The sequence below is a fragment of the Myotis nattereri genome (assembly GCF_964212035.1).
Source record: "Myotis nattereri genome assembly, chromosome: 3".
NCBI lineage: Eukaryota > Metazoa > Chordata > Mammalia > Chiroptera > Vespertilionidae > Myotis > Myotis nattereri.
This window is the reverse complement of record NC_138077.1, coordinates 113091232-113512167: the sequence shown is the minus strand read 5'-3', so window position 1 is coordinate 113512167 and position 420936 is coordinate 113091232. Positions and strand designations below refer to the sequence as shown.

The window sequence follows — 420936 nt, the reverse complement described above, 5'->3', positions numbered from 1 at the left end:
AGGCTTATCTATTCTTGCAAAATTTTCAGTTAAGAGGTTATTAGGTCTATAATTGACTTCTTAACTGAATGTCATGTGGTTTTAAGGCCACTGAGTACAGGTTGTCCTTTGTTTGTAAGCACCACTGATCCAGGGATCATTGTCTGAATATATTAGTATTGTATTTTAGCTTGCTTTTGACTTTTTGCTTTTTAATTTTCAGTTTGTGAGTGTTCCCTCTTTGGGGCCAGTTCTTATAAAAATGTTTATTGTAAAGTTATATATTTTGTCTATAATAGGATTATGCACTTCCCAATTGGGGTTTTACATCAGGATTTTTAGTCATTCTAAAAAATATCTAATTATTAAATAAAAATATTTATGGAGTGCCCACAGTGTTTATGGATTACTTATGTGGTATATTTTGAATAACAGTATATTGTCAGAAGAAAGGTGAATAAAACAATATTGGATTGTAAATTGACAGAGTCTGTCCATTGTATTATTGAAATTTTTGTTTTTACTCTCTATACTTTTTTTGAGATAGAATTCCTGTCATCGAATTCACTCTTTTAAAGTATACAACTTAATGTTTTGTTTTGTTTTTTAAGTCGTGGTAAGAAAATCCTAAAATGCAAAAAATCAACCTCAGACCTCAACACCTTTCTAACTTCAGTGGTAATTACATTTAACTTTTTAAAACTCTACCTTTATCCTATCTAATAAAGAGGGAATATGCTAATTGACCATCATGCCATCGCAAAGCACCCACAGCGGAGGCGGGGTTTCTGTAACACAAGATGGCTGCACCCACAGCAGAGGCCGAGTTCCCATACGAGCCTTAATGAGCAATCAGCAGGGACCTGAGGCTGCGCTCCCCACCCGGTGGGGCTTGACAGGGGACCTCAGGCTGCTCCCCCTGCCCTGGTGCCAGGCCGGGGGACCTCAGGCTGTGCCCTCCACCTGGCAGGGCTTGACGGGGGACCTGAGGCCTCACCCCCTGCCAGGCAGGGCTTGACGAGGGACCTCAATGTGAGCCCCCCGCCTCGGTGCTAGGCTGGGGGACCTCAGGCCATGCCCCCCACCCTGGTGCCAGGGGACCTGAGGCTGCATCCCCCACCCAGCGCCAGGCCGGGGGACCTGAGGCTGTGCCCCCCACCCAGTGGGAATTGACAGGGGATCTCAGGCCATGTCACCTGCCCGGCATGGCTTGATGTGGGACCTGAGGCTGCGTACCCCCACCTGGAGGGGCTTGATTGGGGACCTGAGGCTGTGCCCCCTGCCCGGTGTCGGGCCAGGGAACCTGAAGCTGCATCCCCCACCCAGTGGGGCTTGACAAGGGTGGGACTGGCCAGGTCTGGATCTTGCCCAATTGGGGTGGGGCCAGCTGGGTCTGGGTCTTGCGTGATTTTGAGGTGCCGCGGGTGGGCAGGGACTTGACTCTGGGTCCTGTGATGTGCCCTAAACTCTGACAGGAGGAAGATTTTCATATACATTTTACTAATTTTCTTTCATCTCTGACACTTCTATTATAGAGAAAGTGCAAATGGCAATATTAAAATATTTCCTCTAATTAATCCCCTTTTAATGTGCACAAATTTCATGCACCAGATCACTAGTCCTATATAATAAAAGCCTAATATGCTAAGTGCCCTGTTGACCGGTCAGCCATTCAACCAATCAAAGCATAATATGCTAATGATATGCTAAGGCCGCTCAACTGCTCGCTATGATGTGCACTGACCACCAGAGGGCAGACACTTCAACCAGTAGTTTAGCTTGCTGCTGGGGTCCAGCTGATTGGGACTGAGTGAGATGGGCCAGACATGCCCTGGAGCCCTCCTGCGGTCCCTCCCCAGCCCCAATCATGCACCGGTGGGGGTCCCTCGGCCTGGCCTGTGACCTCTCGCAATCTGGGACCCCTCAGGGGATGTCAGAGAGCCAGTTTCAACCCGATCCACAGGCCAGGCCGAGGGACCCCCACTGGTGCATGAATTTGTGCACCAGGCCTCTAGTATTTTATTAAAAGGGCAAATATGAATAACCCAGCTTTTTACTTGAATTACAAAAGTAATGTGACTCAATATGAAAATAAAAAACTGTCTACAAATCTCTGACAGGTATAAATGGCAATATACAGTGCACATAGGGGTCACACAGAATAACAAACTCTCTTATAAAAAAATATTTTAATGCCTTTCAAATTCAACTTTAAAATTATCCATGGAAAAGATTGTCAAGTCAGAATGAATACCTCTTAGTCAAGCATCAGAAGCTGAACACCATCAATTTAATATGCAGCGACATCTTTTCACCAGGCCTTTTCTTCTCTATCTGCTCCTCTACACTCCCCATTCCGTCCTTTCCTCAGTCCTGAAGATGGAATGTGTTGAACATCTGAAATCTGTTGCTATGATGTTGTGCAAACCATAACATGCTGTTGACCATCTGTAGTCACTAAGCCAGTGGAGAACTGGTCAGTTAGTGCCTCCTGGGACAGCTCTCCCCTTAGCCCATCTGTAGCAGTGATTCTACCAACACCTCTCTCCTTTCATAGCTTCTGAATTTCTGAATCTGTAATTTCAGAGGTTTTATATGACTGCCAGCCTAAGGTGGACATGGCAGGGAGAACATCTTCTCCATTGTCTCCTTCAGAAGGCATCATTCTTGCTCCAGGTGCCATGAAGCTAATGAGCTCACACACTGTTGAACACATTCTCTGACATGTTTTGCAACCATGTGAGGTATGACGTTTTTCATGATACTTGCTACATTTGTAATTGGAAGATAAATACCTTGTTCTCTGAAACTTTTTTTAAAAAATGGATTTCAGAGAGGGAGAGAGATATAGAAACATCAATGATGAGAGAGAATCATTGATCGGCTGCCTCCTGCACGCCCCCTATTGGGGATGGAGCCTGCAACCCAGGCATGAGCCCTGGACCGGAATGGAACCTGACCCTTCAGTCCACAGGCTGATGCTCTACCCACTGAGTCAAACCGGTTAGGGCTCTGAAACTTTCTTTTAAACAATCTGTGTCTTGATGGGCAGCTGTCCTGGGCACCATCCTAAGGCTGCATCACATAATGACTTCCTCCAGTGTAGTCCGTGTAATGCCTGGTTGAGAGGCATCTATTGAGAACTGTCATCACCCATTGTCCTGAAACAGAACACCTGTCTAGCTCCTGCCCTCACTGCTGCTGGTCCAGTACTAACGCCCCTGCAGTCCTTTCCCCGGGGCTGCAGGAAGGGTGGGATCCTGCACCATGTTCCCCATAGCAGTGGCAGCCTGGGCTCTGCACACATGCCTGGGCCACCCTCGGAGCTGAGACCTCACTGCCAGGGAGCCTGAGTGTGCCTATGGGCCACCCCTGAGGTTAGAGCCTGCAGGCCATGCTGCCCAGCCCCACCCCACCCCTCCTCTTGGGTGGAGGAGGCCTAGGCCATGGCCTATGAGGAGGAGTGGAACTTGGGCAACTTTGACAAGAGGGACTAGAAGTGCCCAGCTGGAGTGGCTCAGTTCATTGGAGAGTCACCCAGCTCCGAAAGGTAACTGGTTGGATTCCTGGTCAGGGCACATGCTTGGGTTGCAGGCTTGATCTCTGGTGGGGGCATGCAGGAGGCAGCCAATCTCTCTCATAGATGATTCTCTTTCCCTCTCCCTTGCTTTCTCTATAAAAAAAATTTTTTTTAAAGAGAGAGAGAGAAAGAGAGAAACAAGGAGAAGGAATAAGCAACCCATACCAAGGCTGTGACAAGAATGAAGGTAAGTGGAAAGAATCTGAGCAAATGAAGGTTGATTACAGTGGCCTCAGAGATCAGACAGTGCAAATAAGTGAAAAGGAAGATGATAGTGAAAAAAGATCCACGTGTTAATTGGGAAGAAGGTAGAGCTGCTGGTGGTGGTGTAAAAAAATCTTTCTACTCTAGTAATTGTTCCAGAAACCCCAGAACCGGCAATGACTAGAGGAGGAGACAGGTAAACCACAGCAAGGAAAACACAAAGATCACCAGAAATACACAGTGATCCGCAGTTCCCATCCCTGCAGTCCACTGCCAAACATGTAGAAAGCTGAAAGGTAAGGAAATGGAGAAGAGCTTTAAAGTAGTAAGACGCAAAATTAGAGGTACCAATGAGGTTTCAAAAAACCAGGCCCTTAAACTTCAGCCAGACAACCAGTATGCTGTGTTTGAAAATCAGAAAAGCAGTCACACACAGTACAATTAAGGAATGGTCTTTGCTAACACTGCTGAGGTAACTAGACCACAGCTTACCACCAGCAGCAGCCATTCATCATTTGATCTCTGCTGGGTCTACAGCAACCAATGCAGACCCTCCATGTAAGTGACAGGCCCTATTGCACTATGGAAGTTGTGTCACAACTGCTCCTTAAGTATATTGAATTCAGAGGGATTTTCAGTGTTTTAAATGTGTGAACTAGATTCATCAGTGTACTTTCATAATAAGTATTCTGTAAATACAAAAACAACAACACAAAAATGGCAGCCAGTGGTCATTTCAGAATGTGTTTATGTTCAGATACTGAGCCCTCATGAGGCTGACTACCTCAGAGTTGCTGCACTCCTGGACTCGTGTGGATCACAACTTCTGGATAAGGTGACAGATGTGAAGTGGCGATGTGAAACTTGAAACCAGTTCCACTGGATCCCTATTGGAAATCCTGCAGTCAGCCATCTGGGTTCTGATCTGCTGTAAAAGATAAAGATTTAAGTGACCTTAACTAACCTGTCCTGTGCCCCACCCTCCAAGAATGCTCTCTGTAGTGGGCTCTGGCTCTATTAGACTTCCTGGAACATGCTGCTCTCAAAAGAACTGATGTGTTCAGATGCTCTGTGTAGGTCTATGATTTCTAATTTAAACTTTCAGTTGAATTATCAGGTAACCACAAATTCAATACAACTTGGGTTCACCAAGTGGGAAGGGGCATGGGAGGAAATAATCTTGTTTCTTCTAGTAATTTTTAATTTGGGTAGTGCTTTTTCTGTGTTCCATATGAAGGCCTTTCTTTTCTTTGACTTGGAAGTTCTTTGACAGAGCATATTGCTTGGTTAAGTGACTTAAAATATGCATTAGAATTGTGAAATGTCTCATGAAAGGCCAATCCCTAGAGGGGAACCAAATAGCCTTTGATGTAAAGAGCAGTGGATGCAAGGGGCTCTACTTCAGGTGCTGCTAAAGCCTTCTTGAATCAGGTATAATTAATTGTAAAGTAAACTGCAGTAGAGAGTATAGTTTCTGCTCAGGCCAAGGGATTCACTGACCTGTTCTTACAAGTTCAAAGCAACATGAGCAGAACCTCAACCTAAAACCTGCTTAGGTTTCATGGATCTTGCATGATCTTTGACAATTCCAGATATATGTGTGCCCAAATTTTTAAGTTATTCGACATTCTGTAAATGTAGTGATTGTCCCAGAGTAGCTCTGTTATCAACCTTCTGGTATGTCTTTATGCTACTCATTTATTGTCAGGGGCAAACAACAGGTGATGTGGCACTTCTGTTTTTCATAATTATAGCTACCTGGTAAAACTACCCAGTCATGTTTAGTCCTAAAAAGGGACTTCAGGGAGATACCCAGAATTACTGAAGTTTCTTTCCATCTAATGAGATAGTCTGGCAATTTCCTAGTTTAATATCTTTGGTTCAATAGAAATGCTTCAAAGTGGTTGTGCGAACACTTGATGCAGTCTGGGTTTCTCTGTAATAAATCCCTTTGCCAAATGGCGGGAGTTGAGGACTTGCTACTGGCAAGATGCAAACTGTCCTGATGTGGAAGCATATTTCTGTGCGCGTTTATTCTTTTTTTTTTTTTTTTTTTTAGAAACAGTAAGTTTATTGTTTGACCAAGCGCTCTTCAGGGTAAGCGAGTTATTACACAATATATAAACAGCAACCTCCTATTCAAAATTCCTCTAGATTAATTAGCATGTCTTATTTCTGTAAACAAGTTAAATCTGTCTGTATGCATTTGATATCTTTCACATGGTAAGTCCTTTTCCACTAGGTGTCGAGGCAGCCAGCTTCCATGGCTCTGTTGCCACGCAGGAAAGACTGGTACCACTGCAATGAGCATCACAACTTGAAGTCACACTAAGTGTTCTAAGGGGCCAATTCTGAAGAGGAGAAGAATTCGTTTTGGATGTATGTTTCATTTTTAAAAATATACTTCATCCCATTTTCCCATGTGTTCCTATACACACATTTGAGAAATTATGGACAACAAATGGGTGTAAGGCCAGAGGCAGGAAACAGGATGCAGAATTTCATGAAGGACTGTTTCTGGGAACCAGATGGGACTGTCACTTACCTCTTTGGTCATCAAAGGAACAGGAGGGAGAACAGACACTCAATGTCCTTGTCAAACTCACCTGACAGTAATGATGTCAGAATAAAGCGTTTAAATACAAGGTTCAAACTAAAAGAACAAAAAAGGCATCTTCATAGGTAATCACCTGACATTTCCAGCATTCTCATGTATTTACTTGTGGTTTTTAAAATAAACTACAAGTATAATAAAACGAATCCAATCGAAAATTGATGCATTTTTAAACAAGAGATTGAACAAACAGGTTTTCAAATATTAAAATCCATTTTCAATGTAAAGCCCCGTTTCATTTCATTTCAGAACATTCCTCTCAAATTTTTATAACTTTAATTTTAAAAGAATAAACTGTTTTACATTCCCCCTTATGGAAAAAAAGAAAGGTTTTCTATATACTGAAATAGCTTTACTTCTACCAGTTGAAACTATCAATTCAACTTAAACTAAGTGAACTAGATAGTATTTCAACTATCTAAAGAGCAATTTTAAAGGCAATTCCTCTGCTAAACATGGAAATAAGTTGTAACAAAGTTTGTGAGAAAGTGATTTATTCTACCATTTTTAAATATGGGCAGAAATGACATCTAGCTTTGTATATAGTGAAACACCACTAGGATCAAGCTTTGAAGTCTACATGGACCTTAAACGTGGGAGTTTCAATGAATACCTGTAAGATTAAGATTGCACTTCAATCATCAAAGTCTAAATAAAAGGAAAAAACAGACACCAATGTGTCTAATTGTTCTAATATATAAATGACCCTGACCAAACTTTTATGGAAAAAAAAGGAAAACATTTGTTTCTATTGTCAATTTTGTTTTCTATAAATATAATGTATAAACTTTAAATTAGCATATTAGGGATGGGTCCTCCCCCACCAACAAAAACCAACGATAAACAAAACTAAAAAAATGCATAAAGTCAAAACCAAGGACTTAGTAATGTGACTGTTCCCGGTCAGTGCTGGTTATGCTGCCCTCTTGCAAAATGACAGGCGAAGTCGTACTTGTTTTTACATTGGCATCCTCAGATGTTGCCCTGGAAAGGGTTCTCACACCCATGACATCCTATGTGAATGGTGGATGTTGTCGGCAAAGTACATGTCACAGTGCTGGCAGTGGTGCAGGAGCTGCAGGTTCTGGGCCGGCAGGGTCGGACTGGGCGTGCTCGGCTGGCTGTTTCTTATGCTCGGGGTGCTCGTGTGGGCACTGGGTTCGCTGCTTGGATCTGCCACGGGACTGTAGTTCCTCTGGCTCTGGGGCCGCCGAGGCTCGGGGCTGGCTGGTGGGGGCGCTCTGAGGAATACTTGCGGCCATGGCAGAAACCACTGCCTGGGCCGAGGGCTGCTGCATCAGGAAAGGCTTCTCCTCGCGGCAGGGCACTACGTCGGGGGAGGCGGGGCTCTGGTTTTCAGAGGGCACGCTGGACAACTGCCCTGCGAGAGTGGAGAGCTGATTGAGAGGGTTGTCGACCAGGAGTTCTTGGGGGTCCCTGGGTAGGCCCCCAGTTGAGGTGCTTTCCGCCATACTTTCATAGGAGTCCGTCTGGATGTTGGGGATTTCATGGGTGAAATCGTTAAGGTAGTCTGGCTTCTGAACCACCATGGAAGGCGGACTTAAGTTGATTAGTGCTCTTCTGCTATAGCCCAGGTTGCTGGTTTTCTTCTGTAAAACGCCCCACATTTTCTTGCTGCTTAAGGAAGACCTCGCACCTTTGATTGGTACCATCTTATGCTTGTGCCCGTTGATGATGGGAGAGGTTACTTCGATCGCTGCAGCGGAAGGAACACAATTCACATTTATATGGTTTTTCTCCTGTATGGGAACGCATATGGGCTTCCAGGTGACGCTCATAAGCAGAGGCAAATGGACATAAGTGACATCTATGAGGTTTTTCACCTGTGTGGATTCTGATGCGTTCGATAAGCTGGGCTGTCCCTTTGCTGGCATAGTTGCAATAACGACACTTGAGCTTCCCATCGAAGGTCCTTTCGAAGCCATCTACTAACATTCCTGAGTTTTCATCCAGGGAAACTTCAACAGATGGGTGGTCAAGTCCATTTTGATCGCCATCTGTCCCAGCTTCCCCGAAGAGCCTCTGCCTCCTTGTCCCTGCTCACTGACCCCGAGATCATGTTCACGTGGTGGGTCTGCTGGGTCAGGTACTCCTGGAAATTCTTCACGAAGTCCAGAGTCTCTGGCTTCTTCTCGCCCATCTTGTTTGTTTTGTGTGGCTTGTTTTTAAAGTTTACAGGTCGTTACACCTGGGGGGACACTTTTCACCCCAGACCAGTGCCTCTTTGTTCTGGCCACTCCAGCATGGATGAAAAGCAGAGGAGCTGCAGTGTGCTCTGGAGACGCACCCCGCGGATCCGCAGGCCATGGGGGGACCTCCAACTCAGATGGAAAAGCCTCAGGGAGGTCGCCTGGCAGCTGCTCCGAGTCACCCCCGCCACCACCGCTGCTGCGCGGCCGCCGCCATGTTTGGTCGCGAGTTTATTCTTGATAAAAGTGTCAATGCAGGAATCAGACTCCTGGGGCGGTGGGTGGTGGTGGTGAGGTGAGTAACAGGATCTCTGGATAGGACCTGTGAACCATTTCTGGGCAATAGTGGTGATGTTTCTTTCTTTTCTTTTTTTTTTTTTTTTTTAATATTTTATTGATTTTTTTACAGAGAGAAAGGGAGAGAGATAGAGAGTTAGAAACATCGATGAGAGAGAAACATCGATCAGCTGCCTCCTGCACACCCCCCACCGGGGATGCGCCTGCAACCCAGGTACATGCCCTTGACCGGAATTGAACCTGGGACCTTTCAGTCCGCAGGCCGACGCTCTATCCACTGAGCCAAACCGGCTTCGGCAGTGGTGATGTTTCTTGAGGTAGCAGACAGGATGCCTGCCTTCTGATTTGTTTGGGTCAGTCATTGAGCAAGCTAAGGGAAGGCTGGATGATTGAGAGAGAAACAAGGGATTCTTGGTTAAACTGAAGACTTCATTTGTGAACCAAAAATCATAACAAATTTCTTGGACCTTGAGCCACATATTTTCCCTCAAAAGTATGCATTTTTTTCCCAGCAAAATTTTGTTGAGGGTATCTTGAGGAGTGAACTGAGGTGTATATGTGGAACTTATTTAATGGCATACTGTACTAAAAATCTGAGGACCTGCAGGAGATTTAAAACCCACCCTTGTAATAACTTTTTAAAAGATTGTGAAATTATCAAAATGCACCTGAATTAAGTTTTAATATACAGTATGATGGATGAGTAGGCTGTCCATTTTACCATTTCTTTCTTTGAATTCTTAGGAATGGTTTGGCAGTGCAAGAACTCTATAATTAACAAATTCAATAAATACTGTATGGGCAGAACACCTGTCTAAAATGATGTCTAATCTTTGCCCAATTTAAACTTCTAATACAGCCCTAATTGGCTTCCATCTCCAATCAGTTGCTTGGATGGACAGAAAAATCAACCTTTAACATTTTTAGTTATTACTATTTTTTTAACAGTAACACAAATTTATTGGTTTTATACAACTTGAGATCAAATAAAAAGTACATTATCAAGTACATTTGTCTCACTTTAAAAGCATATGGTCAATTTAAAATGCACTACCCCCTTTTTCCAACACTGAGATTAAAACAAATTAATAAAAGTGAAAAATTGAAAATTAGGACAAGAGATAATTCTTTTGCAGATTTACTCAGGTTAGGCAGATAGCTTTCAATGATGTAGGTGTGAAATAAATTATTTCAGGGAAAAAAATTCCCAAACACCTTATGAAAAAGTATACAACTCTACTTCAAAGTATGCTATTTACTCACTGCCAAAGACAGTTTCATTTCAAATCTTGTTTCTGAAATTAAACCCTAAGCAGCTATCAAAAAAGGTTAGTGCATATATAACCTTTCAAAGTTAAACAAAAGCCACAAAATTTCAGCCACAAGGCTTAAAGGATTATCTATTTCAAATGCTTATTTCCAGATGTAACTATAAGAATGTTAATTTGTCTGCCGAAACCGGTTTGGCTCAGTGGATAGAGCGTCGGCCTGCAGACTGAAAGGTCCCGGGTTCGATTCCGGTCAAGGGCATGTACCTGGGTTGTGGGCATATCCCCAGTGGGAGATGTGCAGGAGGCAGCTGATCGATGTTTCTCTCTCATCGATGTTTCTAACTCTCTATCTCTCTCCCTTCCTCTCTGTAAAAAATCAATAAAATATATTAAAAAAAAGAATGTTAATTTGTCATGTCAACAAACAAGAACATAAGTAGATCCATCATGTTGGAGGATTTTAATGACATTGAGGATATTCCTGCCGCAATTAACATGCAATCAGTGCATTCCCTACATGGCTCTATTACGGCAATGAATCAAATTCTAGAAATACTATAAGTGAACTTACTTAATAAAGGAGATTATACAACATAAACAATCATTGCCTGCTGTAGATGCATGCAGCTTTTCACTTCTGTTATGAAGCAGCACCAGAATAGTCAAGCTGCTTGGTTACTCAATCAGATTTCACCACATCAAGAATTGGTTACCCACATAGTATTTTCTAAAAATTTTTGGCTGTAAATAATATCAATATCAGGAGCGTTATAACCATTTATAGCTCAGAGCTGTATACATCTAAGGTTTGGGATGAAGAAATACAGCATGAAGATATCACACAAAGGAATGAAACTGATGCATGTATACAGGTGGATTCTCATAGAGGCCATATTCAGTCACTCATATCCATGTCTTCGTCATGATGATCATCACCATTCACTTTGGATTCTCTCAGGGGATCACCAGTTCCCTTTCCAAAGAACATTCTTTTGTTTTGGGGGCAACTGGTTCTGTTGGTTTCTTCTCCTCTTTTTTCTCTTTCTCGCTGTCATACCCCTGTTCTTCTTCATCATAATCCCGTGTAACCTGTTTTACATTTTTATCACTTTCCAATTTTCTTTCCTGATCCTTTTCTTTATCTTTACTTTTCTTCTTCTTGCTTGTTGATCATTCTCGTTCATCTCTGCCTCTTTCTTTGTCTTTATCTTTCTTCTTCTCCTTTTTATGCCTCCTAGGGGACGGTGAGCGAGACAATTTTCCTTTCGGAGACCTGGGCTTTTTAGGAGATCTTGTGCCACTCCTGCTTCGTCGACGTCGTCTCTCTCTGCTTGCACTTCTGGTCCATCTGGCTGTGCTATAACTTTTTGGTGGTGTTTTGGAACATTTCTTTTCATTGTCTTCTTTCTTTTTGTCTCTGTTTTTGGATGTGCTCCTTGACCTTCTACCTCTCTCTCTGGAATGAGATCTTCTCCGTCTGGGACTTTTGGATCACCTACTCCTTGACTTAGAATGTGATCTCCTTCTAGATCTGCTTCTTAACCGCCTGTGTCTAGAAGATGAAGGAGTCCTCCTCCTCCTAGAGCGTGATCTTGATCTTGAGTGCCTTCATGTTTCTTCTTTTTTATCTGGTTCTATGGCAGCAGATATTAGGGACTGTGCTTCTCGTACTCTCTTCATGGCTTCCTCTATTTCTTTACTAAAGGTATCTGATTTCAGACTTGGTGAAACAAGACCAGCAGCTACATGATTCAACTCGGGATCAACAGTACTCATAAGCTTCAGCAACTGATCTGCAGCAAGAGACTGAGAGTTCAAGTTTGCTCCAGGAAGCCCAAGTGCAGCAAGGCAGGATCAAGAGTAGGAGCTCCCAAAGCAGCCAATGGAACAGCGCCAATCTGGGTAAGTGGGTTGGGAGCAGGCAGGAGTCCACCACCAGGCAGAAGACCTGCCACTGCATTAGTTGGTGTCAACAGAGACAAAGCCTTAGTCTCATCAGGAATAACTCCTTCTGCATATGGTACGACTATCAATGCTCTGTCAACAAATACAGTGTTTGTCAGATGCTGTGCCACAGCTGCTGAGTCCGGATCATGGAATTTAAAAAGCAGACACGGGATGAGACCGGCAAAGGTGAATGATTGAGCGAAGTAATTCCAAGAGACAGGCTGGCACCGGCAACGGGAAGGGCTCCTCTGTCCTCCAGCTCCAGTCACGGATAGTGACATCATCTAGGCCACGCCGCCAAGAGCGAAAGGCCCCGCGCACAGAGCGCGCGCCCCGCCAGGAGGCTAGTTATTACTATTTGTATACATACATATTTTGAAATATGTTCACACACAGACCTATATGTGAATGTCAAGCCAACTGAGAATAACAAAATTCCCATCAACTAGTGAATGAATAAAAGAAATGTACATCTATCCAATGGAAATCTATTCAATAAGAAAAGGGAATTATTTCAGAGTTAAACAGAGAAAGAGAACAACTAGGACATTTGCAGTATGTTTGTGTAGTGATTTGTTTATAGGGATTAACATTACACAATTGGAATCAGCTCAGCATTCTCCATGTGGTTTTTTGCATCTAGTCTAGAACTTGGAGTTCACAGGGTAGGCAGTTGGGAAGGGAAGATCCATGTAAAGTGGAAGAAACAAGGGCAAGCTGGAACCCATGAGTGACCCTAGGTCACTTCTCAGTGTCCCTAATCTTGATGATGTGGGTATCCTTTGGGGAAAGTTGCCCTTTGCCAAGTTGCTAAACACACACTTGGTCCAGGAATCCGAAAAGCTGAAAGAGGATCCAAGGAAAGGTAGAACATTATAGGCCATTCTGCCCCACACCAACAAATGGAACCAGCAAGTAAGTTACATGTGTGAGCTCCAAAAGTACCTCCATAAAAATGGCTACAGCCTCACTCCTGCTCTCCCAGCTTCACACTGACCACTCTGTGGCCCACACTAATGGAAACATGCAAGGAAGAGAATTCTGGGAGACACAACACAATTCAGCCCAGTCAAGTTGACACAGGAAGAAACTACTAATACATGCAATAATAGATAAATCTTAAAATGTTATCCTAAGTGGGGAACCTTGTCACAAAAGACTACATATTATATGATTCCATTTAAATGACATTCTAGAAAAGATAAAATTATAGAAACTGAAATCAGATCATTGGTCACCAGGTTCTGGTGGGAGGAGAAGATTGGTTGTAGGTCCTTGCTTTTCATCACTTTGCATATTTTATGCAAATCCATTCTGGCCTGAAATGTTTCTGTTGAGAAATCAGCTGACAGTCTCATGTGAGTTCACTTGTAGGTAACTGACTGCCTTTCTCTTGTGGCTTTTAAGATTCTCTGATTGTATTTGTTTTTAAATATATTTTTATTGATTGCAGAGAGGAAGGGGAACGGATAGAGAGATAGAAATACCAATGATGAGAGAGAATCATCAATTGGCTGCCTCCTGCACACTCCCTATCAGGGATAGAGCCCGCAACTCAGGCATGTGCCCTGACCAGGAATGGAACTATGACCTCCTGGTTTATAGATCGACACTCAAACACTGAGCCACTCCAACTGTGCAAGATTCTCTGTTTTTAACTTTTGCCATTTTAATCATGATGTATGTTGGTGTGGGCCTCTTTAGGTCCATTTTGTTTGGGACCCTCTGCACTGCCTGGATTTGTATGTTTTTTTCTGTCACTAGGTCCCGAGGGGAGGTTATGGCTTCTCAGAGACTCCCTGGCAGCCCCGTCACTCGTGTTCACACAGGGCCGGGATGCGTGTGGCAGAAGCAGCTATATAAATGCCGGTGCAGGGGCAAGTCCTCCGGGGTCACTGGAACAGTTTGCTGATGACATGGATCAGGGCTGCGTTCTCGTTCTTGAGGTGCTGATTGTCAGCCTGGAGATTGGACAGGCCCTTCAGCTCCTCTTCCAGCTCAGTGGCCTTGCACTCCAGGGCCCTGTGCTCAAATCTCTCCAGCTCCAGGAGGGCCAGCCTCTCTGCAAAGCGTTCTTTGCGTGGCACACTCCAGCTCCACCTTGAGCTGCACCAGCCACAGTGTGGTCTCACGAAGTCTCTCGTTCTTAACACACAGCTCTGTGTAGAGCTTCCTGAAGTCTCCTCAGGCTCTTCCAATTCGGGCTGGGGTTCTGGATTGAGGGCCCGCTGCCTCTGGGGGGAAGGGCTGGATTCTGGACTGATGTCCACTGGCTTCACCTCCTCCCCCTCCACAGGCCCTCTCCTCTCCTTGCCAATCTGCAGTGCTCCCTAGAGGCCTGTGATCCCTGTCCCTGACCATCAGGTGCCTCTACTCTCTGGGCAGGGCCATCAGAATTCTCAACCCCAGGGACTCGGGGCTGCCAGGAAGGGTCCAGGCTCTGTGTGGCCCCGCTCTGGATAATGATGGGAGAGTCCGATCAGGGCCAGGCCTGAAGATGGCTGCAGGCCTGTCGTGGTGGTGTGGGCAGATCCGGGGCAGGCCGGCTGGGGGAAGGGCCACATGAGGTTGGCCAGTCAGCCCCACCCCCTGATCAGGCCAGTTCACTGACCACAGAGGGCATCATAGCAACAGGTGGTCAGTTGTTTCGGTCATCGTGGTAGCTAACTTTTTATATATATAGATAGTACTGGAAGTCTTAGGCATAGTAATTGTTCAGGTTGCCAAAGGAGGCACGCATGAGGCCAAAAGGGGTAAAGAATTATGAATTTACTAGAGGCCCAGTGCACGAAATTTGTGCACTGAGAGGGGGGAGGGTGTCCCTCAGTCCAACCTGCACCCTCTCCAATCTTGGACCCCTCTGGGGATGTCCAACTGCCAGTTTAGCCACAGGAATCGGGCCAAAACTGGCAGTCGGACATCCCTCTCACAATCCGGGACTGCTGGCTCCCAACTGCTCACCTGCCTGCCTGATTGCCCCTAACTGCTTCTGCCTGCCAGCCTGATCACCTCCTAACCACTCCCCTGCCAGCCTGATTGACGCCTAACTGCTCCCCTGCCAGCCTGATTGCCCCCAACTGCCCTCCCCTGCCAGCCTGGTTGCCCCTAACTGCCCTCCCTGACAGCTTGGTCACTCCTAACTGCCCTCCCCTGCCAGCCTGATTGCCCATAAGTGCCCTGCTCTGCCGGCCATCTTGTGGTGGCCATCTTGGATCACATGGGGGCAGTCATCTTGTGAGAGGGTGTGATGGTCAATTTGCGAGAGGGTGTGATGGTCAATTTGCATATCGCCTCTTTATTATATAGGATTAGGTCACCTGGAAACCCAGATGAGCTGAGATCCAAAATGGCACCAGCACCCAAAGACAGGGAGTCGGATATTTTTTAAAGGACTCTAGGTGGGCTTTTTCAGGGGGGAGAATTCTCTGTGCAGGTCTGGATTCTGGGAAAGTCCAGAGGGGAGAGATAATGGTCTAAGCAAGTGGAATGTCTGTTGTGACATGGCCTAAAGGTCAGTTCCCAGGGGGGAAGGTATCAATTCAATTATTTGATCAGACCTAACAGTATTCAGAAAATAAGAAAAAAATAAAAAGTATCCAAATTGGAAAGGAAGAAGTAAAACTGTAATTATTTGCAGATGACATGATACTGTGTATAGAGAACCCTAAGGATTCCACCAAAAAGCTACTAGAACTAATAAATGAATTCAGTAAAGTAGCTGGATATAAAATAAATAACCAGAAATCAGTTGCATTTTTATACACAATGATGAACTCTCAAAAATGGAAATAAAAAAAAAAATCCCATTCACAATTGCCTTAAAAAATACCTAGGAATAAATTTGACCAAGGATATAAAAGGTCTGTACTCAGAAAATTATAATACACTGAAGAAGGAACTGGAAGAAGATACAAATAAGTGGAAGCATAGTATACTGTGTTCATGGATAGGAAGAATATAATTAAAATGTCCATACTACCTTAAGCAATCTACAGATTCAACACAATTCCTATCAAGATACCAATGATGTATTTCACAGAACTAGAACAAATATTCCAGAAATTAATATGAAACCTGTTGGGTCCAAGTTCCTCTGCCAGGGATTGAATCTCCATAAATATGGACATTGGAAGAAGACATGAGTAACTGCAGGCATATGGGAGAGACTCTATTGCAGACCAAGCAGCCATTGCAGTCACAGCAGCCCAACAAAGCAGCAACTAACAAAGCTGTCACACAAAGCAGTCCAGTAACCAGCTGGTCAGTGGCATCTTTTTATACTAGTTCAGACAAAAGAGGCTTCTTGCCAAATAGTGACATCAGTATTACATAAGGTAAAGGTGCACCTGCACAGTGCATACAGTAAAACTGCTGTGTCATTGCCTCTGCACATGCATATGGCAGATAGGCCTTGAACATCTGGCACACTCCGCACCTCATGCCAGATGGTCTTCCTGGGATACCCTGGCCCATGCGCCAGCTTTTTGAATACAGAGCCCATAACAACAATATAAACTGCAGCATGTTAAGACCAGTATTCCTGCTCCAATAGCAAAATTCAAGAATGCCCAATGTCATGTTCCACCAATCTTGGAAGAGGTCATGGGAAAGGGCTTGTATGTCCTGTACTTCACTATATCTTTCAGGGCACTAGTTACATTGCCAGGGCTGGATCAAGGGGTGTAGCTGTAATTTATAATCGTATCCACTTCTCTAAGGGGATAGGAAGACCACCCAGGGCCCTTCTCCAGTAATAGACCATGGCCAGGTCCACACTGTCGCTTTCCCTTCTGCCAAGGGGAGGGCTTTGGGTCACAACAGTTCACCTGTTGCTTTTAACTGCACATGCAGTGTCTGAGAATATCTCCACATCAGTATTCAATTGTCTAGCCCAATTTTTTAGGCTAGGTGGGTCCACCCCTAGGTGGAGCTTGTCTCTTAATAGGCCATATTTCCCACACATAGGTAAGTCTTTTTTTGTTGTTGTTTAAATATATTTTTATTGATTTCAGAGAGGAAGGGAGAGGAAGAGAGAGAAACATCAATGATGAAAGAGAATCATTGACTGACTGCCTCTTGCATGCCCCCAACTGGGGATCGAGCCCACAACCCGGGCATGTGCCCTGACCAGAAATCAAACTGTGACCTCCTGGTTCATAGGTCAACACTCAACCACTGAGCCATGCCAGCTGGGCAAGGTAAGTCTTTAAAGACAGCCCAGCTATCTGTTCCAATGGCCAAAAGGCTACCTTGCCCAACAGTGACATCAGCATCTGAATCGAACCATAGTTCGTCAATATCCAAATGAACAGTCATAACCATCCATGCAGCAGGGTCCCCCCCCCTCGGCCCCCCCCCCCCCCGCTAGACCTGTCTGTATATCACATGGCCTTTGGGAGGGGTGTAACTGGGAAGTAACTCCTCCATAGGAGTTTCATCCCTTGATAGGGTCTCATAAATCACAGGTCCCAACAGTGTCTGTAACTCTTGTGACAGGGGGCTAGTACTTACTGCTGCCTGCTGTTCCATATGCGCCCCCCCCCCACACACACACACTTTGCTAAAGTTGGGGTTTGTGCCACTCCTGACATGGGCGTGGTCATACAGACCTGCAAGGCAGCACACATGGCTAACACATATCTCTCAACAAGAAAGTATCAGCTCCCAGTTTCCTTCTATAACTGAGACCAAAATCTTATGGGTGCCCTACTTCACCCATTTGGGCGACTTCCCTCTTGGAAGCTCCAAAGGCTTCCTCAATTTCTGGAGTCTAACCCCATGTCGTCTCCTTCGGGGAAAACTGATACAATGGCTGAAACAATTGCACCAGCTGGAGAATGAACATTTGCAGACCAACATAAGTCTGTAACTCTTTCACCATTGTGGGTCAGGGATAAGCCTGCACTTTGTCAATGACTGCTTCAGGGATACAAGCCAGGCCCCTAGATCACCCATCCCCATGAGTCCAAAGCCTGCTGTAGACTACCAGCAGCTGCGTTCGAATCTGCAAGAGAGTCAGAGGTTAGCACACCATCAACAAAATGGAACATTGGCACCATGGGAGGCTTGCCCCAGGCAGTTAAATCCCATGCCACCAAACCATGACAAATAGCAGGGCCATGCAAACATCCCTGAGGGAGGGCGACAAAAGTCCACTGTCCTCCCTCCCACCAGTGCAAGGCAATCCATGCGATCCGCTCTAGCTGACACTGCAGAGAGTAGCGGTGGAGTCATTCAACTTAGTTCTCTGCAAGCCATGGTCATCCACCAGGTGCAGTCAGATTTCCTCTATTTGCCACACCAAAGAACTATAGGGCCTACACATGCACCAGATGAACCTCACCTTCTCCAGCCTAACATTGTCTGTCCAATTTTTTCATGGCCCCCTGGGAGGCAACATTGTGGCACCTGGACTACTGGGGGGTAGGGTTGGGGGCAGGGGGCTGGGCAACAGTACAGCAGCATGATGTAGGTTGGACCCACTTCGCTCAGGGCACGGGCTTCATCACATGCATCCACAGGCAAAATTCACTTCTGTTGCTCGTACATCTATTTATATTTGCATACCAGAGGCTTTTACTGGCTCCATACCTCCCAGGCCCACTGCCTTAGGCATTTTCTTACATACAGTCACAGGTCTCCTCATCCCCTGCTCTCACCATTTGACTTCCTTGTCTGCCAGCGAGCCGAACACTGCCAAGAGGGCGGGTGTGCTGCAGCCAGAATCCATTCTTTCATCAGCCGCTGGTAGTGGCAGCAGTGGCTAAGGGGCCACACAGTGGCCCTTGGGCTCCAGGGGAGGCCTCACTGCTGTGCAGAGCTTGGCTCTGTCTTTATCCTAAACACTAATTTGAAAGAATATACACAGTATTATTTACAACTAGAGGCCCAGTGCATGAAATTCATTGGGGGGGGGCATGGGAGGGTTGGGGGAGGGTGTCCCTCAGCCTGCACCCTCTCCAATCTGGGATCCCTCTCACAATCCTGAACTGCTGGCTCCTAACAGCTCACCTGCCTGCCTGCCTGATTGCCCCTAACTGCTTCTGCCTGTGGGCCTGATCACCCCCTATCAGCTCCCCTGCCAGCCTGATCGCCCCCAACTGCCCTCCCCTACCACGATCTGCCTCCTCCGCTGGGCCCCACCTCCGCTGTGTGCATGGCAATCTTGTGACAGCCATCTTGTGATGATGTTAGGGCGTGATGCATGAGGCGTGATGACTACCTAGGCTATTATTAGTATAGATAACCAAGATTTGGAAGCAGTCCAAGTGTCCATCAGTTGATGAGTAGATAAGACAGCTATGGTACATTTACACAATGGAATACTACTGAGGCATAAAAAAGATAAATTTTACCCTTTGCAACAGCATGGATGGACCTGGAGAACATTATGCTAAGTGAAATAACCCAGTCAGAGAAAAATGAGATCCATATTATTTCACTCATATGTAGAATCTAATGAACAATCTGAACTAACAAAATAGAGACAGACTTACAGATAGAGAGCAGGCAGACAGCTGGTGTATGTGGGGGGTGTTGAAGGGTGTGGAGGAATTGAGGGGAAAAAGAGAAACAACTCATGGACATGGACAACAATGTAGTGATTGTGAAATGATGTGGGTGGTGGAGGTGGAAGATGGTATAGAGGGAATAAGGAAAAAATAAAATAAAGAAATAAAAGCATATCTTTGGTGAGGATTAAAAGAGAATACATTAGAGATGTAACAGTTTTGCAAATGTATCAGAATAAAACAATGACTCTTTCTAAATGACAAAAAAAATACTTAAAATGACATGGTTATAGATCTTAACAAAATGCAATTGACAAAGAAATTTGCTTATTTTGTAACTAACATTTTAAGATAATATTCAAAATTATAAATGAAAGTATATTAGACTAAGAAACCAATTAATTTGTTCCCCACTGTCAATTGTACCTGCGGCCTTTTCATTTGTCATTTGCATACCAGAATGACCCCTCAACATTACTATCTATCTATGTGCCTTTCTTATTTTTTAAAACTTATATTTATGTTGACAGTATTACAAATGTCCCCAATTTCCCCCCACTTTGTCCCTTCCACCCACCCCCTGTCCTGCCTTTCCCACATTAGTGTCTGTGCCCATGGGCTATGCATATATGCATATATACACTGAGTGGCCAGATTATTATGACCACCTGACGTTTGTAGGCAAATTAGCTGTAATTTCGCGCTGAAGTTGCTAGAGGGCCAGACCATTATAAATAGGGAAGCAGGTTGTTTACCACGACAGTAGAAGTGATTTTTTTCCTGAAGATATGGGTAAACAACGCAATTTAACAGCCTTTGAACATGGAATATATTTGAACGTGAGTGGCCAGATTATTATGACCACCCCATCAGTACTTCATTGGGCCACCTTTTGGCTTCCATACTGTGGCAATTCTTCTTGACATTGACTCCACGAGATGTTGAAAGGTGATGCGAGGAATCTGACACCATGCCTGATGAATAGCACTGTCCAGTTCTGTGAGACTTGATGGTTGTGGAACCAGCTGCCTGATGGCTCTTTTAACTTCGTCCCACAAATGCTCAATTGGATTGAGATCCGGTGATTGTGGGGGCCACCTAAGCAAGGTAAAGTCTCCCTCGTGTTCTTGAAACCACTCCTGCACAATACGAGCACTGTGGCATGGCGCATTGTCTTATTGGAAGAAGTCATCTCCATTGGGATACACCATCAACATGATAGGATGAACTTGATCAGGTATGTTGTGCTATTCAGACGTTGTTCCACACGAATTAAAGGGCCCAAATCATGCCAGGAAAACATGCCCCAAACCATAACACTGCCCCACAAGCTTGAAGGTTTGAACTCATGCATATGGGGTGCATGCTTTCATGATGTTTCTGCCAAATTCTCACTCTGCCATCTGCATGATGCAACTGGAAACGTGATTCATCGGACCACATGACTTTTTTCCAGTGCTCCACTGTGCAATCCTTGTGTTCCTGTGCGAATTGGAGACATTTTATCTTGGTAACTGCAAGCAGCAAAGGTGTTTGAACAGGCCTTCGGCTTCCATATCCCATACAATGTAGTGTACGGCTAATTTGCCTATAAACATCAGGTGGTCATAATAATCTGGCCACTCACGTTCAAATATATCCCACGTTCAAAGGCTGTTAAATCGTGTTGTCTACCCATATCTTCAGAAAAAAAATCACTTCTACTGTCGTGGTAAACAACCTGCTTCCCTATTTATAATGGTCTGGCCCTCTAGCAACTTCAGCGCGAAAATTATAGCTAATTTGCCTACAAACGTCAGGTGGTCATAATAATCTGGCCACTCAGTGTATATCTTCTTTGGTTAATCTCTCCCCATCCCCTCCACACCTCTCCCAACTGAGATCTATCATACTGTTCCATGCATCCATGCCTCTGTGCCTATTTCCTTCATCATTTTATTTTGTTCATTAGATTCCACTTACAAGTGAGATCATGTGATATTTATCTTTCTTTAACTGGCTTATTTTGCTTAGCATAATAATCTCCAGATCCACCCATGGTATTGCAAAGGGTAAGAGCTCCTTTTTTACAGCTACATAGTATTCCATTGTGTAAATGCACCACAGCTATTTTATCCACTCATCTACTTTTAATTCCTTCCAGCATATTCTTGATGTCAGATATAGTATTCGTCATTTCTGACTGGTTCCTTATTTATGCTTTTTGTTTCTTTTTGCATGCTACTGTAGTTCCCATTAAGTTACTTATAATTCTCAATAAGTTACTTGAGCATACCTATAACCATTACTTTAAACTCTATATCTGATAACTTGCTTACCTCCATTTCATTTAGCTCTTTTTTCCAGAGCTTCCTCCTTTCCTTTCATTTGGGGGTTGATTCTGTGTCTCCCCATTTTGTTGTCTCTTTGTGTTTGTTTCTATGTATTTGAACTATTATCCCTCACAGCCTTAGTGGGCTGGCCTTATGTAGTACCTGTCCTGTGGGACCTAGTGGTACAGACTCTTTGATCTTCTGAGCTGGATGCTCCACGAATGTTCCTTGTGTGGGCTATTTTGGCTCTTCTATTGTAGTTTGATCTTGTTGATGTTGTCCCATTCATGGGTGATTTCTCCCTCAGGTTGGCTGATTGTGAGGCTCAAACCTCACCATGTCATGTGAACTGTTGTGCACATGCTGACAGAACAAAACAAAAGAAGAAACAAATAAAAAGCATACAAAAGATCCTACAACAACAACAAAAACAACCACAAAAGAAAAGAAAATTAAGAAAGAGAAAAGAGAACAAAAATAATAAAAGAAAATAAAAATATATAAGAAGAAAAATGGGGAAGAAAATAGTATATCAAAAGAAAGAAGGGAGGGTATAAGAATAAAGAATAGGAAAAGGAAAATGGTATAAAAGAGGAAGGAAAAATTATGAAAAGGAAAAAAGAAGGAAAAAATAAGAAAAGGAAAAAGGAAGAGAAAGAACACAAAATAGAGTAAGAAAAAGAAAGATTAAAATAAGAGCTATGAAAGAAAAAAGATAAAATAATAAAGCAATAAAAAAGAAAAAAGAAATAAAATAATGCAAATGCAAACAAACAATAAAATATCTGAAGTTAGTTCCTCTTGGCAAAGTAGTGTCTCCTGGGACCTCCCTTTGGATCCTGCTCTTATGTTGACTAATGCTGACTGTTTTGTATGCCATTTCTGGACCTCCCAGTAGGGACTTTGGTGCTAGCCACTTTCAGAAGTTATCCACCCTTGGCTCTTGGCAACCTGTTTGAAGTTTCACACGATCCAATTTGTGGCTGCCTCCACAAGGCTTGGCTGTGCACAGGAGGGGTCAAGCTGTGCTCTAGGCAAGGCTTATTAGCAGCATGGGGCCCAGAGGCAGGTCAGCAAATGTCCTAAGGCTCCTGGGGATCTGCCTCTGCCCACCTCCACCTACTGATGAGCTGCCAGACTTAGTCACCGAAAAGGCTGTTTCTGAAAGGGCTTTTGTTGGAACTGGGAGGATGCAACCTCTGGGTCTCCTGTGAGAGGGAGGTGCCATTCAGATTTCAGGGAAGATTTTGGGGTGGGTGTGTTCCCATGTCCCAGAACCACACATCTGAGTCTGTCCCAGAATATTTCTGACCTTGACAAGACAGAGACCCTCATATGCAGTCTGGTGGGGTCTGCTGGAAGCCAGGAATTTCTATTAGGTCTCCAGTGAGAAGGAAGCACCAGTCAGGTTCCAGGGATAGTGAGGAGAATGGCCCTACCCCAAAGCTAGTCACTGATACCCCCTGAGACTGCCCTTTGCTGCTGCTTCCTCAGCAGGGGTCGAGGTGCAGAGTAGAGCAAGTGGGATTCTTGAGAGTGGGGTGTGCTATATCTCTGAGTGGGGGGTACTTGCCTTTCCCCTGGTCGTTGCTACTGGAAGGGACTTGCCCCTCTCAGGAAACATAGCTACTGCGATAAGGGATGGGGGGTGACTGAGCGCAGGTCTCCTGGCTATCTCTCCCACCTACCCAACTCTCCCCCCCTCCACTGAAGCCTCAGGTGAGTTGCTGCAAACAAAAATCCCATGCTCTGCTGTTTTTTGCAGATGGCTTTATCTCCAACAGACTCCTTCTCTCCCTAGAGATAGAAGCCCTGCCCCCTTTCCTGGCTGGATGCTGCATGGGCTGCTGTTCTTGGCTCTGGTACTCGGAGCTGGGGAGCCCAGCCTGGAGTCCAGGCCTTGCTCCTTTCAGGGAAACACCCCCGAAACTGAGATATCTCTCCTCATCCTCAGCCTGCTGCCCATGGGAGCTGGGACAGGCCTTCTCAAGACCCCACCCTTCCCACCAGTTTTGAGGTGGTTTCTGCCCTTCCTTGTTAAACGTCTCCTCTTCAGCAAGCCTTCAGTTGGTAATTCAGAGTGAATGTTACCCAATTATTTTTATTTCCAGTTTGGTTCTGGGAGGAGGTACAAGGAAGATCCACCTACTCCACTACCATCTTGAAACCCTCTCTTTCTTATTCCCCGCCCCCCCATTTCCCATTTTGAGTATTCCTCCTCCAATGTCTTTTCTTCCTGTAATATCTCTGTCCCTTTCTTTTATCCGTTTTCACCTTTTTTTTCATGTCCTCAGTTCTTTCTCTTTTTGCTTCTTTCCTCTACACAATTCTGCAACTTGCACAAACCCTCTGAAACGCACACAAACCCTTAACAACTCACACAATCCTTCTGCAGCTTTCTTAGTCTCCTTTAATTTGTTTCTTTTAAACTCATTTAGAAATAACCAACTTTATCTCCAACTGCCATGGCTCAGTGGTTGAGCATCGATCTAATCACAGTTTGATTCCTGGTCAGGGCACATACTCAGGTTGTGGGCTCAATCCCCAGTATGACTCTCTTTCATCACTGATGTTTCTATCTTTCTCTCCCCCTCCCTTCCTCTCTGAAAACAATAAAAATATATTAAAAAATAAATAACCAACCTCAGAACAACCTACTTTCAATTCTATATTACCAAAACCATATGCTTTTTTCCAACTTAATTAGAATTGTTAATTCTTAGAAACCTTAATTTTTAGTGACAACTAAAATTAAGTAATTAGCATTCTTTAGATTTGCAATTTATGAATATATTTCATACCTTTCAGAAACAGTTTTTTTCTATTGGCAAATACACTTTCATTTTTTAAGACACATAACAAAATAACATAAATTCTTTTTTGTAAACACAGGCCAAACAAACATATTTTATGTTAATATCTGTAAAAGGCATCAATTAAACTTAAATTACCCATTTGGATTCTTGGTGATTGCTGTACTGTCTTTTTTTTTTTTTTTTTTTTTTTTTTAGTGTTCTCAAAAGTGAGCTGGGGTCGTTGGCAATTTCTAAGGAGGCTGGAGAAGAGGCAGGGGGAGATATCAGGCTCTGCCACTTGAATTTAAAAGTACCACATTTTTCTCTTACATTGAGGTGGGACAGTGGCTCCTGATGCTTCCACAGCCTTTACAGAGTTTTGAGGTGGCATTAATTTCCACATTGTTCCCCAGGCCACAGCAGCTCCTGGGTCTCCAGGAGGAGGATTTAGGGTGTTTAAAAGACTTATTTCCTCACTGTTTTCTTTTTGAGTTTTACTGTGTGGGAAGGGAGTGAGACCCTTTCCCCCTCTTTGAACCATCAATTTAGATCTTGCTGAGTAGAATTCTTATGCTGTAACAACATGTAAACTTGCATATAAATGACCTTATTCTATTTACTAGACCTTTGGCAAGACAATTCTGTGCTACAATAAAAGATCATCTTTTTCTTGGTCATTGGCTCATCAACATAGTTGGACCAACTGTCCAGAATGGGCTACCACTGGGTACTGATGCCAAGCCCCCTCCCCCACATGCGTAAGAGTCAAGGGTTACATATAAAATAACAATTACACAAACAGGAAGGAGCAAGCAACTATATAGCAATATGATTTCTATGCAAATTTCTCTAAGTGATAATATCACAAATTAAAAACACAACTATTAAGACACCCACAAGATTTAGGCAATAATAAAAGCAAACAATAGCCCCCAAATCCATATACCAAAACCAAAAGAGTGTTCCAACCAAAACCCACACAGAGGAACCGGGATTTTTCTTAGTCACTGAGCAGTGCCGACTGCTGAGCTGCGCCTACTGATTCCAATGGAATCCCAAGAAGCAGGGCTGGGGCTCCTAGTCATGTACACTAGGGACTTTACCCAGTTTGGGCTCATCAACCCACCAACAACCCATTCCTTCTCCCAACTGGACGTGGCAGGCAGTCAATACCAAGAAAGAGTGAAAGACAGGCCCCGAGTAAAACCACTAGGGACTCCGAAGCGTCAGTCAGCCACGGGCAGTCTGGGAAACTCCCTCTCAAGTCCAGGAACTTCCTGGGGCTCCTGCTTGTTCTTGGTTGGCTTGCCAAAACTGTAACCCAAACCAAGGTTCATCTAAAAGCCAAACTCATGAGGCAGGTGCTGTTGAAAAAGGAAAGAGGTTTATTTAAGTGCTAGTCACTTGAGAAGATGGTGGACTCTGGTCCAAAGCCCCTCTTAGCATCTCAGTGAAGTCAGGGGTTTTTATAGGAAGGGAGAGGGAAAGAAGAACAAAAACATCGCTCCAGTAGCACAATCGGTTAGCGCGCGGTACTTATAAGCAGAACAAAAACATCAATGGAAGGGGGGTTGGAAAGTTTTCCATGGGCACTGGGGGCAGCGGGGAGTCGCGGGTGACCCTGCTCGCCTCCAGCCCGCGCGGTACCTCCGCAGCCGTGGGCACTGTGCCTGGGAGCGGTCCGCGGCGCTGCTCCAGCTGGGCTCCGGGGACGACGCGCGGGGGCGGCGGCCACCCGGACCAGGGGAAGGCGCGGGCAGCATGAGTCAGCAGGGGTCGGCTGGCAAGCTGCCCAGCGAGCTCGTGGACCCAGCAGAGGAGACGGTGCGCCGCCGGTGCTGAGACCCCATCAACGTGGAGGGCCTGCTGCCATCAAAAATAATGATTAATTTAGAAGATAATGTACAGTATGTGTCCATGAGAAAAAATCTCAAAGTGAAGACACCTCGGTTTGATGTATCACTGGTTTATTTAACTCGGAAATTTATGGATCTTGTCAGAAATGCTCCTGGGGGTAGTCTTGACTTAAACAAGGTTGAAACAAAACTGGGAGTACGGAAACGAAGAGTATATGACATCACCAATGTCTTAGATGGGATCGACCTGGTTGAAAACAAATCTAAGAACCACATTCGATGGATAGGATCCAATCTCAACAATTTCGGAGCAGGGTCCCGACAGAAGAAGCTGCGGGAGGAGCTGTCCGACCTGTCGGCCATGGAAGAGGCTCTGGACGAGTTGATTAAGGATTGTGCTCAGCAGCTGTTAGAGTTAACGGATGACAAAGACAATGAAAGGTTCGCGTATGTGACGTACCAAGACATCCATAGCATCCGAGCCTTCCACGAGCAGATTGTCATTGCAGTGAGAGCTCCGGCAGAGACCAGACTGGACGTCCCAGCCCCCCCGAGAAGACTCCATCACGGTGCACATACGGAGCACCAAGGGGCCCATCGACATCTACCTGTGTGAAGTGGAGCAGGGTCGCTCCGGCAGGAAGGGCTCTGAAGGGGCAGGACCCTCGGCGTCTAAGCAAAGCGAACACTCAAAGAAGCCTGACAAAGAAGAAAATTCTCCACAGCAAAGTGAAGTGAGTGACTGACGGGATTTGAGCCCGTGTGTTGAGTGGCTTTGGAGCGTCGCGTGGATGATTACGCATCGAGTTTGATCCCCAGCGATCAGTCACTGTGAAGTTCCCCTCAGTCAGTGGCAGCACAAGGCCAGTAGTGTCTTTGAGTGGCTCACTACTTAGATTCCGGGATTATTATGGTTTCCACATTCAGAAGCAACTCTTTTTTATAACTCACTGCTTTTTGTCAGTAACCTAGATATCCTGCCTGCTGAAATCCCTTCCTCAGAGAGTATCACTAACCCCAAAACGGTGGGTCCTGCGTGGACTCTGCCCTCCCTTCAAGGATCATGTGTCGTCATCACAAAAGCAGTTGCCTTATGCGAGTTCACGTCTGCATTAGCTGCTGCGCAGTGGGTGGGCGTGCACATGCCATTTAAATGTGATGTCTGTATATATCTGTATAATGCTTAGATCACTTATGTGTGTCTCAGTGAGTCTCTTCGCCACTGTATAGCCAAAATAATGTATATATGGAAATTAACAGATTCTCTAACTTCTGTGGTACCTGTAACTTATTAGCATCCTCTGAACTTAAAGATCATGGGTTTAATGAAAGAGTTTCAGTATGATTCCCAGTGGTGGAATGGGGTCCAGGTGACCTACAGCTACTGTGTCTGAGCAGACCGGTGGCATGCCCCATGACTTCAGGGACAAGTGTGGAGATACCATCAGGTAGTGGCTTAATGAGTGTGAGACAGGCATTCGATGATGTGACAGCTGGAAGCTATTCTAAGCTTTTTGCCAGCAGGTTTATGATGTTTCTGTGTGCAGCCTTGCTCCTCGCTCAGATGGATGCATTTAGGCATTAGTTGTCCCTGGCCCTCTCTCCCGCTCCAGCCCCTTTTCCAAGTACCTAGCTATGTCTACCTCACTGGTAAATCACTTACCACCCTGTGCCTCAGCTCACTCGAGTTACCATGAGACTATGAGCTCCTGGAGGGACTCTGTCTTAATTAGTGCTATGCCCAGAGCCTTGCATGATACCTGCACATGAATGTGCTCCGTCACTGAACAAACCAGTGAGTGAGTGGATTGTAAAATCAGACTAAACGTATGTGGCTTGTCTGCCATACAGGATCTTAGGAGCATCATTCAGACTTATATTGTAAACATCTCACTTTCAAAGAAAAATTTGAAGCAACTAGAAATTAAGATCATGTATAAAAAGGTTTAAAATAGGAATCAAAATATTGAAAAATAGTGCTGTTGAGGATGCACATACCTCTGCACTCCAGTGGCTCTTCCCTGTGCACCATGCACGTGGCCTCCTCCCCTTGCCCCCCCCCCCCCGCCCCCCCCCCCGGCTTTCTCTCCAGGCCTGGCCTGCTGGGGGTGCTCCTGTGTGGGACTTAAGCAGGAGTGTATATAGGTCAGGTCTCAAGGAGAAGATTGGGGCTGCAAAGTAGAACTGGCAGCTGTCAGTCTACATGTGATGGCCAGAACCCTGAGAGGATGAGGTCATCTAACGCAGCTGGTTGCCAACCTTTCAGACCTCACAGACCACCCACCAGTGGCGACCACCTGTTGGCGACCGCTGATCTAATGACGGTAGAGCAGAAGAGGAGAGGCCCCGAGCAACTGTATTGAAGGGGAAATAGGAAGAAAAGGCCTTTCCTGAGAAGGAATGGGGGGTGGGTAAGGAAGGTAGTCTCCCCAAAAACCAACCAAGGAAGCATGGCCAAAGGTGATAGCATTGTTTCTGAGCAGCAGTTCCTTACTCTCGAAATGTGACAAGTGTTCAGCTTTACAGATTGGTCTGGGGATATAATGAGATCATATGAACAACAGTTCTTTGTAACCATAGGCGTGTGATATAAAGGAATATTCTCCAGCAAAAAAAAAAAAAAAAAGAAAGAAAAGTTATCCATGGGCGTACCAGCGCAATCCATTCCAATAAGGACCTGAAACTAGTCAAGTGATGGTCTGGTGTGCATCATCCTGGTTTTAGGCCATCCTTGTTTCACAGTTGGAAGTCAGCAATTCCACTAGAGCTGGGATATCTGAAGGTTAGAGTTTGTACCTTCTGAAGTTAGTTCCTAGGATTCTGATACAAGCATGCAGTTTATCTACAAGCTACATGTTAGTCAGAGTCAGCAATGTCAAAAGAATGATGGGGTGGGTTACATTTCCCCACTGTTACAAAACCAGTTGGTTCGAATTACACAAAGAATATATTAATGGTACCGGGGATAATGGCTGCTTTGAATTTCTCAATTGTAAGTTAATTTGCTAGTTTTCTGGCATCATTGCTCCATCCGTGAACATGTTTTTTTTAAAAAATATCTTCAGAATTTGCAATTATAGTATTTCCCTTCATTTGATCATTTTACATATGTTTTTCTGCTCCTCCTACCTCCAGTTTAAAGAAAATATTTAAGATACACAACTCAAAATTAGTGAGGAAAAATTGTGCTAGTAACATGCTTTAAAAATAACAATTTTGGGAGAAGGTGGGTAAAAGGGGGTAAATGGGAGATATCTGTAATACTATCAACAATAAAAATATATTTTAAGAATAAATAAAAATAACAATTTTTGAAGAGACACGATCTCTGATTAAATTACAGTAATACAAGAGGGAAAACAGTAGGTTTATTTCTGAGGTAAATATATGTTTGAAAAAAGTACTATTTCAGCCAACCAGATGAATAACAGGTAAGCTCCATTTTCTCTATCCTACTATCAGAAATCTAGAGATTCCTTTCCCTCAGTGTGTTTCTGTATGTCTCTCACTCTTCATTAGAAAGGCTATTCAATGGATTAAGCTTCAAAAGTTTGTCTTTGGGCTAGGGCACACACACACACACACACACACACACACACACACATCTAAGGGACAAACTGTGAAACTCTATTAATTCTAATCACTTACCTGCCGGTTACTTTGGGTTTTGAATTTGAATAATAGTCTTTGCATTATAATAGTCTTATTTCTTCCTGTCCAATATAATTCATTTCTTTTTCTTGCCTTATTACATTGACTAGAGTCTGCAGTACAATTTTTAATAGAAATGTTGATTTCAGGCATTCTGCCTTCACTTTAAGAATATTTTACCATTAAGTACAGGTTTTCTTGACAGTTTAAGGAATTCCCCTTTTATTCATAGTTTGCTCGGGATTTACTTTGTCATGAATAAATGTTGATTATATAAAATGCTTTCATGAATTATTAAGAGCAAATGATTTTTCCCTTTATTGTGAATAGGGCTTAACAGAACCTTTCCCCATTCTTTTAAGAGTTGACTGTTGTTTAACTCACCTAATAACCTGATAATACTATATGTCATCTTGATGCTAGGCAAACTTGCTTATGGTAAAAATGGACCCTGATTGGTAAATTGCATTGGATTGGCTGGAACTATAATTGAACCATAAGTAGCTGGTAGGGGAGCCATAGCTTTGGGCCTTTCTCAGTGTGTACCACTTATAACCAGGCATGCCATCCATGAGGAGTCTGGAAGTTGTGCCTATGGAATTCTTCTAAGAGATTAGTTGTTTCTGAGGAGATGTGAACTTTAAACTGGAGTGTTTGACCCACCAGACATGAACCCTTGTCTCCTGGCATCTGAGATATCATCTAGGGAGGCCAAAGAAAATATATCAGCGAGTGGTAGGCTGCTGCCAGGCTGCTGCCAGGCCCTCCCGACAGAAGAAGGAAGTCTTCCACGGTCCTGTTAAGCACTGGTCTCCTTACTGTACCTTTCTGAGGGTATTGGTACCAAGAGGGCTGTAGGAGTCCTAAGAGTCTGAATGTTTAATGGCACCTAACACTCCCTACTCGGCATTGCAAATTTATTAATGTAGTGAAGTATGATCATTGATGTTCTAAAGTTAAATCAATCGTGTTTCTGGGATAAATCTAACTTGATCATGATCTATTTTGTTTGCTAGATTTTGATTGATAACATTTTGTTCAGGGTTTTTGTACCTATGTTCACAAGTGAAATAGGATTGGTGATGCTCCTGAATCCTACTGTCTGCTAAAGTTTTGCTATTAAGATTATATTCATCTCATAGAAAAATATTGTAGAGTGTTTCTTCATTATTTATACTCTGAAATAGTATATGTTAGGTTGGCAGTGTTTGTCCCTTAGGTGTTTGGTAGACTCTCTGGGCCTGGAGTTTTATATGAAGAAAGATTTTAAACTACTGACTGAACTACTTTAATGGTCATAAGGACTATGTAGATATTCTATTTCTACTTGAGTCTCAGTTGATGAATTCCCCCACTTAGGAATTTGTCCACTTCAGCTAAACTTTCAAACTTATTGACACAAAATGGTTCAGAATGTCTTATTGCCTTTTAGGATTGCCTATAACACCTGTAGATAGGTCCTGCTTTCAGTCCTAAATTGTTTTCTTGTCCTTTTTCACTTCTTTTCTTGCTTAATCTTGTCAGTTTTGCCAATTATATTAGTCATTTTAGAGAAGCAATTTTTGGCTTTGTTCATTTTCTCCATTGTTTAGGATTACTATTTTACTCAATTTGTGTTCTTATGCTTATTTCCTCCTATCTTTTAAAAGTTTATTCTGTTTCTATTTCACTAACTTCCTATTTGTATAATTTACAAATTATTTTTCACCCTTTTTAAAAAAAATGCAAATAAGTTTATAAATTTTAAAGTGTTATTTGAGCTACATTCCACACATTTGAAAATTTTTAAATTTAGCATTTTTATTATTGTTCAATTTTTAATATTTTGGTTTTACATTATAATTTCCATTTGATCATGAGTTATTTAAAAGCACATATCTCAATTTCCAATACCATTTTTTCTTATCTTTTTTACTATTGTTTACTTTTATTAATTTCTAATTATCCCTTGTTGTTGAAGGGTGCCTGTACCTTACCAGTTCTTTGAAATGTGTTGGGATTTGTTTCACAGTACAGTAAGTAGCGAGTTTTGAAACTGTTCTAACCATCAGGTGAATCTAGGTAACTGTGTGGCTCACATCACCTATATTTTTGTGTCTTTTTTTTTCCTTTTAAATCTGTCCATTACTGAGAAAAAAAATGTTAAAGTCTCCACAATGATGATAAACTTGTCAATTTCCATTTATACAACACCAGATTTAGTTATTTTTAAGGATGTTTTTAGCTGCATATAAGTAACTGTTATATCTCCTTGTAATCTTCATCTTGAATAATGCCTTAAAGTCTATTTTTTCTAATATTAATAAAGCCACTTCAGTTTTGTTAATATTTTCCTGGTATAGTTTTCTTCTTCTACCCATTTCTCTTCAACTTTTCTGTGACCTTATGTTTTAGGTATGTTTCAAATAACATATACTTGGATTTTCACTCCAAAGAATATTTCCCTTGTTTCTAAAACTTTGCTTTTACTATAGGAGACCTTGTGACTCAAGTCTTTGTTCATCCCTAATACTCTTTCTACTTTCTTTGGATAGGGGTGGCTGCTCCTTTTCCACAGCTCTTGGAGGGCAACCTCCTGAGGGCTGCCGGCCACACCCACTGCAGGTACAGTGACATTTTAAGCAGCCTTGTGCAAATAATGGGAAGTCACTTCCAATTCTTCCACTACTAAGTGAAAATAGATTTCTCAAAGAAAGAGTGCATCCTAGCAGACAGCCTGATCCAGTTAACTGGGAATGAACAGGATGGGGGTGTCAGGCTCACTTCTAATTTCAAGTCATATAAAATGACCAATTATGATTTAGGCTACAAAAACCAAGGACTGAACTCTGTAAGTCAGGATAAGCAGGCTTTCCTCTGGGTCAATGAGGGTCCCTTTTAATGGCAGGGAAGGCACTGGGTTTGCAATTCGGACTTCCAAGCTTGATCGCCTGCTCTGTCTTGTGTGAGATGTGTGTTTGGACAAGTCACTAAATATACCTGAGCTTCAATTTCTATCACAAAATAAAGGCATTGAATTGGATTGCTAAGGGACACCATTTGAGCGCTAAGGTATTCTGGTTCTGTAGGGAAGAATTATAGTGTGTTTATATTACTGGATCCATCTGGCCCCTGAAATTCTCAAAATATTGTCTTTTAGCAAAGGGTAAATTGTTACAAAGACAGCCTTCTAGGTAAATTGCAGGGAATATTCTTTTTTACAGTGTCCCACTTTATATAAAAGTAGTACCATGGCTGTTACATAATCATTTAAAAATATTTTATTAAGCATCGATTTAAAAATGCAAGAAAGGAATATAACATCTTGAAGCAAATATTGCACTTATAAAAATCTCCTTTTACATCTTCACAAAACTATTTTTAAAATACCCCTTACAGCCATGTATAAATTAACTGCTTTCAATAGTCACCGCTCAATGCCATTAGGTTCCTGTCACTGCACTACAATATCTGCTTCTCTTGATGCAAGCATGGAACTTCCATCACACCTACCTCTGTGAAGAGTCAATCTTTCTGAATATTCAATATTTAATGTCATAAGATTGTTTTTATAGTGAGAAAAATAGATCTTTCAAAGGCAATATCAGAATGAAGCTTAAATGGACACAGTTCACTGTTAACATTGCTTGTTTTCCAAGGCATTCAGGAACTTCTGATTCTTGGTCTTCAACATCATGACAAAGCTGTTGGGCATGATTTTGCCTCGCCCATCTTCACCCACTTGGCCCATAATAATGTAATTTTGACCTAAGAGATAAAGAATATGTTAATTTTTTTCTCTGTGTGCTAAAAATAATGAATATAAGCTAATTTTTTCTCTACGTGTGCTTGTTTGAAACAATTTAGACTATAATTTTTACCATAAATTGGTGCTGAATTTTATCAAATGCTTTTTCTGCATCTATGGATATGATCATGTGATTTTATCCTTTAATCTATTTATTTGGTTTATCATGTTTATTGTTTATATGCAATGTTGTACCAACCTTGCATCCCAATAATAAGTCCCACTTGATCATGATGTATGATCTTTTTAATGTAATGCTATATTCGGTTTCCTAATATTTTGTTGAGGATTTTAGCATCTATGTTATACAGGAATGTTGGGCTATAATTGTCTTTCTTTCTTGTATCTTTATCTGGTTTTGGATTAGGATAATGCTGGCCTTGTAAAAAGAGGATAGGTATTCTTTGAATGTTTGGTAAAATTCACTTGTAAAGCCATTTGGCCAGGCTTTTTATTGTTGAAAGTTGTTTTTTGTTTTTGTTTTTTAAATTATGATTACTGCTTCAATTTCACTAATTGTAATCTGTCCTGATTTAGTTTTGGAAGGTTGTATGTTCCTAGGAATTTATCCATTTCTTCCAGATTATTGGCATATAGTTGTAATATTTTTTTACAATCCTTTGTATATATTTGGTGTCCGTTGCTACTTCTCCTATTTCATTTCTGATTTTATTTATTTGGTCCTCTCTCTTTTTTTCTTGAGTCTGGTTAAAGGTTTATCAATCTTGTTTACCTTTCCAAAAAATTAGCTCTTGGCCTCATTAATGTTTTATATTGTATTTTTAGACTGTATTTCATTTATTTCTGCTCTGGTCTTTATTATTTCCTTCCGTCTACTCACTCTGGGCTTTGTTCTTTTTCCAGTTTCTTTAAGTGTAAAGTTAGATCGTTTATTAGAGATTTTTCATATTTCTTCTGAAATGCTTGCAATGCTATGAATTTCCCTCTCAGAGCTGCTATCCCAGTGTTCCACAGATTTTTGGGTAGTTATGTTCTCATTTTCATTTGTTTCAAGGTGTCTTTTGATTTCTTCCCTAATCTCCTTATTTGCCCATTCATTGTTTAGTAACATGTTATTTAGCCTCCATATCTTTGTGTGTTTTTCAGTTTTCTTGTGACTGATTTCAAGTTATGATCAGAAAAGAGGCTTGATAGGATTTCAGTCTTAAATTTATACAGACTTGTTTTGTGTCTAACATGTGGTCTATCCTAGAAAATGTTCATGGGCATGTAAGAATGTATATTCTACTGCTTTGGGGTGAAATGCTCTGAAGGTATCAATTAAATCCAGTTGATCTAGTGTGTGATTTAAGGTCACCATCTCCTTGTTGATTTTCAGTCTGGAAGATCCATTGATGTCAATGGGGTGTTAAAATACTCTACTATAACTATATGATTGTCAATCTCTTCCTTTATGTCCATCAAGATTTGCTTTTCATGTTTAGGTGTTCCTATGTTGGGTGCATAAATGTTACAAGAGTTATGTCCTCTTGTTTGGTTGATTTCTTGATCATTCTGTAATGTCTCTAACTATAGCCTTGGTTTTAAAATCTATTTTGTCAGATATAAGTATTGCTACCCCAGCTTTTTTTCCTTTCAATTTGCATGAAATATCTTTTTCCATTCTTATACTTTTAGTCTGTGTGTATCTTTCATTCTGAGGTGGGTGTCTTGAAGACAGCATATACATGGGTCTTATTTTCTTATCCATTCAGCTACCTTATGTCCTTTGATTGGATCATTTAAGCCATTTACATTTAAAGTGATTATTGATAGGTATTTATTGCCATTTTATATATTTTTTAACTATGTTCCTCTGTGTGTTCTTTTCTTCTTATTCCACTTCTTTTTTTTGTTGTTGTTAATCCTCACTCGAGGATATTTTTCCATTGATTTTTAGAGGACAGGGAGAGACACAGAGACAGAAACATTGATGTGAGAAAGACATATAGATTGGCTGCCTCCCACATGTACCAAACCAGGACCAGAAATCGAGCCTTCAACAGAGGATCAAGTCCACTGAACCAAACCATCTAGGGCCTTCTTCTGCTTCTTAAAGCAAGCCCTTTAATATTTCTTGTAATACTGGTTAGGTGGTAACAAACCCCTTTAGCTTTTTCTTGCCTTTGAAGCTCTTTATTTCTCTTTCAATTTTAAATGATAGCCTTGCTGGGCAAAGTAGCCTTGGTTATAGGCCCTTGCTTTTCATCACTTTGCATATTTCATGCAAATCCCTCCTGGCCTGAAATGTTTCTGTTGAGAAATCAGCTGACAGTCTTATGAGAGTTCCCTTGTAGGTAACTGACTGCCTTTCTCTTGTGGCTTTTACAATTGTCTTTAACTTTTGACATTTTAATTATGATGAAAACAAGTGCTTGCAAGGATATGGAAAAAGGGAATCCAAGTACAATGCTGGTGGGAATGCAGATTGGTGCAGCCACTATGGAAAACAGCATGGAATTTACTCAAAAATGAAAAAATGGAACTACCATTAAACCCAGCTGATTGGGTGTTTCTTTCTACCTAGTCTTCCAAATCACTGATTCAATCCTCTGCTTCATTGACCCTGCTGTTTATTTCTTCCAGTGTAGTCTTATTTCAAATATGACATTCTTATTTTCTGACTGGTCCTTTTTCATGGTTTCATCCTTTTTTATGCTGTTGAGCATTCTAGAAATATATCCTAAGAAGCCCAAAACACCAATCAGAAAGAATATATGAACCCCTATGTTCATAGCAGCTTTACTTACAATAGCAAAGATCTGGAAACAGCCCAACTGCCCATTAGTAGATGAATGGATAAAAAAGCAGTGGTAAATTTATAAAATGGGATATTATACAGCTGCAAAAAAGAAGTGTTTCTTAACCTTTGCAATAGCATTGATGGAGCTGGATAGTATTATGCTGAGTGAAATAAGCCATTCAAAGAAAGAGAAATATTACACGATATTACTTGTAAGTGGAATCTACTGAACATAATAAACTGACAAAATAGGCCCAGTGGCATGGAGGCAAGGAATAGACTGATGTAAATCAGAGGGGAGGGGGTAAGACAATAAGAAATTAACCAAATAACTTTTATATATAAATGTATAACCAACAGACACAGACAATAGTGTGGTAAAGGCCTGGCATGGGGCAGGGGCTGAGAGAAGGAGGGAATTAAGGAGTGGAAAATTGGGGGACATCTGTAATATTGTCACAATAAAATAAAATTTAAAATAATTACTATGTGTTCTGGTGTGGGCCTCTTCGGGTTCATATTGTTTGGGACTCTCTGCACTTTTTGGACTTGTATTTCTTTTTCCTTCACCAGGTTAGGGAAGTTTTTAGGAATTATTTAATCAAATAGGTTTTCCATCCCTTGTTCTCTCTCTTCTCCTTCTGGTACTCCTATAATGTGGATGTTGTTACATTCCATGTTGTTCCAAAGGTCCCTTAAACTATGCTCATTTTTTAAAGTTTTTTTTCTTTTTTCTTTTTTGCTGATTGGGTGTTTTTTTCTACCTAGTCTTCTAAATCACTGATTCAATCCTCTGTTTCATTGACCCTGCTGTTTATTTCTTTCAGTGTAGTCTTTATTTCAAAATTGACATTCTTCTTTTCTGACTGGTCCTTTTTCATGGTTTCTATATCCTTTTTCATGCTGTTGAGCATCCTTATAATCATTACTCTGAACTCTACCTGATAAATTGCTTACATCCTCTTCATTTAGCTCTTCTGGAAAATTTTCTTGTTCCTTCATTTGGGGCCTGTTTCTTTGTATCCCCATTTTGGCTGCCTATTTGTGTTTATTTCTATGTATTAGGTAGATCTGCTATGATTCCAAGTCTTGGTAGGGTGGCCTTATGTAGTAGGTGTCCTGTGGGACACAGTGGCACAGTTTCTCTAATCACCAGAACTGAATGCTCTAAGAATGTCTCTTGTGTGCAGTTGTGTGGGCTCTCCTTTTGCAATTGAGTCTTGATTATTGTTGGCCCATTTGTGCGTGGCCTTGACCCTTAGTTGGGCTGACTGTGAGGCTCAACCCCCAACACGGTGTGCAGGCTGCTGTGCAGGTGCTGATCACATGAAGTGGAATTTGCCTCAGCAGTCCTTGGTGTCTGCTGAGATCTCTCTATGGATATGCTGCTTGTGAAGCTTATTGGGTTCTGCTCTTTTATTGTCTAAAGTTGGTCACTTGCTGTATTGATTCTGGGCCTCTTTGGAGGGACTCTAGTGCAGGCCAATGTCAGAAGCTGTCTGTGACTAGCCTGCACTAGAGTCGCTCCAAAGAGGCCCAGAATCAATACACCCAGTGGCCATTCCTCTGGTGCACAGAGGAGCAGGTGCACAACCTGTTTGGAGCTATCAGTGATCCACAGCTTGTAGATTCCTCTACTGAGCCTGGGTACATGTGGAAAGGACAAGCTGTGCACCAAGGACTGCTTTCAGTAGCTCTGAGTCTAGGAGAAGGTCAGGCAAAGAGTCAAAGCACCCAGAGATTTGCCTCTGCCTTCAGGCTGTCTTTTAGTCTCAGTCACTTAACTGAGCCTCTGGCTGTAGAGCTCAGTCAGGTGTAAACTCCACAGGGTGGGGTGAGAGGGTTTCCAATGGGTGGACTATTGCTGCCTCTCCCCCCAGGCTAATGCTGCATAGATGGGAAGGGTCTGCCTGAGAAAGATGGCTTCTACAGTATGCGGGAATGACTCAGCTTAGGGATCCAGGTGGCTGTCACCTCAAGCTCTCTTCCCAGAGTCACCAACCAAGACTCTCCTCACATAGCTCTAGTCCACTCTGCCCTACCTCTAACAGAACCCAGGGTAACTGGAAGCAAACAAAATTTTTTGTGTATTGGCCCTTTATGACAATGCCTGCATTTCTAGCCACCTTTCACTGGAGGACAGAAACCCTGCTGCTTTTCACAGCCAGAAGTTATGTGGACGCATTTCCTGGTTTTGGTGCTCTGGGCTGGGGATCCCAGCTTGGGGTTTAGACTTCTCAGGGAGAACCCCCTACAGCTGAGATATCCCTCCAGAATTTTAGCTGCTGCCTGTGGGATCCCTATGAGCACTCTTGGGCCTCTGCCCTTCTACTAGTCTCGATGTGGCCTCCTCTTTAAGTTGTTGGTTATAAGGCTTCTTTCCACTTAATCTTCAGTTGGTTATTCAGCATGATTTTTCTATATTATAGTTATAAATCCATTTTGGTCCTGGGAGAAGTTCAGTGTTGCTTCCACCTAATCTGCCACCATCTTGGAATCCTAACTTAGACTATAACTTATCTCTATATAAATTTTCTATAAATGATACACTTATACATTTACTGTATCTAGGATAAGATCTTATTTAAGACTATCAGCAGCAAAAATATAAATTCAACTGAGTACCATGTCCCAGCTGTGCTAATACTAGGAAACTGGATGGAATGATTCGGTCAATCATGCCCTTCTCTGCAGAACTGTGGGGCTGGTGCACTCACTGAGAATCTACCAAGAACAACGCACTGTGTTCACATGAAAGGCCTCTAGTGCTCCGACACACCATCCTCAGATGTCCTCTCACAGTCCCATAGAGCTCCTGAGTTTTCCAGGCACTGTGAAGCTAGTGATCTCTGCCTTCAATTATTGTTGTCTTGAACTTTGCCCTAATATCTCAAGATCTACATAGGGAAGTTTCTTCAGAGCATGGTTGGGTTACATACTTCTTTGCATCCTTATAGTCCCTCATAAAAACAAAACAAAACAAAACAAAACAAAACAAAAAAACTGCTACTAAAGAAATACTTATACCTGTTACACTATTTTTATTACATTAGTGTGCCTGGCTTGGACTAGGGCATGTTGGGTTTGCCTCTGAAGATTTATATTGCCTCAGAAAACATCATAAAGGAAGTGTGTATTCAACCTCTTTTATTCTTCCTCTTCCCCAGTGTGTCATAAGAGAAATATGTTTCCCCTTTCTCTTGCATAACCCTCCCTCTATGCTGATGCTGTCATCAGAGTGGGCCTGAGCCTGGGAGGGCCCTGTAGGCTGTGCGGACAGGTGCCACCTCAAGGCCAGACTGCTAGTGTCTTCATGAGATCACAGAGGAAGGATCTAGATGTGCATTATTTGCCATTCCTAGCAGTTCTGGAAAGCAGTGTTATCTTTTACAGAGCCTTTGCTATTTCCTCTGAAAAATCAATGTAAGACTACTGGCTTCCTGACTTTTCTAAACAATCTGAGTTCATGGTAAAGCTTTCTTGAAGTGAATATTATGTATAACTTTCACTCTCATTTTGTTTTGTTTGGTTTGGTTGTGGAAGAGTTTAGTAACAAGACTGAGGAAATGAATGAGTTGATATTGGATAGAGAAATCATAGCATTATTACCATTCCAAAGAGAGGGATCTATCTACACGTGCTATTTATGGAAAGATGTGTACTAGTACATAGATATCATGGGGGGAAAGTTGCAATAGAATATGTATCGTATGACCCCATTTGTCTACATATGTATATGGACAAAAACTTCCTGGAACTTGTCATACTACCTCTGGGTTTAAAAGGGAAAGATAATCACATTTTATTTTATATCCTTTTCTACATATTTAAACTTTTTTATAACCATAGAAAATATATTACTTTTATAAGTTAAAAGAGCTTGTTTAAAAATTATGTGGTCTGGCTCTGGAGTAACTTTCCCTTTCCCATAATTTTTCTTAATAAACTCATTCCCATGTATGGATTAAATGATCCTACATCTAAAAATTATTCCCAAATCTTTAATTCTAGCCTCTCTATATGCCTCTCTCCCTTCTGAACTTGAGCTCTGAATTGCCTTTAAAAAAACATTTTAAATATTTTTATTGATTTCAGAGAGGGAATGAGAGGGAGGGAGAGATAGGAACATCAATGATGAGAAAGAATCATTGATCGGCTGCCTCCTGCATGCCCCCCACTGGGGATCAAGTCCACAACCCAAGCATGTGCTTTTGACCAGAATTGAACCCGGGACCCTTCAGTCCACAGGTTGACACTCTATCCACTAAGCCAAACCAGCTAGGACTGAATTGCCTTTTATTTGCTGAATATTTTCCTCTGTAATATTGGCACCTTAAGTGCAATAACTAAAAGTCTCTTCTGAACTGCTCCTCTGTGTCTGTCCATATTGATCCAACCTCATGTGCTGTTTGGACTCATTCATCATTTCCGCTTCTCATCCTTGTCCACCTCACAGGAACTGGGCTTAGAGCCCAATTCTGCCTGATGCCACAGTCTTCTGTCTGTTCCAAAAGCCCTGACTTGACTTCCCATAACCAGCTAGGGCATGCTCAGATCCCTGGGTAGCTCGGAGAGGCTCTCTTGTCCCGATCTCTGTCCCTGAGCTCCCCTACAAGACTAAAGTTTCCCTCCTTACTCACCTCTTCTGAGGAGAGGGCACTGCTTGCAGATCACAATGACCTTGGCACTCATGTTCTTGCCAGCCTGTTGAATTGCCAGATTTCCCTCTTTATAGATGCTGATGAGGGAGATTGTGGCATGCAAGCTTCCACCCCGTGTGATGGTTGTGATAACAGTACCAGCAAATACTGCAGAAGAAAATGTTTTTGAAATAATATAACAGTGAAGGCAAATGTAAGCAGAACTGAGCATAATTTTACATTTTTGTAAGTTTCAGATGGGAAGCATTTTAATGTTAAAGAGAAGGCCCTAACAGAGCAATCAAATTTGATTCTGTATGCTTGTCACCAAAATTCAGGTTGAAGAAAGGAGCCATGGTGCTATCATGCTGCCCGGGTTGCTAGATGTTGAGACCCAGGAGGGAAACCTGAATAGCTATGCACTGTGGTCCATTACTGAGAAGGGACTCTTCACAATGTCTTATCCAACATGTAGATCAAGTAAGGGATGGCTTATGAGCCTCTACCTGTGCATACTTCACAAGACCTTGAGTCTTCAGAGGCAACACCAAACTCAGAGGTTGCATGAGGGTATTTGGGCCACAAGGAAGGGAGTCTTTGTGTCTGTATGGGTGTGTGTGCCTACCTTTCTGCGGCTCCCCCACCCCTCTCTTTAGCCACTCTCTTTAGTTGTCCTCTGTCTTGGAACTTTGGTTCATCCATGGGTCCTTAGCTCTCTCTAATTATCAGTAAATACCTGTCTTTTACTAGGTCTTTGATGTTCTCTTTATTAAATATATTTTTATTGATTTCAGAGAGGAAGGGAGAGGGAGAGAGAGATAGAAACATCAATGATGAGAGAGAATCATTGATTGGCTGCCTCCTGCATGCCCCATACTGGGGAGCGAGCCTGAAACCCAGGCATGTGCCCTGACCAGGAATTGAGCCATGACCTCCTAGTTTATAGGTCGACGCTCAATCACTGAGCCTCGACGGTCAGGCTGATACCCTCTTTCTTATCCACCCTGTTTATCTCATTTAACAAATCGAAGTATAGAACTGAGCTATAACAAAGCTTTTTCTTGCTTAAAAAATTTTCTAGAAAAATTCAGTTGCTTTTCATTATGTAACTCTCTTTTTTCCATTGTCACTCTTGGAGAAAAGAGTCTAATTTCTGAGCCACAGAAGGAAAGAATATGTGTCTCTCAGAGGCGTGCTTTTGGCATTTTGGTGAGGGCAATGCAATATGGAACAGGACCTGCATTGAAGGACTATTTTATGAGCTTATCCCTGCCCAGAAAAACCAGCAGCACTACCTGGTTATTGTGACAACCCAAACTGCCTCTGGAGTTCTGGCTGAGAACCGATGGGCAGCTGGTGACTGTATGTGGTCGTTTTGCCATGAGTCACAGTGGAGTTAATCAAGTTTTGGACTTGGCTGATAGGAGCCTTTTGGGGTGAAGTGAGAGCTCACTGCTTACATGGTGTGCAAAGCTCACAAAATCAGAATTCTCCTCTGTGAGTGCTCACTGCAAAATGTCAGCTTGTAGCCAAGTGGAATCAGGTGGCATCAAAGGACAAAGAGGGAGATTTCCTGAAGCACGCTGCAGAGACTGGCTGTCTGTGGTGGCAGGGACACCTGTGCTGTTTGGTTCATTTTATGCCTGGAAAGTGAAAGTGGGGGAGGGCCCAGGTCCCTCAATGTGGAGCTGCTGAAGTCTGATGCAGGGCATGCGGAGACCCTCTGGGAGGCCCTGGGTCTGGGGTAAGCTTTTAGGTTTCGTAGCTTTCTTTTCCTGGCAAGACCTTCCTAAATCTTCCTTGTGGAAATAAGCAACATAATTAAATCTGCTATCTTTTGCTCTTGAGTGGTTTTCACAAAAAGGGCAACTATATTTTAGTGTAAAAAGCTCTTCTAAATTCTAAATCATTAGTAATGTCTCCTGAGGTTCCAATTTATAGGTGTTTCCAAATAGATTTCAGATTTCCAGGTTTTATTTAATACGTTAGAAAGACAGACATTGCAGAGGAAATGCTTGAATTTCCTGTAAGAGAGGCCAGCTTAGATATGCTTTTAATTTATTAAAGTTGAACTATCAATGTATGAAAAGATAACCAATTCATTAAAAATACGTGAGAAAAAAGTATATAGGTTTTTGTTTTGTTTTGTTTTTCAGTAATATTGAGCCAACCAAAATATACAGAATAGCAGTATCATGTACCAGGAATCAAGTTAAATTTGTATGAAAAAGTAAATTTTCTATATACATATTTTTCTCAGTTATGAACTCTTAATATTTTGAAGAGCACAAGTCTATATACCTCAGTGTATGGGAAAGTATTTTCTTGGGTAAATCAAGAGTGTAACTTACCCTTTACCATCACATTCATGCCACTTTCTTTGAGACTACTAGTATAGTCTCACGTTTCTTATAAAAGTTTCTTATAAAACTAAAGTTGCTTGGTTTTATTTCTTACCAAAGTTGCTTGAACAGTAATTGCTTTCCAGAGTACCAGCCCATCTACATTTTTGTTGACACATGGCCATGGTGGGTTTTAAACCTTAATTCAAAAAGGAAAGACATAAGATTCAGGAAAATAAAATCAAGTATAATTGGTATTTAGATATGAATCTATCACTTTAACATTCCTATTTTTTCTCTGAGCCACCAATATGTCATTGCAATGAAATAATTAAAGATCATGCAAAAGAAATTCTTTATACTACCAACTACTGCTCCAATTTTCTTAGCATAACTGAATATTCTTTCCTGAATTTTAAACCTGAGATAAAAGAAAACCCATAATTAGCCCTATTCTCTTCTTTTCCATAAAACTAACACTACAACTAAAAATAGAGTTTTCATTTTCCCTGCTTAGAAAAATCTAGTACAACAAATATGAGCTAAGAAAATATAGGTTAACTCTTCACTTTACACAAGGAATTCTATAGTGTCACCCTAAAGATGGAGAGAGCTTTCTTGGTACATTTAAAACATGCAATTGCTTAAATGTGAGCAGTACAGGGTTTTTGGAAATACTGCTCACATGTAAAGTGTGTTATATTTGTAATTAGATGCAACCAATTACTAAACATTGATATTGAGTCTGCCACGGCCTATCTGGAAATAGTTTTGTTATCACAACTAGGGCATGCTTCTAGCATCTAGTGGGTAAGGATTCTGCTAAATAACATACAATGTCCAATAGGAAAGAATTATGTGGCCCAAAATGTGACTAGTGCCAAGGTTGAGAAACCATGAGTGAACAAAATGAAATATTTAATCCCAATTACCATCATTTAAAATGTTTCAAAAATACTTGCTAATTATTCACTTATATGTGGCAATATTCTAGGAAGAACTAAGCAAAACAACTGTAACAAAATTGTACTTGTTAGGTACGAATTTACAGTTGAAGTACTGCCTTTCTAATAGGTTCTGCGGACTCTTCTGTGAATTTATTATTTATTTATTTACTCTTAATTTGTACCCTTACTAAACTCCAAAAAGAATTTGAAGTGATTACAACATAAAATATATAAAATTTTAATGTTAAATACATATAATACCTTAAATACACACACACACATTTCTTTTTAAGAGAAAAAGCTCAGTAAACACTTAGAATGTTGTTCCAGACGTTGGAGATCTAAATTTACATAATGAATTGAACCAAAAAGTAGTGGCATTATGTTCTCCCTCATGGATGAAAGGTAACCCTTCTATGTGGACCACTGGAAGCCAGCTCCTTCTCAGCCTCCAAATGTCAGAATGGAAGTTGGGTTGGTGTCCCACACTGCTCCATCCCTCCCTTCCATATATCCTTGCTCTCTTGCTCTCAGTCATCAGCTACACCACCTTAACCCTCCTCACCCTACTGCTATCTCCCCACTGCCCTGCTCTCCCAGCACCCACCTGGTTCTCAGCCTTCCTCTCTGTGCTCCTGCACCTATCTTTGTGGGGCACCCTCAGTGTGGTACTCCCTCTCCATGCCATGGCTTCCTCCTTCCTTGAGACTTTCTCTCTGCTCCATTTCAGTCACTCAGTCCCAGGCTCACATGTCCTCCTGTTGAAGTCTTTAGTCACCAATTTCTCAAATTTAGACATCCTCATATCCAGTATAACTGCCTCTACTTCAAGCTTAGTTATTGATTTACTCTCATGACTACTTTTTTTTTTCTATCTTTAGTGGTCCAATACCTCTCATTTGTTCTCAATTCATCTTTACTTCCTTGGCTGTTCCACGTAGTTTCCATTATTTCTGTCATTTTCTTGACAATACCTTAATTGTCCTTTCCCCCTTGTCCTTCAACCCTGTCCAAACCTAGGCTTGCACTAAGCTGAGTCCACAAATGGACCCTCATCGAAGTGACAAGCTGTTTGGTAGATCAACTCACTGCCCAATTTCCACAGCTCTTTTTCAAATTCTCTCATTCTCCTAACCACTTCCCTTCTCATTCTTAGCAGGTGACCCTGACTATTTTATAGAAAGAACAGAGATCATAGAAGAAAATGTCTGCAAGATCCCCACCAAACCTTCAAAGCTGTCTTGTCTGTAGTTGCTCTCTTCTTTCCCGCCCCTGAGAGAAGAGGCTCCTCCACCTCTGGCCAGAGGTCTGTCCTGTGAGTCCTCTGGAGCAGTGGTCGCCAACCTTTCAGACCTCACAGACCACCAGTGGTCCACGGGCCACTGGTTAGCAACCGCTGCTCCAAAGATGTCCTTAAGCCAGTGGTTGCCAACCTTTAGGCCTCATGGACCACCAGTGGTCTTCGGACCACCGGTTGATGGCTGCTGCTCTGAAGGCCATGCCCCCCACCTTAGTAGACGTTCCCTCCTCAGGTCCTCCCTTCTGTCTGTCAGTATGTTCTCCATTGCTGGCTGCTTCCCATTACCTTTAACTTCTTCTAGACACTCAAAGCCTCTCTCTCTCCTTTAGGACCAAACTTGTGGAATGAGATGCTGGAACTTACTATGAATTTCTTCACCTTGTTCCAAACACCTCAGCCCACTCACACAATCCTTGCTAGAGTCTCCAAGTCATGAAATAGAGTGGAAATATTTTAATCCTTCCCTTTTTTGAAGTTCCTTCAACACTTGGCTCTACTGACTATTCCCTTCTTAAAACATTCTCTTCCCAGGCGTTCCCTGGCACATGATCCTGGATCCCTCCTTCCTCCTTAGTTCTCGCCTTTCAGTCTCTGTTACTAGCATATCCCCCCCCTTAAAATGTTGGAGTTTCTAGAGAGTTAATTCAGCCCTTCTTTCACCTCTAACCTCTTCCTAGGCCATCTCATTCTGGGTCATGGTACCAACCATGTATTGGTGATGATTCTCAGATTCAGATATCTTGCTTAAATCTGTCTTCTGGTCTGGGGGCTCATAGATATAACTGTCCACATGACATCCACTTGAGTATCTCATGGACACCTCAGATCCAACGAGGTCACAGCTTAACTTCCTCTACCCAGTTCTCAACTTCAGTGAATGGTTACATTATCCACAAGGTTTTGCAAGCCAGGGATCTGGTAGGCATTCTTGACACATACCTGATCTCCCTAGTCCAATTAGTCACCGAGGCCTGTCAATATCTCCCAAGGTCCCTGACTTGCACAATAGTCAATAACTCTTGACTATCTCTGTATTTTATTTATTTTAATTGATTTTATAGAGATGAAGACAGAAGCATTGATTTGTTGTTCCACTTATTTATCTATCTATTGGTTGATTCTTATATGTGCCCTGACTGAAACCTTAGCATAGTGGGATGATGCTCTAACAAACTGAGCTACCCGTCAGGGCTCTCTGTATTTACGTCATAGCACAGTTCACCTGGACAACCACAAGAACCTATGGATCTTCTTGACCCCTACAACCTATTCACATCACAGTGGCCAGAGTGATCTTCACAGTGTAAATCTAATCCTCAACTTTGCTTAAATCCATCAACAGTTTCCCCGACACTTAGGATAAAATCCAAAATACTTAGAGCATAAAGAAAGAGATGGTAGGGACCAAAGATGAATCTAAAAAGAGAGAATAAGGATGAAGTGTGAAGGGCCTTATATACCACATGAAGGAGTTGGGCTCTTATGCTGTTCAATTTGGTAACCACTAAGCACACGAGGCTTTTTAAGTTTCATTAAATTAAAAATTCAGTTCCTCAGTAGCACCAGCCACATTTTCAGTGCTCAATAGTAGCTAATGTACTGGGTGGCAAGGTGTAGAGAATGACTTTAAGAGGGAGACAGGCCTGGTTGGCTTTGTGTGTGTGTGTGTGAGCGCACGTGCACGCGCGCGTCTGTGTGTGTGTGTGTGTGTGTGTGTATGTGTGTATGTGTGGTGGCAGGGCAAGCAGTGAGGAGGTCAGATAGAGGTTAAAGATGACTCTCAGAGTGTGGCTATGTTGAGAAGCAGGTGGGGGAGCAGGTTTAGGGCAGAAAGCAGTGTAATAAAAACAAGTTGAGTTTGATAGGTTTTAATATAAATGTCTAGCAGTTGCAAAACTCTAGGAGATAATTACAAATCCATGTTTGCCATTTAAGAGAAAGTTTAGGACTGGAGACAAAAGCTAGGGAACCACTAAGCACCATGGATGTGACCCGATAATTCACATGAAAGAATAAGGACAGCAGGGTCCACTGAGGTGAGCTGGAGTAATATCACATTAACATGAGGCAGTACCCTTCCAGATCACAAGGTGGCAAACTTGGGGAGTGCTCAGAAAAATTAACTCTTCCAGAAGGGCCTGTCCTCTGGACAACCTTACTTGGGGAGCATACAGGAAATAGTGGACAATAAAGTTGGTCTTATTTCAACATGCTTCATTTCTTAACCTTAGGTCCTTCCTCCTCACTTTTTTCCTGCTCCCTGGATTTAGATTTTGATATCTGGAGCCTGAAATCCCAGTGAGTGGAGTTAACAGGATGTAGAGACTATATACAGGGAACCCCTCCTATCTTCCCAATTCTTAGATCATGTCCCAGACCAGAGTTTCCCAACTTACTTCCAGAATATGTCAAATATTAGTATTTTTGTTTGATTTACTCTAACAAAAGATGTAATATATTTTGTATTACACATTTTGGAGCAAAGTAAAAAAATAAAAAAAAGCCCAAATACTGGCAGATGTGAAAACAGGCACAGTATTTTAACCTAAAATATTATAATTCTATGTAATAAAAAGAAAATCATAATTTCATAAGTGCCAGCAAAGAAAAAGCAGTCTTATAATGATCTGTTATGTGGGTTCCTAGAAATTTTTAACTGGTCATAATTTTTTTAGATGACATTTACAAATTATTAGCTTAGCCCTGGCTGGTGTAGCTCAATTGGTTAGAGCACTGTCCCATACATCAGGAGGTGGCAGGTTTGATTCCCAGTCAGGGTATATACCCAGGTTTTGGTATGCAGGTGGGAGGCAACCAATCAATGTTTCTCTCTCACATCAATGTTTATCTCTCTCTCCCTCTCTTTTAAAGTATTAGCTTATTATTCTTTTATTTAAAAGTATTTTTTAAAAATATATTTTATTGATTTTTTACAGAGAGGAAGGGAGAGTTTTTTTTTATAGAGAGTTAGAAACATCGATGAGAGAGAAACATCAATCAGCTGCCTCCCGCACACCCCCCACTGGGTATATGCCCGCAACCTAGGCACATGCCCCTTACCGGAACTGAACCTGGGACCCCTGAGTCTGCAGACCGATGCTCCATCCACCGAGCCAAACCAGTCAGGGCTAAAAGTATTTTTTTATTGCTTTCAGAGAGGAAGAGAGAGAGAGAGAGAGAGAGAGAGAGAGAGAGAGAGAGAGAGAGAGAAACATCAATGGTGAGAGAGAATCACTGATTGGCTGCCTCCTGCATGCCTCCCCACTGGGCATCGAGCCTACAACCAGGGCATGTGCCCTTGACTGGAATCGAACCCAGGACCCTTCAGTCCACAGGCCAATGCTCTATCCACTGAGTCAAACTGGCTTAGGCTTAGCTTATTATTCTTATACCTCATACTTCTCTTTCATTAATGAAGTCATATTAGTCTCTTATGTATTGTTTTCATCTTATTTAACTTATTTAATTTTAAATATCTTCCTTTTATTTTTTTTCTACTTTCAAAAGACTTTTTAACACTCCTTAAATTTATGTACAAATTTTAAAACAGAAAAACTCACCTGTAGTTACAGTGACTGTGGTGGTCATTGGCAGTGCTGTAGTTGTAGGTAATTTTTTTGGCCTGAATTTGTAGTGACCAATAAATCCATCTGCAGTTAAGCTTAAGTCTGAGAAAAACTGAATAAGAAGTTCATTTCTTTCAGATACAATTGGCCTAAAGGAACAAAAACATGTTTAAGTGGATACATTTTAAAGTTTAGGTGGTACCTCTCTGAAATGTAGAATTTTCTGTTTCCATTAATTTCTGACAAATTACTACTTGTTTAAACTTAAAAGCTAAAATACTTTAAAAAGGTGAAAGCCTTAATCTGCTCAATGTGAATGCTAATATTCACTGAGTGTCTGCCGAGTTAGGCACTGTGTTTTGTATAAACCCTCTGCACCACAACCCTATTACTATCCCCTTCTTATGGAATAGGCAAATGAAGTTCAGAGTTCAGTGATTCACCTGAGGCCTTATAGCTAGTGTGTAGGAGAGCTGGAACTTGACACCATAGACTGCAGTGGACATGGGGATCAGTGTAAACACTGAAGCTGAGCTGGTTCGTCATAAGCACCTCAGGATTTAGATGGATGTGGGAACTGCACAGCTTCTCTGAGTGAAGACTCTGGGTCTAGCTGGCCTGGGGAGCTAGGGATGCTGGTCATGAGAATCAGATGGAGAAATTTAATGAACAAATTTCCAGGTGCTGTGAAGACACCACCCAATGGCTGGATACCTATCACCTGGGTATAAGAAAGCCATTAGGGTTTAATTGAAATTCCATTTCACTTAGTACTGCAGTGCTTCATTTTTAATTATTTTATTTTTATTGATTTTTTTTTTTTGGGGGGGGGGAGAAACACTGATTTGTTGTTCCACTTATTTATGCATTCAGGCTGGGTGTATTGGGAGGGTGCTCTAACCATGTGACTACAGGCCAGGGCCCATTTCTTTGTTGTTGTTGTTTTTGTTAATCCTCACCCAAGGATATTTTTTCATTGATTTTTTTTTTTTTCTTTTGGGAGAGTGGAAGAGAAAGGGAAAGACAGAGATAAATATCAATGTGAGAGAAACACATCAATTGGTTGCCTTTGCACAAGTCCTGGGCAGGGCCTGGGCTGAGGAGGAGCCTGCAACCAAGGTACGTGCCCTTGTCCGGAATCAAACCTGGAACCTTTTGGTCCATAGGCTGATGCTCTATCCACTGAGCCAAACCGGCTAGGGCCCCATTTCATTTTTAATATGCCTTATGCATGCCTGCAGTGGAAGCATTTCTGTTCATAATCTTTGTTGCAAAATGCTATGAAGGAGAGAGCAAGTGATTATTTTGTTTTGGTGCTCATAATGACATCATTAAAAACTCCAGTTTTAGGGGTACTAAAGATTTAATGGTCTTAATAACTGAGGTTTAAAAGCTCTCTTAAATCTCAGGGGATTTCATTTAAACGTTTGTTATCATTATTTAAACAATGGTAAAAATGCTGTTTGGCTAATACTACTAAAAACTAATTAAGTGGAAACATTAAATGTCATTTGAGTTGAGGGTTTGATTAAAGTCCTTTTTTGAGGCATCTTCTTGGCAGAATCACTTCTTAGGTACCAGGGACAGCCATGCTGAGGTAGCTGTTCCTTCCTTGCTCAGCTAATTTCAGGGGGAGGTCTGTACTTGAGCCAACCAGTCAGAAAAACTGCAAGATCTCTTCTGCCCTGAAGGTTATTACTTTCTGAGCCAAGGGACTCGGCAGACCTAAGAACGAGCCCATAACCTGCCTTTAGTCTGGTCACGAAAGTGACCTAGGAGATCAAATAATGCTTCGGAGAATCAAGCCTTTCACAGAAATATTCTGTCTTGCTTTTGAAAACACATTCCTTTAAAGAAATGCAAACAAAATGCTTGAAACACAATTCTCAACTACAGTTACAAATAAAACGTTACTGTTGTTTAAATGATAAAATTACAAAAAGCAATTATTATAAGCACCAAAGGAAACCTTAAACCCAACCCAACCAGTCTTCTAGGCAGGATGTTATAATGACCATTCACTGTGTTTTCTATGAACGAATCTTGGGAGCTATATTGGAAAACAAATTTTCTCAAGGAAAAATATTTTAGTAACAGTCACACTTTTGTTATGCTGCTACTGAGCTTTGTATAAATGTGACAGAATCACAGTGCCATATATTTACTGAGGGGCATGTGTTGCATTTGCAAATTAATGTTACAAATCACTAAGAAGGAAAGAAGATATCTCACTTGGATCAACTCTGCCCTGGCAAAGCCCAGTAGTAGATTGAGGATGCTGCTTCATTTCTTACAGCTGGCTACACTGGTTCTTGCATTCCACAGTCTTCCCCTTCTTCAATCATAGTCAATCAACCACAATGTCCTGCAAATTTTGCCTCCTAAACGTTCCTTGATCCACCACCTGCTCTTTTCTCCTACCCATCCCTACCTCCTGGACTTTATCTGGAGTACTGCACAGCCTCCTGGCCAGCCTCCCTTCTCAGCAGTTTAGGACGGGGTTCTAGAGAAACAGGTCCATCACTATGTACCAACCTGAACTTCCAGGTTGCTAATGTTTCAGGATGCGGAACCAAATTGAACCCACCTGCCTCATCTCTCTCTAGGCCCCAACTCAAGGATTAGGCTCCAGAAGAGCATCTGTCTGCCCTGTGTTTGTGCTAACAGAGCTAACTCTGTGCTGGTGTTCTTGATCCAGCACCTAGAAGGGTTCAGGAATCTGGATAAGGGCTGTGTGTAGATTAAATAACAGTCCAGAGATGAAACATAAGTTTGAAAGGCATTTGGGGGCCAGAGGAGCTTGGCTAAAGAAACCAAGTTCTCCTTGTCTCAGGACCTTTGCTATTTATTAAAACAATTTTTCCTAAGGCAATGTAGAGATATACATGGAAGGGTAAAGTTAGGTACAGAATCCATTGTCAGATTGGGGGAAATTGCCTACGGCTGTTCAGGTGTTTGGCCAGTAGGAGGCAATAACATGTACATTGAAATGCCCTGAGCTGTCTGGCAGCAAGCAATCATTTAATGCATCCTTTTCAGGATTGGGGAAATGCCCTCAGCCATTCCCAGGTGATTCAGCCCTGCTGACATGCTGGAATTGGCTTCTTGCCGGGAGCCGGTCCATCCTTGCTGTTTCAAGGGACCTGGCATATATGGCATACTGTTCTTAATATGTTTGCTCACCTTCTTGGCACTATGTGTTTTAACCAAGGTCACCTCTCTGAGAAAGGTTGTTTCTCCAGGTAGGGATTTTCCCCTGAAGTTAGGGAGGGAATAAAACCCCTTAACTAAGTGCCAGGCGGGTAATTAATCACTTTACGAACAATCATGCTTAAGCCACATAATCTTTACTCCCAGGAATGGAGATAAGAAATGCCCTAACCTTTGGAATAGAGATTGATAGGATTGGAATCAACTGGTATAAATACAGATGTAACAAGACAACTGGCGACAGAACCTAGACACAGAACCTACACAGAACCTAGAGACAGAAGAACTTCGCTGGAGAGAACATGGCAAAAGATCCTGGACAGAAACTGGAGACAGAACCTAGAGACAGAACCTAGTGAGAGAACATGGCAAAAGAACCTGGATAGAACCTAGACAGAACCTGGCAACCGAACCTGGCTACAGAATCTGGCGACCGAAACTGGCTGGAGAACCTGGAGAACCTGGCTGGAGAACCTAGTGAGAGAACCGAACCAGAACTTGGCTGGAGATTGTGGCTAGAGATCCTGGCAAGGCTGCTGATCAACTGAACGCTGTCTCTGGGTCATTCCTTCTTCGCCGACTCCGTCCACACCTTTGGGGACCCTTGGACCTGCTGGGGTTGGACCCCAGCATCTTCTGGCATGATAGCCCCCCAATCGCAACACTCCTCCTTCTAATCATACTTGTTTTGTATCCTCACCCAAGGATTTTTTTTTAACTGAGGGAGAGGGAAAGGGAGAGAGATGGGGGAGGGGGGAGTAAAGGAGGGGGGGGGGTTAGAGCATGCAACAGAAACAATAATAGGTCGGCTCCCAACTGAAGATCAGATTGTAACCCAGGTATGTGCCCTGACTCAAAATTGAACCCAAAACCTTCAATTCCAATATTGTTAGTGGTATCGAGTCATCCTATTCATGAGAATAGTATATATTGCTATTTATTTAGGTCTTTTAAAATATATTTTAGTAAGGCTTTATAATTTTCTTATTAAGGCCTTGCGCAAGATTTGTAAAATCTATTCTTGAGTATTTTATATTCTGTTGCTATTAAAATATATTTTTAAACATACAAATTTTAAATTAAAGCTATTTTAAAAAGATATTCTTGAATAAATTAATGTTTTCAACAAATAAACACATAAATCTGCAAGTCACACTTTAATCCGGTGATGTATGAAATAGATTTTCTAAATTCAAGCCAATCTTGAATTCCTGGTCAAAGAGTATTTTTTATACATTGTTAGGTTTGGCTTGCTAGTATTTTTTTCTTTTAGCAAGGAATAAAAAATACTTTACTTTTCATCACATTCACTAGTGAGACTGATTTCTAATATTCTTTTCTGGTACTGGCCTTACCTAGTTTGAGTGTCAATTTATACGAGCCTTATAAAATTAGTTGTGGAACAACCCTATTTTTTGATGGAAGAATCTGTGTAGTGCTGAAATTATTCATTCCTGCAATGTTGGTTAGAACAGATGGAGAAATGCAATCTGGGTCTGTTTGCCCACCCCTAGATCACTTTTAACTAAATATCAACTTTCTTTAATAATTATTTGGCAATTTTGGATTGTTCTTTCTTCCTCTTTTTTAAAGTGACTATTCTATTTCATTTGAAATGAAAGTTAACCTTTATTTTTTAAAAATCTTTATTGTTGAGGGTATTACAGATGTCCCCCTTTTCTCCCTCCACCCGGTTCCTGCCCCATCCCAGGCCTTCACCACCCTATTGCTTGTGTCCATAGGTAATGCATATGTGCATATCAGTTCTTTACTAGCAGTTAATCTCTTTCAACCCCTCCCCTCTTCCCTCTGAGATTCATCAGTCTGTTCCATGTTTCTATGCCTCTGATTCTATTTTATTCACCAGTTTATTTTGTTCATTAGATTCCTTGTTCAATTGATTCTTAGATTTAATTGTCAATAGATACCTATTTATTGCCATTTTATTGTTCATATTTTTATCTCTTCTTCTCCTCCTTCTCCTTCTTCCTCGTTAAAGAATACCCTTCTTCTTCCTCTTCTTAAAAAATACTCTTCAACATTTCATGTAATACTGGTTTGGTGGTGATAAACTCCTTTAGCTTTTTCTTGTCTGTGAAGCTCTTTATCTGACCTTTAATTCTAAATGATAGCTTTGCTAGGTAATCTTGGTTATAGGTCCTTGCTATTCATCACTTGAATATTTCTTGCTATTCCTTTCTGGCTTGCAAAGTTTCTGTTAAGAAATCAGCTGTCAGGAAAGTATGCCACATCTCTGAGCCCAGAGAGTCAGAGGGAAACCCCCACAGTGGCACCCAGCTGAATCCCTTGGAACAGGCGCAGCCTCTGATGGGGGGGAAAGGAGATCCGCAGGACTATTGGCGCTGGGGGATTTGAGATCGGGATGCCATAATTACGAAAGACTGAGCCCAGAGCGGGGAGCCGAAAGCGCTGACCAGACCATGTAGTGCCAGTAAGAGAGGAGCTCCCAGAGACTCAGTCTTCCCCCGTTTCTGCGGCCAGCGTTTGCTTGTTTGTTTTCACTGAACCCTGTTCATAGGACATTTTGGATACAGACACTCACCCATGTTGAGGAGTGGGAGAAGGTGCAGACAAGTAGAATCTGGGGAGAGGCTGGGGAAAGAAGGGGGTCCAGGAGAGGTGGCAGCAAGTTGAGTGCTGAGTCACGCCCGAGCCCAGGACCTGGGCAGCCATTTTCTCCTAAAGTTATAACCCCTCCCTCCAGCCCCCAGGCAAGGAATACAGCCACACCCAGATTCCACCCTGAATGAGATGAAGGATTAAAATAATCAGATTAGTCCCTGGAAGTTAACAGGGTCTGGCCTTCAGTCCCAGAAACAGAAAATAAATAAAAATCACAGACATTCCAGAAAACTGGAATCTTAAGTCAGCCAAAGGATTGACATTTCAATTTTCCATTTTTATTTTTATATTATTATTTTGTTAGCTTTTCTTTTTGCTTTTTTCTTTGTTTTCCTTTTTTTGTTTGTTGCTTTTTTGTTTTCCTTTTTTGTTTGTTGTTTTATTTTCTACTTCTTTTCACGTTTTTTTCATCATTCAATTTTATTTTATTTTTACTTGCTATTTTCTATTTTCTTTTTACCATTTTTTAAATCAATTTTTTTGTAAATATATTATTTCGTTCCCCTTCTCTCTCTTCTTATCCACTCATCCCTTTCCTACTTCCACTATACTGAACTGAGGTCCTCCCCATATTTATCCAATTCTTTGTTTTTCTCTTTTTTTTGTCTTAATTCTAAATGATAGCTTTGCTAGGTTTTTTTTCTGGTTATTTTTTTGCTTCTGTTTTCCCTGGCCTCACTTGATATTAGTTGTTGTTTGTAGTTTGCATTCATCTCCAGGGACAGGTTGCTGGAATTTGTTGAGATTAGTGGCTGTTCTATTGGAGTGTTCTCCCCATATAAATAGCTTCTTCCCCTCTTCTATTTCATTCTCTTTCTTTTCTCTCTTACTTTTTTCCCCCCTTTTCCCAATTTCATTTTCACACTCCTTTTTTTCTTTTTCCTCTTTTTTCTTTTTTTCATCTTTCTTCTTTATCCCCTAATTCTCTTTGATCTAGTGGTCACCTTTATTTGGGGTTATTAGTATCATGAATACATTTGTGTTCAGTGACTTGTGAGTTGTGCCTTGTTGTGTTGTATTTTGTGCCTTTAAATCAACTCAGCAGAGAGAACTACATAACCAAACACCTGGAGAAGAGAGATCATTGGGAGACAAAGAAACAGCCCGCATATGAAAGAAAAACAGCCATAATCAGAAAAGGAAGTAAACCAAATGGAGGCAATGGAGGAAAGCAACCTGTCAGAGAAAGAATTCAGAGAAATGGTCATAAGGTGGATGAAAAGAATGGAAGACAAATTCAACAATATGTGTAAGAACCAAGAGGAAAGGAAGAAGAACCAAGAAGAAATGAAAAATGACATCACTGCTATAAAGAACTCAATGGACATCATCAACAGTAGATTAGAAGAAGCAGAGGACTGCATCAGTGAGCTAGAAGACAAGGTAGGAAAAAATACCCAAGCAGAGAAGCTTCTAGAAAAAAAAATTAAAAAGCAGGAGGAGAACTTTTGGACAACACGAAACAAAACAACATCCGCATAATAGTGGTGTCAGAAGGAGAGGAAACTGAGCAAGGAATAGAAAACCTGTTTGGAAAAATGACAGAAAACTTCCCTGACATAGGGAAGAAAAAACTCACACAAATCCAAGAAGCTCACAGAGTCCCAAACAAAATGAACCCCAAAAGACCGATGCCAAGGCACATTATAATTAAATTGGCAAACACCAACGACAAAGCAAGAATCTTAAAAGCAGCCAGAAAGAGACAGAAAGTTACTTACAAAGGATCCCCCATCAGACTAGTGACGGATTTCTCAACAGAAACACATCAGGCAAGAAGGGAATGGAATTAAATGTACAAAGTCATGCATAGGAAGGGTCTGAATCCAAGAATACTGTACCCAGCAAGGCTATCAATCAAAATTGAGGGTGAAATCAAGAGCTTCACAGATTAAAAAGGACTATGGGAGTTTATTACCACCAAACCAGCAATGCAAGAAATGCTAAAGGGTCTGCTGTAAAAAGAAAAAATAAGAAACAAAGAAGGAACACAGGGGTAAAGAATAAAAATGGCGACAAACAAGTATGTATCAATAATAACTTTAAATGTAAATGGATTAAATGCCCCAATCAAAAGACATATGGTAACTGAGTGGATAAGAAAACATGACCCATATATCTGCTGTCTACAGGAAACCCACCTCAGAAAAAAAGATTCACACAGACTGACGGTGAAGGGATGGAAAAAGGTTTTTCAGGTGAATGGAAATGAAAAAAAGGCTGGGGTAGCTATACATATATCTGAAAAATTAGATCTCAAAGTGAAGGACATAAAAAGAGATAAGGAAGGCCACTTCACAATACTAAAGGGAGCAATCCAACAAGAAGAAATAACTCTGGTAAACATATACACACCCAATATAGGGGCACCCAAATACATAAGAAAACTTCTGGAGGAGATCAAGGGAGAGATTGACAGCAATACAATCACAGTAGGGGACTTTAACACACGACTATCAACATTGGACAAATCCCATAAACAAAATATCAGCAAAGAAACATCAATCCTAAATGACTCACTAGATCAGATGGAATTAATTGACATCTTCAGAACAATTCACCCCAAAGCCACAGAATATACATTTTTCTCAAGAGCACATGGGTCATTCTCAAAGATAGAGCATATATTGGGTCACAAAGTCTCTTCAAATTCAAGAAGACAGAAATCATATCAAGTATCTTCTCAGATAACAACGGCATAAAATTGGAAATCAACTACAATAAAAACAATCCAAAAAAATGAAACACATGGAGACTAAATAGCATGCAATTAAACAATGACTGGGTTACCAGAGAGATCAAAGAAGAAATAAAAAACATCATGGCAACAAACGACAATGAAAACACAACAATCCAAAACCTATGGGACACAATGAAAGCAGTCCTGAGAGGGAAGTTTCTAGCTCTACAGGCCTAGCTCAAAAAACAAGAAAAAATGGTAGTAAATCATCTAACTCTACAACTCAAAGAATTAGAAAGAGAGCACCAAGAAAACCCCAGAGTGAGCAGAAGGAAGGAGATAATAAAGATTAGAGCAGAAATAAATGACATAGAGACCAAAAAAACAATACAGAAAATCAATGAAACCAAGAGCTGGTTCTTTGAAAGGATAAACAAGATTGACAAACCTCTAGCCAGACTCACCAAGAAGCAAAGAGAGAGGACCCAAATAAACAAAATCAGAAACGATAGAGGCGAAATAACAACAGACCCCACAGAAATACAAATGATAGTTAAAAAATACTATGGACAGCTCTACTCCAACAAACTAGACAACCTGGAGGAAATGGACATATTCCTAGAAAAATACAACATTCCAAAACTCAATCAGGAAGAATCTAAAATCTAAAAATCTCAACAGGCCAATAACTATGGAAGAATTGAAGCAGTCATCAAAAAGCTTCCATCAAACAAAAGCCCAGGACCAGACGGCTTCACAGGGGAGTTTTACCAAACATTCAAGGAAGAACTAAAACCTATCCTCCTCAGACTACTACAAAAAATTCAAAAGGAAGGAACACTTCCAAGCTCATTCTATGAAGCCAGCATCACCCTAATACCAAAACCAGACAAAGACAACACAATGAAAGAGAATTACAGGCCAATATCCCTCATGAACATAGATGCCAAAATCCTCAACAAAATCTTAACAAATTGGATCCAGCAGTACATCAGAAAGATCATACACCATGACCAAGTAGGATTTATCCCAGGGATGCAAGGATGGTACAATATCCGCAAATCAATAAACGTCATACATCACATAAACAAATTGAAAGAAAAAAACAACATGGTCATATCAATTGATGCAGAAAAAGCATTTGACAAAATCCAACACCCATTTTTGATAAAAACTCTCAGTAAGGCGGGAGTAGAAGGATCATACCTCAACATAATAAAAGCCATATATGACAGGCCCACAGCCAGCATCATACTCAATGGACAAAAACTAACAACATTTCCCCTAAGAACAGGAACAAGACAGGGATGCCCCCTCTCACCACTCCTGTTCAACATAGTACTGGATGTGTTAGCCATTGCAATTAGGCAAGAAGAAGAAATAAAAGGCATCCAAATTGGAAAAGAGGAAGTAAAACTGTCCTTATTTGCAGACGACATGATATTATACATACAAAACCCTAGAGACTCCATCAAAAAGCTACTAGACTAAATACATGAATTTGGCAATGTAGCAGGATACAAAATTAACCCCAAGAAATCTGAGGCATTTCTATACACCAATAGTGAACTTTCAGAAAGAGAGATTATAAAAACAACCCCGTTTACCATAGCACCAAAAAAATTAAGCTACCTAGGAATAAAATTAACTAAAGAGGTAAAAGACCTCTACTCAGAAAATTACAGGACGTTGGAAAAAGAGATAGAGGAAGACATAAACAGATGGAAGAACATACCGTGTTCATGGATTGGTAGAATCAACATCATTAAAATGTCCATACTACCCAAAGCAATCTATAAATTCAACGCACTTCCCATTAAAATACCAACGGCATACTTCACAGATCTAGAACGAACTCTCCAAAAATTCATCTGGAATAAAAAAGACTCCGAATAGCTGCAGCAATCCTGAAAAAGACCAAAGTAGGTGGGATCTCAATACCAGATATCAAGATGTATTACAAAGCCACTGTTCTCACAACTGCCTGGTACTGGCACAAGAATAGGCATATAGATCAATGGAATAGAATAGAGAGCCCAGAAATCAGCCCGAACCAATATGCTCAATTAATATTTGACAAAGGAGGCAAGAACATACAATGGAGCCAAGATAGTCTCTTCAATAAATGGTGTTGGAAAAATTGGACGAATATATGCAAGAAAATGAAACTAGACCACCAACTTACACCATACACAAAAATAAACTCAAAATGGATAAAGGACTTAAATGTACGACAGGAAACCATAAAAATTCTAGAAGAATCCAAAGGCAACAAAATCTCGGACATATGCCGAATCAATTTCTTCACTGATACAGCTCCTAGGGCACTTGAAACTAAAGAGAAAATGAACAAATGGGACTACATCAAAATAAAAAGCTTCTGCACAGTAAAAGAAACCATCAACAAAACAACGAGAAAACCCACTGTGTGGGAAAATATATTTGCCAATGTCATATCTGATAAGGGCCTAATCTCCAACATTTATAGGGAACTCATACAACTTAACAAAAGGAAGATAAACAATCCAATCAAAAAATGGGCAAAGGACCTAAATAGACACTTTTCAAAAGAGGGCATTCAGAAAGCCAAGAGACATATGAAAACATGCTCAAAGTCACTAATCATCTGAGAGATGCAAATCAAAACAACAATGAGGTACCATCTCACACCTGTCAGACTGGCTATCATCAACAAATCAACAAACGACAAGTGCTGGAGAGGATGTGGAGAAAAAGGAACACTTGTGCACTGCTGGTGGGAATGCAGACTGGTGCAGCCACTATGGAAGACAGTATGGAGTTTCCTCAAAAAACTGAAAATGGAACTCCCATTTGACCCTGTGATCCCACTTCTAGGAATATATTCCAAGAAGCCATAAACACCAATCAGAAAGGATATATGCACCTCTATGTTCATAGCAGCACAATTCACCATAGCTAAGATCTGGAAACAGCCTAAGTGCCCATCAGTAGATGAATGGATTAGAAAACTGTGGTACATCTACATGATGGAATACTATGCTGCTCTAAAAAGGAAGGAACTCTTACCATTTGCAACAGCATGGATGGAACTGGAGAGCATTATACTAAGTGAAATAGGCCAGTCAATGAAGGAAAAATACCACATGATCTCACTCATTCATGGATAATAGAGACCATTATAAACTTTTGAACAATAATAGATACAGAGGCAGAGCTGCCTCAAACAGATTGTCAAACTGCAGCGGGAAGGCCCGGGAGGGTTGGAGGGCAGGAGGTAGGTGGGTAAGAGATCAACCAAAGGACTTGTATGCATGCATATAAGCATAACCAATGGACATAAGACACTGGGTGATAGGGGAGGCTAGGGGACTGTCTAGGGCGGGGTGGGGGGGGGGAAATGGGCACATATGTAATACTCTTTGTAATATTTTAAGCAATAATATAAAAAAAATAATAAAGTTGGAAAAAAAATAGTGAACTTACAGAAAGTGAGACTAAAAAAGCGATCCCATTTACCATCACACCAAAAAAATTCAGATATCTAGGAATAAACAACTGAGGAGGTAAAAGACTTATATGCGAAAAACTACAGGACACTGAAAAAAGTGATAGAGGAAGACATAAATAGATGGAAGAACATACCGTGTTCATGGATTGATAGAATCAATATCATCAAAATGTCCATACTACCCAAAGCAATCTATAGATTCAATGCAATCCCCATTAAATTACCAACGGCATATTTCACAGATCTAGAACGAACGTTCCAAAAATTCATCTGGAATAAAAAAAGACCCCGAATAGCTGCAGCAATCCTGAGAAAGAAGAACAAAGTAGGAGGGATCTCAATACCAGATATCAAGCTGTATTACAAAGCCACTGTTCTCAAAACTGCCTGGTACTGGCACAAGAACAGACATATAGATCAATGGAATAGAATAGAGAGCCCAGAAATTGACCCGAACCACTATGCCCAGTTAATATTTGACAAAGGAGGCAAGAACATACAATGGGGTCAAGACAGTCTCTTCAATAAATGGTGTTGGGAAAATTAGACAGATACATACAAAAAGATGAACCTAGACCACCAACTCACACCATACACAAAAATAAACTCAAAATGGATAAAAGACTTAAACGTAAGACAGGAAACCATAAAAATACTAGAGGAATCCACAGGCAGCAAAATCGCAAACATATGCTGAAGGAATTTCTTCTCTGATACTGCTCCTAGGGCAATGGAAATAAAGAGAAAATAAACAAATGCGACTACATCAAAATAAAAAGCTTTTGCACAGCAAAGGAAACCATCAACAAAACAACAAGAAGGTCCACTGCATGGGAGAACATATTTGCCAATGATATCACCGATAAGGGTTTAATCTCCAACATTTACAGGGAACTCATGCAACTTAACAATAGGAAGATAAACAATCCAATCAAAAAATGGGCAATGGACCTAGATAGACACTTTTCGAAAGAGGACATACAGAAGGCTGAAAGACATACGAAAAAATGCTCAAAGTCACTAATTATATGAGAAATGCAAATCAAAACAACGAGGTATCATCTCACACCTGCCAGAATGGCTATCATCAAGAAATCAACAAACAACAAGTGTTGGAGAGGATGTGGAGAAAAAGGAGCACTCGTGCACTGCTGGTGGGAATGCAGATTGGTGCAGCCACTGTGGAATACAGTATGGAGTTTCCTCAAAAAACTAAAAATGGGACTCCCATTTGACCCAGTGATCACTTCTAGGAATATATTCCAAGAAGCCATAAACACCAATCAGAAAGGATATTTGCACCCCTATGTTCATAACAGCTCAATTCACCATAGTCAAGATTTGGAAACAGCCTAAGTGCCCATCAGTAGATGAGTGGATTAAAAAACTGTGGTACATCTACAAAATGGAATACTACGCAGTGGTAAAAAAGAAGGAACTCTTGACATTTGCAAAAGCATGGATGGAACTGGAGAGCATTATGCTAAGTGAAATAAGCCAGTCAGAGAAAGATAAATACCACATGATCTCACTCATTTGTGGAATATAGAGAACAACATAGACTGATGAACAGGGACAGATCCAAAGACAGAGAAACAGTGATCAGACTATCAATCCCCAGAGGGAACGTAGGGGAGGGTGGGGTTAAGGGGAAGAGATCAACTAAAGGACTTGTATGCATGCATATAAGCCAAACGAATGGACACGGACGACAGGGGGATGAGAGCATGAGTCGGGGCGGGGAGGTTAGGGGTTAATAGGGGGATGAGGACACATTTGTAATACCTTAACCAATAAAGAAATTAAAGATAAAAAAAAGAAATCAGCTGTCAATTGTATGGGTGCTCCCTTGTAGGTAACTAACTGCTTTTCTCTTGTTTTTAAGATTCTCTCTTTGTCTTTAACCCTTGGAATTTTAATTATGATATGTCTTGGTGTGGGCCTCTTTGGGTTCCTCTTGTTTGGGACTCTTATGCTTCCTGGACTTGTAAGTCTATTTTTGCCTAGGCAAGGTCCAGCTGTGAAGCAAGGCAGGCTGGTGCTAGTGCCAGGTCTTGGGCCATTTACTGATAGGTTTAGGGCATGATGACACCAGCTGCAGCTTGTTTGAGAGATTTTAGGAAAGTCTGAAGCCTGAGCCAGGACAGACCATTCATATGAAAAAGCTGCTGCAAACAGCTTGGATGGGGCTGCAAATTGGATTGGGAGGGGTCTCAGAGAATCATCAGTGTTGAGCAAACAGTGTGAGCCAGGCTGATAAAGACTCAGACATGGCTGCCAGTCAGCCCTGTGACAGGGGAGGTCCTAGCACAGGAATAATGACCCCTATGAGCACCTCTATCTGGGAAAAAGCTACCCCTGAGTTCCTGCCCTGATGCCAGACAATCCAATTCCTCCCCATATGTCCCTGGACTCCCCCAAAGTTGCCCAGTGCTGAAGCTCAGAGGATGTGAGACTGTGTAAGTTTGTGTGCAGGCCTTTTAAGAGGACCTGGTACTCCTCAGCCTGTGTCACTCAGCCACAACCCCTGCTGGTTTTTACAGCCCGAAATTACAGGAACTTCTCAGCTCTGAAATTCTGGGCTGGGGGTCTGGTGTAGGGCTGGGACCCCTTGCTTCTCATGAGTGGACTCCACAGGGAAGATCTCCCTCCTGATTAAAAAAATGGCACACATGATGTCAGATCAGCCAGTTCCATGTCTCTGCCCATCCTACCAGTCTCAATGTGTTTTCTTCTTTACTTCTCTAGGTGTAGGACTTCCATTCAGCCAGATTTCAGGAGTTCTGAATGATGGTTGTTCTATATTTTAGTTGTAATATTGATATGGTTGTGGGAGGTGGCGAGTACTGGCATTTACCTACCGCCATCAACTTCACCAAAAGCTAACCTTTACTATTAAGTATAGTGTCTAAATTCTGGGCACTAGAAAGGCTGGCTATGCATCCTATTTGCATTGCTGTTTTATTTTAAATTTATTTATTGAATTTATTGGGATCACAATAGTTAATAAAATTATATAGTTCCAGGTACAATTCTATAATACATAACTGTATATTGCATTGTGTGTTCACCACCTCAAATCATGTTCATTTTTACTTGAAAAATGTATTTTTCCCTGTTGTTGGATACAATGTTCTCTGTCCATTAGAACAAGCCTATTAATTATTTTTTTTAATCTTCAATATCCGAATTTCCCATCTTTCTGTAATTCGCAGTTAATCTGTCAATTATTTAAAGAGAAGTGTTTTGGAGAAACTAAGATGGCGGCATAGGTAAACACAGGGAAATTGCTGCCTCCCACAACAACTTCAAAAATACAACGAAAAGACAAAACGGACATAATCCAGAACTACAGGAAGGCTGGCTGAGTATAAATTCTACAACTAGAAGAAAAGAGAAAAGCACACTGAGACTCAGAGGAGCTGCGGAAGTAAAGTGCAAAGGTACGGAGGCTCGAGCGCGCTCGGAAAGGGGCTGGTACCTGAGGACGCGGCTGTCTTTTTGAATCAGGAGGGAGTCACAAGCTCCCGACTGCTCTGAACTCCAGTTCTGGGAAGTCTCTGGGGACCGAGGACTCATACGGGGAGAAATTGGACTGTCTGGCAGCAGGCAGAATTTTGAACTTGAGGACGGCTTTCCCTCAGAGGTGTTTGCAGCAATTATTGGGACACTGAGACACGCGGCCCTTTAGGGCAGGGCTGAGGACCAGCAATAGCTGCTTGCTCAGAGGCTTTTGCAAATGAATACCCTGGCCCTTTGCAACCTGAAAATTACCTAACAAATTGCAGCTGGGCCAGACAGACCCAGAACTTCCAAGAGAAGGCCGAAGGCCCCACAGCAGCTTGCATTGCTTCACAGCTGGACCTCATCAGGGCACCTCCAAACTCCAAAAAAGGAAGGGGAATCTGCAGATCTCTTCGTAGCTCCTCCTGGGTAACCTCAGGCAGAGGCTAAATTAGCGCCTCCTTAGATCCAAGAGCCAGTGTACCCAGTGGTCAGAGGGGGACCATCCAGATTGCAACTCCTCAGATCCATAAGGGACACACTCAGGGTGCAGACTCAGTGAGCACCAAAGCCCCACTGAAGCAAGTCTTGCGCCAGAAGAGTGACTTCAGCACAGAAGTTCTACCACTGCAGACACAGCTGATTCTCACAGCCAATTGGCCTGGAGGTCAATTCCTCCCAGTGATCCTACAACAATCAAGGCATAACTACAACAAGACTGTGCACAAAGCCCACAAAGGGGTGCACCAAGAGTGTCCACCTCAGGTAACTGGGGAGGCTGAGCCACTGGGCCCTACAGGACACCTAGCACACAAAGCCACTCTACCAACACAGGGAAGCATAAAAAATGCGGAGACAAAGAGACAGGTCACAAATGACAGAAATGGAGGAAAGCAAACGATTGGATATAGAGTTCAAAACCATGTTTATAAGGTTTTTCAAGAATTTTATGGAAACCGCTGATAAATTTAGTGAGACCCTGGAGGATATGAAAAAAGACCAACTAGAAATTAAGCATACACTGACTGAAATAAAGAATAATCTACAGAGATCCAACAGCAGACAAGAGGATCCCAAGAATCAAGTCAAAGATTTGAAATACGAAGAAACAAAAAACACCCAACCAAAAAAGCAAAAAGAAAAAAGATTCCAAAAATATGAAGATAGTGTAAGGAGCCTCTGGGACAACTTCCAGCGTACCAACATCAGAATTATAGGGGTACCAGAAGAAGAGAGAGGGCAAGATATTGAAAACCTATTTGAAGAAATAATGACAGAAAACTTCCCCTACCTGGTCAAAGAAATAGACTTACAAGTCCAGGAAGCACAGAGAACCCCAAACAAAGGAACCCAAAGAGGACCACACCAAGACACATCATAGTTAAAATGCCAAGAGCAAAAGACAAAGAGAATCTTTTTTCTTTTTTTAAAATATATTTTATTGATTTTTCTACAGAGAGGAAGGGAGAGGAATAGAGAGTTAGAAACATCGATGAGAGAGAAACATTGATCAGCTGCCTCCTGCACATCTCCTACTGGGGATGTGCCTGCAACCCAGGTACATGCCCTTGACCGGAATCGAACCTGGGACATTTCAGTCCGCAGGCCAACGCTCTATCCACTGAGCCAAACCGGTTTCGGCGACAAAGAGAGAATCTTAAAAGCAGCAAGAGAAAGACAGTCTGTTACCTACAAGGGAGTACCCATATGACTGTCAGCTGATTTCTCAACAGAAACCATGCAGGCCAGAAGAGAGTGGCAAGAAATATTCAAAGTGATGACTAGCAAGAACCTACAACCAAGATTACTTTATCCAGCAAAGCTATCATGTAGAATTGAAGGTCAGATAAAGAGCTTCACAGATAAGAAAAAGCTAAAGGAGTTCATCACCACCAAACCAGTATTATATGAAATGCTGAAAGGTATTCTTTAAGAAGAGGAAGAAAAAAAGAAACTCTTACCATTTGCCACAGCATGGATGGAACTGGAGAGCGGATAAATACCACATGATCTCACTCATTTGTGGAATATAATGAACAACATAAACTGATGAACAAGGACTGATCCAGAGACAGAGAGGCATTGATTGGACTGTCAGGCCTTGGAGGGAAGGTAGGGGAGGGTGGGGGTAAGGTGGAAAGATCAACCAAAGGACTTACATGCAAGCATATAGGCCTAACCAATGGACATGGACAACGGGGGGGGGGGGTGAGGGCATGAGCTGGAGGGGGGATAGGGGGCAACGTGGGGATAAGGACACATATGTAATATCTTAATCAATAAAAAATATATTAAAAAAATAAGAAATAAAGAGAAGTGTTTTATATACACTGAAAGCTGGCCGGCAACTGAAGCTCCCAGTCTCTCCTTTTTACCTTTTTTTTTTAAAAAAAATTCTGGGATTTATTTACCTTCTATTATGGAAACTTTGTTGCTTTCCTGCTTGCTCCAGCTCTGAGACCGCAGCTGGCTGAAAGCAGGTATCTGGGGTTTGTTTGGCTTCTATAATTGAAACTTTGTTGCTTTTGGAGCTGTTGCTTTCGGAGCTTAGAGCGGGCCACAGCAGGCTGGGAACCTTGGCTTCCTCCATCACTGGAGCAACCAAACCTCCTGCTCGCTTTAGCTGCATGGCTGCTGGCCGCCATCTTTGTTGGCAGTTAATTTGCATATCTTGCTGATTAGCCAATGGGAAGCATAGTGGAGGTATGGTTAATTACCCTTTTTGTCTTTTATTAGATAGGATAGTAACTATTTCTAGTAATGCTATCTGTCCCAAATCTACTTTGTCTTGACATCAATAAAGCTATGCCAGTTTTCTTCAATAAGTGTTTTTCCAATATCTTGTTCTATTATTTTATTCTCAAATGCTCTCTTCTTGTTTTTTTGAATGTCTTATAAATAGCACATGACTGGATTCTGCTGTTATCCAGTCTAACAATCTTTACCTTTCCATTAATGATTTGATCCATTTGTATTTACATTGGTTACAAATATATCTGGAGATATTTCTACCATCCCATTTTGTGCTTTTTATTTGGCCTACCTTTTTTATGTTTCTTTTTTCCCCTTTTCTTTTGGATCTAACTTTTTTTTCTCATTTCATGTTTTTTCTCCAGTGTTTTGGAAGTTAAAGACTTCTACTTTTTCTAGAGGTTACTCTAAATTTAACATCCCTATTTACTTTAACAAATTATAAAGTTGAATAATATATTCATCCTATTGTCAAATAATACAAGGAACTCAAAACCCTTCAATACTTATGACCAATACCTTTGTCCATTGTTTCCTGCTGCACCCTTTATTCTGTGACCATTATCTTCCTGCCTGAAGTACATAATGAAGTTTCTTTGGTTAGGATATGTTGGAAGTAAACTTTCTCAGCTCTTGTTTAACTGAAAAGGTGTTGATTTCATCCACATTCACAAAAGAGGTTTTTCACAATCCAAGTTTAATAGTTACTTTGTCTCAGTACTTTGAAGACATTCTTCTAACATCTTCTAACTTCCACTATTGCTGTTGAGAAGTTAGTTATTAAGTTATGTGTCTTTCCTTTGTGATAACATGCCTTTTGTTCTGGCTGTTTTTAATATCCCTCTCTTCTGTACTGTGGTTTCACTACAATACACATAGGAATGGGTATCTATACTAATAAAAGGGTAATATACTAATTAGAGCAGACGTCTTCCAGATGTTCATCCAGACATCCATCCAGACAAAGCCACAGTGGCTGCAAGGCCCGGGGCTCAGGCAGCCATGAGCCCCAGCAGCTGCGAGGCCTAGGGTTCAGGCAACTGTGAGTCCCAGCAGCTGCAAGGCCGGGGCTCAGGCAGCTGTGAGCCCTGGCAGCTGCGAGGCCCGGGGCTCAGGCAACTGTGAGTCCTGGCGGCTGCAAGACCGGGGCTCAGGCAGTGGTGGGCTCAAGCAGCGGTGGGCTCAGGCAGCCGTGAGCCTGGCAGCTGCGAGGCCCAGGGCTCAGGCAACTGTGAGTGCCGGCGGCTGCAAGGCCCAGGTCTCAGGCCGCGCAGCCGTGATGGCTGGCAGTGGCAGCAGGAGCGGGGTGATGGGGGCAGCACCTTTCCCTGATCAGCCTGGTCACCTCCCACAGAGGGAGGCCAGAGGAAGCAGCAGAGATGGGGTGATGGAGGAGGCACCTTCCCCTGATCAGCCCAGTCGCCTCCTGCAGAGGGAGGCCAGACTGCAGCTTAGGTCCACTCTCCATGGGGAGTGGGACTAAGCCATCAGTAGGACATCCCCTGAGGGCTCCTGGACTATGCGAGGAACTGTGGAGGGGTCAGGCTGGGCTGAGGGATGCCCCCCTCCAGGGGACGAATGTTCGTGCACCCGGCCTCTAGTCTATATATATAAAATCCTAATATGCAAATAGGCTAAATGGCGGAACTGAACAACTGGTCGCTATTATGTGTGCCGACCACCAGGGGGCACGCATGGAACATGGCAGGCGTCAGCAGCAGGCAGCAGAGAGTGGAACATGGTGGGCAGTGGTTGCAGTGAGATGGTGGAGCAGGTGAGTGGGGGCGCCAGACCAAGGCAGATCACCAGTCGTTGTCATCAGGGCGAGCCTCGAGTGGATACTGAAATTGTTTGCTCCTGCATGCCCCAGTCCTGCTTGGCACCTGCACCCACTGCCAGCACCCGATGCTGGCCTCGATCGTTCAGGGCCGTTAGTGGGTGCGAGTGGTGGCTGCTGACCCAGATTGCCCCTCAGGGCTTCTCCACCCCCGCCCCCCCCCACTCCTGGGGGCAATTGGGGCAGCAACAGCTGCTCACACTTGCTGATGGTGTCGGCCCTGCTCACACCCACTGCTGGAAACAGCCCCAATCACTCTGCGCTATCAGCGGGTGCAAGTGGGGCTGGGGCCATCAGCACATGGGAGCAACAGCAGTGGGAGCGGGGCTGCCAACATACAGGGAACTGGGGACCACAGCAGGAGGGGCAGGGCAGGTGCACAGAAGATGGGTCAAGACCCACCCCTATGTCCACTGCAGCTTAGTGGCCCACAGTTCCTTTCAAGGTGCACGAATTCGTGCACTGGGCCCCTAGTCCTATATAATAAAAGCCTAATATGCAAATTGACCAAACGGTGGAACGACCGGTCAATATGACATGCACTGACCACCAGGGGGCAGATGCTCAATGCAGGAGCTGCCCCCCGCCTGCAGAACCCAGGCCAGCCAAGGTAGGTGCCAGCGGGACCCCCCCAATTTCCCCACAAATTGGCCCTGATTGCCCACCGGGCCTAGGGACCCTGCCCATGAATGAATTTCATGCATTGGGCCTCTAGTATTATATATATGTTGCTTAGGATTTATTTAGTTTTTAATTTGATGATTGATATCTTTCATCCACATTGGAAAAGTCTCAGCTATTATTTCTTCAAACATTACATTTCGTACATTCTCTATTTTCTATTAAAGAACTGATTACATGTGTGTTAAATATGTGAGGTCCTTCCACTCTAGCGTCTGAACACTTCTTCTCCATCTATCTGTCTGTGCTACATTCTAGTTAATTATCTCACGTCTATTTCTCAGTTCCCTAATTCTTTCTGGAGCTATGTCTTATCCGTAATTTAACACGCACATTAAGTTTTTTGTTTAAATTATTATATGTCTCAGTTCTAAAAATTCTCTTAGGCTCTTTGTTAAATCTGTTTAAACATTTCTGAAAGTCTCTTGTTTCTTAGTCATATTTTGAATAGTCTGCACTGTGTATTTGGTTGACATATTTCTTTAAGCATACACATTTCACATTCTGTCTCATACTTTTTATAAATGCCTCTGCGGGTCTGACTATACTGCTTATTTCTGCTGATTATTGATTATGTTGGCTTTTCCTTGTTGCTTTGTGTTTTTTATTGAGAACCTATGTTTCTTAAAACGTTACTTCTAGGTATTCTTTTTTAAAAATTTAAATTCTTTATTATTTAAAGTATTACATGAATCTACCTTTTCCCCCATTGACCTCTCCCCGAATGATCCCACCTCCTAGCACATGCCCTCACCACTCTACTGTTTGTGTCCATTGGCTATGCTCATATGTATGCATATAAATCCTGTGGTTGATCTCTTACCCCCTCACCCCCGCCTTCCCTTATAAGTTGGACAGTCTGCTCGATGCTTCTATGTGTCTGGTTCTATTTTTGTTCATCAGTTTATGTTGTTCATTATATTCTACAAATGAGTTAGATCATGTGATATTTATCTTTCTCTGACTGGCTTATTTCGCGTAGCATAATTCTCTCCAGTTCCATCCATGCTGTTGCAAATGGTAAAAATTTCTTCTTTTTTATAGCAGTGCAGTATTCCATTGTGTAGATGTACCACAGTTTTCTAATCCACTCATTTGCTGATGGGCACTTAGACTGTTTTCAAATCTTAGCTATTGTAAATTGTGCTGCTATGAACATAGGGGTGCATATATCCTTTCTGATTGGTGTTTCTGGTTTCTTATGATATATTCCTCGAAGTGGGATCACTGGGTCAAATGAAAGTTCCATTTTTAGTTTTTTGAGGAAACTCCATACTGTCTTCCATAGTGGCTGCACCAGTCTGCATTCCCACCAGCAGTGCAAGAGGTTTCCCTTTTCTCTGCATCCTCGCCAGCTCTTGTCGTTTGTTGATGATACCCATTCTGACAGGTGTGAGATAGTACCTTATTGTTGTTTTAATTTGCATCTCTTGAATGAGTAGTGACTCTGAGCATGTTTTCATGTCCCTTGGCCTTCTGTATGTCCTCCTTCAAAAAGTATCTATTTAGGTCCTTTGCCCATTTTATGACTGGATTGTTTATCTTCCTTTTGTTAAGTTGTATGACTTCCCTATAAATGTTGGAGATTAAACCTTTAATGGACATAACATTGGCAAATATGTTCTCCCATGCAGTGGGCTTTCTTGTTATTTTGTTGATGGTTTCTTTTGCTATGTAGAAGCTTTTTATTTTGATGTAGTCTCATTTTAATTTTCTCCTAGTTTCCATTGCCCTAGGAACTGTATTAATAAAGATATCGCTACGACAAGTGTTTGCTGTGTTGCTGCCTATGGCTTCTTCTAGGATTTTTATGGTTTCCCATCTTACATTTAAGTCCTTTATCCATTTTGAGTTTATTTTTGTGTATGGTGTAAGTTGGTGGTCTAGTGAACCGCGTCCACCACGGCCAGTGGTGAACCTGAGAAGGGGCATTGAAGGATTAAAGAAAACAGACAAGAGAATACAGTTGGGGCTAGGTAGATCACTGTGCCTGGATGAGGAAACAGCGACCCTGCCTGTAAGCAGGATCTTTATTTTATAGTCAGATCACACAAAGCAAAACAAGGGCAAGATGTTTACAATGTGCTTGCAAATTTCAAATCTGATTCTTTCCTGTTATTACCATTCTCTATCAAACTTTGTTTAGGCAGCACTTGCTGCACCTCCGAGCCTCCCTTCCCCCCTCTTCCCTCCACTGCCTTCAGCCCACATCCCTTAGCTACGGAGGACTGCAGGGTCAGACTATAATGTCAAACTTACAACCATTGCCTTTTGGCTATAATTGTGCTGGGAGGGCTTTGCCCTTCAAGCTGGGACTTGTATGTGGCTTTGCCACAAGTCAGACCGAGGCTTGCTCCTGTCCAAACACTATAGTCGCTTTCCACAGTCTAGTTTCACTTTTTTGCATGTATCTGTCCAATTTACCCAACACCATTTATTGAAGACACTGTCTTGACTCCATTGTATGCTTGTGCCTATGTCAAATATTAATTGAGCATAATGACTTGGGTTGATCTCTGGGTTCTCTGTTCTGTTCCAATGGTCTATATGTGTGTTCTTGTGCCAGTACCAGGCAGTTTTGAGAACTGTGGCTTGGTAATATAGCTTGATATCTGGTATTGTGATCCCTCCAACGTCGTTGTTCTTTCTCAGGTTGCTGCAGCTATTCAGGGTCTTTTTTTATTCTAGATGAATTTTTGGAGAGTTCATTCTAAGTTTTTGAAATATGCCATTGGTATTTTAATGGGAATTGCACTGAATCTATAGATTGCTTTGGTAGTATGGACATTTTAATGATGTTGATTCTACCAATCCATGAACACAGTATATTCTTCCATTTGTTTATGTCTTCCTCTACCTCTTTTTTCAGTGTCTTGTAATTTTATGAGTACAAGTTCTTTACCTCCTTGGTTAAGTTTATTCCTGGTATCATAATATATATTTTGCAATGGTAAATGAGATTTTTATTTTTTATTTTTTTATTTTTTTAGTTTCTATTTCTGTGAGTTCATTATTGGTGTATAAAAAAGCCATAGATTTCTGGGTGTTAATTTTGTATCCTCCTACATTGCCAAATTCATTTATTAAGTCTATTATGTTTTTATTGGAGTCTGTAGGGTTTTCTCTGTACAATATCATGTCATCTGCAAATAATGACAGTTTTATTTCTTCTTTTCAAATTTGGAAGCCGTTTATTTCTTTTTCTTGTCTGATCGCTATGGCTAGTGTTTCTAGTACTATGTTTAACAGGAGTGGTGAAAGTGGACATCCCTGTCTTGTTCCTGTTCATAGGGGAAATGGTTTTACTTTTTGGCCATTGAGTATAAGGTGGGCTATAGGTTTGTCATATAAGGCTTTTATTTTGTTGAGGTCTGATCCTTCTATTTCCACGTTGCTGAGAGTTTTTATCAGGAAAGGATGTTGGATTTTGTCAAATGCCTTTTCTGCATCAATTGATATGATTATGTGATTTTTGCCTCTCAATTTGTTTATGTCATGAATCACACTTATTGATTTGTGGGTATTGTATCAGCCTTGCATCCCTGGAATAAATCCCACTTGGTCATGGTGTGTGATCTTTCTAATGTAATGCTGGATTCAATTTGCTAGAATTTTGTTGAGAATTTTAGCATGTATGATCATCAGGGTTATTGGTCTGTAATTCTCTATCTTTGTAGTGTCTTTATTTGTTTTTAGGATTAGGGTAATTCTGGCTTCATAGATTGAGCGTGGAAGTGTGCCTTCCTCTTGGATTTTTTGAAATAGTCTGAGCAGAATAGGTTTTAGTTCTTTTTTGAATGTTTGGTAAAACTCCCATGTGAAGCTGTCTGGTCCAGGGCTTTTCTTTGCGGGAAGTTTTTTTTTATTTTTATTTTTTATTACTGTTCTAATTTCATCAGTAGTTATCAGCCTATTCAAGTTTTTTTATTCTTCCTGATTGAGTTTTGGAAGCTTGTATTTTTTTAGGAATATGTCCATTTCATTAAGGTTATCCAATTTGTTGGACTAGAGTTGTTTGTAGTATTTTTTTACAATCCTTTGTATGTCTGTGTGGTTGGCTGTTACTTCACCTCTTTCATTTCTGATTTTGTTTATTTGTGTTCTCTCTGTTTCTTGGTGAGCCTTGCTAGAGGTTCATCAATCTTGTTTATCCTTCCAAAGAAACAGCTCTTGGTTTCATTGATATTTTGTATTGGTTTTTTTTTTTTTTTGGTCTCTATGTCATTTATTTCCACTCTGATCTTTATTATTTCCTTCCTTCTGCTTACTCTGTTGCTCTCTTTCTAATTCTTTCTGTTTCAGGGTTAGATAATTTATTACCATTTTATCTTTTTTTTTAAGGTAGGGCTATAGAGCTATGAACTTCCGTCTCATGACTGCTTTTAGTGTGTCCCATAGAGTTTGGATTGTTGTGTTTTCCTTGTCATTTGTGTCCAAGATGCTTTTTATTTCTTCTTTTATCTCTTTGGTAAACCAATCATTGTTTACCTAGAGGCCTGGTGCACGAAATTCGTGCATGGAGGGTGTCCCCTCAGCCCATCTGGAACACTCTCCAATACAGGACCCCTTGGGGGATGTCTGACTGCTGGGTTAGGCCCAATCATGGGGACTGGGCATAAACCAGCAGTCGGACATCCCTCTCACAATCCAGGACCATTGGCTCCTAACTGCTCACTGCCTGCCTGTCTGATTACCCTTAACTGCCCCTTTGCGGGACTGGTCTCCCCCAACTTCCCCCTCTGCCAGCCTGGTCACCCCCAACTACCCCCCCTGCTGGCGTGGTTGCCCCACACAGCCTGCTGCTCAGTCATTTGGTTGGCCCTCACTAACCCCCTACCAGCCTGGTTGCAGTCATTTGGTTGGCCCTCACTAAACCCCCTGCTGGCCTGGTTGCCTCACGCAGCCTGCTGCTCAGTCATTTGGTCGGCCTCACTAACCACCCACTGGCCTGGTCGCCACACACAGCCTGTTCGGTTGTCTGTTCGTTTGTGATGGTCACTTAGGCTTTTATATATATAGATAGTATGCTTTTTAGCCTCCAAGGGTTGAATTTTTTTCATTGTTTTTATTATAGTTGAATTCTAATTTTATGCCATTGTGATCTGAGAAGATGCTTGATATGATTTCTATCTTCTTGAATTTGAAGAGACTCTGCCTGTGTCCTAATATGTGGTATATCTTGAAAATGTCTTGTGTGCACTGGAGAAGATTGTATATTCTGTAGCTTTAAGGTGAAATGTTCTGAAGATGTCAATTAAGTCCATCTGATCTAGTGAGTCATTTAGGATTGCTGTTTCTCTGCTGATTTTGTGTTTAAAGGATTTATCCAGTGGTGTCAATGGGGTATTAAAGTCCCCTACTATGATTGTATTGCTGTCAATGTCTCCCTTGATATCTTCCAGAAGCTTTTTTATGTATCTGGGTGCTCCTGTATTTGGTGCATATATGTTTACCAGAGTTATATCCTCTTGTTGAATTGCTCCCTTTAGTATTATGAAGTGACCCTCCTTATCTCGTATTATAACCTTCACTTTGAGGTCTATTTTGTCAGATATAAGTATTGCTACCCCAGCTTTATTCTCATTTCCATTTGCCTAAATTTTTTTTTTCCAAACTCTTCACTATCAGTCTGTGTGAGTCCTTTGTTCTGAGGTGGGTCTCTTGTAGACAGAAAACATATGGGTCATGTTTTCTTATCCATTCAGCTACCTTATGTCTTTTGATTGGAGCATTTTATCCATTTACATTTAAGGTTATTATTGATAGGTACTTGTTTGTTGCCATTTTTATTCTTTGTGCCTATGTTCCTTCTTCCCTTTCTGTTTCTTGTTTTTTACAGAAGTCCCTTTAGCATTTATTGCATTGCTGGCTTGGTGGTAATAAATTCCCTTAGCCCTTTTTTTGTCTGTGAAGCTCCTGATTTCACCTTCAATTTTGAATGATAGCTTTGCCAGGTATAGTATTTTTGGATTCAGTCCCTTGCTTTGCATCACTTTGTATATTTTATTCTATTCCCTTCTGGCCTGATGTGTTTCTGTTGAGCAAAAATTTGATAATCTAAGGGGAGATCCCTTATAGGTAACTTTCTGTCTCTCTCTGGCAGCCTTTAAGATTCTTGCTTTTTCGTGGATGTGTCTTGGTGTTGTTCTTTTTGGGTTCATCTTGTTTGGGACTCTGTGAGCTTTCTGGACTTGTGTGAGTTTTTTCTTCCCAATATCAGGGAAGTTTTCTGTCATTATTTCTTCAAACAGGTTTTCTATTCCTCATTCCACTTCCTCTTCTTCTGGCACCACTATTGTGCAGATGTTGTTTTGTTTCATGTTGTCCCAAAGCTCTCTTATGCCCTCCTCCTTCTTTTTAAGTTTTCTTTCCATTTGCTGCTGTGGTTGGATGGTTTTATCTACCTTGTCTTCTAATTCACTAATGCGGTCCTCAGCTTCTTCTAGTCTACTGTTGAAACTTTCCATTGTGTTCTTTATTGTGGCTATGTCATTCTTCACTTCCTCTTAATTCTTCTTCATTTCTTCTTGATTTTTATGCATGTTGTTGAATTTGTGTTCCATCTTTTTCACTGTCCTTATAACCATTGCTCTGAATTCTTTCTCTGACAAATTGCTTGCCCCCATTTCATTTATATCCTTTTCTGGTGATTCTTCCTCTTCTTTTGAATCGGGGGGGGGGGTTGTTTCTTTGTCTCCCCATTTTTCCTGTTTCTTTGTGATTCAAAGAAACAGATCAGATCACTTGCTATGCCACCTAGATTTTTTGAATTTGTCTTATATAGTAGATGTTTTACAGGACCCAGTGGTACAATCTCTCTGGTCTTCTGGGCTGGGACATCTAGGGTTGCCTCCTACTTGGGCAATTTGTGTTTTCTTGGTGTAGTTGAAATTTGAGTGTTATTGTCCTGTTTGTGAATGGAGTCTCCTTTCAGGATGTCTGTTTATGTGGCTCGCTCTCTACCACATTGACCAAACAGCACAAAATACAACTTGATAAAACACGATACAAGGGGAACAAAACGTGAATATACTCAAGACACCAATAACCCCAACAACAGTGACCACCAGAGAAAAGAGAATTAGGGGAGAGAAAAGAGAGCAAAAATGATATTGAGGAAAGAAAAAATAGTGAGAAAGAAAAGAAAAAGAAGAAAAAGGAAAAAACAAAACACATATATACGTGGGGAGAAAGCACCACAGAAAAAAAAGATAAATGAAAAAATGCAAACAGCGAACACTCAGAAAAGAGGGTGGGGGCAGAGTCTGTAGAGGCAGAGATTATATACAGAAAGTAAGGTTACAAAATTGAATGATTATGGGGAGGACCTCAGTTCAGTACAGAGGTGGTAGAAAGAGGATGAGTGGAAAAGAAGAAAAAAAGAGAAAGAAAAAAAATTTAAAAATTAAAAAATAAGATAAAATAACAAAAAAAAAGAATGAAGAAAAAATAATGTGAAAATAAACAAACAAAAAACAAAGAAAATAATTTTTTTTTTAAAATAAAAGATAATTTTTTTTAAAGTGAAGTGTTGTTCATTTCAGCTGAGTTTTAATGCCCCAATGGGGGCTGGTTTAAGATCTCATGCTTCTGTACTGTCTGACACTTCTCAGTTTCCTGTTAGGCAGTCAACACCATGTTGAAGTTCCACATGATCCACCACTCCTCTGTTTGTGTCTATCTCCACCGCCTTGACTGCCAGCAGGTGGGACCAGTCTGCCCACTTAGCCTGTCTGCCTCTGTCAATCTTAATCTCTCAAGCGGCTGTTTCTGACAAAACCTTAGTTAGGGAGGTTGCTGTATTGTTTTCCGGGACTGAAGGGCCTCTCTTCAACCCAGTCCCTGAGGGCTCTTAGGGGCTATTCAGATTTTTTGTGTCCTTTGTACCACTCAGGGTGTAGTCTGGGTGTGGCTGTATTGGTTGCCTGGAGACTTCTGGGAGGAGCTAGCTTTTCAGGAGAAAATGGCTGCTTAGGTCTGGAGTGTCAGGAATGTCCCAGTGCCAGACTCCTGGTCACTTCTCCCCAACCTGCTCTTCTCCACAGCCTCTCCCCAGACTCCACAAGTCCACAACTCCACCTGCACCTCAGTCACGGGTGTTTTTATTTGAAAGTTCCTATGAACTGAGTTGAGCGAATAAAAGCAAAGACCAAGAATAGGGAAAAGAGCTTCGCCATTGTGAGTTTCTCTCCTCCTGGCACCACACAGCTTGGGCAGTTCTTCAGGCTTCCCCCTCTGGGCTCAGCCTCTTCTGGCTGTGGACTTAGATCTATAATCCCCTGCCACTAACAGTCCTGTAGACTTCCTTTCCACAGTCAGAGGGACACAGACTTAGTGCCGTGCAGCTTCCTTTTTACCTCTTTGTTTGGAGGTCTCACAACTCTCTCCAGCCCAGATCCCCAATCCTACCATTCTCTGAGTGTCCTCTGCCCTTCCCAACTGAAACTGTCTCACCAGTTGTTTCTACTTCACCAATTTCAGCTGGATGTTATTCAATTTAGATGCTTTTTCTATCTGCTCTGAGATAAGGCTCAGGACACGTCTGCCATTTTTTTCTATAGGTATTCTTAAGATGCATTCTTCCAAGGAGAATTTATATTTTCTTCTGTCAGCTTCTGTCGGCAGTACCAACTCAGAAACTTTATAAATTAAATTCTTGAGTGCATTTAGTGTAAATTGTAACCTTAGACTCATCTGTGGACTGCTTTTTGGTTAGGAATTCTCATAAGGAACTACCTCTTCATCCCTTTACCAAAAGCTAAGTCCAAAACTGCTGATGTTCCTTACTAACACCCATGGGTTATAGGGAAAGTTAGTTCACTCACATTGGTGTCACTTTCTGTAGGTCCGTTATGGTCTTTGATCAAAAGTCCCCCCTTGCCTGGACCCTGAGCTCTATCCTCTGTTCCCAAGCATGGCCTGTGAAGAATGAAGTTCTAGGTCATCAAAGACTGGCACAAATACTGAAGAAAGCTGCCACCTGCACATACTTGTTTCTCTCTCCAGATTTGGGCTTTTTGTCATTTTTTTGTTACCTCAGATGATTTCTTTTATTTTTTGCCAACTCAGCAATGCTTTAACCTAGCTTCTTTGCCATATTGCTAGAAAATTAAATGAAATTATTTTTAAAAACAGTTGTATATAAAGAAAAACATGGTAGAAGAAGCTAGAGCAGGTTAGAGTCAAGAGGGAGTTGTTTTTTAATTTGGGAGAACTTAAATTTATAGGTTATGGGGAAGGAACAAAAAAAGGCAGAACTGATGATGGAGAAAAAGAGGACTACTGGGTAAAGGGGAATTTCAAGGGAGGAAAAAAGGAGCTCAGAAGGAGGATCTAGAGCAGTGGTTCTCAACCTTCCTAATGCCGCGACCCTTTAATATAGTTCCTCATGTTGTGGTGAACCCCAATTTCATTGTTACAAATTGAACATAAGTAAAGTGTAGTGATTAATCACAAAAACAATATGTAATTATATATGTGTTTTCTGATGGTCTTAGGCGACCCCTGTGAAAAGGTTGTTCGACCCCCAAAGGGGTCGCGACCCACAGGTTGAGAACCGCTGATCTAGAGGAAAAGACTGGCTGAATCAACAACGGTGTGATTGGCTGAATAATGGCCCCTAAAGTGTCCACATTCTAATTCCTGGAACTTATGAATGTTACTTCATATGCAAAGGGACTTTGCAGAGAAGGTTAAATTAAGGATCGTGAGAAGGGGAGAGCATCCTAGACTACGTAGGTGGGCCCTGAATGTAACCACAAGTACCCTCATAAGAGGAAGGTCTGACTGCCATGGAGGAGAAGAAAATATAATGACAGAAGCCAAGATAGGATGATGTGCCTTAAAGACAAAGTTTGCCAGCAGCCTTCAGAAGCTGAAAAAAGGCAAGAAAACTGATTCTCTTTCAAGTTCCCAAGATAGGCCAGCAAGCTAGGGCACGTGAAATGGGGAAACTGAGACAGAGAGCTGAGCAAACTGCAGAGCAATTTATAGCAGATACAGAAGGTCACCTCCTTAGAGATAACGTCTAGGCCTCAGCCATATTTCAGCTCCAGACCCATAAAAGCTGCAAAACCAGGTGAGCGACACCAGGACCAGCTTTAATGACTAACGAACCCCTGCTCTGACACTGACCAATCCGTGGAGACCACGGCCCTGGAGGAGCACACCTGGAAAACTGATGAATATTCTGCTGCTTCCCCGGAGACCTCCCCTAAGATTCCCACCTGTGAGAAAGAGACAAAAGCCCTCAAGACAAAGGAGAAAGCGAGTGCTCTCCCTTTGGGAGCAGCCACTGTTCTTCTATTTCCCCTCTTCTCCCCACCAGACACATATCTCCTAAACCCTAAAGGATCCTAAGAGACTTGCAACCAGGGCAGCAATGGGCAGTGGAAGTTCATCCCAGGAACCCCCCTGGCCCTGGCCCCAAGGCCCCCTTTTCTCTGACTTTCCAGAGAATTAAGGCAGCCCAGCTTGGGCTCTCCTGTTGCTCCTTCTATGCTAAGCTCTTCCTTATTTCATTGTCCCCAGCTTTAATAAATGTTTCCTCATAATCACCTGGATCCGTGCTGTGAAACCTTTCCTGCACGAAGTCAAGAACCCACACATTACTGGCCAGCCCTAGGGAGACCTGCCCACAGCCAGGTCCCCTGTCTGGCAGCACTTCCAGAAGAAAACACGCTGCTGACAGTTTGATTTGAGCCCAGTGAAACTAATTCCAGACTTTTCACCTCCAGGATATGAAAACAAATATGTTGTTTTAAGCCAATCAGTTTGTGGTAATTTGTTCCAGCAGAACAGAAAAAAAATATAAGGGACTCTTTAGGAGCTTAGAAATGGGCTTTTCTCCAACACATTCATCTATAAAGCCAAATTCAGATATACTAATGTTTAATTATAACTAACTTGAATGCATTAAAATTTTAAAATTATTATTGGACTTAAATATAAATGAATTGAAGCTGAAAATGAACCTTGCTTTAACTCAAGCTTGTCTGTGGAAACCATAAACACATGTAAAAGCAGGCGGTGCATATAACCTAATTCTGTTTAAGAGTAGGAAAGGGTGTTTACTTTGGTGACTTTGATGGCAAGCTATAGTTGTTTCAATTGTCGCTTTCCTACTATTGTATACCAAGGTGTGAAATATCTTGCATCAAATATCTTACAGGTAAGTAATGTGCCCAGTGTCATGCAGCTAGTAAGTGACAGAGCTCTTGGCTCCATAAATGTTCTGATAAGTACCTTTCAGGTTCACTCACCAAAATCTGAACAACAACATGAAGAGGAGCTATAAGATCCAGGACAGGACCTGATCAGGTAAAATCAACTGGATCTGTTGTAAGATTTCTGTTTTCTTTGTCTAGGTCCCCAGTAGGTAAGCCCCAGTTTTTTTTTTTTATCAGAACTTTCTCTTTCACTCTGAGGCACAACCTCACCTTTACAGGGTAGTGACATATCCATGCATCTGACTCAGCATCTGCCTGTAGTCATCACCACCTCTGCTTCTGTTATGTGGTTGTGGAGGCCTCTCTACACTCATTAAGGTTGCCTACTCACTGTCATGGAACCCAGGAACTTATGAACAAAACAACAACATAAAATCTTTCAGAAAATAAAACATAGCGCATCAATTGAATAAGAAATAAGTTTTGAGCCCCAGCCGGGTGGCTCAATTTGTTGGAGTATCCCATACACCAAAAGGTTTTGGGTTCGGTTCCCAATCAGGGTACAAACCCAGGTTTCAGGTTTGATCCTGGCCTGGGGCAACTGATCAATATTACTGATCAATATTTCTCTCTCACATTGATGTCTCTCTCTCTCTTACCCTTCCTATCTAAAGATCAATCAGCATATCCTTGGGTGAGGATTAAAAAAGAAGAAAGAAGTTTTGAAATAAAACGGGCTACTTACACGGGTGGACTATCACCACAATACTTTCCAATTCTTTTAGCGTCGTTGACTTCTCCACCATTAAACACAGCCACATAATCATATCGGCAGTAGTTATCGCGCTCAACATCAAACTTCTCAAACTTTAATTCTATAAGCTTTAGTGAAAACAGAATTAGAAGGGTCAAAATAGCATTGCCGAATGTCCTCAAATAGAATTCTTCCTCCCCCCAGATTTGTAGGTACCATGATTGTCTTTTGTAAAAATGCATTCTGTTTAAGTTATTCTTGCTTGTTTTCATAATTCTCCTGTGGTATTCATATTTCTTGCACAATTCTTTTGATTTAATCTTTAGTCATTCCAAAAGATCATCTCACTCCCAGATCAATCCTAGTTAAGATCTTAAACTTAAACCTATCAAACTAGGGAATAAATTATTTTCAAAAGTCCACAGGGTAAGCTTGGTCTATTCCCATGCTAAGTTCTGTCCTGCAATTAACATATGAAAGTGGGTCCCAGAAAGGGTATAAATTCATATAACCAATCACTAATGAGCAGTGGACATTAGACCTTCTCTGTTGATTGTTTTACAGCAATGAATAAACTTATCTGTGGGGAACTTGCACAGATTCTATTTTAAAAAACAACCAAAGAAATTATAAAGCATACTAGCTTTCACAGCAGACCACTTGCTCTTTGAAGAAGTGTGGCCTATTTGCACTGGCTTGGTCAAAGTGATGCAGGCAGACTGTTTTTGATTTGGTGACTGGGATGGCTATTATTAGTATGAGGACCTGATGAGTTTGCTATGCGAGCAAAGGGTAACCTTGAACATATACATGTACTTGGGTACTTTTATCTTTCCACAATTAGTGGCTTCTACTTATAAAATCTTCCACAAGGTTAAACAATTTCACATGGGACTTATTTACCATTTGTATTTCAAAACCTATTTTGAAAATTGTAATTATGGAATAGGAAAGTGAATCCGTGGCTTTGCAAGTCAGATAGTGCAAAAGCAATTTGAATCTGGGTCTTTGTATGAAGAAAGACCTATGGCCAGCCAGGCCTTTCTTGCCCTACAACAGTAGCTCTTGAGAGTTGGGCCCCTCACACTGTCTACATAATTCACACATGAATGCTTTCTTCATATTTTCAGGGAATCTCACCTGATTCTTTGGGGCTAGAATGTGCCATAAGCAAGTGACTCCTGCAGGGTAATCACGGTCTGGCCAGTTGGGGGTTTTAAAAGAGCCGGAAGGTCTTTCAAGGCGTCCTCCACAATATTGATCCCCTGAAGTTATTAAATATGAAAAAAATCCAAGTTTATGCTTCATAGAGGTTATCCCAATGCAACCATGAGGAGATTAGGGATTTGGAATATTATGTGATAGTATAGCAAATAAGGACAATTTCAGAAGCTCTTAAATTTTCTCTTAAAAATAGTCACATAGAGAAGAACCAAGATGGCTGCATAAGGTATATACCTGTAAGTGTCGCCCCCCACAACCACATTAAAATTACAACTAAAAGACAAAACAGTGATTATCTAGAACCACGGGAAAGCTGGCTGAGTGGAAGTTCTACAACTAGAAGGAAAGAAAAAAGTGCATTGAGGCTGGGTAGGAGGTGCGGAGGCACCAAGAGCAGAGAGGTACGGAGGCACGCGAACCAGGCTGCACCTGGGTGCACGTTTTTTTTCAATCGGGAGACACAAGCCCCAACTGCACTGAATTCATTTCTGGCGAGACTCTAGGGACCCACACTCCTACGGGGAGAAACTGGACTGTTTGGTATCGGGTTGGAAATGAAGGGTGGCTTTCTTGCAGAACTGCTCGCAGGGATCATTGTTACTGTGGGGGCACGGGACTTGGGGACTCAGGGACGTGGAGACACTGAGATACAGAGACTCGTGGAGAGGCACGGAGTTGCGGAGAAGGTTGATGAGAGCCATCGCTGTTTGCTCCACCCTGGTGATTCTCTGAGACCCTGCCCCACTCAACTTACAACCCCACCCAAGCTGTGCACAGTGGTGCAAATAAATCACTTGCCCTTTTGCAGCCTAACCTAACAAACTTCAGCTGGGTCAGAGAGCTCCAAAATTTCCAAATCCCAATCAAAGAGGAGAAATCTGCAGATATCCCGGTAGCTCCTGCTGGGTGGACTCACACAGTGGTTGAATTTGCACCTCCTTGGAGATCCAGGAGCCAGTGTACCCAGTGGTCAGATACCAGATTTCAACTCCTCACATCCATAAGTGACACACTCAAGAGGCAGACTCAGTGAGCACCAAAGCCCCACTGAAGCAAGTCCTGCCCCATAAGGGTGTCTCCAGCACAGCAGTTCTTCCACTATAGACACAGCAGGTCCTTGCAGTCAATTGGCCTGGAGGTCATTTCCTCCCAGGGATACTAACAGCAATCAAGGCTTAACTACAACAAGACTGTACATCCAGCCCACAAAGGGGTGCACCAAGAGTGTCCACCTCAGGTGATTGGGGAGGCTGAGCTACTGGGCCCAATAGGACACCTAGCACACAAAGCCACTCTATCAACACAGGGAAGCAGCCAAAATGTGGAGACAAAGAAACATGTCACAAATGAAGGAAATGGAGGAAAGCAAATTACTGGATTTAGAGTTCAAAAGCACAGTTATAAGATTACTCAAGAATCTTCTACAAACCTCCAAGGAACTTAGTGAGACCTTCAAGGATCTTAATGAGAATGCCAAAAAAATGGAAAAGGACCAGTCAGAAATTAAGCATACACTGACTGAAATAAAGAATAATATACAGAGATCCAACAGAAGACTAGAGGATCGCAAGAATCAAGTCAAAGATTTGAAATACGAAGAAGCAAAAAACACCCAACCGGAAAAGCAAAAAGCAAAAAGAATCCAAAAATATGAAGATAGTGTAAGGAGCCTCTGGGACAACTTCAAACGTACCAACATCCGAATTATGGGGGTGCCAGAAGAAGAGAGAGAGCAAGATATTGAAAATCTATTTGAAGAAATAATGACAGAAAACTTCCCCTACCTGATGAAAGAAACAGACTCACAAGTCCAGGAAGCAAAGAGGACCACACCAAGACACATCATAATTAAAATGCCAAGAGCAAAAGACAAAGAGAGAATCTTAAAAGCAGCAGGAGAAAAACCAGTTAGTTACCTACAAGGGAGTACCCATACGACTGTCAGCTGATTTCTCAACAGAAACCATGCAGGCCAGAAGGGAGTGGCAAGAAATATTCAAAGTGATGACTAGCAAGAACCTACAACCAAGTTTACTCTACCCAGCAAAGCTATCATTCAGAATTGAAGGTCAGATAAAGAGCTTCACAGACAAGAAAAAGCTAAAGGAGTTCATCTTCACCAAACCAGTATTATATGAAATGCTGAAGGGTATTCTTTAAGAAGAGGAAGAAGAAAATGGTAAAGATAAAAATTATGAACAACAAAGGGACAACAAATACATATCTATAAACAAGTGAATCTAAAAATTAAGTCAATAAAAAAATCTGATGAAGAGAATAAACTGGTGAATATAATAGAAGCGGGAGCATAGAAAAGGAGTGGACTGAAATTCTCAGGGTGAAGGAGGTGTTAAGGGTTCAGGAAGAGTTTGGACAAAAATCTTACACCTATGGATGAGGACAGTGGTGGGGGATAAGGGCATCAGGTGGAGTGGGACCCAGGTGGAGGGGAGCTATGGGGGGGAAAAAGAGGAACATCTGTAATAATCTGAACAATAAAGATTTCTTTAAAAAAATATAGTCACATACTCTCCTATACACACACACAGCCATGTGACCTCTGTTACGTGACATATCATATTGGCACAAGAGAGTGAAGGAGTGCATTCAGGGCCATAGCTTCTTTTCTTCCTTTCATTCTTTTGGGGCAAATAAAGACAAACATTTGGGTATGCACTCATTCCATGCAGGCTCAGCAAATGATGTTGATTTTAGGAACCCTTAAGGCAGGGTATTTATAAATATGGTTAAAGCTTATGTTCATAGACAAACTTTGAATTAGTTGTAGAAAACTCTTATTACCTGAAAAACTTTGTTATACAGCTTTAATAATTTTAAGAATAATTTGCCTTTGTAAATACAATACATGTTTTTATAATTTCAGCAAAACAGAAAAGCATAAAAAAGAAAGTAGAAACTTACCCCAAACCCCACCACCTCAATTTAACCAGTTAATATTTTACAAACATTATTTCAGACATCTCTATGAATATGCATTGATACTTTGACAGTACTAATATTAGAAATATATTTTAATACAAAGTTTTAAATTTAATTTAGATATTAAAAACCTATTTGAAGAAATCATGACAGAAAACTTCCCCCACCTGGTGAAAGAAATGGACTTACAGGTCCAAGAAGCGCGGAGAACCCCAAACAAAAGGAATCCAAAGAGGACTACACCAAGACACATCATAATTAAAATGCCAAGAGCAAAAGACAAAGAGAGAATCTTACAAGCAGCAAGAGAAAGACACTCAGTTACCTACAAGGGAATACCCATACGACTGTCAGCTGATTTCTCAACAGAAACTTTGCAGGCCAGAAGGGAGTGGCAAGAAATATTCAAAGTGATGAATACCAAGAACCTACAACCAAGATTACTTTATCCAGCAAAGCTATCATTCAGAATTGAAGGTCAGATAAAGAGCTTCACAGATAAGGAAAAGCTAAAGGAGTTCATCACCACCAAACCAGGATTATATGAAATGCTGAAAAGTATCCTTTAAGAAGAGGAAGAGGAAGAAAAAGGTAAAGATACAAATTATGAACAACAAATATGCATCTATCAACAAGTGAATCTAAGAATCAAGTGAATAAATAATCTGATGAACAGAATGAACTGGTGATTATAATAGAATCAGGGACATAGAAAGGGAATGGACTGACTATTCTTGGGGGGGAAAGGGGTGTGGGAGATGCGGGAAGAGACTGGACAAAAATCGTGCACCTATGGATGAGGACAGTGGGTGGGGAGTGAGGGCGGAGGGTGGGGCGGGAACTGGGAGGAGGGGAGTTATGGGGGGGGAAAAAAAGAGGAACAAATGTAATAATCTGAACAATAAAGATTTAATTAAAAAAAAATAACAAAATTTTGTTAATCCTGACCCAGGATATTTTTTCCATTGATATTTAAAAATATGTTTTTATTGATTTTTTTAGAGAGGAAGGGAGAGGAATAGGGAGATAGAAACATTGATGAAAGAGAAACATCATTGATGGCCACCTGCTACATGACCCCTAGAGGGGATCAAGCCGAAAACATGGGCATGTGCCTTGACTGAGAACTGAACCAGTGACTTCTTGGTTCATGGATTGATGCTTAGCCACTGAACAACACTAGTGAGGCTACATTGATTTTTAGAGAGAATGGATGGGAGGGTGGGTGGAGGAGAATATGAGAGAGACACAGATTGGTTGCCTCTTGCATGCAACCCAACCAGGACTGGGGATCAAACCTGTAACCCAGGTACATGTCCTTGACCAAGAATTGAACCTGAGGGGGAAACCAAGATGGTGGCATAGGTAAACACCTGAAATTGCTGCCTCGAACAACCACTTCAAAACTACAACTAAAAGACAAAATGTACATCATCCAGAACCACAGGAAGGCTGGCTGGCTGGAAATTCTACAACTAGAAGGAAAGAGAAAAGTATACTGAGACTCAGAGGAGCTGTGGAAGTAAAGTGCAGAGGTATGGTGGTGAGCGCGGAAAGGGCTGGCAACTGAGGGTGCGGTTGTCTTTTTGAATTGGGAGGGAGTCACAAGCTCCCAACTGCTCTGAAATCCAGTTCCGGGCGAGTCTCTGGGGACCCAGACTCATAAGGGGAGAAACTGGACTGTCTGGCATCGGATGGAACTCGAGGGCAGCTTTCTCTCAGAGGTGCTTGCAGCGATTACTGTGGGACACTGAGATCCGGAGCCTCATAGGGCAGGGCTGAGGATCAGCCATAGCTGTTTGCTCTGTCCTATTGATTCCCTGAGACCCTGTCCCACCTAAGTTGCACGCAGAGGCTTTTGTATGAATGGCCTGGCCCTTTACAAACTAAAATTACCTAACAAACTGCAGCTGGGTCAGAGAGACCCAGAACATCCAAGAGAAGGCCCAAGGACCCAAAACAGCTTGCACTGCTTCACAGCTGGGCCTTATCTGGGCACCTCCAAAACCCAAACAAAGAAGAGGAATCTGCAGATCTCTCCATAGCTCCTACTGGGTAGCCTCAGGCAGAGGCTAAATTAGCACCTCCTTAGAGACCCAAGAGCCAGTGTACCCAGTAGTTAGAGTGGGAGCATCAAGATTACAACTCCTCAGATACATAAGGGACACACTCGGGGGCAGACTCAGAGAGCATCAAAGCCCCACTGAAGCAAGTCTTGCCCCAAAAGGGTGTCTCCAGCACAGAAGTTCTCCCACCGTAGACACAGCGGGTCCTTGCAGCCAATTGGCCTGGAGGTCAATTCCTCCTACTGATACCAACAACAATTAAGGCTTAACTACAACAAGACTGTACACCCAGCCCACAAAGGGGTGCACCAAGAGTGTCCACCTCAGGTAATTGGGGAGGCTGAGCCACTGGGCCCTATAGGACACCTAGCACACAAAGCCACTCTATCAACACAGGGAAGCAGCCAAAATGGGGAGACAAAGAAACATGTCACAAATGACAGAAATGGAGGAAAGCAAACTACTGGGTTTAGAGTTCAAAACCACGGTTATAAGGTTACTCAAGAATTTTCTAGAAACCACCGGTAAATTTAGTGAGACCCTCGATAAATCTAGTGAGACCCTCGAGGAATATGAAAAAGGACCAACTAGAAATTAAGCATACACTGACTGAAATAAAGGATATTATGCAGAGATCCAACAGCAGACTAGAGGATCGCAAGAATCAAGTCAAAGATTTGAAATGCGAAGAAGCAAAAAACACCCAACCAGAAAAGCAAAAACAAAAAAGAATCCAAAAATATGAAGATAGTATAAGGAGCCTCTGGGACAACTTCAATTGTACCAACATCCGAATTATGGGGGTGCCAGAAGAAGAGAGAGTGCAAGATATTGAAAACCTATTTGAAGAAATAATGAAAGAAAACTTCCCCTACCTGGTGAAAGAACTAGACTTACAAATCCAGGAAGTGGAGAGAACCCCAAACAAAAGGAATCCAAAGAGGACCACACCAAGGCAGATCATAATTAAAATGCCAAGAGCAAAAGACAAAGAGAGAATCTTAAAACCAGCAAGAGAAAAACAGTTACCTACAAGGGAGTACCCATACGATTGTCAGCTGATTTCTCAACAGAAACTATGCAGGCCAGAAGGGAGTGGCAAGAAATATTCAAAGTGATGAACAGCAAGAACCTACAACCATGATTACTTTATCCAGCAAAGCTATCATTCGGAATTGAAGGTCAGATAAAGAGCTTCACAGATAAGAAAAAGCTAAAGGAGTTCATCACCACCAAACCAGTATTATATGAAATGCTGAAAGGTATCCTTTAAGAAGAGGAATAAGAAAAAGGTAAAGATACAAATTATGAACAATAAATACATATCTATCAACAAGTGAATCTAAAAACCAAGTAAATAAAAATTCTGATGAACAGAATAAACTGGTGAATATAATAGAATCAGGGGCATAGAAAGGGAGTGGACTGACAATTCTCGGGGGGAAAGGGTTGTGGGGGTGCAGGAAGAGACTGGACAAAAATTGTGCACCTATGGATGAGGACAGTGGGGGTGGGGGGTAAGGCCAGAAGGTTGGGTGGGAACCGGGTGGAGGGTAGCTATGGGGTGAAAAAAGAGGAACTACTGTAATAATTTGAACAATAAAGATTTATTTTAAAAAAAGAATTGAACCTGAGACCCTTCAGTGCATGGGCCAATATTCTAACCACTGAGAACGCTGGCCAGGGCTAAATTTAATTTTACTTGAATGTAACCAACAAAGAAACTGAGTTGAAATGGAAAGAATTAATATAGTTGAATGAAATACTTGTTTAACAAGATGATCAATCTTAAAAAAAATCTCTTAATTTTAGTAAATGTATTTTAAAAATTGAAGTTAGAATAATTTCTAAAACTTGTTATATTCATGGAATATTTTAAGCATATATAAAGTAAATAGAATAACACAGGGTGTCCCAAAAAATTGTATACACACACTAGAATAATGATAAAGGCAGTGTTTATTAAAATACATTTCATTTTCAAAATTGAGCTATCAGCTATTAACGTGTGTATAAATTTTTTGGGGACACCCTGTATAATGAACTTCCATGTATCCATCACTCAGTTGCAACAACCAACTAGCATCTATCCACCACCTGCTTTATTATTACTATTGATTTACAGGTTTGGAGGTGGTAAAATCATACACTTTGAAGTATAAAATCTTAGCTGTAAAGTTTTCAAAAATGAATATATTCATGTAAGCCACACTCCACACTATGTAGAGTCCCTTTCACACAAAATTCCAGTATCCCAGCCCAGTCAACCTGTTGACTCTCTACTCCACGTTTCTGAACTTTCATCTTCCATTAGTTTTACTCTGGACCTTCATATAAATGAAATCATATAGTGTGTATTCTTTTGTATCTGGCTTCTCCTGCTTAGCACAACACCAGAGATTCATTTATGTTGCCACATGTTTTGGTAATCTGTTCCTTTACACTGCTGAGCAGTATGCCAGTGTATGGAAACACCACAATCTGTTGACCCATTCTCCTGTTGGCATTCACTTGGATGTTTTCAGTTTGCATTATTGGGTGAATAAAGCTGCCAGGAACATTTCTGTACAAATCTCTTTGGGGAATTTATTTTCATTACTTACACAAATGCCCAGGAGTACAATTCCTGGGCCAAGAGTAGATGTAGATGTTTAACTTCATATGAAACTTCTGAATATTCGTCCCAAGCGGTTGTAGCTTTTATACCTCTCAAGGTATGAGCATTTTGGTTGCATTACATCCTTGCCACTGAGAAGGCTAAAAGGCTAATTCCAATGTAACCCTGATATTCGGGGGGGGGGGGGGGCTGGCAATCTGAATCTGTGCCAACAAGCCCAGTGTACATTCTTGATAACCTATAATTAAGTCATTGCCTCTTTCCCAGAAACTGGTCTTGCAGGACCTGTTACCTAAATGCTCACATTTCACAGAGGCAATAAACTATGAACAGTGCACAGCCCCCGGGGGGGGGGGCGGGGTTATTAGCGCTGGTGCCAGACCAGACCGTTAGATATGGTCTCAAGACCCCCAACACCTGGGGCCTTTTTTGTAAAGCCCATGAAAGGACAGGAAGTGTAATCCATATTTGAGGGACAAAGACACCAGAAAGATATAAATGAGAAGCTCCGTGCATGTTACTTTGCTCAGACTTGGGAAGTTATTCCGCTCATTCCACTGGCATAATAAACTGTGTAACTCCATTTTTCTAAATCGTTTTTTGGTTTTTCTCCAGTCTTCTACAACACCACTGCTGGAGTCCATTTATTGTCTTCACTAGCTGAGTATAGACAGAGACCCCCAAAAGTTAGTAACCTTGAAGCCCTAGCAAAGGTCAGGGCTGTGTACCACCCAGTTAATCTAGATACCACCCAGTTAATCTAGATAATGGTAGCTGAAGCAACCTCCCTACCTTTAATCATGTAAGTTGCCTAAGGGTCATGCTATGACCTAGTCTATGTGTCATTGAAACCTCCTTACCCTAGGGCTACCCCAGACCAAATAAAAGGTTGGAGCGGCCAGAGGATTGGGAGGAAGTCTCTCTCCTTGAGTTGGACTTGCCCGCCTGGCTCCCCAACATTTCCAAATTATCTCGTGTCTTTTTCTTTCATTTGCTGTGTGGCTCCTCTTTCAGATACCGAACCCTACTCCACACAGAATGTGGAGGGAGTCTTACACGACACACCACCATTTGATGTTTTAGCCAATCTGGTGAGTGTGTACCAATATCTCCATGTAGCTTTAATTTGCACTTCCCTGTTGGCTAATGATACTGAGTAATTTTTCATGTACTTATTAGTCAGTCATATATCTTCCTTTGTGAAGTCTGTTCAGGTATTGGCCCATTTTTATATTTATTGGGATCTTTATCTTTTTTTGTTGAGTTTTATGAGGTTTTTCTATATTCTGAATAGAAGTCCTTTATCAGATATTTTCTCCCATTTTGTAAGTTACCTATTCATCTTTGTAACAATGCTTTTTTGGAAGTATTGGTTTTAATTTTAATGTTTGCATGGTACATATTTTTTCATCCATTTACATTCAACCTATGTTGACTTTGTATGTGAAGCACTTTCTTATATATGAAGCTTTTTCTTATAGTGTTGGGATTTCCTATTTCACCCATTTTAATAATTATTGTCTTCTTATTGGAATACTTAATCCTTTGAATTTAATACTTGGATTTAGTGTGCCATTTATTATTTTGTTCTAGCCATTCCACTTTTCTTTTGTTCCATCTGCTCTCCCTTTCCTGCTTTCTTTGGGTTAGTTGAATGATTTTAGTATTGCATTTCAATCTTTTCCCTTTTAGCCTAACTCTTACTTTTTTTTCACTTTTTAAGAATTCTTTTAATTCTTACATTTTTAACGGTTACTCTAGGGATTACAATATACATCTTTAACTTATCATAATCTTCCTAGAGTTAATATTGTATTTATCATGTATTATATATGTGTGTATATGTGAACAGCATAGTACCATTTACTTCTCCATCCTGTCCTATTGTCATATATATGACATCATTATACATATGTCATACATAATACATTCCATAATACAGTATTAAAGTACTTGTTTTTTTAACAGACACAGGTAAAGAAATTAAGAGAAGAAAAAAATAATATATAGTCTTTTATATTTATCACTAGAGGCCCAGGGCACAAAAATTTGTGCACTTGCGGGGGGCGGGCGGGTGGGGGGGGAATTCCCTCAGCCTGGCCTGTGCAATCACAGTCTGGGATCCCGCGGGGGATGACCATCTGCTGGCTGAGGCCTGCTTCCCAGGGGATTGGGCCAAAGCTGGCAATCAGACATCCCCCTGGCAGCCCGGCAGCCATTGGGGGATGTCCACTTGGCAGTGGGGAGCAGACCTAAGCTGCAGTTGGACATCCTTAGCACTGCTGAGGAGGCAGGAGATGCTCCCACCACCAATGCTGTACTGGCAGCCATCAGCCTGACTTGTGGCTGAGCAGAGCTCCTCTATGTGGGAGCTGACTGACCACCAGGGGGAAGCTCCTGCATTGAGCATCTGCCCCCTGGTGGTCAGTGTGTGTCATAGTGACCAGTCATTTCCAGTCTTTCTGCTCTTAGGGTCAGTTTGCATATTACCCTTTTACTATATAGGATAGAGGCCTGGTGCATGGGTGGGGGCCGGCTGGTTTGCCCTGAAGGGTGTCCCAGATCAGGGTGGGGGTCCTGCTTGGGTGCCTGGCTAACCTGGGTGAGGGGCTGATGACTGTTTTCAGACAGCCCGCACCCCTTTTAGGGTGGGGGTCCCCACTGGGATGCCTGGCCAGCCTGGATGAGGGGCTGATGGCTGTTTTCAGGCTGCCCGCACCCCCTTCAGAGTGGGGGTCCCCACTGGGGTGTCTGGCCAGCCTGGATGAGGGGCTGAGGGCTGTTTTCAGGCTTCCCGCACCCCCTTCAGGGTGGGGGTCCCTACTGGGGTGCCTGGCCAGCCTGGATGAGGGGCTGAGGGCTGTTTTCAGACGGGCCAAGCCTGCAACTGAAGCTCCCAGTCTCTCCTTTTTTTCTTTCTTTTTTTTTATTCTGGGATTTATTTACCTTCTGTAATTGAAACTTTGTTGCAGCTCCAGCTCCGAGGCCGGCTGGCTGAATGCAGGTATCTGGGGTTTGTTTAGCTTCTATAATTGCAACATTGTTGCTTAGAGTGCAGCTCAGAGCCCAGCCGAGGCAGGCGGGGAACCTTGGCTTCCTCCATCACTAGAGCAAGCAAGCCTCCTGTTCACTTCAGCTGCCTGGCTGCCGGCCGCCATCTTGGTTGGCAGTTAATTTGCATATCACCCTCATTAGCCAATGGGAAGCGTAGCGGAGGTATGGTTAATTACCATGTTTGTCTATTATTAGATAGGATTTCCATTGGCCTTTATTCCTCTTACTGGTATCTTCATGTTATCCTGTGGTGTCATTTCTCTTCAATGTGAAACTGCTTTTAATATTTCTGTGATGTAAGTGTTTATTTGAAAATGTCTTAATCACGCTTTCATTTTTTAAGACTGGCTATAGAATTCTGATCATCAGTTTTATTCCAGCACTTTAAAAATGCTGTTCCTCTGCCTTCTGGCCTCCATTGTTTCTCATTAAAAGGAAGTGCATCATTCAGACTATTTGGTTTATATCTTATTGATTTTAAGATTCACTCCTTATCTTTAGATTTCTGTAATTTAATTTTGATGTGCCTAGGTGTGGCTTCATTTTTATTTATCCTGTTTAGGTTTTGTTGATCTTGGTCTATAAATTGATGTACTTCACTAAATTTTGGTAGCTTCAAGCCATTATTTCTTCAGATATTTTTTTCTGCACTATTATGACTCTCTTATTCTCTGGGACACAAATTACACATGTGTAAGACCACATGATATTGTCTCACTGGTCTTGGGGGCTCATTCTCATTAAGATTTTCCCTCCTGGTTCTTCAGATTACATAATTTCTTTTCAAATTCAGACTCTTGCTTTCATCATCTCCAATCTACTTGTATGGCCATAAGGTAAAATTTAAAATTTAAATTTCTGTATCTTTCAGATCTATAAATACCATTTTATTCTTTTTTATAGAGCTGTTTCTCTTCTGAGATTCTCAATCCGTTTATTTATTATACATATATTTACCTTTAAGTTTTTTAATATTTTTGTCAACATCCATATGTTTTTTAAAAATACGTTCTTATTGATTTTTTTTCTTTTTGGAGAGAGGAAGGTAGAGAGATAGAGAGATAGAAACATTGCTGAGAGAAAAACATTAATCAGCTGCCTCCTGCACACTCCCCACTGGGGATTGAGCCCACAACTCAGGCATGTGCCCTGACCAGGAATTGAACCAGTGATCTCTTGGTTCATGGGTCGACACTCAACTACTAAGCCACACTGGTGAGCTTCCCTTTAAGTTTTTAAACATATTTCTTATAGTGGCTTTCTGCCACTTTAAAATGCTATCTGCTAATTGCAAGCTCTGACTTGTCTTGGTATCAGTTTTTATTGTCTATTTTTTTTCTTGAATATAGGCACACTTTCCTGGTTTCATAACATGAATGGATAATGGACATTATGAATGATACCCATTATAGAGACTCTAGATTCTTTTGTGTTCTTATAGAATCACTTGAAAAGTGATTTTTGTTTTAGCTGGCACTTCGCTTGGCCAGACCCGAGCTCAAACTATGCCTCTCTGGCAGAGGGCAGAAGCTAGCAGTGATGGCGAATCTATGACACACGTGCCAGAGGTGACACGTGAACTCATTTTTTTGGTTGATTTTTCTTTGTTAAATGGCATTTAAATATATAAAATAAATACCAAAAATATAAATCTTTGTTTTACTATCTTTGTTGCAAATATCAAAAAATTTCTATATGTGACACGGCACCAGAGTTAAGTTAGGGTTTTTCAAAATGCTGACACGCCGAGCTCAAAAGGTTCGCCATCACTGAGCTAGAGTGTCTGTCAGTTCTTTCATCTTACAGCTGATGCTTCTGTGCCAGGCCAACTGAGCTCTCCCCTACCTATGTAGAATTTAGCTGTCAGCCAAACATTAGGGTGGATTTTATGTGTATATGTTCTGCCTCAGTTCCTCTGTAGCTACCAGCCAGGATTTCCTCCCACCAAACATTCTGGCTGCTCTTGTTAGCCCTGATATCCCAAACTAGTAATGTTGCACTATAGCCCAAAGCAAGAGAAAATTATGAACTTGGAAGAAGAATGGCAGCATGGGAGATCCCCTTGGCCTCTCCCCCTGAAATTGTAATAAGTTAATCAACTATAACTCAATATTAACGATTCCCTGCTCAATATAGAGGCACATCTGAGAGACCTGTGCATTTAAGCATTAAAGGTGAGCACATGGGAAAAAATAGGGAAGTGTGAAGGGAAGACAGCTCAGACAGCCATGGACTCAGCCCTGCAGACAGGAGCTTGCAGCCAGCCTGGCCAAGAGAGGGAAGAAAGCCAGGAGGAGCGAAGTCTTAGGGGCAGAGTAGCAGGGTCAGCAGGGCAAGCAATGTGAACAGCGGCTGAGTCAGCTGAAAGGCTGGGCAAAGACACAGCACCGGGGTTCTGTTGCAGCTGTCCACTGTCAGGTGGCTGGTGTTTCAGACAAAGAAAGGGAGTCACAGAACCCTGTTGCCGTTTGGACTCCCAAAACTTGCCTCCTATTGCCCTTGGTGTTGGGTTGGGTTGAGAAGTACTTTATCTGTAAACTGAGAGATATTGCAGCAGAATTGCTTCTTCCCTCTGTGACTGATCCTGAGTTTGGGTGTGTGGCAGGAAATCCCATAGAAGTCCAGGGTCACCATTATGGTGAGGGCAAAACAAACCCCACCCTGAAGCAGCAAGCAGAACTGCTATGCTACAGAGGTCAGATGTGGAAGGTCACAGAGGTAAAAATCTTTGATTCAGTACCACCTACTGGAAAACACTAGAAAGGTATCTTCAGAGAAAACTGCTAGAAAAGGGCCAATTTATATATATAAAAACCTAAGCTACCAAATGACCAAATGACAAGTTGACTGGGTGCTATGACGTGCACTGACCACTGGGGGGCAGACACTCAAGGTAGGAGCTACCCCTTGCTGGTCAGTGTGTTCCCACAGCCAACCTCCTGCGGCCGGCCAACCTCCTGCAGTCCCTCCCCCTCACTGGCCAGCCCCCACTGGCCCTAATTGGGACTGGGCAAGATGGCCCCAATTGGCTCCAATTGACAGCCAGGCCAAGGGACCCCACCCATGCACGAATTCGTGCACTGGGCCTCTAGTAATATATAAATGCCTAGACAGAGCAGATCAGCAAATACCATGAATAACCATGGTAAATCTCCAGAAAGCAAAGTGAACACAAGGAAATATGTTACATAATTGACAGAGATTTAAAATTGCAATTCTGAAAATAGTCAACAAGATGCGAGAAAATACAGAAAGGCAATCCAATGCACTCAGAAAACAAATAAATGAACAAAACAAGTGCTTTATCCAAGAGACTGAAACTTAAAAAAGAACTAACCAGAAATCTTAGAAATGAAGTATGCAATTAAGGAGATTAGGAATGAACTATTGAGCATAGGAAACAAAGTCAACTGCTGGGGTACAACCCCAGTAGGTCCAGGGGTCCCCAAAGGTGTGGACAGAGTCAGCGAAGAAGGAATGACACAGAGAGAGCATTCAGTTGATCAGCAGCCTACCCAGGATCTCTAGCCAAGTTCTGGTCAGGATCTCCAGTGAAGTTCTGGTTAGGATCTCAGCCAGATTCTGTGTCCATGTTCTCTTGCTAGGTTCTCCAGCCAGGTTCTCCAGGTTCTCCAGCCAGGTTCTGTCCAGGTTCTTCAGCCAGGTTCAGTCGCCAGGTTCAGTCACCAGGTTCTAGTCAGGTTCTCTTGCCATGTTCTATCCAGTTTCTGTAGCCAGGTTCTGTCTCTAGGTTCTGTTTTTTGTTGTCTTGTTACATCTGTATTTATACCAGTTGATTCCAAGCCTATCAATCTCTATTCCAAAGGTTAGGGCATTTCTTATCTCCATTCCAGGGAGTAAAGATTATGTAGCTTAAGTGTGATTGTTCATAGTTAAAGTGATTAACTACCCGCCTGGCCCTTAGTTAAGGGGTTTTATTCCCTCCCTAACTTCAGGGGAAAATCCCTACCTGGGGAAACAATCTTTCTCAGAGAGGTGACCTTGGTTAAAACACATAGCGCCAAGAAGGTAAGTAAACATATTAAGAACAGTATGCCATATACGACAGGTCCCTTGAAACATATACTGTGCAGATATTTCTTCCCTGCAGCAACTGTGTCAAGCAGCAAGGATGGACCGGCTCCCAGCAGTCAACCATACAGAGGAAAGAATTTTCTAGGTAGAAATCTAGAAATGACAAAAAGGGAAGAAGAGAAAAATCTGAGCATTAAAAATAAAAACAAAGAGCTCTATGAGAACTATTTGACTCCATCAGGAAAAGCAATAGCATAAGAATAATAGGCATTCCAGAAGAAGAAGAGAGGGAGAAGGGAACAGAGAGCCTATTCAAAAAAATAGTGGATGAGAACTTCCCAAACCTACAGAAAGAACTAGATCCTTGAATCCAAGAAGCAAACAGAACACCTCAACCTAAAGAGGCCCTTTCCAAGGCACATAGTATTAAAACTGTCAAATATTAATGGCAAAGAAAAAATTCTGAAAGCAGCCAGGGAAAAGAAGAAAGTGACCTACAATGGAAAATCTATTAGAATTTCATCGGACTTCTCATCAGTAACTCTATGAGCCAGAAGAGAGTGGAACCAAATATTCAAACATCTGAAAGAGAAAAATTACCAGCCATGAATAATATATCCAACAAAATTATCCTTTAAATATGAAGGAGAAATAAAGATGTTCCTAGACATACAGAAGCTGAGGGATCTTATCACCAGAATATTTCTACTGCAAGAAATACTCAAGGAGTTTATTCTACCTGAAACAAAGAACATAAGGTCACAACACTACAAGATGGACAAAACAATTACAGCATAAAGAAAGATAATTTGTGAGAAAAAAACAAATGGGAAGGGGGTAAAGGTCTGAACTGATAAAGGAGGCTGAAGATCAAAAGAAAAAAAATTACTGTATATATGCAACTTTATTCTTTATAAACCTAACAGTAACCACACACAAAAATCCCAAAACAAGATGCATAGCTTTAAAAAAGAGGAAAGCTGGAATACCAGCAAACAAAAACAACAGGCAGAAATACAAAGGAAAAGAACTAATGGAGGCAAAGAGCTATCAGAAAATAAAGGATCAAATGGCTAAAAGAAATCCTCATACATCAATAATTACCATAAATGTAAATAGACCAAATTCACCAATAGAGAGGCATAGAGTAGTAGAAAACGAAACAAAACCATATGCTGCCTTCAAGACACACATCTAAGCTGCAAAGATAAAGGTAGATTCAAAGTGAAAGGGTGAAAAATGATTCTCCAAGCCATTAACATCCACAGAAAAGCAGGTGTAGCCATACTTATATGTGATAAAATAGATTTCAGATAACAAAGGTAAGAAGAGACAAAGATGGATATTTTATAATGTTAAAGGGACACTACAGCAAGAAAACATAATACTTCTTAATATGTACATCCAATTAGGGAGCACTGAAATATATAAAGCAACTACTTACAGAACTAAAGGGAGAAACAGGTCAAAACACAATCATAGTTGGGGACCTTAATATTCCACTGACAGCTCTAGGTAGATTATCCAAACAGAAAAATCAATAAATATCAGACTTAAATGATACATTAGATCAAATGGCCTTAATTTACAGTTATAGAGCTTTTCATTCTAGATTGAACATCTGATTATACATTCTTCTCCAGTGCATGTGGAACATTCTCAAGGATATCCCATATGTTGGGTCATAAAACTAGCATCAACAAATTCAAGAAGATTGAAATTATACTAACCATATTCTCTGACCATGATGCCTTGATATTAGAAACCAACTGCAAAAGGGGGTAAAGAAACCGACAAATACATGGAGATTAAACAGCATACTACTAAAAAATGACTGTGCCAATGAAATAAAAGGTGAGATCAAAAGATATGTAGAGACAAATGAGAATGACAATACAACATATCTAAACCTCTGGGATGCAGCTAAAGCAGTAATAAGAGGGAGGTTTATATCATTACAGGTCTATCTCAAGAAACAAGAGAAATCTCAAGTTAACTATCTAACATTACATCACAAAGTACTAGAAAAAGAACAAAACAGCCGAAAATCAGAAGAAAGAAAATAATAAAAATTAGAGCAGAATTGAATGAAATAGATAAAAAGACTATAAAAATTAATTTTTAAAAAATGAGCTGGTTCTTTGAAAAGATTGATAAAACTGACAACCCCCTGGTTAGACTCACTAAGGAAAAAGGAGAAAAGACCCATACAAACAAAATCAGAAAGAGGAGAAATCACCACAGACATTACAGGTATACAAAGGATCATACTAGAATACTATCAAAGACAATATGCCACCAAATTCAATTACCTAGAACAGTGGTTCTCAACCTTCTTAATGCCGTGACCCTTTAATACAGTTCCTCATGTTGTGGTGACCCCCAACCATAAAATTATTTTTGTTGCTACTTCATAACTGTAATTTTGCTACTGTTATGAATCATAATTTAAATATCTGATATGCAGGATGTATTTCCATTGTTACAAATTGAACATAATTAAAGCATAGTGATTAATCACAAAAACAATATGTAATTATATATGTGTTTCCCGATGGTCTTAGGAGACCTCTGTGAAAGGGTCATTCGACCCCCAAAGGGGTTGCGACCCACAGGTTGAGAACCGCTGACCTAGAAGAAATGAATAAGTTCCTAAAAAATACATAACCTCACTAGACAAAACCATGAAGAATTGGAAAATCTAATTAGACTGATTAGTGGTGAGGAAATTGTAAAAAAGCCTTCCAAAAAATAAAAGTCCAGGACCAGATGGCTTCACCAGTGAATTCTACCAAGTGTTCAAAGATGATTTGAAACCTATCCTTTCAAACTCTTCCAAAATATTGTAGAAGAAGCAATACTTCCTAACATATTTTATGAAGCTAACATAATCTTGATACTGAAACCTGGCAAAATGACACAAAAAAAGAAAACTGCAGAGAAATATCCTATATGCAAATTATCCCCTCGACCAGGAATTCGACTGGAAGTTTGACCAGGGGGTGGGGCTGGCCAGCCAACCCCCTGTGGACCCTCCCCCTGGCCTGCACAAATTCATGCACCAGGCCTCTAGTCTCTGATAAATACAGATGCAAAAATCCTAAACAAAATACTAGCAAATCAAATATAACAATACATCCTATATAATAAAGAGGTAATATGCAAATTGACCATCACTCCAACACACGAGATGGCTGCCCCCATGTGGTCAAAGATGGCCACCCCCATGTGGACACAAGATGGCTGGCAGAGGAGGGCAGTTGTGGGCGATCAGGTCAGCAAGGGAAGGCAGTTGGGAAGGACCAGGCCTGCAAGGGAGGGAAGTTGGGGGTGACCAGGCCTGCAGGGAGGACAGTTAGGGGCGATCAGGTCTGCAGGGGAGGGCAGTTGGGGGAGACCAGGCTGACAGGGGAGGGCAGTTGGGGGCAATCAGGCTGGGAAGGGAGGGAAGTTAGGGGTGACCAGGCTGGAAGGGAGGGCAGTTGGGGGTGACCAGGCCAGCAGGGGAGGGCAGTTAGGGGTGACCAGGCTGGCAGGGGAGGAAAGTTAGGGGTGACCAGGCTGGCAAGGGAGGGCAGTTGGGGGTGACCAAGCCAACAGGGGAGGGCAGTTGGGGGTGCCCAGGTTGGCAGGAGAGGGCAGTTAGGGGCAATCAGGTCAGCAGGGGAGCAGTTAGGTGTCGATCAGGCTGGCAAGGTGTGGTTAGGGGGCAATCAGGCAGGCAGGCAGGGAGCAGTTGGGAGCCAGCAGTCCTGGATTGTGAGAGGGATGTCTGACTGCCTGTTCAGAGGATCGGGCCTAAATGGGAAGTCGGAAATCCTTTGAGGGGTCCCAGATTGGTGAGGGTGCAGGCTGGGCTGAGGAACAACGCCCCCCCCCCACCCCTGTGCATGAATTTCATGCACCAGGCCTCTAGTTAAAAAAATAATACATCATGATCAAGTGGCATTCATTCCAAGAGCACAAGATGGTTAAACATAAGCAAATCAATCAATGTAATATACCACATTATTTTAAGAAAGGATAAGCCATAAAAAAAAGACTCATGATCCGGAAAGATGGCAACCGGAAGGAAGGTTGGGAGGGAGAGTGTGTGAGAGAGTAAGGGAGCTATAGAGGAGTGTGTGGACGTGTGTGTGTGTGTGTGTGTGTGTGTGTGTGTGTGTGAGTGAAATAGGGACAGTTAGATCCTGCAGGTCTTTCAAGGGGCTGCCAATCTGGGCAGTCTTAGATGGCAAAACCCTGCTGCCACTGCAAACACTCTGGGGAGCACACCAGTGGCGCAGAGACCACGCCATCTTGAAGAACAGAACTGCTTGAGACTAGGATCCTAGCCTGGCCACCACCCAGGCTGGTCTCGTTAGCAAACCGGAACCCTACAGCCGCTCTGGTAGAAGACCTGTGACCACAGCTTCAGACCCAGAGACACCAAGACTCCAGGCACCCAGGCCACAGATTTCTGTGAGTCACAAAGCCAATCCCCCTCCCCCGCCGCCCCTGCAGCAGCAGCATAGGAACTGCCAGACCCAGGCTGCACAATAGGGCTTTCTGCACACACTCAGCAACAGCAGCTCTGCTTGACTTTGAGCCTTGGTGTCAGACACGGGAAGTTTGTTTCCCATGACCAGGCTCCGCGGACGGGGAGACTGTGCTGAATTTGAGCATAGGTGCACATCTTTGGGGAGACTGTTTTCTGTGACCAGATCCGACACCCACGCAGGGCAGGGAGGCAGCAAGGCAGCGCTGAATTTGAGTCTGGACATGTGTGAACTCCGGGAATTTGTTTCCTGCGACTGGTCTCCATGCCCAGGCAGGGAGACTGTGCTGAGTTTGGGCCTGGGTGCGCACTGTTGGGGAGACTGTTTTCTGCAACCAGGTCCTGTGCCCACATGGGGAGACAGTGCTGAATTTGGGCCTGGGGGTGCAGACCCAGGGAGTTTGTTTCCCATGACCAGACCCTCACCCTAGCAGAGAGGCTGTGCTGAATTTGAACCTGAATGTGCAAAGCCGGGGAGTTTGTTGCCCTCACCCAGGCTCCGCACCCAGGCGGGGAGAGTGTGTTGAATTTGAGCCTAGGTATGCAACCTTGGGGAGATTGTTTTCCGCGACTGGGTCCCGTGCCCACGTGGGGAGACAACGCTGAATTTGAGCTTGGGGGCATGAACCCAGAGAGTTTGCTTCCCATGACCAGACCTGACACCCAAACAGGGAGACTGCACTGAATTTGAACCTGAATATTTGAACTCGGGGAGTTTGTTCCCCACGACCAGACCCCATGCCTATGCAGGGGGGCAGCACTGAATTTGAACCTGGGTGCATGACATGGGGAGTGTGCTTCCTGCAGTGAACACCCGCATGACCAGACACCACACCCACACTGAGCAGCAGTGCCACCTGACTTTGATTCAGGGCAAGCACACAGAGAAGGCTGTTTTCCACAGGGCAGGAGTAGGCCTCCTGCCAACACAGTGTGACTGTGCAACCCGGTCTCCCAAGCAGATTGGGGACCCTGAATCTCCACACAAGAGGCAGCAATGAGCACCAGTGACTAGACTCTGTTTCTCATTTCGTGCACCTGGGATCCCTGATTCCCAGTACATGCACACTAAGAGCCAGCGACTCCAATTCTTGGCGCATGCGCACATAGGGACCCTGATTCTCAGTGTGAGACAGCACCAAGCAACAGAGACTCTGATACTCAATTCTTGGCGCAGAAACAGGGAGCCTCTGACTCCTGACACGCACTATGAGACTGCTTTTTGGCACACCCAAGCAGGTTCTCTGTTTCAATGTGGTGCAGGCAGGGTCCCTAATTCTAGGTGCACACATGAGGCCACAATAAGCGCCTGAGACTTGGTCCCGGGGCGAGCGTGGCTCCCAGCAACCCACAGCAGCTGCACATCTTGGTGTCAGAGCTCTTCAATGACACTTGGGGGGTGAAAAACTCCCACTGCACATGGCACAGACCCCTGCAACTTGACATTTGAACCTTCTGGTGATAGAATGGGGAGACAATGAAACAATCCCCAGAGGAAAGAAAAGGAGGAATTGCTAAGAAAGGAAATAAGTGAAATGGAAGCATGCAACATGACAGAAAAAGATTCAGAGTAATGGTCATACAGTTCATATACCAGATGGACGAGAAAATCAACAACCTATGCAAAAATCAAGAAGAAATGAAAAGTGGTATAGCTACAATGAAAAACACCATGGAAGGCTTGAACAGTAGACTAGAAGAAGAAGAAGACCAAATTAGTGAGTTAGAAGATAAAGTAAAGAAACAAGCCCAATCTGAACAGCAACTAGAGAAAAAAATTAAAAAGCAGGAGGAGAGCCTAAGGGAGCTTTGGGACAATGCAAAACGAAATAACAGATGTATAATAGGGTTGCCAGAAGGACAAGAAGAGCAGCAAAGATTAGAAAATCTATTTGAAGAAATGACAGAAAACTTCCCTGATATGGGGAAGAAAAAAGTTACACAAGTACAGAGAGTCCCAAGCAAGGTGAATCCCAAAAGACCCACACCAACACATGCCATAATTACAACAGCAAATGTTAACAACAAAGAGAGAATCTTAAAGGCTGCAAGAGAGAGACAGAGAGTTACCTACAAAGGATCCCCCATCAGATTATCAAATGATTTCTCAACAGAAGCACATCAGCTAGAAGGGAATGGAAAGAGATATACAAAGTGATGCAAAGCAAGGGACTGAATCCAAGAATACTCTATCCAGCAAGACTATCAATCAAAATTGAAGGGGAAATCAGGAACTTTGCTGACAAAAAAAAGGCTAAGGGAGTTTATCACTACTAAGCCAGCAATGCAAGAAATGCTAAAGGGAATGCTGTAAAAAGAAGAAATAAAAAGGTAAGAAGGAACACAGGCTCAAAAAAAAATAGCTACAAACAAGTACCTGTCAATAATAACTTTAAATGTAAACAGACTAAATCTTCCAATCAAAAGACATCGAGTGGCTGAATGGATAAGAAAAAATGACCCATATATATGCTGTCTACAAGAGACCCACCTCAGAACAAGGGACTCACACAGACTGAAAGTGAAGAAATGGAAAAATATCTTTCAGGCAAATGGAAATGAAAAAAAAGCTGAGATAGCAATACTTTTATCAGACAAAATAGACATCAAAGTGAAGGCCATAACAAGAAATAAGGAAAGCCACTTCATAATACTAAAGGGATCGATACAACAAGAGGATATAACCTTGATAAACATATATGCACCCAATGTAGGAGCACACAAATACATAAAAAAAACTCCTGGAAGATATCAAGGGAGAGATCGACAACAACACAATCATAGTAGGGGACTGAAATACACCACTGACTTCACTAGATAAATCCTCTAGACAAAAAATTAGCAAAGAAACAGCAATCATAAATGACTCACTAAATCAGATGGACTTAATTGACATCTTCAGAACATTTCACCCCAAAGCCACGAAATATACGTTCTTCTCAAGGGCACATGGGACATTTTCATAAATAGACCACATATTGGGTCACAAGCAAAGTCTTCCCAAATTCAAGAAGATTTGAAATCATACCAAGATCTTCTCAGACCACAATGGCATAATAATATTAGAAATAAAGTACAATAAAAACAATCCAAAATACTCAAACACTTGGAAGCTGAATAGTATGTTCTTAAATATTCATTGAGCTACCAATGAGATCAAAGAAGAAATTAGAAACATCCTGGAAACTAATGACAATGAAAACACAACAATCCAAAACCTATGGGACACAATGAAAGCAGTCCTGAGAGGGAAGTTTATAGCTCTACAGGCCTACCTCAAAAAACAAGAAAAAATGGTAGTAAATCAGCTAACTCTACAACTCAAAGAATTAGAAAGAGAACAACAAGAAAAGCCCAGAGTGAACAGAAGGAAGGAGATAATAAAGATTAGAGCAGAAATAAATGACATAGAGATAAAAAAAAAACTATACAAAAGATCAACAAAACCAAGAGCTGGTTCTTTAAAAGGATAAACATTTGATGAACGTCTAGCCAGGCTCACCAAGAAGCAAAGAGAGAGGACCCAAATAAACAAAATCCAAAATGAAAGAGGAGAAATAACAACAGACCCCACAGAAATACAAATGATTGTTAAAAAATACTATGAACAACTGTACTCCAACAAACTAGACAACCTGGAGGAAATGGACATATTCCTAGGAAAATACAACCTTCCAAAACTCAATCAGGAAGAATCTAAAAATTTCAATAGGCCAATAAATATGGAAGAAATTGAAGCAGTCATCAAAACGCTTCCAACAAACAAAAGCTCTGGGCCAGACGGCTTCACAGGGGAATTTCACCAAACATTCAATGAAGAACTGAAACCTATCATCCTCAGACTATTCCAAAAAATTTAAGAGGAAGGAACACTTCCGAGCTCATTCTATGAAGCCAGCATCACCCTAATACCAAAACCAGATAAAGACAATACAATGGAAGAGAATTACAGGCTAATATTCCTCATGAACATAGATGCCAAAATCCTCAACAAAATCCTAGCAAATCGGATCTGGAGGTACATCAGAAAGATTATACACCATGACCAAGTAGGATTTATCCCAGGGATGCAAGGATGGTACAATATCTACAAATCAATAAATGTGATACATCACATAAACAAATTGAGAGAAAAAAAACCATATAGTCATATCAATTGATGCAGAAAAAGCATTTGACAAAATCCAACACCCATTTTTGATAAAAACTCTCAGCAAGATGGGAATAGAAGGATCATAACTCAACATAATAAAAGCCATATATGACAAACCCATAGCAAACATCATACTCAGTGGGCAAAACCTAAAACCATTTCCCCTAAGAACAGGAACAAGACAGGGATTCCCACTTTCACCACTCCTGTTTGACACAGTACTGGAAATATTAGCCATTGCGATTAGACATGAAGAAGAAATAAAAGGCATCCAAATTGGAAAAGAAGTAAAGCTGTCCTTATTCGCAGATGACATAATATTGTACATAAAAAACCCTAAAGACTCCATCAAAACCCTATTAGACTTAATAAATGAATTTGACAATTTAGCAGGATACAAAATTAATGCCAAAAAATCTATGGCATTTTTATACACAAATGGTGAACTTACGTAAAGAGAGACTAAATAAAGCAATCCTATGTACCATCACACCAAAGAAATTAAGATACCTAGGATTAAACTTAACTAAAGAGGTAAAAGACCTCTACTTAGAAAACTACAGGATGTTGAAAAAAGAGATAGAGGAAGGCATAAACAGGTGGAAGAACATACCATGTTCATTGATTGGTAGAATCAACATCATTAAAATGTCCATACTGCCCAAAGCAATCTATAAATTCAACACACTCCCCATTAAAATACCAAGGGCATATTTTGCAGACCTAGAACGAACTCTCCAAAAATTCACCTGGAATAAAAAAAGACCCCGAATAGCTGTAGCAATCCTGAGAAAGAAGAACAATGTAGGTAGGATCTCAATACCAGATATCAAGCTGTATTACAAAGCCACTGTTCTCAAAAGTGCCTGGTACTGGCACAAGAACAGACATATAGATCAATGGAATAGAATAGAGAACCCAGAAATAGACCCGAACCAATATGCTCAACTAATATTTGACAAAGGAGGCAAGAACATACAATGGAGTCAAGACAGTCTCTTCAATAAATGGTGTTGGGAAAATTGGACAGATACATGCAAAAAGATGAAACTAGACCACCAACTTATACCATAGACAAAAATAAACTCAAAATGGATAAAGGACTTAAATGTAAGACGGGAAACCATAAAAATACTAGAGGAATCCAAAGGCAACAAAATCTCAGACATATGCCGAAGCATTTTCTTCACTGATACAGCTCCTAGGACATTGGAAACTACAGAGAAAATAAACAAATAGGACTACATCAAAATAAAAAGCTTCTCCACAGCAAAAGAAACCATCAACAAAACAACAAGAAAGCCCACTGCATGGGAGAACATATTTCCCAATGTTATCACCAATAAGGGTTTAATCTCCAACATTTATAGGGAACTCATACAACTTAACAAAAGAAAGATAAACAATCCATTCAAAAAATGGGCAAACGACCTAAATAGACACTTTTCAAAAGAGGACATTCAGAAAGCCAAGAGACATATGAAAACATCCTCAAAGTCACTAATCATCCGAGAGATGCAAATCAAAACAACAATGAGGTAGTATCTCACCCCTGTCAGAATGGCTATCATCAACAAATCAACAAATGACAAGTGCTGGAGAGGATGCGGAGAAAACGGAACACTCGTGCACTGCTGGTGGGAATGCAGACTGGTGCAGCCACTATGGAAGACAGTATGGAGTTTCCCCAAAAAGTTAAAAATGGAATTCCCATTTGACCCAGTGATCCCACTTCTAGGAATATATCCCAAGAAACTAGAAACACCAATCAGAAAGGATGTATGCATCCCTATGTTCACAGTAGCACAATTTTCCATAGCTAAGATTTGGAAACAGCCTAAGTGCCCATTAGCAGATGAATGGATTAGAAAATTGTGGTACATCTACACAATGTAATACTACGCTGCTGTAAAAAAGAAGGAATTCTTACCATTTGCAACAGCATGGATGGAACTGGAGAACATTATGCTAAGTGAAATAAGCCAGTCAGAGAAAGAAAAATACCACATGATCTCACTCATTTATGGATAATAAAGACCATTATAAACTGACCAGAGGCCCGGTGCACAAAAATATGTGCACTCAGCGGGGGGGGGGGGGGTGTCCCTCAATCCGGCCTGTCCCCATTCACAGTCCAGGACCCCTTGGGGGATGTCCACCTGTTGATTTAGACCCACTCCCCGGGGAATCAGGCCTAAGCTTGCAGTCAGACATCCTTCTGGAAGCCAGGGAGCCCTTGGGGGATGTCCAACTAAAGGCTTAGGCCTCCAAGGGATCGGGTCTAAACCATTAGTTGGACATTCTTAGTGCTGCTACAGAGGTGGGAGAGGATCCTGCCACCACCACTGTGCTGGCCAGCCATGAGCCAGCTTCTGGCTGAGTGGCACTCCCCATATGGAAGTGCACTGACCACCAGGGGGCAGCTCCTGCATTTAGCATCTGCCCGCTGGTGGCCAGTGCACATTATAGCAACCTGCCATTCTGCCGTTCAGTCAATATGCATATTAGCCTTTTATTATTATTATATAGGATGTCCCTATTTTCCCCCTTTTGCCTCCTCTACCCAGCTCTTGCCCCCCACTTCTCTCTGGCCATCACCATACTGTTGTCTGTGTTATGGTTTGTGCATATATTTTCTTTGGGGCCAGGCTGCCTCGCCGCCCGGGGTCTTAAGAGCAGTTTTTTGTTTGTTTGTTTTTTTTAACAAATGAACACAGTGAGGAGTCATGTACCTTTTTTTTTTTTTAACTTTTTAACATGAGGCACAAAAAAAGATTATCTTCGCGTGCGCTGTTTTACAGCTACAGGCTGAGGGGAGAATGGCTTCCAGGGAGCAGCCTCAAGGCAGTCACGGCCCTCATCACCTGGGACGGAGGAAGGGGAGGCTGCAAAATGGCCTCGTCTGAGCTCAGACGGATGCCTGCTCCAGGGGCTGCCCTGGACGTTCCCTGTGCCTACGGCCTGAAAGCAGGCTGAGCCCTCGAGGGAATCATCTGCCCCAAGTCTTCCCTCTTTTCAGGGCTAAAGTCTCACTCTTCCTATCGACCAAGTGTAGCAGCCACTTAAAATCTAAGGGGTGACCCTAGAACCAAACCTCATCTGTGCCATGAATTTGAGGCCTGGCTGCCCAGGGGGTGGGCATAACTTAAACAGCCAAGATGAGGGGAAGGGAATAAACTACGTGCGACTATAACATCTGAAGTAATATTTACATTTGAAAACCTAGGCCAGGAAGCTTGGAAAGGCATCGCAGCTAGGAGACCTGCCCTTGTCCTTCACTTGCCTGAAGCCACACCTCCTCTACCTTGCACTCCTCTCCCGCTGCTCGCATCCTGAGGCAAACACCGGCCTCAGCACCTGTCTCTTTGGACATAGCGCCGCCCCACTCTGAGCCACGCCCCCACCTCTCTGTATGTGGGACCGCCCTGCTCTGAGCCATGCCCCCTTTCCGTACGCAAACATGGCGCCACCTTGTACTTAGCTATGCCCCCTGCCTTTCCATACAGAAAATGACACCTCCCACCTTGGGCTTAAGCCTCCAGGTAAAGAGCTGCCCCCTGCTTCCCGACGTGGGGCCGGATCGGGTCACTGGGCAGCGATGCAGCCCAGCTTCTGAGTCTTCTCCGATCACTGGTAATCGGTGATCAGAGAAGCCGGGTGGGGCAGGGAAGAGGCAGACGCCAGCAGCCACCTCTTCCCTGCCCTGCCCAGTTTCTCTGATCACTGGCCAGGGGGGCGGGCAAGGACGGTCCCTAGAACCTCCTCTGCCCTGCCACCCAGGTCTTGGCTGCCGCCTGGGTTTCCGATCACTGTCAGCGGCAGGTGGCTTCTTCCGTCCTTCCCCTTTCGCCTCCCAGCATTGCGCCTACATATGCAAATTAACCACCATCTTTGTTGGTGGTTAACCGCCATCTTTGTTGGTGGTTAACCGCCATCTTTGTTGGTGGTTAACCGCCATCTTTGTTGGTGGTTAACCGCCATCTTTGTTGGCGGTTAATTTGCATATCGCCCTGATTAGCCGATGGGAAGCATAGCGAAGGTATGGTCAATTACCATGTTTGTCTATTATTAGTGTAGAAGATGAACAAAAATAGATACAGAGGCAGAGCAGCATAGAACAGACTGTCAAACTACAGCGGGAAGGCCAGGGAGGGTTGGGGAGGCAGGGGGTGTTTAAGAGATCAACCAAAGGACTTGTATGCATGCATATAAGCATAACTAATGGACACAAGACACTGGGGGGTAGGGGAGGCCGGGGGAAGGTCAAGGGGGGAAAAAAGGAGACATATGTAATACTCTTTGTAATACCTTAAGCAATAAAACAAAATTTAAAAAAAAATAAAGATGGTCACTGATGTTTAAAAAAAAATAAAAGAAAGGATAAGTCATATGATCTTATCAATATATGCAGAAAAGCATTTGATAGGATACATCCATTTATGATTAAAACACTCAATAAAATAGAAATAGAAGGAAAGTACCTCAACATAATAAAGGCCATATATGACAAACCATCAGCTAATATTATAATCAGTGGCAAAAAACTGAAAGCTTTTCCTCTAAAATCAGGAACAAGAAAAGGATGCCCACTCTTACCACTCTTATTCAACAAAGCTCTGGAAGTCCTAGCTAGAGCAATAAGGCAAGAGAAAGAAATAAAAGGCATCCAAATTGGGACTGAAGAAGTAAAAGTGTCACTTTTTGCAGGTGACATGATTCTGTACATAGAAAACTCTACGGGCTCCACCAAAAACGATTAGAAACAATAAACACAGTAAATTTGCAGAATACAAAATCAATGTACAAAAATCCACTGCTTTCCAATATACTAAAAACAAAACTTCAGAAAATAAATAGAAAGATAACAAGATAATATTCCGGTTTGCTTATGAAATGCACATGGCCTGTTACAGCTCTTTACACAGTTAAAACTATTGTGCAAAAAAAAAAAAAAAAAAAAAAATGCTGCTGCTCTACAGATTTGGGTTCTTGGTTTCCCTGGAGGTTCTGAATGAAGATTGCACACAGGCTTATTAACGGCTGTCTGTGCTAAGGTCCTTCGGGACTCGTGATGGCCTTTTTGAGCATGGGGTGTAGAAGCCTTTCTGGAATTAGAAATGTCTGAGGAAGAAAGACAAAAGTCAAGGCCAGGTGCATGAAATGAGGGGCTTGCGTTTATAGTTACCTTGGGGATTTTTCTATCTTGTAGTAAAATGTTAATAGAAATTATTTGCAGCATACCTCTACTCATTGGGCAGTTTGTTTCAAATGGTTATTTGTCTCATCCCAAATCTTTAGTGAAATTTTATGTGTAATTACTATGTATTTATATTCCACAATGTGAATAGAACACATGTTTAGTGTTGCATTTTAGACTGACTTCTGTTTTATTAATGAAGCTGTGACACAAAGTCTCCTTTACCTCTTAAAATGTTATGATTTTTAAATTATAATTTATTTTGATTGCGGAATAAATACATGAATGAAAAATCTTCAAAAAAATGAAACATAACAATTCCATTTGCAATTTCAACCAAAAATAAAGTACCTAGGAATAAACTTAACAAAGGATATGAAAGACCTATATACTGAAAACTACAAAGCATTATTAAAAGAGATTTAAGCCGAAACCGGTTTGGCTCAGTGGATAGAGCGTCAGCCTGCGGACTGAGAGGTCCCGGGTTCGATTCCGGTCAAGGGCATGTACCTGGGTTGCGGGCACATTCCCGGTGGGGGATGTGCAAGAGGCAGCTGATCGATGTTTCTCTCTCATCGATGTTTCTAACTCTCTCTATCTCTCTCCCTTCCTCTCTGTGAAAAATCAATAAAATATATTTAAAAAAAAAATAAAAGAGATTTAAAAAGACACAATAAAATGGAAAAATATCCTGTTTTCATGGATTGGAAGAATCAACATAGTTAAAATGGCCATATTACCCAAAGCAATATACAGTTTTAATGCAACCCCCATCAAAATTCCAATGTCATTTAAAAAAAAAAAAAAAGAACAAAAATTCATCTGATTTGTATGGAACCACAAAAGACCCTGAATAGCCAAAGCAATACTGAGAAAAAAAGAATGAAGCCAAAGGTATCACACTACCTGTCTTCAAATTATACTACAGAGCTATGATAATCAAAACAGCATGGTATTGGCAGATAACAGACACAGATCCATAGAACAGAATAGAGAGCCCAGATATAAAACCACATGTATATAAGCAGGTAATTTTTGACAAAGAAGCCAGAAAGACACAATGCAGTAGAGATATTCTCTTCAATAAATGGTGCTGGGAAAATTGGAAAGTCACATGCAAAAGGGTGAAACTAGATTACAATTTGTCCACTTGTGCAAAAATTAATTCAAAATGGATCAAAGACCTTAATATAAGATCTGAAACAATAAATTACATCAAATAAAACATAGGTACTAAACTTATGGACCTTGGTTGTAGAGAACACTTTATGAACTTGACTCCAAAGGCAAGAGAAGTAAAGACAAAAATAGTGAATGGGACTATATCTAACTAAAAAGCTTCTGCATAGCAAAAGACATCTACAAAACAAAGAGTCAGCCAAATGAATGGGAGATGATATTTGCAAACAACAGCTCTGACAAAGGTTTAATATCCAAAACATATAAAAGCAAACAAACAAAAACAACCCAATTAAAAAATGGGCAGAGAGGACATGAACAGACACCTCTCCCAAGAAGACATACAAAAAACCAATAGATATATGGAAAGATGTTCAACCTCACTGGCAATTAGAGAAATGCAAATCAAAACTACAATGAGAAACCACTTCACACCTTTTAGAGTGGCCATTATCAACAAGACAAGCAATAACAAGGGTTTGAGAGGTTGTAGACAAAAGGGATCCCTCATGCACTCCTGGTGGGAATGTAGACTGGGACAATCACTATGGAAAGCAGTCTGGCGATTCCTCAAAAAATTAAGAATAGAGCCACCATATGACCCAGCAATCCCTCTCCTGGGTATATACCCGAAAAACTTGAAATCATGTATTCACAAAGCTATATGTGCCCATCTTCATTGCAGCATTATTCACATTAGCCAAGACATGGAGACAACAACCAAAGTGCACCTAGATAGAGGAGTGGATAAAGAAGATATGGTACATATATACACTGGAATACTACTCAGCCATAAGAAAGGATAAAACAGTGTCATTTACAAAATGGATGGACCTTGAGAACATTATGCTAAGTGAAACAAATCAGTCAGAAAGAGCTAAGAACCATATGATTCACTCATATCTATATTTATATACTAGAGGCCCAGGGCACAAAATTCGTGCAAGGGGGGGGGGTGTCCTTCAGCCCAGACTACACCCTCTCCAATGTGGGAGCCCATCGGGATTGGGCCTAAACGGGCAGTTGGACATTCCTCTCACAATCCAGGACTGCTGGCTCCCAACCGCTCGCCTGCCTGCCTGCCTGCCTGAATGCCCCTAACCACTTCTGCCTGCCAGCCTGATCACCCCCTAACCACTCCCCTGCCAGCCTGATTGACACCTAACTGCTCCCCTGCCGACCTGGTCGCCCCCAACTGCCCTCTCCTGCTGGCCCAGTCACCCCTAACTGCCCTCCCTTGCAGGCCTGGTTGCCCCTAACTGCCCTCCCCTGCAGACCTGATGGCCCACAACTGCCCTCCCCTGCCAGCCATCTTGTGGTGGCCATCTTATGTCCCCTTTGGGGTGGCCATCTTGTTTGTTGAAATGATGGTCAATTTGCATATTACCTCTTTATTATATAGGATAAAAGCCAAGTGACCAAAATGACCGGAACAACCCGTCACTATGACGCACACTGTGGTGGGCCAATGGTCCTGATGGGGGCAGGGCCGGCCGGCCAATGTCCTATGACCCCTCCCCTGGCCGGCCCGCCCCCTCTTGGCTCCCCCTACCCTGATCAGGGCGGGCCAGCCAGACCCCACCCGTGCACGAATTCATGCACTGGGCCTCTAGTATGAGATATAAAACTGAAACTCATGGACCCAAACAGCAGTGTAGTAGTTGCCAGAGGAAAGGTGATGGGTGGTAGAGGGTGAAGGGAGTTTAATATATGGTGATGGAAAATTATTTGACTTTGGGTGGTGGGCACACAGTACAATATATTAATCATTTATCATAGAAATCTACACCTGAAACTTATATGATCCTATTACCCCATTAAATTTAAAAAGAGAAAAGATTAGGAAGTCCCCTTAGGCAAAAGTCTGCAAATATAACAGATCTTGCCCTCTGCATTTATCTTTCAAGGGTAGAGGTTTCTATTTTCAAGAGTTCACATCTACTGATGTGAAAATATCCCAACATATTGTGTTAAATGAAAAGAGAAAGTTGTGACACAATATGAATACATGATCACACTTACACTTTTAAAAAGTTATTGCAAGTGTATAGAAATGAATGAGAACTACCAACCATGGCTATTTCTAAGAGGGGACTACAATCGGATGAAAGGGTATGTTTCTATAACTGTATGTGTATGCAAACTTCACATTTTCACTCCATGAATATCTCTATTTGAATTTTTAAAAGAATATATATGGGCTTTTAAAAAAAGAACTGGATGTTTTGGTGACATTTATTAGCTCTCTGTTTGAGAACTTCTCTTAAGTTTAAATTAAAGGAGTAAATACATATAAAGTACCTACGACAGTGCTTGACATACAGTAAGCTTTCAATAACTATGAGCATCCTTACTGCTGTTATTCCCATGATGTAGAATCAATACCTCTTTCATTTGGTTCAGCGGCAGAGAACATGGCCATGAAACCATTCCCAGCAGTGTTGGCGTCGGAAATCATCTGCACCATCATCTTGTTGCCACTGGACACAAGGGCTCCAGGCCGGAACGTGCCACAGAAGCGCCCAATACGCTGGCCATTGCCATGGCCATTGTACACATCCACGAAGTCATAGCGGCACAGGTTGTCACTCTCGAGGTCTATGAATCGGAAATTGAGAACTACTACTTTTCCCTTGGGAACCTGCCAAGAGAAAGGCCAATTGGAAAACTCATGAAAACCAAGTCTGAGGCCTTCACATTCAGCCAATTACTAGTGATCAGATAAACATAACATCCAGGATGATGTTTTTTCTTCCCTCAAACCGAACGAAGCCAGAAAAGGTACTCCTAGTAAAATATAAATATTTATCGACTTTGACAAATTGCATAATTCTCTAGGGTACACAATGTTATTTCTAAAGAATTATCTCAACAAAGCTTTAAATTATTGGACTGGTTTATTAATTGATGCTGTTACTCAAACATTTGCATATTCAAAACACCAAGGCACCCAGAGATACTGTTTGTCAAGGAAACATTTTGAAATGTCACTTCTCACAAATAATACAATGGAACATCTCAATATATAGAACATTTCTAACAACTTAAAACCAAAGGAATTTTCTGGCAATTGTGCAGCTAATTTATAGATAATACTTTGGGTCCTGAAAAATCCAGATCAACTATGTATACTGATTACACTAACTTAGTAATACTGGTAGTTGAATGTTCTCTTTTTAAAGTCACTAAGTTTTGGCTTGTTTTCTAGGTGTTTACCAGGTAACTTTGAAACATGATGTACTGATGAAAAAGATGAGTTTTCACTGCCTCCTGAAACTTTCTTCACCATAATTTCCCCCTTATTATGATACTTCCCTCCTTGTTTCCTGAACAGGCAAGGGAAAAATGACTGTAAAATCTTTTGGCAGAATTCTTACAAAAGCTCCATTTATTTCCCAGTTCATATCGTCTTTCAATTTCTTCATTAAAGTAGTTTAGTCATAAAGTCTCAGTCAGATTTATTTCACCCTTTCAACTGGGTGAGGTTCCCACTGCATAACATAAAAATTTCACTCTGTAAAAACTTACAGATAACATAGGTCAGTGATTATAAAACAACAAAACACAACGCACAAGCACAAGGTTAGTTTACATTCATTTTAGTGAACTACCACAGATTCAAGAGGCATAAGGACATAACATGGCTTTCCCTGTTGGTGAGTTCAGGGCCATGATTTTTTTTTTCTATAAAATTAAGTATATCAGTGCTATTTGTCCTTTGTGTCAATCATATACCCACCCCAATGTAGAAACAGTAATGGAGTAGTCACAAAAAGGGGAATATTTTGGCCTTGTCTTGGTTACATTACAGTTATTAGATGCTTATATTTTTTTTCTTTCAATTTTATTTTGTATTGGTTTTAGATGTGTAGCATAGTGGTTAGACAATCATATACTTTACATAGTGTTCCCTTGATATTTCCAGTACCCCAACTGGCCCTATACATAGTTATCACAGTATTATTGACCATATATTCCCTATGCTGTACTTTTCTTCCCTATGGCTATTCTGTAACTGCCATTCTGTACTTCTTAATCCCATCACCTCTTTCACCCAGTCTCTCAACACCCCTCTCTCTGTTCTCTCTCTGTGTCTATGAGTTTGTTTCAATTTTGTTTATTTTGTTCTTTACATTCCATTGATCATATGGTATTTGTCTTTCACTGACTGACTTATTTCATTGAGCATAATACACTCTAGGTCTATCCATGCTGTTGCAAATGGTAAGATTTCATTCCTTTTTATGGCCGAGTAATATTCCATTGTACATATGTACCACAGCTTTTCATCCTTATCTATTGGTGGACACTTGGGCTGCTTCCAAATATTGGCTGTTGTAAATAACACTGCTATGAACATAAGGGTGGCATATATCCTTTCAAATTAGTTTTTTCCAATAAATCCCCAGAAGTAGAATCTCTAGGTCATAAGGCAGATCCATTTTTAATGATTTGAGGAAAATGCTCGGAGCTTATGTTAATGGTGTGAATATCAGAAGTTCCAAACCCACAGTCTAAGAAACTGATAACAGAAAATTCAATATGCAATATAATTTTTAAACATTCTCACTGAGATATCTGTTATAGAATTTCCTTGTTTTTTGTTTTGTTGCAATCTCTATTTTATCCCATGATCAGAAAATTGTGAAAAAATGTGATACCATCTGTAACCTTAAATATAAGCAAGCTCTCTATGACTCATTGAAAAATTCCCAGCCAAGGAAAACACTTTTAGCTGAATTAATTTACTTTGGATTGTCCTTACATGAATAATAACTATTGGTATGAATGTACTGATAATTTTACAGAGGGTAGTTCAGAGCTATGAGACTCTCCACCCAGAGCTGAGTGTTTATGAAAAGGTATGAGACTGAGCCCTGACCCAGTGGTTAGAGCATTGGCCCAAGCACCAAAGCATCTCGGGTTCGATTCCCAGTCAAAGGTATGGGTTGCAGGTTTGATCAACACCCTGGTGGGAGCATGTGTGGGAGGCAACCAATCAAGGTTTCTCTCCCTCCCTCCCACCCTCCCTTCAATTATCTTTCAAAATCAATAGGAAAAATATCCTCAGATGAGGATTAAATAAATAAAATAAAATAAAATGAAATAAAATAAAATAAAATAAAATAAATTAAAAAATAAAATAATTAGGTATGAGGCCTAAGATTAGAGCCTTGGGGCACCCCTGTAGCACTGGGCCTTCAAGATGAGGTCAAACCACAACAGAAACAGAGTTAGTAAGTGGAAGGCAACTAGAAGAGTGGTGCCTAGAAGCCAAGTGAAGAGACTGTGTCTAGGAGGAAAGACTGGCCAGCTAAGTCAAGAGGAAGGTGAGGATTGAGAAATGATCGCTAGGATAGCAACCAGAGGTCAACAGTTATTCTGGCGAAGTTGTTTTTGTGGAGCAGTAAGTGAAAGGGTTAAAGAGAATAAAATGAGGCAGAGAAAAACTTACTGTGTTTAGCAAATATCTTGCAGAAAGCTTGCAGCCTTGAGCACAGCATAGCTCAGATAACAAGAAGACACCTGGCATGGGAGGAACTAAGGATGGACCAGACCCTTATGTCAGCAGAGCGGCTTGCAGCCAGCAACAATTAATAAAAACCTATCTCTCCCTGCTCTCTTCGCTGATGCCTTTCTCGGTCTCAGCCCACCTGCACTCAGGTGCCTGGAATAAAATCTTTTTTGATACATTATGGCCTCATGTCATAGGTGCGTGACCCCAGCTCACTCGGAACCTTTCATTTGGTGCCAAAACTTGGGAAGGTCTAGTGAGGGGTCCAGTAAGAGTCATCACAGGGTTCCAGCAACCGGGCACTTGGCACTCAGAGGACAGTGATAATCTAGCTCCTGAGCTCCCCTTGTGTCCAGGGAAGTCCCCAGCCATGCTCCTGCACAGCTGAACTTCTGCTGAACTTGTGACACTTACTTGGGGCCCCCTAGCCTTCCTCCGGACCAGTCTGGGTCGTGCCTGTGACTGGATAGTGGACCTCGTCTTGCCTTGCCTCCTCCTGCATCAGCACCGGGCATAGATTCATAGGTAAGTGGCTTTAGTCTGATTTCCTTCGTCCGGACTATCCTGTCATTTTGGGTTTGGAGTCAGGCTCTGGGCTGATACTGTTCAGCCGGCCCCACGGAAATCCAGCACTGGTAGGGACAAGTCTTCGGGGGGAACCAGGTTCCCTCGCCCACTCTCCTGCCTTTTCCCCCAGGGGACACCATTAACTGGCGTCCCAGTCACAGAGGGAGGGCTCCGTCTTGTGAATGTTAGCGGGAGACGGGGACACCTTTCTCAGCCTTAATATCACGGAAAGCAGACCTTAAGGCACTGCCAGTCACCATGGGGAATTCACAGTTGACCATTCCCCGCACACACCCATGGGCTGTCTACTTAAAAGCCTTCAGACCCTAGAATTCGTGCAGGACTTCTGGCCTCAGTAAAATGGCACTTTCAATTTCCAAATCCTAACTGACCTTGACAATTACTGCCGCAGGCAGGGCAAGTGGTCTGAGATCCTGTATACCCAGGCTTTTTTACACTCAAGGACACATCCTTCTCTCTGTAACAGCTGCTCTCCCTCACAGATTTTTCCTTCTTCACCCTAAGCCCCCAGAGCCATGGTCGGCAAACTGCGCTCACAAGCCACATGCGGCTCTTTGGCCCCTTGAATGTGGCTCTTCCTAAGCCTTAAGAGTACCCTAATTAAGTTAATAACAATACCTACCTATATAGTTTAAGTTTAAAAAATTTGGCTCTCCCAAACCAATGGACATGGACAACAGGGGGATGGGAGCATGAGTTTGTGTGTGGGGGGGAGGTTGGGGGTTAATGGGGGGGATGAGGACACATTTGTAATACCTTAACTAATAAAAATATATATATATATAAAAAAAAATTTGGCTCTCAAAAGAAATTTCAGTCATTGTACTGTTGATATTTGGCTCTGTTGACTAATGAGTTTACCCACCACTGCCCCAGAGAATCTCAAATCTCCCTCCTCCTTCACCACTTTTGATCCCACTGATCATCCCCCAGTTCCCCAGTCCATGGCTCCTCCATCTTAGCAGCCTGAGAGCCCATCACTCTACCTAGCAGATCCCACTACCACCACCCCATCTCATACCAGCTCCAGAGCAGTTTTTGGCTCTCTTCCTCCTCCCACTCCAGCACTAGCCTTAAAGTGCCCCCTTTGGGAGATTACTGGTGCCAAATCTGGCTTCATGCGCAGGGCTATGCAGATACCCTCTGCTGGCAGACTGCTTGCCGCCCCCCACAAACCCACCCCACCCCCCACCCCCCGCCCAGTTGGAGCAGGTGCTGTCCCTAACAGGGACCCACAAATGGAACTATCAGAAAGGGCAGGCAGGTCGCAGGTCTCAAGACCACATTGTTCTCTGCCTAGAACAGTGGTTCTCAACCTGTGGGTCGCGACCCCTTTGGGGGTTGAATGACCCTTTCACAGGAGTCACCTAAGACCACAGGAAAACACATATATAATTACATATTGTTTTTGTGATTAATCACTATGCTTTAATTATGTTCAATTTGTAACAATGAAATTGGGGGTCACCACAACATGAGGAACTGTATTAAAGGGTCGAGGCATTAGAAAGGTTGAGAACCACTGGCCTACAAGGACTGAGAAACACAGCCCACAAAGCAGTTAATTATAAAAAAAATTAGCAAGGGTCACCCAGGAAAGAGATGAAAATCTGGCAGTCTTCCTCTCTTGCCTTACACAGGCCATGAGAAAATACACCAATCTTAACCCTACAAACCCAGAGGGGACAAACCCCCAATGAGACCTTTTAAATATGACCTTTGAGGTCTTTAAAATAGAGACAAGGAGACCCAAATCCAAAAACAAAAGATGAGATCAGGCCAAGGCTGAAGCCCAGACAAAGGCCTTTCAGCTCCTAGCTACCATTCTCATGAACCCCAAATGAAGTGCTAGTCCTCCAATCAAGGGTAAGTCAGTGGCTAAGGCTCCTCTGGGCCCATGCCTCAAATGCAACAAGAGAGGACACTGGACCAAGTCCTGCCCAAACCTGAGACCCCCGCCCAGGCCCTGCCCAAGGTGCAAGAGGAAAGGCCACTGGAAATCAGACTGTAGTCTGGCCCCTCCAGGTCAGACCTCCGTAAGGCCTCCCTCTGGATCTGGTTTGGAGCTCCCAGACTTCCTGTACTGGCCACTGAAGAATGAAGCTGTCCAGGCCCCGACAAGGCCCCACAGACTTACATCACCAGGATAGCCTTGGGTAATGATTATGGTGGTAGGTAAGCCGATCTCCTTTTTAATTAACACTGGGGCCACTGCCCTCTCCGAATTTGCTGGGACCCTTATCCCCTCCTCAGTCTCTATTATGGGTGTTGACAGGTTAGTCTCACAGTCACTAACCACCTCACCTCTACACTGCATCTTATTAAATAACTCCTTATCCATTCTTCTTGCCTGACCAAAATGGTTCAGACATCCCCTCATAAAGCCCACCTGTCCCAAATAACATTCATCTACTTCAGTTTCACTTTCACCCCCACAAAGCCATGCCATTCCTTAGACCAGTGATGGTGAACCTATGACACATGTGTCAGAGGTGACACACGAACTCATTTTTTTGGTTGATTTTTCTTTGTTAAATGGCATTTAAATATATAAAATAAATATCAAAAATATAAGTCTTTGTTTTACTATGGTTGCAAATATCAAAAAATTTCTATATGTGACACGGCACCAAAGTTAAGTTAGGGTTTTTCAAAATGCTGACACGCCGAGCTCAAAAAGTTTGCCATCACTGCCTTAGACTGTAAAAGCCTTATCTCCTCAATCACCGTCCCCTCCTCTAAACAAGAAATACTCTCCTTTCTCGGGCTTGCTAGGTACTCTCACCTCTAAGTTCCCAATTTCAGTTTTCTTACAAAGCTCCTCTATACTGTAACATGGCAAAGGGACTCCTCACTGAGCCTTTAGATCCTAAGGTTAGCATTCTCACCCCTTTAATGCTCTGAAAACTTCTCTGACCTCAGCACCTTATCACACACACATCCCTACCCAAAGAACAACTTTCTTTACTGAAAAACTATATGCTTACTTAACAGTCTGGCTATCAGAAGCTGAACTCATTATCACCTAAACCTTAGCATAGTATCTCTAAGGAAAAAGACTGCTAGGCCTTTTCCCTCCCCCGACCCCTTTTCTCAAGCCTTATATACCTATACATATTTTTCCAAAGTCTTTGGCAACTTAAAGCTTTAAAACATTACTATATTAAATGATAAACATTTAAATATTTCAATAAGTTTTAAGTTCACCTAATTTTAGCTTTTATTATAGACTAGAGGCACAGTGCACAAAAATGTGTGCACTCATGGGGGGGGTCCCTCAGCCCAGCCTGTGCCCTCTCGCAGTCTGGGACCTCTCGGAGGATGTCCACCTGTTGGTTTAGGCCCACTCCCTGGGGGATCAGGCCTAAGCTGGCAGTCAGACATCCCTCTGGCAGCCCGGGAGCCCTCGGGGGATGTCCGATTGCCAGCGGGGACCAGGCCTAAGCTGCAGTTGGACATCCTTAGCGCTGCTGAGGAGGTGAGAGAGGCTCCCGCCACCACTGCTGGGCTGGCAGCCATCAGCCTGGCTTGTGGCTGAGCAGAGCTCCCCCTGTGGGAGTGCACTGACCACCAGGGGTCATCTCCTGTATTGAGCGTCTGCCCCCTGGTGGTCAGTGTGTGTCATAGTGACCAGTCATTCCCAGTCTTTCTTCTGTTAAGGTCAATTTGCATGTTACCCTTTTATTATATAGAATAGAGGCCTGGTGCACAGGTGGGGGCTGGCTGGTTTGCCTTGAAGGGTATCCCGGATCAGGTTGGGGGTCCTGCTGGGGTGGCTGGCCAGCCTGGGTGAGGGGCTGAGGGTGGTTTGCAGGCTGGCCACACCCCATTCAGGGTGGGGGTCCCCATGGGGTGTCTGGCCAGCCTGGATGAGGGGCTGATGGCTGTTTGCAGGCTGGCCACAGCCCATTCAGGGTGGGGGTCCCCACTGGGGTGTCTGGCCAGCCTGGATGAGGGGCTGATGGCTGTTTGCAGGCTAGTCAAGATCCCCAGTGGGGACTCTCACTCCATAGGGGTGTGGCCAGCCTGGGTGAGGGGTTGAGGGCCGTTTTCAGGCTGCCCACAGCCCCTTCAGGGTGGGGGAGTCCTGCCGGGGTGCCTGGCCAGCCTGGGTGAGGGGCTGATGGCCATTTTCAGGCTGGCCACGCCCCCCCCCTGCGACCCAAGCTCCCAGCCTCTCCTTTTTTCTTTTTTTTTCTTTTTTTCTGGGATTTATTTATCTTCTATAATTGAAACTTTGTAGCCTTGAGCAGAGGCCACAGCTGGCTGGAAGCAGGTATCTGGGGTTTATTTATCTTCTATAATTGAAACTTTGTAGCCCTGAGCTGAGCCGAGGGCCAGCCAGGGCAGGCAGGAATCTTGGCTTCCTCCATCGCCGGGGGCAACCCAAGCCTCCTGCTCGCTCCATGTCTGTGGCTGCCACCATCTTAGTTGGGTTAATTTGCATAATCACTTCTGATTGGCTGGTAGGCATGGCTTGTGGGTATGGCTTGAGCATAGCAGAGGGATGGTTAATTTGCATGTTTCTCTTTTATTAGATAGGATAATCTATAAAGTAAATTTAAAACTGTTAATATAATATCTTATGCTTTGTTAAAGATATATTTCTTAAAAGTGAGAATGTTCATCAGATGGTTTAATAATAAAGGACATAAGGCATGGACAGGCATTTTTAAAGGAAAAATAAAAATTAAAGTTGTGAAAATGTTTATGAAAGTTGTAAGAAGGTTCATGAAAGTTATAGAAGATTTGTGGGAAGAAATGTTAAAAGAAAGTTAATAAATAACACAGGCCAGTAAGCCAGAATAAGCAGAATAGGGAAACTGAGATAGTAAAACAGCAGTCCACAGCCATCTAGTAAATCCTATCTTCCTAAACCAAGGACAAATTAAACTAAGAGAATAAACCTCATTTTGCTATATTAGACTACAGTCCTCCAAACTAATGTCCCTTTCCTTACACTAGACCATTTGTCATAACTCTTACTATTCTAGCTTTCACCCCAGTAATACTAAAATGCATAAAACAGTTTATTTCCACCAGGTTACAGGCCCCACTTGTACTCAGAAATTACCACTGTTAGATACCATCACAACCTCCTTTTGTGCCCAGACTTTCATCATCCCTGACCCCCAGAGCAAGGACAATAGGCCAGATACAGATGTAAAAACTCACCAGGGCAGAAAGCTCAAAATGCCTAGCAAGGGGAAAAACTGGGGGAAAAACAACAGCAACAACCAACAACAACAAAACAAACCTTGCCTCCAGAATAACCTATCCTCCCACTAGCCTTCCTGGAAAAATAGCCCTTCTCACATATCAGCTAAATGAAAAATAAATTATGACTTCCACTTTCCTGCAGATTGTTAGTGACAACATTCCCCCACCTGGTGCAGACTATCCCATCCGAACAGTGCAAGGTATTTTTTAACTCATTACAGACTCTGGCTCCAGGGCAATTTACAGGATTTCTCTCCAGATCACATCTGTTTGTTTATCTTCATAGTGCTTCTGAATTTCCAAGATCTCTTATATTCCTAAAATGGTCTCCCTACTAGCCATAGACTATCTCCTAGACAAAGAGGGAGGGGTTTATTTAATTGCTAACACCTCCTGTTGTTTTTATCTAAACTCTACAGGTCAAATAAAGGAAAAAACACAACGCATTCTACAGAATGCTCAATGGCTCAAGGAGAGCAGTCAGGACAGCATAGAGCAGTCCATATAGGGTCTAGCCTACAAGCAGCTCTGCCCAAATTAACCTGGCTTTTCCCCCCTTACAGGCCCCCTAACACTATTTCTCCTCCTCCTCCTCAGGCCCTGCATTTTCAGAATGGTTAACAAATATATACAAACAAGATTACAAGTCCTAGTTAAGACAGTAAGACAGTTTGTCCTTACCCAGGTAAAGGGACCCTATAGGCCTATATCCCAGGAAATAATCTGCATTTACTCATTAGGCGTCCATAACAGCCCCTCCCACGTGTGAAGCAGAGGAATAGTAACCCCATCCCCCTTCTTTTCCTTTATATACACCTTTTAAGACGGGAATGAAAGGGTTAAAGAGAATAAAACAGGGCAGAGAAAAACTTATTGTGCTTAGCAGATATCTTGCAGAAAGCTTGCAGCCTTGAGCACAGCATAACTCAGATAACAAGAAGACACCTGGCATGGGAGGAACTAAGGATGGACCAGACCCTTATGTCAGCAGAGCGGCTTGCAGCCAGCAACAATTAATAAAAACCTATCTCTCTCTGCTCTCTTCGCTGATGCCTTTCTCGGTCTCAGCCCACCTGCACCCAGGTGCCTGGAATAAAATCTTTTTTGATACATATGGCCTCATGTCATAGGTGTATGACCCCAGCCCACTCGGAACCTTTCAGTAAGGAGAAAGGCTGTAGAGAAGGATTGAAGAGAAAATGGAGAGGAATTGGTGATAATAAATATAGACAAACCTTTCAAGGAGATTTTATGGAAGGATAAACAGAGTAATATGGGGGTTACTGGAAGAGGGTGTGAGGTGAAGACAGGATTTTACAAGGGGCTATATTAAGGCATATTTGCATCCAATGGTAATAATTCTGTAGAGAAGGCAAAACTGATGAAGTAGGAGGGAGGGAGAATTGCTGGAGAAATGTCATTGAGCAAGCATGGGGAGATGTGATCTAAGGCACGGTTCACCCAATGAGCAGAGGGAAGGTTGGCACATGCAGGTTAGTAGGTGAGGCTGTGAGAGCACATGAAACTTTTCTTCTGATTACTCTTCTTTCGGTAGTAAAATGGAAAACAAGGTCCCAGCAGCAAGAGGAGATGTAAAGGCAGCTTTGGGAGTTTGAGAACAGAGGAGAAGGTGTGTAATTGGACTAGGGAAATATATCAGGCTGCCATGCTACAGTCAGCTCCCTGGGTGGGGGTGCAGAGCAGGCAGAGATATGGATTTAAGCAGTAGTAAGTTGGGGGCAAGGAGGGAGTGGTGTTTGGAAGGACTATGGAAGTAAAGAAGGCTCTCCTAGGTGAGGATGTAGCAGGAGGGTGACCACAAAATGGACCATGGAATTCAAGCTGGGTAAGGACATAAATCAGCACAGTAACAACCTACATTGTGGTGGAGGAGGATAATGACAATGGAAGTGGGTGCCTAAGGAATAATGGAGGATAAGCTCATTGGAGGAGAGGAGGTTAAAGACTCAAAAGGATCAGCCACATAGACATTGAAATTACTATGAATTAGACAAGGAAAAATGTTGAAGACAGTGACTGACCAGGAGCTAAAATGTACAAGTGAGGAGATCTTTAGATGACTGCAACAAGAAGCAGAATAGCGCAGCATAGTCTTGTTTCATTGCTAAATTCTCAGTTATTTGATACTAAGAAAATTATGTTCATTCATTCCTGTAGTCTGGCAGTTGACATGGATACAGGCCTTGGCTACTCATCCTCACTGGGGTAAATCATGCCTTCCCAAAAGTTCTTTATTTGGTCCCATTGCAATGAAACATTGAAGCTTCTCTGAGAATGAGCACAATATGTTCACAATAGAAACTGGATCACATCATTGAAATTTTGAACACATGATGATCCCAACAAGCCAGGCAAAAACTCTTCAGAAGGAAGCATGCACAGGAGATCTGTACCAGTCATGAAACTACTGTAAATAGACACAAATGCCATCTTTCACTGAAGGCCAATGAGAGGCACACTGCAGCAAGCATGCTCACTTGTCACAGGGTGGGTGTCATTCACACTGTGTGAGTAATCAAGACTGCCCAGTGCCGTGGGCTGTGAACTTTGCTGAGTCCCTGTACTGTCATCCTAAAGGAATTTGGAAAACATATTCTCTGAAGCTGACCCTTCCACTTGAAGAATCTACAGTGTGTATCCTTGATTTTTCTTTGTTAGGAATATTATGAAAATACAGAAATATACAGAGATATATAGAGCAATAAAACAAACATCTGGACACCAACTTCCAGAATTGATTACTGATAACATTTTGTCAACATATTGTTAAAGTCTTTCATAAAACAAATTAAAACTTTCAGATAAAATAGGTTATTTTTGTCCTTGTTCCAGGACCCCTTTCTCCCTTGTTTCTCAAAAGCAACTGAAAAGAATTTTAGAGACAGGACAGGCAGTTTTAGGGAAAAGGGGATTTCATGGGAGAGGAATGCATCTGTAATGGGAAGGAAAAAGCTCCAAGACACCAGAATGCTTATCTTACTTTTGCAGAGGATAGAGAAATGTTACAAGAGGAAGGCATCCATTCACAGAGGATAGAGAAATGTTACAAGAGGAAGGCATCCATTCATAGAGGATAGAGAAATGTTGCAAGATAAGGGGAGAGGCCCTAACTGGTTTGGCTCAGTGGATAGAGCTTCGGCCTGCAGACTGAAGGGTCCCAGGTTCGATTCCGGTCAAGGGCATGTACCCTGGTTGCGGGCACATCCCCAGTGGGGAGTGTGCAGGAGGCGGCTGATCAATGTTTCTCTCATCGATGTTTCTAGCTCTCTATCCCTCTCCCTTCCTCTCTGTAAAAAATCAATAAAATATATTTTTTAAAAAAGATTAGGGGAGAGGAAGAGGGGGGGCACCATGTGGGCTTTGGACTTTGAAACTGATACTCGGCAGAAGAATGACCCATTAGGAAAGCACAAGGGTAATAAATTAAGGAAGGTTCCAATTAGAAAGGGTCATGAAGAGACAGAGACAAAGAGCTGCAACCTTTATAAACCTGGAGACAAAGAGACTCAGAAGATTTTAGGATTGAATTTTTGTTTGTTTGTTTTCAAGAGAAAGGTTTTTCCCATTTGGGGTCCCCTTGGGGAGGCAAAGTTTGTATATCTATCTATCTATATAAAAAGCCAGTGTCCATGACAGCCATGATGACCAAACGACCAGTCACCACCAGGTGCTCGGTCCATCCCCTGGCCCTCAGGCTCCAATTGATCAGGGGATGGCTAACGGGGGAACTGGGGTGAGTGGCATGGTGGGGACTGGGGAGTGGGTGGAAGGCAGACCTCTTGGTCCCTCCCCCCGGCCCTCAGGCTCCAATCGATCAGTGGCAGTGGTGGTGGTGGTGGCAGGGCGGAACTGGGGACTGGCTCCCTTAGTAGTCCTGCAGATTCAATCTCCAGAGGACAGGACAGGCACCAATGAACCAGTGCCACCAGCACGATCCCGACAGCACTGCCGGCCTCCTGGAACTCAGCCTTGGGCACTGCAGCCGCTTCCCCTCCCTAGAAGCTCCACAAGGAAGAAAAGATATTGCCAGCAGCACCAGGGGCGACCAGTGGTGACTGCTCTCCCCATGCTTCCTCCAGGTCACTCGAGCTGGCCCCCCGCCCGCCCCGCTCCAGATGAAGTGTGATCACTGCGCACAGAAGGAATGTAGTAAAAAAACAAAAACCAATGACCAAGACAATGCCACAGTCAACGTCCGGAGTCCGGCTCAGGAGAACGGAGAGAAGGGAGAATTCATAAGTTGGCCGAAGCCAAGATATTTCTGCATGACTGCCTGGCATGTGACAGTTGTGTGACCGCAGAGGAAGGAGTCCAAGTTTCTCAACAGAATATCAAGGACTTCTTCCGTGTTCTGAACCTTAATAAGAAATGTGATACCTCACAGCACAAGGTGCTGGCAGTGTCCGTGTGTCCTCAGTCTCTGCCTTATTTTGCTGCTACATTCAGCCTCAGTGTCACTGATGCATTCAGAAGGCTCTGTGGCTTCCTCGAAAGCCTTGGGGCACACTGTCTTTGACATGAAGATAGCTGCAGACTTCAGCCTCCTGGAGAGTCAGAAGGAATTTGTGCGTCGGTGCTGCCAGCACCGTGAGGAAGAGCCCCAGCTACCCATGCTGACCTCCGCCTGCCCCAGCTGGGTCTGATATGCAGAGCGGTGCTGGGTCATCCCATCACCCCCACCTCTGCAGGCCAAGTCTCCCCAGCAGATCATGGGCTCTCTGGTGAAGGATTACTTCTCCAGATGGAAGAACCTGTCCCCAGACAAGATTTTCCACATCATTGTGGCCCTGTGTTATGACAAGAAACTGGAGGCCCTTTGAGAAGGGCCTCCACAGCTTTGCATAGTTCCCGGGGTGCTAACTGCATGTTAACCTCAGGTGAAATTGTCCAGATAATGGAGCAAAGTGACCTCACCTCGAATGATGCCACCTTGGACACTCTGTTTGGAGCCATGAAGGAGGAAGAGATGAGGCTCCATGAGGGTGCCAGCTCCGACGGGTACCTGACGCACATCTTCAGGCACATGGCCAAAGAGCTGTTCAACGAGGATGTGGGGGTGCTCACCTACTGCACCCTGAGGAACAAAGACTTCCAGGAGGTCACCCTTGAAAGGGATGGCAAGGTTCTGCTACGCTTTGAGGCTGCTTACAGTTTTCGGAACATCCAGAAGTGGTCCTGAAGCTGTAGAGGGACAAGTTCCTCTACCACTTTGTGGAGGTGCTGGCCTGCACCAGGGATGCCTAAGCAGCAGGGGCCAGGCCCAGGCAGAGGATGGGCATGCAGACGGGGCACTGCTGCAGCAGATGGAAGGCATCTATGCTGCCATCCTGGTGTGGCCCCCAGAGACCAGTGCACATGTGCAGGAGCTGTACCAGGAGTGGCTGGGGTGGGGTGGGGTAGGGCAACACCCCTGGGCCCAGGAGGGCGACCAGGCCAGCAGGGGGTGAAGGGCAGTTGGAGGTGACCAGGTTGGCGGGGGGTGCAGTTAAGGGAGACCAGGCCAGCAAAGGGGGGCAGAGAGGGGTGACCAGGCTGGCAGGGGGGAAGTTGGAGGCAACCATGATGGTGGGGGGTAGTTGGGGGTGACCAGACCTGTGGGAGGCAGTTTGGGGTGACCAGGCCAGCAGAGGGGGCTGTTGGGGGAGACCAGGCCAGCAAAGGGGGGCAGTTAGGGGTGAGCAGGCTGGCAGGGGGGGCAGTAAGAGGTGACCATGCTGGCGGGGGGGGGCAGTTAGGGGCGACCAGGCTGGTGGGGGGGGGGCAGTTGGGGGCGACCAGGTTGGCAGGGGAGGGGGCAGTTGGGGGCAACCAGGCCGGCAGGCAGAGGTTGTTAGGGGTGATCATTCTGGCAGGGGGCCAGTAGGGGCGATCAGGCAGGCAGGCAGGTGAGCAGTTAAGAGCCAGTAGTCCCGGATTGTGAGGGGGATATCCGCCTGCCGGTTTAGCAAGAAATCACCATTGACGTGGGGCCACTGATATTCACAGGGTATTGGTTTTGCACTCTGTGTTAATTACCCTGATTAGCAAGTAGATAGTGACATTCACCAGTAACCCTTACCCAGCAGCTCTGTGACACACAACTGTAGAGAGAGCTTCATTCGTTTTGGTGCTTATAAGTTCTACATGAATCACAGTGGTATGTGGCCAACAAAAAGTAGACACATTCTTAGACTGTGTGAACAGCAAGAGTGAAACAAGTAATTCGGAGCAATCACAAAAGTGAGAAAACCCAGTATCACCAAGGCACATGCTGTAAATTTGATGGTCCATGCAAAAGTGTGATGAGAACCTCTAGCACCACTACGGTACCCCTGGACAGGTCTGGGACACACTGAGCTGTGAAAGAGGACACCAACATTTGTAAAAATGCCCATCCCAAGTACTTGGCTTTGTTATAATCTCTCAGTCTGCATATACAGGATTATAGTTTTTTAAAAGTAAATATATTCATTTCCCTTTCTTACTTGTGTTCCATGATTGAAAACTGCAGATAGGTCATAGAAATTAAAATTGGCCAATTTCTTCTCATCTTCAAAAAATGGAACAAAGTACCAAAACTTAAGTCATTTTGGATATTCTTTCAATTCTTGAGATGTGGTCAACATAAGTTAATAGAGCATAGGCTGCACAAGATTGTGGTGATTCTTGGAAAAAGAGGCACCTGAGCAGGCTGTCTGACAGCATGGCTCAAAGGCAACAGGCTCCAAAGCCAGGGGAGACTTTGCTAGCTAGCTGGGCTGCTTTGTCACACAGCACCCATGTTTTCTTCTTAATGACACATGATACGATATTTGGAAAGCTCTCGTAGGAAAAAGCTGATGTCTATGCAATGATCTAAGAAAAAATCTGAAATGACATTTTCAAGAAAACACTTGCATAATCTGTAATTTCATCTGGGAAATCTGTGATGGATCAGAAACACAGAATCATATTTTTTTAGGAATGAAACAAAAAGCCCTTCCCTTCTGGGATGAGAAAAATCACAGTAGGGTAATAAACACATTTAAAACAGAACAAATGCAAATGTGAGCAGCCAATGTTCTCAAAAAACAGGCTTATATGATAGCATTAGGTCTCTACAAAAGACCTAAAATTGTTTTTAAACCTAATTCTTAAATCAAAAAATTAATGTCCATAGTTTATAATCTAAAATAGCACTATGGGGCTGTAATGGAAAAAACTGCTCTGCCCTCCTCCCAATCCCAGATACCTGCTTCTCAGAGGCAACCAGCTTTATTCTTTCAACTGTTTTGTTTGAAATTGACCTCCTTGTTACTTAATAACATGCTTGTGCTGCTACTTCTTGATTCATCTTGTTAAAATTTTATCTCTTGCTTACTATTATTGCACCCATCCCCCATCAACATTCTGTTCTATCAATATTCAGGATTTCCATTACTATGACTCATACATAGTACTCTCTACTGAGCTAAATTCTTACATTTTTTTGTACATTTTTTATTTTTCCTAGGACTAATGGTTTCCTTGCTCTTTAAGTTTCTTAGTTTTCTATATATCTACCACTAAAACCCCTCTCAGTAGTGAAAAGGCATTGGTACCCTATCACTTCCATTCTGGAGCCCTCCCTCCTGCTGTCCTCTCTATTTAGTTTGGGCTGGCTACTCCCAAGACTGCTGCACAGCTGGCGGGCTGGGATTTGCTTCACCATCAACTCAGGAACGCCCCAGGGCTCCTTTGTCTGTTTTCTTCATTTTGCTGGAGCTCATCTTTTTGTAGTTTTATTACAAAGGGTGTACAGAGATACGAAGTTTAAGATCTTGCATATCAAAAAATGGCATTATTCTGTGCTTACATCTGTCTTCCAGTTTGGCAGAATACAGAATTGTAGCTGTAAAATAACTGCCATCATATTTTCAAAAGCATTGTCCCATGGCCTTCTAGCTTCCAAGAGCCTGATGTTCTTTTCCTTTTCTATGTGATTTCCCTGAAGCTTTTTTTGGTTTTGAACAAAGATGCACCTTGGTGTTTGTCCTTTTGCACTGACTGTACTGAGTATTATTTCTTTCCATATTCTCTGTTCTCTTAGTCAGAGGGAGACTTCCTGGATATATCCTCTAATTTCCTCATCTTTGCTCTTAATATTTTGTCTCTTCTCCTGTTCTAATTTCTGAGTGTCTTCTTCAAGTTTATCTTCCAGCATTTCTATTAATTTGTTTTTATATCAAGTCATTAATTTCCAAGAGTGTTTTCTTATCTTATTGTTTTTAGCATCCCATTTTTATTTAGTTCATTTTTTGTTTTTGTTTTTTGTGGGGTTTATTGCTCAATAACTCTACCCTCCAAACTCCCTCACACACACAGCTGTCAGTCTGCTTTCTATCTATGAGTCTGTCTCTATCTTGCTCGTTAGTTCATTAGATTCTACATATGGTACTTGTCTATCTCTGACTGGCTTACTTTACTTAGCATAATGATATCTAGGTCCGTCCATGCTATTGCAAAGGGAAGATTTTTTAAAGCATTTGTTGGTTCTGAAAACAATTAATATTTTTTCCTAAAGTTAATTAACTAATATAATATACTCTTCCGTAGGCTAAAGCAAACAGCAGTTAGCATATTAATGCAAAAAGAATAATTGGAAGGCCAATGGACTTTGATATTCAGCAGAGCTGAAAAATCATCATAATATTGCCCTGCTGTGGGCTCAATGGCTCAAGGCAATTTCCTAACCTGATAATCATTTTACTGTTTACCAAACTTTACCTTTGATATGCCTGTATGCATTGCTAAAGGGCAAATGTGTATTCAAGTAAATAAATAGAGGACCAGGCCAGAAGTCAGTGTGTCTCTTTAAGAAAGAGGCTCCACCTGGCCCCCAATGCCTTCTAAATTCATATTTCTTGTGTAGCATTTTCATTTGTGCATCAACCCCTCCTTTAGATCCTGAACCCCACTGCAAAGGTCGTGGCAATACTCTCTTAGTTTATACTGTTTATCTATTTCCCTGTATATTTCAAAGTTCCAATCCAAAATAGTTTTATACATAAAAGTAGCTCTCAAAGCTGACAGGAATTTTGCAGCACTGTACAATTGCATACACAAGGAGACTAATGTATATTTATACTTCAATGGGAGTGGAATGGCAGCACAGAAAGTACATAAGAGTTTCACTCTATGAAGCATCCAGAATGTTTGCCTATGCTGCAAAGTAAATATTCAGAAACTGACATTAAATCAAAGGGCGAATTGCTGTGTTCATGGCACTGGTGTTGTTATGCTGACTGATGTGTCACCCAGTACAACTGAATGGTGCTGATAATGCACAAACCTGAGGGTAGGACAAACAGCACACACACAACACAGCTAGAGACACAGAAGGGAGGACACAGGAAGAGAACACCTCTTTCAACTGCAGCATTCTACAGACTACAGATTTTATAGAGTAAGCCTCCTTCTGCAGAGCTCTTTGGAAATAAATGAACACTTTTCTGCAGAGATGTATAGCTTCTGTGTGGTTCTGCCTAAAAGTAGGTGGTGGAGTAATTGCTCATTCACTGGCTCCTTTATTCATTCATTCATTTACACAGTCTTTCCTTCACTCAACTACTACTGCATGTGTCAAACATTATGTTAGCTGCTTGGAGAATAGACAACTGCAACAAGGTTCATGTGCTCAGAGCTTTCTGTTTAGTAGGGAGATATGAGTAAACAATCAGTGCTGTAATAAAGATACTCCCAGATGCTATGGAAACCCAGAGAAGATAGACAGTCATTCCATACTGCAGGACAGAGGGGCAGACAGGGAATCTGCATGGTAATTCTTTTTTCACTTAATAATCCTGTGATTTATTTCTATTTTAAGAAATGTAGTTTCATTATTTTCAGATGTATATAGCTAAGATTTATAGAGAGTAATGAAACAATACAGGGTGGGGCAAAAGTAGGCTTACAGTTGTGAATACACAAAACACAGAGTTTATTCTTATGTTATTATTTATTAACTAGGGGCCCAGTGCATGAAATTCATGCACTGGGGGAAGGGGGGGGGTTGTCCCTCAGCCCAACCTGCCCCCTCTCACATACTGGGAGCCCTCAGGTGATGTCCTAGTGACGACTTAGGCCCGCTCCCTGCTCCCCTTCGAGATAGGACCTAAGCTGCAGTCTGGCCTCCCTTTGTGGGAGGTGACCGAGCTGATCAGGGGAAGGCACCAGCCCCATCACCCCCGCTGCTGCAGCCACTGCCAGTCACCGCAGCCAGCAAGGTTTTTTCATCAACACGGACTCCAATCCCTTCACCATGAAAAAATGACAACTTTCTTTAGGCATTTTCAAGATGTGTCTTTCATATAATAATAATTTCTTTATTATTTTTTTTATCCTCACCTGAGGATATGTTTCCATTGATTTTTAGAGAATGTGGAAGAGAAAGGGAAAGACAGAGAGAAACATCAAAGTGAGAGGAACACTTTGATTGGTTGCCTCCTGCATAAGCTCTGACCTGGGCCCCGGCCAGGGAGGAGCCTGCAACCTAGGTACATGCCCTTGGTCAGAATTGAACTCAGACCCTGCCATCGGCAGGCCAAGGCATTGTCCACTGAGCCAAACCGGTTAGGGCAGGATATGACATTTTTTAGCCCTCCAGCAGCAGACCTTCGTTTTTTTCACCAGGAGTGTGGTGAAAAACCCTAGATCACCTTTTTGGATTCTTATTACCCAAGTTACTAAGAATATTACCAGTGGCATACAGGGAGCTTAACCAATGATCGGTCAGAAAAGATGTTTCCTCTGTAGTTCACACCAATTGCCGGTTTGGCCGCCACCCCCAGGCCTGACACCTCTGGCCCAGGCTTCAGGCCTGGGCAGGGGACCCCCATATCTCCCCGATCACCGGCTCCGTCCCCCACCCAGGCCTAATGCCTCTGGCCCAGGCATCAGACCTGGGCAGGGGACCCCCAGACTCCTCCGATTGCCGGACCTGACGCCTGGGCCAGAGGCATCGACCTCCATCACCCTCCGATCACTGGATCGGCCCCTTGCCCAGGCCTGACGCCTCCACCAGAAGTGTCAGACCTGGGCAGGGGACCCCCATCTCACCCCGATCACCAGCTTCTGGACAGCTTCTGGGGATTCTGGGGCCGGCCTGTGGCCCGGGATGGCAGCTTGCGCTGGAGGCTGCGCTGTCCCACCCTGCCTGCAGTATGCAAATTAACCGCCATCTTTGTTGGCGGTTAATTTGCATATCGTGCTGATTAGCCAATGGGAGGCATAGTGAAGGTATGGTCAATTACCATGTTTGTCTATTATTAGATAGGATAACTAGAGGCCCGATGCACAAAATTCATGCATGGGACTTGGCCCTTGCAGCCCCGGCATCATTCGGAAGGTTGTCTGGATGGTCGTTCTGCTGTTCGGTCTAATTAGCATATTAGCTCTTTATTATATAGGATTATATTCTTTTCCATACGAACGACTATAAACCTACTTTTGCCCCACTCTGTATCTGCATAGCTAGGATTTATAGAGATAAATAACTATATCTATACAATGTATGGGGAATAATAAAACAGATTCATTAAAATTAATTCACGCCCTGGCTACTGTGGCTCAATGGTTGAGCATCGACCCATGAACCAGGAGGTCATGGTTTGATTCCAGTGTCCAGATTTTGGGCTCAACCCCCTAATGGGGACATGCAGGAGGCAGCCAATCAATGATTCTCTCTCTTCATTGATGTTTCTATCCCTTCCTCTTTCTGAAATTAATAAAAATATATTATTAAAAAAGAACACAGAACTCTAACTCACAACTATAATGATATAAAGTATATTGTGCATCTCTTGGAGGAGCTACCACACTTAGTTGTAATCAGTAAAGAACAATAACTCAAGGTCCTTTCGGCTTGATGCCTGTGCCCAACCCCCCCTAAAATCCTAGTTGTTGTGGAGAATCTCCGAGGAATATCTACGCAGGCTGGCTCCTCAAGGAGAGGGTTCACCATACCTTTTCTCTCTTACTCCTAGAAAACAGGTTGGTGCCTCCTCAAAAACTCTATGTTTACATAGAGTTACCATGTGATCCAGCAATTCCACTCCTAGCTACAAACTCAAAGGAATTGAAAGCAGAGACTCAAACAGACACTTGTACACCCATATTCATAGCAGTATTATTCAAAACAGCCAAAAGGTAAAAGCAACCCAGTGTCCATCAACAGATGAATGAATAAATGAAATGTTTCTACTGATGGGGGTACCCTCCAAGTTCATTGGACGGGCCCAAGAAGAGGAAGCCTCTACCTGTTCAAGGGTGCTACTTGCTGATTCTCCTAAGGTTCTGCCCTCCCAAGGTTGCAGAGAGTTGTGAGGATGATGAAAACAGCTTCCTCCCATCTCTGCATCACCCTGGGACCCAACGCAACGCTACTCACAAAAGCAGACCCTTCAGCTTCTCCTGTTTCCACATCCCCAAAGCACCTTTTAAAAGTCAAAACCCAAACAAATAAGATATAAAGGCAAGGGTGAAAACCAAATCCACTACCCTCTCCACATGTCCTAACCTTAATCCATCAGCAAGACCTTTCCATTCATAAACATCCAGAAGGTATCTCATACTCTACAAATAATGGACAAGAAGCCTCAGGGAGATTGCTTAACACCATGTATGAAGTCATCTGCATGCTCCGACAGCCATTAGTGGGGAGATATTTGCATCATCCATGTCCCATCTCAAATGTGGCATCAACAGTGTCAGTCTCTATTACATCACCTTGTTTTATTGTCTTCATGGTACTTATTCCCAACCTACCTCTTTGTGATCTATTTTATTGTTTCTCTTCACTTCTAGAATGTAAACACCAGCAGTGCAAGGACCTTCACTGTTATATTCCTAGAATTTAAAATAGGGCCTGACACATAATAAATACAGTATTCAATAAATATTTCATGAATTAGTAATACTTACTATTTTCTGAGTATTCACCATATGCCAGGCAATGTTCTTAATACTGCACATGCAATAATTTATTTAATGTCCAAAATAATTCTATTAAGTAAGGAGTATTAGTATCCACATTTTTTTATATTGAAATATATATTAGTATCCACATTTTTTAATTGAGGAAACTGGGCCACATAGGGGTTAACTAACAAGTTCAAGGTCATACAGCTAGTAACTGTTCTGATATCTATTGCTGCATAACAAACCATCCCCAAATGTAATGGCTTTAAACAATAATGTACTCTTATTTCTTATGATTCTGTGGGTTCACTGGTCTCAGCTGACCGGTTCTTGCTTGAATTCTCTCACGTAATTACTATCATTTATCATCTGGGGCGTAAGTAGTCTGAAGGCTTTACTGGACTGGTCCTCTAAGATGATTTCTCCTCTCACATGTCTGGCCCCTCATCTGGGAAGAGGGGAACAGCTGGAGGCTTCCTGGTCATCTCTGTCTCTCTCCACAAAGTCTCCCTATGTGGCTAGCTTGGGCTTCCTCAGAGCCTAGTTGTCCTTATGTGGCAGCTAGCTTTCCCCAGAGTGCATGTTTTAAAAGACAAAGGCAAAAGCTTTAAAATTTCTTATGCACCAACCCCAGAAATCAGCCTAGATTCAATGTTTGGTAGTGTTAAAAAAAAAAAAAAGAAAAGAAAAAAAGGCATGAATAGTAGGGGGTGGTGGAGTTATTGGGGTGTCATCTTTGGAGATTCACCACCATATGAGTGGAGCTGGTAATTGAACCCAGACAGTCTGGCTCCAGAAACTATAAACTCTAACCCACTGTACCATGGGGTGTCTCTATTAGGAATAAATTAACAAATTCACTACTTAATTGGTATAACTAAGGGGCTATGCTGGTGATTTGGGGCTCCAAAGATGAATTAAGGATACAGATGAATTAAATTCCATCTCGAAAGACAGAAAAGCACCTGCAATTTTTAACTGACAATCCTTTCTCTGCTTTTAAACACATCTATTTCAAAAGTTAGGGGCACACTCAGGTGGTACTACAGTGGGAAGGGGCTGCTTGAGGGGATGGGGCTCAAAGAGAAGCTGGGAGTGTTTGGAAGCACTGTGGACAAAGTCATATGAAATCATATTTTAAATAAAGAAGGGACACAGTGAGTAGGAATGGGTATTTCTATTGGGAACTAGCCATGCCCTAAAGTGATTACCATCCAGCTTGAAATGTGTTGGCTTGTAGACAAGATCCAAAAAACACCACACTTTTATGCCTTATTATAGGCCTGGAAGAGAGGTAAAAAAAAATATCATCACTTGCACCAAGCACTATGCCAAGGGCCTTTCACCTACTACCTCCTTCAATCTTCATATCACCCTTACAAGGCAGGCCTGAACATGATACCGACTTTAGAAAGTTCTGGAAACTGCACCGCATTCTTAGTAAATGTCTGTATGAGTCTCCAGTGCCCACTGTTTTTCTAGTCACTGAGTAATGCCAGTGGTACAACCCTCCATCGTGAACCCTGTCCCCTGTACCATTGTTACTAACTTCTGGGACATCTCCCTGACCAGTGAGCACCTCCTCCCCTCCTCCAGCCCTGTCGGAGAGGTGGTTTGCCAGTCATTGCCGTCTCTGTGTCCAGCCCAGCACCTGACCTCTTGGAGGTACTTTAAACACAGTTTTAATGAATTATAATTTCTTCAAAGGTCAACTGTGGCCCAGGTCTTTTAGAAAGTTTGTATCTAGCAATCAGGCCCTATCAATTCATTTCTAGGAGCATTAAGCAGCAATAGAATTGCCACTGACTTTCCTGTCCCCTTCTCATCAGCAGGTCTAGGGAACAGCCTGTGGCTGGTTCACTGTTCTCTCCCTCCCTCCATATTTTGGGAAACACTACTTTATTTTGTGTTGTGCTCAGGAGCATCCTGGGGTGAGGTGGTGAAAGAGAAGTGGCATTTAGTGTCAGGGCTTATGAAGCTTTAATTCCAACTCCCCGATCCTCTGGCTGTTCCACTTATTTTTAGGTGTTTATATTGGTTTTCCAGAGACTTGCCACATTGACTACTATTATCTAAAAAATACTATATCTGAAGAAAATACTTCTATTCTCCCAAGTTCCTAGCCTAGGAAATTTCAGCGTATTGCCACTGTTGATAAAGTGGCTAAGTTATGTGGTACAACTGTGTACATTGAAGATAGTGACTGCATTCTTCATCGGATCAAGGGCTAATGTCCCGACATGTAAAAATTTGGTACGCAAGGAACATGGGACAGCAACTATCCACAGGAACAATTTTCTAATTCTATGCAGAACAATGTGAAAAAAAAGAAGATAAATCTTAGAATTAGGGTCCTCTAAATGCTTAAAGCAAGCAACCAACTGATGAGACCATTTTACTTATTTATTTTTTTACTGTCAGTACCTGATAAATTTTTAAGGAATCTGAAAATTCATGGAACAATTCAAATTTGCCCGTAATTTCACATAACTTGAATTCTTTAGGTGGGCAAGGGATGTGAAAGTAAAAATCAGTCTTTTAAATAATACATTCTGAAAAAGCCTTTCTGGGTCTCAGAGCTCTGTGAAATGCCTTCCCAATGTATATAAATAGAGGGGGTTTGAATACGTTATCTTTGTGCTTCATTATTATAATAATATTTCAGGAGAGAATGACTTTTTTTTGTCATTAATATATTAAAGAGACCTCTTTCAGAAAAAAGAAATGCCCAATGAAGACCTAATTTTCATGTTTCCTCATTTTCTTCTCTGTCATTAGCTCTTTCTAAGGCATCTACCTGAGCATCACACTAAAAGTACAAGCCGTACAAATAAGCACATTTATAAAACATCAGGTTTTTAACAAATAAAAACATATTTACTTTTCATGTGAAAGAGCAAAGAACAACAACAAAAGAAAAGCAGCAGAAGCCTTTAAAACAAATTTAGAAAAAATTGGACTGAGGCCCCAGTGGGAAAATGTCACCACTTGCTTATTTATTTAGGATTTATATTCTCCTCGCTTCCCCGAAGGATTTAAGGCAGTAAGGAAAATGTTTTAATTCTTCCACTACCTGGGAAGTTTAAGTGTCATAAGAATCCCAAAGCCTCTGAATTATATTCCATTAATTAAAAGACAAAATAAAAATCCCAGCTATAGTGTTCTTATCCTATTCACACTGACCTCAAACCTAAGCAGACTTTCTCTGTTATATTCATCTTTACCAAGGAATCAGATGTAAATTATATTAACTCAAGCACTGGGTTAAATTATTATGCTGACAGCTGACCTGAGCCTAGTCCAACAATGTATACGTATATTTTTTAAAAACCCCATAGTTAAGATTAGAATTTAAATATTTATATAATTCTAAATACTACATGTAGTTTAAAGCCAGGAAATATATGTTTAAGGCCAAGATTCCATTCACCTATCTCTTCTGCTGTGGTTATTCGAGGCAAATAACAGTTACAGTAATTTTAGAATACCTTGCTATACCCTTAGGTATACTTGACTTAAATATTGAGTTCTTGTCTAAATTCACTATTTGTTGTCTCAAATTTTATACTAGTATCTTCCACTGATCTTACTAGAACATTACTATATGTTTCAATTTTTGCACAACCCCATACCCCACCACTGGTGAATTTCTTCTCATGAAGCCATATGAAGGTTATCAAGAAGACATAAATACCATCGTATTTTTAATCGATTTTTTCTTTAAAATAAATATAAATGTCATTTAAATTCAATAAGGCTTTTTGGAACATGGATTCAGTATGATGACTCTAACATACATTAGTAACAAAATTACTCCCAAGGCAATCTACACTAATAAAAGACAAAGATGCTAATTGACCGTACCTTCGCTACATCCACCAGCCAATCAGAAGAGTATGCAAATTAACCCAACAATGATGGCGGTTAATTTGCATACACAGGTGCCAGTGAAGACTGAAGACAGTGTAGAAGGAAGCCAAGCACTGTAGAAGGGAGCCAAGCAGCGGAGAAGGGAATGGATCGGAGGTAGCAGAGATGGGAGCAGAGTGAGGCAGAGGACACGGGAGGGAGTGAAGTGGCAGAGAAGGGAGGGAGCGAGGCAGCAGACACAGGAGGGAGGCGAAGCAGAGGACATGGGAGGGAGCCGAAGCGGCGGGGAAGGAGGAAGCGAGGCAGTGGAAAAATGAGGGAGCTGAGGCAGCGGAGAAGGGAGGGAGCGAGGCAGCGGAGAAGGGAGCGAAGCCCGCCCCTGTGTGCTTCGTTCCCTTCTCTGCTTCGCTCCGGTCTCAGGAAGCCCTATTCTTGCAGGAATAGGCCCGAGGAAGCCCTATTCTTGCAGGAATCTTCCTGCAACGGGCCTCTAGTGGTATATAATTGTTTATTAGGTACATTTGAAAATATCAAGGAATGTATTGTAAATAGCTCTGTGAAACCAAGCAAAGGGCATAGGAACAATTTCTCAAGTCTTAGAGTAGAACAGATATAAAGTGGGTCATAACATCTTTTACTATTTGCATGAGGCAATAAATATTTTCATCTTAAGCAATCTAAGACCTTTAATTATTTAAATAAATGTAAATAAGCCTTTATTTTAAACTATCAATATTTAAAACTATTTATAGTGAGTATGATATTTATTTACACACATAGCTATTACTGATTCTCTTGTCTACTCCTTTCCAGATTATAAACGCCCTGAGGACAGAAACTATACCTTGTCTTCTTTACTCCTTGGGCCCAACCCAATGCCTAGTACATAGTAGGTACTCAGTAGGCACCGAGTGAATGTTTATTTTTTTGCTAAATAAGTGTATAATAGTGCATTTGTATCACCTAGCTAGAAATTTTGCGCTAGTCTTTCCATACCATCTGCAAACATAACAATAGTAAGCAAGATACAAGTTCTTTAGACTTCAGTTCCCCCACTTGTGAAATGGGCATACTAATATGTATGTACCTCACAGAATTGAATGCAAACAAAATAAAATGATACAACATATTTGAAGTGTGGACCCTGAGAAAGAAGATATTGCACCTACTAAAAAGGGCTCTTAGTGGCTAACTGGACTCAAATGAAAACAAAACAAAAAATAGAGCCTAGCAGCCATTTCTACACAGAGACCACTCATACAAAGTGCACTTCCGTGAGAAGCCTGAACTGAACTGCCTGACTGCAAAGGAGTTCCTGGAATCCTATTTCAACCAACAGAACTAAGGGTTTATTCATCCAATCAAAGCTGTGCAGCTATATCCCCATCAGGTTCTTCATGACCAATCAGAGCAGCTCCATTCTGATCAATCAGGACAGTGCTTTAGGACCAAACTGAGGATTTGAGTCCTCATTTTCATAACAACAGACCAATCAAAGCCAGGGGCAGGGACTTCTGTCTATATAAGTCAGCTCCCCTCTGGCTCTGGGAGAGCACTTTCTCCTGAAAACCTGCTGGAGCTGAAAGAAGATTAAACACAGGAGCAAAGTCCAAAACACAAGGATTTAAAAAAATATAAACACAATACTATTATTACCCCCAGAAATATTAACTATAATCTCTTGATATCAAATATTTAGTCAAAGTTCAGTTTTTCCCAATTGTCATATATTGGCATAATAGCTTCAAATTTTTTATCTTATTCATAGTCTATGGGAATATTACCTTGTTTTTAACCATAAAAATCCATCAATAAGTGTGCATTTACTGAATGTTTACTATGTACTCGGCACTTGTACTAAGCACAATGAGGAGCTAAGTGCCCATAAAGGAAAACAATAAGCAATGAGGTCAAGTAGGTTGGATGAGGCCATATTGCAAAGGATATTAAAACTCACAGCCAAGGAGTTTTAACTTGATTCACTTAAATGGGTAACCTTTGAAAATTTTTGAGTTTTGAGATGACAAGGTGAATTTCAGTTTTTCCACTAAATAACCACATGACTGTGACAATTTCCTTGATCTCTCATATGAAATGGTGATCTTTGTGCTATGGAGCCAAGAAGGAAAGCCTGCTAGGCTTGGTCTCACTTCCCACCAACACATCATCACAGGCAGTCCCCCATGCTCACATCGCCTTTGTGTTCATCTACTAGTATGTGTCTCCAGCACCTCACACAGTGCCTGGTGGGCTCTTTGTAAATGGAGCAGTTAACTACATCACACTGGCTGTCTTCATGTTGACAATGCTCCAGTCTCCCTGACTACCTGTAGGGATCTCAGCATTCTCTTACTGTCTCCTGCACAGAGTGCACATAGTCTGCCCCTTAGGACATGTGTGTCCTGCAGGAGACCACTGTAATAGAGGGGTCCAGATGTTTGTAAGCCAAAACTTGGGAGTTTCATTTCTTGTTGCAGGGCTGGGAACAGGCTAAGTTATTGGGTCTCATCTTAAATCAATTGGGATGACTTTTGCTTCAACTCAACCCTACTGCCCTTGCAAGCTTCTTAGAAGAAGATCAGGCGCTATTTTTTTTTTTTTTTTGCTATGATAGATACTCAATAAGTGGTAACTTTTATTATTATTTGCCAAACATGCCTCATAAGTTCTTTTTTTTTTCCAGACGCTATTTTTTAAAGTATTTTACATACCTTAGCTGTGAAGTCATACTTAACTCCTGCCCACATTGGTAGACTAGGTATTTTATGCAGATGCCCTTCGGTTACAGTCTGAAAATCAATAGGAAACTAAGAAACCCTCAACCCCATGATAGATTACAAAACATTTAATGATTTCTTAACCCTCAAATTATCTGATTTAATCTCTGATTTTTTGGAACATACTCAGCAAGATTAATGAGTAAAAGCTAAGACTACCAACTCTTGTTTTCATGTTCAAGACCTACTAGTCTTAGGTCACCAAGAGTTGGTGGCCAGAAAAATAAAGCTAAGTCAAGAGGCTTGATTCCAGTCACAGCTTCCAACAACTATGAAGAAGTATCAGCTTCCCCTTTTGCAAAGCAGAATTACAACTGAGCAGCATGAGCGTCTTCATCCTCGACATATCTTTACATGAGTAGAAATTAACCGCAAAAGTGATCTAGAAGAGCACTGTCCAAATATTCACATCATATATTATTATGGTAGCCACTATCCACATGCAGTTACTGAGCACTTGAAATATGGCTAGTGTGACTGAGGAACTGGATTTTTAATTTTTACTTTAACTTTAATTAATTTAAATTTAAATAGCTAATGTCCATAGATATAAGACAATAAAGCAGTCTAAGAAATCACTATAAAATTTTAAAGTACTATATGTTAAGGGCACATCTAAGTTTCTAATTTCTTTCATACCAGAAAGTTCAACACAATTGCCTAGAAAGTTTGAGTGTGACAACTAGCATTCACATCTTTCTTGATGCATACAGATGCTAAAATCTGACTTTCCCCAATCCACCCAGGTAAGATAGAGTTTTATAAGAACAACTAGAGGCCCAGTGCATGAAATTTGTGCATGGGTGAGGTCCCTAGGCCTGGCTTTTGATCAAAGTGCAAGTGTCTGGTGTGGAAGGGCAGGTCCCAGCTGACCTCTGGGTCCTGGGCAGCACCTGGGTCCCCAGGCCCCTGCATGCCCTTCTCCGCCTGATTCATCAGGCCCCCGCCTGGCTCCCTTAGCGCCTGGGAGCTGGGCAGCAGCCCTGTCCCCACCGCCACTGCTGGTCACCCTGCTCGCACCTGCGATGGCCTGGCGCTGCCCGCTCATCTGCTCCACCATCCTGCTGTGGTTCCATTCTCATTGGGGCCCATCCGTGCTGCCCCCTGGTGGTCAGTGCACATCATAGCGAGCGTTTGAACACCCGGTCAAACTCCCAGTCGAGGGAACAATTTGCATATTAGGCTTTCATTATATGGGATTTGGTGAGACACACCTCCACTCTGGAAGAATCAAATGGGAGGTAGGTGAGAGGCAGGATATTTCTTTCTAGCTACAGGAATTGGAGTTTGAGGGTTCTGCTGAGACCTTCATCATGAAGGATCTCTGTGGTGTTTTACTACAAGTGATATTGAATTGCCCAGTGGGCACTATTCTTGGTTTACTGATTACAGGAGCAGGAAAGTAAATAGACTGAATCTACCAGCTTTGGGAATGCCTTTAATTGACTGCCTTGGATGAGGACAAACTGGAGCACAGCCCTGTCTAGAGCAGCCGCTGAGCGATTAGCCAGATGTTGCATTGGGCCTCTTGGCCGGTGCCAGCAGCTGCCTTCGGAACTGCTAAGGCAACCTTTTAAAATCAGACACAGCGTCCCTCCCCTTGCCCCCGACCTCCACGGTTTTGTTTTCCATGGCTTCTGTTACTCTCAGTCAACTGTGGTCCAAAAATATTAAATGGAAAATTCTAGAAATAAGCAATTCATAAGTTTTAAATTGCTTGCCTTTCTGAATAACATGATGAAATCATACTCTATCCACCCAGGACATGAGTCATCCCTTTGTCCAGCATAACCACACTGTACACACAGTGCAATAAGATATTTTAGAGAGGCCATATTCACATAACTTTTATTACAATACATTTTATAATTGTCCTATTTTTACTTATTTTTGTTAATCCCTTACTGTGCTTAATTTATAAATTAAACTTTATCATAGGTATGTATGTATAGGAGAAAATATAGTATATGTAAAGTTCAATACTATCCTGTTTCAGGCATCCACTGGAAATCTTGGAACATATCTCCCTCAGATAAGGGGGGACTACATTGTAATCTCATTCTGCTGCTTAAGATTCTCCAGTGGATTCCTGCTCAAAATGAAATTTAATTCAGACTCCTCCTCACCATGGCCTGCAGGACTCTGCTCACCTTTTAAAATTCTTCTCCCATTGTCCCCCTTGCTCATTCTGTTCCAGCCACACTCACCTGGCTGCTCTTTAGACAAATCAAGCTTCGCACCTTGGGACCCTTGCACTCGCTGGTCTCTCTGCCGTACATGGTCCTCCCAGACTTTCACGTGGCTCCCTCCTCACCACTTGGGCCTCCCCTGAAACGTCACCTCCTCGGAGTGGCCTACCCAGACAATCCCATCAACCAGCACTAATGCCACTATCTATCCCACCACATAGTTTCTACAACTTTCTTGAGGTATATTTTACAAATGATAAAACTCACCCATTTCAAGTGCACGATTCCATGATTTTAGTATGTTACATTGTACAACCATCACTATAAGTCGATTTTAAAACATTTCCATGTTCTCAATACAATCCCTCCTGGCCATTTACTGTTAATCCCCATAACTATCCCCTGCTCTATGCAGCCACTAACCTACTTTTCCATTTCTACAGGTTTTTCTTTTCTGAACATTTCATGTAAATGGAATTACACAATATCCCATCACTTTTGTTTTATTTTCTTTTATTTTTAAAACTTGAAGCCCCATGCACAAAATTTGTGCACAGAGGGGGGGGGGGCTGTCCCTCAGCCCGGCCTGTACCCTCTCCAATCTGGGACCCCTCAGGGGGTATCCATCTGTCAGTTTAGACCCGATCCCTGTGGAATCGGGCCTAAACTGGCAGTCGGACATCCTTCTCACAATCCAGGACCACTGGCTCCTAACCACTCCCTGCCTGCCTGCCTAATGCCCCCAACTGCCCTCCCCTGCTGGCCTGGTCACCCCAAACTGCCCTCCCCTGCTGGCCTGGTTACCTCCAACTGCCCTCCCCTCCTGGCCTGATCACCCCCAACTGCCCTCCCCTGCCAGCCTGATTGCCTCTAACCCCCTGCCAGCCTGATCTCACCCCTAACCCTCAGCCAGCCTGATCTCGCCCCTAACTGCTCTCCCCTGCCAGCCTGATCTCACCCCTAACTGCCTCTGCCTCAGCCCCCACCACCATAGCTTTGTCCGGGAAGAAGGCAGACGTCCAGAATATGGCCGGTTGACCAGGTCTAATTAGCATATTACCCTTTTATTAGTATAGATATGTTTCTATTGTGTTCAGAGAGAGGGAGAGGGAGAGAAAGATAGAAACATTAATGATGATAGAGAACCACTGGTTGGCTGCCTCCTGCAGGCCCCCTACTGGGGACTGAGCGAGAAACCCAGGCATGTGCCCTCAACGGGAATCGAACCGTGACCTTCTGGTTTACAGGTTGACACTCAATTAGCTAGGCTATTTTATTTTTAAGATATTTTTATTGTGATAAAATTTACATAACATAAAACTTACCATTTTAACCATTTTTAAGTGTACTGTACAACCATCACCAACATCCTTTTCCAGAACTGTTTCATCTTCCTAAACTGACACTCTGTCCCCATCAAATACTAACTCCCATTCTCCCTCCCTCAACCCCTGGCAACCATCCTTCTACTTTCTGTCTCTATGACTGACTACTCTAGGTGCTCCATTCAACTGGAATCCTGCAATATTTATTGTTTTGTGACCAGCTTATTTCACTTAGCATAATGTCTTCACCCATGTTATAGCATGTGTCAGAATTTCCTTGCTTTTAAGGCTGAATAATGTTCTTTGTGTGTCTGTACCATATTTTGCTTATCCATTCATCTGTGGACAAATACTTGGATTGCTTCCACCTTTTACCTATTGTGAATAATGGTGTTATGAACATGGACATAAAATAAACTGTTCCAGGCCCTGCTTTCCCTTCCTGTGGGAATATACCCAGAAATGGAATTATTAAATAATATGGCAGTTCTATGTTTAATTTCTAGAGAAATTGCCATACTGTTTCCACAGTTGTACCATTTTACAATTGCACACAGATTCTAATTTCTCCACATCTTTGCCAACACTTATTATTTACTGTGGTTTTTTGTTGTTGTTTTTCATAGTAGCCATCCTAATGGCAGTGAAGTAACATCTATTCTATTTTTGTAATGGATTTATCAATACTTGATTTTCTTGTTTAATTTGTTTTTTAAACATCAATTGCCTGTCTCCCCAAACTAGCTGCATGATGGCAAGGAGCCAGGAGGCCTTGTTCACTGCCATAACCCCAACAGTACCCAGCACACAACACACATTTGTTGAATGAATGAAAGATCTCAGGGCTACCAACTTTAGCTTTACCACAGTTCTCCTCCTTTCATCTCCCCTATGATCTACAGGAGCTAAGAGCTCCCTTCTGCTACTCTGACAAACCAGAGGACCCTGAAGATTCTTACAAACAAATTAGTGCTATTCCCTGTGAAATACAAAGAAATAAAGATATTGTTACATTGAAACCTTGAGAGCACCCAGGGCTTTTGTGAACATTCTGCTGAGGCTATCATTAAAACAGAGAGAAGAGTGCTGGGCTTCTCTGGAAGTTCTTGGTAGCTACTCAAATGCAAACATAAAAGAGGCAAGCCCCTGAAAGAGAACAAACTCAACTGGCTAAGAGTTAAAACTATAAAGCCTTTAACCAGAAAAGCAAATTGTGCAATCATTTCTTCTGCGTTAACTATGCTTTCTAAAGACTTTTCTTTCCCCCCAAAACGGCTGGCATATTGTTTCTCGATTTCACAGCCCAAATACATATGCTTGCTGTCACCTGTTTTCTTTTCTTCCCACAGCAACAAAAGACGAGTTTCTCAGCTCCCTTGCTACTACACGTGACCATGTAACTAAAAACCAGCCAATTATATATGTGCAGCAAGTTGCATGTAATTATGCACAACGCCTTTAGAGGGAAGATATATGCCCTTCTTCTCTCCCTTTTAGTTAGCTGGAACATGAACATCAAGGCTGGAAGCTGAGCAGTTATCTTAGACAATGCAGTGTCATGCGGAGCAGGAAGAAAGAAAGATACAGCATGCTAATGACTGAAAATCTGCCACGCCACTTCTGGTTGCCTACCTCCAGATTCCTTTATGTGAGAAAGAACCAAAATCTGCTTGAGCCATTGTTATTTTAGGTCTCTGTTACTGGAAGCCTACTTAGCTCTAATCCACACAGAATTGATCCAGTAAGATTACAGGAGAACCCAATCACAGATATAAGGTCTTCCTAAATATGGATGACAATGTAGATTGCTCCCTAAAAGTCTGCATTGCTTTGTGCTGATGCCAAGCCCAGCTTGGCCAATGTGGCGAGGGGATGGTAGTGATCTATCATACTGGGGCAGAAGATAGGACAACTTAATACCAGCAATAATGAGGATAAGAAAAACTCAAATAGCGATGACTAACATTTATTGAGTACTTATTATATCCCAGGCACTGAGACAAAGGGCTTTACATGTACTATCTCATTTTATTTTCACAACAGTCTTGAGATTTAGAGGAGATAAATCCTGGTCACACAAATGATGAGTGATAGAATGAGAATTTGAGTCTAGGGATGTCTGATTGCTAAGACTACATGCCTTACATGGCATCCAAATGGAATATCCATTACACTTCCTCTGCCCCCACATAAAAGAATGAGGTGGCAGGCTTCTCCTGAGGCACACCACTTCTTTACCAAGGAAAACCTTCACCACATTCCCCCAACCCACAAAGTCACACCAACTATGTCCCCCTAATACCCCAAATGAATGGCCAGCTGTGAATTCTTCCATTTTAGGTCCATGATGTCTCTCAGTCATTAAATTTATTGGATCATTTTTACCTTACAGCCATTTAATTCCAATTGGAACACAGCTATTATTTAAAAACCAAGTTATTTTTATGTTTGTTTCAGAGCTTTATTTCACATTTATGTTAATATCAATATTTCATAGCTATTTTCTATGATTTAAGCTCTTCTGGCCCCATGTGCTACAATAACATAATGAAATCTGCTCCAGTTCATCAGACAGTTGGTATTTGACAGGAGAACACCAATGCATCTAAGAGCCATGGCTTATTTATGGCTATCAAATGACCCTCCTGGTGGGAATGCCTCAATGCAAAACAGGTTTCACTTTACATAAAGTTGGACTTACCAACTATTTGATCAAGTCATTTTATATCATGTTCTAGCCTCAGTTTCCCTATCTATAAAATGAGGATAATAATGTTACTTTCTTAAGAGTGATTAGCAGCATCCAGTGAGATTATTCTTGTTAATTACTTGGCACAGTGCCTGGCACACAGTAAGTGCTCAATAAGAGGTAGCTACTTTTAAAAATCGTAATCTGTGAGTGGCACAATCTGAATGAATGAAGGTCTCAGTGAACCAATGTGTTAAATTACCAAACAACTTCCCAACAACCAAAGAATGAAGAAGAAAATAGTCACTACTATGCTGACTGGAAAGATGACTCAGTGTAGCTGATTCTAAATCCAGACACTTTATAAAAGCTGGATGGCTCTAAATCTGACGTCTTATCTTGACTCAGCATAATCGATGCCATTACTAACCAGCATGGACGTTTTATTAGCCTCCGTTTGGTATTTAATCCCCCAGGTTATTATTATTCTCACTTTTTTGTTAATTAATTTATTTTATATTCAATATTATTTTGTGTTAGTTTCAGATGTACAGCATAAAGGTTAGACAATCATATACTTTACAAAGTGTTCCCTAATATTTCCAGACCCACCTGGCACTGTACATAGCACAATATTATTGACTATATTCCCTATGCTGTACTTTATAGTCCATGACTTCTGTAACTACCAATTTGTACTTCTTAAATCTTCACATTTTCACCCAATCCCCCAATACCCTTCCCCTCTGGCAATCATCAGTCTGTTTTCTGTATCCATGAGTCTGTTTCTGTTTTGTTTGTTTGTTTATATTGTTCTTTGGGTTCCACATATAAGTGAAATCATTCTTAGGTTGTCTTCAGTGGTGGTTTCAAGTCAGGAACATTAACTGGGATTTTTTTCCATTTTCTGCCCCCACCCCCTTTTTTTCTGTGATGGTGTAAAGTAGTCAGGGGAGAGCACGATCTTTGATCTTCTATTCCCCACTGGGAGACATTTATGCAAGGCCCAGGCAACAAAATAATTTCTCACAATCATTACCACAGACATTTGACAAAATACCCTTAATTTTTAATCCATGAAACTCAGTTGAGTCAGGCTGGGTTTTCAGAAACACATCTGCTTTAAGCATTTATTCCTGCAAGCTTTATCTTGCACCCTTTCCAATTGCTAATGCAAGACACCACTAGTTCTATTAATAAAAATCTCCAAAATAGCTGAGATAAATCTAACATTTCACTATCAGGCATTTGCGCCTAACCCAAATCTTGATCTCCGAGAAAAAAAGCAGCAGTCTTCCATTGTTAATAATACCCACTCGAGGAGAATACCCTTTTAAAATATGCTTACTGTGATTTTCCAAGTGCATTTGCTATTTGGAGGGTACACTCCAGGAAAACCTTCGCTGCCAATAAATCCAGACTCTCCAGTAAGAACACCACCACATGTGAAAACAGATCTGTGAAATAAAAGGGAAACAATTTGAAATATGTCAACTTCAGAAGATATAGTCTAGTAATATGGATGAAGTTAATATGGATTAATAAATGCCTGCACCATATAAAGGATTTTCTAGCTCTCAGAGTATAGCCGGATAAAACATTCCGTCCAGCTGCCACCTGTCTCCATCATAATAACACAAGCTCGATAATTCTATCATCCTTCCATCCTTCCATCCATCCATCCATCCATCCATCCACCTATCCATCCACATGAAACCAAGTCCTCTACGCAGTGGTAAAATGTTATAGGAAAATGGTAAATGGAAAATTTAACTAGGGGCAGTGAGCGAAAGAAGATGAAAACTAGGCCGAGTGATGTGCATGGTTTAGAAATAGACAAGCAATTGGTTAATATAAAAAAGTTTCTCATCCCCTTTTCTGAAAATCATTGGGCATTGGCAGACACTCCCATTGAAAAGGTAGGTTGATGGAGGAGGTGCCAAAGTTGGCCATTGAGTGAGTCCCTCGGCCCTGGTGCTGGAGCCTCCTGGAAGCTCAGAGGTTAAGTTTCAGGGAGCGGGAGAGGCTCGCAGGGCAATCGGGCACCACGCAACTCAAGTTTCCCCCTAGGCTTAATTAAGTCTTTCGGCCCAGGAAAAAACAGAAGCCTAAATCCACAGATTCGGGTCCTAAGGCTTCCACGCGGGAGGGAAGACGCTGGTCAGATGACGCCCTCGCCACGTGGTGGCCTGGCCAGCCGAGCGGCCAGCAGCGGCCAGGGATGGGCGCAGCCAGAGCCCCACGCCCGGACCCGGGCCTGGGGACAGCCCAAGGCTGGGTCCCTGGGCGTCCGGAGCGGACTGAGTAAAGCTGCGCCCGAGGCTGCAGGAACAGAGCGAGGGAGGAAAGAGGGAGAGGGTGGGGCGCGTTACCTCTCCCGGGGCTGCTGCCCCGACTGCTGGGCCGCCAGCAGCAGGCCGAGCACAGCCCAGGTGCCCGCGCCGCTCATGGCCGGTTGAGACACTCCGGGCCGCCCGCCCTGCGCAGCGCACGCCGGCTGCGCCCCTGGCTCACACCCGGCGCTCACTGGAGACACACGCGCGCGGCCGCGGGGCAGCCCAGGTATGCGCGGATGGAGGGGTCCGGGAGCTTTTAAAGGCGATTACGGTGCAGCCTGACTCGACGATTCCTTTCCCCAAGGAATTGCTGGCAGTCACTGGCCACTGCTGAATGTCCCGTTTGTTCTCGGAGGCGGGAGGGGCGGCTCCCGTGCCGCAGCCACCTCCTCTCCGGGTGGAGCGGGCCGGCGTCTCCTCCCCCGCACCTGGGACCCGCAGCCCTGTCTCATCCCGCCTGCAGGCCTGTGGGGAGATGAAAAGGAAACCCTTCCTTCGCCCACCGCCTCCCATTGGTGCCCAAGCGGGACCTGGCTCAGTGATCCACAGATCACAGGGTGGGGTGATGTTTTTCCCTAGCTGCTTTTTTTAAAAAAAGTATTAGCGCCTGCTAGAAAACCTGGGGTTCTTTCTTTATTTCTGTTTCCTTCAACCAGCCTACATCTAAGGCAAGAAAAGGGAAAAATAGAAGAGGGATTCTATCAGATTTTAACTCTTCTCTGTTTTACTGGCATGATAAGTGCTTCCTGATAACTGGGGATGAAAAACAAGAAGAGAATGGGTTTATTGAGATTTTCAACACCGATGCCAACACAAGAGGGATATGGCTGAATTTAGATGCTTCATTTGGGTTGTTCACCTTTCTAAGCAAAAAGAAAAAAAAAAGCATTAAGTTAGTACTTATCAATACTCCATTTCTAATAATGAGTTACAATATTAAGAACATAAACACTCCTGGCAAGGAATAAGTAAAAACTAGCTGCAGGGAATGACGACTTTTAACAGTGGAGGAACCCAGGAACTAATAGAAGGAACCAGAATTTCCCTGTGGAGTTTACATTATTTTACTATTTTTGAAATAGAGAAGGAAAAGAACAGCAAGAACTGCAACTTTTAATTTTTTTTCTAAAGGCACCACACCCTGTATGACATTTAAAAAGGGGGGGATTATAGAATTTGGCAGACTACTTTATATCCTGAAATATACTCCCTCAACCCAATAAAAATTGCTTTAAAACAGCAAAGAGCAAAATAAATGATTGTTTATTTTGCACTCATTTCAAGAATATGTTATCCAATAATATTAATGTTTTAGATATTTTATTTAAAAGTCATATTTTAAATTATAAAATGAAAATATTGCTCAATTTACTTTCTGGTAATGATTTGAAATGATCATAGTCAGAACATACTTCATTCTTAGGAGTAAGCTAAGTTTTCAAAATTTAAAATTAAAAGACAAAATATTAAACATGCCTAAATCGATAGAAAACCACTTAAGCATAAATATGCAACAGTATTTCTTTCTTGTTAAAAGATTTTAAAATTTTTACTTTAGAGAGAGAGAAAGAAACATTGATTGGCTGTCTCCTGCACCTGCCCTGACCAGGGATCGGACCCACAACCTAGGTATGTGCCCTGATGGGGAATACAGCCTGCTGCCACCTTTTGGTGTACAGGACAACACTCCAACCAACTAAGCCACAACTGTGTTCATATCCTCACTAAAGAGTTAGGATTCCAACACTGATGGTCCTGTTGTTGAAACACATTAGAAAGACATTAATGTCACCATGTGATATTAAAAGTATACTAAAACCCGTATTATTTGGTCTTACAAACACACATTTGACTTGGAACTACAGTTTTGAACAAAATTATAAACCTTAAATGTGCTGAGAAGCTTAATGTGTTAAAATTGAGATACACCCAAGTGGACTCTGAAAGTGTGTTTAAAGTCCACTTCTGTGAGACCAATTTTTGGATTTTAGACAAGTAGAATTGATATGGGCAGGGAGCCACAGAACTTCAGGCAGTAGGAAAAGGGTGAGATAGAGAGGACAAAAACTCTGTGGGTGGATTCTCCAAAGAAAAGTAGAGTGGTAGGTGGAATGATCCTTGTGATCCAAAGTATATATGACCCAGTCTTCTAATTCCCCTTTCCTCTGGCAACCACCAGAGGTGGTATTCTGTGTCTATGTCTGTTTTAATTTTGTTTGTTCATTTATTTTGTTCTTTGGATTCCACACATTAGTGAAATCATATGGTATTTGTCTTTCTCTGACTGCTTTCACTTAGTTTAATACCCTCTAAGTCTATCCATGTGCTGTTGCAAATGGTAAGATTTCATTCTTTTTTTGGCTGAGTAATATTCCATTATATGTATATATATACTAGGGGCCCGGTGCACGAAATTCGTGCACTGGGTGGGGGGGGGGTGTCCCTCAGCCCAGCCTGCCCCCTCTCACATACTGGGAGTCCTCAGGCGTTGACCCCCATCACCCTCCAATCACAGGATCGGCCCCTTGCCCAGGCCTGACACCTCTGCCAGAGGTGTCAGGCCTGGGCCTGGGACCCTCATTTCCCCCCATCACTGGTTCTGCCCCAGCCCAGGCCTGATGCCTCTGGCCCAGGTGTCAGGCCTGGGCAGGGGACCCCCAGACCCCTCCGATTGCTGGCTCAGCCCCTGGCCCAGGCCTGATGCCTCTGGCCCAGGATTCAGGCCTGGGCAGGGGACCCCCCTCTCCCCCCCCATCACCGGCTCCGCCCTTGCCCAGGCCTGATGCCTCGGCCAGAGGGGTCGACCCCCATCACCCTCCGATCGCCTGATCGGCCCCTTGCCCAGGCCTGACGCCTCCACCAGAGGTGTCAGGCTTGGACAGGGGACCCCCATCTCCCCCCATCACTGGCTCTGACCCCCGCCCAGGCCTGATGCCTCTGGCCCAGGAATCATGCCTGGGCAGGGGACCCCCATCTCCCTCTGATCTCTTGCTCCACCCCCCCGCCCAAGCCTGATGCCTCTGACCCATGCTTCAGGCCTGGGCAAGGGGACCATCATATCCCCCCAGTTCCTGGCTCCGCCCCCCACCCAGGCCTGATGCCTCTGGCCCAGGCATCAGGCCTGGGCAGGGGACCCCCAGCCCCCTCCGATTGCTGGCTCCGACCCCCGCCCAGGCCTGATGCCTCGGCCAGAGGAGTTGAATGTCACGGGTTGAGGGCGTGAGTGCGGTCGGACTCAGCAGCCGCCCCGTCCGGGTCTGCCGGCGGGATCGGGTCCCAGGCGACCGCCGGCACTCAAGCCCCCAATTGGGGGCGTGACTGTGGCGGACGCCGCAGCCGCCCCGCAGGCCCGCGTCCGGGTCTGCCGGCGGGATCGGGTCCGGGTTGGGGGCGTGAGTGTGGGCGGATGCCGCAGCCGCCCCGCCAGCCCGTGTCTGGGTCTGCCGGCGGGATCGGGTCTCGGGCGACTGCTGGCACTCACACCCCCAACCCGCTCTCGGATGGCGCTGTACCATCCTGCCTGCAATATGCAAATTAGCCACCATCTTTGTTGGTGGTTAACTGCCATCTTAGTTGGCAGTTAATTTGCATATCTCGCTGATTAGCCAATGAAAAGGGTATCAGTCGTATGCCAATTACCATTTTTCTCTTTTATTAGTGTAGATATATATATATATATCACAGTTGTTTTTTTATCCAGTCATCTATTGATGGGCACTTGGGTTGCTTTCATATCTTGGTGATTGTAAACAATGCCGCAATGAACATAGGAGTGCATATACTAGTATTCTTTCAAATTAGTGTTTTGGGTTTCTTCAGATAAATCCCCAGAAGTGGATTTGCTGGGTCATAAGACAGATCCATTTTTAATTTTTTGAGGAACTGAATGCAACTTTTTAGATACTATCAACATTTAGGAATTCCCCATAATCTTTGAATTCTGGTGCATAAATCCATGAGTAGATATTCTTGTGAAGAAGAATTTTTTGAATTAAAAGTTTGATTTTTTTTTTATGTCTGTGAACATACATTAGGAAGTACACCTCCCCCACTTTCTCCCAAGAATTAAATGTTGGAAAGGAATTGTACTGGTCCAGCTTCTTAGACAAACAACTGAGTCCACTCAGGCTAGTTCAAGCAGTAAAAGAGACACATTTAAAAATAGAAGGTATTCACATTACCATTAAGAGAATTAAAGAAACTGTTTTCTAGAACAATGGCCAAACTTTCACTTTAGAAATGGCCCAGTGAGAAATCTCTTGCCATTGCTGCCACCAAGACTAAGCACTAAATGCAAATATTCCAACTTGCTGCAATTGTGACTGCTATGAGCACATTGGATGCATTTCTGACCTGGAAAGCTCAGCCTGCAACACTCCTGCACCAAAAGCCAGACAGCTCTGTTGCCACCTATGGAACGAAACTTCATCACAGACCCCCATTCCTCATGCTGACCTCTTGAATCAAAGTCTCATATGCAAGTATATACGATTGGGAATGTCTGTGTCATATGGCTGCATCTCTGATGCAAGGAAGGCTAGGAATTCAACACTTTGTGGGGAATAATTCAACTGTAGAAATGCCCTCCAAATATTAAAAAGCTACTGAGAACACAATGGGCAGGTGCAGTATGATTAATGCCCATGACAGGGATCTATAAAGTTCAGTTAGCCTGTCTCCTTACATCCACTTGCTGAGAAAAAACAGTCCCAAGTGGGTCTTTATGTATAAGGATAAGGGGCAATGTAATGTCCATTAAATGAAATCAGCTGCACTCATCTGTCCATTCTGGACAAAGGAGTGAACTGCTTTTTACTGATTTGGAATAAAAATTTGTCCAATGAGATACTCATTAATAAATCAACATCATCATCCCTAATAGTTCTTGAGCACTTGTTATGAGCACATCAGATGCATTACACCAGGAACTGTGATAAGTGCTTTACAGTAATATTTCATTTAATTCTCTCAAAAACCCTGTGAAGTAAGAACAATTATCACCATTTAACAAATGAGGATTCTGACATTTATAGAGGTTAACTACTAATCCAATATCCGCAAAATATAAATAAAACACTGGGATTTGAACCTGGGCTAACAGGAAAGCTCAAGGTCTTGATTAATATTGCATGCCAATCCATCGGAGCCTGTCGTGGCACACATAATGCTTAGTGCACATGGAGATGGCAGTTGTAGTGGATAGACATTTATTTTTTATCCGAGATCACTGATTCCATTCACTGGTCCTCCGGCACCCAGATGAGTCATATGACCCAGGAGTGTTCAGAGAGCTCTTTCAGAACTTTTCTACTGGAGATAATACTGGGGAAATGTTTCTCCTGTGTGGTTCTGGTCAAGATGGCAGAATAAACAAACACTGTGCTCACTGCCTCCCAGGACCACTTCAAAATTGCAACTTAATTACAGAACAACCAACCTTATGAACCACCTGAAGATTAAATGAACAGAAGGCCTATACCTAAGGATATAAAGAAGAATCTATATCCAGACTGGTAGGAGGGGTGGAGACATGCAACAGGCTGGTCTCTCACCTACACGTGGCTATTAAGAAACAGGAGGTTGGCTAGAGAGATTAAAAATGGTGGCAGAGTAAGTGGTTGCTGGACAGAAATGCTCCCAGGAACAAACTGGAATTACAACTAAAATACAGAAAAACTTCCTGAATAATCAACAAAAGAGAATCCTGATACCTGAGGACTGAAAGTGGAGACCGCATAGAGACTGGTAGGAGGCGTGGAGGTGCAAAAGGGCTGGCTGGGTGCCCACAGATAGCAACTCAAGTTCCAGAGAGATATCTCAACTGTGGGCGGTTGCCACTGGGATCTAATACCCAAACTGGGCCCCCCAGCAGAGAGCACCAGAACTGAGAAGGGAACCCACATAACTTCTGGCTGCGAAAAGCAGCGGGGTTGCTGCCTGCCAGGGAGCAACAGCTGCAAATTCAAGCACACTCTTAAAGGGCCAATACATAAAACTCGCTGTGGAGCCATCAACCTTATTCTCTGGCAGAGGGAGGGCAGAATGGGCTGGAGCTGTGTGAGCAAAAGCCCGGTTTGGGTACTCAGGGGTTAGAGCTCAGAAGACAGACACCCCCAGTTTCCTGTGATGAGTTATTCCTTTACACACCTAGCAGAGGACATCTTTCCCACACAGATATTTGCCTTGCCTGGAGGGAAGAGAGTTGACCCACCCTATTGGAAAATACCATGCCCTGAGGCCACTGAAGAGTTTAAAAATAACAATTAGCCTCCTAGAAGAAGCAACTGCCCAACCCTGTTGAAAAAAAAAAAATCTCACCACACCTGAGGATAATTGCCTGGTGCAATTCTAGTCGGATTTCTATCAGTCTATAGAAAGAGTTGGTCTCTGGGGGCTTCGAGGCTTTGCCTAATCAAATTAGTCAGGAAAAGCATTTGACACTGTGCTGAACTAGAGATTGAGAGGCATAGAGGATATACCTAATATATAGTCACAAATCCAAACAGGCATTCAAAATGAGGAGACAAAGAAACAACCCCCAAATGAAAAAAAACAAGAGAATTCTACAGAAGAGATAAATGAAGCAGCGATAAGAAATTTATCTGAAACAGAGTTCAGAGTAACAATGGTAAAGATACTCAAAAGCATGAAAAAAGATATAGTAACTATGAAAACAGAAATAAAAATGACATAGCACAAATAATGAATACATTGGAAGGAATACACAGCAGGTTAGGGGGAGTTGAGGATCAAATCAGTGAATTAGAAGACAGGGTAGAAAACAATCACTCAGAGAACCAAAAAGAAAAAAAAACATTACAAAAAAGAAAAGAAAAGAAGGAAAGCATAAGGGATCTATGGGACAATGTGAAACATAACACTATTTGAATACCTTTCCTAGTATAGGAAAAAGTCATACAAGTTCAGAAGGCACAAAGAACCCCAAGCAAGAAGAACCCAAACAGGCCCATGCCCACACACATTGTAATTAAAATGCCAAAAATTAAAGACAAAGAATCTCAAAGGCAGCAAGAGAAAATCAAACTGTTACCTACAAAGGAGCTCCGATAATGCTAACATCTGATTTCTCATCAGAAACTTTCGAGTTCAGAAGAGAATGGCATGAATTACTCAAGGTAATGGAAAGCAAGGATCTGAGACCAACATTATTATATCCAGCAAGGCTATCATTCAAAATAGATGGTCAGCCGAAACGGGTTTGGCTCAGTGGATAGAGCGTCGGCTTGCGGACTGAAAGGTCCCAGGTTCGATTCCGGTCAAGGGCATGTACCTGGGTTGCGGGCACATCCCCAGTAGGAGATGTGCAGGAGGCAGCTGATCGATGTCTCTCTCATCGATGTTTCTAGCTCTTTATCTCTCTCCCTTCCTCTCTGTAAAAAATCAATAAAATATATTTTAAAAATAAATACAAAATAGATGGTCAAACAAAGAGCTTCCCAGACCAAAAAAAAAAGCCTGAAGTAGTACATCACTACCAAGCCAGCATTACAAGAAATGTTAAAGTAATTGATGTAATGTGTGGGGAGCTGATATAGGGTTAAGCCTCGGACTGACCTGTGGGCAAAGTCACAAACAATTCCCAGCTTAGAGGGCACAGTCCTCTTAGCATAATTAGGCTTGACCTTATAACACTCCCTAGATCTTATCTGGGAAGCTAATGGGCTGAGGAAGTGCAGGAAGTGTAACCATGGTCAAAACAAGTGAAACTCACAAGAACTGTGTAACTATGGAAACCACTACCTTATTTACCTCTCACTATAAAATAAAGGCTCAGCTTGCCTTGGGATCTTTCTCTGTGGCCTCAGCCAGGCACAGGGAAGATCCACGGAGACTAAGGAAAGCTAGAGAGTTCTGAATGCTGTCTCTGTGTAAAACATTCTTCGCCGACTCAGTCCACACCTTTGGGAACCCCTGGACCGCTGGGGCTGGACCCCAGCATATGGTGCCCAGACAGGCCGAACAGGATTCCCCTAGGTAAGCCCCCCCCCCCCATGGAGAACCCCCACACTCGGGACGGATAGGACTCCACCAGGGTGCTGCAGACCCCCTATAGAGGATAAGTAGGGTAAGAAGGTGGATAGTACAGAACTTAGATTGAGAAGATGTACCATACTGAGTCTAAAGGAAAAAGACTCTGTATTGATCTTTAAACACATATGCTTGCTAGCAGAGGAGTTAAGGTTACTCCCAGTCAGACAGAATGTTTTATAGAAGTGTGTCCATGCTTTTCTGAGAAGGAAAGGTGCTGGAAAGGTAAATGTAGAGGCATGGGAGAAGGTAGGCCCAAGGAGCCTTATCCTTAACCCCACTGCAGCCTTTCCACCCAGGGAAAGTGCAGGACTGGCAAGCTCTCCCTGGGGTGATAGATCAGGACTCAGGTAATAACGGAAAGTGCCAATCCTACTCTTAAAATGGATACAAGAGAGCATTTGGGGTTTTTCTTTTTAATGCCTGTTTTGGATTGAGTAAATGCATTTTACTTAGTTTTAACATATCAAAGTTAGCTCTTGACACAAAAGGAAAAACTAACAGTTTGGCTCAAAATTGGGGTTTTGTTTTGAAGTGCTGAGGCTCAGGGGTGGAGTCAATTCAAGGTAGAAATGTGAAGCTACGGCTTTTGGGGTTGAAGTGGGAAGTTGTGAATACAGAGGAGTTATGTATGTTTATATATGGTCAGAATTCCATCAATGTAAACCTTTTCTATAAAAACAAAAAAGGGGAGAATAATGTTATATGTTAGATTTTTTGGAAATACAACGCAGAGGGTTGTACAGCAGCCAAAAGGCATCAGGCCTCCTGTACAATAGCCTCTGCCGACTTAGCCCAGTGGAAGGATGCAAACCAGACAAGAGTTTTACAAGATCTAGTAATGATGTGGGGAAGAGGTTGTGTTTTGTATCTTTCCAGAAGGAGCAGCCTCTGCCTCCCTCCTGGGGACCGTCACCCCTGGGAGGCCGAGTCAGCACACCTGACCAGTGCCTGTCTGCAGCAGATGTGCAGCCCTGAGCTGGAACCACCTGTCCATTGGAAGGATCACACGTGCCTCCTATTTGTCTGTCCTTATGTCCCAGCTTTGCCCCACATCTCCTTTCCTTTTTCTTTTCTTCTCAATCTGACTACTTGTTTGCTGGTTCTTTGGCCTTTCTCCTTCTCTCCTGAACACAGCCTTTTCTAGATTCTCCCTACCATACTGTTCCAGGAAAGGCACCTCCCTTTTCTGCCATGACTGGGAGTGTCTGGTATATGCCCCATACTTGGAGTTGTCTTGTACCAAGAGCCTGACATCATGGGCTGAGAAAGCCCTGTCCCAGGCCCACAGCTGTTGCCTGAGTTCTCTGTTCTTGCTGAGGTCATGGTGGCTGGTACCATGGATCTGTCTCTCGCCCAATGGTGTGAGCTGGGCCCTCCCTGGAGAAGAAACCTGGGTTCCCCAAGATATGTGACCAGAGCCGGAGCTCCGCCAGCAGGCGAGGGGAACCCAAGGCAGGTGCTGGGCATGGAGGCTACAGGGGCATACTGAACCTCACATCACCCTGCATGGCCCCGGAGGATGGCTGGTTAGCCAAAGACGGGTAAGATTCCTCAGGGAGGAACAACCTAAGACAGGCACAGTCGCAGAGGGGCCAGCAGGAGAGAACTTGGGGGTCAACAGAGGTGGGGCACAGATCCTCACCCCCCCAATTATGCAGGGGCTTGAACACTCGCCCCTTCTGAGGGAGGTCTCCTGCCCCCATGGCTGCTTCTCGCTTCCCAAGCCCAACTCAGATTGGGACCCAGATAACAGAATGATACTTGGCCCAGCTCAGATCGGGAACAGAAAGAGACTTGGCCCTACTCAGATCGGGACCCAGGTAAAGACAGAGACTGGCTGACAGCAGCTGCCCTCTCACTGCAACAGGGTTTGTTTTGACCATTTCTACCTTGGACCACAGGGAAAGGGGCAGCTGAAGAAAAGGGCTGTGTCAGGATGCTGCCTTCTTCCCTTTCTTCTTCCTCTTTTTTCTAAACACTTCCATGCCTTGTAGTTCTTTTGCTTTCTCTTCTTTTTCTCTACTATCCTCCATCTCCGCCTCATCCTCCTCCTCCCCAGTATCATCCATATCAGCTGACCCAGAGGGCACAGCTGACTCCTCCCCAGACACTGACACCACCATCAAACGTGGCCCTGATGGACCCTTTGATCCAGTCGTACAATGTGCTGACACTTCTGGAAGCCCGTCGCCAGTGATGACACCTGTTAGCCAGATCAACAAGGACAACCAATCCACCGACTTGGGGTCAGCTGAAGAAGTTAACAACTGAGGCCCAGCAGATGGTAGAAAAGCAAGAAGTGAAAGCTACTCTCTCAGCCAAGTTGGAGGACCCTGAGTAAATCTTCAAAAGAAACTTTCATTTGGTAGAAAAATGTTACTGTGGTTTGTTTCTCACTTATTGCTGTTTTGCATTGCCATTGTTTTATTATTCTTACTAGTTTTAAAAATGCTATGTTCAAGTTTTAAAATGTTTTGGGTTTTGCATTGGCATTGTTTTGTTATTGTTTTAATAGCCAGAGTTTTGTTCTTGATGCTTAAGTTTGATGCTTAAGTTTTACTGTCATTATGGTAGCTTAAAAACTCTCATTATAGTAGCTTAAAAAATAAAAGAAGGGTGAGATGTGGGGAGCTGATATAGGGTTAAGCCTCGGACTGACCTGTGGGCAAAGTCACAAACAATTCCCAGCTTAGAGGGCACAGTCCTCTTAGCATAATTAGGCTTGACCTTATAACACTCCCTAGATCTTATCTGGGAAGCTAATGGGCTGAGGAAGTGCAGGAAGTGTAACCATGGTCAAAACAAGTGAAACTCACAAGAACTGTGTAACTATGGAAACCACTACCTTATTTACCTCTCACTATAAAATAAAGGCTCAGCTTGCCTTGGGATCTTTCTCTGTGGCCTCAGCCAGGCACAGGGAAGATCCACGGAGACTAAGGAAAGCTAGAGAGTTCTGAATGCTGTCTCTGTGTAAAACATTCTTCGCTGACTCAGTCCACACCTTTGGGAACCCCTGGACCGCTGAGGCTGGGCCCCAGCAGTAATGCGAAGAAGAAATAGAGAGGGAAACCTAGCTGTACAGAATTAAAATGGCAATAAATAAGTATCTATCAATGATAATCCTGAATGTAATTGGATTAAATGCTCCAATCAAAAGGCATAGGGTAGCTGAATGGATACAAAAAATGACCCAATTATATGCTGTCTATAAGAAACCCACCTCAGAACAAAAAACACACACAGGATGAGAGTGAAGGAATGGGAAAAAGTTTATCCGTGCAAATAGAAAAGAAAAAAGCTGGAGTAGCAATACTCATATCTGACAAAATAGACTTCAAAATGAAGGCCATCACAAGAGACAACAAAGGTCACTCCATAATACTAAAGGGATCCATCCAAAAAGAATATATAACCTTGTTAAACATATATGCACCCAATATAGGAACACCTAATTATATAAAAAACACTTCTAGATGACTTTAGCAGAGAGATTGACAACAATACAGTTATAGTAGGGGACTTTAACACCCTGCTGACTTCACTGGATAGATCTTCCAGACAAAAAATTAATAAGGAAACAGTGACTCTAAAGGATACACTGATCAGATGATCAGATGGATTTATTGACATTTATACGACATTTCACGCCAAAGCAGAAGAATATACATTCTTCTCAAGTACACGTGGGTTATTCACAAAGAAAGACCACATGCTAGGACACAAAACAAGTCCCTACAAGGTCAAGAAGATTGAAAGCATCATCTTAGACCACAGTGGAATGAAATTAAATCAACTACAGTAAAACACCCAAAAACATTCAAACACATGGAGGCTAAATAGCATGTTATTAAACAACTAGAGGCCTGATGCACAAACTTTTGTACAAAGGGCTCAGCCCCCATCACTGCAGCAGCTGCCTTGGCCCCCACTGCTACAGCGGCTGCCTCTGCCTCGGCCCCTGCCACCACAGCTTCATCTGGAAGGTCGTCCAGAATATTACACTTTTATTATTATAGATGAATGGGTTACCAATGAGATCAAGAAAAAAATAAAAAAGCTTCCTGGAAACAAATGAAAATGAACACAGAATAACCAAAAATCTCTGGGACACAGCAAAAGCAGTCCTGAGAGGGAAGTTCAGAGCAATACAGGCATACCTCAAAAAAAAAAAACACACAAGAAAAATCAGCAATAAACTATTTAACCCTAAACTTAAACAACTAGGAAGAAAGCAACAAGAAAATACAAGAGTAAAAAGAAGAAAATAATAAAAATTACAGCAGAAATAAATAACATAGAGACTGAAAAAAAAAATCAATGAAACCAAGAGCTGGTTCTTTAAAAGGATAAACAAAATTGATGAACCATTAGCCAGACTCATCAAGAAATGAAGACTGAAGAGGCTGTAGCATGGCTGGAAGTTATTGTGCGCTGGCAGCTAAGAAGGTGGCTGTGGGGGCTGCTGTGGCGGCTGAGGCAGTAGCTGAGGTGGGGACAGAGGAAGCAGATGATGGCATATTTTTTTAAAGGACTGCCAGTCTACAACAAAAGCAATTTTAGTCAATTTCCTGCCGACTCTGTGTGTAAAGCTTCAAATAAATGCCCTTCAGTCTACATGTCCACTCGCAAGTACCCATCTAAACAGATTATTGTGACAGAAAAAACAAATATCCTTTTGTGCTACCTACATCAGCAATGGGACAAAAAGAACACTGCCAAGAAGAGAGATTAGGAACAAGTGGACATCAAGGGCGAGAGCTCAGCGCCTCCCCGCAAGGTCGCATGGACCAACAGCCCAGACATGCATGAGGACACTTAACTGATGTCTTATCTGCTCCTCACCCGCCTTCCCTGTGTAAGCATCCTTCCAACCCTCCCCACTGGTTCACATACCCACACCCTGCCATGCACACCACTTTCAACCTTATAGAGGCCAGTGTATTTATTTTCCTTGAGTCTTTATTTATGCTATAAAATGTACCGAGCGATGATTAAAGGGGATGTCAGACCCAGTAGTGTGATGTTGGTAGATGCTTCTTGAAAAACAACATTCTTATTCATTACCCAACCCCACTCCAGACCCCCTCCTCCTGCTCACCAGTCCTCTGGAGAATCAGAGTGTGTCTTTGAGTGTCTAGAGATAAATCCTGCTGCAGCTGGGTGACAGAGGTGGGGCCCTGCTTCCCACTTCCATCCCCTGGTCTGGCCTTAAAGACTTGGCCTTGACACCTGTTCCAATGTGAAGGAAAACCCCTATTCTGTAAAACTACTGTTTGGAATTCTCTGCTATTCTTTGGATGGCCTCTTATTCTGAAAAAGTAACTTTGCTTTCTAGCCTGCTTGAATAGTGGAGGAGATAAACTTAGCTATCTGACCTTGTAGGCCAGAGACTAGATACACCCAATGCCATGCCAGGTGCATTTTTTAATTGGATAGAACTGTATAGTTTTCAAGGCCGCTGCCAGCAAGCACACAAAGGGCTGGCTCTTCTATAAAAAGGGAAGTTCTGCTTGTAGCTTTGCTTAGATTTGGATTCATTTCCCTAGGCCCGCTGTGGTGAATAAATGGTAACTCCAAACTCTCAGAGTGCTGTTTGGTTCTGGTCCGGTTTTTTCTGTAACACCAACAGGATGTATTCCGTGCCCGAACCCTGCTCTGAGAATACACCACAGGAAGAAGTCAACCCTTTAAGATAATTCTCTTAAGTCATTTTATCATGGACTGGTGCATGCTCAGTGTCCACCCCAATTACAGGATCTTTCCCCCTGGGGAAAAAAAAAGGAAAGAAAAAGAAAAAAAGAAACTAAGACTGAAGACTCAAGAAAATAAAATAAAAAATGAAAGTGGAGAAGTAACCATTGACACCACCGAAATAAAAAGGATTGTAAGAAAATAATATGAACAACTATATGCCAACAAGTTGGAAAATCTGGATGAAATGTACAAAAAACTAGAAAAATACAATCTCCTAAAACTGAATCAGAAAACCCGAATAGGCCATTAACAACTGATGAAATAGAAGCAGTAATCTAATCTAATAAAAGAGAAACATGCATATCAACCGTACCTTCATTACACCCCCAAGCCACGCCCACCAGCCAATCAGAGCGACTATATGCAAATTAACCCAACCAAGATGGCGGCCGGCAGCCACAGAGCTGGAGCAAGCAGGAGGCTTGGTTGCCCTGGTGATGGAGGAAGCCAAGCTTCCTGCCTGCCCTGGCCGGCTGTGGCCTCTGCTAAAGGCAACAAAGTTTCACTAATAGAAGATAAATAAATCCTAGATACCCGCTTCCAGCCAGCCTCCACTGGGAGCTTGGGTAGCTGGGGACCGTGGCCAGCCTGAAAACAGCCATCAGCCCCTGACCCAGGCTGGCCAGGCACCCCAGGGGGGAACGCCACACTGAAAGGGCTATGACCAGCCTGCAAACAGCCATCAGCCCCTCACCCAGACTGGACAGGCACCCCAGCAGGACCCTCCACCCTGAAGGGGGTGTGGCCAGCCTGCAAATGGCCCTCAGCCCCTTACACAGGCTGGCCAGGCACCCCAGTAGGTATCCCCACCCTGAAGGGGCTGTGGCCAGCCTGAAAACAGCCCTTAGCCCCTCACCCAGGCTGGTCAGGCACCCCAGCAGGGACCCCCACCCTGAAGGGGCTGTGGCCAACCTGCAAACAGCCATCAGCCCCTCACCCAGGCTGGTCAGGCACCCCAGCAGGGACCCCCACCCTGAAGGGGCTGTGGCCAACCTGCAAACAGCCCTCAGCCCCTCACCCACGCTGGCCAGGCACTCCAGCAGGGACCCTCACCCTGAAGGGGGTGTGGCCAGTCTGAAAATGGCCCTCAGCCCCTCATACAGGCTGGCCAGGCACCCCAGCAGGAACCCCACCCTGATCCCGGACACCCTCAAGGCAAACCAGCCAACCCCCACCCATAAACCAGACATATAATAAAAGAGTAATATGTAAATTGACCAGCAGAACGACTGGGAATGACTGGTCACTATGACACACACTGACCATCAAGGGGCCGACGCTCAATGCAGGAGCTGCCCCCGGTGGTCAGTGCGCTCCCACAGGGGGAGCTCTGCTCAGCCACAAGCCAGGCTGATGGCTGCCAGCCCAGCAGTGATTGCGGGAACCTCTCCCGCCTCCTCAGCAGCTCAAAGGATGTCCGACTGAACTTTAGGCCTGGTCCCCGCTGGCAAGTGGACATCCTCTGAGGGCTCCTGGGCTGCCAGAGGGATGTCTGACTGCCAGCTTAGGCCCGATCCCCCTGGGGATCGGGCCTAAGCCAGCAGGTGGACATCCCCCGAGGGGTCCCAGACTGCGAGAGGGCACAGGCTGGGCTGAGGGATCCCCCCCGAGTGCACAAATTTTTGTGCACCGGGCCTCTAGTAATAATAATAATAATAATAATAATAATAATAATAATAAAACTACGAGAAAAACAAAAGCCCTGGCTTCACAGGGGAGTTATAACAAACATTCAAAGATGAAAATTAAACCTATACTCCTCAAACTATTCCAAAAAATCCAAGAGGAAGGAACACTTCCAAACTATTTTTACAAGGACAGCATTATCCTAATTTCAAAACCAGATAAAGACACTACAAAGAAAAAAGAATTACAGGCCAATATCCTTGATGAACATAGATGCTAAAATCCTCAACAAAATTCTAGCAAATTGGATTCAACATTACATTAGAAAGATCATACACCATGACCAAGTGGGATTTATTCCGGGGTTGCAAGGATGGTAAAATATCTGCAATTCAATAAATGCAATACTTCACATAAACAAACTGAGAGACAAAAATCACATAATCATATCAATCGATGAAGAAAAAGCATTTGAAAAAATCCAACACCCGATCGAGGAGACAAAATGGTGGCAGTATAGACAGACATGTCCCGTGCCTTGTCCGGGAGCAGATAGGGTGAGCAGCTGAAACGAGTAACATTCAGCCCGAATTGGCAGAGGAGATTCACTTGGGAGACAGTTTGCAGCCGGGAAAGGCAGAGTACTCCTGGAGAAAGGTAAAGCCAAGGCTCTGGGAGGGATAATCGGCCAGACCTCTGAGCTCTGAGGATCAGAGTGAATCCACACGGCACTGGCTTGGGCCACGTCCCTTGGGACAGGAACAGTGGAAAGAAAGTACACAGAACTGCTGGTCGGCAGGGGATTCTAGATCTGGGTCCACAACCAGGAAAGGCTGAAGAGTGTCGGCAGGAGAGGAGTGTTTAGAGGTGGAGCCTCTTCAGCCTCTGTGGCTTGTGCCTTTCTTCATAGAGCCTAGTGCATAGGACCTTTTGGATACAGACACTTACCCGTGGCTGGAGTGTGAGAGAAGGTACGGAATTGTGGAATCTGGGAAAAGGAGGGTCCAGGAGAAGTGGCAGCGAGTTTGGTGCTGAGTCATGCCTGAGCCTGGGACCTTTTTCTTCCTTTTTCTTTTCTCTCTTATCTTTTTCACTCTCTTTGTTATCATTTATGCTCTCTTTTCTCACCCCTAATTCACTTTTTTCAGGTGGTCACTTGTAGTGAGGTTATTATTGTCCTGAGTACATTTGTGCTTTGGTTTGTGTTGTGTCTTGTCAAGGTGAATTTTATCCTGTTGGCCAGGTGCTAGAGAGTGAGCTTCATAACCAGACACCTGGAGAGGAAACTCCATCCACAAACGGGTCAATAACACACCAGACCCAACTACAGAGGCAAGAAGAAGGCGGCAGTGAGGGAGAAAGCGTGAGTCAGTGAGGGACCAAAAGAGGAGTGTGTGGTCATGTGGGATGTGTGTGTGTGTATATGAGTGAGGCACGGGTAGATCCCACAGGACCTTCAGGGTCAGGCTAAATGGGCCCGCTTAACTAGGCAGCCTCCGCTACCGTTGTAAGCAGTTCTGGGAGGCTGGCTTTTCCTCAGAAGCCTAGCATTTTTAAGGGGAGAGCTGCTGTAACTGGGAGCCAGGCCTCACCCCCAACCAGGGTGCCCTCTGATAACACCTGGGACTCTACAGACACCCCTGCCAGGGACCTGCTACCTTGGCTGTGGTCCCACGGTCAACGAGTCTCCAGCCACCCTGGGCACAAGCTTCTGTGAGGTCTGAGTGTGCTCCCCTCTGAACGGACCAATGCCTTAGTCCGGGGCATGGCAACCAAATAAGCAGCAGACATGTGAGCAGCCCACTCCTGTCCAAGGAGCAGAAGCCCCATGAGCAGCCTGCCCCAGGCCTAAGAGCAGAAGCCTCACGTGGCCTGCCCCTGTCCAAGGAGCAGCAGCTGTAGGCTGTGTGAGCGGCCTGCTCCCTCATCTGAGGAGCAGCAACCACGTGAGCAGCCTGCCCCATCTGAGGAGCAGTAGGTGTGTGAGAAACCTGCCCCCATCTGAGGAGCAGCAGATGCACAAGCAGTCTTCCCTCATATGAGGAGCAGCAGTGGTGTGAGCAGCCCATACCCATATGAGGAACAGCATAAGCAACCCGCTCCCATTCAAGGACCAGTATCTGCCTGAGCAGCCTGCCCCAATCTGAGGAGCAGCAGCCACACAAGAAGACCGCCCATGTCCGAGGAGCGGCAGCCCTGTGCAGTCGACACTGGTCCGAGAAGCAGCAGACACACACAGCTGACACCTCTCCAATGAGCAGCAGCTGGGTGAGCAGCCTGCCCCCATCTGAGGAGCAGCAGACACACATGCAGCTCGCTCCCACCCGAAGAGAAGCAGCCACACAAGCAGCCCATCCCCTGTCAGAGGAGCAGCAGCCATGCAAGCAGACAGCCCCCGTATGAGGAGCAGCAGCTGCACGTGAAGCTCACTCTGGCCTGAGGAGCAGCAGATGCCCGAGCAGACAGACCAACCACATCTGAGGAGCGGCAGCCCTGCGCAGCCCACACTGGTCCATGGAGCAACAGCCATACGCAGTATGCACCAGTCCGACAAGCAGCAGCTGGGTGAGCATCCCACCCTCATCCAAGGAGCAGCAGCTGCATGTGCAGCTCACTCCCGCCCGAGGAGCAGAAGCCACACAAGCAGCCCATCGCCCATCTGAAGAGCAGCCCACACCCATACGAGGAGCAATAGCCCTGTGAGCAACCTGCCACTGTCCAAAGAGCGGCAGCCTCATGAGCAGCCTGCCCGATCTGAGGAACAGCAGCAGTGTATAGCCAGCCCTGATCCAAGGAGCAGCAGCCACGTGAGCAGTCTGTGCCCATCCGAGGAACAGAAGCCACGTGAACAGCTCACTCCTGTCCAAGGAGCAGCAGCCACGCTCAGCCCACCCCTACCTGAAGAGCAGCAGCCTCGTGATCAGCTCACCCCAGTCCAAGGAGCAACAGCTCTGCGAGTAGCCTCACCTACCAGCCAGAGGAGACACCGCTGTGCGAACAGCACCCACCAGAGGAGCTGCTGCAAACTGAGGAGCAGCCACTACCATGACCGCCTGAGGAGCAACTGCACCCAAGGGAACCACTGCTACCCAAGGAGTAACCCCTGCACGACTCGCTAGATCAGTCGGTGAGACCAAAAATGGGTAGACAAAGATACACCCAAAGCAAAGAAAAGGAGGAATCACCAGAAAGGCAGCTAAGTGAAACAGAGGCATGCAATATGTCAGAAAAAGAATTCAGACTAAGGGTCCTAGAGTGCATAAATCGGATAGAGGAAGAAAATCAACAACTTATCTAAGATTCAAGAAGAAATGGATGAAAAACTCAATAACTTATATAAGAATCAAGAAGAAATGAAGAGTGATATAGCTTCAATAAAAAACACCATGGAAAGTTTCAACAGTAGACTAGGAGAAGCGGAGGACTGAATTAGTGAATTAGAAGACAGGGAAGCAAAACACACCCAAACTAAACTGCAATTGGAGAAAAAATTAAAAGACAGGAGGAGAGACTAAGGGAGCTATGGAACAACATGAAATGAAGCAACATATGAATAATAGGGGTTCAAGAACAACATGAAGAGGAACAAGGGTTAGAAAACTTATTTGAGGAAATAATGTCATGAAACTTCCCTGAGGTGGGGAAGAAAAAAGTCACACAAGCACAGAGAGTTCCAAACAAGGTGAACCTGAAAAGACCAACACCAAGACACATCATAATTGCCATGGCAAATGTTCTGGACAAAGAGAGAATCTTAAAGGCTGCAAGAGAGAGACAGAAAGTTACATACAAGGGATCTCCCATTAGATTATCAAATGATTTCTCAACAGAAACACATCAGGCCAGAAAAGAATGGACAGAAATTTACAAAGTGATGCAAAGCAAGGGACTGAATCCAAGAATACTCTATCCAGCAAGACTATCATTCAAAATTGAAGGGGAAATAAGAAGCTTCACAGACAAAAAAAGGCTAAGGGAGTTTATCATCACCAAGCCAGCAATGCAAGAAATGCTAAATAGACTGGTGTTAAAAGAAGAAATAAAAATCCCAGAAAGAAAACAGCCACACACAAAAAAAGAAATGGCTACAAACAAGTACCTTTCAATAATAACTTTAAATTTAAATGGCCTGAATGCTCCAATCAAAAGACATAGAGTGGCTGAATGGATAAAAACACATGACCCACATATTTGCTGTCTACAAGAACCTCACCTCAGAATAAGGGATTCACACAGACCAAAAGTGAAGGGATGGAAAAATATCTTTCAGGCAAATGTAAATGAAAAAAAAGCTGGGGTAGCAATACTTATATTGGACAATATAGATCTCAAAGTGAAGGCCATAACAAGAGATAAGGAAGGCCACTTCATAATACTAAAGGGATCGATACAACAAGAGGATATAACCTTGATAAACATATATACACCCAATGTAGGAGCACCCAAATACATTTAAAAAAACTCCTGGAAGACATCAAGGGAGAGATAGACAACAATACAATCATAGTAGGGGACTGTAATACACTACTGACATCATTGGATAAATCCTGTAGACAAAAAATCAGCCAAGAAATAGCAATCCTAAATGACCCACTAGATAGGTTGGACTTAATTGACATCTTTAAAACATTTCACCCCAAAGCCGCGAAATATACATTCTTCTCAAGTGCACATGGGACATTTTCAAAAATAGACTACATATTGGGTCACAAGCAAAGTCTTCCCAAATTCAAGAAGATTGAAATCATACCAAGCATCTTCTCAGACCACAATGGCATAATATTAGAAATAAAGTACAATAAAAACAATCCAAAACACTCTGACACTTGGAAGCTAAATAGCATGTTATTAAATATTGATTGGGCTACCAATGAGATCAAAGAAGAAATTAGAAACATCATGGAAACTAATGACAATGAAAACACAACAATCCAAAACCTATGGGACACAATGAAAGCAGTCCTTTGAGGGAAGTTTATAGCGCTACAGGCCTATCTCAAAAAAAAAAAAAAAAGAAAAAAATGGTAGTAAATCAGCTAACTCTACAAATTAAGGAATTAGAAAGAGAGCAACAAGAAAAACCCAGAGTGAACAGAAGGAAGGAGATAATAAAGATTAGAGCAGAAATAAATGACATAGAGACAAAAAAAACTATACAAAAGGTAAATGAAACCAAGAGCTGGTTATTTGAAAGGATAAACAAGACTGATGAACCTCTAGCCAGGCTCACCAAGAAGCAAAGAGAGAGGACCCAAATAAACAAAATCAGAATTGATAGAGGCGAAATAACAACGGACCCCACAGAAATACAAATGATTGTTAAAAAATACTATGAACAACTCTACTCCAACAAATTAAACAACCTGGAGGAAATGGACATATTCCTAGAAAAATGCAACATTCCAAAACTCAATCAGGAAGAATCTAAAAATCTCAACAGGCCAATAAATATGGAAGAAATTGAAGCAGTCATCATGAAGCTTCCAGCAAACAAAAGCCCTGGGCCAGACGGCTTCACAGGGGAGTATTACCAAACATTCAAGGAAGAACTAAAACCTATCCTCCTCAGACTACTACAAAAAATTCAAGAGGAAGGAACACTTCCAAGCTCATTCTATGAAGCCAGCATCACTCTAATACCAAAACCAGGTAAAGACAACACAATGAAATAGAATTACAGGCCAATATCCTTCATGAACTCAGATGCCAAAATCCTCAACAAAATCTTAGCAAATAAGATCCAGCAGTACATCAGAAAGATCATACACCATGACCAAGTAGGATTTATCCCAGGGATGCAAGGATGGTACTATATCCGCAAATCAATAAATGTGGTACATCACATAAACAAATTGAGAGAAAAAAACCCACATGGTCTTATCAATTGATGCAGAAAAAGCATTTGACAAAGTCCAACACCCATTTTCGATAAAAACTCTCAGCAAGATGGGAATAGAACGATCATATCTCAACATAATAAAAGCCATATATGACAAACCCACAACCAACATCGTACTCAATGGACAAAAACTAAAACCATTTCCCTTAAGAACAGAAACAAGACAGGGATGCCCACTGTCACGACTCCTGTTCGACATACGACTGGAAGTATTAGCCATTGTGATTAGACATGAAGAAGAAAAAAAAGGCATCAAAATTGGAAAAGAAGAAGTAAAAGTGTCCTTATTCGCATATGACATGATATTGTACAAAGAAAACCCTAAAGACTCCATCAAATAACTATTAGACTTAATAAATGAATTCGGCAATGTAGCAGGATACAAAGCTAATGCCAAAAAATCTATGGCATTTCTATACACCAATAGTGAACTAACAGAAAGGAAGACTAAAAAAGCAATCCCATTTACCATCACACCAAAAAAATTAAAATACCTAGGAATAAACTTAACTAAAGAGGTAAAAGACGTCTACCCAAAAAACTATAGGACATTGAAAAAAGAGATACAGGAAGACATAAATAGATGGAAGAACATACCATATTCATGGATTGGGAGAATCAACATCATTAAAATGTCCATACCAGTCAAAGCAATCTATAAATTCAACGTACGTCCCATTAAAATACCAACGGCATATTTCACAGACTAAAAAGAACCCTCAAAAAAAATTCATCTGGAATAAAAAAAGACCCTGAATAGCTGCAGTGATCCTGAGAAAGAAGAACAACGTAGGTGGGATCTCAATACCAGATATCAAGCTGTATTACAAAACCACTGTTCTCAAAACTGCCTGGTACTGGCACAAGAACAGACATATAGATCAATGGAATAGAATGGAGAACCCAGAAATAGACCCGAACCAATATGCTCAACTACTATTTGACAAAGGAGGCAAGACCATTATAAACTGATGAACAAATATAGATACAGAGGCAGAGCAACATCGAACAGACTGTCAAACTACAGCGGGAAGGCCGGGGAGGGTTGCGGGGGGGAGGGAAGGTAAGAGATCAATCGAAGGACTTTGTATGCATGCATATAAGCATAACCAATGGACACAAGACACTGGGGGGTAGCAGAGACCAGAAGAATGTTAAGGGGGAAAAATATAAAAGGAGACATATGTAATACTCTTTGTAATACTTTAAGCAATAAAACAAAATAAAAAAATTAAAAAATCCAACACCCTTTCTTGATATAAACTCTCAGCAAAGTGGGAATAGAGGGATCATACCTCAACATAATAAAAGCCATATATGACAAACCTACAGCCAACATCAGGCTCAATCGGCAAAACCTAAACTCATTTCCCCTAAGAACAGGAACAAGAACAGGGATGCCCACTTTCACTACTCCTGTTCGACATAGTCCTGGAAGTGCTAGTCACAGCAATCAGATAAGAAGAAGAAATAAAAGGTGTCCAAATTGGAAAAGAAGTAAAGCTGTCCTTATTCTCAAATGACATGATTCTATACAGAGAAAACCCCAAAGACTCCATCAAAAAACTACTAGACCTAATAAACGAATTCAGCAATGTAGCAGGATACAATAACAACACCCAGAAATCTATGTCATTTTTATGCACCAATAATGAACTCACAGAAAGAGAAATGAAAAAAAAAAATCCCATTTACCGTTGCACCAAAAAAAAATTAAGATACCTAGGAATAAATTTAACTAAGGATATAAAAAACCTATACTCAGAAAACTACAGGACATTGAATAAAGAGATAGAGGAAGACATGAACAAATGAAAGAACATACCATGTTCATGGATTGGTACAATCAACATAATTAAAATGTCCATACTACCCAAAGGAATCCACAGATTCAATGCATTCCCCATTAAAATACCAATGGCATATTTCAAAGATCTACAACAAACTCTCCAAAAATTCATCTGGAATAAAAAAAGATCCTGAATAGCCACAGCAATTCTGAGAAAGAACAACAAATTTGGAGGGATCACAATACCAGATATCAAGCTATATTACCAAGCCACAGTTCTCAAAACTGCCTTGTACTGGCACAAGAACAGACATATAGACCAATGGAACAGAACAGAGAACCCAGAAATCGACCCAAGCCATTATGCTCAACTAATATTTGACAAAGGAGGCAAGAGCATACAATGGAGTCAAGACAGTCTCTTCAATAAATGGTGCTGGGAAATTTTGTCAGATACATGCAAAAGAATGAAACTAGATCACCAACTTACACCATCCATAAAAACAAACTCAAAATGGCTAAAGGACTTAAATGTAACATGGGAAACCATAAAAATCCTACAAGGCAGCAGAATGGTAGACATACGTGGTAGCAATATCTTTATAGACACAGTTCCTAGGGCAATGGAGACTAAGAAGAAAATAAACAAATGGGATTATATCAAAATATAAATCTTCTGCACAGCAAAAGAAACCATCAACAAAACAACAAGAAAGCCCAGTGCATGGGAGAACATATTTGCCAATGATATTTCCGATAAGGGTTTTAATCTCCAAAATTTACAGAGAACTCATACAACTTAACAAAAGGAAGATAAATGATCCAATAAAAAAATGGGCAAGGATCTAAATAGACACTTTTTGAAAGATGACATACAGAAGGCCCAGAGACATGTGAAAACATGCTCAAAGTCACTAATCATCTGAGAGATACAAATCAAAACAGCAATGAGATATCATCTCACATCTGTCAGAATGGCTATTATCAACAAATCAACAAATGACAAGTGCTGGCAAGGATGTGAAGAAAATGGAACCCTCGTGCACTGCTGGTGGGCATGCAACCATTATGGAAAACAATATGGAGTTTTCTCAAAAAATTAAATATGGAATTGCCATTTGACCCAGTGATCCCACTTCTAGAATATATCCTAAGAAACCTGAAGCATCAATCAGAATGAATATATGCACCCCTATGTTCATAGCAGCACAATTTATAATAGCTAAGATCTGGAAAGAGCTCAGGTGCCCATCAGTAGATGAGTGGATAAAAAAGGTGTGGTAAATTTATACCATAGAATACTATGCAGCAGAAAAAAAAAAGAAAATCTTACCCTTTGAGATAGCATGGATGGACCTGGAGAGTATCATGCTAAGTGAAATAAGTCAGTCAGAGAAAGCCAAGTTTCACATAATAACACTCATATGTGGAATCTAAGTAAGAAAATAAACTGATGAACAGAGTGGATCCGGAGGTATGGAAGCAAGGAACAGAGTGAAGAATCTCAGAGGGAAGGCAGATGAGGATGGGTGGGTGGTTAGTAATCATCCCAAAACCTTATATACCTATATGCATAACCCATGGACACAGACAATAGGGTGCTAAAGGCCTGGGGCAGGGAGGCGGTGATGGGCTGGGGGTGTCAGTGGGGAAAAAGGGGAGACATATTTTAATACTTTCAACAATAAAGAAGTATATACACAGAAAAGAAGAAGATAAGGTAGAAAAAAAACTCCCATTCAGAGCACCAAATGGATAAAAAGTTAAGAAACCAGAGGAGAGTCTAAGGGAGCATTGGTATAGCATAAAACACAACAACATCTGTATTATGGAGGTATCAGAAGGACTAGAATCAGAGAAAGGAATAGAGAACCTGTTTGAAGAAATAATGCAGGAAATTTCCCTAACCTGGTGAAGGGAAATGTCACTCAATTTCTAGGGTCAAAGAGTCTCACTCAAGGTGAAGCTCAAAAGACCCCCACCTAGGCACATAATAATGAAAATGACAAACATTAAAGACAAAAAAAGATTCTTTTCATTTTTTTATTGATTTCAGAGAGGATGTGAGAGGGAGAGAGAGAGATAGAAACATCAATGATGAGAGAGAGTCATTTATTGGCTGCTTCCTGCACTCCCCACTACTGGGGATCGAGACTGCAACCCAGGCATGTGCCCTGACAGGGAATTGAACCTTAACCTCCTGGTTCATAGGTTGACGTTCAACCACTGAGCCACGCCAGCTGTGCCAAAGAAGGATTCTTAAAGGCTACAAGAGAGACAGAGTTACCTATAAGGGAGTTACCATTAGATTGTCAACTGGCTTCTCAATAGAAATACTTCATGCCAGGAGGGAATAGCATGAAGTATACAAAGTAATGAAAGCCAAGGGATGGAACCCAAGATTACTCTATCTAGGAAGACTATCATTCAAAATTGAAGGTGAAATGAAGAGCTTCACAGGAGGGAAAAAAGGCTAAAAGAGTTTATTACCACCAAACCAACACTGTAAGAAATGTTAAAAGGACCCTTGTAAGAAAAATAAATAGAAAGAGAAGAACACAGGCATAAAGAATAAGTATGACAATACATAAGTACCTATCAATAATAACCTCAAATGTAAATGGTTTAAATGTTCCAATCAACAGACAGAGGGTAGCTGAATAGATAAGAAAACATGATGCATATATATGCTGTCTACAAGAGACCCACTCAAGAACAAAGGACTCACACAGAATGAGAGTAGAGGGATGGAAAAAATTTTCCAGGCAAATAGAAATGAAAAAAAAGCTGAGGTACTAATACTCATGTCTGACAAAATAGACTTCAAAGCAAAGGCCACAACAAGATATAATGAAGGCTACTTCATAATACTAAGGGGATCAATAAAGAAGAGGATAAGAAGAGGATAACTCTGGTCAATATATATGCACCCAATACAGAAGCATCCAATTATATAAAAACAAACAAACAAACAAAAACTTCTGGCCGAAACAGGTTTGGCTCAGTAGATAGAGCGTCAGCCTGCGGACTGAAGGGTCCCAGGTTCGATTCCGGTCAAGGGCATGTACCTTGGTTGCGGGCACATCCCCAGTAGGAGATGTGCAGGAGGCAGCTGATCGATGTTTCTCTCTCATCGATGTTTCTAGCTCTCTATCTCTCTCCCTTCCTCTCTGTAAAAAATCAATAAAATATATTTTTTTAAAAAAAAAACTTCTGGAAAATTTTAAGGGAGAGATAGACAGCAATACATTCATAGTAGGGGACCTTAACACCCCACTAACATCACTGGATAGGTCGTCCAGACAAAAAAGTCAATAAGGAAACAGTGATCCTAAACAACACACTAGATCAGATGCAATTAATTGACATTTACAGTACATTTCACCCCAAAGCTAGAGAATATACATTCTTCTCAAGTGCACATGGAACATTATCAAAGATAGACAATGTTTTAAGACACAAAGTAAGTATATACACATTCAAGAAGATAAAAATCATGTCAAGCATTTTCTCAGATCACCATGCATGAAATTAGAAATTAAATACAATAAAAACACTCAAAAACATTCAAACACGTGGAGGATAAAGAGCATGTTATTAAACAATGAATGGGTTACCAAAGAGATCAAGGAAGAAATAAAAAACATCCTGGAAACAAATGAAAATGAACACACAAGAACCCCAAATCTATGAGACACAGTGCAAGCAGTCCTCAGAAGGAAGTTCATAGCATTACAAGCCTATGTTAAAAAAAAAAAAAGAAAAAGAAAAGAAAGAGAAAGAAAGATAGAAGATAAGAAGAAAGAAAGAAGAAAGAAAGAAAGACAGACAGAAAGAAAGAAGCTCTAATAATGATAACCCTAAAACTTAAAGAATTAGAAAGACAACAACCATAAAATCTTAGAATAAGTAGGGGAGAACCAAGATGGCGGCATAGGTTAACGCCGGAGTTTGCTGCCTTGAACAACTACTTCAAAAGTGAAACTAAAAAACTGAACGGACATCACCCAGAACCACAGGAACGCTGGCTGAGTGGAAGTCCTACAACTAGGAGGAAAGAGAAACACATACGGACACTCAGAGGAGGTGCAGTGCTGAAGTCAAATTCTGAGGTGCGGAGTGTGCGGAGCGGGCTGGCGGCGGAGGGCGCGGTTGGCGTTTTCAATTGGGAGGGAGTCGCAGACTCTGAGCTCCAGATACAGGCGAGTCTTTAGGGACCCAGACTCAAACGGGAGAAGCGGGACTGTCTGGCTTCGGTCAGAGCGAGTGCAGCTTTCTCTCCGAGGTTTGCAGCCCTTGCTGGGACTCAGAGAGGCAGAGCCCCTGGGGACAGGACTGAGAGCCTCCATAACTGCTCTCTCCGGCCCACCCTGTTGATCCTGTGCGACCCGCCCCGCCCAAGCCCTGCACAGAGGCATTTGCCGGATAGCCTTAGGCAAAGGCTAGATTAGCGCCTCCCTAGAGGACAGAAGTTCTCTCACTGCAGACACAGCTGATTCTCATAGCCACTTGGCCTGGAGGTCAAACCCTCCCTGGTATTAGCTACAACAATCAAGGTTTAACTATAAGACTGCGCACAAAGACCACTAGGGGGTGCACCAAGGAAGCATAACAAAATGCGGAGACAAAGAAACAGGACAAAATTGTCAATGGAAGATATAGAGTTCAGAACCACACTTTTAAGGTCTCTCAAGAACTGTTTAGAAGCCGCCGATAAACTTAATGAGATCTACAAGAAAACTAATGAGACCCTCGATGTTATATTGGGGAACCAACTAGAAATTAAGCATACACTGACTGAAATAACGAATATTATACAGACTCCCGACAGCAGACCAGAGGAGCGCAAGAATCAAGTCAATGATTTGAAATGCGAGGAAGCAAAAAACAGCCAACCGGAGGGGCGGAATGAAAAAAGAATCCAAAAATGCGAGGATAGTGTAAGGAGCCTCTGGGACAGCTTCAAGCGTACCAACATCAGAATTATAGGGGTGCCAGAAGATGAGAGAGAGCAAGATATTGAAAACCTATTTGAAGAAATAATGACAGAAAACTTCCCCCACCTGGTGAAAGAAATGGACTTACAGGTCCAGGAAGCGCGGAGAACTCCAAACAAAAGGAATCCAAAGAGGACTACACCAAGACACATCATAATTAAAATGCCAAGAGCAAAAGATAAAGAGAGAATCTTAAAAACAACAAGAGAAAGAAACTCAGTTACCTACAAGGGAATACCCATACGACTGTCAGCTGATTTCTCAACAGAAACTTTGCAGGCCAGAAGGGAGTGGCAAGAAATATTCAAAGTGATGAATACCAAGAACCTACAACCAAGATTACTTTATCCAGCAAAGCTATCATTCAGAATTGAAGGTCAGATAAAGAGCTTCACAGATAAGGAAAAGCTAAAGGAGTTCATCACCACCAAACCAGTATTATATGAAATGCTGAAAGGTATCCTTTAAGAAGAGGAAGAGGATGAGGAAGAAAAAGGTAAAGATACAAATTATGAACAACAAATATGCATCTATCAACAAGTGAATCTAAGAATCAAGTGAATAAATAATCTGATGAACAGAATGAACTGGTGATTATAATAGAATCAGGGACATAGAAAGGGAATGGACTGACTATTCCTGGGGGGGAAAGGGGTGTGGGAGATGCGGGAAGAGACTGGACAAAAATCGTGCACCTATGGATGAGGACAGTGGGTGGGGAGTGAGGGCGGAGGGTGGGGCGGGAACTGGGAGGAGGGGAGTTATGGGGGTAAAAAAGAGGAACAAATGTAATAATCTGAACAATAAAGATTTAATTAAAAAAAATTTAAAAAAATCTTAGAGTAAGTAGAAGAAACGAAATAATAAATATCAGAGTGGATATACATAACATAAAAATTAAAAAAATTAATATAAAATGTCAACAAAACCAAGAGCTGGTTCTTTGAAAAGATAAACAAGATTGATGAACCTCTAGCCAAAATCATCAAGAAACAAAGAGAGAGGGCCTAAATGAACAAACTACAAAACAAAAGAGGTGAACTAATAATTGACCCAACAGAAATACAAAGGATCATAAAAAAAAAATACTATGAATGACTATATTCCAACAAACTGGACAACCTGGAAGAAATGGTCATATTCTTAGAAAATTACGATCTTCCAAAGCTCAATGAGGAAGAATGAGAAAACCTGAATAGGATGATAACTACGGAGGAAATAGAAGTTTATAGCTCTACAGGCCTACCTCAAAAAACAAGAAAAAATGATTTAAAAAATCACCTAACTCTATAAATTAAAGAATTAGAAAGAGAGCAAAAGGAAAAGCCCAGAGTGAGCAGAAGAAAGTAGATAATAAAGATCAGAGCAGAAATATATGACATAGAGACCAAAAACAAACAAACAAACAAAAAAAACTAAAACCACAAAAAAAAAAATACAAAAGATCAACGAAACCAAGAGCCAGATAAACAAGACGGATCAACCTCTAGCCAGGCTCACCAAGAAGCAAAGAGAGAGGACCCAAATAAACAAAATCAGAAATGAAAGAGGCTAAATAACAACAGACCCCACAGAAATACAAAGGATTGTTAAAAAATACTATGGAAAACTGTGCTCTAACAAACTAGACAACCTGGAGGAAATGGACATATTCCTAGAAAAATACAAAATTCCAAAACTCAATCAGGAAGAATCTAAAAATCTCAATAGGCTGATAACTATGGAAGAAATTGAAGCAGTCATCAAAAAGCTTCCAGCAAACAAAAGCCTGGGGCCAGATGGCTTCACAGGGGAGTTTTACCAAACATTCAAGGAAGAACTAAAACCTATCCTCCTCAGACTATTCCAAAAAATTCAAGAAGGCACACTTCCAAGTTCATTCTATGAAGCCAGTATCACTCTAATGCCAAAACCAGATGAAGACATCACAATGAAAGAGAATTACAGGCCAATATCCCTCATGAACACAGATGCCAAAATTCCTCAACAAAATTCTAGCAAATCGGATCCAGCAGTACATCAGAAAGATCATACACCATGACCAAGTGCTGGGGTTCTTGTCCCAGCATCAAGAAGGGTTCAGGAATCTGGAGACTGCTGTTCGTAGATGTTAAATAAGAGTCCGGAGATGAGATATAATTTTGAAAGGCATTGGGGCTCAGAGGAGCTTAGCTAAAGGAGCTAAAATCCAAGATCTTAAGTCTAAGGCAGGGGTCCTCAAACTTTTTAAACAGGGGGCCAGTTCACTGTCCCTTAGACCGTTGGAGGGCTGGACTATAGTTTAAAAAGAACTACGAACAAATTTCTATGCATACTGCACATATCTTATTTTGAAGTAAAAAAAACAAAACGGGAACAAATACAATATTTGTATTTTCATGTGGCCCGCGGGCCGTAGTTTGAGGACCCCTGGTCTAAGGTCTTAGGTTCTCTCGTAGTCTCTAGGACCCCATGCTTTTTATTAACACAGACCTAGAAAGAACTCTCCAAAAATTCACCTGGAATAAAAAAAACCCCAAATAGCTGCAGCAATCCTGAGAAAGAAGAACAAAGTAGGAGGGATCTCAATACCACAAAGCCACTGTTCTCAAAATTGCGTGGTACTGGCACAAGAACAGAAATATAGACCAATGGAATAGAATAGAGAACCCAGAAATCAACCCAAACCACTATGCTCAATTAATATTTGACAAAGTAGGCAAGAGCATACAATGGAGTCAAGACAGTCTCTTCAATAAATGGTGTTGGGAAAATTGGACAGATACATGCAAAAGAATGAAACTAGGCCACCAACTTAACACCATACACAAAAATAAACTCAAAATGGATAAAGAACTTAGAGTTAAGATGGGAAACCATAAAAATATTGGAGGAATCCACAGACACAAAATCTCAGATATATGCTGATGCAATATCTTCACCAGTACAGCTCACAGGGCAATGGAAACTAAAGAGAAAATCAACAAATGGGGCTACATCAAAATAAAAAACTTCTGTACAGCAAAAGAAACCATCAACGAAACAACAAGAAAGCCCACTGCATGGGAGAACATACTTGCAATGTTATCACTGATAAGGGTTTAATCTCCAAAAGTTACCAGGAAGTCATAGAACTTAACAAAAGGAAGATAAACAACCCAATAATAAAAAATGGGCAAAGGACCTAAATAGACACCTCTTGAAAGAGGACATACAGAAGGCCAAGAGATATATGAATAGATGCTCAAAGTCACTAAGCATCTGAGAGACTCAAATACAGCGGTTCTCAACCTCTGGGTCGCGACCCCTTTGGGGGTCGAACGACCCTTGCACAGGGGTCGCCTAAGACCATCGGAAAACACATATATAATTACATATTGTTTTTGTGATTAATCACTATGCTTTAATTATGTTCAATTTGTAACAATGAAAATACATCCTGCATATCAGATATTTAAATTATGATTCATAACAGTAGCAAAATTACAGTTATGAAGTAGCAATGAAAATTATTTTATGGTTGGGGGGTCACCACAACATGAGGAACTGTATTAAAGGGTCGTGGCATTAGAAAGGTTGAGAACCACCATGAATGAATTCTTGCACTGGGCCTCTAGTAAGTATAAAGGTTGTAAATCTTGTCCCCTTCCCCCATTCCCCTCTGAGATATGTCAATCTGTTGCATGCCTCCATGCTTGTGGACTTATTTTATTGGTCAATATATTTTGTTCATTAGATTCCACAAATAAGTGAAATCATATGATATTTGTCTTTCTCTGACAGGTTGATTTCACTTAGCATAATATTCTCCAGGTCCATCTATGCTGTTACAAAGGGTAAGAGATCCTTCTTTTTTGCAGCTGCATAGTATTTCATGGTGTAAATTTTACAGCTTTTAAAAAAAATTTCATTTTTTTTAAGTATTACAAATAGTAGTACATATGTCTTCTTTCTTTTCCCCATTGACCTTCCCCCAGCCTCCCCTACCCTCTGGCACATGCCCTGATCCCTCCCCCCCCCCTCCAGTGTCTTGCATCCATTGGTTATGCTTGCATTTATCCACACATCTAGTGATGGCCACTTGGGCTGTTTCCATGCTTTAGCTCTTGTAAATAATGCTGCTGAGTATTCTTTCTGATTGGTGATTTGGGATTCTTAGGATATATTCTTAGAAGTGGCATTGCTGAATCAAACAGCAATTCCATTTTTGTTGTTAATCCTCATCTGATTATATTTTTTCCCATTGATTTTTAGAGTTAATGGAAGGCAGGGAGGGAGGGGGAGAAAGAGAGAGAGAGAGAAACATTGATGTGAGAGAGACATCACGTGTCCTGACTGGGGCCAGGGATCAAACCTGCAACCCTGGTACATGAACTTGACTGGGAATTGAACCCAAGTTCCTTCAGTGTGCAGGCTGATGCTCTAACGAATAGGCTACAACTGGCCTGGTGCCATTTTTAATTTTTTGCAAAAACTCTATACTGTTTTTCATAGTGGTTGCACCAGCCTGAATTCCCATCAGCAGTGTACTAAGATATCCTTTTCTCTACATCCTCACCAGCACTTTTTCTTAAATTAAATCTTTATTGTTCAGATTATTACAGTTGTTCCTCTTCCCCCCCCCATAGCTCCCCTCCACCTGGTTCCCACCCCACTCTCCACCCTCACCCCCCCCACACACACACACTGTCCTCATCCATAGGTGCACGATTTTTGTCCAGTCTCTTCCTGCATCCCCCACACCCCTTTCCCGCCCCCAAGAATAGTCAGTCCACTCCCTTTCTGTTCCCTTGATTCTATTATAATCACCAGTTTTTCTGTTCATCAGATTATTTATTCACTTGATTTTTAGATTCACTTGTTGATAGATGTGTATTTGTTGTTCATAATTTGTATCTTTACCTTTTTCTTCTTCTTCCTCTTCTTAAAGGATACCTTTCAGCATTTCATATAATGCTGGTTTGGTGGTGATGAACTCCTTTAGCTTTTCCTTATCTGTGAAGCTCTTTATCTGACCTTCAATTCTGAATGATAGCTTTGCTGGATAAAGTAATCTTGGTTGTAGATTTTGGCATTTATCACTTTGAATATTTCTTGCCACTCCCTTCTGGCCTGAAAAGTTTCTGTTGAGAAATCAGCTGACAGTCGTATGGGTACTCCCGTATAGGTAACTGATTGTCTTTCTCTTGCTGCTTTTAAGATTCTCTCTTTGTCTTTGGCTCTTGGCATTTTAATTAAGATGTGTTTGGATTCCTTTTGTGTGGGGTTCTCTGTGCTTCCTGGACTTGTAAGTCTATTTCTTTCACCAGGTAGGGGAAGTTTTCTGTCATTATTTCTTCAAATACGATTCAATATCTTGCTCTCTCTCTTCTTCTGGCACCCCTATAATTTGGATGTTGGTACGCTTGAAACTGTCCCAGAGGCTCCTTACACTATCTTCGTATTTTTGGATTCTTTTTTCATTTTGCTTTTCTGGTTGGGTGTTTTTTGTTTCTTCATATTTCAAATCTTTGACTTGATTCTTGCAATCCTCTAGTCTGCTGTTGGAACTCTGCATAATATCCTTTATTTCAGTCAGTGTACGCTTAATTTCTAGTTGGTCCTTTATCATAACCTCGAGTGTGTCACTAGATTTCTTGAGGGTCTCATTATATTTATCGGCAGTCTCACCAGACTTTTTAAGGGTCTTACTAAATTTATCAGCAGTTTCTATAAAGTTCTTGAAAAACCTTAAAAGTGTGGTTTTGAACTCAATATCCAGTTGTTTGCTTTCCTCCATTTCTGTCATTTGTGACCTGTTTCTTTGTCTCCGCATTTTTTATGCTTCCCTGTGTTGGTAGAGTGGCTTTGTGTGTTAGGTGTCTATAGGACCCAGTGGCTCAGCCTCCCCAGTTACCTGAGGTGGACACTCTTGGTGCACCACTTTGTGGGCTTTGTGCACAGTCTTTTTTTTTTAATATATATTTTGTTGATTTTTTACAGAGAAGAAGGGAGAGGGATAGAGAGCCAGAAACATCGATGAGAGAGATCAATCAGCTGCCTCCTGCACGCCCCCCAGTGGGGATGTGCCTGCAACCAAGGTACATGCCCTTGACCGGAATCAAACCTGGGACCCCTGAGTCCGCAGGCCGATGCTCTATCCACGGAGCCAAAACGGTTCAGCTGTGCACAGTCTTGTTATAGTTAAGCCTTGATTGTTGTAGGTATCACTGGGAGGAATTGACCTCCAGGCCAATTGGCTGTGAGAGTCAGCTGTATCTACAGTGGGAGAACTTCTGTGCTGAACACTCCCTTATGAGGCAAGGCTTGCTTCAGTGGGGCTCTGGTGCTCACTGAGTCTGTCCCCTGAGTGTGTCCCTTAAGGATCTGAGGAGTTGTAATTGGATGGTCCCACTCTGACCACTGGGTACACTGGCTCTTGGATCTAAGGAGGTGCTAATTTAGCCTCTGCCTGAGGCTACTCAGCAGGAGCTATGAAGAGATCTGCAGATTCCCCTTCCTTGTCTGGGGTTGGAGGTGCCCAAATGAGGCTCAGCTGTGAAGCAATGCAAGCTGCTGTGGGGCCTTGGGCCTTCTCTTGGAAGTTCTGGGTCTGTCTGGCCCAGCTGCAGTTTGTTAGGTAATTTTCAGATTGCAATAGGCCAGGGCATTCATATGCAAAAGCTTCTGCTGCAGCTTGGGTGGGGCGGGGTCTCAGGGAATCAACAGGGGAGAGCAAGCAGCTATGGCTGATCCTCAGCCCTGCCCTAAGGGGCCCTGTGTCTCAGTGTCCTGGTAATCGCTGCAAGCAACTCTGAGGGAAAGCCACCCTCAAGATCCGAGTTCTGCCCACTGCCAGACAGTCCAGTTTCTCCCTGTATGAGTCTGGGTCCACAGAGACTCACCCGGAACTGGAGTTCAGAGGAGTCGGGGGCTTGTGACTCCCTCCCGATTCAAAAAGACAGCCAAATCCTCAGTTGCCAGCCCTTGCCGCATGCGCCTCCGTACCTCTGCACTTCTGCACCTCCTCTGAGTCTCAGTGTGCTTTTCTCTTTCCTTCTAGTTGTAGAATTTCCACTCAGCCAGCCTTCCTGTGGTTCTGGATGATGTCCATTTTGTCTTTTAGTTGTATTTTTGAATTTGTTGTGAGAAGCAGCAATTTCCGGTGTTTACCTATGCCGCCATCTTGGTTTCTCCTCAGCACTTGTTGTTTATTGATGGTATTAATTCTGTCAGGTATAAGGTGATACTTCGTAGTTTTAATTTCCATCTCTCTGATGATTAGCGAAGGTGAGCATTTTTTTCATATGTCTGTTGGCCATCTATATGTCCTGTTTTGATAAATGTCTATTCAGGTTCTTTGCCAATTTTTTAATTGGATTGTTTTTATTTTGTTAAATTGTATGATTTCTTTATACATTTTGGAAATTAACCCTTTATCACATGCATCATTGGCAGATATGTTTTCCCAGATAGTGGGTTCCTTTTTCATTTTGTTTTTTATTTCTTTTGCTATTTGGAGACTTTTAGTTTGATGTCGTCCCATTTGTTTATTTTTTCCTTTGTTTTGCTTGCCCTAGGAGATGTATCAGTGAAAATTCTGCTAAAGGAGATGTCTGAGATTATACTGCCTATGTTTTCTTCTAGGATTTTTATGGTTTCACGACTTACATTTAAGGCTTTTATTCACTTTGAGTTTATTCTTGTGTGGTGTAAGTTGATCTAGTTTCATTTTTTTTTTTGCATGTGCTTGTCCAATTTTCCCATCACCATTTATTGAAGACACTATCTTGACTCCATTGTATGTGCTTGTATCCTTTGTGAAAAATTAATTAATCATAATGGTGTGGGTCGATTTCTGTAGTCTCTGTTCTGTTCCATTGATCTATATTCCTGTTCTTCTGCAAGTATCAGGCTGTTTTGATTAAAATGGCTTTGTAGTATATAGTTTGATATCTGATATTATGATCCCTCCAACTTTTTTCTGTTTTCTCAAGATTGCTGTAGCTATTCAATGTCGTCTTTGGTCCCATATAAATTTTTGGAGTGTTTTGTTTGTTTGTTTGTTTTTGTGGTTTTTTGCTTTGTGTTTTTTTTTATCTGTGAAATATACCATTGGTATTGTAATAGGGATTGCATTGAATCTATAGATTGCTTTGGGTAATATAGACATTTTAATGACGTTAATTTTTCCAGGCCATGAACACAGTGTATGCTTCTACTTGTTTGTATCTTCCTGTATTTCCTTTTTCAATGTCCTATAGTTTTTCTGAGTAAAGGTCTTTTACCTCCTTGGTTAAGTTTATTCCTAGGTATCTTAATTTTTTTGTTGTTGTTGTTGTTGCAATGGTAAATGGGATTGCTTTTTAAATTTCTCTTTCTGAGAGTTCATTATTAGTGTATAAAAATGACATCAATTTTTGTATCTTGGGTGTTGATTTTGTATCCAGCTACTTTGCCAAATTCATGTATTAAATCTAGTAGTTTTGGGTGGAGTCTTTTTAGGATTTTTTATGTACAATATCAGGTAATCTACAAATAATGATAATTTTACTTCCTACTTTCCAATTTGGATGTCTTTTATATTTTCTTCTTGTCTGATAACTGTGGCTTGATCTTCCAGTACTAAGTTCAATAAAAGTGGTGAAAGTGGACATCCCTGCCTTGTTCCTGTTCTTAAGGAAAACACTTAAAATTTTTGCCCATTGAATATGATGTTGGCTATATGTTTGTCATATATAGCTTTTTTATGTTGAGGTATGATCCCCCTATTCCCACTTTACTGAGAGTTTTTTATCAAAAAGGGGTGCTGGATTTGTCAAATGGTTATTCTATATCTATTTATATGATCATGTGATTTTTATCCTTCATTTTATTTGTATGATGTATCACATATATTGATTTGTGAATATTGTATCAGCCTTGCATCCCTGGAATAAATCCCACTTGGTCATGGTGTATGATCTTTTTAATATATTGCTGAATCTGGTTTGCTGCTAATATTTTCTTGAAGATATTAGCATTTATGTTCATCAGGGATATTGGCCTGTAATGTTCTTTCCTTGTAGTGTCATTATCTAGTTTTAGAATTAGGATAATGCTGGCTTTGGGGAAAAGAGCTTGGAAGTATTCCTTCCCCTTGAATTTTTTGGCATAGTTTGAGGAGGATAGGTGTTAGTTTCTCTTTGAATGTTTGGTAGAACTCGCCTGTGAAGCTATCTGGTCTAGGACTTTTGTTTGCTCGGAATTTTCTGATTACTGCTTCAATTTCATTTGTTGTTATTGGTCTATTTAGGTTTTCTGATTCTTCCTGATTGAGTTTTGAAAGATTGTGTGTTTCTAGGAATTTGTCCACTTCACCCATTTTGTCCAGCTTGTTGCCATATAGTTGTTCATAGTATTTTCTTGTCATCCTTTGTGTTTCTGTGGTGTCAGTTGTCAAATTGCCTCCTGTTACTTGTTTCTGATTTTATTGATTTGGATCCTCTCTCTTTGTTTCTTGAAGAGTCTGGCTAAAGTTTCATGAATCATGTTTAGCTTTTCAAAGAACCAGCTCTTGGTGTTATTGATCTTTTGTATTGTGTTTTGTTTTGGTTTTGTGTGTGTGTGTGTGTGTGTGTGTGTGTGTGTGTGTGTGTTTAGTGTCTATGTCATTTATTTCCACTCTGATATTTATTATTTCCTTCCCTTCTACTTCTCTGGGCATTTCTTCCTGTTCTCTTTCTAATTCTTTAGGTGTAGGGTTAGATAACTTATTAGAGCTTTTTCTTGTTCCTTGAGGTAGGCTTATGATGCTATGACCTTTCCTCTCAGGACTGTTTTTGCTGTGTCCCACAGAATTTTGGTTGTTGTGTGTTCATTTTCATTTTTTTTCAGGAAGTTTTTGATTTCTTTCTTGATATCACTGGTAAACCATTAATTGTTTAATAACATGCTATCTAGCCTGTTATTTGAATGTTTTTGAGTTTTTTAATGTAGTAGATTTCTACTTTCATGCCATTGTGATTTGAGAAGATGCTTGATATGATTTCAATCTTCTTGAACATATATAGACTTATTTTGTGTCCTGACATGTGGTCTATCTTTGAGAATGTTTCATGTGCACTTGAGAAGTATGTATATTCTGTAGCTTTGAGGTGAAATGCTCTATAAATGTAAATAATTTCATCTGATCTAATATGTCATTTAGGATCACTGTTTCCTTGTTGATTTTTTGTCTAGAAGAGCTATCCACTGTGGTGTGTTAAAGTTCCCTAGTATGACTGTATTGTTGTTGATCTCTCTTAAAGTCCAGCAAGAGTTTTTTATTTTTTAAATATATTTAGGTGCTTCTATATTGTGTGCATATATGTTTACAAAGGTCATATATTCTTATTGGATTTATCTCTTTATTATTATGTAGTGACCTTCTTTGTCTCTTTTATAAACTTTATTTTGAAGTCTATTTTGTCAGATATTAGTATCGTTACCCCCATTTTTTTGTTTCCATTTACATGTGATTTTTTTTTTCTATTCCTTCAATCTCAGTCTGTGTGTATCTTTTGTTCTGAGGTGGGTCTCTTACAGACAGCATATATATGGGTCATGTTTTATTATTTATTTAGTCACCTTATATCTTTTGATTGGAACATTTAGCCTACTTACATTCAAGGTTATTATTGCTAGATACTTATTTATTGCCATTTTAAATTTCTTTATACCTATGTTCCCCTCTCTCTCTTGTTTTCTTCTTCTTAAAGCAGTCCCTTTAACATTTCTTGCAATGCTGGTTTGATGGTAATATACTCCTTTGGCTTTTTTTTTTTTTTTTTTGTCTGCGAAGAACTTTAGTTCACGTTCAATTTTAAATGGTAGTCCTGCTAGATAGAGTATTCTTGGATTTGAGCTCTTGTTTTTCTTTCTTTTTAAAAAATATATGTTTTTATTTATTTTAGAATGAGAGGAAGGGGGAGGGAGAAAAACATCCATGTGGGAGAGAAACATCGATTGGCTGCCTCCTGTATGCCCCCTACTGTGGGATTGAACCCACAACCTGGCCATATGCCCTGACCAGGAATCATACCAGTGATCTTTGATGCATGGGACAACAGTAAAGCAACTGAGCCACACTGGCCAAGGAGAGGCTTGTTTTTCATTACTTTGAATACTTCATGCTACTCCCTTTTGGCCTGAAGTGTTTCTATTGAGAAGTCAGTCATATAGGAGCTCCCTTGTAGGTAACTAACTGATTTTCTCTTGTAGCTTTTAAGATTCTCTGTTTGCCTTTAACCTTTGGTACTTTAATTATCATGTGTCTTGGTGTGGATCTGATTGGATTCATGTTGTTTGGAACTCTCTGTGCTTCCTGGACTTGTATGTCTATTTCCTTCACCAGGTTAGGAAAGTTTTGTCATTATTTTTTCAAATAGGTTTTCAATTCCTTGATCTCATTCTTCTCCTTCTGGTACCCCTATGCTTGAAGTTGTCCTAGAGTCTACTATCCTTAGGTTTTGGGATTCTTTTTCCTTTTGCTGTTTTGTGTTTTAATCCTCACCTGAGGATATTTTTTCCATTGATTTTTAGAGAGAGTGGGAAGGTGGGAGGGAGGGAGGAGGAGGAGGAAGAGGAGAGAGTGAGGGAGAAACATCGATCTGAGAGACACACATCAATTGGTTGTCTCCCACAGGCACCTCAACCAGTTCCGGGGTGGGAGCCCACAACCCAGGTATGTGCCCTTGACTGGGAATGGAACCCAAGACACTTCAGAGCATGGGTGGATGCTCTAACTGTTGAGCCACACCCGCCCGGGGTTTTATTGCTGTCTTGATTAGGTGTTTTCTGCTACCTTATCATCCAAATCACTGATTCAATCCTCAGCTTCATTTAATCTACTATTGCTCTTTCTAGTGTATTCTTCATTTCAGTTATTGCATATTTCTTTTTTTGACTTCTCTTTTATTTTTAAGGTTTTCTATCTCCATTTTTATGTTTCCTACCTCTTTGTTGAAGTTCTTTCTCACTGAGTTGATCTATCCTTCTTCTAAGTTCATTGAGCATCGTTATAACCAGTATTTTGAACTCTGCATCTACTAGACTGATTGTCCCTATTTTGTTTAGTTCTTTTTCTGGAGTTTTCTCCTGTTCCATTATCTCATACTTGGGATATGTTTCTTTGTCTCCTCATTTTGGCTGTCCCACTGTGTTTATTTGTATTAGGTAGAGCGGTTACATCTCCCATCTTGGTAGAGTGACCTTATGTAGTAGGTGTCATGTAGGGCCCAGTGGCATAGCCTCCCCAGTCACCTGAGTGAGTATTCCATGTACACCCCCTGTGTGGGCTGTGTGCACCCTCCTGTTGTAGTTGAGCCTTAATTTCTGTTGGCATCTCAATGGGAGAAATTTACCCCCAGACTGATCTGCTGTGAGGACTGGCTGCTACCACTGTGGAGGATATACTACATCTCCTCCAGGGCCAACTCCCTGGAGGAGAACTCACTTCAGTGGAGCTCAGGGACTTTCCCACTGAGTCCACCCCTTGAGTGTGTCACTGATGGAGATAATAGAGTGGTGCTTTTGCATAGTCTAATGCTGTCCATTGGGTGTGCTGGTTTGGGGGCCTCCCAGTAGGTTCAGGCCAAGGTCATCCACTGCCTGTTCCCTTCCTGGGGCCACTCAAAATGAGCTACAAAGAAAACTGCAGGTCGCTTCCACTTGTCCTGGGCTTGAAAGTCTAGGGGGATGCCAAGCTGAAAACCAAGGCCCATTACTGCTCATGCTGGGCCACTTAGCTAAAGGTACAGGGCATGCAAGGCCAGATGATGTTTGTCTGAGAGATTTTAAGAAAGTTGGCAGCATCTAACAAGACAGGTCGAATAGAAAAGCCACTGGAAGAGGCTTTGGTGGGGTGGGGCTTCAGGGAATAACCAGGGTGGGGCAAGCAGTATGAGCTAGGTTGATGGAACAATGGCCTCTGCCAACACTTCTGTCTGGAAGAAACTGCCCTTCCAGCTCTTTCCCTGATGCCTTTCCTCCCTATATGTCCCTGGAACCTTCCTAGCTGCTGCCCCACTGCTGAAGCTCAGAGCAAGTGAATCCAAGTAAGTCCTTGTGGGGCCCTTAAGAGAAACACCTGGGACTCCAAGAGCCCTTCTTCTCACTCAGCCACTATCTTTGCTGGTTTTCATAGCCAGAAGTTATGGGGACTTCTCTTCCTGGCACTGGAACTCTGGGCTGGGAGGGCTGGTGTAAGGCTTGGACCCCTCACTCCTCAGGGGGTACCTCTATAGCTGAGATATCCCTCCCAATTTTTATCCACTACACGTGGTGTGTAGGACCAGCCCATTCCACATCTCTGCCCCTTTTACCAGTCTCAATTTGGCTTCTTTATATCCTTAACTATAGAACTTCTGTTCAGCTAGATTTCAGGTGGTTTTGAATGACAGTTGTTCTGTAGCTTAGTTGCAATTTGATGTGGTGTGGGAGGTTCCTAGCACCATGTTTACCTACACAATAATCTTGATGAGAAGCCAACTTAAACTATTTTTATTTATTTTTATTTTTTAAATATGTTTTCAGAGAGAGGAAGGGGGCGTGGATAAAAACATCAAGTATGAGAGAGAATCACCACTCGGTTGCCTCCTGCATACCCCCTACTGGGAATCGAGCTTGCAACCTGGGCATGTGCCCTGACCTGGAATAGAATGGGAACCTACTCAGAGGTCAACACTCAACCTCGCTGGGCAAGCTATTTATTTTTATTTATTTATTTATTTATTTTTATTTATTAAAATAATTATTGTTGAAGGTATTATATATGTCTCCCCCTTTTCCCCATTGACCCCCTCCAGCCCCCCCCCCCACTCCTCCCTCCCACCCTAGGGTAAGAGATTCTTCTAATTTACAGCTACATAGTATTTCATGATAGAAATGTGCCACAGCTTTTTTATCCATTCATCTACTGATGGGCATTTGGGCTGTTTCCAGATCTTGGCTATTGTAAATTATGCTGCTATGAACATAGGGGTGCATACATTCTTTCTGATTGGTGCTTCAGGTTTCTTAGGACATATTCCTAGAAGTGGGATCACTGGGTCAAATGGAAGTTCCATTTTTAAGTTTTTGAGGAAACTCCATACTGTTTTCCATAATTGTTGCACAGTGTACTAAGGTTCCCTTTTCTCCACATCCTCACCAGCACTTGTCACTTGTTGATTTGTTGATGATAGCCATTCTGACAGGTGTGAGATGGTACCTCATTGTCATTTTGATTTGCATCTCTTTGATGATTAGTGACTTTGAGCATTTTTTCATGTCTCTTGGTCTCTTTGGAGAAGTGTCTATTTAGGTCCTTTGCCCATTTTTAAATTGGGCTTCTTTTAGTTAAGTTGTGTGAGTGCCTGATATATTTTGCATATTAACCCTTTATCAGATGTATCATTGCCAAATATACTCTCCCATACAGTGGGCTCTCTTCTTGATCTGTTGATGGTTTATTTTGCTGTGCAGAAGCTTTTAATTTTGATGTAGTCCCATTTATTTATTTTCTCCTTCATTTCCTTTGCTTTAGGAGATGTATTGGTAAACATATTGCTGATGTCTGAGATTTTGCTGCCTATGTTTTTTTTCTAGGATTTTTATGGTTTCCCAACTTACATTTAAGTCTTTTATTCATTTTGAGTTTATTCTTGTGTATGTTGTAAGTTGGTGGGCTAGGTTCATTTTTTTGCATGTATCTGTCCAATTTTCCTAACACCATTTATTGAAGAGTCTGTCTTGACTCCATTGTATGCTCTTGCCTCCTTTGTCAAATATTAATTGAGCGTAATGGCTTGGGTCAATTTCTGGGTTCTCTGTTCTGCTTCATTGATCTAGATGCCTGTTCTTGTGTCAGTACGAGGCTGTTTTGATTACAGCCTGTTTTGTGGCTTTGTAGTATAACTTGAAATCTGGTATTGTGATTCCTCCAACTTTTTTTTCTTTCTCAAAATTGCTGCAGCTATTCAGGGTCTTTTTTGATTCCATGTAAATTTTGGAAGCTATTTTTATTTATTTTTTGTTTTTGGTTAATCCTCAATCGAGGATACTTTTTCCATTGATTTCTAGAGAGAGCAAAAGGGAAGGAGGGAGGGAGGGAGGAGGAGGAAGAGTAGAAGAGGGAGAGATATTGGTTGCTTCCCTCCTGCATACGCCCCAAACAGGGCCAGGGATTGAACCTGCAACCCAAATACATGCCCTTTAGTTCAGGCCAACGCTATAACCATTTAGCCACACTGGCCAGGCCTAAGCTATTTGTAATTTAGTTTCTACCACTTGTACACCCAAAAAACTCTGATTTATCATTCACTCAGCTCTGTGTACTGTCTTGTGAACATCATAGTCTTCCTTAATTGGTCTTTAAATATGCACTGCCATTCACCTTTTCTTGTTTATGTCTGTGCAGCCTATGGAGCCAGATGATCAGATTAGTAGAGCTCTACTTATTATCTGACTGTTCTTGGTGAAGCTCTCTATGCCTCAATTTCCTCATCTATAAAATGGGGATCATTCTAATGGCAGGTTGTTGTGAAGATTTAATGTGTAAATGAGTTTAAAGCATTTAGAGCAGAGACTGGCATATGGTGAGTGTTATGTGTATACCATCATTTATTCATTCCATGATCTCTATAGGAGATATGTCATGAACATGGTAGATGCTTCATAAATATTCATTAATTCTACTTCAAAAATGTGCTTTGCTATAATATGCGGTTCTTTTTTTTTTTTTTTAGGTAAGTGGTTTCTAAAGGTAACTTCAAATCTTCATTAATCAGTATATTATCTGCCAATGTAAGAATGTCTTTATAAATTTCTTTTTTATTGTTTAGTCAATAGCCACTATAAATAGCTATAACTCTGGACCACCTATCTTAAATACCTTAAGCCAATTGACAAAATAAACAATTATAGAGACATTTTTTTGTACTTTAGAAGTTTTGTAGCTCAGGGCAGAGCCTGGTGTAAAAGGCAGGTTGCTGGCATCTGGTCCTGGCTCCACTCCTTAACTGTAAGACAGGACAAAAGTCACATATTCTCTGGCTTCTTTCATAGACTGAGAATTATGTACTTTTTAGGATCTCTCACTCTAACCTTCTTATTACTTATCTTTGAAAGAACATCTTATATGAGCTGCTCAGATACCTAAAAGTTACATTCTCAACCATTTCCTACTTTTAATATAACCTTTAGTAATTCTGATGCACAGATGTATTCCTGGGCATCAGTTATATGAATGAGAAATAAATCATTAAAATTGGCCAACATCAGTATCAGTTACAGTACCTTTTAATAAGTTGCGAATTTTATTTTCTAATGGGTAGCCCTCCCTCCACCCCAAAGAAATCAGTAAGATGGTGAGAAAAGAATAAAAAAATGCTATTTTATTGTATTGAATTTTAACTCCTTAGTCATTCATAAATTCTTCTGAACAGTGTTTTGTGTCCTGACCTTGTAGTCAGTTGATTAGTCAGTTTGCAGTTATAGAGTGGGGCACTACCAAGAAGTAGGGTGCAGGGGACAAAGGAAGCAAAATGTGCCATGTCCGCTCTTGATGAGGCTCCCACCCTGTCTTGGGGACACTCACACAAAACACTCTGAAATAGGAACAGGAGCACATTTCCACATGTGCTCAGTAACACCACATTCCTTTCTTCTTTCAACAAAAATGTATTGATGACTCACTCTGTTCCTGGGAATCAGTCCTGAACAGGCAAATTTTTAGTCTTCATGGAGCTGACATTTTAGGGAAATATACATCTCTGGAAAGAAGAAAAAGAAGAAGAAGAAGAAGAAGAAGAAGAAGAAGAAGAAGAAGAAGAAGAGGAAGAGGAAGAGGAAGAGGAAGAGGAAGAGGAAGAGGAAGAGGAAGAGGAAGAGGAAGAGGAGGAGGAGGAGGAGGAGGAGGAGGAGGAGGAGGAGAAGGAAGGTAAAGTGAGGCTTAATCTTCCTCCAGAAGCCTCAGGGGCAGACTCACACCCGAGCAGCTGGAGCAGTCTCCTGGGAGGGGGCAGCTCTGCCACCCCTGGCTCTGTGGGTCTGCAAGGTCATCTTCTCGCTCCTGAAGCAGCTCTGTACCTTGTTTATCTTACACAGCAGGTCGCTAGCAGATCCTCCTTTATACATTACCATACTTCAGTAATAATAATGAAGTGAAATGGATAATAATAATGGACAGAAAATTTTTTCTTTTATCGAACATTGCATATATATCCAATTAATATATATTGCATATATATAAATATATATTGCATATATTTGCCAATAAATGTAATTAAGTAATAAAATAAACTATTACAGAATAAAAAAGAGGGAAAAGTAATAAATTAATACCTTTAAATTACATTAATTTTTTTCCAGTGAAATGGAAAAAATTATATACTAACATGTTAGTCTGCCACAGAAATGAATAATATCATAATAGGTTACTAGTAATTAGATAAGAAAAATAAGAGAATGAATTAATTTCTATTTTTACAGATATTACTCAAATGCAAAAAAAAATTTCATGTATGAACTAAAATTTGCATTACTAAACAAAAATATTACACCTTGCAATTTTCACTGTTTCACTATTTTTAATTATAAATAAAATTCCAAGAGGTCACATAGAATAAAATACTTAAATTCTTAAATTGAGTGAAAGAGAATTGAAGTTGCACAAGTTCTGTTACAATCACTGCTGGCTTTGCTAATTTCCAATCTACTGTTTCAATGCAGAGGCGGTTGGAGATGTGGAGTACACAGTAGCGAGCATGAATGCTTCTGAGCCAGGAGGAACTCAAGTCTCAAGCTAATGCATGCAGGTAAGTCCATCTATGCCAGGGCTTCTCTGAGTTAACTTTCATGTAGCACTCAATGTTGATTAAAGGATAAGCAATAAAATGTGCTCATTTTGTTTATTGCAAAATTCAACAGTAACCTCAAAAAAAATTTTTTTTTAAGTTTAGACCAACAAAAGATTTGGGGGGAGGAAGAGTATTTTACATTGTATCTGACATTGTGTAGAATTGCCAGTGTGTTACTCTACTGTTTTAATTTTAATATTAAAATTCTGTATGTATAATGCACCTCTTTACTGCCTGGGACCTCTCCTATCTCTACTCTTGGGACACTTGTATCACGGGAAATGAGGAAAAATAATATAGGTATTATAACTTAAAGCAGATATATTTAATTTGTAAGACCCCACCTCCTCTCCTCATTCCAGGCCTAGTAGACATAGCCTACACAGGAGCCTCACGAAGCCTGGCAGACACTGGCAGTGAGGATCCTGCCCAGGCTGCTTTTCACAGGTTCTGAAGTGTGAGTGTAAGCTGTTTACCTATTGATGTGCAAACTTGGAGGTCAGGGGTGTGTGTGTGTGTGTGTGTGTGTGTGTGTGTGTGCACATGCTCTCTCTCAGCATGTGAGCCTGGGGGTGAGGTAGAGAGGGCTGTGAAGAGCACTAAGAATAAACTTCAAGTGAAGTCGAGCCCTCTCATAGATACAATGGGAATTTTTGGTTTTAAATTAATGTGAATTGTAATAGCCTCTCTCTTCAAGAAGTTCAAAATACCCCACAGACAATATTTAATACACTAGAGGCCCAGTGCATGGATTCGTGCACTGGTGGGGTCCCTGGCCTGCAGGGATTGGGCCGAAACCAGAAGTCCAAAGCTGCCTGCAGCTCCTGCCTGCTGCTCCCTCTCATCCCGGCCCTGCTGTGCCTGCTTCTGGCTTGCAACAAGTTAGTCCTGATGGGGAGAAGCTCGTGCTGCAGTAGCAGCACTCAGTGTCTGGCGCACATTGGTCAGTTGAACAGCGCTCCCACTGTGGGAGCGCACTGACCACCAGGGGGAAGCTCCTGCATTGAGCGTCTGCCCCCTGGTGGTTGGTGCATGTCATAGTGACTAGTCGACCAGTTGTTCAGTTGCATATATATATATATATATATATATATATATATATATATATATATTTATATTTATATTTATATATATATATTTAGTTTCTCTTTGAGTTTGGTAAGAGATGCCTATTAGCAGTTTAATAAGGAGGGAATGTGATGGGGATATTCACTGATGTTTCCACCAGGGTGAATTTATGAAACAATGGTTGAGTTTCAGTCATATCTATAGGAAAGGATAACAAGCAGCTATTTAGAGCTATTATTTAGGGATATAATATGACATTGTCTAGGATGGTTGAAGATGGTAGTCCCCAGAGACTCAGCTGTATGACCTGTGCATGTATGCCCAAAGGAGACCTCTTATACGTGCACAGAAGATGTGTGGGAATGTTGACAGACTGAATGTACTGGGCTCAGCCATGTTACTCAATGCTTCTGATGCACCTCTAAGAAGATCACCCTGTTTGGGCCACAGAGAGGTGGCTTTGTCAATGTTGTAGAGACCCTCAGGGGACTCCATGGCTGTGGAAGCCATGGTGTTGCAGAACTCCTTCTGCAAAGCCAGCTGGGCCCATTAAATAGCGGCTCCAGGTCTCCCAGGTTCCCCATGGCACAGCTCAATTATCACCCTACCTGGGGCCTCACACTACAGGCCTCTTCTCTCCTACCCTGGGCCTTCCTTATCACCACTGAGGTATAAGACATAGCACAAGGGCTGGAGAGGGCCCAGGAGGCTGCAGGAAATGTCCTTGGCTTGTGCCCACTCACAGATGTCAGATGTCTGCTGCTTCCTCGTGTCTGCCAAGAGGAGCCAGGAAACAATGCCAGCAGGGCAGGAAGTTAACACCCAGTGAAGCGAACTTTAACCACTGAGAAGCAGAGGATGAGAGAGAACCCAGGGAGAAATTCTTCTCTTTCCTCTTCCTCAAAGGACTCTTCTGAGAAATGTTTCCATGTGGCCTCTATGGAAACCTCCCACATGACCAAGCAACTAATTGTGCTTCCCAGTGAAGTGGAGACCAGCTCAGTCAGAAACCCCTTGTTTGCTTCCCCTTCCTCCTCATGCATTGCCCTGCCCCCTTCACTCTTGCTTCCTTGGATTTGCATCCTTTCAAAAAGGTTTAGAATGTAAATTTTGTTTAAGGCTATACTTTCCAGGGAACTTCGACTCAGACAAAGAATGAAATTGTCACAATGCTCAGACACTGTTTTATAATCACAAACAATAATTAAACCATTGGTACAAAGAATAAAAAGAAAAAATAGAGGAAAAGGGAATTTCAGAAATGAAAATTAAAACAAACATGGACTCACAATGCAAAGAATAGCCTATGGCTTAGAACAGTGATTTTCAACTGGTCTGCCACAGAATTTTTAAAACATGCAATACCTGACTATTTGGTCAGGGGCACTGACCTCTTTTCCCTTAGATTGTCAAACAAAACACTGATAATAGCCAACATAACAATAGCTGTTCAGTGTGAATGAATCAAAATTATACCTTTTTTTTTTTTATTGGATTGGCAAAAAATATATTTTTGGTGTCCTGCAGGATTGCAGTAATTAGTTTAGTTGTGCCATTAATGAAAAAGGTTGAAAATTCCTGACTTGGAAGATTCTACTTCTATTCTTTCTCTGCATCTCACTGGCAAGCAATCCTGCAAACCTTACATTTTAAGTGATTGCAATATTGTGAAAGGCTTTTGATTTCTTAAGCCAGGGTTAAATGTATGGCTGCTGCCAATGATTAGTGAAGAAGAGAAAAAATATATATTCAGAAGAGTAGTCATTGTTTCAGGTACAAATTTAATACATTTTATTTTGTGAAATTGACCAGAGTTTCAGAAGTTCATTCAAGAATTCTGGATTCAGGTGACCCGAAATTAAAAACCCAGATCTAGCCATCACTTAAAAGTTACTACATCTCTTTAAGCTTCAGTTTTCTCTTCTTTTAAATAAAGGTAACCTAAGGGTTGCCATGGGTTTTTAATGAGGTAATTCAGTATCTGGCACATAGTGCTCAATAGACAGTCATCATCCATTGTAGTCCCAATGAGGAAAAGCAATTATTTCTGAGCAAAAATGATATTAAACAAAGCTTCAGTTATGCTTGTTATTTTGAGGAAAATGAATTTCAGGGGGAGATTTTGCATAGAAAAAGCAAATGATTTTCTTTCATCATTTAAATGTGTGTGTGTGAGTGCACTCATTCGACCAATTTTATTGAGTATCTTACTTTCGGACCAACGTTTTCCTGGGCGTGAGGATAGATGGAAGTCAAAATAGACTAGGTCCCTATTCTCAAGGACTTCCTGTTCATGAAAAACAGTTTGTTCTAGCTTTTTGTTTATTTGCTATTTCAGGAGGAGAAATTCAGCACTTGGCTGGTGACAAGAGACTAACACCCCAGGACAGAATGAAAACCTGACTAAGTGCTCTTTTGAAAGAAATCAATAAATGTCTGGTCTGTGAGAAGGTACACAAAGAGGGCAAAAGAAGACCAGAAAATGCCAGAGGGCACAGATGCTGACAGGGGTTCCAGGAAAGTGCTGTTGCCCAGGAAGTGCTGGGGGCCTGAATTATAAGCAGGACCACTGTGGGGGACAGGGCTGTGTCAGAAGATCAGCCAGGCTTCTCACCTGGCTGTCCCACCTTTGGAGGAAGGACTTAGATCATAGCCCCAGGGCCTCACCCAGCTAAAATTTCTGCCTTCCCAAGGGTAGAATTGGCTCCTTCTATAAATGTGGGAGCAAAGTCTGGGTGCCAGGTGCTCACCTCTCACCTGCCTGTCACAAGCCAGGTCATCATAAACCCAGTGAGGACTTCCTCCTCCTTGGGAATTATCAATTCCGTCACCAGGAGCTGTGTGCGGAACATGGCAGGTGTTGGCCGTGGCTGGATGGTGTAACAGGTGAGTGGGGGCATCAGGCCAAAGCAGGGCGCTGGTTGCTGTCATCGGGGCGAACCTCTGGTGGTTACTGAAAATTCTTTGCTCCCGTGCGCACCACGGTCCCACCTAGCGCTTGCACCTGCTGCCAGTGCCAGCCCCACTTGAATTTGCTGCCGACATCAACACCGGAGCCACTGCTTCCACCCACTGCCAGCACTGGCCTGCTCACACCCGCAGCTGGAACCAGAGCTGCCTTTTGCACCTGCTGCTGGTTCCCAGCACTGGTCCCGATCACTCAGCGCCATCAGCGAGTGCAAGCAGCATCTGTCTGCCCTGATCATCGCTGAGGGCTTCTCCACCTCCCCCTGCTCCTGAGGGGCAATTGGGGAAGCAGTAGCTGCTTGCACCCGCTGACAGCACCAGCCCTGTTTGCACCATTGCTGAAGCCAGCCCCAATTGCTCCACGCCATCAGCAGGTGTGAGCAGGGCCAGGGCCCTCAGCACGTGGGAGTGGCAGTGGCAGGAGTGGGCTGCTGGCAGACAAGGGACCAGGGGCTGTGGTGGGAGGGGCTAGGCAGGAGCATGGAAGATGGGCTGAGACCCGTCCCTGTACCTACCATAGCCTCACGGCCCACAGTTCCTTTCAAGGTGCACAAATTCATGCACTGAGCCCCTAGTGTGTGTGTGTGTGTGTGTGTGTGTGTGTGTGTGTATCCTATCTAATAAAAGACAAAAAGGGTAATTGACCGTACCTTTGCTATGCTTCCCATTGGCTAATCAAATTAACCGCCAACCAAGATGGCGGCCGGCAGCCACGCAGCTAAAGCGAGCAGGAGGCTTGCTTGCTCCAGTGATGGAGGAAGCCAAGGTTCCCCGCCTGCCACGGTCCGTATCTGAGCTCCGAAAGCAATAGCTCTGGAAGCAACAAAGTTTCAATTATAGAAGCTAAATAAACCCCAGATACCTGCTTTCAGCAGGCCGTGGCCTCAGAGCTGGAGCGAGCAGGATGGCAACAAAGTTTCAATTATAGAAGGTAAATAAATCCCAGAATAATAATAAAAAAGAGGCTGGGAGCTTCAGTCGCCCACCAGCCTGAAAACGGCCCTCAACCCCTCACCCAGACTGGCCAGGCATCCCAGTGGGGACCCCCACCCTGAAGGGGGTGTGACCAGCTGCAAACAGCCATCAGCCCCTCACCAGGCTGTCCAGGCACCCAAGCGGGACCCCCACCCTGATCCAGACACGCTTCAGGGCAAACCAGCCGGCCCCCACCCGTGCACCAGGCCTCTATCCTATATAGTAAAAGGGTAATATGCAAACTGACCCTAACAGCAGAAAGACTGGAAATGACTGGTCACTATGACACACACTGACCACCAGGGGGCAGACGCTCAATGCAGGAGCTGCCCTCTGGTGGTCAGTGCGCTCCCACATGGGGGAGCTCTGCTCAGCCACAAGTCAGGCTGATAGCTGCCAGTACAGTGGTGGTGGTGGGAGCCTCTCCTGCCTCCTCAGCAGCTCTAAGGATGTCCAACTGCAGCTTAGGCCTGCTCCCCGCTGGCAAGTGGACATCCCCCGAGGGCTCCCGGGCTGCCAGAGGGATGTCTGATTGCCATCTTAGGCCCAATCCCCCGGGGAGCAGGCCTAAGCCAGCAAGTGGTCACCCCCGAGGGGTCCCAGACTGTGAGAGGGCACAGGCCAGGCTGAGGGACCCCCTACCCCCCCAAGTGCACAAATTTTTGTGCACTGGGCCTCTAATATATATATATATATATATATATATATAGTCTATGAGGAAAGGTCTTTGCCAGACCATGTTTTTAAATTAAAGCTCATCTTCTATTTATTCACTATGCCCCACCACACTTGTTTTTTTATCATGTTCTTTAAATAGTCACATTTCTATTTTAGGGTCTTTGCACACACTCTGCCTAGAATGCTATGGGCAGATAGTCCAATGGCAGACTCACACTGTTCAGGATTATGCCCTGGGTGAAAAAATATTGAGTCAATCACATAGCTCAGTTCATGGTATACTGCTATTACCTTTTATGGACATTACTCTCAGACATCCCTGGTTTCCATTTCCATTCCCTTCCCTTCCACACATGCATCCACTATAAGGCATTATATATCCTTTGATATAAGTGAAATATTGTAAAATGTCAGGTATTATTTGGCATATGTTTTGAATTTTTATTAATAGTGTTATGCAGCAGGCCTTGCTCTATTTCTTATGTTTTGCATGCAACAGTAGGTTTTAAAGGCCTGTCTCTATGTATCTCTGTCATATTGCTTCCCACAGATAGCTAGTATTTGATAGTGTGCATTCACCTCTCAGGATGCAACCAGCTCCCAGCTCTTGTCCACAGTGAGTGTACTCATCATTGCCCCTTTATGGACCTGATGAGAACCAATCTGGATATTGAAAGGGTTAAAGAGAATAAAATAAGGCAGAGGAAACTTACTGTGCTTATCAGATACCTTGCAGAAAGCTTGTACCCTTGAGCTCCGCATAGCCTAGATAACCAGGGGACACCTGGCAACAGGAGGAATGAAGGACTGGACCCACCAGTCAAGTTCTGTGCACCAGCAAAAACTGCCCACAGCCAACAGAAGCTGGTAAAAGTCTTGCCTCCCCCTTCAGTTGGGGCTGACTCCTTTTTCGGACTCTGACTGTCTGCACCCAGGCACTGGAAATAAAATCTCTTTTGATACATTACGGCCTCATGTCATAGGTGCACAACCCCAGCCCACTCCAATCCTTTCATTTGGTGCCAAAACCCGGGAGAGGTCTAGTGAGGGGTCTGGTAAGAGGCGTTGCAGGGTTCCAGCAACTGGGCACTTGGCACTCAGAGAGACCTTGGTAATCCAGCTCCTGAGCTCCCCTTGTGGTCTGAGGTCCCATATATCCAGGCTTTTTTCACACTCTGGACACGTCCTTCTCTCTGTGACAGCTTCTCTCTATCACAAATTTTCCTTCTTCACTCTAAGTCGCCTAAGGATCCTGAATCCCCCTCCTCCTTCACCACTTTTGATCCCTCCAATCATCCTCCGGTCCCTCAGCTTAAGGCTCCCTCATTTCAGCAGCCTGAGAGCCTGTCCCCCTACCCAGCAGATCCCACTGCTACCGCCCCATCTCACACCTGCTCCCGGGAAGTCTTTGGCTCTCTTCCTTCCCCTACTCTGGAAGTAGCCTTAGAGTTCCCCCCTTCAGGAGGTTGCTGATGCCAAGGTCATTATATGGGTTCATGTGCCATTCTCTCTTTTGGATTTATCTCAGATGAACAAAAGATGTGGTTCCTTTATGGAGGACCCCACCAAATGCACCCATGAATTTTAATATCTCACCTGGTCATATGACCTGACCTAGAATGATCTCCACTTTATCCTCTCCTCTACTCTGAGCCCAGAGGATAAAAGCAGAATCTGGCTTCATGCCAAGGGCCACATGGATACCCTCCACTGGCAGGCCCCTGCCCTCCCAGTTGGAGAGTATGCTGTCCCTGACAGGGACCCACAATGGAACTATCAGGAAGGGCAGGCAGTTCGCAGGTCTCGAGACCACATGGTTCTCTGCCTACTGGAAGGACAGAGAAAGGCAGCCCACAAAGCAGTTAATTATGAAAAATAAGCAGAGGTCACCCAGGAAAGACATGAAAATCCAGCAGTATTCCTCTCTCGCCTTCCACAAACCACAAAAAAATGCACCAATCTTGACCCTACAAGTTCAGAAGGGACAATCATACTCAACTTAAGTTTCATCTTCCAGTCCATCCTGGACATAAGAAGAAAACTACAAAAGTTAGAGGACGGCCCTCAAACCCCCCAACAAGACCTTTTAAACATGACCTTTAAGGTCTTTAATAATGGAGACAAGGAGACCCAAATCTAAAAACAAAGGTGAGATCAGGCCAAGACTGAGGGCCAGATGAAGGCTTTTCAGCTCCTAGATACCACTCTCATGAACCCCAAATGAAGTGCTAGTCCTCCAACCAAGGGTAAGTAAGGGGCTAAGCCTCCTCTGGACCCATGCCTCAAATGCAATGAGGAAGGACACTGGACCAAGTCCTGCCCAAACCCGAGACCCCCGCCTGGGCCCTGCATACGGTGCGGAAGGGAAGGCCACTGGAAATCAGACTGTAGTCTGGCCTCTCCAGGTCAGACCTCAGCCAGTCCAGCAAGGCCACCCTCTGGATCCAGTTTGGAGCTCCCAGACCTCCTGGGACTGGCCACCAAAGACTGAAGCTGCCCAGGCCCTGACATGGCCCCACAGACTTACATCACCAGGACAGACCCTCAGGTAACAATTGTGGAGGCAGGTAAGCCGATCTCCTTTTTCTTTTTTAATATATATTTTATTGATTTCAGAGAGGAAGGGGGGAGAGAGAGAGAGAGAGAGAGAGAGAGAGAGAGAGAGAGAGAAAGAAAGAAAGAGAGAAACATCAACAATGAGAGGGAATCATTGATCGACTGCCTCCTGCATGCCCCACACTGGGGATCGAGCTCACAACTCGGGCATGTGCCCTTACTGAGAATCAAACTGTGATCTCCTGGTTCATAGGTTGACGCTCAACCACTGAGACATGCCAGATGCAATCTCTTTTTTAATTGACACTGGAGCCACTCATTCTGCCCTCTCTGAATTTGCTGGAACCCTTGTCCCCTCCTCAGTCTCTATTATGGGGGTTGATGGATTAGTCTCACAGTCACTAGCCACCTCACCTCTACATTGCATCTTACTAAATTCCCCCTTATCCACTCTTCTTGTTCTACCTCGGTGCCAAACCAGAGGGTACACTCATCCCCTCATAAAGCCCAGTTATCCCAACTGACTCTCACCTACTTCAGTTTCACTCTCACCCCCACAAAGCCACCAGATTACAAGCCCTACTTGTACTAAGGAAATACCACCCCTAGACACCATCACAACCTCCTTTTGTGCCCAGGCCTCATCATCCCTCTGAACCCCAGAGAAAGGACAATAGGCCAGGTACAGGTGTAGAAACTCACCAGGGCAGAAAGCTTCAGGTGCCTGGTTAGGGGAAAAACTGGGAAAACAAGAACCTTGCCCCCAGTGTAACCTACCCTCCCATTTCTGGAGAAAAAATATCCCCTCTTACATATCAGCCAAATGACTAATATATTATACTAGTGGCCAGTTGCACAAAGATTCACGCAATAGGCCTTCCTTTCCCTGCTGCCGGCACCGGTTTTCCTCTGGCACCTGGGACCCAGGCCTTTGGTCTGGCCACAGCAGCAAGGCTTGGCTTCTCCGCTCCAGCTGCTCCCAGCCCCCTCCTTTTTTTCTCCCAGCTCCTTGAATGGAGCCCAGGGTGGGCTGGAAGCCTGGGTCACCCCTGGTGACCCAGGCCCCCAGCCACTCCTTGAGTGGAGTACAAGGCCGGCGGGAAGCTTGGCTTCCTCCATCGCTGGGAGCAACCCAAGCCTCCTACTCACTCCAGCTCTGTGGCCACCGCCATCTTCAGTCATCTTCAGTCTTCGCTTCACGCCTGTGTATGCAAATTAACCGCCATCTTTGTTGGGTTAATTTGCATAGTTGCTCTGATTGACTGGTGGGTGTAGCAGAGTGGCAGAGTGATGGAGTAATGGTTAATTTGCATCTTTCTCTTTTATTAGTGTAGATACCCAGGCTTCCACATTCCTGCAGATTGTTAGTGACAACATTCCCCCACCTGGAGCAGACTATCCCATCCGAATAGTGCAAGGTATTTTTTAACTCATTACAGAGTCTGGCTCCAGGGTGATTTACAGGATTTCTCTCCAGATCACATCTGTTTGTTTACCTTCATAGTGCTTCTGAATCTCCCAGATCTCTTATATTCCTAAAATGGTCCCCCTACTAGCCCTAGACTATCTCTTAGCCAAAGGGGGAGAGGTTTGTTTAGTTGCTAACACCTCCTGTTGTTTTTATTTAGCTCTACAGGTCAAATAAAGGAAAGAACACAACACATTCTACAGAATACTCAATGGCTCAAAGAGATAAGTCAGGATAGTATAGAGCAGTCCATATGGTCCAGCCTACAAGCAGCTCTGCCCAAATTAACCTGGCTTTTACACCTTTTGGGCCCTCTGACACTATTTATCTTCATCCTCCTCTTCAGGCCCTGCATTTTCAGGATAGTTACCAAGTTTGTACAAACAAGATTACAAGTCTTAGTTAACCAGACAGTAGGACAGTTTGTCCTTACCCATGTAAAGGGACCCTACTGGCTTATACCCCAGGAAATAATCCAAATTTACTCCTTAGGGCAGTGATGGTGAACCTTTTGAACTCGGCGTGTCAAAATTTTGAAAAACCCTAACTTAACTCTGGTGCCGTGTCACATATAGAAATATTCATAATTTTTTTTTTCTTTTTTAAAATATATTTTATTGATTTTTTACAGAGAGGAAGGGAGAGAGATAGAGAGTTAGAAACATCGATCAGCTGCCTCCTGCACATCTCCCACTGGGGATATGCCCGCAACCCAGGTACATGCCCTTGACCGGAATCGAACCTGGGACCCTTCAGTCCGCAGGCCGACGCTCCATCCACCGAGCCAAACCGGTTTCGGCCATAATTTTTTATTGACATTTGCAACCATAGTAAAAAAAGATTTATATTTTTGATATTTATTTTATATATTTAAACTAGAGGCCCAGTGCACAAAAATTTGTGCACTCGGGGGGGGTGGGGGGGAGGAGAGGGGGAGGTCCCTCAGCCCGGCCTGTGCCCTCTCTCAGTCTGGGACCCCTCAGGAGATAACGACCTACTGGCTTAGGTCCGCTCCCAGGTGGCAGAGGGCAGGCCCAATCCCTAGGTGCAGCCCCTGGTCGGGCTCAGAGCAGGGCTGATTGGGGAGTTGGGGCGCCGCCCCCTGTCATGCACAGAGCAGGGCAGATCGGGAGATTGTGATGCCACCCTCAGTCACGCTCAGGGTAGGGCCGATTGGGGGTTTGGGGCACCGCCCCTGTCACACTCAAGGCAGGGTCAATGGGGAGGTTGCGGCGCCACCCCCTGTCACACACAGAGCAGGGTCGATCAGGGGGTTGGGGAGCTCGCCCCTGTCATACACAGAGTAGGGCCGATAGGGGAGTTGGGTCACTGGCCCCTGTCACACACAGAGCAGGGCGGTTCAGGGGTTTGGGGCACTGCACCCTGTCACACTCAGGGCAGGGCCGATGGGGAGGTTGTGGCTCTACCCCATCACACACAGAGCAGGGCCCGTGGGGGAGGGGGGCACCGCCCTCTATTGCCCACAGAGCAGGGCCAATCAGGGGGTTGGGGCGCCGCACCCTGTCACACACAGAGCCGCAGGGCGATCAGGGGGTTGGGGAGCTCCCCCTATCAGGCACAGAGCAGGGCTGATCAGGGGGTTGGGGCGCCTTCCCCTGTCACAAACAGAGCAGGGCGAATAGGGAGGTTGTGGCCCCGCCCCCTGTCACACACAGAGCTGCAGGGCAATCAGGGGGGTTGGGTGCTGCCCCCTGTCATGCTGATCCCGGTGCTGGGAGGCCTCTCAGCTCCACTGATCCCGGTGCTGGGAGGCATATTACCCTTTTACTACATAGGATAGAGGCCTGGTGCACGGGTGGGGGCCGGCTGGTTTTCCCTGAAGGGTGTCCTGGATCAGGGTGGGGTTCCCGCTTGGGTGCCTGGCCAGCTTGGGTGAGGGGCTGATGGCTGTTTTCAGGCTGGCGGGTGATTGAAACTCCCAACTGCTCCTTTTTTTCTTTTTTTTTTTTATTCTGGGCCAGCTTTAGCTCTGAGGCTTGGCTCCAGCTGAAAGCAGGTATCTGGTTTGTTTGGGTTCTATAATCGAAACACTGTTTCAACTCCAGCTCTGAGTTCCTGGCTGGCTGAAAGCAGGTTTCTGGGTTTTGTTTAGCTTCTATATTTGTAACAATGTTTCAAACTGCAAGCTCAGAGGCCGGCAGCGGCAGGCAGGGAATGTTGGATTCCTCCGTCACTGAAGCAAGCAAGCCTCATGTTCGCTTCAAGCTGCCTGGCTGCCGGCTGCCATCTTGGCTGGCAGTTAATTTGCATATCGCCCTGATTAGCCAATGGGAAGGGTAGCGGAGGTACGGCTAACTACCATGTTTCTCTTTTATTAGATAGGATGCCATTTAACAAAGAAAAATCAACCAAAAAGTATGTATAAAATGAACAAAAACAGAAAAACAATGTACATTTAGGAAAAAATAATAATAAAAACAATGATAATCAGATGGTATGAAAACTAGAAACTAGTGACTTTTTTGGTGCTGAAGTTTGTCTGCTAATTCTTCGATTGCAGGTTCATACTTGGTGCACTTCAAGGCCAAGCAAGCGTCACTAACTTCATCTGTTAGCCGGTTTCTTTTGTTTGTTTTAATATTATTTAATGCTGAGAACAAAGTCTCACAAAAATATGTTGATGAAAAAATGGTTAGCAAAGCTATCGCTAGATTTTTTATGTCGTTAAAAGTGTCTGATACTCTGTTCCAAGCATTCAAAATTTCTTGTTTGTAGTTGTACTCTTCTTCATTATTCAAATGATTTCGTTCCAGATTTTCAAGTTTCAACCTTAAGTCGACAAACACATGAGTCCAAATGCTACCTTGAAAATCTGCAAGTTGCATCTCTAAATCGTCAATTTGCATCCATTGGGAATCCTTTAATTCCAAAGTACTGTAAACAACTACATCCGGATACTTAATTATTTTAATGGTCTGTTCTAGGCTTCTAAATTGGTCGAATCTTACGCTGAACTATTCAAATAACGAGTTCACTATATTCTGGTACATAAGTATGGACTCCATTACACTCATTGTAGTGGCCTTCTCGAAATACTTTTTTATCTGAGGAAAATACTTATAAGTTTTAGTTTCAATATCTCGCTTGAAAATTTTAAGTTTACTTTCAAAGGATTTGATGTATCCAAACATAACGTCAATATTTTTGCCAAAACCTTGTAATTTTAAGTTCAGTTCATTCATATGAACAGAGAGATCTGTTAAAAACATCAAATTGCTAACCCACTTATGATCATTGATCTGAGGAAAGTTTGCCAGATCCTTATTCTCAATAAATACCATAATTTCTTCAAAGCACTCCACAAATCGCTCAAGTACTTTACCTCGAATCAGCCATCCCACATTATTGAATATCAGTAGTCCACTGTAGGTTGAATCAACTTCCTGTAAAAGTGCAGAATATTCTCACTTGTGAAGGGGTTGAGAAGCTATAAAATTCACTTTTTTTTTTACAACTGACATTAAATCATTCAATTCTGAGAATCCCGATTTGGCACACAACATTTTCTGATGGATAATGCAATGAAAAGGTACAAGTGGATGTCTAATAGCTTCCATAAACAATTTCAGGAATCCCACATTTTTTCCCACCATATTTGGTGCCCCATCTGTCGTGACTGACACAATTTTAGAGATATCAATGTTTAGGTCACTGAATGTTTTTATAACAACCTTACATATTTCGTTTCCTGATGTACTTATTGGCACTGATTCTAACTTTATCAACTCTTCTCTCATTGTGAGACCATCAGAATATCTAGCAATAATGGCCAACCGACTATTTGATGTGACATCAGTAGTTTCATCAAGAGAAATCAAAAAATATTTACAACTATTTAAGTCTTTTTTTAATTGATGTACGTTTTTGTTAAGATCTATTATTCTGTGTTTAATAGTATTTCTACTAAGTGGTAACTCAGAAATTCTTTTAATAATATCATATTTATTTTTTATATCTTGAAATAGAGCTGGTGCACATATTAGAAATGTTTCCTTAATAAATTCTCCGTTACAGAGGGCTTTTCCATGCTGAGCTATGGAGTGAGCAATACAGTAACTTGCTGATGTTAAATTTGTAGAGCATCTTACAAATTTAATGATGAAATTTGATTGACTTTTATAGAGGTGTAGCAGCCTAGAAATGTATTCCTTCCTTTCATCGATACTTTTTTTCAAGAGCTAACAATGATTAGTTTCAAAATGTCTCTTTACATTCCACGTTCTGCTTACTACCATTTCATTACACAGTATGCACAATGATCTGTTGTTTCTGTCAACAATCCTGTACATCTTGGTCCATATGTCTTGAAAGGGTCGGCTACTGCTACTTCCACTTCCTTTATCATTCTATCTTGCTTTTTTATTTTTTTGATTCTCCATCACAAGGCTGCGAAAATAAATAAATATAAATCACGGCATTTTTTATAAAAGGTTGATAGGTTTCTTACCTATTAACTTTTTACAGTGTTGTTGCACTGACTCCTGGTGCAAAACAATTCAAAGATAGTATGTATAACCAACAAATATATGGTGCTGTAATCAATTATCCGACACTCAGAATGTCTCGTCGAGCACTGTTGCACTGTATATCTTTTTCTTCTAACCCTCCCACTCCTGTCTCCTAACAAACATGACGATCAAGTGCGTCCGTTTGCCGAATGCACCCGAACGCACGGGAAGCTTACCCGAGGCACATGTTGACAATAATGAGGCCGTTTCCAGAATTGGGCATTTTGTCACTCGATGTTGGGGACCGTCATGCTTCTGGCAAAGTCTAAGCTGACCAGAGGACATGGCAAATCCCTGGACTCTACCCTATGTCAATCCTGGAAGGTTTTAAGGTCAAAGCTCAGGAAAGGTTTAAGGCTTTATTAGAGTTTGCAGCAAAGTGGAACTAGACAAGGCTTGACCGAGGCAGGACCTCGGTGGCTAAAAGTGCAGTTACTAAAACATAACCTGATTGTCATAGTAACTGTCAAACATAGATGGATCTAGACAAAGCTTGCCCAGTCTTGCCCAGCCTGTAACAATCTGCTACTTCCCTATAATGGGCCAAGTCCTAGCAGTGATCTATGAAGCATGACCAGCCACAGCTTAGATATAAAGCAGTGTGTGTAAAGAATAAAGCTGCTGGTACTGGTGCTGGTGCTGGTGCCTTGTGCCAGTCCTCCCAACCCCGTCTCTTGGTCTTTCATCCCACTCCGCCTCTACCCGTCGGACCCTCTCCAAGGTGCAGGTCACCGCAGATTGGCGCCCGAACAGGGACCTGAAGGTGGGCTTCGTGAGAACCCCAGAGTTGCCGGTAAAGTCAGAAGTCTCAGTGTTAAGTGAGTTTTCCTGGGGGAATTTGATTCTTATTAATTGGGAGTAAAAATGGGGCAATCTAAGTCCAGAGAAAGGCAGCTTTATGCTCAGATGTTAAAGTCTATGTTAGTTAGTAGAGGAGTGAAAGTCTCATCTGCTCAAGTAGAGAGGTTTTTAAAGTTTGTTCATGAGCAGTGTCCCTGGTTCCCTGAGGAGGGTACTGTCAGCCCGGAGACCTGAGAGCGAGTAGGGCAACGGCTTAAGGACTTTCATGCTGAAAATCCGACCCATACTCCGTTGGATGCATTTTCCATCTGGGGTTTGGTAAGGGACAGCTTGGGGTCTGTGCCCGAGTCCATGTGTTGCTCTCGGTCTCTGGATTCACTGACGGGGCCTTCTCACAGGAAACCTCAGTGGCCCAGGAAAAATAATGAGCAGTTCCCCACTCTTAAGGAAAATCATTTGTATGACTTCCCGGAGAAGGGTGATGAGGAAGAAACCCTCATAGCCTTAACAGAAGATAGTATTGAGCAGATGAAAACAGTGTTGGATAAGATTCAGAGAAAACAACGAAAGGGTAAAAGGAAGGAAGCACCTACTCTTAATAATCTAAGAAATACTAGCTGTAAAGGATTGAAGTTTCTAAAAATAAAAAATTATAAGAAGAAGAAGAAAAATATTAAAAGAAAATTAATCAAATAGTACAGGCCAGTAAGCCAAATGTAATAATTAATATCTCTTAATAATTATAAAAATATATAATCTTTAAATCTTATATACACATTAATATTTAATAGTCTTTCAAGTTAGATTTCAAAACTATAACCAAGGAATAACTTTGGGACATTTCATGGGCCCTGAAATGTTTTCAAAAGTTTATTCTCTTAAAGAATTTTTTAATAAAGCCAATTTAATATACTTAAAATCACATAAAAAGCTTTATTAAATAAAAATTAATAAATATATGTTTTAAGTTTTTGCCTCTAAGAATGGGCAAAACAAATTATTTTTTTTAAAAAAAATTTCTTAAAATACAGCAATAAATTTTAAGATATAATTTAAAATAACAAAAGCTCCTTGCTACTACATTTTAAATTAGGCTAGAGATAGGCAGTATTTACACCTCGTAAATCAGACATAAAACTTTACTAAATTTACTAACTTTATTAATAAAAATGCCTACCATAAGAAGCCAGTATCTTTATAAGCAATTAAATCCTAGTAAAATAAATTCTTCACTCATATTACTAAAACCCCCTATAATCCCCAAGGACAATGCATAGTTAAAAGGGCACATCGTTCCCTGAAAAATCAGATCTAAAAAACAAAGAAGGGGGAGCTAGGGGGTCCGTACTCTCCTCACCAAATATTACAACATTCACTATTTACTTTAAATTTTTTAAATCTGGATGCGCAGGGTTTATCTGCTGCAGATCGACAATGGATCATAGGAGCCCATCGGGCTGCCTTAGTAACATAGAAAGATTCTAACAGTATGGAGTTGCTAACTTGGGGAAGAGGGTATACTTGTGCTTAAGTTCCAGATGCAGACCCCAGTGACCGAGTTTGCAATCAGATCTCTGAGGAAGAGGCAGAACACGCTCCAGTGGAGGCGTCCTTGGCAGACCCTTCAGATAGAGATGGCCCCTCCTCACCTAGGGCTCTTTGAAGAGGCTGGATACGGAAGCTCAAAGCATTCACTCGGAACTCTTCCTAGGAGTTAATTTTGGCTTTGATCGCCTTGACGGGACTCTTGCCAGTGACTTTGGCTGAGGTTCAGTGGACTCATATGATTGATCCACCAACCTTCACTCTGCAGACTTGGACTAATCCTGATCCTCCTTTAACTACCAACAACTTGGACTATACTCAAGGGACTTGGGTGAAGCCTAATGGACATTTGGGGGACTCTGGTTTTCAAGCATTGTTTAATGAGACCCTCACCTTGAATGTACCTACTGTTCCTCTGTATATTCCTTAATAGCTTTTATTATGTCTACTATGGTAATTATCTCTTCTGCTATAACATCAGGATTTGAACTAGGAAATAGGGCAAGTTTATATTAATAGCTAGAGCAACGGAGCAAGATTAATTAATAAGTACCTTGGTAATAGGACATTATGGATTAATTATAATTTTATATAATTCACTTATGTTTTAGTAACTGCACTTAGTAACAATGATTGATTGTATAACTTTAAAATTACATGAGAAAATTATGGCTATATCTAATTCTGAATCTCCTTTGCTTCCACCCTCAGAGGTGGCCAAGCAAATCTTTGACACCCTCGAAGGGTGGTTTTCTCATTTTCATGGTTTGTCTATACTATGGAGTGCTGCAATGACAATTGGTGTGATATTAATTATTCTTTGTTTCTTGCCAGTCGGCATCCGAATCCTCGGAGCCAGCTTGCGAGCTATCCATACCTCCATCCGTGAGCTTCGACTATAAAACAAAGAAGGGGGAGATGTTGGGGACCGTCATGCTGCTGGCAAAGTCTAAGCTGACCAGAGGACATGGCAAATCCCTGGACTCTACCCTATGTCAATCCTGGAAGGTTTTAAGGTCAAAGCTCAGGAAAGGTTTAAGGCTTTATTAGAGTTTGCAGCAAAGTGGAACTAGACAAGGCTTGACCGAGGCAGGACCTCGGTGGCTAAAAGTGCAGTTACTAAAACATAACCTGATTGTCATAGTAACTGTCAAACATAGATGGATCTAGACAAAGCTTGCCCAGTCTTGCCCAGCCTGTAACAATCTGCTACTTCCCTATAATGGGCCAAGTCCTAGCAGTGATCTATGAAGCATGACCAGCCACAGCTTAGATATAAAGCAGTGTGTGTAAAGAATAAAGCTGCTGGTACTGGTGCTGGTGCTGGTGCCTTGTGCCAGTCCTCCCAACCCCGTCTCTTGGTCTTTCATCCCACTCCGCCTCTACCCGTCGGACCCTCTCCAAGGTGCGGGTCACCGCAACTCGAGTAAAAATAAAATGTCATGAGTAAAGATTAATCTCTTTATAGTGCAATTCTTAACCTTTTTATATTAATGTCAATATTGGAGCAATGTATCTTGGATGTTTTCACTATGTATCTTTGCTACGCAACACTGATGTACATGTTTACATCCGGTTTTAGAATCGCAGTATTGATCATGAGTAATGTGAGTAATAATATTACTCGAGTGATGCCCAACTCTGGCCGTTGCAAGAGACAAATATTTGAATTATGCAATTTTTTTCTCTGTCGATGCGTGTCACCCAAAATGAGTTCGCGTTTCACCTCTGACATGTGTGTCATAGGTTCGCCATCACTGCCTTAGGCTTCCACACTGCCCCCTCCCATGCAGGAAGCAGCCAAAGAAAAATGACGACTGCACCCCTTTCTTTTCTTTTATATATACCCTTAAAGATGGGAATGAAAGGGTTAAAGAGACTAAAAACGGGGCAGAGGAAACTTACTGTGCTTAGCAGATATCTTGCAGAAAGTTTGCAGCCTTGAGCTCCGCATAGCCTAGATGACCAGGGGACACCTGGCAACAGGAGGAACGAAAGACTGGACCCACCAGTCGAGCTCTGTGCACCGGCAGAAGCTGCCCGCAGCCAGCAGCGGCTGGTAAAAGCCTTGCCTCCCCCTTAAGTCGGGGCTGACTCCTTTTTCGGACTCTGCCTGTCTGCACCAGGCACTTAAAGTAAAATCTCTTTTCATACATTATGGCTTCATGTCATACGTGTGTGACCCTGGCCCACTCTGAACCTTTCAGATATGTATTTAGGAAAGGTGTGCTGGGCCATGCCAAACAGACTTATAAATGCTTTACATATATTAAGTCAATCAGTCCTCACAAGAACTCTATGAGGTAAGTGTTATAATTATCCCCATTTTACTGATGAAGAAACTGAGGCACAGAGTGGTTAATGGCTTGCTCAGCATCTCTAATGGTAGAGCTAGGCTTTAAACTTGTAGGTGACTCCCTCCAGTTGAGTAAGAAGAGCCCCCAGTGCCACAGCCTGGGCTTTCCTACTCCTCACCTTATCTCCATATGCTATATACAAATGTTCTTCAAAGAATCGCTACCAGTATCCTGACCTTTACCTAGAATGTTTCTCCCTGGTCAATAATCCCCTAGGCCAGTGGTCGGCAAACGGTAGCTGGCGAGCCACATGCAGCTCTTTGGCCCCTTGAATGTGGCTCTTCCACAAAATACCATGTGCGGGTGCGCACGTACAGTGTGATCGAAACTTCGTGGCCCATGCACAGAAGTCGGTATTTTGTGGAAGAGCCACACTCAAGGGGCCAAAGAGCCACATGTGGCTCGCGAGCCGCTGTTTGCCGACCACTGCCCTAGGCCCTCAGTCTGTGGAAGGGATGGGCCAGATGGACCCTCTATTATCTGTTCCTCACCCTGGCCCACGTCAGGTACTACCCTCATACTATCCTGCCACCTCTGACTAGCTGGCACCTTGCCTCAAGGTGCCTGAACTGCCCAGGCCAAGCAATGATTTGCCCACTGTAATTTAGAGAGTACAAGGGTCTGAAAGTCTGGCAATTCCAAATGTCGTTACTAAATGTTAAAATGTAGTACAGTATTTTGCAGATGCAGCTTAAACAGGATAAGAGGACAGCCAAGAAGGATAAATGTAGCCAAGTGCAAAGAAGAAATAAACATGTAATTGACTAAATAGTGTATATAAGCAATGATTAAACCTCCTTTCAGGGAGACAAAGCTTTGGCTATGAATCCCATCTCTTTTATTTGCTGCAAATAAATAAAACTATTTTGTGACAGCCACATCTTGTTCTTGAATAGAGCACCCCTTGAGTTCAGTAACAGTTGGAGAAAGAAACCCACTCCCAATTGTGTCCCCACCATACCCCAACAGTGACTTCCTTGGCTTTGCCTATCATTTGTCCACAGCAGGTCATAGCCACACCTTCTCTCTTCCCAGAGTTCCTTGCATTCCTACGTAGATATACATAGATTTGAAGATTCACACTCTTCCCTCTTGCTTCTTAGGCAACATCATGATCTGAAATTATCATCTTTATTTGTTTATTTATTTATTGTCTGGTGCCCTCACTGTAAGACTATAAATGCATCATGAGCAAGAACCTTGTCTGTCTTATTTATCTCTAAATCTCCAGCTTCAGTCCAGTGCCCAGCATATATTAGTTAAGAGTAATACAGGAAACTAGAGGCTCAGTACACAAAATTTGTGCACTTGGTGGGGGGGGGTCCCTCAGTCCTGCCTGTGCCCGCTTGCAGTCCAGGAGCCCTCGGGGGAGTGGGCCTAAGCAGTTGGACCACCTTAGTGCTGCCATGGAAGCGAGAGAGGCTCCCAACACTGCCGCTGCACTTGCCAGTCATGAGCCTGACTTCTGGCTGTCTGCCCCCTGGTGGACAGTGCACATCATAGCAACCGGTTATTCGGCTGTTCTGTTAATTTGCATATTAGCCTTTTATGCCTGCAGGATCAGGCCAAAACTGGCTCTCCGATATCCCCCGAGGGGTCTGAATTGTGAGAGGGCACAAGCCAGGATGAGGGACCCCATTGGTGCACAATCAGGGCTGGGGAGGGATGCAGGAGGTTGGCCAGCTGGGAAGAGACCGCGGGAGGGCTCCAGGGCATGTCCGACCTGTCTTGCTCAATCTCGATCGGCCAGACCCCAGCAGCAAGCTAACTTACTAGTCAGAGCGTCTGCCCCCTGGAGGTCAGCACACGTCATAGCTACTGGTTGACCAGTTGACTGTCTGCCCCTTGGTGGTCAGTGCACATGATAACAAGCGACTGAGCAGCCTTAGCATATCAATAGCATATTACGCTTTGATTGGTTGAATGGACGACCAGATACTTAGCATATTAGGATTTTATTATATAGGACTAGCGGCCTGGTGCACAAAAATTTGTGCACTGAGGTGGGGGTCCCTCAGCCCAGCCTGCCCCCTCTCATAATCAGGGAGCCCTTAGAGTACGTCCTGCTGACAGCTCTGTGGGAGGCCACCAGCCAATCGTAGGAAGGCAGTGCCCCCATCATGCCTCTGCTGCTGCCACTGCCAGCCGCAAGGCTGCCTGAGCCTTGGGCTTCACAGCCACTGTGGCTTGACTGAGCCTTGGCCCGGCTTTTGTTGCCTGAGCCTCGGGCCCTTGCAGCAGCAGCTGCCAACTGCGGCTTGCCTGAGCCTTGGGCCAGCCCTGGGCAGTTGTAGCCACCATTGGCAGCTTTCCTGAGCCCTGGGCTGGCCCTGGGAAGTGGCAGCAGCAGCCGCCATCCACTCCCCTGATGCACCTCCTGGCCAAGTCACCACCGGGGACTCAGTCTTGCCCACTCACTCACACCCACTGCACATGCAGCCTCCTGGTGATGGGTTGTTAAGGCGTGAGGGCATGATGGCATGAGGGCATCACGACCACATAGGCTTTTATTAGTATAGGTAGGCAGTTGTTTCTTGGTTTCAATTATATAAGTTTCATATAAGGATCATAAAAATATAAGTACAGCTTTTGTTAATGTAATAAATGAGATTGTTGGTAATGTTCTTTATCTATCTGTGTCTCATTGGAAAAGGGTATATTTGCAAAGAAATGGCTGTTCCACGAAATAGAACATAGAGTCAGCATATTTGATGCTTCATATTTGCGGTTCCCGAAGTGTGGCCTGAAGACCCTTGGGGTTCTCAAGATCTTTTCAGGGACCTCGTAGGGTCATAAACAAAATATCTATTCAAAATGCCAGATGAATTTTGATGGAGTACAAAATGATCAATATAGTCTCATCTTCCACGCAACAACTAGCCTTTAGGAAACCACCAGTTTTTAAGTTTTGGTATAGTAGCACAAAAGAATGTCTTCAATGATCTGAAAAGACTATTCAAATACTCTTCCATTTTCCAATTTTATATCTGTATGAGATCAAATTTTCTTCATATACTTCCACCAAAATAACATATTGCAACAAATTAAAGTCAGAAGCATATGGACCTACCTGTCTCCAATTGAACAAAGAATTAAAAAGATTTCTAAAAATGTAAAGCAGTGCTACCTTCTCACATCTTTTTTCGTTCTGAAAAAACATAGTTATTTTTATAAAATGCAATTTATGTTAATATGTAATGGATTTATGATCGCTACATTAAAATAATTAAATATTTTTAAATATCTCACTTTTAATTTCTTTTTTAATTAAATCTTTATTATTGAAAGTACTAGAGGCCCAGTGCACAAATTCGTGCATGGGTGGGGTCCTTTGGCCTGGCTGGTGATTGGGGCAGATTGCGGCCATCTCGCCTGTCTCACCCAGTCCCGATTGGGGCTGTCAGGCTGTGGGGAGGGACCGGGGAGGTTGGCTGTGGGAGCACACTGACCACCAGAGGGAAGCTCCTACATTGAGCGACTGCCCCCTGGTGGTCAGTGCATGTTATAGCGACCAGTCGACCAGTTGTTTGGTTGACTGGTCATAATGGTCGCTAAGGCTTTTATATTTATAGACTAGAGGCCCAGCACATGAAATTCATGCATGGGGGGGTTGTCCCTCAGCCCAGCCTGCACCCTCTCCAATCTGGGACCCTTCAAGGTATGTCCGACTGCCTATTTAGGCCTGATCCCACTGGGATATTCCAGGACTGCTGGCTCCCAACTGCTCACCTGCCTGCCTGCCTGATTACCCCTAACCACTCCCCTGCCAGCCTGATTGATACCTAACTGCTCCCCTGCTGGCCCGATTGCCCCTAACTGCCCTCCCCTTCAGGCCTAGTCACCCCCAACTGCCCTCCCCTGCAGGCCTTGCCCCCCCCACAACTGCCCTCCCCTGCAGGCCTGGTCCCCCCAACTGCCCTCCCCTGCAGGCCTGGTCCCTCGCAACTGCCCTCCCCTGCTGGCTATCTTGTGTCCACATGGGGGTGGCCATCTTGTGTGTTGGAGTGATGGTCAATTTGCATATTACCTATTTATTATATTGGATTATATATGTCTCCCTTTTTCCCCTATTGACCCCTTCTATCCCACCCCCATTCCCTGCCCAAAACCTTCATAACCTTACTGTCTGTGTCCATGGGTTATGTATATATGCATACAAGTTCTTTGGTTGATTTCTTCCCACCCCACTCCTCTGAGAACAGTCTGTTCTATGGTTATATGTCTCTGGATCTATTTTGTTTATCAGTTTATTTTGGTCATTAGATTCCACATATGAGTGAGATCATGTGATATTTGTCTTTCTCTGACTGGCTTATTTCACGTAGCATAATTCTCTCCAGGTCCCTCCATATTATCTCAAAGGGTAAGAGATCCTTCTTTTTTACTGCTGCATAGTATTCCATGATGTAAATGTATCACAGCTTCTTTTACATTCATCTGCAGATGGGCACTTGGGCTGTTTCCAGATCTTAGCTATTATAAAATGTGCTGCTATGGACACAAGGGTGCATACATTCTTTCTGACTGGTGTTTCTGATTTCTTAGGATATATTACTAAAAGTGGGATCACTGGGTCAAATGGCAGTTCCATATTTAATTTTTTGAGGAAACTCCATACTCTTTTTCATAATGGTTGCACCATTCTGCATTCCCACTAGCAGTGTACTATGCTTCTCTTTTCTCCACATCCTCATCAACACTTGTCATTTGTTGATGATATCCATTCTGACAGATGTGAGGTGATACCTCATTGTTGTTTTGATCTGCATCTCTCAGATGATTAGTGACTTTGAGCATTTTTTCATATGTTTCTTGGCCTTCTGCATGTCCACTTTGGAGAAGTTTCTATTCAGGTCCTTCACCCATTTTTTAATTGGATTGTTTGTCTTCCTTTTTTAAGTTGTATGAGTTCCTGTTATATTTTGGAGATTAACCCTTTATCATATGTATCATTGGCAAATATGTTTTCCCATGCAGTGGGTTCTCTTGTCATTTTCTTGAGGGTTTCTTTTGCTGTGCAGAAGCTTTTTATCTTGATACTAGAGGCCGGGGGCACAAAATTCATGCACTGTAGGGGACGGGGGCGGGGCGGTGTCTCGCAGTCCTGGAGCCCTTGGGGGTATGTTCAATTAATGGCTTAGGCTTGCTCCCCCAGGTCCTAAGCCTGCATTTGGACATCCTTAGCACTGCCACAGAGGCGGGAGCTGCACTCACTGGCTCAGGGCTTCTGGCTGAATGACGCTCCCCCTGTGGGAGCACATTGACCACCAGGGGGCTCTCCTGCATTGAGCATCTGCCCCCTGGTGGTCAGTGCGTGTCATAGCAACCAGTCGTTCCCCGTTTGGATATTAGCTAATTTGCATATTAGCCTTTTATTATACAGGATAGTCTCATTTATTTTCTCCTGAGTTTCCATTGTCCTAGATATATTAGTAAACATATTGCTACGAAAGATGTCTGAGATTTTGTGCCTATGGTTTCTTCTAAGATTTTTATGGTTTCATGCCTTACATTTAAGTCTTTTACCCATTTCAGTTTATTCTTGTGTATGGTGTGAGTTGGTGGTCTAGTTTCATTTTTTTGCATGTATCTGTCCAATTTTTCCAACATCATTTATTGAAGAGACTGTCTTGACTCCATTGTATGCTCTTGCCTCCGTTGTCAAATATTAATTGAGCTGGGGTTGATTTCTGGGTTCTCTGTTCTGTTCCACTGGTCTATATGTCTATTCTTGTGCCAGTAACAGGCAGTTTTGAGAACAGTGGCTTTGTAGTATAACTTGATATCTGGTATTGTGATCCCTCCAACTTTGTTCTTCTTTCTCAAGATTGCTGCAGCTATTTGGGGTCTTTTATTATTCCAGTTGAATTTTTGGAGAGTTTGTTCTAGGTCTTTGAAATATGCCATTGATGTGTTAATGGGGATTGCACTGAATCTATAGATTGCTTTGGGTAGTATGGACATTTTAATGATGTTGATTCTACCAATCCATGAACATGGTATATTAATCCATTTGTTTATTAATTCCTCTATCTCTTTTTTCAATGCCCTGTAATTTTCCACATGAAGGTCTTTTACCTCCTAGGTTAAGTTTATTCCTAAGTATCTTAATTTTTTTGTTGCAATGGTAAATGGGATTTTTTCTTTTTTAGTTTCTCTTTTTGAGAGTTCATTATTGGTGAATAAAAATGCCATCAATTTCTGGGTGTTAATTTTGTATCCTGCTACATTGCTGAATTCATTTATTAAATCTAATAGTGCTTTGGTGGAGTCTTTAGGGTTTTCTATGTACAATCTCATGCCATCTGTGAGTAATGAGAGTTTTACTTCCTCCTTTCCAATTTGGATGCCTTTTTATTTCATCTTTTTGTCTGATTGTTACAGGATTCTAGGGCAAAGAAGAATAGGGAAACTGAGAAAGGAAAGTTAAAACTAGGCCAAACAGTATAGGCAATCTTCAGCCAACTTGTAACTATCAAGCCATTATCTTCCCCAGCCAAGGATACAAGAGCAAATGGTTAAAAAAACCTCCCTAATGATAGAATGCAGAAAGGGATAGGGGAAACGAAAAGAGAAAAAAAAGACTGGTTTACTCCCTAAGCCGAGAAGACAGCAGTCTCAAGGCTTGGCAAGATAAAGTTGCCAGGTGCTTTACATGAATCCTGGGAAGGCCACAACAAAGTTAAAAAAGGGAGGGGAGGGGCTTTGAGAATGAATCTGTACCCAAGGGGTAAGCAGAGGAATTTTGAAGCCTATAGATAGGAGGGTATATAACTCCTCAGACCCCCACACAACTCACTCTTCAGATTAGCTGAGAGCCCATCTGAACTTCATAAGCCAGATGTATAGGTTTGCTTGCTTTGCTTTTTCAATAGAGGTGCATGCTTTAATTGCTTTAATAAATTGGCTTTTCCCAACACAGTCAAGATATCTCGTATAAACTCATTTATATGAGAAGACAAGGATTAAGGTTGGAGACATCCCTCTCCCACTGGCTCAGGGGGCTTTCCTGTCCAGGAACACCTCTCTGGTGTTGGTGAGAGGGGCCTATAACATGATCACTATGGCTGAGACTTCTAGTACTATGTTGAATAAGAGTGGTGAAAGCGGACATTCCTGTTTTGTTCCTGTTTTTAGGGGAAATGGTTTTAGTTTTTGCCCATTGAGTATGATGTTGGCCGTAGGTTTGTCACATATGGCTTTTATTATGTTCAATTACTCTTTACTTTCCTCACCCCAACCATATCCTGATTTGATATTGGTAGCTAAGGGTTTGCAATACCATCACTGTGCTGGTCCAGTGAGGTTAGCTGTCTATGGTCGGGACTTTTGAAGAACAGATCTAATTCTGAGATGCCCAGGAAAGTCCCTCCCAATTGGCCCCTATCCAGACAAACGCATTTGTTGAGTACCCACAGAGCATGGGTGTCAGTCATGCAGTGTTGAGGCATGTCATAGGGTCATCAAAACCTATGAGGCAATGCCCCCACATAAGGTAAGATAATGTTTAAAAATTATCTTAGGATGTGAGGCCAATCTGGCTGCAATATTTAGCACACTGTGGATCACAAGGGTTGGTTGGATTGGGCTGGCTGGCTGGCTAGGCGGTGTCCCCTACTTCCCTTACCACTCCATGTGTGTTCCTCCTGAAGCTGCCCACTTGAACAAAGAGGAAGTTTGTCCTCACAGACGAGAACCTTCCTAGTCAAGGGTATTCTAGTAGCTTCCCTCCCCTGCTAGAATCTCCAAACAAGCTTCAATCCATGTGTAGAAGAACACAAGATAGTCAAGTCTCAGACTCTAGCATGCAAATGAGGCCCACATGTGGCCTACTGCCTTTCTTTAAAAAAAATCTTTCTTCAATAAATTGTCTTGAATAAATAAATACTGGCTTCATCATTATGCTTATTTTTCTGTTTCCAGTTGCACTTAGATTTTGGCTTTGTTATTTCTTACTATTTTGTTAGCTCTTCAATGCCTTTTAAGATATATTTTTTTCTAATTTAGCCAGAATTTTTCATTATTTCAATGGGAGAGTGGCCTAAAATATCTTGGTAACCATATTAACAGAAATGGAAATCTTCCATTGAGTTTTTAAGTTCCATTATCATAGTTTCATTCTTATAAGTTTTAAAGTCTTTAAGTCTCTTTGACATGTTGTTGTTGTTGTTGTTAATCCTCACCCAAGGATATTTTTACTATTAATGTTTTAGGAAGAGTGAAGGGGAGGGAGGAGGAGTAGGAGGAGGAGGAGAGCCTTCTCCACCTTCTCCACTTCTTCAAATAGGTTTTGAATATCTTGCTCTCTCTCATCTTCTGGCACCCCTATAATTCTGATGTTGGAACACTTGAAGCTGTCCCAGAGGCTCCTTACACTATCTTCGTATTTTTGAATTCTTTTTTCATTTTGCTTTTTCAGTTGGGTGTTTTTTGCTTCTTCGCATTTCGAATCTTTGACTTGATTCTTGCGCTCCTCTGGTCTGCTGTTGGGTGTCTGTACAATATTCTTTATTTCAGTCAGTGTATGCTTAATTTCTAGTTGGTTCTTTATCACAATATCGAGGGTCTCATTAGATTTCTTGAGGATCTCACTACATTTATCGGCAGTCTCACCAGTCTTTTCGAGGGCCTTACTAAGTTTATCGGCAGCTTCTAGACAGTTCTTGAGAGACCTTAAAAGTGTGGTTTTGAGCTCTATATCTTCTATTTCTGACATTTGCGTCCTGTTTCTTTGTCTCTGCATTTTTTTTATCTTTTCTTGTTGCTCCCCCTAATGGTCTTTGTGCGCAGTCTTGTTGTAGTTAAGCCTTGATTGTTGTCGGCAATAGTGGGGGTGATTTGACCTCCAGGCTAACTGGCTATGAGAGTCAGCTGTGTCTGCAGTGGGAGAGCTTCTGTGCTGGATCTCTAGGGCAGTGCTAATCTAGCGTTTGCCTGAGGCTATCCGGCAAATGGCTCTGTGCAGGGCTTGGGCGGGGCAGGTCCCCGGGGATCTACAGGGCAGGCCGGAGCGAGCAGTTATGGCTGCTCTCAGTTCCATCCCTAGGAGCTCTGCCTCACAGAGTCCCAGCAACCGCTGCAAACCTCGGAGAGAAAGCTGCCTTCGAGTTCCGACCGAAGCCAGACAGTCCTGCTTCTCCCATTTGAGTCTGGGTCCCTAGAGACTCGCCCGGATCTGGAGCTCAGAGTCTGAAACTCCCTCCCGGTTGAAAACAACAACCGCGCCCTCCGCTGCCAGCCCGCTCTGCGCGCACTCCGAACCTGAGTATTTCACTTCAGCACTGCGCCTCCTCTGAGTCTGGGTATGATATTCTCTTTCCCCCTAGTTGTAGAATTTCCACTCAGCCAGCCTTCCTGTGGTTCTGGATGATGTCTGTTTCGTCTTTTAGGTGTACCCTTGAATTGGTTGTTCAAGGCAGCAATCTCCGGCGTTAACCTATGCCGCCATCTTGGTTTCTCGGATCATTCTTATTTCTCCCAGAAACCATTCTTTTTTTTTTTTTTTTCTTTTAATTAAATCTTTATTGTTCAGATTATTACATTTGTTCCTCTTTTTTCCCCCCCCATAACTCCCCTCCTCCCAGTTCCCACCCCACCCTCCGCCCTCACTCCCCACCCACTGTCCTCATCCATAGGTGCACGATTTTTGTCCAGTCTCTTCCCGCATCTCCCACACCCCTTTCCCCCCCAAGAATAGTCAGTCCATTCCCTTTCTATGTCCCTGATTCTATTATAATCAACAGTTCATTCTGTTCATCAGATTATTTATTCACTTGATTCTTAGATTCACTTGTTGATAGATGCATATTTGTTGTTCATAATTTGTATCTTTACCTTTTTCTTCCTCTTCCTCTTCTTAAAGGATACCTTTCAGCATTTCATATAATCCTGGTTTGGTGGTGATGAACTCCTTTAGCTTTTCCTTATCTGTGAAGCACTTTATCTGACCTTCAATTCTGAATGATAGCTTTGCTGGATAAAGTAATCTTGGTTGTAGGTTCTTGGTATTCATCACTTTGAATATTTCTTGCCACTCCCTTCTGGCCTGCAAAGTTTCTGTTGAGAAATCAGCTGACAGTCGTATGGGTATTCCCTTGTAGGTAACTGAGTTTCTTTCTCTTGCTGTTTTTAAGATTCTCTCTTTGTCTTTTGCTCTTGGCATTTTAATTATGATGTGTCTTGGTGTGGTCCTCTTTGGATTCCTTTTGTTTGGGGTTCTCCGCGCTTCTTGGACCTGTAAGTCCATTTCTTTCACCAGGTGGGGGAAGTTTTCTGTCATTATTTCTTCAAATAGGTTTTCAATATCTTGCTCTCTCTCATCTTCTGGCACCCCTATAATTCTGATGTTGGTACGCTTGAAGCAGTCCCAGAGGCTCCTTACACTATCCTCGCATTTTTGGATTCTTTTTTCATTTTGCTTTTCCGGTTGGGTGTTTTTTGCTTCTTCGCATTTCAAATCATTGACTTGATTCTTGCGCTCCTCTGGTCTGCTGTCGGGAGTCTGTATAATATTCGTTATTTCAGTCCGTGTATGCTTAATTTCTAGGTGGTTCCCCAATATAAGATCGAGGGTCTCATTAGTTTTCTTGTAGATCTCATTAAGTTTATCGGCGGCTTCTAAACAGTTCTTGAGAGACCTTAAAAGTGTGGTTCTGAACTCTATATCTTCCATTGACAATTTTGTCCTGTTTCTTTGTCTCCGCATTTTGTTATGCTTCCTTGGTGCACCCCCTAGTGGTCTTTGTGCGCAGTCTTATAGTTAAACCTTGATTGTTGTAGCTAATACCAGGGAGGGTTTGACCTCCAGGCCAAGTGGCTATGAGAATCAGCTGTGTCTGCAGTGAGAGAACTTCTGTCCTCTAGGGAGGTGCTAATCTAGCCTTTGCCTGAGGCTATCCGGCAAATGCCTCTGTGCAGGGCTTGGGCGGGGCGGGTCGCACAGGATCAATAGGGTGGGCCTGAGAGAGCAGTTATGGAGGCTCTCAGTCCTGTCCCCAGGGGCTCTGCCTCTCTGAGTCCCAGCAATGGCTGCAAAGCTCGGAGAGAAAGCTGCACTCGCTCTGACCGAAGCCAGACAGTCCCGCTTCTCGCGTTTGAGTCTGGGTCCCTAAAGACTCGCCCGGATCTGGAGCTCTGCGACTCCCTCCCGATTGAAAACGCCAACCGCGCCCTCCACCGCCAGCCCGCTCCGCGCACTCCGCACCTCAGAATTTGACTTCAGCACTGCGCCTCCTCTGAGTGTCCGTATGCGTTTCTCTTTCCTCCTAGTTGTAGGACTTCCACTCAGCCAGCGTTCCTGTGGTTCTGGGTGATGTCCCTTCCGTTTTTTGGTTTCACTTTTGAAGTAGTTGTTCAAAGCAGCAAACTCCGGCGTTAACCTATGCCGCCATCTTGGTTCTCTCCTAATTAAGCCTTGATTGTTGTAGTTATCACTGTGAGGAATTGACCTCCAGGCCAATTGGCTGTGAGAATCAGCTGTGTCTTCAGTGGGAGAACTTCTGTGCTGGAGACACCGCTCTGGGGCTAGACTTGCTTCGATGGGGCTTTGGTGCTCCAGAAACCATTCTTAATATAAGGAACTTTTCAAGTTGGTAAAAAAAATCATAATCATTTAAAAAATAGCAAAAAACCTGAAACGGTTAATTGCAGAAGAAGAAAAGCAAGTGGCCAATATATTTATATGAAAAAAATTAATTGTCATTAAGTTATTAAAGAAACACAAGTTAGGGACCTTGAACCTTCATTTATCATGTCTGCAGCAAATGTTCTTGTCTGATTCTGGCTTTCAAATATTTAAAAGTTGTTTTTATATTAGCAGAGATTTAAAATGTTTCTCATGTATGTAGCTTTGTCATTCTTATGAGTTTGATGTCATTTTACACACTTGAAATTTGCAAACACTGAAGAGATTATAACATAATTAACATTCTCATCCCATGTTGCTGATGGGAGGGCAAACAACAGATTTTGAAATATAATCAGATAACAACTATTAAAACATTAAACATGTTTGTCTTTTGAGCTTTTGAACTAGCAGTCCTATTTTGAGGAATCATATTGCAGAAATGAATAAACTGGATAATAAACAGTGTTTCTAGCAGCCCTATTTACAATATATAACTCCATAGGAAGTGGGGGGAGTGGACACAGCTGAACATCAATAAGTAATAAAAAAGATATATTCTGTAGAGATTTACAAAAATGAAGGGTTTTCTCTCATTATGGACATTGTGTTTACATTGACTACTTTATTTGGAGGGATGTCTGTAGCATCCTATTCAGTGAAGAAGGTAAGATACAGGATGTAATAGACAATATGTTGTTTTGCTGGTCCAGGATTCATCAACTTTTCTGGTAAAACAGAACCTGGATTTTCCATTTGTCAGTGTTATGGACTGGAATTCTGTGCAGTATCCCCCCCTCCTCCCCCCACACACACCCAATTCATATGTTGAAATTATAATGCCCAATGTGATGGTATTAGGAGGTGGGGCCTTTGAGGGATAATTAGTTCAGAAGGGTGGAGCCCTTTTAAGAAGAGTAATTATCTCTCTCTCTCCTCTCTCCTCTCTATCATCTATCTATCTATCTATCTATCTATCTATCTATCTATCTATCTACCTACCTATCTATCATCTCTATCTCTATCTATTTCTCTCCCCAAAAAAGAGTGTCATCACCTGACACCTTGATATTGGACTTCCCAGCCTCCATAACTGTGAGAAATAAATGTTTGTTGTGTAAGCCCATCAGTTTAGAGTGTTTTTGTTATTGCAGTTGAAACTAAGACAGGGAACCTATTTTCAATCCATGTGTGCTCATGACCCATGCTTGAATGACTTCAAAATAAAGGCCATAAAAGAGACAAAGAAGGTCACTACATAACATTAAAGGGATAAATCCAACAAGAATATATAACCCTTGTAAACATATATGGATACAATATAGAAACACCTAAATATGTATATAAAAAACTCTTGATGGAAAAATACAATGAAAAGACAAAACGGACATCATCCAGAACTATAGGAAGGCTGGCTGAGTGGAAATTCTACAACTAGAAGGAAAGAGAAAAGGACACTGAGACTCAGAGGAGCTGTGGAAGTAAAGTGCAGAGGTACGGAAGCGCGAGCTCGCGCACGGAAAGGGGCTGGCACCTGAGGACGCGGCTGTCTTTTTGAATCAGGAGAGAGTCACAAGCTCCCGACTGCTCTGAACTCCAGTTCCGGGAAGTCTCTGGGGACCCAGGACTCATACGGGGAGAAACTGGACTGTCTGGCAGCGGGCAGAACTCGGAACTTGAAGGTGGCTTTCCCTCAGAGGTGCTTGCAGCGATTACCGGGACACTGAGACACAGGGCCCCTTAGGGCAGGGCTGAGGATCAACCATAGCTACTTGCTCCGCCCTGTTGATTCCCTGAGACCCCGCCCCACCCAGGCTGTGGCAGAGGCTTTTGCATATGAATACACTGGCCCTTTGCAATCTGAAAATTACCTAACAAATTGCAGCTGGGCCAGACAGACCCAGAACTTCCAAGAGAAGGCCCAAGGCCCCACAGTAGCTTGCATTGCTTCACAGCTGGGCCGCATCTGGGCACCTCCAAACCCCAAACAAGGAAGGGGAATCTGCAGATCTCTTCATAGTTCCTGCTGGGTAGCCTCAGGCAGAGGCTAAATTAGCACCTCCTTAGATCCAAGAGCCAGTGTACCCAGTGGTCAGAGTGGGACCATCCAGATTACAACTCCTCAGATCCATAAGGGAAACAATCAGGGGGCAGACTCAGTGAGCACCAAAGCCCCACTGAAGCAAGTCTTGCCCCAGAAGGGTGTCTTCAGCACAGAAGTTCTCCCACTGCAGACACAGCTGATTCTCACAGCCAATTGGCCTGGAGGTCAATTCCTCCCAGTGATACCTACAACAATCAAGGCTTAACTACAGCAAGACTACAACAAGACTGTGCACAAAGCCCACAAAGGGGTGCACCAAGAGTGTCCACCTCAGGTAATTGGGGAGGCTGAGCCACTGGGTCCTATAGGACACCTTGCACACAAAGCCACTCTACCAACACAGGGAAGCATAAAAAATGCGGAGACAAAGAAACAGTTCACAAATGACAGAAATGGAGGAAAGCAAATGACTGGATATAGAGTTCAAAACGACGGTTATAAGGTTTTTCAAGAATTTTCTGGAAACTGCCGATAAATTTAGTGAGACCCTGGAGGATATGAAAAAAGACAAAATAGAAATTAAGCATACACTGACTGAAATAAAGAATAATATACAGAGATCCAACAGCAGACAAGAGGATCCCAAGAATCAAGTCAAAGATTTGAAATACGAAGAAACAAAAAATACCCAACCAGAAAAGCAAAATGAAAAAAGAATCCAAAAATGCGAGGATAGTGTAAGGAGCCTCTGGGACAGCTTCAAGCGTACCAACATCAGAATTATAGGGGTGCCAGAAGAAGAAAGAGGGCAAGATATTGAAAACCTATTTGAAGAAATCATGACAGAAAACTTCCCCTACCTGGTGAAAGAAATAGACTTACAAGTCCAGGAAGCACAGAGAAAACCAAACAAAAGGAATACAAAGAGGACCACACCAAGACACATCATTAAAATGCCAAGAGCAAAAGACAAAGAGAGAATATTTAAAGCAGCAAGAGAAAAAAAGTCAGTTACCTACAAGGGAGTACCCATATGACTGTCAGCTGATTTCTCAACAGAAACTTTGCAGGCCAGAAGGGAGTGGCAAGAAATATTCAAAGTGATGAATAGCAAGAACCTACAACCAAGATTACTTTATCCAGCAAAGCTATCATTCAGAATTGAAGGTCAGATAAAGAGCTTCACTTATAAGAAAAAGCTAAAGGAGTTCATCACCACCAAACCAGCATTATATGAAATGCTGAAAGGTATTCTTTAAGAAGAGAAAGAAGAAAAAGGTAAAGATACAAATTATGAACAACAAACATGCATCTATCAACAAGTGAATCTAATAATCAAGTGAATAAAAAATCTGATGAACAGAGTAAACTGGTGAATATAATAGAAACAGGGGCATGGAAAGGGAGTGGACTGACAATTCTTGGTGGGAAAGGGGTGTGGGGGCGCAGGAAGAGACTGGACAAAAATTGTACACCTATGGATGAGGACAGTGGGAGGGGTAAGGGCAGAGGGTGGGGTGGGAACTGGCTTGAGGAGAACTATGGGGAGAAAAAAAGAGGAACAACTGTAATAATCTGAACAATAATGATTTAATTAAAAAAAAAAACTCTTGATGGAGTTTAAGAGAGAGATTGACAACAATACAGTCATACTAGGGAACTTTAACACACCACTGACATTACTGATAGATCTTCCAGATAAAAGAACCAACAAGAAAACAGTGATCTTTAATGACACACTAGATCAGATGGAATTAATTGACATTTGCAGAACATTTCACCCCAAAGCTACAGAACATACATTCTTCTCAAGTGCACATGAAACATTCTCAAAGATAGACCACATGTCAGGACACAAAATAAGTCTATATATGTTCAAGAAGATTGAAATCATATCAAGCATCTTCTCAAATCACAATGGCATGAAACTAGAAATCTACTACATTAAAAAACTCAAAAACATTAAAATAATGGGCTAAATAGCATGTTATTAAACAATTAATGGTTTACCAGTGATATCAAGGAAGAAATCAAAAACTTCCTGAAAACAAATGAAAATGAGCACACAACAACCAAAATTCTGTGGGACACAGCAAAAACAGTCCTGAGAGGAAAGGTCATAGCATCAAGGAACAAGAAAAAGCTCTAATAAGTTATCTAACCCTACACCTAAAGAATTAGAAAGAGAACAGGAAGAAAATCCCAGAGAAGTAGAAGGAAGGAAATAATAAATCAGAGTGGAAATAAATGACATAGACACTAAAAAAAACACAACACAATACAAAAGATCAGTAACACCAAGAGCTGGTTCTTTGAAAAGCTAAACATGATTCATGAAACTTTAGCCAGACTCTTCAAGAAACAAAGGGAGAGGATCCAAATCAATAAAATCAGAAACAAAAGAGGCAAGATAACAACTGACACCACAGAAACACAAAGGATGAAAAGAAAATACTATGATCAATTATATGGCAACAAGCTGGACAAAGCGGGTGAAATGGACAAATTCCTAGAAACACACAATCTTTCAAAACTCAATCAGGAAGAATCAGAAAACCTGAATAGACCAATAACAACAAATGAAATTGAAGCAATAATAAAAAAATTCTGAGCAAACAAAAGTCCTAGCCCTCCCTGTTGGCCATGAACCAGGAGACTGGAGGTTGAACTCAGCTCTTAATCCCAGCATCCACCTGCCCCTTTTCTGGGACCCAGGCTGCTTCCCAGCTAACAATGCAGAACCACAGACACTGCAGACCACAGGGTTCAGCTGCCATGGTGTTGTATGGCATGTCAGTATTTGGATTAAAGTCCTACTATATTTGGGAGCCCTTGAATGTTGTGACTGAGCTTCTTTGCTTTTGAATGGCTGGGGCACTTTGATAGGAGGCTTTTTTTAGAGTGGGGAAGCCACTGTTAAACCAAAATGAGTCTAAGGAAAAGGATCACATGAGAGGATGAAAACTTTGTAGCTGGGTTTTGAATTTCTTTAATACTTGCTTTCAGAGCTGCCCTGCTTTTAAATGGATGCACATGGCTGCAATACTGACCAAACACCAATTGATGGCTTTGCTTTTGGATTTAATAAAAGATGATTTTTAAGAAATAGCCCAGATTGTGCTGATTCTCAGGTATCTGTACCCCGTGTCAACCCTGGGTGTGGCCCATCTTCTAGGACCTATGATGTCATTTTTACTCCCAGGGCAGCTTCCTGAGCCCAAGGCTTGCACTTGGGAGGAAGTCTACAGCCTCTGAGGCGGTACTGCACACTCATACTGAAGGTGCACTGACCGGCATCTCCCTCAGAAACCACCTGGGGTCCCATCTGCTTCCAGAGCTCATTCAACCAGACACAGGGCAATGCCCAGGGCTCAGGACCTTCAGGAGGCTTCTTCATAGGCCTGTAACATTGAACCAGCTGGACCTGATGTCTCTTGAGCTCCTTTCTCTCTGTGACCTGCCCTCCCCAAGCACTGGGCCCAAGTGCTGGGGTCACCTGTCCATTCTGTGACAGCCCCCTGGGGTCACTCACCATCTCAGTGGAATTGCCTCTCTGACAGTGGTGCCGCTTTGCTTCTCTGGGCCTGGGGCTGAGACCATCTCTTCCACAGAAGGATTCAGAAGGATCACACTGTATACTCGCTCAGACTCTCCAGCCAGCCCTCCTACACAGGGTCAGCCCTCCTGACCAGGACTTCACCTTGGGAAGCGTCCTTGGAACTTCTTACAGCTCAGAATCCTTGGAAGGATCACTGGGCTGGGAGTCAGAAGATGGAGTTCTGGGCATCATATTGTCCCACTGTAGGACCTTGGCCACCTTCTGTTTCATGTGTCAATGGCTTTCAGCTCACTTCTTCCTGACTTGACATCAGAATTGCCCAGCAAATACCCATCCTTCCTGCTAACCCCTTTCCCAGTGCAGAAGACTGTCAGCAGCCAGCAGCATTTGGAGCTCTCAGGACCTGGACACTCACATCTAAGTCTCTTCCTAGCCACTCCCTCCCCGAACACACCTCAGATGCCCTCCCTCCAAGGATCCAGGTGGCTGAGGTGAGGTCAGGTGGCAGGCAGTAGTCAGGAGGGTGAGGTGCAGGCCCAGAATGGCCCTAGTCATCCACTCCATCTGGGGTAAGGAGGAGGGTCTGAGCTGTTTCCGGCCACCCCATTCCCCAACCCACCTTTTCCACCAAAGCCCCAGCCTGGCCCTTGAGGTAAGTAGTTGAAACTCCTCTGGGGCCCAGACATGCAAACCTCTGGCATCAATGTGTCCTGGCTGAACCTCTGGCTAATGTGCAGCTTCCTCTCTAGTCTGTTTCCTTTTCAGAAGAACGGGGAACTGGATACAAAGTTCTCTTTGGCCTGTGACCCTCAGAGGAGAATGACCGGAACCTTAGAGAATCCACATGCCTCCCCCCACCCCCACCCCCGCCATTTTATAAATGAGAAACTGAGACCCAGAGAAGGAGAAGACTTGGCATCACTGTCACCCAGCAAATAACAGAAGGGAAGTTCATCAGGGAAGAGCCAGTAGTAGAGGCAAGGGGAGAGGTAGGCAAGGAGGGGGTGAGTCTCCCCCAGGCCCCCAAAGAACTCTTCTTCCCAGAGCCTCCAGTCTCTGTCCCTCTGTCCTAGGCATTGCTTTCTAGGAGCCTTGGGAAGATTACCTCATTTAATCTTTATAATAGCACCTGGAGGAGGGGGTGGGGGGTGGGGGGGGATGGTTGTGTTTGCTTCAAACAAATGTTTTTTATTTTAAAAAAATAAAGGCATGCATTTTGTAGCCACTTTGAGACAGTGATCCAGGATGGAGTCTACAGAGAAAATGACCCATAATCCAGCAACACCAGGCCCAAGTGGTGAATTTCCTACATAATTGCAATCGTCCTATATGAGTTCATATATTGACTGTTATATTGGTGAGTTTCCTCGTCTTTAAGCACTTCATAAGTAAGATGAAAACCTTACAAAAGTTTGCCACTGGAGCATTTGGTTCTTTTCAGTTTTTACAATGGTTCCCCTTATCCACAGTTTACTTTTGGTTACTCAGGGTCAACTTTGGTCCGAGAATATTAAATGGAAGGTTCAAAAAAAAATCCATTCCATAAGAAACCATAATTGATTTTATTGATTTACAGTACTGTCAATATTCTTGTAGTGTAAAATTTAATAGCTAGCCTAGACATTAAATTTTAAACTCAGAATCACCATCAATCTTTTATTTAGATCTGATAAGCTTCTGAGGTTCTTCCAGCAGTAGAATCTTAATTTATTTTTTTCACATGGAACGATTCACCTTCAGGAATCGCTTTTTTATAGATCTATAAGCAAAAGTATTACCTATTATAATGGAACCCATGTACAGCTAAATATTTTTTTCACTTTGCGTTGGGAGTAAGAATTATGTTATTCTAATGGCTTACATTTTTTTCTCATCTTTATTAACTCTAGCCAAGTTCTTAATTTTCATGAATCTTCTTTTAATCTTCTACATTGAATTCTGGGTCATGTAAAGATTAAGTGAAGTGACTCCAAACCTAAACTCCTGTGATTACAAATGTCAGTTTAGGTTTGTGTGTGGTCATGTTTCCCTCTGCTTCTAAGTTGGGAAAAGAGTATTCTAAACTGCAAATTAAGAAAATCTTGGCATGTTCATCTGTGGTAGAGCAAAGAGATTTTAAGAGGCCATCTATTTAGCTACCATTTGTTATGTTCAATCTGAGGGTAAGCCTAGGTTTACAAAAAAAAATCTAAGTTTAAAATGCACAGGATTCTTTAAGACAGCATTACCTGATGGTAGTTTCTTTCTATAGCCTCTTCTGAGTGTTTGTGATTAGGGAACAAATTTAAATACTTGAAGCTCTGACAGATTTGAGGATACAGTTTTGGAGGGAATATATCTACAAATTCATCAAATAACTTACTGACTTCTTTTTTCTGGGTTATTTATTTATTTTTAAATATTTTTTTTTATTTTTCAATTACTATTAACATACAATATTATGTTAGTTTTAGGTACAGCATAGTGGTTAGAGTTTTATATACCTTATGAAGTGCTCACCCTGACAGATCTAGTACCCATCTGACACTATACATTATTATTACAATATTATTGACTATATTACCTATGCTGTACTTACATCCATTGGAAATTTGCATATCTTTTTTTTTTAAATATAGTTTATTGATTTTTTTACAGAGAGGAAGGGAGAGAGATAGAAAGTCAGAAACATCAATGAGAGAGAAACATCGATAAGCCGCCTCCTGCACATTCCCCACTGGGGATGTGCCCGCAACCCAGGTACATGCCCTTGACCGGAATCGAACCTGGGACCCTTCAGTCCGCATGCGACGCTCTATCCACTGAGCCAAACCGGTTTTGGCTGCATATCTTAATCTCTTCCCCTTTTCACCAATCTCCCAATCTCCTTCCCACCTTGTAATCATCAAAATGTTCTCTGTATCTATGAATTTTTTTGTTTTGTTTGTTCATTTATTTTGTACTTTAGATTCTGCATTTAAGTAAATCATATGGTATCTTTCTTTCTCTGACTTATTTCACTTAGCATAATATTCTCTAGGCCCATCTATGCTACTGCAAATGGTAAGATTTCATTCTTTTTATGGCTAAGAAATATTCCATTGTATATATGTACAACCGCTTCCTTATCCATTCGTCTACCGATGTATACATAGGTTGCTTCCATATCTAGGCTATTATAAATGCTTCAATGACCATATGGATGCATATGTCTTTTCAATTTAGTGTTCTGGGTTTCTTTGGATGAATACCCAGAAGTGCAATTGCTGAGTCTTTCTTTGTCTCTTATTACAGTAATTGTTTTAGGGTCTATTTTGTCTGAGAGAAGTATTGATACTTCAGATTATTTTTTTCATTTCCATTTTCATGAAATATCTTTTCCCATACTTTTATTTTCAGTTTGTGTGTGTCTTATGATATGGAGTGAGTCTCTTTTAACAGCATATAGATAGATGCTGTTTTCTTATCCAGTCAGCCACCCTATGTCTTTTAATAAAGCAGTTAAGCTATTTGCATCTAAAGCAATTGTTGATAGATATGTAATCACTGCCATTTTATTATTTATATTGTTCATCCCCCCTTTTTTATCCTTCTTAAAAAAAGTCCCTTTAATGTTTCTTGTAATACTGGTTTGGTGGTGATGAACTCCCTTAGCTTTTTCTTGTCTGGGAACTAAAGGACTTCTAAATGGCAGCAAGTTCTTGAACCAATTTCTGAAGAAGCTGGTAGTAATTCCTCTAATGAACTTTTTTCCTGCTGACAATGGTCTAAGGCAGTGGTTCTCAACTTTCTGGCACTTTAAATACAGTTCCTCATGTTGTGACCCAACCATGAAATTATTTTCATTGCTACTTCATAACTGTAATGTTGCTACTGTTATGAATCATAATGTAAATATCTGATATGCAGGATGGTCTTAGGCGACCCCTATGGAAGGGTCGTTCAACTGCCAAAGGGGTCGCGACCCACAGGTTGAGAACTGCTGGTCTAAGGGAAGATCATGTGACTGCTTACTATAATGACCTATGTGAACAAACCCCACAGGGAGGAAAGAATTAGAGGTGCAGCCTCATTTCTAATTGGGTGTGGTAAGAAGAAACTGGAGTCACACCTAGAGTAAGAGGCCAAGAGGGCTGCTGCCTGTCTGAGTCAATCTGTAGTAAACCAAGCTTTGCATCAACATATGAGACAATTTGTATAGTCTACTTGGGTGTTTAAAGGTATAAACTCTCAAAGGAACCTAAAAGAAGACGTTTACTAGGTTAAGAATTTGACACTTTGTTTTAAGATGAACTATGATGGGTAAAGTGACCTTCCACCTTAGAGGTAGACTTACTAATTAATGAAGGGCATTAGCTTAGTTTTATTTTTTATAACTCAGATAAACTTAAAGAAATGTCTTATTGGTCATTGAAAATGGAAAAACAGGATTAAAAATGGCAGCGGAGTAAGTGGATGCTGCACGGACACACTCCAGGACCAAACTGGAATTACAACTAAAATACAGAAAAATGTCCTGAATAACCAACTGAAGACTCTCTGGAGAAAACTCTGATAATCAATGATGGAAAGTGGAGACCGCATAGAGACTGAAACTCTAAAAGCAAGAAGGGAATGGCATGAAATACTCAAGGTAATGGAAAGCAAGGATCAGAAACGAAGATCACTATATCCAGCAAGTCTATCATTCAAAATATATGGTGCAATAAAGAGCTTCCCAGACCCAAAATAAAAAAAAAAAAAGGCTAAAAGATTTCATCAACACCAAGTCAGCATTAGAAGAAATGCTAAAGGTACTGCATTTTTAGTAATAGAGAGAGAAACCTAAGCATAAAGAATTAAAATGGCAAAAAAATAAGTACCTATCAAGAATAATCTTAAAGGAGGAAGGAAGATGGTGGCTGACAAGATGGCAGTAAGAGAGAGAGTGTGAATGAGTGAGAGAGCGAAAGGGGAGTGCGTGGATGTGGTGTGTGTGTGTGTGTGTGTGTGTGTGTGTGTGTGTGTGTGTGAATGAGGGACAGTTAGATTCTATAGGACTTTTGGGGGCTGACAGACCAGGCTCCCCTAGCCAGGCAGCCTCTGCTACCACTGAAATCTCTCCCATGGCAACTGGCTCTGCCACAGAGGCCATGCCATCTTGAAGGGGAGAGCTGCTGTGACTGGGAGCCCAGCCTCACCTCCATCCAGTGTGCCCTCAGATACCACCCGGGACCTACAGCCACTCTGGCCAGAGACCTGCTGCCTCAGCTATGGACCCACGAACACCGAGACTCCAGCCTCCCTGGCCACAGCCTCTTGTGAGTTCTGAGCACGCTTCCCTCCTGACCGCCAGCCGCTTTAGCGCCAGGTGCCACGACCATGCACAAACAGCCAAGCCTTATGCAGCAACCCCAGATACCATGATCATGCTAACTGCTGCCAAGCCCCACACAGAAACCCTGGGCACCGCAATTGAGCATGAACAGCCAAGCCCTACGCAGCAACCCCAGGTGCCTCATGCAGCAACCCTGAAGGCTGGCCGCCACCAAGCCTGACACAGCAACCCCGAGCGCCACAATGAAGCATGAGCAGCCAAGCCCTATGCAGCAATACTGGGTGCTTCACGCAGCAGCCCCAGGTGGTGCAACTGCATGAATCACCACCAAGCCTGGCACATCAACCCTAGGCCTGGTGACCATGCAACCCACCGCCAAGCCCACCACTGCAGTCACAGGCCCAGTGCGACTCAATGCCTACATCCTTCAGTGAGAGCAAAAATGGGGACACAAAGAAACAACCCCAATGGAAAGAAAAGGAGAAATCACCAGAAAAGGAAATAAATGAAATGGAAACATGCAATTTGTCAGAAAAAAACTCAGAATAAGGTTCATACAGTTCATAAACCAGATGGGTGAGAAAATCAACAACTTAGGTAAGAATCAAGAGAAAATAAAGAATGATATAGCTACAATAAAAAAAACACTATGGAAGGTTTCAACAGTAGACTAGAAGAAGTGGAGGACCAAATTAGTGAATTAGAAGACAGGGTAACAAAAGACATCCAATCTGAACTGCCACTGGAGAAAAAAAAATGAAAAGGCAGTAGGAGAGCATAAGAGAGCTTTGGGACAACATGAAACAAAGCAACATACATATAATAAGGATGCCAGAACTACAAGAAGAAGAGCAAGGGTTAGAAAATCTACTTGAAGAAATAATGTCAGAAAACTTCCCTGATTTGGGGAAGAAGAAAGTCACACGGGCACAAAGATTCCCAAACAAGATGAATAAAAAAGACCCACACCAAGATACATCATAATTATGATGGCAAACGTTAATGACAAAGAGAGAATCTTAAAGGCTGAAAGAGAGACAGAGAGTTACCTACAAGGGATCTCCCATTAGATTATCAAATGATTTCTCAACAGAAACACATCTGGCCAGAAAGGAATAAAAGGAAGTATATTAAGTGATTCAGGGCAGGGGACTGAGTCCAAGAATACTCTAAATAGCAAGGCTATCATTCAAAATTGAAGGGGAAATCAGGAGCTTCACAAACAAAAAAAAAACAAACAAAAAAGCCTAAAGGAGTTTATCACTATCAAGCCAGCAATGCAAAAAATGCTAAAGGGACTGGTGTAAAAAGAAGAAATAAAAAGAAAAGAAGGAACACCAGCACAAAAAATAAAAATGTCTACAAACAAGTACCTATCAATAATAACCTTGAACATAAATGGACTGAATGCTCAAATCAAAAGATATTGAGTGGCTGAATAGAAAAGAAAAAGTGACCCATATATGTGATGTCTGCAGGAGACCCACCTCACAACAAGGGATGCACACGGACTGAGAGTGAAGGGATGGAAAAATATTTTTCAGACAAATGGAAATGAAAAAAAAGCTGGGGTAGTAATATTTATTTATTTATTTATTTATTATTTTATTATTTTCTTTAAAATTTTGTTTTATTTCTTAAAGTATTACAAAGAGTACTACATATGTCTCCTTTTCCCCCACCTTGACATTCCCCCAGCCTCCCTTACCCCCCAGTGTCTTGTGTCCATTGGTTATTCTTATATGCATGCATACAAGTCCTTCGGTTGATCTCTTACCCATCCCCAACCCTCCCCAGGCTTCCCACCGTAGTTTGACAGTCTGTTCAATGCTGCTCTGCCTCTGTATCTATTTTTGTTTATCAGTTTATAATGGTCTTTATTATCCATAAATGAGTTAGATCATGTGGTATTTTTCTCGGCTTCCCAGGGGCCGGCACAGCCTCACAGGGGCCATCTCAGCCTCACAGGGTCTGTCTCAGCCTCACAGGGTCCGTCCCAGCCTCACAGGGGCCGTCTCAGCCTCACAGGGGCTGTCGCAACCTCACGGGGGCTGTAGCAGCCTCACGGGGGCCATCCCGGCCTCACCGGGGCAGTCTCGGCCTCACAGGGGCCGTCGTGGCCTCGCAGGTGCCATCGCAGCCTCGCAGGGGCCGCTGCAGCCTCACAGGGGGCTTCGTATCCCACGCTGGGGGTGAAGGTGAGAGTCAGAAGCTCCTCTCACTGTCCCTCCCACTGTTCCCCCACACATCATCGATGCCGGAAGTCTCCAAGAGCAGTCCGCAGGTACTGGACATCATACCTCAACTGGTCAACATGAAGCCCGGCATTCCATCCCCCACCGGGCGGCTCCCTGCCAGACAAAATCTCCAGGTGTTCTTGGTGGCTGAACATCTGGTACGCTTGCCTGGACTTCATTTTCTACTAAGTGCACAGACTGCTTGTCTGCCTTCTTCCAGCGTCTCATGTGAGACTGGATCTGGTGGACCTGCTTGTGCGTTTGCTGGTACAGCGGTTCCATGTCGCCAGCCCAGCTGGGTCTGGCTCTGGCTTCCTCTGAACCCTATTCTGCTTCTTGAGTGTGTCCCTTATGTATGCGAGGAATTGAAATCTACAGTTTGTTGGGTAGGCTGCAAAAGCGCAGGTGGTTCCTTTTGTGCCACTCGCACAGCTTGGGCGGGGATGTAAATTGAGTAGGGTGGGGTCTCCGGGAATCACCAGGGTGGAGCAAAGATTAATGGCATCTATGCGACTCCTTGCCTCTCCACGACTCCGCATCTCCGCGTCCCTGAGTGCTGGTGAGCAGCTCAGCGAGAAAGCCACCCTCGCTCTCTGACCTGCTGCAAGGCCATCCTGCCTCTCCCCATAGAGGTCTGGGACCTCAGAATCCCGCCCCAAACAAGCTCAGTGGATTTGAGAGTTTGTAAATCCTTCCAATTGAAAAAAAAAAAAACACCAAAAAACTGCTTCTTGAGTGTGTCCCTTATGGATACGAGGAGTTGAAATCTGAAGTTTGTAGTGTTATGCTGTAAAAGCGCAGGTGGTCCATTTTGTGCCTCTGACACAGCTTGGGCGGGGATGTAAATTGAGTAGGGCAGGGTCTCTGGGAATCACCAGGGCAGAGCAAAGAGCAATGGCGTCTCTACGTCCCCGAGTGCCGGTGAGCAGCTCCACGAGAAAGCCACCCTCGCTCTCCAACTGCTGCAAGGCTGTCCCGCCTCTCCCCGTAGGGGTCTGGGACCTCAAAATCCCGCCCCAAACAAGCTCAGCGGATTCGAGAGTTTGTAACCCCTTCCGATTGAAAAAAACCATGCATCCAGTTGCAGCCCACCTGGCGCGCGACTCTGTACCTCTGTTCTTGGAGCCTCTGTACATCCTACTCAGTCTCAATGCTCTTCTTTCTTTCCTCCCAGTTGTAGAGCTTCCACTGAGCCAGCTTTCTCATGGTTCTGAATAATAGCTGTTTGTCTTATAGTTGGTAGTTTCAATGTTGTTGTGGGAGGCAGCACGCACAGTTCTGTACCTTATGCCACCATCTTGGTTCAGGGGTAGTAATATTTATATTCAACAAAATAGACCTCAAAGTGAAGGCCACAAGAGAAAAGGAAGGCCACTTCATAATACTAAAGGGATCAATACAACAAGAAGATATGACTCTGGTAAACATATATGCACCCAATACAGGGGTGCCCAAGTACATAAAAAAACTTCTGGAAGAAATCAAGGGAGAGATTGACAGGAATACAATCATAGTAGGGGACTTTAGTACCCCACTGACGTAACTAGATAAATCCTCTGGACAAAAATAAATTAGCAAAGAAACGGCAATCCTAAATGACTCACTAGATCAGATGGACTTAATTGATATCTTCAGAACATTTCACCCCAAAGCTATGGAATGTACATTTTTCTCAAGTCCACATGAGACATTTTCAAAGATAGACCACATATTGGGTCACAGGCAAAGGCTTTCCAAATTCAAGAAGATTGAAATTATATGAAGCATCTTCTCAGATCACAATGGTGTAATATTAGAAATCAACTACAATAAAAATAATCAAAAAAATGAAACACCTGAAGGCTGAATAGCATGCTAGTAAACAATGAGTGGGTTACCAAAGAGATAAAAGAGGAAATAAAAAAAAATCCTGAAAATGAATGGCAATGAAAACACAATAATCCAAAGTCTATGGGTCACAATGTAAACAGTCCTCAGAGGGAAGTTCATAGCTCTACAGGCCTACCTCAAAAAAATTTAAAAAAAATGTAATTAATTATCTAACCCTACAACGGAAAGAATTAGAAAGAAAGCAACAAGAAAAGCCTAGAGTAAGCAGAATGAAGGAAATGATAAAGATTGAAGCAGATATAAATGACATAGAGACCAAAAAAATAATACAAAAGATCAATGAAACCAAGAACTGGTTCTTTGAAAGGATAAACAAGATTAATGAACCTCTAGCCAGGCTCACCAAGAAACAAAGAGAGAGAACCCAAGAAAACAAAATTAGAAATGAAAGAGGTGAAGTAACAACCGACCCCACAGATATACAAAGGATTGTAAACAAACAAACAAAAACAACAACAACAAAAAACTATGAAAAACTCTACTCCACCAAATTGGACAACCTTGACAAAATGACATATTCCTAGAAAATACAAGCTTCCAAAACAATCAGGAAGAATAAAAAAACCTGAATAGGCTGATAACTACTGATGAAATTGAAACAGTAATAAAAAAAGCTTCCAGCAAACAAAAGCCCTGGACCAGATGGCTTCACACGAGAGTTTTACCAAACATTCAAAGAAGAACTAAAATCTATCTTTCTCAGACTATTCCAAAAAATTCAAGAAGAAGGCACACTTCCGAGCTTTTTCTATGGATCCAGCATTACCCTAAATCCCAAAAGCAGATAAAGATACTACAAAGAAAGAGAATTACAGGCCAATATCCCTGATGAACATAGATGCTAAAATCCTCAACAGAATTCTAGCAAATAGGATCCAGCATCACATTAGAAAGATCCTACACCATGACCAAATGGGATTTATTCCAGGGATGCAAGGCTGATACAATATCTGCAAATCAATAAATGTGATACATCACATAAACAAATTGACAGGCAAAAATCACATAATCATATCAATTAATGTAGAAAAGGCATTTGACAAAATCCAACATCCTTCCTGATAAAAACTCTCAGCAAAATGGGAATAGAGGGATCATACCTCAACATAATAAAAGCTTTAAATGACAATCGTACAGCCAACATCATATTCAATGGGCAGAAACTAAAACCATTTCCCCTAAGAACGGGAACAAGATAGGGATGCCCACTTTCACCACTCCTGTTCAACATAGTCCAGGAAGTACTAGCCATAGCAACCAGACAAGAAGAAATAAAAGCATTCAAATTGGAAAAGAAGGAGTAAAACTGTCATTATTTGTAGATGATATGATATTGTACATAGAAAACCCTAAAGACTCCATCAAAAAACTACTAGAATTAATAAATGAATTCAGCAATATAACAGGATACAAAATTAACTCCCAGAAATCTATAGCTTTTATATACACCACTAATAAACTCACATAAAGAGAAACTAAAAAAAACAATCCCATTTACAATTGCAACAAAAATATGAAGATACCTAGGAATAAATTTAACCATGGAGGTAAAGGACCTGTACTTAGAAATTACGGGACTCTGAAAAAGAGATACAGGAAGACAAACAAATAAAAGAATATACCTTGTTCACGGATTGGTAGAATCAACATCATTAAAATGTCCATCCTACCCAAAGCAATCTATAGATTCAATGCAATCCCCATTAACACACCAATGGCATATTTCAAAGACCCAGAACAAACTCTCCAAAAATTAATCTGGAATAATAAAAGACCCTGAATTGCTGCAGCAATCTTGAGAAAGAAGAACAAAGTAGGAGGGATCACAATACCAGATATCAAGTTATACTACAAAGCCACTGTTCTCAAAACCGCCTGGTATTGGCACAAGAACAGACCTATACACCAATAGAACCAAACAGAGAACCCAGAAATTGACCCAACCCATTATGCTCAATTAACATTTGACAAAGGAGTCAAGAGCATACAATGGAGTCAAGACAGTCTCTTCAACAAATGGTAGTTGAGAAAGTTGGACAGGTACATGCAAAAAAAAAAAAAGAAAAGAAAAAAAGAAAAGAAACTAGACCACCAACTCACACCAGAGACAAAAATAAACTCAAAATGGATAAAAGACTTAAAAGTAAGGCAATAAATCATAAAAATCTTAGAAGAAGCTATAGGCAGCAAAATAGCAGACATTTGTCATAGCAATATCTATACGGATACAGTTCCTAGGGCATTGGAAACTAAGGAGAAAATAAAAAAACGAGACTACACCAAAATAAAAAGCTTCTGCACAGCAAAAGAACCCATCAACAAAACAACAATAAAGCCCACTGCATGGGAGAACATATTTGCCAATGTTATTGCTGATAAGAGTTTAATCTCCAACATGTATAGGGAAGTCATACAACTTAATAAAAGAAAGATAAACAATCCAATCAAAAAATGGGCAAAGGACCTAAATCAGTGATGGCGAACCTTTTGAGCTCGGCGTATCAGCATTTTGAAAAACCCTAACTTAACTCTGGTGCTGTGTCACATATAGAAATGTTTTGGTATTTGCAACCATAGTAAAACAAAGATTTATATTTTTGATATTTATTTTATATATTTAAATGCCATTTAACAAAGAAAAATCAACCAAAAAAATGAGTTCGCGTGTCACCTCTGACACGTGTGTCATAAGTTCGCCATCACTGACATAAATAGACACTTTTCCAAAGAGGATATACAGGCGGTCAAGAGACATATGAAAACATGCTCTAAGTTACTAATCATTTGAGAGATGCAAATCAAAACAACAGTGAGGTACCATCTCACACCTGTCAGAACGGCTATTATCAACAAATCAACAAACCCTCTTGCACTGCTAGTGGGAATGCAACTGGAGCAGCCATTGTAGAAAACAGTATAGAGTTTTTTCAAAAAATTAAAATGGAACTTCCATTTGACCCAGTAATCTCACTTCTAGGAATATATCCCAAGAAACCAGAAACACCAATCAGAAAGGATATATGCACACCTATGTTCATAGCAGCACAATATACAATAGCTAAGATTTGGAAACAGCCTAAGTGCCCATCAGCAGGTGACTGGATTAGAAAACTGTGGTACATCTACACAGTGGAATAGTCCACTGCTGTAAAAAAGAAGGAATTCTTACCATTTGAAACAGCATGGATGAAACTGGAAAGCATTATGCTAAGTGAAATAAGCCAGTTAGAGAATAATAAATATCACATGATTTCACTCATTTGTGGAATATAATGAACATAAACTGATGAACAAAAATAGAACCAGAGTCATAGAAGCATCGAACAGTCTGTCTAACCTATGAGGGAAGGCATGGGGTGAGGAGTTAAAGGACTTGTATGCATGCATATGAAAATAACCAATGGACACAGACAGTAGGGCAGTGAGGGCATTTGCTGGGGGGTGAGGACAGCTGGGGTGTGGTCAATGGGGGGAAAGGAGACTTATGTAATACTTTAAACAATAAATAATTATTTTTTAAAAAAGAATAATCTTTAATGTAAGTGAATTGAATGCTCCAATCAAAAGACATAGGGTAGCTGAATGTACACAAAAACATGACCCCACTATATGCTGTCTACAAGAGATCCACCTGAGAACAAAATACTCACATAGGATGAGAGTAAAAGGGTGGGAAAAACTTTCCATGCAAATGGAAAAGAAAAAGAAGCTATGGTAGCAATACTCATATATGACAAAATAGACTTCAAAATTAAGGCCATCACAAGAGACAACAAAGGTTACTACATAATACAAAAGGGATCAATCCAACAAGAGGATATAACCCTGCTAAACATATATGCACCCAATATAGGAGCACCTAAATACATAAAAAAAAGTTCTAGATGACTTTAAGGGACAGAGTGACAACAATATAGTCATAGTAGAGGACTTTAACACCCCACTGACATCACTTTGTCTGGACAGATCTTCCAGACAAAAAAATTAACATGGAAACAGTGACTCTAAAGGACACACTGGATCAGATGGATTTAATTGACATTTATAGAACATTTCACCCCCAAAGCTACAGAGTATACATTCTTCTCAAGTGCACATGAATCATTCACAAAGATAGACCACATGTTAGGACACAAAAGAAGTCTCTACAATTTCAAGAAAATTGAAATCTCATCAAGCATCTTCTTCGATCACAGTGGAATGAAATTAGAAATCAAGTCCAGTAAAACACCCAAAAAGATTCAAACACATGGAGGCAAAATAGCATGTCATTAAACAATGAATGGGCTACCAATGAGATGAAGAAAGAAATAAAAAAAACTTCCTGTAAACAAATGAAAATGAAAACATAACAACCCAAAATCTCAGGGACTCTGCATAAGCAGTCCTGAGAGGGAAGTTCATAGTACTATAGGCATACCTGAAAAAACAACAACAAAAATAACCAATAACAACAAGAAAAATCAACAATAAACTATTTAACCCTACAACTTAAAGAACTATAAAGAGAACAACAAGAAAAGCCCAGAGTAAGTAGAAGAAAGGAAATAATAAAGATTAGAAGAGAAATAAATAACAGAGACTAAAAACCAATACAAAAAAAATCAATGAAACCAAGAGCTGGTTCTTTGAAAGGATAAATAAAATTGATAAACCATTAGCCAGGCTCATCAAGAAACAAAGAGAGAGGACCCAAATAAATAAAATCAGAAGCAAAAGCAGAGAAGTAACCACTGGCATCACAGAAATACAAAGGATTGTAAGAAACTATGAACAACTATATGCCAACAGGCTGGACAATGTGGATGAAATGGACAAATCCCTAGAAAAATAAAATCTCCCAAAACTGAATCAGGAAGAATCAAAAAACCTAAATAGGCCAATAACAACAGATGAAATAGAAGCAGTAATAAAAAAAAACCTTTCCCCAAATAAAAGCCCAGTCTGGACAGCTTCATGGGGGAGTTTTACCAAACATTCAAAGAACTAATACTTTTACTCCCCAAACTATGCCTTTATAACTGACCTCCAACCTAATAACATCTTTGATGACTATTCTTCCCAATTGACTTGCTCTTTGATCTAATTTTCCACCTGCTATTTGCCTAACAAAGGTCACTACATCTTTGGAGCATCTTTGGAACCTGCCCAGTTACCATACACACCAACTCAGGCAGCTGTGATGGCATCCTTTCCTAGGCATCTCTTTTCCATCTCAACCTCAGAATGACCCTCACAGCTCTGCATACATTTCTGTCATACTTCAATGAAGAGGGCAGATAAATCAATATTTTTTATCTGCTCTCCTGCCAGAATTCAATGATCTGTCACGGTTCTTGCCCAATTCATCTAATCATTGTGGTTCAAATGTTTTTAACTTTGTTGAAAGTGTTGAATTAATTGGTTTAGTAACCCACCTCAGAACTAAACTTTGAAGTATAACCTTAGCAACATTTTACTATACTTTTCCACAACTCAGAGCATACATCATTTAGTGCTTAAAGGTTAATCTTTTGCAAGTATCCTCCAAGAGTTTTCCTGTGTTCTACCTGGAAAGGTTTTTTACTGGCAATCATCCTATTCTGAATCACATCACAGATCCACGGTATTACCAATCATTTCTTCTAACCTATAGACCAAGAAAGCTCAATCTAAGTCAGTGGTTCTCAACCTTCCTAATGCCGCGACCCTTTAATACAGTTCCTCATGTTGTGGTGACCCACAACCATAAAATTATTTTCATTGCTACTTCATAACTGTAATTTTGCTACTGTTATGAATCGTAATGTAAATATCTGATAAACAGGATGTATTTTCATTGTTACAAATTGAACATAATTAAAGCATAGTGATTAACCACAAAAACAATATGTAATTATATATGTGTTTTCCGATGGTCTTAGGCAACCCCTGTGAAAGGGTCGTTTGACCCCCAAAGGGGTCGTGACCCACAGGTTGGCGACCCACAGGTTGAGAACCACTGATCTAAGTGATCCTATATAATAAAAGGTTAATATGCAAATCGACCAAATGGCTGAACGACCAGTCGCTATGACTTGCACTGACCTCCATGGGGCAGATGTTCAATGCAGGAGCTTCCCCCTGGTGGTCAGTGTGCTCCCACAGGGGGAGCGCTGCTCAGCCAGAAGCCCTGAGCCAGGCTCACTTCTGATGAGTACAGTGGTGGTGGTGGGAGCCTCTCTAGCCTCTGTGGCAGTGCTAAGGATGTCCAACTGCCAGCTTAGGACCACTCCTAAGTTGGCAGTCAGACATCCCCCAAGGGCTCCCAGACTGTGAGAGGGCACAGACAGGGGTGAGGGACCCCCCATCCCCTGAGTGCACGAATTTTGTGCACTAGGCCTCTAGTTTTAAATAAGATGCTATGGTTCTAAAGAGTCTTTGCTGTTCACATCTGAATTTAATCACCTGTACATTTCATAAAATCAATGTCTCACTTTTACAATTGTTTAAAAGAAAGTAACCTTTTCAAATCAACTTTCTGTTGTGTCTATGATGTTATTTATCATTTGATGGTAGGTCAGAGTTGGGCAACTTTTTCTCTAAAGGGTCGGACAGTAAATATTTTAAGCTTTGAAGGCCAACTCAACTCTGACATTGTGGCAGTCACAGACAATTTATAAATGTATTATCATGGCTGTGAGCCAATATAACTTTACCTGCAGAGATTGAATTTCATATAATTTTCACATGTTGTAAAGTATTTTTGTTTTCATTTTTTTCCAACCTTTAAAAAATGTAAAAACCATTTTTTGCTATGAGCTGCACAAAACTAGGTGAAGGGCCAGCAAATTTGCTCTGTGGCTGTAATTTCTGACTAGGATAATATATGGCCAGGAGCAGATAAAGGTTTTGTGGGGAGACAACCCTTTAAAGTTTTTGGAGGTGCTATTTTAAGGAAAAGAACACAAAATTACAAATTTAAAATTATATATAGGGCTTTGGGAGGGACCTAGGCAGATGAGAGGCCCTTGAAAATTGAGCCTCTTTGTGTCCTGGTGACACTGGGACAATATTGCTTCATAGGGTTCCAGAGCTGGCTGACTATTGGAAACAGCAAGAGAGCTTTTCTACCGATAGTTTCCAGAACCCTGATAGAGTGCCTGAGTTAGTCTCTGAGGTAAGAATCAGCTATATTGTAAAGCTCCCCAGGTAATTCTACTATGCAGCCAGGTTTAGAAATCACCATTTTGCTAAGCATTCATAATAGTTAGTGAGTCCATTAGAATTGATTCCAGAAAAACATTTATTGCCTTAATTGTGTAGCCTGCCCAAAAATAAGTTTTAACTATTGCTATTGAACCATAGCCCAAATGTTGATAAAACTATATCAAGAAAATTATATTGTTAAATTGTCTTGACAGAGCACATATACATACACACTCTTATGCTAGGCCATCTACACTCTTTTTTTTTTAATCCTCACCCGAGGATATTTTTTTTAGAGAGAGTGGAAAGGAAGAGGGAAGGGGAGAAAGGGAGAGAGAGGAGAGAGAAAGAGAAACTTCAATGTTGAGGTGCATACGCTGATGCTCTAACCACTGAGCATGCTAGCCGGGCTATCTACATTCTTTTTATTGGAGGTTAACACATCCATAGTTAACTGGCTCTTCACCATTTTGTCTCAGTCTAATATTTTTATATATTAATCTTTATTTTAAAATCTATTTTTTTAATCTTAAATCTTTGAGTTGGCATACATTTCAGAACATCCATCTATATATATAAAAGCCTAAGCAACCAAACAACCAAACAACTGGACAACGGGTCAACCAGTCACTATGACGTGCACTGACCATCAGGGGACAGATGCTCAACGCACAGGATTGGGCTCCCTCCGGTCTGGATTGGGCCTGCAGGGATAAGGCCGAAACCGGCTATCTGATATCACCCAAGGGATCCCAGATTGTGAGAGGGCACAGGCCAGGCTGAGGGACCCCACCAGTACACAAATCCATGCACTGGGCTTCTAGTAAAGTAAATAAATGGTTATTGAATGGCTATTTGACACTTATGTCATCAAAGTTGGGTGAGTCAGTCTATAAACCTATGCATAATGAGTCACTTGTCATTGCCTCATTAATGGACAAATTTATAGATGCCTGTTTTTATATTCCTACTAGAGGCCTGATGCATGAAATTAGTGCAAGAGTGGGCCTTCCTTCCCTTGGCTGCTGGCACCGGCTTCCCTCCAGCAACCAGGAACCAGGCTTTCCTCCAGCCGCCAGCAGGCACCCAGGACCCGGGCTTCCCTCGAAGCCCTGGCTTCGTCTAGAAGGTAGTCCGGAAGGATGTTCAGAAGGACATCCGGTCTAATTAGCATATTATGCTTTTATTATTATAGATGAATATTGTGAATCCTTTAAATTTTTCACATATAGTATTATTTCCACAATGTTGAGAAATCTTAGTCAAACGTGGGTAGTTCTGCCTGTAGAGGAAGTAGGTCTACCGTATCCAGTCACTTATTTATTTTGTAAGTTATTAATGCTTACATTCAACAAGTATTAAGTGAACACCTGCAATATGCTGGGAAGTGTGCTGGATGCTGAGGATCCAACTCTGCAGTCTCAGAGCTTAGATTCTAATGGGGAGAGATAAAGGAAACCAGGAATCTCACATAGTGATAGGTGATGTGTTGGAAATAAATCAGGGTGAAGCCAAAGTGAATGTGTGTGTGTGTGTGTGTACTTGTATGTGTGTGTGTGGGGGGGGGGGGGGCAGGAGCAGCTACTTAGATAATTAGAGGTGATGGTGACATTTGAACTGAAACTCAAATGGTGACAAGGAACCTGAGCCATGCTGTCCAACACATGGGAGATTGAGGGTCTTGAAATGTGGCTAGTCCCACATGTTAAAAAGATAATATTTTGGATAGAGTGGATTAAATGAAATATATCACCAAAATTAATTTTATCTGATTTTTTAATCCTTTTAAGTGGGTACTGGAAAATTACATGTGTGGTTGGCATTATATTTCTTCTATTTGACAGCACTTATGTAGAAAGAAAGTGAATTCCATTCCAATTTTTTTCCAGCATGTACATATGCCCCCAGCATCCCCATAAATTGGCTGTGTTATGGGGTTTTAGGAGTTTGAGCTAATATAACACTCCGTAAATGCCGGGTGGTCTTAATCCAGCATCTAGAAGGGTTCTGGAATCTGGAGAAGGCACTGTGTGTAAATGATTAAAGAGTCCAGAGACAAAACATAATTTTGGAAGGCATTTGGGGGGCCAGAGGAGCTTGGCTGAAGAAACCACGTTCTCTTGTCTCTGGACCCCTTGCTTTTTATTAACACAAATTGTCCTAAGGCAAGGTAGATATACACATCAAAGGCCAGGGTTTGGTATACAGAATCCATTCAGATTGGAGGAATTGCCTTCAGCTGTTCAGGTGTTTAGCCAGTAGGAGGCAATAACATGTAGATTAAGATGCCCTTAGCTGTCTGGTAGCAAGCAATCATTTATGCATCCTTTTCAGGTTTGGGGAAATGCCCTCAGACATTCCCAGGTGATTCAGCCCTGCTGACATGCTGGAATTGGCTTCCGACACCTAAAATGCACGGAAGAGTTATTCATGTGCCAGGCACTGGGCGAAATACTAGCAGCTTTACATTCATTCATTGAATCCTCACACTACTATGAAATAGGAAATATTTCTTAGCCCCCTTTTTACAGATGAAGAAATGGAGGTCCAAAGGGGTTAAGTAACTTCCTAAGATGACAATACTGAAACAGTGGCCCTGGAGTTGCAACTTTGCAGAGGTCTACAGCTGCAGAGGCTAGGTGGACTGGAAGAGGCTTTCAGCCCATCGGGAGAGGCAGGGGTGGAGGGATGGGGTGGAGAGAAATCAGGGTGAAGCCACGGTAAATATGTGTGTGTGGTGGGTGGGGGGAGGCAGGGGTGTCGGCGCGGCTCTTTCAAGCCTCTGCCTTCAGCTGCGCCTGACCCAGCCGAGCTAGCGTGTGCCTGAATTCCTGTGGTGGTCAAACCAGAGCCACGCCCCACTCGGAGTTTCCCCTTGGCTCTAATAGGTTCTGAAGGAGGCCTCTCGGGGACTTCTACCGCTTGGGAATCGTCTCGCCATGTAGCAGTGACCAGGACATGAGTCCGGGACATGTGTGTACACAGCTCTTTTGACACCACTTTCCCGAACTCCCTACCCCCAACTTGGGGTCAGCTCTCCCCAACACCCCTACCCCCGCGGCTGCGCAGCCCTCCAGCTCCTGCTGCCTAGTGCACCCTGGAGACAGAGCACTAGAGGCAAAATCGGCTGGCCCCTAAGACGCTGCCAACGCCTGGGCGGCCTTCCGCATTTGCAGGCGGAGCATTTATGTCCTCTTTGGGATTTCTGAAGCAGGGTTGTGAATAATCATCTGTGGGGGGAATCAAGCGACACTGCGGTTGACAGATACCTTGTCATGATTATTTATGGGACTGGACCGCATGGACGAGGGGAGGGGGAAGGTATGCATTTGGCGAGCTTCATTTGGTGATGCACAGAAGGAAAGGGAAAAGCTCATTAAAAGGAAAGAAGTGATTCATACCATCCCTTCCCCCTCAGTGCAGCGCTCTCCCTCTGCCCCAGGGGAGCAAATGGTGACCAGGGGCTAAAGTGACTCAGTAGGATGGGAACACAGAAAGCCACAGTGGTGCCAAGTAACTACCCCAATCTTTCTTTGTAACTCTCCTCTTTAAATTCATGTGAGCCAGATTCCACCTGTAACAATAAAATTGGAGGGAAACACCTTGATTTTGACTACTAGCCCTGGATCCCTTGTGTGTTTCTGTGATAAATTGGCCTCTACAAAGTAACAAACTTTATTTTTGGTAAGGCATAGGTAACACCCTCTGCTCTTAGCAAAAATTAGAGGTTTCTGGCAGGATTTTACATCTGCCATCTTTTATATTTGACCCTTTCTCTAGGAGTGAAAAGTGACAAAAAGAAAACACCAGAATTAAAATTTAGAAAAAAACAAATGAAGCCTGGCCTGTGTGGTTCAGTGGATGAGTGTGGACCCATGAACCAGGAGGGCCCAGGTTGCAGCTGATCTATGTTCTCTCTCATCTCTGATGTTTCTATATCTCTCTCCCTTTCTCTTCCTCTCTCTGAAATCAATAAAAACATATTTTTAAAAAATGGTGAAGAGGAGAAACCAAGATGGCGGCATAGGTAAACACCGGAAATTGCTGCCTCGCACAACCACTTCAAAAATACAACTAAAAGAAAAAACGGACATCATCCAAAACCACAGGAAGGCTGGCTGAGTGGAAATTCTACAACTAGAAGGAAAGAGAAAAGCACACTGAGACTCAGAGGCGGTGTGGAAGTAAAGTGCAGAGGTATGGTGGCGCACACGGAAAGGGCTGGCAACTGAGGACACGGTTGTCTTTTTCAATCGGGAGGGAGTCTCAAGCTCCCGAAGGCTCTGAACTCCACTTTCGGGCAAGTCTCTGGGGACCCAGACTCATAAGGGGAGAAACTGGACTGTCTGGCATAGGGCCGAACTTGAGGGCGGCTTTCTCTCAGAGGTGCTTGCAGCGATTACTGTGGGACACTGAGACCCGGGGTCTCTTAGGGCAAGGCTGAGGATCAGCCATAGCTGTTTTCTCCACCCTGTTGATTCCATGAGACCCTGTCCCACCCAAGCTGCATGCAGAGGCTTTTGCATATGAATGGCCCGGCCCTTTGCAATCTAAAATTACCTAACAAACTGCAGCTGGGTCAGAGAGACCCAGAACATCCAGGAGAAGGCCCAAGGCCCCACAGCAGCTTGCATTGCTTCACAGCTGGGCCTCATCAGGGCACCTCCAAAACCCAAACAAAGAAGAGGAATCTGCAGATCTCTCCATAGCTCCTGCTGGATAGCCTCACGCAGAGGCTAAATTAGCACCTTATTAGAGATCCAAGAGCCAGTGTACCCAGTGGTCAGAGTGGGACCATCCAGATAACAACTCCTCAGATCCATAAGGGACACACTCAGGGGGCAGACTCAGTGAGCACCAAAGCCCCACTGAAGCAAGTCTTGCCCCAGAAGGGTGTCTTCAGCACAGAAGTTCTCCCACTGCAGACACAGCTGATTCTCACAGCCAATTGGCCTGGAGGTCAATTCCTCCCAGTGATACCTACAACAATCAAGGCTTAACTACAACAAGACTGTGCACAAAGCCTACGAAGAGGTGCATCAAGAATGTCCACCTCAGGTAATTGGAGAGGCTGAGCCACTGGGTCCTATAGGACACCTAGCACAGAAAGCCTCTCTATCAACACAGGGAAACAGCTAAAATGTGGAGACAAAGAAACAGGTCACAAATGACAGAAATGGAGGAAAGCAAACGACTGGATATAGAGTTCAAAACCATAGTTATAAGGTTTTTCAAGAATTTTCTAGAAACCACCCATAAATTTAGTGAGACCCTCAATAAATCTAGTTGAGAACCTCGAGGATATGAAAAAGGACCAACTAGAAATTAAGCATACACTGACTGAAATAAAGAATATTATACAGAGATCCAACAGCAGACTAGAGGATCACAAGAATCAAGTCAAAGATTTGAAATACGAAGAAGCAAAAAACACCCAACCAGAAAAGCAAAAAGCAAAAAGAATCCAAAAAAATGAAGACAGTGTAAGGAGCCTCTGGGACAACTTCAAGCGTACCAACATCCGAATTATGGGGGTGCCAGAAGAAAAGAGAGTGCAAGATATTGAAAACCTATTTGAAGAAATCATGACAGAAAACTTCCCCTACCTGGTGAAAGAAATAGACTTACAAGTCCAGGAAGCACAGAGAACACCAAACAAAAGGAATACAAAGAGGACCACACCAAGACACATCATAATTAAAATGCTAAGAGCAAAAGACAAAGAGAGAATCTTAAAAGCAGCAAGAGAAAAACAGTTAGTTACCTACAAGGGAGTACCCATACGACTGTCAGCTGATTTCTCAACAGAAACTATGCAAGCCAGAAGGGAGTGGCAAGAAATATTCAAAGTGATAAATAGCAAGAACCTACAATCAAGGTTACTTTACCCAGCAAAGCTATCATTCAGAATTGAAGGTCAGATAAAGAGCTTCACAGATAAGAAAAAGCTAAAGGAGTTCATCACCACCAAACCAGTATTATATGAAATGCTGAAAGGTATCCTTTAAGAAGAGGAGAAAGAAGAAAAAGGTAAAGATAAAAATTATGAACAACAAATACATATCTATCAACAAGTGAATCTAAAAATCAAGTGAATAAATAATCTGATGAACAGAATAAACTGGTGAATATAATAGAATCAGGGGCATAGAAAGGGAGTGGACTGACAATTCTCTGGGGGAAAGGGGCGTGGGGGGTGCGGGAAGAGACTGGAAAAAATTGTACACCTATGGATGAGGACAGTGGGGGCGGGAGGGTAAGAGCAGAGGGTGGGGTGGGAACCAGGTGGAGGGGAACTATGGGGGGGGGGAGAGAAACAACTGTAATAATCTGAACAATAAAGATTTAATTTTAAAAAATAAATAAATAATAAAAGAAAAACAAAAAAAATGGTGAAGTAAACACCTATTCAAGTCATCTTGCATTGCTAATGTAGCTCTTAGAGATTTACATTTTGTGCTGGTAAATGTTCACATATCTTCTTCCTAACTCTCAGTTTATCACATAGACTTTTACAGTCATGTAGGTTCCAGGTAGGAAGGATGGAAGTTATCTGAGCAGACAGGATGTGAGATCTCTTTTATTAAACCTATGATTTTAGGAAGTACTTATAAATTACGTATGTAATCAGATTTTTTAAATTTCCACCTTCTTTTAAGAATTCCTTCAGCTCTTGAGGAAAAAAAAGATTGGAAATCAGAAACTGAGTGATTTTCTGAGACAGGAGAAAAAAAATGATTTATAAATGATTAAGAGGTCATGTCATATTTACATGTAGAATTTCCTTTCCTTTCCCATTGCAAATTTTGAGTGAGTCAATGTATTCTGTTCCTTTCTCTCTTTTTTTCTCTGGTATTGCCAGTATTCATATGCTACACCTTTTGTTGTCCCACAGTTCTTAGATATTCTATTCATCACCTATCCCAGTCTCTTTTTTCTTTTCTTTTCAGTTTTAGAAGTTTCTATTGACATATCCTCAAGCTCACTGATTCTTTCCTCAGAATTTTTTTTTTATTTCTAGCATTCATTTTATTCTTTCTTAGAATTTCCATCTCTTTGCTTACAATTCTTTCTCTGTTCTTTCAGGTTATCTACTTTTTCCATTAGAGCCTTTAGCACAGTTGTTTTAAATTCCCAGTTTGATAATTTCAACATCTTTGCCTTGTCTAAGTCTGATTCTAATGTTTTGTCTTTTAGTAATCTTATAATTTTTTTAGTTGAAAGCCAGACATGATGAACCATGTAAAAGGAACCCGGTACTGGTTCCTACAGAGATTCCTGTTTGTGGGTTCCTAATGTGGTAAATTGTAATTCTCTGTATCTATCTGTTTGTGTTTCTAATTTTGAAGATAGTGATTTGCCCTGTGACCTCACTGCTATTATGGATCTAAAAAGAGTTGTTGATTTTCAATTTGTTCAGCTTTTTAATTGTTGTTAGGATGAAGTGACAACTTCTACACTTTTTACATGGCAGAGTAGAAACTGGAAGTCTCTGTCTCTATTCTTTAGTGGCAGGAAATGGGAACCTCTGGCTAAGTTAAGGGAGGAACAATAATAAGAAAAAAAGAAAGAAATTTAAGGCCATTTGGTAGCTCACAGAATTGCATGAAGACGTATCTGGCAAGTCTTGGAAAGTTTGGAATCCAGAGATCTGCACTGCAGGTCTATCTTGGACCACATGTCCCTCACACCCAAGGAGAACAGTCCCACTGGTTCAGTGCAGAGTTCTTCCTAATAGAAAGTTTAGGGCATTCCTAGAAGAAGCAGGGAGTTGCATGACAGGGGTAAGGACCTCTGTCCAAGGGAAGAGGAAGCCAAGCAGCTGCTGAAGTTCTGGCTCACTTCTGATTGCTTCCCACTGAAATGGAGGCCCCAATTACATGTTTAGATCAGAGATTCATAGAATTCCATCTAATGTTATAATTCTGTATGCTTTCTAATGGATTTTTGTTATTAGGAGCTGAATTTCTATGTGAAAATTAGATAATCTATACTGATGCATGAGAATGCCACTATTGTTTCACTAGACATATATTCTAAGTATTCCTGTTGTATATCCCTTCATCTATTTTAAGTAGACATTAAGGAGGGAAAAAAAACGTCTTAGGTAACTTTCTTCCTAATGTTTGTATTTTTGCTTTGAAATAGATCCCAATTCTGTGAAGAAGCTGCCTGTTACAGAATCTGCTTTGTCTTCCAAGGAAATTTGAAGGTCAAATTTCAAAAGCCCAGCAAACCACTTGTCAATGATTGATTTGGGGAAGAAAGTGCTATGGCTTCCTATTTCTAGCCATCTTTTCCTGCTTACCTGTTGTACCAACTGGGGTTCAATTGCACACAACAGAATCAATTCAAGCTACTTGGGGTTGAAGAGGGTTTATTAACAGGCATTGTTTGGCTTCCAAAACCACTTGACAGATTGGAGGAATAGGCTCATGGCTGAGTTTCCTGGAACAAGATTTACAAAGCCTCTGCTGGGAATCAGAGGGCTGATGGGAAGTGGCAGCATCAAGCTGACTGTGTCTTTAATATATGAATGATGGGCTGTGCTCACACTTTGAGCAAACTGATGTCAGGCATGAGCAAGGGAAAAGGAGCCAGCAGCAAAGGGGGACTGTGAGAGAGTAGGATGAAAGGTGGGAGGGAATAAACTAAGGGAAGACTTTAATGAGAAAGGAATGGAAAGGGGGATCTAAGAAATGTCCATCATTCAAGAAGGAGGTTGTTGGAAATCTTGTAAGAAACATTCTAGTGAGATTAATGAAAACAGAATGCAGTGAGTGAAAGAGTGAGTTGGAGGCATGAAAACAAAGACAGTATGCACCACTCTTGCAAAAAGTTTGGCTGTGAAGAAGACAGGGGAGTGTGTAGCATAGAGGGCAGAGGAGACTTTCTCCTTTAAGAAAATGACAGACACTAGTAGTACATTTTAAAATGTTCTCAGGAAGAATCCTATTGAGTAGAAGTAGTTGAGCATACAGGAGAACAATGGGCAACAGGCAGAGTGAGATTTCTGAACAGATGGGAAGTGGTATGATCAGAGATGTAAGGAGAGAGTTGGAGTGAGAGCATCAGAAATATGAAATACCTGCAGTGAACAGGAAATAAAGCAGTTCAGGCAACACAGAAGGGTCACTGGGCAGCACTGAGTACTAATACAGAAATCTGTACTTTAAAAATGAGTTAAGCCCATGTCAGAGGAATGTCAGCATGAGAGTGCACCTTGTCCTCTCCACCTGAAATTTCAAAAAGTTAACTAACTATAATTCAACAAAAAAATCCCTGCTCAACATAGATGCATGCCTGAGAAACCCACAGATTGAAACATCTAAAGGTGGGCAACCTAGAATAAACAGGGAGATGAGAAGGGAGGAAAGCACAGGTGGGCCTTAGATGCAGCCCTGCAGTGGGGAGCTCACAACTCAGCTGATAGCAGGTGCTTCCTTTAGCCTGCAAGAACAGAGACCTGTGGGGGTGGGGAGAGAGAGGAACAGCTCATCAGGGCAAGCAGTGAGAGAGCAAACAGTGTCTCAGTCAGCAGATGCCTGATAAAGCAAAGGGTTCTACTATGTGGTTCTCCACTATCGGGCCAGGTGGTGGTGTTTCAGACAAAGAAATGGAACCACAGAGCCCTGCTGCAGCTTTGACCCCCGAAACTCACCTCCTGTTGCCATTGGAATTGGGTCCAGGAGCCTATTATCTGTAAACAAAAAGCTATTGCAGTAGAACAGTTGATTCCCTCTGTGACTGATACCTAGGATGTGTGCTTGGAGCGGGATCCCACGGAGGTCAAGGGTTGCAATTAGGGTGAGGGAAAAACAAACCCCACTGCCAAGCAGCACACCTGTACTATCTATGGAAGCCAGGGAGGTCAAGACAGGGAGATCACAGAGAAAAAAAAAATCTTGCGATTCAGCGCCATCTACTGGAAAATAGATGAAAGACTTCTTCAGAGAAAGTTGCTATATAGAAGGCCATTAATATAGACAGGCATTCATGCCTAAGCAAAGAAGAATAGCAAATACCATGCGTAAATACATTAACGAGGATGATGAAAATGAAAAATCCCCATAAAGCTAGCTGGAACACATGGAACCCTGTGATATAAATGACAAAGATTTCAAGATTACAGTTCTGAAAACACCGAGATGTGAGAAAATATCAACTGTCAATTCAGTGCACTCACAAAGCAAATTAATGAACAAAACGAGTACTTTACACAAAATGTTGAAACTTTAAAAAAGAATCAATCAGATTTTTTTTAAAGACATGATGACCAGCAGGATGGCAGTGAGGAAGAGAGTGTGAGTGAGTAAAGGAGTGAAAGAGGAGTGTGTGGATGTGTGTGGTATGTGTGAGTGTGAGTGTGAGTGTGAGTGAGGGACAGTTAGGTCTCACAGAAATCTCAGGGATTGGAGGATCAGGCTCCCCTGGAAGGGAAGCCCCTGCTACTGCTGCAGGCACTCAGGGCTGGGTGGAGCTTTGGCACACAGCACACATCATCTTGAAGAGGGGAGCAGTGAAAGCCAGGAGCGCAGCCACACTAACACCCATGCTTCCTATGGACACCACCCTGAACCAGAGCAGTGAGCCACTCGCCAGAGGTAACTCATGATGGGGCACTGCCGGGCCCCTGCAGGGAGTGGCACCCTACTGCACCTCAGGCTCCCAGATGACTGCAATGACCACAGGCTGGAGAGACCTCCCGCATCATGATTCCTGGACCCTGTGTTACCGGATCCCACACTCCTGGATCGGGTGTTCTAGGACCCTAGCACTCCTGGACCTGGAGAGGTGAGTGCAATGCAGAGGGTCCCCACACCACACCCAGCTCTAGGGACCAAACCAATTGTACCCTTGCTGCAAGCCAGGGAACCCCAGTCTGGCACCCACCCAGCCCTGAGAACAGCTCCAATGGTACTGGCCAGGGACACACAGTCCAGCACCTGCCCAGCCCCAAGGACAGTGCTGACAGTGCTGGCCAAGGACACTCTGTCCGGTGCCAACCCAGCCCCAAGGACTGCATAACCTGGTGCCCACTCAGCCCAAGGACAGCACTGCTCTATAGGGAGCCTGGGCCAGTGTACTGTACAGTTCCCAGGACCAGGCTGAAGGGACAAGCTAGAGGAACCTAAGGCACCACCTTGTCCAGATGCTGAGGCTGCTCAGTGAATTGCATGTCAGAAGGTTTGGGGCCTCATAGGGATATTCACACACTGGAGGATCTGTGCATCTGCCCCTGTGACACCAAGCACCTGCAGTGGACAATTGAGGGACCAGATGTGTGGGGGAAGGGAATACAACTCAGAGCAGAGACATTAAAGATGTGAGAATCAAGGCAGACACAGTCTCTGGGCTAAGTCCCTAGGGGCTTCAACTTCTCAGACCTCAAGCAGGTCACCCAGGGCCAGAAATTGTCAACAACTCACTTTACATAGAAACAAACACAAAGAGACAGCAAAATTGGGAATCAAAGAAACAATCCCCAAAGGAAAGAAAATGAGGAAGTGCCAGAAAGGGAAATAAATGAAATAGAGGCAAGCAATATGTCAGAGAAAGACTTCACATTAATGGTTATGAGGCTGCTCAACCACGTGGCTGAGAAATTCACCATGTGTAAGAATCAAGAGGAAATGGAGAATGATATTGCTGTAATAAAAAACAAAATGGAAGATTTCAAACATAGACTAGAAGAAGCTGAGGACCGAATCAGCAAGTTAGAAGATAGGGTGGAAAACACCCAATATGAATAGCAATTGGGAAAAAAATTAAAAAGCAGAAGTAGAGTTTAAGGGAGCTTAAGGACAGCACGAAATGAAGCAACATCTGCATAATAGGGGTGCCAGAAGGAGTTGAAGTTGAGCAAGGAATAGAAAACCTATTTGAAGAAATAATTGCAGAAAACTTTCCTGACTTGGGGGTGGGTGGGGGGAGTCATACAAGCACAGAGAGGCCCAAATAAGAGAAACCAAAAAAGACCCATACCAAGACACATCGTAATTACAACGGAAAATGTTAACAACAAAGAACTGCAAGAGAGAGACAGAAAGGTAACTACAAGTGATCTCCCATTAGACCATAAAATGATTTCTCAACAGAAACACATCAGGCCAGAAGGGATTGGAATGAAATATACAAAATAATGAAAAGCAAGGGAATGAATCCAAGAATATTCTGTCCAGCAAGGCTATCATTCAAAATTGCAGGTGAAATCAGGAGCTTAACAGATGAAAACAGACTAAGAGAATGTATTACCACCAAACCAGCAATGCAAAAGGGACTGACCTAAGAAATAGGAATAGAGAGAGAAGGAGAAACACATACACAAAAGATAAAAATGGCAACAAACAAGTATGTATCAATTATAGAGTTGAACATAAGTGGATTAAATACTATAATCAGAAGATATAGGGTGGTTGAATGGACAAGAGAACATGACCAAAATATATGCTGTCTACAAGAGACCCACCTCAGAACAAAGGACACAGACTGAAAGTGAAGGGATGGAAAAATTTTTTCAGGCAAATAAAAAAAAAAAGCGAGGGTAGCAAAACATATATCTGACAAAATAGTCCTCAAAGTGAAGGCCATAGCAAGAGATAAGGAAGGCCACTTCATAATACTAAAGGAATCAATACAACAAGAGGATATAACTCTGGTAAACATATATGCACCCATTGCAGGAGCACCCAAATACATAAAAAAAAAAAACTTCTGGCGGCCCGAACCAATATGCTCAATTAATATTTGACAAAGGAGGCAAGAACATACAATGGAGCCAAGATAGTCTCTTCAATAAATGGTGTTGGGAAAATTGGACAGATATATGCAAGAAAATGAAACTAGACCACCAACTTACACCATACACAAAAATAAACTCAAAATGGATAAAGGACTTAAATGTACGACAGGAAACCATAAAAATTCTAGAAGAATTCAAAGGCAACAAAATCTCAGACATATGCCGAAGCAATTTCTTCACTGATACAGCTCCTAGGGCACTTGAAACTAAAGAGAAAATGAACAAATGGGACTACATCAAAATAAAAAGCTTCTGCACAGCAAAAGAAACCATCAACAAAACAACGAGAAAACCCACTGTGTGGGAAAACATATTTGCCAATGTCATATCTGATAAGGGCCTAATCTCCAAAATTTATAGGGAACTCATACAACTCAACAAAAGGAAGATAAACAATCCAATCAAAAAATGGGCAAAGGACCTAAATAGACACCTTTCAAAAGAGGACATTCAGAAAGCCAAGAGACATATGAAAACATGCTCAAAGTCACTAATCATCTGAGAGATGCAAATCAAAACAACAATGAGGTACCATCTCACACCTGTCAGACTGGCTATCATCAACAAATCAACAAACGACAAGTGCTGGAGAGGATGTGGAGAAAAAGGAACACTTGTGCACTGCTGGTGGGAATGCAGACTGGTGCAGCCACTATGGAAGACAGTATGGAGTTTCCTTAAAAAACTGAAAATGGAACTCCCATTTGACCCTGTGATCCCACTTCTAGGAATATATCCCAAGAAACCAGAAACACCAATCAGAAAGGATATATGCACCCCTATGTTCATAGCAGCACAATTCACCATAGCTAAGATCTGGAAACAGCCTAAGTGCCCATCAGTAGATGAATGGATTAGAAAACTGTGGTACATCTACACGATGGAATACTATGCTGCTCTAAAAAGGAAGGAACTCTTACCATTTGCAACGTCATGGATGGAACTGGAGAGCATTATGCTAAGTGAAATAAGCCAGTCAAAGAAGGAAAAATACCACATTATCTCACTCATTCATGGATAATAGAGACCATTATAAGCTTTTGAACAATAATAGATACAGAGGCAGAGCTGCCTCAAACAGATTGTCAAACTGCAGCGGGAAGGCCGGGGAGGGTTGGGGGGCAGGAGGTAGGGGGGTAAGAGATCAACTAAAGGACTTTTATGCATGCATATAAGCATAACCAGTGGACATAAGACATTGGGGGATAGAGGAGGCTAGGGGACTGTCTAGGGCGGGGGGATAAAATGGACACATATGTAATACCCTTTGTAATACTTTAAGCAATAAATTAAAAAAAAAGAACTTCTGGAAGATATCAAGGGAGAGGTTGACAGCAATACAATCATAGTAGGGGACTTTAATACTCCATTAGCATCACTGGATAAATCTTCTAGACAAAAAAATCAGCAAAAACAGCAACCCTAAACAACTCACTAGATCAGATGTAATTAACTGACATCTTCAGAACAATTCACCCTAAAGCCACAGAATATACATTCTTCTTAAGTGCACATGGAACATTTTCAAAGGTAGACCACATTTAGGACATGTGTTACGTATCTACAAATTCAAGAAGTTTGAAATTATATCAAGCATCTTCTCAGATCACAATGACATGAAATTAGAAATCAACTACAAGAAATATATAATCGAACACATGGAGGCTAAATAGCCTGCTAGTAAACAGTGACTGGGTTACAAAAGAGATCAAAGAAATAAAAAACATCCTGAAAACCAATGACAATGAAAATACCACAATCTAAAATCTATGGCACACAGTGAAAGTAGTCCTGAGAGGGAAGTTCATAGCTCTACAGGCCTACCTCAAAAAACAAGAAACAATGGTAATAAATTATCTAACACTACAATTTAAAGAATTAGAAAGAGAGCAACAAGAAAAGCCCAGAGTAAGTAGAAGGAAGGAAATAATAAAGATCAGAGTGGAAATAAATGACATAGAGACAAAACAAAACCAAAAAAAACAAAACCAAAAACAAAAAAAACAAAAAAACACCCCAAAACAATACAAAAGATCAATAGAACCAAGAGCTGGTTCTTTGAAAGGATTAACGAGATTGATGAACCTCTAGCCAGGCTCACCAAAAAGCAAAGAGAGAGGACCCAAATAACAACCGATCCCACAAAAATACAAAGGATTGTAAAAACAACAACAACAAAACTATGAACAACTCTATTTCAACAAACTGGACAACCATGAAATGAACATATTCCTAGAAAAATACTATCTTCCAAAACTCAATCAGGAAGAATGAGAAACCCTGAATAGGAAGATAACAACTGATAAAATTGAAGCAGTAATCAAAAAACATCCAGTGAACAAAAGCCCTGGTCTGGATGGCTTCACAGGGGAGTTTTACCAAACATTCAAAGAAGAAATAAAACCTACCCTCCTCAGACTATTCCAAAAAATTCAAGAGGAAGGCACACTTCCAACCTCTTTCTTTGAAGCCATCATTACCCTAATCCTAAAACCAGACAAAGACACTACAAAGAAAGAGAATTAAGGCCAATATCCTTGATGAACTTAGATGCTAAAATATTCAACAAAATATTCAGTAAATCGCATCCAGCAATACATTAAAAAGATTATACACCACAACCAAGTGGGATTTATTCTGGGGATGCAAGCTGGTACAATATCTGCAAATCAAAAACTGTGATACATAACATAAACAAATTGAAAGACAAAAATCACATTATCATATCAATTGAGGTAGAAAAAGCATTTGACAAAATCCAACACCCTTTTTTTGATAAAAACTCTCAGCAATGTGGGAATAGATGGATCACACCTCAACATAATAAAAGGCTTATATGACAAACCTACAGCCAATATCATACTCAATAGGCAAATACTAGAACCATTACCCCTAAGAACAGGAACAAGATAGGGATGCCCACTTTCATCACTCCTGTTCAACATAGCCCTGGAAGTGCTAGCGATAGAGATCAGACAAGAAAAAGAAATAAAAGGTATCCAAATTGGAAAAGAAGTAAAATTGTCATTATTCACAGATGACATGATATTGTATAGAAAACCCTAAAGACTCCATTAAAAAAAGACTGGATTTAATGAATACAGCAATGTAGCTGGATACAAAATTAAGACCCAGAAATCTATAGCATTTTCATACACCAATAATGAATTCACAGAAAGAGAAACTAAAAAAACAATCCCATTTATCATTTCAACAAAAAATTAGGATAACTAGGAATAAACTAAAGAGGTTAAAGACCTTTACTCAGAAAAATTACAGAACGTTGGAAAAAGAGACAGATGAAGATATTAATAAGTGGAAGAACATACTATGTTCATGGATTGGTATAATCAAAATCATTAAAATGTCCGTCCATACTACCCAAAGCAATCTATAGATTCAACACAATCCCCATTAAAATACCAGTGGCTATTTTATATACCTAGAACAAACTCTCCAAAAATGCATCCTATATAATAAAAACCTAATATGCTAAGTGTCCAGTTATCCAGCCATTCGTTCAACCAATCAAAGCTTAATATGCTAATGATATGCTAAGGCCACTCGCTATGACATACACTGACCACCAGGAGGTAGACAGTTGACCGGTTGACCAGTCACTATGACGTGCACTGACCACCAGAGGGCAGATGCTTCGACTGGTAGTTTAGCTTGCTGCTGGGGTCCAGACGATCGGGACTGAGCAATACAGGCCGGACATGCCCTGGTGCTCTCCGGTGGTCCCTCCCCCGCTGTCCAACCTACCGCGTCCCTCCCTGGCCCTGAACATGCACCAGTGGGGGTCCCTCCACAATCCAGGACCCCTTGGGAGATGTTGGAGAGCTGATTTCGGCCTGGTCATGCAGGCCAGGCCAAGGGACCCCACTGGTGTACGAATTCATGCACCGGGTCTCTAGTATAGAATAATAAAAGACCCCAAATAAGCCCCAGAAATCCTGAGAAAAAAGAACAAAGTTGAAGGGATCACAATACCACATATCAAGTTATATTGCAAAGCCACTGTTCTCAAAACAGCCTGGTACTGTCACAAGGACAGGCATACACACCAATGAAACAGAACAGAGAACCCAGAAATTGACCCAAGCCATTATGTTCAATTAATATTTGACAAAGAAAGCAAGAGCATACAATGGAGTCAAGACAATCTCTTCAATAAATGGTATTGGGAAAACTGGACAGATACATGCAAAAAAAGGAACTAGACCACCAACTTACATCATAAACAAAAATAAACTCAAAATGAAGAAGGCTTAAATGTAATATGGGAAACCATAAAATTCTTAGAAGAATCCATAAGCATGAAATTTTCAGACGTATCTTGTAGCAATATTTTACCTATACATCTCCTAGGACAATGGAAACTAAGGAGAAAATTTAAAAAAGATGGGACTACATCAAAATAAAAACTTCTGCACAGCCCTAACTGGTTTGGCTCAGTGGATAGTGTCAGCCTGCGGACTCAAGGGTCCCAGGTTCAATTCTGGTCAAGGACATGTACCTTGGTTGCAGGCACATCCCCAGTAGGGAGTGTGCAGGAGGCAGCTGATCGATGTTTCTCTCTCATCGATGTTTCTGGCTCTCTATCCCTCTTTCTTCCTTTCTGTAAAAGATCAATAAAATATATTTAAAACAAAAAACAAATAAAACTTCTGCACAGCAAAAGAAACAATAAACAAAATAACAAGAGAGCCCACTGCATGGGAGAACATACTTGCCAATGTTACACCTGATAAAGGTTTAATCTCCAAAATTTATAAGCTACCCAAAAAACTTAACTAAAGGAAGATAAACAATCCAGTCAAAAATGGGCAAAGAACCTAAATAAATATTTCTCAAAAGCTGACATACCGAAGGCCAAGAGACATATGAAAAAAAATGCTCAAAGCCATCCTAAAGATGCAAATCAAAATGACAATGAGGTACCACTTCACACCTGTCAGATTGGCTATCATCAACAAATGACAAGTGCTGGCGAGGATGTGGAGAAAAATGAATCCTAATACACTTATGGTGGAAATGCATACTGGTGCAGCCATTATGGAAAACAGTATGGAGTTCCCTCAAAAAATTAAAAATGGAACTGCCATTTGACCCAGTAATCCTACTTCTAGGAATAAATCCCAAGAAATCAGAAACACCAATCAGAAAGAAAGAATTTATGCACCCCTGTGTTCATAGAAGCACAATTTACAATAGCTAAGATTTGGAAACAGCCTAAGTGCCCATCAGCAGATGATTGGATGTAAAAACAGGGGCAATCTACATGATGGAATACTATGCTGCTGTAAAAAAAAAAAAAGAAAGAAAGAAAGAACTCTTTCCTTTTGCAACAGCATGGATGGACCTGGAGAGCATTATGCTAAGTGAAATAAGCCAGTCAGAGAAAGGTAAGTATCACATGGTCTCACTCATTTATGGAATATAATGAACAACATAAACTGATGAACACAAACAGATCCAGAGACAGAGAAGCATCAATCAGACCATCAAACCTCAGAGGGAAGGCAGGGGAGGGTTGACAGCAGGAGGGGCCATGGCGCATAAGAAATCAACCAAAGAACTTGTATGTATATAAGCAAAACCAATGGATACAGACAATAGTGGGGTGCAGCCTGGGCTGTGGGGAGGGGCGGGCTGGGAAAGGACAATGCGGAATAAAGGGGACATATGTAATACTTTCAACAATAAGAATGGAAAAAATAGAAGTACAAATTAGCAGGTATAGGATTGTCATAGGGATATAAAGTACAGCATAGGAAATATAGTCTATCTATAATAATAAAAATGTAATATGCTAATTAGTCCAGACAGCCAAACTACTTTCTGGATGTCATTCTGGATGTCCTTCCAGATGAAGCCTCGACAGTGGGGCTGAGGCAGCGATAGTTAGGGGCTATCAGGCAGGCAAGCAGTGCGGTTAAGGGCGATCAGGCAGGCAAGAGGTTAGGGGTGATCAGGCAGGCAGGCGAGTGGTTAGGAGTGATCAGGCAGGCAGGCAGAGGTGGTTAAGGGTGACCAGGCAGGCAGGCAGGCAGAGGAGTTAGGGGCGATCAGGCAGGCAGGCCAGTGGTTAGGAGCCAGTGGTCCCAGATTGCAAAAGATGTCTGACTGCCAGTTTAGGCCCAATCCCACAGCAGAATTGGGCCTAAACTGGCAGTCAGACACCCCCAAGGGCTCCCGGTTTGCAAAAGGATGCAGGCCGGGCTGAGGAACCCCCCACTTTACTCCCCCCATGCACAAATTTCATGCACTGGGCCTCTAGTAATATTATAATATATGTATGGTGTTAGATGGTACTAGATTTATTGGGATGATCACTTTGTAAGCTATATAAATGTCCAATCACTGGGCTGTGCACCTGAAACTGTGCTGTACCTCAACTCTAATTTTAAAATATTATTAAAATCAAAAAGCAACAATAAAACATGAAAAGAACCAATCAAATCCTGGAAATGAAGCATTTAATTAAAAAGATTAAGAGTAAACTACTGAGATTTAAGAAAAAAAAAAAAAGGAGCCAACCAGATGGAGGAAAAAATTTGTGATGTAGAAGATGGGAATCAAGAAATGACTCATAAGGAAGAAGAGAGAGACTTCAGCATAAGGAAAATGAAAGAGCTCTACGAGAACTATCTCACTCCATCAGAAAGCAATGTTAGAATTATAGGCATTCTGGAGGAGGAAGAGAGGAAGCAGGGAATGACGAGTCTAATAAAACAAATAGTTTATATCATTACAGGTCTATCTCAAGAAACAAGAGAAGCCGAAACTGGTTTGGCTCAGTGGATAGAGCGTCGGCCTGCGGACTGAAAGGTCCCAGGTTCGATTCCGGTCAAGGGCATGTACCTGGGTTGCGGACACATTCCCAGTAGGGGATGTGCAGGAGGCAGCTGATCGATGTTTCTCTCTCATCAATGTTTCTAACTCTCTATCTCTCTCCCTTCCTCTCTGTAAAAAATCAATAAAATATATTTTTAAAAAAAAACAAATAGTGGATGAGAATTTCCCAAATCTATGAAAAGAACTAGATCCTCAAATCCAAGAAGCAAACTGAACACTTACATACCTCAAACCAAAGAGGCCCTCTCCAAGATACTTGGTATTGAAGGTGCCAAAAATTAATGACAAAGAAAAAATTCTCAAAGCGGCCATCAAAAAGAGGAAAGTGACCTACAATGGAAAACCCTTCAGAATTTCATGCAACTTCTCAGCAGAAAACTCAGCAGAGTTTCTCAGCAGAAATTCTACAAGCCAGAAGAGAGTGGAACCAAATATTCAACTGTCTGAAAGAGAGAAATTACCAGCCATAAAGAATATATCCAGCAATAATATCCTTTAAATATGAAGTAAAAATAAATACATTCTCAGACATACAAAAGCTGAGGGATTTTCTCAACAGAAAACCTCCATTGCAGGAAATACTCAAGGGAATTATTCTACCTGAAACAAATAACATAAGGTCACAACACTATAAGTAAGATCACCAAAAATATTTACAGCATGAACCGGGATAATTTGGAAAACAAAAACATAAAAGGGAAGGAGGTAAAGGTCTGGACTGGCAAAGGAGAATGAAGATCAGATGCACTCAAAAGAAAAAAAATGCAACTTTATTTTTTATAAACTTAATGGTAACTACACACAAAAATCCCCAAACCAGGACATATAGTTTAAAAAAAGAGGAAAGAATTATAGATTACCACCAAACAAAAACAAGAGTCAGAAACACAAAAGGAAAAGGCTATAGGAAATCCTCATACTCAATAATTACCATAAATGTAAATGGTCTAAATTCACCAATAAAGAGGCACCAAGTAGCAGAGTGTATCAAAAAACAAAACCCAACCATATGCTGCCTACAAGAGACACATCTAAGCTGAAAAGACAAAGGTAGATACAAAGTAAAAGGGTGGAAATGATTCTCCAAGCAAATAACATCCACAGAAAAGCTGGTGTACTAATAAAAGACAAAGATGTTAATTGACCATACCTTTGCTATGCCCACCAGCCAATCAGAAGAGTATGCAAATTAACCCAACAAAGATGGCCGTTAAATTTGCATACTGCAGGTGGGGCTGGCAGCGCCAGACGCCACCTGCGGGATCCAGGCCACAGATCAGGGACCAGGGAGGCAGGAAGGGCAGCGCCAGACGCCACCCGTGGGATCCGGGCCGCAGATTGGGGACCGGAGAGGCTGGGCGGGCAGTGCCTAAGGCCTGGGTAGGGGCAGAGCCAGTGATTGCTGGGTCTGGGGGTCCCCTTCCCAGGCCTAACGCCCCACCAGAAGCTTGAGACATGGGCAGGGGCCAAGCCTGTGATCGCATGGGGCTGGGGACCCACTGCTCAGGCCTAATGCCCTGGCCAGAGGCCTGAGGCCTGGGCAGGGATGGGGCCTGTGATCAGAGTGGGCTGGGAGTCCCTTGCCCAGGCCTAATGCCCCAGCCAGAGGCCTGAGGCCTGGGCAGGCGATTGGAGCAGGCTGAGGGTCCCCTGCCCAGGCCTAACACCCCAGCCAGAGGCCTGAGGCCTGGGTAGGTGATCAGAGCAGGTTGGGAATCCCCTGTCCAGTCCTAATGCCCTGGCCAGAGGCCTGAGGCCTGGGAAGGGGCATAGCCGGTGATCGCCTGGGGCTGGGGGTCCCCAGCCCAGGCCTAATGCTCCTCTGGCCTGGGCAGGGGCAGAGCCGGCAATCACATGGGGCTGGGGGTCCCTTGCCCAGGCCTAACACCCCAACCAGAGGCCTGAGGCCTGGGCAGGGGCCGAGCTGGGGATTGGTGTAAACTACAGAGGAAACACCTTTTCTGACTGCTCATTGCCTAAGCTCCCTGTATGCCACTGGTAATATCCTTAGTAACTTGGGTAATAAGAATCCATGAAGGTGATGTAGGGTTTTTCCACCTCACTCCTGGAGAAAAAAACGAAGGTCTGCTGCCAGAGGAGCTAAGAAATATCATATCCTGCCCTAGCTGGTTTGGCTCAGTAGATAATGCCTCGGCCTGCCTACCACAGGGTCTGGGTTCAATTCTGACCAAGGGCATGTACCTAGGTTGCAGGCTTTTCCCTGGCTGGGGCCTCATGTCAGTGCTCATGCAGGAGGCAGCCAATCAAAGTGTTCCTCTCACTTTGATGTTTCTCTCTGTCTTTCCCTTTCTCTTCCACATTCTCTAAAAATCAGTGGAAATATATCCTCAGGTAAAGATAAAAAAAAAAAAAGAAAGAAAGAAATGTCATATCCTATAAAAGACACATCTTGAAAATGCCTAAAGAAAGTTGTTATTTTTTCATGGTGAAGGGACTGGAGTCCATGTTGATGAAAACACCTTGCTGGCTGTGGTGACTGGCAGTGGCTGCAGCAGCAGGGTGATGGGGCTGGTGTCTTCCCCTGATCAGCCCAGTCACCTCCCACAAAGGGAGGCCAGACTGCGGCTTAGGCCCTATCCCTAAGGGGAGCAGGGAGCAGGCCTAAGCTGTCAGTAGGACATCCCCTGAGGGCTCCCAGAAAGTGAGAGGGGACAGGCTGGGCTGAGGGACCACCGCCCCCCCCCCCAGTGCATGAATTTCGTGCACCGGGCCCCTAGTCCTATATAATAAATAGGGAATATGCAAATTGACCATCACTCTGTTACAAAAATGGCGGCGCCCACAGTGGACATGGGGTTTCTGTAACACAAGATGGCTGCACCCACAGTGGAGGCCGAGTTCCTGTAATAAGTCTTAACAAGCAATCAGCAGGGACCTGAGGCTGCACCCACCCAACCCCCCCAGTGGGGCTTGACAGGGGACCTCATGCCACTCCCCCCCCCCCACCCTGGTGCCAGGCTAGGGGACCTCAGGCCATGCCCCCACCTGGCAGGGCTTGACGGGGGACCTGAGGCTGTGTCCCCCCACCACAGTGCCAGGCTGGGGGGCCTCAGGCCATGCCACCCTCCTGGTGCCACGCCGGGGGACCTGAGGCTGTGCCCCCTGCCCTGTGGGGCTTGATGGGGGATCTCAAACTGCACCCCTGGCCTGGAGGGGCTTCATGGGGGATCTCAGGCCACATCCCACACCCAGTGGGGCTTGACTAGGGACCTCAAGGCATGCCCCCCCACCAAGGCCCAGGCTGGTGAACCTCAAGGCTGTGCCCCCCCACCTGGCACTGGGCCAGGGTACCTGAGGCTGTGTCCCTGCCTGGCAGGGCTTGACAAGGGTGGAACCAGCCGGGTCTGGATCTAGCCCAATGAGGGTGGGGCCAGCCAGGTCTAGGTCTTGTGCAATTTCAAGATGCACGTGGGTGAGTGGGGACTTTACTCTGGGTCCCATGGTGCTCCCCAGACTCTGACAGGAGAAAGATTTTCATATACATTTTACTAATTTTCTTTCACCTCTGCCACTTCTATTATAGAGAAAGGGCAAATAACAATATTAAAATATGTCCTCTAATTAATCCCCTTTTAATGTGCACAAATTTCGTGTACTTGGCCACTAGTACTTATATATGACAAAATAGATTTCAAGATAACAAGAGACAAAGATGGATACTTTATAATGATAAAGGGAACACTACATCAACATAACACTTCTTAATATATATGCACCCAACCAGGGAGCACTGAAGTATATTAAACAACTACTCACAGAACTAAAGGGAGAAACAGATAAAAACACAATCATAGTTGGGAACCTTAATACTCCATTGACAGCTCTAGACAGATCAACCAAGCAGATAATCAGTGAAGAATTATTGGCCTTAAATTAAACACTAGGCCAACTGGACATAATTGACACTTACAGAATCTTTCATCCCAGAGCATCAGGTTATATACATTCTTCTCCAGTGCACATGGAACATTCTCAAGGATAGACCATATATTGGGTCACAAGCTAGCATCAACAAATTCAAGAAAATTAAAATTATCCAGGCTTATTCTCTGACCATGATACCTTGAAATTGGAATTCAACTGCAAAAATGAAGCAAAGAAACCTAATAAATATGTGGAGTTTTGCCGGGGTCCAACCCCAGCGGGTCCAGGGGTCCCCAAAGGTGTGGACAGAATTGGCGAAGAAGGAATGACACGGGGACAGTGTTCAGTTGATCAGCAGCCTAGCCAGGATCTCCAGCCAGGATCTCCAGCCAAGTTCTGGTCTGGATCTCCAGAGAGGTTCTGCTTTGGATCTCCAGCCAGGTTCTGTGTCCATGTTCTCTTGCTAGGTTCTCCAGGTTCTCCAGCCAGGTTCTGTAGCCAGGTTCCCTCGCTAGGTTTTCCAGTCAGGTTCTGTGTCCAGGTTCTCCAGCCAGGTTCAGTCACCAGGTTCTAGTCAGGTTCTCTTGCCAATTTCTGTAGTCAGGTTCAGTCCAGGATCTTTTGCCATGTTCTCTCGCTAGGTTCTGTCTCTAGGTTCTGAGGCCAGTTTCTGTCCAGGATCTTTTGCCATGTTCTCTCCAGCAAAGTTCTTCTGTCTCTAGAGAACGTTCTGTGTAGGTTCTGTGCCAATTTCTGTCTCTCTTCTTTCTGTCTTCTTACATCTGTATTTATACCAGTTGATTCCAATCCTATCAATCTCTATTTCAAAGGTTAGGGCGTTTCTTATCTCCATTCCAGGGAGTAAAGATTATGTAGCTTAAGCATGATTGTTCGTAGTTAAAGTAATTAATTACCCACCTAGCACTTAGTTAAGAGGTTTTATTCCCTCCCTAACTTCAGGGGAAAATCCCTACCTGGGGAAACAACCTTTCTCAGAGACCTTGGTTAAAACACATAGTGCCTAGAAGGTGAGCAAACATATTAAGAACAGTATGCCATATATGCCAGGTCCCTTGAAACAGCAAGCATGGACCAGCTCCCGGCAGAGTTTAACCAATATACTACTACAAAATGACTGGGTCAAAAAAGAAATAAAAGATGAGATCAAAATATATAGAGGAAACCAAGATGGCAGCATAGATAATCACCTATACTTGCTGCCTCTCACAACCACATCAAAATTACAACTAGCCCTAACCGGTTTGGCTCAGTGGATAGAGCATCGGCCTGCGGACTCAAGGGTCCCGGGTTCGATTCCAGTCAAGGGCATGTACCTTGGTTGTGGTATATTTACCTTGGTTGTGATATATCCCCAGTGGGGAGTGTGCAAGAGGCAGTTGATTGATGTTTCTAACTCTCTATCCCTCTCCCTTCCTCTCTGTAAAAAATCAATAAAATATTTTAAAAAAAATTACAACTAAATGGCAGAACAACTACCACCCAGAACTGCAGGAAAGCTGGCTGACTGGGAATTCCACAACTAGAGAGATGAAGAAAGCTCATTGAGACCCGTAAGAGGTGCTGAGGCATGGAAAGTGCTGGCACCTGGATGTGCTGTTCTTTAAACCATGAGGGAGATACAAGCTCCCACTTGCTCTGAACTCCAGTTCCAGGCGAGACTCTGGGGGACCCAGACACATATGGGGAGAAACTGGACTCTCTGGCATAGGGACAGGAATGTGAGGAGAGCTTACTCTTAGAGGTGCTCGCAGCAACCATTGTTCCTGCATGGGTGCATGGGATGTGGAGAACCAGGGACTTCTCCAGTTCAGGGCAGCCATTGCTGTTTGTTCTACCCTGGTGATTCCCAGAGACCCCCTCCCCACCCAATTTACAACCCCACCCAAGCTGTGCGCATAGGCTTTTGCATATGAATGGCTTGTCCTTTCACCTAAAACAAACTGCAGCTGGGTCAGAGAGCCCCAGAGATTCCAAAAGAAGGCCCACTACCTGGCTGCAGCAGCAGCCTTGCTTCACAGCTGGGACTTATCTGGGCACTTCCAAACCCCATACAAAGAGGAGGAATCTGCAGATGTCTCTGTAGCTCCTGCTGGGTGGTCCCAGACAGTGGCTGACCTTGCACCTCCTTGGAGATCCAAGAGCCAGTGTACCCAGTGGTCAGAGTGAGACCATAACAGATTACAAATCTTCACATCCACAAGAGACACACTCAAGAGGCAGACTTGGTGAGCATCAAAGCCCTACTGATGCAAGGCCTGCCCTATAAGGGTGTCTCCTGTGCAACAGATCTTCCAGTGTAGACACAACTGGTCATCATAGCCAATTGGCCTGGAGGTCAATTCCTCCCAGTGATACCAACAGCAATCAAGGGTTAACTACAACAAGACTGTGCACACAGCCCACAAAAGGGTGCACCAAAAGCATCCACCTCAGGTGACTGGGAGGCTGAGCCACTGGACCCTATCAGACACCAAACACACAAGGCCACTCTATCAACTCAAGGAAACTTAGCAGCTACCCAGTACATAGAAACAAACACAGGGAAGCAGACAAAATGTGGAGACAAAGAAACAAGTCACAAATGAAAGAAATGGATGAAAGCAAAATACTGGGTACAGAGTTCAAAACCATGGTTATAAGATTACTCAAGAATCTTCTAGAAACCTCCGAGAAATCTAGTGAGACCCTCAAGGGTATGAAAAGGACCAATCAGAAATTAAGCATACACTGACTGAAATAAAGAATAATATACAGAGATCCAACAGCAGATGAGAAGAACCCAAGAATCAAGTCAAAGATTTGAAATACGAAGAAGCAAAAAACATCCAACCAGAAAAGCAAAAGGAAAAAATAATCCAAAAATATGAAGATAGTGTAAGGAGCCTCTGGGACAACTTCAAGAGTTCCAACATCCGAATTATGGGGGTGCCAGAAGAAGAGAGAGAGCAAGATATTGAAAATCTATTTGAAGAAATCATGACAGAAAACTTCCCCTACCTGGTGAAAGAAATAGACTTACAAGTCCAGGAAGCACAGAGAACACCAAACAAAAGGAATCCAAAGAGGACCACACCAAGACACATCATAATTAAAATGCCAAGACCAAAAGACAAAGTGAGAATCTTAAAAGCAGCAAGAGAAAAAAAGTCAGTTACCTACAAGGGAGTACCCATACGACTGTCAGCTGATTTCTCAACAGAAACTATGCAGGCCAGAAGGGAGTGGCAAGAAATATACAAAGTGATGAATAGCAAGAACCTACAACCAAGATTACTCTACCCAGCAAAGATGTCATTCAGAATTGAAAGTCAGATAAAGAGCTTCACAGACAAGAAAAAGCTAAAGGAGTTCATCACCACCAAACCAGTATTATATGAAATACTGAATGGTATTCTCTAAAAAGAGGAAGAAAAAGGTAAAGATAAAAATTATTAATAACAAAGTGACAACAAATACATATCTATCAACAAGTGAATCTAAAAACCAAGTGAATAAAAAATCTGAAGAACAGAATAAACTGGTGAATACAATAGAATCAGGGCCATAGAAAGGGAGTGGACTGACAATTCTTGGAGGGGTGGGCAGAGAAGGGAGCATAGGAGGTGTGGGAAGAGATTGGACAAAAATATTACACCTATGGATGAGGACAATGGGGGCGGGGGGTAAGGGGATGGGGTGGGGTGGGAACGGGGTGGAGAGGAGTTATGGGGTGCGGGGGAGAGGAACAACTGTAATGATCTGAACAATAAAGATTTATTTAAAAAAATATAGAGAGAGACAAATGAGAATACAACATATCAAAACCTCGGGGATGCAGCTAAAGTAGTAATAAGAGGGAAGTTTATCATTACAGGTCTATCTCAAGAAACAAGAGAAGCCGAAACTGGTTTGGCTCAGTGGATAGAGCGTCGGCCTGCGGACTGAAAGGTCCCAGGTTCGATTCTGGTCAAGTGCATGTACCTGGGTTGTGGGCACATCCCCAGTGGGAGATGTGCAGGAGGCAGCTGAACGATGTTTCTCATCGATGTTTCTAACTCTCTATCTCTCTCTCTTCCTCTCTGTAAAAAAATTAATAAAATATATTTTTAAAAAAGAACAAGAGAAATCCCAAGTAGACAACCTAACATCACATCTTATAGACTAGAAAAAGAAGAACAAAAGCAACCCAAAGTTGAAAGAAAATAATAAAAATTACAGCAGGATTAAATGAAATAGAGAACAAAAAGACTATACAAATATCAATAAAACAATGAGCTGGTTCTTTGAAAAGATCAATAGAATTGACAAACCCCTGGCTAGACTCAGTAAGGAAAAAAGAGAAAAGACCCAATAATCAGAAATGAGAGGAGAAGTCACCACAGACATCACAGATATACAAAGGATCTTACTAGAATACCTTGAAAGACTATATGCTACCAAATTCAATAACCTAGAAGAAATGGGTAAATTCCTAGAAATATATTACCTTCCTAGGCTAAATCATAAAGAACTGGAAAATCTAAATAGACTGATTAGTAGTGAGGAAATTAAAACAACCATCCAAACCTCACCAATAACATAAGTCCAGGACCAGACAGCTTCACCAGAGAATTCTACCAAATGTTCAAAGAAGAACCTATCCTTCTCAAACTCTTCCAAAGTATTGTGGGATGGGCAATACTTCCTAACACATTGTATGAGGCCAACATATCCTGATACCAAAACCTGGCAAAGATAACACAAATAAAGAAAACTACAAACTAGTATCTTTGATGAACACATATGCAAACATCTTAAACAAAATACTAGCAAATCGAATACAATAATACATCCCAAAAATACGACTTAGTGGAGTTCATTCCAGGGTCACAAGAATGGTTCAACATAAGCAAATCAATCAATGTAATACACCACATTAAAAAATGATAAAAATCATATGATCTTATCAATAGATGCAGAAAAAGCATTTTATAAGATACAGCATCTATTTATGATTAAAACACTCAATAAAATAGGAATAGAAGGAAAGGACCTCAACATAATAAAGGCCATCTATGATAAACCCTCAGCTAATATCATATGCAATGGTGAAAAACTGAAAGCTTTTTCTCTAAGCCAGGCACAAGACATGTCCACTCTCACCACTTGTATTCAACATAGCACTGGAAGTCCTAGCCAGAGCAATAAGGCAAGAGAAAGAAATAAAAGGCATCCAAATAGGGAAGGAAGAAGTCAAACTATCACTTTTTGTGGATGACATGATTCTGTACATAGAAAAACCCTAAAAACTCTACCAAAAAACTATTAAAAACAATAAATAAATGCAATCAAGTTGCAGGATGCAAAATCAATGTGCAAAAATCCATTGCTTTCCTTTATACTAAGAACAAAACTTCAGGAAAAAAATGTGAAAACAATTTCTTTTGCAATTGCAACCAAAAAAATAAAATACTTAGGAATAAACTTAAAAAAGAAAGTGAATGACCTATACTGACCTATACTGAAAATTACAAAGCATTATTAAAACAGATTGAAAAGGACAGAACAAAATTGAAAAATATTTTGTGTTTATGGATTGGAAGAATCAATATAGTTAAAATGGACATATTACTCAAAGCAATACACAGATTTAATGCAATCCCCATCAAAACCCCAATGTCATTTTTTTAAAGAAATAGGATGAGAAATCACAAGATTTGTATGAAACCACAAAAGACCCCAAATAGCCAAAGCAATTCTGAGAAAAAAGAATGAGGCTGGAGGTATCACGCTACCTGACTTGAAATTATACTATAGAGCTATGGTAATCAAAACAGCATGGTATTGTCAGAGAAACCGACACATACATCAATTAAACAGAGAGACCAGCTATAAAATCACACATATATGTTCAGATAATTTTCAACAAAGGAGCCAGAAACACACAATGGAGCAGAGAAAGTTTCTTCAATAAATGGTGCTGGGAAAACTGGAAAGCTACGTTCAAACAAATGAAGTTTGTCACCATGTACAAAAATTAATTCAAAATGCATCAAAGACCTAAATATAAGACCTGAAACAATAAGTTACACAGAAGGAAATATAGATACCAAACTTATGGACCTCGGTCATAAAGAACATTTTGTGAACTTGATCTTAAAGGCAAGGGAAATAAAAGCAAAAATAAATGAATGGGACTATATCAGTGATGGCAAACCTTTTGAGCTAGGCATGTCAGCATTTTGAAAACCCTAACTTAACTCTGGTGCCGTGTCACATATAGAAATTTTTTGATATTTGCAACCATAGTAAAATAAAGATTTAAATTTTTGATATTTATTTTATATATTTAACTGCCATTTAACAAAGAAAAATCAACCAAAAAAATGAGTTCGCGTGTCATAGGTTCACCATCACTGGGCTATATCAAACTAAAAAAGCTTTTGCACAGCAAAAGAAACTGACAACAAAACAAAGAGGCAGATGATATTTGCAAACTGTAGCTTTGACAACAGTTTAATTTCCAAATTATATAAAGCACTCATAAAACTCAACACTGAATATAAAACCCAATCAAAAAGTATATACAAACAGACAATCCTATATAATAAAAGGCCAGAGGCGTCACAACCAGAACAACCAGAGACCAGACCACCACGGCCCCTTGCAGGGTTGGCTCCACCCCAAGCAAGCGGTTAGAGACAATTAGGCAGGCAGGCAGAGTGTTTAGGAGTGATCAGTAGGCAGGTAAGTGGTTAGGGGCAATTAGGCAGGCAGGCAGAGTGGTTAGGGATAATCAGGTAGGCAGGCAAGTGGTTAGGGGAGATCAGGTAGGCAGACAGCCCCTCGCCGAGCTGGCCCCAACCCCAAGCAAGCAGTTAGGGGCAATCAGGCAGGTAGGCAGAGTGGTTAGGGATAATCAGGTAGGCAGACCAGGTAGGCAGGCAAGTGGTTAGGGGTGATCAGGTAGGCAGGCAGGTAGTTAGGGTGATCAGGTAGGCAGGTGAGTAGTTAGGGGCGATCAGGTAGGCAGACAGCCCCTCGCAGGGCTGGCCCCACCCCCCAGTAAGGAAAGAGGGAGGCCCAGGCCAGCCAAGCCATTGCATCCCAGCCTGTCACTTGCGGAGGGAGGCCACTGGTGGAAGGGGAGTGTGTGTGTGGGGGGTAATGCTGCACAGATGGCAAGCAGTGGCAGCGGTGGGGGTGGGGCCAGCTGCATGCAGCCGGGGAAAGGAAAACCCCAATAGGCCCTGATCTCAGGCCAAACCTAGGGACCCTATCCGAGGCGTCCCGGATTGTGAGAGGGTGCAGGCCAGGTGGAAAGATGCCGCCCCCACCCCAGTGCATGAATTTTTGTGCACCAGACCTCTAGTAGATATATGAAAAGATGTTCAACCTCACTGGCATTTAGTGAAATACAAATCAAAACTACAATGAGATACCACCTTACACCTGTTAGAGTGGCCATTATCAATAAGAAACAATAATAAGAGTTGGAGAGGTTGTGGAGAAAAGAGAAACTTTATTTACTGCTGGTGGGAATATAGACTGGTACAACCACGACGGAAAACAGCCTGGCAATTCCTCAAAAAATTAAGAATAGAGCTACCATATGTTCCAGCAATCCCTCTCCAGAATATATACTGGAAAAACTCAAAATCATGTACTCTCCCAGAAAAACCTGAAATTATGTACTCGCAAAGATATATGCACCCCTATGTTCATTGCAACATTATTCATGGTGGCCAAAACATGAAAACAACCAAAGTGACTCACAGTAGAGGACTGGATAAAGAAGATGTGGTACATATACACAATGGAATGCTACTTAGCCATAAGAAAGAATGATATATTGTCATTTGCAACAACATGGATAGATTTTGAGAACATTATGCTAAGTGAAATAAGTCAGTCAGAGAATGCTAAGAACTATATGATTTCACTCATATGTAGGATATAAAACTGAAACTCATGAACACAAATAGCAGTGTGGTGATTGCCAGAGGGAAGGGGGTTGGGGGGAGAAGAAGGTCCTAATATAGGTGACAGAAGATTTGGCTTTGGGTGGTAGGGGCACACAGTACAACATACTCATATTGTAACATAGAAACCCACACCTGAAACATATATGTTCATGTTAACAAATGTTACCCCAATATATTTAATTTAAAAAAATAAAAAAATTAGATATTTCATATATCTGATATGCAGGTCCTAAAAAGTAGGACTACCTGAGTGAAGATGGAATGGGGGCTGTGCAAATCCTGTTATATATATGGCTGGAAGGTTACAAACCATATGGGTCAGTTAAGATGCTTCCAATAAAAAAGAATATATACAACTTAAACTGTATTGTAAAATAAAGGGAATTTACCACCCTGCATAGGGAAAAGTCCAAAAGTGAGTAAGCTTCAGGCACAGATTGATCAAGGCTCCCTTTGTGATTTATTCATTTGGCCCCATTCCATGAGCTGGGTTTATTCTTATCCTGGCTTACCTCAGGGTTACACTTAGACTAACAGCATCAGCCAGGGCTGAGGATCTCAGAAAAAATAATGGAACATTACAGGAAGAGTGAGGAGTGTGTGTGGGGGGGGGGGAGGGGGGGCGGGGATCCCAGTGTTCTGCCCTCCTCCTTTCATTTAATCTTCCTCATTGCTTCCCGTGGCAGGAACTAACAAAACCTAGAGGGTAAGGGAGCCTAAAACTAGCTCCTACAGGGCAGATGAGGGAAATGATTGGGAAATGGATCTTAAGGCAAACAGGCAGGTGACTGACACAGGCCCAAGAGATACGGAGTGGCCAAAATGGGAGTTGGAATGGAGAAAGGTAGACAATGGTTCTCCCAGCACACAGAGCCTAAGGAGCTCATCTCACCACCAGTTCATGGAGGGCTTGTCCTCCTGGACCACAGGATGTGGTGGCTGCCATGTATCAGTGACACAAAGGGTGCTATTAAAAGTGGTATGCTGCTCTGAGTGGGAGTTTGCCTCTCAGCAATCCAGTTCTCTGCCTCTGTACAGTGAGTTGAGGGAAGAGGTGGCTGAATGTCTCATCTAGCCACAGCGTGGTGTGAATGAGAGGAATTCGCATCACGTGAAGAGTCTGGGTGCTGGGAGCTTGCTGCAGTTCTAAGTCAGGATTTGGGGTTGACTTTTGGAAGAGGGCAAGAACACTTAGATTACGTAAGTAATAGTTGTATTATATTAAGGAAAATAGATATGGAAAGGAGGGCGTAAGCTAGCCAGTCAGGCACTGGACTGTAGTTACTATTGTGGTTACTTTGGGCGGCTGGCACTTTTCCCTCCCTCCTTCTGTAACCAGGTGCTCCAGAGCTTGGGCAGGAACCCCACATTGTAAGAAACTTGGCTTGGACAAGTACTTTGCATAGCACCTACCGGCCCAACCTTCAGCCTCTCAGGAGCTAGGATTACAGAGTGTGCCTGCGTACCAGACAGCCAAGTGGCTGAATAATGAAGCAGACAGCTGTGGTTGTTCTCTGCCCATCCTCCCTTCCTTTGGGAAATTAATCTCTTCCCTCCATGTGTAAAGCACAGGTGCTCATAACCTGACACCTGAAGAGTCTATGTCACCTAAGCTAGGCCAATCAGATACTCTCTCCCAGGAATTTGAACTGGGGACAACTATCACAGGGCTAGCAAACAGCAGAAGGTGTTCACAGCTGGCATCTCCAGCTGCTGTCCTTCCTGAGACAGCTCTGCATGCTGTCACCTTCCGTAGTCTTCCTACAAACCTTTTTATACTCAATTGAGAGGAGATTTTTCTGTTCCTAATAACCAAAATATCCTTCCTGGAACAAGAGTCAACATGATTTAAAAATTTAGCAATCACCAGAGTTTAAGAACTAAAATTAGATCTCTCTCGCTAGGCTTATTTGGGACAGAGATACTGCAAATTCACATACATCGACAGGGTTCTGGGACAGACTATATCATACAGAAGTCCATGGACCACATGCGCCCTTAGAAAAAAAAATAGAAAAATAGCCCTGGCTGGTTTGGCTCAGTGGAAAGAGCATCAGCCTACGGACTGAAGGGTCTGGGTTCAATTCCGGTCAGGGGCATATACCTTGGTAGAGGGATCGATCTTCAGCCCTGGTCCAGATACATGTGGAAGGCAACCAATCAAAGTCTCTCTCTCACATTGATGTTTCTCTCTATAAGTCTCTCCCCCGCTTTTCCAGTCTCTAAAAAAAAAAAAAAGAAGAAGAAAAATAAAAATAGGGAGATCTAAGGAAGCTCTTCATTATAAGTATTTTCTTAGAAGATATGGTTTCAAAGTAAGTCATGAATTTTCTATTTTATTTAACTAAAAAGTAGAAAATAATATACTAAGGGTGCTTCTTCAGGACAAACTTACATTCTTCACTTCTGCTAGCTGATTTTTATAAAAAGGATAATGTTTATCCTTATCATGTTTATTAGTGGTATATGTACTTACTATTAATTTAGGAATAATTTGCTGAAGGATGTGTTCTGAACATACACAGAGGCATACAAATGCAGTCCTAAACACTATGTGTACAAATAATTTATTCTTATTTCATACATATGTTTTTCAGCAAAAAAAAATTAATAGTTGTACAGAATTTTATATTCGAGACAGTAGGGGACAAATGTCTCACACAACCAAAACCATAGCCAACTACAGAACAGAAATGAATCAAAATTTTGTTCAGCTACATGCACAGAACTGACCAAATTTATGGATTCTTTTTCTTAACTTAGCAGGTAATGTAGAGTTATGAACAAGCAATGCTTGGCAGAATATACTAATACTTTGAACCCACATCGCAGTCCCTGTGTGGAAATTTACACATCCTGAGAAAGTGCCTCTAGCTCACTAAATACAGCTGTTTAGGATGTGTATGATGGCTGGAGTCAGGGTAGCCTAAGAATTAATCTAGCAAGCAGTGGAAAAAATGTTTCTTTCTTCCTTTATTCCTGCATTATCCTTTATTCTCTTTTCCCTCCATTATCAGCATTAAATGAATTAAAAAATAAAAGTAAAAAATTAACCTGACACAAGGATATTTGGTCACTGTTAAATCTTCTGTCTGCCTCTGAGCTGGTTTGAAAAGGCCAAAATGGAATCCTTTTAGAAACCTTTTGTCTTCAAGGCTGAGTTTGTGGAAAGCGAAGGCCTCAAGGTGGTGGCATGGTCTGGGGAAGGATGAAATGAAGAGTTCAGAGCAACTGGGTGCTTTCTGCAGAGAGAAGAGTAGCCAAGGAACCCTCCCCCTGCCCTGATCTGTGTGGTGATGGCATGGGGCTTTATTCTCCTTTTCACTCTAAGAAATAAGGAGCAGGATGTGCGGGGTTGTGCATTTTTCTGGTTATGTTATTCACAATAGTTGTAAACTCATCAAAGTGATCTGCGCCTCATCCTTTTATTGCCTTGATACTTAGCTGCTTAGAATAATTTTTCTCAAAGCCTCCGGAGCAGAAAACCAGCCTGGAGGAAAAGTAGACCTTCTGCTAAGCATTGCTGGGAAAATGAATTTAATGACGTTTCTGTCAAGAATTTTTAAAATTTTTTAAATTTAGCCTTGTTACACACTTATAACATATCTGACAGTTCTCTTTTAAAAAAAAATGTTTTTTAATTTGTGATTAAACTATATACATTATTTACATTTTAAAGACCTACTAGGTCTTTATCATTAAGGTAAGAGCTCCAGGTGATTAAACTCCCAGGACACAGATGAGACTTTCCAAAGGGCACCATTCTCATCTATGCACTAAGGCCTGTTTTTTATAAACTCATTACTATTATAAACTTTTAAAATATAAAATTAGAATACTTCTCTAATTTTTTTCTTTTTATTTTTTTGCACCCAGCATATGAAAAACAGATCATGCTTCCTAACTAGAGATGAAACTAAAAGAAAAAATGAAATTAATGTGTCCCCATACTCTTTTCATCTAGAAGCAAAGATTTATTTACATGGTGTCAGTTTTCAATGTTGTGGTGAGCCATGAGGGGCAGGGCCCTCTCCATAGCATGGTTAAATAACCAACTGAAGACCCCTCCACTCTTACTGGAGTGTTTATTGCATATTTTAGGCATGAGTTGGAAGGCATGAGAAAGGTGGCCTGCAACTTTTACACATTCAAGAAATTTTCCTTAAGAAATGTCATGTTCGGAATAGTTTCCAGAAATGGTTCAAGAACAAAACATGTTAAAGTTCATGCATTACATTTAGAAGCACAATCTATTGGGAGAACAATTTCAAAAGCTCAAAAAAGGCTGTTTTTCCATTGAGTTATATAGAAAATAAGTGAGCATTCTGTTGTATAGGTATGTGTTCAGAGCTTTCAAAAGTCACATCCTGTCACAATTAACAGCCAAATGAGCATTCTTGGCCCCTGACCTATAAATACACATTCTAATTCTGCAACTTGCTCACAGATTCTTATTAACCTTTTCTAAAACAAAAAAAGCCTACAAACTAGTTAGAAGTCTGCAAACCAGAAATGCAATACATTTTGTCCTTTTTTAACAACAAAATTTTATATTAACTTTTTGGAAAAGTGACTCAGAAGAACTGACCCCCATTTTCATATTTTAAAAATAGTTATTCATAACACTGAAGAAATAAAATCTTCAATAGGAAGGCATGCTGCCTTTCACAAAGGAATACAGTAATTCTCAGCTTCAGCCAATGAATGCTTCCTTTTCCATCTTAGCCAGGCTCATTTGCTTTTCGTTAAACAATATATGACAGAATATTGGAAACCTTTCAAGAAAAGGATTCAAAAGGTAATTTACAATTAGCTGGTGCTATCCCCTTTTTTCCCTTATGCCCTAATTTTATAGAAAAAAAATAAGGTCATTAAGCCAGGGGCAAGTGTACCAATCAAAATATACCTGGGCACTAGTGCTCAGGTCAAAGCTATAGGATGTGGTTGGGCTGCCAAAAACAATTTCTTGCCTGCATATTTGAATGCTAACAGCAGGGGAATTCACATGCTTTTCTAGGGACAAAATTTAAAACTCAGGTGAAATTGTCCATAGTTGAACTTGCTATTCCATTTGGGTGAAGTCTAATCTTTCTTATTCTCCCTTTCTCATGCCTTCTTCCTATCATTTTTATATCTGACACCTGTTCTTTATAATTTCCTCCAGATATTTTTTTCTAAGACATGTTTCATAGATTATACCGAAAAGACCTAAAGGGGGGAAAAAGGCTAAAGAACATTAATCTTTGGAGCTGTAAGCATTTAAGCTTGCATATTTTTTAACTTATGTTATGTATGAAATTCAGACACTTAATTACATCACAATTTAGGCACTTTAGATGAACCTTACTTCATAATGTTATGACTACTATAAACCTTCCAAATGTGATTATTATCAGTCTTTGTTAACTAGTAGTGATGATAAATTTAAATATATAAAATCTCCCTTCACCTGGATTTACATTAAATTTTCTAGTTATTTTTAACCATAAAATTCACAAAGGCCTAGGAGCAGACAGAATCAAAAAGAAAGAACTTGATTGTGGGTAAGTAGCATGTTAATTAAAATAAGATTCTAAGCATTGTTCTTATGCTAATAGAAAGGAGAAAAGGATCAAACTTAGTGGCTTGGGACATCTGCTTATGCAAGGATCAGGGTTTGGTCCCTGGCCTCATGGCCTTTCTAGTTTTGTTCCACCCACAGACAAAAGGTTAACAGCTGTATTAATGTGAGGGATCCTCACCAATGTCTATCATGCAGTGTATGCTCAAAGATCATGTACAAATGGATAAAAGTCAACTCAAAGACACTGACAGAGAGAAATCAGCTGTGGCAGACTTCAACAGGTGAATAATCCAAGAGGATAAAAATTAAGTAGTTGATAACATTTTGTATAAGATTTTATTATCTAAATTCAAGGATAGCCATATCTTACTTCACTCTAATATACATACATATATATATATATATATATATATGTACATATATGTATATATGTATGTGTATATATATATATTCATTCTCCAATTATGTTTGTGCTTGGCCAGACAAACCAGCAAACACTCATAACAAGCACAAAACCATCCCCACATTCTAATGCCAGTTTGAAAACAATTCTGTCACCATGAACCAACAGTATAACCTTGAAATGAAGATAACTCCTACCGTAACTCTTCTCCTATAGCTTTGTATGGGTTAACTAAAGTTGTGAAGAAATTTGAAGATAAAAATACCTGTTTTTAATTGCCGTTAGCCCTCAGATTAAGCACCAAATCAGAAAAAAATAAATAAAAATCACCCCATCCCTAAATTTTGCCTTCTTAGAAATGATTGCCCTGAAGTAGCATAATGACTTAGGCTAAACAGTTTTTGACTGCAAACACTTGCAGGCAGGATTTATGAATGGAGACATATGAAGGCCACTCTGACCAGCTTTAAAGCCCCATACTTTCTTCTTGGGCTATTTATAGAAAGTGGCTAGCCAGTGGAAAAGAGCACATTTATTTTTACAAGCCAGTCATGACGTGACCAAAGAACTCACTTCCTCTCTCAGGGAAGGCCATCTTCTTCAGCTGGGGGTACAGAAGCAAGGGCAGGGAAGAAAGGGACCCCCTTTAGTCAAATGAATCAGCCTGTCAGCCCCAGAGACCAACCCTACAGGGTGATAGGCATTGAAGTCAAACATCCTCATTTCCCAGGCATGACTCTATGATGCTGCTGCTTGAGATGTCATCTAGATTATGACAAACATGTAAAAGTAAAATGCATTATATAATATACTCAAAAATTCTATGCTTTCAAAATAGATTTTACAGAGATAAAGAAGTGCACTCTTATTTATCATTTGTCCTGCATTTCAAACAGCTGAACACAATAAAGTAAAACTGAATTTTAAAGGAGGTGGCAAAATGAAGAGTGTAAAAAATATTTTTAAAGCTATTTTATTCTGATGGCCATATGACCCCTGAAATATGTAATATACCTGAATAGTCCCATGCAAATTTGGGGACTTAGTAAATATTTGCTGATTCTAAAATTTCATCATTTACCTTGACAGAAATCTGATATAATTTAGCAAATAACATATATAGTTTTACAAACATCCCTGAACTTGTGCAGTGTTCGTGTTATCTATTTGCAAATATGAAGTGAAGTGAAACCAAAAATTCTGTTTTCAACTAGAATTTCCTGTTGTCAATGGTATATGTGGTATATAAAAACTAAGATAGGATGGGAAAGGGAAAGTGGAGGAAGGAAACTTTTGAAGGGAAAATGGCATGATAATCATTTGAAAACAATGTGGGTGTAATTTTATCCTTAACTGGCTTCTTCTTAAGAACAATAACACAGGGCAAGAAGAGAATTCTGTTTGCAGACCCAGATCTACAACAAACAAAAATTTTAAATGACAAATACCAGATTTATTTTTTGTTCTCAAACTCAAGCCTTTTTAGAAGGCTGTCTCTTTAAAGTTCCTTCTGAAAATGGAGGTCCCATTTTACAAAGAAGCTAGAAAATACTCATCAAGTTATGTCTTTAGCTTCTTTTGAGGCTCTAGAGGAGACAATAATGACATGCAGCCCTAACCGGTTTGGCTCGGTGGATAGAGCATCGGCCTGCGGACTCAAGGTTCCTGGGTTTGATTCCGGTCAAGGCCATGTACCTTGGTTGCGGGCACATCCCCAGTGGGAGGTGTGCAGGAGGCAGCTGATCGATGTTTCTCTCTCATCGATGTTTCTAACTCTCTCTCCCTCTCCCTTCCTCTGTGTAAAAAATCAATAAAATTTACTTAAAAAAATAAAATAAATAATAAAAAAATAATGACATGAAAATAACTTTGCAGGTGGAAATATCCTGCCCCTGAATGCATATACTGAATTAAGTTACAGGTGAGGAATGACATCTGTAGTAGACACAAATTTTCAGCCTCTGTACCTTAACAGACATCTCCTTAGCAAACCTGCAAAGATGAAACACAATCCCCATTAAGAAGCTCTAAATTAAATATAACATATATAAAGTTAACTTCTATGTGAAAAGTAACATGCCAGCATACTGGTTCCTCCAGGGAACTGTGCCAGCCTCCTCAGTTTATAAATATAGTAGTGATCAAAAGCACAAAAAAAACCCAGCAATATATTTAGGGGCATCAGCCTACCAGTGCTGAGGTGAATGTTCATCTACTTTATGTGCCTGATCTAAATTATACCATGAGGTCAACACTTTCCATTCAATGACTTATTTGGCTCCTAACCAAAAGGATTTCTCAGAAGTGTGATAGGCATTTAAATAAACTACCTTAGTGGTAATCTAGGGATGCCATCTCAAGTACAGGTTAGCTTTTATAAAAAATGTCTTAAATAACACTGGCCAATGTGGTTTTTAGAAAAGATCTCAGGAGCGTGTTCACTCATTTCTCCATGATTTAGGATGACCGGCATTCATTACCATATTCTGTATCCAAATGAGACTTCAGTATTTAACTAGGCAAAGGTAATCCTATTTAACTCAAAAATTTCAGTTACAATTTAAGCAATATGCTCCTGCCTGTCACACTATAACTGCTTCATTTATTCCTGAGTATTATATTTTAGCAACGATAGATGGCATCAGACTAGAACAGTGTCCTCTCAACTTCCCCATCGGCTGCACTAGGAACTATAGCCACATTAGTGGGTTGGCCCCTTCTCCTAGTAGAAAAGCCAGATGCTGTGCATGTCCTGGGAAGCTACTTCTGGTGCTACCAAAAACTTGAAACCAACTTCCTCTTCCTTCCCTCCTGGGTGGAATGTTAAACCCTGATTTGCAGTACAGTAAGCAAAGTTTACTCCAACTGCTCTCCCCTATATTTGAGGACCAGTCATTTGGGCATTGCTTCAAAGGCACATTTATTCTAGTGGTAATTTAAATAAGTAGAGAAGGAAAGAATCAGATTAAAAGCAAAACAAACCAAAAATAGGATAGGTTTTGTGGGATGCATTCCAGTAAATGGGCATCTGGGATCTACGCAGACCACTGAGCTCCTCACCAGTAGTCTAGCCAGAGCGCCTATGGTAGAATAATTCACATTGAATCATGGCACACAGGCCTTCAGAAAACACTGTTTAAGAAAGTAGTTGAGAACTCTCAAGCAGCTTGCCCTGATATCCAGTTCAAGTGTATGCAATGAAGAAGGGCTGCGAAATTCATAACTACATCACAAAATTCAGTGCATATAACAGGCTTATGAAAATTATTGTATATATTACTATTTAAATAACATCTGAGAAACATTTTGAAATAATTAACTTGTGTTGTTCACATTCCATGCATTTTCTAGTATGTTAAGCCCTGGGCTTATGTCTTTGTGCCCGTTTCCTACAAAGCTCCATTCTTTTGACAAATTCAAGCCCTCCTGAGACTGAAATGGAAGTATCCAGGGATTTTGTCTACTTACCCTCTTAAATGCATACCTGACCTCACACGGGCTACGTATTATTACCGCTGGCACAGAAGACGACTGGAAAATATAACTGTTTTGGGTTTTATTTGGGATTTTATTCGCTGCCTTCAAAAACTCCCTGGGTGTCACAGACACCACCTGAATTTTGTCCATGGGCAAAAACCAGTGGCCCTCCCCCTCCTGCTTGACCCACTTCCCTCATCCAAAGCCCCAAGTGCACTGGATCCCCACCCCCCACCCCACCCCCGTCATATTGGACTTTTCCCCTGTGGCTCTGCAGCACCCTCCTTGAGCAAAGAAGGAAACAACAAAACTGGAAAACAAACCAACAACAGTAAAAACAGAAAGTACAAACAGGTGCAAACCAGCAGCCTCCTGCAAGGCAGAGGCTCACTTTTTACTGCTGAATTCAGAGCTGTTCAGGAACTTCTTGATGACCAGCCCCAAACAGACGACCAGCAGCAGCATGTAGCCCACGGTGCCCGAAAAGGTGGGAGCAGCAGGCGGCGCCTTGAGGAATTGGCGCAGGCCCTCCTCGACGTAGTACACCTGGTCGTAGATGCTGAGGAAAGTGAAGATGTGGAAGAGCTGGTGACTGTGGCCTATGATGTCAAAGAGGCCAGGTTGGATGCGCTCGGGGATCTTGCTCACATTGAAGAAGGCAGCCACCACCAGCCAGAAGTAGCGGCGGTAGAAGTGCACGAAGAGCGTGGGGTTCTCGCCTCGCAGATCAAAGAGCCAGCTCTCAAGCATGATGGGGCAGGCCATGCTGAGCGGCATGACGAAGACGAAGGTGCGCAATGCGAACGGGTAAGAGCACCAGTCTGTGCGGCTCTTGCAGCAGGCCACGGTGCAGGCCACTGCCAGCACGAAGGCCACAGGCAGCACAAGCGCACGGTAGGCGGCGATGAGGCGCGTGCAGTCCACATGCCAGCCCAAACGCTGCTGCACATAAGGGGTCATCACTCTGGCGTCCAACAAGCTGAGGCCCGGCAGCAGGTAGTAGTAGTAGGCCACCGTGCTACCGAAGCCGTAGTAGCTGATGGACGCATAGTCCAGGTAGAAGAAGGCGGCTCGCAGGCGCAGCGACAGGCAGCTGAACACGTGCGCTGTGCAGCTCATGGCAAAGGTCAGCAGCACGCCCGACGCGTAGCACCACAGCGGCAGCAGCCAGGGGTGGTGGAAGGGCACATCCCGGCCGCTCAGAAAGAACAGGCGGCAGAACTTGCTTAGGAACAGCAGAAGGGGGATGAAGTGCGTCCAGAAGTTGAGAGTCTCGTTGGTGGGCTTCAGCACCGAGGCTAGGCACTCCTGCACCGTGCAGGGCAGCCGCCGGTAGCCTGATAGTATGAAGCACTCCACGAAGTCGTCGGGCACCTCGTCCCAGCGCAGCAGCGGCTTGGCGGAGGCCGGTGAGTCCCTGGAGGCTGAGGGATGGGGGCGCGAGGCGGCCTCCAAAGCCGCCTCGGTCGTGGCCCGTGGGCCTTTTGTGCCCGCGCTCCGGGGCTGCAGGCGTCGCAGCATGGTGCCCCGGGCTTGGCTAGGACGCCAGCAGGCGACCTCTGGCGCGGGCTCTTGCAAACAGGCGACCTCTGGCGCCTGCGTCCGCGCACTCCGCAGTCCCGCCGGCTGCCGTCGGAGTCTTTGTGCTCGCCCCGGGGCGTCGCTGCAGGTTCAAGAGAAGACCTAAGCCTCTAAGCAGACGTTCCTAAAAATAAGCAAGTAAATAAAAATAATCAGTTTGTAAGCAGTCAGCGACTGGCAGGAGCGCGCGTGGCTTGGTGTCCCCTTTACCAGGCTCCCTGCTATCGGCTCCCGGCCGCCTACGCTGCCCAGCAGCGGCGCGGCAGACTGCGGCGGTGGCGGCGGCGGCGGCGGCGGCGCTGCCCCGGTGACTGGGCATCGCGTGGTGCGGGCGCAGCCGCCGCCGTCCCCAGCGCGGGAGGCGGGGATGTGGGAGCTGAGACGCTGGAGGGAGGGAGGGAGGGACCGGCGCACCGAGGGAGGGCGGGGGCCTCCCAGGCTAGTGTTTCGCGGCTGCCTCCGGGGATAGAGTTGTCCCCTGTCTCAAGTTCCGTACCATCCCCCCTCCTTGGGCTGCAGCAGGCGAGCTGGCCCGTTAATGATTGATGCGGGGCAAAGGCTGCGCCAGCGACTCAGCTTCGGATGTCGAGGGCGAGGGTCGGCGCTGGGGTTCCAAACCCGACAGCCACGCCAGCGATCGAGAGGACACTGGGGAGCCGCGTTCGCTGGGGGCGGAGAGCTGCGGCCGCGGGGGCGGGAGCGGGGTGGAGTGGGGGAAGGGATAGCACCAGCCGCGCCGCAGCATGGCGGTTCGGGGAGATGCGCTAACAGTCCCGAGGTAGCAGGGACAGGGACGCTCTGGAAATCGGGGAGAGCTTGGAGACCGTGTCCGGACCAGGGCCATGTCACTGTCAAAAACCTGGGACTACCCCTCTTTTACCTTGTGTGTGCGCGGGAGCGCTCACGGCTCTCGCTGTCTGCACCTCACGGATTCTTAGTTTATCTCCTTTCGTATAGCGGACTTATTCCGGTGCGTCATTAACCTTTCTTCTCCCTAGTCCTTGTCTTATTCAAACCCGTAGCTGGTCTCTCATCTTTCTCACCAATCCTCGGGGCCCGCAGCTCACCCATCCTCGTGTTCTTGTGTCTTTAACTGGGAATCTTGTTTGGAGCCCAAAGTCCGAGAACTCAAGACCAGGCTAATCAGAAAGACTAATGATCTGCGGAATTTATTAACAAGGGCTTCACTGGCAGAGCTGTGCCAGAGTCTAAGGCTTATCATAGTGGAAGGCTAGTTGAGGGAGGACTTCAAGGACAGATGAATTCTAGCATGAACTGCAAAGAGACGGAGACAATTCGTAGAGACTGGGAGGCGGTAGCTTGGAAAAAGCTTATGCATAATTGACCAGAAGAACCTGGCGGGCTTGGGTGGCTGGAGGCCAAAATAAAGGAAAACTGAAGAAGCGAAAAATGGTTGTGATGCACTGCATGTGAAATGATGCCTTTGGCCTTGTAAAAGGGGGGCTAAAAAAACGGCCTGCTCTAAAATGTTCACCATTTCACTACAGTTTATCTTAGTGACATCCTGGGGTATGACTGAGTCTACCTGCAATATAGTGTCATAGCAACAAGGGCTAACTATAAGGGATCAGACACTGTTCTGAGTACTTCACAGTTTTTAAATCTTTTATATATTATTTTTCCCCATTTTTTACAGATAAGGATATGGAGGCACCACGACCATATATAACATGTCCAATTGGTAGAAGTGGGATTTGAACCTAGGCAAGCTGTCTCTAGATCTCATGTACTTAAACCAGAACATTCAACAAGCTGCTTTGCTCAAAGAAAACTGGAAGGGCAGTTGGATTTAGGAAAAGGCTTTCATTTTATAAATGAAAGGCTATCTTCATCATGACAGAAAATCTTATAAGTAGGTTAAGGAAGATTTACTTAGTATGGCTGCAGGAGGACTTAAGTTGTGGGAAAGAATCATTTATAATTAAGAAATCATTCAGTATTGTAAATATCTAAAATTACTAAAAGTAATAGAAGCAGTCTCGTTAGAAGTTTCAGTCTTCTCTCTGAAAAAATGTTTTCCACTTAGCAAACTCTTACACAATTAGACCAAAGGTACATTGCATCTTATGCTTTTATGAGCTATCATAAATTCCTGATTGATGGATTTTAAATTAATGATATATTGCTGCAGTTACTTAGCTAGTTTTTTTTTTTTTTTTTTTTTTAGTATTTTCTATTTTTCCACTTCTATAGCTTTGTTGTTTTAAAGCAAAACCTAATTTCATTTCACATCTGGACTAAAGACCAGGCTAATTAGTAAAAGGGATTAAGATTCAGGCATTTATAAATCAGGCCTAGGAACGATAAATCTGAATAGAGCAGACCAGAAAAAATTTTTTTCATATTCTCTTTGTTACTCCACCAACAACCTGAGTAGTTACCTGTAAAAAAATGTTGATCCTGTAATAGTTCTCATATTTGCCAATCTGTTAGTTGCATAATCAGCTCACTTACATAATTGGGTAAAATATAATAGAAAGTTCACTTCAAGTAAAATAATGCAATTAACAGTAAATTAATGTGTAAAACTCTAATTAGATAAAATAACATTTATCTTTATAACTAAGAGTGCTGAGACTGCTATAATATGGTGTTCTTTAAAACACTCAGTATATTACAAAGTCAAAAAATCTGTTGTAACCTTCTTATAAGTTCTTCAGAAAGACACTAGATTTCTGCTTTTCTCTTTTCTCAACCATCTCCTACCTCACATGAGGCACAACTCAGCCAATGCCATGAAGTAGGGTTCATGAAAGCTCTCTGGTGTCAACCCAGACAGCTGTCCTTGCTATACCTTGACAAATCCAAGTAAAAATGAACTGAGGAAACAGAAAAACTGATCTAGCTTTATTATTTATTTATTTATTTATTTATTTATTTATTTATTTTTAATCCTCACCTGAGGATTTTTCATTGATTTTTGGAGAGAGTGGAAGGGATGGGGAGAGACAGAGAAACATCAATTAGTTGCCTCTCACATTCTCCTCAGGACCTAGTCTGCAACCAAGGAATCAAACTCAGGACCTTTCAGTCTGTGAGCCAACGCTATATCCACTGAGCCAAACTAGCTAAGGTCTAACTTTATTTTTAAAAGCTCCAGCAATATGACTTCCTTAATTGCTACCAATCTATAGAATTAATTTTTCTTAAGTTTTTCGATATTTAAAAATGTGTTCTCCAAACCCTCAGGCTGGGTTTTGTAGTTTGTTGTAACTCCAGTAAACTGCCTCTTGTCAGTGAGAACCATGCTCACCTCCCCTGGGCTTGGCTAAACAGATAGAAGCAGCAGGCTTGCTGCCATTCCCTAAAGGTGCGCTGGGAGATAAAGCATCTCTGAGCTAACTAGGGCTGACTACCAAGTTCTTGGCAGAGAAGAATAGCCAGGTGCCATTGAAAAGCTAGTGCCAGCATTTAGAGGCAGAAACCAGCTAGTTTCTCCCAGTTGAAGGCTTGTTAAACCAAGACCCTAAATGTGGTTTGGGCAGTTCTGAGGAGGTCCTGTACATTTGGGAGCTGAGGGGCCCTGCCTGCAAAATACAGTCATGTATAGGAACTAGAGCAAACAGGACAAATACTTTTGCCCATATAGTTTGCTTTGGTGATGTTCTTATAGACCAATGATAAGTTTATTTGTGTTTCTCTCTAAAGTAATAACATGAGGTATATATAAAAATTCCACAGCAAATTTGATGTTCTCTAATAGGAACAATGAGCTATATGTAAAACCTGCATTAAAAATATGCTATATAACATTTACAGTTAATACACCTGTTTCAGGAGGAAATAATTTTTTCTAGTCTCATTTATAGCCAAAACCAAACAAACAAACAAAACTTAGTGATCTATTGCACCCACAACTCTATACAAAGAGAGCTCTATAAGGTTCAGTCCCTCTTCTCAAAAGATAGTCTAAACAAAGTGCTTTCCTTTTCCCCAAATTGAAAACAGCCACCACCTGAATAATGTTATCATCCAAACTGTTTCAGATCCGATATGATTACTACCAGATTTTAGGGTCTGAGTTTCCTAACTGTAGAAAACCTCCTGGCAGTGGCATCAGGTGTAACTATGGCAACTTTTGAGGAAAAGTGCAATCCAAAAGCCAGGTAGAGGGCTGGAAGCTAGAAAGAGAGTGGTGGGCAATATTGCTGCCTGTTTACTGAAGTGTTACAGGGTTCTCTTTTGAAGAATAGCTAAGGAAAACTTGTTCGGATGTTTTTGCCTTTTGAGATTCTATGCAGGGAATAACAACTCCATACTCCCCTCCCTCCCAACAGTTCATTTGTTCTTTCCAAAGCGAGGTGCACACAAAGACTGATTAAGGTGAAGAATAAAATGTTACAAATTCTGTTCCAATAGATATCGTTTTAAATTCTATACTCTGTGAAGGTTTTATAACACACTCAATATGAAGTATATGGAGATAACTTAAAATAATATATTGGAGCATAGGAGGGGAGGGGCCTCAAAACCCTGGCAGATAAAAGGTGTGTGATCAAAAATTCGTTGACTTCTCCCTACAGTCCATCATCTTGTTTGTCCAATCTGCTTCCATCCCCTCTCATGGATCCAAGATGGGATTCCCCTTTCCTGCCCCTCAGGTTGCTGTAAAGGGTGTTTTGGGGTCATCATCTGTCAGCCAACAGTCCCTAAGCTCTGACCAGACCTGCCCCTGCCTTCAGCCTCTCCCACAGCTTTTCTGAGCTAGGATGGCAGTCTCCATTCTGGAGTCATTTCTCTCAATTCTGCCCTTCCTGTTTCCTGAGTGGAGCTTATATTGTCTTACGACAAAGGCCTCATATTTACATGCTATATAAATCCTAATCCAGAGTTACCCTTTGGGGAGGAGATTGTCATTGGCTATTGCTTGATTTTGGTAGGAACTTTTAGGTAGTTTCCATTTATTTAACTTTTATTTATTTAACTCCCCAGTCAATTTTTTAATATTCAATACAATGTTGTTAACTGTAGTCACCATGCTATGATTACATTCCTATGACTTATTTATTATTGGAATTTTATACTTTTTGACCTCCTTTACCAATTCGGCTACCCCCTACTCCCTGCTTCTGGCAACCACCAGTCTGTCCTCTGTATCTATGAGCTTGGTTGTGTCTGTTTTAAACTCCACATATAATTGATATCATGTGGTATTTGTCTTTCTCTGTCTGACTTATTTCATTTAGCATAATTCCCTCAAGGTCCATCCATGTTGTCACAAATGGCAACATTTCATTCTTTTTTATGGTTGAGTAATATTCCATTGTATATATGTACCACATCTTTATCCATTCATTTTTTGAGAAATACTTTGGTTGTTCCCATATGTTGGCTATTGTAAATAATGCTTTAGTGAGCATGGGTGTGCATATATCTTTTTGAATTAGTGTTTTCATTATTTTTCAGTTGAATACTACAAAGTGGCATTGCTGGATCATATGGTAATTCTATTTTTTAATTTCTTTTTTAAAATATATTTTTAATTATTTCAGAGAGAAAGGGAGAGGGAGAGAGAGATAGAAAAATAAATGATGAGGAAATCATTGATCAGCTGCCTCCTGTGCGCCCTTTCCCCCCACCTCCCCCCCTGGGAATTGAGCCTACAACCTAGGCCCTGACTGGGAATCGAACTGTGATCTCCTGGTTCATAAGTCAACAGGTCAACAACTGAGCCATGCTGGCTGGGCTATTTTTATTTTCTTGAGAAACTTCCATATTGTTTTCCATAGTGGCTGCACCAATTTACATTCCCACCATCAGTGGAAAAGTGTTTCCTTCTCTGCACATTCTTTTCTCTACATCCTTGCCAGCACTTGTTTCTTGTCTCTTTGATGATAGCCATGCTGACAGTGTGAGGTGACAACTCATTGTGCCTTTGATTTGCATGTCCCTGATGATTACTGATGTTGAGCATCTTTTCATGTGTCTGTACATTTATATTCCAATATAATAATTTTCCTTTTCTTTGAGCTACAGTATCTGTTGAAAATATTTATCAGCATAATTATCTAGGTGCCAATCACTAAGCTAATTGAAGGGTATATTATATACATTGACTTTAAAAAAACACCTTATGACAACACTGAGGGATAGAAATTTTCTTTAAAAATAATATTTTACTTTTCAATCAGTTATACAATATCATATTAGTTTCAGGTGTACAACCAGTGGTTAGACATTATATAACTTACTAAATGCTCACCCCAATAAATCTAGTACCCACCTGGCCTCATACATAGTTATTACAATATTGTTGACTATAATTCCCTATGTTGTACTTTATATCCCTGTGACTATTCTGTAACTACCAATTTGTGCTTCTTACTCCCATCACCTTTTTTACCCCAACCCCAAAACATCCCATTTTCAATTTTAGGGGTAATGGATCCACAGTGTTATTTTATTTTATTTTGACTGCATTTATTTATTTATTTTCCATCACCATTTATCCCCTCTACACAGTGATAGAATATAAGCACTTTGAGATTACTTATTTAATATAGCCATTTTGAAACAAGGAACATTCCAATGCTACTTCAAACAACATTAAACTTTCAGTGTTTTTCTTTTTAAGTAATGTGTTAGACACCTTCACCCCATCTCTGACTCCCCACCCAGGGAGGGCAGAGCTGGGGTGAGTGTTAATCATCATCTGGCAAGCAAACCACGTAAAACTAAGCATAACCAGTCAACCATGCTTGTTTATCTCAGAGAACTATCAGTCCTGGATTATTTATCTATCCCTTGGCTTGTGTCTTATTTTCTCTGATTTCTCTTTCCCCATAACAATGCTTATGCTCACTGACTTTTGATTGACAAATAGATTTGAATGCCGGAGGATGGAACTTAACTTTGTTTTCCATGTTAAACTGGGTGACTGGCCATGGCTGTATCTTGGAGGCTCCCTGATTGTATTAACCCGGTTCAGTTGGCTCAGTGTGTGGAGTAGAGGAGAGTGGAAATGAAGCAGCTCTTCGGGCTACATTTCTATCTCATATGCCCAGCTCCAGACTGCATCAAAAATCCTCAAATAACATTTCTAACAGGTCCTTCAGCAATGTACATATCTTCTCTCTACTGTCATCAACTCCTTTATAATAACCACTTAGGGGAGACAGGCTAACTAACCTAGGTCTAGAGATGTCAACACCATACAGCACAACAACTTTGTTTTTTCAAATTGTCTTTTTAAAATAATATTGAGTACTCAGATGTGAGCTTGTCAAAGCAATAGATTTAGAAAACATTTTAAACAATCAAGAAATAAAGCAGAAAATAAGTCATAAAGAAAGGCATTAAAGGTGGAAAAGGGGTGAGGAAAGTCTATTTTACTTTTTTTTTAATTTAAAAAATATTAGTGATTTTATACTTATGCCAAGGTTCTTTTGACTTTTCTTTTAAAATATATTTTATTGATTTTTTTTACAGAGAGGAAGGGAGAGGGATAGAGAGTTAGAAACATCGATGAGAGAGAAACATCGATCAGCGGCCTCCTGCACACCTCCCACTGGGGATGTGCCTGCAACCAAGGTACATGCCCTTGACCAGAATCGAACCTGGGACCCTTGAGTCCGCAGACTGACGCTCTATCCACTGAGCCAAACCGGTCAGGGCTCTTTTGACTTTTCTGTACAGAATATCTTGTCTCAGGAAAGATAAGTGTGGTACAAATATTATTAAGAACGGAATAAGAAAGAGAGGAAGAAGAGAATTTCTGTGTGAGATAGGCATGGAAATAGCCAGCCTTAAGTTTCCAAATTAAAGTGGTATTGTCATTAGGACTGATGTTCTTAAATTTTACCTCAGCCTCATGGTTGATGATAGAAAATCATTGCCCCAATGGGGAACGGAGGGGAGTCCTAAGAAGGGGCTGCTCCTAAAGCTCCTACAGCACATAAGAAAAGGGTTTTTTATTATAAACTAGTGGCCTGGTGCATGATATTCATGCACAGAGGGGGCATTCACACAGCCCAGCCTGCACCCTCTCCAATCAGGGACCCCCAGCGGGGGGTCCTAAACCGGGCCTAAACGGGCAGTCGGACATCCTTCTCACAATCTGGGACTGCTGGCTCCTAACAGCTCACATGCCTGCCTGCCTGATCGCCCCTAACCACCTCTGCCTGCCTGATCATCCCTAACCACCTCTGCCTGCCTGATCGCCCCTAACTGCTCCCCTACCGGCCTGGTTGCCCCTAACTGCCTCTGCCTCACTCACACCCAGGGCCCCAGCCTTCCCTCCCGCTGGCCAGTCACAGGTACCCAGGGCCCAGGCTGTTTTCACCCAGGCCAGCCGCAGCTGCAGGGGACCATGGGCGGGTGGTTTTGCCCAGGCTGCAGCCGCAGGCACCGAGGTGACAGGGTGTGCAACTTGTCCCTCTCCTGGGCTGCAGCTCCAGCTGCTGGCACCCAGGACTGTGGGGTGGGTGGCTTGTCCCTCTCCTGGGCCAGAGGCACAGGTGCGGCTTGTCCCTCTCCTGAGCTGCAGCCCCAGCTGCTGGCACCCAGGACCCTGGGGTGGGTGGCTTGTCCCTCTCCCAGCCTCAGTCTGTCTGGTCCCCATTCCTCTCTCCCCAGTGTTGAGTGTCTGAGCCGTTATGGCGTAATGGCATGAGGGCATGATGATTATTTGCATAGTATCTCTTTATTATATAGGATTTTAACTTGTCACGGTTTGTCTTCAAATGGATATTATACCACTTCACATCTTGTGTAGAAACTTCACTGTAACAAAATTTCATTTTTCCCAGGCAAACTTTGTGCTATTGGTGTCATGTATTTTACTTTCACAGATGTTACAAAACTGATATTACATTATTATTTGTTTAAATAGTTAATTATCTTTCAATATATTTAAATAATAAGGAACTTCTATTATATTTTTTCCTATTCATTTACTGTCTTTGTGTTTTCCATTTCTTGGCATAGATTGTTATTTCTATCTGGCAAAATTTTACTTCTGCTTGCAGGACTTCTTTTAACATTTTTTACACTACAAATCTGCCGGTGATTAAAAAATTCAATCTTGTATATATGAAAAATATATTTTAACTATTTTTTAAAATATTTTCACTCAGTTTAGAATTATAAATTGAGAGGATTTTCCCCCCTGGTGAGTACTTTAATGATGTTGCTCTACTATCTTCTCCCTTACACTGTTTCTGATGAGAAATCTTTTGTAATCCTTATGTTTCTTCCTGTGTATACTTAAAAGATTTTTCTTTTCATCATTGGTGTTGAGCAATGTGATTTTTAAGTGTCTTGATATAGCTTTCTTTATGTCCTGTGGGTTTATATTTTTTACTATATTTTGCCAAATTTGGAAATTTTTGTATCATTCTTTCTTCAGATGATTATATATATATACAAGTTCAGGTCTCTAGAGGGGGCTGGGGATGAAGAGGACTGAACCAAACCATAGGGTCAGGACCTCAGCAGGCTATTGAGTGTGGGGATGGCCAGCAGAGCCATCCCTGCAGTAGCCAGTTCATGACCAGTTGCCTGAGACTGGCTCATTCCTGGGCTGGGTGTCTCAAGCACCTGCTCCGTGCTGCCCAGCAGTGCAGTGTGGGTCGGGGCTGTGTGTAGCTTACGGGGAAGGCACAGCCTGGGGAGTCGGAGCCTTGATCCCATACAGTAACCAGATCCGGACATTGGAATGTGGCCAGTTCTCTGCACCCTGAGTCGCCCCACTGTTGTGTCCCCAGAGCAGTCATGGTGCCTTCTTCCGTCACGGTCCCCTAAGCTCGCAGCAATGGAGGAGAGCTGTCATAGGTTTGGGTGAACGGAACATGGAAGACCCCTGGGTGATAGCAGGCGCTGAGTGCTGGCTGGGGAGGCGGTCGTGTGGGTTTGCGTGAAGCGCTCACAGTCACAGCTTTGGAAGCCTCTTTCTTAGTTTCTTAGAGAGCTCAGTGGTGAGGAAATGCAGGTCTCATCCTGCATTGTGGTTTCCATGGGAAACCTCGCCGTTGCGGGTGTCAGAGTGGTTAGCTGGGAGTGCCTGCGGCAGAGAGACACCCTCTCCAGTAACCTCTTCGCAGGTGGACTCGTCGCCGGATGCCCCGGAACTGCTCAGCGGATCCCTGCTGTTCCACAGAGTTCTCTGAGCAGCCATCCATCTTCCACGGGAAGAAAGGTGTGTGCTTGTGCACAGTCACTGCCTGGCCCTGGGCGGGAGGGCGGTGGGGGCCACCCCAGCCCCAGACATGTTCTTCAGCTGGGTTCGCAGAGGTCGGACAATTGTTGTCCAGAATACCCTTGTTTAACAAAGAAAGTTAATTTCCCAGTGAGGCTCATGGTTAGAAAGGGAGGGGATTGGGGAGAGGAGGAGGAGCCGAGCTGCCTCTTCACCACCCGCCTGAAGGCACGGAGCCCAAGGCCTGATCTCCAGCCTGCTCACCTGCCCCGGGAGGCTGCTTACAGAGAGACCATGAAGGCCTGGCTCTGCTCCTGTGTCCTGGTGGGTGTGAAAAGCAGGAGGCAGAGCCATGCTCTCACCTGGGCCTCAGGGCAGTGGTCTCCTGGTACTCGGCAGAAATGGTGGCCTTGGGGTCAGACAGCTCCTCAGTGGTTGGAACCGTGTGTAGGAACCGCTGGTGCAGGCACCCCTGGGAGGCAGATACAGAGGGCAAACCATCGACCTTGTTGCCCAGGCGGCGGTGCCAGCATCCGCCTGACCACAATGGGCACCGCCATCTTTGTCACAGAGTGATGGTTAATTTGTATATTTCCTCTTTATTAGATAGGATCACTAATCTTTTAAGATGGAGGTTGCTAGTTATCACTCTCCCTCATTCTGTCCTCTCTTTTCCCCAACTATACCAGCCTTCCTCTAAGTCCCAAGCATGTGCCTCTAGGAAAGACGCTGCATGGCTGTGAGCAGGCTGTCACCTGAACAATGGCTTGGCTCAGTGGGCAGGGAGTTCTGACTAGCAGCCCATAATCAGCCCAGGCATGGGCTGTCTGCCCAGAAGGGGTGCCTTTTCCTGATTCACTGGTGGGGTCACAGCTGTCCCTGGACTCTTGCACTATTTCTCTCTGACTCCCTCTGCCTCAAATGCTTTCTGCCCTGACATTCTCCCTTCATTTAGTTCTCTGCTCAACATCACCACCTCTCAGAAAATTCTGCCACCCACCTTTTCTAGAATAACAGCTTTATTTTCTTCATATTTCACTATCTGACATTGTATAATACATGGTGTAATATATATTTATTTATTCTTTTTCCCTACTGAAATATACAGTCTGTTAGGCCTTTGCTCACTGCTCTATCCAAAGCACCCATTGGAGTGGCTGGCACAGTGTAGGCACTTAATATGTATTTGTGGGATGTTTAAGAACAGCCACCCCCAAGGCTTTCTAAGCTCAGAGTTAAGCTCAACTCAGAATAGTTGTGTTGGCCCTGCTCAGGCAGAAGCTAACTGACCTCCACAACCCAGAGAAGCTGAACCAAAAATAGAAAACACAAAAGCTGCTGGCCCTGGACCTCAGTGACTGGGGAAGTGGTTTCTGCACTTCAGAACCAATCACCCGGGATCCTAACAACAAAACAAAGCCCCCAAAAGATGCTGCCCCCCTGTCCCAGAGACTCTGAAAATGGGTATGTTCACCAGTGGACTAGTAATTTTTCTGGAAAGAAACAATATATAACATGGGCTATTCTGATAGGAAAGACTTAACAATGCTTTGATTTGAATTTTAAATTTTAAAGGTCAATTCTAACAGCATAGTTTGTATCAGAGAACTCTTCAAATCACTTCTATTAATAGCAGCATGTAGCAGTCGAAAGCCTAGCATGCCGAGGTCCATGGCCCAGGATGTGGCGGCCCAGCATGCAGCTCAACAGAGACGTCCAGATTGTCTCCCATGGTTTCACCTTAACCAGATCCTGAGAAACACAGTCAGTCCTGAGAACATGCCTTGGAGCTAGAAAAAAACGTACACACCCTCTTTGCTTACTGTTTGAGCTTTTAGAATTTACCAGATCTTCCTCCTGCAGTCTGGTTTAAAAATGCTTGGAGTTTGGCAAATGTCCTGAGAACTTTCAGAGCACTGCACACTCACTGTCGACCTGGGTGAGAGCGTGTGCCCGCAGTTGCTCCCGCCCCACTCGGCACCCAGGCACGGGTCCTGCCCTGCCCCACGTGCAGAGCAGAGCCCAAGGCCACCCCTTGGGCCAGAATAGAGGGAGCAGCCCAGCCCCCACTGCTTGCTGTCAGCTTTGTTGACAGGTGCCCTCTCCTGGACCTGGAAGCTGCTGCAGATGACAAGGGCCCTAACCCTCCATCCGAGCCAGGCTAAACGTCCATGCCAGCACAACGCGTGCTGCAGAGACTCTGGAGGGTCCATGGGTTAATGAGAGGTGGAGGAAGATTTGGGTTCAGCGACAGTAATTGATGGGTTAAAGCTGAATTTTAAATGCCTTCCAGCTTGATGGAAATTGGTTCTCATCTAGTGTGCTTAATAAAACTTGGGAAAGTGTAGTCTTGTGTTTTTAAGAGGGGTGGTTATAGGTCTGTGTATGAGGATACAGGAAGGTTGCTACTGGTGGTAGTTCTGGGGAAAAGAACAATTGTGCCTTACAGCCTGACCTGTTCAGGGGGTTTTGCTGAAATTGTAATGCTTCCCTCTCATGTGCATTCTGCATGTTTTCTTTTATGACAAAGCTTATATTGACATTATTTAGTCCTGGGTGCAAAAACTATATCCTGATGTATTTCCTCCTTCAAGCCCTTTCTGCAAATTCAGAGCCTGGTCCGCGAGGACCTCCTCACCTCTAGTCCTGCACCCACAGTGATGGTCAGTAGCAGTCCACCAGGACTTTCCCCACATCATATGTGAAAGTGTTTATATTACAGAGCTTAAAATTGCCAGCTCAGAACTTTCTATCAGAAAGCATTCTCTTTCCAAATGTGTACTACTAAGGGGTCCTGTGCTTGTTTCTTCAGGTGACAACTAGGATAATGTGACTGTGGTGATCACCCTTGGCCCTTTCTCCTTTTCTCTCCAGTGAATGGATAACATGCCACATGAGCAACTTCAATGTCCTGTCAGTGGTCCCAAGGGTGAAATGGGAAAGGAAAGCCTTTGGGGGATAATTTTAGCCATCTTCCTAGCCATTTCTATTTCTTCCTAGTGGGCAGCTTTTTAAGTCTAGTTCCCTCCCTTTACAGATGAGGAACCAGAACCTGAGAAGTAAAACTGTACAAGGCTACACAACTGGGTTTCTGACTCCCAGCCCCGTTTTCTCTGAAACTACATAGGGTACACAATGTGGGGTGGTTGAAAGAGCCCTGACTTTCAAGTCAGATAGGCCTGGGCTTAAAGTCTGACTTTGTCACATACCAGCTATGTGATAATGGACAAGTTGTTTAACCTCTCTGATCTACAAAGGGAAACCATAATGCTCTCTTGCAAGGTGTTGTGAATATTGATGTGTAAAAAGTGCTAGACACAGGCTAAGTATTAATGAAAGGTAGCTGCTTCTGTTATTCCTGTGCCTCCTCCCTTTCCCTGCTTACTCCAGGAATGAGAAACCCAGCCACAATCTTGCAAAATACTGGCTTAAGATGGTGTAGCATTCAAGGATATTTATCTTTTAGTAGAGATCTTTAAAAATGAAAAGCCAATGAGCTATGAAGGGATGAACTTTGGTAAGGAGAGGGCATCTGGACATAAGCTAGCTCAATGCAATTGAAAGGGTAAGTGTTAGGGGACAGCTCCACTTGAAGGTGCTGGGAGGAAGCCCATGTGAAAACATGAAAGGCATGAAGACAGACATGGTAGTGTTCTAGGTACACTGTCAGCCTCAGAGAAAGTTGCCATAGTCAGATAATTAGCTTTACTAGTCAAACTGAAGAGGGACAGAGAGCAGAACCAGAAACCCAGAGGGAGTGGGAAGGAGGAGAGGGAGAGAGAGAGAGAAACATCGGACATGGACATATCAATTGATTGCCTCCCACATAACACCAACACTCCTATGGGGGCTGGGGAACCTGCAACGGAGGTACATGCCCTTGACCAGGAATCAAATCTTGGGCCCTTTGGTCTTCAGGCTGACACTCCAACCACTGAGCCAAACCAGCCAGGGCTCTTTTCATTTTTAACACCTCTGCAATGTTTCATCCAAGTTACATTACAGTTCTCCACTGGAAGTATTTGGGATGCTAAGAATTTATCATAATTGCTAATTACACTATTATGATAATATCTTCGGACTTTTTTTTCTTTTAGGTCATTTTCTCCAAATAAATTCTATAGAATGGAATTATGAGAAATATATGAACAGTTTGATAGTTCCCATTATGATGAACAAATTTCTTTTGGGGGAAAAAACACACTAAGATATTTCTCCTTAATACCCTGTCAATCCAGAGCCCACATGGATGTGCCCACAGTGTGCCTGGACCTTGGGCACCCACATTCCATGTATGCATCAAACTTTTAGCAAGGCCAGTCTCCTGGCAGGGGGCGAGTCCCGGCTGGACAAGCTGACTCATGCTGGCCTTGGCCCAAGGCTGACCTCAGCCCAGAGAAGGCAGAGAGGAAGTGCTGCTGCCCTTTCTGCTTAGAAACCACGTGCCTCGTGCAGTAGAGGGGAGCCGACACAGAACTGAACTGAAAAAGGACTTTCCTATGGGGAGTATTAGAATTGACTGTAGTATACTGTTATCAGATCTTTTCATTTTATTTATTTATTTATTTATTTATTTATTTATTTATTTTTTAATATATTTTATTGAGTTTTTACAGAGAGGACCAGCTGCCTCCTGCACACTCCCCACTGGGGATGTGCCTGCAACCAACGTACATGCCCTTGACCGGAATCGAACCCGGGACCCTTCAGTCCGCAGGCCGACGCTCTATCCACTGAGCCAAACCGGTTTCGGCAGATCTTTTCCTTTTAAAAGACTATATTTGTTCCGTTAGAAGTGGAGATAACTATTTCTTATTCACCCGTTGGTCTCCTTTTTGTTGTTCCAAAGGAAAGTGGCAAGTCTGTCACAAGTTCTGTGGAGCACTGTCCTCAGCCCAGTAGTCTGTAAGCTCCACCAGGCCTGACCTGTTGTGCTGCTACTGCACTCTCCCCAGCACAGGTGCAGTGCAGGTGTGCAATAAACATCTGTTAAACCCATAAACAGATTAATGCCTTTCTAGAAATAGGAAACTTCCAAAAAGTGAAACAACCCAGTTCTTTTTTCCAGAGAATTTTCTATCCATGCTACATCTGGAGAATATATTTTTTTTTAATTTTCCAGGGAACTTTGGAGGGGTTTTTTCTTTGTTTGTTTTAAAATAGTGAACAGTGACAACACAATGTTTAGCTGACTTAGTGAACATCAGCTGTGCCCTGATGTAAAGACCAGCCTATACAAAAGGAAATGAATTCAGAAATTCTCTTGGGGAGTGCAATTTAATCAGTAATTTTCAGGGACACTAAAGGGCTGTTTGAAATTTGGGGGGTGAACTTGTTTGGATGATGAGGCAGCAGTGCACCCACTGCCCCGCCTCTAAGTGGCCTGGCACACATTAATCATTAGACAGCACCCAGGGCCCACCCATGCTTACTTTCCATTTTCAAGAGTGTGTTTCACAAATCCACAGATAACACTAAAAATAATTTTTCTTTCAAAAATTTGGTTTAAAAAAAACCTATAGTATGAACAGGACAGTTTCCGCCCCCCCCCCCACCCCCCAATTTCCAATTCTAACTGGCTATTGTTACTGTGTAGGAAAGCTATCATTTTTTGATATTATTAATTTTTGGTATCTAGCCATTTTGTGAAATTCTTTTACTATACTTTTGTTGTTGTTGTTGTTGTTGTTGTTGAATATTTTAGGTCTTTTAATTATACCTCATATAATTTGCTATAATTTTTTTAACACACTGCTAGATTTAATTTGCTAATATTTTATTGAGAATTGTTTATATCTTAACTAGCGGACCAGTGCAAGAAAGTCATGCACAGGTAGGGTCCCTAGCAGCTGCTGGCTGCCAGCCTGGGCCTCCCTTCCCCCAACTGCCTGCCACCACCACAGGCCAGGGAATCCCTTCCCAACCACCTTGGCCTGGCACCACCCACCCACCTGCTCCATCATCTCACTGCGGTCCCACTCTCATTGGGCCCCATCGGGGCTGGCAGAGCCTCCAGGGCCACCTGCTGCCAGTGCCACATTGCTGATGCCTGGAATGTTCCATGCCGCCCCCTGGGGGTCAGCATATGTCTAACTCCCAGTCAGTTGAACTCCCACCCGTAGGAACAATTTGCATATTAGCCTTTTATTATATACTAGAGGCCCGGTGCACAAAAATTTGTGCACTCGAGGGGGAGGGAGGGCCTGTGCCTGGCCTGTGCCCTCTCGCAGTCTGGGACCCTTCGGGAGATAACAACCTGCTGGCTTAGGCCTGCTCCCAGGTGGCAGAGGGCAGGCCCAATCCCTAGGTGCAGCCCCTGGTTGGGCTCAGAGCAGGGCCGACTGGGGAGTTGGGGCGCCGCCCCCTGTCATGCACAGAGCAGGGCAGATTGGGAGGTTGCGATGCCACCCTCAGTCACGCTCAGGGTAGGGCCGATTAGGGGGTTGGGGCACCGCCCCCTTTCACACTCAAGGCAGGGTCGATGGGGAGGTTGCAGCGCCACCTCCTGTCATGCACAGAGCAGGGTCGATCAGGGGGTTGGGGAGCTCCCCCCTGTCACGCACAGAGCAGGGCCAATCAGGGGGTTGGGAAGCTCCCTCCTGTCACTCACAGAGCAGGGCCCATCAGGGGGTTGGGGAGCTCCCCCCTGTCACTCACAGAGCAGGGCCCATCAGGGGGTTGGGGCGCCGCCCTCTATCACCCACAGAGCAGGGACGATCAGGGGGTTGGGGCGCCACCACTGTCACACTCAGGGCAGGACCGATAGGGAGGTTACGGCTCTACCCCATCACACACAGAGCAGGGCCCGTTTGGGGCGCCGCACCCTGTCACACACAGAGCAGGGCCAATCAGGGGGTTGTGGCCCCACCCCCTGTCACACACAGAGCCTCAGAGTGATCAGGGGGTTGGGGAGCTCCCCCCTATCACGCTGATCCCAGTGCTGGGAGGCCTCGCGGCTCCGCTGATCCCGGTGCTGGGAGGCATATTACCCTTTTACTATATAGAATAGAGGCCTGGCTGAAACCGGTTTGGCTCAGTGGATAGAGCGTCGGCCTGCGGACTGAAAGGTCCCAGGTCCGATTCCGGTCAGGGTCATGTGCCTGGGTTGCGGGCATATTCCCAGTGGGGGATGTGCTGGAGGCAGCTGATCAATGTTTCTCATCGATGTTTCTGTCTCTCTATCTCTCTCCCTTCCTCTCTGTGAAAAATCAATGAAATATATATTTGAAAAAAAAAAAAAAAAGAATAGAGGCCTGGTGCATGGGTGGGGGCTGGCTGGTTTGCCCTGAAGGGTGTCCTGGATCAGGGTGGGGGTCCCCACTGGGGTGCCTGGCCAGTCTGGGTGAGGGGCTGAGGGCTGTTTTCAGGCCGACTGAAGCTCCCAACTGCTCCTTTTTTTCTTTCTTTCTTTTTTTTTTTTTTATTCTGGGCCAGCTTTAGCTCTGAGGCTTGGCTCCAGCTCTGAGGCCTCAGCTGCTGAAAGAAGGTATCTGGTTTGTTTCGGTTCTATAATCGAAACTCTGTATCAACTCCAGCTCTGAGGTCCCAGCCCGCTGAAAGCTGGTTTCTGGGGTTTTGTTTAGCTTCTATATTTGTTACAATGTTTCTTAAACTGCAGGCTCAGAGGCCGGCAAGGCGGGCGGGGAACGTTGGTTTCCTCCATCACTGAAGCAAGCAAGCCTCATGTTCAGTTTAAGCTGCCTGACTGCCAGCCGCCATCTTGGCTGGCAGTTAATTTGCATATTGCCCTGATTAGCCAATGGGAAGGGTAGCGGTCATACGCCAATTAGCATGTTTCTCTTTTATTAGATAGGAAGACTAGAAGCCTGATGCACAAAAATTTGTGCACTCGAGGGGGTCCCTCAGCCCAGCCTGTGCCCTCTTACAGTCTGGGACCCTCAGAGGATGACCACCTGATGGCTTAGGCCTGCTTCCCAGGGGATTGGGCCTAAGCTGGCAGTCAGACATTCTTCTGGCAGCCCGGGAGCCCTCGGGGGATGTCCACTTTCCAGCAGAGAGCAGGCCTAAGCTGCAGTCGGACATCCTTAGCGCTGCTGAGGAGGCAGGAGAGGCTCCCACCACCACCGCTGTACTGGCAGTCATCAGCCTCGCTTGTGGCTGAGAAGAGCTCCCGCTGTGGGAGCACACTGACCACCAGGGAGCAGCTCCTGCATTTAGCATCTGCCCCCTGGTGGTCAGTGTGTGTCATAGTCATCCCCAGTCGTTGTGCTGTTAGGGTCAATTTGCATATTACCCTTTTATTATATAGGATAGAGCAGGGGTGGGCAAACTTTTTGACTCGAAGGCCACATTGGGTTCTTAAACTGGACCGGAGGGCTGGAACAAAAGCATGGATGGAGTGTTTGTGTGAACTAATACATGTTAACGCTGCTGCTGGTGAAGGAGCGGAGGGGAGAGCAAGAGAACCCTCCACTCTTTTGGCTCCGCAGGCCGGATAGAACAGCCGAATGGGCCGGATCCAGCCCACGGGCCATAGTTTGCTCACGGCTGGGATAGAGGCCTGTTGCATGGGTGGGGGCTGGCTGGTTTTCCCTGAAGGGTGTCCCGGATCAGGGTGGGGGTCCCGCTGGGGTGCCTGGCCAGCCTGGGTGAGGGGCTGATGGCTGGTTGCAGGCTGGCCACAGCCCCTTCAGGGGGGGTCCCCGCAGGTGTGCCTGGCCAGCCTGGGTGGGGGGCTGATGGCTGTTTGAAGGCTGGCCAAGCCCCCCAGCCACCCAAGTTCCCAGTAGAAGCTGGCTGGAAGCAGGTATCTGGGATTTATTTATCTTACATAATGGAAACTTTCTTGCCTTGAGCGGAGGCCACAGCTGGCCAAGGCATGCGGGAAGCTTGGCTTCCTCCATCACCGGGACAACTAAGCCTCCTGCTTGCTCCAGCTCTGTGGCTGCTGGCAGCCATCTTGGTTGGGTTAATTTGCATATAGTTGCTCTGATTGGCTTGTGGGTGTGGCTTGGGCATAGAGGAGGTGAGGTCAATTTGCATGTTTATTAGATTAGACTAGAGGCCCGGTGCACAAAAATTTGTGCACTCGGGGGGGGGGGTTCCCTCAGCCCGGCCTCTGCCCTCTTGCAGTCTGGGACCCCTTGGGGGATGACCACCTGCTGACTTAGGCCTGCTCCCCGAGGGATTGGGCCTAAGCTGGCAGTCAGACGTCCCTCTGGCAGCCCAGGAGCCCTCAGGGGATGTCCACTTTCCAGCAGAGAGCAGGCCTAAACTGCAGTCGGACATCCTTAGCGCTGCTGAGGAGGTGGGAGAGGCTCCCACCACCACCGCTGTACTGGCAGCTGTAAGCCTGGCTTGTAGCTGAGCAGAGCTCCTCCTGTGGGAGTGCACTGACCACCAGGGGACAGCTCCTGCATTGACTGTTTGCCCCCTGGTGGTCAGTGTGTGTCCTAGTGACCAGTCATTCCCAGTTGTTCTGCTGTTAGGGTCCATTTGCATATTACCCTTTTATTATATGCCTGGTGCATGGGTGGGGGCTGGCTGATTTGCCCTGAAGGGTGTCCTGGATCAGGGTGGGGGTCCCGCTGGGGTGCCTGGCCAGCCTGGGTGAGGGGCTGATGGCTGTTTGCAGGTTGGCCACAGCCCCTTCAGGGTGGGGGTCCCTGCTGAGGTACCTGGCCAGCCTGGGTGAGGGGCTTATGGCTATTTGCAGGTTGGCCACAGCCCCTTCTGGGTGGAGGTCTCCCCTGGGGTGCCTGGCTATCCTGGGTGAGGGCTGATGGCTGTTTGCAGGCTGGCCACACCCCTTTCAGGGTTTCGGGTCCTGCTGGGGTGCCTGGCCAGCCTGGGTGAGGGGCTGAGAGCCGTTTTCAGGTGGGCCACACCCCCTTCAGGTTGGGGGGGTCCTCCTGGGGTGCCTGGCCAGTCTTGGTGAGTGGCTGATGGCTGTTTGCAGGCTGGCCAAGCCCCCCAGTGGGGACCCTCACCCCATGAGGGTGTGGCCACCCTGGGTGAGGGGCTGATGGCTGTTTGCAGGCTGGCCACAGCCCCTAGCCACCCAAGCTCCCAGTGGAGGCTGGCTGGAAGCAGGTATCTGGGATATATTTATCTTCTATAATTGAATCTTTGTTGCCTTAAGCCATGGCCACAGCCGGCCAGGGCAAGCGGGAAGCTTGGCTTCCTCCATCGCTGGGGCAACCAAGCCTCCTGCTTGCTCCAGCTCAGTGGCTGCCGGATGCCATCTTGGATGGGTTAATTTGCATATAGTCACTCTGATTGGCTGGTGGACGTGGCTTGGGGCATAGCAGAGGTGTGGTCAATTTGCATGTTTCTCTTTTATTAGATTAGATAAGTAAAATTGTACTATAATTTTTGTTACACATTTTGTAGCAGGTTTTGATATTAAGGATATGGCAACATATACAATGAACTAAAGAGCTTTCTATCTTTTTTCCTGGTCTAGGAATGGTTTGAGAAGCATAGGGATAATCATGTAGTGCTTATTTCAGAATTTTAATGTTTTAGAACTTTAGGAAAACATATCAACATAACTTAGAATATTATCTGTTCCACCTTACAGCCTTTGTGCTACAGCTGCTCCCTTTGCTTTCTTTGTTTTATTTAATTGTCTTAGAGAAATAGATGCACAAGGGAGCACATACAAGGATGATTATTGCAGCATTGTTTGTAATGCAACAATTGGAAACAACCTAATGTCCTGTGTCAAAAGGGGCCTCTACACTATGATGTACATCCTCTGTATTTCAGAATATTATGTAGCAATTAAAAACATGGACATATGCACCCAGGGAGTATGAATTGGTGTAGCACCTTCAGAAGATAATTTAACAATATTTATCAAAATTAGCAGCATAAATACTGTTTCACTGTGCAGTTTCCTTTTTGGAAATTCATCCTACAGACATACTTTCACACATGGAAGTTCTGGTGTATAGAAGAATCAGTGGCCTCCACTGGAAATGCCCGAGGGTGGTGCAGTGACCTTAAGAGAGGGCCTGAACTTCCTATTCCTGGAGGAGAAAGGAAAAGTATTCTAGGGAAAGACTGACTATATAGAAGGGTAGAGGGCATTTAGGGAATAAGGATCTAACATTGCTGAAAGACAGGTCTAGCCATATGCCATTATTGGGCCATTAAAATGTGTCTTTAGGTGTGCTATAATATAAATACACATTACAAAGACTGAATTCAAAAAGAATGTAAAATATTAATAATTTTAATGTTGATTGCATGTTGAAATCATATTTTGGATATATTATTATATATTAAAATATTAAAAGTAATTAAATTGTTTCTACTTTTTTAAAATGTAGCTCCTAGAAAATTTTAAATTACCTATGTAGCTCATATTATATTTCTATTTGATGGAATTGATTTAATTTTTTCATTGATTTGAGAAAGAGAAAGAGAAACATCAATGAGAGAATCATTGATTGGTTGCCTCCTGCATACATCCCCATCTGGGATCAAGCCCACAACCTGGGTAGTTGCCCTGACTGGGAATCAACTGGTCACCTTTTGGTGTACAGGATGACACTCCAACCAACTGAACCACACTAGCCAGGGTCGGACAGAGTTAATTTAAATAGGTCAGGGGCAAAGACAGAGAGGGGAATCAGGTCAGAACAGGGATGAGAATTGAAGGGATGAGGCATTTTGGAAATGAGGGCCTCACTGGTACATTTTGTTACCAGGTGATGTATGGTGTTATCTCAGTTTGATGGGCAAGGCTCCTATAACATCTGCTGAGAGCTGGGGCCCAGTATAGAGCAGTAGTGTGGGTAGAGAGGTAATGTTGAGGGCCTTGTTTGTGGGGACAGGTCAGGACTTTTCTAGGTTCTCTTTTTCCCATGAAAATGCATTCCCTTCTGATCTTAATTTGGCTGATAATACCGCAATATTCTACCCCTTTTTATATTAGAGTTCACCCTGATTAAGATCATTCCTTCTCTTAAACATGTAAAAAATGCTCAACTCACTCCTAATAAGAGAAACACAAAGCAAAATCCCAGGAGATACCATTTTTCACCTAGTTGATTGGCCAAGATAAAAACAATATGCAGAAACTAGATGGACAAGGTTTGGGAAGAGTGAGAATTTAGTTAGTACAACCTTTGTGGAAGACAAATTGACAGTGTCTATCAGAACTTTAATTGTGCATATTCTTTGACTCAATTCTGTTACTTCCTAGAGATATACACTATGTAAAATGGTATACATTAAAGGGTATTCATCGCAATCTATAATAATAAAAGTGTAATATGCAAATCAACCGAATGACCAAACAGCAGAACAACCATCCTGACGACCATGCTATGACACCCATTGGCACCAGGCCAGCCAAGGCAGGTGTGATGTGATTGGTCAGGGGCCTGGCCATCGCCCCATGATTGCACTGCAGAGGGAGGCCAAGGCCACCGGCCGGTGGAGCAATCGATCAATTGAGGGGCTCCATGATCGCCCCAAAGAGGGAGGCCCAGGCCACGGACCCGGCGGGCTGCAGCAGGTGGGTGGGGCCTCCCTCTGCAGGGCATAATTGATCACATGATCCCCCTGCAGAGGGAGGCCCAGGCAGCTGTGGTGGGTGGGCAGCGCCTTCCTCTGCGGGGCTCAATTGATCACCCCAAAGAGGGAGGCCTAGGCTACCAGCTGGTGGTGCTGCAGTGGATAGCCTGGGCCTCCCTCTGTGGGGGCAATCCATCGAGGAGCCCTGGCCAGGTGGGCAGGGCCTACCTCTTTGAGGTGATCGATCACAGGGCTCCCGGTCTGTGAGAGGGCATAGGCCAGGCTGAGGGACCCCATTCCCCCGAGTGTATGAATTTCGTGGACCGGGCCTCTAGTCCTATATAATAAAAGGCTAATAAGCAAATAGACCGAATGGCAGAACAGCCAAACAACCAGTTGCTTTGATGTGCGTTGACCACCAGGGGGCACGCGTGGAACATGGCAGGTGTCGGCTGCTGCAGGATGGTGGAGCAGGTGAGCCGGGGTGCCAGATCAGGGCGGGGCACTGGTCACTGTCATCACCTCTGGTGGTTACTGAAAATTCTTTGCTCTCACACACCATGGTCCCGCCCAGTGCTTGCACCTCCTGCCGGCGCCAGCCCTGCTCACACCCGCTACTGGCACCAGAGCCACCACTGGCACCCGCTGCCAGCGCCCGGCACTGGCCCTGATCATTCAGCGCAGTCAGCAGGTGTGAGTGGTGGCTGCTGGCCCCAATCACCCATCAGGGCTTCTCCACCTCCCCCTGGTCCTGAGGGGAAATCAGGGCAGCAGCTGCCACTCACATCTGCTGACAGCACTGACCCCAACCGCTCTGCGCTGTCAGTGGGTGCGAGCAGTGCATGGGAGCAGCAGCAGCAGGAGCAGGGCAGCCAGTAGACAGGGGACTGTGGGCCATGGTGGGAAGGGACAGGCAGGGGCACAGAGGATGGGCCAAAACCCGCCCTGTGCCCACTGTAGCCTCGCAGCCCACAGTTCCTTTCAAGGTGCACAAATTCATGCAATGGGCCCCTAGTAGAGTTTATAAAAGAAAAATATTGAATATAACTTAAATGTCCATTAATAGAGAGTGATGAAATAAATGCTTGGTAAAATTTCAATATAATTATAAAATAATAACATACCTTCAATAGCAGGCAGCCACTAAAATAATAAGGCAGATCTATATGTACAGAGAAACATCTCTAAGATATATCATTAAGTTCTTTAAAAAAGAAACAAAGTGCTCTAGCTGGTTTGGCTCAGTGGATAGAGCGTCAGCCTGCAGACTGAAGGGTCCCGGGTTTGATTCCTGCCAAGGGCACATGCCTGAGTTGTTGGCTCAATCCCCGGTGGGGGATGTGCAGGAGGCAGCCGATCAATGATTCTCTCTCATCATTGATGTTTCCATCTCTCCCTCCCTTTTCCTCTCTAAAATCAATAAAAAAATATATTTTTGAAAAAAAGAAAGAAACAAAGTGAGATCAGTGTATGCAGCACACTGCCATTTCTGTGGGAGGAACACTCAATGAATTTGCTTGCTTATATATTTATAAATGTAGAGATTTTAATGAAGGGTATATAAGGAATCAGTAGTAGTGGTGGCTTCCAAGGAGGAAAAGTATATTATGGGAGGAAGGAGCCTTTACCTTTCATTGTGCACTATTTTGTACCTTTCAAATTAAATGATTTACATATATTGTCAATCCAATAAAACTAAATAAAGCATTTAATGTCTTCTATTTAAGTAGAGGGTTTCTTCTTATCACAACTCTGTTGCGCTTCTTTTGCCAACACTCCAAATTATATACCTTCCCTGGTCCTGCAACTCTCAGAATTATAGTATTTCCACTTATTTATTGAAGAGAAATTTTTTTGTATTTATTTGATTGCCAAGTACAGTATCTGGATTTACTAAAATTTAAGTTTTAAGGATTTTTATTTTCCCCTCTATTTTGTCCCTTTTATCATTCTTAAACCATTAAGTTAATGAAAGTTTTTTAAAAACATTGAAAAATCAAAGTTCTATTATTTGACATTCTTTTGAAATATACATTTAAATTATACAGAATTGGGGGGAAAACAAAACACCTTCTGTTTATAAAAGAAAACTCTCAAGCTATTCTTCTCAACTAGTCCCTCATTTTCTCAAAAATCAAAGACTTCTGTGTTTTTAAAATCTGAGTGAAAATTCTGTTTAAACAGGGCAGACACCGTAGTCCATTAGGGCTGCTATAACAAAAACACTGGGTGGCTTAAACAACAAACGTTTATTTCTCACAGGTCTGGAAGTCCAAGACCAAGTCTAGCAGATTTGGGGTCTGGTGAAGACCCACTTTCTAGTTCATCAATGGCTGCCTCCCTGCTGTGTCCTGCATGGTGGAAGGGATGAGGGAGATTTCTGGGTCTCTTTTATAAGGGAACTAATCACATTCAGAAGGGCTCTGCCCCCAAGGCCCCACATCCTAATACCATGCATTGAGGGTTAGCATTTCAAAGTAGAAATTTTGTGGAGACACAAACATTCTGCCCATAACAATAGGTACGTTCCTTAAATCAGAAACAAATAGTAACTAAAGGAGAAAATGATAAAAAATGTACTTAATTTGCTTTACCACCCACCTTTCTGAAGCCAAATACAAAGATTAAATTTGACTCTGCAAAGTCTAGATTTAGTTGTGTGGATAACTTAATAAAATTGGAAGTGGAAAACCAAACTGACTTTAATGTGCTTATAAAAGAAAGAAAGGATGCATCATAAAGTAAATAGCCATTGGGATTGGTTAATGAAAGAAATGACTGATTTTAGTAAATGATCTAAATTCATACAAAATTTTCTAAAACTGTCACAGAGTATGATGACCAAGGTCCTCCCTTTGCAAGGTGTCCTTTGGCCTGGTCATGGTAAACCAGGAGATCTGGAAGCCTCTGGAGAGTTGGGAGATTATCTTCTGAGGGCATTTTTTTCCAATAGGACTGGAAGTTCAGGTCAGAGTGGGATGAGTCAAGAGATCAGAAGACTGGACTGCCCGGCAGAGCCCAGTCCAAATTTTGAAGACACAGAATTGTGAGCTAAATGAAATGGTTGTTGTATTAAGCTACTAAGTTTTGGGTGTTCTGTTATGCAGCAGTAAGTGTGACAACTCCCCATCAGCAGGACATGATATATCTCACTTTCCCACCAACACTTGGCAGTATCAAGCTTTCTAATTTTTACCCATCTTACAGGTAGGTATATAGGCATACTAGCAAATGATATCTTAAGTTGGATTTCTTTAAGATTATAAACAAAATTGAGTATCTTTTTATATACTTGGTGGACTTTGGGCTTCCTCTTCTTAAAGTTGCTGCCTTTTTCTTGATATATTCTAGATGTTAATACGTTTCCATTTTAGGTACTACAATATCTTCTACTACCCTCTAATCTATGGTCTTTGCCCATGATGGCCTTTGTTGAATAAAACTCCTGAATTTTTTATGTAATCGAATGTATCAAATTTTTGCCTTATGGTTTGTGTTTGTAAAGTGTTGTTGTTGTTTTTTAAATATATTTTATTGATTTTTTTTACAGAGAGGAAGGGAGATGGGTAGAAACATCAATGAGAGAGAAACATCGATCAGCTGCCTCCTGCACAGCCCCTATTGGGGATGTGCCCGCAACCAAGGTACATGCCCTTATCAGAATTGAACCTGGGACCTTTCAGTCCGTAGGCCGACGCTCTATCCACTGAGCCAAACCAGCCAGGGCGTGTTTGTAAATTTTTATTTAAGAAACGCTTTCCAATTCCTAAGGTCACAAAGACACCTTATTACAATTTCTTCTGTCTTCCTTAGAGTTCTTAGACCATTAGATCTTTCATTCATTCTGATAGTTTGGAAAGTGCATTTTCAAAAGGGCATTTTCCACCAAGTGGTCATGATCCCATGGCCTGGCTTTGGCACATGGTGTTAGATAGGGGTCAGGTTTTCTTTTTCTTCACAGTGAGTCAGTGTATCATCTATTGCACAATTTGCCCTTTTCTCCATTGATTTGTGATGACACCTTTGTTGTGTGTCAAGTTCCCTTGTGCAAATGACACTATGCTAGAGATCTTTCTTCTATCCAATTGGCAAATCTGTCTAAGGAGCTTATTGTCTAAACAGAAAAATGACAATACAGTGAGTGAAGACCTATATGGAACTAAGTATAAAGTACAGGCATAGTCCAAAGGAGTGAGAGACCAATTTACCTGGGATGCATATCCAGGAACAGAATTGGTGGATTTGTGGGGCAAGAATGAGAGGGGGTTCGGGTAAGAGTGGGCTGTGTCAGAGGAAGAACCTGGAGTTGGGTCTTGTATTTTGCACAAGAATTAGGGAAGGCACCTGGGAGGAAAAGCATTCAAGTTGAGAGGATGTTTGAGTTAAGGGACAGAGCTGGGAAACAGGCTCCAGTGGGGGACTGGAACATTGATGTGGCTGCAGCACGGGGTTGTAAGGCCAGGAGAGGCAGATGATGAGGCTGTAAAGAAGGCATTTTTCTTGCTTTCCCAAAAAGGTGAAAGAAAAGAGAGTCTCTTTTTTTATGTGAAGTGATGTGATATGTACCCAAGTTAAAGAAAGTTTGCAAAAACTTCTTTGTGAGAAATTAACCAATGTATGTAGATATAGAAAAAAATTAATATGTGCATGTTAGAAATAGGCCTTTGAAATTATTGTTTATTGGAGAGGATTTAAAAATGTAGTTTGTTGAATAAACATTATATTCAAAAAGACTAAAGGGTATACAGTAAAAAGTAAGTTTCCTCCCACCTCTGATCCCCAGAATTTTAAATTTCCTTCCCCAGTGGCAAGCACAGTGGTCAGTTTCATATGGCATAAACAAACATAAATCTTATATTAGTTACCTACTGCTGTGCAACAAATTGCCCCAAAACTTAGTGGTTTAAAACAACAAATATTTATTTATTTATTTAAATATATTTTATTGATTCTTTTTAAATATATTTTATTGAGTTTTTACAGAGAGGAAGGGAGAGAGATAGAGAGTTAGAAACATCGATGAGAGAGAAACATCGATCAGCCGCCTCCTGCACATCTCCTACTGGGGATGTTCCCGCAACCCAGGTACATGCCCTTGACCGGAATCGAACCTGGGACCCTTCAGTCCGCAGGCTGACGCTCTATCCATTGAGCCAAACCGGTTTTGGCTATTTTATTGATTTTTTACAGAGAGGAAGGGAGAGGGAGAGAGAGTTAGAAACATCGATGAGAGAGAAACATCAATCAGCTGCCTCCTGCACATCTCCTACTGGGGATGTGCCCGCAACCAAGGTACATGCCCTTGACGGGAATCGAACCTGGGACCTTTCAATCCACAGGCCGACGCTCTATCCACTGAACCAAACTGTTTAGGGCAAAACAACAAATATTTATTGTCACACATTTTCTGTGGTCAGAAATCCAGCGGCTTAACTGAGCCCTCTGGCTCAGGATCTCTCATAGGTCATGGTCAGTTGTTGGCTAGGGCTGTAGTCACCTCACAACTCCACTTAGGAGGATCTGCTTTCAGGTGCACTTAAGGGGTATTGGAAGATTTAGTTTCTCACAGGCTGTTGGGCTGAGGGCCTCATTTCTTTAACTGGCTTTTGGCCTGAGGCCTCCTTCAGTTTCTTGCCACCTCTCCACTGGGCACCTCACAGCATGGTAACTGATGTCATCAGAATAAACAGGTGAGAAGAGCTAGAAAAGTAAGAGAAGAAAAGAAGCCAATGTTTTTTATAACCAAATCTCAGAAGTGACATCTCACCTTTGCTGCAATTTTTTAAAATATATTTTTAATTGATTTTTTACAGAGAGGAAGGGAGAGGGATAGAGAGTTAGAAACATCGATGAGAGAGAAACACTGATCAGCTGCCTCCTGTACATCCCCTACTGGGGATGTGCCTGCAACCAAGGTACAAGCCCTTGACCAGAATCGAACCTGGGACCCTTCACTCTGCAGGCCGACGCTCTATCCACTGAGCCAAACTGATTAGGGCTTTGCTGCAAATTTTTAATGAGAAGGCACATCACTAGATTGAGCACACACTCAAGGAGGGATTACATAGGGCATGGTTACCAGGGCTGAGAGATCATTGGGAGCCACCTTAGAAGATGCCTAACACAGTGTATGCTTTAGGTAAAAAGGTATAGGTACCCTTTTTTTTTTAGCTCAAATATTCACACCTTGCTTTTGTCATGCAACAGTGTATGTTTTGTAAGTCTGTACATAAAGATCTCTCTCATTCCCCCAGCAGTGGCAGGGCTTTTCAGCCCTGCTTCCACACTGAGCATTTTTTGGATGGGCCATACGCTGGTAAATAGTACCTTCTGATGGACTTTTTTTGTGTGTTAATCCTCACCGGAGGATATTTTTCCCATTGATTTTTAGAAAGTGTGGAAAGGAGGGGCAAAGACAGACAGAGAGAGGAACATCAATGTGAGAGAGACATATAGATTGGTTGCCTCTCACACATGCCCTGACTGGGGCTGGGGATCCAGCCTGCGTGCCTTTGACTGGAACCAAACCAGAGACCCTCAGTCCGTGGGCTAATGGTCTAACCACTGAGCAACTGGCCAGCACGGTTAGGGCATTTTTGATCTTTTGCTGTAATGACTTGCTGTACATGTTCCTTATTGGTGTGAGAATGCATCTCCTTACAGAGTTGCTGATCAAAGGGTAGGTGCACTTCACATTTCGATAACTGTCTGAATTGCCTTCCAAGGGAGGTTGCACCAGCTTATTTTCCAACCCCAAAGTGTAAGCTTTGTCTAATTCACCACACCACCTTCAGACATTGTTTTCATAAGTTTTGATGAAAAAGGAAAAGAGAAATGAGAAAAACTGAAAACAGAAATTTAATAAATAGCACAAATTGGGATAAGAGTCTACTATTTGCTAATTTGATCTGGATTTACCAGGGTATTTTCCTAGTGTAATATACAGATGAGATCAGGCCCCAGTGTACCTGGAGACCTGCTGTGGCTCCTGTCACTGTTATCTCAGAGAGTATTTCCCTTCTGAGGCATGTGGTTCTCTAAGAGCTTTCAACAGCTCATCAGATTCCAACTTCTTCTGGAGGAGATGACACAAATATCAAATGAAGTTTACACTGATTTACTTTGGAAATTATAGCTTTGGTAATTTTTGTCTTTTCTACTGATACTTCAAGCATTAGAAAGATAAAGACAGTCTTCGTGAAGTCATGCCGTTTCCTGCTTCAACAGTGCTTGGACCAACCGGAGCTCAACCCATCCCAGACAGCCACCACAACCCAGCCTCACCACCTCCTCACAGCACCCTTGGATGCCACAAGCCCCCGGGTGTAAGGACCGTGACCTCCTTGCAGGTGCACCAGAACTGCCACCAAGACTCACAGATCAACCTACAGCTCCTATATCTACTTGTCCAGGTCTTACTGCTTTGACCGTGATGATATGGCTTTTCTGAAGACCTTTGCCAAATATTTCCTTCACCAATTTCATGGGGAATATGTGAGAAATTGATGAAGCTGCAGGACCATTGATGTGGTGAACCTTCCTTCAGGCTCTCAGGAAACCAGGCCCCAGGACTGGAAAAGGGGCTGGATGCCATGGGGTGTGCATTACAATAAATCAAATAGAATAGAGAGACGGTGTTGGGGTAAAAGCAGTCTTAGAGCCCAGGAATAGCTCTCCTTCAACTCTACTCACAACTCTGGAAAATTTTCTATAATCAACTAGCTCCTGTCTGTGTATTTTCACTGAAATACTTATTTCATGAAGGTAGATTGTTCCACTGTTAAACAGTGTAGAGGTTAAAAGTTATTTTGGAATGAGAGATATCTTTGCTCTGTGTCTGCATCTAGTGCTCCCTCCTCTGTCCAAAAGCAGGGAAGTCTTTGTTCTCAGAAACAGCTCCCAGAGCCTCCTCCAGGCTGCCCTCCTCCATGCTGCCCTCCTCCAGGCTGCCCTCCCCCAAGCTGCCTTCTCCCAGGTTGCACACTTTACTCTGCGTTATTCCTTCTTCCCAGGAATTGATTTTCTGCTGAACCCCACAGGATAGGCAGTGACTTTTAGGGCCATTGGTTGAGAGTTTGCATGACAAAGAGCTGCTGTGATTTAAAAAATGCTATGACAACATTCGTAGCAGCACAATTCACAACAGCCAAGAGCTGGAAGCAACCCAAATGTTCCACGCATGAACAGATAAAAAAATTGTGACATAAACATAGACTGGAATATTATTTAACCTTAAAAAAGAAGGAAATTCTACACATGCTACATCACAGATGAAGCTTGAGGTCATTATGCTAAGTGAAATAAGCCAGTCACAAAGGGACAAATACTGTATGATTACACTTATATGAGATATATAGAGTAATTAAATTTGTAGAGACAGAAAGTTAGAATGGTTTCCTGGGGCAGTGGGCAAGGATGAGGGTGAGAATGGGGAGTTAGTGTTTGAGGGGAACAGAGTCTTTTTTTTAAAAAAAGTCTTTATTGTCGAATTATTATATATGTCCTCCTTTTTCCCCATTGACCCCTTCTAGCCTGCACCCGCTCTACACCCCAGGCCTCACCACCCTATTGTTTGCTTAATCTCTTCCACCAACCCACTCACCCATGCCTTCCCTCTGAGATTCGACAGTGAGAACAGAGTTTTAGTTTGGGGAAGATGAAAAAGTTCTGGAGATGGATGGTGGTGATGATTGCACAACAATGTGTGTGTCTTAACCCACTAAACTGAATATTTACAAATTATTAAAATAGAAAATTAAATTGTGTATTCGAGACTCATTACTCATATACTATACTTAGCTTTGGCTCACATTCCCTGTCCCCAAAATCTTCATCCATCCTGGTAAGTCTCTGGGAGCCACTTCCCTGGGTTCAGATGATTAGACCAAGAACAAGCATCTAAACTGAGCTGGATTATTCAGAATCCATGGCTGCAATTTTGGAATTCAGTTTCAGGAACTTCTTGTTAGTTTCTGTGTGGGGTGAGACAGAATGTGTTTCATATAGGTGGGAGCTGCAAAGTTGCCATCTCCACACTGATTTATTTTTTATTTCACCAATGTTTACTGTTCACCTGTTGTGTGCCAGGCATGCTAATATGTGCTGGGATTCAGCCCCGTCCCTGCCTTCCTGAATAAACAAAGCAAGCCTGGTGCAAAGGTATTATCTCTAATGTTATCTATAATATTTCTATTATCTCAAATATTTTGTGAACTGTTCTCCCCTAAGTGAACATCATAGTATACCTCCTTTTATTCATATTTAACTTCCCCTTCTAAATTATTTTTAGCATATTTTTCAGCACCAGCACTAGCACAATCAATGTATTGGTTGACAATGACAGGGTATTAGATTTAATTGTAATAATAAATGTGACAAGAGCACCAAGATCATTCATAGAAGCTCTGTGTGTATTCACTGGACACCAATAAAGGATGGTGAGTGTTTTTGCTTACCAGTGGCAATAGCACCACCACGTGGCAAAATAATAAACGACATTTGCAGTCCCTGGAGCCTGCCTGCATAGAAATTACACAATTAGGTTTTTTTTTTTAATGTGAAGATCTAATTGGCTTTTTAAAGTGACTCATGAATTGGGCTATATCTCATTTGGCAACTAAAAGGGCACTCCCCAAAATTACATAATTCTTGGGGGGAAAATTTTTATTAGGGGGTTGAGAAATGCACATTATTTCCAAATTTGTACAGAAGAGAGACTTTTGTGCTCCCAAAACCTGCCTTTGATGTAGGATTTATTCATCAACAAATATTTATTGAGTGCCTTCATGGTGCTTACTCTGCTCTAGACTTTGCAGATACAGCAGTAATCAAATTGAACTAAAATTTGTCTTCACTGCTTACTCTCTGATTGTGACACATTTGTTTCCTTTATACCTTGGAAGTCAACAGAGACCTGTTTCATTCCACCTTCATTGGAACCACACCATCTACCCACTGAACTCCTCAGGAATAATTTCAGAACTCAGCTATTTTGAAATGATTGTATTTATTAGGACCATCCACATATCAGTTTTATTGTGGGATCAAAGCTATGCCTGTCAGCCAGGGACAAAATACAGAAGCAGAAAGTTCATTTTAGATCCTTTGGCCAGTAAATAATGGCCCTTCAAAGAGTTCCACATCAGCCCTAGCCAGTTTGGCTCATTTTATAGAGCGTCGGCGTGTGGACTCAAGGGTCCTGGGTTCGATTCCGGTCAAGGGCACATGCCCAGGTTGCAGGCTCGGGCCTCAGTAGAGGGCATGCAGGAGGCAGTCAATCAATGATTCCCTCTATTGTTGATGTTTCTATCTCTCTCTTCCTCTCCCTTCCTCTCTGAAATCAATAAAAATATATTTTAAAAAAACTAAAAAAAAAAAAAACCAAAGCAGTCCACATCTTAATCCCCAGAACATGTTAATTTACATGGCAAAGGGACTATGTGGGTGTGATTAAATTAAAAGTCTTGAGATAGGGAGATTATTCTGAATTGTCCTGGTGAACCCAATGTAATCACAGGGTCCTTTCTAAGAAGAGGGAGTAGAGTTAGAGTCAGAGAGCAGACAAAAGGATGAAGCAGAGTCAGAGAAGAGAGGAGATACTATGTTGCTGGCTTTGAGATGAAGAAGGGGACTACGAGCCAGTGAACTCGAGAAGCTGAAAAAGGCATGGAAATGGATTCTCCTCTAGAGCCTTCAAAATAAACAGGCCTGCCTGCACATTTGGACCTCTGACCTCCAGAACTAAATCAATTTGTAATGTACATAAATCCTATATAATAAAAGCCTAATATGCTAAGTGTCTGGTCAACCATTCAACCAAAGTGTAATCCTATATAATAAAGAGGTAATATGCAAATTGACCATCACTCCAACACATAAGATGGCTGCCCCCATGTGGGCACAAGATGGCCTGCAGGGGAGGGCAGTTGTGGGGGACCGGGCCTGCAGGGGGGGGCAGTTGTGGGGAACCGGGCCCAGCCAGCTCAGCCAAGGGTTCACAAGCCTGAGTGAGGGCGGTGAAGGATGAAGAAATGACAGACAAAGAGAATAAGCTGGGTCTAGGTCAGGGGTGGGCAAACTTTTTGACTCGAGGGCCACAATGGGTTCTTAAACTGGACCAGAGGGCTGGAACAAAAGCATGGATGGAGTGTTTGTGTGAACTAATATAAATTCAAAGTAAACATCATTACATAAAAGGGTACGGTCTTTTTTTTTTTTTTTAGTTTTATTCATTTCAAACGGGCTGGATCTGGCCCGTGGGCCGTAGTTTGCCCACAGCTGGTCTAGGTGGATCTTCCTGTGCCTGGCTGAGGCCACAGAGAGAGATCCAGAGGCAAACTGAGCCTTGATTTTATAGCCAGATGTAAACAAAGTAGTGGTCACCACAGTTACAATGTTCTTGTGAGTTTCACTTGTTTAGGCAGCAGTTGCTGCACCTCCCACAGCCCATTAGTTTCCCAGATAAGGTCTAGGGAGCATCGTAAGGTCAAGCTTAATTATGCTAAGAGGACTGTGCCCTCTAAGCTGGGACTTGTTTATGGCTTTGCCAACAGGTCAGTCCGAGGCTTAACCCTATAGCCGCGCCCTACGGGGGTTACTGGGCTGCCAGGGGAGGGAAGTTTGGGGCGACCGGGCCAGCAGGGGAAGGCAGCTGGGGGTGACCGGGCCTGCAGCGGAGGGCAGTTGGGGGCGACTGGGCCAGCAGGGGAGTGGTAAGGGGGTGATCAGGCTGGCAGGCAGAAGTGGTTAGGCGCAATGAGGCAGGCAGGCAGGCAAGCTGTTGGGAGCCAGCAGTCCCAGATTGTGAGATGGATGTCCAACTCCCCCAAAGGGTCCCAGATTGGGGAGGGTGAAGACTGGGCTGAGGGACACCTCTCCCCCCAGTCCACGAATTTTGTGCACTGGGCCTCTAGTATGCTAATAATATGCTAAGGCCACTCAACTGCTCGTTATGACATGCACTGACCACCAGAAGGCAGATGCTCCGACCGGTAGGTTAACTTGCTGCTGGGGTCCGGCCAATTGGAATTGGGACTGGGCAAGATGGGCCAGACACATCCTGAGCCCTCCCGCAGTCCCTCCCCAGCTGGCCAACCTCAAGCGTCTCTCCCTGGCCCCGATCGTGCACCAGTGGGGTCCCTCAGCCTGGCCTGTGCCTTCATGCAAACTGGGACCTCTTGGGGGAAGTCAGAGAGCCAGTTTCAGCCCAATCCCACAGGGGAGCGCCACTCAGCCAGAAGCCAGGCTCCCTGGGGAGCGGGCCTAAGCCATCAATCAGACATCCCCTGAGGGCTCCCGGACTTCGAGAGGACACAGGCCGGGCTGAGAACCACCCCCACCCGGGGCTCTAGTGTTTATATATAAGCCACTAACTTGGCAGTAATTTGTCATGGCAGTAACAGGACACTAATACAGATTTTTACCTGTCCTCCCCTAATCAGTCCTTCCTGCTACCCACTCTCTCTGGTGCACAGAGCAGGACACTTCTAATTTGTTCCTATTTTCCAAAGTAATGGAGTTGTCCTGCTTTTTCTCAACACAAGCCTATAACTGTGCTTTTCTAACAGGGTTGTCTTTGGCATTCTTTGGCATATTCCAGAGTCCTTGAGGTTTCTACGAGAATTAAAAATTCTGTATATTAAGTTCCAAAGTTAGTTAAAAAATTAATATGTAATTCAACTTAAATCCCGAGGTCAGACTCACCTTCATAAGAACACTCAAAGCGTTATCATGAAAGTCAGGAACAAGATAAGGGTATCATAAGTAGCACTCTTGCCCTGGCCGGTTTGGCTCAGTGGAGGTTCGATTCCGGTTGGGGGCATGTGCCTGGGTTGTGGGTGCATCCCCAGTGGGGGCCATGCAGGGGGCAGCTGATCGATGCTTCTCTCTCATCGATGTTTCTGATTCTGTATCCCTCTCCCTTCCTCTCTGTAAAAAATCAACAAAATATATTTAAAAAAAAAAAATAAGTAGCACTCTTACAGCCATGCTGGAGGTGCTGGCTATTGTCATCGCACAAGAAAAAAAAAAAGATAGAATGGGACAAGAGGAGGTAAACTTGTATTTGTTTGCAAATGATATAGCTGAAGGTCCAAGAGAAAAAACTAAAAAAATATACTAACAATAAAAGAATTCAGAGAAATGACTTGGCACAACACTAATGTATAGTAATCAATATGTAAACAACAATTAGGGCATATAAATAATGTAAAAAATTATTCTGTTTCTAACAACAGAAACAAGAAAAGTAACAAGAAACATGTAAAATCAATATGAAGGAAATAAGCAAAACTTGAAAAAGAAAAAAGTATGCTTTGGTCTTTGATACAAAGATATGTGTTTAAGATCACTACAGTTAGATTTGTTATTGGCAACCAAATAAAATTGATAAGAGAAATTTTTATCTTGTTCAAAAGTTCATTGTACATTCAGCCTTTTATATTACCTGGTCTTGTTTCAAGAATTTCAGTCTTCATGGAGATATGTAGGCTCTCCACTGGTGGAAGGCAGGGCACAGATTAAGTGAGGCCTGATCTCTGCGTGGTCCAAGCCAAGCCCACCTTCGGACTACCAGGCCATGGTGGGAACTCCTTAGATAGTGCCCTCTGCTAGTTGTCATGATCTGCCATGACCAACTTCAGTCATCCTCTGTCTCTCTTCCTCTCTCTCTAACACATACACACACACTCTACTCCATCTGGACCATGCTAGGTTTCATTATCTTATTGTTATAACAATTGCTACATGGTAAGGGTAATCTTCCCACCAGGATCATAGCTAAAATAGCAATTTTTATTATCTTCAACATGTCTCTAGCCCAGGGGTGGGCAAACTTTTTGACTCGAGGGCCACAATGGGTTCTTAAACTGGACCGGAGGGCCGGGACAAAAGCATGGATGGAGTGTTTGTGTGAACTAATATAAATTCAAAGTAAACATCATTACATAAAAGGGTACGGTCTTTTTTTTTTTTTTAGTTTTATTCATTTCAAATGGGCCGGATCCGGCCAGCGGGCCGTAGTTTGCCCACGGCTGCTCTAGCCCATCCTTGGGCTATAGGCTTTTTGACATCATTTTTACTTGTCTCATTTCACCCCAACTTCTCTTTCAGGTAATTGTCAGCAACACAGCAGTAAATATCAACACAAAGCAGATTATTATCGCAGATCACGCAGGGAGAACAAAGGGTAAAATATTTAACTGCAGCAGTATTTGACTATATTCTGTGCAGTGAGAAAACCTAAAGTCATTTCTTCTTTTAGTCGGGTCAAGTTTCTGAGCTTTCTAAATATCCATTTTCCAGCTAATGAAAAAAAAGCAGGATTCCACCGAGTCTCCTATCCACCTTCTCCAGGACTTCTGTGAGGATCAAATAAGATGAGGCACGGGAAAACACTTCACAGACATTTGGTTAAAGTATAAAATGCTTCCACCTGGCTATAAAGCAAGTCATGTTCCTGGCCTGAAGAAACTCCAAGGAGTCTAGTTGCTAGGGAGAGGAAGTCGGGCTTTGCTATGTGACATCATTGCCCGGCAACCACAGCCACCGTTTCAAGGCTATGGGCCTCATTTTGCACCATGTCAGTGTTGGCTGCGATTTGGTGGGCTGTCGCTCGGGGTGGTGGCGGGGACTGTGTCCCACTTGGGGGAAGCCGAGTGTTGCTTTGTGGACACCAAGTCTGCACTGCTGTTTCTCTGTAAATGGCCAGTGTGCATCACAGCAGCTCCTGTGTTGAGCATCTGCCCCCTGGTGGTCAGGGCACATCATAGTGACTGGTTGGACGGTCACTTAGCATATTAGCCTTTTATATATATATTAGAGGCCTGTTGCATGAAAATATTTGTGCAATAGGCCTTCCCTTCCCCTGGCTTCCGGCACCAGTTTTCCTCTGGCACCCGGAACCCAGGCCTTCACTCCGGCCAGAGCACCTTCAGTCTTAGCTCCGCGGCTTCGTGCCTATGTATGCAAATTAACCGCCATCTTTGTTGGCAGATAATTTGCATATCGCTCTGATTAGCCAATGGTGGGAGTAGCGAAGGTACGGTCAATTTGGATCTTTGTCTATTATTAGATAGGACTAGGGGCCCGACGCATGAAATTCATGCACTGTGGGGTGGGGGTGTCCCTCAGCCCAGCCTGCCCCCTCTCACATTCTGGGAGCCCTCAGGGGATGTCCTACTGACAGCTTAGGCCCGCTCCCTGCTCCCCTTGGGGATAGGGCCTAAGCTGCAGTCTGGCCTCCCTTTGTGGGAGGTGACCGAGCTGATCAGTGGAAGGCACCAGCCCCATCACCCCGCTGCTGTAGCCACTGCCAGTCACCGCAGCCAGCAAGGTTTTTTCATCAACACAGACTCCAGTTCCTTCACGATGAAAAAATAACAACTTTCTTTAGGCATTTTCAAGATGTGTCTTTCATATAATAATAATTTATTATTATTTTTATCCTCACCTGAGGATATGTTTCCACTGATTTTTAGAGAATGTGGAAGAGAAAGGGAAAGACAGAGAGAAACATCAAAGTGAGAGGAACACTTTGGTTGCCTCCTGCATGAGCCCTGACCTGGGCCCCTGCCAGGGAGAAGCCTGCAACCTAGGTACATGCCCTTGGTCAGAATGGACTCAGATCCTGCCATCGGCAGGCCAAGACATTATCAACTGAGCCAAACCAGCTAGGGCAGGATATGGCATTCCTTAGCCCTCCAGTAGCGGACCTTCGTTTTTTTCGCCAGGAGTGTGGTGAAAAACCCTAGATCACCTTTTTGGATTCTTATTACCCAAGTTACTAAGAATATTACCAGTGGCTTACAGTGAGCTTAGGCAATGAGCAGTCAGAAAAGGTGTTTCCTCTGTAGTTCACACCAATTGCCGGCTTGGCCTCCCCCACTCCCCCACACCCCAGGCCTGACGCCTCTGGCCCGGCTTCAGGCCTGGGCAGGGGACCCCCATCTCCCCTCGATCACCGGCTCCTCCCTCGCCCAGGCCTTGACCAGAGGTGTCGACCTCCATCACTCTCTCATCACAGGATCAGCCCCTTACCCAGGCCTGACGCCTCTGCCAGAGGTGTCAGGCCTGGACAGGGGACCTCCATCTCCCTCCAATCACCAGATCGGCCCCTCGCCCAGGCATGACAACTCAGCCAGAGGTGTTGACCCCCATTACCCTCCCATCGCCAGATCAGCCCCTTGCCCAGGCCTGACGCCTCCGCCAGAGGTGTCAGGCCTTGGCAGGGGACCCCCATCTCCCCCCGATCACTGGCTTCTGTGGCTTCTGGGGCCGGCCTGCTGCCCGGGATGGCGGCTTGTGCTGGCAGCTGTGCTGTCCCATCCTGCCTGCAGTATGCAAATTAGCCGCCATCTTTGTTGGCGGTTAATTTGCATATCACGCTGATTAGCCTATGTGAGGCGTAATGAAGGTATGGTCAATTACCATGTTTGTCTATTATTAGATAGGATAGATGTTAAATGCTGCCTTTGTTGTAGCCTTTCCACTCTACCTCCTCCCCCTCCCTCACTTATTTTAAAATAAATCAAAACATTTTGGGAGACCTTAAAAGTATCTGTGGGCCCTGGGTTCAGAACTTTCCTTGCCAAATGGATGTTATTTCTCCTTGGTGCCTGGGAACTGACTGTTAAATGTTTTGATCATCACCTTTGGTAAGACTTAAATTTGTATGTGAGAAGTATGTGGATGGAAAAAAAAAGGGATACTTTGGAAAGTAACTTCATAGGGTGATCTAATCATAAAATCCAAACTGGGCAGGTCACGGTGGGTAGTCTCACCCCAGGCATAAAATTTCTTTAGTGGAAAGTTTTTAGCCAGCCCTGTCCATTGTTTTTGTGCCTCTAGATCAGTGGTTCTCAACCTTCCTAATGCCGCGACCCTTTAATACAGTTCCTAATGTTGTGGTGACCCCCAATTTCATTGTTACAAACTGAACATAATTAAAGCATAGTGATTAATCACAAAAACAATATGTAATGAGAGAAACCAAGATGGCGGCATAGGTAAACACCTGAAATTGCTGCCTTGCACAACCACTTCAAAAATACAACTAAAAGAAAAAACAGACATCATCCAGAAACACAGGAAGGCTGGTTGAGTGGAAATTCTACAACTAGAAGGAAAGAGAAAAGCACACTGAGACTCAGAAGAGGTGCGGAAGTAAAGTGCAGAGGTATGGAGGCTTGAGCACGTGTGGAAAGGGGCTGGCAACGGAGGACGCTGGTGTCTTTTGCATTCTGGAGGGAGGCACAACCTCCCGACGGCCCTGACTCCAGTTCCGGGCGAATCTCTGGGGACCCAGACTGATACGGGGAGAAACTAGACTGTCTGGCAGCGGGTGGAACTCAAGGGCGGTTTCTCTCAGAGGTGCTTGCAGCGATTACTGTGGGACACTGAGACCCGGGTCCTCTTAGGGCAGGACTGAGGATCAGCCATAGCTGTTTGCTACGCCCTGTTGATTTCCTGAGTCCCCGACCCACCCAAGCTGCACGCAGAGGCTTTTGCATATGAATGGGCTGGCCCTTTGAGATCTAAAATTACCTAACAAACTGCAGCTGGGTCAGAAAGACCCAGAACATCCAAGAGAAGGCCCAAGGCCCCACAGCAGCTTGCATTGATTCACAGCTGGGTCTCATCTGGGCACCTCCAAAACCCAAACAAGGAAGAGGAACCTGCAGATCTCTCCGTAGCTCTTGCTGGGTAGCCTCAGGCAGAGGCTAAATTAGCACCTCCTTAGAGATCCAAGAGCCTGTGTACCCAGTGGTCAGATTGGGACCATCCTGATTACAACTCCTCAGATCCATAAGGGACACACTCAGGGGGCAGACTCAGTGAGCACCAAAGCACCACTGAAGCAAGTCTTGCCCCATAAGGGTGTCTTCAGCACAGAAGTTCTCCCACTGTAGACACAGCTGATTCTCACAGACAATTGGCCTGGAGGTCAATTCCTCCCAGTGATACCTACAACAATCAAGGCTTAACTACAACAAGACTGTGAACACAGCCTACAAAGGGGTGCACCAAGAGTGTCCACCCCAGGAAATTGGGAAGGCTGAGCCACTGGGCCCTATAGGACACCTAGCACAGAAAACCACTCTATCAACACAGCATAAAAAATGCGGAGACAAAGAAACAGATCACAAATGACAGAAATAGAGGAAAGCAAACTACTGGATATATTGTTTAAAACCATGGTTATAAGGTTTTTCAAGAATTTTCTAGAAACCACCGATAAATTTAGTGAGACCCTTGAGGATATGAAAAAGGACCAACTATAAATTAAGCATACACTGACTGAAATAAAGAATAATATACAGAGATCCAACAGCAGACAAGAGGATCACAAGAATCAAGTCAAATTTTGAAATACGAAGAAGTAAAAAAAAACCCAACTGGAAAAGCAAAAAGAAAAAAGAATCCAAAAATATCAAGACAGTGTAAGGAAACTCTGGGACAACTTCAAGTGTACCAACATCCGAATTATAGGGGTGCCAGAAGAAGAGAGAGAGCAAGATATTGAAAACCCATTTGAAGAAATAATGACAGAAATCTTCCCTTATCTTGTGAAAGAAATAGACTTACAAGTCCAGGAAGCGCAGAGAACCCCAAACAAAAGGAATCCAAAGAGGACCACACCAAGACACATCATAATTAAAATGCCAAGGGCAAAAGACAAAGAAAATCTTAAAAGCAGCAAGAGAAAAAAAAGTCAGTTACCTACAAGGGAGTACCCATAGGATTGTCAGCTGATTTCTCAACAGAAACTATGCAGGCCAGAAGGGAGTGGCAAGAAATATTCAAAATGATGAATAGCAAGAACCTATAACCAAGATTACTTTATCCAGCAAAGCTATCATTCATAATTGAAGGTCAGATAAAGAGCTTCACTGATAAGAAAAAGCTAAAGGAGTTCATCACCACCAAACCAGTATTATATGAAATGCTGAAAGGTATTCTTTAAGAAAAGGTAGAAGAAAATGGTAAAGATGAAAATTATGAACAACAAATACACATCTATCAACAAGTGAATCTAAAAATCAAGTGAATAAAAAATCTGATGAACAGAGTAAACTGGTGAATATAACAGAATCAGGGGCATAGAAAGGGAGTGGACTGACAATTCTCGGGGGGGAAAGGGGTGTGGGGGGTGTGGGAAGAGACTGGACAAAAATCATACACCTATGGATGAGGACAGTGGGGGGGGGGTAAGGGCAGAGGGTGGGGTGGGAACTGGGGGAAGGGGAGCTATGGGGGAAAAAAGAGGAACAACTGTAATAATCTGAACAATAAAGATTTAAATAAAAATTTTAAAAAAGCAATATGTAATTATATATGTGTTTTCTGATGGTCTTAGGCGACCCCTGTGAAAGGGTCGTTCGACCCCCAACGGGGTCACGACCCACAGGTTGAGAATGCTGCTCTAGATCAACACATCTGTGAAATACCAGAAGTAATTCCCCTTAAAAGATATATTAACCCTCAAGAGATCACATAATCTTGTTACTATCCTGTAATCCAGTTAATTCCTGCCTTGCTTTCTCCTACCTCCATTTAATTGTCCTTACATCCCCTCCTTAATTTCAAATGCAGAAGCTGCAAAACTGTTATTCGAAGCATTTGAGATCTTGCTCCCTGGCATATGTAGTCAGTTTGGGTCAAAAAAGCTTATAAAAATTCTCTGCAGGTTGGGGTGTTTCTTACACTAACAAGTAGAAAACTCAAATGCCTTCAAGCAGTCTGGCTGTGGGGCATTTATTTGTTCACAGCATGTGTGTGGTGACAGCCTGGTGAACTGGAGTGCTCAGCCCGATTTCCAAGAAATTGCTGTGGCTCATTGCCAGACTTTTCCATTTTTCAAGAAAAGCTGGAAATCCTGAGTATTAAACAAGTAAATTTTCCCAATTTAAAAATGCCCGCAACCAAGGTACATGCCCTTGACCAGAATCAAACCCAGGACCCTTGAGTTTGCAGGCCGACGCTCTATCCACTGAGCCAAACCAGTTAGGGCAGTAAGTATACTTAATTAGGCCTTAATAAAGGCCTAGGTATAACTTATAGTCAGGTCAGATTTGTCTGACTTCCTGCAGGGCTTTATCGTATGAAAAAGAGAGGGAAGAAGTCTGCATTAACTTTAACTCTTTTGGGGTACACATTTAGTAAAAATTATCTTTATAAGAAGCAGAACTTTAGGAATCTGAATGAAAAGCATGCATATATTTACTTTATAGAGACCAACTCATTGTCAGTGGAAAAGTGTAGGTTCCTATGGATCAGAAGCAGTCTCTAACTTAGGCTTGACGAGGGAAGAAGGTCTGTAAAGTCCTGGAGGAAGTACCATCTTCAAAAAAGTAGCCTTCAATTAGAGGACAGCATGAGGGTGGGGGAAGAAGTACAAAACTGAAAAAGCAAGATCTGAGATTGAAAATAGATTCAACTGGACTGGAGGTTGCAAAGCATTGTTCCATTTTAATTTCAATGTATAGCACTTGTCACTTTCTAATTATTTCTTGTTTAGAAATCCTTTTTTTTTTTTTTTGCTATTTGTTTACTGTTTGTTCTTCTAACCCCTCCCCTCACACAGGAGCCCTAGCCTGCTGATTCCTCAGTGTCTGGCACACAGATCCTGTTCTACCGGCTTCCCTCACCACTACCCAACCTCCTGCCTTCTGCTCCCAACACTAACAGACAAAATTTTACTTCTTCAGAGTTGGTTCGAATGCTTCCTTCTCTGTGAAATCTCCCCCATCTCCTTACCCGACCTTAACCTCAGAATTATTTCTTTCAGAGTTCCCACAGCTATTGTGTTTTCCTTGCAGGATCAATTTAATTCTACAGTGTTAGTTTGCTGTTCTCTTGCCCAACCCTCATTAGGTTTTAAATCATATAGAGACAACGTATTTTTGTCTCTGCAAGCCTCTACACTTTGGGCAGGCTTTTATACACAAAAGGGGCTCAAAAATAGTTTGCAGAAATAAATTAGAGTGAAGTCATGAACTTGTCCTCTTCCCTTCCCCCAGTCCTCAGAGCCATCTTTAAAAACTTAAAATCTGACCAAGTCACAGTCCTAGTTAACTCTGTTGAAGGCCACTCTAGATCCTCAAAACATAATTCTAAATTCTAACCACCCTGGTTGCCTCAGGGCCCAGTATGAACGTACTTAGAATAGTATCTTCATGATTTTCTCTTATCCTGTCTCTGTAGACGCCCTAAATAGAGTCCGATCTCCCATTGCCGGAACCTCAGGTTGGGTCAAAAACTCATCTTCTCCGCTTTCTGGGCACAATTCTATATTCAAGTACCTTGAGCAGACTGCAAGTTTCCCATCAGGGTGCGAGCTCCCCAGTGGTGCGAACAAGTCGCACGGAGCACCAGGTCCCTAGGCCGTTCCAGACCTATTTTCGGAGTTGAAGTAAAATCCTGACCAGCTGATCAGTGCCTTTCTTCTTTAAGGAGACGTCTCCTCCTCTCCAGGAAGCAGAACCGGCTCGCACCTATCAGGGACTGGCACTTGAAAAATAGTAAAGTATTGGCAGCCCCTGAAAGTCAAGACCAGAAGCTTCTTTAAATTTGCGGGTCCAATAACACACCCAGCAACCGAGACAACCAGAAAAACCAGCGTAGTGGGCGGGGCCGGGAAAAGGAGACTCCGGAAGTCATATGCACCCGAGCTGGAACACCATCTCGGCAGTTGACTATTCAGCCTTGCAGACGTTCTGGCGGGCTCCGCTGCGATCCACTCTTTCGGCGCTCGACTATCCGGCGCTGCTGCCGCCGCCGAAGGAGGGGCAAAGCTCAAGATGGCGGACAAAACGCCAGGCGGCTCTCAGAAGGCCAGTTCAAAGGTAATTTCTCAGAGGAGTGCGTAAGTCAGAGAGTCCCCCCGTCGTCTGGGACCTGCAGATGCTCCTGGCAGGCGGGAGGGGTTTGGTGGGAGTCCGCGATTCGGTCGCGATGGCAGGCCGGGTGCCGACGCACCGTGGTGCGCAGGTTGAGAGGCCTGGCTTCCCTCCTAGTCCCAGTCCGGACTGGCTGGAAACTGGCGGGCCCTGGGGTGGTGAGGGCTGCCGTGAGGAATCCGCCCCACGCTTGGCTTTGGCATGAAGACAGAGGTTTCGATTGGGGTCTGAAGCGGCGAAAATGCGCCACGGTGTCTCACCTTATTTCGCGCTGAGGCCGCTGATCACAGCTTGGGAGAGGTGATCGCTTCCCGGCGATTACGTCCCTGCCCATCTTTTCTCGGCTCTTTGGTTCTGGGTCTCACGGTGCCGGCCTCCCTCCATTCCCTTCAGGCCCGCCTGGGAATCAATAACCCGTGGGGCGGGCAGTTGTGAGCCGAGGACCCACCCGAGGTCGCGGCGCGGCGCGGCGCGGCGCGGCGCGGCGCGGCGGGGCGGGGCTGCTTCCCGAGGTTCACGCGCTGCACGTGGCCTGCCTCGTTGCCCCGAGGCAGAACTGAGCGAGTACCGGGTGCGCCCTGCCTACGGGGCGCGGGTCCCCGCGTTTCCGCGTGCGCTTTACTGAAAGGGGGACTTCCGGGGTGCGAGGCCACCTGGTTTAGAAAGTCGCCGTGGAGTTTGCAGGGAGTTGGGTGCGCCACTTAGAAAACCTTTGAGCTGGAGAAGTTGTTTGGTGTTAGGTTGTGTTTAGCAGCATCAGGTCTTGGACGGGTCATTCAATCGTTTTCTCTTTGAGTTCCTCATCTCGAACATGATATAGGTACTGGCTGCAGTAGCTGTTAAGTTTTTAATGCTGATGTCAGAAGTTGTTTAACACTTTTTAAAAAAATATATTTTATTGATTTTTCACAGAGAGGAAGGGAGAGAGATAGAGAGAGTTAGAAACATCGATGAGAGAGAAACATCGATCAGCTGCCTCTTGCACATCCCCCACCGGGGATGTGCCCGCAACCCAGGTACATGCCCTTGACCGGAATCGAACCCGGGACCTCTCAGTCCGCAGGCTGACGCTCTATCCACTGAGCCAAACCGGTTTCAGCAGAAGTTGTTTAACACTTAAACGCTCTGTTACATCTTAAAGCCACTTATTAGGAAGTTAAGTGTATGGTAGACCGGGTGGACGTGCCTCGCGTTTACAGTTTGTTGTGACAAACATTAATAACCAGTTTTGTAGTTTGCTGTCTCAGTTTCTAATAAATCGTAATCTTATGTCATTTGGGGGATGATGTTCACAATTAGTTTGTAATTAGAATGGCTTTACCAGACATCTTTCAGTTATGTAAAACTATGGTAGAGGGCCACTTTTGGCTGCTTTACATTATGCATTTGCTCTTTGTCATTTTCTCCCTCCCTGGTACATTTCCCCTTGGGGATTAGGGGATTAGTTGGATACCTTACTCTACCCACTTTCTAGAAACAGACTCCTGACAAAAACAGCCTTGCTTACTATTGGAACTGTTGCTAAAGCTAGTTAAATCTATTATAACTCAAGCATAAGCGTCACAATTTTTTGTTTCTCCTCAAAATAGTATTTTAAGTATCTCCTAGTTTGAGGCCTTGGATACATTTTAATGTCTGGTTAGTCTTCCTTCTATAATAGAACTTTTCGTGATTGTGTGTGACTGTTACCTATAATTAAATTGTTGGATCTTCCAGTAAATTTTTTTTGTTTGTTTTGTTAATCCTCACCCAAGGATATTTTCCCATTGATTTTTAGAGAGAGTGGAAGGGAGGGGGAGAGACAAACACCGACCTCACATCGATTGATTGCCTCTTGCAAGCTCGCCCCGCTGGGGATCAAGCAACGGAGGTTCATGCCCTTGAATGGAATTGAACCTACAACCCTTAAGTCCGTGGGTCAGACGCTCTATCCACACCAGCTAGGGCAAATCTTTTTAAATATATTGTTTTAGATTATCATCAGTTGATGCCAATAAAAGATATTCTGATGTGTGTAAAAGGAATCAATATCTCAGGATTCAAATAATATTAACATGATTTTCTCTATTAATATAGGGGCTACATGATGTAGAAAGATCTTGGATTTTGATAAAAAATAAACTAGATTGTGTTCAGGTCCTGTATTGGTATTAATTATATTTGCAATTTTAAGGCAGATTGTATAAACACTTTTTTTAAATTGACCTTAAGGAGGAAGGGAGAGAAAGAGAAATATCAATGTGAGAGAGATACATCAATGGGCTGTCTCCCGAATCCTCCCTGATGGGATTGAATCTGAAACCTAGGTATGTATCCTGATGGAATCAAACCCACAACCTTCGACAGTGCTCCAAACAACAGCCATAAATGGCCAGGCCAGATTGCATAAATTCTTGAGTCTTAGTTTCTTTTGTAATATGTATACAATTCATCCCTCTTTTCTGGGGTTGATGTAAGGATTAAATGAGCTAATGTTTATAAAGTACACTAGAGGCCTGATGCATGAAATTCGTGCAGGAGTAGGCCTTCCTTCCCCTGGCTGCTGGCACTGGCTTCCCTCTGGCACCTGGGACCCAGGACTGGGCTTCCCTTTGGCCACCAGCAGGCACCTGGGACCCAGGCTTCCCTCACAGCCCCTGCTTTGTCTGGAAGGTTGTCTGGTGTAATTAACACATTATGTTTTTATTATTATAGACTAGAGGCCCAGTGCATGAAAATTTGTGCACTCGGGGGAAGAGGGGGCTCCCTTCAGCCCAGCCTGTGCCCTCTCACAGTCCAGGACCCCTCGGGGGATATCCACTGCCGGCTTAGGCCTGCTCCGTGGGGGATCAGGCCTAGCTGCAGTTGGACATTCTTAGTGCTGCCAAGGAGGTGGGAGAGGCTCCTGGGGGCAGTTCCTGCATTGAGCGTCTGCCCCTTGGTGGTCAGTGCGCATCATAGCGACTGGTCGTTCAGCTGTTAGGGTCAATTTGCATATTACCCTTTTATTATATAGGATTATTATATAGGATAATATTAGTTCTTTCCCCTTCTCCTTTTTATCCTTAAAAGTACTTTTCAAAATGTCAGGAAAATGTCTAATCCTGAGATTTAGAATCTTAAGTCATGGACTATCATAATGACTGCCCAGGTTGCTTTTTATTTTTAACACAAGTCCAGAAATGTTTGGAGGGAGGATCAGACCGTTTTGACTGATACTACAGTATTTGGAATTTCTAGCTTTTGATCTCTGGTTTGATTTCCCTTCCTCTTGTGAAAACAGGTGAGTGACATTCTACAATACAGATGAAGAGATTTTTCTGTTTCATGTTCATTCTTCTTTGCTACTTAAATTACCATTGATTTGGGAAGGGATGTTTGTAAATCATATTTCTAGACATTGAGAAAAATTTTAATTTAAAAATGTACAATATACAAGATTTTTGCATAGATAATGGCAAAATTATTTTGACATGTCTTAACTATAAAATACTGAAGTTATGTTGGATAACTTCTACAGTTCCTTCTAACTTTAAAAATTACATTTTTTGTTTGCATAAAATGATTTACCTTTATGTGTAGTTGTCCCCAGTGAAGAGATCCCATGCCCTTTTGTCTTCTGTTTAATTTTTTAAAAATGTATTTTTATTGATTTCAGAGAGGAAGGGAGAGGGAGAGACAGAAACATCCTTGATGGGAGTGAACCATTGATTGCTGCCTCCCCCACGCCCCCTTCTAGGGATGTCTGCAATCTGGGCATGTGCCCTTGACTGGAATAAAACCCGGGACCCTTCAGTTCGCAGGCGACGCTCTGTCCACTGAGCCAAACCGGCTAGGGCTCTTCTGTTTAATTTTGCTATGTTTTTCATTTTAAAGCCTGGCAAATATAGAAATTCAGAAATGTTTTAGGAATGAGCTAAGATTTTCCTATTTATTATTCCTGTTTATCACCAGACTAAAATACTGCTTTGGGGGAGAGGGACATTGATGCTATATTTGATTTTGGGAGGAGAGACAAAGACAAGTTTATAATTATTTGCTTATAAACTTGTTAAACATTTTCTTAGAATTTATCAAATTATTAAGAGGTTTTTTGTTTGCTTGCTCAGCAAAAATGAGGATATAAAGAGAATGTGATATTTTCTTTGCTTCTGCATCTCCTGTGCTGGTAATAATATTAATATTGAATTGTGTACCCTGTTACTGCACTCTGACAATGCTTATTTTTTCCCACATTTAAAAATTGGGTTACATAGGTAAATAAACATAATATTTGCTGGCTTCCTTGACATCAGGTACTAAGTTGGTTTGGGAACAATTTTGATTGACTGCTGACTAACCAAGTATTTCACTTGTAAGAAATAAGTAAAATGAGCATTCATCCAAGGCTTGTGATCCTTAAGTATTAATTACTGCCTGTGTACATGTTTTTTTGTAGTTCCTGAAAATATGTAAGATTTAAATATGAACATCTGCAAACAAAACACAAACCTTGAAAATTAGGCTCTGCATAGTTTCCAGTTTTAGATTAAACTGAATTTTTATTATAATATGGTCATAACCTTATCTTAAAATATAAGGTGATTAATTTTATGTGTGGAAGGTTGTGTTTTGGGGTGGAGAGTGGAATTATGAACTTCCATTTTTTTGATCAGTGGTTTTTAGAAATGAGTATTTGCAGCATTGGTGCTTGAATATGAATGTTGATATGGGTAAAAAATATTCCTACCTTAATTGGATTGAATTGTTTTCAGAAAGTCTTTTTTTAAAATTTTTTTTATTCCTGAAGCTTTGTTTTTCCTGGGAAGTATACCAATAAAAGATACCCATTTGCCTTACTACATCCCATTTGGGATGCGAGATGAAGACTCCTGCCTTTCTAATCCTTTTTACAAAGAGCATCAATTTTGAAATAAAAATTAGAACTTGATATAGGATAGTAAACTAAAAAACATTGATATTACAAATAATTTGCCTCATGTGCTATTATTAAATACCTTTAACATTTTATTACACACCAGCTGTGTGCTAGAAATTTTGTGGAAATAACCTTTTTGAAAGCAAGAAACAGTTGCCTGTAGCACTTGAGACTATTTGGTAGATGTCTCTTTGAGAAGTTAATTTTTTTCACTAGGCTCTTCCTCAGGTTAAATAAACTGCAGGACACTTAAAATGTAGTTACAACTTTTCTTGTATTGGTACGGTTTTGGATATAATTTTAAAGATTACTTCAGGTTTGTTATTTAATTTTATTATGCATAGTGCATGTCTTAGTGATCTTATGGAGTTGTTTTGGTTTGGCTTAGAGCAGCGGTTCTCAACCTGTGGGTTGCGACCCCTTTGGGGGTCGAACGACCCTTTCACAGGGGTCGCCTAAGACCATCGGAAAACACATATATAATTACATATTGTTTTTGCGATTAATCACTATGCTTTAATTATGTTCAATTTGTAACAGTGAAATTGGGGGTCACCACAACATGAGGAACTGTATTAAAGGATTGAGGCATTAGGAAGGTTGAGAACCACTGGCTTAGAGAGTGGTATTAAGCTAGATAGCTGTTCCATGTTAGTGAGTGGACAGCATAGTATGTGAACAGTGTATGGTGCAATTTTGTTGTGTAGGTTAAGCCAACAAGTATATTGAGTTCCTGTCACTTGCCAGATCTTGTGCTTGGTTTTGAGAAAGAAAACATTAAATAAGACCCTGGCCACTTTTGGGGGAGCATGCTGTCCTGTGAAAGAGGAGAGTCAACATCAAAAGTACCTATAAGTTGGATGAAAGAAGTGACAGCTGGTTGAATGGAGGGTGGATGGAGAATTCTTTAAGAGCATAGAAAAGCCAAAACCGGTTTGGCTCAGTGGATAGAGCGTCGGCCTGCGGACTGAAAGATCCCAGGTTCGATTCCGGTCAAGGGCATGTACCTGGGTTGCCGGCACATCTTCAGTAGGAGATGTGCAGGAGGCAGCTGATCGATGTTTCTCTCTCATCAATGTTTCTGACTCTCTATCTCTCTCCCTTCCTCTCTGTAAAAAAAATCAATAAAATATATTTAAGAAAAAAGAGCATAGAAAAATTTGATTAAGTCCTTTTGAACAATGAGAGTTTTGAAGGATAGAGATAAGGGGTATAAAGAGATGGGTGAGGTGAAGAAAAAGAAATCTCAGGGAAGTGGATTGTTAAGTGGTCTTGTTTAGATAGGGGGCTTGCATATGACAGAAGGAGCTGAGATGGAAAGGTTAAGTTTTAGCTAAATTGTGGAGGGCTTTGAAAGCTACAGAATACAATTAAAGAGCCACTGGGGGGGAGGGGGGGGCATAGTTTAGGAAGGATTTGGAAGTGAGGAGGACCAATTTGAAGATTATTGCAGTGCTGATATTAAGGATTGCTTCAAAAATCTCACCTCATTGTTTCTGGGAAGCTCTTCCTAACATCTTCCTCACTCCCATTAAGATTTGCCTCTGCTCTTTTGGCATAGCCACATTTTCACTTGTCTCTCTTATTAGCTCCTAATGACAGGAGCTATGTCTTACTTTATATCTATAATGCAAGGCATAGTATTAGTAGATGGTTGCCCAGTAAATGGTTGAATAAAGGGGAGATCTGAACCACAATGGTGTCTTTAGCAAGGGAAAGGATTCCTTGTAGAAGAGTTATAGAATTAGAGGCAGGATGGACAGAATTTGACTCAGTTGGTTATAGGGGATCAGGAAGGAGTCCAAGATGACCCTGTTATTATGCTGCTGCTGGCTAACACTTATTGATTAACTAGAGGCTCTGTGCACAAAATTCGTGCACTTGGGGGGGGCGGTTGTCCCTCAGCCCAGACTGCACCCTCTCCAAACTGGGACCCCTTAAGGGATGCCCGACTGCCCGTTTAGGCCTGATCCCAGTGGGATTGGGCCTACTGGGATCAGGCCTAAACGGGCAGTCGGACATCCCTCTCACAATCCAGGACTGCTGGCTCCCAGCCACTTACTGCCTCCCTGCCTGCCTGAATGCCCCTAACCGCTTCTGCCTGCCAGCCTGATTACCCCCTAACTACTCCCCTGCCAGCCTGATTGACACCTAACTGCTCCCCTGCTGTCCTGATCACCCCCAATTGCTCTCCCCTGCCGGCCTGATTGCCCCCAACTGCCCTCCTCTGCAGGCTTGGTCCCCCCTGCTGCCCTCCTCTACTTCCAAGAAACACCATCCGAAGGATGTAAAGTTCCAGTATGGTGATAAACTTGTCCATGTATTCTAAAACAGTATGGCCCATATCCTGATGGCGATGCAATATTTGCACCCATGGAAGCAAAAGCAAAAGAACTATTTATGGAATGAATATTTTCCATGAAATTTTTACTGTCAGAATCTTCGTTTGTCATTAATCTTTTAAAATATTCTGATTATTCTGGAAAATGTATATCATTTGGACAGACTTTACCTTTGCTAAAACATCGAGTAAATTTCCCATCGGATGGTCTTTCATCAAAGAAATTTAGTGATAGGCAAAATTGACATCTAACAGTCATTCCACCACAACTATGTTTGAGAATTGCATCCTCATGTACTCCATTTTTGCTGAGAAGGCAGTTCCTGCTGGTATTGGTAGTACTTGTTGATGACTGTTCTTTAGACATATTCTGTTGTTGCCACTGCCTTCTTTCAACTTCAAAGGCACGTTGGTCTTTAGACATTTTCTGTCTATAAGCCCTCTTTCGGCTGCAGAGCTACATTGTATCAATAATTGCTCTTTAGACATAGTCCCACCTCTCTACTGTCAAGGTCTGAGATGCAGGTGAATGAGAGTCCTGGCTGTAAGGCCACTGAAGCTGTCTCATCAACGGCTGATTCTGGCTGATTCTGTGGGGGTAGGACTTCCTTCTCCCTGCTGTCAGAGTCTCCGTGGCGGTGATGACGAAGCAAGCATTCCACCCAGCCGCTCCGGGCCCAGCCTGCCCAGAGGCCCTCTGCGGCCAGGCCAGAACGCTTGCCTCATTGTTGGGGCGACAACGCAAGCGTTCTGCGCTCAGCTTGCCTAGAGGCCCTCTACGGCTGGGCCGGATCGCTTGCCTTGTCACCAGGGCAACAACGCAATTGTTCCCTCTTTCCCCCCGCTGCTCTGTGCCTGCTGCCCAGAGGACCTCTGTGGCTGGGGTGGAACACTTGCCTTGTCGCCGCAGAGATGAAGCAAGCATTCTGCCAGGCTGCTCACGCTGCCCACTCTCAGCGGCCGTCCTCCAGGACTGGGGGACTCCATCAGGGTTGAGAGGACTGGGCGCTGCCATTTGTGATGGAGTGTCGGTCAATTTGCATATTCACTCTTTATTAGATAGGCTTATTATGTACCAAACACTGAGTGCTTCACCTGTATTTATCCTTCACATCATTACTGAGGCAGGTGCTGTACAGCTTTACACATGAAGGAACTAGTCCCAAGGCTACAGATCTGGTAAATCTGGTTCTAGAATTTGTGCTCTTAGTGCAGTGGTTCTCAACCTTCCTAATGCCACGACCCTTTAATACAGTTCCTCATGTTTTGGTGACCCCCAATTTCATTGTTACAAATTGAACATAATTAGAGCATAGTGATTAATCACAAAAACAATATGTAATTATATATGTGTTTTCCGATGGTCTTAGGCGACCCCTGTGAAAGGGTCGTTCAACCCCCAAAGGGGTCGCGACCCACAGGTTGAGAACCGCTGTCTTAGCATCTTACTATTTCCAGATTATGAGTAATTGAGAGTTACCACCTAATGTTAGAAGTAAGGTCCAGAGGATAAGATAGTTTGTGAGGCATTTTACAACTATTGGATTTGAGAATGATGATCCAGAGAGCAGTTTGAGAACAGACTGGAACCTATGAGAGGATGAGGTTAAGATCAGGAATTGGCAGTCATCTCAGTACAATAAAGGTGTTGATTTGCTTCCTGTGGGAGAGATTGTTAAACTTGGGGGAGATGTAAGTTGATGCTTTAGAGCAGTGGTTCTCAACCTTCTGGCCCTTTAAATACAGTTCCTCATGTTGTGACCCAACCATAAAATTATTTTCGTTGCTACTCATAACTGTAATGTTGCTACTGTTATGAATCTTAATGTAAATATTTGATATGCAGGATGGTCTTAGGCGACCCTTGTGAAAGGGTTGTTTGACCGCCAAAGGGGTCGCGACCCACAGGTTGAGAACTGCTGCTTTAGAGGATGAGAGGACAAAGACATCTGGGAGACAGAAATGGAAATGGAGAGCTGACTAGGCAGAATGGCAGCACTGGAAGGATGTTACTGTGGATGGCTTGCTAATTTGAAAACTCAGGTATGGAGGCCTTTCACTTAAAATAACGTAGGAGCAGCCTGGAAGAAAAAAGTTTTTAATCTCAGTCACCAAGTTACAGGGTCATATGGCATGAGTGTAGTTAGCCTCACCTTTATCTTGTATCCTCAGCAGACATCAGAATGATCCTTCTTCCTTTGGGATTTTCTTGCTGTCCTTCCCCACATCTGTACTGTCACTTGATAAATTTCTCTTTGCCTCTTTATTTCCTCAAACCTCCCTTACTCTACCCTTGCTTTTGGGTCTTTTTATTTGGATGAGGAATTGTTCTGTAACTTCAGAAGAACTTTAAGCATTAATTTGTTGTTTTTAGATTTAAAAGAAAATAAAAATCCGAGCCCAAGACAAATAATATGGTTAAGTTCCAGGTTAAGAAGAGGGAGAGGCTCAGCTTCTGAAGTAGCATTACATTTACAGTTTATCTGGACCACTAGCTTAAGAAGTTGGCTATTCTTTTTTAAAATCTTATTAACTGCTATTTGAATTTAACTTCTCTTAAATGTCTGGTTTGCACTAAATATGACTGGTGCCATCTTAGGGTAATTGAAATCAGCTAATGTCTCTTCTTAAGCCAGGCTGTTATTTTTAAATCTTACAAATGATTTGGATGTGGTGGCATAGAAAATTAAAGACAGGCTAGCACATTCTTAGGTACTCTTGTATGCTTATTCTTCTGGGTGAACTTTAAAATTATTTTATTTTATTTATATTTTTTTAATTTTTATTTTTTAATCTTTAATTTCTTTATTGATTAAGGTATTACAAATGTGGCCTCATCCCCCCATTAACCCCCAACTTCCCCCCTTCCCTCCCATTCATGCTCTCATACCCCTGTTGTCCGTGTGCATGTATACAAGTCCTTTAGTTGATCTCTTTCCCTTACCCCCACCTTCCCCTACTTTCCCTTTGGGGATTGATAGTCTGATCGCTATTTCTCTGTCTTTGGATCTGTCCTTGTTCATCAGTCTATGTTGTTCTCTATATTCCACAAATGAGTGAGATCATGTGGTATTTATCTTTCTCTGACTGGCTTATTTCACTTAGCATAATGCTCTCCAGTTCCATCCATGCTGTTGGAAATGGCAAGAGTTCCTTTTTTTTTACCGCAGTGTAGAATTCCATTGTGTAGATGTACCACAGTTTTTTAATCCTCTCATCTGCTGATGGGCACTTAGGCTGTTTCCAAATCTTGGCAATGGTGAATTGAGCTGCTATGAACATAGTGGTGCGTATATCCTTTCTGATTGGTCTTTCTGGCTTCTTGGGATATATTCCTAGACGTGGGATCACTGGGTCGAATTAGAGTTCCATTTTTAGTTTTTTGAGGAAACTCCATACTGTTCTCCACAGTGGCTGCATCAATCTGCATTCCCACCAGCAGTGCAGAAGGGTTCCTTTTTCTCCACATCCTATCCAAAACTTGTTGTTTGTTGATTTGTTGATGATAGCCATTCTGGTGGGTGTGAGATGATACCGCATTGTCTTTTTCATTTGCATCTCTCGTATAATTAGTGACTTTGAGAATGTTTTCATATGTCTTTCGGCCTTCTGTATGTCCTGTTTCGAAAAGTGTATCTAGGTCCATTGCCCATTTTTTGATTGGATTGTTTATCTTCCTATTATTAAGTTTCATGAGTTCCTGTAAATGTTAGAGATTAAACGCTCATTGGTGTTGTCATTGGCAAATATATTCACCCATGCAGTAGGCCTTCTTGTTGTCTTGTTGATGGTTTCCTTTGCTATGCAAAAGCTTTTTATTTTGATGTAGTCCCATTTGTTTATTTTCTCTTTAGCTTCCATTGCCTTAGGAGCAGTATCAGAGAAGAAATTTCTTCGGCATATGTTAGTGATTTCGCTGCCTATGGATACCTCTAGTATTTTTATGGTTTCCCATCTTATGTTTAAGTCTTTTATTCATTTTGAGTTTATTTTTGTGTATGGTGTGAGTTGGTGGTCTAGTTTCATCTTTTTGCATGTATCTGTCCAATTTTCCCAACACCATTTATTGAAGAGACTGTCTTGACTCCATTGTATGCTCTTGCTTCCTTTGTCGAATATTAATTAGGCATAGTGGTTTGGGCAGATTTCTGGGTTCTCTATTCCATTCCATTGATTTATATGTCTGTTCTTGTGCCAGTACCAAGCTGTTTTGAGAACAGTGGCTTTGTAATACAGCTTGATATCTGGTATTGAGATCCCACCTACTTTGTTGTTCTTTCTCAGGATTGCTTCAGCTATTCGAGGTCTTTTTTTATTCCAGATGAATTTTTGGAACGTTCGTTCTAGATCTGTGAAATATGCCATTGGTAATTTAATGGGGATTGCATTGAATCTATAGATTGCTTGGGGTAGTATGGACATTTTGATGATGTTGATTCTACCAATCCATGAACACGGTATGTTCTTCCATCTATTTATGTCTTCCTCTATCTCTTTTTTCAGTGTCCTGTAGTTTTCCGAGTACAGGTCTTTTACCACTTTAGTTAAGTTTATTCCTAGGTATCTTAATTTTTTTGGTGTGATGGTAAATGGGATTGCTTTTTTAGTCTCACTTTCTGTAAGTTCACTATTGATGTAAAGAAATGCCATAGATTTCGTGGCATTAATTTTGTATGCTGCTACATTGCTGAATTCATTTATTAAGTCTAATAATTTTTTGATGGAGTCTTTAGGGTTCTCTATGTACAGTATCATGTCATCTGCAAATAAGGAGAGTTTTACTTCTTTTTAAATTTAGATGCCTTTTATTTCTTCTTCTTGTCTCATCGCAATGGCTAGTACTTCCAGTCGTATATTGAACAGGAGTAGTGAGAGGGGGCATCCCTGTCTTGTTACTGTTCTTAGGGGAAATGGTTTTAGTTGTTTTTTTTTTTTAAATTAAATCTTTATTCTTCAGACTATTACATTTGTTCCTCTTTTTTTCCCCCCACAACTCCCATCCTCCCAGTTCCCATCCCACTCTCTGCCCCCACTCCCCACCCACTGTCCTCATCCATAGGTGCACGATTTTTGTCCAGTCTCTTCCTGCATCCCCCACACCCCTTTCCCCCCCATGAATAGTCAGTCCATTCCCTTTCTATGTCCCTGATTCTATTACAGTCACCAGTTTATACTGTTCATCAGATTATTCCCTTGATTTTTAGATTCACTTGTTAATAGATGTGTATTTGTTGTTCATAATTTGTATCTTTACCTTTTTCTTCTTCTTCCTCTTCTTAAAGGATACCTTTCAACATTTCATATAATACTGTTTTGGTGGTGATGAACTCCTTTAGCTTTTCCTTATCTGTGAAGCTCTTTATCTGACCTTCAATTATGAATGATAGCTTTGCTGGATAAAGTAATCTTGGTTGTAGGTTATTGACATTCATCACTTTGAATATTTCTTGCCACTCCCTTCTGGCCTGCATAGTTTCTGTTGAAAAATCAGCTGACAGTCGTCTGGGTATTCCCTTGTAGGTAACTGAGTTTCTTTCTCTTGCTGCTTTTAAGATTCTCTCTTTGTCTTTTGCTCTTGGCATTTTACTTATGATGTGTCTTGGTGTGGTCCTCTTTGGATTCCTTTTGTTTGGGGTTCTCTGCGCTTCTTGGACTTTTAAGTCTATTTCTTTCACCAGGTAGGGGAAGTTTTCTGTCATTATTTCTTCAAATAGGTTTTCAATATCTTGTTCTCTCTCTTCTTCTGGCACCCCTATAATTCGGATGTTGGTACGCTTGAGGCTGTCCCAGAGGCTCCTTACACTATCTTCGTATTTTTTGATTCTTTTTTCATTTTACTTTTCCGGTTGGGTGTTTTTTGCTTCTTCGCATTTCAAATCTTTGACTTGATTCTTGTGATCCTCTGGTCTGCTGTTGGGAGTCTGTGTAATATTCTTTATTTCAGTAGTGTATGCTTAATTTCTAGTTGGTCCTTTATCACAGCATCGAGGGTCTCACTAGATTTCTTGAGGATCTTACTACATTTATCGGCGGTTTCTAGAAAGTTCTTGAAAAACCTTAAAAGTGTGGTTTTGAACTCTATATCCAGCAGTTTGCTTTCCTCCATTTCTGTCATTTGTGATTTGTTTCTTTGTCTCCGCATTTTTTATGCTTTGCTGTGTTGATAGAGTGGCTTTTTGTGCTAAGTGTCCTATAGGGCCCGGTGGCTCAGCCTTCCCAATTACCTTATGTAGACACTCTTGGTGTACCCCCTTGTGGGCTTTGTGCATAGTCATGTTGTAGTTAAGCCTTGGTTGTTGTAGGTAACACAGGGAGGATTTGACCTACAGGCCAATTGGCTGTGAAAATCAGCTGTGTCTGCAGTGGGAGAACTGTGCTGAAGACACCCTTCTGGGGTAAGACTTGCTTCAGTGGGGCTTTGGTGCTCACTGAGTCTGCCCCCTGAGTGTGTCCCTTATGGATCTGCGGAGTTATAATTGGATGGTCCCACTCTGACCACTGGGTACACTGGCTCTTGGATCTAAGGAGGTGCTAATCTAGCCTCTGCCTGAGGCTACCCTGCAGAAGCCACCTGTAAAGCAATGCAAGTTGCTCTGGGGCCTTGGGCAGCTGCAGTTTGTTAAGTAACTTTCATATTACAAAGGGCCGGGCCTTTCATATGCAAAAGCCTCCATTCACGGCTTGGGTGGGGTGGAGCCCCAGGGGATCAAGTGGGGGGGCAGGCGGAGTGAGCAGTAAGGCTGCTCTCAGCCCTGTCCTCAGAGGCCCCGGCAATCGCTGCGTGGGCCTCCGAGAGCAAGCTGCCCTTGAGTTCCGACCGATGCCAGACAGTCCCCTTTCTCCCGTATGAGTCTGGGTCCCCAGAGACTCGCCTGGAACTGGAGCTCAGAGCTGGAGACTCCCTCCGGATTGAAAAGGACAATCATGACCTCAGCCGCCAGCCCACTCCGCGTGCACCTCAGCATCTTTGTATTTTACTTCCGCACCGCACCTACTCTGAGTCTCGGTATGCTTGTCTCTTTCCTTCTAGTTGTAGAATTTCCACTCAGCCAGCCTTCCTGTGGTTCTGGATGATGTCCGTTCCGTCTTTTAGTTGTATTTTTGAAGTGGTTTTGTGAGGCAGGAATCTCTGGTGTTTACCTATGCCGCCATCTTGGTTTTTCCGGTTTTAGCTTTTGCCCATTGATTATGATGGTTTGTCATATATGGCTTTTATTATGTTGAGGTATGATCCTTCTATTCCTACCTTGCTGAGAGTTTTTATCAAGAAAGGGTGTTGGATTTTGTCAAATGCTTTTTCTGCATCAATTGATATGACCATGTGATTTTTTTCTCTCAATTTGTTTATGTGATGTATCACATTGATTTGCGGATGTTGTACCATCCTTACATCCCTGGGATAAAACCTCTTGGTCATGGTGAATGATCTTTCTGATGTACTGCTGATCCGATTTGCTAGGATTTTGTTGAGGATTTTGGCATTTATGTTCATGAGGGTTATTGGCCTGTAATTCTCTTTCATTGTGTTGTCTTTATCTGGTTTTGGTATTAGGGTGACGCTGGCTTCATAAAATGAGCTTGGAAGTGTTCCTTCTTCTTGAATTTTTTGTAGTAGTCTGAGGAGGATAGGTTTTAATTCTTCCTTGAATGTTTGGTAAAACTCCCTGTGAAGCCGTCTGGCCCCGGGCTTTTGTTTGCTGGAAGCTTTTTGATTACGGCTTCAGTTTTTTCCTTAGTTACTGGTCTATTGAGGTTTTTAGATTCTTCCTGATTAAGTTTTGGAAGGTTGCATTTTTCTAGGAATATGTCCATTTCTTCCAGGTTGTCTAATTTGTTGGAGTAGAGTTGTTCATAGTATTTTTTAACAACCCTTTATATTTCTGTGGGGTCTGTTGTTATTTCTCCTTTTTCATTTCTGATTTTTTTTATTTGGGTCCTTTTTCTTTGTTTCTTAGTGCGCCTGGCTTGAGGTTCATCAATCTTGTTTATCCTTTCAAAGAACCAGCTCTTGGTTTTGTTAATCTTTTGTATTGTTTTTGTATTGTAGAGCTATGAACTTCCCTCTCAAGACTGCTTTCGCTGTGTCCCATAGGTTTTTGATTGTTGTGTTTTCATTGCCGTTTGTTGACATGATGTTTTTTATTTCTTCTTTGATCTCTCTGGTAACCCAGTCATTATAATAGCATGCTATTTAGTCTCCATGTCTTTGATTTTTTTGGATTTTTTTTTATTGTAGTTGATTTGCAGTTTTATGCCATTGTGATCTGAGAAGATGCTTGGTATGATTTCTATCTTCTTGAATTTGAAGAGACTTTGTCTGTGACCCAATATATGGTCTATCTTTGAAAATGACCCATGTGCACTTGAGAATAATGTATATTCTTTGGCTTTGGGGGGTAATGTTCTGAAGATGTCAATTAATTCTATCTGATCTAGTGAGTCATTTAGGATTGATGTTTCTTTGCTGATTTTTTTTTTTTTTTTAGAGGATTTGTCCAATGGTACTAGTGGGGTGTTAAAGTCCCCTGCTATGATTGTATTGCTGTCAATCTCTCTTGATCTCCTTCAGAAGTTTTCTTATATACTTGGGTGCTCCTATATTGGGTGCGTATATGTTTACCAGAGTTATTTCTTCTTGTTGGATTGCTCCTTTTAGTATTATGAAGTGGCCTTCCTTATCTCTTTTTATGTCCTTCACTTTGAGATCTAATTTGTCAGATATAAGTATTGCTACCCCAGCTTTTTTTTCGTTTCCAATCGCCTGAAAAACCTTTTTCCATCCCTTCACCATCAGTCTGTGTGCGTCTTTTTTTCTGAGGTGGGTTTCCTCTAGACAGCAGATGTATGGGTCATGTTTTCTTATGCCCTCAGTTAGGCTGTCATTTGATTGGGGCATTTAATCCATTTACACTTAAAGTTATTATTGATAGATACTTGTTTGTCACCATTTTTATTCTTTACCGCTGTGTTCCTTCTTTGTTTCTTATTTTATTATTTTTACAGCAGACCGTTTAGCATTTCTTACATTGCTGGTTTGGTGGTAATAAACTCCCGTAGTCCTTTTTTGTCTGTGACGCTCTTGATTTCACCCTCAATTTTGATTGATAGCCTTGCTGGGAACAGTATTTTTGGATTCAGACCCATCCTTTGCATGACTTTGTATATTTAATTCCATTCCCTTCTTGCCTGATGTGTTTCTGTTGAGAAACCCATTGCTAGTGTGATGGGGGATCCTTTGTAAGTAACTTTCTGTCTCTCTGGCCACTTTTAAGATTCTTGCTTTGTCGTTGGTGTTTGCCAATTTAATTATAATGTGCCTTGGCGTTGGTCTTTTGGGGTTCATCTTGTTTGGGACTCTGTGAGCTTCTTGGATTTGTGTGAGTTTTTTCTTCCATATATCAGGGAAGTTTTCTGTCATTATTTTTTCAAACAGGTTTTCCATTCCTTGCTCAGTTTCCTCTTTCTGGCACCCCTATTATGCGGATGTTGTTTCGTTTCGTGTTGTCCCAAAGTTCTCTTAGGTTCTCCTCTTGCTTTTTATTTTTTTTTTCTAGAAGTTACTCTGCTTGGGTATTTTTTCCTACCTTGTCTTCTAGCTCACTGATGCGGTCCTCTGCTTCTTCTCGTCTACTGTTGATGCTTTCTATTGAGTTCTTTATAGCAGTGATGTCATATTTCATTTCTTCTTGGCTCTTCTTCATTTCCTCTTGGTTCTTACACATATTGTTGAATTTGCCTTCCATTCTCTTCATCCACCTTATGACCATTTCTCTGAATTCTTTCTCTGACAGTTTGCTTGCCTTCATTGTCTCAATTTTGTTTACTTCCTTTTCTGGTGATGGCTGTTTTTCTTTCATATGCGGGCTGTTTCTTTGTCTCCCTTGATCTCTCTTCTCTAGGTGTTTGGTTATGTAGTTCTCTCTCTGCTGCGTTGATTTAAAGGCACAAAATACAACACAACAAGGCACAACGCACAAGGCACTGAACACAAATGTATTCACGATACTAATATCCCCAAATAAAGGTGACCACCATATCAAAGATTATTAGGGGATATATAGAAAAAGAAAAAAGAGAAAAAGAAAAAAAGGAGTGCAGAAATGAAATTGGGAAAAGGAAAAATAGTAAGAGATAAAAGAAAGATAATGAAATAGAAGAGGGGAAGAAACTATTTATATGGGGAGAAGACTCCAGTAGATCAGCCACTAATCCCAACTAATTCCAGCAACAGATCCATGGAGATGAATGCAAACCACAAACAACAACTAATATCAAGTGAGGTGAGGGAAAACAGAGGCATAAAATTAACCAGGAAAAAAAAAATCCATTAGAAAAAAAGAAAAAGCAAAACAGTCTCACAAACAAGCATAAAAAACCCCCAATGCGGTGACCCGCACCTTGGAGAGGGTCCGACGGGTAGAGGCGGAGTGGGATGAAATACAAGAGTCCGGGGTTGGGAGGACTGGCACAAGGCACCAGCACCAGCACCAGCACCAGTACCAGCAGCTTTATTCTTTACACACACTGCTTTATATCTAAGTTGTGGCTGGTCATGCTTCATAGATCACTGCTAGGACTTGGCCCATTATAGGGAAGTAGCAGATTGTTACAGGCTGGGCAAGACTGGGCAAGCTTTGTCTAGATCCATCTATGTTTGACAGTTACTATGACAATCAGGTTATGTTTTAGTAACTGCACTTTTAGCCACCGAGGTTGTGCCTCGGTCAAGCCTTGTCTAGTTCCATTTTGCTGCAAACTCTAATAAGGCCTTAAACCTTTCCTGAGCTTTGACCTTAAAACCTTCCAGGATCGACATAGGGTAGAGTCCAGGGCTTTGCCATGTCCTCTGGTCAGCTTAGACTTTGCCAGCAGCATGACGGTCCCCAACATCTCCCCCTTCTTTGTTTTTTAGTCGAAGCTCATGGATGGAGGTCTGGATAGCTCGCAAGCTGGCTCCGAGGATTCGGATGCCGACTGGCAAGAAACAAAGAATAATTAATATCACGCCAATTGTCATTGAAGCACTCCATAGTATAGACAAACTATGAAAATGAGAAAACCACCCTTCGAGGGTGTCAAAGATTTGCTTGGCCACCTCTGAGGGTGGAAGCAAAGGAGACTCAGAATTAGATATAACCATAATTTTCTCATGTAATTTTAAAGTTATACAATCAATCATTGTTACTAAGTGCAGTTATTAAAACATGAGTGAATTATATAAAACTATAATTAATCAATAATGTTTCATTACCAAGGTACTTATTAATTAATTTTGCTTTGTTGCTCTAGCTATTAATATAAACTTGCCCCATTTCTTAGTTCAAATCCTGATGTTATAGCAGAAGAGATGATTACCATAGTAGACATAATAAAAGCTATTAAGGAATATACAGAGGAATAGTAGGTACATTTAAGGTGAGGGTCTGGTTAAACAATGCTTGAAAATGAGTCCCCCAAATGTCTATTGGGCCTCACCCAAGTCCCTTGAGTATAGTCCAAGTTGTTGGTAGTTAAAGGAGGATCAGGATTAGTCCAAGTCTGCAGAGTGAAGGTTGGTGGATCAATCATATGAGTCCACTGAACCTCAGCCAAAGTCACTGGCAAAAGTCCCGTCAAGGTGATCAAAGCCAAAATTAACTCCTAGGAAGAGTTCCGAGTGAATGCTTTGAGCTTCCGTATCCAGCTTCTTCAAAGAGCCCCAGGTGAGGAGGGGCCACCTCCATCTGAAGGGTCTGCCAAGGACGCCTCCACTGGAGCGTGTTCTGCCTCTTCCTTAGAGATCCGATTGCAAACTCGGTCACTGGGGTCTGCATCTGGAACTTAAGCACAAGTATACCCTCTTCCCCAAGTTAGCAACTCCATACTGTTAGAATCTTTCTATGTTACTAAGGCAGCCCGATGGGCTCCCATGGTCCGTTGTCGATCTGCAGCAGACAAACCCTGCGCATCCAGATTTAAAAAATTTAAAGTAAATAGTGAATGTTGTAATATTTGGTGAGTAGAGTACGGACCCCCTAGCTCCCCCTTCTTTGTTTTTTAGATCTGATTTTTCAGGGAACGATGTGCCCTTTTAACTATGCTTTGTCCTTGGGGATTATAGGGGGTTTTAGTAATATGAGTGAAGAATTTACTTTATTAGGATTTAATTGTTTATAAAGATACTGGCTTTTTATGGTAAGCATTTTTATTAATAAAGTTAGGAAATTTAGTAAAGTTTTATGTCTGATTTACGAGGTGTAAATACTGCCTATCTCTAGCCTAGTTTAAAATGTAGTAGCAAGGAGCTTTTGTTATTTTAAATTATATCTCAAAATTTATTGCTGTATTTTAAGAAATTTTTAAATAAAATTACTTGTTTTGCCCTTTCTTAGGGGCAAAAACTTAAAATATATATTTATTAATTTTTATTTTAATAAAGCTTTTTATGTGATTTTAAGTATATTAAATTGGCTTTATTGAAAAATTCTTTAAGAGAATAGACTTTTGAAAACATTTCAGGGCCCTTGAAATGTCCCAAAGTCATTCCTTGGTTATAGTTTTTAAATCTAACTTGAAAGACTATTAAATATATATGTGTATATATGATTTAAAGATTATATATTTTTATAATTATTAAGAGATATTAATTATTACACTTGGCTTACTGGCCTGTACTATTTGATTAATTTTCTTTTAATATTTCTCTTCTTCTTATAATTCCTTATTTTTAGAAACTTCAATCCTTTACAGCTAGTATTTCTTAGATTATTAAGAGTAGGTGCTTCCTTCCTTTTACCCTTTCGTAGTTTTCTCTGAATCTTATCAAACACTGTTCTCATCTGCTCAATACTATCTTCTGTTAAGGCTATGAGGGTCTCTTCCTCATCACCCTTCTCCGGGAAGTCATACAAATGATCTTCCTTAGGAGTGGGGAACTGCTCATCATCTTTCCTGGGCCACTGAGGTCTCCTATGAGAAGGCCCCATCAGTGAATCCAGAGACTGAGAGCGACACATGGACTCAGGCACAGACCCCAAGCTGTCCCTTACCAAACCCCAGATGGAAAATGCATCCAACGGAGTATGGGTCTAATTTCCAGCATGAAAGTCCTTAAGCTGTTGCCCTACTCGCTCCCAGGTCTCCGGGCTGACAGTACCCTCCTCAGGGAACCAGGGACACTGCTCATGAACAAACTTTAAAAACCTCTCTACTTGAGCAGATGAGACTTTCACTCCTCTACTAACTAACATAGACTTTAACATCTGAGCATAAAGCTGCCTTTCTCTGGACTCAGATTGCCCCATTTTTACTCCCAATGAATAAGAATTAAATTCCCCCAGGAAAACTCACTTCACACTGAGACTTCTGACTTTGCCGGCAACTCTGGGGTCCTCACGAAGCCCACCTTCAAGTCCCTGTTCGGGCGCCAATCTGCGGTGACCTGCACCTTGGAGAGGGTCCGACGGGTAGAGGCGGAGTGGGATGAAATACAAGAGTCCGGGGTTGGGAGGACTGGCACAAGGCACCAGCACCAGCACCAGTACCAGCAGCTTTATTCTTTACACACACTGCTTTATATCTAAGTTGTGGCTGGTCATGCTTCATAGATCACTGCTAGGACTTGGCCCATTATAGGGAAGTAGCAGATTGTTACAGGCTGGGCAAGACTGGGCAAGCTTTGTCTAGATCCATCTATGTTTGACAGTTACTATGACAATCAGGTTATGTTTTAGTAACTGCACTTTTAGCCACCGAGGTTGTGCCTCGGTCAAGCCTTGTCTAGTTCCACTTTGCTGCAAACTCTAATAAGGCCTTAAACCTTTCCTGAGCTTTGACCTTAAAACCTTCCAGGATCGACATAGGGTAGAGTCCAGGGCTTTGCCATGTCCTCTGGTCAGCTTAGACTTTGCCAGCAGCATGACGGTCCCCAACACCCCAATATACTCAGCAATCAAGCAAACAACAAGAAAACAACAGAGAGAAAAAAAAACTTTGGATAGTGAAGAAAGAGAAGAGAGAGGTGTATATGGATTTAGAGCAGGAGATTGGTAATTCGATATATAAGTAGGGTGAAATTTTAACAGGAGGTAAAAAATAAGGAATAGGGAAAATCTAAATCAGGGATAGGGTAAGAGAAACAGGACAACAGAAGGGGAAAAGTGAGGAAGAAAGTTTTGGCATAAAGGTAAAGTTGAGGTAGAGTAAAAGGATGCTAAAGGAAAGATGAAAATAGAATGTAGAACACTAATCCAAAAATATTAACCTTAACAAGACATGACCCAATGGGAACAAAGCATGAATGTACTCACCGCACCGATAACCCCAATACAGTGGGGCCTTGACTTACGAGTTTAATTCGTTCTGTGACGGAGCTCGTAACTCAAATTACTCATATGTCAAATCATAAAGTGAATGAGTGAGACACGTGATGCTGGGCTGATGTTGTGGCGTTCACTTTGACGTTCGCTGTGCCAACTAGCAGTGGGATATCTGAAGCTGGCTGGTAACCCGAATTTGAGCTTGCAACTCAAAGCAAAAAATTCGGCCGAGAGACGGCTCGTATCTCGAAAAACTCTTTAGTCGGGACACTCGTAAGTCAAGGCCCCACTGCATAAGCAACCACCTGAGAAAAGATAATTAGGGGAGAGAAAAGAGAGCACAAATTATATCTAAGAGAGAGAAAAAAAGATGGGAGAGAAAAGAAAAAGGATATATATTTATGGAGAAAACAGCACAGAGCCAATAGATAAACCAAACATATACAAACACCAAACACTCAGTAAAGAGGGTTGGGGCAGAATCTGTAGAGGCTGAGCTGATATACAGGAAATAAGGTTAAGAATTGGATAAATATGGAGGACCTCAATTCAGTATAGAGGAAGTAGGAAAGGATGAATGGATAAGCAGAGAAAGATGGGGAACAAAATAATATATTTACAAAAAAATTGATTTAAAAATGGTATAAAAATAGAAAATAGCAAGTAAAAATAAAATAAAATTGAATGGTGAAAAAATAATTTGAAAAGAAGTAGAAAATAAAGCAACAAAAAAGGAAAGCAAAGAAAAAAGCAACAAAAAAAGGAAAACAAAAAAAAGCAAAAAGAAAAGCTAACAAAATAATAATAAAAAAATAAAAATGGGAAATTGAAATGTCTATCGTTTGGCTGACTTAAGATCCTAGTTTTCTGGAATGTCTGTGATTTTTTTTTTTTTTTCCTGTTTCTGGGACTGAAGGCCAGACCCTGCTAACTCCCAGGGACTAATCAGATTATTTTAATCCTTCATCTCATTCAGGGTGGAATCTGGGTGTGGCTGTATTCCTTGCTTGGGGGCTGGAGGGAGGGGTTATAACTTTAGGAGAAAATGGCTGCCCAGGTCCTGGGCTCAGGCGTGACTCAGTACTCAACTTGCTGCCACCTCTCCTGGACCACCTTCTCTCCCCAGCCTCTCCCCAGATTCTACTTGTCTGCACCTTCTCCCACTCCTCAACATGGGTGAGTGTCTGTATCCAAAATGTCCTATGAACAGGGTTCAGTGAAAATAAACAAACACCAGCCGCAGAAACGGGGAAGACTGAGTCTCTGGGAGCTCCTCTCTTACCAGCACTGCATGGTCTGGTCAGCGCTTCAGGGTGCCCCCTCTGGGCTCAGTCTTTTGTAATTATGGCACCCAGATCTCAAATCCCCCGGTGCCAATAGTCCTGCGGATCTCCTTTCCTCCTTCAGAGGCTGTGCCTGTCCCAAGGGATGCGGCTGGGTGCCACGCAGTTTCCCTTTGACCCCCTGGGCTCAGAGATCTGGCAAACTTTCCTGCCCAGAACTCTGGTTTTTACCTTTCCAGGGGAACTCTGCCTTTCCTGCCTGCAAACTATCTCACCAGCTGAGTCTGCTTCGTCAATTCGTGGTGGATATTATTCGTTTCAGCTGCTCATTCTGTTTGCTCCGGGACAAGCCTTGGGACACACCTGCCTATTCCGCAGCCATCTTGTCTCGTAGAGTACAAGGTGGCACAGAACAGTAGTCTGGAGGGCAGCAGCAGGAAGACTAAGATGGGAAGTTGGGGGAACTTTAAAATTATTTTTGGCAATCCCCTTTGCCCCCTTGCGAAGATTTCCCTTTGGGATTTTGAGCTGTTGAATGAAATTGTATTAGAAATGTGAATACATTTGGGTATATTGGACATTTTCTTAATGAGTTTTCTCATGCAAGAATTGGATGAGTCTTTTCAAAAGGTGACTTGAATGACTGAGTCCTTCTGTAAAGTTTGTGTTTTCACACAGGCTGTATACATTTTCTTTAGTTGGTTTCTAGGTGTTTTATATTTTTGTTACTATTATGATTAGGATATTATTTTTATTACTTAGCAGATTAATAAATACGGCTATATTGGAAGGCAGTTGATTTTTTTTTCCAAACCATTCAGTCTTTTGACTGAACATTTTTCTTTTCTAAGAGGAATTAATTTATTTTCTTGGATTTTCTCACTGTCTGCAAATGGGCACATTTCAAATTGTTTTTGAAGGTGTGTTTCGCAGAGTTAATTTAAATATAAAAAAATTTCTTCTTCCATACCATCTTGCTGTTTAAGAAAGCTTAGCTGGGAGAAGAAAGTAAATGCGGATCACAATAAAAGTTGGGAAAAGAAAAACAGTGGATAGAAAGAACAGAGGTAGCCCTAACCGGTTTGGCTCAGTGGATAGAGCATGGGACTGTAGACTGAAGGGTCCCAGGTTCGATTCCGGTCAAGGGCATGTACCTTGGTTGCGGGCACATCCCCAGTAGGGGGTTGTGCAGGAGGCAGTTGATCGATGTTTCTCTCTCATCGGTGTTTCTAACTCCCTATCCCACTCCCTTCCTCTCTGCAAAACCAATAAAATAAATATTTTTAAAAAAAGAAAAGAAAGAAAAAGAGGTAGGAAGTATCTCCATGCTTGGTTGTTTTGGGCTGAATTTGACTAGGACCCAGTAAAGTAGAGTTCAGAGGGATAAACTGATTCAGTATGAAAATATGACCTGCTATTCTTAGCCTTATGTTTAGACAAGATAGATAAAGTAGTACTGTGTGGATCCACATGAATTTTATTTAGTCTTGCAGCTTGGCTTCTTTGTCTTTAGTAGTACAAAACCAATAAAATGTCTGCTGTATGTAAACAATAGATTAAGGGTGAAAAAGATAAAATTTTGAGAGTTGACATTGTTGGCACGTGCCATGACTTAAAGACTACTTGTGCAATAGTCAGCAACAGTGGCATGCCAAAGTTGAAGCAGCCCCCTTAAAACAAGTTGCAGGGCCCTGGCCAGGCACTTAGTTGGTTAGAGCATCATCCCTATATGCCAAGATTGTGGGTTCCATCCCCGGTCAGAGCACATACAAGAAATAACTAATGAATGCATAAATGAGTAGAATAACAAAGATATCTCTCTCTCTCTCTCTCTCTCTCTCTCTCTCTCTCTCATCCATCAGTCAATCAATAAAGAATTTTAAAAAGTTGCAAATGGAGGCCCAGTGATTTGATAATAGGATTTTGTTTTTCTTGAAATTTTTTCTGCAGAATTTGTACCTTTTGCTATATATCAAGAGTTTAATGTGTATTTTCTTGCTATTAGACTCTGCTATATGACTTTTGGGTGGTTGGAGAAAGGAGGAGAGGTGTTTTTTTTGCTGTGTAGTAAGTTGCTGCTAGGTCAGTGTTACAGCCGTGATGTATCATTTGTATCATATTTTGGGCAATACCCATTCTGAATTTTAAAGAATGGACTTGCACATTTATTTTGGATCACAACTTTTTCATGTTAGAGATTGCCCTTTGGTTTTATTAGTTGAGAAGAAATTGCTACAAGTTTGGAAAAATTAAGTCTGAAAAATTGAGTATGAGAAACACTTGTTTTGTTAGTATAGTAAGACATTTTTTGATCATTTAATATTGACTTTTCATACTTGCAGACAAGATCATCAGATGTTCATTCATCTGGATCTTCAGATGCACATGTGAGTATAAAAGGCAATCTTTGTGTGTTTTTTTAAAAATTTAATTTCACTTTGTGTATATCCCTACCCTTATGATTTTACTTGATAAGTACAATTATAATGTATGTGCCTATTTGTTTTTATTTTATTTGTTAGGTGTCCTTCTCTTTTGGTTCTGTTCAGATAAGTTGGAACAGAACATGTTAGAAACCCAGTATGTATATTTCCTTTTTTTTTTAATTGTGCTTATAGAATTCTATGCATACATAAAGGTGTATACTTGTACGTTAACTATGGCATTGCACTATACACACTCATTCTTTTCTCATTGCACAATATTGAAATCCCTGTAAGTTAACAGGCATAGCGCTAATCTAGTTTTTCTAATGGCATCATAATGTTCCACAGGAAGAGGTACAATTACTTATTATGGTATTTTTCTGTTGATGGGCATATACTTTTTGTTGAAAGGGTTTTGGCATTTTGTATAGTACTGCAATGAACATTCTTTACCTGTTATTAACAGCAGTACTCAAAGTATGGTCTTCAGACCCCTGAGAGTCAATGAGAATCTTTCAGGGGGTCTGTGAGTTCAGAACTATTTTATAATAGCACTAACACATTACTTGCCTTTTTCACTGTGTTGACATTTGCACTTATGGTGAAAAAAACAATTGATGAGTAAAATGTTGGCACCTGAGCACGAATCAAGGCAGTGTTTCCAAAATGTTTTAGAAGCCATTGTATTATTTCTCAAAGGCATAGAAAAATATGCTAGTTTCTCTTACGACTGTTCTTGATGAAGCAGTAAAATTATTATTATTAGATTTTGTCCTTTTATATGAGTCTTTTTAATGTCATATACGATGAAATGGAGAGTACCAATAAGGCAGTTCAACTTACTAAAGAGTAATGTTTGTCTTGAAAGAAAAGTAAGTGTGGGATTTTTTAAATTAAGAAATAAAACTGGCTTTTTTTTTTTTCATGGAATACCATTTTTATTTGAAGGAGCAACTGAGAAAGTATGGTTGGGTGTTTGGCAGATATTGTCTTGAAAATGAAAGAACTGAACCTGTTACTTCAAAGTAAATAGCTGTTTGTTACTGATAAAAAATTTGAGCTTTCATTGAAAACTTTCCCCATAAATAAGGACCTTTCTGATGAAATTAGTGGTGATATTAAGGGATGAGTGATTTGATAGTGTATAATTAAATTTGTCAATATTTGGACAATGGGGTTATTTCTAGTTTTCAACACTACGTATGTGTTGAAACATATGACAAAACTTATTTTCCTTTTCCTATAAAGATGGATGCATCTGGACCCTCAGAAAGTGATATGCCAAGTCGAGCACGACCTAAGAGCCCAAGAAAACATAATTATAGGAATGAAAGTGCCCGTGAAAGCCTTTGTGATTCTCCTCACCAGAATACTTCAAAAGTAAGTTGTTGATAAAGATAATAAAGTATAGTTGATGATTTTTTTTTCTTGATTTCAGAGAGGAAGGTAGAGGGAGAGAGAGAGAGAAACATCAATGATGAGAGAGAACCATTGATAGGCTGCCTCCTGCACGCCCCCCACCAGGGGTCGAGCCCACAACCCCGGCATGTGCCCCTGACCGGGATCAAACCCGGGATTGTTCAGGCCACAGGCCTACTCTCTATCCACTGAGCCAAACCAGCCAGGGCTAATTAATGATTTTAATCTGTTCTTTAATTTGGTGCTTGTATATCTTGGTTTTGTACTTGTTTCATCTTATAATATTTGAAAATAGCATTTTTTGTTGTATTTGGGTTAATGATAAACTTAAGTTCATCCAAAGAAGTGTTTTTTAGTTATAAGTGCGGTATGTTTTATTTAAAATTTTCTTTTAAAAATCAACGAGTGTTTTGGATGTAAAATGGTTAAAATGGTCACATTTATTATCTCTCCCTCCCAACCCCCATTTATACCACACATTTACTGAACCAAGTGCAAATGCTAGTCACATACACAGATGTTTAAAACATAGATAGCTCTTGCTCTCAGCGAGCTTATAGTCTTTTCCTGGGAAGTAGACAGACAGGTGCTATTCACACTGGATAGTGCATTGTCCAGGGCAATATGAGAACCCAGAGAAGGAGCTTCTTTACTGCATGTGTCTGAAAAGTGCTCTTTTTTCTGTTTTAAATGTTTTCTTGTGATTAAATGTGGAAAACATAATAAAGAAGATAATCAGCACCAGCCAGTATTAACATTGATAACACTTAAAAAATTTTCCACGAATATTTCTCAGCATAAAAATACTTTTACTTTCCTGAGATCCATTTACAGGAACACATTTAGAAATATTCTGTCTTTAGTTCTGATTTTTTCTAACTTTCGCAAAATAAAAATTTTTAATGGATGATTGCATTTCTTTGTGTGAATAGTACTTAATTACCTTAACCATTTCCATTTTGGGTTTAGCTCTTAGGCTATAAATAAAAATTGAGCCCAAACATTTTGCTTTATAAAATTATGTATTTCATTGAATTTATATGTGATTTTACAATTTGTTTAAACTTTTTAAGTTGAAACCAAAGATGTTGACTGAATGATGGCAAAACATTTTTCTTCCTATTGCAGAGAAGAAATTATTTTGAATCTGTTCTGAAATCCAATATTGACTTTTGGGTTATAAGCTGCTTTTTTTTTTTTTTTTTAAAGGAATTTAATGTAACTTTAAAATAGTTTGTAGTAATATTACTCTTTCATTTTGCATATTGCAAGGGCAAGCCTTTTTAACTGGGATTGATAAAGTCTAATTTTGCAGTTGGTTAACTTCTCATTTTAGTAGGTGCTAGAGAAACCTTCAGATTTAATGGCAGATTAATATTTTCAGTTATAAACATTTGTTTTAAGTTATGAATCATAAGCTAACATTCAAATTAATAACTGAATAACTAAAGGTCTATAATTTATTCAAACCATATTTCAGAAGGAAATACTATTTTCTCACATTCAAAAGTAATTGATGAATGTTTACTTGTGCAGGAACCTGAAATACTGTTTATGATATATTCCCAGCAAAGAAAATGAAATTATGTTCATAAATATTACTATTGTTGATGAGGTGCTTTCAGGTGTCCCTCCGTAGATGAGTGGAGAAAAATTAGTAGTACATATAAACAAGGGAATATTACTCATCCATAAAAAAGAATGAAATTTTATTATTTGTGACAGTGTGGATGAACCTAGAGCAGTGTTCGGCAAACTGCAGCTTGCGAGCCACATGCGGCTCTTTGGCCCCTTGAGTGTGGCTCTTCCACAAAATACTGACTTCTGCGCATGGGCCATGAAGTTTCAATCGCACTGTACATGCACGCCCGCATGTGGTATTTTGTGAAAGAGCCGCATGTGGCTCACGAGCCGCAGTTTGCCGACCACTGGTTTAGAAGTACAAATTGGTAGTTAAAATATAATAATGGGAATGTAAAGTACAGCATAGGAAATATAGTCAATAATCTATAATAATCCTATCTAATAATAGACAAACATGGTAATTAACTGTACCTCTGATACGCTTCCCATTGCCTAATTAGGGCGATATGCAAATTAACTGCCAACAAAGATGGCGGTTAATTTGCATACGTAGGCACAGTGATGGGAGGCAAAAGGGGAAGGACGGAAGAAGCCGCCTGCCGGTGTCGGAACCTAGGTGGCAGCCAAGAGCCGGAGAACTGGGCTGCCGATTGTCCGCCTCTTCCCTGCCCCCGCTGGGCTTCTCAGATCACTGATCACCAGTGATCGGAGAACACCCAGAGGCGGGGCCAGAGGCCAGGCTGCATCCCTGCCTGGGGATGCGATCTGGTCCCGGGGTGACACAGCCAGGCCTCAGAAGGAGATCCAGGGGCCAGGGCACGCGATCCGGTCTTGGGGGCGACGCAGCCAGGCCCCAGAAGGAGACCCAGGGGCCGGGCCTGTGTCGCCACTGGGGCATGTGATCCGGTGCCCAGGCAGTGGCGCATCCCCAGCCCCAGAAGGAGACCCAGGGGCCTCCCAAGCGGAGAGTCTCCATGGTCAGACTGCGCAGTGTCGGGACAGGAATAATGATGGAGGTGACTCAGATGCCTGGCCAGTGGCGTTAGACCAGCAAGCAGGGCCTTTCAGCGGGGACTCGGGGTGGGGGTGGAGCGAGGAAAGTGATCGGGAAATAGAGAACTACAACTCCCAGGAGGCTTAGCGCCAGGGCCTGTGTGCCTGGCCATGAAATCGGATGGGGCGAGTTGTTTTGCACTTTAAGAGGCTTGCAAGGTTGGAAGTTCTGCCAGGAGCCAGGGAGAAATGGAGTTGGAGCACAGAGAGGGGTCCATGGCAGCTGTGGGCTTTGAGGAGTTCTCAGCATCTCCATGCTCGGAGCTGGCGCTGCCTCTGCTGTTCGGTGGTCACATCCTGGAGAGCGAGCTTAAGACCGAAGTGGAGTTCGTGTCTGGGGGTCTGGGCAGCTCCAGCCTCCAAGAGCGAGACGAAGAGGAGGAGGCAGCCCAAGGCCAGCGGCCATGGTGCCAAGGGGAACTCAATCACAGGAAGTACCAGGTGCTGGGTCGGTGCTGCAGGGAGATCGAGCAGGTCAACGAGCGGGTCCTGAACAGGCTCCATCAGATATAGAGAATAACACGGAGACTCCAGCAGGAGCGGAGGTTCCTCATGAGGGTGCTGGACTCCTACGGCGATGACTCCTGGGCCAGCCAGTTCACCATCTTACTGGAGGACGAGGGCAGCCAGGGCACAGATGCCCCTACCCTAGGTAATGCCGAGAACAAGCCTCCGGAGAAAGAGGGGCTGTCCCTGCCCAGGAGGGCACCAGCGCCTGCAGAAGCCAGCAGCCCGGCCCCTGGTGAGGGGCCCAACGGTTGGAAGAGGCGGCGAGTGCCACGGGAAGGGTGCCGGGCGGAGCTGGCCCCCATGCAGATAAAGGTGGAGAAAGACTTTGGCTTCAAAGTGGTCAAGGCTCTGGACTCAAGTTGGGTTTCTTGGGGGCCAGACAGGCTGCTGCCCTACCCCACCCTAGCCAGCTTCCCCTTTGACTGACACCCCAATAAACGGATCCCATGCTCTCCTCGGCAAAAAAGAAAAAAAAAAAGCTTATAGAGGCATGCTTATAGGATCAAATAGTATAAATATAGATGTAACAGGACAATAAAAAGAGAACCTGGCTATGATGATTACCTGAACATTGCCTCTGTGTCATTCCTTCTTCGCCAATTCCGTCCACACCTTTGGGAACCTCTGGACCTGCTGGGGCTGGACCCCAACATTCCTCTTCTTATAAGGACTTCAGTGAGATGGGCTAAGAGTCACACTGGAACTGCCTCAATTTAATGTAATCCCCTCTTTAAAGATCTTATCTCCATATGCAGGTACATTCTGATGTTCTGGGGATTAGGATTTTAACATACATTTTGTTGATTACCCAAATCAGCCCTTAACAACCAGCATGTTTCAGAAAGTAGATTCCTACAGGGTTATTTACCAAACATTCAGAAGTATTTTTAAAAGAGCTAAGCCCCTCACCCACCGCGCGGGCCCCTCCCGGCGAAGAGTGAAGGCCTGGGTTCTGGGCGCTGGAGGAAAATGTGCCAGCAGCCAGGGGAAGGGGCCCCAAGGGGGCCCCAGATTGCGAGAGGGCACAGGCCGGGCTGAGGGACCCACCTGAGTGCACAAATTTTTATGAACCGGGCCTCTAGTAAAAGTGTAATATGCTAATTAGATTGGATGTCCTTACTGATGAAGTCAGGGCTTTGAGGGAATCCCAGGTCCCGGGTGCCTACCAGCAGCTGGAGGGAAGCCCGGGTCCAGGATTCCAGATGCCAGAGGGAAGCCGGTGCTGGCAGCAGGAGGAAGGAAGGCCTACTCTTGCACAAATTTTGTGCATTGGGCCTCTAGTACTGTAATAATGATGTATGGTGTTAGGTGGGTACTAAAAATATCGGGGGAGGGGAACACTTTGTAAAGTACCTCAAACTAATCTTTATATATAAAAGCCTAAGTGACCATCCAACTGTCTGACCGGTAGCTATGACGTGCAATGACCACCAGCGGGTAGATGCTCCAACTGGTAGCTATGGTGCACACTGACCACCAGGGGGCAGACGCTCAACACAGGAGCTGCCGAGCTGCAGTGACTTGGCAGCTGCAGTTCTCCGGTGATGCACCGGAAACAGAGAGGAGGGAGCCTGATTCCAGGGTGCATCACCCGAGAACCACCCTCGCAATTGGGGACCCCTTGGGTGATGTCGGAGAGCCAGTTTCGGCCCAATCCCTGCAGGTCAGGCCAAGGGACCCCACCAGTGTACTTGCCTCTAGTACAAAATAATGTTGAATGTAAACTGTAAGTCGAAAAAAAAAAAAAAGAAAATAGAAAGGCATTGGGGGAAAAAAAGGAATGAGGTAATTTACTGAATTATACAAGGAAGTGATGCAATTTGTGGTACTTGAACTGTTTGTTATATGACTTCTGCTTCTGAACCATGAAAATGTATTCCTCTTTCTCTCTATTTTAAATGTCTATTTTCTATACTGCTGCTTTTGCTGGGAAACATCTGTGCTTTCCCTCCTCAATTGCTTTTTTATTCTTGCTGCCAACAAGCAATTGAATGAGTTCGAAGCCTTTTTTACCTTTTGTATGTTGGTAACCTTCAGCTAACAAATGAAGCTATTCTTTGCTAGCTGAAGGTAATGAATACTTACATCAGATTTAAGCTTTAAGATAGGTAGGTACCCTGATGCTTAGGGTACTCTCAACTTTTCTTTACAATGAATTTTTTAAGTTGTCTGTTCTGAAGATTTGGTTATCAGTTTAAGTGTATTAAGTTATAGATAGCATTAAGACTATGTAAAGGTATGCTTTTTATTTCTTTTCATAGCCTCTTCTAGAAAACAAACTTAAAGCATTCAGTATTGGAAAAATGAGTACAGCTAAGCGAACTTTAAGTAAGAAGGAGCAAGAAGAATTGAAGAAAAAGGTAATGTTTAAAATGTATTTTGAGTGATCCTTGGAAATGAATGTATCCAAAGGGACAGTAAGTGTATGGGCAGTAGAGATATGTTTTTCAGAGATTTTTGACCACCAGGGTATTCTTAGCTGCCACCTCCAATTCAAGTCTGTGACACAAGGTCTATTCAGAGGAGTCCGGCTTCTATCCCTATCTCCTCCACTGTTTTCTCTCTAGTATTGTAACAATTTTGATTATTTTCTGGTCTATTCTGTACGCAAGTGTGTATTTGTATATTGTACCCCACTCCTCTTTCTTAGGTTCACAGTAGCATATAGTTTTTTCATCATGCTTTTTTTCACTTAACATTATGTCTCAGAGATTACTACAAGTATATTGAGATATTTCTTTTTTTTTTTTAAGTATATGTGTAGATATGCAATAGTTTATTCAATGAAAATCCTATTTGTTTCGGTCTTTTGCCATTTCAGATAGTGCTGCTATGGATAGTTAATATGCGTATGGTTTTTTCTTTGCTAGTGTATCATTGGGACATATTCCTGTAAGTGACATTACTGGGTTGATGGTAAACACATAAATGTAGCTCACTGCTAAATATTGTCAAATTGCTTTCTCTAAGGGCAGAGCCAATTTGCTTTCCTGTCAGCAATTACTGAGAGGTAGTTTCCTCATAGCCTGTCAACAAAGGATGTTATCAAAGAAGTTTTGCCAACCTGCTAGGTGAAAATAGTATCTCAGTATAGCTTTAAATTTGCATTTCTGTTATAAATAAATAAAGTTGAGCAACTTTTCTTGTGTTTGTTTCTGCGACTGTCTGCTCCTAATTAAACTAATCTTTCTGTAAGTTAGTAGGTTACCTATATTTTTAGAAACCTTGTATATTATGTATATTAACACTTGGTCTATGATACAAGGTGGAGTGTTTTGTCCCAGTTCATCGATTGTCTTTTTATTTTGCTTCTGGTGTTTTCTCATGTATAAAGTACTTATTATGTAATCAGATTTGTGGGTCCTTCCTTTAGGGTTCTCTTTTTTTTTCTCTTCAGTCAAGTTTTTTCCACTCCCAGCTTATAAAGGAATTTCCTGATTTTTTTCCTAATACTTACATGTTTGTTTGTTTTTAATTAAATCTGTGTATAATGTGAATAATTGGTTCATTTTTATCTCTTTTAAAATAGCTATCAAGGTAGCCCCCACCATCATTCATTGAAAAGTCCATCTCTTCTTTGCTAATTTGAGATGCCACTTTTATTGAATACTAAATTTTCACATGCTGTTGGATTTATTTCTCTACTTTCTATTCTGTTCCAGTGGCCTTTCTATCCATACATTTTGGAGGGCATTTAGCATCCTATCTAATAAAAGAGAAACATGGTAATTAGCCATACATCCGCTACCCTTCCTATTGGCTAATCAGGTCGATATGCAAATTAAATGCCAGCCAAGATGGCGGCCGGCAGCCAGGCAGCTTGAAGCTAACATGAGGCTTGCTTGCTTCAGTGACGGAGGACTCCAACGTTCCCTGCCTGCATTGCCGGCCTCTGAGCTTGCAGTTTGAAACATTGTTACAAATATAGAAGCTAAACAAAACCCCAGAAACCTGCTTTCAGCCTACCGGGATCTCAGAGCTGGAGTTGATACAGTGTTTTGATTATAGAACCCAAACAAACCAGATACCTGCTTTCAGCAGCAGAGGCCTCAGAGCTGGAGCCAAGCCTCAGAGCTAAAGCTGGCCCAGAATAAAAAAAAAGAAAAAAAGGAGCTGTTGGGAACAGCCTGAAAACAGCCCTCAGCCCCTCACCCAGACTGGCCAGGCACTCCAGTTGGGACCCCCACCCTGAAGGGTGTGTAACCAGCTGCAAACAGCCATCATCCCTTCACCCAGGCTGGCCAGGCACCCCAGTGGGGACCCCCACCCTGATCCAGGACACCCTTCAGGGCAAACCAGCCAGCCCCCACCCGTGCACCAGGCCTCTATCCTATATAGTAAAAGGGTAATATGCCTCCCAGCACTGGGATCAGCAGAGCCGCGAGGCCTCCCAGCACCGGGATCAGCGGAGCCGAGAGGCCTCCCGGCACCGGGATCAGCGTGACGGGGCAGCGCCCAAACCCCCTGATCGCCCTGCGGCTCTGTGTGTGACAGGGTGGGGCACCCTAACCCCTCCACCCCCCACGGGCCCTGCTCTGTGTGTTACGGGGTAGAGCCATAACCTCCCCATCGGCCCTGCCCTGAGTGTGAGAGTGGCAGCGCCCCAACCCCCTGATCGGCCCTGCTCTGTGGGTGATAGAGGCCGGTGCCCCAACTCCCCTATCAGCCCTACTCTGTGAGTGACAGGGGAGCTCCTCAACCCCCTGATGGGCCCTGCTCTGTGCGTGACAGGGGGTAGCGCCACAACCTCCCCATTGACCCTGCCTTGAGTGTGACAGGGGGCGGTGCTCCAACCCCCAAATTGGCCCTACCCTTAGTGTGACTGAGGGTGGCATCGCAACCTCCCAATCTGCCCTGCTCTGTGCATGACAGGGGTCGGCGCCCCAACTCTCCAATCGGCCCTGCTCTGAGCCTGACCAGGGGCTGCACCTAGGGATTGGGCCTGCCCTCTGCCACCTGGGAGCAGGCCTAAGCCAGCAGGTCGTTATCTCCCGAGGGGTCCCAGACTGCGAGAGGGCACAGGCCGGGCTGAGGGACCCCCCTCACCCCCGAGTGCACAAATTTTTGTGCACCGGGCCTCTAGTAGTTATTATAATGGAAATTGTCAAGATTCTGAGTTTTTGTTTTTTGTTTTTTCTTAATGCCAGCTGTCTGGATATAATGCTGCTTCAATTTCTAATATTTATGTCTTCAGTGGTTTGGAAAGGAAGTCTTTGTATTTGTATTCACTGAATTAAATCAGTGTGCCTTGGAAACAGTATAAACATTAATAGAATAATATATTTTCTGAAGTCAATTGTCATATAATTTGACCCTAGAATTGTCTCTAAACAAATTTACTTAGTGGGTCTTTTGTGGTTCTACCAATTATAGTCAAACCTCGTTTTTTGAATGTCTCCCATCTAGAAGAATTCAGTTCTCAACCTAGTTGTTCACAGAAAAGATGTGGACCAAAACTTCAGTTTTCCACCTGACAAACCCTTTCTGGCTGATACCTCAGCATAACAAAAAGCTTCCCTCAGGCAACAGAGGGAAGAATGCTTTTGTTGCTGGCCAAATCAGTAGATGATTAGCACAATTTTAAAACATGATGACACCATCTAGAGTGCTAAGGGTGTGAAAGTGCTCACAAAACAACTATCACAGGCTATTGAATAGGTAGAAAAACTGTTGATTGGATAAATGAAAAGCAGGTAGCAACCATATATGAAAATTTTGTTTAAGGCTAATAGGGGGTGGGTTGATAAATTTAAGAAAGGAATTATTTATTTGTAGATCACACAGTATAAGACATATACCGTGTATGAGAAAGGTTAAAATGGAATAATTTGAGGGTCTGGAACTGATTAATTCAATTTACATTATTGCTAATGGGAAAGAATGATTCGATTTCCTAACAAATCACTTCTTAATCTTTTGGAATGAATTATGTTTGAGAACAGGTTCCACTGTACCAGTAGAAGAGCAAAGCCTCTTACTTAGTTTCAGTGTTAATTAATATGTAATATCTATGTCTTATTTTACCTATTAAGACTACTTAACCTACTTTCCCCAGCAAAGGGAGAGGTTTTGTTTACATTCCTATTGAGTTTAAGCCTACGTACAATAATAATTTTTGTATTAGGCAATATTAAGGTATTCATGTGTATTTAGGAGGATGAAAAGGCTGCTGCTGAGATTTATGAGGAATTTCTTGCTGCTTTTGAAGGAAGTGATGGTAATAAAGTGAAGACATTTGTGCGCGGAGGTGTTGTTAATGCAGCTAAAGGTAAGCATGAATATTATAGCCCTTGTGTAAACCCAAAAGCCTTGGTTGACTGACCAAGATAATTATGAAAGAAGTTTGGTTGCTTTTGAATTTAATGTTTCCTTTTTATCAGCACCCTCTAGTGGTGATATTAATTATCAAAATAAGTGGCCAAATGTGGGTTAATGAGAATTGGAGCCAGATAAATTTTTTTTTAATATATTTTATTGATTTTTTACAGAGAGGAAGGGAGAGAGATAGAGAGTTAGAAACATCGATGAGAGAGAAACATCGATCAGCTGCCTCCTGCACATCTCCCACTGGGGATGTGCCCGCAACCCAGGTACATGCCCTTGACCAGAATCGAACCAGCGACCCTTGAGTCCGCAGGCCGACGCTCTATCCACTGAGCCAAACCGGTTTTGACTGGAGCCAGATAAATTTTAAAAATATTTACTACCTTCCAAATTTTAAGACAGCAGAACACTCTGCAAAAACATTAATATATTTCAGTTTTACTATAAATTTATTAAATTAGTATTTTTAAGACTATTATGTATCAATACTAAAAGCATTTTGTTTTTATTTTAAAATACAAATAGCAAGTAAACAATTCAAATAATATGAAATTAATATTGAAAGTTAGTGTTTTCAATTTCAGAAGAACATGAAACAGATGAAAAAAGAGGCAAAATCTATAAGCCATCTTCAAGATTTGCAGATCAAAAAAACCCTCCAAATCAGTCATCCAATGAAAGACCACCATCTCTTCTTGTGATAGAAACCAAAAAACCCGTAAGTCCTTCTTAAATAAGTGATCACTTATGTTGAGATGACACTGTTAATGGTACTTTTAGTACTTCCACTGTAAGCAGGACTTTGGTTTCTTTTTAATTCTTTTGGGACTAGATGTTGAGTTTTGAACCTTAATCTTCCTTCCTAGATGAGAGAGAATAAATTAGAATAGCACCTGTTATTCGGTTGTTAGAATATTCTACACCTTTTGGAGTCAAGTTTTGTATCAGCTATATGATTTAGAAATGTTTTCTCCCATTCTGTGGGTTATTTTTGCACATTCTTGATACTGTCCTTTGAGGCATAAAAGTTTAATTTATTTGAAGTTCAGTCTATCAGTTTTTTTCTTTTGTCATTTGTATTTTTGGTTTCTTTTCTAAAAACTTGTTGCCTACGGTCATAAAGATTCACTCCTGTGTATTTTTCTAAAAATTTTATAGTTTTAGCTCCTATATTTAGGTGTGTGAACCATTGAGTGAAATTTTTTATACAGTGGTGGTTTAGAGTTGTGTGTACGTGAAACAAGCTTATTCTTGTATTATTATTTATTAACTAGAGGCCTGATACACGAAGATTCATGCAAGAATAGGCCTTCATTCTCCTGGCTACTGGCACCCGGGCCTTCACTCCGGCCCTGCCACCCTCCTGTAGCTCCCTCCACCCCCCACACCTCTCCTCATAGGTGGTGTCCGGGGTCAGGTGGAACGCCTGCGTCGTCGCCATGGCAACAACACAAGCGTCCTGGCTCATTCACCTCCATCTCTGTTGCATCAGTTTGCATATTCCCTCCTTATTGGCTGTGGGCACCGCCATCTTTGTCACAGATTGATGGTTAATTTGCATATTCCATCTTTATTAGATAGGATTATTGTATTACAACTATACACCTACTTTTGTTCACCCCTGTATCCTGTGCAGAATTCCAACTTCATTCTTTTTTGCATGTGCATATTCAGTTGTTCTAGTACCATTTGTTAAAAAGACTACCCTCCTTTGAATTATTTTGGCTCTTATAAAAGGTTATTCTAAAAGCACTTGTGAAAATAAATTTTAGGACTATTACATGCAACTTAAAAATATATATACACACACACACACATATTTTTTTAAGTAATTCTTTATTGTTGAAAATATTACATATGTCCCCTTTTTCCCCCATTGATTCCCTCGAGCCCACCAGCTCCAGGCCTTCAGCACCCTATTGTCTGTGTCCATGGGTTATGCATATAAAAACACAAGGTCTTTAGTAGATTACCATCCAACCACCCACCCTCCCCCAGCTTCCCTCCAAGATTCTACACTCTGTTCCATGATTCTTTGTCTCTAGACCCACTTTGTTCAGCAGTTTATTTTGTTACTTAGATTCCACATATGAGTGTGATCATGTGATACTTGTCTTTCTCTGACTGACTTATTTCACTTAGCATGATACTTTCTAGGTCCCTCCCTGCTATCTCAAAGGGTAAGATATTATTTTTTTACAGCTGCATAGCATTCCATGGTATAAATGTACTACAGCTTTTTTATCCACTCATCTACTGATGGGCACTTGAGCTTTTTCCAGATCTTAACTATTGTAAATTATGCTGCTATGAATATAGGGATGCATACATTCTTTCTGATTGGTGCTTTGGGTTTCTTATGATATATTCCTATAAGTAGGATCACTGGGTCAAATGGAAGTTCCATATTTAATTTTCTGAGGAAACTCCATACTGTTTTCCATAATGGTTGCACCAGTCTGCATTTCCACCAGCAGTGTACTAGGGTTCCCTTTTCTCTACATCCTCACCAGCACTTGTCATTTGTTGATTTGTTGATGGTAGCTATTCTGACAGGTGTGAGGTGATACCTCATTGTCGTGATTTGCATCTCTGGGATGATTAGTGACTTTAAGCATTTTTTCATGTGTCTCCTGGCCATCTATATGTCCTTTTTGGAGAAGTGTCTATTTAGGTCCTTTGTCCATTTTTTTAATTGGATTTTTTGTCTTCCATTAAGTTGTATGAGTTCCTTATATATTTTGGATATTAACCCTTTATGAGATGAATCATTGCCAAATATGTTCTTCCTTACAATGGGCTCTCTTTTCGTTTTGTTAATGGTTTCATTTGCTTTGCAGAAACTTTTCAATTTGATGTAGTCCCATTTGTTTATTTTCTCCTTAGTTTCCTTTAGCTTAAGAGATGTATCTGTAAACATATTGTTGTAAGAGATCTCTGAGATTTTGCGGCCTATGATTTCTTCTAGGATTTTTATGGTTTCCTGACTTACATTTAAATCTTTTATCCATTTGAGTTTATTCTTGTGTATGGTGTAAGTTGGTGGTCTAGTTTCATTTTTTTGCATGTATCTGTCCAATTTTCCCAATACCATTTATTGAAGAGACTGTCTTGACTTCATTGTATGCTCTTGCTTCCTTTGTCAAATATTGAGTGTAGTGGCTTGGGTCAATTTCGGGGTTCTCTGTTCTATTCCATTGGTTTATATATCTGTACTTGTGTCAGTACCAGGCTGCTTTGATTACAGTGGGTTTATAATATAACTTGAAATCTGGTATTTTGATTCTCCAACTTTTTTTTCTTTCTCAAAATTGCTGCAGCTATTCGGGCTCTTTTTTGATTCCATATAAATTTTTGGAGTATTTGTTCTAGGTCTGTGAAATATGCCATTGGTATTTTAATAGGGATTGCATTGAATCTGTAGATTGCCTTGGGTAGTATAGACATTTTAATGATGTTAGTTTTACCAATCCATGAACACAGTATATTATTCCACTTGTTTATATCTTCTTCTATCTCTTTTTTCAACTATAGTTTTCTGAGTACAGGTCTTTTGCCTCCTTGTTTTAGTTTATTTCTAAGTATCTTATTTTTTTTGTTGCAATGGTAAATGGGATTGTTTCTTAAATTTCTCTTTCTGAGAATTCATTATTAGTGTATAAAAAAAACATCAATTTTTGGGTGTTGATTTTGTATCCTGCTACATTGCCAAATTCATTTATTAAATCTAGTAGTTTTTTGGTGGAGTCTTAGGGTTTTCTATATATAATATCATGTCATCTGTTAAAACTAATTTTTTAAAAGAAGGCCTAAAGATATTAATGATTGTTTTTAGTAATTCATATCCTCCCAAGGTAATTGTCTTGAAGAGTACATATATTTGGTAGTTTTGTTCATGGAAGTTCAGTTACTTTTGCCCCACCCCCGTAGCTCAGTTGGTTAGAGCCTCATTGTAATACCCCAAGGTTGTGGGTTCTAGTCCCCCATCCCCAGCCCTCTTTACCCCCAGTCAGGACACATTAAAAAATCAACCAATGAATGTGAATGCATAAATAAGTGGAACAACATACCTCTTCCCCCCTCCCCCCCAATCAATGAATTAAAAATAAAAGAACTTACTAAATTTTTTTTGCCCTACTTCTTCCAACAATACTCAGGCTTGATTATTGCAGGCTTTTGGGGGTTAATGTTAGTGGCTCCTTTACTTTAAGACTGATAGTTGTCATTTTGTTTAGTTATTTTTATTTATTTTTTAAGTTTAATTTAATTTTTTTTATCACTATTTATCACATCTATACCCTCTTCCCACTGCCTTTTATCCTCCTCCCCCCACAGTTACCAACCTGTTTGTTTTTAAAATTGTTAAATACTTAGTTTGAGAGAACAGAAAGGGAAACTGATAAGAGAAGCATTCATTCTAATATAAACAATTAAAACATAATTCGCACTAAAATAAAAATTATTTAAAATGATTATTGAGCCATTGGTTTTATTTAACCTTCTTTTGTTTGAAGTATAACTTATCATATCCTTCATAGCCACTGAAGAAAGGGGAGAAAGAAAAGAAAAAAAGCAATTTGGAACTCTTCAAAGAAGAATTGAAACAGTAAGTTTACTAGTGTTGAGAATGGCTATCAGAGGTATACTGAGCTGATACCTACAGATGGCAGGTATGAAGAATGGAGCATATTACTTAACTACTACTAACTGGTTTACCATGAGGTTTTTTTAGATATTATAGTGGTATGTGGAGTATGTTTGAAATGTATTACCATGTCATCCAGCATTTGGGTTGCTTGCATTATGTGGATGCAATTAAATTAATTAATGGCCGGAGTCCTGTTTGCAGTGGAAACAAAAGTTACTGAAGTGTGGGGATAAGGAATGGTTAAACTTAGCCGAGAAAAGACAAATCCTTGGTTTTATTGTTGAATTTCTTCCTCACCTTCAAAGTGGGCTTTGTAGTTCATTGACTATATGATATATCAGAAATTTTCTCATAACTCTGTTATAGCTGAGGGACTCTAATCTTATCTGAAGGTAATATCTGTATAAGTTGTGTTTTTATTAAATGTGAACAAACAAATGTTGGCTCATTATTAGTGATTGTAAATATTTTCAACAGAATTCAAGAAGAACGTGATGAGAGACATAAAACAAAAGGCAGGTTAAGTCGATTTGAGCCTCCTCAGTCCGATTCTGATGGTCAGCGGCGTTCCAGTAAGTGACATTTATTTTAATGTTTATGTTTGTGATTAATTATTCTGAAAACTAAGAATTGTTTTCTTCTTTTTAAAGTGGATGCGCCTTCAAGAAGAAATAGATCATCTGGTGGTAATACAGTTTTTTGCTCTTTTAATTAATAGGAATTGTCTAGACTTTGTATTTTTCAGGTTATAATTTTTATTTTATTTTTTTGGCTCTTTGCTTAGTTCTTGATGATTATGCACCTGGGTCACATGATGTGGGAGATCCAAGCACTACTAATTTATACCTTGGAAACATTAATCCACAGGTAATATTAGAAAAGTACAATGAATGTTGGTTTATATGCTTTTATACTTTTTTGAAAAAAACTGCTTTGTCAGTCAGTAAAAAAAATAAATTCAAGAATCTGATGTAAGCAAATTTTATAGAACTAGAGTCTTTAAAGTTATCTTGCTAGTATGGGCTGAATTGTCTTGCTATTCTTATTAAGGGCTTGTTTCCTCTTTCTGTAATTGCACTATATGAATTTGAACTGTTTTACTAGTGCTGATTTCATTATTTATCACATGGCAATATGGCCAGTGGTGGACGATATCCTCCTGATGCATATTTGTATTTTTTGTCTTTTATATGTTAACTAGAGGCCTGATACACGAAATTCGTGCACTAGGGGTGGGGGTGGAGGGGGGTGTCTCTCAGCCCAGCCTGCACCTTCTCCAATCTGGGATCCCTCTCACAATCTGGGACTGCTGGCTCCTAACCGCTCACCTGCCTGCCTGCCTGATTGCCCCTAACTGCTTCTGCCTGCCAGCCTGATGACCCCCTAACCGCTCCCCTGCCGGCCTGACTGACACCTAACTGCTCCCCTGCCGGCCATCTTGTGACAACATGGGGGCAGCCATCTTATGATGATGTGGGGTGGCCATCTTGTGAGGGCGTGATGGTCAATTTGCATATTGCCGTTTTGTCATATAGGATAGGATTCTTTTTTCCACATCAGGTTAATTATATAATGGGGAATGTAATGATATATAAATAATACCCTTTTTAAAAAATGACATATCTTCCAGGACCCATTGCATATTTATCATTTTCTCTGTTCTTGATTACACTGGTAGCTGGATGCTGGAAAAAGAAAATGTGATTAGATCCTTTTTTTCTTCTTTCATTGCCAACAAAAAAAATCCTTAACCTAAATGTGGTAATTTCTGCAGCCTGAGAAATCATTCAGCAATGCCTAAACAGATTTATTTTAGATGCAAGATCTCCAAAGGAGAAAGAGGGGAAGTAGAGGTGTGCTTTGGATTTTTCCAGCCACTCAGCCTCTTCACCCAGACTACTTGTTTACATAAAATAGTGAATGTCTGGTATGAAAAGATTTGGGAATTCCCCATGAGGGCAGGATTTTATTTGTATAGAGCTCCTAGTACTTGAATAGAAAAATGTAGCATTAATATCTCTTTTCATTTTGCAAAAACTACTTTGCTTTCTGTTGCGTAGAATTCTTTCTTCCCTTTCTTTTTGGCATTCAAAAAACTCTTATGCCTTTGAATAGATGAATGAAGAAATGCTGTGCCAAGAATTTGGAAGATTTGGACCATTAGCGAGTGTGAAAATTATGTGGCCTAGAACTGATGAAGAAAGAGCAAGAGAGAGAAATTGTGGCTTTGTGGCCTTTATGAATAGAAGAGATGCTGAAAGAGCTTTAAAAAATTTAAATGGTAAGAAGGTTTTTATTGTTCATTTATAAGAATTCAGACCTTTTCTTTTGGTTCTGGAAAATATGATATAAAGATTTTGGAGAAATAAATGGACCAGAAATGGAAAGGTTAAAAATTAATTCAAATCCCTGAAATCTTTTATTTTCTTTTGCTAGTTATTACCAAGGTGATCTTTCTTTTTTTTCTTGTAGGAAAGATGATTATGTCTTTTGAAATGAAGTTAGGTTGGGGTAAAGCTGTGCCTATTCCTCCACATCCAATATACATTCCGCCATCTATGATGGAACATACGCTTCCCCCACCTCCATCAGGACTGCCTTTTAATGCGCAGCCTAGAGAGCGGTTAAAAAATCCCAATGCTCCCATGTTACCACCACCTAAAAACAAGGAGGATTTTGAGAAGGTAATTTTAAAAATGTACATAGGGCGCATATATTTGTAAATACTAAATCTGTGGTAGTATTTCTTTTCAACAATTATATAGAAAATGTGTAATTCTGTTTGGCAACTCTTAAGTAGATTTGTCTTCCCTGCCTTAGCCCATGGATACCCTGTTTGAAATACTAGGTCCTATTTTTATTGTGGCTACCATTCTTTTTGACCACTTATTAAGTCCAGCTCCCCCCATTTCCTCATTTGTCCATTCTTGTATCCTGGTTTGCTTAAGTACAATATCTAAATTTACTTTGTTCTGAGAAAGTGATACTTTGTATTTAGTTAAGTGACTTTTCAGTTAAAATACCTCCTAAATAGCTAAACTGTTTGGATGTCAGCTAGCTAACAAAGTTCTCAAGATATGAAGTATTAGAATATTTAAGAACATATGTGATTTTTAAAAACATTAACTACTCTAGTAAAAGAAAGGGTGAGTATTTTTTTTAATTAAACATAAAACCAACTTAATTTCAAGTTATAAGAATTTGTTGGTTGCATTATGAGTTAATTGCAACTGGCTGGTTTTAAAGGCTTGGGAACTTAAAATGACAGGGCTGGTTTTAAAGGCTTGGGAACAAAGTAGCAAACTATATTATGGTGAGAAGCAAACAGTTAATTATTTCACAAATTAAAATCTTTATCTGATAATTCTCAGTGTAGTACCTAATTCAGTGCATTGATGTTCATTCTGGCAGGAATGTTCTGATTCTTTGCATTTGGTGAACATTATTGTTCATTGGACACATCCATTTGATTTTATGTAATTGCTTAGTGTATAATTACTTCAAAAGCAGTGATTGCCTGCAAAACTTGTGATTAGATGTGTAGTATTTTCATTGCATATGTATATTTTTGCTTGTTATTTGTTAACAATACTCACATATTCTATGTTTATTATCTGATGTGACTTCATATACAGACTCTGTCGCAAGCCATAGTCAAAGTGGTTATCCCAACAGAAAGGTACATGTTTTTCTTTATTATTACTGATCTAAATATAGACAATATCCCCTTCTGAATTAAAAGAAAAAATGGTGTTGAGGAAAAGGTGATATCTTGACTGAGCAATGGTTCCTTCCCAGTATTTTTGGGGGGGGATATGTGAAATTTAACTAACAAATATACTGTGCAATTTTATGCCATTATCTATTTTGCTTTTATTGTTACCATTGGTAGGGAATTTTATAGTTTTGGTAGTTAGAATATGTTTAATAGATTTGATCTGGTATTGCTAGTTTAATCGCATTAGATTATTGTGATGGGAAAATAAGGGTTTTAAATGTATCTTAAATCTTAGATAACTTTCTAGTTTGACCCAATCTGTTATTTTTCTTTGTTTCTGTGTTTAATATGCAATGTTAGTTTGAGTTTCCTTATTGAAGACATAGCTTTGTTTTTTTCTGATTGAATTTAAGAAGGAATTCCTATTATTTTCATGAACACTAAACCTTATTAGAAACTTTTAAAATGATAATATAGTTTTTTGGAATTCTTTTATTTTATTTTATTTTTTTCTTTTCAACATAATGTTGAAGCAGAAGAATTCATGCTGTAGGTATGCTCTTGCTCAGTCAAGTTAAGCCTTTTCCCAAACACAGGAACACAACACTGGTTGAATAATAAATGAACACAAAAGAATACCAAATTCTCTTTGACATTGGCCTTGGTGAGCAACACCAGCTGAACTGTCTGCGGCAGCGGGGGACCAGGAAAACATCATGGGATGGATTGGGAAAGTATACAGTTTTTGACCAGACATTGGTACGATTGACTCCAATAAATGTGGTTTTATTATAACTGAGAAACATTTTTTTTGTGTTTTTTTTTTGTTGTTGTTGTTATTGCCCAGAATAAGATAATTACCATTTTAAAATAAAATAGTAGACTTAAAATATATCACCTTTTTGTACTACACTGTTTCATTCTGATAGAAAAGTCACCCTTTTTAAAATAAGAAACACAATGTTTAGGAAAAAGAGTGTGATTACAGTTACTTAATAATGTTGGATTCAAGTTAGCAATAACTAATTGTCAGATTCTGATTTTAAATAATTATATGGAACATTTTTAAACTTTAAATTTTCTAAAAATAGATTTTATCAGTTACAAGCCTATTTAAAACTATAAGTGGGTGTTTTCTTCCACTGATAAATCATTCACAGGAAAGTATTTTGTAGCATTCAAAAAGCATATGTTGAGTAGTAGCTTTACATGTGGCTCAGCTTCTTTGTAAACAAAATAAGTTACTTGTGACTTAATTCATACAAGTTTCTGAATGTATAGCATTTATCCACCTAGAAAGTGACTTTATATATTGTGATACATAAGATTTCCATTTATTGTAATTTGACACATAGCAGTAGGAGTTTTGGAACTGAATCATAACTTTGCACTAACCATAGATCTGAGAATATGTTCATTTTCATTTAGATATCAAGAACTGCAAATTTGCAGAGCAATTAATACTTCCGTGAAAGAAAAAAATATTTAGATTTAAAATTAAATAATGCTTTTTGTTTTAACAATTTAAAGTCGAATCAATAGTTTTTAAGTATGTAGTTTCCCCTTTGGAAAGATTAAACTTTCATATAATTTTTTGACCTCTTTTTAGGTTCCTTTAAGAGGTCAAAAAATTCATTCCCCCCCCCCCCCCCCACTATGTAGAGATTTAGTGTCCACTTAAGTAGGTTTGTTTGAAAACTGAGAGAAAATAATTATAATAACCATGAGATAAATTATATTACTATTCATGTACTCTGAAGCAGGCATTTTAGAGCCAAAAAAATTCTGTCTTATTCTATATATATATTCTAGCAGTTACATAAACTTAATTTCTTGATTTGAGTTGGGAATGCTAAAGGTGTAATTTTCTGTGTGCTTTGTACCAAGAGCCAATATCCTTTTGCTTTTCCCAATTATTAATTGCCAATTCTATACTGGGGGACTGGTGAAATGAGAAATCAAGAGTAGCTTATAGTAAGTTGAGTCATTTTGCCTGACATCATAACCAATGTCTAAAATTCTGTTTGGAGTATAATAAGGTATCATATGATTTTAGGACCCAGCTACAGATTTTAAAAATAAAGACTGTCTATGAGCCCAACCCATAAAATGAATGTATTAAAAAATTGCATGTTTATTTTTGGCTTAAATATTAGAAAGTAATTGTTTGAAAAAACATGAAGGGTATCGCACCATGTCCCTTATTTTGAAATATTTTGGAAAGAGGATTCCATTTATTTAAGGCTTTGGCAATATAATTGCTTCATTGTTCATAAGACACAGGCAGAATTATACATGTCATGAATTGTGTGAACTAGTTTAAAGTGTGGTCCAAAGGGATGTTGCCTCATTTAAAGGTCAGATTTAATAAAAACTCCATCTGCTATATGTGTACCAGAAAAGCACAGGAGTTGGATGGATTTTTTATTAAGTCAGGCCTTAAATTTGTTAAATAGTTTTGCATTTTTATAAGTAATAGTCATACATAACATTTCAACACCACAAAAAGTGCTTGGTTTAGGAATATTTTCTCTTAAAACTGAGATAGTGTGTAAGATTTTAGATGGCTGTGATAACATGTAAGGTCTAAATTACTGACACTATATATTTGCAGCTTTTTAATTAGTTGGATTCAAATTTAATGTTTTGCATTTGGAAAATGAAATTAAGTGGCATTTAGAAAATTAAATCTTTATTGTTACGAAGCTGTGTTGTGATTTTCTACCCTCCCTTTACCATTCCTCCCCCTCCCTTTCACCTATCCCTCTGTCCCACTCCCTCTTAATGCACAAGGCATTAACATGCTCCAGGTTACTTTTTTGGTATAAAATTCTGTATTAGTCAGCAGAATAATTTTTTTCTGCACAATATAGTAACTTAGGTCAAGTGTAGTTTTATATAGTGTTAGGTCTGAATCCATTTTCTTTAACTGTGTTGTTGTTGTAGGAATTTGCTCGCCCTGATACATCGAATGATAGAGTTTGTTGTACGTGAAGGGCCAATGTTTGAAGCTATGATTATGAACAGAGAAATCAACAACCCCATGTTCAGGTGTGCATTTTTTTTTTATTGTGTTAAAATCCTATAGAATAAAAGGCTAATCTGCAAATTGACCAAACGGCAGAATGACCGGTCGCTATGACATGCACTGACCACCAGGGGGCAGATGCTCAACGCAGGATCTGCCTCCTGGTGGTCAGTGCGCTCCCACAGTGGGAGCACTGCTCAGCCAGAAGCTGGGCTCATGGCTGGCAAACACAGTGGCGGTGGCGGGCACCTCTCCCGCCTCTGTGGCAGCGCTAAGGATATCCTGCTTTCCCCAGAGCCATCAGTCAGACATCCCCTGGGGGCCCCCAGACTGCAAGAGGGCGCAGGCCCAGCTGAGGGACCACACACCCCCCCCCCACCCCCATGCACAAATTTCATGCACCGGGCCTCTGGTACATATATAACACAGTTTTTTATGTGTACAGTTCAGTGGCATTAAGTATGTTCACATTGTTATGTAGTTGTCACCAGTAATTCCTTTCCAGAATTTTTCTTGTCTTCCATAACTGAAACTTTGTACCACTTAAACAACTCCCCATCCCTTGATTCACCTAGCTTCTGATAGTCACCGTTCTGCTCTCTCTGATTTTGGTTACTCTAGGTACCTCATATAAGTGGAATCAGATAGTACTTGTACTTTGGTGACTGGTTTATTTCACTTAGCATAATGTCTTCAAGGATTATGCATGTTGTAATATTTGTCAAAATTTCATTACTTTAAGTCTAAAATATATTCCATTGCATGTTTTACCACATTTCATTCATCATCAGTATGAATTTTAAAAGTACTTTTCATTTTTTGAATTAGATATATTTCCAAGAATAAAGTTACAAAAGTATCAGGTTATTTTTGCAATGAGATGAAAAGGCAGATTTAGTAATTCAACTAGAATGTATTTCGGTCAGTTTTCCATCTGATTTTGCTTTCGTTAATAAAAAAAGCATTGTTTTTAGTATTCTCTAGGAGGAAAATACATTTCATTATGCTTTTCAATGAAAGTTTCTCATAAGTGAGATATAGTAGAACAAATGAGGCTTATAGGAAATTGCTTATCTTCTAAGACATTTAACACTTTTTGGTGTGAATGAATCAAAATTATATCTATTTCATTTAACACTCTTAAGTAGTTTTAAAAAACCACTGTTTAAAATTATATCTTGGGAAAATATCTTCATTGTCAGACACAGTATCTGGCACATTTTATTGAACACAATAAAATTGTAAGATTTAGCAAGAATCATATATGCCTTGTGAATATTAGTGTCAGTCATGAAGGTAGTCTGGGGCTGGGTGAAGAAGGATATAGATGGCACATCACATGAATAGGGGTTTCTCTTCAGCAATCTTTGCTTTTGGTTTTATTTAGAACTAAGTAGGCAAATATTTTTCATTGGTTTATATTTACTTGAATGCAGTTCTTAAAGAATCTGATGTTTAATTTGTTTGTTTTGTTTTAGATTCTTATTTGAAAACCAGACACCAGCCCATGTTTACTATAGGTGGAAGCTTTATTCTATTTTGCAGGCAAGTAGAATCAGTTACTTTGTTAATTTTGACTGAGGTATTGGAGCTTTTTAATAACATTTTGGATGTTTATTAGGGAGATTCTCCAACTAAGTGGCGGACGGAAGATTTTCGTATGTTCAAAAATGGATCTTTTTGGAGGCCACCACCATTAAATCCATACCTGCATGGGATGTCAGAAGAACAAGAAACAGAAGCTTTTGTAGAGGAGCCTAATAAAAAGGGAGCACTTAAGGAAGAGTAAGATTTTTCCCTTTCTGTTACATACTCAGAAAAGTCCTTTAATGGTGCTTTAATTAATGGTCTTAGTAAGATGTTAACCTTAAAATAAAGTTTTTAACTGTGCTTAAACATCTTAGCAAGAGTAAATGTGTATCTTATTGGTCTTGACCTCTTCCTACTGATAAAATTTGTAATAAAATTTGTGATGATTTTATGAGCAGTGATTCTCTAGCAGTGGAATACTTTGTATTCTTACAGAAATTATCTCAGTAGTCTTAGAATTCTTGTCTCTCTGAATGCAACATAAAGAGGAAAAATTGTTGTCTGGCTTAGTAAGGTCAGATGGTTGACTGTTGAAGCATCTCTACACTGTACAGTATATGGCCACCATGGGTGCATATGTTCTTAACAGTGCTCTGCCAGCTCTGGGACAGTGAAGTTAGCCTGGTTTAAGAAGCAGAAACATCTTTTCCCAGGCAGCTGATTAAGATGGTCGAGGGGCAGGTCCTGGTGCTTGGTGGTCAAGGCATCTTCTGGGTGCCTGGTGGCCATTGTCACTGTGCACTGTGAAGGCATCAATATTTCTGGCAATTTTTAGAGAAACAGGTTGAAGGAACTGGCCTTCCTCTGCAAGCAGATGAACACCAACCCATCCCAAGGTCCTTACCACTTCCCAACCCCAGCCGCATCTTTTGGCAGACTGTGTTAGGCATGCTGCTGCACAAGACCAAGTGAGGCCAGGTGGCCTTGGACTGCCTCAAGGTGTTTGATGTTGATGGGATCATGCTGCCCTATGATAAGAAAAAGCTAATGGTGGTTCCTGCTGCCCTCAAGGGTGTGCATCTGAAACCTACAGGGAAGTTGGCCTACCCAGGACACCTGGCTCATTTGACTTCCCTGAAAGTACCAGCAGTCACAGCCAGTTTGGACGAGGAGAGGCAGGAGAAGGTCGAGATCCATTACAGGGAGGAAAAACAGCTTGTGAGGCTATGGAAACGGTAATGTGGAGAAGAAAACTACACGTACACAGAGGTCGTCCTCAAGAGTCACGGACTTCTAATCTGAGTGCAATAAAATTGACTGTTAATTTGTCATGCTGGGCCTGGCTTACCCTTCCTCCATTGCACTCTAGGACATTGGGGGACCTCCAGGGGCTGTCATTCAAGGCTACAGGCACCGTGGACAGTAGTAGACTGGGAACACAGAAGGGGCCTTAGTCACTACTGTTTAAGAAATGCCTCTTAAAAAGTTTAAATGGCTCTAAGTGCTGTACAGGAATAGTTTGCCTGTGACCTACTCATTCTTGAGAGCTTTAGGAAATTAGCAGTTAGAATAGTTATTTCAGTTTCAGTATTTACAAGTAAGCTGGAAAACACATCTAAACTTCCCACATGGTCAGATATTGTACTCTGTAGCAGTTAGAATGTGAGTGAACACTTTGGGTCAGGATGAGCCTGGTATACACACTATCACATGCTTAGACTGGGTTGGACAGCATGGGAGTCACGGGCATTGCCCTTGCATCCTCCCTGTACCTTGTGATCAGAAACAAATTATTTTTAAAGAAAATTAAAAAAATAAATGTAACTACTAAATGTTCAGAGGAAGATCTGTATACCTCATGGAAAAAGAATTTTTAGCATATAGGATTATATACTTCACTGCATAGTCTATAAATCTTAATCTGATTGCATTGATGCATTGTTTATGAGAGCATTTGGTAATGGAGAACTGTAGTATTTGAAAGTATATTTGCTTCTGAAGATGTTTGGTCTTTACTTTTGACTAGGGTCCACAAACAGCCCACAGGCTAAATCGGGCTGCCTTCTGTTCTTGTAAAGTTTTATTGCAACACAGTCATGTCCATTCCTTTCCATGCTGTCTATGGCTGCTGTGGTGTTGTACTAGCAGAAAAGTAACTATGACAGAAACCATATGGATTGCAAAACCTAAAATATTTACTATCTGATCCTTTACAGGAGAAGTTTGTCAGTCCCTGTTTTAGTCTTTCCTAATGTTATGTAGAAGAAGTGCTAAAGACCCTTCAAAGGAGGGTAAAGAACATGAAGGTTCTTTTTCAGTGGAGTGGCATAAAAGGACTGGGATGCTTTTAAATACTCTTGAAAAAGTGCCCATAATTTTAAAATGACTTAAATTTGTAAACTAAAAGTCATTGGAATTGTTTATTAGTTTAAGGCCAGGAAAATTATTCTTCCTCATATAAGTTCTTTAAAAAGAACAAAACATATTTGGGGGACTTAATACAAATCAGATTTAACACAGTTTAATCGTCAGAATTATTTTATTGATTGATTTTAAAGAAATTAGTTTATGAGCAGTAGCTATAATGACATTTGAAATTTGTATTTAGACAGAGGGACAAATTAGAAGAAATCCTGCGAGGGTTAACTCCAAGGAAAAATGATATTGGAGATGCAATGGTTTTCTGTCTTAATAATGCTGAGGCTGCTGAAGAAATAGTGGATTGCATTACTGAGTCATTGTCGATCCTAAAGACGCCCCTTCCCAAAAAGGTATGATTTTTGTTTTTGTTTTGTCATGAAACCATTTAAGCAGTTGTTTATTCTGATGGGCTTTGGTTAATATTATTACATTGGTATTTTTAAGTCTAATTACAAAATTCAGAAATATACATTTTTAAGAAAAGAAAGTAATCATCCTGTATAATAAAAGGGTAATATGCAAATGGACCCCAACAGCAGAATGATGGGAAAGACTGGTCAGTGTGCTCCCACAGGGGGAGCTCTGCTCAGCCACAAGCCAGGCTGACGGCTGCCAGCACAGTGGTGGTGGCAGGAGACTGTCCTGCCTCCTCAGCAGCGCTAAGGATGTCCGACTGCAGCTTACGCCTGCTCCCCGCTGGCAAGTGGACATCCCCCGAGGGCTCCCGGGCTGCCAGAGGGATGTCTGACTGCCAGCTTAGGCCCTATCCCCCGGGGAGCAGGCCTCAGCCAGCAGGTGGACATCCCCTGAGGGGTCCCAGACTGGGAGAGGGCACAGGCTGGGCTGAGGGCACCCCTCCACCTCCCCACCCCTGCCCCGAGTGCACAAATTTTTGTGTACTGGGCCTCTAGTATGGATTATATAAAGCATTTAACAAGTTAACTGTTTATAAGATACTGCCTAATTCCTAATTGAGTATATATCTAATTTAAAAATTATAATCCCTCTTGAATTTAGAAATTCCAACAAGTAAAAGAAGATCTGCTTTTCATTCCTAGCTCTTATCACTAGCTAGCTAGTCTTGGATGGTTTATAAGTTAAAATGAATGTTTACTTTGCCAAGGTTCCTCATCATATAATAATTAATGAATCTGTCATTTATTCATTTAGATAACATTTATTGAGTTGTGTGCCAGCTGAATTTTCTTAATGGACAGATTGAATAGGTAAAAGGGGAGATAATAGTTGGCTCTTTGGATTGAAATTGGTTTCCTTTTTTGCATGAAGAACTTGACCCAGGAAATCTTTTCTTATGCAGTCTTGTTATGTTAATTGACAGACAAGTTAACAGGTTGAAATGTAAATGAGTTAAAGTTTTATCCCTGCAAAAGTAATGATTGTGGTAATGTTTAATTTCTTGTAACTATTCTAATTAGTCATGATTATTAAATTGTAAACATTGGCCTTATTACACTGATTCCAAAAAATTCAATATGGATTTTTTTTTTTCTAGATATGTTGTTTCTGATGGTTTTTATTTTTAATTTGTTTTATGTTATCTTTTGGTATTCTAGATTGCCAGATTATATTTGGTTTCTGATGTTTTGTACAACTCTTCAGCAAAAGTTGCCAATGCTTCATATTATAGAAAATTGTAAGTAAAATGAGGTAAATTGATATTTCTGAAATAAAATAATTTAGGGTAAGGAGTTCAGAAGAGAGCACTGTTTTGTTAACACCATCCAATAATAAGAAATAATTTGAATTTCTTTGTAGTCATAGAATATTCTAAAAAATTGGATTGCATTCATTGAACTAAACCACTTCCAAGCTAAAGTAACAGTTTTTTGCAAGTTTTTATTGGTTAACTTGGTAACAAGACAAATAGGACCAGTTAAAAAGTAACTGTTTTTATTGAATATTTAGCCACTTATATAATAAATAAACTGAAACAATGGCAAAGGAAGAGACAAAAGACAAAGCATTAACTATCCAATATGTGTTTACTTCTGATCATCATTATATTGTTGTAGTTCATTGCTAATGCTTTCCTCGGCAATAGGAAATTATGTTGCTTAACTGTAATTAATTTAGAACTCTTCCATAATTCCCCAGAGTTCCGACTAGGTGGCTCAAAGTGTCAGATGTAAAGTTCCTTGCTAATCAAGGAACTACTACTTAAGGCTCTTTTGGGGATTTTGCAAGAGAAAAATTTAGAATTAGGTGTTAAAGCAGTTGAATTACAGTTTTAGAGGTTAAGCATCTAGTTCTTGATTTTTACAAGATTGCTTAATTTATTGGTAGGTTTTGTTGTGTGTTTTTTAGGTCTGGGAGGGGTTTGGATAGCATACTGAAGTAGGTAGGGATTTTAAAACAAATTCTGTTTTAAGAATATATTATTTCAATTTCAGTTTTGAAACAAAGTTATGTCAGATATTTTCAGACCTCAATGCTACCTATCGTACAATTCAAGGCCATTTACAGTCTGAAAACTTTAAGGTATGTTTACTATTTTATTATTTTTGCTGCCTTAGTGTTGAATATGGGGCATGGGAGCTGAGAAGCACATTGGAGAGCTAGAAAAGTATATAAGACATACTAGAGACCCAGTGCATGACTTCATGTACCATTGGGGTCCCTTGGCCTGGCCTGCGGGATCAGGCCGAAACCAGCTTGCCAACATCCTCTGAGGGGTCCCGGATTGCGAGAAGGCACAGGCCAGGCCAAGGGACCTCAATGGTGCACGATCGAGGCCGGGGAGGCATGCGGGAGGTTGACCAGCCTGGGAGGGACCCTGGAAGGGCTCCAGGGCGTGTCCGGCTCATCTCTCTCAGTCATGATTGGCCAGACCACAGCAGCAAGCTAACCTATCAGAGCGTCTGCCCCCTGGTGGTCAGTGCAGGTCATAGCGACTGGTCGACTTTCTGCCCCCTGCGGTCAGTGCAGGTCATAACGACCGGTTGAGTGGCCTTAGCATGTCATTGGCATATTGAACAGCCAACCAATCGACCAGACACTTTGCATATTAGGCTTTTATTATATAGGATATAAAACATAACTTGCCTGATTCAGAAATTATTCTGAAATTTACTGCAATGTTACCTTCATTTCAAAATATACCTGAAATTTAAAATGTATTATTTAGTGTTATTTTGTCGACTGTTAGTTTTAAGTATTTTACAAAAATTCGCTGAAAATTAGTCTTCTCTTTTCAAAAAACACACTCAAAAGATCACTTGTTTTGTAATGGTATACAGTAATGCACTGCATAAGGACATTTCAGTAAAAAAATGATGGTGGGCCCTGGCCAGTCTGGCTTAGTGGAAAGAGTGTCGGCCTACAGATCGAAGGATCATAGATTCGGTTCTGGTCAAGGGCATGTACCTGGGTTGCAGGCTCAATCGCCCCAGTCCTGGTCGGGGCATGTGCAAAGGCAACCAATTGATGTGTCCCTCTCACATCAGTGTTTGTGTCTGCCTGTCTCCCTTCCACTCTCTAAAAAATCAATGGAAAAATATCCTCAGGTGAGGATTAACAAAAATAATAATTTTTTAACAATATGGTGTTGCTTCCATAAGATTAGAGTGGAACTGAAAAACTCCTAGCCTAGTGATATCGTAATGACTAGTGCAGCATCTTCTCACATCTTTGTAATAATGCTGGCTGGTGTAAACAAACTTACTGTGCTGTCAGTCACATAAAAGTATGCTATATACTATTATGTATAGTCAAATAATACTTGATAATGATAATAAATGACATACTCATTTATGTATATACTTAACTTTTATCAATCTTGTATTTTGAGGGGCGTTAATCCTCACCCTAGTATATTTTTCCATTGATTTTTAGAGAGTGGAAGGGAAGGAAGGGGTGGGAGAGGGAGAGGGAGAGAGAGGGAGAGAGGAACGTCTATGTGAGAGAGACACATCAATTGGTTGCCTCCCACACTCGCCCCAACCAGGGGCCTGGATCAAACCTGTAACCCAGGTATGTGCTCCTGACTGGGCATCGAACCCCTGACCCTTTGGTGTGTGGACTGATGCTCTAATCACTGAGACACACCAGCCAGGGCACTTTAAAAAGTTTGCTGTAAAATAGTATGTCGTGTTACCTGGCAACAGCCTCATAAATCTCTTGAATATTGTTCTCTTGTGCTTGATTTAATCTCATGTTTTTTTACAGTAACGTGCTGCACAGGTTTGTAGTCCAGGAGCAATAGGCTATACCATACAGCCTAGGAGTGTAGTAGCTGTACCATATAGGTATTGTAGGTGCACTCTCTGATATTTGCACGATGAAATCACTTAACAATACATTTCTTAGAACCATATTCCTGTTGTTAACTTTTATAATTTGTCTGGATTAGAAACACACATTTTAATTATTCATGTTTACAATTATATGCATTACTAATTTTTTATAACCTCTTAAGCTGTAAGCCATTGTTAAGAAAAGCTAAACAAAATACCTTATAATTGAATAAATAGATATATTTTCATTGGAAGAAGACTTTTTTAAGGAAATTTTTTAACTTGGAAAGATGCCCAATGACAACACCATTTAGGGGATTCAAACAAACCAACAGCACTTAAAATATTTTCACCTTAAATGACCGTAAGTCAGAGTTTATTATATAGAGAGGTTTAGGGATGGGGTAGAAAAAAAGTGTTAGCCAGAATTAGAAAGTACTTCATTGGCTCATAAAGGAATTTGGGTCATATCTTCATACCTTGATATCCAGCTTTCATAAGTTCCTAAGATAATGTTTCCCAGAATGTGGCCTCATGTGTACCACTAGTGCAGTGATGGCGAACCTATGACACGCGTATCAGAGGTGACACGCGAACTCATTTTTTTGGTTGATTTTTCTTTGTTAAATGGCATTTAAATATATAAAATAAATATCAAAAATATAAATCTTTGTTTTACTATGGTTTCAAATATCAAAAAAATTCTATATGTGACACGACACCAGAGTTAAGTTAGGGTTTTCAAAATGCTGACACACCGAGCTCAAAAGGTTCGCCATTACTGCACTAGTGATATGCATGGGACATTGATCTTAGGTGATCAAGAGCAAATAGTGCTTCTTTTTCATTATTTTTAATTGGAAGGTGACATTGATTTATTTAAAAACATGGCAATGATAGTTATTTTCTATAAATTTTAAAAAGAATGTTGACCTAGTGAAAAATTCAATAAATTGTGATATTTATTTTCATGAGATGAAATTTGAGACGTTGTCATGAATAACTTGTTATGTTTTCCTATTTCTTTAGCAACGGGTAATGACCTGCTTCAGAGCATGGGAAGATTGGGCAATTTATCCAGAACCATTTTTGATCAAATTGCAAAATATTTTCTTAGGACTTGTAAATATTATTGAAGAAAAGGAAACAGAGGTAGGTACTCAGTGTATTTGTCTGATTATTATATTTAATGATTTTTATATATCAATTTCAGAGAGAAATAGAGGAAAGGAGAGAGAGACAGAGAAACATTAGAAACCTTGATTTATTGGTCCACTAATTTATGCATTTATTGGTTGATTCTTGTATGTGCCATGATGGGATCAAACCTGCAGCCTTGGTGTATAGGGGCGATACTCTAACCAGCTGAGCTACCCAGCCAGGGCCTTGTCTGATTATTTTAAAATTTATTTCTGGGGATGCTGTGGAGGTGTAATATGTTATAGATATAAAATTTCTTCATGAAAATATTTACTCTTTACCACTAAATAGTAGATTTTGTTGCTGTAATTACTAGAACTCACTAGTTGAGATTATTTGTAACAGGAATTCTCTGTTTTGTGTCCTTATGTGAAAATCAGTGACTGTTTTCTTACTTGATGACATGAAAAGATTTACTGTATACCAGTAGAAAGAAGCAAGTAATTGAGAATATATGTAGCAGGATTTTATTTTGTTAGACTAAAGATCCTATGTAATAAAACCCTAATATGCAAATCGACCAAACGGCAGAAATACTGGCGGAACAACTGGTCGCTATGAAGCACATTGACCACCAGGGGGCAGACACTCAATGCAGGACTGCCCCCTGGTGGTCAGTGTACTCCCACAGCTGGAGCACTGCTCAGCCAGAAACTGGGCTCATGGCTGGTGAGTGCAGCGGCAGTGCTGGAAGCCTCCCACCTCTGCGGCAGTGCTAAGGAATGGCGAGCCAAGTGGTAAAGAGCAAGCAGGCGAGCGGTTAGGAGTGAGGGGTCCCAGATTGCAAGAGGGTGCAGACCGGGCTGAGGGACCTCCCCTGGCCCATGCCTCCCTCACCCCCCGCACAAATTTTGTGCATTGGGCCTCCTATGTAAATAAGTATGTACATGGAAAGATGTACCACAATGATAGCGGATTCTATTCATCACCATTCTGTTGCTTTTTACCTCCTCAGTAGTTCTTGAATCCTTCATACTTATAATTCTAATCCAGCTATCATGTTTTCACTTTCTTCCTTACAGGATACTCCTAATTGGCATCCATACTCCAACCACATGGTCCTTGTTTCAGTTTGTTTTTATTTTTCTTCAATGTACAATGTTTCCTCCTACCATAGCTCTTTCTGGAACATCTTTTTTATTTTACCTGAGCTCTTCAGACCTTAGTTTAAGCATAATGTCAGAATCTTCTCTGACCTCTTTAGGTGAAACCTACTTATCATGTACTCTAATAGTATGATATACCTCCTTGTTTTAGCATTCATCTTAGTTGCAGTTATATGTATACTAGAGGCCCGGTGCATGAAATTCATACACTCAGTGGGAGTCCCTCAGCCTGCGTCCTCTCGAAGTCCGGGAACCCTTGGGGGATGTTCGACTGCCGGCTAAGGCCCACTCCCCGGGGAACGGGCCTTAGCCAGCAGTCGAACCTCCCTTAGACTTCCTTACCACTTCCGCGGAGGCGGGAGAGGCTCCTGCCACCGCCACTGCGCTTGCCAGCGGTGAACCTAGCTTCTGGCTGAGCAGCACTCCCCCTGTGGGAGCGCACTGACCACCAGGGGGCAGCTCCTGCGTTGAGCGTCTGCCCTCTGGTGGTCAGTGCACGTCATAGCAACCGGTCATTCTGCTGTTCGGTCGATTTGCATATTAGTGTTTTATTATGTAGGGTAACATTGTTGTGATTATCTGGTTGCCTGGCTCTCCCCTCCCCCCAAATTCTAAGCTCTATGACAGAAGAGACCAAGGGACCAAGCTTGTTTTTCACTCATCATTATATACTCAGTGCCTCACATGGTACCTGGCATCAGTAAACACTTGTTAATATTTGATAAATAATGTATGAATGAATGACTACTGTTTCTTTGTCAGACTGGATGATAAAGCATATTCTTTCCATTGATTTTTAGGGAGTGGAAGGAAGGGAGGGAGAGAGGGAATGTGAGAGAAACATCGATTGGTTGCCTCCCTCATGAGCCCCAACTGGGGTGGGGATTGAACCTGCAGCTCAGCTATGTGCTTCTGACTCGGAATCAAAACCCGAGACCCTTGGGTGCTAAGGCCGACACTACCACTGAGCACACTGGCCAGGGTATAAAATACAAGATGGGGCAAAGTAGGTTTATAGTTATGAGTACTCAAAACACAGTTTATTCTTGTATTACTACTTATTAAGTACTAAAAGCCTGGTGCATGAAATTCCTGCATGGGTAGGGTCTCTAGGCCTGGCCGGCAATCAGGGCCGGTCTGTGGGGTGACCGGCAGGACAATTTGAGGGCCCCCACTAGCACCCGCCTTAGCCGGCCTGGCGCCACCTGCTTGCCGTCCCCGCCCCCTGGCACCTGTCGCCTCCCTCTGTGGGGTGATGGGCGGCGTGATCGGGGCTCCCCCTTACTGGCACCTGCCTTGGCTGACTTGTGGGCTGGAGGCAGCTTCTGCATTGAGTGTCTGCCCCCTGGTGGTCAGTGCACGTCATAGCTACCAGTCGTTCCTCCATTCGGTCGACTTGCATATTAGGTTTTTACTATGTAGGATTATATTATTTTCCATACAAACAACTGTAAACCTACTTTTGTTCCACCCTGTATATTCTTGTCCTCACTTTGGACCTGGGAATGTGGGTATCCAGTTAGTTGGTTTATTCTATACTGCGAATTCATCTTTAGCAATATGACTTCAGTAAGTTAAAGAAAATGTTACTGTCATATGTGTTTCCATAGGATGTACCAGATGACCTTGATGGTGCCCCTATTGAAGAAGAGCTTGATGGTGCACCTTTGGAAGATGTGGATGGAATTCCTATTGATGCTACACCCATTGATGATCTTGATGGAGTCCCTATAAAGAGTTTTGATGATGATCTTGATGGAGTGCCTTGTAAGTGCAGACTTCAGACTGATTAAATCTAAATCTGTTAATATCCAAGTTGGATTCCAAAACTCTGAATGTCCACACAAGCTGATATGGAAAAAGGGAATAAGATGTCAGCCATTGACTTTTTTATTTTTTATTTCTGCCTTTTCCAAAATCAAATACAAGTAATACAGTTGACTATGTGAAGAACAGATTTTCATTCTGGTCACATTTTTTTGTTGGGACAGTTAGCGTATTTATTATATTAACAAGCTTCTTTTTTTGTCTTATATTTTTTTAATTATATTTTTATTGATTTCAGAGAGGAAGGGAGAGGAAGAGAGATAGAAACATCAATGATGAGAGAGAATCATTGGTTGGCTGCCTCCTGCACAATCCCCTCTGGGCATCGAGCCTGTAATCCGGGCATGTACCCTGACCCGAGAATTGAACAGTAACCTGGTTTACAGGTTGACGCTCAACCACTGAGCCAGTCGGGCTCTTTTTTGTCTTAATTGTCAGGAAACTAAAGGTAAAATCTTGTGCTCAATTGTATTCATAATCCCAGGTGCCTGGTGTTATCAGTTCTGTTTTTATTATTAGTCTTCCTAACAAATAGGCTGTTTTCTTATCTGCCAAAAATCAGTTTTGGAAATAAGAATTCTGTGCAATCTCCATTACATTTGAATTATGTTAAGAGATTGCATGATATATGAAATCTTTGGTTTAAATGGTAATTTAAGTAAAGGTATTAAAGATTCTTTTATTTCCTTCTCCATTTGCTTGAAATAAAAATAACCTACATGTTCTGAGTTGATTTATATGCTATTTAAAAAATTTTTCTCAGCCGAAACCAGTTTGGCTCAGTGGATAGAGCGTCAGCCTGTGGACTGAGAGGTCCCAGGTTCGATTCCGGTCAAGGGCATGTACCTGGGTTGTGGACACATCCCCGGTGGGGGATGTGCAAGAGGCAGCTGATCGATGTTTCTCTCTCATCGATGTTTCTAACTCTCTCTATCTCTCTCCCTTCCTCTCTGTGAAAAATCAATAAAATATATTTTTTAAGAAAAAAAAAATTTTTTCTCAGATGCAGAGAATTGTGTAGTCATAATCCTTGTTTTTATTTATTTTTTATTTTTTTATTTTTTTTGTTGTTAATCCTCACCTGAGGATATTTTTCCATTGATATTTTAGACAGCGTGGAAGGGAGGGGGAGAGACAGAAAGAGAGAAACATTGATGTGCGAGAGACACATTGATTGGATGCCTCCCACACGCGCCCCACACAGGGCTGGGATCAACCCTGCAACCGCTGTATGTGTGACCATGGTCAGAATCAAACCTGGGACCCTGAGACCCTTCAGTCCGTGGGCTGATACTGTATCCACTGAGCAAAACTAGCCGGGACATAATCCTTGTTTTTGACACTAGAATTATTAGTCCATGTGTGGCCTTATTTTTATTACATTGCAGTGATTTTTCAACCTTTTCATCTCATGTCACATACATAAACTATAATTACTAAAATTCTGCATGCAACACACCAAAAAATACCATTTTATGCCAATCTGACAAAAAAGGTATAATTTTGATTCATTCACATTGGACAGCTATTGTTGTGTTATCTGTTGTTGTTTTTTAATTTGACAATCTAAGAGAAAAGGGGTCAGGTATTGCACGTCTTAAAAATTCTTCCAGCACACCGGTTGAAAATAGCTGATACAGTGAATACCCGTAAATTCTTTAATTTAGGTCATCCCCTAGAAGTCAGGGTTAATGGCTTATGTTTCCTCAGTAGTGGATGCCACTGAAGACTCAAAGAAGAATGAGCCTATATTTAAAGTTGCTCCATCAAAATGGGAAGCTGTAGATGAATCTGAATTGGAAGCACAGGGTGAGTAAAAAAACAAATACTGAATTTTAGAAAATTCAGTTCTTAAAATCAATCATTGGTGTATGAGAGTATGTTTTTATGTTTTACAGTATTTCAACCTTAAGACCAGTGTTATCAGATTTATGTCTAGTGGCTAAGTTTTCATTGTGGGCCTGTTATAATTCCTTTAGATCTTTCCGTTTTTATGCCTTGAGAGTAATTAAAGAAATCACTAAAACCCTTTCAGGTTAAGGCAGTGGTCGGCAAACTGCGGCTCGCGAGCCACATGCGGCTCTTTGGTCCCTTGAGTGTGGCCACGAAGTTTCAATCACACTGTACGTGCACGTCCACACGTGGTATTTTATGGAAAGAGCCACACTCAAGGGGCCGCAGTTTGCCGACCACTGGGTTAAAGCATTTCAGTAGAAAATGTAGATGGGAGGCTGTACCTGTGTGGAAATCTACTTAGAAGTCAGTTTCAGAGAAACCAAGCTTTGACCCTCCCATAATGCTTGACTTAGTTAGATCTGCCTTCCATATGTATCCTACTACTTATAATCTGTAATTGTTAATACTTGTAGGTTCTAATGAATAAATCTTATCATCTAGCACAGAAATAAGGATAACATTATTTGTCACTTCATGAATTTGAATAAAAGTATAGTGTATGTGTGAGGAGGAAAGAAATAGATTTTAGCATAGAAATGGACAAAGACTGAATAAATACATGTAGATAACCAGTAATATAAAATTTCAGTTCTGCAACTGGGCTTCTACTAAGCTTCTGCAAAAATGCTAACTTATCTTATGGAATTAGATCTTTTTTTCTCTTCCATCCAGCTGTAACAACTTCTAAATGGGAGTTATTTGACCAGCATGAAGAATCAGAAGAAGAAGAAAATCAAAAGTAAGAGTCTAACGATTTAAGTTTTTAATATACTCTATTTCTTATTGCATATGTGCTCCCTTTTTTCATTAAAAAATACTTGAAATAATAGTAAAGAGGGAAACTTCACTGTTAAAAACCTTGTTATGGGGGTCAATTTTAGTTATCCATTATTTTTCCAGTGAATGAGGAGCCTTAGATTTCTGGTCTTGCTGCATCTGGTTTCACTTTGCTTTTGAGTTTATTTTTACATTCTCATTTTGTAGTTACTAAATGGTCACCCGCATTTATTTAAGTCTTTGTTTTGGCTTCACAGAAAATTATTATTAAAATGTGAATAGGAAGGTTATGTTTCTTTTGGATTGTACATTGCTGGAAAAATACATACTCTATTATGTTATTTAAATGTAAAAACCTCAGAAGAACTAAGATTAAAAGGAAAAAAATATTCCTTAATGCATGAATAAATTGTAATTTTGAGTTTTGCTTATTGTTCATCACTCCAAAATTGTTTTTGCATTTGACATCAAATGTAACTATAGGAATCCCTGCTCCCAATTCTGCAAGTTAATATTAGTAGCTTTTCCATAGCACTTGACACCTTTTTTAAAATAATTGCACCGGAAGTTAACTTTTTAAATAGAAAAGATAGGGCCTCAAGAACACAAAGAAGAAATTTCCAATTTTTTACCTTTGGTTTTTTATTGGTCTCAAATGGAAGAGTGAACAAAGGGACCTTTGTGTCCCAGCACAATTTGAGCATTTGAATGGATTCAATAAATGGGTATTAGTAGCATTTAGATTGTTAAGGAAACGTGATTGATTTGCATTTGTGGAAACAATTTTTTTTAATTTTTATTGATTTCAGAGAGGAAGGGAGAGGGAGGGAAACATCAATGATGAGAATCATTTATTGGCTGCCTCCTGCACTCCCCCTACTGGGGATCAAGCCTGCAACCGGCGCATGTGCCCTTGACCAGAATCAAACCCAGACCCCTTCAGACTGCAGGCTGATTGATGCTCTATCCACTGAGCCAAACCAGCTAGAGGCATTTGTGGAAACAATTTGATATGATGAGGAAAACATGGCAACAGTAATGCTTTTCCATAAATATCAGTGTGATCAGAACAAGTCAGCAATTGTTATCACAGAGTATTTAAAAATGTAGATGTGGTTTGTGGAAATACCTATCTGAGACTGTTTAGGAGTATAGGAATTGGGAACAGTAGTTTTTCTAACTTTTTAAATCTATAATCCCATTAATAACATCTTTCAACGTTGTGGAATCACTGCTGTAGAATGAGTCCGTGTACCCATAGAATGATTATTTAATTTAGGGTAAAGAAAGGATAGAAAAGCCATTGCAGAGCTCAGATATTGTTTAATGGGTTTTATTTATAAAGGTGTTAATTTTTTTGCATACATTTGATATTTGTGTTAATGTTTGGAATGGAAATGCATTGTAGTATTGAGAATAGAGTAATCATGTTCATACACTAAGGCATGTGTTACTGAAAATATTTATATTTTTGATTTTTCTAGGAGCTATAAATAAATCATGACAAGAAAAACAATTTTATGAAAGTACAAAGCAAGGAAGTTTTTCCCATACAACTTTGAGCCTTAAAATTTAACTATGTCTCACTACTGCTCTCTAGTGGCTGAATCCAAAACGCCTTTCTACTAAGGAGCTGCTTTTTGAAACTAGTAATTGCATTTGTGGCAGAAATGTGATTTAAAAAATATATAGTATCACGAGTGCTTTGGATAAAAGTTCCAAATAGTAATATAACTTCATTTGTAATGAATTCTGTATGGGTTTAAAGTCTTGAGTTTCTATTTCTTTAAAGAGCAAGATGACATTGTGATAAGATCTGAACCTAGAATTGATAATTAAAGAGCTAAAGTCATAACCAATTTAAACACACTGCTTGAGCCTTGAAAAATTAAAATGACAATTCTAAAATATATATATCTTAAATTATTGAAGTGTAGTGTGTCTCATTTAATAATAGGCTTAATAATATGGTTAATGTTTAGTGTCCAGCCATCTAGATCCTTTCTCTGTATATGTAAAAACATGAGTATCGCCGAAACCGGTTTGGCTCAGTGGATAGAGCGTCAGCCTGCGGACTGAGAGGTCCTGGGTTCGATTCCGGTCAAGGGCATATACCTGGGTTGCAGGCACATCACCGGTGGGGGATGTGCAGGAGGCAGCTGATCGATGTTTCTCTCTCATCGATGTTTCTAACTCTCTCTATCTCTCTCCCTTCCTCTCTGTGAAAAATCAATAAAATATATTTAAAAAACAAAACAAAAACAAAACAAAAAAAAAACATGAGTATCATTTTTAAACATCTACACTAATAAAAGAGGAAAATGGTAATTGGCGTACGGCGATACCTTTTTCATTGGCTAATCAGGGCTATATGCAAATTAACTGCCAACTAAGATTGGCATTTAACTGCCGACAAGATGGCGGCTAATTTGCATATGTAGGCACAATGCAGGGAGGCGAAAGGGAAAGCAGGAAGAAGCCCCCTGCCACTGACAGTGATCGGAAACCCAGGGGGGAGCTAAGAGCTGGGGGGCAGGGCAAAGGCGGCCCCGGCCGCCTTTGCCCTGCCCCCCAGCCATGATCAGAGAATCAGGCGCCTTTGCCGCCCTGGCCAGTGATAGCAGGAAGTAGGGGTGGAGCCAGCGATGGGAGCTGGGCATGGTCGAAGCTGGCAGTCCCAGGAGCTAGGGGTCCCTTGCCTGGGCCTAAAGCGAAGCCCACGATCGCGGCGCCCCCCCGCTGCCACTGCAGGTCCCCGCTGCCCGGGCCAGACACCTAGGCCAGAGGCGTTAGGCCTGGGCAGGGGCGGAGCCTGCAACCACGGGGAGCTGGGGGTCCCCTGCCCAGGCCTAACACCTCTGCCGGAGGCCTCAGGCCTGGTCAAGGGGCCGATCCGGTGATTGGTGATCGGAGGGTGATGAGGGTCAACTCCTCTGGCCGAGGCATCAGGCCTGGGTGGGGGGCAGAGCCGGGGATTGGGGGGATATGATGGTCCCCTTGCCCAGGCCTGAAGCCTGGGTCAGAGGCGTCAGGCTTGGGCGGGGGGTGGAGCAAGCAATCAGAGGGAGATGGGGGTCCCCTGCCCAGGCATGATTCCTGGGCCAGAGGCCTCAGGCCTGGGCGGGGGCCAGAGCCAGTGATCGGGGGGAGATGGGGTTCCCCTGTCCAAGCCTGACACCTCTGGCGGAGGCGTCAGGCCTGGGCAAGGGGCCGATCAGGCGATCGGAGGGTGATGGGGGTCAACGCCTGAGGGCTCCCAGTATGTGAGAGGGGGCAGGCTGGGCTGAGGGACACTCTCCCCCCCCACACACACCCAGTGCACGAATTTCGTGCACCAGGCCCCTAGTGTATATAATAAAGAGCCAGGGTCGTAACAACCGATTATGACCGAAGGCTCAACCAGACCGAAAATGCCAAGGGGGCTTCAGATCAGGCCCAGAGAGAGGCCTGCAGAGAGAGAGGCAGGGTCTGATTTGTAGCCTCTGTGGCAGCCGTTGATCAGAACTTGCCTCTCTTTCTCTCCCAGCCTGGCCAACAGCTGCACCTCCCTTTCTCTCCAGGCCTCCACCGGGGCTGCTGATCAGCCCCCCCTGTTGATAGGCCCAGAGATGCTGACTGGCATAGAAACTGACCAATCAGAACCAAATCTGGTCAACTGTGAGGAGCCAATGACTGCCTAGGAGACGGAGCTTTTGACACTGACTGGCATAGAAACTGACCAATCAGAACCAAATTGGCCGGCAGAGGAGGGCAGTTGGGGGCGAGATTGGGCCGGCAGGGGAGGGCAGTTAGGGATGATCAGGCAGGCAGAGGCAGTTAGGGGCGATCAGGCCGGCAGGGTAGAGCAGTTAGGGGCAAAATCAGGCTGGTAGGGGAGGGCAGTTGGGGGCGAGATCAGGCCCTCATGGGAGGGCAGTTAGGTGTGATCAGGCAGGCAGAGGCAGTTGGGGGTGAGCTCAGGCAAGCAGGGGAGAGCAGTTGGGGGCTCCATCAGGCCAGCAGGCAGAGGCATTTAGGGGCGATCAGGCAGGCAGACAGGTGAGTGGTTAGGAGCCAGTGGTTCCAGATTGTGAGAGGGATGTCCAACCGCCAGTTTAGGCCCAATCCCATAGGATTCCAGCGGTCGGACATCCTCTGAGGGGTCCCCAATTGGAGAAGGTGCAGGCTGGGCTGAAGGAATACACACACACACACCGCCGCCCCCTCCCCCCCCCCCCCCCCCCCGCACAAAGTTTGTGCACCAGGTCTCTAGTTAATTTTATAGTACTGTACATACTATTCTGTGACCAATGCTTGTCACACTAGTGTTATGGGTATTATTTCATGTCAATCTACTTATTTAGCTGCTTTGTGGTCATCTATATTTACAAGCAGTCATTGAGGTAAGTGCACAAGGAATATTTGAAATCTTGAAAAGAAATTGAAACAAATAAATAATAGGCTGGAATTTAAGTAATTTCCATTATGCAGGTGTCACAATTTAATTAACAGTGTCACGTCCTTATTTTGATAGACCCTTTCCAGAATAATCCTTCAGTAAACACCTGCATTAATATGCGCGCGCGCGCGCACACACACACACACACACACAGTTGAGCTGTTTAAAGCATCTGAAACACTTGTAAAAGTTTTATGTACCATAAAACAAGAAATTCTTGTGTTTAAAAATTTAGTAAAACATTTATGAAGTTTTTGAGAGATTAGTGAGAAATATTAAGTGAAAAGTTTATTTCCAAAAATATAGTGTTTGTTTAATAGTTGGCCTTGATTTTTTTTCTCCTTACCTAAGTATTGTGTTAAGTTGTACCTATATATAGTACTAATGATTTGTGGGTTCTGAGAGTCTTAAGTTTATAAAGCATAGTAGTAATATTCTGGAAGGGACCTTTGGATGAGACGTTAAAAAGCTAGTTTTCTTAAAAAAAAAAAAAAAAAAAACTAGTTTTCTTTTAATATCATGTCTTTTTTTATTCTAAATTGCCAGTACTTTAATTTTATCTGCTTTGCTTATGTTTTTCTCATTCACTGTGCAAATCTTGTCAGGCTCTAAAATAATGAAATTCTTTTTTTTTTTTTTTAAATATATTTTATTGATTTTCTACAGAGAGGAAGGGATAGGGATAGAGAGTTAGAACCATCGATGAGAGAGAAACATTGATCAGCTGCCTCCCGCACACTCCCCCCTGGGTATGTGCCGGCAACCAAGGTACATGCCCCTGACCGGAATCGAACCCAGGACCCTTGAGTCCGCAGGCCGACGCTCTGTCCACTGAGCCAAACCGATTAGGGCAATGAAATTCTTATTTGGAAAGAATTTGTTTATAACTGTTTTTACATTATTATCAATAGTCTTCTATATACTAAAAGGACTCCTACTTATGGTAGAATTTATTTAGTACCCAGATACCAACATATAAGGGCTTCTCAGCTGAGACTTCAAACATCAAAGAGAAATGGCATATTTGCTAAATCAGTAATGTTTTACGATATTGTTTATAAGGAATTTTGTTTATATACATAAATATTCTGAGTTTGTTTGTACACAAATTACTTGCTTTGCCCAGATTTAACGTATACACACACAAAGCCCAGATGCAGAACACAACTTTTTCTTAAGCCCCTTCATTTTTTTGTGTGCTTGAAGAACATTTTGTTAATCCTGTGGTAGTAATGATACACATGGTTGCCTGCCTGTCTGTTTCCCTAGATGGCAGCCAGCGGGATGGACAGGAAAAATTTCTTCTTCATATCCCTACCCATGCTAGTCACTTAATTTTTCATTTTCTTCTTATCTGACATAGAACCAGCACAACTTTCAGTATCATTAGTATGCCAGTATTTAAAATTTACACATGCTTTCTTTATTCCAAGAGTTATATGCTAATCAAATAATTTCTCTACATGCTGCATTGATTGTTTCATAGCAAATCTGTGTGCCTCAAAATGACGTTTTCTTCTCGTTTATAGGTTCTGCTGAAGGAAGGGTAAACACTTGGCTTTTTAAACATTAAGCTGGTGGAAGTCACTGTGAACTGTGATTTCATTTAACTGCTGCAGGGAAAGTTTGGTACAGAATGAAAGGCACACATAACATTAACATAAGCAGAATTTTTGAAAATATGGTTATGTTTAAGCCACAACTTTTTCTGTGCAGGAAACAGTTTTATAAAATTATCTATATTATTTGATCAAATATTTTGTAAAAAAAATGTTTTTGTGATGAATTTTCCTCTTATATTTTATTAGCGTTATTTAAACTGTAAAGCAGTTTAAGCCAGACTGTTAAATGTAACTTTTGTTTGCTGCCTTGACATACAATGTATTCTGCTTATTTCCACAGTCAAGAAGAAGAAAGTGAAGATGAAGAAGATACTCAAAGTTCCAAATCTGAAGAACATCATTTATATTCTAATCCAATCAAAGAAGAGATGACCGAGTCCAAGTTCTCTAAGTACTCTGAAATGAGTGAGGAAAAACGAGCCAAACTTCGTGAAATTGAGGTTGGTATTGCATTGAAATTTAAAACTGCACTGACCTCTCAATTTTTCTATTGAACTAGGCTTCCTCTTGGCATCACACCTTGGTACATCCTGTTCCCTCTCTGCCTTAGCTGACTTCCTTCAGTCCTTTGTTCAAACATCCCTTCTCCCCCTGTATCCTTTTTCTTACCTGGATTTTCTTACATCCCCCTATTTATCTGTTATGATTAGTGATTATGTTTTATGGGTTTTTTTCTTGATTGCTTGCTTAATTTCTGTATTCCCTCCTAGACTGTGATTTCCATTGAGGGCAAAGAACCATGTCTCTCCAGTGCCTGGCACATAGGAGATCTTCTCAAGATATTCTAGTGAATAGATTACATCTGACATTATGAAAGCTATTACATTTTGAGTGTACATAGAATATAACTCAGAAAAGTGAGATACTTTTTGGCATGTTCAAGTTATGTGTACATTTATTACAGTATGCTAACTTTAAGTGTCTGCATCCTTTAGTGACGGAGAGACAGTAGACATTAAGTGGGGCCTCACAATAAGGAGAAAAACTTACGGGAGAGTCCAAACTGTCTCCAGCAGAATCTTCCCTCCCTCTATTCCTCCCCTGTTTTAAAGCATCTATTTATTATCAAAGGTATTCAAATATGTCAGGGAAGAGTTCTATAATGGGAACCCTCCTTCCTATTCCTTGCCACAAGATTTTGAAACATGCTCAGTAAATAGTGTAGCAGTCAGTCAAGAATCTCAAAAGTGTACATGAGTGGCCCTGGCCATTGCGGCTCAGTTGTTTAGGAGTCATCACGTGCACCAAAAGGTTGCCAGTTCGATTCCTGCCCTGGGCACATACTCCAGTTGCAAGCTCCACCTTGGTAGGGGGCATGCAGGAGGCAGCCAATCAATGTTTCACTCCCACACTGATGTTTCTCCCTCTCCTTTTCTCTCTTAAAAAAACAAACAGAAAAGTATACATGAGTGAATGTTAATACTCTGTCTATTCATTTAACAGTATTTATTTTTTAATGCATACTCTGTCAGTGCTATTCCTTTTACCGATAATTCATTACCTTATTTCTGTTTCTCCACCTACTCACTGTTGGGGCTGGTTTTAGTTCTTGTCCACTTCATTCTCAAATGTCACCAAGCCAAAAAGTTAACAGAGAAAGCATTTTGTCTACTTTACCACAGAATCATATGGTGTTATTGTAAGTTTAAAGGCGAGATTTCAGAGTTACGTTGATTGATTTTTCCTGGGATGTGTTCGGTTACACTCTCTAGAGTTTTTAGGGGCGCAAGGTGATGGATGTCCGTGAATACACTCACAGTTGCCCTTTTCAGGCTGCATGTGCCCATTTTAACAGCCTTGCTGAACTCCGCCTAACTGACCCGATGGAATATTGGAGTAGAAACAAAGACCAAGTTCATTAAAAATATATTTTCTTGATAATTGAAGTGACATTTTGATAATTAAAAATGCCAAAACAGATTTTGATCATTCTTAAATGTTCTATTTCCTTATTGGCTTAAAGAGAAAAAAACTAATTTAGCTTTTTTGTTAATTTTGTTGTATTTGTATATATGTGCTCTCTGATGATCTGACCTTTCCTTTCTTTGCTAGACACTCCTCGATTGTTTCTCTTGCTCTTGTAGTGCCTACCTCTTAACAACTTAACATTTGGGGAATTGCATTGTGAACCAGATTCTAATTTTAAAATGTAATTCTTTGTTGAACCAGATACCAACTTCATTATCATTGTGTTGAGATAAGTTCTTAAGGGCATGAACTACATTTAGGTTTTTGAGTCATCTTATACGGAGAGCTCTGCATAGTTGGGCTTGTCTGACACATGCTACTTTGCTGTATTTATGTTTTTCCTTTTAATACGCTTGTTTCAAAGAAAATATTTTTTAATTGAATTTATTGGAGTACAGATTTCAAGTGTACAACTCAATAAAACATCATTTACACACAGAATTGTGTGCCCCATTGCCCCAAGCAAAGTCTCTTTCCATCCCCATTTTCCCCTCTTTGCCCATCTCCACCACAGTTCCCTTTTCCCTTGGCCATCACTACACTGTTGTCTGTGTCTGTGTGTTATATATATATTGGGGGTGGGAGGGCTACTTATCACTTCACTTTCTTTCATCCAGACCCCCTGCCCCTCCTCCCCTCTGACAGCTGTCAACCTGTTCCATGTATCCATGTTCATCAAGCAGTACTTGAGAAACTATAGTGATGAAAAAATTTTGTCTTATTTCACAGCTCAAAGTTATGAAGTTTCAGGATGAATTGGAATCTGGAAAAAGGCCTAAAAAACCAGGCCAGAGCTTTCAGGAGCAAGTAGAACACTACAGAGATAAACTTCTTCAACGAGTAAGGAATAAGAATACTCAATAACATGCATTTTTCCAAAATTATTTGTTTTGACTCCCTAGAATATTGGTATATTAAGGAAAATTATTTCAAATTGCATCCTTTGATGTATAAATGCTGGATACTGGTAGACAACTAGGAACATTTGAAATTTCATGTTTTACAATTATTTCAACTTGTAAAAGGGTTAGGGTTATAGCATAATATTTTATTGTAGATAAACAAGAAACAAGAAAATCCTGGTAAGAGTATGATTTCAAAACTGGAAGACCCTATAGAAAGAGTATTTGTGACAGTGAGATACCAGAAACCATGAGAAGTGGCATAGAGACAAAAAGATGGAGTTAGGGTTTAGAAAGTTCATGTAGGACTCCTTTTCCATTGTTTTCAAGGAGGGACAGCAAGTGGTAGACTACCTCATCAGTGAACTCTAAACTTTCGAGAGACCTGATATTCTTGTACATTAAAAAATATGTAGGGGTATACAGAATTTTAGGACAAGGAGACCCACATGACAATTGTTGGGAGAACCCAGGGATTTTATTGGGACTGCTATGTCTTGACTCATAAAAAAAACTAGAGGCCCAATGCATGAAATTCGTGCAAGAGTAGGCCTTCCTTCCCCTGGCTGCTGGCACCGGCTTCCCTCTGGCACCTGGGACCCAGGCTTCCCAATTTTGCAGGATTTTGAGTTAGATAATAGCAACTATTACACTTTATTATTGAATTAAAATATTTCAACTATAGTTTGATTTCTATAAATTATACATGAGGAAACTATATTTTACAGACCATCAGCCTCACTTTTAAAATTTGTACTCTATATGATAAAGATAATTTAGATTTAAAAAAAGATGTTATGTATCTATACCCACACGAATCCCTTTGGAGATGGTGGCAGGTGTTTGATCTTCGTGGAAGATTCCTACCTTGGAATGCTTACTGGTCCTGAAGGTAGTAAGACATGTATGTTTTAGTCTCCTGCATTCCAGATTGCATTTGGGGAGGAGGGTGTGTTTCTTGAAGGTGTGCATAATGGGTTGGCAGACTGTAGCTAGCCATCACCTCATTTTTTTTTAAATAAACCTGGCTCACAGCCATTCTCCAGTGGCAGAGTTGAACACTTTTGACAGTTTTTGTGTGGCCCACAAAGCAGAAGATATTTAATATTTTCTGGCTCTTTATAGGAAATGTTTGCCAACATCTGGTGCAGGCTTTTTGTCAGCTATCAGATAGCTTTCTTGATGCACAGAAATCATAGAGCAGTTAAATTCTTACTAATGAAGATCTGAGTTGGCTTTGTGGGTTCGTTGTCTTTAGCTACCCCTTTAACCCTTTGTGGTCGTATTAAATTTGGACATGGGTGTCGTACTGGTCAGAATTAATTTCCATTGAAAGAGCAGTGATACATAACATGCAAGATTATGAAGGATAAACAAGATTAACTAATTCTTTTTTGGAACTACGTCACTACTAGTAGAATCACTATAAACGCTATCACTTTCTACGTCAGAGTCAGTATTCAAGGTGCCAAAATAAAACTCTTAATAGTTACTTTCAGATTCGCAGTACACTTCTTTTGGTAACTTTCTTTTTGCCATTTTGGAGTAGTATTTTGAAATATCTTAAGAAGCGAGAATGCCTAATTACAGTTAAGCGTAATTTGTAAAGCTTTATTTGAAATTCTGCGAAGTATCTCCGAAGCTTGTCGATTTCTTCACTCTCAAAAGGCGACTGACTCGCCACGCCACGGTGTTTTGCATGGCGAGTGTGGAACGACTGCGTTTGTTTATATTGAGTTTCGATATCTCCGATTTGTCGGGGCAATGTTTTGGTTCGTGACAAGGTCGCTTAGACAGTTAAGAGCTTTCAGAGAAATTATGAACTGATACATGAATGAACAGAGTTAAGATTCGTACGGTTCCTTGCTGTAGTGGCTGAGAGCAGGCATACTACCGGAACGGTAAAAAAGCTTTGGTGGCTGAGAGTAGACAAACGACCGCAAAGGGTTAATTATGTAATCAATAGAAATTATAATTTCAAGTGAGAAGTGGCAATTACAGCATCTGAGGATAGGATATAATTTTTCTGGTTTATATAATTGTATACTCACATAGTTTTTACTTTCATAAATTAGGAATTAAAATTTCCAATACAATTGGTACTTGTCTCTCACCAGTAAGATTTTCTGATGGACAGTTTTTGTGAATAGCTATTTCTCCTTTTCAGCTTATTGCTTTGGTAAGGCTCTCTTTTGATTAAATAACTTGCTGTGCAGTTAGTGTCCCTGCTATTTTATTGTCATCTGAGAGATGTCAGGGTCAGTGTTAGCTTGTAGGGGACAGCATTCTGCAGGTGGTAGTTACAAACCTTAGCTTCAGAGCTTGGGCTCAAATCCTGACTTTATTCTGTGTGACCAGGGGCATGGAACTTAACCTTTCTGTGTCTCAGCTTTCATCTCTAGAACTGGGATAAAAGCACTGCTTTGGGTGTTTGGAAGAAATACATGAAATGGTGTGTGAGGGTTGTTTACTAATTACCTGGCCTATGGTAAGCACACAGTAAATACTTAGCTGCTGTCACTGGTATTATTGTTGTTATTCAGGGTGAGTAGAAGAAATGGCTAGCTTTTCCGGAAGAGGAGGTATTTTTTTTTTTTAAATGTTATTAGTGATTTGAAAATTAGTTAAGTAGAAGAGAACATATTATTATATAAATGAGATTAACCCAGATTGATATATTTTCATAACAAAATATTCTTTCTTTAAAAATTAAATACACAGGAGAAAGAGAAAGAATTAGAAAGAGAACGAGAAAGAGATAAGAAGGATAAAGAAAAATTGGAATCTCGATCCAAAGACAAGAAGGAAAAAGATGAGTGTACTCCAACAAGGAAAGAAAGGTATAACATTTCTAATTTAATACCTATACTGGTTTTAGGATTTAGAATGATGTTCCATGTTACAATATTTTCAACACCGGTTCCAACAAACTAGAAAAGTATTTTTTCATAATAAATATGTTTGGCTCTTGCCTACAGGAGGCGAACTAACTGAGAAATGGGACCATTAATTAGCACTTGCCTTTGTTAACTAAGCCATCATCCCTTTATATCCTTTCACATGGTTCACAAGGTACCTTAAACTTAGTTCAGTGCTAAGAATTTAGTTATCATACTAGGTATCAAGCTTAGGCTTAAATAACTAAACAGTTTGCTAGATCTTTCTTGTCTCCAATATAAGCATTCTGTGCTGAGTCTGCCACTTATAAACTTGAGTCTTCCAGTCTTACCTGGAAAGGAGACTGTGCACATGGACTGTAAGGACTTGCTACTTACTTTATCTTCATTCTAATAAACATCGCTTCTCTTTTAATTTTTATTTTCTATGTTAATAATCCCCAAATCTGATTTAGTAGAGAAAATTGCTTCAATTAACAGTTAATTTTTTCTTAATGAAAACCAAGTGAATTCAAATTTAAAAATTCTGGCTTAGTTATTCTACAAATAGTTACAAATAGCATAGTTATTAGTTAAATAGTAAATCTATTTTTTCTTTTTTATTATTTTGATATAATTTTAGATTTACAGAAAAGTTGCAAGAATAGTATAAAGAATTTCCAGATGTCTTTCTACTTTTGCCTTATTTTCTTCTCCTTTCCCCTTCCCCAACAATTTAAGAATAACTTGGTGCCCCATCCTTCCTATATAATAAAAGGCTAATATACAAATTGTCCCCTCAACTGTAAGTTAGACCGGGGGGCGGGGCCAGTCAACCCTGCCCCTGATCGCACCCCACCCCGATCAGGGGTGGGGCCGGCCGGTCAACCTTCAATGGATCCCACCTGTGCACGAATTCATACACTGGGCGTCTAGTCCTCCTATCTAATAAAAGAGAAACATGGTAATTAGCGTACATCCGCTACCCTTCCCATTGGCTAATCAGGGTGATATGCAAATTAAATGCCAGCCAAGATGGCGGCCGGCAGCCAGGCAGCTTAAAGCTAACATGAGGCTTGCTTGCTTCAGTGACAGAGGACTGCAACGTTCCCCGCCTGCCTTGACGGCCTCTGAGCTTGCAGTTTGAAACATTGTTACAAATATAGAAGCTAAACAAAACCCCAGAAACCTGCTTTCAGCCCACTGGGATCTCGGAGCCGGAGTTGAAACAGTGTTTCGATTTTAGAACCCAAACAAACCAGATACCTGCTTTCAGCAGCAGAGGCCTCAGAGCTGGAGCCAGAGCTAAAGCTGGCCCAGAATAAAAAAAAAAAAAGAAAAAAAGGAGCAGTTGGGAGCAGCCTGAAAACAGCCCTCAGCCCCTCACCCAGACTGGCCAGGCACCCCAGTGGGGACCCCCACCATGAAGGGTGTGTGACCAGCTGCAAACAGCCCTCAGCCCCTCACCCAGGCTGGCCAGGCATCCCAGTGGGGAGCCCCACCCTGATCCAGGACACCCTTCAGGGCAAACCAGCCGGCCCCCACCCGTGCACCAGGCCTCTATCCTATATAGTAAAAGGGTAATATGCCTCCCAGCACCAGGGTCAGTGGAGCCGAGAGGCCTCCCAGCATCAGGATCAGTGTCACAGAGGGCAGCGCCCAAACCTCCTGATCGCCCTGCGGCTCTGTGTGTGACGGGGTGGGGCCGCAACCTCCCTATCCGCCCTGCTCTGTTCATGACAGGGGAAGGCACCCCAATACCCTGATCAGCCCTGCTCTGTACCTGATGGGGGGAGCTCCCCAACCCCCTGATCACCCTGCAGCTCTGTGTGTGACAGGGTGCGGCGCCCCAACCCCCCCGCCCCCCACGGGCCCTGCTCTGTGTGTGACGGGGTAGAGCCATAACTTCCCCATCAGCCCTGCCCTGAGTGTGAGAGTGGTGGTGCCCCAACCCCCTGATCGGCCCTGCTCTGTGGGTGATAGAGGGCGGTGCCCCAACCCCCCCTCCACGGGCCCTCCTCTATGTGTAATGGGGTAGAGCCATAGCCTCCCTATTGGCTCTGCCCTGAGTGTGACAGTGGCGGCGCCCCAACCCCCTGATCGGCCCTGCTCTGTGTGAGACGGGGCAGTGCCCCAGCTCCCCTATCGGCCCTACTCTGTGAGTGACATGGGGGAGCTCCTCAACCCCCTGATCGTCCCTGCTCTGTGCGTGACAGGGTACGGAGCCCCAACCCCCCTGATGGGCCCTGCTCTGTGCATGAGAGGGTGCAGCACCCCAACTCCCTGATTGGCCCTGCTCTGTGCGTGACAGGGGGTGGTGCCGCAACCTCCCCATCGACCCTGCCTTCAGTGTGACAGGAGGCGGTTCCCCAACCCCCCAATCGGCCCTACCCTGAGTGTGACTGAGGGTGGCATCGTAACCTCCCAATCTGCCCTGCTCTGTGCATGACAGGGAGTGGCACCCCAACTCCCCATTCGGCCCTGCTCTGAACCCGACCAGGGGCTGCACCTAGGGATTGGGCCTGCCCTCTGCCACCCAGGAGCAGGCCTAAGCCAGCAGGTCGTTATCTCCCGAGGGGTCCCAGACTGCGAGAGGGCACAGGCCGGGCTGAGGGACACCCGCCCCCCCCCCCCCCCCGAGTGCACAAATTTTGTGCACCGGGCCTCTAGTTATCTATAAAAGCTTAAGCGACCATTCAACCAGTAGCTGTGATGTGCACTGACCACAAGGGGGCAGATGCTCAATGCACACGCATGGAAACATGGAACAGACTGATGAATCTCAGAGGGAAGGGGAGATGGGTTGGGGCAGGAAGAGATTAACCAAATATCCTATATTTATACTAGAAGCCCGGTGCATGGATTTCATGCACTGGTGGGGTCCCTCGGCCTGGCCTGCAAGGATTGGGCCGAAACTGGCAGTCTGACATCCCCTACAGGGTCCCAGATTGTGAGAGGGTGCAGGTCAGGCCAAGAGACACCCACCGGTGCACAAATCTATGCACCGGGCCTCTAGTATTTTTTTAAAATATATTTTATTGATTTTTTACAGAGATGAAGGGAGAGGGATAGAGAGTTAAAAACATCGATGAGAGAGAAACATCAATCAGCTGCCTCCTGCACACCTCCTACTGGGGATGTGCCAGCAACCAAGGTACATGCCCTTGACCGGAATCGAACCTGGGACCCGTTAGTCTGCAGGCCAGCGCTCTATCCACTGAGCCAAACCAGTTAGGGCGGGCCTCTAGTCTTATATAAACCACAATAAAAGTTTCAAGATTGTGAAATTAACATTTAAAAACTTACCTGATTAGAGACCTTAATGAAATTTTGTCCATTGTCTCAGTAATCTCTTATAGCAAAAGAAATTCCATTATCCTTGATTTCAGTTTTTGGCTTGATCAGTCTCTTTTAAGACTTCATTGGATCTTGGTATAAAAGGCTTTGAATGTTTTTGGAAAGTAACATCAGTAAGGTTAGTGTTGGTACAAGTACTGGTAGGAATTAATAGCTAATTTAGTAGCAGGAACTTGAATGCTTGTTCCTTTGCTCACTTATGGAATGTTTTTGGGGCTTTGTTCCATAGGAAAAGGCGACACAGTATGTCCCCTAGCCCATCTCGCAGTAGCAGTGGTAGACGAGTGAAGTCCCCATCACCAAAGTCGGAGCGATCAGAGCGTTCAGAAAGATCTCATAAAGAGAGTTCACGGTCCAGGTCATCTCACAAAGATTCTCCTCGAGATGCTAGCAAAAAGGCCAAAAGGTAAATGCAAATCATTTTTTGCAATATTTGAGATACTAATTTCCTTGTCATTCTACCAGTTTTTGACAGTGATTTGGTTGGTAGCTATGTTTTACAGCAAGCATGTCAAACTGAAAGGCTATCTCAGGCCAAATAAACAAGGTTTAAGTTTATGTGGGCCGCAAAAAAACAAAAGCTTCAATTTTCATAGAAATGTAGGTTTATTTCAATAGAGACTTGCTGAATACTAAAGGCTGAAATAAATGAGTAATCATTAACATAAAATAATAGAACATTTTAATAAAAATTAATGTTTTTTTCTTGTACATTAACTTACCAGATACTGAATAACTGCACAAATTAATAAGTGTAATGCAAATAAACCTATTTTTCTTGTTCTTCGAAAGCAAAATATTTCCTGTTGCACACACCAAACAAGTCCAAGACAATGATGTGGCAATTGGTTGCTAAAATATTCGCTGCTAGTCTCAGTAGAGAGAGATGGTGCGCCTGTGTGTCAAGGAAATGAATGCAACACGATTATAGTAATCAGTCATTAGCAAATGTTGTAGTTTGTTATTAATTATGTATAATAGGATATTGTAAAAATTAAGCTGCAACATTTTTATTGAAACATTTTTTTTTAAATATATTTTATTGATTTTTTACAGAGAGGAAGGGAGAGGGATAGAAAGCTAGAAACATCGATGAGAGAGAAACATCGATCAGCTGCCTCCTGCACACTCCCTACTGGGTATGTGCCTGCAACCAAGGCACATGCCCTTGACCGGAATCGAATCTGCGACCCTTGAGTCCGCAGACTGACGCTCTATCCACTGAGCCAAACTGGTTAGGGCTAAAACATTTCTTACATACTGTTATTGGCTGGGCCGCAAAAATATTTGTTATGGGCCACGAGTTTGACATGCTTGTTTTACAGGATTTTAGAAAACCAAAAAGATACTTTCATTTTAGATTATGCCTTCCCATCTCCTAACACCAGTCTCATGACTAAAGCACAATAAGGCTTCCAACAAGTAAAGCCAGCCAAGAACTTTAACATCACATCCAGTGTTTCCTATGGTATAGGGATAGCTGCTTTACTTTTCATTCTGTTCTTTAGTTTCTATAGAACATTTTTTGATTTTTGTCAAGGCTGAAAAAAAAAAATACATCCTCCTTGCCTCCATATTTCTCCTGCAATCTTAGTAGTAAGTTTTTGGGTAGAGACTTGTGAAAATAAACACCATTTCTTCAGTGTATAATTTAGTGTATACTTTTATTCTTGTAGTTCCAGAAAAGTGTTTCAGAAATGTTTTATTATCTGGTGTTATTTTCCTAGGAGCTAAAACTTATCCTCTAAAACTTTATGATTGTAACCATTTTTAGTAAAATCTTTATAAAATAGATAAGTTACTGGTATGTATGTGCACACACACACACACATCAATACATTATTTGTTTTGGTAATCTTCATGAACAGCATTTACAAAATTGTGCTGTTTCACATAGTTCCCTTGAATGATACTGCAATAGTTGGATCCTTTTCCCTCAAGGAGATAGGCTACAAAGCTGTCTTCTGTTTAAAATGTTGTGAATGCTAGTAATTAGATGCCATTTTGAACTTTATCTTGTAGATTTAGAGGTTCAGACTTGGAGGTATATCACTAACTTGGGGAACTTATTAAAACTGCAAACCCCCAGTTCTGCCTTGAGATTTTGATTCAGTAGAGTGGTGTGGTAAGTCTTAGGATCCTGGCTTTTTAAGCAAGTGCATTATTTATTTATTTATTTATGTATGTATGTATGTATGTATGTATGTATGTATGTATATATATACAATTTTATTTTTTAATTAATTTTTTACAGAGAGAAAGGGAGAGGGGATAGAGTTAGAAACATAGATCAGCTGCCTCCTGCACACCTCCTACTGGGTATATGCCCGCAACCAAGGTACATGCCCTTGACCAGAATCGAACCTGGGACCCTTTAGTCCACAGGCCAACACTCTATCCACTGAGCCAAACCGGTTAGGGCAGCAGGCGCACTATTGATGACTGATGCAATGCACATGAAGTACAAAATCTGTGTGTGTGCGCATAGGCAGAGTGTAGACCTGGGAAATTTGCAACCTTATGTATTTCAGTGACTTTTGTTGTGTTCAGTTAAAGCTCATTTTAGATAATTTAAGAAGTCAATTTTGATCACAGAGTACTGTGATAAATTGTTTTTGTTTGTTTCCTCAGATCACCATCTGGTTCAAGAACACCTAAAAGGTCTAGGCGATCACGGTCTAGATCCCCTAAAAAATCAGGGAAGAAATCCAGATCCCAGTCCCGATCTCCACACAGGTCTCATAAAAAGTCAAAGAAAAACAAACATTGACATACGTTTTTAAGATGCTGTCACTTATTGGAAATGCAATTTTGTTTTGTGCCTGAATGGTCTGTTTTAAAAAAAAATCAAATGAAAGAGCATTCCTGGGATTTTTGTTTGTTTATTTGTGAAGCATGTGTAACTGCATCTGTAGACCTGTCATTGTTTTATATTGTGTAAATTACTTTTTTTGTGGCTGTTTTCAAGATGAAATTATTGTGGTAATGAATTTCATCAGAAATGTGTATAATGGATCTGCTGGCAGTAGTAGTATTTTGTTTTAGAATGCTGTGACTTAGCAAAACTAATACAGATGTCTTCCCCCATTTTGTAGCTTTGGCAATTTGAATTAGATTTCAAATAAAATCTGAACAAAAAACCATAATGTTGTTTTTTTGCCCTATTGGTAACATCAAGTCCCTTAAAGTCCTTGTCCTACTAAGTGAGTTTAGCACTTCTGTTGTATTTGTATACCTAACACACTATACCTAGCTCCATTGTTCACGCAGTTAAAGTTTTTTATTTACTAAGATGACCATAAAAAGTAGGGAACCCGAGACTCCTATTTGGTAGGTTTGCAAGCCAATTTCTTCGGTAAGGTTCTCTTGGGTAATACTAGTACCCAGAGGTCAAAAGATAAGGTGAATGTGGCATGGTCTTTTGCTGGCTACAGTAAATTTACTTTTTCAAAGAAGCAATATGATTTCAGTACACTCAACCTATGTCCTGAGCAACTACTTATTATTAGGGAAAAATTAAATCTCCATCTTTTTATTTCATCCGTCATGAAAGAATTTTATTTTGAAAGCATTTTTCTTATAAGAATTGCCCATAGAATTAGTTGTTTGCTAGTTGCCCCTTCATTTTTTATTTTTTTAAATCCTCACTGAGGATATTTTTCCATTGATTTTTAAGGAAAGTGTGAGGGAGGGAGAGAAACATCACTATGGAAGAGACACATCAATTAGTTGCCTCCTGCACATGCCCCAACTGGGCCAGGGATCCAGCCTGCAGAGCTGATAACTGAGGTACTTGCCCTTGACCGGAATCGAACCCATGACCCTTCAGTCTGCAGGCCAACACTCTATCCCCTGTGTCAAACCTGCCAGGGCGATAGTTGCCCCTTTATAGCCCTCCGTAGGCTATCTTCAAAACCCTAGTGTTAGTAAATTTCTACAAGCTTCTGTTGAAAGTACCTTTGTTTTTGTGTGTGTGTGTGTTTTTAAAGATTTAGTTTTAGCTTTAAGTAAAGTTTAAAAATAAGATAGTTTTAAGGAAACTTAACATCCAATAGTTTGTGAATTCAGGGTGCAGAAAGTTGATTTAAACCATTTGCAGAGTTGAAATCTGTTATGCAGTGGGAGAAACATTGCTGCTGTCTAAGGAAGAAATAAGAAACCTTGTATGATGTTGATCACAGTATTGCTATAAATGTAATGGGATAAAGGGCTTTGTAAATGGAACCGACACTGCTCTTTTTGAATCTGTCTCCGTTTCACATTTAGGCACCATGATTTCATGGGGGGTTTTTCCCCTTAAAAGAGAGTAGAAAATGATCCCAAATAAGTTGTTTTGAGTTACTATGCTTTTTAAAAATATATTTTCAATTGTTTTACTTAATCCTGCCTAGTCACAAAATAAAATAAGTTGTACCCATTTTGGAGGGAGTTAGGTCTATTAGCTGAGCAGTGAGGCATGCTATTTCCAAACTGGTCAAACCTACAATAGGTTTAGAAGTGAGCCAATCGTATTATTTTACTTAGTGGTTCTTATCAACATGCAGTATTGCTTGGAAGTTATTCTTTTATTGTTCATTTTTTTGTTTGTTCATATTTTTTAATTTCTAAGTGTTGCTCAAAATAAACATGAACATTTGGTACTGGTTTTTAAAAACTACAAATACAGCCATTTAAAAAATTATCTT

General features: G+C 42.2%; 2 protein-coding genes, 1 long non-coding RNA gene and 5 pseudogenes across 11 annotated transcripts; 4 read left to right on the top strand and 4 right to left on the bottom strand.

Annotated features, from left to right (window-relative positions):
• Positions 1–7280: 7280 nt before the first annotated feature.
• Positions 7281–8623, bottom strand: LOC308515643 (zinc finger protein Pegasus-like; annotated as a pseudogene). The gene has a single exon. The product of its transcript is annotated as a zinc finger protein Pegasus-like (transcript).
• Positions 8624–10914: 2291 nt separating this feature from the next.
• LOC308515645 (serine/arginine-rich splicing factor 11-like) lies at positions 10915–12060 on the bottom strand (annotated as a pseudogene). Its single transcript has one exon. The product of its transcript is annotated as a serine/arginine-rich splicing factor 11-like (transcript).
• A 12880-nt stretch (positions 12061–24940) lies between these two features.
• LOC308515646 (transcription factor E2F6-like) lies at positions 24941–29179 on the top strand (annotated as a pseudogene). The gene has a single exon. The product of its transcript is annotated as a transcription factor E2F6-like (transcript).
• A 2899-nt stretch (positions 29180–32078) lies between these two features.
• Positions 32079–294181, bottom strand: PCOLCE2 (procollagen C-endopeptidase enhancer 2). 2 transcript variants are annotated; one of them, XM_081086145.1, is made up of 9 exons: positions 292760–294181; positions 151730–151838; positions 115658–115913; positions 83411–83535; positions 82262–82398; positions 49547–49701; positions 43855–43938; positions 41398–41565; positions 32079–33974 (listed from the first exon to the last, which is right to left on the bottom strand). In XM_081086145.1, the coding sequence occupies exons 1-9, from the start codon at positions 293887–293889 to the stop codon at positions 33844–33846; spliced, it is 2295 nt and encodes a 764-aa protein (XP_080942271.1). In that variant the 5' UTR covers positions 293890–294181; the 3' UTR covers positions 32079–33843. The 2 variants fall into 2 exon arrangements, with proteins under 2 accessions (XP_080942271.1, XP_080942272.1); XM_081086146.1 differs by lacking the exon at positions 292760–294181 and adding an exon at positions 152754–153068.
• LOC308516897 (nuclear prelamin A recognition factor-like) lies at positions 128732–130063 on the top strand (annotated as a pseudogene). Its single transcript has one exon. The product of its transcript is annotated as a nuclear prelamin A recognition factor-like (transcript).
• Positions 165283–165591, top strand: LOC308516668 (DET1- and DDB1-associated protein 1-like; annotated as a pseudogene). Its single transcript has one exon. The product of its transcript is annotated as a DET1- and DDB1-associated protein 1-like (transcript).
• Positions 294182–321496: 27315 nt separating the features above from the next.
• Positions 321497–337491, bottom strand: LOC308515647. Its single transcript, XR_013995653.1, has 2 exons — positions 336816–337491; positions 321497–322294 (listed from the first exon to the last, which is right to left on the bottom strand). It is a non-coding gene; the product is annotated as an uncharacterized lncRNA (long non-coding RNA).
• Positions 337492–338065: 574 nt separating this feature from the next.
• U2SURP (U2 snRNP associated SURP domain containing) lies at positions 338066–420393 on the top strand. Of its 3 annotated transcripts, none has more exons than XM_081086144.1 (28): positions 338066–338436; positions 363651–363695; positions 364983–365114; positions 370562–370660; positions 374454–374568; positions 375209–375342; positions 379163–379230; positions 379750–379844; positions 379923–379955; positions 380057–380139; positions 381388–381553; positions 381745–381956; positions 382908–382951; positions 385937–386041; positions 387497–387563; positions 387640–387803; positions 390157–390319; positions 391544–391623; positions 392381–392468; positions 395252–395374; positions 398139–398295; positions 400069–400164; positions 400984–401050; positions 407429–407588; positions 409846–409956; positions 412740–412858; positions 416481–416657; positions 418883–420393. In XM_081086144.1, the coding sequence occupies exons 1-28, from the start codon at positions 338392–338394 to the stop codon at positions 419019–419021; spliced, it is 3087 nt and encodes a 1028-aa protein (XP_080942270.1). In that variant the 5' UTR covers positions 338066–338391; the 3' UTR covers positions 419022–420393. The 3 variants fall into 3 exon arrangements, with proteins under 3 accessions (XP_080942270.1, XP_080942269.1, XP_080942268.1); XM_081086143.1 differs by having other exon boundaries at positions 338216–338436; positions 379923–379958; XM_081086142.1 differs by having other exon boundaries at positions 338216–338436; positions 379923–379958; positions 400066–400164.
• Positions 420394–420936: the final 543 nt, after the last annotated feature.

Excerpts from the sequence above, each read along its gene's own strand:
- PCOLCE2 (XM_081086145.1), bottom strand. The coding sequence starts at position 293,889 with ATGCTGCGACGCCTGCAGCCCCGGAGCGCGGGCACAAAAGGCCCACGG. Across the intron at positions 83,536-115,657 it reads CGCTGAACCAAATGAAAGAG|GGGATCAATATTGTGGAGGA; the intron begins GTATTGATTCTA and ends TAATAACTTCAG. Across the intron at positions 49,702-82,261 it reads TGTGGTGATAGTCCACCCGT|GCCAATTGTATCTGAAAGAA; the intron begins GTAAGTAGCCCG and ends TTGTTCCTTTAG.
- U2SURP (XM_081086142.1), top strand. The coding sequence starts at position 338,392 with ATGGCGGACAAAACGCCAGGCGGCTCTCAGAAGGCCAGTTCAAAG. Across the intron at positions 365,115-370,561 it reads CTCACCAGAATACTTCAAAA|CCTCTTCTAGAAAACAAACT; the intron begins GTAAGTTGTTGA and ends TTCTTTTCATAG. Across the intron at positions 382,952-385,936 it reads GTGGTTATCCCAACAGAAAG|GAATTTGCTCGCCCTGATAC; the intron begins GTACATGTTTTT and ends TTGTTGTTGTAG.